The sequence below is a fragment of the Melozone crissalis genome, unplaced genomic scaffold, assembly GCF_028551555.1.
Source record: "Melozone crissalis strain CALT ecotype California unplaced genomic scaffold, PUWL_Pcris_2 ptg000018l_1, whole genome shotgun sequence".
Taxonomy (NCBI): Eukaryota; Metazoa; Chordata; class Aves; order Passeriformes; family Passerellidae; genus Melozone; species Melozone crissalis.
In genome coordinates, this window is record NW_026535796.1 from 7,905,711 (window position 1) to 8,371,350 (window position 465,640).

General features: G+C 40.4%; 7 protein-coding genes across 10 annotated transcripts; 2 read left to right on the plus strand and 5 right to left on the minus strand.

Annotated features, from left to right (window-relative positions):
• Window positions 1-33,454: 33,454 nt before the first annotated feature.
• RPS13 (ribosomal protein S13) lies at window positions 33,455-37,488 on the minus strand. Its single transcript, XM_054275930.1, has 6 exons — window positions 37,400-37,488; window positions 37,107-37,155; window positions 35,415-35,493; window positions 34,374-34,543; window positions 34,003-34,103; window positions 33,455-33,495 (listed from the first exon to the last, which is right to left on the minus strand). The coding sequence occupies exons 1-6, from the start codon at window positions 37,420-37,422 to the stop codon at window positions 33,462-33,464; spliced, it is 456 nt and encodes a 151-aa protein (XP_054131905.1). The 5' UTR covers window positions 37,423-37,488; the 3' UTR covers window positions 33,455-33,461.
• A 299-nt stretch (window positions 37,489-37,787) lies between these two features.
• Window positions 37,788-88,047, minus strand: PIK3C2A (phosphatidylinositol-4-phosphate 3-kinase catalytic subunit type 2 alpha). The gene is made up of 33 exons (XM_054275732.1): window positions 87,965-88,047; window positions 75,495-76,669; window positions 69,919-70,019; window positions 68,110-68,267; window positions 65,120-65,240; window positions 64,378-64,489; window positions 63,749-63,828; window positions 63,576-63,639; window positions 61,116-61,259; window positions 58,996-59,038; window positions 58,694-58,907; window positions 58,457-58,579; window positions 56,876-57,043; window positions 54,618-54,726; window positions 53,737-53,879; window positions 52,919-53,107; window positions 52,377-52,470; window positions 52,026-52,120; window positions 51,516-51,696; window positions 50,871-50,975; window positions 49,755-49,847; window positions 49,377-49,506; window positions 47,803-47,939; window positions 46,976-47,145; window positions 46,553-46,709; window positions 46,023-46,132; window positions 44,638-44,845; window positions 42,754-42,878; window positions 42,241-42,358; window positions 42,067-42,148; window positions 41,546-41,655; window positions 41,183-41,308; window positions 37,788-40,611 (listed from the first exon to the last, which is right to left on the minus strand). The coding sequence occupies exons 2-33, from the start codon at window positions 76,602-76,604 to the stop codon at window positions 40,429-40,431; spliced, it is 5,103 nt and encodes a 1,700-aa protein (XP_054131707.1). The 5' UTR covers window positions 76,605-76,669; window positions 87,965-88,047; the 3' UTR covers window positions 37,788-40,428.
• A 17,801-nt stretch (window positions 88,048-105,848) lies between these two features.
• Window positions 105,849-129,732, plus strand: NUCB2 (nucleobindin 2). Of its 3 annotated transcripts, XM_054276129.1 has the most exons (13): window positions 105,849-105,913; window positions 116,175-116,318; window positions 116,943-117,050; window positions 117,759-117,885; window positions 120,233-120,336; window positions 121,951-122,136; window positions 122,764-122,854; window positions 124,388-124,446; window positions 125,590-125,682; window positions 126,710-126,799; window positions 127,351-127,521; window positions 127,820-127,901; window positions 129,556-129,732. In XM_054276129.1, the coding sequence occupies exons 2-13, from the start codon at window positions 116,175-116,177 to the stop codon at window positions 129,666-129,668; spliced, it is 1,368 nt and encodes a 455-aa protein (XP_054132104.1). In that variant the 5' UTR covers window positions 105,849-105,913; the 3' UTR covers window positions 129,669-129,732. The 3 variants fall into 3 exon arrangements, with proteins under 3 accessions (XP_054132104.1, XP_054132105.1, XP_054132103.1); XM_054276130.1 differs by lacking the exon at window positions 129,556-129,732 and having other exon boundaries at window positions 127,820-127,909; XM_054276128.1 differs by lacking the exon at window positions 105,849-105,913 and having other exon boundaries at window positions 116,136-116,318.
• An 18,057-nt stretch (window positions 129,733-147,789) lies between these two features.
• On the minus strand, window positions 147,790-149,720 carry KCNJ11 (potassium inwardly rectifying channel subfamily J member 11). The gene has a single exon (XM_054275570.1). The coding sequence runs from the start codon at window positions 149,661-149,663 to the stop codon at window positions 148,461-148,463; it is 1,203 nt and encodes a 400-aa protein (XP_054131545.1). The 5' UTR covers window positions 149,664-149,720; the 3' UTR covers window positions 147,790-148,460.
• A 5,206-nt stretch (window positions 149,721-154,926) lies between these two features.
• ABCC8 (ATP binding cassette subfamily C member 8) lies at window positions 154,927-228,483 on the minus strand. Of its 2 annotated transcripts, XM_054276512.1 has the most exons (39): window positions 228,295-228,483; window positions 226,871-227,012; window positions 224,123-224,244; window positions 218,210-218,376; window positions 216,656-216,898; window positions 215,622-215,810; window positions 210,628-210,792; window positions 208,551-208,706; window positions 203,156-203,290; window positions 202,021-202,183; window positions 198,297-198,337; window positions 197,863-198,008; window positions 193,613-193,718; window positions 193,281-193,391; window positions 191,321-191,396; window positions 191,125-191,230; window positions 186,900-186,935; window positions 185,361-185,396; window positions 181,993-182,091; window positions 181,108-181,192; window positions 180,369-180,449; window positions 178,201-178,338; window positions 175,741-175,866; window positions 174,953-175,046; window positions 174,106-174,353; window positions 173,384-173,544; window positions 172,148-172,217; window positions 171,343-171,500; window positions 170,096-170,188; window positions 165,875-165,977; window positions 164,423-164,536; window positions 163,675-163,795; window positions 163,384-163,514; window positions 162,766-162,844; window positions 161,793-161,901; window positions 160,223-160,326; window positions 159,330-159,463; window positions 158,012-158,074; window positions 154,927-155,548 (listed from the first exon to the last, which is right to left on the minus strand). In XM_054276512.1, exons 1-39 carry the CDS (start codon window positions 228,440-228,442, stop codon window positions 155,411-155,413), a joined length of 4,737 nt encoding a protein of 1,578 aa, XP_054132487.1. In that variant the 5' UTR covers window positions 228,443-228,483; the 3' UTR covers window positions 154,927-155,410. The 2 variants fall into 2 exon arrangements, with proteins under 2 accessions (XP_054132487.1, XP_054132488.1); XM_054276513.1 differs by lacking the exons at window positions 154,927-155,548; window positions 158,012-158,074; window positions 159,330-159,463; ... (3 more) ...; window positions 163,384-163,514; window positions 164,423-164,536 and adding an exon at window positions 164,318-164,366 and having other exon boundaries at window positions 163,681-163,795; window positions 228,295-228,478.
• Window positions 228,484-244,800: 16,317 nt separating this feature from the next.
• On the minus strand, window positions 244,801-290,233 carry USH1C (USH1 protein network component harmonin). The gene is made up of 21 exons (XM_054275939.1): window positions 290,198-290,233; window positions 286,015-286,082; window positions 283,903-284,046; window positions 283,212-283,350; window positions 277,355-277,463; window positions 277,234-277,258; window positions 276,478-276,535; window positions 275,590-275,693; window positions 274,321-274,405; window positions 273,873-273,932; window positions 273,562-273,618; window positions 271,443-271,585; window positions 270,748-270,813; window positions 268,085-268,209; window positions 266,574-266,650; window positions 248,594-248,635; window positions 248,229-248,282; window positions 247,980-248,079; window positions 246,544-246,653; window positions 245,788-245,843; window positions 244,801-244,900 (listed from the first exon to the last, which is right to left on the minus strand). Exons 1-21 carry the CDS (start codon window positions 290,231-290,233, stop codon window positions 244,801-244,803), a joined length of 1,758 nt encoding a protein of 585 aa, XP_054131914.1.
• Window positions 290,234-293,155: 2,922 nt separating this feature from the next.
• On the plus strand, window positions 293,156-384,952 carry OTOG (otogelin). The gene is made up of 56 exons (XM_054275921.1): window positions 293,156-293,207; window positions 293,324-293,384; window positions 293,479-293,533; window positions 294,711-294,801; window positions 301,963-302,055; window positions 302,280-302,434; window positions 302,828-302,946; window positions 303,446-303,651; window positions 305,200-305,330; window positions 306,182-306,288; window positions 307,200-307,309; window positions 308,114-308,239; window positions 309,398-309,506; window positions 310,355-310,401; window positions 310,866-311,011; window positions 316,528-316,660; window positions 317,630-317,807; window positions 319,592-319,716; window positions 320,597-320,809; window positions 322,387-322,552; window positions 323,049-323,123; window positions 325,922-325,965; window positions 326,406-326,559; window positions 335,222-335,329; window positions 339,345-339,483; window positions 339,735-339,869; window positions 340,955-341,101; window positions 341,685-341,804; window positions 342,491-342,607; window positions 343,435-343,591; window positions 344,578-344,604; window positions 347,338-347,505; window positions 349,533-349,811; window positions 356,814-356,931; window positions 357,606-357,685; window positions 358,089-361,789; window positions 362,433-362,601; window positions 363,444-363,580; window positions 364,787-364,876; window positions 365,258-365,441; window positions 368,054-368,274; window positions 369,132-369,270; window positions 370,164-370,358; window positions 371,218-371,433; window positions 372,166-372,270; window positions 372,618-372,728; window positions 373,936-374,037; window positions 374,533-374,631; window positions 374,977-375,017; window positions 375,543-375,618; window positions 376,099-376,277; window positions 377,076-377,180; window positions 377,577-377,696; window positions 378,531-378,576; window positions 383,135-383,214; window positions 384,485-384,952. The coding sequence occupies exons 1-56, from the start codon at window positions 293,156-293,158 to the stop codon at window positions 384,683-384,685; spliced, it is 10,608 nt and encodes a 3,535-aa protein (XP_054131896.1). The 3' UTR covers window positions 384,686-384,952.
• The last annotated feature ends 80,688 nt before the right edge of the window (window positions 384,953-465,640 follow it).

Below are 465,640 nucleotides of genomic sequence, written 5' to 3' on the forward strand. Positions count from 1 at the left end.
CCTTTGCCTGATTGTATCTCCACCTAGCCCAAAACACAGTGAGATAAAAATAAAACTTTATTTTGCTTGGCTTCAGGAGGAAAAATAAATAAATAATCACACACAACAAAACTAGGAAAAGGTTGTCTCTTTCCCTGAAAGAAAAAAATACGGAGTTTTGGAGTTTGGAGTTCAAGTTGCAAATCCAAGACAGGCAGAATTGTCACTATCCCAGCAGTAAGGCCCCATGTTGACCCTGTGACCCATCTTGCTGTCACACAGAGCTGGAGATCCATTTCTGACAGTGCAGAACAGCACAGGTGGTTTAAAAACACAGGTACAAGGAAAAGAACCTTCTTGAGCAGGTTCTTGAGCAGAAGTCTTGAATCTGACTGGGCTGAGTCAAGGTAATAAAGAAAATGCTTTTTTTCTAACTGTCATATATTTTTATATGACATAACATATATACAGAGTTAATTAATACTGAAAAAACTTCATTATTTTATATAGATTAAAAGAAAGTAAACTATCTTCATTTACTGCAGCATTATCTTCCAAAAAGTTATTCTTTCTTATTCTTATTTCTTTCCATGAGGGAGTAGGGCTATTCCATATATCTTTTAAATACATACAAATGTGTTGCTCTTCTCAATAAAACCCATCTGAAATAGATTTCCTTTGAATCAGTGAAGTAAGCAGCCAAGCAAATCGAGACAATTATGTATTTCAATAAGGAATAGCCTGATAACTTGTCAAACTGGAATACTATTATACCTGATTCAATTTTACACATTGACATCTCTCCATTGTTATTGATTAATGGATAAAGCTCTCTAAGGTTGTTATACAACACTGTTATAAATAACTTATATTATCTAGATACATAATGGATGTGATCTCTACAAATGATGAATTATATCCCCCTTCTTAATTACAGCATCCTCTGAAATCTAATTTAAATAGTAGCTAAGCAGATTAAATTCAAAAGCAAGAACAACAGCAAGGCAGTTTGCAAAATGATAAATTTATGGGGCTTTTCTCTCAGTGTTGTAGAGTTTTGCCACAGAATGTTTTATTAAGTATCATCTTTCTCAATATCTTATTAGATCACTGTAATCTGGATTTACATATTGATTCAATCAGCTTCAATGTCAATCAAGACATGAAAATTTAATAAAAAACAACTCTAATTGCTCCTCGGGGACTTTGCAGTAATTACTCCCATATCATATCGGTGAGGCAGACGTCTTTAACATGTTCTGGTTTTCAAGCATAACAATTGCACGTTTCTTTTGGGCACTGCAGACTCCTCAAATCAGCATCTCACTCACTGAGATGTTGAAGGCTGCCTTAACAACATATCACATAGGGGCTACAGTTGATAAAATTGAAGCTGTATTCTGTCAACAATAATTATGTGGGTGTTCTGCTCATTTCCTGCCGTAGCTGTCCCATGGCAACAGCGTGAAAACAGCGCTCGTTTTTTAAACACATAAATGACTGCTTTGGTGACACATTTCTGGCTCAGGTTTGGCCAAGGCACGGTGAAAACAAGGGCTTTTTTGAGAAACTATCACAACTGCTCCTATTATATGCAAATCTGTAGGGAATGTGCTAATTCCCGAGTGGCAGCTCTGCTGTAGCAGCGGCAGAAGGGGCCCGAGGCATTTCCAGACTGACAGCAAGCCAGCATTTGCACTTCGGGCCATTCCCTCCTCCCTCGGTGAATTTCACAAGGAACACCTCAGCCAAGGGCATTATTCCACTTAACCCTGCCTTTGGGGTTAAGGCAAACCAGATAAAATCACGCTAAAATTCCACATTTTATCAGAATTACATCCGTCTGGAGTGCTGAAGGAACAGCTGGTGGTATTGATGATTTTGTCATATAAACTCTGGTACATGGTTATTTTGGTACATGGGAAATCAGCTTTGCAATTTTCAGTTTTAACTGTTTTGAGAATATTTACTTTTCTAAGATTATTTTACAGCTTGTGAACCAAGAATAGGTATTGCACAGACAGTTAATAAAGCAGTTACAACTTGAATTAAGATATTGCAGGTCTTACCCTTGTCTCTGTGAACATCTAAGCTCTGATGTAATAAGACCTGATGGCAGGATCAAGTGCACCTATGACTCCAGCCTTTCAAATATCAGCTTCACTGAGAAAAGTAGCAAAAATGATACCATTATGGTTATTTTTTTCCTATTATGAGCCCCCCGACTAAACTTGTTTCATTTAAGTTGATACTAATGCAATGGAAAAGTTGATACTAATGCAATGGAAAACATCTGGGGATTAACAAAGTGGACCAGATTCAGGCTGGATTTTTAGAAGGAACCATTTAATAACCCACCATATGTCCCTGGGAGCATAATTTCTTTTCATTTTAACACTCTAAATGGATTTTAAGAACAAAATGTAGCACTAACAAAATGTAAAATCCATAGATACATGTATTTAAGACAAATCTATGATACAATTCAAAGAATAGAACAGTTTTTACACTAGGGGAAAGAAACATGACTAAGGCAACACGTATTGTCAAGTTGTAAATTGGAGTATTAACAAAGCCCTGTGTGCCTGGAATGTCCAGAGTGAATCTTACACTAGCCACATATCAATTGTCTTTTGTATTGTCACATGGATGTAAAGGAAACCCCGAGTGTTTGCTATCAGCATCTGATTAACCACTGAATTCTAACCATAGTTTGGGAACAAAGAACAATTTTATTTGATGCCAACCATTGTCTGTGGCAGGCAAACAGCACAGTTTTCATTAGAAGAGGATGAATTTTAATTCTGATAAGATGTGGGGATGAAATGCTAACTTAAGCCAAATGAATATTCATATAGGAAAGTGAAAATAGGTGTCAAGGACTTGCTGCACTTAAGTCCTGGGTTACATGAAAACTGTACACCATTCAACAAAACAACAAGGTTTCTAATGATTACTTTCCCCATATAATTTATTCATCTATTCCAGAGCAGTGTTTCAGGGCTTAATGAGTATTTGTAAAGCTCTGACTGAAATGCACTCTCAAAATGCAAAACATTAGACCATTTACAAAGAATGAAGTAGTGTAGATTACTGGTTCAGAAAAGCCACTGCAGCTCATCAGCATGTGCATTTAAAGGGTGTTTTACTTCACCAGGCCCCTGTTCACAGTCCTGCGCAGTTGAAAGGCTAAGTGTGCTTCCTGCCCACTGAATCCACTCTCATGGCCAGGGACAAAGGAAAAGTTGAGGAATTTTCTCTCTTCTCCTGTTTCACCCCATGTCACCCATATTTTCCTGATTTGAGGCAATCTCACATCACATCTCAAAGAACTACTTGGAGAATAAACAAGATGAAGTAGCAACAGAATGATCTGGGTTGGAAGGGACCTTAATGATCTCATTGCAACCCTCCCACCGTGGGCAGGGACACCTCCCACTAGACCAGATAGCTGCAAGTCCCATCCAAACTGACCTTGAACACTTCCAGGGACGGGACATCCACAGCTTCCCTGTTCCAGTGCCTCACCACCCTCACTGGGAAGAGCTGAATTCACCTCTAGTTCCTTGCGTGGTCCTGTTTCTTCCTGGAAGATCAGCATTCTGAATCAGAAATTCAGGAATTTCTCAGAGCTTTCTTACAGTCTCTGGCACAGCAGATTCTATGAGCACACATAGCAAACAGTATGACCTCATGCTTCTATGTGCTGTCTGCTGGTTGATGTGATTCTCTTGCCCATTGTTGCAGTGCCATTCCACCTGTTACAGATGCTGTATCCTCTTTAAACTAGATAAATGTCTATTAAAAAAAATTCAAATGTTAATTTTCTTAAACTGTATTTTTTTCTTCTTTGTACACTGTGATAGTTGCTTTATCACTATTAGTTAAAACTCATGGAGCTCTAATGATGATAAAGAGTAGTCCCAGTAATTCTAAAGGAAATCCAAGACTTCATAAAACCAGATTTTAGTAGGAAAAGAGAAAGATCAGGCAAAATAAAGATCCTGGGATTAAGTAATCCTTCTTTCCACATTAACTAACTGCTGCCCAGACACTTTAATTCTACATCATGCTGTGCACAATAAATGAGAAGTCAGGAAAGGCAAAACCTTGGCTTTTAATATCTCACACCTTTCTGCCCATTAGCTCATCTCTCATCCACCTGTCAGTGGTGGTTATTTCTACTTTCTTACTTTCCTCATACATGGCCTCTACTGCATCTTAGGACACTGGAGAGGATATTTTATGTTTATATACATCAATGCCAATGTACAAAAGAAAAATCATGCTGTCAATGGTTCATGGCAGCCTCCTGGACAGAGAAGAACCCACATTATTGTTACATTCTTTTTATTAAACTAGCCAGCTTGGAAGTTTAATGTCAGTTTTCCTCATTAGCCAGGCATAGTGATTAGTTTGGCTGAAATATAATCTAATAAGTGGTCAGTGGGGAGACTGAACAAAAAAAAATTAAAATAAAAAAAATTGTCCAGAAGAAACATGACTGAAATCCCAGATTATACCAATTTCCTTAGCAGTACTGTATATGCAGATAGTATATTTATAGAAACCAGCATCTCTCAGAAATAGGCATTACGTTAATTAAAATGTGTTGTAGCCTAAGATTACATTTTATTAATTCCTGTTTGCAAGAAGGTCATGTCTAATGATTTCCTCTTGGAGTTACTGGTTTTAGCAATCAGACCATTAAAGATTTTGATTCTTGTTCTACTTGTGAAATTACTCAGATTCTTGCCAACACAAGTGCCAATTCCCTTACATTTTGGTGTTCTTTTTAAGTTTTTGCCCCAGTGAGATTTTCTTCTTCTTGAGGGAAAACAGCTGCACATACAACATCAGGAATTGTAATTAATTTTGCATCAGTCCAGAATAAAAGCCATGTGTTCAGATAACCAGGATACTCCAGCATTCCAAATACCCAGGATAATTTACTGTAACAGACCAATACTGTTCTCAATTGCATTATCACTGCATTCAATGCACAATTGCAATTGTGCTTTACAGCTGGCACAAATAGACAATTCCTTGTGAATAATTAACATTGATTTACACTGTAAATTAAAGCATTCATGACACTTTACAGAAGATCACGTATGCAAAGTTCTCCTGATGAACGAGATATGAATTAAACAATAATCACTTCCTTCACTTCAATGCCTTGGGGAGTGGGAACATCTTGACCACTGTCAAAAGGCTATGTTGAAATCACATCTTTTAAAGCATTTTGTAAGCATGCAGAAACTCTAGAAAGAACATCAGAGTGGTTAGATGGGCAGGCAGAGGCACAAAGAAATGTGATATATTTGTCTGTCCCAATAAAAGGCAGTTTGGTTTGTCCTGAACCTCTTCAGAATACACCAGTGTCTAACATCACTAGGATGACACAGAGCACATTCCACCCTTCTAAGTAATATTAATATAAGTCTCAAACCCTTCTAAGTAGTGTTAATTAATCACATTAACCTGAGTTTACAGAGGTCAGTTAACCTATTAAACACGAGTGGTCAGTGCTGTGGAAAATGGGGCAGGAATTTTGGAACTTCACACCTATTCTGCACGTCCTGAAGATTACTCAGTTCAATTCCTCTGAATTTTGGGCAATGTGAGCACCTATGATTGAATATGGCGATTGAAAGCATCTTGTGGATCTGACACGTGCTGTGGTTCTGTGTCCAGGGTTCATTCTTGTGGGTGCTTTTAAAGATGCAGCCTTCTCGTGTTCAAACACAAGCTCAGCTGTCCCTGGTGATCAGTGCAATATATTGGCACAAGAAGTGCAAATACCTGTAATCATGTCTCACCTGGGGTGCCTGATGATCAAAGAGCAGGTACAGTGTGAAAACTGAGGAAAGGCCTTTCAGACAGGTAAGGGTGACCAGGAGAAATGCAGCTCCTCCAAACACAATCAGGATCAGGACAGATCTCCAGCATTCTTTGGATTTTGCCAGTTTTACATGTCCTGAATTTGTTCTACAATGTAAAAATTCTCGTTTTGACATTTGCCTAAGCAAGAATGTAATTTCCAGTACCTGCTTTTGACTCCTGCAGGAAAGTCTCTCAGAGAGAGTAGGTGTCATCTGAAGAGGCAGCAGATCAGTGTCAGAAAACTTGTTCAACAACTTCCTGCATTCCTGTTCCCTTAATAAATGAGTTCTGAAAGGCTTCTTCAAGGAACAAGGAAAACTGTTGCATACCAACAGTCACAGGCAATGTTTTCTAGAAAATTTGAAGCTTGAGCATCTACTAAGGTTTTGTTCACATAGAGAAATCTCAGTGTAACTAAATTGATTTACCAACTTACTTGGTGAAGGGCTGTACTCCTGCTGTGAGAGCATGTCAGTTTATTCAGACAGTCTGAAACCCAGATGTGATGTTTTTACCAGCAGCAAGGGCACAGGACTGAGGAGGAGCTGTGCAATCTGCAGCTGAGGCAAGCTGAGGGCACAGCTCCAGCTTGTTACCAGTCCCACATGGCCAAAGTGCCCTTGCCAGCAGCACAGCAACAGTGAAAAGATTTGAGGAGCTAAACAGCATGTCCTCTTTATCTGCAAGCAAAAAAAAAAAAAAGTTGCTGCTCTTTCCCCAAGCCTCTAGTATGACATTTCTCTCTTCCCACCTGCTATCCCCTTCCTTCCTCCCCTAACCTGACCTAAGTAAACCCCAGCTCCAGACCTGACCCATACTTTGAAGCATCCTCCAGAAACAATGCAGTTGCAAAATATACAATTGCTATCTGCAGTCTCTATTCTACAAAGCTTTGATAACATAGTTTGCCAGATAAGAATGTGGAAAGAAATCCATCTCTTATGTGGCTACGTTGGCAAAATGACAGAATATTTTGTTGCCTTACTTGGTGGCTCTCAGGGAAGCAGGGAAATAAGCGCACTAGAAAAACTTCCCTGTGTGACATGCTGTATTTTCCATATGGCCCCTCTGCTATCCTGGTGCACCAGCACCAGGCAAACCAATAATACTTCCAAGTGTGAGATGTGCAGGTTTCATAACAGCATTCCAGTGGGAGTCATTGTAAGCAGTTTTAGGACAGAACTTGTCAGTTTTGGGAAAGAGACTGAATGCCGTTGCACCTGCGACAGCAGAAGGCTGGATGCAATGATCCAACAGGCCCTACATTTCAAAGTAAAAAAACCCAACCAACTGAAGTCCTGGGAAAAAAAAAGAGCCAAGCCTCAGAAAGAACAACAGCAGAACAAAAGTAGTTACACATTAGCCAGCACATGTGATCTTGTGTGGCTTCCGTATACCTGAGGAGAGCATGAGCCAGCAGGGCTGCGGCGGCCACTGACACGTCAGAGCTCCTTTGCTACACAGAATAAAAGTATATTACAAAGCAAGAAAGGAAAAAAGATTTTAAAAAGCATCCTTTCTCTATCCCCACTCTGTTTCCCAGACACCCAGCAATCTTTGAGACAGAGGGAGAAGGGAAAAAATGTTTTCAGGGGTGGCAATGCATCCACAATTCCTAGCAGCAAGCAAACTGAGCAGGCTACAGTGACCACAGAGACCTGAATTGCACCCAAGGTGCTACTGGCAGTGTGCCATGAAAACATGTGCTGGGAGATCAGTCCTATTTGGAAGAGTATAAAAGGACAGGAGAGACAAAAAGCAAGAAAAGAGATAGTAACTTGTCCAAAGGGTGAGTCAACATTCAGAGCAAAAGCAGCCTCCTGAGTGTGCCTAAGGCCAATGCCCTGTCCTTCCTGCCTGGGAACCTTTCTGTCTGGCTTCACTGCCTTTCACCTCCAGCTCTACAAACAAAAACTGTCCAGAGGCAGTCCACTTCAGCAGGTTTTGGTGGGTCTCAGTGCCCAGGGGTAGGTGCAGAACAACGCAGAGCCTCTGAGCCAAGGAGCAGCACATGGCTCATTCTGCACAGGGTGTAACATCAACCAGCCTTTCCAGGAAGGGTGGGCTCACATATCCCCAGCCAGGAGTTGCACAGCAAAGTATTTCACAGGCCTGCAGGTGGGAAAGGGAAGAGAAAAATGGATTCATTCTAAGAAGTAACAGTCTTCCACATCCTAAAAACATGCTTGCAGATTTGGGAAATTCTGTGAAGTGGGGAGGAGCTTCTTGCTTTGAAAGGAGCAATATCTGTGCTGTTTCTCCTGGAAAAGGAACCCACCTGCTTGACAACCTGCTTAACATTTCCACTGAATGAGATTTCAAATCTCAGCCTGAAAATAATTATATGCAACTTTTATAGCTGAATTAAGACCACCTACAATTGCTAGTATCTCTGAAGGGGGGTAACAGTATTCCTCTATGTGTAGGAGAGAAATTCAGCTGTAAAAGAATGGATACACTGTGGATTATTTGTGAAGTTTGTTTGTGCTTTACTAACATTGCTTTGCAAAACAGTCTGATTTACATTTGGTGGCATTTTTCAAGAATATTATTGGCATAAGTGTTTAGTATACCCCTGCAAAAAAAACACAACAGAAAATTAACATGCAAGGCAAAGAGCAAAAGACCAATTCAAATGCCCTTGGGATTTCCTTAGGAATCAAAAGCCACTTGGAGTAAACATTTGCCAGCTCAACAGTTTGAAATGTCCCATACACATCTCTCTAATAGCCTCTGTAATAATTGACAGAGCACAATACCTAGAAGAGATGCCAGCACATCACAAATATGAGGCTGTTGATAGGATTAAGCATTATCCTGTCTCACCAATGAATAAAGGAAATTATCCTGTCTCACCAATGGATAAAGAAAATAAGAAATGGGACTGTGTAGTGTTGAATAGCACTAAGATACACTTATGACAAGCTTTCCATGTTTTTTGTGCGCGACAGCTTCACAGAGAAGGTCATGCATGAATTCTGAAAAAAATGGCATTATTACTGAGGAATGCCAGGCAAAGCAGGAAATAATCTTTAATTAATTTGTGAGGAACTTTCATTTGGCAGACAGTCTGCCAAATAAAGACAGAACAGTAGTTTTCTTATTAAGCTGATAAAATCGACCAAAAGTGAAGAAATCCTGTAGTCAAAAGGCATTAGAACAATGTGTTTTTACTAGGAGATGTAATAGTAATCCACAGGGAATCCTGGCAATGCTCACCTGGTGTTTTCTCCTGAAATCAAAGGTATTTCTGACAGAAAAAAGAACAAATCTTCACATTTTCTGCTTTTCTAGATTTTGACTCAATATTTGATCTCAGGCAGAGTAAAATGCAAGCAGATTCAAACTTATTCATTAATTCTAACAATTCAAAGTGCTGCACTTTGTCTTTTCTTATCGCTATTATTGTCTCTGTAATTTCATTTCCAATTGCCACCTCCATCTCCCACCGGCTTGCCCAGGTATTAAGGGATATTTTTGTCATTTGCAAAATGCTGGGGAAACTCGTGATAATAGGCACTTCATAAACGTCAGGTGTTATTTTAGTGAAACTGGGACAAACTGCTCGTTTCAAACATAATTGGCTACAATGGCAAAAACTGGAGCATCTGTAGAAAACTGGGCCATGGTACATGTGAGGTGCTAATATTTATCCTAATTTGGCAGCTTTGTCTCAATTCATAGGAGCTCACCCCTATGCACTGAGGTGTGTGAGCAAAAGAGCCTTAAAAGAATTTTATCTTTATTTGAAAGTGCTTCCTGGGAACAGGAAGCAATTCAGCGAATCAATGTGTTTGTTTTTCACATCCACAAGCCAAAATTTAAATCTCACTTAAGCCTAAAGGGAAACAAGTTGGGCGATTTCAGCGTAATCCCTTCAGAAATGTATTCTCTTCACAGGAACACTGCTCAGCACAGTAGCAGCTCTGTGCAGGAGAAGCCTCACACTGAAAAATTAGAACTGCTACAGTTTAGGTTAGGAGGGAGAGTCTCTGTTGGCAGCCTTTATAACAATATCCTATATAAATTCATAAATAATCTTAGCATATTGACATCCTGGAAAGGAAATATGGAAACTTGCCTCGGAGCTGCCTGCATTAATCTTCATTCTATCCTGTACTGGCATCTTTCCCAGTTTCCTATGCCCAAAGTTCACAATGTCTGTTTTCAAAGGAACACACTGACCCTTATAGAGAAGAGCCCAGAAAGCCTGATTTGCTACTAGTTTTAATTTTTATATCCTCTTTTCCTAAAACAAGTAGGTTCTGAAGCACAGCTTCTAATGAGCCAACAGAAAACAGCCTTAATGTGAAAAAATTTGGCATGCAAATCTGATGACTAAGGAATGTGGTTTGATCACACCACCAGGCCTTACAGAGAGAGAATAAAGCAGCAGTATTCCATGGAGCTGCAGCTCATGGTCCAGTCTCACTAACATGGACCAACAATGGCAAACAGCTCTTGACCATGGGCTCTGAGCAGCTATGCAGGAGCTGGGCCCAGGGAAAATCTCAACAATGTTTTCAGTCTGCAAACCCCTTGCCATGGCCAGCAGTGATTTTGCCTTTGTGAAGCAAATTTTTAACTCCAAGCACCCCCCCTGAGTGAGGGAGGGAGAGGTGAGATCAGAGCCAAGCAGCTGATTGATAGCTGCAGTGCAGACACACTCGTAAAGAAGTTCCTGGAAAAATAAAGTACTGCATGCTGTGAGACAAGGAGGTTCAAGGATTTCTGTGCAGCAGAAGCACTTCACTCTTCCAGGAAACTGCCACAGCAAAACACTTCTAGTGGATATGCAGATTGACTGGCAAAACAGGGCTCATGTAGCCATCAGGAAAACACCCAGGCTGACAGGATAACAGCCATGGCACCTGTTTCACGTGTGGGTCTCTACCACAGCTTCAGGAGCATGGAGTTCACCCTCTTCTCAGCAGAACATGAACACACCATCAAATCTCATTGCAAACCTCTGATTTTTCTGCTTCCCTTAGTAGTCAAGAGTCCTGGCACCTGGGTTTGGGAGGAGACTGCCCTGGTGTTGCTGTCCTAAGGCTCAAAGCCCCCAGCTGCCCCTCTGCTAAGAGGAAACCCATGCAGTGCTGAGTGTCCTACCAGCACAAGCACTCCTTGCATCTCCTTGGAACCCCTGGCAAAAGGAACAGGGCTTGCTGAGGGGTCCTGGGGAGAAGATGTGCTTGTCATGCTCTCAAACTGAAGAGACTGTCACCAACTCAAGGGGACATGTGACACAAAGCCTGGTTTTGGGGTGTGTATATAAATCTATAGGGACACCTGACCTGGATAACCATGTCTATCACTATGCTTACCTCTGACTACCCCAAAATGTCTTTCCAATATCTTACTTTTTCCTTAATGGTGATGGTGGTAATTCATTCTGGGTTACAATGAATACATAGTTTCCATACTAATCAGCCCCAAGGTCAGCAAAGAATACTGCCTGCTGTTCTTGCTTATCTAAGCTAATTTATTGAAATTAAGTTAGTTTACCTGCTGACCTCTATGAAATGCATTCAGGGTATTCCTCAACAATCCACTACACTAGTCTCTGGTCTGGGAAAATCAGCAGCAGGAGATAAGACTAATACCTTCTAAAACCTTTCTAAGCAAAGCTCCCCTGTAGCAAGGTTGTTACCCTATAGCTCCTGTCATATACGGCACATACTGTGCTAATGGAGATGCAACACTAGCAGAGATTCTAGGTCAAGTTTCACACACTTCCAGCACAGCTACCATGGATTTAGGCTGGGAAATTTGAAAGAAAAGTTTGTCCCTCACTGATACAGTGAGGATGTGAGGACAGTGTTAGATGACTGCCTAAATTAAACACAATGCAATTTTTATGCACTGGAGATCAAGAATACCTTTGTTTCCAACATTTTGAAGTTTTCCCTCTGATGCACGCTCATAATTCCCACTGATATCTACAATACAGTCCAAGCCCTAATTCCCATTATCCTGGCACACTGCTCTCAGTGACAAATGACAGAAGACAACAATAAAAGGGACATTATTAAAGCAGGTAAAACTTCCCACAAGAGTAAATCTTCAAATATGTATGTTAGATGAATGGACATAGAAACCATTCACCTGAGGTTGCCTTTATTACTCAACTAAAAAGATATCCAGGAAAAAGATATCTAGGAAAAAGATATTTCCACTGCTTTGGCACAAGGCACAGCCTGCATTTGCTCCCTGAACACATTCATTTTTGTACAAACACCAGGGGCTGGTCTAGCCAAAGTTTCTCGCCCCGTGGCTGACACAATTTGCAATTTGGCTTTATCAGCTGTGCATAGGAAAGCAAAGACACCACACCCAGGCTGCTCCTTGCACCTCTCCTGCTCGTCCTCCCACCCTGCTGGAGCTGCTGCACAAAGGACAAGCAGCCAGGGCAGGCTCGGCACAGAGAGCTCCGTGCTGAAGGCATTTGCCAGCAAAGCCCAATGCCTGCTTCAAGCCTCTGGTGTTATGAATAAAAGGAGTCACAGCCCAGCACACATCCCAGCATTTTGGGCATTTTTTTGAGATGGAACATGCAACACAGTATTACCAACCTGCATCTTCAGACCTGGGTCAGTCCCTACAACTAACAGTAGCAGCTTAGAAATATTTTGATTTTTAAAAACTCTTTGTTTTCTGATCCTTGGTGTTTTCCAGCCTTAGGTTCACACTCCTGAGACCCTAATCACCCTCAGGAGAACTGTAAGCATTTCATTTTCAGACAAAATCTGGCAGCCTGGTCTAATCTCATGACTCAAGGCTGCTAAAAGAAAAAGGGGGTGGGGGCAAGGAGAAGAGTATTAAGTGCATAATAAAGCATGAAAGCTACCAATATCCGACTCAGAATTGAATTCTACAAAGATAGCAGCCAAAATTATTCTATTTCTAAGAACTAATCTAACACAGCAGAAAGCAAAGCTTAATAAAACCCCTTAGGTTTGCATTTTACTTGCAAACTTTCTGGCAGGGTGAAAGGCCAGGCAGAGGCCTTTACTTAAACTGTCACTTGACCTTTTTTTGGAACATCTTTGTTACTGAAGGACCGAAATTTTGCAGCAGTGAAATTTCAGTGCATGGGAATGGGAAGCAAGGGCAAAGGGAAGCACATACAGACAGAAGCTCATGGAAGGGCTGCCAAACACAAGCAGAGTAGCTCCAGGATTTATTTCACTCTGCTCTCATCACAGCCATGCAACAAACCAGAGGAAGGATATCTTGTGATTGAACACTGGCCTGGAACATCTGAGTTCAGTTCCCAAATATTTCATAAAGTTTCAGACTCAGTTGTCATCTTACAAATATACAAAGGAAAATAATGTTTCCTTTCCTGCACTCTTGTTCTGTCCTTTTTCTTCATATTGTGAATCTGCCTCTTAATTGACATGAGCCACTTAGAAAAAGGAAGCTCTGATTTCAGCAGGGGCCTGTAGCTGCTCTAACAGCAAATCATATTCTGAACCAAATCCCACCTCAAACCTTTGCAAAAAGTTCAGCTCTGGATCTGCCTTTAGGAGCAGGAACATTCTGCTGTAAACAGCCTCTGAGCCAATTGTGAGCAGATATCCCACAGTTTATACTCTAGCAAGCTTTAGCGCTGACTAAAATACTTAAAGAATCTAAAAATACAGTGTGACATAAATCACACTGCCTAAAATTCTACTTTCCCTCCCCTCAAATTTAATGCCTTTTATTCTGAAATGGAAAAATGGCAAAAGCAACAATGAAAGGGTGATTATTAATCTTTGATCCTGAGTCACTTTCTCTTACAGAGCCCTATTCTTCACCTCAGGAAGTGTGATACAGGAGCACTCCCACAGCCTGATTAAAGGTCCAGGTATGGGGTCACACAATGCACAAAGAGAGCTGGAGAGTTTCAGAGAGCAACGTGTATTTAATGTGTGACTAAAGGCAGGCGCAATAAAGAAGGCAATAATGAACATTCCTAATGATTGCCATAGCTGTGAAACTGCCACAGAACTGTTTGAGGTAATTGTGGTGAGAAATTGAGTTGTTTGCTAAGAAAGAAATGGTCAAATCTGTTTTCCAGAGTGCTAGCCTGGGTGATTACAAAGCAGAACTTGCCGGGAATGCCAACTTGCTGGAAAATGGCAGTGTGCCCTCCTCAACTGAAAGCAGCCAAAGGGACCTAGGTTTTACTGGCTCACCCGAAAGCTGGGGAATTAGAATTGAAAACAAGCCGGGTGAGGTAGCTAACAACTGGGATTTCAGGTTTGTCAGCAAAGAGATGCCTCTGAGAAGGGTCAGAGGTTACACCTGGAGATTTAGAAGATAATGACAGAGTTCAGACAGGCATCAAACCCATCTGGTCCCTCCAAAAGCAAATTGTCATGAAGTCCAATTCTGAAAAGAGCAACTTGGCTTAAGATGCAAAATTCATTACTTCTTAAGGATGCTCACTCCAGCTCTCCCTTCTTAAGCAAAGAATTAGAAAAGATAGTAAAAAAAAAAAAGAGAAGTCTGAATTTTTAAAAAGCCCTCAAACAATCCAGCTGTTCCAGGAGCCCCAGACAATCCCAGGTGACTGAAACAGCAACCCACCCGCAAGCTCTTACTCCTACTCCCCGTAAGGATTACTTTTATGGCAACAACTTCCCTACGAGGGAATTGCAGCTCTCTGAAAAGCACTGAAATTGCAGATGACAACAAAATTGTCTGTCTCAGAGAGCAGGCAGTGCAGGGAGAGCAGCAGACTCGCAGCCAGCCCACTTTGGGAATGGCATCCCAGCCCTGCCGGCCCGCATTGGGCAGGAGCCTCTCTTTTCACCAACACAAAGGAGGACGTGTGAGCATGAAATCCACTTTGAGCACTGCTCACAGAGTTGAGTCTAAAGACTGCTCTGGCCTGGCCACCATGAGGAGCTGCATTTTGGTGTTCACACTGTCAGAAAACACCTTTTTTCTCACCCCCTCCTCTACCATTCATTGGATTTTTATGTTCTAAGTCACTTTAGGAATCCAGTTTAAGAACTTGATTCTCAGTACCTAGAATTTATAGAGTTTCCAAAAGGGAGAGAGCTGTAAGGATTACAGGAAATCAGGAGATTTATTATTAATCTACCAGTCTCTCAAGATTTCTGCATCTTTGGCCAGACACAAAAAAGCAACTTTCTTTTGTCAAGTCATAATTTACACTCAAGCATAACGCTGCCAAATTTTTAAGGTGGTAACTGGCAAGAACTGGCAAAACAGAAACAAACAAACACAATATTTCATATGCATTTTACTAGATCTAACATCAATTCAGGCTGTTTCAAGAACTCTGCTCATTTGTCAGCTGATGAGCAACCTTATAACTAATCTAAATACAAAGGCTTAATCTACACATAAAAGCTCACCCACCTACTCTGTCAACAAAGTGGGGGTTTGTATCTCCCAAAGAAATTTTGATTAGACAAAACATAAAGAAAGAGTTTCCAACCATTTAGTAACAGAAACTATTAAATAGCATACACTTTTCATTCAAACCTGGATTTAGTGAAAGGTATTCTGGAAAGTCCTAAAGTATGAAAATACACTGGCTATCAGATATAATGTGGGCTGTTGTGCTGACAACTGTATATGAGCAGGAGAAAAAAAAAGGTTTTGTGACCTTGTTTCTGCATGTAGCTGTGGAAAAAAACCCAACAACAAAAACCAAACAAATCCCAAACAACCTCTATTTGTGAGGGCTCATGAAAAGCTATAGATTTATAAAGCTCTGCAGTCCTTTGTCTCATCTTGCTGCATATTAGGGATATATTTCACATTCAGATTTGACTTACAGCAGTAAGCAGCCAGTACAATTCATGCCCTGTGTGACTCACAGATTGTAGTCAAATACACTGTTTCACAAAAGGGGTGTCAAGGACACTCATCAGCATTCTGGAAAAAAACAAAACAGAACCATCTCTGATAATTCAGGCACTAAAATCCCCATGCATTTTGTACCATCATTACTTAGAGAACTGAAGACACTAATGGCTACCAAAGATGAAGCACAGATATTTCACTGTGGTGGCTCTGCATTATGTTATTCTTAACCTTTCCTATTTTTCAGTTTCTAAAAAAGCTGCTGCATCCATCTACTGTACTGGAAAATTCAGTGGCATGAATGGTTCTAAATTTAGGATGCAGGACACTGCAGCTGCGATAGCATTTCGGAAGTGGAAGGCATAGTGGGTACATGACATATTTAGATAAGAGAACTATTTTTAGTCAAAATGAAGCTCAGTTTTGGCTACTTTAGCAAGTGCACTAATTTGGCTAATCAGTTCAGATAGACTTTATCCCAGCTCCCATTCTCACCTACAAGGTACTGCATGCACACTGTGACCCCTTCTCTCTATTTGTCTTTTAAAAAATAATGGGTAAAGCAGGAGAAAAGTAATCATAAACTTGTCACATACATTTCTGCTACCCCTTCCTAAGCATCCAGTGGCAGACACTTGGAGAAAGGCCAGCGACCTGTCTAGACCACTACACTGATGTAGTACAGCCATGCTCTCCTCTCACCCAGCTGATGTTGTTGGTCTCCTCCAAATGGAACAAATTATCTGCTGATCCATTTCTGCTAAGTTCAGCATTTTATTGCACCAAAAGAGAGTGCAGTCCACTATCACTCTTCCACTTACTTCTGGCTTAAAATGTTGCTCCATGACTGGATCATTTTTCACCTCTTTTTAAAATCCCCTAGCAGCTTCTCCCCATTTACATCCTTCTCTCCTTTAAACACATCTTGTCTTCAGAGTAATCCATCCGGCTTTCTTAAGCCTGAGCCTGGCTTCTGTAGGATCTCGATTTGACACATACTTGCCATGTCATTTTTAGATAGCAAGCTCTCCATCACATGGAAACAGATCATTGACAGCCACAGAGTGAAGTGGCAGTTTTAAGATCAGAGTCCAGGCTTTCAAGTCAAGAGCTATCAGGCACATACTTTAAAAATTTAAGTATTGGCTTTTATTGACAGAAAAATATTTTTAATACATTTCAGTGAAAATCAGTAATTTGATCAAGACTGAAAGCAGTTATAATTTGTAATATTGAGACAGATTTTCATTACCAAGCTGCACACAAATTAAGGTTAATTATTTCCAGACTAATCCATACCAGCATCTCAACAAAAACCTTTAATTTTTTTTCTTTTTTTGAGGAGAAATTGGCAGTCTCATGTTTCAAGTACTGCTGCAGCTCTGGTCTCCAACCAGGAAAGTATAGGTGCAGCGAATCTAATAATTGTTTCATATCACTGGGATTTTGGCATCTGCAGCAGAGCAGTAGATTCCCCAAGAAGCACAGAGCTCAGCAGACTTGGCTATGCGTTTAAAAATGAATCTGGGTACTATGGAGCCTTATCCAGCATTCATTATCCACGCAGAATTCCCAGTCTGTGGCTCCACAGACCTTGGAGTCAGCTCTGGAAATCATAGAATGACCTGGGTTGGAAGGGACCTTAAAGATTATCCTGTTCCAGCCCCCTGCCATGGGCAGGGACACCTCCCACTATCCCAGGATGGTCAGAGCCCCATCCAACCTGGCCTTGGACACTGCCAGGGATGGGGCATCCACAGCTGCTCTGGGCAACCTGTGCCACTGCCTCACCACCCTCACAGTAAAGAATTTTTTCCTAACATATAATTTAAACCTGCTCTTTCAGTTTGAAGCCATTCTCTGCTGTCCTGTCACTGGACGCCCTTGTAAATAGTCCCTCTCCCTCTCTCCTGTAGGCCACCCTACCCAAATACACACACATGACCAGATTAATCTCTCAGAGAGACCAACTAAACAGCACTGTTTTCAATGGAGTCTCACTGGAGGGGGAAAAAAAGGAAAAAACATATTTAGATTATCAGCAGCATGATGAAATTTTCAACTCCTTGAAATTTTCCAGAGCCCACAGTCATATCAATGATGCCTTTAAGAAACTCAAATCTCAATACCAGAAATTAGGCCCCATTCATTATTTTTATCCCTTAATCCTGCTGAGCTCCCAGAAGATTTGTTGTGCTGCATTTGAATTTCTCTTGCAGCATTTCAGCGTGCAGTATTTTGACGGAAGAGTTCCACTACCCGAGGCACGCTCTGCCAGCTTATCACACCAACACTGCTCTCTTGTGGCAGACACTTCCAGGGAATGCTCCACACACAATTTAGCCAATACAATCCAGTGGGATAAGGCTATTTACAAAGCACCCACCGATAAAAATGGATGCCCACACTTTCGATAGATAAAACAGACAAAAAGCAACTGCAGATCATTAAGTTTGTCTTACTGGATATGAAGTATTCAGGTGTTCATCCTCATGTCTCTGTCATTGCCAGGATTGCACAGAGAGCTCTGCTTTTGCAATTCTCTTTTCTGAACTTTTCTACTGAGATACCTTTATCAGACTGAACCTAATAACAATTCTGTGCAGTTTTAAATGCCTTTCAGAAGTTCAAATCCACTCCTCAAAATGAAACACCACTGTTTCTCTCTATCAACTCTCACAGTTACCTGACAATTTGAATTCACCATTTACGAAAAAGTTACTGTTTCCAGGCATGTTCATCTTGGCAGGTTATGCAGACAAACTGCTAAATACATTCATTTTCTCGAATTGAAGAGTACGATGAAGGCACGAATTCAATGAGCAGGAGACCAAGTGACTACAAAGTTGCCTAGAAATGGGAAAGGGAAACCAAAACTGCTGTTCAATTTGATAAGTAAAGTGCCTAAATCATCCAGAGTTCTAATGGATTTTTTTCATTTTCATGGCTCTGAGAATATCACTGATGCCCTGGGGGAATCACTGATACTGCAGGAATATCACTGATACTGGAGGAATTCTCCCCTGGATAAGCATCAACCATCAGATTTGCTACTTTTCAATTATTTGCAGATTAAAAAATGAAAACAAAAGTTGGTTTTCTTCACAATGGTAGGAAAGACTAATTTGTGTGTAGCATGAACACTAACCATCAAAAAGGCAAATATCCCCTGGACAGGCAAGCAAAAGCACACAGAGCACACAAGTCTGACACTCATAGTGATACAGGTGCAATCACAAAACACTCTTTTGAAACAGACAGTGTTAGTGACACTTGGCCACAACAGGCTTGTGACATTACAAAGAATCCCTAATAAAGGGTCACACTGACATCAGCAGAATTTAGACAATCCACAATGTGGGAAAAAACACCTATGTACCCCAGTGTGATAACTCACTGGTTTGCTTTTTAATGCAATGCAGCACATTCAGGTACTAACCAGAGCTGAGTAGGGATCATTAATGGAAGCAGGTGGTGGATTTTTACCAAGTGACAGCTTGCCCGTCTTCTTCTTGCCCTTTTCCTTCCTGGATGCACCATTTGACCTGCAGAACTCAAAGCTGCTTTATATTTGTTAGCAGAAACCAGAGGCCTCTTTATGCAAATCTCTCAGTCAGGCCAAAAGCTCAATTCGGCCTCAGGCTCTGCTCTTGCAGCTCTCATGCCCTTTACCACTGGATTGTGCCCTCTCCATGGGAAGGATTTGGATATGCTACACCCTTTGCAAGCAAGTTAATTGAGCAGCTTCCCCAGGCAGTCCCCAGGAATCAAAGTTTTTGTCTACTCAGCTTTAGCAGAAAGGTCATGACAGTGATGCCAACACTTGTTCATCCTCCCATTGCTTCTGCTCTCTGGATAAACACTGGACAAACAGCCCTGCCAAGGCCAAGAACTGCAGCTGGAGTAGCCAGCCCTCCTGGCTCCTGAGGGGGAGATCCAGGGAAGCCCAACACACCTGCAACAAGCCCAGAGGAAAGACCAGCAGCCCCCTATTGCTCTGAAACTCCATGAGGATGACCCAAGCTGAAGGACAAGGGTTTCTGTGGTGGAAGCCCTGCCCTGTTCCAGCACACAGAGCTTTTTTTTTGCCACAGAAAGATGCAAATCCTTAAAAAGGGTCCCAGGCTAAGGCTGATTTTGCTTTGTCAGTGACAACCCACCGTGTGACAGAACACAGGCGTCCGGTGTTCCACTCAATTGTCATGTTTTGATTGCATCTGTCACACACTGGTAGATCTTCAGGTTGAGGGAGATGATGAGCTCTTAGTTTTCCTTTCTCCCAGCTTCTCACTGTGCGCCTCTGCAGGAATGAACTTGTCAACCCAGATGCAAAATGAATGAATGGCTTTTAATCACTTTGATAATGTTAACGTTATTGCTTTGACAGAATAGCAGCAGATACAGTTTGCTGATTCAGCCACTTGTATAAGGATCTAATGGGCTTTTCTGGCTAATGCCATGCTCTAAAAATATACACTGGACTAATAGATGAGCCTCTGCTATACTGAAAAACAGGCTCATTAAGACAATTCCTCTGAAAAGTGGCATTTTTATGACAAGATACTGAAGCATTTAATTACCCTCTATCCTGACAGAGCTGAAAGAAATTAATTAAAGAGAAAAAAATCCTTTGCAGCAATGTAGCAGATCTTGAGGTAGAAAAAGATGCCAACAGTCAGTAGTGTAATGGAAAATCTGAGAAGTGTGAGGCTGTTTCCCCAAAGGAAACAGTCTGTTGATAGGCCACAGATTGCCCTTCATTTACACCGAGCAGAAGGCCAGGTTCTGAGAGGGGAGTTGTCATTACAGCACAATTAATTTTCCCTGCTCTAGTCTGTGCCAGGGGAATATCGACTGCTGCTGAAGGACGGGGAGCCGGAGGTTTGGGAAGGCAGGAGAGACGTGGGTGATATGTGAGGTAAGGCACTTGTTTTCACTGTAGAGTTAGTCTGGATTATCCATCCCTAAGCTCATTCCCTGCTCTCCAAGGGTACGTAAGGAGAGCCAGCAGCTCTGCTCAGACTGCAGTGAGCACAGGTGGCTGGCCCAGTGCGCTCAGCAGTGCTGGCACACAGCACTGTTGTGCCGGGCAGCGGCACTGGGGGACACTGGCGTGGCCCTGGGGACAGCCCTGCAGCCAGCCGGCCTGGCATGGCCCTGGTGACAGCCCCACAGCCAGCGGCCCTGACATGGCCCTGGTGACAGCCCCACAGCCAGTCGCCCTGGCAAGGCCCTGGTGACAGCCCCGGTGACAGCCCTGTACCAGCCGGCCTGGCATGGCCCTGGTGACAGCACTGCAGCCAGCGGCCCTGGCACAGCCCTGGTGACAGCCCAGGCACAGCCCCACAGACAGCGGCCCTGGCACGGCCCTGGTGACAGCCCCGCAGGGCCCTGGTGACACCCCCACAGTCAGCTGCCTTGGCATGGTCCTGGCACAGCCCCGGCATGGTCCTGGCACAGCCCCACAGCCAGCTGCCCTGGCACAACCCTGGTGACAGCCCCACATGGCCCTGGTGACAGCCCCAGAACCAGCTGCCCTGGCATGGCCCCGGTGACAACCCCGCAGGGCCCTGGTGACAGTCCCACAGCCAGCAGCCCTGGCACAGCCCCGGTGACAGCCCCGCACGGCCCCGGTGACAGCCCCGCAGCACCCACACAGATGGCATTAGCTCAGCGTTGTGGCTGGCCCTGCCACCAGACACACAAACAATCCTTATGCAATCTCTGTCGCTTTTGAGGCAGAGGCTGCTCCTGCCTTTGCTCCGCTTCCTGGCAGAGCTGTTTGTGCAGCAATGTGAGAAAACAGATCAGAGAAAAGACTTTGAATTTCTTTTTTAAAATCAACCAAATAACCCCCCCCACCTGCTTTATGATTTGTTTTTTTTTTTTCCTTCTCAAACTGTATTGTCTCTCAGTCCAGCTCAGCACCCTGCTGACACCCAGAGAAGGACAGAGGGATAGGAAGAGGGCTTTGAGGAGGAGACTGCTAAATCCTGCTTAAGCAGGGCTGGGATCACATGAGAAATCCCCAGCCTGGGTTATCCCCACTGCAGCCTCAAGGCACATTTTCCTTACAAAGAGTTAACGCTTAATCAGGCTAAAGACTTCTGCATGTGAGCACAGGCTAAGGCAGTGGCCTGGCTGGACTTCCCAGCCGTGCAGGGGTGTAGGCAGGCCCACGGTGACCATGAGTGGAGCAGGTGGAACCCTCCCTCCTGCAAAGAACAGCTTCACTGGGCACTGAGGAATCATCAACTGCTCAGAGCAGCAGCCTTCAGAGCTTGCCTTTACAGCAAATTCCAGGCTTAACAGAACCATGGGCCGTGGCCTGTGTGCCACACACAGATGGGGCCTCCAGCCCCAGTCCTTTCTAGCAGCTCTCCTTCCATCTCTGTCACAGGCACACGTGGGTGACACAGCAGGGAGGAGAGTCTCACAGAATAGGTGGAACTTCAACTGCTCAGACAGCAACAACGAAACAAGGTTGATTATTTTAACCCTTTTCCTTTTGCTATTTCTCTGCTGGATCACTGTTCTGAGTCAGCAATGTGTGCCTGGTTGTGAACCCCTGAGACAAAGTCACTGACATGACCAGGAGAGCTCACATTCTCCAGAGCCAGAGGTTCACTCTACCCAAAGCACTGAAGTGTGCATTTTAGTCAAGTGTGTGTGCAAAAACTGGGGTTTTTCCTTTGTTGGCACAAAAGCACAGCCACACACACCTGTTCATTTCAATTCTTTAGAGAATTGTCACTGTTGTAAATACCATGGTCCTGGCAAGCAAACAGATATCCAAGCACAGATATCCCCTCTCTGAGCCCTAAGCAAAGGCTCCATTTGAGGCACAGCCTTAGAGGGCGGGTGTGGGTATCAGTGTCAGTGGGAGATGCACAGGGTAACAGGACACCCCCAGTGCTTCAGCCGAGGGCACACCTACCCTGCCATCCCAGCAGGCACACCTGACCCACATGCCCTGCTCCGGGGCACATGTCACCAGAGAGGGGCTCACAAACAGCCAGCGGGGCTGGGGATGTGCCTCTGTGGCTGGGGACACGCTTCTGTGGCTGGCACTGTGCCCTGGGGACACCTGAAGAACAGGTAATTGGCTGCAGGGTGAGTGTGCTGCTGGAAAGATCGGGCAGCAATGAACGAGATGGTCCATCCCCCCAGTGCCTCCTGGCCTTTGGCTGTCACTGGGAAGCTGGCACGGACCGGCCCTGCTCGCTGTCACCCTGTGCCAGCGGAGCGGAGCAGCCCCGCACCTGCTGCCCCTTCCTGCCTGGCTGGCAAAGGTGACCCTTCCTGGCAGGAGAGAAGAGGCAGCAGCTCCCCCTTTGCCAGAGCCACTCCTCGCTGGCACAGTCACACCTCTGTCCAAGATGTTCCACATTTTTATTGCTGCAGTTAACAAAAAGAAGCAGCTGTTCAAACAACATATAGAGGCAAGTGCTAATACTTTGAGGAAACATATCCAGCTACAAAATGTTCAGCACATCCCTTCCTTCCATCATAGAGGATAAGAGAAGGACTGAAAACAGCTGAGTGGACATAAAGAGCTCACAAATGCCTTATTAATAAGTGTGTTGGATCTAATGATCTGTGAAACTGAAATGAGATTATTTGGATTATCTCATTAAACAAGAATAATAGCAATAGTAACCGGGTAGTAATTAAGAGTGGGCCAATCCAAGGACAAACTAAGTAATAAGGCCCAAAAAGACTCTTAATTAACACTCTGCTTGTTTGTGCCTGTACTTCCACACCCAGAATTTATGAAGAAACAAAAAACAGTGGCTAACAAAACTGCCTGATTTTAACAACCAGAAAAGAAGCCACTGGCTACCCACACCTGCACGGAGCATTCAGTCTGAAAACTAAACAATGAGTAAATTGTGCTATTTGGGCAGAGCCAGCCCTGAGGAAACAAAAACATGTAGCCAAAATGTAAAACTGATTCCAAAGGCTCAGCAATTACCAACCAGCTCTGGGTAAATCTGCAGGGCAGGAACAGAAGAGAAACAATCCATAATCTCAGCCTTTCTCAGGCTTTAACCACCAGCCATCACAGCCTCCCAACAAAAGCATAGTTTCTCCTCAAAGCTTGAGAGCAATTCCTGAAGGCTCCAGTGCAAAATTTGAAGTGAAACAGCACATGAATTTTACCTTTAAGACATTGTTTATGTGTCTCAGAAGCTCTTTGGCTCAGGGCAAAGAACAGGACACCTCTGCAGGCTCTCAGGGACATGGGGCATGAGGGATTAAACATGACAGAATCAGCCTGAGTGGCATTAGGTCAAAAGGTCCCTGGTATTGAAGCCTGAAGTAATTACTGTTGTGCAAAACCCAGTGCTCCCCTTGCCTTCCCTAAGTACTCCTTACTTAACAGGAAAAGCAGGCACTATAAAATACAGTGCAGTAGTAAAAGGCTTGCCCAGGGGATTGGATAAACAATTCTAAAAGGTGAAGACAAACTGCTCTGAGGCCTTGACTCACAGCACTGTCCTCTCCTGGCGTAATGCTCCAGGGTTAGAGCCCAAACACACACCAGGGACTGCATTTACCAAAGGAACTGAAATTCAAGATGTCGGGACACAAAGCATTGATCTCCCTTTAAGACTTGGCTTCCACATACTGAATTATTAACATTAGCAAAGAAAGAAAAATAAAAGGGTAATTGAAGGAAGGTACCCTGAAGAAAGGTGTCTTTGTTACCAGAGTTATTACATCAAGAACAGGAACTGCACCCCTATATAACACACTCATCATTCTCCACAGAGAATGGTGCAATTTGAATCTTGCTTTTGTGGCAAATTTGAACAGTAAAAGAACTATAGGGGGGGTTTAATTAATTAAAAAAAGACAATGGCTTACAGACATTTGAAAGATAAAGAGAAAAAAAAAAATGCAAACCCAATGACTGCTCAATTACCCTCAAGGGTAAAGAGGCAGATTAACCTATGAAAAGCGCTCAGATTAACTCAAGACTGAGGGAAGAAACATGTGAACAATAATTAAAAGGGAAAAAACCACTCTTCTAAGAAGTTTGGGGTCCCTCTGCGAGGAACTACAACACTGCCACATATAAAACTAATTATCCTAATTTTCTGTTTGACTTGCCCCTCACTGGCTGCTTGGGCTGTATCCATGTATCCATGCTAGGCAATATCTCTGTGCCAAAGCTTCTTTCTCTTGGCTGTCCCCCTTTTCACCCAAACCTATGTGGGTCACAGAGCAGGGAGGGGAAGAGAGTCTCCCAGAAAAGGCATTGGTGGCAGCAGCCTCCTGCTACCAGGGCCACACCAACCCATCTCACACACAGTTTCCCAGATTTGCTGGGTTGGTGGCACCAAGCTGCTGAAGTGCCAAGCCTCCCCCAGCATGGTGTGAGCTGTGTGACCCACACACCCACTCACTGCTGTGCTGCCCTGAGCCAGCTGCCAGGCACAGCTGACCCTCTATATTTAACAGACACACGTGCTGCTGGCATCCTCTTCTGCCTCCCCTTCCTGCTCCACCTCCATCCTGGGGTCACATCTGCACCTGCAGCTCCAGACTGGATTGCAATTCCAGCAGCAGCAGGCTTCTACATCAACACTGCATGTACTGCACCCTACACTGCCACTGAGAGAACTTCTGGGTCCCCTTCTCTGGGTGGTGGCAAACAGTGATGCCAAAAGTGCCCGTGGCAGGAGAGGGAAAGAGACCAGATAACAGGAAACAGCCACACACCTGATGAACAGGGAATATATCCACAGTGCACAGATACAGAGTCATTGTTCTGCCTGAGATCCTCGTCCCTAAAGCAAGTTGAAGCCTAAATGAACACAAATGAGGCTTGGCACTTTTTCCTGCCATGGAAGTGGGGAATCTCTAGCAGATCACCAGGATACACCATTTTTGGAGTGGAAGTGATAGAAGAGACAGCATTCAGACAACCCCAGCTACATCTAAATGTCACTGATCAGAGAAAGTTACAAATAACACACATCAGGACTCCAGGCATTTGAACACACTCCCTGATGAGTTTTAGTGCTTTGATAAGTGCAGGAGTACACAGGGACTAGGGAGCAGAAAAAAACCTCACTGTTTGAAATAAATACCCAGCACAATCTCTTCCATGGTCTATTGCTGGTTTTTGTGGCCGTAAAAACACATAGCAATGCCGCTGCTGCAGACCTCCAGGACAACCACACCTTAACATTCACAGCAGCTGTATCTTCCCAGGAAAATACAGAGCAAGGGGCAATTTCCTACAATCTCAGCTCACAGGAGAGGAAATACAAAGACTAAAAATACACCCATGACCAGCTCTTTTACCCACATCATGTGCTTGTACCTACTCTGTAGCCTGATGCTAATACAGCTTTATTACACTTCTAACACAAATGTTTAAGGATTAAAAGTTAGGATGCTTATAGGAAGGCTTATTACTTAGAGTATTGTGCCTAATAAAAGTTCTGCTTTTTAGCACTGGCTGACACACATTCAACCTGTTCTAGGGGTGTTTTTAAGCAAAAATTCTTGCAAATTTGCAAGAGTCTGGGAGATAGAGATTTGTGCAATCCACAAAATGTCCCTTGTGGAAGTTCCCATGCAGCCTGCTGAACCAAATCCAGTGAAGTGTCTGTGGAACACCCCTCTAAATCAGCACATCTGTTTTCCTGTCGGTGCTGGCTCTTGCATGACCCACCTCTGCTGCTTTCCAAAACTGCTGCTCAGTTCCTTGTGCTTCCACAGTGAGCAAAGACATCAGAGTGGAGTTCAGTGCATGTGCTGTTATATCCAGCACTGCTGGGTAAACCTCAGGTTCCCCATCCCAAATGCCATTTCACTTGACCTTCACCACAGAGCAAGTGAGGGGGCAGAACCTGCTCCAGTTTAACCAGGCTGTCTGAGGCACAATGGAGAGAAAAACACAAGTTTGGAGAGCACAGTGGAAGGAATCATCCCAACCCAAACTGCAAGCTACATAAACAGTCCTGAACTGCTGCATGCCATGGGATTACCCATCAATGTGAGGAGCTGCAGCCAAAGCCTGTGTTTTGTTAGGCCATATCTATCACTGGTATCTGCAGTGTGACATTTCCGATTACAGCTGCTTTCACAGGAGCTTTGCAATTCTGTTGGGCAGACAAATCTAATTGCTGTTTAATACCAAACAATGCTGCAGCAGGACATGATTGCTTTGCTTAAATAACATTGTTCCATTAAACTGCTCCGATTTAACCCTATTAGTTGGATCTCTGAATCAGAAACAAGGCTGACAGGAATCATTCCATGAAACAGAATTTTTTACTTGGCTGATTTGCAGCTCTCAGAGTTTTATTAAAGAGCTGCAGAAGAGACTGATCTTTGTTAAGAAGAGGAGACAAAGTTTCCAGAGATCACTGAAGCATAGAATTTACCTGTGAGGAAAATCCTGTATATTTGAAAGCCTAATTGAGGTGAATATTGTGCAGGAATTTGCCACAGAACTTGTAAGCGAAGAAGTTTCAAATCTAAGAAGTGACAGTGTCTCAACTGTGCAACAGGGCCAAGCTCCCTAATTTTCCTGCTTTTTATGTCCTCCTTCCCTACATCCAAATTTGCCAGACATAGAAAGGCAAACTAACAGCAGGAGACCAGATCACGATCTGCTTTGAGCTGACAGAAGAATTGAGTTATGCGCCCAAGAGCACAACCAGGTAGACAAATCTCAGAGACAAAGCTAGCTCCATTTCCCTGGTGCTCCTTTAAGGAAGGAAGGTCCAGCCCACTCCCCACCCTGGGCAGGAAGAGGTTGGGGAATGGTTCCCTCCACTCTAAGCCTTGTACCTCCATCAGTGCCAAGAGGGATTATTGTAACTGCCCACTGCTGCCCACCAGGAGCCACACTCTGGGATCCTGTGCCAGGAGTCAGTGCCACGCTCTGTGTCCCAAAAGCCTCTGTGAGCTGCCTCCAAGCTCTGCTCTGCACCACTGCCCACACAGGCCATTTACATATAAACACCCAGCTCTGGTTAAAGTGCCACTATCACTGGTAGGACACCAGACTGGGACCCAGGACCTCGGAGCTGGTGCCAAGCTCTCCTGCTGCCCCAAGCAAACCCTTTCACTGCTTTGTGCCTTTGTCACCCTGCAAAGCTGGGAGATGTCTACTTTATTTTCACACAAACCTCTGAAATTTTGGGTCAGAACTACTACATAAGAGCTGGACATCAGTGAAATGGTGTTTCTGCAGCATCACATTTGCAACACTCACCTTTGGTGAATTCCAGAAAACTAAACACTCTCCAGAAACTGACTATTCCCTGGTCATTACCCAACACACAAAGAATTTGGGACCACTGAAACCGTCACCTCCTTGCACATTACCGGAATGTTGTTTGTTAGTAAGGGCTTTATTTTTTAATCATATATGGTTTTGAGATCCTAGCTTGATTGAGACTAGCTAAATACCATTTTAAAATATTATCCTTGTATTGCTTGCCAGATACAATATTGAAAATAACAGAATACAAAACTAAAAGAGAATCCAGACCTGAATCTACTGCTGAAGAAACTTATGTGGAACAACTACCTAAGTGATGTGTTAGGAGTAATCTGTAGCATGAGTTTGAGGTGTAAATGGAATACCCAATATAATAGATATTGCTCCATCAGCAGTTTCTGAGAATTTATCAATTTATAGTCCTAGTTTTGCCAAGGCCAGCACTGCTGTGCTGAGCAAGATGGGATGGACTTACAAAAAAAAAAAAAAAAAAAAGAAGAAAAAAAGGGAAGATGCTATATGTTTTTCTGTAACAACAAAGCAGCAGGAAAAAAGACCTTATGAGGAAACAATTTCTTTTATAGCCTGTATTTCACAACAGCTTTCAGTGTGCCCCCATGTCCACTAAAATATAATGTACTGAAAGAGATTTCCATCCCCTTCCTTGCAAATCTCAAATGCCTTCACCATCAGAACTGCTCCCCTTAGATTCAGATCCTTCCCAAGTTCATTTAACCTGATTAATTTTTAATGGCTGTCACTGGTTTCTTCACCCAGTCAGTCAACAGCTTCTACAGTTCAAAACACCAGTCACCCTCTTCCCGCTCGGAATAACACAGGACCCGGGATCTGCGGAAATTATTCATCTGCATCAGAAAGAACTTGAAGGAGCAGTAAAAGAGATTGATCCCTGACAGCTGCACTAAACTTGAAAGCCCCTTCCTGGCTCTGAAGAAGGAGAATTCTGACCTGAAAAGGGGTCTTGAGTGAGTAGCCTCAAAGGGAATAAAATATCAGTCTGTAAAACCAGCAGTCACTAGCAAACTCAGGTGATCTTTTAATGTAGGAACACCTCTAGCCTCAGGCACAGCCGACATAATTACCTGCCACCCAGTATTTCAGCTCAGGGCTAGGGGCTGAGCTTCACTTCCTTTGCCCCAAACACCGAGGGAGCCTCCAGAAAGGGGCTGCCAGTCCTTCTGTAGCACACTGTACAATATGTAGTTTAGCCTCACATCCCATTGTCATTATCCTTCCTTATCGATTCAGCTCCAGTTGTGGCTGCATCTGTGCTGGGTAACACCGCTAATAAATCCTGAGGCCAGAGGGAAGCACTCCCACTGATCAGCACCACTGTTCATTACAAAGGTTACACATCCCCAAATAGAGGTAAAATTTATCCTGAAAGTGGGCAGGAGAGGGGGGAGAGAAAAACAGAGAAGCCTTCTTTTAATATTCATATTTATCCAACTGGATAAATATAACATAAATAAATATATTTATATTTCTCCAACTGCAACTATGTCCAAAAATCCTTGGAAGCAAGAAAAGGACATTCACGGACACACCATCAGCAGCAAGCACTGTGGAGGCATTTTCTGCTGCCAAGATATGCGCTGGCCAAGGAGGGAGGTTACCAGGGCACAGCCACCCATTGTCATGTAAATGTGCCGAGTTATTGAAGGGACTTCCCAGCAACAGCCGCATTTTTTCACGAGTTTGATCCCGGCATTGAAAGGAGAACAAAACAACCGCATGAACGTGAAGCAGCATTAGCCTAAGCCAGAATCTCCAGCTACCCCAGAGCCCGGCGTGCACCGGACCTGCCTTTGGTGAATTCCAGAGGCTCTACTGCTCCTTATTTAAATGGGGACAGGGAAAGAAACCGGCCCGTGAGCCCCGAGAAACACGTGAGGTGCTTTTTAACTACACTGCGTTTCATGGTCTGTAAGTGACACTGAAAACAGTGGGAGAAAGGGGCACACACAGCATCAATCCCAAAAAACCACGGTGCACTTTTCATTCACTCTGCTCTTTGGTATTAACTTGCAAGCAATGATTTTTTGAGCTGAAAATTAAAATGCACAGCGGCAGAAAATGCAACTGGAAACAAATTGTTTTTAAGAAAAAACAAAGCAACACATACTTGCAGCTCTACCTTTATAAATCCACATAATTTCCTGCCTTTTTTGATTGTCACTGCTGTAGCTTGACTGCAAAAACCTTGACTTTTTTTGTCCTTTTCAGCTAAAGAAATGGTTTCCAGCAGTGGCAATGACTTAACAGCAGAGTAACTGGTGTTCAAGTCTCCTTACTTGAAATAAATTACTAAGGTTTTTTTTTTTTCAGAGGTACTTGTAAATAGAAACTGTCAATCAGAAAAATTCAGGGGTAAAAGATGGCTTGTTTGCCTCCACAAGAGAACCAGTCACACACCACCAAAGCCTTCAGAATAAAGAGATACCTAGCACTAAGAGAGTCCTCTGGCCATGACTGAATCAAAGCATTCCCTTAAATCCCTGTCAAGGTTAATCCTTTTCATACTTAACAGTCACCTTTGAAATGCTTTCCTAGAAATAGAGGTAGAAACTGCACATGGCATGTATTGATTCAACCAAAGACCTTTCTGGACTTACCATTCCAGGCTGGAGTGAAGAAAACATGAAGCTGTGTTCATCCATTTGAGCACTGCCCTAGCTGACCCAAATCAGGGTGGGCAAAACTCAGGTTACCTAAAGGAAAGGAAGAAAATTGCCTTGACTGATTTGCAAGAAAGGGGGCTGCTCCTCTGGAAGTGACAGAGGCTGAGAGCTCCTTTCTGATTTGTGCTCCAGCAAAAAGCAGGGAAAAGCTCACACTGGGATAGGAAAAAAAAATAATCATTGTTCAGATTTGTACCAGCTGGGAGAGCAAAAATTGCCACTGGAAAAAAAGCAATGCTGGAAATTTGTACATTGCTGCTGGGAATAAGGCAAACCAATAAATCAAGGCAAGGGAAGCCATAATGGCATGTGACAGTGACAGGAGAAAGCAAGAGAGCAGTGGGACCCAAAGCCTGAGAACACCCATAGTGCTCAGGGAGAGGGAAGACCGTTTGTGCTAGCCCTTAAAAAAATCCATTTTGAGCAACTATATGCATGTCTGGGTTTATCCCCACTACCACATCTCTCCAGACAAGAGAAGTTACTGTACCTGTACACAGAGTGGCAGACTCCACTAACTCTCCTGGGCAGCTGGATCACCAGTCCTGAGCTGCCTGGGCAGTCCTGGTGCTCAGAACATGGCAGAACAGTCAGCAGACTACCCGAGAGTTTCACAGTCCTGCAGCACAAATGATGAACTCACCTGATGCTTCCCTTCTCCTCCTGGAGCACATCCCTCCGACACATTGCTGATTTTCACAGGTTCCAGGGGGGATTTACCCCTGCCAGAGCTTGGCCCCACTGCTCCCACAGCAGCTGCTGAGCAGACAGCCCTGGGGCAAGTGAGCCCAGCTCCTGCTGTGGCTATGGCAATCCTAAGGGTAAGGGATGGACAATTCCTGAGCTGCAACACCACCAGAAAGTCAAGGCAGGGGATTCTGGCCCTCTGCTCTGCTCCAGTGAGACCCCAGCTGGAGCACTGCATCCAGCCCTGGGGTCCCCAAGGAAAAATGAATGTGGAACTATTGGAGCAGATCCAGAGGAGGCCATGAAGCTGGTGAAGAGGACTGGAGCAGCTCCCCTATGAAGACATGATGGGAGGGTTGGGGTTTTTTAGTCTGGAGAAGAGTCTGTGAGCAAACCTCACAGCAGCCTTCCTGTACCGAAGGGGACTCCAGGGAAGCTGGAAACAGATACTTTGTCAGGAGTTGGGTCCAAAGACACGGGGGGATTTTAGGTTAGGTATTAGGAACAAATTCTTTGCTGTGAGAGTGGTGAGGCATTGGAACAGCCTCCCCAGGGAGGTTCTGGCTGCCCCATCCCTGGAAGTGCTCAAGACCAGACTGGATGGGCCTCTGAGGTGTCCCTGCCCAAGGCAGGGGGTTAGAACTGGGTAATCTTTAATGGCAAATCAATACAGGCCATACTGATTTTATGATTAATCTCACTGAGGACAATTTACCTAAAACAGCCTGTATGATTTACAGGAAGTATAGAATCTTTAGCAACATAAGCAGTAGAACCCCGAATAGAACAGTACAGTTGCAACACCATTACCATTCCTCAACAAGAGATATGGTGCACGCCTCTTCCTCCATCCTCAGGAAAACACCTTGAGCTGCAGCAAGCTCGCAGAGCGGCCGGAGCAGCTGGCAGCTCGAAAATCCTGGCTGTTCCCGGCCCGGGAGCGGCCCCGCAGGCGGCGCTGCTCGGCCCGCGGAGCTGCAGCGCTGCCGGCTGCGGGCGCCCCCGCGCGGCCGCGGCCCGCACCTGCACACAGCGCTCGGCACGGAGCGAGGGCAGCGCGTCCCCGGCTGCTCGCATGGAGGGACTCGGACAGACAGAGACAGCACTTCGGGGCGCGGCTGGAATGCTGCACCTGCCTCCCGATCACAGGTCTGTATTTAGCTGCGCCATTTGCCAGGGGAGTCCCGTTTTTCTGTGAAATCCAGGTCCTGCTAGTTATGATCTAGGAAGTAGCTACTACACTGTACAAAAATGACATGGCTTGGATCAATTTACTCAAACTTCTCAAGGTGATGAAAGTCAAGTAATCCACCCACACTTAAAAGCAACTCAGAGTAACTCCATTTATAATTTTCTCCTAGAAAAGGACAGATTTTTTTCTGAATGTTTTCATGTTTTCCATGTTTCTTCAGCAGAAAAATAACTTCAGGTAGAGCTATCAGAAATCTGAAGACACAACACTGGCAACAATGACCATCCAATAGCTCCTGCTCTGAGGGTTTAGGGAAAACCATTTCAGTAAAGACACAACATCTGAGAGCAGCTAAAACTGCTGTCCACAATTACCCAAAGATTACTCTTAAAATTACTTAAAAATGACAGCAGGTTACTGCCAGGAACTGGCTGAAGTCTGCCTAAGCTCTCTGTACAAGCAACAGCTCCACATGACCTGTGATTAATTAATTAACCTCTCCTGTTTTGTTTTAACCCCTCACCTACATAAGCCCTTCTGCAATTTCTGTATTTCTACATCTTCCTGCTGTCACTGCTTTCTCCCCAGTTCTGCAGGACACCAGAGGCACAGCCCCAGATGAGTAAAACACATCTGCAGTGAATGAACAGGACACTTCACTAACTTGAGGCTCTCAGATAATAAAAATCCAAATCAGCTTAAGCACAGACACCAACATCTAGCTGGTGCAGCACTGCAATAAGCATGACCCAGAATTGATACTGCAGGACAGCAATATGGAAACCACAGCCACATGCCTGCTCCACCTGGAAAACGCCCTGTTCACGTGCAGCTTCCTAAAACAAGCAGAAGCTTTTAACACACCAAGCACTTAGAGACAACACAGTCAGGTAACGAAAATTTATTCTTTCAATTCAGTTATTCTTATCAGCTCTTATGCGACCAGGGCAGAAGCTGTCGATGATTCACTAAAAAGAGAGGAGAGAAAAAAGAGAAATATGAATTGCAGAGGCAGTTTTTCAAACTAGTTATCAAAAACAACACTTCAGTTAAAAGATTTAACTATCAGTTAACTACTACCAGCAGCTAAATCACTATTTAAATTTTTTTATGACCTAAGATTTCACTCTTCCTTTTACAATAAAAATCCTAGGGTGACAGCACAAACCCATATATTTCAAGACTGGGCTAGCTGCACTTGAGTCTCCTTGGAGGCTAATCCTAACATCTCTGGGAATTCTATGGTGGTTACCTCTCCTAGAGAAAAGGTACAGGTTACTCTTCTTTGTCATTTAACCCAGGTGTAAGTTTCATGGATTTTTCAGTTACTATTTATGAAAATATTTGTTCTCTGCTGCCTGGTATGTGATACCCACCTATCACAACGCACTCCTCACCCTCTGAGTAACAGCCCCAGCACAGTTTACAAGACCTTGCAGTCCTCAGTGCCAAGAGGAATGCAGGAGAACACTTACTACTTCCAGTTGGGTGGCAGCACTCTCTTGGTTTTGTAGTAGCGAGCCAGCCTGTGGATCCTGCTCTCGATCAGAATCAGGCGGAACTTGGCGTCTTTGTCCTGGGAAACAAAGTTACATTGCAACCCCAGCACCAGAACCACTTGGACTTCTCAGGACACAATTCAGATGAGTTTCAGTAGAGCAAATAATCCACAGCTACTGCTAAAAAACTTCCATTTTTCTTGCTCAAAATGCCTCCCCAGCCTCAGGAGTTTACTCAAAGGGGGGCTAACATCACACAAGGAGCCTTTGCTTTGTCAAGCTGCAGACAAACTCCTGTGTAATTTAACATCACAAACACTGAGTTATCCAACTGAAGGAGCACCCACCTTTCTGTTTCTCTCAAGATGCTTGCGAACAGCAACTGCTTTCTTGATCAGGTGATAAAGATCCTCTGGGAGGTCTGGGGCCAGGCCCTTGGACTTCAGGATTCTCAGAATCTTGTTGCCAGTAACAAAGCGAACCTGGGCAACACCGTGGGAATCCCTCAGGATCACACCTGAAACAAACACGTACATCTTACACTGAAAAGAAGAAACATACACCAACAATCTTGTGAAACTGACCTTACAGTTACAAACTATCCAAAACAAGATCTTCTCCAAGTTAAAAACCTTTCTAATGGCAACTGAAGAAATGGCAGACAATGAGTGAGCAAAATACAGCTTACAGAAGGTGAAACACTTTATCCGGGAACACTTGAAAGACAACTGACTGTCCCATCATGCTTAGGTAAGTGAGGTGCTCATCTTTGTCAATACTACTGGTAAATTTTCAAAAGGAGTCATTAAAGCAACTTATTAAATCATTCTATGGATCCCTCTAGAAGGAATTAATATTGCTTTCAGGGTTACAATAATAAAAACCATTCACTTACACAGCACCTACTTACACTGCATACACAGCTCATGGCCTGTGTCATGCAAACACTTCAGCTCTGGAAGGGTTCAAACCCCAGAACCAGTCCATGGTGCAGCTGCAGTCCTGGCTCAGTAAACCCCACAGGGCTCCTGGTACTGGAAAATTTCCTGCAGGAAACTGGGCACACCAAGCTTCCTATAACACCTATTGGTGGCCATTCCTAAGGACAGGCTATAACATGAAACAGATGCTTCAACTCTTCCACTTGGAAAAAAACCAGAAACAACCCACTGCTTCAGCAAATATGCTTCCCTGTAAGAACACACACAATGTCCCAGTGGCAGGGTATTATCCCAGGACTCTCACTGGTACCCACAGTGAAGGCAGGCACACCAGAAATGTTGTGTTCTCTTAGCACCTTATTTACTACAGGTTGAAGGAGCAATTACAATATCACAATCAGAAAAATGTGGGTCTGTCCCCATTCAGAAGTGGTTTATAATCCTTACCAATCTGGGAGGGAGTCAAGCCCTTTTTAGCCAACTTGTAGATCTGTTCCTTTACATCATCAGAAGTAAGTTTCAGCCACTAAAGAAAATTAGGAAAAAAAAAAAAGCCAAAGTGTTTAACAACTGCTTAATACAGAGGCAAGCTACAGGAAAACTTTTAATAAATGGTAGAAAGAGATCCTTTGTAATGCCAGAAAAAACAATCAAGAACTGAAATTGCACTTTTAATGATACAGAAGTTTTTAGCATATAATAAACCTATAGTGCTACTGAAATGTCATGAGGGAAGGCAGAGGTAAAGATGAGTCTCCACTTAAAAAACTCCATAAAGCCTCCAACCAACTGCTTTATCATCATTTCACTTTAACTGCCACACCAGAAGCACAAATCCAATGTTACAGACAAAAAAAAATCACTGTCCTTGGGAAGGAATTCTTCACCTAGGTCCTTTGACAAATACAAAATTGAGACCCATTTAGCCACCTCTCAGTAAAGTAACTACAGAGAGAAGTGAAAAATCAGACTTAAAGAACACTAATTAATTAAAGGAACCTACCAAGATAGGACTGTGCCTTTTCTATTAATTTTAAGTTAAACAGTACAGGTAAAGCCACTGCTTCCATGATTATTAATAAGGAAACAACATCAACAAGTCACGTTATCCTGACTTGCTATGAGCTACAGAAGTTCTTGGTTTATTTTGAACTTTTTATTACTATCACAGTATGAAATAGAAAAGCACAGCAAAAATAAACATGGAAGTGCTCTAAAGATCACCATTTAAGACAGAATTTAAATAAAACTAAGCAAAAAATCCCCACAGAATTTTAAAAACATCAATATAGTATTTGTTCATCCTAATTGTTATTGAACTGTTTAACCATCAGTAGGACTTCAAGCAGCTTCATATGACATTACTTTTAATTGTATCTATTTAATTACAGATTTTGTGTTTATGCTCCCATTTCACTGGTTTTTACTCCATGCTTTTCCACATGCATCACAAGTTGTTCTTTCTGCCAACAAAGAGATCCTCCAAGAAATGATCTTGCAAAGGGGACAGAGAAAGCCTTTTTAATTGGAAGTACCTTAAAAAAACTAAGAGCACACCAGAACTACCTCTTTTAGTCCCCTGACCACCAAACTGGTTTTAAGTATTTTTGAAGGCAATCGATTTATTCCACAACTGCAAACTCGAGTGCAAAGACAATTATTTAATCTCCAGGAATTACCAGCCTACAGACTCGAAGTATCTGAAAAAATACTTAAATAGAAAACGAAAAGAGACTTCTTTGTCAAACGAACCATCTGGCTAGGAAAAGACACTTGTTTCCTCATTATACTAAGGATCATCTCAGAACCACGGAATTTTCAGGGCTAAGGGACTTCTGGAGATCATCAAATGCCACCCCTCTCCAGCGCAGGGTCATCTACAGCAGATTACACAGGATTGCATCGAGGTTGGGTTTGAATGCCTCCACAGAGAGAGACCTCTCCGGGAAGCTTACTCCATCACATGCCAAGGAAGCATTTACACAGGCCACAATTTGAAAGTGATGACGGCAAACACTACAGATCTCGTTTGCTTTCCCTCCATAGGCCCTGCGAGCTGCGCTGTGGGTCCCGGAGCGCGCGGGGGGCGGTAAAGGCTCTGGAGAAGGTTCTGGGGATGGCTCTGGGTAAGGCACTCACCGTGGGCACGCTGCGCCGGTAGGGCAAGGCGGACTGGGACAGGCCCTTTCTGCGGAAGGAAGCACATCACACACTCAGCGCCCGAGCTCAGGGACTCGGCCCCGCGGCCCGAGCCCTCCCCGCGCCGCCGCCATGTCCGCACGGCTGCCCGCCTCCCTCGCCATCCCCGCACGCGCCGGGGCGCTCCCGCAGCACCCTTCCCGCCCCGGCCCGGTTCGCGGTGCTCCCCCGGCCCCCCAGAGCAGCGCCCGGGCGCTCCCCGGGCGCGGCCCCGGCCCGGCCCTGCGGCTCACCCCGGAGCGTGCATGCGACCCATGATGGCGGCAGAGCGGAGCGAGCAGAAGGAACGGCCCCGCCCGCGCGCTTCCGCAGGAAGCGTCTGTCCCGGCCCAGCCCCGCCCCCTGCCCGCGGCAGCCAATCAGCGGCGCCCGCAGCGCGCCCCCTCAGCCGTCCCGCCCAGACCCCTCTCGCCCCGCCCCGTACCCACACAGAGCCGGCCACGCGCTGGGTTTATTCCAGAATAGTGTTTAATGTACGTACAGGAGAGTTACGGAGTCACAGCGAACGCGCCCCACGCGGGGCCATATTGTACATCTTTATTATCGTTTAATGAAAGTATTTGGTTCTCAGAGATACACAGACGGAGGGCGCCCTGCTCTCGCTGCCCCCCGGCGCGGTGCCCCCTCAGGGAGCGCCCGGCGAGGGGGACACAGCGGACCCCGGGGCAGCCCCGGCCTTAAGGCGGGTGACGGGGGTTCTACACAACCCTACAGTTGTAAAAATAGAGAAAGAGCGTTTACCAAAGATCGCACATGCGTCCAAAGACAGGCAGCTGTCGTACAAAGGCAGTAAAAAACAGTTCAGTGCAAAGTTGGAGGTTAGTAGAGGAAGAGGTCCTAGCGCAAGCTGCTGCTCTCGGATACCAACACAAGGTCTGGAGGGACAATTACACTTCTGGCTGCAGGTCAAACGGTGCATAAAAGATGGTTTTTTTCTTTTCATTAAACAAGATATAAAAAGCTGTTAAAACTACATTTTCAAGCTACTTAGCATACTGTATATTCCATCCCAATCAAATATTTCCCTCTTTCACATCCATCTTGGTTTTTCTATGTAGCACGGTAAAATTCTTATTGCAACAATCAGGTTTTTTGTAATTGAGAATAGTGCAAAGAGGTGCAAACTTGGTGCTGGTCCTCTACACGTGAGGAGAGGCCAAGGCCAGATCCCATATACAACATAAAATCCATGACCATAAAAAGCTCCAGCCAGTGACGATTTTGAAAAGGAAGGGAAAGGCACAAAATGAGTTAAGCTATGAAGAAGATTAAATCAGAAGTCAGGACATGTGCTAACAGTAATACAGTACTATACTTTTTTTTGTTGTTTTCAGTCCAGACAACTGTTAAAACTGCAAATAACTTTTAAATGATTTTAGTTTAATTGTATTTTGTGCTGTAAGACACTGTGCTTTAATAGCAAACTGCAAAAAAGGCAGTCCATATTGCTTTCATTTTATTTCACAATGGAACGTTTCACAAAAACAGTAGTCTACTTTCCTGTGTTTAAGTGACTTGTGATTCTAATGATGGAATGGAGTAAGTCTCAAAAGCATCAAGTGAGCAGGAAATATATCTAGTTAGTTATATAGTTTATTATTTACAGGCTATATACTAAATGAAAAATATGCAGAGGATGCCTACTACAACTGGGATTTGTTAGCGCCCGTTAGTATTGGCCCAGTTTCTAACATTCAAGGTATCATTAGCTTTTGAACTGCAATAATTCCTATGAAATTGGACCGTGAATCATTTAGGCACCAGGAGATTCAAGTTCACTTCTCTCTTCTGTACTGAAGGGAGATTGGTCAGTAGCAGGGGAAGGAAAACTGGATTATAAAATAGGTTTTTAGTGTTGGGTAGATAGAAGGCTTTCCCTGTATGGTGTCCTCATTCATAGTTGCATATTTCACTTTAAAAGTTTGTTTCACAATTTTGTACTAAAGAAGTGTGCAACTTTAGAGCTTTCTTTACACAGAACATGAACATCCTAGATCCCAAATAAGGTGAACAAAAAAGGTGACACCTGTAGTGCAGAAAGGCCTAATTAAGTAACCAGTGGTATTAATGGGAGATAGTGACATTTGCACTCCACTGTCACAATATATTCAAATCTTGGAATTAAGTATTTTAGTTCTTACTGGGAGTGAGAAACTGTATTGCTGTGAACTGCTAAAGGAAAAAAAAACCCAGCCAAGTTGCTCTCTCAAAGCTGTTAATAGGAACTAATTTCTGGCCTGCAATTCAGCCAGCAGTGGTGCTTTTCAATTAGAGGCCACCCTTTCCCTGAAAGCACAGATGCAAATGCCACTTTGGATTAGTGTTTGAATCTGTTCCACACTTAATTACTGCAGTATTGAAAAGTTCTAGAAATTACAACAAAAATCCCCATGAGAAGCTGGGTACATTTCCTACAGTACCACATTCAGCCAGTCTTCATTCAATTTTTGGAGACTATGGGTAGAAGATGGGGTAGAAAAAAAAACTTCTTTAAGTTGAACAAATTGTGAAGATTAGTATAAGTGATGCTATTTGTAAATAACACATCCTGGGAAAAGGATTCCAGTAGAACCTGCAAGGTATCAAATATGAGAATGTTCCCCCTGTATAAGGAGCTCAAAGTTAATATGTATACACATTTAAATACCAGAAATGAGGTAAAAGAGAAGCATTTGAATTATAAGGCACCATTATTTACAACTTCCACTATTGGCACTCACTCCAATAAGTCTCAGAGAAGCATTAATCTGGAATTAAATGTTTTTAAGGAATTTTTCCAGCCCATCAACCTTCATTTCTACAGGTGTGTGTTCAGACACCAAAAGTTTACCTGTTGCTGTTTCTGTGATGTCTCATTAGTAGTGGGAATGTAATCCTAAAATATGCAACTTCTTTGATGTTCTCCAGCATTGTGTCGTGGATGACACAACAAATTAAAAGCAAAAATGCACTGCATCCTCAGGCCTAATGACTGAGTTATGGTTCAACCAACCAGCATGGTCAAACTGCTCATCTCGCCTTCACTGATGGATTAAAAACCCCTTCCTTCACCCACAACTCTCAAATGCTTCCAAACGATGCTCTGATAACATCACATGGGTACAAACCAGTTTCTTTGCAATCCTCCAAATTAGGCTATCTGAACATTGGTCCAATATATCTGTTGAAATGGAGAGTCTCTTGCTTTCAGATGTACAGGTTATCTTCAAGTAGGAAGATGCACAAAGCACAGGTGACCACAACTGCTCTGGTGTGACTGAGTTCACAGGTAGGGCACAGCAGTCAGTCGATACCAGCTCACAGTCTCCTTGCTCAAGTTGAAGTCCTTCAGTGGCAGTGTAATTCCACCCAGGAAGAAGTTCTCACGTAACGATTCTGCACTCAGCACACTTAACTGCAGCTCCCTCTGCTTCAGGGTCTCCATGCTGTATCCGCTGTACACCAGCTGGGAGGTGAGAAGGCAAGAATGTTCTGGTTAGCCAAAAGAAATTACCCAGACTGCCCTTTCTTCTGCCTGCCCAGGCACTGACAGATGTCTGAACTACACACTGTGCCCATTCAGCACATCCCCGTCTCACATAATGGGCTGAAGGACATCCCTGTCTTATTTTCTGCTCCCAATGTTAGGTGTTTAAAATGACTGAAGTACTATTTACACACCAAGACTTCTGAATTCATTTTTCTCCACATCATGAGTCGGTGAACCCAGGGCAAGGGGGAGTTTTAGTTTAAGATTCCTTACCTTGTCCACATCACTCCTCAGAGTCAGACTGAGGAATTTCTGCTTCCTTGTAACAGCACACTAACCCACTAAGATGCTTTATAACATCTTTATAAGATCTTCTGCTTTATATTTAATCAGGGCACAAAGTTTTTGGAAACAGTTCCTTTTCCATTTATACATATTCACATATTTTTTAGACTATTTTTAGTCTAAAGCAGTAATATTTTAATTACTGTTTAGAATAAGAGATTATAGTAAGCTACAGAAAGTTGTCACATGAATTTTAACTTGCCATTTCATTGAAGGTTGGGTTTCTCGTCTTCCGGGAGATTTTGGTTTTGCGTTTGGATGTTTTGTGCGTGTCTGGAAGTAAATAGGTTTTCACATAGGGATTTGGATCTGCACCATCTTCTGTAACCTACAGCCAAAGAAACAAGACAAGTTAGAAAACTAATTTGAGGCTAACTAACTGTGTATTTATTTTCAAGTGTGCAGACTTTACAATCAAGCTAATCAAAAGCAGCAGTTAATTAAGCAGGCAGTTGGAAAATTTAGAAGAAAAGAGAGAGTTTCACCATTCCTGCATCCATCTAAGTCAAGATGGTAATTGAGAAAATGGAAAGTTTTTGGCAGTGAGCGCAGTATCTCCACTTACCAGGTCTTTGATGTGCATCACCATGACAAATAGAGTGCTATTTCTGTAGGATATGGATAGCTTCACTTCTCCTCCCACTTTGCCTGAGGTAGGACTTGATGGACTTGTATCTGAAATAACAATTATTTCTTCTGTGATATATTCATCACTACTACACTGACTTATCACATATGGGAAAAAATACAAGTCTTAGACCAAGTTCAGTTCTTGATTTTATTTCTAGCTCTCTAACAGGTAAAAGGCTACAGGCTTTAAGGGTTTTTGCATTCTCTTGCAAGAACCAGCTTGGAGGTTTGGAGTGAAAATCTGAATAATTCAGGCAAGCCATAAACAAGCCCAAGAAATCACACACATTATTGCAATTTTTGGTATGCATGTCCTTGAAATTGTATGTAGGCACATCTGGAAAGATAGTGAGGCAGTTTTCAATGAGAGAAAACTCCAGTTAAGTAAAAAGCATTCCAAAGATTCACACTGTAAATGTGTCAAACTATATAATTCAATTTATAAACATCCCTTACCTGCAGGTCTGGCTATTCCATCTATTCCTTCCACTTTGTCATCACGAAGTAATGGATGGAAAAAAGTATAAACAAGATCACACTAAATTTGGAAGAAACGTTACATGTTAGTTTAAGCATTAAAAAGCACCAAAACTTGAAAATTTGCATTTGATTTAAATTACATATACTCACTTCTGCCACCTCTGGAGAACTGTTCATCAGACTCTGTATGTAGCTGTTGAGCTCCACTTTTCTTTTGGCTGCTACATCTTTGATATGTGTTCTTCCCAGAACCATCTTATTAGGAAAGCTACATGAGAAGAACAACACAGAGTTTTCAGTTACTTTATCAGAAGTAAGTACAGTGGGATTCCATTGTCATTTCCATCCTGAAGCGATGACATCTAGAGTTTTTTTGCCAATCCAGAGTGGAACCACAGCATGGGTTATGACACTCCAGAAAGGCAAGGAAATATTTATAGGTAATTATTATATGTGATATGACACACAGACCACAACACTGAGATGCTCCTCTGGATCTCTACCTTAAATCTGAGAGACAACTGCTTTCTCCCTTAATTGCCAACTTTGAGGTCTAGTTTGCCCCTCAGCAGTTTTGTCTCCATTTCAAGCTATTTCTTGCTCCACCCAGCTGGGAGCAGTTTTGTTGCTTTGGTAATAGTGATGAGTGAGTTAGGAACATACCCTGGTAACTTCCAAAGAGGAAAGAGAATGCCAAGTTTGTTGTGGAGCTCCTGGAACTCATCAAATGTTCGGAAGACAAATGTTGGCTCAACTTGCCCTTCTCTCAAAACTCTCACTACATAGATCTGCCCAAAACACAAAAATAAACGTATTTGATATAAAAATATTATAAAATTACTTAACAATATAATTTTCTTCACAATCAACTCTTTCTCCTATAGTAACCCTCCTCCTGAATACATATCCCATTATTATATCCCTTATTCCAACACTGGCATTTCATAGTAGAATTGTAAGTAGCCCATCATGCAAAGTAACATCATATGGTCTTCCCACAAGGTAGATCCACAGTTGACAGATGAAGGGTGATGATGAAGGTAGGTAAGGCTGAATTGTGCACGCTCTCCCTTTGAAGCCTCATTGGAAGTCCATACCAGGTATGCAAAATGTTAACACTGGTGCAGGATTACATTAAGACATGTATCTGTGGGGCCAGAACTACCACAGAACCTTTCAGGTGTATTTTTTTCAATTTAATTCCCTCCTGATTCTAAAGGATTCCACTTTTAAAGTGATAATTTGGCAGGAGGATGCAAGTGCACTGCATTATACAAAAATAATTTTTCCAAGTATTGTGAGTACAGTCACAGGATACATTCACATTATTCAAGGGAAATGAAGTTTGAGAGCTGCACAGAAAATTCAGTTCAGTGTCCTCATTTATGGGCAGAGGAGTTACACTTTTAACATATAATTTAAAATCTAGACAGAATCTAGACCATCCTAACAGTTTCCTGGAAGAGGTGAGGCTGTTTTGGCTTAGACCAGGATACTCAAATTCATTTATTATACAGTGATTCAGAACAAAGCTCTGCAGCATTAGTCAGATTTGTTCTGCTTTCCCTTGCTGGTGTCTTACCAGATTAAGACACTTACAGCAAACATAGCTTGGAAAGAGATGTACATTTACATCTATCAATATAGCTCATGTTATAAAAAAGTTCTGGACAATGTAACTTGAGCTGATTACTCCAGCCCAGCAAATAGCAGTAGAGAAATAAAACAACGAAAAAAATTTGAAGATAGTTGCACATCTGCATAGGAATACAAACATTAAGTCTCAAAGTGTAACCCAGGTCTATTAAAATCCTGAGGGCAAATTGCAATGGTTGGTGTATCTAGTAAGACTAAGAGTGTAAGTGCATTAGTAGAGGAAAGAACACTCTAACTCAGGATGAACAAATCAAACTTTAATGGAAGGTCAGACCAAAACCAGAGTGTCTGATTTTACAATTCCTACTCAGGAAGGAGCCATTTTACAGAAGGCAGCTACAAAAAGCCCATCAACATGACTCAACTTGCTGTATTTTAAAATAATCTCCACCAACACTACTTCTGCCCTTTCTACTTCCTTCTAGATGCTTTTCAAGAGTTTTTTTTCATTTTGCAAGATATTATGGGATGCTAGAAATGCCAGTCTGTACTCTAGCAGTGCTGCTGCTGGCCAGCAGCTCAGCACCCACACAGCTGCTTGCTCACTCCCTCCCCCTCACCAGTGGGACAGTGGGGAGAGCAAGAGCAAGAGTGAGAAGATCCGTGGGCTGAGATAAAGACACTTCTGAGGAGGGAATGTGATGCAAGACAATTGCCACAGCCCACAGGCAGATCCATGTTCAGCCAGTTCCCAAACAGCCACCTTGGAAAACAGCCTTCTCCCACCTCCTGGCTTTCTTCCTCTACAGCCACCTTTTATTGCTGACATTATACACCGTGGAATATCCCTCTGGCTGGTTTTGGTCAGCTGTCCCTGTCCCTTCCCTGTGTCTTGCTGGAAGAAAACACCCCATTATCCTCCCTGAGTGGAAACAGCTCCCAGGTACTTACATAGTGTTTGTCTGGGTTGTATCTCTTCTGATAGGTGAACACAGACACTTGTTTGATTCGGCCATCTTGTTTCAGAGAATAGGTTTTAGCAGAGAATGACAGGATGGGCTCATCATTAGAGGGCAGACCTGAGAAACGCAGCTGAGCCAAGTTGTGAATGAAGAAATTGAACTTTGTGGCAACACTCCCCAGACTGGATTCGATCAGCCTAGAAAAAGGAAACATCAAAACACACAAAAGTGGTTCTGTCAATGCATCAGACTCAAGCTGAAGAAAAACAAGCCCTATTTCTTACTGACAAAGAAAAGGTTTTTGAGTGATCATTGGGATATATAAATAGTATCATATCAACATTTAATAGAAGACTCAGTATCCAAATTTGGAATAGGTTTTTAGCGAAGAGGTGAAGGCTTTCCAGACACGCATCCAACTCTGGAGACCTGGCAAGACATGGACTTGTTGCAGCAGGTCCAGAGGAGGGCCACAGAAATTATCAGCAGGATGAGCACCTCTCCTGTGAGAACAGTCTGAGAGAATGGGATTGCTCAGACTGGAGAAGGCTCTGGGGAGATCTTATTGGGGCCTTTCATGGGGAGGCCATTCCTACTTAAAGGGAACTTACACAGAAGATGGGGACAAACTTTTTAGCAGCATCTGCTGCAAGAGGACAAGGGATAAAGTGTATGAGGACAGATTCAGATTAGATATAAGAAAGAAAATTTTTTTACAGTAAGAGTGGTGGAACACCAGAACAGGTTGCCCAGAGATGTTGTAGATGCCAGGACATATTTCTGAGGAAGTTCATCTAGTTGTGGATGTCCCTGCTCTGTGCAGGAGGATTGGTCTTAGATGGCCTTTAGAGGTCCCTTCCTGCCTAAACTTTTCTCTGATTCTAAGTTGCATGCACACCATTGCAGTTTCCCCTGTGTATCTGAAGTACAGTAACACTTTTACAACACATTGCAACATCTCAGTTACACTGTATGCACTCCTCCACTTACACTGGATCATCATCCCTCCCTCCCCATTGTGCAAAAGCACTTCTCCAAGAGAGAACTCCTTCACCATGCTTTCCATCATATACTCTGCTATTAAATAATTAAGGTGTATTCAAAATGTAACTGTTAAACGGCCAGACAGAATTATTTACTCTCAGCACTTTAAACCAATATTTATTTCACACCAGGTCACCCCTAAAATCTGCAAGGTACTTTAGCACAAGCATTACTCTTACACAAGATTGATCTTACTTTTATGATTGTACACTGTAACTGTTCAACTTGTGCAGACACGCTTGTGACCATCCCTAGTAGGTTTTTTCCTATCAGAAATCTTCCATTTAGAGATGATACTGGGAGATAATTTAGTTTTCCCTTTTCCAGTACCTTGTAAAGAAAATGGTGGCTTCTGCATCTGTTGTTTGGGGCTGGAGAGCATCCTGGACATACTTCAAGTCCTGCACCCCACTTAGTTCTGGTAGCCCAGAAGAAAGCATCTACAAGAAATTGAAATTTAGTTTTAAAGCAATAAACCAAATATGATTTTATATGGAAATGATTAAGACTTAGACCCTCAAATTCATCTGTAGCTGCACTAATTTGCTTAATAATAACATCAATAGACACCAATTACTTATAATCAGCAGTTATTCACTATTTAAGCGGAATTAAAAGCAGTTAAAAACTCTTTGCAGCGCAATTTGTAGTCGTATATTAGTTCTAAATTTTCAAGAAAGAGGTAGGCAGTAAAAAAGCTTAAAAGATTCCAAATGAAGCTTTCCCAAAAAGCAGATCAGATGTTTCGGGCTTTTTTAAAAAAGCCTGCATTATGAATTTCTGCAGCATAAAAAGCATAGTTTTTAATACAACCCAGCATGACAGATCAATCAATTCAATTGAATGTGAAAAATGATTACCAGTGAAAGTAGGTTAAGGAAGAGGCTGGCATGTTTCCTTATCAAGTTGTAAGCTTGGCAACAGAGATCCACGAACAGCTGAAAGCGAATTGTGGGTTTTTCCCCACCATTAATGACATAAGCCATATCTGATGTCAGCACAAAAGGAGCTCGATCCCTGTTCAAAAAGCACAGAATTCATGAGTTCATCTTAAGGTCTCTTTGTTGTCATGTGTTTCCTGCTGCCCTCCATCCCCACCCTGAGGTCATGATATTAAATATTCCATTAATGCCATTTCACGGGTTTGGGTTGGGTTCCTCTCCCAAGTGCTGGCCCAGGTTACACAGCACATTCACATGGTACTGGACCTACAGCAGATCTCCCAGAGAACACTTGGAAAAAAAATCACTTCATTCTCCACATTGCTCAGGCACAGAAAATACCTTTTAAAGCTCCCAAACATTTGTGCATGTCCCAAAAACTTCCCGAAGTCGATGTGGAACATATGCCCGGTGTTCCGCAGCATTATGTTATCGTTGTGGCGGTCACAGATTCCCAGGACATAAGTGGCTACACAGCATCCTGCACAAGAGTAGATGAAGTTCTCTGAAGCCTGGGAGGGAGAGAAAAGAAGTGAATTGAGATCAAATATCAGTAGAAAAACATAATTCATGTATTCAACAGTCAACCTCGATGAGTGCAAAATCCAAACCAGGCAATAAAAATTTCCTTTTTTTTTCCAAATACTGTTCTTCAAACAGTTAAGCTTTGCCAAAATCTCTTGATATCCCACTTTCCAGCAAAAATGGTTATTTTATTTTGAACATAAATGAAAGAGAAAAGAGGAGTTGAAGACAAAAGAGAAGTTAGTAAAGAAAAAGCTACAAGGACTTTTATTTCCAATGTATTGTAATGGCATTGTAGCCCAAAAAAAATATTTTAATTTTTGAATCTCGTGTGTACAAGAAGAGGCTACTGCTCCTAAACTACAATTAAAAGCAGCCACTATTCCTCCCTCTTAAATTTAAAGTACATATTTTCTATATCTAATAAAAATTTTGATGAGAATCCTAAGAATCCATCTGGCTTCTTTTTATATGGGGGTATTTTAATTTACTCTTTTTCAAGTATAGACAAAAATTAAGTTTCTTAAATATACAAACCAAATATTTCAATGCAAGACCTGGAATATGAATTTCATTCTTTTATCAGATTGTACTTAGCCCTTTTAAAAGATCTTCAAAAACAAAAACCAGTGCTGAAAAGTTACCTTTTCATACTCCTCCTCTGTAGGATTATACTTCCGCAGCCATTCAGCCAGAGGCTTGTCCTTAAAAGAACCTGTCACTCCATACTCCACTTGAATTTTCCTAAGTGTATCTGAAGCAGGAACAAGCTCCACCATGCCTTGATATAGAATAAAATAAAGTGCATTTAGCCATCTCCTTAAATGATGATGCATTTTTATTATTCATTCCTAACAGTGATGAATCTTACAGTTATAGACCAACCTCCTTGAAAACCTGGTCACGAGTAAAAATAATTCTGTTAGTCCCCCAAGCATTTCCACAGACTATGTTACAAAGTAAACCATGAAACATGTAGCAATCCAACTTAGATTACTTCACTACAACTAGCTACAGTTGCTAGAATGCACACTTAAGTTACACTTTGAATAATTAGTTTGTACCACATAACTTTTACTCTAAATTGGGCAAAATACTTTGATGCTGGCAATTCCCACACACTGATAGTGAATTAATCTAGTAACTTTATCTGCTGTCAAGTGTTGAAACAGACCAGACAGTGGGCTTCATATGTGGCCTGACTTTGGAGAAATAATTTACTAAAAATATTTGTACAGCTAAATCATAAAAGGAAAACATTTAGTTGATTAACAGAATTTTACTTCTATTTTGGCAAGAGCTACTAAAGGTACATCTGTAATTTACATCCATTTGACTCTCCCTCTTCAATCTCTCGAGTACTTTAAGAACACTAATATTAGCAACAAGAAAAAAAAAGCTACATAAATCAAGTCATCATTCAGAGTAGGAGGAAAAGCCATCTGTTTCTCTAAAAAGCAAGTCTTGCATAAATAGAAGCTTTTTGCTTAGTTTTGTCAACCGAAATTTCCATCTTTTCCATGTATTTAAGAGTTTTGGTCATGCTGTTCATCTGACTAAAGAAATATTTAATTTATTGTTTATCCTCTTAAATATCTTTGGTTTCTAGCTAGCTCTAGAGAATTAGCTAAAACTAGGAAAAAGCATATTCAAGGTGCAGGGCACAGTGTTTGTACTCAGAGTTCTGTGACCTACTTTCAAACCCCAGAGACAACTTCATCTTGCCAAGGAACTTTCACCAGAATATGACACAAATGCTGGGGGACACTGTGTGTGCATGTCAAGGGCTGGTTCAAATTTTTCTTCTTTTTGCACATTTCAGTACCAGAATGATATTCCCTGACTCAACTGAAGCAGATTCCAAATACTTCAACATTTTGGTTTGCATTGGAATACTTTCACCATAATTAAACTTTCAGAATGAGGATTGCTGCAGCAACATGATTTTCTTGTGTTGCAGTAAGAGCAACCTTGATTTTTATCACTGTATTTGTTTGTCCCACTGTTCATTGACAACAGAACACTCAAGAAAACAAAACTGGATGCCACTCAGCCATCAGGAAATTCAGAACAATTTAATTTATCATTCTCTCAAGTACTGATGTTCCTTGCAGTGGAACTGTTCCTTGGCACCTTCTGCCCAGAGGTTTTTCATCAGCAGTATGACAAGAAATTGAAGGGGGGAAGCAAAGATTAAAAACAACATCTAGTTTAGCACCTCGGTCTTTTCCAGTTGAGAGACACTTGAAGATAACCATCCTTAGATCCAGTCCCTCCTGCAGCCAGATCTTATCCATGATCTTAATCATTTGTAAAGCCAACATATCTTGTCTCAGATCTTCTCCAACCTTAAATGGAAAAATAAAAGTTAACCAATGACACAGTAAGCTTAAAAGAGGAACAGACTACAATTAAACTTTCATTTGTGGTAAATGTTTTTGTTTTATGGACTGTTCACATGTTGGTTTCTAGATACACAGGAGCAAACTCATGGAATAACTAAGCTTATTGGTCTATGCTATAATTAATTGATACCAATGAAATAGTGATTATCATTCAACTTCATTATTTTCTCCAGTACACATGCAAGGCCTACCTTAAACATCACATTAATTTCTTCTCCCAGTGGGTCAGCATTAATCAGTGCAACTTTGAGTGGTACTGCATTGGAGCTGAAGAAAGAACAGGCCTGCAAGTAGATTTAAGGTCAATGGTCAGAAAGGACTACTCCTGCTAGCCCAGAAAACAAGACACTGTGACAACAAGCAGGTTTGACACACAATGTGTCTATTCAGACTTTTAACATTTCCATTGTGGTGAATACGTGCTTCCCTTGAATAACAAGCCCTTTGGCTGTTATTTGTTGAATTCTTGTACAAAAGCCAACAGTGCTGCACAGTGATGTTTCAAACATTCTGAAGGGAAGAGTGAATAAAACATGAATAAATATTTTATCAGCAGCTTTTTCTTGAAACCTAGGAGATGTATTAAAAATGTGTATTTGTGTGTTTCACAGTATCTTCTCATTTATCTGCTTTCAAGTCCCTGCTCATGATTTAATAGTTACAGTAGAGAAGGAAAGTGAGATGAGCTGTCTCTCAAACACAGGATTAGTTCAAGCATTAACAAACCTTTAGGTTTTCAGTCATGCATGATGATATAATCAAGACTGTGGTTGAGCAGATATTGTCAAACCTTGCAGTGTTCTGGAAAAATAATTTACCTGCTTCTCCTACATTATTACTTGCTGGACCTTCACAATAAAATAAGCTACTGCCTCCCTCTCCAGCATATCTGGACACAATCAGTATCAGGCAGTTTCACATGTTTCACAGTATTTACTCAGTGCTTGAACTTTATATTCTTGGTCAATTTCCTCTTTTGATTACTAATGCACACAGGACTTTTTCATGCACTTTCAGAATTGCTGGTCTCAGGAGACAGGGTCTGAAGATGTAATAAGTTATCACAGATATCTGTCAATATTTTTTAACACAAGTGCCCTTGTTGGTTTTACACTATATTTGTACACATTTTATCTTTGCTCACCAAATTTTGCTGCCTTATTCAATCAGCCCATTAAACCCAGATTAAACCCCATCTCCACAGCATAAAGAGCTTTCAAGCACTTGAAGCGGTCTTTTTCATTTGTAAAAGCTTTATCTAAATGTAATTCTTACAAAAGAGTTTTGAAACCCTGAATGTGCAGTACCTTAATATTCAACTCTTTTGCCACAAGGCTGGGATTGAGAGGCAAACGACATTTGTTCTTCAAGAAAAACAACTGCACACGCTCCATGCCATTCTGCAAGGCAGCCTGCAGACAGAAAGAAAATTCAGCTGACATTTTCCTCACTGAATCATCTACTGAAAACTTCTGGACAAAGTTACCCTGAAGGCACTATTTTAACTCCCTAATGTCAAAGGAATGCCAGAAACTACAGCTCCTGGTTTAGCTATGACAAATACCTAAGCCTAGCAATGTAACACTCACCACACACGTTTGTGGGGCTTTTTTTCACTGAACCAGATGACAGCATCCCACTCCATCAAACTCTAAGCTCCATCATCAGCACAAAACCAGATATCCCATTCCTTTGCATGATGAGATCATTCTTCAGCAGTAAAAGGTTTAAATTCATTTCCACTTGATGATACACAGAAACCATCCTATACTTTCTTGCCCTATCACCTCACTACCAAATGTTTCAGGTGACAAACTTGACAAAGGCATCAACTTCATTAAACTTTGCAGAGCAACAGGTTCATAAAACTGTAATACATTTACATAACATTTTGAATTTAGACTAAAAAGACAAGTAAGTGGATTAGTTTCAAATTAAAAATATATACACACCTGCCGAGCAGATCCACTCATTTGCTTTACTCTTTCTGCCACCATTCCAAAGAGCTGCACTAGCCTGGTCTGCTTCTCCAGCTCTTCCCTCAGCCTTTTTCCACAGACTGAAAGAAAAGCTCCAAGAATTTGCTCATATCTTACACCAAACTTTGTATCATACAGTGTATCCTTAAGAAGCCTGAAATAAAGGATATAAGTTAAATTTTCCTATGGAAAATACAGCAAACAATGCAGCATTAAGACATTAAAATAGTTTAGTGAATCAGTACTATGTATGTCTGAAGTTACTGATATACTGGTAGAAAAAACCAGAAGTTTGTGCTTTGTAGAGGCACTATCCTTCATTAAAAAAAACAAACCAACAACCAGGATCTACATTCTGTATAATCCCCATTCACAACAATCATTGTTATGCTATTGAATGATGATGTTAAGGAGGATTTTTAATCTGAAATATTAATCTTGTGGCACACACATTACATGAGCAATGAACAAAGAACCCCTTACCAGTACAGGTAGTGTGCAACCCGAATGCTTCCCAGTGCCCGAGCCAGAAGAAATTTCACAAGAGCACTGTCAAGGTAGGTCTCATACTTCAATGCCTAAATACAATGGAAATTACATAAATCAGGTCTGCATTTAATTCTTTATGAAGATATATTTTGTGACTAATGCACAGACAGAGTTACCACAAATACTTTGGACAGTCACAAAGAGATTATTTGTTCAAATTGTTTCCCCTACTGTGCATTTCAGTTAGAGGCACTCAACTGCACTTCTGCTACTGGTCAGAAGCAATTCCTTTGGGTTTTCAAGAACCAGAAATATTCAAACCTCTGAGTAGGCAGCAAGTCTTACCTGCACAAACTGAGGGAGGAAATCTGTTAACTCATCATCACTCAATGTCTCTATCCAGTTCACAGCTGTATTTCGTACTTCCTGATCAGCAAACCTAGAAAGTCACCACAAATCCACATCAAATTTTCTCTGTTCATGCAGGATTTTTTCTTATTCTTTTTTTGACATCAGATAGATAGAAAAGCAACCATGTAAAGTCTTTAAAAGCTCAATAAGGGACCTACAAGGCCCTTCATCACCTAAGATGCAACCACATGTGCATGTTTAGGACAAGCACAATCAAAACCTCTCAAAACTCTGGCTGTATAAACTCCTGTCCTGTTGCATGTTAAACTTCAGAACCCTAACCACAGTTGCTGACTTGGTTAAGCCTACATCAGTAAAGCAAGCATAGGGTTCTTTAAAATTTTAAAAACATTTAACTTTTTCTGCAAGAAATTCAGCAGTATTTTCCCACAGAACACCATTCTAGGATCTTCTATCAAAGAAGAGTCATTTAATGCTGAACAAAACACAGGAGAGTTTATTTACAGTTTTCTTACTTTGAATCAAGTAGTTCCAGTGCAGCTAAGGGTGATAAAGGAGGCCACCTCTGAAGTAATGAATATATTTCCGGAAGACTTGCCCAGTCCCAGTGAGGGGCACTAACCAGTATTTTTGGTAGGCTATTAGGATGGCTATGACAATAATGTCTCTTCTCCCACAAAAATTCTTTATCTTCTTTTGACAGCCTGCAGACAAGAGCATTTCAGTTTATAATGCACATGACAAACCATCACCTGAATAACCCCAATGCCACTGATTGTTGTATTGAGCAGATAATTTAACACACAGAATGGAATTACATTGAAATTATTCTTTCCTCCACAAAAGTCAAAACAAGAAGCCAAAAAAAGCCTCAAACATTAAGAAAACATTTGTTGAATTTATAATTTGGGCAAGACTAAGTTAAGTTTTAGTATCATCTGAAATAAACCAAAAACATTAATTTTTTTTGGTGCAGATGAGTAGGAAAGGCTGCCAGAAAAGCTCCCATGGCACATGAACAGCCACTGCTGGAACACCCTGGAACTGAGAAACTGCCAAGTAGCAACAGGTGACTACAACAGGCAGGCAAAGGGGCAGCAGTCTTGTAGCAAGAAACTAACAGCAGCAGCCAAGGAAAATGGAAGGAAATTCATTAAGTCAGTTCCATGATTTCCCATGTTGAATTCAATCTCTTGTTTAAGTCTCTACAGGTCTTCAAAATATATTTAAAAAAAATTAACAGAAACTCAAGAATACATAACCATTCCATACCCTAGTTACAAATTGTCATGTGCAAAAAGAGCCCAGCTCTTTTTGAAGAAGATGGACGTACCCAATGGTGCTGTCCTTGGAGAGAATGGCAAGGAGACGTTCTCTCAATGGTTTTTCTAATGTTTCTACAGAATGATGCACAGTAGTCTTTGCAGCTTGAGGAATTTTATATTCAATATCAAAAGCGTGGGATGGAAAGTCAATCTGGAAAAAAAAAAGAAAAAAAGATCATGCAAGTCCTTAAGTAGAGAAAAGCTGAGATGTTTGGGTATCTGAACTCATTAGTTCTACAAGTGCAACAGTCCCCAGATACTGTTTGCTGACTATTTTTTTCCATCTCAATTCTTCTACATGACTACAGCTCCTAAATGTACAGCTGTGTTACTGCACAATGCAGTGGCTGGAGCACTCCTCAGAAGAGAAGTGAGAAATGCTTACAGCACAGATAATCAGAGCTGTTCAAACCCACACCAGTGGTTTCCACCCAGCCACCCACTCAGGCCATGTTTTGGGACTGCTGAGCCATGCCTAGTAAGGCACCTTCTCTTTGGAGGGAAAATTGAACTCTGAATTGAGAAAGAGAAGTGCTTGTGTTCTGTGAAGGAGCTGGAATTGCTACTGCTGGTGTCCACACCACTCCCATCTCAGCACCCATTTCTATGGACTGCTTTCAAAAGCATTCTCTCCCAGTACTGACAGCATGTCATGCCAAAGCACTTCTGAATTCTCTTACTTCCAGACAGCTATGCAATAACAGATTTGTAGAGACTTCCAGGAGCTTCCCATTCTTTGCCCTTACAGTTTAGTAATCTAAACTATTCTATATTGACTTAAATATTACTGAGCAGTACTTTCCCTTTCCCCAAAACATTCACCTAATATGACTTACAACAAATCACAACATTCAAACAAAGCACAGAATAAATCAGAATTATGTATAACCTGCAGTACTATTCTTTCCATATTTCCTTTCTTGCTGGTCATCCCTGACACATGATGAGGATGTGATGTGGTCCACAGTTGCAACAGCTTTGTCCCACTAGTTAACAATCTGAGAAAAGAACATGTACAGGTTTTTAGCATCACAGTCTCTTTACTTCACCAAAATATTATTGTCAAATTAATTTACTGATTTTCACTGGCTGTCATCTGTCCTTTAAGTGCTTTAAAGGGATGCACACACTTCTAGGTGGAAAAGGCAAAGGAAAAAGTTCAGTTGACACAGATAAATTAGGTGCTCCCTATTCTTTAAGTCAGAAAAGGAATACTTTTACTTCTGAGAAAAAAACTGAACACACACACACACTTTCCTTAGCTTCTAGAAAAAAGGCCCAGGCATATGAATCTTACAGGCATCACCATTTGCTGGACTTCTCATATTACCAGATTCTGCAAGGGCATATCAAATGACATTTACATTTGCCAGTGTATTCCTAACATTAATATCATTTCCAGCTGTAGTAGGGCACAACTGAAGACACTTCATAGATCAACTAAGTGTTGAATGTTAGCTACAGAAAACTTCCATCAGTCTTTCAAAATAAAAATGTTGCTTAAAAGACTGCTTGAAGGCCAAGCCTTAAGTACATTTTGAAAGATGTTTTAGGATTTATATGTATTTCAAATAAAGAACAGATATGTAAATATTGATTAACTAGGAGCTTGTCATGCCAATAAAGATTACCAAATCGTGCCACTAAAGCACAACTGAACAGCTTATTCTTTTTCATAATTCTCCAATTTAATACAGTTGCCACAGCCTTCTGTCTCATCCACAAGCAATGATGACTTCAGTCATTCCACATGCACTTCAGCAGAAGGAATTTTAACTTGGATTCTTCCAAAACTCATAAATGACCAGTTGTGTTCTCCCCATATTTCAGTTTGTTCCAAGTTGTAGCTCCTGCCTGCCATTGATGCTGTTTTCAACCGTAACTGGAATATGTGGCTACCAGTTTTAATTACCCTGGTCTGGATTTAATTTATGTGGACTGCAAGTGGGTTAGACCACTAAGCATCTCTACAGCTCCTACATACAGGCCACTCAGCAAGCTCTGGCACAACAACACACCATTGTAGTGCTCTGCATAAACAGAAAATACAGTTTTCTCCCCAAACTCCTATGAGAACACCATGAACACAAGATAAATTTGCAATTCAAATAAAAAACTGTGTTTTCAAATTCTGTGAAATGTGGTATTTAGATAGAAGACTAAAATGCAGCATCTAAACAGAAAGTTGAAATAGGAATCGTTTGTGAAAAGAAATCCAAGCTTTGGTGGAGACTGAAAGCAGCTGCAGGCCATCTTTGCAATGCAGGAAATCCTAAACTCTGTGACACCCTCAAGCTGTTGGAATCATCGCCAGACAAAAGAGAAAGCAGAGCAAGTACCCAGAACCAGAGGATGCAAAGCACACGAAACAGCCACAAGCAAGACAGCAGTAACTGTCCAGGAAAGACCTGGCTGCCTTCCTGCAGCCTTGCCTCACAATTTAAACTCCCAGTAAGCCCTAGAAGTCTGCAGCACACACAAATAGGAAACTAAGCATGAATGCAGAAGCTGTTTCACAGTGGTGTGATCACTTCTGCACGATGATATCTAATTTGGGCTCTGTGGTTCCAGCCTACTGGTTAATGTCTCACTGAGTGGCTGCCCCAGTGATAAGTGTTTTGGAATGAGCTTTGTAATCAAACTTGGAAGAACAAAGCAACTTGAACCAATCCAGAAACACTCAGCTTAGGAAAGTTACAGCAGGCTTTCCATTCTTAGTGAAAAGCATGTAACAGCATCCAGCAGCTGTATTGGAAGGAAAGCCCATTCAAACCAGAAACGTGCCACAAGTTTAACACACTGGCTAATTATCCCTTTATTTTAATTGTTTAAAATAAATCCAGCTCTGAATCAAAAGGAATAATTTTAGAATATTCTGGGGTATAATCATCCAAACAATATTCAACTTCCTCCAGCAGTGAAGATTTTTTCAGCCAGTGAAATGGAAATCCTACAACACAAGACCACGTTTTGTCCTCTATTTAATGAAATGTACTTTTTCTGTATCAGTATAGTTTACAATTCTTATCTTTATCATGGGCTACTATATTCAATATCAGAGAGGCAATTTCTGTAGTTATGGGTGTGGAGGAAGCCCTACACAGACGAAATCATATTGATAATCTTACCCATATTTTGGATACTCACCGCCTAAAATCAAACAGAGGGAGAGAAACCTGACCCAAATTCTCTGGGCCCTTTCTCTGCTTATTTGAGTCAGGGGAACTCCCACTACTTTGATTTAGGATTCCAAACAAAGTCAGACGTAAGACTGATTCCAAAGGCAACTGTGAAATCTGGATGGGGAAAATTATTCTATAAAATAAAAGTATTAAAAATAAGTCAATTAGAAAAAAGGCAGCAGTTAGTAAGTTACAGGCTTATCCATATAATCCATTTATGCCTCTTGCTTTCAAAAAGTGAATTAACATTGAAGAACAAGTGTTAAATATCCATGCAATCATATTTCACTATACTTCATCTCCCACACCAATGGTTTGTAAAACCTGCTAAATGATACTTCTGCACTACAGTCAGATTTGGAACAACCCTTTTAATCTCTGTCTATTAAATCACATTCCTTGCACACAATTGACTGTCCAGCAAAACCAGTTTTCCCACTCCACTCACCAGGAAGGGCACACAGAACTCCATGTTAGCCACCCCCTAATTTTTCAGACTGAAAGGGTCAGCTGCCAATAGTTTCTCATCCAAATGAAAGAATCAAAAACTACTAAAAGTTAAATTCTAAATAGTACAAAACATATAAAGCAAGCAGCTGAGGAGTAAACACTTCACTGAGCTGTTCAAGCTTCCACTTTCGTTTACACTGTTTTTACGGCCTAAAAATGTTCTTTTAGTTTGATTTCTCTGTAAAACATGACAATTATACTATAAAGCACCACACTGCTGTCAGCAGCTTTTGAGCAATCTAGCAGACCTTTCACTGTAATACACCAGTACTTATCAGCAAAACATCTGACAATTAATCCCATGTATCAAAAAAAGGTAGCAGGAGTACTCTCTGGAGGCAGGTGTTCTAGAAACTCCCAGTGCTGATCTGAAATAATTTGTTCAGCACAAACTTTCAGGGTATTCCTTAGGGTCTATCTCTGACCTTTAAAGATAGTCAGGAGAGCAGATATGGGCACCATGGAGCTCACATGATGCCTCAGCTATGACAGGCTGCCTGATAACTCAAGTGGCAGAGATTAAGCTGTGCACAGATAATGAAGAATATTCCTCTTTCAGTTAGCAGATACCACCTGCCATGATATCCCTATCTTTTCTCTGCATGCCCTTCCTTCTTCCTTTCTACCTTCTGTATTTGGAATAAAAACTGACTCAGCATTCATGTTAGTAAAAGTGAGACATTGCTTTTCCTCTCCATTTACATAAATTGAGCAGTACATACAAGCAAGTTTTATTCTTTAATCCCTCTTAGAGCAGCACAAGCCATTCCCATTGCAAGGAATGTTATGACCTTCCCATCTCCCTGTAATTTTATGCTACAAACACATTAGCACAGGGCACTTGTCCAGCATTTCCATTCCCCCTTTTACAATGACTACTGAAATACCATTTGGAAAAATATTTCTGTTTTGATCAGCAAATTGTTCCTTGGATGCTAAAAATGCAATTAGAACCAAGAGTTGCTTGAATGACAGCATTCAGCAGCTAGCTAAAACAAAACAGTTTATTGAGTTTTAACAGACTGAAGTCACTTACAGTTCATCCCATTTAATCAAGTAGAAAAAGTTCTTGTATGTGCCAACCTTCTTGGACTGAACAGGTTTGAAGAGATCTTTCCCATTATGAGTCAGAGAACAAATCAAGTAGTATTTTTCATAACTGGACAAGGAAAAATTTAAACATAAAAACATAAAAATTCCATTAAAAATTATATTTATATATAAATATATAAATAAATAAAAGGAGGAATTTTACAATAGGTAAGTCACTTACTTTGACACCCAACCAGAAGAAATTCCATGAGCAGCAAATATTGTGAACTGGAGATGTTCTGTGGCAGTCCAAGCTTCCTTGGTACTCCTACTCTCTTCTGGAGAAATTGTTGCTGAAGTGCTACAGGAATTTGTGTGGAGCTGCAGAAGGGCCTCAACTGCTCTTGTTAACTGGTCCAGACTCACTTTCAGAGGGTGTTCAGGCCGCAGAGAACCTAAATGATAATTTGTTTTGAATGCATTTCTTCCTAAATTAGCCACCTCAAAACAGTTTTTAAATAAAAATTGAAGAGCTTTACTCACCAGAGGGACTCTTGCTATTGTCATCACCACATTTTAAGGATACCTACACAATAAAATCAGAGGAAATTTCAATACTAAAAATCCATATTAGTTTTCCATGGCTATTAAGTATCTTATATAGAAATTATGAACCATCTAAATTAGGCTCATATTTAAGTTTATGTAACACATCTTTTCACTCAAAGTTCCTTAAGAGTTAACTAACAGCATCACAATTTCCATATGATGCAGCAACTATTCACCAAGTCCAAAAGCTTTTTTTGTCATGTCAACTGCTTTGACATTCTTTATATGAAGTCCAGAAAGACACAGTACATTGGAATATTGCCCAGGATAATCTAACTTCTCTAAGTAGACATAAAACTTGCTCAGGGCTGTTATGGATGAAAGCAGAAGTCATTAGCTTATTTACCAGTAATTTAAATCTGAACAGCTTTAAACAGCCCTTTTTTTTTGTTTTGTTTGTGGCATTTTATTCAGTAAATTTATAAATATAAATTTACTGAATTAAAAAATATTAAACAACTGAGAAAATGAACAGTAATTACTATTACTTTGTACTGTCTCTCTGCTTCTTGGTCTGCTAAAATGGAAGTCTCAACATGATGCAACATCACAGCAATGTCTAGTCTCAACAAAGACAATGTTGAAACCAAGAGGTGACAAACAAATCATGGGGATTCACTCCCTTCTAATCAGGAAGGGTTTCATGCCCAATTCAAGCCCTGATAAAACTAAAATTTTAAATGAAAACTAAGCTTGTGGTTTAAAATCAAACCCCAGTGAATTCCTAACTTTCTACAAAGTTTGCCACAAGTGCTGCAGAAGATGAAAGATCTCTTTACACTTCTATTGTACTCATTGAGCATCTTCAACTTAAAGTTTGAATATCAAAAATTTTCACATTCTTACAAAAATGCAGTCACTTTGTCCAACCACAAAAATTTACTTTGGAAAAAAATAAAATCAAACAATATCTTACAAAAGATTACAATGCAACAGTCTCCAATACTTATAGCATTTTTGTTTCTGAAAGCAGCCTACGTGCCTGCATACTGTGTACGGCAATGTCCACCATAAAATAATCGCAGGGTTTTCTTAATAAAATCTCACCTTTTTCAAATTCTACTGGAGCTATTTGTACACTGTCATCTAATTTTTGGGAGCTATTTGCACACTGTAATCTAATTATTTCTACACTATTATTTTTGGAAGCTATTTGTACATTGTAATCTAATTATTTCTACAGCTTTCTCCTACCAAAAAGCAAACACTGAAAAATATTTATATGCTGTATTTCACTATGTTGTCTTAATGTCTTCTGCACTTCCCTGTAAGAATTTTAGTTCTTATAGTGACAGATAAATATAGTGACAACTATATTTATCTGTCTTCTGCTCAGTATTACAAACACATCGCTGAACTGATGAAGCCAAAAGCAAATAGAGCATCACATGAGTTGCCACTCTGGTAAGGCAGCAGGACAACATAAATAGCATTATAAGGTTATTCAGCTTTTTTATTTGCACACTTCTCCACCTAATGACTGTTTTTGACAGCATGACTTGAGACTGTCCTGCTCAACTGAACCATTCATCAGAAGGCAGTTGCATCATGAAATTCTGGGCTGTTTGAGAGATTTTGGGCTTGTCCTTATGCTCAGGAATGCAGGAGCATGAACAGTTAAGAGTTTTAAGATGCTATTGCTAGTCACAAACACTGCTGGGAAAATACATGAAGTCAATTCCTCCTTTAAAGCCTAACTGCATTAATTTTAGACAGCATGAGCTCCTGTCAGTTCCCCTCAGTCAGATTTAGTGGCATCTGCTGTGACACAAGTTTCTAGTTACAGAACCAGAAAACAGTACTTTAATAACTGGTTTTAAAAGTCACTATTTAGAAAAGGAAAATATTCCCAAAGCAAGTGATTAACGCATTAACAGCAGAGAGAAGTCAAAATAAATGGAAGATGTCAAGTAAAATAGATAAATAAATAAATAAAACCCGACAAAAAATCCCAACAGAACCCTGACAGAACTGTTGCTGGTATTTCCAGCTACTGAAGACTGTGAAATAAAATTTATCAGTTAAAACATGCAATTTATAGAGTGAAAGTTTACCTCAGCATTTTTAATCCTTGGGAGATTAACAGCCCTCCTGAGCTTCTTCACTGATTCCGTTATTGCAGGAGTCTCTACACAATCCAATGTAGAACAGATTTTTCTGACAGTCTTAATTACATGATCTACTGCTTTATGCTGGTTCTATTAAGGAATGTATGAGAGAACAGATTGGTCTGATCACAATTGTGAAAGTTTGCTTTAATGTTTTTTAATGAATTGCCAAGAAAACATCACTATGAGATGCACATCTCCATTATAATAAATTGTGTTGTAATGACTGGAATGAAGAAAAAACTCAATATTGAGAACTTCCTTATGAATGCCAAAAACACAGCAGTACAGATCCTAGAATGGGGAGGATTACATTAGGAGGTTCCAGGAAACATTAGCAGGTTCCCAACCATTTTTCTATTAAACTGTTGAGAAACAATTATTTTCTAATGAGATATAAAGCTCAATTTCCCTCATGGCCTAAAAAGAAAGTGCAGTTCAAAAAAGAATATTCAATTAGTGTGAGGAAACAATGCTAAAGAAGCAGTGCTTCAATTTCAGTCCACAAGTTTCATTTACACTGACACTTCGACTACTTACACTACAGTACCCCCTACATGATGGAACTAATCTTTTTAATTTCACTTTAATTTATGTTTGTAGGCTACTTAAGACAAAGTTGAGCTGCTCCTAATATTCTCTTTCTTCTACTTTTCCAACAGAAGAAAAGCCATTTGAGTGAAATCTGAATTATCCTAGGTTTCCTGAGGTTTGTTTTTAATGTAAGGAAAATCTTCACCCAATTTTAAAGAACACATGTAGAAAATTAAAATATTTGCTTCAAAATAATAGTTTACTTTTTAAAGTTGGTTTCTTTCACAATAACTTCTGAGCGCTTACAGCTAAATAAGAGGAATAACTATTGCAATATTCTCTCACTAAGATGTAAATTGATTCCCAACCACCACTCTCCCAGATATATACTTATGGCCTTCCTACAAATGGATAGCAAAGAAGCCATTTGAATCAGAAAGTTTTTAAATTGAGAGCTACCTGGCAACAATTAACTGTTCTGGTAAGAAAATAACCACAGAAGTCAGAAGACACTGTAAATATTTAAGCCATTCCTCCAAAGCTAACAAATTGCAAGTAACAGCTTCTTTGTGACATGGAAAGAGAAATTTCCACTGCATTCTCCCTCACAGGCTCTCAAATCTCAATAAAAAGACAATTGATAATTTTCAGAATGTTCAACAATGTGAAATCAAAGCCCACGTGCAAATTATTTATGGATTACCCTTCTTCACCTGGATTAGCAATCTTCAACTACTGAATATGTAAAGGAATTCACTTCATGAAGTAAAAAATTCAAATGCAGAACTGCTGCTATTTGGACCTAATCATCACCACCTACAAACCACATCTCCCAACCTCAAAAAGCTCAATTTCCTACAAGCTCAACACAGGGTAGAACACAAATGTGAATCGAGATGTTTTGCATTCCTCATCTCAGCCTGTGAAATCACAGCTAAACAAAAAAGCTGAAGCAGCTGCAGGAGCAAAGCAACAAAAGCACCACCATGGCAGGGAGCAGTAACAGCTCACTCCTCTACAAAAAGGTTGTGTTCAAAACTACCCTTGAGAACGTGGTGAATCACCAGCAAGAGAATTAAATAATATTAAGGGAGTATGGAAATAGCAGACAGCAGCTCGTTCAGGCCTGCATTCCTGGAGAGGCAAACAAACACAGTGGAAATGAAAAGTATTGCAATTAAGTAATTCATTTCAAGACTGGTTAATAAACACAGTTATCTAATGTTTAAGCATTTAAGACTCCAAGTTACATTACTATCAGCAGTTAAAAGCAGCTTCTCCTTTGAGAAATGAGCAGGTTATATCCATAAGCTTTTGCAGATGAGATATTACTCTAAACTATTCAACATCCAACCTGCTTAAAGCTACCTGTCATACACCAAAACAAACAATTTTTCAGACAGGGTATTTTAAATTAATTGAATAACACAGAAAAAAACATTATTATGCTTTGTGCAAAACTTCAATGTTCCAAACATGCTTCAGTTCTAACTCCCATTGTACACAACTCTTCCTGCTCTCTATTATGCAGATTTTTATCTGTTAGTAAATACATCCTTCATGGCTGTCAACAGCCATAGTCAGAATTCTGACCTCTTCCCTATTCTCCTGAATTAACCTCTTCCAGCATGTTTGGGGCAGAGGTTATTTTGCACCCCAGGACTTGGAAGTTATACTTCTAGTTGTGATTATCAGGTAATAAATGGTTTGCAAGAAAAGTCAGGAAGCAAAGAAGAGCAGAAATCTAAATACCCATTATTATAATTTCACAGTTTGCTCAGATTCTCAGTTTCCCCAAGAAAAGCTGCAAGTCTTTTTGCCAGCTACCTCACCAGTGACTTTGGCCACTTTTCATTCAGCAATAAACCTTACCTCATTCTTAAGGGCTATGTTCACTTGCTTGTGATACACCTCAAGAAGCTCTTCAATGGAAGACCTGCAAGAAATAAAAGCTCTTGAACACAAGTACAAGAACAGAACACCACCTTGGTCAGGAATTCAGCAGCGATCAGCAACTGATTATTAAAATAACCACAAAACATTACCTTATGATAGGTTCTCTGAAAGGCTTTTCTACTTTGTGAAGGTGTTTGGTTAGATGTACAGGTGTCCTGTCATCATCTTCCTGCAATAAAACATGAGGTACTAAGTCCAGTTCTCACCTTTCTATAACGTTTTAGAGAATTAATTACTAACACCTGGGGTGTTGAAGGGGAAACATGTAAGGTGATCTCTTCAAAAGGGAAAACAAATAACGACTTAATAGCCTGTGAAATGTGTACACATGGGGACAGAGGGAAGAAACAGCCATGAAGTGCCCAACTATGCAGATACCAGATACTCCTTCCTTCCTTCCTTCCTTCCTCTTTGATGGTCTGATACATATTTAATTAAACTCAGAAACTGTTCCCAACTTTTATTTAGCTCTAAATTTGTTCCTTCTTTTCCAAGAAGGAATTCAAGTTTAGTCCCACTGCTATCATACCATTTCCAGGTATAAAATACGTGGCTCTAGTAAGAGGCATTACCCATATTTATGTAATTTGCCTTGTGAAAACTCAGTAATGTATTTCACCCTCTGGCAGGATAAGAGGAGAGCATTTCCCAGAGCAGGCAGGCATGCTGATGTGCCAATGCCACCAGAGATAGCAGCCTGCAGAGCAGGAGCACTCACGGTCCGTGCCAGGTCGCTGCACATGGCGCTGCGGGTCAGCAGCTGCAGGCTGATGTCCGTGTCCCACTTGCGGCAGCTCTGGATGTACTCGTGGCTTCCTATGCAGTGCTTGCTGAGAAACAAAAGCAGCCACAGTCACAACCAAAGCAGTGCTGGCCCAAAAATCACACCAAATACTCCAGGCAACCTGTTGCCATGAAGTAAGGAAATGGTGAATCAACCTCCATGCCATGCTTGGTCTGATTTTTACTTCTGCACATGTTTTTATACAGTATTGCAGATACCTGTACTTGTGCTAAAGCTCTTAACCACAGAGGTTAACACTGAAATATTCTAACCCAGAATGGGGCTTTTTAAACCATTTGGTTTTGGAGAAAAATTACAACAAAAAAACAAACCAAAAATTAAAGCAAGAAACAAACAAAACCCTGCAAACCACAACTCCACCGATTTATCGGAAAACAGTTCATCATTTTTTTTCAATTTCTGAGATTTGAAGAGTGGCTACAAAAGCTACAATACAGAAATGCTCTAGAAACATGCATCTGCATTAGAACAGCGTTGATGACAACCTACTTTGCTGTATCCCAGAGCAACTCCAAAAACTTCTGATCTTTGTGCAAAGAGTGACTCCCTGACATTTTTAAGGTTTCTTTCACACATTTAATCACTAGAGATACACTTTCCAGTAACTGTGTCAAAAAGCATGAAATTAAGTATTAATGAAAAAGAGTTTGCTTACTTCTGTAAAACTTCTTCTTGGCCACAGACTTTCAGGATATAGCTGCCAATGTCCACTTCATTCAAGTCATCATGCACCCAGCAAAGTGCCTGCATTATTATAAGCTCAACAGGGGAACTCACTGTTTAAAGAAATTACATCTAAAAGTTAAATACAAATCTATAGCGAGTGATCTTAACTACTGTTCACTCACAAATTGTAGCCATTTAATGAAATTGATTTTTATACTTGTAGAAAAGACTTTTACATTTCTATTATCTCCTAAATTTTATCAGTTGAGATCTTCACTTTTCTCTCACAAAGAAAGGTATCTCATAAAACTTGACTGCCATTATAAAAAGCCCAAAAAAATCTTTAAAAATTAGGATACAGTGTAGTCACTTACCCAGAAGTACACAGTCTGCAGGACTGAGGATAGACTTTTTCTTTCTTTTTAAAATTTTATTACAAATTTGCCCTATTTAGCAAGGACTTCAAATAGGTAAGTGATCCCAGAGGCACTTTCAGTTTAAAAAACACTATCTGAAGAGTTGGAGATTGAACTCCTCTGTTTGGCTTTTGAGGAACTGAATATCAGCTGCAGCTGAGGCAAATCCTACTGAAAGTCCTTTTCCCCTTTTTCCTTTCCACTTGTCCAAGGAAGTTTCTATTTAGTACAGAGCAGATCTCAGTAAGCATCACCAAGCCTTTGCAAAATGCAACACTTAGCTACCAGTACTTTTGCATCAGGCTCCAAATGCTTTTTGGAAAATAGTCTCTCTTCCATCCAGTGACAACAGAGCAAAATAATAATCCCAGTCAAACCCAAAATCCATTCCCCCACAGCCACCAGCTGTCACTGACTAAAAATACAGATAAGTTTGAATGAAACAAATGCTTAAATACAAAATGTTCTCTAGCCCTCTCTACCTAGTTTCTGATGATCTCCTTCAAATCATTTGCAAATAATATCAAAGTGCCTCAAAATTCTGTAAAAAACCTGTTGTATAAAAGCAATTTTATATTTCATCAGTACCTTCAGAGAGGGGTTTTTTCCCCACTCCAGGGACCTTACTGATTTTCTCATTTTTTTTTAAAAGATAGAAAAATTACTACTATGGTAGATACAGAGAGGTAATGCCACAATATTTTCTATAAGATAACACATGTGCTTCATCTCATTAACAAATGATTAATTATTGCAAGCACAGATGTATACAAGCACATATGAAGAATGACTGTGTGAAATTCAAGAACAAGCAATGATGGGAAGTATAAATTCAGAAACACTTGAAGTCATTAAGACTGTTCCAACTTATTACTGGATGAAATGGCTGTACTACCTTCAGCAGAGAATATATCTGGGAGTTGGTAAAGAAAAAAGACACAGAGATGGTTCATGCAGGGATAGTTTCTGTGCTGTACTCACAGGCTGCACTGCCAAAGGTCTGCCAGCTCTATGAAAACTACAAAGATGTTCCCACCTTTTCCCTGCCCTACATCTTATTCACAGACATTAATTTCTTGCTGACACACAATGTTTGCTCAGACAGAGCAAACTTCCATGCAAAGTCTAATAAATGAACGCAAAATGAATCCAAATAAGCTCTAAAGTTCATCCATTTCCCTCCTGAGCCCTTGCTACAAACAGCTGTCAGAGAGTGCTCTGACAGAGGCTGCAGCTCCTTCGAGCAAGACTGAAAGCCACACTAAAGTCAAGGAGCTCTAGCATCAGGACACCATTCCTGACCAAGAAGAAAAGGAATTGAAGGTAGAGAATAACTTTAAATACCCTCGTTACTAGTCACATAACCACCCTTCACCAGCTATAGAAGACAAGTAGTTTAACTGGGATTAGTTTCAGCAAAATGGGAGTAGAAAGTGCAAAGAAGAAAGTATGTTGGGTTAGAACACAAAACACATTCCAAGCTAGTCACAAAAAATACTAGAAATAAAGGGCTGAAGCCCTAATATTTTAGTTACCCTACCAAAGCCTTCTGTAGGAAAGGATTAAGCTTGTAATATTAGCAAAGTGTAGTCTTAAGGATTAAGTGCACAAACCCTTCCTAGGCTATATTTACAGTCCACCTCATTTCTTAACAAAAGATGATTAAGTCACCACAGAATAAATGTGAGGTCCAGCAAATTAATATAGAATGAAAACCCTGATGCACTGAGAGCTTGTTTCTCAATAGAGCAGCAAGTTCATGTAACAAAAAACTCCAGATCTTTTGAGAACAACCAGCTCTGAAGCATCTGCACTGTGAGAAGTTGAGATCCACATGATAACCCTCACAAGTGACAGAAGTATAAAGGCAAAAAAAGTTTATTAGCAGTTATTTTATCAGCCAGAACTGCCAGAAGTTGACAGCATGCAGTTACAAATAAAACCATTGTGCAGTCAAGACTGCACAGAGAATATGAATTTATGTAATACAACCAGGCAAACCTCAAAGGTCCACCCCAAACCAAAATTCCTGGTTACCCACAAAACTGGGACAGCCAGTTGTGGCACATGCAACAGTATTATTTTAGTGTTTGTGCTCATAAGCATGTACTGAAGGCAAGTAATATATAGTTTTAGTGTTTATTCCCATTCTCCAGCAGCAGTTTGCCTGAACTTTTAGATGGCCTACAAAAATTTGTTTTAAAATATGTTAGAGTGCTGAAATGAAAATTAAACATTAAAAATCTCAGTCCTGGTGTCATTATCCCCTCAATAACTATAAAGTAAAAAGTCTTGAAAAACTGTTTTATTCCATCCAGCTATGGACAGAGAAGGTTTGCTGGACTTTCCTTTTTTACAGTCAATATTTCAGTTTGTTAACTTCTGAATATTTTCTGATGGAGGCACTGACCCAGAACTAGGCCTTTCCTCAGTTACCTTTTCCACATTTCCCACAGACAACTCCTGCCCCTGAGACCCAGGGATTACAAAACCTGAATCCATTGTCCTGGGCTGAGTGTACAGGCTTTCACAAGCAAACTCAACTCAAGAAACGGGAACATACCATCACATGTGAACGTTACTGGTTGCTGGAATTCTTCAATTTCTATTGAAACCTTGATACTGGCACTTTCCCCACTTATATTTCTTTGCAGCATGATTGGACTCAGCACAAAACCTGGGTTTGTTTGCTGATCAGTATAAGGAAACTTGGTCCTCAATCTGGAAGAAGAGAAGGTTTATGAAACATTGCAATGGAGAAGTCCAAGACTAAAGCAAAATAACATGGTCATAACCACAAGGCAGAACAGTAAAGACTACCTTTGGCTCTCTACCTAAATTGCATGTGCAAAGCACCATTTAATTATTCTACTCTCAACAGGACATTGCCCACAATAATCATACAACTAGTAGTTAGACAGGAAAAAAATCTTAAGTGTATAATTAGGTAGGTTTTCCACATAGCTTAAAATATTTAATGGGTCAATTCTTACAGGACATATCCAACTTCTGCAGAAGTTAAGCTCCAAAACAGTTCTTAAAAAGGTAATTCACAGTATTTTATAAAAGCTAGTTTAAAAAAAAAACCCAACAAAAAAAACCAACAAGCCTCTTCACACATTTCAACTTTTAGAAGTCTAATCTCAACTTAGATACCATGCAGAAGGCAGCTATTCCAAGGTAGCTATTCCAAGCTATGGAAGTTGAGGAAGAGGCCCTAATTGAGATAAAGGCTTTTATTTAGGACACATGCAGTACAGAATGTTTACCTGCAAGTGAATAAACCATACTTGGAAAGCTGCTTTTAATCTTCTGCTATTTAACATGGATAAAAAAATTTAACTTTAAACTTCTGCCAATTTTAAAGTAATATTATAGGAATTAAGAACAGAACTACTCTGTAAGGATCATTTATTCCATCATCTTGATTCTGGACAATATCAGGATCCTCCAGCAAGAATTGGCCAGTTGAAAATCCATCAGTATTTTAAACACTGGGTCTTGAAAGAAAGGGTAACAATTAGATTTAACCAGAAAGCGTTGCAACAAGCCTATCCTATGTGAGCTTTGTCCTAATAATCATCAGTAAGTTTCCCATATATATGAATTTTCATTGTTTTTGTGGAGTTTCTTTTTCATTTCACAAACATTCCTGCTTAAAAAAAACCAGATAGCATCATTGATATTCAAAGATCTCTATTTCCTCCAATTACTTCTTGAATTTTGATCTCAAAAGTAAGAAAGGCAAGAGTAGTTTGTAGTAAGAAAAACACAGAAAAATTAATCTCATTAAATTGTGGCAGTAAGAAAAAAATCTCACACAATCTTTAAGAAACTTCACTTCATCTTTAGGGATCAAAGCAGAGACAAGTTTAAAGACTTTATGCTACTGAATTTCAGTTGTGGAAACAACAAAAAATAAAAGCATTTAAAGGTTTGAAATGGAGTGATAGGACATTGTGAGGTGTCTCAGCTAATAAGAAACAAAAAAACAACAACTTTAACTCTTTCATCAGAAATTGTAATAAAAAACCAACAAGACAAAGAAAAAGACTTTGAGGATACAAAGGATAAAAACAAGGAAAAGTGAAAGTTACAGGACCAAAACATGAAAGAGGACATATGATAATATAATAATCTTAGTACTGAAGATCTTAACAATTCTGTTGCATTCTTGGGAAAAAAAAATAAACAAACCAGGACAAACAAAACCAGGAAAAACTGAGATAAGAAAAGGAAAAGGATACATACTGAAATCTATCCCATCAAGAAAAAAAAAAATAGGACTGTTCCTGTCAAGCTAACTGCAAATGAATCATTTAGCTTTTTTTTTCCTCTTCTGCAAGTTAATTCATATTCAGCCATTTCTTACTTTGTAACTGCTTCAGAAAAAGCTGACAGTTCTTGATTCTGCCCTTCAATTGCTTGGAGAAGCACGTTTTCTGTCAGCCTGCCAGTGGTCCCATTGTCTTTCTGCAACTCAAAGATAACACAGGATTTAAATAGCTGCAAACATATTCCTAAAGCCAGCAAAGCCATATGCAGATGACAGATTTTCATGAGCCTGAGGTTTACTATTAGTTTTATGTCTATTTCTACATGGAGAAAACCATGTATCACTACTAACTTGGAAAGTATAGATTCACTGGAGCAGTGACTCCTTGACAGCAGGTCATTTATTTGCCAGCATCATTATCAGTTAATATTAAGTTGCAAGCAGTTCCTGAGCTCTCAGCAGTGACCTCTTGCATTTAGATTTGGCTAAATTCAGCTGAACCACAGATGGAAGAAAAACATATTTTTCCTCCAGTCCTGCAATTCAAATTCAGTGTAGTTCCAGAAAGAACCACTACATATCACTGGTGCCCATGATTATCTCTTCCTACAAAGCAGGAAAATACAAGTTGAACACTGGAAGGAAATAGTATTCAGAACATGAAACTTACAACAAACCCCATGGAACCAACTTACCACTGTTTTAATTCTTATGCCAAATGCTCCCATCACCTCCCAAAACTGTAAACCACAATCTTTAAAATATCCAATCCAAAAAAGCAACTGCTAAAAGAGAGCTGCAGTTTCAAACAGCAAAATCTAATAAACTTAAAAACCAAAACAACACAGAACTGCAGCAGGTTTTAAATCCATATCTGTTTTCTGATCCAATTCACAACACATCCATACAAAAGCTGGAGTGCAAAAAGCAGAGAAAAGTTGGAATAACCAGTGGAACTCAGCTGTCCATAGTATAACAGCCACCCATAGCCTGGAGGATTCCTGAAGCCAGATCCTCCCTGGAATCAGTTACATGACCAGTTACATCTTTCACCCAAAGATTTTATAATGCTTATAGAAACCTTTAATCCAACCACAAGGCCAGGAAAAAGCAGACTGCACTACAGGTTTTCTGAAAATCATCACAATTTATTCATATTTGAAGTAATGATTAACTACTTAACTGGTATGTGGGTTATTTATTATTAGCCCAAGTAGTCAGCTAACTTCATTAGAGTGTATCAGACAATACAGTTAAATTAGACTCTCAGAAAAGGGGTCAAATCTGAGAGAACCACATACTGTCAGGTCTGTAAGCACTTTTTTCCCTTCAAATTAACTTCTTTAAGCAGTACAGCATAAACTTGGAAGAGATACAACCTATAATTGCCACCTGAATTGCACTTAAACCTAATTATTTCAGCTAAAATATTGGTTGCATGAACACTGATCAGTCAAAAGGACAAATTCTGTGTAATTGGGGATTAGCCATACCACAGGAGACAATTAGAACAGGAAGCTGCAAAGCCACAAAACTGAAATGAGCTGCAGGAGCATGCATAATACCTTAAATTTAAACAGGTTACTCTATTGTAACATCTCAGACAAGTTCTATCACATAAAAATACTGGGCAACCTCACAAGGCCTGCTAACCTGTGCAATTGTATCTAGTAAACACACTCTAAGGACTTGCACACCATCACCACCAAAAATCACAAGGAAAGAGGCAGAGAACATATCCAGCGAAAGGCAAACACCTCTGATGAAGGTTCATCACCTGCTGGCTGGCACTCAACACCAAACTCAGCCTCTGCAAATCACGAAGCTGCCTCTACAAATGTTAAATTCTATTTAAAAACTCTTTAAGGAATACTACAAATAGGATGAAAGCATTAAACAAGGAGCCTACTAAAATAAAGTCACACCAGTGATGAAACACCACTTCATGCCACTGCGTGACACTTTTGAATTCCTTACAGAAAAATTTGCAGGTTATTCTACTGTTAAATTCAAAGTTTGGGGAACTAACAAGGCATGTCAACACATGCAAGCTTAGCCAGGGTAAATAATAAATTCTAATCTAATGAGCAAATTAAAAACCAGATTTGGTTATCCATGGTTCACCTCTGGGTCACACTTGGCTAAGGAGAGAAACCTCATGTTATTACAAATATGTAATGATGGAAAAGACCTCCTGGTGGAAAACTAAGAACATCAAACACCTTATTTTTAGCTGAACTTCAACATTAATTTTTCATCACTTTGGGAAAATAATTTCAGGACAACAAGCTCTGACAAACTAAGAATTCTATTTAAACCCACTGGACTCAGATGGGTTTTGAGCAACAAGTAGAATTTTAATTTCTTTAACTTCTACTTGGGTCAATCTAGGAGGTGCAAAAGCTATCATCAATCAAACAGGAAATAACTTGAAAGAAAGGACTTCAGGCCAAATGAGATAAATAGTTCAGGTCAGCACAGGCTGCAAAAATAGAAGTGATCTGTAAATACAATTAATCTGAACAACGACAAACAAACCCAAACCCCAATAAACTAACAAAAGTCAAGTTAAATAAAATTCCATGAGTATACAAAGTCACAATACTCAGCAGCTCTGTGGAAAGCAAGAGAAAACAACGCATAAAAGAGGACAAAATGATACTTTATGCCTCTGCTTTCAGAAATGAGTGACAAACACTGAAGAATTTAAGGGGGAATACTAAATGTACTTCAAATATGAATATATACATAAAATAGGCAATACAAAAATAGATACTTCATCAAAACAAAACAATCTATTGATTAAGGGGTTAAATAGACAGTCATAAGTTTTGACAGAATCAAAAAATATTTTTGATTGAATCAGAATACTAATATTTTTTTCTAAAGGGGCAATGAGACTGAGTTTTTCAGGAAGGGTTTGGGGGGAATGATCCTGACACAGTTAAGATGCAAAACTTAAAAGTATACTTTGAAGAATCTATAAACCCAGGGTAAATGGGGTAAAATACAAGAGAACTGTAAAAAATAGAGGCCACATAATTCAGCTTTCTATTATATTGAGTAGAAAATTATTTAAACTAGAAAATAAAGTAGAAGCACAGGATAGGCAAAAGAGATACTATCCAGGTTATATTTCAAGGATCTCTAATTGAGAGATTCATCTTTAAATCTATTTATTTTCTTCTTGACTAACTCAGCAGAAACAACCCTGCTAACTCTCAGTCCTGTATCAGCACCTACCTTCATAGCACAGGCTAGAACTGAGTGTCTGGAGGGGCACAAGTGGAAAGTAAATCTCAAACCTTCAATTGGGCATTCACTGCAGAATTCTGCTACAAATTAAGAACTTGTTTGAAAAAGATGGTGACTTAAAAATTAATTGCCTACAGAATTGATGTTGTGGTGCTATCATAAATAAATGTACCAAGCAGGATGGTCCTGCCTGTCATGAGGGTTTATTATTGATGTACAAGGCACGTGGTACCCTGTGCTCTCACACAGAGAGCTAAAATTCTCATAATTCATCTTCAAAAAAATAAAAAAGCAAAGAGAAGCTCTCACACACAGCCTGCAGTGAAAGCTGACAGAAAGTCACCATCTTTTGTAACATGTTGAGGTAAATATCAAAATGATTCTTTCATCTTAAGTACCTGCTGTTCCACCCTGAAAGAAGAACATTTGCTAAGAGCTAGTTACAAATGTGCTCTGCTGAAAATCAGATGACTGATGAGGAGGAGCTGGAGCAGCCTTTAAATCAAAAGTGGCAGGAAGAAAAGACCACATGTGAAGGCAGAGCCTGAACTTGATTTATGAACAAGGAGTCAGTACATGACATGCAAATAGCAGGAGACTGGACCTTATCAACAGGAAAGACCCTTTGAAATCCCACATTCTTGAAAAAGCCTGGAATGCATAAAGCCAGATTTCATTCAGCAACAGTCAAACATCACTTTTTACAGACACCACCTGAGAAGCACTGCTCCAGTGCAGCCCAGTTATTAGCCAGGAGTTAATTACAGCCAACCACCCAGCACTGACAGACTGACAAACACATCACCAGGTGACACAGCAAACTGAGAAACAAACTGCTGGGGAGCCCAAATTTACATGCCTCTCCAAATACTACTAAATAACAGAGCTAAAGTATCACAGCTCAACAGCAAATGGGAAAAAAAAAAATTAAGTCAGACCCAAGAGCCGTACACATGGCACAAAACCAGAGATAAATGGCTTTTTTGGGTTTCAGGGTGGTTTTTATTCCTTCTCCACTGGCCTTCTACTGAAGTTTTGCCAGAATACTGACACCTAACCCAGAAAAAACAGGAAACCCTTCAAATGAGGGGCCAAAAATTTCACTTCAATGGAAATTTAGACAGCCTTTTAGGCCACAGTCTAGTAAATATTCCTATTTCTGAGAAAAAACCTCCTCCAGTCTGGGGGTGGGGAGGGAAGATATAAGGAATTATTTGGAAAATATCCTTGAGTGATAACAGTTGGTTTTTTACAGCATGTCCCTAGCCTATTAAAAACACCTAGAAAAACAACACCTAAGATTTAAAACATCTGTAAACCAAAGTCTCCAAAGCAAACAAACAGTTTAATTCCCATTCTCTAACCAGTTCCTCCAAATACAATTTTTTGGCCATTATCACATTTGCCAGGGTGCTGGCTTTTCCACTGAAAACTTCTCCACTTCTCTTTTAGTCCTCCAAAAAAAACCCCAATACCCAGAAGTATTCATTTCCACTTTCTAGTGAGCTGACTAATATTTTAAAACACAATGTGGGTATTTTTTTGTGGTGGAATTATCACAGAAAAAAAAATATAGAAAAAGTTAAATAACCTACAGTTCTTTTACTGGACCTGGGAATATGTAGGATGCCCCAATGGTGTGTAATTAAGCAGGTGAGGCTGTGACAGTATTGATCACCTGCTGCACAGTTTGCTTTTGACACAAACTGCATGTGCTCCATGTTCAAAGAAAGGAGTGCCATAACTAAAGCCCCTGTTGAGAGTTTGGTTTTGAATGTTTCAATAAAATGATCCTAGAGAAGAATCTCTCAAACATCCTTTTGCCCTGCCTGATAAAAGTAACATCACACAAAGATGGTTTGCCTTCTTCTGCAGCAGCACAGAGTTTCTGACCCAACAGCCACTCCACCACCCAGCACAGTATAACCAAAAGTTCTGTCCAGCATTCCTACACAGAAGGAAAGTTTTCTACCCTGGTCTTGTAAAAGGCAAGATAAAACTTTCAGTGCTTAGCTCACCACCTTTTTATTTCACAGTATCACGTGAATTGCTCATAAAATTGAAATATTTATCAATATGATTTAGACACTTTGTGCTGAGTATTATTTCTATTTCTTACTGGAGTGTTGAGTTGAAAACCAGCAATTTCCCCAGTAAATATGGAAGGATTACACAAGGGCAAAGGTATTTTGGGAGATAATTCAGTAGTTATATTCAATTTTCTGAACAGCACTAATACATATGCCATAACATCACATTATTTGGTCACTGCACAAGCCAAGTAATATACATAAAATAAATAACAGACCTTAAAGTGTCTTTAAATACTGTCATTAATCTTTACTGCAATTATAGTTATAATATATAAGTTATAATATATAAGTTATACTGCAATTCCAAGATAGTGATTGACATACCTGTGATGTTTGGCCCTGTAACTTTGCAAGCTGAGTTGTTCTCATGTTTAAGGACTGACTCCTCGTGACTGTGGCTCCAGAAGATTTCCCATTCACCTTTCTTTCCAGGTGACAATTTAGTAACAGCTTTTCTTCCAACAGAACAGCATCCCACGGATCTTCAGCAGTCATACCTGAAGGCCTCTCTCCATCACCCTCTGCCTTGTTTAGAGTCTCCGCAGTGTCCACTTTTGGTTTACTCAGGGGATCCAAATCCAGCCAGTCGAATTTACTGACATCCCCACAGCTCTCTGAGGTGGGCAGGTTGGACACTGCAGACTTTATGGAAGTCATTTCTAGGTCCGTGCTCGACTTCCCGTTCCTCAGGAACTCTGAAGTGCTTGCAATCTTGTCAAATACTTTTGCCATTTCTGGTGTGAGCACTGGAGGGTAGAAAGGTAGGCTTCCATGTGGATGGAAAGGTGTGGTAGCTGCCAGGGGGTAGGAAATGTATTGTGACTGTCTAGGAAGACCAAGATAAATAGGCTCTCTAGGCGGGTAGGACGACATACTTGGATGGAATCCATTCTGAAATACACCAGTCTGTTTTGTGTAAGAAGCTGAGGTGTAAATAGGAGGTAAAGTGCATGTCACAGGTGCTGGTATTCCAGGTGTCCACTGTCTCCTCTGACCCGTGGGCCCAAGATAAAATTGTGAAGACACAGATGGGCTCAAAATAGGACTTGCTGGTAATGTAGGTACTTTACTAGATTCAAAATTGTCATCCAGCAGCAGTTTCTCTAGTTCAGCATGAGTAAGCTTCTCTATGTCAATGGTACTCAGTTTATCTTCCATGCTCTTGGCATCAGCCTCTGGAAACACCATGAGATCATGGTCCTGCTTGTTATGAGTCTGTGCTTTTTGTCTGGGGCTGCTCAAAGAATGAAAGGTTTGTTTATTACCAGCTACACCTCTCTCTTTCTGCATCTTGGCTAAGGCCTCAGCTTCCATCTGCAGTGCCTCCTCTTTGTCCACATCTTTTGCCCTTGGGGCTGACAGAGAAGGTGAGGAGCGCTGTTTGAATCCATTGCTGCTGGATATCTGGGCCATGCCGCACGAGCAGGTGTCCATGTAAAGCAGCAACACTTCCCTTGCACTGCCTGTCCACCCTTGGCTTCAGAGCGGATTCAGCAGACCTGGAAAGGAAAAGAAACATTAGAAACACATGCAACAAATCATACATAGACAACTACCGTCACACACCACCAGCTGAGTTGCACATCCTTCTGAAACCCAGGATGTAAAATTTTGAAGAGGCCAATTTTTGTTTATTTGAGGGAAGGGAGTGTCAAACTTAAAAAGAAGCCACACAAATAAATACATGGTCACTGAATTATGCAAGGCCCATTTATTTTTCTTACTCTGCCACTGGTGCTAGTAAGCACTTGGCTGCTTTTTGCCCCACTAGACCCAAGGCACACAAGAGGCACCCTCGGGTACGTAGCGGTTTTCAGACTGGAGCAATCACACAGGTGCAGCCTTGGGAGCAGAAGTCGTTCTAAAGACTACACAAATACAGCATTGATAAAGCACATTATCTAGAGGACTTCCACCTTACTTCACCAGATTACAAACCAGACCTTTCAAACTGCTGTACCATGATTGTAATGGTCATAATGACACTGAAGGACCTCTCTTCCTTTGGAAAATGTTGTACTTTACCCTCTTAAAAATAATGTTTATGGAATGATATTTCTTGGACACGCAAAAGAAGCTATTTAAGTACAGCTGCTCATTGACTAATCTCTTTAACAGCCCTTTACAGGAAGTGTCATTCACTACTAGTTAAGGAAAGAAACTCCAAAAGGTCACTTTTGCTTAAGGCCACCACCAAGAAAATGGTATTTTACATTTCTCCAATTCCAGTCCTGTGTTTAGGACTATGATACAACTTCCCATATTCACCACAATCTCTATGCAGACTCTTTATTAAAATAATCTTGCAAGAGATTACCACAAGAACTATATTATTTTCCAGCATTATTTCTACTTTATTCTGCAGCTTTTTGCACACAGCAGGGTCTGAGCTCAGGAGATAAGATGTCTTCCAGCAACAGCCAGTATGCACACTGAGCAGCAAGATAAAAATCAGGAATAATGAGTTTCTGCTAGGAAGGTTACATAATCAGCAATCCTCATTAAAACACAGTTTCACTGAACTAGATGAGCCTTGTAGATGGAAATCATTCTGGGTTTAAATCATGCAACAATCTACAAATTAAGAATTCTCTGCAGCAAATAAGGCAGATAACTCAAAATTCTCTATGTTCTCTTTCAATTCACACCCATTAGAAGGGTTTGGATTTTAGATAGGGTTATTTTTCCCCCTTCTTGAATCAAACCAGCGAGATGTGCTTCAAACAAAGTGACTGTATTTCTCTGGACTCCCCACACAGACAGCAAGACTCTTAGCAGATTTATAACAGATTCTTTAAATTCTTTAAGTCTGGCCAAGCTTTTGTTTTATCTACTTCATTTCAATGGCTTATAGTGTGAAGGACAGACATCTTTATAAGAGGCTCTATACATTTCAGCTCAGTCTGAAGACAAATCCAAGTGAAACCCTTCACACAGCAAAATTAAATCAGAAATGATGTTACAATTACCAAGACAAGATTTACACAATAGAGGATGTCTTCAGAAAGACTGAAACAGTGACAGACTAATAGAATTAGAAAACCCTGAAAACCATACAACTCAAGTCCTGGGACATAAAGTCTTAAGGAGGAGCTTTGGAAGTTACTGGTATGAATCAAGCCACAGGATAATAATGTAAATATTCAGCACAGACAAAGTCTACAGAAAAAAAATTGACACCAGAGCCTCTTCTGTATAGTATATGAAGCTGCAGTGTTTGACACCCATTAAAGCCATAAATATTGCCATTAGGAAGAAGTTTTGTCCTGTCTGCTGTCTATATCCAGAGCTCAGCACAAAACACAATCAGAAAATAAATTTTAAAACCCCAAAACTATTTTGCTGGCTTCCTTTATAGACAATGCAGGTCTCTGGTCCTATTAATGGCACAAATGTGGCCTTCAATTATTTACTACACTCCTGTTAGCAGGACAATCGTACTAAAGCTTCTCCTGAAGATGTACTGAGATGTACAGTAGATGGTCTAAGCCTACAGCCACAGATAATATCCTAATGAGACATCTCATATACTTGACACCACCTTCTCAGACTGTCTAGAAAGCTAAGCTGCTTTAATCTCTTCATTAACTTACAGCTGGTTTAAACTGCTATGTCAGATTTTTAGATGCAAGAACACCCTGACTTACAAAGTCCTCTCAAGAACTCCAAGAAGCAGCAGCCTGAGGAAGTGCAGTTTGCAGTTTTCAGAGTGTTGCTGTTGCCTAAGGATTCTAAAGAGCAGCTGGGCTTTCTCCTGAACTTTATTCAAAAAAAAAAAAAAATAGAATCATACTTTCTGAGACTATTCAGAACTGCTTGGGCTACCACTTACAAGATTATCAATCCATTCAGGTGCTGCTTGACAATTACAAGTGATTTTTTTCTTTAGCGGATGGAAAAAAATTCATACAATCTTCAAAGTATTTATATAAAAACAACAGCCAGCTCTTAAAAGAAAAAAAGCCTTATTTGTCTGCTGAATGGCCTTGATCTCCATACCAGCAAGCAGTCTCCTGTTCACAAGGAGAGTCACTGTTCCACCAAGTCACAACTGCAGATAAACTCACATTGCTCAGCTCTGAGAAACACGGTGCACAGCTACCACAGCACCCTCATCCACAGCATCAGGAGAATGATGAAGGTGCTGTGGTAGCTGCTGTGCAGTAACTGCTTGTTTATCCCACAATTTCACATTGCAGGCTGTATTTCGGTCAGTTTATGACAGCACACTTGCACTGACAAACCCAGTGACTTCCAGCACTCCAGATAGAAGGTTATTGTTAGTGGTTATCTGAAAAATTGAATTCCAGCCTTATTCTTTGCAAGACAGCCTCAACAGCATGCATACATACATATAATGGGATTGCTGTATTTAAGTCCTGTCCTTGGGAAACTCCTAAAGTCAGTGTATAAATTTCCATCAAATTTCATAAGCAGACTGTGGGTTTTTTTCAAACAGTTTGACATAAAAAAAACTGATACAAAAAAATCGTATGAAATTGCAATAGTTTCGGCAAAACTTCATCCTGCATACCAGTTCTAAGCAGTAAATTCATATAACATATCAGAAGAAAAGCTCCCTAGGCATAAGCATGACTAAAACACTGATAGACCTCCTTTTAAATGCTAACCATGCAGCATTAGTTAACTTTTTCATGTAAGTTTAGCTTCACTTTGAACCTCTCACTTTGCAGCCATTTAAGTTCAAAGGCAGAGTGTGAGCAGAATTTAAACTTCTCCAACATTTACAAAGAGAAGGGCAAATTCCATCAGGATCATCTATCAGCAGGGAACTCCTCAAACACTCAGAAAAATAAGTTTCAATTCAAATCCTGGAATCCTGAACCACTACTGAGTAAGCTATAGGAACTCACCAGAAGTTTGCAACAACTGGAGGTCACTGAAGACCCAGAAGTGATCTTTACAGAGCTAGGAGTGCTCTCATCTGAACTGCTGCACACTATTTTAAGTAACAGTAATAATCAGTTTTCAGCTGTCAATCTGTTCACCTTCAAGAGCCCTCTTCTTGCCAAGCACTCTAAGAACGTGAGAAACATTTCATTTATTTTTAAAGGAAAGCCAGAAGCCATTGAAGAGATTATAACAGAAATTCAGAAGTAATAAAACAATCCCATACACCACTTACTTGTCCCCTAATTTTGAAATTAAACAGACACATTCATATTTGGGTGAAGTCACGACATTTCCACTGCTCTAGCAGAACATCACCTGTTTCCTTTAAAAGTGGGTCTAAAACCTCAACCCTGAGCAAGGGTAATGTCTCTTGCAGTCAGGTTTCCCTAATTTGGAGCAGTATTTTCCTTCTCAACCAGCTGTGATCCCACAGGAGTCTGCAAAGCCCTTTGGCTCCAGTCTAGCAGGGTTTCTGCAAGAGCAACACTTCCTTGGTAACAATTTTATATAAATGTGTTTAGAGCCTAAAGTTAATCTGATCACTCAAGTACCTGTGCACTGCTATACAATTTTGAGTACTGCACATCACTCATTCTTTCAAATGAATACAATACTCTTAAAAAAAAAATAAAATAGCAAGAACGCATTAATACTCAAGAACCAAGAAACTGGAAGATGCCTGACCATCTCCTTCAGATCAAAGCCTCTACATGGAATGGAAATGAATTTTAGATTTTCACTTAGGCTTAAATTAAAAAAAAAATTAATATATGCACTAGTCTAGCAAATACATAAAATGGAAGCATGAAGAAATTTCTTTCCAATAAGGAATTCATAGTTTTCTGGTAAGAAGCTTCAGGGAACCAATACAGGACATTACATCTCTACCAGGACAAAGACTCCCAAAATCAAAATTAGTTTCCTATCTTAACGAGCAAGGGATGACTTCAGCAGACATAAATCGTTTTACCTTAAGCAGAGGTAATCTCACCATCTGCTCATGTACATGTCAGCATTCTTCTCTATTCCAGATGAGTTGCACAGCTTTCTTTTCAAAAGCACCCAAGGCTTGTAATACCCTATTTATAATTTGTTCTACGCAAGCACAGTATTATTTGCTAATTTCTTGACAAGAAGTACTTTATAGCTATCAGAAATCAGTGCACATGAATTCCCTGGAGTCCAAGCACTAAATACAGAAGCAATGATAACAAGTCAGGCCATTTCCTGCATTCCTTATAAAGCAAGGCTCTGGCATACAGTAGCTAGTGCTTCCTCAAAACAAGTGCAATTTTCAAAGTAACTTTGAGGTTATTTTGCCATTAGAGAAACCAAAAATAAAAATACTTGAAGCATGTGCCTCACATTGGATCATAGCTAACTTGGGAATTAACAAATCTTGCCTGCATACCAGAGACAGTAGCAGTTTTATGGGAAATCAGGGAAAACTTAGCAAAATATGACAGCAGTAAAATACTGTGGAAAATATTAATCATCTGCAAAGGAATTCATAGCCAGACATTTGCCACAGCAGGAAAACTCCTTAGCAAAAAAAAGAAACAAAAAAGTCACAGGAACTTTGATGTTCAGGAGCCCTCTCTGCCAGATGCATTCAGATTGCTACAAACTGAGAAAAAAAACTGAGCACATACTCGTGGCATGACTTCTTGAAGTAAAGCTGTTATTCTTTTAAAATAATGTTAGGTTTAAACTGAGAATTTTATCAAAAACAAACAGTTCTGAAAGGTCAGTGTGATAGAACTGTATAGCTTTGACACTATCTTCCCACTAAAAACTTAGTAGCTTCTCTAATCCAGTCATTTTATTGAAATTAGCAAGTGCCTCCTTACAAATGAGACAAACAAAGTTAACCAGAACATTGAATACATTTTGTTTCAGCTCATATCTACAGAACCTCCAAGGACAATCTCACTAGCTCAAATACAGCTGCAACTTTTAATTGGGCACAAACCCTGAACCAACACTCATTTCGTTTGTTTTGCTCAAATAATTCAGATCATAAATACCTAAGCAGGAACCACATCTCTTGACTCTGATTTTGAAATTTCATATACATCTAAAAAGTACAATTTCATCACAAAACCTTTGATCTCAAGGGCTAGGCAAGAATAGGATGTTTCCAGCACTAGAACAGGAAGTCTCAGCCTTTAAGGTCTTTCAACATCAGCAACAAATCCCTTGAAAAATCCAACCTCAGCTGTTTCACTGCTTATAAAAATGTATGAACTACTGAAATCAATTTTCACCCAAGACACGGTGCAGAGGATCATTAGTAGATGTGGCACACTTTGTAGCTGCTGTTAAATTTGAATCTTCAGGTTTTGATCAATGTTTCAAGAGAAACAAAGCATGGCTGCATGTGTCATGATGCTCCAGGCAGGTCTCAGGGAGGGCAGCTCCAGATCCCCACAGATCATGTGTTTCCCATGGCCACACTCTTCCCTGCACTGGTCTGCACCACTGGCCACTGCAAGCTCATCCCTCAGTAGATGTGGGTACAGGCAGATTTGGAACAGCAGGTTTGAAAGCTTACTCAGCACATTTCTGCTATTATACTCCTCCCCTCAAATTCGGAACCTAACCATCACTCCATTTAGGTCTGTTAAGAGGTCATAAAGATAATTGAATTCCATGAAAGTTTCATAAAAACAAAAACCCTGACCCTGCCAAGAACACTGGGTGTCACAGCTCAAAGAAAACTCTAGCATGAGCTCATATAACTGGACTCTGCAGATTTATCACCAGGGTAAACTTTACAAATGATTGAATCATGGCAAGAAGTCCTTAAAGCCAATCAGAGGAAGACACAAATCAACAGGAAGCTTGGCATGGGTTTCATCAGCTGTAGAACTACTCACCAAACTTTGCATCCCAGTATTTCTCCCTATCCTGTTCTCAGCTCTCTAACAGCATCCTCCTATCCTGTTCCTGCCCAGTATTTTCTGGATGCAGGTACCAAAAAAGAGCAAGAATGAAACTGATGGCATCCCAGCCTGTCTCATTCCGATGCACTTGGCCAAGATAGCTTTTTCCATGCCTTACAGCCAAGCTTATTACCCTCATTGTCTGACAAAGGCTAGGAATTCTAGTTCTGTTGCAACGTTTCTCCTTACAGAATAATGCTTTCAATTCCACTCCTCCTTTTTCAAAAGTCTGCTTTTAAAACCTTTCCACTGGTTCCCTTGCTCTACAGACACCTAAGTGGTGCTTTTCTCCATGTCAGGGTGACGTACACAATATCCCCACCAATCCCACTTTTCAAAGGCTACTTGAAAACACTCAGGCAATACAAACTTTCACACAGAATCAACATTAGCTGCTGGCTTTTTCCCATTCTTTAAGCGAGGTCATTGTCCCAAATATTTTGATTCCCCAGCTGAATAATTGGTGCAGTAATTCCTGACTTGCAAAGTAATTTTATTCTGGAATATCACTTTCATGGAACAATTAAGGCTGGAAGGGACCTTAGTTATTCATGCAGTGTGGGGTCTGACCCCAGTAGAGCATAACAAATTACCTGGAGCATGTAGATAAACTAGTACTTGCATTAATCCTGATCCCAGTGGTACTAAACAGAAGACAGACAATATTTTGAACTACATATTCAATTTTATCAAAACCACAGAAAGTGTCTACTGTAGGTAGAACAGAGAAAGAATAAAGAAACACCTGTGCTGTCTGCTTTAATTACCACAACAGAGATCCCCAAACACCTTCCACATAGTTCTATAATATTTTGCAACATAGGGAGAGGACCATGTTAAAATCCCAATTTTTCCTAAATTATGTGCCTGAAGTAAGCCCTGCAGACATCCTCCTATATCACAAAACATTGAAAACACAGCGAAATGCAGGAGGCTCATGATGCAAGGCACAGAGGCTGTTAGCACAGGGAGATGAAAACAACCCTCCCCCACAGAGATCCTATTTTACTCACTGTGCAGCAGTGCACAACACACACCTTCAACAAAACATCATCAAAAACATCCATGGGGAGGAAACACTGACACTTCAGCTGTGCCCACACTTAACTCTGTATCACTGTATTAGTATCACCCTACCAGCCTAACCTAATGCGATTCTGCTGCAGTAGCCAAATTATTTCCACCACTTGCTTCAGCAGCTGAGTTTCCCCTCAGGCAGGAAACTTGCACAGTTTCAGATATAACCAGCATATGCTTCTTAGTCACACACCTCATATTCACAGGAGATTGAGCAGAATTGCTGATTACTAATTGACAGAAGAAATGCACCATTCACATGTACCTCTGGGCTTTATCCATTAGAAAATACTAAATGCTTATCACATGTATTGATTCAACAATTACAGCGTTTGTTTGGGTTTGGTTTTTGTACAGTACACAGGTAGAGAACTGAACAGGGTGGCTACACTCAGACCAAAGGTTCATCTCATCCTTATCTTGTCACTAAAGGTGGCTTTGGAAATGCAAATAGGAAAGAGCTAAACCAACACAAACACTTCCTCAAAATACCCTTCTAGTCTCCACTAATTTGGCACTCAAGTACTTCCTGAATCCTGAGGTAACTTCTCTAAGATGAAGACTCTTGATGAACATTTTCATCAGGAATTTGTTCAGGTGGATGCTGAACTCAGGTAAACTTCCAGCTCTCACCTTCTAACACCACACTCTGCTCCTCTACTCTGACTACAACATAAGCAGAAGATCAGATCAGTTATTGATGACCTGTTCTTGATCAGTCCTTACAAACATCAACTACAACCTCAAGTATTTCCTCTGGGTCACCTCCAGATCTGAACCAGTGACATTCCCTTAGCACAAACAGCACAAGTTCCTCACACTCTACACACTGCAAGTTGTGCCTGGGTTTTTGTAAGTGATGCTTTGTTTGTAACTTCAAATTACAAGTTCCATGAAACATGCAGACATACCTTCTCCCTCCCACTTCCATTTCTTCCCTCTGAAGTGACCATCACTTGGACAGCTTAATCTAAGGAAACACTTTCAGGCTGCATTTCTACAAAGTTACAGATTGAAGTAAAGCTTCTCATAACTTGTTTTATGTAAGCATTGACGAAAGCATTTCATTCTAAAATTTTTATAGCTTAAGTGAGGTTTATCATTACTGGCACACTGAAAGATTTCCTCCTTCCTTTCCCTGTCCAGTCTGGAAACAGCTTCACCTTTCTTCTCACAAAGTTACATCACACCAACCTCCTCACCTACAAAGGAGCTGGATGATGCTGTATTAGATGACTAATTTTATTGATGATAAAGACTGAACCCTGGTTCTGGTAATTAATTACACATCCACATGTTTTACTTAAAATAGAACGATATGTTTACACAGTTACACATCCACAAAGCAAACAACTTACATTTGTGTAATACTCTCTCATTTTTACACTTGCTGTATTATCCTGAAAACAAATAAACACCAGCAAATAATTTCTGTACTGATTGCAGACACTAAAAGGCAATACTTCTAAAACAAAAAACCTTGAAGATCTTTACCTGAATGTCTTTAAGACTGATGTTATATTTTATCAATTTTAGTCATGTCAGTGTTGGACTTCAACTGTTCTACCCACCAATGTTACTTCACTGCCACTTTTGAAGCTCCCACAAGGCAGCCTTAAGATTGTTCAAGAGTTTAAAAGACAAACAACAAGCAATCCTGCTTTAATACAATGCAAATCTAGCATTCATTTTTCTAAATAACCCCATACCATCTGGTTTTGGTCCCACATCAAAGCCTAAGACAACAACAACAAAAACGCCTTCCAAAACATCACCTCAGCATTTTTATTCCTTAAACATCTTTCTAATCCAAGTGTCTCCAGCTAGGCAGCAAATACAACTGCAACACTGAGTAAGAAATACCACCAGCTTCAATTTCATTTGAGAAGCAAGAAACAAAGGAACACAGAATCAGTATATTTTTTTTTACTTGACATCTTGAAATGCATCATTTTCCATTTAAGGTGTTCAATTTTCTTTGTTAGCACACAGAGAGCAACTCAAATCAGATAAAAATCACTAAACCATCAATTTCCATACAATGATTATTTGTCCTCATGAACCTTTGAGCTCTCAGAGATGGCAGCAATAACCCACAGGAAAGAGGAACCTCAAGTACATAAATCAGGGTTACTAAAGCATTGTAATTAAGACAAATCTATTTTATTAAATCAATCAAAATATTAAATATTTCCAGAGATCTCCTTTGTGTTTTTCATAAACAAGCATGTCTAAGAGAGGTAAAATAATATTCAAATACAGCACACCATTTAAGAAGATGAGACTAAATAACCTATTGCTTGTCTGGTTTGTGATCCTCTCCCCAAAAGGTCATTTAACTTCCAGTGTTTGTCATTTCTGCCTGCCTTCTCTCCCTCTGCCTTTGTCATACACAGCTTTCTTTCACTGTCCCCTTATTCTTACCAGTTTTGCTCCAACTTGCTTTCAAAAAAGAACCAACACAACCCTAAAAACCAAACAGAACTTGGTGGGAATGACAATCCCTTTCTCCTTCTCCCACAAATGTGCCAAGTGAGGCCAATTTAAGCAACTTCTCTTCCTCCCAGATACATAAAGTTTTTTACAGGCTCACTCTCAGTGTTGGAAGAATGAAGCACACAACTGCCTTCAAAGCCAACAAAGCCATATAAAAAATACTTTTGTCTGATTTCATTTCCCCTGCCCCATTTCTGCTTCCCCTTTGGATTCTTCATAAATCATCCATCACTACTACTCCTGAACACAGCTTATATTCAAAGCAAGTATTGCACAACATCTTGTACAAACATCAGACATTTTTTCTTACATTTTCAGTTCCCTTTGGGAAGAGATCTGCATTAAACACACAATGTTATTGGTTAAAACCTCTGCATCTTTCCTCTAGCCCAAATCAGTTTAACTGTGCTATGCTCTAGTTTCAGGCTTGTACTAAGCAATACAATGAGTAGAAAGACCACCAGAATAATCTCCTTTTCTTCCAAATGCTTTTAACTGCAACTTGCTACCACATCCTTCCCCCAGCAACAGCATAGCTGAAGTGGGAGGTTACTTGTGCTAACAAAAGTACAGGAATACCTTTTTTATTGTGTTGATACAGAATAATAAACTAGACCGAGCCAAGAACAGCAAGGTGCTCACAAACTTCCGTGTATCACTAGAAATATCGGCAAAGCTCCCGGAGGAAACAGCAGAGCTGTTTAGGGATCAGCTTTGTAAACATCCAACTTTTCTGGAACCGCAGCCACGCACCAACCCGGGCCGAGCCAACCCCGTCCAAAGCCAACCAGGCGATGAACACAAAGGAGACCTAAACCTGCTGGGTGTCTGCAGCGACCGCCAAGGTGCCCCCTACGCGGGCACCTCCCGAGCTCCCCGCTCCGCGCCGGTGACAGCTGCCCGCCGCCAGGAGACTTCAGCCCCGGGTCCGCACAGCACCTCGGGCACCTGCGGAGCGCGGGCAGCGGCTGCGGACGGTCCGCGCCCCGAGCGGCGCCGCTCCAGCGCTCCAGACGCGCAGCTCCCGGCTGGAAGCGCTTCCCGCAGGCGGTGCCGCCGCCGCCCGGCTCGGGGAGCCCGCAGAGCCGCGGGACGGGACGGGACGGGACAGGACGGGCCGTGCGGACAGCGCTGCCCCGGGCCCGGGCCCGCCGCTCGCAGGTGCCGCCCGGCAGCGCGGGCAGCACCAGGGCCGCGCCGGCGGCAGCAGCAGCGCCCGGAGGCCGAGGGTCGCGGAGACCCCCGGGAGAGGCGGGCGAAGCGGGGCACGGCGGGGAGCGCAGCGAGCGGCCCCGGCACGGCGGGGCCGGGACGGCGCGGGGCCCGCAGCTCAGCCCGACCCCCGGGGCTCCCCGCGCCTACCTCGGCCATTTCCCCTCGTCCCTGCTGCTCCCGGCGGGAGCGCTCCAGGCTGCGGGCAGCTCCCCCCGCTCCGCCGCGCTGCGCTCACTTCCGCCCGGCCGCGCGGGGCGGGGCGGGGCGGAGCGGGCGCCGCGCCGGGCCCGGCCCCGGGGCCGCCTCACCTGAGCCCGCAGCGCCGCCGCGGCCCGGCCCGCGCAGCGAGCCCGTCCCGCCGGGGCGGCCGTGGGGGGGCCGCGGGGCCGGGTGGCGCTGGGGTGACTCTCCGTCATTTCCTCCCCTTATCGGCCGATCTTCCCAAGAATGCTCGGCATGACTGGGAACTTGCCCAACGCACCAGAAGCGTCCGTCGGGGGGCTGGAGCCGCGCCGCGGACACAATGGACTTCCTCGGCCGCCGGCAGCGGGGGAAGGGCCGGGGCCGAGCGGTGACGCTGGGGAAGCCGGGGAGCCCCCAGCACAGGGATGAACCTCCAGCGCTTGCCGGCGGACGACCCCGGTGCTTTGGAACCACACGGAATTTCGCTTAACTAACTTCAGAAACTACTTGGCCGGCAAGGGCAGATTCCTGTTGTCAACTCCAACCTTCCTGACATACCAAGACGTTTCAGAAAGAGCAAATATTTTGGTTTGACCTTCACAATAGCTTCAAAAGAAAGAAATGCTTTGGTTATGCCCTAAAGTATTGCATGTGGGATTTCATACAACGTTTACACAATGGGCCTTTCATAAGATCACATTAAAAGTTGTCATGGACATTTAAACATAGCAGTATTATTTTTAATGTAGATGTAAAAGAATTCCAGAGGGAATAACTTTATATTCCATCCACTCAAGGATTACTTAAAATAAGAGAAGTATTCAGTTTATGCCTATTGGTACTTTATTCTGCACTTTTAGCACACTGAAATTCAAAAAAATACAGAACACTTAATGAAGCATAGAAGACACATGAAAAGAAGACACATCAGTTTAGATGCTACAATATAAATGAACAATCAAAAATTAGTCAGCAATACATTGCTGGCAGTCACATTTTTACTGTGGATATATATAACCATCATTTTAGCATCTTGGTATTTTCTATTGGATAGATCTTGACTTTACACCATTAAGGTCAATGAAAGCCCTTGCAGGTGACTTCAACAGGAGCAAAACAGAACTTGAAAGACTGACACAAAATGCGTTCCTGGAGAATCATCACAGACATGACTGTAATTACATAGATTAAAAAAAATTACCAGAGTTCTTACTACTCTTGTGATCTCAGCCATCAGGAATTTTTCAGGCTGACAGTTATTAGGAGAGAAATCAATCCTTTCCAATGCCATTCCTATTTTGACAATCAATAAGCAAATTCTGCTTCAATTTTGTGGACAGAGTGGGGCATCAGTAGAAGAAATCTACTCAAAAAAAGAAAGTTCAAGGTTCCTTTCCAGATGGTCTATCCAAATCCACCTTCTTTTCAGACTGCATTTTACACTTTTTGTCCTGGCAGTCGTGTCTCCTGGCCACCTCCTCTGCTGGGCTGCTGTGGTGATCCTGGCCAGGAGAGCGCTGTACTTGGAGCAATTGTGATTACTCACATAAATGATGATTTACAGAGGCACAATGTCCTTCTGCTGGATCCTGCTGCAAACCAGTTCCATGCTGTTTGTGCTGCTTTCCCCTTCACACACAGGTCACATTAAACTGCTCCCAATTGCACCCGTGACTCACTGGCCACAGGGTTTAGTCCTGGGATAACCATTTGTCGGTGTTTCATCCATTGCTAAGTAAAGGAGCATTAACCTGCTTAGTCTGAACAAAAGGCAGTTGCCACACCCAACAGTTTCAACAGGATCGTGTTGGAATGAGATATCTTCAAGGTCCCTTCCAACCTAAGCCATTTCATGATTCCATGATCGTGGCTATTTGATTGATCAACAGGCACCATGTTATTACATAATATGTGACAGTAGGTCAAATATGAATCTTACTAGTTGGGATAGGAAAGATGACTTGGTTCATTCTGTGGATCAGTGAAGAATTTTAGACTATTATCAAGGCTGTCTATCAGTGTCAGTGTAAGAACTGTCTGTACCTTTACTTGAAAATTATTTTCTTCTTGTCAAAAAATTTTCTTGCTATTCTACATTTAAAAAAAATAATTTAAGCCCATCCTTTTTAGCACTATTTCATTTTTGAAAGGTATTCTGAAGGTACTTCATGTTGAATAGGCACTGATTTCATATTATCACACTGAATACAAGCTGAGTGTGCTATTCCTTCCTTTGCTTTCCCAGAGTCACAGAATTATTACAGTTGGAAAGTACTTCCAAGATCACTGAGCCCAACCTTTGACCAAACACTGTGCTGTCACCCAGACCGTGGCACTCAGTGCCATGGCCAGGCATGGCACTTGAACACCTCCAGGGATGGTGATTCCATCACTTCTCTGGGCACTCCCTTCCAGTGTCTGACAACACTTTCAGTGAAGAAATTATTCCTGATGCCCAGCCTGAACCTCCCCTGGCACAACTCCAGGCCATTTCCTCTTGTCCTGTTGCTGAGAGAAGAGACCCACCCTCACCTGGCTACAACCTCCCTTCAGCATGGTAGAAGCAATAAGGTGTTCCCTGAGCCTCCTTTTCTCCAGGTTAAACAGCCCCACTCCCTCAGCTGTTCCCCAGACCCTTCACCAACTTCCTCACCCTTCTCTGGACTAGCTGCAGCACCTCAATGTCCTTCCTGAACTGAGGGGCTTGGAACTGGACACAGCATTAAGGTGCCAACTCCTCTGTGTGAGCTCCAGGGGGACAGTCACTGTCCTAGTCCTGCTGGCCACACTATTTGTGATACAGGCCAGCACTTGGCACTGCAGAGCAACTCCAACACAAGCACTTTTGCCTCTGCTTTCATTGTTTCTCAGCTACATCCACATTACCCAACACCAATTATCAGGTGCACTCTGGAAGTGGTACCAGCCAGTTTTAGAAACAGCATTTGTATGTCAAATGCCACTCAGTCTCTCCACAGCTGGGCAGCCACAGGAGCTCTCCTTCAAGAAAGACAACTGGTTGGCCTTGGAAGCTCAGCTTCCAGGCAAAGTGACACTGTTCCCCAGAGAGCTGAGTCAAGCAGGGAACAATGGCATAGCCTGCAGACCTGCTTAGGAATGGATGATGACAAGTTAGCCCTTCCCACATGCAGAAGTGACGCCAGCTTTAAAGTATTCCTCATACAGGAAGTTCCTAACGTGCCCATGTGAAAGCACTGCACAAGGTGAGTGTCTCAGCAGCCTCACTGCCTTGTTCCTGTGTGCCCTCTCTGTGATACACACACCAAATGCCACAGCTGCCCTGATGGTTTTCAGGAGATAAAACTATGATAAAAACAATGATATTTTCACTTGGTAAAACTGTGTCTTGTAAAAAAACACTACAATTTATTAAAGAACATTTTAATGACAATTTAAATTGCTTACCACAGGTAGAATAAATGAGTAAATTTGGTTACATATTTGGACAGAGTAAGTGCTGTGCTTGCTATGCTGATAGTCAAACATCCCAAAAGAACTGACACACAGCATATGCAAAGACCAAATCAGCTTGTGTAACTAACAATATTGACACTGGTATTAACTGGAAATATGACAAACTGTCACTGGTAGATGCTTTTTTAAACAATATCTAGGCTACAGGGAAGCCTGAAATATACTGAGATCAAAAGGACGCCTACACATAACAAAGCTTAACAAATGTGTTGTGGTGACTGTAACACATGGGAAGTAAAAAACAAAACAAAACCAAAACACCCAAAACCCAAAAAAAAACAAACACTCTCATCAAAAAAACAAAACAAAACAACAAAGTAAAAACAATCACTTTAAAGCCAAATGTCCTTAATTTTCTTCTCAACATAAAATGCATTTATGTGCCCCCCAAATTTAACAGGTGAGTGCCTTGAGCTACTGGAAATGCTGCTTGCCTTTAACTGGAAGGAATAAACTTGATGTCTATTGTTAGAGTGTCCTTTCTGTAAATGATAAATTGTTAGTAGGAGCACAGGGATTATTTAAAGGACAAATGTGCTTCCTGTGACAGTAAGAAGACAGAGCATATCCTACCAAGGACAAAGACCTCTTCACAGAATCCATGCCATGTACCAGAACATGGTAAAAACTCCACACCCACTTTGTGCAGCGTGGAAATTCCCGGGATTTTCTTCACTGGGGCATGGACTGCAACACAAAGTTTGGATTTGAAAGTAGACCAGCTCAGACTGTGCAGGAAAAGAAAATCATGCAACTACATCTACAACTTCAGTCTGAGGCTGCTCTTAGCATAGCTGCTAGATTCAGTGATGTTTGAATTAAAGACAGAACAGCTTTTATCTTGTTATATTTATATTTATCCTGTTATATTTTCTTAAATAAATAATGTTAAATATGCTGAGAAACTAAGCCTAACCAGACTAAACACTAAAAATCTACCAATCCTCAGCTAGTCAAGACACTGGTAGCCTCAAGGTGACCTCTATATATTTAAAGGCAACAAGTTTTAAGAGCTAATTTTGGAACAACTGGTAATTTGTATCAAAATTGCAGCCAGGGATTTTTCAGTATCTATAAACCTTTTTTCTCTGAAGACCAGCAGAGGGAGACAGGTTCTGTTTTACTCAGCAAGAAAACTGAAGATTGTATTACTTGAAAAATGACACCTTCTAAAAATTCACTGTCATTTCCTATCTTAGGTTTGTAATGCCTTTTCTTGGTCATTTTGAACTCTATTATTAATACTCACTTTTTTTTTTTTTTAGTGCTTATCCAAGCTTAAAAGGCTATTGCTTGCATCTGAAGATGTTTAGCCAACACCATGTTCCCATTAATACTTCCCTATGGATTTCTCTCAGGGAGAAAAGGGATATCAGTGTTAGTAATGACTGAAAGAAAAATTAGGCTGTGGCTTTGTTTTTGTTGTTTCACTGTCATGCAACAGCTTGCATGTGTTTGCAGCATGTCTAAAGTCTGCACATAGCTCTCAAAATCTAAACAATAACTTCAGCTGGCTTTACATATGAGTCCCATATTTAAAGACTAAATATAAGAAGAAATTTCTGTTCTAAAGTAAAAACCACAAAAACAACTCCTGGTGGTTTCAAGTGCAAGTAAAATGTTCTCTTGGGTTAATTTCTTAGGACTCAGGTCTTGCTTCAGGAAATGGGAATTTGGGCATTACAAGCCAAAATATTACTACAGATCTTGGCACAGAAGCTTAGGGATGTCTCATATGGTTTAGGCAATATTCTCTACAAAATGACATAACAGGGCATACATTTGAAATTAATAAAATATTTTTCATATTTACCCATAGTTCTGCAGATATGTCCAGAAGATCTACTAGAACAGGGACCTAAGCAGAAATAATTTACATGTCACTAATTGTTTTACTGTAAATAGTTTGTTATAGTTTTGGGTGGGTTTTTTTTAATTTATTTTTATAAATTCTCTTTTGCAGATGGTTTATTTACTCAGAGAAGAAACTCTAAGAAATGCTTTTTGGATAGAATGTGTTCTAAGCAATATGCATGACTGCTATAATTTTAAATAAATCTTTTAAAAAATGAAATTTCTTAATATTCCTAAAATAGAGTGGAAGCAGAAGAGTTAGAAAATGCATCCAAGTGTGTCAGTGCTGCAGTGTACTCAGGAGGTACTGTGGGACAGGTTTTAGTCTGTAGTTTGCTGTGCTGAGGGCTATTACAGTAAGGAAGGTGCCAGAAAAACCTGTGTGAGAAACTGTGGGCAACAGGATGTGTGCCTGGAAATAGCAATCATTCCTGGGGCAAAGATAATTGAGGTAATTGGGAAGCCTGCTAGTATTTAAAATCCCAATCACAGCCTGTCATGCTTAATCAGACACCCAAAGGCAAAGGATGATAAAACTGCATATTGAGTACTCACCTGAATTATCCCATATCAAGAAGTTCAAACAAACCAACCAGCACTACCAGTAGGAGTCCCACACAGGAGAGAGATTCCACAGGCTAAGAAAGGGGTTATAAGGTCTTCTCCCAGCTGCCCATGTTCCTGTAGCTCCGTGAAAGATCAAAGCCCTTCCCAACAAAATCTGGTTTTTCCTTTCTGGTACAAAATAATTGCATGAACTCCTTGTAGCTACCTTATATTCCTCAGTAACAAAAACTTCACAGTTCTTTAAGCATTGCAAGCCCATGGAAATATCACAGTATTAAAAAGGTATTGAACCATTCCTTATGTCACGCTTTTACTTTTACTAGTCACATAGTGTATATGGTAAAATGAAAGTATCCTGTCAAGTACATTCACTGACCAAGTCTAAATATGTTGTGGCTCTGGCTCTTAATCCTTGTATTTTGGTATACAACTTATTGTAGTTTTCATAGGGGAAGTTAAGTACACAATGTGTTCCCTGGAGGACATTTGTAAAACCAGTTTTCAGGTTAAGGGTCAATGATCCAAATTCTGGAAGGAGCAAAATTATTTTTAAATGCCTTAAATCCTTGCCAATATTCTTTAGTTGCTAAATAGGCATCTTCTACTTAGGGATGACAGTTATGTAACAGTGGAGCACTGGCACATTATTCAAAGGGATTTATTGCTTTCCTCTGCTGCTTGCATTCATGAGTAGAAAGACACCCATGCTTGAGGGACTAAACTGGAGAGAGCTTTAATGAAAATGATCTGAGTTTGGTGGAAAACTTTTCAGATAGGATTGCTGTGGTCAGCCCCCATCAAAAGGAACCAAATAACATCAGCGGCCAACAACATTAATACGTGTCACAACTCACTGAACAACTTACCACAGAGTTTGTGTGCGTGGGAGGGAGAAAAAGCAGTGTGTGGTCATGGGTGCACAGCTCACTGAGAAACTTCAAGGGAGGGGGAACAGCTCATGGACGTACCACAGAGCTCTGGCCTTGTTACAAACCCCATCTTTGTGGATACACCATCCAACAGAACAATTCCACCCAGTGTAGCAGGAACCCCATCTGGATTGAGCTGGTACAGCCAAGTGTGGGTGTGCAGAGCACACTGGGAATGGCCCTTCTGATCTTCTAGGGTGCCAGAGAAATCACCTTGCAGATCATCTTGGGCTCCACAGTCATCCTCCTGCAGTGAAACACTGACACATCAGGCTGTGGAGAAATCCAGCCCTCTCCTAAGAACACAGGCAATACTGAAGCATTTGGAAATATTAATGTTAAGAAGATGACTTATTTTCCAAACATAAATGCAGTGTTAAGCCTTAAATAGTAATGGTCCTTTGCTTGAGATATGTACTGAAGAGTAGCTGAAGGACGTGTAAGAGGATATGGATCAGGAATGACACCACAGTATTGGCTAATTCTGCCTATGAGGCCATACCTTCAAACTAAAACCTTCAAGCTGAAAGAGAGTAGGTTTAGATAGGTATTAGGCAAAAATTCTTTACTGTGAGGATGGTGAGGCACTGGCACAGGCTGCCCAGAGAAGCTGTGGATATATTCAAGGAAACATTCAAGGCCAGGTGGGATAGAGCTCTGAACAGCCTGCTCTAATGAAAGGTGTCTCTCCCCATGGCAGGGGGTTGGAGTTAGATGATTTTTAAGGTCCATTCCAACCCAAACCATTCTATGATTCTATGGTACCTAGTTTGCCACAGTATTCAAGATTGTGTGTGTGTGTGTGGTGAAAGTATAGAGGGGTCTAACAACCCTTAGAAGCCTCTAAATCAAATCAGTTTTAGCTACCTTGTTTTAACTAAATCCCAGGCCTTTCAGAAAAAAACAAAAATTAAATTGTGTATATGTCACCTGTAAATATTACTTCTACTAGAATACTGCATAGTCTTTTGGGAGAGCAGAAACTCATTATCCAAATCAGGAATCACATCCCCAAGCACATCTTGTTTTTGTGTTTAAATCAATGGAAGTTGTGCTCCTTTTTCACTGAAAGAATAGCATAAAAAGAACAAAACTATCTTTGCCTTATTCCATAAAACCAGTGGATGGATCCACTTGCAGTGTTTTGGCATCCCCAAAGGTACCTGGCTTACACTTAACCCATGGAAACTACACACTAAAATACCACACTCGTGAAAAGTAACATCCTTCAGCTATTTATTCATTCTCTGTTAGCAAGGGCATCCTGTCCTCCTTAGTCTCACATCATTAAAAACAAGTCCAACTCCTGGTCATTAGGTTATGATATATAAAATGCTCCCCTCCCATGTAATATTAAAAACCTTTAAAAATCCACAAGGTTTAAGCCAGAATTTTTCTAAGACCTGGTAGTCTTTGTGAGATTTAAAACCTGAATAAAGATTAACTACATTCTCCTGAAGCAGCAGAGAATGCACTGATCATCCCTGACCTCTCTCTAAGGTAGAGAGATACTGTAACAACTTGTTCTAAGGGCAGACAGAAGTACACTTTTTTCAACTCTGAAAATATATGAAACATTCCCAGCCTTTTAGAGAATTCCCTGGATATTTTTGAGGATACACACAGCTTTCACTAAAGAGGGAAAAACTACAGATTGGAAACAGATGGGGCTCTTTTTTTTTTAATAAATTGATTGCTATCACAAATCCTACAATTTAAAACAATCTGGCTAAAAATCCTATTCTCAATTGTACCACTTCTACATCCTTATTTTCTCTCATATCACAGTTTCATAAGCTCTGCAACCACTGCACAGTTTTCTGAGGAAAAGGACAGATAGGCTGACAGCTGTGGAGACCTTACACTGAAAGCATTTAAAAAATCCTTCTTTAATCTGATTTTGGTGGAAATTAAGCTATACTCATGTTCTGTTTGCACTGAAATTAACAGGGTTGATCTCAAGGATGACTAGAACAGGGAAGGGAAGGGAAGGGAAGGGAAGGGAAGGGAAGGGAAGGGAAGGGAAGGGAAGGGAAGGGAAGGGTTGGGTTTTTGTGACAGTGTGTATCACAATACAATTTGTTGAGATTACATCCCTGAATAAAGGGGATTTTCAGCAAGCCCTGGAGTATTTTCAGCCACTGAAAATCAGGCCACATGGTGAATGTGGTTAAGACCAGAACTGGAGTATCCAGCTTACCACAGGCTTTACCATAACTATGAGATTGTTGCCAGAAAGTCCCTTTTAACACTAAGTTACTTTAGAGATACTAATAATGTTTTAATTTCGTCTCAGATATCAAAAATCAGAGAATTCACTAACCTTTTGGAGTTAGTGAATAACACTTTTCCACTGCTGCCCTTTCCTCCTTTTGTTAAAAAAGTGTATAGGTTAAGGAAACTCAAATAAGCCTGATAGATTATGTCACCTTATACAGTTTCAGTGACCCAGCCCAAGGTGTTTAGGGTGAAAACAGACTGAGACCCTGGAACTCATCAGAAACCACAAATTTAAAATTTAAGAACAAATATTGTGTTACACTCTCAGCTAAGTGCACACATGGAGATTAGAGAGGACTAACAGAGCATGACTGGCACCTTTGCAAACACAGGACTCTAAAGATAAATACACTGCCTACTAATGGCAAAAGGCAGACAGATGTGATGACAGAGGCAAAGCTTCTATTGAAAGCTTTTTTTTTTAACCCATGTTTAAACTGGATATCCCTCTGTGATCATTAGCACTGGAAATGAATGTTTCAGACTGTTGTAGTATGGGAGGATTTAAAAGAATCTGACACTGATATCTTCACTTGCCTTGAAAAGTCTGAAATCATTAAATAACTTGACTGGTATCTACTACTCTCCCATAGTGGTACACAAATCAGAATATTTTGGTACAAGCCATCAGTTCAGGCCCCAAATTTGAGTCCTATGAGGGACCCAGTGCCTGCAGTCATTAATGTGAAGGGGGTTTTGCCTTGACCTGATGATAAAACCTTAAGACTGTGAATATCTGAGATAAATTTGTGCAGTCATTTCAGAGGGTAAAGTTCCTTAAAAGCTTAGAAAATGGTATCAATTTTAAAATAACATGGGAATAACATGTTTCCATCTAAAACAATCCATTCAGCATGCAGACCACAGGATTTGTTGGGTAGGCTGGGGAAGAATGACTCTTCAGGAGGACTTGCAGGGTGTGTCTGTGTTCCTTTGGACAAGAAGTTTTGGGAAGAGGCTTACATGGACAGATGAAAAGGGACTGTTGTGAGACAAGCCTTCCAGTTCCCTTGTAATGAGACAACTGAGCCTGCCCTATTTCTAAAATGCAATGATACACCTGTGGCCTGTAGAGTCTGGTAACACTTTTACAACAAGGAACAATTGCAGAGCACTTTCAGATAGCCTGATAAAAGCTTTTACTTCATATATTACACTTTTATTGGAGGAGGATATAAAATATGGAAGGATGTGGGAACGAGGCCAGGAGATGACATCAGCAAAGAAAATAAGGTCCAGAAGAACTGTTAGGAACAGAAGAATAAAGAACAGAAGAACTGTTGTTGTCCTGATCTATTTTATAACTCAGTCTGTCCCTCATTTCCATCTCCACTATGTTCCATGACTGCAAACACTGCAGCAATTGCAGCAAATCCCATAAAGAAAGGCAGCATTAGCTACCTTAAATCCAACATCAACACCACAAAAGTAGGCAGCAAGTGGCTAACCAGTTCTAGGAAGTTCTTAGCTGCTGGTTCACAGGGCAGTTCTCTCACTGCTAAGTTGTATCAACAAGTTGAAATTTGACTGGCTTTTATTTCCAGTGTTGTTGCTGCTTCACAATCTGGAAGAACTTCTCTGCTTCACAATCTATGGAACCCTTGGCTGAGTATTTCCCTGTTTCACAGAATAAGTATGAACACTAACCAGTATAAAATATTTAATACTAAAACAGCCTTTTAGAAAGACTGTGTGAATAATTATAATGTGATGGTCATTTAGCTGCACAATTGATTTGATGCTGGGCTTCCAAAATCATTTCGAAAGTATTACTTTGCCTTTCATATCCTATTTCATTCCTGCTTCTGCAAAAACATATTCTTGAGAATAATTAGTCATAAGTTTATGTGACAATCTTGGTCTTTTTCCTCCACAAGGTTTTCTGTTCCCTTTGCTTCAAACTGTCCTTTTCCTGTTTCCCCTCCACCGACCCATGGCATGAATTGATCAGGTCAACCACAAAACTTTTCATCCAAATTAGATACTTTTAGTAAAATAACTAGTTAAGTACAAAAGCAAGTGTCTATATAGAGTCCACCTTTTGAAATAAAACTCAAGCTGTGCAACAAAATGTTTTCCTGATCTGAGATACTCCAGGATACATAATTTCTTTTGAAAGAGTTTGCATTATGATTTATTTCCATTCCTCTGCAGCACAGAGAAGCCTGTGTTTCCACTTTCTAGACACACAGCTGTGCAGAGACAAGAAAATTACAACATTGCTCTTTCAAATATTCTCACCCAGCCTTATTTTTTATGAATACTTTAGGACATAAGGAAAAATATTTGCAATGCCGCAACAAACATATATGAATTAACAAAGAATAAAGCTCAGTGGTTGATAAAGTACAAAGGGTGACAGAAGCAGAGTGAAACAACTTTTAATCTGCTTTTATGTTCAACTAGGGTTTATGTAGGTCAGTGCAAACCTTGCAAATTCCCCTCTGGCACATCATTTGTAGAAATCTCCCTTTAAAATTTCATCAAGGAAAGGAAAAGCTGGGATGATGTCCCTTTCTGTAACAAAGTTGCCGCTCGACACAGATTATTTACACATCTTGTTCTTAATACTTCTGAAGAGAAAGTGTTTCATGTCTGAGATAGACTAAATGTTTCCTGATGGCCAGGGTCCAAAACAACACAGGATGGAGCAGAGCTTACAACCATATCCTCCCATTCTTGTAACATTCAAATTTCCTCAGCAAGTTTTTCAGGAATAAGATAATGTTAGGGTCCAACAGGGACACCAACCATACTTTTTACTAAATACTGCTCTTTTTTTCAGTGTGAGAAACAAATCCATACCCAGTCTATAACTCATTGTTCCAGCGAGCACACAGATATATTTTGGGTGTTTTGTTTTCAATTTTTCAAAACTGTCAATATTGTCAGCTCTGGTCTGCAGATGTCCACAAACATGCATGTTTCATTTCAGATGAAACATGCACATAAGGGCTTCATGCTGGGGACAGTCTAGAAAGGCTGGGAAATGGCTTCCAGACCAAAATACTCTTACTAGCCTCTGACTCAAAGTTTCAGTCTTCAGCACTTCATTCCCCATGGAAGCACAGCAGGGGAAAATGACTCAGACAGGGAGGGGACTGGGGAGTGAGAGCCACTTCTCCTCAAACAGCTCTGAGGGGCAGAAAATGAAAGGCCATGAATCCTGGTCTGAATTCTCCATTTTCTTATTTTACAGAGGGTGCATATTTAAAAACCCAAAGGGGAAGGCAGACTTTTGGCTTGTACAATTCATGCCAATGTAAGGCAATGGCAGTTTTCATCCACAGTGCTTTAAGAGCAGAACTGTACCTTTCACAACACACATAGCAAAGGGAAAAGTGTGCCCTGAACTTTAATCTCTTAAAGATACATCAGATTCCACCTCATCTTTCCTCACAAAGCAGTTAATAAGCTTATACTTTAACTCTGATTTGCAATCAGCCCAAAATGGGGATAACCCTTCACAGAGCAGAAGAGAGTTGAGAAATTTCAACAGGCAATACCAAGGAAAGACAGGCACCATGTTCAGCATGTTCCACTGAATCTAACACAGGATTTCACTGCTTGTTTCTTGTTATGACAAATAGTGACCATTTCTCTTTTCTTCCAGCATACCACTCTTCATGGGAATAGACCCGCATGTCATGCTCACCATAGAGATGCACAATGGATTTATGCTGCAATGTAACAATTCCTTCCATAGCATTCTGTTATTTTCCTAGCAATTCCATTATTCCTAGCATTTGCTATTTTGATCTCCACTAAGCATTGCACTAATGATACCACAGAACCTTCTTACTCCACATCCACAATCTGAGCAAAAAGAGGAATAGATTAAAAAAGCCAAGGCTGCCTTTTCTTCAAGGCAAGTCAGTTTACATTACTCACATATCATTTACTGCTTCACCACCCAGCTACTGAATATCATGAGATACTCTGCAGAGATGGAGCAAAATGTTTTCTTTCTGTTTTGCTCCTCTAAGTAATTCCTTAATTCTAAGTCATCAGCAAACTTTCACACATCATTTTGTACCCTGTCACAGACACATTTTATGGAAAATCCTTTCCTTAGGATTTTTTCTCCTGAGAAGCTGAGGCCTCAGGAACAAAATGTAAGCAATGATTATCTGCTGCTGTGGAATGCAACAGGTGGATCTGTGATTGGTCCATGTTGGTTGTTTCTAATTAATGGCCAATCACAGTCAGCTGGCTCAGACTCTGAGAGCAACAAGCTTTTGTTAACCTTCCATTCTCCTTTCCTTTGCTTGCAAGCCTTCTGATGAAATCCTTTCTTCTATTCTTTTAGTATAGTTTTAATATAATATATTATCATAAAATAATAAATTAGCCTTCTGAAACATGGGTCAGATCCTCATCTCTTCCCTTTTCCTGGGACCCCTGTGAACACCACCACAGTGCCCCCTTTGGGAATTTTATTATAACACTGAAGCACAGAGGCCAGGTATAAATTCCTAGGAAATACCACTGCTGACTCCCCTGCCATTAGTCCAAGGTTTATAAAAAAATAATAGTAAATAAACTCACCCAAACCCCTAAACGTCACAAGAATAAGCCACTCATGCTGACTGCCCCTTTTTGCCCATCAATAACTGGGTGATAATCACATGCATATAGACATGACTAGAAAGAAGCTGGTATAATTATAAAAGACAGACATTTTTAAAAATTACTACCACAATCTGGTAAATATCTGGTGGATGCTTAGCCTCTGCCAAATATTCAGATGCTACTTATTTGCTTTGTGATGAGAGGGGCACTTAGAAACTGTAGATAAGTTGAAAAAAAAGAGTAATAAAATATTGACTTGCATGAGAAATCCAATAAAAACTGCATCAGGAATCAAGTGCTACATTCTCCTTTAATAAGACCCTTATATTACTTCTTGTTGCATGTGAGATTTGTGTGATACACACACACTGGGTGTCTGTTACCACAAGCCTTTTTGTTCAGCTTCTAAAAATGTTTCCATGACTGGAAATGAGAAGCCAAAAAATTGTTGTGATACATTTCCTGTGCAACCACAGCAGGAAGTGGATCTCTTACTTCTTGTTTTTCTTGCTGTTTGTTATCTCATTTTCAATGCACCCTCTCTTCAGTTAAAAGTACCAAAATTGATGAGAACAACTTGGATGTCTTACCTTCTTCTCACACAAGGTATCACTCCTCTTCTGCCTTCTTTTTGTGACTTTTCCATGTGGCTTCGAGTCTGAAATTATCCTTGTGTCCTGTGACAGCATTAATAATTTTCTACACCTTCAGAACAGTTCTCCCTCAACTTTACTCTTTATTTCCAAATATATTGAGGGTCCTACCTCAGTTCTAACTCTAACTCTCACTTCCCTCTTATTTTGGAGGGAACATCATGCCTGTTTCTCTGAACACATGTCCTTCTGTGTTTCTAAAGCAAATTTTTCAGGCATGATTTGCTCTGGTGAAGTCAGGTTTGGCCATCACCAATCACCTCCTTATTTTCCATGTGCCTCAGCATAAATTTAAGAATTCCCATTGTCAGAGGAGTCATTAACACAGCCCCAGAAAGCTGGGGATGCACCTACCCAGAGGTTTTCCACCCTTCAGTTAAAGGAGTTTCCAGCCTGACATGAAAAAACCATGTAAGTATTTGGAGAGAGAAAAATAGGTAGCACAAATAACTAGGCTATGGTACTTAGCAGCTTGTGATTGAGAGAGGGACAGAACAACCCTGAAACAGTCAAAGCTATGATGGAAATCTTCGCCAGTCCAAGCAGCAGGCTTGACAACAGCATGGAGCCTGTGAGAGGAAGACAGAAATTATCATCTTCCAGCTGTTGTCTATTTGTTTCTAAAGCTACAAAATCATAGAATAAAAAAAACCAAAACAACCTTACACATTCTTTCAAATCCAAATTGATCCTCCTCCAGCTAAAAACCAATATCCCTAGTCCTATGACTACTTACTTGCACTTGTAAAAAGTCCCTCTCCACCTTTCCTGTAGGCCCTTTAGGTACTGGAAGGTGCTCTAAGATCTTTGTGGAGCCTTCTCTTCTCCATGCTGAGCAATCCCAGCCATTTCAGAGGAGACAGCTAGCTGGGAAACAGCTGCAGCTCCAGGGAAACCAACTCACAGCTGCCCTGATCCTCACCACACCCCTCCTCTGCCTGGACATGAACAATGTGCACCACACCAACCCTTTGCACACCTGCACTGCAGTGGCCATGTGTGCTTGCTGAAAATGACATAAATTTGCTAATCAATTTTTAATTAATTGTTTTAATCAGCCATAATCAGTATATTAACTATGAGCAGCATGCTAGTATTAAATCACTTTTAGCCAGCACATGACCCTGATATGCTTCATTGAACAAGGCCTGGGAGAGAGTGAAGGATTGCTTAAATTGGATACAATCACAGAACCACAAAATGAGCTGAGTTGGAAGGGACCCACAAGGATCATGGAGTCCAACTGCTGGCCCTGCACAGCACCAAACCCAGGAGTCACACCATGTGCCTCAGAGCATTGTCCAAATGCTTCTTGAACTCTGCCAGGCTCAGTGCTGTGACCAGAAGAACAGAATTTATAGAACAAAATGTATAGACTACTATGCTCTGATTTCTGCAAAACAGATTTTTTTGCAGAAATCAGAGCATAAAGAAAATCTAACAAAGACTCAGCATATGTGTGTTGGAAAGTCCCTAATGGAGGAAAAAGATACTAAAAATATGGATTAATTAGGATGAGCAGTGAGAGATCAATACCCAGTACAGGACAGAATACTAATGCAGGATTTGTGCTGCTGAGCGCAAGGCCCATTGCACAGGAGTCTCATTCTCCTGTCCATGCCAAACCCACCAGGATACCGTGGGGGGCAGTGTCACAGGCCTCGCTAAAGTCACAGCAAACGGCTCTCACTGCGCTTCCCTTGTCACACGAGGACACTCCCCTCCTCCAGGCACGGCTCATGCCGGTCCCACCACAGCTTGTCCTCGCAGATGATGTCACCTCGTCCTTCTGTGCCTCCAAGCCACCTTCTGGCAGCGTCTGAGAAGGGCAGGCTCTCCCTGGAAACTTGTGGGAAGGCTCCAGTACAGGCACTGGTTCCTCCTGCAAAGCAGGAGGCCACAGAAGCAGCGGGAAGCTTTGTTCTTCATACGAGCAGAGAGTGAGGGCACACTTGGTGCGTTGTTGAGGGGACCCCACAGGATGAGGAGGCTCCTGAGGGAGGTGGAGGACAGGCCCTGTGCCCAAGGGACAGCCTTCCATGCAAACAGTGTGACAACAAGCCCCAGGAGAGGGGCCTCAGCCCCCACCAGCCTCCTCCTGCTCCCACACCTGGGCACAAATCAGAAAAGAACGCTGAGTCACCACAAAACTCTGTTTCTACAGTGAACTGCAGTGCAGGAAAACAGGTTTCTAGTCTGGAGCAGTACATCTGTGAGAGAAAGGGAAAGCTCCAGGTAGTGCCAGCCCTATTGCTTCAACAGCTTTGTGACCACAGATGTCACCACAGTCAGCTCACATCCCCATTTTATTCTCACCTGCAGAAGCTGTAGCTTCAACCACCACGTTGCCCTCATTACAATTAACCCTCAACCCCGTGGCAGTTTTGAGTTTCTTCCCTTGGCTGAGCAAATCCCTCAATAATTTACCTCTAATTTGTATAAAAAATTCCAATAGTTTGTTAAAAAAAAAAAAAAAAGCCAAACCTTACCTTATACATATTTATCTTGTAAATTAGAATAACAGAAATAAAATGCACAGTGACAAAAGTTTTGCAATGATTTGTACATGATAGTACATCTCTTTAAATAGGAGTACAGGCTTAGAGTCTTGAGATAGCATAAGAAGGTACAAGTAGAATTTATGCTTTTTCCAGAAATCACTATTTTATAGGAAGTGCAGTGCATTTGCTGTAACAGCTGGTACTCACCTATCCAATAAAAATAAATTGTGAGTATTTTCTGAGCCCTTTTAGTGCACACAGAAAATAATAGCCAAAAACCCGCCAGGTACCACACCTTGAAACCAGGTGGGAATGGAACTCCACAAATCAAACCCCAAGCTTACACCAAGCATTAACAAAGGTCGAATATGATGATTTCCTAAACTGTTAAACCTGCATGGCGAGCAAGACTTTTGTCTTTTAAGGGGAAGCAAAAACCAGGTCTGAACACAGCTAAAGCTCAAATGAGCGAAAAGAATTAAGAACAAGAAGGAGCAGTCGTGGGGAAAGATGCGTGGGAACACATTTTCAAATTCCCACACGACAGCTCACGACGGACACGGGGCAGTGCCTGGCGCTGCAAGAGCTTTGCAGAGGACGCTGCTGAGGACAGGGAGCGAGCTGCCACCGAAGCCCAGGGGCACGGAAGCCGGAGCAGCCCCCGCTGCCGCCCTCACGCTGGGTCCCGCCCTCACGCCGGTCCCGCCCTCACGCCGGGTCCCGCCCCCCGCCCCGCCGGTGACGCCAGCCGGCGCGCGCGGGCCCCGCCCTTCGCGGCCGCCACGTTCCCGCTCCGCTGCGCGCGCGTCACGGCGGGGGCGGGGCCCACGTCGCCCAATCGGGGCGCTCCGCGACGGCCGCCGCGGGTCGGCGCCGGCCAATGGGCGCGCTGTGGGGGGCGGGCGCTGTGCCCATGGCAACGGGCGCGGGGCCGCCGCTTGGCTGTCGCACCGAGCCCGGCCAGAGCCGCAGCCGCAGCGCGCCCGCCGGAGCGCCCGCCATCGGCGCGCACCTCGCCCTCGAGCAGCCGCGGCTCCTCTCCTGCCGCAGCGGGACCCCAAGGTAGCGCCGCCCGTCCCTGTGCCCCCGGCGGCGGCGCGGGCGGAGGCCTGGCGGCGGGGCGGCTGCTGTCAGGGTCGCGGCGGGACGCGGGGGTCGCGGCGCGCTCCCGCCGGCCAGGCCGGGGCGCGGGGGGATCGCGGGGCTCGGGGCTGCCGGGCGGGAGCGGGAGCGCGGCGCAGCTGAAGTTTTCCCGCCGGGAAGGGGGCTCCAGGTGCGGGTGTGTGTGCCCGTGTCCCCCCGCAGGCTGTGGGGCGGGAGGCGGCGGCGGGCTGCGGGGCGCCGGCAGGAATGAAAGCGGAGTTGGCAGCGGCGGCAGCTGCAGCAGCGGCAGAAATGTGGAGTGGCTCGTAATTGCACAACCGCAGGGAAAACTTGGGCAGGAGACTCGACGGGTTTCACTAGAAAGGGCACAGCTCTCGGGCATTGCTGTCTAGAGTCGAAGAACGGTTTGGGTTGGAAGGAGCTTGAAGATCATTTTGTGCCATGGGCAGGGACAACTTCCACTATCCCAGGCTGCTCAGAGCCGCATCCAACCTGGCCTTGGACGCTGCCAGGGCTGGGGCAGCCACAGCAACCTGTGCCACTGCCTCACCACCCTCCCAGGAAAGAAGTTTTTCCTAATATCTAAACTAAACCTACTCTCTTTCAGTTTGAAGCTATTCCCCCTTCTGCTGTTACTACATGCTCTTTTAAATAGTTGCTCTTCATCTTTCCTGAAGGCTGCTTTTAGGTAGTGAAAAGCTGCCATTAGGTCACCCTGAAGCCTTCTCTTTTCCAAGATGAACAATCCCCACTCTCTCCAAGCCTTTCCTTGGAGGAGAGGTGCTCCATCCTCGGACCAACTTGGTGGCCTCCTCTGGACTGACTCCAGCAGATCCCTGTCCTTCCTGTGCTGGGGTCCCAGAGCTGACCACATCTTACTATGCTGTTATCTGGTACCCCTGGAGGAGCTCTGCAAGGTACTCCTGTGCCAGGCTGGCTGCTGTACTCAGATACAATTCCAAAAGTGGAAAAGGTTGAGGTATGGCTGCAGGGAGGTAATGTTTTTTGCTGAAATGAACACGGCTAAGGCTTTCAAAAGAGATTGCATTTGGCAACATTATTTAGTAAGCCCGTAGGAGAAAAAAGCCTTTGTTGTTTGACTTACAAGTATTTGCTATGGAAAGATAACATCCAATAGTTACAACATGAAACCATCACAGTTTCAACAGTGAAATGCCTGTGCACTCATGGTATCAAGTTCAGTGTGGAGGTTTGTGGTTTTTTGACATTTTGTTTCCTCTCAGTGTCAAGGAAACTCCTGTAGCTGACTCAATATTGGTGCACCTCTACTCCGAATTCTGAAGTGACTGATTCTGTCAACCAAACAAAGCAGCACAGGGAAGATTCCTCCTGTAGAGACTGGATAGGAGCCACTCAAAGACTTTGAAACCAGGTTTTGTTGTAACCTTTATGGACCTCTGCTTAAAACTCACAGAAAGTTTGTGGGAGAAGCCCACGTTTCTGTGAGCACTTAAGATCCTGTTATGTTTCTCACTGTCATTTACTACACAATGGTCTTGCACAGTCACAGTGCTACTTCCACCATGGGCCACAGATTACTAACCTGGTTACATACAGTGCCTCCAAACTGTCATCAGCTATTTTCCCTTTACGTGCTTCTGTAATCTCCAGGATGGTGGCAGCATTTTATTTCAGAATAACAAAGACAATTCTATTTTAAAAAAATAACATAGGTTTAAACAAATTGTGTTAATGTAGAGCAGAGTGAATTTCATTCAAGACAAAGAAAAGGGGGAAATAAAATTATAAATTTATATTGCCTGTTGGGTCTGCTTAAAACTTACATTAACAATTGGTTGCAAAGGCATCTGATATTAAGTTTGTTATCATACTGCCTGAGATTCCATTATTTGGTGTCTGAAATTATATTCAGAAAACCCCACTGGGCAAATAAAACCAAGCAACAACAACAACAGTAATTATTTTTTAATAATACTAAGGCAAAGTTTTCATACCTTGCCTCTGCAGTTCTGGTAGTGCTGTTGATGTAAACTTTCTGTTCATATAAGCCAAATTGAAGATTTTCTGTCAAAAACTGTCGTACCCCCATTATACATACTCAACTGAAATTGCAGCCATGAAACTGGAGAGCAGTAATTCTCTCAGGTAATAAAAATGTAGAATATATTGACTTAACTGTCAGAGCTGTGGAAATATTGATGCAGGAGTTTCAGAGCTGTGCTGACTAAACAATTGCACTTTAGATAAGAAAGATAAAATAATTTATTGGTGAGTTTGAAGCTGTTATCAGGGCTTCCTATGACTTGAGCTCCTGTGTGGAGGTATTTGATCTGGTGAGGCTGTGTGCTGCCAGTATTGATTGCTCAGTAAGCAGAACAGATCCCTCTGAAATTGCTGACAATACGTAGCAGACACCAGACACGAGAGTGTGCTTTTATGTAGATAAAGGCATGACCAGGTGCTAATGCCAAACCAAGTGAATTCAGTCAAAAGTCATCTTCCTCTCAATAGTTTTTGCTCTTCTATATGTGTGTGATTTGAAGTTGGAAGAGCAAAAGAAACTGCATTTCATTAGAACCATTTTAATCATATTCAGTTGTAAATATTATTCTTCATCATAGGTATTCAAGAGAAGTGTAGACCCTTTTCATGACTGCATTTCTCCTGCTAGTCTTTATAAAAGTACAATGGGATGTTGATGTTGGTGTTTTTGTTTCTAAGCAAGTAGAAATCAATGGGAATTAGCAAATTGTGAGCATAAATCTCCTTAGGCAGCTGTCTTTAAGTGCCTATATATTTTTAAATCTGGCTCCACATCATTAGATGTAGATTTATTCTGGATAACTATTTTGTAATTTTTTTTCAAAGGGGGGAAAAGATACTTTGGACTCCTGGGGCATTCAAGGCTTACTTTCGTATCATCACTTGTGGTTGACTAGAGCAAAATGCATATTGTTGGAATAATTGAAATACTTTTAGATTTGAGTTAGAGTTAAAGCTCATTCATTGTTTGCATGTAATAGCACATTTGACGTTGCTTTCTACGTCAGCACCGACAATATTGCCATTTACATTTATGAAAAATGAATTTATGAGGCTCCAAGTGTACTGTTGTATTCTGTTCTGTGTGGGAACTGAAATTAGAGTGCAGGAAGCTATTGTTGTAGCAGTAATTTTTTTTTAATTTCCTTTTGAAGCTGATAAGATTTTTCTAAAGTACACATTGAATTCAGTACAAGTTTTTGCTTGACTATTGGCTTCATAAATCTTTTTGTGAGGCAACCTTGTTGGAAAGAATTAATAAAACCAAGCAAGTAGCTTTGAAAAACAAGGCTAATATTTCAACATTCTTCAGTTAGTAAAGTAGCTTTGTAGACAGAGGTGTTTACTTTTTTGAAGCAAGGACAGGGAAATTCCTTGGAGGCAGGTAATATTGTAAATATGTATATGTATTTGTCTGTGCACTCAGATTTTTAAATTATGAACCATTAGCTGTGCAACAAGAAGAAAAGTCTTCAGACTTCACTTAGGACAGAGCTAAGCACGTGTGTAGCTTCAGCTATACAATTTGCTTCTATGCCATCTTTCTTTCTGGACATAGTTGTGTTGTTTCATGATATTGTCCTATACTGTGTGTGGTTTGAACATAAAATTGCTCTTTCCCACTCGAGCATTCATAGTTTGTGTTACTATTGGATGACTCATTTAATAGAACAGCATTTTCAAAAAGGAGGTTCTTTCAGCAAATGTTGTACTAGGCACAGTCAAGGCATCCTGTGTTTTCTGGGAAGCTGAAAAAAGCAGCTGTTCCATCAGGCAGCTTGTAGTTGTAAAGAGAATTAAGCAGCTCCAGTGCAGTGAAAAGGTAACAAATAAAACTCAAAAGAATTTAAGTCAAGTAAACAGGATGGGAAGAAAAGATTCTGCTTCCTTTATGTACTTGAGTAATACTGTTTAATAAAGAACTATTTCCATGCAAGATTAAAATGGTTCCTGAAAAAATAAGGAAGGTCTCCTGGTGCAGAGAACTGAGTGGGATGTGCTCTAAAAAAAGATTAGGACAGCATGACCAATGTGAAACCTGTTGGTTATTGGCCAGGAAAAAAAAAAAAGCAACATCTGAATCATACAGTTAAGTGAACAGCATTGACAGAAGAGAAAAGGAAAATACTTGAAGGATAATGAAACTTTATAGATATATAATTATATAGCAATAATAGCTGGCTTATAATAGTTAATAGCTTGCAAATTAACTTCTAAAAGGATCAGTTTTCATTTGGGAAGGGAAAGGTGCAGGTGTTTTTGTGTTTGGAACACTCACTTGTATGGGGAAAACTATTGGCTTGTAGCCATTTCCCTTGGCATGTCATTTCCTGCTGGTGTCTTCTAGGGGCAAACCCAGTGTGGGGCACTGGTGGCCAAGAGCAGAGACCAACCCTCACCACTGCCAAGGTTATAGCTTAACAGAGTGAGTGCAAACAGGTTTTTCCACTTGCTTCTCAAAGTTGCTGCCACATGTCAGCTGTGCTTCTGCCAGATGAACTCACTGGACTAACAGTGTGAAGAAGATGCATTAACTCTTGGTTCATGGACTTTCATACCCTGCTTAAGGCATGAGAGCTTTGGGTGTCTGTGCAGCAAATGCTCCTGAAAAAGACTGGAAGAAACTAACACTGGTGTTTCCAAACAGAATATGGCAGAAGAGTAATGTGGTTCTGCCTAATTTCAAACATGTAATGTAGTTTTTTTAGGGTTCTGTAAGTGGATCAATTAATAGATTTGCAAATAAATTTTAAAGAAATGGAAAAAGCCCATTGGATGAAACATTTCCTGTTTAAACTGTGATACTTGGACAGGTATATTGCTGTTTCAGAGACATGAAAACAGATTGAAGATGCTAGGTGAGAGCAGACTGATGAGGGAATACTTTACACCTCATTCCAGTACTGAGGGTGGAATATTCTTAGAAAAATAAAAATCTGTAGATACATTTTATCTATTTCCTGGCGCTTTTTTTTTTGTTTGTTTGTTTTTAATTCAGCACTGCCTGTGAAGATTGTTCATTTCTCCAGTGTACAGCATAAAAATAGAAAGTCACATTATGGTCATGACTGTAGAGAACATTACTGTTATCCTGCACATCTGCACCGTGTCTCACACAGGTTTAATGACTTCCATATCAGATAGAGCAGGCATATGTGAAATCTGTCAATGGGTAGGTTTATTGTGAGTTATGTGAGTCCAGATTTATGTTTTCATTGCCCATCATTGTACACATGGGCTTGGCAAGTGCAAATGTGTGATGTGACATTTACAGTGTTGTGCTGTCTTGCATCATAACCATCCCATGAGACACTGCAGACCCTGCATCCTGATTTTACTATATAATTTTGCCTCACTCAGTTTTAGAAACTTTGACACTGGGTGTTACTTCCTTAAAAATACTTGTGCTTTGGTGTGAGTGTGATGGAGATACCAGTACCTGCATGATGCTGTTTTCTGGGCAATGGGTGCTACATTAATGAAAAGTAATTTTTGGGTTTGTATTTTAACACCTGGCAGCTGTATAAAATAGGTGTTTAGCAGCTTGTGTTACTGTTGCTAGAACAAACTTTAAAAGTGGAATTTTGAAGTTACCTCTCAAAGCCTGTAGCTCTTTATAATTCAAATGTTCAATCCTGTTTAACTGACATTGATAGGAATTTGTGATTAACAAATAATCAAGATTGCTGACAGGCAGCCTGCAGCTTTTCTTTTCCAGTTGTATTTTTCTGTTCATGCAAGTACATTGGTGGCTCTGTTTTCTGCTGACTGTCTCACTCTTGTAGCTCTCACTGCAAGCTACAAGAGCTTGTAGTAGCTTGTAGTTTTTGAAGTACTTGGAGAAGTTATTTTTCCTTTTCCCTGAAAGCTTAGGATATTGGCTTTGCTTATAAACTACAATATTTGTCAGTTCTAGAGCACTACTTTTATGATTAGTTCTCTTTATGTACTAGAAGTGGGAATGTTTGTTTATCCCTCTTGTAAAGATAAGATTGATTTCTGATACCAGCAGATTACAGTTGTGCTACCTATACATCTAAGGTGGGCTACTTGTCTGACTAAAATATCTTAATTTCCACATGACAATTATAACATTTAACTCTTTCCATCTGTTTTTGATAAAGTAGTCAGTGGGCAGATCCAGAGCAGTTTATATTTCTATTAAGGCTTATAGAAGTAGGAATAATAATAACAATAATAATAATAGTAGTAGTAGTTGTAATCCACATGTCAGGGCAGGGGGTGTATGCTGTGCATTAGGTACTGCTGATGGCAGTGAGCAAAGTGACACTGCTGCTCACCTGCAGCACCCTCTGTGATTGCTCACTTGGTGGCTGTGGTACAGAAGAAAGCCACATTCCTGACATGGATGCACTCCAAATGCCTGGGAAGGGATGGGCATCCAGGAATGGGTTTTCAAAAATCCAGAACTCTTAAAAGCAGCTGGTAGCAGGCTGAGAGTGGAATGAAGTCACTTGGAGGAACAGAAAGGGGAACCCCACTTTTCTTCTCATCCAGCCTTTTCTTACTCTTCCCTGCAGCTGCTGAATTTGAGAATTGTGCTGTTTCTGGCAGGTGATTAATGTTAGATTTTGCAGTGGGCCTGGTTTCTCTCTTTTAGTACACGTCAGAGTAGAAGGTGCCCAGTGACTCAGGTGACACTGGCACACTAAAGGCTGACTCATGTCTTAGTCACCTCCTTTCCTTAAGGAAATTTTGGTGAGTATAGTCTTGGACTAGAAGATACCTAAATACAGTAACTCTCTTTTCACTAGGTAATTGTTTTTTATTTTAATAAATGTATTTCCAGTTTACTTGTTACATCACAATTGGATTCCTCAAAATACTGTGGGAATTGCTGTGTTAGGCATAGTTGTCTGCAAAGTCAGCTGTGATGATGGAGATAGTGCTTACTTACCCATTTTGGAGATTCCTCTCCTTTTAATTCTTCCCAGTATTTGTGAAATTTTTTGGCTTGTTTTATCAAAAAAGCTACAATGAAAACATCCACTGCACAACCTGAAGCAAAACTGCCTGATGAAGTCTTATAAACAGCCTATTACATCAAATAGATATGAAGAACATACTGTGATATCATCCAGTCTTTCCCATTATGTATGACAACATGTAATTACAAAGCTTAAAAAAAACCAAACATGAGCACCAATTCCACAGAGTGTCAGCAGAGCCAGTGGGACTTGGTTTGATTGGGCCTTTTGACAGATGAACTCTGCTGATACTGGAGAGGTGCTTCAGGATGACACAGCTCCAGTTGCCCATCCCAAATCTGGAGGTGATTACTGCTGCCTCACATGGGCTTTGGCAGACCGGCATGATTACTGATATCTCTGTTGGTTCAGCTCAGCAGGGACATTTTATCTAGCAGTGCTCTTCAGGAGCAAGGAAAAGGTCTGAAAAACCCAAGTGTTCCCCTCTTCAACCTAAACTGCAATCCTTGTCTCCACAATTATTCATGTCACTAGGAGTTGTAGGTCAAATGCTTTAAGAGACTCTTTAAAATGGATCAAAGACCAGGTGTCATTGTGAAAGTGTTGGCTTTAGCACTTGCCTTAGGCAAAGGATGAGTCAGTGCCAGAGCTGTGGGAAGCACCTGAGCTTCTGGCTTTCTCTGCTTCCCTGCCATCACCTGATGGGCTTCAGCGTGCTCATTTCCTAGCCTCATAATCATTTTCTAAATCACTGTTTACACACTTAATTAGAGCAGTGTATAATAATACTAAATTATTTTTATTACTATGGCTTTGTATATATGAAAATATTTTGTTTGGGAAAAATACCCATCTATCACAGGGTCCAGATTTTTAGTATTATCAGAAGGCTACACTGTTTTAAAGAGAATACTTCAACATACATAACCTTGCAAAAGATGTTTTGCAAAATGATGAGAGTGTGTATATATATATACACACATATATATATGTGTGTATATATATATACAGCCCCATTCATACTCTGCAAGAACTTCAGCCAGGTGGGTTTTTGTTTTACCTGTAGTACCAAGAACTACTCTTAGTCTTGACATCTACATCAAGATTAGGAGACTTGAAGACCTAGTATTTGTTAGTTATTATCATCATCATATCTTGTGATGAAATCCTGTTGAAATTACAAACCTAGGCACAGCATTTATACAACAACATTCTGTAAATAAAAACACCCAACATACTGGAATTGTAGCATTTTTAAAAGCAGTTGTGAATAACCAACCCATTCACTTATCAGCTTTGTTAGTCCCTGCAAGCCAACAGTTTGTGCAGAGGTACAGAAACTAACTTACCAGTTCCAGCAAATCAGTCTGGGTCTGGTTTCTTTATGTGTTTGTTTGCTTGGTTTAAGGGTACAACTTCAGTAATGCTTGTCAGATTTGTGAGTCTGACAGTAATGCTGACATCCAATTTCAAATGCTCAATGTGGCAGCAACAATAGCTCCTGCTATCCCATCTGCTAATGATCAGATATTAATTATTTTTAAAAATGCAAGTAACAGGTATTTGCAGAGCATAATCCATTTAGGCTCCTTTTGCTGAAGAAATGATTTTAAAAAAACAGTTTTAAAGAATTTACAGAATTTTTTGTAATTCTTGAGCCTTTGACATATGAAACAATAGCTAGATAGGTGGATATCTCCAGCTACTTCCTCATCCCCAACAAAAGAAATAATATCTCTACACATCTTGAATGCATCTCTTTTTTTTCTTATTTTTTGCTGGTTGTTGTTTTTGTGTTTTGTTTTTCTTTTTTTTTTTTTTTGTATATGAGTGCTTTTATTTTCCTAGTATTGAATAAGGGGGAATAAAGAGTGTCAACAATGCTTAATATTAAGTGTGTGCCACTATCAACATGTATTGCCATAGTAAAGGGCAGGTTAACCCAAGCAAAAGCAATGCATCTCTGTCAAGTACAGATCATGCAGCCAGGAAAACTGGCCCTGACACCATAATTAGTTTGTCCCTGTCTCCCCTCCCCCTAAAAAGAGATTTGGTGGTGGTGGGCATAAATACTTTTGACAGAATTCCTTGCATGACTTGCTAAAGCACTTGTACAGAAATTCCTCTTGTAGCAGGTGTACTTCTGATTTATTTGACTGCATGTTTCTTCAATATTATGTCTTTTTCTTTGGCATATCTAAACTAATTTTAGACAGAGTTTGACTGGCAACTTTCACCTCCTAGGATGTGATTTATATTACCAATGTAACACTGGAGTTTTATCTATTGGATAAAGCTCAGACTTCCAGTAGACTATCCCTAGATAGTGGAGTGTCACAGTCTGAACTGGCCAGATTGTCTCAAGAGCCTGACTTGCTGTCAGATGCTGGATTACCATCATTACTTCTTTTAGCTGGATTCTCTGCACTCACTCTATCTAATTATTCCATCTTACCAGTTTCTGAATGAATTATTTTCAACCAAGTTTGATAGAGGGGAAGGAGACAAGGGTCAAGAACTCAAATTGCTCAGTGCTCATCAAATTATGTGTGAGTTAGCTCCACCTAAGACACTAAAGAAGGGTTGGGGAAAACCATCTTAATAAAGCTCTGGCCTCAGCAACAATTTCAGGTTGTGTGAATACCACTTTTCAGGAATCTCTGAAAAGTGAAATAAATCACCTGAAATACAGATATAACATGGATTGTAAAATATTCTTCCTGCAAATAAATTTTGGAGGGGATCTTGACTCCAAATTAGGCAAAGTATTGCAGTGTTGAAACATAAAATCCACTGGCATTACTACATTAACATCTGATTCAATGTCCCTAAATGATCTTTAGGAGTTTGCCAATAAATTCAGCAAAGGCATGGTCCAAATAGGAATGTCAGTATTAGTTATGTGAGACTTAAACATCCTAAATAGGTGCTGCCATCTGTTATTGATAATACCTCAGCAGGTTACAAACCCCTCACCATTTACAGCTTAGGTTTGCACACAAGTGGAAGCCAATCTCAGGAAATCTGTTTGCCTAAGAATGCCCTTCAAAAATTAAGGCTGTATTACTTCTTGGAGTTTTTGTGTTCCTTGAGAGCAGAACATTGTGAGGAAAGTGGGTTATTACAGATATTTGTGTAGGAATGTAAAAAGTTTTCCTCAGTAGAGCAGGTTAATTTTGATGTGTTAATTTTTTTGATTAATTAACATGATGTATGTTAATTTTTGTGACCTGGTCTCATTTCAGATGAAGATGTTATCTGTGCTGCCCCAGCAGTGTCTGCTGCTGCTGACATGTCTCCTAATGGCCTTGGAAGCTGTACCTATAGACATAGATAAGACAAAAGTCAAGGCAGAAGGCCATGTAGAAGGAGAGAAGGTAGAAAATCCAGTAAGTATAAAGAAACTGATCTAATTAAGTGTTTATCCTAATTGTTAGTAATCTGGATACAGCAAACTCCTTTAGAAGGAAACTGATATTCCCCAATAGTATTGTCAGTGTGTGTGCCATCTACTGTGGGATTGTTCTGTTTAAATTTGCTCTTTATTTTTTTTTTCAATGAGCTGCTAGAGGTGAGCTGGCACATGGAAGGAATTCCCGGCTTACAACAGGAAGCACATAACTGTTCCACAGAGATTTACTTCAAGGGATTGGGTGGTGCCTTAGGAAATTCCACTCACTGATCCCAGCTCAGTGTTTCAAATAGAAAGGCAACAAATGAATTGCACTGTTTTAAAAAAGCTGCACACTACATTAACATGACAGATGTTTCTGTATTACAAGGATTCCTAATCACTTTTCTCCTCTTCCTTGTCATTTGCTGAAACAAATGGATCATAAATTGCTATAGTGCAATGATGCAAATCTGAAAACACAAAGATATGTAAGACAGCATAGTGCCTGTGTTGCTAAGATTGGAGTGTCAGTTTAATAACTGTATTTAAACAAAACTAATTAACTAATTGTTTGTCAGTATGGTCTTTCCTGAATTCCCGTTTTTTTTTTCTTTTGAAGGATACAGGACTTTATTATGATGAATATCTCAGGCAAGTAATAGATGTCTTGGAAACTGATAAGCATTTCAGGGAGAAACTCCAGACTGCTGACATAGAAGAAATAAAGGTAGGTTTGAAAAAAGAGTTAAATTGAGGTTAATTAAATCCATAATCATGTATGTTGTATTCTTTCTTCCTGTGGCTGTTGTGCATTGCCTCTTCAGGAGCTGGAAATTTAGGAAGGGATGAGTAGGAAACAGTCTGAAGTGACAGACTTAAGCAGGAGATCCTGCCTTTTGTGTTTCCTTTAATCCCTCATGTTGCTGCTGGCAGCTTGTAGCATCTTTTCCTCCTGTGCTGTATCTAGGGTCAGCCTTGGAGATTCTTCTCCATTTCCAGGTTCTTGCAGAACACATCAGTGGCTGCTGCTGCTGCCTTGTACCTTCGCCCAAGCCCAACAGCCCTCCTGGAGAGGATCAGGCACTCTGTGGGCTTCTCACAGTTCTTTTGAAGTCAGCTGAGAATATTTGATCAAGAAATTTGCTACAAATGTTATTAGGCATTGCTCCCTCAAGGCTATGGTCTGGCTCTTTGGAGGAGCAAGATACTTAGAAATTCACTTTTCTGAAAGCTTTTAGGATTCCTCTCTGTTTCCATAACCACAGGCATATAAATTTTGAATCTGCTCTTTGAAAAAATGTTGAGATTCTTAAAGTGTGGGCTACAGTATTGCCAGAGACTGCCATTAGTCTGCTGTCTTGCAGTTTATGTCTAATGGGAATCCTAAAGGCTTCTTTCTTCCAGTGTTTATGCATGACTTTTTTGTTTTTGACAGAGTGGAAAGCTAAGCAGAGAGCTTGATTTAGTCAGCCACCATGTGAGAACACGGCTGGATGAACTAAAGAGACAAGAGGTAGCAAGATTAAGAATGTTAATTAAAGCTAAAATGGATTCTGTTCAAGGTAAGAGTACAGAATTTATTTAGGTGAGTTAACAGATGGAACTGTGTTAGAGAAATGTCAAAGTCCAGCAGCTGTGCATTGTTTGTTGTCACCAGTAATGACTAAACTGAGAGTGAGTGTCCTTTCTGAGCTGGCCTGGAGCCATTACAGACCTGTCTTTATAGGAAACTGGGGAGAAGAGAAAACCATCTCTGTTTTATAAATAACTGAACTTGTTTGTCAGTGGATTTTTCAGATACTTCTACCTCTTATTTTTAACCTCTTATTTTTGTAATGCATCAGTTCATAGATCATTCACAGAGAACCAGTAACATGGCAGGACTATGTTTAAGAGAAAAACTATGACACAATATTTCATATTCTTAGGGGGTAGAAAATTAATTTTTTGGTATTTTATTACTGTAAAGATGTTTGCAAGTTTTTGAGAGAGATCCCAAGGAATTGAATACATGACACACCATATAAAATACTCCTAGAATAAGGATCTGTCTTGCAGGCTAAGCTAATTTAGATGTGGCAAAAAAATGTTTATGGGTCTGTTGTTCCTATTGCAGACAAGCAGTCCAGTGACATCATGGTGACATTCACAGCTAGGTGACAGCAGCTAATGATACCTGGTTGTGTACATAGTTGTTTTAGGTATTGTGAAGCTTAATGGACTGATTACTTCTGCCCCTCTCTGCCTTCATAAATCAGTAGTAACTAAGAGAACATGCTTTAGAAAAAGAATCCCCCCCAACACCTCAGATCTTACAGTGTAAATGTGAGATCTTACATTTGGGAACAGATTATTCCTGTTCAGAATATTCAGATGAGTACTAAGATGTAAAAACACTTGGCAAAGTTTATAGTCAGCTTTGCCCATGAGTGCTTCACATCATACACAAGTATGGCCAGATTAACCATAAAATACAGCTGCATCTACACAGCTAGACAACATCTTGGAATAGGCACAAAGAGCATTAAAATAGCAACAGGCAGAGTGGTTTGATTTCCTTATCTTTGCTCTTGTAATATTTTCCCTACAACACTATTTAGTATCTTAGTCTTCTCTCTGATCTACAAAAAGAAAAAACAAGGCACACAAACCCCTCCTCTTTTCATTCCTCTCAGCTGGATCAGGTTAAAAAACTCCAGACAAGTAGACCTGAGATTATATTCAGCATAAATTCAGTCCTCATCCAGATGTGTTTTTAAACATTTTCACCAGGATCCTTGACTGATCAGTACAGGCCACAAGAATGTTAGGAGTTGAGTCTCAGATCATACAGTCATGTGGCAAGTAAATAGCATCAAATAGAATTAATCTTGTCCCCTAAATGTAAAAAATGGAGAAAAATGGGTTTGGGCGCTGGTGTTTTTTTAGTGTTTGTTGATTTTTCTGTAATCTATTACTACACTTCTGAAAATGTTTCAAACACAGACAAAGGCCCATATATTTAAACAGAAATTATGATCTCACCAGGGAGGAATGATGGCTGAAATCTGCCCTGGCCAGTGTTTGCTGTTTTGTGTTATTACAAACACAGCATTGATTGTAAAGTAGATCGTTTGTAAAAAAACAGTATATTCAAAAATGTGTTTTCCAATTTGCTTAGCAAAGAATATTTTATTTGTTTAAAAACAATCTAGTAACAGCTTGTCACAACTGTTGTACTTAACATATGAAAGCATAAGAGAGTAGCTTTAGTGTTCAGAGACCATGGTAACAGAGAAGCTGTGGTAGAAATGTGTGTAGTTTTAGTGCATTGTGTGGTGATATTGGTGGGTATCACTCCTGTCACAAGGAAGACAAAATGTTTCCACCTTTTAGACCCAAGACCTGACTCTCCACTGTCTTGCACTTCTCTTTTTTCTACAAATGAAGCTTAACTAACTGCTTATTTGATTTGATACAATTTTACACCATATTGTACATAAATCTTTGGCCAAATGTGTCATTTGCAAAACATCCAGGGCAGCAGAAGAGTTGGACTTTTCCCTATGCAGGAAAAATGTACAAGTTGTTAGCTTAGGTATAGCACAATGTCAATGATCTCATTTATATAAAAGAGAATAAAATAGGTTTTTTTGTTTGTAAAACTCAAATTGATCATACTTTCTCTTGCTGAAGCAGAAGCTGTAATTTGTGCATGTAAATTGATTGGGTGCAATGCAGCACTGACCCAGCAGAAGAAATGTAGTGCCATCAAACTTGATGGCACTACATCAAGTTTGTAAGAATGTAGTGCTATCAAATTGCCACCAAGTTTGTCAACCTGCTCCAGGAAAAGCAACTTCAAAAATGTTACTGTAGTTTCCTCCAACAATGAAAAAATTATTCAGTCCTCATACCTTATTCTTCCAGACACTGGTATAGACCATCAGGCTCTCCTTAAGCAGTTTGAGCACCTGAACCATCAGAATCCTGACACTTTTGAACCTAAAGACTTGGATATGCTGATCAAAGCAGTGAGTACCAGAATTGAACTGCTGTGGGGGTTGGGGGTTTAATTTTTATGCTTTTTACCTCTGGTAAAGGGAAGTCCTTTCCTATACACCACATTTTATAAATGACATGCAGTTTTCATTTTCAGGGAAAAGTCAGTTGTCTCCATGCACACTTGAAAACTGGTGCCAGTGTGCATGATGCAAGAGAGTCCATAGATTTTGGGATGTCACCTTAGCAGGACTTAACATTCATATGCCAGTACAAGCAACTTTGGGAATAAAACACACCTTTCTGAGAGCCTTTAAATTAAATACAGGTGAGATAGGGGTGCATTTTTCGCAAGTGTTTTTTTCTGATTTCTAAATTATACAGGACTCTCACAGAATGATGTAAATAATCATCCCTAGCCTAGCCATATGAATTTTGGGATCTCCTGTATACACATCAAGCTGCAAAACCACAGCAGAGTAGAATTTGAGAGAGCAATATTAGAAGTTGCTTATACTGGGCATGGCATTCAGTGTCTGGTCAGCAGATTCAGTATCAGTCACAGGTGTGTGAGGTTTATTCAAGGGATGCAGTTAAGCTAAACAGGACATGGCTTTTTTCAACTGCTCGAGAAAAATAGACTTTCCAGAGGGAAAAAATGTCTCAGATATACTTCAAAGAGCACTGCATGTGTGATATGAGAATTTGAATAGTTTTTAATACTTTCAAAATAAATGGAATGATAATTTCTGTGTAATTTCTTTTACCCATGGAAGATTTTATCTCCATTTTCTGTAGAATTATTTTTTATAGAGATATTACAATTTTTCTAAACATTTCTGAACATCACTTCTGGGAAAATTCTGGTTGGCTTGGAGAAGCATAACCTTAACAGGGCAGTTATTTTTATTACATATTTTATTGTTTTGTCTTCTCATTTCTCAGCAAAGATACTGACAGGGTGTAATGGATACTTAAGGAGATCTTAGCTTTGAAATTGTTTTTTTAAAACATACAGTGAATCTGAAAACTAAAATGTAAATAATGGAGAGACAGTATCAGGTGTAAACATGTTACTTTGAAAAGCACTACCAAAACATCCTTTCATACTTTGGCATGTATGAAAATGACACAACTTTAAACTCTATACAAGAACTTGTCAGAAATTCTCCTCTCATACCCCTTCTCTCCATTTAATTGTTTGGGTCTTTTTAATTTAATCTGTATTAAGCTGCTGCAAACTAAGTCCAATTATTAATGAAGGCACTTGTGTCATTAAACTGTAGGATAAACTACAAATGTTCTTATTCTGAAATGATGAAGAAATTAATGGTACTGTTAGTGTAGGACTTGATTAACTTGAGTTCATTTATTACTTCCTGATGAGAAAGGACACCTTGAAGCTTTCTTACAGCACCATGTAATTGCAAAAACTGTCCAACAGATGAACCATTAGAAATTAACTCCTGTGAAAATGACCAAGGGAGGAGAGATGTTTCTGCATCACTGTCATGTGAAAGAAAGCCCCAGCCAGTCTGCCCTGAATGGCAGCATGGCCAGCCTTGCCCACAGATCTGAACAATACAGTGGTTTTAATGTCAGATTATGTTACATAATCATCTGTCTGCATGTATCCCTATTTTTAGGCTACAAGTGACCTGGAAAACTATGATAAGACTCGCCATGAGGAGTTTAAGAAATACGAGATGATGAAAGAACACGAGAGGAGAGAGTATTTAAAAACACTGGATGAAGAAAAGAGGAAGAAGGAAGAATCCAAATTTGAGGAGATGAAGAAAAAGCATGGAGATCACCCTAAAGTTCACCATCCTGTAAGGCCTGTTCTTACTTGACTGAGTTTTGAGGTCTCCTTTCCAGAGAGAAAAAGCTCATACACAGAAGGGTGTAGTTTGTTTGTTCTCATCATTTGCCTCCTCTTACTGACATGGGCACAGTGCTGAGAGCATGGCAAACCCCAGTGTATAAACCCCCATTCTTTCTGTACAGATATGTTATTTGCTGCCAGAATTCCTACACAGACACTGAAATTCACAAGGTAGAAGCCAGAACATTATTCAAAACTGTAGGGCTGCCTGCATGGTATGTCTGGCCTGCAAGGAACTGCATCACAGTACATTTGCTCTAGGAAAGGCAAAATAATTCAGCTCCCTTCAGCTTTTGTTTCTGGATGGGGCTCTCTGGCCATAACTGATCATTACAGGTGCTCCTTTCCAGAGAATATGCAGTTCCTTTACACTCCCTCTTTCCCTGGGCCTTTCTGTGTAATGAAAGTATTAGACTTGACCAAAAGGGAAGGAAGGAAAATGCCACTGATTCCATTTGCCACGACTAATCAACAAATAAAGCAAGCCTTTCAGAGGAACCATAATGCAAAGGTAATGCAGGGAAATTACACTAAATTGTCTTTTGAATAGTTTTTCTTTGTAACCAATCTATAGGGAAGCAAAGATCAACTGAAAGAGGTGTGGGAAGAAGCAGATGGACTAGATCCTAATGAATTTGACCCCAAAACATTTTTCAAATTGCACGGTAAGAGGTTTAGTTTTAATTTCATGAACAAGTGAAGTGACTTTGTTACATTCTGCTGAGGACAAGTTTGTCTTATGTTAGGATGAAATCTTACACCTCAAGCAACTTGGAGGAATGAATAGTACAGAGGAGAAAATATTTGTTACTGTTTGTAAATTTCATGTAATGTTTTAAATGCAGATTAAAATCTAAAAACATTCAGAGATTTGTTGAACTGCTCCTAAAATCATAGAGGCAAAATCCAGTAGGGATTCCTTGGGGAAGTATGGGTAGTTAGAGGCCTGTCCATATCTATAACTTTGCTTGCACAGTAGGTACTGGGAATAAATCCTCTGAGATTTGTGTAGGGGCAAAACCTGCTATCTCATCATCTCTGGACCTAAGTACCAGATGCCCCTAATCTTTGGAGTGCTCATAGAAGGGCCAAGGCTCTTCAGAAATTGCAGTATTCCCTTGATAGAACAAAAACCCTCTAATCCTGCCCCTAGATTTCTGAGGAATGGACAGCTAGAAACAACAAGCAGTAGCAGAGATAAGGATGCATTTTAGTGAACACCTTGCTTTACAACTTTGATCTGATATTGTTAAATGCTTCATCATAAAGTGCCCCTAAGTAGATCCTGCCTGGCACTAGGCTGCAAAGGGTTGAAAAATACACAGAATTTGACTAATCTCAAAGATGATGATTCAGATAAAGTGTTCTAGTTTGAGCCTAAACTTTTATCTCAGTTTATAACTTAAAATAAGCATGTATTATTACAGAATGGTTTGGGTCCTTAATGATCATCTAGTTATAGTTCCTAAATCTTATCTCTTCTTTCTAGAAAGAGGTTTTGAAAGATAGCTTTTGAAATTTGTTGGTAGCTTGTTTGTGCAAAACCTACCAAACAGAAACAGCTGAAATCACCTGTTGCTTTAGAGCATAGTATATAGAAAACTTTCAAGGAATTACACAAAAATACTGGGTAATAATTTGAAGTGGATATTTTAATTTCAGAGATTGTGCTCTGAATATTACAATATTACACTATGTAGGATAAAAGATGGATCATTAATTATCAAGTATTTTCCTCTCTGCATTTGTCATGAAAAGTCGTCTTACACGTATCTCAAGTGCTGCATGTTTATATAGATTTTGATGTAATTCTTTAAGTTTTTAAGGATCATATTGTCAGTTAAAGTTTTTCTGCAGAATCTTGGTGCTTGCTCCTGAGTCTTATTACAAATTTAGTGGTTAAATGGGGACAACTTGTTCTCAGCGATATTTTTTGGCAGTTGCAGTCTGCGCAATCCTGTGGTGACCTATTTCAGTTTGTTAATCTAAGAAGTGGAGAGATTGCTGCAGACTTGTCCAACCAACCAAAAGTGACACTCCAGCCCAATGCCTGCTAAAAACCTCAACAGTAGAAACAACCTCTGTAACCAGTTTCTTGTTAAGTGTGTACACTGATCCTTACTTAACTCTTGGAGATCTATTATGTGTATGACTTTCTATACGTACTCAACTTGTATTTTTAAAACTTCTTTTTGTAGATGTCAATAATGATGGTTTCCTGGATGAGCAAGAATTAGAAGCCCTATTTACTAAAGAGGTAAAAAAATTATCTTCTATCAGTAAAGGGTTACAGGAATGTCTGTTTTTCCCAAGTATATTTGGGGGCTTTGGACTACAAAGTAGAGTATTTATACCAAGTTTCATGCATCCTTAATATTTCTACAAAAGTGTAAAAAGCAGGCAAAATAAAGTAGTTGAATAAGAGTCAGACATGAGAAATCTAGTGCACATGTATTTTTGTGCCCCAGGCTTGCTGGAGATTCTGTAACTAATCTGCAGGATAGGTATTACCTGTGCAAATTGCAGTGTAGAGAGCTGCCCTCCCTAGATGCACCTGATAAAGATTCTGAATTGGGCACCTGTGCTCAATCAGTGTTCATCAACAAGTCTGATGAGAAAAAGGGTCACACTTGTGTGCCTTGGCTCAGGGACAGCATTGTGGAAGTGGCTACAGAAGTTTAATCTATTTTATGTCTGGCTAGTTTGAAGCACATGTACATCTGATAAAGTAGACAGGCTCTTAGTTTCTTTAAGCCTTGGTTTGTTGTCTAAAAATTTAACTCTGGTGCAATAATTTGCCATAATCCCCTTCACTACAATGAAGATACAGTGCAGTCCTTTTTGACAGGGGTCTCCCTGTTTTATAGTTTTGTAATGTAAAAACTAATGGTCTGGGGCCATTACCAAATTACCTGTGGCTGGGCAAGTGAAGCTCAGTGCCTGAGAAAGCAAAGTACAAATACATAAGCATGAACTCTCCAGAAAGACATTGTGCAAGAAGAGAAGTGAACCATTAAATTTGGCACTGAATTTGTCTTGTAATACTCTGAATGCTTATGGGGTCAGCTGCATGCCCTGGCGAAAAAGCCACTCTCTCCCATTCCAGAAACCACATGGAACCTCTGCCTGCTTTGAATCAAATGTAGGATCAGACTTTGCACACTGAGGTCAACTTGACTGTGACATCCGCAGCACTGAATTGTAACAGACCACATGAATTAAATGAAAACTTCTTTCTTAGGAAAGAAAGGCTCACTTGTTGCTTAAATACTGTGCTGAAAGAGGAACATTGCACACACAGAGAACATCTCACACCACTTTCCCACTTTCCCAGATATGCTCTGCCATGTGAATGAGCAGCCTTTTCTTCAAACTAACATGTACTAATTTTAAATTTCAGTTAGAAAAAGTTTATGATCCCAAGAATGAAGAGGATGACATGGTTGAAATGGAAGAAGAAAGGCTGAGAATGAGAGAACATGTAATGAATGAGGTGGGGGCTGATTCCTTTCTGTGTTCACAAAATACATTTCTCCTGACATGAAGTGTTGTCCAAGTGCAGCAGAAAGGGATGGCCTGTCACACTGAGAGCTGCTTGTGCCGGGATTATGCCAAGTTACAGTTCTCAAACCCTGTCCCTGTGTTCTGATGTAATGCCTGCTGGCTAGTTTTCATTTAAGGAGTCCCAGAGTAGGAATTGTTCTATAGCCTTGGCTGTTTGCAGATACTGAGATTCAGCAGAAATTCCTTGTGAGTTCTGTGTCAAACAAGGAAGACTAAATTTGCTTTGGCACTTGGCAGATGGGTAAGATGTAGGTGTGAGAAGAGGGAGTAGAGCAAAGTCTTCTTTCATATAGCTCAGATTTGTCCCTTTAAAAGGGGGCTCAGAGCTCAAGCCATCACCTGTGACAATGAAAACCTTCACTGGGTCTGATGGGTTTTCAGCTCAGGAGATGGGTTTTCAGCACAGGAATGAAAAGGGGGTGCTTTGAACCACTGTGTTTTCCACCCATAATATTTCTGTATTCAACTGTATTCCTTAAACTTGAGGAACAGAGCAAGCCTGGTCATCTATTAGTCATAAAGGGAAGCATTTCCTCCCTTCCCCTTAAAGGATTTCAGCACAATTCAGTTGGGTGGGATTTTTGTTTTTCAAAACCTCCCACTCCAACGGTGGAGATAATTTTGTAACTGTGAGTCAGAGTAGTTACCAGAAAGCTACAAAACATCTTTCTGAAAAAAAAATCATGCATTCCACTATTAGCGTTTGGACTGTGAGCACAAGTGCTTCCAATAAAGCTAGTGATTTTTGAAGTAAAATGTCAGGATTTACTTTGTAGTTCTATTTTTGTTAAGATACATAAACTTATGCGAGGAGTTTTCAGAAAATGTTGTGGGCACTCCCTCAAAAATGGGACATACAAACAATTAAAAATGGTTATATTTGATTGATGAAATAAAAACATTAGCTTCTCCAAAAGCTGTCTTTTACCTTGAGCTTAATTTTTTGCTTCAAATAGGTTGACATCAACAAGGACCGGCTAGTGACTTTGGATGAGTTCCTGCGAGCTACAGAGAAAAAGGAATTTTTGGAGCCAGACAGCTGGGAGGTAATGAAAATGTGTTCCAAGTACAACATGCAGCACCATTACCAGCACTCGGAGCAGGAAACCAAGCGGCATGTCTGTGACCTTTGGTTTTTTTCAGCTCTGCTCTGGTATGTGTGTCGTTAAGCCCCTCGGCTGAAGGTAGCATTGAGCTGCCTAAATGTAATGCAGATGTGAATTCCACCCACGGAAAAGGTCTGGCGCCACCCCGGGGATTCGGGAAGAGCTTTTCACTCGTGCTTTTCAAATGGAAATGCACGTTTTGTTTATGAATCACTTCAAAGGGAAGATAAGAGCTCAGCTGGAAGAAAGAGAATATTTTTCTCCTACATCTAAATCCCTAGTAGAGCTTTGTTGAGAAAATAGCTGAGAAATGGCTGTTTTGCTATTTTCATTGAGAATACACAGTGTCGTGTCTCACTGTTTTGTTTTGAGGGTTTTTTTAGTGAATCGTGTAAGAACTTCAGTAAGAAAATAAAAAATTCTCCTGCTTTCCTGAGTATTCATACTAAGTATTTTCCTAAGTATTCACGCTTGTATGGATTTTCTTGCAGACACTAGATCAACAGCAGCTCTTCACCGAGGATGAGCTGAAGGAATTCGAAAATCACATTTCCCAGCAGGAAGATGAACTTAGAAAGAAGGCAGAAGAACTTCAGAAACAGAAGGAAGAGCTACAGAGGCAGCACGATCAGCTTCAGGCTCAGAAACAAGAGCTTCAGCAGGTACATGTGTGAGGACAGCATATATCTGTTTCCTCTTTTCTCTGTCCTTGTGTGGCTCTCCACAATTCCCAGTTCTGGAGACTTGATTTCTCATATGAGTCCCAGCTGAATTCTAAACCAATGGTACCACAGCAAAACACAGCCTGGTGTTCCAAATTAAAGCAACTCAGCACTACACCCACTAAGACCTTACATAACTGCAACATTTGGTTTAGGTGTGTTCATTTATGTCACATCATAAATGAGAGAAAGGTGGCAAATTCAAGTTTTTCAACTGCTGTATTTTATTTTTCACCAGGTTGTAAAACAGATGGAGCAAAAGAAACTACAGCAAGGAATTCCTCCTGCAGGACCAGGTGGAGAACTGAAAATCCAACCCCGTATGTGACTTTCTGTGTGGATACACAAACTTAAAAAATCAGATTTGCAATGTAAAAGTCATTACCTCCATATTTGCTATTAAAATTATTAACTTAATGCAGCTTTAATGACCTCTGGAGAGAGGCTCACTAACCTGTTTTTCAGAGGGAAGTAAGTACTAAGTACTCCTGAAATGTCACTTTTTTTAAGTCCATAGTAAGAAACCAGAGTCCTAACAGAAGGCATACAGGGGGCAGAGGAGGAGGATCGTGTTGTATTAGTCTGAAATACTGAGATTAGAGCATCCAGGGAGGAACAGGGACATACAAAAGACAGGTCCCATGATCTGTGGCTGCATTGCAGTCTGAGGCTGCAGAACAAATGAAAGCATTTGAAGTCCTCAGTGGCCAATTTGGCAGCAGCTGGATGTAGCATGACACAAGAAGTCAGCCTTGGGCAGTGTGAATGACCAATGGCTTCAGCACCCTCAGGAGAAGGCAGTGGCATAAAAAAATCACTGCATTTCATCACTGGTGGCAGAAAAAGTCAGGGATATATTAGCACTTCTTATCCATAGCACACTGCCCAGGTTTCCTTTGTGCTCTGCTGCCCCATGCACCCTAAATCAGCCTTTTCTTGAAGGCTGAAACGATGCTGGCTTTATTGGCTTCCATGTTCATGTGCTGACATGATCAGTGAAGCTGAAGAACTTCTGACATTGATCTCAAATAGAAGTTTCAGCTCTACCTAGGCAGCCTGTTGAGTATAAGGAGATCTTAACTGCTCCTGCAGGGCCAGCAGTGGGATTTCAAACCTCAGGAGCTGTGTTCAGTGACTACAGCTTACCTTGTTGGGTACCCTGAAATTCTGCCCACTCAGAAGGAAAGTGATGAGATTTCAGAACCTATTTAATTCTGCCTTTTATTTGCTTTGAAACTGCCTGGAGGTAACTTCATTTTATGATCCTTCAATCCAAGAGCCTTAATTCCCCTCACCTTCAGTGAAACCATTGTGTGTAATTGCAGATGGTACATCTTTCAATACTGTTCTTAACACATGTATTCTTTTATGTAAAATTATTCTGTAAAGTCATTTAATTAGGTGTCATGAGAATTCATTATATGAGCCAGAACTGGTCACTACTCATTCACTGAATCAAGGATGTTCAGGTAGACACTACTTTAAATCTCTAGGCCACTGGAGCTACTAAGAGTAATTTGAGGGGGAAAAAAATCCAGAAATGGAGCTGCATGTTCTGAAATCTTCATCAAATGATGAAAATTAGTATTACTCAAATGTAGGCAAAGGGAGAACATTTTAAGTACTGATGCAGTGAGGAGGAACATACAGGAGCAAGTTGTTAATTATTTCTTTTTCAAGCTTCCCATATTGGGATTAAAGGTCTCATAAAAACATGATTTATTTCAGAAAGAACAATGTGTTATGTGAGAATATTTCACAGAAAGCAGAAACAATTTGTAATCTAAGAGGTAACACTGACTAATAGTGCAGTCTGTTGGGTCTCAATCCCAAAAACTCTTGATTCCACTTATAAACCAGAAAATAGAAGTTTTTGTTTGAGTGTCCCTATGCTAGAAACTTTCATTTAGAGAATTTCCACATTTGGGGCCAGTGTACTGAGACGTTACAAAGGGTTGTGTTCTTGTTTTGCAGCTGCTGAGCACAAAGCTGCAGATGCAGCGCAGCACCCAGCAGGAGGAGATCAGCCTTTACCACCAGGACACGTGCAAGAAGCAGCTGTCAGAACTGATCCAGTTCACCCTTAACCACTCGTGCCTCAACTTTATAGCATCTTTATTATTTGGGGAGGGAGGGAGGGGTGGGGGGGGACAGGAAATCAGAGTCAAACATGAACTTTCTCCCTCAGACTGTAAAATCATCAGGAATGTTAGACATGAAGTATCAGATCTGCTTTTTAAGTTAATTTTCTCTCAAATGCATTGTTAAGAAAGACAAGGGGATCATGTAGAAGCTATAACAGAGAAGGAAAATAAGGAAAACATTAATACTAAAGGTTTTTTGGCCAGGGGACTGAGCTGTTGAACTCTCCCCTCACAAAGAAGGGGGAGATGTCTGCCATTCTCTGTTTAGGCATGAATCAGGATCTTCTCAGAGAGGAAACAGGGAACAGGCCTGGATGTTAAGTTAGGTCTAGCTTGATGTAGAAACTCTTTCCAGAAATGCTGAAAAGCGAAAGATGGGGAAACAAAGACCATAGATAAAGGCCTATTTCCAGCACTACCAAACTCTTCCTTCTTTGAGACCAAATAAAAATAAAATTTCTTAATCACAGAAAACTTGCACTTTGTAAAATTTAAACACAGCAAAGAATTCTGAGGAACAGTGAATATTTTTCATGTTTACAGAAACCTAAGAACTCCACTGAAAGCCTTCAAAAGGAATACTGTGCTTGTGTACTGATCTGAACCGTCCTCCTTGTTGAGATGAATTCTGTGTAGCAGTTGAAAGCTCAACTGGCCCTTGGGACAGCACTTTTGTCCCCATTTCTTTCATCAGATGCCAGCTGATCTCAAAATTTTGCATGTTATTAAGTAAGCTTTTTATGTTGATGGAAATATTGTGCAAAACAGAACAAGACTCACTGTCTTTTTCTGTGCAATTGTCCTACCTCCTACAATAAAACCAGATTTTTCAAAGTGCACCATGTGCTTCAGAGAGCTCTTCCCAGACATGAATCTGGGATTTGTTAAGGCTCTCACTGGTGACTCTTATGGGTCTTTCAGCAGTTGGTCTAAGGTTAAGAAGTGTCCCAAGCCAGGGGTGCTGCTTGATTGTATTATTTTGGTATTGAACCAGGATAGGTCCCTAGTATTGCAAACCAAGATTTTACAAGAGTAAGTTGATTTTCATGTCAGTTTTATTATAATGCTGAAAAGTTGTGCCAGTGTCCCTGCTTCTCATTCATTTCCAAGTGAAACTATCCTAAAGTGTAAACCCTGTGTGGATTTCCTTGTTTGCTTGGCTTTTTGTGGTTGTTTTTTTGTTTTGTTTTTTAAACAGGGATTGTTGTGATTGTATAATGCTGGCTTTGAGCAGATTCACACACCTCTGCCTGCATCCTTTACATTTCCTTCCTGTTCTGTGGCTAACTGCTGACAATGGCATTAAAAGAGATATTTTGGGGCTTGAGCAAAGAAACAGAAGTACATCTCTGTTAGAGAAAGATGTTCCTTTCAGAATAAGACTTGAATATTTTAAAGGCAAACTCAACAAACCAGAGGGCAATTGCTAACGTTTTGTATTGACATTTGGGAAATGTCTCACTTTGAAGAACTTTGGTTGATGGAAGCCAGGCACATTCCTTCCATGCTCAAGGCTTCTTTCATCAGACCTGGGCATATTCATGTTCTCCACACAATGCAGCAGAACTCAGTGCCAGAACAGATTATTTATCTATTTTATCCTGTTGTCATGTTGCATTTCCTTCATTTATACCACCCAATTTGACTTATTTCACCTTTTCTTTTTGTTCCTTATGCAAGTAGATGACATTTTTAGTTTGCAAAACCGATGTCTCACTGTTTGTCATTTCTATGCAATTCTAAAACAGTTTGAATTTGTCTTTGTCTGGAGACTGAAATATCTTTCAGCAGCCTCATCTGTCTGCAGAGAGGCCCAGACATGGTTCATGGAGCTGTAACTTTCTCTGGGCACAGCCCTGGCTTTGGGGTTGCAGCCTGAGCATGGGTAACAGGGTGAGGAGGGAAACAAAGGGAATTATTCAGATGTCATGGTAGAGGCAAGGGGAAACCTTTCTGTGTTTTCCCCATCTCACATGAAAGTTTGCAGAGGACAAGTGATCCAGCCACAGATGTTTGTAGAGATTTAGGACTGAAAGCTTTGGTGTGAAGGCATTTCTACCACACAAATAATTCCTTCAGGCTACTTCTGCCTCCTAAGATGCCATTAAATGTCACAAAGCTTTGTAATGTAATGCTCAAGCTTCAGTTTCAGTGCAGCCTCTTACATTTGATTGTAAAGTCCTGACTCTGCCGTTGGCAATTGTCCCCCTTATCCCATTTATTTGGAAACATCCAGAGCTTTATAAAGAATTGTTGTAACTTGGGAAGTGGCAAGTTTTAACCACAGAGAAATAAGGGACTGGAATATCATGGGCACAAGTGCTTATGCCTGTATTCTGCTTTTCATTTAGGAGGTGATTACAACAAAACTGTATCTGACTTTATACAGACACCAGTTCCACCGCAAAGATGCAGAGATTCAGTTTTGTACTTGGCTGGGGTTTTGGTAGGAGGATGAAGGGGTAAAATTTGGTTAATGTTGTACAAATTCATATCTCTGGTGCAATATATGTAAAAAAAAAAAAAAAGCCCCACTCTGTACTTTGTATAGATTAGTTTTTAACTGGATTAAACTGAAACTCAGCACAGTGACAGAGGTTTAGTGTTTTATTTTTAGTGGGTGGGCAAGAGCTGGGTTTGTATTCATAGAATTAGAATGGCCTGGGTTGGAAGGGACCTCAAAGATCATCTCATTGCAAGCCCTGCCATGGGCAGGGACACCTTGCACTATCCCAGGTTCCTCAGAGCTCCTTCCAGCCTGGCCTTGGACACTGCCAGGGATGGAGCATCCACAGCTTCTCCAGGTGCCAGTGCCTCACCACCCTCACAGTAAATAATTCTTCTTAATATCTAATATCTAACCTAATATCTAATCTAACCCTGCCCTCTTTAGTTTGAAGCCATTTCCCCCTGTCCTGTCACTACAGACCCTTGTAAATCTCTTTCCATCTTTCCCACAGGCTCCCTTCAGGCAGTGAAAGGCCACAACTGGGTCACCCTGAGGCCTCCTTAGGAGTCCTTCCTGTTTGCCCTCCATTTCTTGCCTTCTAGAATGACGTGAATTTAAAATAAGATGTAAGAGATGTTGTGTTCTTCCCTGGCACCAGCTGCCTCACTGCAGTAGCTATTCACTAATTAGGTACTCGAATGCTCAATTTTCTATATTCATAAAAACACAAACCAAACTAATTAAAATCCTACTGTGCCACAGCATTACGAACTCCTAACACCACCCCACAGTTCCCTGACTTGTTCACATTCAAAACAGAAATTCCAGAGAAGGTGAAGCACCCATGGGCTTAGTAACACACTCTTCTATAGGTTGTATTCTGCACCTAGATTTTGCATTCCTAGTCAGGTGTTGGCCACTTCAGGATGTGAGAATGGCTGGGACAAGGTGTCTCCTACATCCACAGGATGTGATAGCCTATCCAGCCACTTTAGAATTTTCCATCTTGTGAATTTATCTGGACGAGGGAAAATATGAAGCATGGTAGGGTTTTGTAAAGAAACAAAGCTTTGAACTAGGGCTTGTTCTTTGGTGATTTATGCACAAGTAGGCAGCAGATGCCAAGGGCTGTCCCTAAGGTTGGTCCCAGTTGTACCAAGGCTGTGAAATGGGAGCTCCATCTGAAAACAGCAACGCTGACTATTTAGTTACAGTTCTAGAAATGAATTATTTTTTACATAATGAGAAAGGAGGGAGTGAGTTGAGTCCTATTATTTATGCATCCACAGACAGCAAATATCAAAACCATCTACAGTTACCTAATGCTTTAAAAGTGCCACTTGCCAGAACTAGGTTATATTCAGTAGTAACAGTTTTTATAATTACACTATGAAAAACCTGCTAAATAACACCCTACCTACTTGCTTGTGTGGTAAGGTACAATATCAGTGAGGGAAAATAATTTTTCCGAGGTAATTCAGTTTCTAAACCTGGTGTAGCTGTCGGTGACAAAGGCGGGGATAGAGCAGCACAGCAGAACTGACCTTTCCATTCTTTGTCCCTTTTCCATCAATTCAAGCAGCTGTTAGCCTGAGTGACTGCACAGCAGTCCCCGTGCAAACAATTCCTATTTACTCAAACGTGTATTGCCCTAAACACATGACAGCTCACAGCTGCTCTCTCCCGAGAAACTGCCCTCAGAGCCATTCTGTGCCAAGGGAGGTGCCAGGGCATGCAATGCACAGCTTCCCCTCCAATATCTCATTTCACACCCTCCCTCACTCTCTTATCACTGCTGTTGATAATGCACCGAGAAGAAGGATTCCATTTCTGTGCGCCCTGTCAGCAGGGACATGGCAGGACAGGGGATGGAGGCACAGCCCTCCAGCTCCTCTGTGCCCATCCCAGGCTATCCCTGTGCACAAACGCAGCGCCCGCCGAGGAGGAGGAGAGGATGAGCTGCCCAGCCATGGAGCCCCCAGCAACCGGGATTGCCCGCAATTCCCATGCCCGGGAAGGCGAGCGCATCCCCGGAGCCCAGGCCAGCCCCGGAGGCAGCGCAGCCCCTGCCAGTGCAAACCCGGCCAGCGCAGCCCCTGGCAATGCAGCCCCTGGCAATGCAGCCCCTGGCAATGCAGCCCCTGCCAGTGCAAACCCTGGCAATGCAGCCCCTGCCAGCGCAAACCCTGGCAATGCAAACCCTGGCAATGCAGCCCCTGGCAATGCAGCCCCTGCCAGTGCAAACCCTGGCAATGCAGCCCCTGCCAGTGCAGCCCCTGGCAATGCAGCCCCTGCCAGTGCAAACCCTGGCAGGGCTTTCAGCAGCGCACAGAGTGACCGCCCCAACATTGCCACAAACCTTCCGGGATGATGTCTCAGAGAAATCTGCACCATTCCCTCACTAGAGGGAGTCTCAAGACAAGCGTTGCTGAGCCCTCTCCGCAGCCGATAAAGGAGCAGAGGGGCGGCACAGTAAAATGGGATGTTGGGAAGGCAATGATCCCTCAAAAGCCAAACAACAGCGGGTGCCGCGTTTCCAAAGGGCTTTTGTTTTTTCTTTCTACAGAAGGCATTGCTTGCACTATGCTGTTTCCTTCTGAAACAGACCCTGAAAGTGCAAACGAGCACCAAGCTGATGATGTTCTCCCTGGATAGACACCTCTGTACTTCATCTCCCACTGCAGTACACCACAACTGGGGAACAATGTGAGGATTAGCTGGTATTTAAAACCCCAAGATACTGACCATGAAAAACCACTGTTTACATTTACACCTTGAAAACACAGTCCTAGAGTAGGATCCTACATATTTGTCAAACAAAAAAGGCAACACCTGTACTTTTTCTGGAGGGAACAAGATTATCATAGTCACTCCAGAGGCTGCTCAAGAAACATCTTCTCTGGAGGCAGATGCAAGTTGTTATTTTTTCCCCCTCAGGAGCTCTAAAGGTAAAATTTGCATATATTGAAGCCAGCTTAGGGGTGCTGCTTCACTTGGTCTCTGAAGATCCCAGATCTTGGTGTGATCACCAATGAACAGCCAAGAAAACTCATAAAAATCACCGTGTTAAACATGAGAACTCAGATCAAAGAATAAGGAGTTGCCATCCAGGCAGACCTCAAATTTATGAGCAGTTTCCCTTCATCCCTAGTTCAATTTCCACGTTCAGTGTCATGTTGCTCACTGCATATAAAGCCACAACTCCATTTCATCTAGAATAGCTTTATAATTCTTAGCCTAAAAACCCTCTTTCTATGCATTTTTTTTAACAAGAGGAAAGTTAAGTGCTGTAGATATTAATTTGTGTTCATTGAATATTATAAACATGAAGGAACTTATGAATAGCAGATGTGATTTCTTAGTCTATCTATCTGTATTTTAACTTTCTACTTTGTTTTCAGATGAGAAAAATAGGCAGCCAGTTATCCATCCTGATGAGTATTTAGTTCAATCCACAGGTAATGATAGTTTCACCATAATAGTCCTTATTAATTTACCTATTAATTATTTACAGGCCCCAAGCTGCACTTCATTTGGCTCAGTCTTTGGATTAACAGCTGCTTGCCTTCCCCTTGGGCTGAGCTCTCCTGTACATCAAGCACTACCAACCACATCAGTGGCTGCCAGAGTCTCAATTTCAATTCTGTGTTGCAATTTCTACCCTGAAAACCGCTCCTGCAGATGATTTTATTCTGAGGCTAATGGGAAGGATGAACAACTGCAGCCAGCACTGGAATGCTCCTCACCATTACTGGGATTTCACCCCAGCTCCCAAAAGCAACACTCACACACCTCTGCTCCCGTTTGCTTAAAAGCAGAAAGTTTTCCTTTGGTCCCCTGGCAGCTGCAGTGTGGCTGGAGATTGCTAAACCATCTGTGCCTGACGTGGCACTGCAGACCTGGCCCTGGCAGCTCCTGCATGTTTCATCAGGGCTCAGCTTTCAGTCTAGAGACAGCTCTTCAACGTTTCAGAGCCTCAGGACAAAGCCAGGGTGGCACCAAGTGTGCACAGAGCATTTTTTTTAAATTTAAAAACAAAAAAAAGCCCCTCAAAAAACATATTTCAACACAGCAGTTATGAAACATGGAAAAAGCCGTGCTGGGACTAGAGGCAGTGCATTCACATCCTGCCATAACTGGCTGAATAGATGCAGTTTGACCCAAAACCAGCACATGCACATCCTCCTGCTCATGCCTGACGCACAGGAGTCATCAGCAGAACTTCAAAGTGAAACTCCCAACTCCTTGATGACATGGTTTCTTCATTATTGAACTGTGACAAACTCATGCATCTAAAGAACCCTTTCCCAAACAAATTCACAGAGAACCATCTTTGCCTGCAGCTGACCTCAGTCACATATCTGGCAACAGTGGTGGACTAAAGGCTACTTAAATAATTGCAGCTTTTCAACTAAGAGATTGTAACTGCACATTTTAAAGCAATAAGGCAATAAAATACCTTAATGCACTATCACAGTCCAGTATCTAAACCTTTATAAAGTGAAGAACCTACTCACATTTATGAGTTCAGGGGAAAAACAAAGCAAACTCCAGGTTATTTCAGGCAGGCACTTGCACTGTGTGAAGGCAGTTCCTTCCCACATGGCTCCCCAGGGCTCCCAGAAGCTGAGCAGGCTGTCCCACTCTTGGGGTAAGTGTGCATCCACACACAAGGGTATTTCCCTTTTTCCCTTACAGCTCCTCAAAAAGAAGCACTGTTCAAAGGAAGCACAGAAAAGAAGCATTTGGAAGGAGGTGTTTTGAATCATGAGCTTGTGGGCTTTCATCCCAAACCATTACTACCACAACTTTTTATCAGAAATATCCACAAGAAAGGGAGGTACACACTTTCCTCTGACATGCAAAGCAGGGAGAAGACAAAGCAATTCTGCTAAAGAACCAGGGGACCTGAAAGCTTTTCAGTTTCAGGCACACATAGAGGACAATGAGACTTTTGTGCACTGTTGGTCAGAGCCAAACCAGGAGAAGCAAACACACCTTGGGTATTTCTCCAGAGGAATTTAACACCTGCCCTGGGTGCAGTCACGAAGCCCATCCTGCCCAAATCCCCTTTGTGCCTGCGCTCTGGGCTGCCAGCATGGGCTCCTCTGCAGGCTGCGTGCTCAGGGGCTGGGAGAGGGGACACCCTCAATCAGCACCTTGCTGTGCTCTCTTCTCTTGATAAAACTTGCTATAAATCTGCTGATTTGGTTTTTTAGCCCCACCAGAGCTGGATGCAGTGCAATGCTCAATGGACAGGCCAGCTGCTGTAAAGGCTTCTCAGTTTGCACAGCCCATTCCTTCTTTTCTGAAGGAATTGAACTATTTGGGCAAAAATCATCTTTTTGCCTAAAGAGTTCATCTTTTCTGAGTAGCTCTCAGAAGGATCCTCTGCAGATCTTCAAGACAAAGGTCTTTTACTTGCTGTTGGGGACAAAACTGCATTGCAAAGCAACAAAATTCCATTTTCACAGCCCCACAGACAGCTCATTGCTGATGCTGCACGCCCAAAGGGTACTGCAAGGAAATCCTCTCAGTCTGCAAGGTGATTCCTTCACCCTGTGTCCTTTGGGCAGGAGGAATAATCTATTTATTTTCTTCAGTTTCTACTGAAGATGAGACTTTGGGCAGGGTGTTTGTGCTTTTGTCTTTGGGAGCATCTGGAGAGGACAGAGGGCCTGTAAAGCTGAGCTGGCTCTGCCAAACACTGCAAGAGTGCCCTGGGGGAGCTCAGTGCAGCTTTACAAACACTGGCACACCAGAAACAGAGAGTTTGGACAGGGCTGCACCTAAGGAGCAACACAAGCGCTGCTACTGATAAGACTCCACAGGGTTTGTCACAAACTCTCTTAATAAAGTATTTAGGAAAAACCCAATAGAATCCCACACAGACCTGGGTGTCCCACTGTGAGACACCTACAGAGCACTGCACTTGCAAGCCAATGCATAAAAAAGAGAAGAAAAACGTAGATGTAGATCTAAATCTGACCTGAGGATTAGATTAAGCTTAAAAAGCAGAGAATTGCAAAGCCTGACAATCTCAAAGTGTCCATGGCATCTGTATTCCTGTCTACCCTTCTGAAAATCAGAGAGCCTTATCCACTATGGTCTACTTATCTTTGAAGGCTTCAAGAAATCCCTCTTGGAGTTTGCTAAGTGTTTTCCTGAGGAAGCATATTTCAATAGGATAACATTGACCCTTTATGTTGTCTTAGAGAAAATAAATAGATTATTCCTCCTGCAGCAGGGAAGCCACTTGCACTTTGTAATTCCTAAGTTTTTAAATTGTGCTGGCATAGCTGTTTCAGGGACAGGAGAAGGACTGGCAAGGAGAAGTTGGGAACTTCATAAACTGGGGAAAATAAAATAGGTAATTACATGGTACATTTGTTACAGAGGCCTTGTAGCTGGATGAGTACTAAATTAATATAAATAAATTCATTTTCATAGCGAGAGGACTGAAGTTCAGTCATGTTTAAGCTGTAAAAAATGTATTCTCATATTTCTTGCTGAAATGGAATTCCTCTTGCTTCCCTTATAAATAACCAAATATATAAATACCAAGAGATAAATAATCAAGTTTCTTTGATCTCCTTTTCACATCTTTATCTGCTTATCTAGTAGAAAATACTCTGTAGTCTCTCTGTGTGCAGAGAATAAGGGGTTTCTGACCTAAAGAGATTAAAATTCAGTGGTTATAGGAGGAGGACATAATCAATAAATAATAATAAATATATTTATAATAATTATAATATTTTTATAAACAAATATAATGAATAAAAATAAAAATTTAATAATAAACAAGATCTACTGGGCCACTGAGGCAACTGCTTCTATCTTTATCCTGTGCTTCATATGACACTACAGTTTTCATATTTGTCAAAAAATAAAGTTCTTTTCAAAGTAATATACAAAGTCTGGAGAAATCTATTTAAAAAAAAAAAAATTTCTAAGGTTGCCAGGCACATAAAATAAATCTGTGTTGTACTCTCACTGGAAGGGCAGCACAGAGCAGTGCTGGATGCAATTTTAAGGGACAGTAATTTTGTTTCAGTTGTACAGAGTCATTGGGGCCAGAAAGGTAACTCATGAGTCACTGCAAGCACAGTTCAGCTTTATATCAAATTATTCCATGCAGTGCTCCACAAGATGGATTCACTTGGATGCTACTTTTGCTATTGAGAGTCTCAACAAAATCTCCAACAAACTGGTATAAACAAAGGCTGAATTTTACTTGGGCTTTTACTTTGCTTGAATTGCTTCATTTCAAGTGACTGAAGAATGGTGTATTCCCCACTATGAAAGGCTGAAAGTGGTTGGGGAATAAAAGCCACAAATTGAGTTCTGTTATCTTTAATCCAGCCATTCCACCACCAATTTGCTTTCCATGAGATCACATCTGACAGGAACAATTTCTCTTTCCTTCTCCCCTCTCAACCACAAGATGTAAATTCATGTTTACCCTGCTGTAAAATCCTAGAGGCTAGAAAGCAGCATAGATTTTGCGTTTCACACTTGAGAACCGCTGGCATAAAACCTTTGCTTGGGTTTTTTAGCCAAAAAACAAACTTTACTTCTTAACTAGTTTGCCCTCAAACTATAACTCTTCTCCTTTTTCTGTAGCAAAGTAGCAGAAAGTTTTAATTGGTGGATGACGGTGATGGGGCTGAAAACAGCCTGATCTAGTCAAGTGCTTAATTGCTATTATGTTGATAGGAGTCATACTTTGGTCTTACTCCTGCTGCCAAAAAAAAAACCACATGACAAACACCCTCTTAAGACAAGGACAAGCCTATCAACTCACTCTTGCATGCAAACTGTATTATTTTATAATTATTTGTTACCTTTCAGAAGTTAGTTTAAATTTGGGTATACTTTTGGTACTTTTGCAAACGCTCAAGCTTCTTCTACTGTGGCTGGATAAAGGAACAAGAGACCCCACAAAATTATTAAAGGTATTGGAGTGTTACCTAAAGGACATTATGTCTTTAAACAAGTATTTTTCTATGTCAGAAAATGTGGAAATTTGCAAAATATTCCACCCCCCTGCAGCAATGAATGAGCTGTAGCTACAAAGTAAATTCCAAAAACAAACTAACAAAACTTTGCACCTCTAACTCACTAAGGATCTAGAGAAACCTCCCAACAATCGCTGCTCAGTATTTTTTCATTTATTTAAACTGTTTCAGGAGAATGAATGAAATGTGAGCACCAGCACACCATTTCAGCCAGGCACTCTCTGAGCCACATCCAGGCTGTTTTGAGCCAGTGAAATGACATCTGTTGAATTTAGCACATTTGGAGCAGCTTCCCTGGGAGCCAATGGGAAAAGCAGTGAGCACTGGGTACTGAGTAATGAGAGCAAAATCACTAAAAATTTTTCTGGACTGGTGTAAGTTGGGAAATAGTTTAAAATGAGAGATTGAGGATTTCTCTATGGATATACTGACTCCCTTTACAACAGGTCAGTACAAGAACATTGCTATTCCAATTAATTTAATTCCTGCTGCTTTGCAGAAGAAGCCAACGGGGCTGCTAATAAACTGCACCTACTAAAAAGAAAATCTTATAAACACAAAGTCTTCATAGTTTTAGAACAGAACAAACCTGCAAAGGCCATTCTGATAGTATCACCCTGACCATGATCCTCACCTCAGCAGGCAAACATCTGGAACATCTGGTAAGTGAGAGGAGTCAGCAGCTGCTTGGCCCTACAGAACTCCAGGTTTGGGACCAGCAACATGCACGTGGAATGGGAAGAAAGAGGCAGACTCTGTGTTATCCATCACCACAAGCTGTCTCCAGGTTAATATTAATAGTTTTTAAACCAAGTTGGGTTTTTTTCCATATGCAAGTCAGCTGAAGGTAAGGGATCTCTGGCAGTCCTGAGAGGTGCAGAGATAAAGAGAAGGGGTTTGAGCACACAAGTTTCACACCTGGCTCAAGGCCAAGCCCAAACAATGGCAACAAGGTAGCAGAGAGTCTTATATCTAGAGCTGTTTCTTCAAGTAATTATTTAACATTACAGGACAGCAGTGAAATGTAGAAATTACAGTTTTAATAGTAAAACACAAACCACTCAGCCATAATGTGACACATTTATGGGGTGGTTTTTCTGCCAAAACATTTATTCACTTCCCTCTGAAAAAAGAAAATAAACAGTCCCGGTCCACCCAGCCAGGAAGCAGTTCCTACTTTGGAGATAAAAGTGCACTGCTGCACATCCAAAGGCTACTGTGACAAATACTCACTTCTGGTGTGTGCAAGGAAGAGAAAATGGGTGAGTTTAGTTATCTGGTTTAAGGGACTATTCCCATTTGACAACCAAGGTAGAAAACAAGGACTGGATAGGGATAGGTCTGGTTTAATCTCCTATATAACTTGCAAAAAGAAAATAGAGTGAAGAAAGTGGGTTCAGGTGTGAGTCTCTACTGAAGATAAGACTTTTGAGGAAACACAAATTTTAGAATTTAAATTGGCTCCACTTAGGAGAAAACAGATGTTTCAATGAGCACAGAGCTCCACAGAGGAGAAACACTTGTGATACCATTGAAGTACCTTGAGTGGTAGTATTGTAATTCAAGAGTTCTGACCATGTGTCACAGAGCTAGGGCATTTTAATTCTATTTTTCTCCTTAAACAAGACCACAACAGAAGTGACAGGCTTTTCAGGCTGCATACAATAATGAGCAAAGGCAGCAGGAAAAAGAGTCAAATTAATAACAACTTTGGTGTAATTTAAAAAAAGGAAACATGAAAGAACAACCTTTCAAACCAAATAATCAAATATCATTGTCAAAAGCATACATTTAGGAAAGCAGGTGGCTTCTAAATGAAGAATATCCAGGCAACATTCAATAGAAAAAAATCTGTGAGAAAGTAACAGCTACTTCCTCCAAATTCACTTCTAAAGACAGATGCTGACTTTGGAAAAATATTTGCTTACTGCTTATTATTTAGATAAGAATTTGCCATCATTTTCCACAAAGAAGCTGCTCTACCAAAATCCATACAACTTGTAGGAGCATCACTCTGATCATCTGCTCATCTCACTGCTTCTTTTCTCCACCTATCCCAGGAAAGAAACATCACCCTGCTAATTTTTATTCCTCAGGCTGTAAAGCCAAATTGGAACTAACAACTTAATTGAGCCCATCACTATAAGCACACACTCACCAAGAGACAGTGAGAACTTGTGATCAAAGAAGAGTTTAGGTTGGGAAAGACGCTCAGGATCAGCAAGTCCCAGTGTTAGCCCAGCCCTGGCAACTCCAACACTAAACCAGGTCAGCCAGCAACACACCCACACAGCTCTCAAACACTGCCCTGGGCAGCCTGTTCAAATGCCTGAGAGCCCTTTCAGGGAAGAAATTTTCCTTAATATCCGACCTAAACCACCCCTGGCATTACTTGAGCCCTTTGCTCTTGTCCTGTCCCTTGCCACTTGGGAAAGACCAACACTCACCTCACTAGAACAACATTTCATGCACATGGCAAGATCACGACATAAACATCCAACAAAGTTCAATGCCTTAGCAAAAGGTTATAAAATATGCACAAGGGCCATATTCCCTCAATCTTGAGAAAAGGAAATAAAGCAAGATTCTTACTCACAAGGCAGAAGAACAAGTTCCCAGGAGCTGCTGAAACTGAGAAACAACATCACTGCTGCAGCAAAGGCCCCATCAGAGGCTATTTGAGTCAGCTGCCCACCCCATTAACCTAATAGTGCCCAGCCCTAAGAGGGAAATCCTGGTGCTAATGAACACCCTGGCAATCCTTCTTGGATTTGAAGGCCCAGGCTTTAGAATGGGACCTAGAGTTGAAGTTCATTGATGCTCACTGTCAATTTCAGTGCTCCAGCTCCACTCAGGAATAACATTATGGTGAATATAACAACAACAATAATGGTGTTTACATCCTGTGCCTCCCCTCCCTTGGGCAGAGAGCAAAGACAAAGCTCCAAAGCAAGTATTGGCCACCTGAATGAGCAGCTGGAGGAGGAAAGGGTGGCAGCCCCACTCCCAGTGAGGGAAGGGAAGAGGGGACAAGGTTCTGTGCGGGGGCACTGCCACGAGGCACCCCTAGAGCCCCCAGTTGTGATGGGATTGCCATTTACTGCTGCTCAGCCCTGCAGGGAGGAGCTGGCCAGGAAACCTCCCCAAGTGGTGCCATCTGCATTTCAACTCCTGAGTAAGGCAGGCACAAATGTAACAGGGGCAAGCGGCAGAGAGGAGCTGCAGGCTCTGATTTTTGAAAATTCTGTTCAAACAGAACAGAGTTTCACAGAGTCATTGCCCTGTGATAACTCATCAAAGTCACACTATAAATTAAAACAGGAGCACAAGCCAGAAGAACATGCAGCGTGTTCTGCAGGCACCCTGCAGCGCTCAGAGCAGGACAGAGCAGCATCTGCAGCCTCTCAGGAATGTCTTCTGCTCTTTTAATAGTTCTCCTCGGTGGGGTGGGGAGGTTTGTATCACGTGTCTTTCTCCCCTTGCTGAATCAAAAATAGAGCCCTGAGTCACAGGCAGTGCCTGGCCACGCTGAGCACGTGTCCCCAGCTCCCCCAGGCCTCCTCCTCACCTCCACAGCTCTCCTGCTCCAGGAGGAGAAAATCCTCTCCCTGCCTCAGCACGTGCTCCCAGCAGCCTGGCAGATGATGCCTGTGGATCCAGAAATGCACTGAAATGGGTGGGAAGTTTCCTGCTGCCTTCCAGGATGTTGGATCAGGGCTGTTGGGTTGGAGATGTCCACTTGGAATGGGGCAGCTGGCCCTGGATTGATGGAGTTCCACATGGAACATGCCCTGCAAAGAGCACTTATCCTGCCCATTTTTAGTGGGAATGCCAGGATGACATTGAGCACAAAAGGTGTAACCAGGGAGCCTTAAATGCAGTGATTTTGAACCTCAATCACTTCTCCTTAACCCTATTCTGAAGAGCCAAAACACTTGCCCTTCCACTCAGACCTGCAAAATGAACAACAGGGAGCACAAAACCCATGGTGGTTCATCAATAACCTAAGAATGGATATTCCCATGCTTTGTACAAGTAATCACTGTGAAAGCTGCAAGCTGGGCAGTTTCACAGAAATTTTTGGGTTTCTAGTATCTACTTTAAGTTTGTATTTTACTCCCCAAAACATGTTTGTGCTTTGTCCCAAATAATAACAGTCTATGCTAGCATACCTACAGTAATTACCTTCAGGGGTGACTGAGGTACAAAGAGTGGGAAAGGAAGGAAAACACAGAGAAACAAATTCAGTTTTCCAAGAGCTGTTAATTACTCATTAGTTTGATATTATTAGCTATTAATACATAACTAACACAGGGGTCAGGCCCCCACAAGCCCTCCTAGCACTGCTCCCAGCAGGGCCCTGCTGTGGCTCCCACCTTGCTCAACAAGCAGCAATATTTACCCACTGGGTTGAGCAACGCTGGCCATGCCCAGCCCAGGCTCACGTTTCAGGGCAGCCTGAATTTTGACACTGACCCTGTTGCTAATGTGTGCTAGCATGCAGACCTTGGCCTTGTTAAAGACTCTCACTGCAGCCTCTCATATCTGCTTTTTAGGGCTTTGATCTCTCATCTGAGCATTGTCACACCTTTGCTGGCGCTTCAAAATAAAATTGTTTATTACTGCTTGCCATTGTCTCCACACTGTGTAACTTCTGCATTTTAGATGTATTTTTTCTGTATCCCCGACTCTCTTTTCCCTTCTAATGCCATCTCTTCAGTTCACTTCTGGCTTCTATCTATTTCACAGGGCCATGTCCCACCAAAGCACACTGCTGTAACACTGCACTTATCATGTGCCTTGAGGGACAAAGACAGAAATTCTGACCCTGTTATAACCTAATTTGGTATACATATGTTTGGATTTCATTAGGAAATGCAACATGTACTGAGATGCCCAGTGGCCCACCAGCAGTCACTGTAAGTATTTTAAAGCTGTGACATCCAGGTGTTCTGCAGCCTCCCTTTCTGAGTAACCAGCTCTGTGATCCTGCTTCCCATCCAAGCAGCTCCAAAACTCAAAAGCAGTGAATGAACAGTGTGAGCCTGTGAGCACAGACTGCCCGTGCTCTCCTGGAGCACACAACAGGCAATTCCATGCACTCCCTGGGCTCCCTGCCCGTGTCCATGTGCACAGCCCGGGCAGGGCAGGCCCTGAGCAGGGGATGCAGCCTCCAGCTGCCCCCACAGCCCCCAGCACACGTGGGAGCCACAGCTCTGCGGGATCCAAACCGTGACACCGCCTCCCAAAAGAGACGCGGGCTGGGAAAGCAAGTTGAGAAGCCCACTCACTTCTGAGTTCACCCATGGAAAGCACAGTGCTTGCTCACTGCTGGGAACGAGGACTTTTCTGTGTACAAATGATGGCACTGCTGCCTCCCTCAGAGCCTTCCCACGGAGAATGGGGGTGGGCAGCAGAAGGAGAGCTCTGAGCACCATTTCAGATACCTGTGCTCCCAAATACCTCGTAAGTGACAAATTGAAAGGATTCCCAAAAAGAATATCCTTAGTGCAAAATAAATACACGCATCCTTCCTTGCTCTGCCCCCAAAATGCTTCTGAATATTTGAAATGGTGAAAGAACAGAAGGATTTTATATCACAACAATCCTGAAATTCAAAATCACCAGCTCTTTTGCTTCAAATAATTCACTATGGTGATCTTAACAGCACAAATCCTTCCTTCCTCATAATATTATGATCCTTTTTGGTTTGCAAGACTTCAGAAGAATCAGGCAGATTTTTGAAAAAGAAATGACATGAAAGATGCTCCTGACAGCAGCCCAGTGAACAGAAGCTGTTTCTTCCCATCCTTCCCCTCCTATCTCACAGGGAACAAAGAGAATTTTCCACCTCTCACCTTCACAGACTTCCCCAGGGCAAAAAACAAGCTTGCATCAGTCCCTGAAAATAGTTGCAGGGTATTGCTGCTGAAACTGCTTCACATTTAGGTCAAATCTTGAGAAGATTTGCAGCCAGAGCTGAAGTGGTTTTAGGAGAGAACCTTGAGGTGCATCTCACACACTGAAATAAGGCACTAAGGAGACCCAGGGACAGGCCAAGGATTTCAAGTCACTGGAAAGCCAACTAATGTTTTGTGTATGACTCTTGTGAGAACAGAGCAGTGATTTTGTGGCAAGTGATAAAGAACAATGAACTTTCAAAGGTGCCTGGGAAATGCAGGGAGCTCTACTGTAGGTGCCCTCTGACAGGCAATGGGAGACAGGGGCAGGAAAAAGGGAAAGCCAGAAAATAATGTGACAAATCAACTTGGTCTTACAGAAGAAATTTAATCACGTAAGGCGTTTAATCATGCCCTATTTTAAAAAAGCAGGGGGAGGGGTATGATTATAATATAAAATGTGCCCTTCCAAATTCTCTTTGCTGACTACTTGCTAATGCTAATTTTACTGTCATTTTGTTGTGAAATTCATTTCACATTTTCAGAGCTGTTCACAGAATAATATAGGTGTACTGGGGATTTGGAAACTGAGCAGGCATTTATTCCTGTAACTAGCAGTCTGGTAATGCTTCATAAAACCAAAATACATAAACACCAAAAACATAACAAATGTTTTTTTCATTTTAACCCAATACTTGATTTTACCCAAACATTGATAGTTCTATTATAGATGTCTGAAAATATTCCACAGTCACTGTGGAAGTTTTCTTACCCTTTTGAATGAGTGTGTCATACAGTTACACTGACAAGCCATCAGAAATTTGCCATATTATTGCCAACAAAAACGATTTTGGTGTCTGTTGCGAACTACAGAGCACACAAGTCTTGACACTAGATCCTCCTTGAATAATGATGTTTAAAGTAGCTTGGTTCTCTCTGCACAGCCTGTAAAACCAGGTGTGGGATCAGCTCTGTGATGCCTCTATAGGTTTCATTTGGACATTGTATGTTTTTTACCTGGGGGCAGTTTGCTCTGTAGCTAATGCTGGTGCCATGTCCCAATAATAAATAAACTTGCTGCTGCTACCAGGAGCTCCAGAGAGGATTTGCAGGAGTGGGTGAAGGGGAATTGTTCCTGTTGTCACCGTGGGACCGAGAGAGTGAACATGGCTCCTTGTTTGCTGGCAAACGACAGATCCTGGAGCCAGCTAAAGCCAAGGCAGGCACCAGCTGCACAGGGAGCTCAGGATGAGACTGGAGCAGGAATTGCTTCCTCAGCAGCAGTAATGTTTTTGACACAGCATCCCAGGAGTGAACACGCTGTCCTATGCACCCTTCCTTCCCCTGAGCACAAAAAACCTTTGTTTCTTTTACAAAAAGGAAAGGAGTAAAAGGTTTTCCCTGCTGCATGCAGATATGTTTTCAGCATTCAGCACTGTTCTTTCATTCAAAATATGTAATTCTATTTTTATTCCCTGATTATCTAGCAGAATTCACCGTGACCCAAGGGAGAGGTTAATTCTTGTACTGAATATCCTATTGCCATGTGGCTTGGAGAGAGGGAATGTTGCTTCTCTTCATTTTGAAATTAAAATGCAGAATTTTCCTATTAATAATTTATTTCAACTGTATATTATCTGCTACTCCTTTTAAAGGCAAAGCATTGCTTACTTTCAGAAATGTACAGTACAAAAAAGTATTCCTGAATGTTTTATTTTGGAAGTGTAACGGCTTTTAAAATAAACAAAAGTAAATACTCAAATACATTTCATACTGCATGTGGTAGGAGTGGCTCCATACAACACAATATGGATGATGCAAATCCAGCAGTTAATTTCTTTGAGACATACAGTATAATATAGAGACACTTCCAGATCTGGTCTTCTGCCATTGCCTGACCCTTTTTTTATCATTTAAATCCAGCCTACTTTATTAATTATTAATATTTTATTTTGCTATATTGATTGTTCAAGTTAGGAAAAAAAACACCAGTTAAAAACTACTGACTTGCAAACACTGCAAGATCCTAAAAAACCTGCAATCTCTGAGGATAAATATACATTTATTTTTGAGAAAATGTGTCATTACCTGCAGTTGAATCAAGGCAAAATGATCGTGCAATTAAATAGTCTGAATTGAAATTTAAAGCTGCAGACCATGATTTTCCCTACTCCCAGTTCTGCTTGAAATCTCTCACACCTTTAAAAAAATATAATTAGCTTTAGATTTTCCCACAATAAATAACACCAGAACATACCTTGTGCTACCAACCTGAATTTTAAAAAAAAGTAAGAGGCCACCTCAGTGTTTTGAGTTCATGAGATCATTCAGACACAAAGCCCTAACAGAGTTTCCCAGTCAGAAGGCATCAGGAAGGCTCCTCGCTTATGGTAAACTTGGGCTTTAGCTTGACAGACCTTTTCCTGATGGTGCCTCTGGGGGACAGCGGCATGGTGTCCATGATGCTCTTGTCCTCCTCCAGCTGCCGGGCAGTGCACGACGGCGTGGGCACTTTCACCGTGTTGCCGAACTTGGAGTAGTCCACCGAGTACCGCCCGTCCTCCTCCGCCACGATGGGCACGAACCTTTGGCCCCAGAGGATCTCGTCCGCCAGGTAGGAGGTTCTGGCCTGCGTGGTGATGCCGGTGGTCTCCACCACCCCTTCCAGGATGACGATGATCTCCAGGTCCTCGTGGTGGTGCAGGTTCATGGGGGAGATGTCGTAGAGGGGGCTGTTCTTGTCTATCACGTGGTAGATGATGAGCGGGGACACCAGGAAGATGCTGTTGCCCCCCACGGGGTTCTCCATCTGGATGTCGATCTGGTTGAGGGGCACCACCTCGCCCTCCAGGCTGGCCGTCTTCTTCACCACCTGCATGCGGATGGTGGCGCTGATGATCATGCTCTTGCGGAGGTCGCCCACCCGGAGCATGAAGCAGAGCCGGCCCTCCCGCAGCGCGATCACCGCGTGCTTGCTGAAGATGAGGGTCTCGGCCCGCCGGTGCGCCTGCGACGTCTTCATGAAGATGCAGCCCAGCATGATGGCGTTGATCACCAGCCCCACGATGTTCTGCACGATCAGCACCAGGATGGCGGCCGGGCACTCCTCCGTCACCATGCGCCCCCCGAAGCCGATGGTCACCTGCACCTCGATGGAGAAGAGGAAGGCGGAGGTGAACGAGTGGATGCTGGTCACGCAGGGCACGAAGGCGGCCGCAGAGCCCGCCGTCCCCTCGGCGGGGTCCCGCTGCAGCCGGGTGCTGTGGTCCAGGTCCCCGTGCGCGAAGGCGATGAGCCACCAGACCATGCCGAAGAGCAGCCAGCTGCACAGGAAGGACATGGTGAAGATGAGCAGCGTGTGCGGCCACTTGAGGTCCACCAGGGTGGTGAAGACGTCCTGCAGGAAGCGCCCCTGCTCGCGGATGTTCTTGTGGGCCACATTGCAGGCGCCGTTCTTGCCCACGAAGCGCGCCCGCCTCTCCCGAGCGCGGTACCGGGCGTGATCGGGCACATCCTCGGCCAGCCGGGTCAGCACGTACTCCTCGGGGATGATGCCCTTCCTCGAGAGCATGGCTCCGCCGCCACCGCCGCCGCACCGCCCCGCCAGCCGGGGGGGCCCAGGGGCCCTGCGGGCTCTGCGCGCCCCTGTGCGCTCTGCGCGCTCCTGTGCTCCGCGGGCTCTGTGCGCTGCCGGCTCTGCGCGCCCCTGTGCTCTGCCGCGGGCTCTGCGCGCCCCTGCGCGCTGCCGGCTCTGCGCGCCCGGGCCGAGGGAGCGCCGCGGGCTCGGGGGCGCGGCCGCTCCCGGCGCCGAGCGGGAGCGCCGCCGCCGCCGCAGCCCCCGCCGCCGCAGCCGGGCCGGGAGCGCTCCCCGCCGGAGCTGGGGGCGTTTCTTTACCTTTTCACCCTCCTTTCCTTTTTTTTTTTTTTTAATTTCCCTCCGGGGGAAGGGTTTCGGGCCGCGGTTTGTATGTAAACATTTGATACAGGACGGGTTTGCTGCCTTCCATTAGCAGGGGCTCCTTTGTGGGATGCCGTGGCTTCATGTCTGGTGATTATTCCGTGAAATGGGGGCGGGGGGAAAAAAGGTACGGGCCAATTTTAAAGAAGGAATTTGAATAATAATGATAGTAATAAAAATGATAGTAATAATAATAGTAATAATAATAATAATAATAATAATAATAGTAATAACAATAGTAATATCTTAATAACAACATCCTAATAATATGTTTTAAGTAATAAAGTAATAATAATAAAATAATAAAATAAAATAAAATAAAATAAAAATAATAATAATAATAATAATAATAATAAAAATAAATACTGAAATTCACCTGTGTGTCTTTTGGTAAGCAGGAGGAAAGCATTCATCTGATAAATCGCCAGGAAATGGTAGGAAATTTGCTTGAATAAGCTGAATCCAAGGATATAATGGCTAAACAAAAACGTGGAACTAAAGGGGCTCAATCCCACTTAAAATTCTGCCAGAGTTATTTAGAATAAATAAGGATTTTTTTGTTTGTTTGTTTTGTGTATTTAGTGCAGAGAGGAGACTGTGAAAATGGTGTGAGCTGTGGCTTCTCAGGAAAATGTCTACAGTCCACACGGCAGCAAAAGTTGCAAAAAAAATTTGGCCAGAAAGGGTTAACCCCCTGTGACATGAACTTCCAGACAGGCATCAAAATCCTCGGAAGAGGCAACAAAGGGAGGCAGGAAGCTAGAACCTGTTTGGGACACTGGGATGTGTCTGTGGGTATAAATACATACATGGGCATGCCTATGAGGATGTGTCCTCCTGACAAGATGCATTATGTAAAAACATTCTGATGTGGCTTTGCTGCTGTATAAACAGCAATATTCTCATTGATGTGTTTATTTCCTCTGGTTTCAATATTTTGTTTCTATTTCAGTTTAGACATCAACACTGTGGAGTTTTTACAGCATCCCAGGATATTCTGGATAAGAGTTTTTTCTTTAGTTCCAATGGATTTGTGATTATTTATTTTTTAGTTTAGCACAACATGTGTCCCTGAACTTTTCCTTTAGTTTTGGCTCTAAGTGCTTTGGTACACACTGCAAACAGCTCTTGGCACTGATTCCCTGGCAAGGCAATTGTCCACTTGATGTCTGGGAATCAGCCAGTTGGGGTTGAGAGTAACTTCCACCACCTACAGCTGCTTAAAGCAGCCCACTGAGGGATTTCAGAATAGTGGTTTGAAGTAATCACCCTGAGCTCTCTGAGAATTTGTTATAGGTCTTGTAATTAATTGTTTACTATTACTTTGGACTATTTGTACTTTCTGTGTATGAATTGTGGCATGTCCTTGCTCACATTGATTCCTTTTGGAGGGATCAGTTTCCCAATCTGGTTCATCTTTCTTGCTGCTTTGATAAATAAAGCTAGAGTAGCAACAAGGTGCCCTGGCACGTGGCTGCCAGGCCACTGAGTTAGCCAAAGGTGGCTAAGCCCTTTCTCTAGCCCTTTCTCTTCTACATCCCTTCATCTAGTCATCTCCAAGGACATATCTTTTTGTGCCCTTGGTGTGCATGTCACCTGCACCTACACTTTTAGTTTGTTAACTACATGATTTATATGACAATTAATTTTTTTAAAGAGTTTGGTTGTGTTTTTTTTTCTTTTTAAAAGACCCCATTTATCTTTCTAAACATGAAAAAGCGAACCCATAACCCAAGAGGATGAAGTAGGTTGAAGTTTTACTTGTCAGATGTGTAGTTCTGCAGCTGGTGGCAGGTCCTATTCCAGAATTTTGCAGTGAGCATAAACAGGCTGTAGAACACCAGGCTACTCCTGGGCAGCATTTTACACCCTTGCAGACATGGACATAGGGATTCCAGAGGCAGTCCTGACTTTTGTGCCGTTTTTCCTGACTCTTTCCTAAGCGTGGTCTTTATTCTGTGGCTTTTCCTCCAGAGGGCGGTACCTCCATGAACGTGGGATGGATAGAAACCTGTGTCGGGGCGAGGGTTTTGGAGGAAGAGTGAATTGCTGCACGGCCTGTGCTAGGAACGACCCAGGGAGAGATGATTTATGAGCACACTCACCACGCTGCTTTCAGGAATCCTGAACTCTCTAGAGCAGTGCTTCCTTGCTTCCACTTCTGCAATGGGACTGTCATTGACCACTTCTTTTCCTTCATCTCTGAGCACTTAAGGGCTGAGATGGGACAGCAAAGCCAGTGGCTTCTACTGAAGAATTTCTAGAGCTGTCTTTATGGATCAAGTGGCAGATACTTAAAAGAAAAAAGTGACAGATCTTCTGAGTGAGCCAACATATTTGTGTTAAGAGCTGCTGAAAACAATTGGGCTCACAGGAATGAACAATCCCACTCTGTAGTACTGAATCATGAGGGGTAAGTTCTTCCACCCACAAAATAGGTTTTACACTTCAAAACTCCCCCCCTCCATTTATTCTAATTTTAATGGCTATCAAACAAGATCTTATGATAACTGTCAAATTAAAATTTAGTTGTTGCCATGTTATTACTCTGCCTTTAGAAGCTGAGTAAAGCTTCAGAGGCTACACAGTGTTAGTCTGAAATGAAGTTTCATGAATCACCTTGCAAAATGAGGAGGCAGGCAGAAGAAAAGAGATCAGAGTTGGTTCTGCAAAGCCACAAGGGGAGGCAGGAGCAGAGCTGGGAAGAGGACTGATGAGCAGAGCCCTGCTGTGTTTCCTGGCCACACTAAAACAAGGGAATAAACCCTGTAAAGTTTTCTGTATGGTGGAAGCATTTATACAAATCAACAAGAAAACCTCTGGTGCAGCTCCATGGGCAGCCTATCCCCTAACACCTTTGGGGCTGGGACAAGTCCTTTCCCTCAGGAAAACTGAAAGCCTGGCTTGGCTTGCAGCCACTGCAGTACAGCCCTTTGCTTAGTGATGCCTCACTGCCATACAAACACATTTGTGAGCCTGGTTAACAGAGACTCCTGGGCTGCCCATCTCATGGCAACGAGGTCTGCTGACTTGGGTGAAGTCAACGAGCCTCACACCACAGAAAAACGTTCTTGGGAACTGCTCCTGGTCACTGGTGAGACCCTTAATCCTTTGGAGTTAGGGGCAGGAATTCCCTGGCCCCACATGAACAAGACCAGCTGAAATGTGCTGAGGAAATGCCCTGTCCCAGTGGCAGCCAGGAGCCTCCCTGGTCACAGATATTGATTCAGCAGTGGGGTACCATTAAAAATTGGTAATTGTTGTATATGAATGAACTCACTCTACTCTCCTGCAATGCTACTTTGGGAATTACAAGCCCCATTTAAAATGGAAATGAGACACTTGCACTTTTGAGTTCTAAATTCTTAGTGCTGCAGGATAAAGTCCAGCCCCCTGTCCCTTCCTCCCTGCATTCCCTTCTGGGTGAGGCTGGGAGGAGCTTGTGGAGTAGGAGCAAGCCCAAATTGCAGTGTCAAATCCCAGACATTTCATTACAAGCACACCAAACCTCACTTCTCTGCATCTCTCCCCTTGCCATTAGAATCCCTGAGAGCTTCCACAGAGGGCTGCAGAGCCTCTGCAGTGTGAGTTTGGGGAGTCCTGCAGAGTGGTGCTTTCCTAAGCCTTTACAGGATGAGATGCTGCCTTAGAGCAGTAATGGGAAGCCAGGAGACAGCATGCCCAGCAGCTGTGGCAGAAACCTGCTCTGTGCCCTTCTGCTCCCTCTTCTCCTCTCTCAGCCCTAATGGAAGCCTGGCATTCCAGGGTGAAAACACACCCTGCAATAGTTCTGCAGCCATTCTTTCCTGGACACTGCCCAGCAAACAATTCCCTGGAGGAGGAGAAAGCTCCCAACTGCCTTTTTCTCTCCTGAAGGGTGGTAGGCAATGACAGAGCTGATGCCTTTCATCTGCATAGCCAAATCCTACCTTCTGACTTTTATCTGTTCATTCTGCACTCTCCTCTGGTGCCACTTGCCTGCCCTTCATGATTGCCCAAGTAACAGCAGGGATGTGCTGCAAATACTCTGCTCTGCAACTGGTAACACAAACAGCAACAACAGTTCTTCATTTTCCCTGGCTCTCTGTTTAAAATATCACAGATCCCATGAGAACACTGAGGTGTCTTGTTCTAGAAAATAAAGCTTTTAAAAAGAGGTTCCAAACTAATTGAGCAGGCTAAAGAGTGAAAAAAACCCAAAAAACCCAAAAGATAAAGAGCTCTCCTAAGCACTAGAAGTCCTTCAAATAGGGGAAGTACCAAAACAAAACATGGATGTAAATGTAAACTTGCTATGTAAAAAAATCAGGTAAAGGTAAACTTGTACAAAAATAATTGAAAAATTAATTGTAGCCTTCCATTATTGACATTCTAACCCTCTATTAATGAAAAAGTCCCAGAATGACTGTCACAGGGCAGGGATAAGTAGCTGTCTAGCTGAATTAGGATAATTTTAGTGGCTAAAAGTTGTCTTTAGTGTCCAGAATTTATTGGTAAGGGTCACAGTAAATCTAGAGACAGCACGACAGTGGGTGAAATATGTGAAACTAGGAGATGATGAGTCAAGCTCTCATGGCCCTGAGCTGCACTGAAAGGTTTAATGCTGTTTATTTACCAGACTTGGAGGGATAATTTCCAGATGAATTGGTACATCTGCACTGGTCTGGAAACTGTACAATAAACACTGATACTTTATCACAGCCTGCCTCCCCTCAGCTTCTTCACAGTTTGGGAGTCTGCCTCCATCCTGCTTGGAATCAGTGTAATAGTATTCAGTGGGCAGAAAGACGGAATCAGATTGTGCTTCATTTCTAGACAGGATTAAAGGAGAGTCTAAGGCACAACTCAGGCACTATCAATAAACCACAATATAAAAAATGTTTTATAGATGTTGTATTTAGATATTAAAGCTTTACAGAGTCATTTCATTGAAAGAAATACAACCTTTTGAGAGATACCTTTGGTATATCATTTTTCCTTCTGCATTTAGTCAGTCATGAACATTATCGACAGTAAGGCTATGACACATAAAAAATAACATGTTAATAAATGATGGGGGTTGAGAGTTACATAAAAACTCCATGCTGGTCATGTTTGTTTGATGTGTATCCTGTTGTGGTTCACCCATGTAGTTTTTTGCAAATATATTTCATGATTCTTTGGCAGCAAATAAAAAGAAAAGTAGCAGTATACCAAAAGTTAAAGTACAGATAATTCATTAATGCTTTGGATGGAAAAAATGGCTCATTTTATTAAAAAAGGAATAGCTCAATTTATTATGAAATAATATTTATTTACAGGTATTTTACATTTTTTATAAAATAATAAAATTGTATTCTAAAATGCTTTATTTATTTTTATTACTTATCTGCTTGTACAAAAGAAGCAAAGACACTGTCTTCTTGTTCTAGCAGAACCTCAGGCTTGTCATATTCCAAAATAACCCCTCTCTTCATTACAATAACCAAATCTGAATTGAGGATTGTGTGCACACGGTGCTGAAAAACAAATAAACAAAATGCCAGGTCAGTGTATCTCTCTATTAAACATATTCCAGGATAAGACAGACTCCCACAAATTCATTTTCCTATCAAGTTCAAGTTTGATTAAGGCAACTTATCCTACTTTTCATCCTAATTTCTGTGTAAACAGTGCAGATAAATATACAGACCAAGAGCCAGGTGGATACTCAAGTACCTAAAAACTACACAGGTACTTGAGTATGAGGAGTCCTATGAGTTTCCTTTACAATATCCCCAGCCCAGAGTCCTGCTCCCAAGTGCAGCCAAAAGAAGGCAGCCAGGCAGAGCAGGAACTGGGCAACTGAGTGTGGATGTGCCAGTGGGAAGTTGGGAATTCTCCCACTCTTGGATTGTATCTGGGTCTGGGGTGGCTCCTGAGTTTAGTGTGGTTTGTCTATGTAGAAAGCTGATCCAGTCAATTTTACAAGACTTGGGCCACATCTTCTGAGCTTGCACAACCATTTTGCACCCATATCCTTTGGAAAAGGCTTTTCCATACTTCCTCGCCACTGTATGAACAAGCACTCCCTGTTCTGTGTGCTCTGGGCCGTGTGGCTCAGAGTTTCACCTGACACCCCTTGCCTGTGACTTTGCAGACCTCTCCCTCCTGTCCTTACATTGTCCTTCTTCCTCACACAAGGGCCCCAGCCTGCTCAGCTGCTCCCTTCCAGGAGCAAATCCAACACCTCCAAAATCATCCTGTGCTTCTCAGCATTTTTCACTTGCAATGTGTTATTCTGGGCAAAAGGAGACTGGAACTGCACACAGTATTCAAGGTATGTGTGAACTATGGACTCTGACTTCAGCCTTCTTGTTCCTAATAATCTTTTTTATTTCTTTGTCCATACCACATTTTTCTATCCTAACTCAAGCATTACCTAAACAAATAGCATACATTGTTTCCATCTTCTTTTTAAATAAAATGCTTCAGTAATTTCCATAATCCCTGTCAGATTCCATCTCATTTACTGCTTCTTTTAGTTTTTTTCCCCCTACCATTTATTTTTGGGTTTAGTTTTTTATAAGCCTCTTCATACTGACAGAATTCCACTTTTTCATGTTAACTGTAACTGCATGAGATTTTTTTGGATCTGCTTCACTCCCTCAGGGATATTTAATCTCAGAATATTATGGTTTCTGTTACACAGCTGCTCTTCACCCATAAGGTTCCTAATCAAGTCTTGGGCATCCTCAGTATCAAAACAACTCTTGTATTTCCTTCTCAGGCTTTCCTAGCCAGATTTTCTATAAAAGAATCACTGATGGCATCTACAAATCTCATATATTCTGCAGTTTCTATGACATTTATCCATTCCACAGGCAGGGGCAGGGGACTGAAATATCACATTCCAGCTGAATTTGCTGCCCTTGCCTGATGTCTTTCAGTGTAACACAATCAGTGCTGCCACCCTGGTAATTGTGAGTAACATAGAAGATAACAGAGAGCCAGTACTGTAACTCCTACTGTTCCTATTCTTCCTAAACAGAAATTAGGAATACATGAATTTTTCTGGGAAAAAAACCCCACCAAAACCAAGACAAAACAAAACCACATCTGAAAATCAACAACACAAACAAACAAACCCCACCCAAAACAAACAAAACACACCCCCAAAACCACTACCCATCCCACAAACCCCGTGTTGTTTCCACTACAGAATGTTTTGAATACAAACCCACCTGCTGTAAACCTCATTTACAATTGGAAGTAAGCAAAAATATTCAAAGTAAGTTTATTCCAATATGTTGTTTGAACTGTGCAGTTTAAAACACATTAAGAGTGCCAAAGAATAATAAAGCTTTTTCAGCCTGTCCCCAAACAAACTGAAAAAGATACATAAATGCAGAACACAGTGCAAATGTGAATTTCATGCAGCGAAATCAGGAAATGTCATGGTTATGATTCCTTTGCTTTTTTATAATGACACACTGGATGGATACCATAAGATAAATCAGATCTTCTGTTATACATTTGCTAGGTGAAAATAAATGATGCTCAGAGATTCCTGAGCACAGACTTCTTATGTTGAATTTTCAAATGTTAAGAAGCATACTGACTTCATTTCACCTCCCTGAAATGTGTATTTACTTGTCCTTAGTTAAATGATTATTTTAGCTTGAGGAAATTTATATTTTGCAGCAAAGTATATGGCATTTTAAATTAGCTTAAAATGGGAAGCAGAAGATAGGGAGCATATTGAGATTATGTATCTTTGCAGGTAATTTGACTTAGCATCATGCAACACATCTAAGAAGCCACTCTTATGAATTTAAGTAAGAAATTTAAAAAAGGAAAAGAAAGCTTACATTTTAACACTATTTAAAGAAAGAAAAAGATGACTGGCCCAATTACCACATTTATTAACACTGACCAGAAGTGACTAATGGGGCATTTCAGATCCCTGTTAGCACTAGGATGGCAGCAGGGACTGTACTTACTGCAATTGTAACCACAGTGCGGTCAGCAAACGCAGTCATGACCACCTTCTGGAGAATGTTCTCCTAGGGAAGGAACAACATTTGGTGCTTTTCAAACAACAGAAGTTACATGATAGACAAGATGAAGAATAAGAAGGCTTCAGTAAGTAACCACTGACTATTCCATGCTGTTATTTATCATCCATTGCAGAAGTGAAAAATGAGCTACCTTTCTGAACTAAGCCAGAGCCTGGTCTCTCCTGCCATTGCCTCTGGGGCTCAGCAGACACCAGAGCTGTGCCCTGGCCCCAAACACTCGCTGTCCTGGCCTCGGTCTGACACTGAGGAGGCCCAAGGTGAATTTGGGTGCTGCCAGGCTGCCCATGCTGGCACCTCTGTGGTGTGTCCTTCACCCCAGTGCAAGCCCAGGAATGTTCCAGCACAATGGGGACATCTAACACCAAGGGGTGGCAGGGACAGGCAAGGGACTGTGCTGTACCTGGCATAGTTAACAGTGGAGATGATATTTAAGGTGGCCTTAGCATACATAGCTCTCACTCAACAAGTACTCATCCTTTGCTATTTAGGAGACTGTTGTTGCATTCCAAACTGCCTGGAAGTGTCACGAGCACAGATACCTCCATTTGTTATTAGGTGCTCTTCAGAGAAGTATTGCAAAGGAGGAAAACTCAAAATTCAAAATGTGTTTCAACTGCACTATGGTTCCCTTGCTGAAGCTCAAACACTAACATTTTACTGAACTAACAAACCCCTCCAATTATGTTCTTTACTTACAGTGGAAAGAAAATGGAAATATTTCCTGTAACAACATAAGAGATGAAAAAAAGTACTATTTTATTTGGCTTAAACCCAGTCACTGCACTATTACTGAGTGCCTAAGCATCTGCCTAGAAATTCCAGGCAATTAATGCAATAATCCAGGATGTCTTTTCTGTGTCTGTGTTTATTTTCTTGCCTCTACTTTCAAGCCTTATAACTTCCTGCCACCCATGCTGGGAAAACTTGTCACTTGCCAATTCACCCTTCACTGACCATCCCAGCTGACCTTCTCCAGCTTTGTTTACTTTAGAAACCCCACTGCCAATTAAAATAACATGCTTCATTTTCCTAATGCAATCAGCTCTGGAATAACTATTCAATCCCTAGTAAAATGGTTTGAAAGCTCTTTAGATTTGTTAGCAGTGACTCACAACTACCTGGGCTTTTAAGTATGTCTGCAACTAATTATGGTGTAAGCATATTACAGAATAGATAGAATTGCTTTCCATCTTTTAGTTCACATATCACGTAAAAGAAATCAGAAGCACTTTAAACTCACTGTTGCCATGTCAATAGATGCTGTGGCTTCATCCATGATGAAGATGCTAGTCTTCCTCACAAAAGCCCTTGCCAGGCAGAAGAGCTGCCTTTGGCCCTGGCTGAAATTTTCACCCCCTTCTGTGACTATAGCATCTGGAAGTGATACAGAAAATCACTAAGGTCAGATCAGAATAGAGCATATGCTTGGAAAACAGTCCCACTTTCAGTGTAAAGTAGTATTTCCTAGGCTTACAGCTGCTGGTGACACATTTTTGCCTGCTTATTCCCAGTGTTCAACACCACCAGTACTTTTGTCTCCCTATATTCTCTGTATCTGTTAGACATCAGAGCAGCTGAAGATGTTCAAGAGTGAGTTCCTCTGAAACATGTGCAGTCTAGGACACTGCACCCCCAATCAAACCAGCATCCATCATTTCTTTACCCTAGGGCTGTACAAGTTACCATTTTAAGGGGGTTAATTGGTGGTTTTTGTTTTATGGTAGGTGTTTGGTGGGGTTTTTTGGTTTGGTTTTTTTTTTCTGCATGGCCAAATGATTCACACCTTGAAGCTTTAGAAATTTTCCTCCTTGGACATGACTACTGGAAAATACAAAAGTGTTCCAGGTAACACCTGGTTTGTTGACAGCTTATTTGAATTCATAACATCCATAAACCTCAGTGCTTCAAAACAAAGACATACTGAAATAAAATAATTTAGCCATTCATTTGAAAAAAAGAGGATTCTGCCCACAGGTACAGTTGGTAAAGGAGTTATACAGATACAGGACATTTGCCTGCAGGCACTTTTTGTCACCTTCCACAAACTTCAAAAGCTACCCTTGTAATAAATAAGTGTGAAACAGGAACACTGTGAATGCTGGAAACAATATTCTCAGAAAGAAGTCTCATTACCTAGGCCCCCAGGGAGTGCCTTCACCACATGCTTGAGCTGAGCTATTTCCAGTGCTTCCCAGAGCATGCTGTCAGTGCACTTCTTCTCAGGGTCCAAGTTAAACCTGCAGCAGGGGGAATTCAAGAACATCAGTCAACAGAAACTGCTGCAATGGATTTCTTCTTTTAGTGTGCTTAGGAACAAACCTGCAGATAATCAGACTCATACACTGAAGGTCTGGGCCTGATTCTGATCTATCAGTGGTATAAATCCACTGAATTGCCCAGACTTGATCAATGTTTATGCCAATGTGATTAAGGTGAAAATTTGACTGTCAGTTAAGCAGAAAGGGAAAAGTTTGCTATTTTGTGGCTATCTTTATGGTTTTGGAATTTATTTTGTTCTGTATAAACAAAATAAATGTCATGTTTTACTATAAAAAGCTGTGACTATACTCAGTCTACATTAACATTCAATTTTAATAAAGGCCAAGATTTTACCCTCCCTCCTTTTAAATACAATGTCTCTTTGTTCTTCACTGCTGTAGAAATGCTAACAGAATAATCAAACTTCATACTGCATTATGAGATTGAAGCCTTCCCTGCAATTCAAAAAATCTTCGATTTATGGACAGATGAACATTATTTTAGCTTGCTGTGGCCCAGAAGTGACAGTAACAAATGTGAATCTCACATCACATTACATTAGCATGTAGAATGACAATAAAAGATTCAATGGTGCATGACACTATTTTTATGTTTTACTCCTGCTGTATGAGTTGTGAAGGCTCAATGCTGGCCTAAGTGCATTTTTTAATAGATTAATTAATAAAACAAAGGAATACAATTACATCATCTTCTGATGTGAATGAATCATGGTCTATTCAGGCACGTCCTGAAGCCTGTATCCTTTTCAGTGAACTCTAATCACTTAAGTAGAAACTAAAACTGCAGGAGCTGTAATTGTGCACTGAGGATTGTACTGTTTATTCCTAAGGTAAATGGCACAGACACAGGGAAGGGCATTTGTTGGAAACTGGAACTTTTGGCCATTGTTTCTACTACATCATCTTCTCAGAGAAGTAGGAGGAGAATGCAAAAAAAAAAAAAAAAACAACCCAGGCCAGGCTCCCAGTAATTCTCATGTTCTTCCTTTGCTTTCTCTCTGTCTACAGCAATTTTTTAGTCTGCATTTTTTTACATCTCATGTATTAAGGCAGACAGATTAAAACAGATGTAGGAGAGAGAAGGTTTCAAGAAATGCTGTGTGGTTATGGGTATTTGATCAGTGAGCTAAACTGATCACTGGACCCTGGAGGAAAAAATATTGGCTTTCCCTGCTTCCCAGGCATGGGATTCTTCTGCCAACAGTGTCCTGTCCAGGCTCAGGTAGGGGAAAGGTTGGTCTGGCAGGGGTGAATTAAAAGCACAGACAGAAGGCAATGATCCTCCCTATTCCAGCTGAGGAGACTGGAATTGAGAAGCTTTGGTATAAAAGTCATTATATGGTACAATTCTAACATATAATTAATATTGTATGACATAGAAGCAATTTCATGTTTTTTATTTATTGCTGGTGCTTAATACTCACCGGATTGTTCCACTGAATAAAATAGGATCCTGGAGGATGATTGACAGCCTGGATCTCAGTGTCTGTAAGGGCAGCTTGGCGATATCTATACCATCAATGATAATCCTCCCTATTCAAAAGAAAGGGCACAGTGTGTTCATTGTGCCTCACAGCTGCTGGCAAAGACATGGCTCACTTCCAGGCTGAAAGGCAGTACAGCAGGAACTGTATCACATAGCCCCTTCTCCACCAAAGAAACATGCTTTGGCTAAAAAGCCATCACAGCCTTCTTGACAGTAAGCTCATCTGGAAAGCAGACGGGGGGCCTGAAGTACCTTCTGAATGATTAGATACACTGCTTAACTGCTTGATCAGTATACAGCTATCAAACAACAGGGTCAGACATTACTTCAATCAAGGATTAATTACCAGGGGCAACAAGCCTTTCAGAAAACCAAATTACTGTTGAGCACTATGAAATCTTATCTCTGAGTACAACTGTGTCTCCGCATAGGGGCTCTGTGGGTGATGTGGCTGGGAAACGGCTGACATCTTTTTGAGATGTACCCTGTGAGGCATGTGGACATGGCCAAAAGAGCAGGAAATATGGCAGGAAATTCCAGGGCAGCAGGCCAAGCTGCAACCCCAAAGTGCTGAGTTTTTTGGGCCTGGTGGATCCCATCTGTGCCTTGAGCACAGATTACACTTGAACACCTTGCCCTTTTATGCTTTGGTCCTACTGCTGTGATTTAACTGCACAAAAGGCTGTCATCTGTCACTCTTGGACTTTTGCTTCTATCAAGCAGAATTTTTATTGATCTGGCTTACAAATGGCACAGCTGTTAGGTGACAGATGATATCAGCTTTAAACAAGGCCAGAAAGTGTGTCCTGCAGATTTGAATATCACACTTCAGAGATGCTGCTGTTATGGAAAAGACTACCAAAGAACCTTCAGGAGCTAAGCTTGAGTGACACACAAAAGTGTTATCTTACCCTCAAAGGTGTCAACCATTCTGAAAAATGCAAGAGAGAAGGAGGATTTTCCACTGCCTGTTCGGCCGCAGATCCCAATCTGTAACACAAAAGCAGATGAAGATCAGGCAATGGAAATACAGGAAATGGATAACATCTGTACTTGACCCAGCAGATGAGAGCGTGGAGGAGCTGTTCTGATTCACATGACCCTCTTCTCCTCCTGACAGATCAAACTGAACCAGCCATTATAGAATTGCTGTGTTCACTTTTTGTCTTTTAGGGTTCTGAGCATTTAAGGATAAATCAAGGCCAGTCCTATAACAGGTACAACAGGAGAATGGCAATGATGGGTACAAAGACAAGAGAGTCATGTGAGAAGGATGAAAAGTAGGTCTAGCACTGTAAGGGCTCACTGTCACTTCATTTGGCACTGTGTGCTGACAGGAGGCACTGGGATACTGAGAGGGAGGGTGTTTGCCTCAATACACCAAGCCAAGAATCCCCCAGACTCCTTAACAGTGCACTACATGCTTTGAGAGAAAAAAATTATCTGTAATTCAGTCACCAAAGCATTCTGTGGTATGTTTTAACTCTGATTTATGTGATGTGCTTCTGAGAACTACTGCAGCTCTTTACCTTTTGTCCTGGTGAGATGTGGGCATTGACATGTTTTAGCACTGGCTTCAGGTTGCTGTCATATCGGACACTGAGGTTCTGGATCTGGATCTCCCCTCTGTCTGGCCAGTTCTGGGGAATCTGTGATGAAGCTGTACCACGGGCACAGGGGGGAAAAAACCCAACATCAACCCTCTGATAATAAATTACTTGGTTCATTAGGTGATTTACTACATTTTTCATGGCAATACATTGCAAAGTCATTAAAATTTCAGCAAGCTCTTTCTGCATGCTGCACAAAACTGCACTTACAAAGGAGCCCTTCATAATTTTCAGCTTCTGTTTTGAGAAGGCCATTGATCCTTTTCACTGCCCCCAGCTGGATCTCCATGTCAGCCAGGTTACGAACCATCCAATTCAGATAGTTTGACACCTGATGTAAAGCAAATACACAACTGAATCCCAGATCTTTAGTAGTTTGCACCATTTGACCAGCATGCAGTTTATATTCCTACACAAGAACGCCTCAGTAAGTGGAAGTTGTGAATGCACTGGATGGTACAACACCAACGGGGAGGCAACAATGACTAAAGGGTACATTTCCTAACTGCAGTGCACAGAGACTTTGGTACTGTGGAGATCTGATCTACACCAACAGAAAAGAGGGTGGGGGAACAATAAAGACAGGTGAAAAGACATAATTTTGGTAACTCAAGTTTGGACAATCTAGAATGACATACCAGGGCATAATTACAGCTGATGCACTGAAAATGTATTATTCACAATGCAACACAGTATAAAAAATTATGATGCAACTTGTCCATGTTTCATTGACATATTTGAACTAACACCTCAATGAGATTTGATCTCAAAACTGAAGAAAGTATACACTCAAATATGTCAACCATCACATGTGAGCTGAAGTAAACACATGGTTTCCATGATGCTACAGTACCCACTAGAGATGTACAGACACCTTCAATCTTCCTGTTCATCTTTGTGCCCTGAGGAATTACAAAAAAATGTTTGGGAGAGACAGAAAGGATCCTGAGATTCTTACCATAAGGGCATAGGTTAGTCCCAAGCCTACAAGTCCTGAAGTGATTTTATTATACAGGCAACTGGTAATAGAAGTGACAGCTGCTATGAGCACCACACATGCTCCAATGTACTCCTGAAGGAATATGAATAAGCTCCATCATTATAAGTCTACAAAGATTAAAACGTTCTCATAACTTTGCACACCAAATAACAAAGCCATTGCACCATTTCCAAACACAGGCAGAAACCCCCATGGAACTCCATCCAGACCTAACCAGGAACCCATTTTACTGCTTTTAGCAGGGCTGTGCTGGGGAAATCAACCCAGATACCTTAAGCATGTAATGGAGGTGGCTGAAATCATGCAGCTGAATTTACCTGGGATAGGAGGGAAGTGCTCATGCATCCCATCTCTGTGGCTGATGATGAACTGCTGGGAGGCTCTGCTGTTGCTGCTTGTTTCCTACCATCCATAACGGTTCAAACAAGCCTCTCTTGCACAGCACACACCTATTACCTTAAGGGCCTCTTTCTGCTTTAATTTAAATCATTGGGGATTTGACTTCCCACAGACAATTCTTTGAGTAAAATTGTGTAACAGACTACAAAACAAACTCTGTGGGATAATAACTATCATTTGTCTGTGTTTGAACTGTTTAGTGATGTAGGCATTGAACAGAATTAGGGACTTAAGGTGGTCTATCCCTGAATATATAATAGGGTAATAATATTGTATTCAAGTCATACCCAATACCTGAACTAAATTAGAAAAAGGTACCAGTTAAGGAGAAGTCCAAAATGAAGCCACAGAGTGTGATATGAAAAGTGAATTAACATACATTTAGCACATTTAAAAGAAGCCCATGTTACCAGAACAGCATTAGTACACCTGCATTTAAAATTGTGATAGAACATTCCACAACATAAAATTCCTTGACCTGCTTCTGAGAATTATTTTTAATAAACCATTTCTCATGCCAGGCTACTTCACTGAGCAGAAAACAAGCCACTAAATATCTTTGGTGTTCTTCAGATGACCCCAAAACAGACTCAGACTTATCTACATCCTTCTGTTCATTAGAAGAGCTTCCAAGATATTGAAATGTTTCTAGGAAGCCAGGAGGCAGAGGCTGCTGACACTGACTGACATGGCTCCACAGTGACATGCTGGTTTGGTGGCACTGCTCAACTAGCTCTGATCACTCTTCACACACAGAGGAGCCAATATGACCCATGAAAACTATTCCTGTCTTGGAAAAACAGCTGCAGGCTGTGGGGAAAATTCATACCCCATTCAGTGTCCAGGATGGGTTGGGCATATGAACATTACAGCCAGAGAGACATAGAGGGCAAAGGTATAGAAACTGTTGGATGCCTCATCAGATTACTCGGAACAAAGTCAAAAATTCCTTGTGTATACAAAATAATAACAACAATAATAGCAATGTAATAATAATGATGTTGTACTTGCCATGCGAACTTCCAGCCAGCGATTGGCTGCCGTGAGGAAAAGGGAGGCAATGTTGTTGGAATCTGTGTATTCAAGAAGTTTTTGTCGGAATTTGGCTTCATACCTAAAAAAAGGAAACAAAATAAAGGAAGAAAGCAGGAAAGCAAGAGGAAAGAAGAAAAAAATGAGTCAGGCCTTGGGGTATCAGAAAAATAGAAAGTAAAATTTAATTTCTGAGGTATGTGCTTATGAACAGCTGGGCACAGGGTATTAATCAGCCTATCAATAGCTCAGAGTGACATCATTTGTAGTTTTGTATTAGACACAGGCAAAGTGTATTTGTGCAATATCTTGAGAAGTAATTTGTGGATATTATTGCATTGATTACAATACAATTGATAATTGTATTGAAGTTCTCTAGGACTTCCAGATCTCACTGGGCATTTCAGAGATGTATTTTATGACATGATAATTGAGAGAGAGAGATAAATCTAAAACTAAAATATTTAAAAGATGTATGAGAAAAATAATGCATGCTTTTACTTGTGAAAAGAAGCATTAATGCTGCAGAATTCGGCTTTCCTCAATCATATAAACTCATGTTTTAAAATTTTTATTACCATAGTGCCTAGAAATGGTAACAGTTAAAAAAGGATAAACTGAAAGAATTTCCCATTATAGTAGCACCCATATTAAACAAATGCATTTGCCCTTATCATTAATCAAATGGGGCACTTTGGAAAATGGAAGTCCAAGAACATGGCATAACAAAAGTATTAGCTTGGAAAGAACTGTTTCCCTTACCTCAAGGAATTAGTACACAAAACAGGATTAATCACAAAAAAGCCTGTTTATAGTTTGTGATAGTGAATTTGCACCCACTCAGAATAGCTGTGCCAATGAAATCTGCCATGAACTCAGCAGGTATGGGAGCTGATTCCCTGCTGGGTCTTGGCAAGTACTCAAGTCAGCCAGTCACCCCTTTGAGCTGGGCATATTTAATTGCATAGCTGTAAATTAAAGTGATGTCAATAATCAAGTGTACCAACAATTACAGCTAATAATGCACAAGCCTGGCACAAAAGTCTTTTCCAGGGTAGTGATATAAAGCTCAAAGGCCTGAAGATTTAGTTTCAGCACCCAAATCTTGCCTTTCCCTCCTTTTATTACATGATAAAGTTTAATACACTTGATTTCCCCCTTTGAAACTTTACCATACACTTGAGCTATTATGGCTGTGACAAGCACTGATTATTTATAAACTCAGCTCTCCTAACACTGATATAGAAGAATGCCTATGTATGAAGCACATGGCTTATAGAAGCTTTCAAACTTGTTCACTGCAGAGTACCTTAATCCTCCTTCTGAGCACAGGAATGACTTCACATAAAAAGTTTATGACTTGGAGGAAAATAAATAATTTAGCTGCCCACAACTTAGCCATGTGCTAAGACATAAGAGACATGTGTGCTGTGTGCAGTGGGGAATAATGGAATGGCTTGGATTGGAAGGGACCTTACAGATCCTCTCATTCCAACCCCCAGGGACATCTGTCACCAGCCCAGCTTGCTCAGGGTCCCATCCAACCTGGCCTTGCACACTTTGAGGGATGGGGCATCCACAGCTTCTCTGTGCAACCTGTGCCAGTGCCTCACCACCTTCACAATAAAGGATTTTTTCCTAACATCTAATCTAAACCTATTCTCTTTCAGCCTGAAGCCATTTTCCTTGTCCTGTCATTACATGCCCTTGTAAATAGTCTCTCTCATCTTTCTCACAGGTTCTCTTCAGGTACTGTAGGGCCACAATCAGGTCACCCTAAAGCCTTCTCTCTTCCAGGCTGAACAAACCCTGCTCTCAGCCTGTGCTCAAAGGAGAGGTGTTTTGTCTCTAATCATCTTGGTGGCCCCCTCTGGGCTGCCCCCAGCAGGTCCCTGTCCTTGCTGTGCTGGGCCCCAGAGCTGATGCAGCTGCAGGTGGGCTCTGAGCAGAGCAGAGGGGCAGGATCCCCTCCCTGCCCTGCTGCCCAGGGGCTCTGGGTGCAGCCCAGGATCCAGGCTGGCTGTGAGCACGTTGGTGTGTTTGCAGAGCAGAATGGCTGCTTCTAAATCAGGCATTAGTGTCACCATGGCAGGGCTAGGGAGCCCTTCCTCTCCTCAGGGCTCACTGCCCTCAGCCCTCACTGCACAGACGTGGCCACGCTGCTGCTGCAACCAATTCAGCCACATTTAACTCCCCTATCTCATCCCAGGAGGAACTGTGTGAGGCAGATAGAGAATGTGAGGCAGATAGCCTCAGAGAATGTGAGGTATGCATCATGAGTCAGTCATGCACATGCACGTGGAACAGGGATGCAAAGTTACCACAGTTGCTGGATTGATGCAAAAATATCAGAATTTCTCTTCAGAAAGTGTCTCCAGATTACCAGGTTTTAAAGAATACAGACAAGTCTTTGCAGAATCATTCACATTTACATTTTGTTGATTGTTTAACACAAATGCTATTTGAAGTATCAAAATAAACTATAAATCAGGCCAGGGCATCTGCTGAAGGTGTTTCTGTAGGCACAGCAATAGCTGTCTTTTTGAACTCCCCTAGATTTTTTTGTAAATTTCTTTCTATATGCATCCTGAATAAATCCTAACCAAGGGTAAGGACACTTCAGGAACAACTGGCACCTCCTAACAGAATGAATTCCTGAGTTAGTGTTATTTTTAGGGATGCTCACGCTAGCAAGTCTAAACTCCACTCCTGCTAATATGTTAGGCAGCTGAAAAGCTACACAGCCCTAAAAATAACTGGGTTAGCAGCTGAGGCAGGAGGCTGGCAGACAGATGGAACACAGAACTCACTGAACACACATGGCTGGCTGGGTCAGAGACACATCACTTACTGTAGGATTTAAGGAAAAGGAGGCACCAAACACAATTCTTTGACAGAGGAATTAATTCCAAAGTGACAGGAAGAATCAAGAGGGAATGCTCTGACAGACTGAAAATATTAGCTAGATGGCATTGAATATTGCTTTCTGTATCAATACCAGAAAATAGACAGCCATAATGCTTCAAAGATACTCTTGATCAAATAAAAGGATAAAGGAATGAGCAAAGCAGAATTAAAAGAAGAATTGATTTTCCTGCAAATTGAACATGGACATAACTACAAACCATAGAACTTTGTTGGCACTTAATGAATTACATATTCAATAACAGTAATTAATGGAAAACATTAAGCTGTTCTACCACTCTTGGGTAAGCTACCTTCAGTCCAAAAGAAACAAACTCTTAAATGGTTAACTCTTAAATGGGTTATTCTTTGATCTATTTATAACCTATTGAAAATAATTTAAGTTACCTTTGTGCATTACTTCTATTACAAAATTACAATTATATATGTTAGGAAGAATAAATAAACTTTACTGTTTCAAGGATAGAAGGGTAACAGTAATAATTAACTGACAAAATATGTAGACATCATCTAGATGAGAATCTAGTGGAAAAGTTGACCTTGTTTGAGTCAACTGGGAAAAGACAAGAATAGCCCTGGTTCAGGGAAAGCAGCTGGTAAGCTCAGCAGTGCTTTTTTATTGGTACCTCTGAGGTATCAGCATGACTGCCAGTTTTCTAACACACACACACAGAACCCAGGCACGTTATCAGGTATTCCTGGGCTGCCCTCCTGGGAGCTTATGTGGATGGAAAAACAAACCAAAACAGGCAAGGAAATACTTTGTCTCCAGCTTGTGCATTTCCAAAATCAGTGTAAACACCCACAATTTCAGCTAGTAACCTGAAAAACAATGCAGGGTGCTACTGGAGCCTCTGAAGCCAGCAGCATGCACAGCTCATCCACCCAGGACATGGACACAGATTAGTCTGTACCAAGTTGGTGCATATTAGTTCTGCCATGGAAACCGTCCAAGCTCATCATCTGCCACACCACAGGCTGTGGTAATTGCAGGCTAATTTAGCTTCTTAAATCACATTTGCCCTCAAGTTCTTTTTTTTCAGGCTGCATGCAAGTGTCTGGACAGCAACCACAGGGCAGACGACACACATGTGCTTGTGCTTTTTGCCATGACTCCTCTGCATACAAAATGCTTAAAATTCTTCAATGTTTGACATCCCCCCTTGCCCATGTTGTGAGGGCTCTGGATTTTCCAGGCAGAACAGCTTAAGACATAACATCATAACATTACCTCACTTTTGAATATCTATGTTTCTTAAAAAAAAAAATCTGTACCTGAAGGCTCGGATGGTGGTAAGACCTTCAACAGTCTCTGAAAAATGGGACAGTAATGGTAGCTGAGTGCTGTCATCCAGCTGCTGCAGGTCCCTGGAGAGGGTTAGGAAAAGAATTTAGCAAAATCAGGTTTGTTGTGCAGTTACTCTCTTGACTTAGGCCCAGGGAGTGAAAAGGAATATCATCACAATAGTCACATACATAAGGTTCAGACAGATTGCAAAGCAGTGCTGCAGGGGAATGAATTCCCCAGCAGGATTTTTCTTTTAACATTTAACTAGCTGGAGTTCTGAATGGGTCTTTTCCCTTCACTGCCTTCCCTCCTTTCTCCTACATTCCTTTTTCTCGTAGTCAACTTTTTATTGATTTAAACACCATTCTGTCTCTGTACTGAATATCAATTTAATGGAATGCTGCAAAGAGGAGCTCAAGTTAAGCAGAAGACAAAGTGCACCCCCAGATAACAGCACAACTACTGAGCCAACAGTATCTCATAAACTCAGTAAATGAGAGTCTGCACTCATTATTAAGTTGCATTTCTCAATGTCATATTTAGTCCTCATATCAGTAAAAGCACATGTAGGGTGAAATCTATTTAGTCTCAGTTTCTTCCAGCAGGAAGTAAATTGGTTGCAGACTCCCTCTCAATCTGTGCATATATGAGGGGATATGCATATTTTTGCATTGCTGTAAACATTTTACAATAGGGAAACTATCATCTTAGAAGGAGCAAGGTCTCAGACAAAATTAAAATTTTCATATTTTTAAAAACTAGAAGGCACCCAGAAGAGAAGAGTAGGCTAATGCACACTGGATCCTTAATGGCCAGCAGTACCACCATGGTGATGCTGCATTCTGTTAAGTCAAGGAAAGGCTGCATATTTCCACTTTCACCTGCACAGGCAGATTTCAGTTTCCCTGGCCACATTTTCTTGCATGCACCTAGCACACAGCCCTTAGGGGAGGACAGAATCCAGCTGGGGTTTTTTGTGTCCTGTGAACTCCAAACACCTTTGATCATGCAGAGTCTGCTTCATCACGCAAGCTCTGCTTGATGAGCTGCTGACAAAGGCACTTGTAAAATGACACATTTCCACTGCACTGGGTTTGTCCCACTTGCAGCCAGTGCCACAGCCTTGGCAGGACCAAATGTACACATGAAGCTGCCCTGCACTGCAATTCTGCAATTCCCTCCTGCCCTGCAGGGACTGTCCCCAGCGCTGGGATGGTGCTGGAGGTGCCCTTACCGGGAGGCGACTCGGAAGTACTTCTGGATGAAGTAGCACATGATGGCCAGGGGCACCAGGGCGATGAGGAACATGGGTGTGACGTAGGAGATCACAGCAAGGGCAGACACACACAGCAAGGTGGAGCGGCTCAAGCACTCCAGGGTAGCTGGGATGTGCTGTGCAGTGAAGAAAAAAGCACACAGAGTCGTCCATAACATGCCAAGCTTAAAACAATGCTTCTTTTTCCTTTCTCCTGCTTCCTCAAAAATTTTATTCCCTGTGTATTTTAAGCACACAGATCTGCTCTTGAATTTACCAATGGGTTTTGGGGATATCTGAAAGGATTTCTGTGAGGCTGCTTCACATCTGCATTGTGGAGCACAATCCTCATGTCAGAGGATTACAGATGGGATGCAGTAGATGATTTTAGCATGTGCATAAATCCTGGCAGTGCAGTCTGGGCTAAGTAATAGTAATTTGAATTTCAGTCATTTCTATTCTGGGCAATAGCATTTTCTTTTTTCTCATTTAATTTCCTCAAATGAATGTGCTTACTCACTTACAAAAAAAGTAGATACTCTTTAATTTAGGGATATCACCATTGATATTATTTTGCTTCCCTTTTATATACAGGACATCTTAACAAAATAAATGTTTTTTCAATATGCATGTAAGATGAGGGACTCATTCAGAACTAAGAAAATAATGATTCAAACTGATAGAGTCAAAATTATAGCTCATCCATAAGCTTCACCTAGATAAGTCTGTAAAAAATGAAACCCCACTTTTTCAACTTGAGAGCTCAAAAATACTTAAACAGTACCTGGTCAATGGTATTGCAGTCAGCTGAGAATCTGTTCAATATACTTCCCAGAGGAGTTGTTTCAAAAAACCTAAAATGGTGGAAGGAATGGCAAAGTTTACAATACTGGCATTAGAACTGATTCATGTTATTTTGTCTTATCTAAGATAGTTAGTTACTATATCACAGAAACAAGCAAATAAACTGACAGCTGTAGTAAAATTTCTCATTTTGCTCAGAACCTATGGCTTTCCAATTAAATGGAAATGTCTTGAATTTACAACCACAAGCAGGAACCTACAACCACTTAGAACCCTACAACTGCAAGCATGTCCTCAGCTCCCTCTACTGCCTAAGCCATGGACATCACATGATTACACTTGAAAAAATCCTTTCAGACTTAAATTTGAAGTCATTTCAATTCAGGAAAAATTCAAAAGAAGTTAAATTGCAAAGTCTTGCATATTTCTGGGAACAGAAATTTGTAACAAGAATAACTACTGTTGGAATAATATATTAAAAGACATTTGGATATGCAAAATGCATACTATATTATTGTTCTGTAACTATTAGCTGTTCCATAACTCATGTGGAACCTGAAGTCTATCCTGGAAAAAAAAATCTAAAAATAAGTCTGAGGTTTTTCATGTATATGATTTTTCCATGTTCTTTGGGTCAAATATAGTTAGCTTAAAAATAAGAACTTGTTTTTCCTAAAGCTGCAGGTTTGAATCAAGCTTCACTTTTCCTTTCATACAGAGGAAAAAAACCTTATGGAGGACAACCAAGGCTTCTGCTGGAACAAAGTACATCCCAGTATACTCTAATGATGCCTCTAATGACACTTGTCTGAGCTCATTACCTTTCCTAGACTTGCACAATCACTGCCTGACAGTAAATATTTCCAGTGATTAAGATGAGGAAGCATGCTATGAATTATCTGTACCACGTATTGATCAATAATTATGTTTTCTCCCTAATTAAAAACTGCCAAGAGAAATTAAACATGCAAGGAAGTAAATCTCTGAAGTCACAGTCAGACAGGAGAGGCATTTGACTTGTGTCTAGGAACTCAAGCAGCCTGGGTACCATTTTCAAAAACTACTCAGAAGCTTGACACCTGGTGATTTTTCACTGATATCTTAAAAAATTTGTGATGTACAATCATTTCTTATTAAAACTGCACTTAGGAGACTGTCTTGAAGTAAAGAAGACAAAATTACTACAATAAAATTTCTATTAAAATCAAAGACATACCTCATTGGAGCCAAAATAATTTTATTTAGTAACGAGGAGTGTAGCTTTTTGGTGACTTTCAAGCCAGTCCACTCCACTGCTATTGATGTGACAAGACATAATATGATGCCAAGGCAGCAAAGGATGCTGAAAACTTTTGAATATTGAGAATGGTCAAATTCCTAAGAAACAAAGAGCAACACAAATACTCACTGTAAATTACATTTAAAATATTTTTGTAAACACAGAAGCACAAAAGTGAAAAAAGATGAGAGTATAACCTTTTTGCTCCCTAAATTAAACTGTCCATGATTTTCACTCATCTTAAATCATATTTATCATCCTTTGGAGAGGGAAATGATTGCATGGAAATAAGTGATAAATCAGAAGTTTAAATTCAAGGAACACCATAAAAAGCCCAGGTTGCTGTGAGACTGCAACAGTGCAGGGAAAACAAAAAAGAACCCTGATATCAAAATTACTTTAGAAACCCAGCTTTAAAAATACAATATATCAATACACTATATATCAATATACAATAAATCTAGCAAAAGGAGAACACACCAAACTTAACTTCATGTTACTGTGCCGTGCATGCAAAGATGTGCTGAGCTTCAAAATACCCTGGAGTGGTTCTTTTATAGAAAAATAATACATTGCATACAAATCTTGAAGCAGAGGGTGACAGCAGGAGAACACCCCCAGTGAAATCATAAGAGGAAGGTGAAGAAGGCAGTGCCTACCATGCACTGGGAGCAGTTTTTTGTGTCAGGCTCTATCTTGAAAGAAATGGCACGCTCGGTCCAGAGTGCCAGGCAGTAATCAATGGCCACCATGACCGTGTGCTTCAGCAGCTGGGACAGGAGCAGCAGGGGCAGCAGGAGGATCCCTGCTGCACTCAGGTACTTGCCACAGGCCCTCCAGGGCATCTTGGCTCTCTGATGCAGCACTGAGGACAGGTTGTCTTCGTCATCACTCTCTGTTACTTCTTCTGCAAGGTGCAAGAAAAAAGGACAGCCAAGCTGACATACATCTCCAAGGGACTGGCAAGTGGTAGCTACAAACCAGGTATTCCCATCCAGGATAAAGGGTGGCTTTAAGGTCAAAGCACCTGCTCAGAACTGCATGTATTAACCTGCTAAACTAAAAAGCAATGCATACTAGAAAGATGCAAAAACCCTCAGCACTTGGTGATCAATTTCTTAAACCACATTTTTGATAGGTGAAAGCACTGGCTGGATAAAAATCAATTGCAATCTTTTTCCTTTGTAAAACCTTAAGCAAATATGTTTAGCTATTGACAGGTGAAGTTCATCCAGCATATTGTTTAATACTATTCTTCATTCATTATTAAATCAGATTTGCATATAAGAAAAAGCCTCAGAAGTCTGGAGGAAGAGATGACTTGTGAATGCTTGCAATCACTCTGGTCCAGAGGTCATAGCAATGGAAACAAGCACTCCTATAAATCACAACTCACATGAAAAACGTTTTGATCTCCTGCCAGTTTGAATGGTGTTAATTCATTCTAATATCATTTAACAGTGAAACAGTAATGTACTGGCAGTGGGCTCAAAGGGTGCCCTTTACCTTCATCCTCTTCATCATCTTTCAGCAATGCTTCCCGGGAATACATCGTCCTCCGATGTCTTTCCAAAACAGGGTTTTCCTCAATAGTGGTTTCCTGAAAAAGGCACAGCTCATGTGTTTTTAACCAGAGAATTAATAAAAAAAAAAATAAATCGATACTTGTGATAAAACTCAGTGAAAAATACAAGTGGGAATCTCACAACAGGCAGCTGTAAGTGATTGATTTTCTACCTCTGTATAAAACCAAAGGAGATAAATGAAATATCTAACATTCATTTCAGGTTGTCAATCCCAACCCTCCTGGAATCTTAACTTGGAAATTTATCCTGAATTAATAAGATCAAAGATTAATATCAGATTCTTCTTGTGTTATAAGTATGAAAGAAAAAAATGTCTTCATCATTTAGGGAACTTGATACAGGCAAATCTACAAAGCCTCCACCCAAGGCAATGAATAAATTCAGGCATATCTATAAAACCAGCTGTCAATATCAGCAAAGCTTTTCCTAAAATGGCCATATTTATATTCCTCAGGTGGCAATATTTTGATAGGGCTTCCTATCAAGAATGGATTAGAACAGTATCAAGGAAATATGACATGTCCAGATGAAGGAATTTATCTTAAGAGATAAATAATAACGGTAACACCAATACTCATTCATATTAAGTTAGACATCACACATAGTATGTCAATTCTTGTTAAACCTTTCAAACTAAGGTAAAAAAAAAAGCAGCACAACATTTTCTTGCACATATTGCACATATTGATTGCCCTGCCCATCAAAAACCTTCTCCAGCTCCTGGTCTTGTCGATTCATTAATGTCTTCCAGTGTTCAAAGAGCTCAGTCTCTGATTTCTGAATGTCCTTGAGTGTTCCTTCTCTCTGGATGTTACCATCTTTCATTGCAATTATCTGAAAAGTCAGAAACACAAGTGCTGAGATAAATAGCCAGGTATGTCTATTTATTTTAAAGCTATGTGTCTGTGCTTTGACAGGATTTTCTCTTTTCTTAAATAAATCATATTTCCACAAACAAATCTGACTTCTAAAAAGACAGTGGCATTATCTCTTGGCTCCATCCCCTTCATTCAAGATGCTGAAAACCCAGAAACTTCCTGCACTCCACGTTTTCAGAAAAGGCTGCTTTTAAGAAAGAGGAAAGGGATCCCTGTCAGCAGATCTCTTCCTAAATACAAGTCATTAGCAAGATAAGATTTTAGAGCTCTCTTACCTCCTAAAAGGAAAAAGCTTTTAGCAAGACACTGAGTGCAGGAGGTTTTGCCCTCATTCAGGCAATTAGATATGAGCAGGCTGGCTCCTTCTCTCATACCATGGACTGATAAAGAAGAGCTAGGCAATTTGAATCCCTAAAGCTTTAAAAGCATAAAATAGTGGACACAGTTTGGAAAAGAAAAATATCTGTGCAAGACAAAGACTGCAGGGAGCAGTTTCCAGTTTGTGTCAGTGTAACTATGTTACACACACAGTGGAACTACCACCAGTCTGGGTCTGACAGGGACAATTGGAAAATGAGGCATGCAGATTGCTAACCCCCATCATTACAAAACAGTTAATGCACTATTTATTTTTCTCTCTCCCTGGAAACTCAGAAATTTCCACAGGCAGGGAGTGGGGAAATAAACTATTTCATTTATTGCTAAGAATTTACTTTCAGTTATTGCTATGAATTTGCACCAGAGAGAAGGCAAAGATAAAGAAAACAAGGATCTTTTTGTGATCAATTTATTCAGGAAACCTGCAACTGGGCTGGATCTTGAATTCTTCTGAGGGTTTTGTTGAAAAGATTTAGGGGGACCATGACAAATTTCAAACTATACTTTTATTTAAAATTTCTTAACAAAATAAATATTCCCTCTTCACTCCATTGGGTAAGCATTGCTAAGGATTATTGAAACTACAATTAGGGAAAAAAAACCTGAATTATTTTGTAATAAATCTTCTTTATTATAAAGTTTATACAAATCCTTCCTGTGCTACTGTTTGAAACAGTGTATTTCATAAAAAAATCACACATCTGGAAGATAAGAAATATAAAGCAATTTTTATACATCTCTTAAAACACTAAGATCTAGAAATGGGTCTTATATTCACAATGAAAATTAAAACAATTACACTGATGAACAGCCATAGCCTTTAAAAAAATTGCAGATATATAACAATAAAAAAGAAGTTGAGATGGACCTTGTAGGGAGGGGAAGAAGGCAGAAAATTCCTGTATCCCAAGAGACACTACTTTGAAAACCAGGGCTGTGTTGAGAACAGTGGTGACTCTAACGGTAAACAAACAACTGAGGGACAAGGTCACAGCAGAGACCATAAATAACAATTGCTGCCCACCAAACCCTGATCAGAACAAGATGAATGTCTATCTGCAACTTTATACCAAGCCAGCATGAAGCTCGGGAAGCAGCTGCAATATGATTATTTCTTGAGACCAGGAAACTGCTGCTATAGCCTGTGCAGGATGTGAAAGAGAGAAGTCCTGCTAGGAGGTATAACTGCAGTCATCAATCACCATGGGCCAGGAGACCTGGGAGGGTGGAAAGCTGCAGGAACTAGTGCAAGGCCAATGGGAACCAATGAATTAATAAAGAAAGAATCCAAACCCCTAAAAACTTCTGTTTCATCTTTTTGACATTTCCAATTACAAACTGGTATAGAAAGCATACCTCCATTTTTTCTCCCCCTTTAAAGTAGAAGATATAAAAAAGAAAACTATCAGAACAATCAAATACTACACATTTCTTAAAATCTAACCCACACACAAAGGGAAAAGATGTTCTTAATATATTAGTACTAACCAGAGGGAAACACTGGGTTTTTTCCTTATATTTCCACACCTCTCAATATGGACCTTGCATAAACGAATCTTTTCGCAGAGGCAAAGGTGTTACTCAAATATTTCACTGTTTTGAGATAAAAAAAATAGCCAAAAGTTCCCAATATAACAAATGTTTTGGGATATTCAATATATTTTAAATGTTATCTGCTTTCATAAGAGTATTAAGAAGCAGCTCTATGAAAATCCAACCTATTTAGGTGATCCAAGATGGGAACCTCAAAATTATGGCACCCCTAACTGGCTGATTTTCAAAAGATCTTTATTACATACCTTCTCACTGAACTATTACTTGGTGAAGAGATGAAGTGAAAGCACTGTTTGCAGCAAGATATGTTCCTGCCATGCTTTTTCCTCCACAGAAAAATTGAGAAGAGGCTCCTTACCCAGTCAGCGTGGGGCAAGTACTGCAGCTTGTGGGTCACCAGCACAATCGTCCGCTTGTCTTCCCGCAGCATCTTCAGGATCCCCTCTTGCATGAGATGGTCACTCAGGTGGATATCCAGGGCAGAAAAAGGATCATCCTGTCATGAGGATAAGGGGTGTCAGCTTTTGGAGCCACAACTTGCAGGATCCAAGGAAACTGACAGTTTTAATACCAGTAAAGCCAGGTAGATCAACAGAGACACACAAAGAGGCCATCAGATCAAAATTGTGAGGAACAGTTTTCTTAATTTACAGAACACCAAAACTTGAACTGTGTTTTTGAGGAGAGCACTGAGTAACACCAGCTGTGTCAATTCTACAATTCTGTGGGGTTTTCTGGGACCTGCTCCTCTCTCCAGATGTGTTCATGGCCCACACAGCTGGAGAGCATGGCTTCTGTCAGGCTCCCAGTGTGGGTCTGTGGCAAATATTGCATTACTGCTCCATGGATAGGGAAAACGAGCATATTTCTGTTTCCCTTGAACATCACTGCCTCCAGTTGTTGGTTTGTTTTTTGTTTGGTTTTTTTCTTCATAAATCAATACTCTATTAACAAAGAATCACCAAAAAATATCACAAAAGAAGCAGTATTGATAATTTTGCTGACTCAGCTCAGATGTTTGATTTGAGATCTACATTATCTTATTAAATCAATCAATTATATGCAATTCATTTAGGCATAAATTAATGTCTACTATCTTTTGGGAAACTTGTCTACCTAATCCTATTTATATGGAATCACAAACCCTGTGATTTGATTTGATATTTCTGCTTGCAACAGATACTGGCTGTAGGATTTACTTAGTGTTACTATTTCATACTATAATATCACACTAAACCCAGGCTTCATTAGAAATCAAAAATATCTGAAATTAGAAGTAAGATAAATATGGCCACTTTGATTCACTTAGTTTATTAAACCAGAGCATCACAACATAAAGCACTTAGGAAGTGCTTTTGAAACACAGTAACTTCATGATCCAGAATTTTCTCTCAAAACTATGTATGCAGTGTGCTCACTAAGCAAGGATGTTGTAAGCTCTGCTGCTGCACCCTTCTGACCTGGCACAGACGTAAACATCAGCCACATGACATTTGTACTTGTGAGAGTGAAGTTTCACAGGTATTTCTTTACAAAACCAGCCTTAAAAGAACTGAGTGTTTGCCAATACTAACATATAGGATTCCTGGTTATTTTCTAAATATTAATACTGGAAACAAAGTTTGATTGTAGGTGTTTTGCCATTGCCAAACCATAAGAGAACCTGCTGCTATTAGAAGGTTATTGAGTGTCCTTCACAGACGGATAAAAAGGGCAAAACCAAGTTACAGACCAATAGTGGATCAGCTGATTTGCAGCACCTGACCAAACTGTTCTCTACTCTCCTGCACTCTGATCTTTGTCTGGAAATGCCCCTCACATGAAGCAAGCACAGATTGATCAGATTAATTACAGGGAAATGTCTAAATAGCTTCCCTTTCTTTTAGGGATGACATCTAATGTGCACAGCTTATCTAATCCTATATGATTTATGTCTCACTGTGATAAACAGCTGGATTCAAACCTTCTAGAAAACTGAGCACAAGAAGAAAGTCCTAAATTGAAAAGCCAGCAAGCTCACTACAAGTGAGTGCAGAGGATGCATTTGTTTTCCCACCTGTGAAGGTGTTAGAACTTGCTGTCACTCTCTTTCCATAGCTGAAGTTGGGACAGGATATACAACAGGCAATTCAGGGTGCAAAAGCAGCTTAGATTGTTGCAGAAAGGAAACACCCCAGACACGAGGCAACATTAATTTTAGGCCTGAGACAGCTTAGGAATTTCATGAATACAGTTGAAACTATTACATTTCCAAGACCCAAAAATAAAAGCAAGGGTCAAATTGAACTTTCAACATACTGAGAGGATAAGCATCAGCATTTTAATGTGCAATACCTACCTGTCTGTCTGCAGCATTTACAAAATGCTTCCTACCTGCAGGCCAGCTGACAAGAGATATAAAACACACAGTGCACATTTGGCTCAGCTCAGTGAAACACAATGTTCAGCATGCGACCCATGAAATACTCTAAATGAAAAAGCAGCTCCTTCTTCTGCATGGAGCATAAACAGAAGGGCACTGCTCACCAGAAACACAACATTTGTCTGCTGGTAAAGTGCTCGTGCCACGCTGATCCGCTGGCGCTGCCCTCCAGACAGATTAATACCCTGGAGATAAGCAGGAGAGAAACAATCAGACAGTTAAAGACAACATCAACTGAATATTCATATTCCCTATTCTAATTGAATTATCCATAGAAGACTTTTCTGGGCAGAGAAACATGAGAAATTTTTTCAATGTGTGGGCCTGTAATGTATCCTTGTGGTGTTTTAGGGGGCATTTTTGGGGTTCTTTTGTTTGTACCAGTGCCAGTATATGCTAGAGTAAATTGTTTACAAATCTCTGACTTCAGTTTCCAATCTCATCATTCCCTAATCTTCCCTGATATGATAAAGCTATTGATTAAACACCTGCCCTTCTGTAAATGAAAGGGCTCTAAAAATATATCTATGTATTGTTATTTATTTTTCTGTTACTTCTAAAGAAACCAAAAAATATCCTGTTAAGTCAGGATATCTGCAATAGCAGCTGCAGAATAGTCAAACATTCTGATAGCAGCACACTTAAATCATTGCACCTCACATAAATGACAGTGTTTCCATGTTCACTGAGCAATGAGCTTTCAGACTAATGACCCAAACATACACTTAACTAAAAGATTACCTTTGTTGCCAAATAACCTGTAAGATTTTAAGAACCAACAAAATAATAAACCCCCCTCTATATATTTAAACCAAAAATAGAAGCCTGTAGCTGTTTACTGACCCTCTCTCCAATCTGGGTTTGGTCTCCATGAGGCAGAATGTCAATATCAGGCTGGAGGGAACAAGCATCAATTACTGCCTTGTACCTGTGGAAACAAAAAAGGCAACAAAATCCACACAGATACTGCTGGAGAAGCACATTTCCTACCTGCAGAGGAACAAAAATTAACCAGCTGGAAAAAATCACACAGTGGAAAACATATTTGTTAGCCACTAATTGTTCTAATGGGATCTCTTTCAATCACAGGCAAGTAAGTAATATTTCAGCTTAGAAAAAGCTGAGCTGAAATCTTATGTTAGCTTCCCAAATAAAAATGTTAAATAGTTAAATCTATGAAAGACAAACATAAGTTCTTTCAAGGTACATTGCTATTTTTAGCAGGTGGTTTTCACACCTTTGTTTCTTGTTTCAATATCCAAGGACGACAGAAAAAAATGAGTCTAAGATGCAAATGCATAATCCACCACTTCTTTTAAGGGTGGGGAATGGAATACCAACAGCCGATTTCTAAGTATTTTACAATGTGTTGTGGGCATTTATACTGAATAAAAAGGCAGCCCACTAATTCTTTACACACAATATTCCCACTCCCAAACAGGTGATGTCCCTCCAGGAGAGGCAAACTAGTCAATCACGTGAGAGAACACTGCATGCTAAACAAACACAATCCTTGGAAATGGAAACATTTGCACACCTGAGCTCAAGTGAGACAAACCCAGTCCTTTGTGTCACTCAGGAGAAGTGTGCTCAAAGGGGGAGGCTGTCATGTTCAGGCAGGTGCAGTAGGTTTGTTCCTGCAGGGAGATGGGGCCCCATGTGTGACCCACATGACCCCAATATTGATGGAAAAGGGGACTAAAACACAACAGTGCTGGAACTTGTTACCTCTGTTTGTTAAAAGAGCTTTCAAACGTGATATTCTCTTCCACTGTGGCATTGAGCAGCCAAGGCTTCTGGGATGCATAAGCTACTGCACCTCTTTTCCTGGGAAAAAAATAAACACAAGAGTTCCCAGCTTACCAGTGCAACTGCTGCTTTTGGAAACCATTTTCTTGTAAATGAAGAAACTAGTAATTAGTCTTCAAAATGCTTTCCTTTCTTTCATTAGGACAATCAATAGCTTTTCCATCAAGGAAATACATGAGATGATAAATTTCCGACAGAATACTGGAATTGTTTACCCAACTGAATTTCACTTTGTTCCCTCTTCTACTGTGAGGTGGGATTTGGAGAGTCCAGCTCAATAAAGCTGCCTCTTGATCAGAGTGGATGGCAGGAGGAAAATTACCAAAGACTGAATCCCAGCTCTGTTTGGACAGATTAATCAAAAATTAAATGTGTAGCAGATCACTAGTTAGGCAGCACATTTCAGGAGGGACATTCTAGAAAGATAAAGTGTTTGAAAAAGATCCAAACAATCTGCACATGGACAAAGGCAATTACCTCTGCCATTTTCCCCCCCATTTTTAGAAGAGAACTAGAGTTGGAAAGTAAATGAGTAAGTCATTTCTGTGCCTATAAAGGCAAGAAAAATGAACACAGACAAAAAAATTTGCTAAATTTCCTCCCATGAAATGGCCCTCATAATGTATCATCAGAAGGGACAATTTACCAGGTACAGTCAACAGGCTCTTACTCACTATGCATATATTATTTAGCAGAAATCATTATTATTATTAAAAAAGGAAAGTTCTGCCTGCTAAAGAATTTGTGCTTTTGTTGTCTGTGGTGAATTAAGGATCCCAGTAAGACAGAGCTGGGAGAAAGGCAACATCTTTTATCAGAGCAACTGATACTTTTGGAAAACTCATTGGCATATCATCCTTTCTACAAAAAAGGTAGATAGAGGGGTCATATGCCTAAAAGCATATTTGTTTTCTTCCTAGCTCTATCAGTTAATCCAATAAAAAGATAGGACCTCTCACCCAAACGTGGCTTTTGTCTGCTAGACAGCCTAGATGGACCTGAAAGCAGTTCAAACCATGACTTGACAAAGTACATTTTATTTCTCTTTATAAGTTAAGGTCACTTGCCCTGCTCATTTTTTTTCATGCTTTTACCAAGCTTGTTTAGAAACCAAGATAGGATCCAATTTTTGTTGATGACCTGAAAGACCACACAATTCCACTATTCTGCTAACATGCTTCCAAGTTGAAATTTATGATGGTTCACTAGAATTTCATTATGCTTTATGCATTTTCTTTACTGGAAAAGGAAACAGAAATAGCTAAACAAAAAAAAAGAGACAGAAAATAGCCCCTAGGCAGCCCAGCCTGCAGCCCGAAAATCTAATTCAAAGAGCATTCAGGTCTGCCTCAAGAAAGCAGCACTTTTTCAGTTTGCATGACATTTTCATCCTAATAATTGAGAAAAAATTGCTCTGAGCATTCCAAGATGAAGATGTATTCCCTTTCCCTCCTTTTCATTGCTTGAAACTGTGACTTTGCAGCTCTTAATTCTCAATGTGATCAAAAAGTTACTGCTAATTTACTTTTTGAAAAACATCAGCAAAGTTGTGAGGAAAAAGCTTTTACAACTTTGGCAGAAAGTGTCCTTTGGTTGAGTGAAAATATGGGTCCTGCCAGTGTGATGCTCTCCATGCTGAGAACCAGCACAATGTCTGGGAAGATCACTCACATTTGGATTACATTCTGCTTTTAGGACATTAGTGAGAATTCATTACTGCAAGGAACTTTGCAACAGGCAGTGAGCTTGCCAAAACTGACTATGGACTGAGGAGTAGTAAATTCCTCTAAATTAATCCCAATTGCAAACTGACACTAGGATGGCATATCAGGACTGATTATATTCTGACATAAACAAAAAGTCTGCAAATGCTTGCAAGCTTCTTTTTCACATATATGAAATCTATTGCATGTCCGCAGTGCTGCGTACAGTAAAGAGAATCAAACAATTGTTACTGAAACTGTGAGAAACACATGGCTGAAAATCCAGAGAACAAAATATTCTGCAATGGAGTGTGCAAGACTTGCTCTGAAAGTCTGCCTTGAATATCCATAAGGTTTCACAGTTTTAGGACTGAATGCAAACCAATGGTTTAGGAGACACAGGCCTTCAAGGCATCATTCTGTGGGTGGAAGTGATTACTTCCTGTCCCCAGACTACATAAATATGTGTTTCAGCAATGCAGTGTGTTTGTTTCCCCTCTGATAACACAACAGACTAACCACAGCCTCTTAATTATCACAGAGGTGCAGACAGAAAAATTCAGCCTTGCAGTAAATGGGGAAAACCTTCACTGAGCTCCCTGGAGACTATGAACCATGTCTAATATAGGATCAAGCCTGTTTACTAATTATGAATCAGGTCAATTAATCAGAAACAACACTGTGAAAAGGAACAACATTCACTTCTATATAGTGTGGGTGGCTGAGCACTGGAACAGATTGTCCAGAGAGGGTGTGGAGTCTCCCTCAGTGGAGATACTCCAGAACCATCTGGACACATTCCTGTGCCATGTGCTCTGGGATGGCCCTGCTGGAGCAGGGAGGTTGGAGCAGATGACCCCTGAGGTCCCTTCAACATTACTCTTTCAGTCATTCTGTTGTGAAGATTATTTGCTTAAACTTATTAATCTATCTCTACTTTCACATTTCATTTTGTTAAGTGCAGGAGGTGCAGTAGATCTTCAAGATCAAACACAAATAGTTAAGGGACACATATATGAATCTCGGTGCCTTAATAAACCTACAAATCTGAGATGTTGGCAATTTTTAAAAGAAAATAGATGCACTTAAAATGCAATGGAGTTAGGATTATGATGATGGAGGAAATAATATTTTGCAAAGCCTTTCCTGTGTGTTTTGGGATTGCTAACTACAGTTTTGTTTTGATTATTTCGCACAATTCATTAACTTTTAGTACCAGTCAACTCAAATCCAAATGTTCTTCAGATATGAGAGAAATGTGTACTGTTCTACATTGTAACTGCACATGCAAAAACTATGCTGCTTGTATTTCAGCCTGATGGAAAGTATTGGAGCATTCTGGTATTGCCAGTCCTGAGCATTCAGGAAGAAATCTTTCTGCCGTTATTAAACTTCAAGGGCCACCTGTTTGTTTTTTGGTTTAGATCTTGCAGTAGCTGCATACAGAGACATCCTGTTTGTCTTTAAGGGGAATATTCAACTCATTAAGTGCAGAGACTGCTGAACAATGTTCACCAAGTCACAGAATGGCTGAGTTTGGAACAGAACCCCTGGGGCTTCCCATTAGTTTTTAAAAGGTTGTACCTGACTTCCATGTCAACAGGAGATTCTTTCTCTGGGCTGTAGAAAACAAACACACGAGTTTTTTTGAAAAAAAAATATATTTCAGACAGTGCAAATAACACCACAAATATAACTATGCTATAATTAAAAAAGAGCAAAATGACTGCATAACAGAAATAAAGCTCTTTTCATGCTAAAATTCTGTGCTATGTGATATTGACCTAAAAAGGGTAGAGTTAAAGCTTCGGTTTGGAGAAGTGCTAAACAACCTCATAGAAAGCCTCCAACACCTATGAGTAAATGCACAAGACCTCAAAAGACTTTGACCCAAAATTCTCTTCTGAGAACACCAAAAAAGTTCTACAGGATGTTAGTGCAACAAAACCACCAAAGGTATTCTTACAGCACTTAAATAACCAGGATTCCCAGAACATATGACAATGTAGGTAATTTTTTCATCCAGTCTAATATTCTTTCCTACTTTTTAATACTCTTGCTATACTGTTGTGCATGTTATCTCACTCTTCTCCATCCATTTCCATACCAGTTTCAAACATGAGACTGATTCTGATCATGATTCTCTTGTATCTTAATGGGTTCAAATGTTTTTTCTTCAACTTGGCCCAGAAACTTCAGTCTCTGAACACAGAAAGGACTGTGAGATTTCTAAGTGTCCTTGACCATGAGCCTTAGACACGAGGTACATAAAAATTCCTCTTATACTCCCAGATGGGAGCAGCAGTTTTGCAGGACTCAGTCTGACAACCAGGCAACAAGTCTGAGAAATAAAGTACATGGGAGAGAAGAGGCTGGCAAATCCAAAGAAAAGGCAGGGGGATAGCTGGAGAATCACAGAACCAAGAACATATTTTGGTCAGTAAAAGCCACAGGATTTAGCCTAAGTCAAGGTAAGGGAGGCCATATGACACTGCTGATTTCAACAACAAAGTTCTCACTGAGTCCAGCAGGAACAGGATCATCACTTTTACAAGGTTTACCATTCTGGAGGTTTATGCCCCAAAGTTAGAAAGCTTTGTTCTTAGTTGATTTGGTAAATATTCCCAAAATCCAAGCTGAGCTATGTTAATCAGGTAAAAATAATTTCTAAGACAACAGATGGACTAATCTCTTCCTCTCCACACTTCTCTGCATGTGCCTGAAGAATGGCAGGCGAGAAAACAAACTTATGACAGGATGTGAAAAAATGAAGAGAAGGATAATGGGGAAAATTTGCTTCAACAGATGAGACCTTTTAACACCTAATACCATTTTTCAAAGTGCAGCATAATCTGGTTCAGATCTTTAGAGAAAGATTTTCAAAGACATATCAGGATAGAATTTTCAAAATCTCCAAATGGGAATGCTTTCATTACAGAAATCCAACTCTTATTTGCATTACTTGCATAAGTGCTTTCAAAAATTGTATCCTGAGATAATGCAGTTAAAACTTTCACTGATTTTCAGAATTCTGACTCTATATCTTAAGATTTTAGAAACCTTTGGTTTTTTCTACTGCAATCAATTCAGAAGGAAAGCCAATAATGGCATATAATACCATACCTGAAATCTTCCCCCGTCTCACTGTCAGAAGTGCAGCTGCATCACAAATAGAAAGCAAAGATTGTTTACTTAAGTGAGCACAAGCAATCTGCCCCAGAAAGAAAAACTATTAAATTCCACTTAGTGCACAGGCTGCAAACATTACTTATCACAGGGCTCCAGTGCAGCATCTGTTCCTTCTACACAAACTGACTTGATTTCATCAGGCAAAAAGATTTGGCGACCCTTTTTTACCTTATAAACATTAATTTGACTCAAATAAAATCACCTCCACCCTGTCCTGGAGGTGCTAGCAGAACTGAGAAGTCCTGCTGTGACGAGAATGATGTTCCATTATAAAAAGTTCATTTTCTGGGAAAACCAAATGATAATTTGTGATACTGTTTTTGGTGGTTTTTTTTAACTGCATGTTTATAGCATATAATGGGTTACTGTGAACCCCAAACCCCACCTTCAGTTGCCCCATACTGTGTCCTGTGCCAGCCCTATCCTTGGGGTGATGTGCTTGTGTTAATGTAGGCAGGTCCAAAGGACAGACAGGTTTTGGCTTTGCTATTTTTGAACGTACACAAAGATGTTCCGAGTTGTTTTGACAGGATGACTGGGCATACTTATTACTGATGCTAAATTCAGTTCCATTCAAAAGAGTGAAAAATCTGTGTGTCAAATGATATAAACAAAATCAAGGAGGAACAAAGTCTTTGATGCTTTAAACAGGACAATCTCATTAACTTTGAGTCAACACAATTTGCTTATAAAGATACCAGAGAGAAAACTATACTTGCAGATTCAAAACTTGGTGTGAGACACTTCCATAAAATTTACACACAATAAGCAATGACCATATCTAAATCAAATTACTGTACAATTTGTGAGCACCAGCCAGCCACCAGTACCTTTACTCCGAAGGTCTGTGTACTGAACAAAGCTTTTCCACAGTACACTCATACTCCACTGGTCTTTAGTGAACATGTGAACTCAGTGGTCCAGTCTCCAAAAAGCCACAAGCCTGTTGCATGTCATTAACTAGAAACACATTCTTCACAGGAACTAGTGATAGGCTGAAGTAGAAAATTCCTTTTCCAGCCCTTCCCTGCAGGACACAATGACCCTGAACCAATTGTAATCAATTCCCTGATCTCTTTTCTGCTCTGTAGCAGGAAAACAATTATTCTCCATTTGGAGTTTTAGCTCAAATTCCTCATGCAACTTTTCCACACTTGTCCTATCCCAGCCTTTTCCCTTTTCCTGCATACTCTTGGCAATTAAGGATGCTGAAATGTCAAAGTAACATATGTTTGATAATGAGGTCTAGATCTAATTTGTCAAGGTACTTTAGATGTCTAATGATGCAAAGATGAGCCTACTGAGATTTTCATGCCTTCAGATTTTGATATCCCCCTTAGATAAAATTAAGTACTTGGATGTTTCTGAAAACTCCAGAAACCTGAATTGTAAAAAACCAATTACTTTGCAGGCATAAAAACAAGTTTAATTTTTTTCATTAGATTAAACCAGTCAACTCCACACTAAGATGAAAACCTACTGTTAACAACCTTAAATCTCTATCTTCCTTCACATTATAAGGACTCAAGATTCACATACAAGAATGTATGTCCTGTTTAAAACAAATTACATAATTATGTCTGAGCAACACATTTGTTTGAGCATCATTAGGTCAGTTTTCTGGTATTATTTACTCCAACAACTTGAATTGGGACTATTAAAAGAGAGATACTCCCAAGAAGAAATTAGCATGGCATATACTATAATTATTTACTCAATAACAGGTCAAATCATTACCATTTACCACCTGCACAGAAGGTAAATAATGAGTCCTCTATTTTTGTTAAATCCCTAACCATATTTTAAAATATTTATACTGAGATGCTTTCAGGCTGCTCTGGACAAGAGGCATTAATCTGAGCTGACTCTTCTGGACACACACTGTAACACAACAAAAATATCACAAATGAGCCACGGTTCGCTTCTGATTATCTCCCTCCTAGCCCAGGAATAAACTACATTACTTTTTAAGGGTTTGAAAGAATTTTTGTGAGAACCAAGAAAAATGGTATGCAGCTAGTCCTGTTTTATTTATAAAGCATGGAGGCAAAGAGTGGGGAAATAACTTGTTATCTATTAGATCAAGGGAAGGGCCAGGAACAGCATCCAGATTTCCTGAGCACTGAGTGACATGTCAGCAGGATACATCCTTCATCTTCATAGCTATGACCTTGGAGGAAGGGAAGGGGAAGGAAATTTGGATGAACTAATTCAGGTCTATTCTGTAACATGAACGACTGAAGCCAAGCATTCCCAAAGAAAGAGCTCTAACAAGGAACTTAAGTGATTTTGGTGACACTTTTCATTGCCTGAACTGGGGCTACCAGCCCTATGATGACTTGATAAAACTACTCTCCTTGAACCTGGGATAAGGTTGCATGTTCCCAGTCAGGCATTAGTATTTTCTTATCAAATTAAGGGAGCTTTCATCTGATAGCTTTACAACACAAGTGTGCAGCCCACACTGGCTGCATCCATCACTCTGAATAGACCAGTGCACATGGCAGCAGCTCTGAAAGATGAGACAACACCTAATCTGCCCCAGAGCAGCCAGCACTTACAGTGCTCAGATTGTTCAGCCACAAGTCCTTTTCTACATATCTGAGAGATAGCACAGCAAATGTGATAACAACCGAATTGCACCTTGTGATACTTTGGCACATATAGAAGACATGAAAACCAGTTCTGACCTTTCCACTGTTGTGAAGAACATACTTCTAAACAAGTGCTATTTAAAAACACAGTGGAGTTTCTGATCAGAAACATCATGTCATCTGTTTTAGTTTAGCATCAGACATTCAAATTACACTCCTTAATCATGTTATGCTCTCTGTAAAAAATTACAGCCTTGCTGAAATGAAATTAGTTCACCTAATAAGGCTGCAGGGATTCTGTATGGTTCCTCACCACAGTCTGATTTTCTGCTTATGGAAGTATATTCTCATTCTGGAACTTTGGCTGCTGTGCTTGTTTCCCTCACTAGCTGAAAGGGTCAGCTTCTTATGTTTCATTTTCCCCACCTATAAAGTAGACAACCTTCCTTCCACAGATTATTGCTATTAAAGCACGTGCAATTCTCAGAAGTGTGACTGGCTTATACATGAAGGTTGGATATAAATCATATCTCTTGACAAACACTCAAAGAATTTAGAGAGCCCTTCCACAAAATCGCTGCAGCATCCATTGCATAACAACAACCCTCTGTCCATCAGTGTGTGGATTTGATTTATAGGTAGGTTGGTTTTCCCTCATTCCCAATCAATTGAAAATAAAATTAATTGTTTCTTTAGGTACTTCTGCAATTTGTTGAACTTTATCTACAAATAATTATAGCCCAAAAAGCAAAGTGCAGACTGTAGGAGTATGAAGTCTGCTACTGTGAAATAAACAAGCCAAAACTGTTCACACACATTGACCAAACTGTGTATTAGAGATGGCAGGAATTTACTGGAAACCATATAGAGGAGCTGCAATATGATTTACCATCTGTCACCTTGCCTGAGGGTCACGAGAAGAAGTCCCAACAGAAGCTGCTGGAGTTCAGAACAATTTTTTTCCCTCCCTTCAAGGCTAATACCCAAGTCAGACATGAGTGGAATCTCTAAGTGGCTATCAGAGTCCAGGTGCTGTGTCCCCTTGGGGAAGGAGGGCAGGACATGGCTGACTCACTCCTGTCAGACCAGGCAGGATGCACTGGGGATGACTCTGAGGTCACTGCCACTTGAAAGACACTCTTCAAATTCTCAGGCATTGGCCTGGTGCTGGGATGGAACGCACATCTGAGCCAGGCACTGCTCCCAGTGAGCCAGAACCTCTTCAGAGCTCCATGCAACGACACCAGCTCAGGCCTGAAAGTGCAAACACCATTCTGTAGCTGCACAACACCTCAAGCTCATTAATTCTAATTCCAAATGAGTTACAGTTTCACTCAGGTTATGTTGCTGGAGTCCAGAATGCCCAAGAATGGTTGTCCTTTCCTATTAATGGAACAGGCAACTTGTTTTACCCTGGCTGGGGATTCTTTCTGATCTTGACTGTGTATCTAGAAAATCCTTGACTCCACGAGTTCCCAGGAGAGATTTTGGACTTTTTCTGCATTACCACTCTAGTCAATCTGAATTTTTAAATAAAATTAGAATTTTACATTAAATGCCCCTACCTGGTCCAGGATATGTTCCCAGAGATCTTCTGCATCTCACCAAGAATGGCCAGCAAGAGAGATGACTTACCACAGCCCACCTGTCCTACAATCATTGTTAGCTGCCCTGTGAAGGTAAAAGGTATACATAAGGTTATGATTTAGCAAATAACTATGGAAAAATATCTTATTTTGTTTATCTGATGTAATTCTGTACCTTGAGGGATTCGGATATCAATATTGGACAGCGTTGGAGGACCTTCTGGTGTCCAAGTGAAAAATCCATTTGTGATCTATAACAACATGGAGAAATAAGATAAACAGAAACCCAGATTTAGAGCTCACTTTTATCCCCCCTAACATCAGAGACACTTCTTTTTTCATTACACTGATCATGGGAACAGAGTTAGCCTTTGCCCACTGCAGGAAATTGATCTTCAAGTGACTTTGATGGGCAGAAACCTCTGAACTCAAACAAGCACTATTAGACTATTAGAAAATTATTAAGAATTCATAAGGACAAAAAAAGTTGCCATTTAGTGTTTCTCTTGTTCTGTTGTCTGTAAGGTGGGTGCATGTAATAGGTGAAATGATTATAATACAATTAAATTACATCCATGCCCAGTTTACTCTCTGCAGAGCCCTGAATGTCACTCGAGACACAGTGCAGCTTACACAGCAATTACACCACCTAAATTCCCAGCAGACCTGCAGAACCTTCCATGAAATTAGATGTTGCTGCCCATTACAGCATTTTTCTTTGTATTTCTGCCACGATTCTCAGATAATCTAGGTTTTAATAGATAGAGAAATAATTTCACTGAAAAAGACTGAAACCAGGAAACAAAGCCTGTTCAGACTTTAAATGGATTTCCATGGATACTATGAGAAACAAGGGATGTGAGACAATTTTAAAAGGCCTGCATTTATACAGGACCCTCTTCTCTTACTTCTTCAGAGTCACTAAAGCCTTCAAAGCCTTTCAGCTATGCAAGGTACAATAATTTTTCATCTAAGAAGAGTGGAAGGGGACACTTTGATCACATCCTTGAGAAAAGCTGATACACCTATCTTGAACAAAAGCAAGCACAGTGTTCCTCCCTCTGGATTACCAAAGGCAGCCGGAGGATCCTCTCTGAACTGATGTCCCTTCCTGGGCAATAAGCTGCAGGCAGGCAGTACCTGCACAAATTCCCTGACCCAGGGCTGCTGGTGACAATGATGTCAGCAGATGGAGCCAAAAATTATCCCTGGGCCTGGCTTTCTGTTCAAGCCTTACAGAGGTTACTACACTGGCCTCTCCTTCGTGACACTGTTGCCACTCCAGGCAGTCTTTTGACCCAACATTGCCCCCAAAACCCTCTTTCAAATATTCCTGTTATTTTCTTGGAAGTCTGTTAAGAAGGATCCTGCACCAATTCAGCATGTATAAATAAAACCCAGAAAGCATCACCATTTGTCCTACTTAGTCCCATGAAACTGAATTATTCATCCTCTTTTGCTGGAAATGCAAATGTATTAGCAGGCTCCCTAAATAAACAGCTTCATCACTATAACAACCATCAGGATTTTTATTACTTCTGGTCATTTCCACAACAAATCAAGAGCATCAGTCTTCAAAGTGGGCAATTGTAATTTTTTTCTTCAGACAAGTTAGGTCTTTGAGAGTTAGTTTTTAATTACATCTGGGGAAAGGCTACTAGGAATTCCAAAACAGGAAGGGAAGACCCATGATGACATTATTTTGGGAACATCTAGAACAAATTCTTTTCGATTTTCTTGATCCTATTATTCTATATAGACCCTGGAACTGGAAGAAAGAGTCTGGCATACATCAAAGGTTGGGTCAGCTGATCTTGTGAGGTTCCTTCCAACCTTGGCTGTTCTGATTTGAACATTTGGGACCTGAGAACAGCTAATGACTAAAACACTTGAAATAGCATATGACTGGGTGAAATCTAAAGGAATAATTGCAGCTGATCACAACCTAGAGATTAGTAGTTAATTCTTAAAAAGGAAGACAGATACAAGAAAGGTGGAGGTTAATCTCTGACAAGTGCACAAGTGTCTAACAGTTCACACCAAATGCTGTGTCTTGAACTTTAAGCTGCCATCAGAGTACAAAAGTGACTATTAGTGAGCTAATATAAGTGTTATTAGAGTGACCTTCATATCACCTTTACACAAAAATCATCTGCTTCTGTGATGTTAATGGGTCTTCTCATGTGAGAGCTGTAATTGTTCCAGTCCTCCCTGGCAGGCCTCTTGCGGTTCACAACCTTGAGTGGCTGTGCAAAATCAGAGAGACAGAAATAAGCACTAATTGGTGGCAGCATCAGCAAAACGTCCCAAACTCTAGCAACCATAGTGTGAAAGATACAATTCAGGGTATTAAAATAGAGGTTTTGCAATTGCAAGAAATAATCAGTAGGAAATGGAGGAGTGAAAAATTTATTCTGAGTACAAACGACTGCAGTCACTTCACCAGCAATGAGACAGCTTTACTCACCACTGCTTGGTACTTGCTGTGATTATCTGCACTTCTGAGCTCTGAAGATTTATCATGCTCTTCTCCAATTTCTTCACTTGACAGGAATTCACTCAATTTCTGCACACTGAAAGGGAAAAAACCCCACAATGACACCTCAAACTTGGAAGCAAAACTTTCGTTCAGTGCAATGTTTATTACAGAGCATCCCTTCTGGTACTTCAGCTGCTGTCTGCTGCACAGTTTGTTTGGTCTTGTTTGGTTACAGGTGTATGAAAACATGCAATGGAAAGTTACTCAAGGAAGCTGTCAAAACCTGTCCTGTTGCCTATTAACAGTGATATTTTAACAGTTTGTGCACATGTTCCTCAAGTCATGTCTCTTCTGACACCACCAGAGAGATCTCACACACAAGTTTTTTCAGGCATTTGGTGGGACACAGAAGGGCTACAGCAGTGGCTTGTTTTGAAACCACGCACCCAATTTTAGTCATATATGAATTTTATAGAATTTTAGTCATTTATGCTGATCAAGTTTGGCCCAGTCAGTCCTACTGAACAGTCTTATAAAAGCTGTACACCATGAGGCCAATTCAACCATCTGTGGTGAAATATGATGTGCATAAGATAACTACATAAAGGAATACACCACAACAGAAGAGTGTTCAACAGATGAGATATAAAAGGAATCCTGACAACCAGCAACAAAGAAGAAGGCATAAAATTTTCACTAGCTGCTTTAAGATTTAATTAGCTAAGAGATAATGTGCCTTTATTAAGACATTTAACAGATCAGGGCATTAATTTTATCTCCGTACCTGACTTTATAAAATGCATGTCTAATCTACTCACAGGAACACCAAATGAAATTTGTGAAAGAATTGGATTGAATCATGAACTCAACATCAAAGGAGCTCAATTAGCTGGAAATAAGTCTTCAAAATTATAAAGTGCCAGAAGGTCTAAAAATAAATTTATGAACAAGAGCTGAAAAAAATTGATTTCAATGTCTAGCCTGAGGCTCACTGGGGAGAAAGAGGATAAACAATGCCACTGGAGCATTGTGATATGTGGTAATCTGTTAGGATGTCAATCTTATAAAATAAGAATTCACCTGCCAAGATTTATTTTGCATTTCACTACCAGGGATTTCTTCTTTAGACAGAGACTTATTTTCTTCTAAGAACCTTATGAGATCCCCCACTGATGCCAAAACATTGCTGGATCCAGGCACTGCAGCACTGCCTGAGGCAGACTCCCTGCACAGCTACCACTTGCCCTGCAAGCAGAGATCAAATCCACCCTGGGACTCCCTAGCAGAGAACTGGTTCTAGAGTTTTTCTGTCAACTTTACTGATTGCTAGTGGCAGCTGGGGACTGAGATCAGTGGATCTCTTAGTGGATTCAGTGGAGGGAATTTAGCTAGAGGAGGTACTACAATCTAAACAACAAAAAGAGGGAGAATAATTATTTGGGATGCGACAAGAGGAATAATAATTAATTCGGGATCAATTTTTGGTCCTGTAATGGGAAGGTCTTTTATCTCAAAAGAAGTGATTAGAAGCTCCATTGCTAGAGATATTAATATCTATTTGCACAAAGTTCTGGAAAACTGGGCTAGGAATCTTACCCTTTTTGTTCAGTGAACCAAATATTTAAAAGAAAATTTCAAATTTCTTTCAATGGACCAAATGATGGTTTATATGTTGCCTATATGGATTTGATATGCAGCTGCAACTATATTATCTGGATGAAAATTACACTGGTATTTGAGAAATTTCTGTGAAGATAGAAGGAACACACACAGAAGTACACAGACATGTATCTGCTCCAGGGTCTAGAGGGGCAGGAAGAGAAGACAGCAAACATTCTCAGACCATGCATATCCAAACAAGAGTATGCCTCTATTAAGCCATCCAACAATTTGATTTTATTTTCTGCTTATGTATTCAGGTATCTGTACTCTCTGCAAACCCCTGCACAATGCTCTTCATAATTCTGGAATTACTCCTCCTGAGGCAATTATTGAAGAAACACAGTAGAGCTGTGAGAAAATATTGTGTTAGAGGCAACAGCTCTTACTTAGGACGCCAGACTATTCTGAACACTTAAAGAACAGAAAAAGGACATTCTCTGAAGAGCTCTTGCTGACAGCACAATTTGAGTATTCCAATATCTCCAGAGGGGAACTTATTTTTAAGCCACAGAAAGGACATATTGATTAAAACACGGTTATTTGCACAGCTGACTGGAAAGATGGTTTGATATCAAACCCAGTAAGAGACATAATACCACTCTTGCCACTTAACCTTTGCTGATTGAAAATGGTACACTGCACTCTTTGTCCCTGAAAACTCACATTGAAGAAATGCATCCATTGGCTCCTCAGTTTCAGTTTTCAGTGTCAGAAACATTCCACACATTAAAAAAACCCAAAGCACCAGTATACAAAGAGGTATCAGATTTGTCACCTTCCTAAAGACCTTAAACAGTTGCTCCTCTCAGAAGCAGACATCCAAGCCCATAACTTGGAACATTTTCAGGGGTCCTACATGGAACAGAAGCTTTAAATCTGTCAGTCTTACAGTGGTTCTGAGCAGGTCAACGCCCATCCATGGGGATGCTTTGCAATTGGGCAATGTGTAACAATTAAAGATACTGACAAGATTATTGATCAATATTATTGTCCTTGATACATTGGGCATCAATCACTGTAGTCAACAGTAAGAGAGCAGGGTTTGTGGAGTGTCTGGGAAGCAGAGCCAGTAACACTCTCTTATTGTCCTTTACATGCTGGTTTCACTGCTGGATCATCTTCTGCACCACTAAGTCCCTTTCTGTCACTCCAGGAGAAGCTGTCTTTGCACACATGCTAAAATCAGTTAGACTACCACAGCCTAAAACAGTGAAATACAAATTTGCCAAGTTAGGTCACCTTTGTCTGACCAGCTACTTACAAGCAGGAAAGTGTAACAGTAGGACACAGTTGCAGAAAGCAAACAATAGTTGTGTTCAATTAGTGCAAACTCAACTGTCTGCTTTTTAACATTTACTAAAGTATTTCAGCAACCACATCTTTTTATGGCTTGAAAATATCTGGCACATGCTTCCAAAATACTCCTCTGAAGGGTGAGGTGCTTCAGAGAGGGCAGCATCACCAGCACTAAGGAGCAATGCACTCTGGAACACTACCTGGGTGATACAGAGAGCCAGCAGGGATGATGCCAGCTTTGTTACAGAGCTTGATTCTTGCCTGCACCACAAGTGGCAGGGCAACAGCCTGCCGACAAGAAGATATCTCCAGAATATACTCCCAGCAAGCAACAATTAATACTTGGCTGATACTAATCACTCTCAAATTGTTCCTGTGGCATTAGCAGGCACAATTCATTTGCAAAAAAATCTTTAGACAAGCCAAAATAAATGCCTGCTGGCAATGGGCAGTGTCAGTGTGGGCTCCCAGGCACTTTGCTGGCTGTAATCTTTGCATGAAAATTTGCCATGGCTCTAGGGACTACCACAGTGGCTGCAAAACATTTCCTGCCAGCTGCTGATGCTCTCAGATTTCACACTTCTTAGGAGAGAGGACACAGCTGTGACTTTGCACTGTCAGGGAATTTTCAAACACTGAAGGCAATCTCAGCCTCGTGCTGCAGTCTCCCTTCCATCTCCAAAGCAACACAAAGGAAATTAAGCAAGAGGTGGTGGCCAATACCTGTCCCATAGCTTAAATAAGCTTGTCAGACAGCTTCATTGGAGGTCAAACTTGTCCTAATAAAGAAGGAAGTCCAAACTCCGTTTCCCCTATCAGTCAGGTAGAGTTACACTGCGTATGGAAAAGCATTAGGAGGTTTTTACACTAATCTGTTGATACTAAAATTCCCAGTGAAATAGCAATTCTACTGGTTGTTTTGGTTAGCTTCTGAATACTCAAACTAATGTTCATCAGAAAGTAAAAATTCATCAAGGTTGGATCAGACATTTAGTCATTAACTTAATGTGACTCTCAGAAGTGATTTTTAAGGTTTTTAATTTGCTTGTTTCAGTCTCACTCTGCACAACAGGCAAAAACAAGAAATACATTCTGAAACACATGTCCTTCTGTGATTACCTTTTACCCTTCTATGTGCTTGATGGAGGGGAAAAGGAGCTGGGAAGCAGTTTACAGATAAATAATCAATATGCTATTTCTAAACTTGAAATTGTAAAATGAGCAATGGACACATTCTCAGAAACTGGGTAGGTGGTAGATAATAATTTTACAGTTCTTACCTTACTAATGCTTTGACAGTGGATCTAACCACACTTGAGAGCAGGAACAATGGAGACACCAGGATATGAAACAGGGAGAGGGAGGCAAATGCCACTGATGGGGAGAAGTCAGCCTTTCTTGTCAGATGAGCATGGACAACAAATGTCTACAGAGACAAACATCACCATCAGTGCTTTGCCATAAAGAAAGAAACAGACTTCATATTTCACAAGCATTTCATTTATAGAATCTTAATTCATACTCTCTTGACAGTTTGGGGGAGTGCTGCATGCTCTGGGCTGCTTCTGGTCCCACAAGGCAAGTGAGCATTTTCCATTCTTTCCCAGAGGAACTGCAGCAGGTTCGCATCCTGTTCTCCTCCTCCCCCAATTCCACATCACTTATACTTGAAAATGCAGTTGTAATTAACACTATTTACAGAGTCCATACTTACTATGAGCACAGCTGCAATTGGTATTGCTGCATTCATAAAGACTGTGAAGGAAAACACATAGGAGCATTTAGGAACAATTTTCATTCAGACAGGCTAAATGCTAAAATGCTACTAGCACTACTTTACAATGGTGTTGTCTATGCTCTTACTCTCCATGTCTGTCCCCTGTCCCCTCCATCACAACCTGAGGATATTATTTAATCATCACATTTTCATTTTGACCTTCACTCAACTTTATTTCATATAGGTAAACTACACCGAGAAAGAATATAGACTCTAGAACTAAAATAGGACTCGGGCATCAGTACAGGTGTAACAGAAAAAGGCTGGGCAGTTCTTCTGTGTTTAAAATGTGCCTGTCCTTGTTCTTCTCTCAAATATAGCCATGTTCAATCAGTAAATGCTCTCCCCAGTTACTTCATCTGAAGTGAAGTGTAATTGTTTGACTCCTCTGGTTGACAGTTTGGTCACCCTTTTCTTGGCATGAACCCCTGAAGGACTCTATAGAGTGTCATATATTTCTCTTGCCTACGTTTAGATGAGCTTTAATGAATCCTCTAACATATTCCTAAATTCTGTACTCATGCTTATATAAAATAGTTGAGTTATTGCACATATCTTCTAATTCATTGTCAGAGAGGAGAATTTAAAAATATAAGTATATTAGAGTGTGTAATCACAAATTAAAAGCTTCAGCTTTGAAAGACTGTGTATTAAAGTCTAGAAATGCACAGTTTACACCTCACCCCTGGAAAAAAACCCCTACATATTTTTCTGACAAAAATATTCTGTGTTGGAATAAAAGTAGCCTCTCATGTCTCTTTATTGGTTCTACTTCCTGACCAGTTTTCACACTTTGTATCAATTCAAGGTAGGTACAGGCACAGAAATTGTAAAGAAGGGAAGCTTGCTGCCTGCAACTCTGTCCTTCTGAATGCCATTAAACCCTTGCCTTTGCACTGTGCCTCTGAGACTGCTGCAGTACACGGGTTTGCTTTTAGGGAGCAGTCTGGTGAGAGAATCTAGCAAAGCTGATCAGCTTCTCAGAGATGGATCCTGCTCTACTCCTGTCCACAGTACAAGATCATACCTGTCAAATAGGAAGCTGGATGCAATAAATATCCTGTAGGGTTGGCAAAGCTTACTGCAGAGTTAAAATATCTAAACTAATTGGTGGCTCCCAAGAAGCTGAACTGAATTTTGCTGTTATATGAGATCACCAGTACATACAAGGACTTCAAACTTCTTTCAACCAAACAAATATGAGCCATTGGAATTTGGGGGTTGCTTTCCTTTTTTTATAAATCTTTTTTTTCCAACTGTGCGAGTGTCCAGAATAATAAAATGTCTTCTAAAATAACTCTATTTTGCAGCTAAGGCTTTATGCTTAATTAGTTTTAGTCAAAAGGACTTTGTTACTGAAAAAAGGTAGACTAAGAACTGAGAAAAATGTTCAGTTGGTCGGGATATTTTAGTAACAGTAACCACTGTTATTTTCCTGTGAGAAAGCCTGGAGTTATTTCGCTTCTGAGAGATTAGGCAAAAAATCATAGAAGTAGGAAAATCACTCCTTTCTTTCTCTGTGTTTCCTGAATTTTAATGTACATTAAATCCTGTAAAGATGCCACCCAACTTTGATTCTGGTGGGGGCCTTTCATTAAAATACAGGAAGAGGTAATTCCTGTAGTGGCTCTTTTAGTACACATGAACAATTCCATAAACATATAGCCTGGATCCTGGCACAGGGGTGAGGCACACCAGATCCAATTTCCATGTGGTCTTGAAATGTAATTTTCTTGTAGTCTAGCCAACACTGCCCTGAAACTTGTAGGTATATTTTCTGTAATCCAATGCAAATCTATTCCTTATGAATAAAATAGCTCCAACCACATTCTTTATTTCTGTTAATAGCTATGTGTACTTAGAAAAGAATTCCAGAGTCTATTCAACACTGTTAAAAGAACTATTTATAAAAATCTCTTTTCTTCTGTCTTAGTATTCTAGCATCTTTCTGCCTTCCTCTACATCACAAATACAAAAAATTCTGGTCCTCTAATGCCTTTTAATTCTTTTTCCCTAAAGAAATTAAATAATATGTTCACTACAATATTAGCCAACGTGTTTTGGGCTGATTATGCCTCTCATTCTAATTATACTTAAGGTAAAAGAGCAAATTCTCCTGTATTTATATTCCCTTTTTAGTCTGCAAAAGTGCAAGTTGGCAAAGACAAGTGTAATTTCTGCTAAAGTCTGAAGGTGTAACTCCTAGGCTGAAATAACAGGAACCTTTATAAGCCAAAATGATAAGCACCATAAACATAAAGCTGCACTGCTTTACCCCAACTGAGAAGTTATCACTTGTGTCTTGCACATACCTAAATATCACACTTAATACAAAATAAGAATGCAATTGCAAACTTGGAATGTTTCAAGAAGCATCAGTAAATATAAATTTCTAGAAGCATCAGTAAATATAAATTTCTAATAATACAGATTCTTATGTCATTGCTTCACAGAATAATCAGTACCCCTGGGATGAAAACACCTTTTCCTACCTCTTGCAAATGACTCTGTGAGGATTTAAAATCCAATAAGCCTTCACAGCCCTACGGCTGAACCCTTGGCCCTGACTATAAATAGATTTTAATGCACATGAAGCACTGCAGACAAAGGGAACCCATCTATGTTGATCTGGGAGTAACACAGAGTTCCTGCTCTCACAGCATGCAGCTAAATTCTGTTGTATGTCAAAACAGAAGCTCCTCTCCAAGCCCACAATGCCTAGGATTGCCAGACAGAAATTCTGGTCTCAGAAGACAAGGAATATCTCAATTTAATGTCAGATAAATTCAGTGGGATCATGATCTTCCTCTTAGAGTACATTACCTATGTGATCATAAGGACTAGGCCTCCTTATTACCCCAGGAGATAGTTGTACAGGTACCTAGTAGCGCTCAAAAACTTTTTACTAAAATTTTCCATTTCATTAATATCTCACAGATTATATATTCTTCAGTGTGGCTTTACTAATTATTTCTAAACTATTACCAGAGCAATTATATAGGTATTGCATATAACAATATGCATCAAACACAGAGTTCAATCTGCTGTAGGTCTTTTTAGAAACACAATAAAGTCTTAAAACAGCTTGAAAAATAACAGGAGAGGAAAGAATCGGGATACAGAATGATGAAATTACCAGAATGCTCATACTTTTCTTTCCAGCATACAGAAATGGTTTTAACAATCACTTATTTTAACAAGAAATCCAAGTTTTGAGTAAGAACATGTAAATATTGTCTGTTGGAGCTTCAGTGCAAAGACAATGCCTGTGACATATTATTTGTATGCTCTGAATTGTGCAAAATGCAGAAAAAACCCTCAAAAATAAATAAATTTCAGCAGCAGTTTCCTCTTGAATGCTGTGTTCTAGAAGAGAATATTGCTGGCTAAATACAATCTGGGAAATATTTGTCCCTTGAAAGCTTTTGTCCAGAAAAAGTCAATTCTTTGAAGCACACATTTTTTCTTTCAGGCATATTTCCCACACAAGCAAAGTTCTACTGAATTAAATGCAGGGTCTGACTAGATGCAAAGTGAGAAGTACAGATCAGAGCCTAAAGCAACTGAAATAATCTCAACAGACAAATGGGAAACTCATTAGTAGCCAATAACTCAGTAGCACTTAGCTGAGCAGTGGATTACTGTGAAGGAACAGACTTACTGGATATGGAGGTGTAAAGGGCAAAAGACTTGAGGCTAGTCATTTCTTTCTGTCTGGTTTCCTCCACACTGCTGTGAAATATGTGCTCCCAAGCGTAGAGTTTCAGGAGCTTAATGCCCCGCAGCATCTCATTTGTCTTCTTCAGTCTCTCGTTGGAGTACTCCTGCAACATTTACACACACATTTACCTGAAAAGCACAATAAAAACACTGCTTCCCTAAGCATAAGGATGACACATAAATTATAAGCAGCCCCCTTGCACAGTGCAGACATTTCCATCACAAACAGCACTGCTCCCATCTGCAGGAATTTCTAGGTGACACTGACTATGACTGGATGCTGTAAGAATGAATGCTGTTCACATTTCTGGAAGGGTGCATACTGTTGAGGGGAAGGAATTCCTCTACACACAGGAAGATGCACAAATAACTCTCATCACTACCCATGATGTGTGGTGGAAGAGATTTCAGCAAGCTCTGGCTCCATTACAAGTTCCTGTGGCCTCCTTGGCAGTGCAACAGTTGCTGAAAGGGGGAATAAGTTCAGAGCAGCTGGGCATGGGAATGCCAATGAAGCAAGGTAACATTTTCAGCAGTGGTGCAGGTGATTCAAATTATAGACAAGCCAAATGAGGGATCAAGGAACAGCTTGTGACTTAGGAGACCTCTAAGCTCCCCAGTTGAGGCACACACTGTGGGAGTTAGGACAGCATGAGGTTTGTTTAAATAAATCTGTTTGATAGATTTCCACATCTGGGGTCCGAGTTTGGACATAGCATTCCTACCTTCTTTCCCCTTGGACAGCTTGCCCTGCACAACTCACAGCTCTGTGCACTGCCCACAGCTACTTCAGTCCATGACTACTGATCATCTGTATTTGTAAACTAGAAGGTTTTAAAGGTATTTTTGCTCTTAGGGAACCATACTTACTGAAAAATATAAACCCCAAAAAATATGTATTTACTGCTTACACTTACAATCTCACATTCTTGAACGTGGCGTTCTTGAACACTATGAAATGTCTGAGAAACAATTCTGGGTCAATGCCCATGGTTAGCTTTGTAATTCCAGGCACAGACCAATGCATAATTACCAGATATGATATTGAGATGACAAATTAGTTTGAAGACACTCACCAATGTGCTTCGCTGGGCCTGTGAGAGTTTTGTTGCTACAAAGTACTGAACAGGTGCAAGGACTATGATTACTGCTGCTCCAATTAAGGCACTGATTCCAAGAAGGTAGTAGAGCAGAAGAATTCCTACAATTATCTGTTGGGATAAAAGAAGGTGAGGGGAAGATCTTGGCTTCACTTGGGGTATGCACCACAAAGACCAATCTCAGGGCAAGGGACCTTGTTCAACCAACAGCAGCTGCAGTCAGAGCCACCCCAAATGTCACAAGCTCAGCACTGCTGGCACAGTCAATGTGATCAGTCAGGGCTTCTCCCAGGGACCCAGACACCCACCCAGTGCTCCTCTCCCTAGCTTGGGCATTCTCTGTATTTCTATTTCTGTATTTCTCCCCATTATGAACAGTAAAAGAAAGTTTTACAGGTTTATGTATCTTCTATAATTTAACTAGGATCTACAGCGCCAGAAAAACAAATACTTTTGAAAAAGGGTTAGAGAAACAGTGTGGAAAAAAAAGCTTTGTCTTTGGATAAGTAAGAATCTAGAAGAAAGCCACAGTCTGGATGAATAAGGTTTACTGTGAGCAGCTCAATAAACACAAACAATATATACAATTACCAAAGTTAATTATCACTATTGTAATGACTGACTCCTGAACAATCTGCAACATTGACAATCTAAGTATTTAAAAGTGTAAGCTGATAAATCAATCAGAAGACACAGAGATAGAAAGTTAATTTCATAATTTCCCTTAACTGAAAAAACCCATTAATCGAAATTTCCTTAATGTGTTATCTGCTACTCTTGATATGCTTGTACACACTCATAACCTTCACCATCTTCCATCATTCCAAAGCTTAATAGTCATATGCCTATTTCCACACATTTATAGGAACTGGCTGTTTACATTAAAAAAGGAGTTTGCAGTTTCCACATTTCCATCATTTTAAAGCACAGAGAGAAAAAAAAATTTCCTCTTAGGAACCCTCTAATGCCTCTCTACACCTGAACTAAACTAAAACATGACTCTCAAAAAGAGCCACAGTATTGAATAAGAAATCATGCACTGACATGAAAGTAAAATCCCACTGTATATGCACCAGAAATCTAGTAAGAGGCAAGGTTAAATTGCAAATTAAAAAACTCTTTCACTGATGAAAGTAAGTGAGCAATCTGCTTCCACCTGAAGTCAGGAAATTAATGAGTGTCTGAAAACAAACAAAACACACAAGGCCTCTGCCAGACACCCCTGTCAGAGCTCTCCTCCATAACACAAAATGGTCTTGGTCTTTACAGATCAAGATTTTTGCTCCCAACTGCTTCATCATGGCCAGATGCTGTGGGCATTGAAAACACAGGAAAGCACTGAACAGTGAGAAGCCACTGCACAACACTGACTCTCTGTTTGCCTGCTGTCCCTCACTACTGGTTGATTGTCAAGGACATTATGGGACCACCTGGTTCTAAAAAGAGAGCATCAGCTTCTCCCATAGACAAGGAGAAAGCTATCCCAGCTGGATCCTGAGGGAGTTGCTAGCTCACAGCTGCTTTTCCAACCCTCATCCTAGCTACTGAGAGGCTCGGTCTTTGCAAAAGTGCTAACGATACCATGTTTCAAATAGGTCAAAAATTATCCCATTTTCATCTTCTTTATAATGTGATAGTACAGACAAACTTTTGAAATACTGTGGGAACTCAGCACATCACTCCAGATGTCCACAGTTACTGAGAGAACCCTTGGGGGGGGGGTGCTCGGAGATCCTGGAATGTTGCCAAAAGTACCTGGCACCTTGACTTTGACCCTTTGAGCGATGTGCCACCTGTTTGAGGACATGAGAGTCACTTGGGAATGAATGGTGTAAGAAATTATGTATTTACAGAGTGAAATGTAGATTTGAGGGTTTTGGTACAGGGGGGTGATGGAGACAAGATGGAGGGATCAGGGCGTGTCTCGTCCTTCTTTCTTCTTCTTGTCATCCATTTTCCGTGGTGATGTTGGCACTTTGGGATTGGTCCACGGTGAAGGTGCACTTGCTAATATGGGTGAAAGGTATTGGGAAATAAAGGTAAATATGATGTACGTAGCTTTCAGTATAAAAAGAGACGACCGCCCAGTGGGAGGTCAGAGTGGCCTTGACTGCCTTGCTGGTCAGACCTCTGTTGGGCAGAAAGAAAATTTTATAGATAAGAAATAATAAACAATCTGAAGACTGAAAATCTGAAGAGTCCAGACTCGTCCTTTGAAGCGCAGGCTGTCCCAGAGCCATCCTACTCATGTCCAAGCAGAGACAAAGAGCCGATCGGACACAATACCTACAGTATGTATGGAAAAAAATAGTGAAGAATTTTATCTGATAAGAGCTGAAATCTTATTGAATATAATTCTATATCACATCACAAAGTATGGAATCAAGAATAAAGAGTACACAGATAACATCTGAGCTCTGGGGGACAGTATCTGGCAGATGGGAGGGCTCTCATCAATATTCCTGAGAAGGCAAAAATCATATTTTAAAAAAAATCTGTGTAATGAAACACTGCTTCTCTTTCATCAAAATCCCAAAGCTCTTCTCTGCCAGAGATAAATACCAGGAGTGAAAAGCTCGCCAATAGCTCTGGTTATTTTGTCTTGATTATTTATTGAAGGATGGCCAGTACTTGCAGCCAGAAACTGCTTTGTGGGCAGTTCTGAAAGAGACAAATGCCCTTTCATTACAAGTGTAAGCTGTCCCTACCAATGAGCCAGAGATATGAGAACACAGGATATTTTAATAATCACAATGAAATCAAACAAGGGTGTTTATCAAATGGAGGCATGGGGGGAAGGCCTTTCTAAGGCCTCATTTTGCTCCCAGGGTTTCAGCCAAACCTACTGGGGGCATCTTTCAACTGACTGGCATCCCTGGGCCTCTTCTCATGGATTCCAATAACATTCAAGCAGTATCTTAAGGCGATGATAAAGCTCCCATTGACTCCAGTCAGAGCAAAGATGGGGCTCAAATTATCTGGACTGTATAGAAAACCTATCTTGTCATGAATGGCTATTACAAAATCTACAGCAGATGCTGAAATGTTGATTGCTAGACTAAGAGCTACAAAACAATTAAAAACCAGTTTTAAATAATAACAGAGTTTGTGCAATGTAGTATTAGCCATCTTTCAAGCAGCCAGTAATTGTTTTGACTGCCTCATAAAACAAGGCACTGAGTGAAAGCTATGGAAAACCTCCTGAAGAAGCCTTTGTGGCCAATGTGACTCACTGATTTTGGCATGACCCACAAAACAGGAGCACGCTCCAGCACTGATCGTCCTCATCTGGCAAGGAGCATCACGGCAGAAATTCTAATGCAAATATAATTTTATTTTCTGCAGACTGTCAGGAAGTCTTTATGAGTCTGTGACTTCTGGCCCATTAAAGCAAAATGTTGTTACAGAATATGCAATGGAATTGGATTAATTCTCAGTTGCACTAAAGCACTCTCTATGCTGAGCTGCCAGAGAGGTCTTAGAAAATAAGCGTACATGAAATTGATAGCTTGTACATAGTTTGTCTATAATAATTGATACTCTAGACATTATCATTGAGGGGGTGGACCCTTCTTGACTCTCTACAGCTTTTCAGCAACATCATTTCAGCAGTCTACAATCACTGACTTCTTACTGTGCTTCCCATAAAAGGAAGGAAAATACCCTGACATGCAAATTATTACCAAAACCTGCCAATACATAACTATATCTAATATGATATTTCCTCTCAATTTGTTTTCATTATAAATATCCTCTCTTTTGCAATTAGACATCAATACTAGGCCATACTCCTTGATAATTTTTTCCTCCCACTTTAAAATAATCTGGTTCCCATTTTTCCTTCCCCACCCATAATTTCAGGGAAACCATGCCAAAAATAAGTCCAGCTGCTTTCTGAAAAAATTTATATGATAACTGCTATATCCATCACCCTCCCTTAATTCTAGAAAGCAAAATGTTTTAAACTGCCATATAAATTCCTCCAGAGTAGATCAGAAAAACTAGTCCATACCTCCTGTCGAGGAGTAGCTGTGTTGGAGGAGAAAAATGCATTCATACTGCATGAAGATAACCACACAGTGACATAAAGATGGCCACAATCACCTTAAATCTCAATATATTAACAGGCATGGTTTTATACATCTCACAAGTGCAGAAAGCACAGTTAAACGAAGCCATCAGTCAGTAAACTGCTGATTGTTCACACCTTAATATGCTCACTATCCTAATCTGAGGCTTTGCACAAGTCTCATGGAGCTAGCAAGAGTTTTATCAGAGATTAAGACAAATCACTTGTATAAGATGCTGATGGACACAAACTCCTAAGCAACATCCCTAAAACCACATTATAAACTGCCTGGAAATGCAATCTGCCAGGTCAGGTCTATATACAGCCTCATGAAAACCATTTAATTTTTGGGCAAGCAACCCAAAATGCAAAGCTGCTGGATAGATTACTTGCAGGTTTCTGATTTCCACACTAGCAAAATCAGCCACTGTGTGGTGCTGGAGCCAGACTGCCTTTGTGACATGAACACAATGAAGTTTTCATCATGTTCTTGAAACTAAATAATACGTCTAGAAAATACCAAATTCGCCAAAAAGAGAATTTAAACTCTACTGCCTCTCCTGTTTGTATTTACTGCTAGCACTGAACAACAAAAAGGACACCTACAAAAGTGTACCAAGTAGCTGGAAGAAAGTGGGAAGACTTGCAGGGCACTGAGTATCAGATGAACCTTCATGCTTTACTGTCAGTTTTCTAATGTAATTCTTAAATAGAAGTATAGGGTGATCTGAGCAGGAAAGGAGACTGAAGGGATCAGACAGCTGTTTAGATATAGGAGGCCAAAGACACCAAAGGATAAAGCAGCAAAACCATTTTGCATAACAAATATGTTCTAATAAAAAAAAATAGCCTTTGAAACAATGACAAACTGTGGAGTTTTTCATCCAAAAAGCAGCAGTAGTTTCAAGCCATGTCCCAAGGATCATCTCTATGTAATCATATTTATGCTACTTCTCTTGCTTCTGCTGGGATTCGGAAGACAAATGATTGCAATATCTTCCAGTTAACTTCCCTGATGTAATAAATGAATGCACTGCAACCTGATGCACCCTATAGATTCTTGTTACAAATGCAAAGCATTTTTGACAGCAGCCAAGATCCTAATACAATCATAAATATCTAAAGTCCAGTCACAGATATGGAATCTATTAAAGACAATATTTCTAGATGATATTAAGCTTGAAATTTTATTTCAAGTTATTCTTTAACTTCTTTAATATCCCCACTTTCATAAAACTCGCATGCAATGAACCACTACAGACTGAGGTGCATTAAGAACCAAAGCACATTTAATCACCTTACCTGTACTGGCATAGCCCAAAGGTTAGGGCAAAGGAAGAAGAACCACATCAGCTGATTTGTGTCTATGGCAACCAGGTTACAGATCTGGCCTGCTGTCATCTCCCCCATAGACATGTTAGAAGTTGAAAGCTGCATAATTTTATTGTATATTTTTGTCTGGAAGAGAGATCAAAATGTACTAGCATACAGAAATACAATGAGACTTCTAGCTCCATCTAAACCCCAGGCCCAGCATGTTGAGGGCAAATAATATTTCTAGTAACTTGAGTGAAGAGAATAAAGTCTGGCCTTTTATGCTATTTCATAAAATTTAAAGCTACTCATCTTCCCTGACACAAAGCACAGTGCTGTTACCTGCCTTGTGGTTGTCTAAGTACTCCCTTTTCACATCCCTGTGCATCAATAAGAGAATGAAACCTTTACTGCCCAAAAATGCCCAAGAACACATTAGCAACTTCATAAGCCAGCTAATGTGATTCTTGGGCATTTTTGGGGAGTAAAGGTTTCACTCTCTCATTGATTTACACCTCCAGCATCTCCACAGAGTGCCCTTCCTGTAACTAACACTAAGATATTATTAGATTCAATATATAATCCTTCATGTATTATAATCCTTGTTCTTTTTCTCTGGCAATTGACTCAGGTCCCATCCAGCCTCAGCACAATGTTCCTGGATGAGAACATTGCTACATTCTGCTTAGAGAACTCAGCTCCATTACACAGTTTAATTCACAGACAGTGAATGTCTCAGGTACAATTCTGTACTGAATTAAGCAGTTGCCTCAGTGCAGAATCAGGCACAGGTATAAAAATAACACAGTACAAAATAATGAAAGCACACTTTTATCGGCTAGTTTGGTAAAAATCAAATAGGGCACACTGAACAGTGGCAGATTTACACAGGACAGGAGAGGAAAAAAAAGTATAAAAATATTGGCAGGCAGACTGCCATTAACACTGATCTGCTGCTTAGAGTGCTGCCTAAAAATTTTCCAATTTGAATAATCCAACTGGCATTATCTAGACTTCTAATATGCAGAACAGCAAATACAAAGTTTTTCTTAAAAAAAAATATTTAACTCTCTTTTCCAATTTTTCCCCTATTGCACTTGCCTTGGTTCTTGTATTTTTCAGTCATTAGCAGCTCTTCCACTTGATACAAGTCAAATTTTTTTTTTTTTTTTTTGTACTTTCGGGTCAAATTTTTATTCCTGTAGAATTTTTCTACTTCACTCTAGTCAGGCAAAACCAATGGATGGAAACCAGAAGTCTGTCAGCTGACAAGTGCTTCCAAGTGTAAGATCAAAAGAGAATTAAACAATTAGGCTGCTATTGAAAGCATCCATCCATCATGGAGGCTCCCCACAGGATCCATGCAGCTCAGGGGATAAATAGTGTAACTTATAAGTTACACTAAGCCTGGATTTCATGCTATCACAGGGTAGGTTTCAGTCAGTGCCTTTGGCAATCCCACACTGTAATCTTACACCAAATTCTCTCATTTCCAGGCACAGAGCTTTGTATGCTACATCAAACTCTGATCTGTAGTTGTCAGCTATACAATGATTACAGACCCCATTTTTGCAATCTGACTTTTGTTCAGTGCTTACAGACTCCACTGTGACTGGCAGACTTTGTGGCATGACCACCCCTGGAATAAAACACTGCTCATGCATTGGGAATACAACCTATCCTTCTGTCCAAAATATATTTACAATACATTTTAAGGATGTTTTATTTGCATTGGATGTGACATTATCAAAAAATGCCTTTGAGATGGGAGGTGCAGTTCACACTTAAACTACTTCAAAAGTTACATTCAGTTTTACTGTCAGCAAATTTTTGCTTGAAGGTAAGAAGAAATACAGCATTGGATATTGAAAATAAACATTTATATAAAATCATCAAAATAAAATGCAAAGGAAACAACTTAGGGCTCACACAATTTCTAACAGCAATGGTACATCCAATACATTTCTGGAGAGAAGCATTTCAGAATTTAACAACTATATAATTTATATTTACAACTACATGTTCATGAGGGTGTGAAAAGGTTAATTAGTAATATATTGGGTACCTGTATTGCACCTCTCAAGTTGATTCCTGTTTCAATAGCAACATAGTATGATGCTTGCAGAAATGTCCTTTGCAATAGAAGGGCAAAAAATAAGAGTACGGCCAAAACATAAGCATTGGACAGGAACTCTTGTGATGAAATAAAGAAAACACCAAGAATTTTAATCTGCAAAAAGAAAGTTAGAAATCAGGTGCAATGGTAATTTGCACAATTAATAAACAGAGATAATCACAGTTTATTACTTTGAAAGTGCTCCCAGCCTTGTCTGAAACTTCACAATTTATCACCTCAAAGACACAGTCTCATAACATGCCAACTCAGTAAGCTTCACTTAAATGCAAAATGATGTTTATAGGATTTCTGATATCCTTCCAAAACTCTAGGACACTCCATATGGTCATTTATTAAAAAATGTGCACTGCCCATCATCAAAAAGGAACAGTCAACATCCTTTGGGAAAAATTACTCTCTTAATTTTAACACCTCAGGTTACTGAACACTAAAAATGACCTTCAGAACTTGTAAAAATCCCAGAACTCCTGGAACCATGCAAATTATTTTGGCCTGCAGCACCTTGTTCACTTTTATATATGGTCATTACCTTCTAGCAAGCTCATGAGATCACCAAAGTGCATTTTGATGCACGTCTACAGCTCAATGGGAAAACAGTGCATTGATTTCAGATTATATTTAACAAGCTGATATTGGTGGCACAACAAGTTGAGAGGCTGGCTCACCATGAGAAGCCTTCTGTAACTAAAATGTCTCCATCTTCCTCTTTCTCCTTTTGGCTCCTTCAAAACTTTGATTGCTGGATTGGGCTTCCATTAAAGGCAAAATTAGGAAGATGAATCCTTCTGTTCCCTTTCAGAAGGCTTCTTGCATTTAACACTCCTGCTGGATCCCTTGCTCAGCACATTTTTTCTTGCCTACATAGTCTCTTTGCTGTTGAGGTTTTCACAAGTGCTATAACACTTAATCAGCTACATTTCACAAACTCTCAGTGTCTGTACATTTTATTAGATCTGATCCGCACCTTGCAGTTAACTTCATAAAAACCCCATATGGCAAGTTCATACAGAGGCAAAATTCAGGTTTTTCAGCTGTTCTTTTGGCTGAGCCAGCTGGAAAAGGAACAAACTTCTCCCTACTTTTATTTATACCCTGGTTGCTCTAACCTGCACACTTCTGTTGCTTACTGTGCACTAGCTGGAGAGATAACTGGATTTCTCCCTGAGCCAATTCAAATCACTGAGATAAGATAATCAGCCCAGGAAAAAAATAATAGGCCATATGAACCAAAAAAGTGTCCAAGTAGTGCCAGAGATATAAAGCAAAGAAGAAAAGAGGAGTAGAGGTGATAAGGAATGTAAAAGGAGAAAGATTTTAAAATCTGTATTAACTGTAAAACTCTGAACAATTACAGTACATGTCAGCATTTATAGTTCAGATAAAGAGACATTTAACTGCTATTTTACCTATTTGTACCCTGAAGGGATTTTAAAGCCCTAATTTATTACATATCCCATAGCAATTCATAGGCTACAGCAGCATTTTATATTACACATAGTTTATAGTACATTAAAAATGAATTTCTCTTCCAGATTATTTACAGCCTTCCAAGTTCAGGTTTTTAGTGCTGTTCTCCATACACATCTGGCCACTACTGCTAATCTCTGCAGCTAATACCACTTTACTGTATGTAAAAGAATACTTTTTTTCCCACAACTATGTTTGACAACTATGTTTGTCTAGCAATGAGATTCTGGTGCAGCACTGATTCCCATCAAAACATTATATAATAGACAAGGAGGGAAAGTGAGATGAATATTCTCATCCCTCCTTCTAATACTCCCTTGAGAGAAAAAGAGGACAAACATACATCCATAAAGATCGCACACTTGCTGATAGCAAGATGTTTGCCAAGCCTCAGGTGCATTATCAGGCCATTATGGCTTACTGAGCATACCTGTGTTTAAGCTGCAATAGGTTCTACATACACTTGTCAGCCTGCAGGAAACACAGAAATAGCTGAACACTTCCTGAACCTTTCACATAAAAGGCAAATAAGCTTGTTTGAGAAGTTGACAGAAATAGATATTTTATTTTCAGAAACAGATTTGGGAATATTCAGTGTCTCACCTTCCTGATAACTTCAGGGTAACACCAATTCTTAAAACTTGGTCTAACCAGTAAAAGGCTGAGCAAAAAGCTGCAATTTAAATGCATAAAGACTCTAGACTCAAACAAATAATCTTAGTGTCAATACTGGGCTTTTAGCTACACTGGGCCCTATGACTTCTAGAGCTTTTTAAATAATGAGTTTGCTGCATCTCTGAATGTGTTATGTCAGCAGCCACTCCTAATACTGGGACTGCTAATCCTAATGTTGCAATGTGGAAGATGCTAGCAGCAAATGATAAAGGTTATCATTCTGTCAGTCTCTTCCCCAGTGTGAAATGATTAACACTGAGAGAAATCTGTGTCATAGGAATGTTCTGGGGTGGCCATAAATATTGATACTGGAGTTATAAATAAACATGAAGAGCATGACAGAATTTAAGACACTGTTGTGCTCTGACTAACTACAGCACTAACTTGAGCAGTTAATACTGCCTGTGACACCCATGTGATCTGAGTTACAGCTCCATGGTGGGTTATATCTGTCACAAAGGACACGAGGAACAGAACAATTATTCTATCTCTTTGCCTTCAATTTCACAAAGAGAATTTCTCTTTGAAAGATACAATTGACTCATGAAAATATCTCAATCTAAATATTTAAGATGCAGCTGGGTAGGAGATGGGTAAAATCACCCTCCATTGTACTCACAACTTCTATTGCTTATCTGATTCTGTCCCACTGTGGGGCAACTCTTTCCAGTGCCCTCAAACTCAGCACCACATCAAGCACAAACACTGTTTCCCCCCACTTCTCATCACATATGACATCATTTTAGAAAGTTTGTTTCTCACACCAGCGAGGCTCACAAGGGCAAACTATAAGGCAAGGTTTTCCTCTTTTGACTAATTACAAGCAGGGATATAGCATTCCTAGCAGTAGAGCTGGTGTTTTTCTTTCCAAAACAGACCAAGTGGGCTAGGTAGGTGAACATACGTGGGAGCCCCGCTGAACACCCCAGCCTGCTTCCAGATAGTTTGAATAAAAGCTCTTCATTAGAAAGATATTTCATCTCACCCAGCAAAAGCAACTTTCAAACTTAAATGTAGTTAGACCCTTACCAGAAAAAAACCAACAATGTCAAAACATAAGGAAAACATAAGTAGAGCTAAATACATCCTTAAGTGTCACTTGTGGACTACAACCATCAGTGACTATTGCTGCTAGGTGATCTCAAATTGATGTCAATGACAACAGTGAGGTACTGCTCAGCTAGTGAGTGAGGATTCTAGACTGATGAAGCTCTGCTTAGGGCCTATCAGGACTAGACCTGAACCTTTTATTTTTCACAGAGAAACAGTAGCTGACAATTTTAGAGGAAAATTAAATAGGTCAATCTGCAAATTACATCAAATCACAATTTCAGCTGAAACAGTATCTCAAACAAATTATTGAAAAGCAGAGCTCAAGAGCTTCCACAGTACTTTGCTGCAACATAGTACTATAGTTTTAATTTTCTCATTTCCTGCTTTAACTGGTTTCCATTGAACCTACTCACTATAATAAAGTTTCCAAATATTAGGATAAGGGTTGCAAAATGGACAAACAGTTAATTTTAGCCTGAGGCCTTTGTTAAATTTTCTGCACTGCAGTTGATGGACTTCAATATTTACAGTGGACCTAATCCAAAGTGTACTTAAGTGGATGGGTATATTTCCATTAGTGTCAACAGACTTTAGAAAAAGTCTTATATCAGACACTAAGTGAGCTGCAGAAATAAACTGATGTATCTCATAGAAATCCAGCCTGAGTGACCTCACCTTATAATGAAAAGATGCTTCCTGAGTTACATTTTTATTTTTAGTTAATCAAGAGATATGTCTGCTTCCTTTTGGAGAGCATTCATTTAAATAGCATCCTTTAAAAATATGTTTCAGTTGATCTTTCAAAACTAACCTCCCCAAAGGCACTAGAGGAAATGCTTGGTCACAGTTAAATTACTTTGCATTTTATGATGATGACAAAACTCTGCTTTAATCCTCTTAGACATCCCTCATTTTTAGAAATGAAAAGCCAAGCCTATTAAAAACACTTTTCCTTTCTGGAAAGCACTCAGTTACATACTTGATTCAATCTCTACTCAAGATTGCAGCTAAATTCCTTATGATACTAATGGGATTCTGGATATGCTTCCCTGTTCTCTTGAATGAGATTATTTTCCAGAATGCAAGGCTGACTAGATGCATGGCTCACATATTTTGCCCCAAAAGAATTACAGAATGGATCAGGTTGGAAGGGACCACTGGAGGTCATCTAGTCCAACCTCTCTGCTCAAGTAGAGTTATCCCTGAGCACATGGCACAGGATTGCATCCCAACTGCTCTTGAGTATCTCCAGGGAGGGAGATTGCACAGCCTCTCTGGGCCACCTCTTCCAGTGCTCAGTCACCAATACTGTAAAGAAGTTCTTGCCATGTTCAGGTGAAGCTTCCTGTGCATCATTTCCTGCCCATGGCCTCTTGTCCTATTGCTTGGCAGCACCAAGCAGAGCCTGCTCCATCCTCTTGAGACCCTCCCTTTGGATATTCATATAAATTGATGATGTCCCCTCCCAGTCACTTTGTCTCGAGGCTGAATACGTCCAGCTCCCTCAGCCTGTCCTTGCCAGAGATGCTCCAGTCCCTTAATCACCTTTGCTGCCCTGCACTGGATGCCCACCATCACAGTACAAGGGTGAGTATCAGCACATTCACACTGGCACTGCCAGCACTCACAAACACAGCACAGAGTCGCTTTCCTTCCTGAGGACAAAAAAAACAGAATCACAGCATCCCTTTTTGGACTCCTCTCTTTTGGTGACATTTTGACAGTACCTGTGGGCGGATGGTGTTATTTCCTTTTCCAACGTTGTAAACAATCCCCGAGATGCAGAGCGGCCCCGCGAATCCAAGCAAGTCAGCCAGAATACGGAACGTGCTGCTCAGGAGTAAGGGTCTTCCAAAAGCACAGCAGAGAGCACGCCAAATGGACCTGGATCCTTGGGGAGATGATGATCTTTTGTTCTGGTCAGAATTAAATTAAAATTAGGAAGAATTATGTTATACATTAACCTCATATCTGATAAATACTTGGTATTTTTATCACTGCTTTAATTCATTGACAACCATTTGTAATCTCTCAGGTATAAAGCAGAGGAACGACAACTATTGTTTCTTTTTGTAGAGTCAGAACAAAGCAATAATTTGCACTCCTCTCCACAAAAGGAACCATGATTTCTTTCCCACCTTTAATAGGGATCAAGTGTGTTGTTTGTGGCCTACTGAGGAAAAAAAAAAAAGAGGGACGGGAGTGACAGGTTTTTGTTCTCTGGTGAACACAGAGACTGGAAGTATAGATTTTCTATGCAGGATGCAAACAAGTTCTCTTAGAATACCATACACACTCAGCTCCCACTGAGGAGTGAAAATTCATTTGAGCCGAGGTAGCTTCAGCCTTGAACTCTCCTATGGACAAACTGTAACTGAAATAACATGGAAAAAAAATAGCCCTGCAAGGCCTAATTAATACAGACTGTGTAACTGAAAGTTCCCAGGTCTTATTAGGAGGGATAATGGTGTTCAGTGAACACAGTCCATGATTACTTTCCACATCAAAATAGAGGCTGCAACATTTTACACACATTTAACCAGTAATGTGTTTGATATTCACATTTGATTAGAGAAACATCACTGTTTGTATGAGGCACAACTGAGAATGTGGTCTCTTGGTGTATGGACTGCTATGCCAATGAATCCTTCATTTGCATCATATCTGTTTATGTCTCTTTGTGTCATGCTTATATGATAAAAATTAATGAAAAACACAAGCTCTGAGAAAGAAGACAGATATAATTCCATGCTTTGCATACCTTCTGTGCTTCAAAGGCCTCATTAAGGCGAATGTAATTGGTCAGAGCTCTCATAGCAATGGGAAGCTTGCCTATGGTTTTCAAGTCTATTGGTTTTTTATGGGCAGTCTTGATGAATGTGTTCATCCACCAGTATGTTCCTTTGGATAACAGATTCACGAAGGGCTGCAGGAATCGCACACCAAGATCCTGGAGATCCTCAGGAGGTTTAACTTCTTTAGGAGTTTTGAAGAAAACATATCTCTGAAATCCAGAAAAATGCCAGCAGAATGCGTAGAAAATATAAGTGCACAAAGAACAGATAAGGACATTGCAGATAACCAATGAATCCGTCTTGGTTTCTTAAAAGACATTCAAGTACAACCAATACAGCAATACAGTGTCCTCAGGTACTGAGGATAATCAGAGGCATCCAGACTAGAAATAAGTAATTCTTATCATTCACTATGACTCTGCTTATGGGGCAAAAATTTGCATACTTGCAGGGGAAAAACACCGCAAACACCTTACAGAAACAGAATCAACACAGTTTGGAGCCCTTCAAGATCATCCACTACAACCATCAAGCCAGAACCACCCTAATCATCCCTACACCATATCTCCAGACACCTCTGGAACATTTCCAGATGTGGTGACTCCACCACCTCCCTGGGCAACTTATTCCAGTGCCTGCCCCGTTTCAGCAAAAAAAGTTTTTCTAGTAACTAATCTGAACCTCCATGGTGCAACTTGAGACCCTTTCCTCTTGTCCTTTCACTTGAGATATGTCAGAAGAGACTGACCCTCTCAATTATTCATACAGGACAGTCCCAGCATTACTTTGCGTTCCAGGCAGCACAACATGGGACACAGGAGCGAAAGCACAGCCCTGAGGTTATCACTGGGATTCATCTCCCACACCACACTGCTTCACATTTGTTAGCTCAGAATATGGAGCTACTGGTGCTGCAGCAAAAAAAAATTACATGGGAATATTTCTTTCCCTCCTAAATTGAATTTATGTGCACAGTTGGTGAGTGCCAGCTGAAGGGAACTTTGGAATTTATGTATCCAGCAGTCTCCAATATCTCAGTTTAGATTATGACTGCAGACACTGCAGAGGAAAAAAAATATATAGCTGGGAGGAACCCTAGTAGCCCAAATAAATCACTTATTGTGATTGTCTCCTGGAAAATGAGAGATGCTATTTGTGTGTCTAAGATACTCCCTGATAGAGCAGACAATTCCTTTCTACCAGTCTTCTCTTGCATCAGAAATACTTGGCTCTCATGACTGAAATAGAATAATTTAAAAAATTACAGCAAACTCAAACAGATGAAATTGATCTTAAATTATCAACAACAGAGGCTGGTATTTTTTGAAACTACACATTCATCTGGCCTAGTAAAATACTATTAACCCTTAATAGTCAAATAGTCAAATTTCTAACTGGATTATTCATTCTCCTGAAACACATTTTACACCAACTACCTAGAAAGGGATTTAAAAAATACCAATAACCCAAAAAACAACGAATATAAACCACAGAGGGAGACTTCTAGCATAGTTACTTACCCTCACCCTGATGACATTGATTTCTACAGCTAGTAGCATTCCATAAAGAACAACCAAGAGTCCCGTGAGGCAAAATCGAAGCTGAGAAAATCCAACCCCATTATCACAGAACTTCACAAATTTGATGGTTTTAGTTATGAAAGCTAAAGTCCAGTAGAACAGCAATGCTGTAGAGAAAAAACCCAAACAAATTAACCAGCTCTATAGTTGCAAAAATATACAAAGGCATTACAAAATATAATTAAAGAATAATTCAACAAAATATATAAAACCAGAGAATGGCCTTTCTCATGTCAAACAGAACCCTAATTTAATTCCAAAAACATTACAATAGCAAGATAATGTTAGTACCTAATGCCTTTTCAGTTAGATTTAGTGATAGCTCATAAGTTTCACAAAGTGAAGTCTGCTGAAGGAAATTTCATCTGCTGTAAAACTATGTCCACATGATCAGCTCAAGGGAGGCTGTTGCTCTAAAAGTGAAGGTGCCTGTGAATGATGTTCTTCAGATTTGGTTAATGCTACAAGACTGCTATGAATGTGGCTTGAAGAAAAATTCCCTGTGAATCTCTGGGATGCGTGAGGAACAGATATTAAAATACTTTGTCCAAACTGCTGCTTCCCTATCATTCAACAAAAATTCCATATATGTAATTCACAATGTAGACAAAACAGTCACATCAAGGAAGGATATTCTGGCATTCATGGAATACAACTTTCACTTTTTAGTGTTCTATGAAACCTCTTGTCTCAAGGCCTCATTGTACCATTAGCTACAGCTAAATAATCCATGGAATAAGCTCTGGTGGCTTGGAAGCATTCTCCATACCATGCATCACACCATAAGCCAGCTCCTGTTCCCTGTTCCTAAGGAAATGCCTCCCAGGGTTATATTCTTTTAAATAAACCTTCATTGCTGCTGTATCTGCCATGGTGCAACAGATGGAATGAGCTCTAACTGCCAAGAAAAGCTTGGATGTGCTTTCCAAGTGTCTTGCTGGAACACCACAGAAAGACTTCAACCAAGGCATTAGCAACTCGAAGTCTAGCTTAAATATGGATAATCATCAGGAAGTTCCATAAATTTCAAAGAATTGGTGGTGTTCCAGCTATGCTGAGGCACCAGAAAGCTCTCTGGAGATGCGCTCTGGGGCTTCCCTTCCAAGCAAAGCTAAATTCAATGCGAAGAATCCATGTGAGGTTTGGGACTGCCAGTCCTGCTTCTACAGAATTAAGATAAAACCTCTTCTTTTAATGAGGACAGTGAATGGAACAATACAGGAACACTGTGCATTAGGACATTTGCCAAGGGAGCCTCTCTTCCTCTAAAATTAAGAGACCAGTTCACAAGAGGAAAATGCTGAGTGGTCAGGTAATTGCACACTGCACTTCAGTGGCCAATGTGGTTGCAGAGACAGTTTTAAAGATATACTAACCAAATTTCTCTGGTAAAACTTTAGCTTTTTTTATATGAGGCTTCCTACCATCTTCCCAACTTAGAGTGCTTCTCATCCTGTTTCAGACTGCTTCCTTCCTTTGAGGCACTATCCCTCCCTATTTTGCAGTACTTCTGACTATAAAGTCTCACTTCATCCAGGAATTACATTCCATGTTCTACTCTAAACCACCTTTATCTGTTAAGCCTTGTTTTGTTTCATTCTTCCAACAGCAGGCTGAGAACACATCCCTCTTGGAATAAAAGTGACTTAAACATTGCATACTGAAAATATCCACCAGTGGAGAGCTTCCAAAAAAATAACCAAGCCAACAGGCATTTATGTATGTCTTGGAATTATAAATAAGAACTAACAGAGCCATTCTCCTTTTTAGGGCTTAAATAATGGCCTATATGACCTTTTATTATTATTGTTATAATGTTAATTTATCTTTTATCTAAGAAGTATTATGAAGTGCCAAACACAACATTCTCAAGTCCCACTTCCTTAGAAGCATTTGAATTTACTTAGCTTCTCACTTTTGAAAACAAATGTATCTAATCTGATCTGGAGAATGCTCACAGGCCACTCAAGGCTCCTTGGAAAATGCAATTGTGGCTCTGCTCTTTATAGATGATGTTTTTATCATCTGGCTGGTGAGTACATTTTGGCTGAGAGTTTTTAGAAATTATCTCTGAGAACTTAAACTGGTCTGAACTGCAAAGTGATCAGACCAGAGAGGCATTTACTTAGGATTGCTTTAGACCTATTCTACATGCCTAAACGACCTTGCTTTTTTCTTGGGCCATGTAAGATACCTCAAACCACACCACCAGGGTAGAGATTCTCACCTGGGCCACACCTCTGAAAAATAAGGCAATTGCCAACTCAAACTCTTCTACACCTTTATTGAATTAAGCCAAATCAAAAAAGCCACACATTTAACTGGATGGGATTTATTAATTAACCTGTGCCTGTTTGGAGAGAATTTTTTTTGTACTAAGCAATAAGCAATATTTTTATGCAAGAAGTTCTAGTTTAGAGAATAAACCAATTCCAAGGGAAACAACTACAATGCAAAGGGACAAAAATTTTGAATGAGAAAAATAGATCCCTGTCTAGTAGTAGTAAGGTGTAGGCACACAGTTTGTGGTAATTGGGAGTGGGGCTGCAGCAGAGCCTCATCCCTAATGGGCTACAGCTGTGCAGGACAGGTGGCTAATACAGAAGGTAATGAGCCATGGAATGTCCAGGTGCACTGACCAACCACCAAAAGGAACAGAGGGCACACAGGTGCATTGCATGAACATGAGGGGATAAAATGTTGGGCTAAAGAACAAGATAGAGCAGATGCTTGCAGCCTTCTGAAGTGATGTGACTCTGTATGAAGCTTTCCGAAATTGTATGGTGACACTGTGTATTGTGGCCATCTCAACTGTGACATATGGTGAGACATATACTGTAACAGTAAAGCAGTCATATAATTAAGATGAGTTGAAAAAAAAGGACAATTTTCTAAAATGAAAAAATTCATGTGATCCCACACTACCACCCATTTCAGATAAACACCTCAAAGTCCTGTTGTTGTCTCGTAGTTTTCCCCCACTATTCATTTTTGAGTTTTATTGATCTTTAAAACAAAGAAACTAATTTTAAAAATAGTGGAATCAGATGCTTCCATTCAGTTGTGTATTTTAAACATTGAGAAAGCAGTGATTTTCCAATCCAGTATGAAAGCTATTCTAAAATGAGTCCTGCTTAATTGTAGAAATGTTATGCAACCATGTGGTGCAAACAGCATCAAAATTAACAATATTATGAGAGTGCCCTGGTAAACAGCACTACATGAGAACAGCTACATATGTTGAAATATAATTACAGACCAAAATCATACAGAAAAAGAACACTTTCAGACCAGATCGAGGTGTTCCAATAATTGGGTCACACAACTGCATTCATGAACTCAATCATTAGCTTCAGTGAATAAATATTCCAAACCCTGCAAACGTTTTTTGATAAGAAATACTATGAATTACTGCTTCAAAATAGCCAAGTGCCTGGGCTAAAGCTGAAAGGCAGGATCAGCAGAGTAACTTTGAGTCCTCCTTTTGCATGCCCAAGGAAACACACTAATCCCCACATCTGTCATGGTATCTGCCTCTTACTTGTTCATGAAGAGCTACAAATGGATTTGGTTTCTTTGAGGTACAGAGTGAAAAGCATCTTTAAGAAACAACACATCTCAGACTTTCATGGGATTTGAAAATTTCACCCTGTTCAGAATTAATAATCAGACCTTTAAGGCTCCACTGCACTGCACCAGTGAGAGTTCCCCTGCTGGGTTTAATAGTTTTTGGATAAGGCTCCGTTACTCTTTGTTTTAAGCAGCTACCAACTCTATGCAGCTGTGAGCATTCATCCTGCAGCTGAGGCAGATGATGCCCTGCAGTTTGCTGGAAATTCACTGATGCTCAGAAGCAGCAAGATGTCATATCAGCTTTTCTACTTTGCTCCCTGTGTGCAACATTAGATCTCTTCTACACAAGCCCATTTTCCCATACATCCAGCCAAAAGCTTATCACCAGCTTTAGCTTTCCCTCCTGGTCCTCATTTACCTCATAAAATGAGGCTCTAAAGCAAAGCTGCTTCATGGCCACACTGCACTCTAGTGGGTTGACAGGTGAGTAAAGGTATAATTTGACTATCCATACTGGGCTCATTTGCATCAAGTGCTCATTGTCTCGTCCCAGATGTCAATACTGAGTAGTTGCAATTAAGATTGAAAGATAACTAACAATCCTCCCAATCTGTGCAGTTAAGAACAAAGGATAGAGACTTCCAGAAATGTCTGTCTTAGGACAAATAAAAGAAAAAATAAAATAAAAATCAAAGACCATCAGCTCGTGAAGATTTTGGACTAAAATTCAAATCAGAAACACTAAGTGGGAAAGACTGTGATGGTCTGATTTTCTTTATGAGCTATTAGGACCAGATTTTCTGAGGGTGTCTATTCCTTGGAAATCCTTGCATAATTAAGATTCATCCATAATACTTAAGTAAGTGTTGGTATTTGTTGGCACAACTTTTTAGTATTCAAGTATTGTCCAGAGTTTATCCAGCATCAGCACTTTAAACACTGAAAAAAATTATCATAAAAAAAAAATCTCTACTGAGCAGCAATTATGCAAAAATGGGTAATCAACTACCAGCTGTAACTTTGCTACCCTTCTCAGAGACTTAACAGCAGGAATGTGGCTGTGACACTAAATTATTTAACATTGCATTATACATCTGAAATAACAACAAAAAGCCCAAACAACAAAACAACCTAAAAAGCAAAACCACAAAAATCACTGCTTGCTTTACAGGCAACTGTAACAGGCTAGCAATGCTTCCTGAGGCATAATGCCTTCCTGTGAGAAAGCATTAAAAATATTCTGTTGACTAATTTAAAAAGCAACTAAATGACCTCACCTGTTCTTAAAGGATAAAAAGATCCTACTTAAAAGAAAGGTACAGGAAGAAAAGCAGTCCCAAATGAGAAGACATAAAGGTTGCTAAGCCTGGATAGAAACCTAAGTCTTTGGAGAGGAATTTTTTTTCAGGAGTTACAGCCTAATTCTCCAGAACAGGATGCTCTCACTTACTCCAACATGTAGATCAAAATAATCTTCAATATTTAGAAGCTTTCTCAAATCTAGTTATTACTGACTTTTCTCAACCTGACAAAAACTAGAACAAAACTTTGATACACAGAGCTACAATGGCACAAGATAAACTTTAGCAGGATCTACTGAGACAGAAATCCAGCTCAAACAAAATTTGATGAGCCAGAACCAAAGAAATAACAGGTAACAGGATGTGACTAAACATGTAGCCATCCCCAGACTATAGTCTACTTAAACAGATGAGAACATGAACAACTGCATGACTACCAGCAGCAGTGGATTTTCTATAGCTACAGTTTATTCACAATCTGGCAAAATACAGAGTAAACTAGGTAGTTCTCATTCATAGCATCTTCCATTCAAAAGGCCTTAAAGCAGTTTTCAAAGGGAGTTTTAGGAGCATGAAGCAAGAGCAAGCAGGCAGAGTAATACATTCATGAGTGAAAGTCAGGGATGTCATTCCTTAGCTCCTTGCATATTTCAACAGACCACACACACCAAGATTTCTTCGCTCTTGCATCACGCTTCCACACAACAGGCTGACAAGGGGGTTTGGATTTAGAGTTAACAATTTCCTATGCTACTTTTCCCACAAAAGCAGTTTTTCCTATAGAAATCTTTGGCTCATTGAATCCCTGACAACATTACACAGACTATTATTAGAAGTTAAAATCATTAAAAGGAATGAAATGTTTGAGCATACATAGAGAGGTAGCTTTGGTTATAGAAGAGTGCAGTGACTTGTCACCAAGAAAGCAGACACACAGCACCACAGCCACATTTCCAGGTGCACAGATTTTGAGACATACCTATTAAGAGTTTGGGGAAGTTGGATGTTTCAATATTGTGGTAATAGACAACTGATGTGATGGCTGCCAGGAATGCCATTCCAGCCGGCATGTACAGGTGTAAGTGGCGGGATTCAGAAACCCTTCAAAACAAAAAAATATCTGTTAAAGTCAAACCTCGAAGCTATTTAAATGTTTCCCTTTTAATTCATGAACAGTACCTTGCTATGGTGTAGGATTTTCTAGAATGACTTATGGATGCAAACCCCACCGATTTTAATTGAATTTTTGCTCCTAAATCACACAGTTGAATTTCAAATTCCTCCCCTGTGCTGAAAATGAAAGGTGTGTACTCCTATTTCCTACTGAAATCAATTGGAACACTTGTTTAAATTAGGACAAGCAGCTCATCTACAAAATGAGAAAAGTTAATTTAAGCTAAACTAGTTTGGGAGCTGTCCATCAAAATATGCAGATAAGACCAACTGACAGCACAGTTCAAGATTTTCTACAGAAGCATTTTGTGCAAGTGTTTCATTTTTTTCAGTTTCAAAGAAGGAACAGCACCACAGCACAGGATTTACTTACAGTGAGGTCTGTCTTCAGTGACTGCAAGCCAACAAAAAAAAATCCTATAACAGAATCATACACTCTAATAACAATCATACATGTTTTGTCCTATAAAGCAAAACTCTGCTGATGCTTTGCTTCAGGTAGCAGCAAAAGGGGTCCTGCCAAATACAGCCCTTTGGGAATATTGGAATTGTTGGGCAATGTTGTTGGTTTGTGCAGCATTCAATAGAAATTTGTTTTCTCCTCCTCTTTCTTCCTACTCATTCTCTCTTCCTTCCCTCTCCCCTTTTCTTTCTTTCACAAAAAGAATCTAATGCCCTAAGCTATCAAGGGCTACAATTTCCTCTGTCTCCCAGCCAGTTTCACCAGAAGGAGACACCAAGATGACTTCAGGACACAAACACTTCGAGAAATTGACACCGTGTCCTCTGAATGGATTTCTTCTTGCTGCATCAAACACTACTTTTGTGGAGTTTGGAGAGACAAGAAGTGCTGTGCTGGGAGGGAGATGAAAGATATCACAGGACATCACATTTCTGAGAGCAGAACATTCCAAATGTCTAGCAGAACCATAGGAGCTCAGGACAACCATTTCCTGCATCTCTGCTCTAGAAAGGAGAGCCTTCCCTCAATGATGATTGTGGTGAACTCTGCAGAGATGGCTGGAGCCATGCTCACAGCCTGTCACGAACGCTAAATTCCTCTTGCTGACAATAGCAGGATGTCAATACATCAAAAAGAGAAAAGATCGTCTGAAATTCCTAGTAATGCCAGGAGGTTTTGTACACCAGGGCTGAATTCTCAGCAAGGATAAAAAAAACCAACAAGAACAGATTTCTTCAGACACCCTAAGCTTCAGTAGGTAACACTGCAGCACTGGGAGGCTTTTTAAAACCTATTTATTTCACAGTTGCTGGAATTCCCCTATATAACTGTACCTCCAATAGGCCACTTCTGTTGCTGAGATGCCAAAGCCTTCAGCACCCAGTTGCTGCCAAAAGAACTCACCAGCACGACCCATTTTGGTTCTTAGAAAGCTGATGAATATCAAAACTCTCTTCTATTCACTGGAGCCCTCACCAGCCTGCTGAGTGCTCGGGAAGCACGACTGTGGGTTGGCACTCCCCCAGCAGAGCTCTGAGCTTTGATTCTCATCAGGTGACACCTATTACTTAACAGCAGTGTTCTGAGTCAAGTTAAATAGCAAATAAACATAATGAGAGGCACTGCTAACGAGAAAAATAAAGGAGAAAACTCGAAGCAGGAGATTTTGCTCTGAGCATCCCACACTCTGATAACTCTGAATAAGCAAGAGAAAAATTCCTTTAAAAAAAACTGGCAGCGAGAAATATTCTATTTATATATGTTTAAGAGAAGTTAAAATAATAATGATGATATCATTTTCTACACCAGAAGTCTGCAGTGCATTTCACACTGGTTGGTGGATACTTGTTATATAGATGGCTAATCAGGGAGTTTTTTCCCTATTTAATTAGGAACCTCCATTTCATAATCCTTGGGTTCAAATTCATAATTGTTATGAAAAATCATGCCTCTCTTCATAGGAAGAGATCATATTCATTGTTATATAATTAGCTTTTTTCATAATAAATCACTCTCCTGTATCACTTTTTTTTCCCCACAGATTTCTGTTTAGTGACATGCTAAGCTGCATACAGGATGATGGTTCATGCTCACATAACATCAGCTGCTCTGCTCCAGGTAACATAGGAGATATAGTTCAAAGTCATCAGAAGAAACCCTGTGGGTTTGACTTAAGCCCAGCAGATTCATTCCTCTTATTTACATGAAAAGAACTCAGTTTGGGGGTGAATGGTGTGACCTACTGTGCACATGGGAGTTCCTCCTAAGTAACAACTGTGGGACATAAAACATATCATGAAAATGTCACCATCTGCTTGAATCATTAGGATTTATCTATGATTACTCTTTGGAAAGATAGTGTCATTAAGCTGAACTAAAAATGATTAAGGTCAGTTGTGCATGTGTACATCGCTTGGCAAGGTCTGTGGAATTTCTGATACAAGGTTTGTAGGTTAATCACTAAGAAAACAGATTATATGTTCATAACCACAAGGAATATGGTTTAGATGAAAACGTAGACAAGGAGGAAATATCTACTCTGAAACCTTTAAACTGCTCACTGCTACCAGGAGAAGGCAGACAAACACTTACCCATCAGACACTATGCCCTCTGCAATTTCACACACCAGCACAAACAAGAGGATAAAAGTCAGTATCCAACGTAAATTGTGGCCAGGAAAATGGAGCCATGTGCTATGATGTATATGTACTTTGGAACTCTGACTTCCCCATCCTAAAAGAGAAAGGGGAATTATAGAGAGCTTTCTTAACAAGAGTGACACACAAAGTTCCTGCTTACAAAAAACCCCAAACCATATATGTAACAACTCTGCATACCAACATTGACACAGCTGTGTTGCTAAACACACATGCATTTGATTATTATCAGAACTGTGCTCTCACTATCTCACTTTATATGGAATAAAATCAACAATTCAGACAGGACACAGCCTTAAATTCCTACACTTCTAGCAACTTAGTATCAAGTAATTACATGCACTAAACATTTTTCAAATCTATTCACAGCTTAAATGAACAACAAATTAACGTTCAGACAAATACAAACAAACACTCTAATAAATGCACTATTTCTTTTCCCTTTAATTCTTTTAAAAAGTTAAAAAAATAAAAAGGATAAGGCGTGAAGTTTTATCTTGCTAAAAATTAGCAATACGGAGAGATTCCAGATAAACGCAGGGTCCTAAGCAGTTGACCCCGTTTTCACGGTCGTGCTGGCTGCTATTTCCCCACCGGACCTTTTCCCATTCCCAGGAGCGAGTGCTGCTCCAACCCGTGCCGTGGCTCCCCGCGGACCGGTCCAGGCTTCGGACGAGGGCATGCGGAGCAGTGACAGCCCCGTGCGCTGAACCACCGGGCCACCTACCGGCCCCGCCGGGCTTGTGACATTAAATCGCGGCACCCGCCTCAGGTACCGCAGAAGCCAGCGGGGCAGGACCTGTAATGAGGGGGGGCTACCAGGCGGCTGTGACCCCGCAGTAATTGCTGGGGGGGATATTTCATAACGCAACACTTACTTCAGTTTTCCTGGGCTTTAATAGCACATTTATTTCTGCTCCTTGCCCTGCACCGGCAGAGCACATCCTGCGGTCTCTTCCAGCATCACCCGTCCCTGCCCTGCCTGCGCAAGGGGTTTCACCTGCGGGGAGCCCCGCGGGCTGCCCCGACAGACGGGGACGGGCCCCGCAGCCCGGGCGGACAGCGGGCGGTGCGGGGGCTGCCCGGGGAGAGGCGGCGCCGGCCGGAGCATCCCGCAGCTCGCAGCGCATCCCAAGCGCGGCGCAGCCTCCCCGCGCGGCACGGGGGCAGGGCCAGGCCGGGGACACGGCAAGGGGAGGCCAGGCGGGCACACGCGCGGGGGAGGGAAACCCACGGCGAGACAAAGCCGGGCGGGGGGACGCGGCAAAGCAGCACCGGGGGTAGAGAAGCAGAAGGAAAAGGAGGGCAAATAGAACAGGCACAGACAGACAGGGGAAGGGAGAGCCGCAGGCACCCACCGATGAAGAGGATGGGGAAGGTGATGAAGAGCAAGAAGACGTGCGGCACCACGTTGAGCGCATCCACGAAGCAGCCGTTGTTGAGCACGCCGTGGTCCACGTTGTAGGCGGTGGAGTTGCCCTCGTCGCCGCAGAACGCCAGGGCCATGGCGGGACCCTGCGCGCAGCCGGGCGCCGCCTCCGCCTCCGCGCACATCAGGCGGGGCCGGCGCGGCCGCGGCTCTGCCCGCACCTGCCGGGAGCGGCGGCGGCCCCGGCCGCGGCCCCGGCCCCGCGCTCCGCCCGCCCCGGCGCTGCCCCGCCCCGGCACCGCCCCCGAACGGCCCCGAGCGCGGCGCTGGGGAGCGCTCGGCGGGGACGGGGACGGGGACGGGGGCGGGACGGGCCGCCCCTGACGCCGCTGGGACCGCTGCGAGCGCAGCGTGACAGCCCTTGGTACCACGCAGCGTTAGACCCGTGTTCCAGGGCTCTCGGGATCGGTATTGAGCGCTTTATGCATCGTTAATGTGACTGAACATTAAATATCCAGCACTAAATTAGTGATGACAGGAATTACAGATTATGGAAAGTGTGTTCTTTCAACCTTGTCAGCTTTTGCTTTTTTCTCGACTATGATAAAGATATTATTAGATTAAGTCACGTATTCAGCCATAGCCTCCTCTCAAAGGAGACTTCAACATTATATCCTGAACAGCTGTTGTGTTTTTGCCTTACCTTTTTTTACCCCTAAAATGAGTTAAACCCTAACTGTTTTTTCCGCTCCACCAAGACTGCCTCAATCTCTGAGAATCAGATCATTAATTTGAGTGGGCTCCAAATCACTCCCTAAGCATTTTTATGTACACCAAAGTAATCTACAAATCAAAATTTCCAATTCCTTTTTTTCTAGAGCAGAAGTTAGGCTCACCTGAGCCAATGTCAAACAAAAACTCTGATCAAATACCTCTCTGCTAGGGGACAGCACTGGAAAGTAAAATGTGATGTGTATCAGAAATCTGGACCTGGCACACACTTCTCAGCACAGGCTGAATCAATGTCCAAGATTCAAATATCTCTGGTGTGTAGCCATGAAATAATCAACAACTCAACAAAGAGTCCATATATCCAGGCTTCACTCTTCAAATGCAAAGCTACAAGTTGGCTAAATTGAAAAGCTACAAGTTGGCCTCAAAGGAAATGAACCCATAAATGAAAAATTTCCTTCTTCCTTCAACATAACATTCAATTTCTAGGACAGACAGCTTCACTAATAGACCTGAAAATTACTTTTGTCATGCTACTTTTATTGATCTTGCTGTTGGACAGGAGCCAAGAAAAAGCAATTCTCTGCATGGAATGTTATTTCCTATGTATGGTCTTTTGGAGCTACAGCAGTGTGGTTAAGAATAAAAATTAAAAGACAAACCCCAAGCCAAATCCTGTGTATATGTATTCTCAAATGTGAAAGTTACACCCACGCTGGAAAGACTATAATTATTTTAAGTTTTGGATAGAATCCAGCATTCGTTTGAGCTTCTGGTCAAGCTCAGCTCTGCTACCCTCATCGTTATTTAATAAACAGTATGAGCAGTTTACATGCAGATAATTTAAAAGTCATTTATATTTTAGCATTTCCTGAGTCCCCAAGTGACACAAGATCTCTGTGTTACCATGAACAAAGAGCAACAATGAACTCTTGGCAGTTTACACTCTGGAGGCTGAAATCATGGTTAAGATTTGAGGAAGAAATAACCGTGACCAGAGAATTTAACACAGAAATTAAAGTTTGCCAAAATCTCTGAAGAAATCCAAGGAGCTCACATGCCCAATCTCTGCATGTTTTCTGAACCTACAAGGTGCCGATCACAACATTTAAAAAAATGTCTATCTCAAACAAAAAAAGCCCAGAAACCCCATGGTTTTGAATTTGAAATTTACCTTTCCAATCATTTTCAACACAGCCTGGATTGCATAGCTAATGTGGTGGTTTAAGATTAATGTTCTCAATTCATTGCTCTCCTACAACAGATCTGCTCCTGTCACAGAGCTCAAGTTGAGTCAGAAATGTGTTGGCACCCTGAACAGAGAGATGGTGGATTAAATGAGGAATTAATGACTTAATGAAATACAGAAAAAACCCCAGAGTGACAGAAATCAAACCAGTTGGTTAACTGAAATCGATAAGGTGAGCATTCATAAACAGGGACACACACAGACACCCAAACTCTTTACATAACTCACACTTCCAATAACAATGTTCCAGTTTTGTCCCTACTGTTACAACGAAATCAAGTGAGTAATCTGGACAAATACTGGTCTTGCTTACTAAAGCGTTAAATAACTTTTTCACTCACAAATGGTAAAACAGCCATTTTGTGCCTTCACAAAATAATGCTAAAACACAGTTTGATCCTTTTCTTAGGAAAGGCTTGGATGTGATTGTGGTGTCAAAGGAATGGACTTCCTTACCCAGACTATCTCTGCTGGTCCTGTGGGCTTTGGAGCAGGTCACAGAAGAATAGTTTCTCTCTCAAAACTGTCATTTCATGAAGCTTTGTGAAAGCAAAATTCCTTTTCAAACTACAGAAAAGGCAAAATATGAAACCAACAGGTAGACAGCCATGTTTATCTGCATATTGCAAATGCAACCTGATTTTCCACTTAAGTCCCTTTGCATTTTATTTCTCCAAGTCCAGACTATTTCCATTTGACAAGAAGTCAGTTTCCTATTTCATTATTTCAGTGCATGTTTTAGAAATGAGACATCAAGTTAGATGCTGGCAGCAACTAGCACATTCAGTAGGTGACTGGAAATATTTTGAAAGCATTTTGATTATGTAAAATTGATTTCCAGAGAGACAAGGACAATATTTTTAACTCAAGGAAAAAACACTTTTTATGCTTGCCTTGGAATTTGTCTTTGTCTTCAAGATGCAGACAGGTTTTGGTTTTGTAGTAAAGCACTGACACTTCAGAATTCAGTTGTTTTTAACAGATATTCATTTATGTGAGAGCTTTCATTGTTTCTTTCCTACCTTTGTAATTTGTATTGCTCCTCTTATTCAGCTGCTTCACACTGGCCTCTCTTTTTCATCAGTGAAGTGCTCTCTTTCTAAAAATTATGGTTTGCTTCTGTAGATCACTCTGCAGTTTTGTGCTTTTGTTTGCATCTAGAAATGCAGATAGAAAAACCCCCAAAGGTTTGAAAGTTCTGAACAGCCACAGACCATGTTCAAAGTTGTGGTAGTTAGGTATATAAATTTAGGCATCTTGCAGGAAAATTTCACTTTCCTGTGTACTTCAAAGTCATTAATGAGACAAATTATAAATAGGAAATCGTAGGGAAAAGTGCTCACAAAGCAAATTCTCATTGTGATTTAGAATTAGCTAAACAATATGCACTAAACTATGACTTTTGGTTCCTATTTAGTTCTGCTCTTGGAAGAGGAGAGGAAAAACAATATACATGTGTGGGAGGAAGCCACCAATCCCTTTCTGAAGCACGTTGGGTAAGGCTGAGGGTAAAAAATGGGAGAAAATCACCTCCAGAGAAAAGTGTTATTTTATTCTTGTGGAACAAAGAGAGCCATTCTATCATTTCATAGAAGACATCTTTTAACAACAACAAAAAAATCTTCGAAAAATAGTCTAAGGTGCTGCTATTAAAATTCACAGAATAAGCATACGCATAGAATCCTAGAATGTTGGGGAGGGAAGGACCTTAATGATCATCCAGTTCTAGCTCCCTTGCTATGAGCAGGGACACCTTTCACCAGACCAGGCTGTCCAAAGGTCCATCCACAGCTGATCTGGCCCTGAACACTGTCGGAGATGGGGCATCCACAGCCTCTCTGGGAAGCCTGTGCCAGTGCCTCACCATCCTCATAGTGAAGAATTTCTTCTTGACATCTAAACTAAACCTTCCCTCTTTCAGTTTAATAATAGTGCAGAGATTCACAGAAATAGCTGTTTTTCTCTAAATAAACCTTATTAATTTTTAATTACTGTCCCTCATTAAAAATGAAGAAAGAACTTATGAGTAAGCAGATCTATCTTTGAGTGGAAACAAAATACAAACTGTTTGGTGGGCAATCATCTTCAGGCAAACACTCAGACAAGTGTTTTAGATTGGAGCAGCTTATCTTTAAGTGTGTTCAGACATCTTGTGGCTTCAGCCACATCAATGACCTCTATCATTAAGTCATTTTATGAAGCACATTGTCCAACATCCAATATAACATTCAGCCAATCAATCTCACCTTGAACTAGCTCCTCAGTTTAACAGTAGCTTCCTGGTTCAATAGAGACAGAGCAGTGCTGACTTGGCACCTGAAACCTGGTGAAAAGTCTCACTTTTCTGTTCATTCCATCTCCTTTGCAGTGTTAAACAAACACTGAAGCCTTTGGGGCTACCTGGCACAACTCAGGGAGAATCACCTGAAGGGCTACAGGCTATTTCCCTTACCAGCCTCACCTAAAGATATTCTTGATGCTCCCCTGCCCTCCTCAATCACCAGGATTCTCCACAACAGTGACAACAACACTAAACCAACTTTCTATTCACTCCTGCCTATCCTTGTGCACAGATGAACTTTTACAATCTCTACATGATCTCACTGATCACCTCACACCTTAGTTTCATCTCCAGTACCTAAATGGTTAAGGTGTTGAGTACTCCCTGTGTAGTACTTGAAGTACAAGTGTTGTGTTTTCCTCAGGGGAATACGCTGTGTGCTGTGAACTAACCCGTGCCAATAAACAACTCGCATGCTGGCTCCAGCGTGGTATTCTTCACAAATATTATTTTAGTGACTGGTTCAGTTCAGTGCTGTTATGATGCTTGCCTTGCATGTAGGCTTTTGTATATAAAAGATTATTCTGCCTGTTTATACTAAAAAAATTGCACACACATAGCAATAACAAATAACCATAGCAAATATCCAGCATTCATTTCCAAAAGATAGCAGGGCTAAAAGTCACTGGTCTGTCTTGGAACCCTTTCGAAAACCACAAATTAGATTGAACACTAAGATCTGAATTGTTTTTTGAAGATTATTAGAAACAAACCAAAGATATCATCTCTCCTTCTCAGAATGTAAAACAGTTTTCTGCTTAGGCACAGAGAGCTTTAGTTGATTTGTTTATTGACCACCAGGGATTGTTCCAGGCTACCCTCAATTTCTCCAGTGAGTAAAATTGACACAACAATTAGAGAGAAACAAAGCTATCAGTTGAGACTTGGCTTTGGAATATGTTTATCTTGTGTCACTATTTGACCAAATTATGAAGAAAATTAACAAAAAGGTTGCTGTACTTTAATGAAGTTTTACACTAAAGAATTTCTTCTACTTATTTTTTAATAGGTTGCAATGTAGCATTTTTTCTAGCTCTTAAAATAATGACAAAAAATCATATTATGGACTCATAAGAAAACCCAAAATATGGGTATACACAAAAGGTTTGTTCCTGCATAGCAAATACTGCTAATTCCCTGTTGCAATTTATCACATACCTAATTAATTTTAAAAGGCCTATTTCAGGAGACATTTCTCTTGAGTTCAGCCCACGTGCAGACTACATTTGGGATTTTCAGGGGCTCAAGGGAGTTAAAACAATCAATATCCATAAAAAATATAAAGAAAATTAATTTAATAACTTAGTAATTGAACTTACAGCCAGTAGTATTTTTTTTCTTTTTCCTATTTTCATGATTATTTGAACCTGAAGCTCATTATCTCTTGGAGTAGTATAGTGCTGGTTTTTGTACAGCAAAGTGCTGAACCTGAATTTTTAGGTGTGAAGCTCTGCAGAAAATTAAATTGTCTATGATGCTTTTACCTGGCAACAGTAATTCCTGAATATTCTCACTTAGGGCAGATGTCCACAGCCTCAGTCCTCAAACCAGCCAGAGATGCTCTGCTCTGGGTAACTATTCTTCATACTGTCAGTATTTAGGAGGAATTGAGTAGCTTTTGTAAAAAGGCAAAAAGTAAGAAATAGCTGTACAACTCTCTCCAGTATTGAAATTTGGCATTATTTTTCACTCGCTTCACAGCAAAAGAAAAATATTTTTTAGCATAGTCTATGTATTTGCATAGGAAAGTTAAACATTTGTAATAAATTGTAATAAATGTTTAATGAATAAGACTGAGTATCAAACCTTCAAAAATCCCCTTAAGCTGGGCAAAATAACACAGAGTCAAGGGGGCTAAAACTATTTACGAGTTTGGATCACATTTAATTAGTGTTGTCAGCCAAAGAAAAGAGGGAAAATTCCAAACTCCTCCTCTAAGGGAGCAAATGCAAATAACACCAGGGCAGTCACGTTAGCACACAGGAAACAGGCTTTGCTGAGACAGGCCAGGCTTCCAGCCTCTGGACAGCAAATAGGTTGTCCTTAGGATCCAGGGTCGTGGAGTGTCTCAGCTGTTCATGCAAATGCCGCAGGTCCTTCACACGCTGACGCACAGAGGAGTCACCTCATGGACTGATCACTGATCATGCCCTGGTATTTTAAACATACTCTACTCTTACTACCTGAATTCCTTAAGTGGCTAAAGTAGTGGGTGAGTAGGAGTAGTGGATATTCAGATTAGCTTCAGCGTGTGCATGAACAAGTTGCCTTTTTAAAGAGCAAATGATAGAAACGAGAGTTTTGTGCCATCATATGGCACAAACTGGACAACCAGAGGATCAGACAGGGGTTCATGAAAAGCAGGTCTTGCTTGACCAACCTGATTTCCTTTTGTGACAAAATGACCTGAGTAGCAGATGAGGGAAAGGCTGTTGATGTTTTCTATCTGGGCTTTAGGAAAGACTTTGACACCATATCCTACAGCATTTTCCTGGAGAAACTGGCTTCCCATGGAGAGGGCAGGTGTACTCTTCACTGGGTAAAAAACTATCTGGATGGCCGAGTCCAGAGACTGGAGGTGAGTGGATTCCATCGCCTATCATCATCCGTGCCAGTGGTGTTTCTCAGGGCTTTGTGGGCCCAGTCCTGTTCAAAATCTTGATCAGTTTTGTGGATGAGGGCATGGAGGGCAGCCTCAGTCAGCTGCAGACACACCAGGCTGGCTGGCAGTGCTGATCTGCTGGAGGGCAGGAAGGCTCTGCAGAGGGATCTGGACAGGCCGGAGCGATGGCTGAGGCCCGGCTGTGTGAGGGTCAGCCAGGCCAAGGGCCGGGGCCCGGCCTTGGGCACAACAGCCCCAGACAGGGCCACGGGCTGGGGCACAGGGGCTGGGACCCTGCTGGGCAGAAACGACCTGGGGGTGCTGCTGACAGCAGCTGAACATGAGCCAGCAGTGCCCAGGGGCCAAGAAGGCCAAGGGCACCCTGGCCTGGATCAGCCATAGTGCGGCCAGCAGGACCAGGGCAGGGATTGTCCCCCTGTGCTGGTGAGGCCACTCCTTGAATCCTGTGTCCAGTTCTGGGCCCCTCACTGCAGGAAAGACATTGAGGGGCTGGAGTGAGTCCGGAGAAGGGAAATGGGGCTGGTGGAGGGTCTGGGGCACAGGTCCTGTGAGGAGAGGCTGAGGGAGCTGGGGATGTTCGGCCTGGAGAAAAGGAGGCTCAGGGGAGACCTCATCGCTCTCTGCAACTGCCTGGAAGGAGCCTGGAGCCAGGTGGGTGTTGATCTTCTCCCAGGAATAAATAATAGGATGAAAGAAAATGGCCAAAAGTTGTGCCATGGAAAGTTTAGATGGGATATTAGAAAACATTTCTTCACCAAAGGGGTTTTCAGGCCCTGGAACAGGCTGTCCAGGAAAGTGGTTGAGTCTGTATGTCTGGAGTTATTTAAAAGCCATCTAGATATGGCACTTAGGGACATGGTTCAGTGGTGGATGTGGCAGTGCTGGTTTAAGGGTTGAACTCGATGACCTGAGAGATCTTTCCCAAAGTAGTGATTCTGAGATTCTGCTTTTATTCCTATGGAGAATTATTTTCTCTCTGAAAACAAGAATATTTAGAGGTAGAATAATATTTAACTCTACATTACCCATACCGTGTCCTCCTACATATTATGAAAAATCATATAATTAAAGAAAAAAATCGACACTGTCATGGTAACAAAAAAAAAAAGTTGGGAAAGTTCCTTTTGTTCCTGATAATGGTTATAAAGAGAATAATTCCTGTTTCCTTCAGAAGTAGTTTTCCCCTCAGCACATGTTTTAATTTTTTCTGACTGGTGATACCACAGGGCTGAAGATAATGTTTTCTATCGTAAATCTCTTCTTAAAAGAGAAGCTGTATTCTTTTGCTGTAGATTTTCTGGAAAAAAAAATTTCTCAAAGCTAAATGTTTTCTTTTCCTAACAGCGTATGTTGCACTGTCTGAGTCTGTAGCATTAGATATGAAAACAATGCTGACTAGGGAGTGCAGCAGTCAATTTGTAGTGTGCAAAAACTGTAAACACAACTGTGATTGATAGAGCTGAAATCCTGCCGAGGATATAATGAGAATTGACCAGTAACATGAAAGAACACTATGTCAGGTTTTATAGTTTTTCATATAAATAGCCCATGAGGCCAGTTTGTAAAACATAGTAGATAGAAATGCCTTTCTTCACTGGAATTAGTTTGTGGAGAGTTTGCAGAGTCTCTTTGGGTAGAGACTCATCCTAACACAGCCTCAGATACTTCTCAGCCTAAGTCTGGGTCCCAGTAGGTATTGGGCAGCCACGTGCTGGCACACACACCCTTGGCTGCCCACCTGACACTACAAGGGGATGTGTCAGAACCATCTTTGTGGGGCGTAATTCCCACACTCTGATCTTCCCTCCCACGTGGAATTATTCCCATTTCTCTCTCTCATGGCTGTAGGTAGCCTTTCTCAGCATGCTTTCCCCAGGCTATATTTGTCTCCTGTGATAAGGCAGCAATACGAGCCAGTGGAAGCGTTCTGCACGTCTGCATTTTGGCAGCCCAAACGTGAAGGGCGATGTCAAGTGCTGAGGCTCAGCCATGGAGGTTTCTCACGTGCAACTCTCAGCCGTCTGTTTTTCATCTGCAGTGAAATAGCAACGCAGTAGAGACAAGAGGAACCACATCCAGCTGGAGAGCACTGACAAGGGATGATTCTCTCGTGTGTGCCAGGGACACATCCTCAGGACACGTTCCCAGCAACTGGGCAGAAAAAGTAAGATTGCTTCTTACATTTTCCCAGTCCTGGAACTGGCTATGTCTTCTTCAACAAACTGAACTTAAGTTCTGAATTGACTATTCTTTTCACCACATCAGAAAAAAATCACTTGCCATTTCCCCATTTGTTTGTAGTTTGGGCAATGAAGGCTCAAGAAATAAGGACTAAGATAAGGAAAGGATTATGCTACAAGTAGCTAAAAGCTCCTGTCTTTTCCACAGCTGGCTATAGAGATCACTGCCCTGTGGCTAAGAGACCTCATCATTACTAAAGAAAGAATACTTGAAATTTCATACTCAGATGCTATCTACTTAGGAAAATGGTGATGTTCCTTTTATAAAAGTCACTTACTTGTCCTAGTGAAAAAAAGGGGTAACTATTTTGTCCCTTTGTGTCATTTATAAATCTAGCCACTTTTCCCCATCTGTTTAAACAGGTACACATGGGATTAAAGACACCATTAGAAAAGGAAATAGCAGGTATCTTTATCCTTGAGAAGTTATACTATTCCTGGTGTACTTCAATGGCATAATAGAAAATAAAAACCCATCTCTGCATCTGTTTGTCTGGCTAGAGGCAAAGAAATGTGAATATTGTCACAGCTGACAACAAAGAAACACAGCTTTCCTGCAGCAGTACAATAAGGGACAAATTACTGCAACTTAATACACACAATTTACTTTCCCCTGTGAATCATCCAACCACAAAATATGCCCACCACCTCTGTTTCAATCAGCCCTATGAGTGTTAACAGAAATTTGTTGCAATCAAATTCTCCAAGAAGAAAAACAACATTATAAATTATGTTGCACCCACCTGCAAATTCTGAAATGACTGATGAGAAATTTATACGTTAGTTGGAGAAAAGACTTTTGTGTCCTCTCAGTCTGGATTCTTGCTGTTCATGTCACTCTTCTGCATTAAGATGGAGCTGCCTGATTTCCACTGAGGAAGAGTATGCAATTTCTTCTGTCCTAGCAGGTTAATAACATTCAGAGATCTGCTTCACCACAATTGTTTGTGAATAGTCAAAATGGGAACATGCATTTCTCTTTCTTTCCCTCTGTTCTTCCTTGAGGCTGGAATTGCTGGTAATTAAAAACTGTTAATGGGTGTCTCCACTCTGAAAATTCCACATTTTGTACTTGGGGGGAGAAAGAATAACAAAAATATTGATATTTGCAAACTTATAATCTACTTAGTTTCAAAGGATAACCCTGGAAAGTTATTTCACCCTGTCAGGGAAATCCTTATTACAAGATTTTTGTCAAAGCTTAATTTTCTCTGGAGTGTTTCTAAAAATGTTTTATAGATGGTGTTCTTTGCTCTCTGTTAAGTGGCTTTAATCCTCAAGAGCCTCAGGCTGTTGCCAACATGAACATGGGGTCCCAGTGCTAAAGCATGCAGAACTGCTTAGGGGAAAGGCAGAGAAAAGAGAACCAAATTTCAGAAAAAGTAGTTTGAAACTCTCTTGGTTTTACATGTATGTGTTTGGCTTTGCATGAAGAATAACCATTAGCAACTTTCCCTCTCACATCCTTACTGTTTAGAAAAGTCCTTGTCCTCAAAAAGGCTGTCTGATTTCTATCTTGCCCAGTTTATGTTGGGAGAGTCTCAGTCTCCTTCTCCCAAACTTTACTCTAAGCACCATATAAACAAACTCTGTTATAGCTACTGAAGACTAATGAGTTTTACTGATGTTTGGAAGAGAAATGGTGAGAAAAGATAAGATGAGGACAAGCCAAGAAAATGGGCAGTAGGAGCTGGTGGGAGGAATAACCTTTGAAGATTATTTGAGAAAATGAGGAGGAACTAAAATTCAGTATGAATACTAGAACTTGAGCATTAACAAGTTTCCATACTAAACACGTCCAGGACTAAGGCATCAATTGCCTTCAGATTTTGACTTCAGGCCTCCATCCAGCAAAATCCAGCCTGAGGAGGATTATTGAACTCTACCTATGTCAATGGGATTAGCTCATATCCTTCAATTTAAGCATATACTGAAGTGCTTTGCTTGTTCTAGTCTACGATTGCTAAGTGCCAAACATCCATCAAGCACAGTGCAGGTGTGCAAGGGATACCCATTGCTAATCATGCAGCAGATTTTGTGAATCATGACGTAGCTCTCTGCAGGAAGTCAGACTCCCTTTTTTCCACGTAAACATTCTGAGTTCAACAACAGCCGTTCAGGCTTACATATCCAAGAGCTGTCAGTCTGCAACTTACTTATTCAAAATTAATTCCTTAAGACTTCCTTCCAGTGGCTTTTACACTAATCATTGATATTATGGTATGCATCAATCATTACAGTTTGGAGAACTGTAAGCAGTGATCCTCTGAAACTTCACATTTCAAAAACTTCCCTTCTAGAGAACAGAAATTTTATAGATGGCTTTTCCTATGTCTGTCTCCGCTTCCTCTTTCATCCTAGATGATTTCAGCAGAGACCAAAAGTAGTCCAAGTTACCTTGCTGTAAATATAAGTAGACCCTGAATTTCACCAAAGTGTTGTGCTATTATCTGTGTCCTTTAATAATACATCAAATGTGAACCTAGTGATAGAGAAAGAAGAATTCCAGCAGAGGCCCACCTTTGGATGCCTTCCCTAGGAAGAAGGAAAGCAAGCATCCTAGTCAAAGTCCTTAAAAAAGTTTGCATGATCTGTGAATGGCCCACCTGGAACCACCTCAGTGCTCAAGCCTGCAGAAAAACAATTTTCAAATCTGTTCCAGAAATTTCCATCAGTCATAAAAGCAGAACCCTCATGAGATCAAGGCCAATGGCAAAAGATAAAATTGGCAGCAGAAAAACACTGAAGGTCAAACTCAGTATGAGGATCAAGCACTTATTAGCTTATCATTGCTTGACTACAAGAGATGCACTGATTTATAATCCTAAGGGTCACATAGTTACATTTAAGACACTGGCTTTCCTACACTAGACCTGGTCCTTAGATGGCTTAAAGGTGTCTGTTCATATCAACAGAGATCCCAGGGGGATTTTTTCTGTGGTGAAAGATGGCTAAGAATTCCACAGCAGCTCCCCAAAATCTGACCACACTTTATCAGGGTCAACGAACAGCTGAAGCAAACGCAAGGACATTCATCAACTATTGCATATCAAGCTCCTTACAACCTGATAGGCATCCTTTGACACAAAACCACGATGTTTCACTCTTCTTTTTATGGTGTGAGGAATTACAACAAATTATATATATTCAGAGGTTATGTCTCATATTTGTGAAGTGCTAAGATTATTTGTACATGTGTGCTCCTCAGATAAAGTTGATTTAAAAAAAACCTTACTGGTGTATATCCATGCATACACCCCTCCTTATGTTGTACATTTGTTTGTGAATAGAGAATTTTTTAAAAAAACCTAGCTTCTCTGAAATGTATACATGATTTCTAAAAGATGCCATGGCCAAATAATAAATAGTAACAAAACTATGAATTAGCAGAATGGCAGTGATAAATAGATCAAAGACCTCCCTGTGCTAATCTTCATATGAGTAATAAACCATGGTATTTCCTATCCTGTAATGCATGCCATGGTTCTGATCCATAGGGTCTCACATTTTTTGCCTGCACACAGGCACGCACAGGCTCACAGAGCAATGTGAGAGTCACAAGTCTCTAGTGTAATTCATGCTCCAGTTCAGCAGCTGTGAGGGGGTTGCTAAAGAAAATGTGGCCAAGAAATTCCTGAGAGAATAAGAATGGTTGTTAACAGTTCTGAGAAAGTCTTCCTCTGGGTTATTATCCCATAGAGAGAGATAGTGCGGTTTGGCGGTCTTAACCAAACAAACAGCTCTGAGAAACTACACACATCCCCTCTGAGATTACAGCAAATGAAAAACAAAAAAACATCTTCTCTTAAAAGTGGTTTGAAGCATTTGTGATACTGTCAGTGAAGTACTTGGACTTCTTCCTGCTTTGTGCAGCAGGTCACAGTTTCCATACTCCCAAAGGAAACAGCATTGGCTGAGCAAGAGAAAGTCCCATTTACTCTTACTGTTACCTTTTCAAAGCTGGTCTTTTTGAACAGGGATGAGGCACAAGCACATGTAATGACTGACAGCCACCAAAGAACAATGCAGCCCCAACTCAAAATGGGCACTCCTGTTTAAATTACTTACAGCTGGGACACTGCTCACACACATCAAAATAACTGAAAGAGAAGTTGCCTAAAAATATCTATTTTCTTGTAGCATTTTCCAACCCCTTGAGCTAGCTGGCAAATGAAAGATAGGATGCAGTTCTAGGGCACTGAAAGTCAGAAATACAGTAAAAAACTACCTGGCTAATGGCTTAAGACCATTTTAAGATTTCAGAAGTGACAGGCTCTTTTCTCCTGACACTAAATACTTATATTGCCTAAAGCAACACAGGTTAAACTCTCAAAGCAACACTTTCTTAACATACCTGGAATATTGAGCAGGAACTATTTCCTCAACTGCCTCATGCATTTTAAGCTGTATCCAAGAAAATCAAGTTAACAGGGTAGATGGGGAGAAGAGATGGGGAGAAGAAACATAGTTCTGTGATGAAGAAGCAAGGCTACAACTCAACTGCTGGTACTCCCACAGATTTCCCAGCTCAGTCTTCTGTGCTCCTTCTGTCTCTGAAAAAATAACACCAACAGAAATATTTCTAATATCTAACCTCTAAGTTTTGTTATGTTTCTTAGTGTGCTGAGACAGTGCTTTGCACAATCAAGCACTGAAGTTCTTTACTGGTGCATTACTGTGGCTCTCTCTTTGCTGGTACAAACATCCAAGCAGCCCTTGGGAGAGCATTGGATAGCACCTCTCATCTCCCTGATGCATTGTCATGCGGTCCAGATGGCTGCAGTATGTAGGCAACTGGGAACCAAAGCAGCAGGAGAAGTACATCCTGCTGCAATTTCCTTCTGGTGCTGATCTTGATGCATTCAGCATTTAGATTACTTTGTAGTTAGGAAGTCTATAGGCCTGGGTAGATGCATGCTAAGACCTAGCAAAAAAATACACTGTAGGAACTGTGGTGGCTTGCCAGCTGTCAAATGACCAGATTTGCCCCCAAAAAACTTTGTAAAAGATTACTGCAGCTCAGCCAAGGGAAAATTCCCTCCTGTGCAGAGTGAATTACAAGTTCCACAAGGGTGGCAATCTCTTCCAAGTGGGCCTGTAATTGAAGAAAAATTCACAAGTCTGTGTACTTTAGCAGATTAACTATTACTGTGATGTACAAACCCAGGGACAAATAGGAAAATAGACTTCTTCCATTTGGCAAATGCAATTTTATTTCTGGATTAGCTGTACGAGTTCAACATTTTAAATATTCTAACATTTATACCCTGCCACACACATTAATTGGCATACTGGAAGAATACTGTAAATCAAGTCAACATAAGTAAGCATCTGCATGTAAGTAGAGAGTTCTCATGAATTTAATTGTTATTTTCATATGATGGAGGAGGGCTCCAAACCTTGGAAAGGCAAGACTTCAGTGGGAAAATGATATGCCAATGAACTGAACTGTCTCTCAGTAGAACAGGTGAGAAAAATCTAAACACAACATGGAAAACAAAGCACAAACTGGCAGGTGCAAGAAAGGAAAACGACCATGACATATCTTACGAGGTGTCTATGTAATATATTTACTAAGTCTACAACTGTAACAATATTCGAAACCAAGCACTAGCAAAACATCAATTTAATGGTCTTGAGGAATTTACTCAAATCTAAGGCACAGAGTCACCAAGAGCAGAAAGTTACACTTGGTGGCTTCCTGCACAGTTTAGTCACATGTATAGGCTCACTGAGAACAAAGTACAAAACAGCAGACTCTGAATCACACCCAAATTTCCCACCCATGACTATATGAGGGAGGAATTTTTGCCAACAATACAAATTCTTGGGAGTATGGATGTGACTGCACATAATGATTTCATCTGAGCTGCTTGCTAGTTATTTATTCTGCTGGTGCAGAAGATCCTCCATACTGTATGAGCAACACAACCAAAATTATTTGATTATAATGCTTACATTCCTGGTATTCCCAGTTCTTTTACCAGCAGGGTTGTTATGGGGAAAAAATCCTCACAACTGAGACACAAAAAAGGATATTAAGAGAGCTACAAGAATATGAGAACAGAAGTTACCTGGGCACTTTCTCATTTTCCCATGAAAATCACTATCTAGGAAGTAAAAATATAATTATTTTCACACCCAAACTGGCCCATGAATGTGTATTCACAAGTGTTGCATGTGGGAACAGACATCTGTGTTCTATCTTCATTTGTCATTTTCGAATCTATTTCCAGGAAAACTGAAAGATGATTTGCAAAATTTGGCCCCTCAAAATAGCAAAAAGAGATTGAGCGCTCACAGTCTGAACTATGCTGGTCAGCAGTTCTTTTAAATCATCATGCAAAAAAAGTTCTGCTGTATGTCTATAGAATGATAATAAATTATTCAAGTTATCTGAAGAATCTGATGTCTCTAGTTTAATTTACAGGTCAGTCAATAAAGATACATTTCACATGGTTATTGATTTCCTATTAGTTTACTGAGCAGCAGGTTTCTGCTGAGAAGAGATTCCATTCCAAGATTTGTAGTCTTCCTTAAAAAAATGTCCTGTGGGGGGAAAAAAAAGATAATGAGAAACATGCTGTTAGCTCTCGTGCAGCTTTTAATCTTTCTAGTAAGCACAGTTTTTAAACTGGATCTTGAGTAGTTTTGATTTTCATTACAAGTAATAATTGAGAAGACCCACATGCAACAAGAAATCTTACCTTGGCAGTTCTAGAGATCTGTGACTGTACTTACAGTGATTACAGCCACAGAGAAACCATACAATCAGAGTAAACTGAATTTCAGAGACAAGGATAATTTCAAATTGTAAAGCTATGTGACAAAATAACAGAGACAAACTTCACTGAAACCAAACACTCTTGAATACTTGTTTACAGGCACACTGTGAATAATCCAAATGGAAACTTGTTCTTTGGACAAGCCTTCACAAGAAAATAATTTATAGTTGCTTATATACTGATGAACTCACAAAGCCACAGCAGTGGTCCACAGATAAGGAACAAAACCTTAGGTTAATCCTACTTGTTTAGAAAGGGCCTGTTTATTTAATAGTCTGGCAGGTGATAAACCAATTCTGCAGAGGATCTCTGAGGGACTTCACAAAGTAGAAACTAAATACTTATATTTTAATAGCACAGGCATGGCAAAAGCCCAAAGAACACTCCAGCTCCAGCATGCCAGGAACAAAAGCAAGGATGGCAAGCAATGCACAGGCAGGCACATGCTGAAAAAATAACACAGCCTCACAATGGCCAGTCATGTTAAGCCAGGTGTGCTATTCACCATGAGGGACACTGCAGTGGCTACAGCTGCAGGAGATACCCTTGTCTGTACACAGGTGCACTGCCTTCAAAAACCTTTCTGTGTGTGCTGGGACTGACTGCTGATGAGGGAATGGTAGGGCTAAATATACAAAATATAAAACCAAAAATAATAGTTATTTCCTTGCCCGTTAGTTTATGCACAGGTATTAAACAAAATTTCACATCAATCTACAGTTGGTGTTAGGCAGTAAAACTGATTTACAGCAACTAAAACTCCAGTACTCCACATAGAGCAAGAGCCCAGGTTAACAGTGACTACAAAACCTTGCTCTGCTATCTTACTTGGTAGTAAGGATATCTTCAAATTTCCTTCAATCAAACTAGAAAGCATGGTCTTGCTTTTGAAACTGTCCAAAGTAAAACAAGCTGTATAGTCCTGATACTTCCAACACACTTGTAGCTGTAGATTCTTCTGTTTCACACCTGTGCTGATTATCTTTAAAACAAGGATCCTGTGAGCATTGCAAGACACCCAAACCCCTTAATCTCTTCTGAAAATATTATATATGCTTGCTTAGACAAGAACAATAACTGCAATCTAATTAAAAAAAAAAAAACACAACAAAACCAAACTAAACAATAGAATTAAATGTCTGGTTGTGATGCAGAATGTTTACAGGGATGTGTTTCCCTAAATTATGATCTATGGGAATGTAGTAAATGACTCAGACTGAATTTAAGTGAACTTCTAAAGAAAAAACAAACCCCAAATCCCCAAACTTTAAGTTTAAAGTATGAGTGTGTAGTCACATACAACCAATTCTGAGAATTACAGTTTTGCAGTCTGGGAACCACTGCTGTAATGCATGACATCTACTTATAACTATCAAATTAGCAACCATGTAATGCAGGAGGTTATATAGTCCATAAGAAGAAGAAGATAATTGAAAAATGTGTGACAAAAAAAGCAAACTGGCTATTGTTACTCAGCTTTTAATCCCCAGAGATAAAAGCTTATGCACTTACATTTCATCATCATATTCTTTTGGAGGTGATGCTGCAATGACTAAGTCAATCCAATCCTGAAAAAGAAAAGCAGAGGTAAACATCTGCCACTAAATACTGCTTTTAGAGGTGGCCAGTGCACCACCATGGAATGTCAGAGAATCTACGAGGTAATCCATTCCTGGAAAACCACAGGGAGAAGAAGTAAGGTCTGTATTAAAAACTTCTATTGGAACACCATTTAAAGATTGAGCTGTTTGATTTGTATCTTGAAATTAAAGAAAAATCTACTGTTGCAACAACATTTTTAAAAAAAGTTATTTTAACAATCATCCTGTATTGGTCCTCTGAGCAATGAGAAGATTTCTTGCTGTGGAAACACTCACTGTAGCTGAAGGGTAATGCTGCTTGTACATCAAGAAAACAAAGACAAGCTATTATCAGAAAATTGCAATCAACTTGCAAGTAATTTTCAATATCAAAGAGTGATTTTACATGTAAAGGTACTAGAAACACAAGGAATGTTATGTGTTTAAATATCAACCTTGACATGTGGCTAAACACCATCAAATTCCGCAGTAAATTACACACATGGTTTTCAAAGATGCTACATACCAGCATCTTCTGCAGATTTTAGCTTACTTTGGGAGTACCTCACGTACCCACTACTTTTCATGTTTGTAACCTTGTTTGTATTGATGTGACAATGTCATGATAGAGAAGTAGCTCTGATATGAGCTCTGTGGGTAGAATGAAGTAGCATTCCAGGTTACTTACCCCACCCATGTTCCAAGCTTTTGCTAGAGTTGCCTGTGCTTCTGCCAGCTTGCTGTCAATTAATATCTTGCCATTTACAGCCAGTATTTCATCCCCTTTCACTATGCCTCCTGGGGAAAAGACAAATGTGTCAAATACACATAAGCAAAAAAAAATTCTAGGGGCCTTTTCTGTGCCATAATTGTGCAGTAGTGACTGTAATGAAAAGTGTTCTCACTGGATGCAAAGTCTGCACTAAAAACTGTAGGAAGTCTGGCACAGGCAAACACAACAGGAATTTTTAAGCATGCCAAAGCCAAACTAATCTTTTATTGATAATGACCAGTAAGAAACTAGTTCAATATGATTTTCTACAGTTTGCCTATTTGGGTAATCCAGCTATATAGCTAACAAACTATGACTGCCTGCAGAATGTTACTACTATGCCCCAACCCTGGGGAAATGTTCCAGGCCAGGTTGGATGAGCTTTTGAGCAACCTGGTCTAGGGTGAGGTGTCCCAGCCCATGGCAGGGGCTTGGAATTAGATCATCTGTAAGACCTCTTCCAACCCAAAAATTCCATGAGTCCATAAAAATGACAAAATTAATTAAATTCCTGAAGGAATAAAATGGCATTTATCAAGGGTTTGCATGATGGTCATTTCTTTGCCAGTCTATGTGTAGCGTTTGCTCCTTAGGACTGCTTTTGACTTGCCAATCTGAAATGAAGCAAAACCAGTTAACTAGAACTGGATTTGAAGAGGATGATAAGAGGACAGCCTTAGTTATGAGAGATCCGAAAAAGAGTGAAGGGCCAAAAAGTGCACTGAGGACATCAAATGACTGAAATGTTTTCACAGCAATGTTTTTACTTGAACTTAGGTGCAGGCTGGGACAAGGACAGCAAAGACAGTGTAAGGGAATACTGCCCTCTCTGTTGACCTGGTCATCACAAGAGCTCTCAAGAAAAGGATGGCAGATAGTTCCCACCAGGTGCAAAGCCCACATGAGGTGGTGAGCATGTTCTTGTGCCTTCAAGAGCTAAGCTTCAGAGGCTCAAGTTGGGTTTCAGTTGGGTTTTTAACAGCCAGCAACTTAACTAGCAAATTACTATTTATAGTAGCATAAAGAACAAAACTAAGCAGCACAGTGTAGCTATGGTCAGGTAATTGTTTTGCATGTGGAAGTGTTAAAAATGTCATTAGAATTTGTGAAATAATGGAGAACACATTCCTTGACTAAAGAACACACCAGAGAATCAGGTGTTGGTTTTTACAAATTTTACATAACTTAATTTTAGCAACACATGTGGGCTGCCCCTAAACTTGAGACAGAACTTGGGTCCTTGGGAAAACTAAGTGAGCCTTTCAGTACCAGGCAATGCAATCAGCCAACCATTCTCAGCCAGTCTAAGGGAACACTTTTCAGCAGCATTCAAATTCCCCATTGTTGCTCACCATGTTTGTCTGCAGCACCGTCCTCGTAGATGGCAGACACAACTATCTTTCCAATTGGAGAATCAATTCCTCCCTCGACTGCAAGGTCCAGTGATCCTTCCTATGAAAAAAAACAGTTCTAGTTCAGAAAAGTCTGTTTATTTTTGCCATTAACAGGAGCTTAATCTTTCCTTCTTCCTAGTAAATGATGCTGTACATCAAATCCTTACATGAACTCTTTAAATATCAATCAATCAACACAGTAATTACCTTTTTTATTCGTAATAGCCGTACATCTTTTCCTATAATCTGGTCTGGGGTAAACTGTGAAAAGATATAATGATTAATCATTTCCACTTTGGCAAGACAAAACAATTAAGCTGATCTATGTAATTTCTGGGGGTAAAGGGAACTTTCCCCCTTCTAAAATAGTGTTAGACGGAGATCAGAACACCACATCACCTTTTTCTGCAAGAATGCTTCTGTTCAACACGACCAGAAAAAACAAATACACAAGACCCAGAAAAGCAACAAGCAAGAATCTTACCTACTCCTAGCCTTCAAAATCAAGGATTTGGCTTTTTTCAAGAGTATTTCATATTAAACAATGAGGCATGCTTAAATTCTCTCCTTACCATTGAATATGGATCAAAATCTTCCACATACTTCTGGAAGCCCTGAGAATAAAATGATATTTAATTGCAAAACTAGCAACTCACACACTTAACACAGAAATTCCATTTTATTTATTAGTGAGAGAACATGTAATTCTGTAAGCTATGAAAGAAGACAGAAACGGAAGAAAAGTCCAGAGAGACAGCAAAGAGTCCATCCTGACAGTCAGAAGACATTTCAAAACCTCATGACAGATCAATAATTTGAGTTGGTCACATAATGAAGCATTTCTGAGGAAGAGTTACCACTTATGAGCTCCATAGTTCCTCTCTACACCTGACAGAACAAACAAATCTTGAAAGCACCATGAGCAGGTATGCTCTGCCACACTGTTTGGAGCAACATTTCCTGGGATTATCAACATGTTGAATGGTAACAGGTGAAAATGACAGGCTCCAATTCACAGTAGTCAGCAACACTACTCCACTCTGTCTGGGTTTTAGGATTCTTTTTCAGCCCCCTTCTCTCCCTCTTGATGTTGAGTTTCAGGGAGTTGGCTTCATACCACAGGCAAGTGCAGGACAACAATTTGTTAGACAATTTGCAGGACAACAATATGATTTTTGTTTTCATATAGTTCTGTGGAGAACTTAAAAGTTTTGTCAGGAAATGTCTGAAATGCAGAAGATAATACTGTAGTATTTTTAAACTTTGAGGGGACTCACAAAATGTAGTGCTTAACCCTTGTCAGACCAAGACTGCAGGGAAAAGCAGGAGTTACCTGTTCTGCAAGGATGGGAGTTCTTGCACCAGCAATCAGGAGTCAGTGGTGTTTGAGTGCAGTTTCTTGAGAAGGACTAGTAGCTACTGGGTGAGTCTGTATGGCCTGTGCTGGGGATTTATGAAAGCTTTCACTTAACCCTGCATGCTAAAGCAAGGACTTCAGAACTTAAGAAAATCTTTACTGAGGCACCCAGCTCCCACTCTCGTGGGAGCTGCAGTGAGCTGGGGACAGGGGAACACAGAACCACACAACCATTTGCAGACATGGCAGGCAAGCCAATACCTTACACAGACCAGTGGTTCAGTGCATGATAAAGGTTAATAAATTCATTATTGTCTCTTTTCAATTAGATCCATTTGACAGCAAAGACTATTCCACTGCCAGACTCACCTAAGCCTCTTTCCACTTGTAAACCAAACACAAAGCTTAAGATTCCTTTGGTGTATTTAAGGGCTGGCTGTTAAATGGCAAAGTTGCAGCAGAAAATACTAGTGCTTCCTCTGCTATACTCTTGATCACCTCCTCTGGCTTCCTAATTTTGATGTCACTATGAACCTTCTGGGCTCTGACCTCACCCATAACAGCACTGCCTTACATTAAGTTTGTTACACTGCATTACATTTGTTAACCAGATAAATGGGAATTTCATCACAGACATCAGCAAGGACGGAATTTCATCCTGGGGGGAAAAACTTCAATCAATCATTCATTAATTTATGAAGTGTAATAATATTATGAACCATTTAACTAAAACTGTAAGAGAAGTATTTTACAATGAAAGCTACCCAAACAATTAATACTTGGAATAAATGAATTAGTACTGCCTTTTGGAATCATGGCTAAAGTAGATAGCTATGGATTTGGAGCAAGTAATTTAGAGAAGACAACTCCAATCTTAGCCAAGTCACTAAGTCATTATGTAATCTAAAAGAAGTCAGTGAACTCTTTGTCCCAGGTTGCCCTCATGAAAAACAGATGTTGCCCTTGAAGGAAGTTTCCCTGGGAAAATAATCTTTAAACAGGAAAAAACACAAAAAACTCCACAAAAACAAACACACAAAATAAAATTTAAAAAATCACTAAAAAACAATCTGCAAGAAAAAGTCACAGAAACACAGAATATCCTGAGTGGGAAGGAGCCCACAAGGATCACCAAGTCCAACTCCTGGCCTACACAGAGTGACACCATGCACCAGAGGGCACAGTCCAAACACTTCTTGAGCTGTCAGTCTCGTGCCTCTGCGAGCCTCTTCCAGTGCCCAACCACCCTGTGGGTGAAAAACCATTTCCTAATACTCAACCTAAACTGCTCTCCCCTTGGGTTCATGTCACTATGTATCAGAGAAATGATCTGGATCCAATAATGTACAAATATTGCTAAGACAGAAAAAAGACATTGCACTGAACTGTAATAAATCTTCCCTGAAATGGACACCACAAATTCAGAGATCAGAGAGTGCACTCCATATGCAAGCAAGGATGAATGAACCAAGGAAAACCAAGTGGAAAGCACAGTCCTAAGCCTATTCTCACACCACTCAGGATGTTTCAGGTGAAAGAGTTAGGAGCATTTAAATCCCCTTTTGACTTACAAAAACATTCAGAGGACTGAGCATAAGTTGAAAATGGAACAGTAAAATATTTGATTGCACTGAAACAACTCTGTCTGGACTTTGAGGTGAAAGATGAAGCTGATATTTAAAGAAAAAGCAACCTCCAAAACACAACCACTTATACTAATGGTACTGCTTCACTGGTTTCTAACAACAATAGTCAAGAGCAATTGAGACCAGAAATAACAACAGCAAACCACAAACAAACAAACAAACCCCAAGCAACAACAACACATAATTGAAAGAGAAACTCAAGACGAGAAATAACAAACTTGTCAAAAAAACACCTCTTTTGAGAATACAATTGTTATATATTCAGAACATACTGGCATTTACTGGCAAATAAATAATCTCAAAGCTGGATCTTTCTTGGTCAGTTATCCCTTCTAGATATAGATTGAAACTGATTAAAAAAAAGAAAAAATAATTATTAATCTTCATGTTTTTCCACTCAAAATCTCACACTGTGAGCTCAATACTGTGTCCCAACTTTTCAGATAATGTCAATGCATATAACTTAGCATGCACTACCAGAGGGGGTTTGTACAGAAACTGGCACATTTTACAGTAGTAGAGAAGTTCAGCCTGAAGTTTACCTCTTCAAGAAGCCATCTATTGAACCACCAGGTAACCAAAGATGAAGAGATGAAAACTTCATGACAGAGGAAAGCAACAAAAGCAAAAACACAGCAGGAAAATGCTACACTATACAGGAAGGCTGAATGAACAAGGCTTTCCACCACCAGTTCCTCTAACCTCCTCCCAGTAATTATGTTATGATGATAGCTCTATTTGCTAATCTGATAAATTATTTTATCACTGAAAGCATTGCAGCTGGACACTAAAAGAAACAAGGAAATCTTAGGAATATCAGTATCAGATCAGTTATCAGTATTCAACTATCTTAAAGGTTGCACTTAACCATAACGGGAGTTACAGATGGTCCAGCCTTAAGGATTTATTCTCCTTCTTCTGCCTAGCCTAGCTGGAGCCACAGGCACACACTTAAAGCTTAAAAAGACCAGCAGTACTCATGCACTAGGCCTGTCTTGCATCTTCTGTTTTAGAAACTGAGAAACAGAATTAGAAAGGAAAGTTTTAAATCTATGTTCAGTCAAACAAGAAGTACCACACAAAACACGGAAAACGTTATTTTACTTGTTTTTTCTTAGATCTAAATGATGAATTGTAAACCACCATCCTTTTAAACATCTCTTGTGGCTGCAAAAGAAAGAAAATTGCCAAACCAGGTGTTAACTTTTTGCTGTAAATAAGTATCACCTACTCATAAATTATCTTACTGCTTATTTTGCTCTCCTAGGGACTGAATCACACTTGGGACTTGGTAGTGCTTGTTCCCTGTATAATTTCAAATTGAGAGAACACACAAAGTGAAACAGTACTGGATGCAAAGTGGAAAGAATTCTAGAAAAACTACATAAATAATGCACATTTCCATACCACAAGATTTCTTAAAAATATCTTCCATGACTGCTTTTACAACTCATTTCTACAAAACAGTGCTTGGGTCTCTCATCAATGATATATGAGAAAAGAAAACTGAAAAAAACCCCAACCCTAAATATGGACAAAATGGTAGACAATTTCAAAAATATTGAGAAGTCACAGTAAAAATATGCTTATGCATTTAAGGTTTGCTTTCTTAGGATAAGGTTTGCTTACCAAGGACTTCCTATATTGAGGAGGTGAATTTTATAATTAAATGGATCTTATTTTCTTCTGTTTGGCTTCAAGGTCTGAAATTCCATATTCATTTTGTTTTTCTGTCACTTCCACTATTCTAACAAAATTGTATGCAGTAGTTTGGAGTCACTTAAAATACAGAATATCCTCTTAGTCTACAAAAATTTTCAAAAATGGAATGGGCTAAGTCCCAATAAAACACTACTGACAGTTCCCCAGCCTCCACTCAAAACCTTGCAGCAAATCAGGTGACATATCTGAGTTTTCTGAAACAAGAAAAACTTTCTACAGACCAGACTCTGGCACCTACCTTTACAAACTTGATTTGCTTTGAAAACAATTACTAGGTAACAGTTTTACTAATGCTCCTCTCAGTGTCCTACACTCCTACCATTACCTGGAAAAAATATACTCCAGAGTTAATAAAATGTAATTTATGCTTAATTAATACAAACTGTAAGTTTTTATCTTGAAGGACTTATGGGCAAGTTTGGAAAGATTTTCCACAAACCTCTTTAAAACATCTCTTAAAAAAAATTACTTTCAACACAGATTGTTTGGGTATGGCTATAACCAATACTAACTGAAATTTCCAATCCTCCCCAACTTGCCACATGGTACCTAAGCACCTGTCTTGACTTCAGTCCTGCAGAACCAGGCTTCAAATCCTGCAAACTAGAGGAAAGCTTAAATTTTATTTTTTTCCTTTCAGAAATTCTTCCTCCAGCTGCAAACAAATAAGGGAAGAAAATACTTCGTAGCAGCAAGTGCAACAGAGCCTTGTAACTCACACAACAGCATGGTTTTGATAGATGGGAGAGCAGAGACTTATATTCCTGGTGGTTTTGCATCTATGACAATCTCGCCATTAAATCATAACAATCCCCTCCTGTTCTCTGAGCCAAAATTTAATTAGCTTTGCTGTGGGTGTATTCCAGCTCACTCTAGTACAGCTCACCCTGATTTTCACTCAGAGCAGCCCTCAGTGTTCAAGGCCACACTTAAGGCTTAAACATCTCCCATCATTTCCCTATTTGTAAGTGAAAACAATTTCACATCCATCAACTGTTAAAAGACCCTGTAATTCTGACCTGAATTTAATTAATAAGATTACTTAAGTCACAACAGAGACTATCTGGCCCAACTACCCTCCAGGTAACAGGAGAATTTTACCCATTCTTGCATCCCTATTTTATTCTTAAATACAGGCTTTTTCTTCTTTACTAGTTAATAGCTTGAATGTAGGCCAACTGGATTTGTTTCTTGAATCAAATAAATCCATCAACCTCATTTTCTTGAGCTTGTGACTCAGGAAAGTGAAATTCAGGTAAAAACCAGGCAGAAAAAGTGGTGTGCATTATGTCAAATTAAGACAAAAGCTGGAGTTCCACCAGGTGTGCAAAATCTAGGAAGATGAGAAACCAGAGAGCAAATGGTGTGGTGTTGTTGTTATCTTATTGCAGGGGTTCCATACTGTTGTCTCCTTATCACAAAAATTTCATACCTTCATGGTGTTTCTTGTGGATAGCTCCTCAGAGCACTGACTCTTTCTCCTTCACCAAGCAGCCACCCGACCCCAGTTCCCCTCTCACCCACCCCACTCTTTCATAGCATCTTCTTCTCATTGCTTACAGCTGTGGCCTGTTAAAGTCAGGCCTGTTCCTAATCTTTGCTAATTGGCCCAGCTGCAACTCCTTAGGGGTAAGATTACTCCCTACACTATCTTTATTTTCTTATATTCTATCCCCCTACATGTTGTCTTTGGTGATACTCTCCTCCACTAAGAGAAGTGGAACTGGTCCTGTATGTGAACACTGAACTTCAACACACAGGCACAAACCCACACATAGCAACCAATCAAACCTCACTCCCCTTTTGCATGAAATCTAATTATGATTCTTACACACTTCTGGAGACAGGCAGGCACTGTCTTGTTTGGTTTGTCATACAGTGGCCTTCTCTTTTATTAATAGGAGTAATCTTCCTCTTCAGTATCCATGCTTGTTTTATTTCACATGCCACTTATGACTTCCTTGCAGTGAGGATAAATAAATACCCTTTACTGCAGAAACCCATCAATGGAAGTAAGAGGTATAAGGTCCACTAAACCAATTTATAGACTGATATTTCTCTCAAAGTCCAACCAGAATATTGCTCCCACAGAAATTTTGATCTTCCAACTAACATAAGGCAGTTTGGGAAGGAAGATGATTGAATCTGAAAGATTTTAGCAGACTTGTGATTTGGAAAATGTGCATGCATGCATAACAAATCATAAGACATTTCCCATGGAGGTGGATCTTGTTGCTAGTTTCTTAAACTAATTGTATATAGTCAGTAAAAAAAAGGGCCTTTTAAAATTTGTACCAAGGCTGTTGGATCACACATAAAGATATTATCCATTTTGCAAACTAGTTCACATATATACACTTTTTCAAAAGCTAGATGATATGAACTGCAGATTATGACTTTGTTCATTCCTCTCCTAAGGGATTTCATATTGCTTAGAGATGTTAAATTACTGAACACAATCAAAATGAGAGCTCCAATTGAAGGAAATATCTCCACTGGAGGGAGCTAAAAATAAATTCAGATCATGCGCCTGCCTTCTCTTAAGCAACTTATTAAAACCGCTTCCAATTACCATTCAATTCATTTATAATGTAGAAGCTTCAAGATGACTCTGGCTGTGTGAGAAGTGGTTACTAAGTATCACTTAAATTTCTTCAAACTGTAACAGGGGAAAATAAGGAAACAAGACTATCTAAATTATTAAAGCAAAAAATGACAAAGAAATCCATCATGTTTTAATGAAACACAGCTAGGAATATTGTGCACATAACTTACTGCCAGAAATAGCTTTTAATTAAATAAATATAACACAAATTTGATGGGTTTTCTGTCACTTACTGTCTTACAAATACATATATACATGTATCCACAAACATGCATGCAACAAACACAGAACTCTGACACAAATAGCTTAAGTCATAATGACCCTCAAGAATAAACACTACCAACTAGTTCACCAGCTCTTTTAGGTGAATTTCGAGGACTGTCAGCTGGGAGTTATCACCAGTCTGAGCAATATTTCTCCTTGTTTTGCTCAGTAAGCCTTGGCTCACTTTGCTCATAAACTACAATTCCCAAGGATGCTACATGGTTGGTCCTAAAATGTTTAGCCCTCTGACTTTCCCCTTCACTTGCATTTGAAACAGAAATGGAAAAGAAATAAGAAAAAGAAGCTGATTGCAACTGAATTTTGCAGCAACTCTGCACGACTACTATATTAGAGTCTAATATAATCACATACCTTTTCCCCCTGGAAATTAAAATTTAATTTAAATTATACATTTATATATTTATATATACATATATAATTTATCATAAGGCATATATCTTCAAGTATGTTCATGGCTGTTTACAAAGGAAAAAGGCAATTGACTTAATTTTTTAAAAATTTCATTTCTGATGAATTCAGAATTTATAAAAATAAAACCCAACATCTGAATAAATAAGAAATAAGATGTACAGATTCTAGGGCTTTACACTGCTCTGTACAAAAATTGTCACTAAAAGTAGCTTTTCCACCTTGGAAAAAAAATGGAAATATAGCGTTTCGTACTTACCATTAGCGACTGCTTAAAAATATACAGGAATTTTAGTTAGCAGGAAATGAGACAAAGATTGATTCTTTGAGGACATCTCAAGGAACAATATCAAAACCAAACCCTCATAGTACTGGAGCACTCAGAAAAAGGATATTAAAAGGCTTACCAGGGCCTCTGATTTGATTGTTGGCCTGACCACGAAGTTTGGGTCAGGATGCAGCATAACTGGTTTAGAGACTATTGGTACCCCTGGATGACGCTGGGTAGGTGGACTTGGAGCAAGTTGCTAGGGAGTTAATTTAAGAAAATTACTGTTTACAACCTAATTTACGCAAATCCATCATTTCACCAAGACTCCTCAATTCAAATGGTTTATCATAATGAATTTAAGGACACTAATCCAAAACAGAGCTGACAGAATTATTTTACCTAAGGCTCATAAAGTCAACAAACCAAAACACAATTTCTCTTATATCCAAGTAGTAGCTTTTCACCTAAATTCTGGCTTCACCAGAAAGATTTTTCCATAATCTCAGCACTGCTTTTGGCATTTTTCCCATAATGGCAACACACTGAATGAGAAGTTAGAGGGGAAAAAACCCCAAACTGCTAAAGTTGAGTGTAAGAACACAGTGAACCCAAAAAAAGATTTTAACTAATCCATGGCTAAATAAATCTTTTAAGATGAAATTCAGCAGGGCTGCAGCAAACAGCTTTCCATAAGGAATTTCAAGCTAAATTGTCTTGATTTAACAGCAAGAGTTTGTTAGGTCAATTCCCTGCCCTTGACTCCACAAAGCAGAGATACCCAGAAACCTCATCGTTCAGCATGGCCTAGTCCAATCCTACACTTCTCACTCAGCCAAAACTCCCACTGACAGCAAGCACAGTTTTATTCAAGAAAAGAGTTCAAAACAGTCCCATGGGTTCCGTTTCTGACTTAGCCCCAGCAACTCTTGGGACACTTTTCTCAATGTTTCTCATAGGAAATGTGATGTATTCCAGAGATCATTCTTAGGGTACAAGCTGTAACCTCTGAAATTATTTATCTGCTTCCAGCAAATGGGTTAAGCCACTTTTTGGATTTGGTTTTTTGTTCGTTATTTTTTGTGCGTGTGTGCATGTTTTTCCCCTGTGGGCTTGTTTCCCCCATCCTTTCCTTTCTTAAACAACTTTTAAAAAATTTTGAATCAGATATTTTAAAGTCCCTGTGGCTATCACTCAACTAATGTTGTTCTTCACTGCAAAATACATTAAACATTCTGAACTTAGAAGAATCAGAATCAACAGATTCACAGATACCAACTTGTTAAGCTGCACTGGAACTGGATGATTTCTCCTGGAGTTGCATAATTTAGCAACAGATTTTTCTAGAGGGCAGAATGGATGTCTGATCATTCTGATCAGGCAAAGTCAGTGCAAAGAGATAACAAATGGTGGTTCTGAGATGAAACTTACATCTTAGCACCCATTATATTTAAAAGGTAGTTTGAACTCAGCAATTTTTGCCTTGATGGAAGAGCAAAGCACATGTGCTGTGACATACAGACATTCACAACATGCAAATATTGACTTCATTTTGCTAAACTGTTGAAATACAAAGTCCTTGGAGCATTAGAAGTCACTCCAATCACTTGTACTTTCAGCACAGCAACATACCCACACAGATCATTCCCTGTGCTAAATTTTAAATAAATGATCCCTGCAGAGTGAAACCTTTGGCAGTTCCTTGTCATCAGCACTACATGGGAAGTTCATGAAACCACAGCCATGATAAACAGCTCGTGACATACCAGCGGCTTGCTTGACACAGGGGACGCTTTGCCAACGTGGGAGGTGTTTCTTACAACCTAAACAGCAACACACTTAGTACTGGGTTCATATAAAGTGTAAAGCTAATAATAATTTTTTTCAGAAACAGATAATTTATACTAGATATTTTAACAGCTAGTTCTCAAGAACGTCTCTGACAGGATTTTATTCCTTTTGTCAGGTTTTGTTCAAGCTGAATTGGAAATCACATTATCTGAATTAAAACCAAAAATGGAGCAATGTAGAGAAGATGTACCAGCTTGAGTAATATTAGAGAAATGAATTTATGGGACAACTACAGTTGTCTTATTTTTTGGCTTTAGCAGGCATAAATACAAGATCTTTAATCTACAGCCACACAAATGTACTGCTTTTGCTTATCTGTGGGGTTAAAAACTGACTTTGTAAAAGGTAGCAAGAATAAATTGTCAAGCTTTGGATTCTTCGTCCATTTCTGAAACAACATCAGATATATTGAATTATCTATTTATAAACAAAGCAGCTTTGGCTCAATTAATTTTACTAAGAGCCTAGTTATTTCCTCATATACAGTAATTATATTCAGTGAAAACTGACATCAATTTCAAAGACTAGGTTATTTGTTGTTACCCAACATATTTTTCTTAATTATTAATTTATTTTCTCTAACACAGCTAGCAGTGACAAACCGCCAGAAACAGATATTAGATTACATTGATTTGGGGTCAGATAAGTATGGCAGTTCCTATATTACTCCTTCTGTCCGAATAGTCTCTGTTCTCTTTAAAAGAGTGTATTTCTTGTCTCAACACAAGTATTTTTTACACTTGTGTCGTTTCTCGTCATTTTTATTTTGCAAATAACTTGGGAAATCTGCTATCCATAAGAACATATTATATTTCCATTTCAGTAGATCTAGCACATTCTTGGCACTTGAAATGTATGAACCAAATAGATCAAACGCTATCAGAGGTCCACAGAAGTTTGCAAGAGATTCATGGGTCAAATCAGGGCAATTATTCACAGAAAGAATCTACCAGTTTCTACCAAAAAGGGATAAATGTGCATATCCTTCCCCACCCAAGGAGAATCATGCAAACACAAAGACTATTTAGTAAACATGCAAAACCCCCAAAACCCCACAGTGCAGTCAGTCAACCCATGCAGAAAACTGTATAGGAAAGAAGTGACCATATGGGATCCTCTTCTGCTGCTTGAAACAAGTAAGCAGCTTTTGCCAAAAGAACAACTACATGATTCTCACTACAGTGCTTAGCAAAGGGAATTATGATGAATCAGCTGCCATTTCTTTCCTAAAGTGAGATTTGGCACACAATTTATTTTATTTGATCCTCTTTTGAACTCAGATTGCAATAGGAGAAAGTCAATGTTTTCTCAAAGTGTAGAAAGTCAAACCAGGTTACCAGCTCTTGCTTTTTTGTTTCACACAGTTTTGACCTTTTAAAAGTTTGGCCTTCTGACTTTAGGCCAATTTTCTTTGTCCACTCTTCTCACCTAACAAAGCAATTTGATGACACATTTAAAGAACTTCTACAAGTAATTTCCACTACAGGGATACTTTTCTCAAATTTAACAATTAATTAAATCTGCTGCCTGCAATAGCTTTTTAAAGTTTTTAATCACTGAAGTCTAAACAATCTTTTTTTTTTAAACTGATACATTCTGCTCAGTACATCTGCAGGGTTACAAGGTATGCAAGCAGGAGAGCAAACTCCTCCTGATTTACATATAAAAAATATTAAAATGAAACTACCTCTAGACTGCATTCACTAGTGATAAAAATGAAGAAACCACCCCATTCTCTCCTTTGACATTGCAAGGGGCAGAAGGGTATGTCGAGTGGACAAAGAGGGTGATGGATCAGGGCAGGGAGGCACTCAGGGGAACGATAAAGGCGCATGCATCCAAACAGATCCCGAGGTCACCTGGGAAGCTGGTGTTACCAACAGGGCTGGGCCTCGTGGGGCATTTGAGGCAGGAGGTGGATGAGCTGGCGGTGCTGGGGTTACAGTGGGCGGTGGCGGCGGAGGTGGTGGCGGCGCACGCTGTTTGGGTTTGTCAACTTCGTCTAAGTTGATGTCATCGAGGTCTGTGGTGTGCAGCTGCAGGCCCCCGGCAAAGCGCCGCATCGAGGTGGCTGGGGGAGAGGGACGGCCGCTCGCCAGCTACAGGTGACAGAACAGAAACCTGCCTCAAAACTTCTGAGGAATGGGCAGCCCTAGGACACCGCTCAGGCCAACTGCTCCTCCACAGGAGAGCTTTGCTTCTCCCACACAGAATATACACCAACGTTTTCTCTGAAAGCCTTTCCAAAAGCACTCCTTGGGATTCCAGTTTAAAAAGAAAAAATACCAGGAGTGGTGTGACAGCAACTGTTGGGGTAAGGGGGGTTGACAAAAGAAACCCCACAAAACCCCAACAGCATAGTTTTCAGAAGGCAAAATTACAGGACAAAGCAAGATAACACAACTTTTGCCTCTCTGGTTCTTATGAGGAGAAAGCAGGAATTGCTCCTCACAAAGGTGATTATTTGAAGGAAAATAATCAAAGACAGGCCTTGAGATTCTATGTTGTTAAAAAAAGGGAAAGGGGTTAAAGTTGTGTAAACATAACCACACATTAGTACAAGAAAGGAAACTAAGCTTAAGCAGCTATCAAAACAAAAATTTAGTGTGCTATTAAATTCAGAACCTCGAGGGGCTTGATATCTTATAATTTATGTTAATCCACAAGGGGCTTGTGATTTTATAATTTACGTTAATACACACCAGATCTATTGGGGTACTAAAGAACTTCAGAATGCAACGAGCAACTCATCCAAAAAAATAAGGAAGTGTGCGAGGAAGGCATCCACATATGCTGTTACAGTTGCTAACATTTGTTTTATCAGTGATCCAACTGGAGTATTTGAGAAAATTCACTCATCGTGCTATTTTGTAGACTCAGCTGAGGAAACTTTACATAGATAAGCTGTCTGACAGACACATTCATCTTGCTCTAATACGGCAACATGTCCCTCAGTGGGTGACACTTTTCACATTCTTATCTAACATGCTCACCTCCTTGTGCTGAAAAATTGCTACTTCTTTGGCAGAGGAGATCTTGAATGCTCTTGCTCCCAAGAAACAGTTTCAACCTGTAGCACCTGAATATCTTTCAGCTGCATTTATCTCTAAGGAGCACTCCAGTTTTGTGTTTTACATATTTAACTGCTTGGGTAGGAAAACATACTAGAGCAATTCTATATAATATAATGGATTATTTTTGTAGAAACATCATAGTATGGAAATTATATAATGGATGGAGCAAACACAACACAGAGTGCTGGTCTTAAATCCAGGTTGAGCTCTGAAAATACAACAGTGTTTGTAATCTGTAATGTTTCTTCTTACTTTACAAAGGAGGACAAAGTTCTAGCAGAACACAGGCTGCCAAGTTTGGATAGTGAGAGAAAACCTCTGCATAATCATTCCACTAAAGACCTGCACTGTAAAACCACATGGATCTGAGCCTAGGGCCATGAGGAACAAAAGATCAGCTGCTTTTTTCAGAGCTGCTCCACGGTGACCTGAAGGAACATCATGCGAGAGCGTTCCCCAAGGCCCCTTTTGTGGTTGCAGTTTCTCGGGGATCCCATGAGAGCTCAGTAGATTGCAGTGTTCCTCTTGGAAGTGGCTTTCCTTGGAAGATAGCCAGAGCAACAGGACAGTGGGAAAGCCTCACCCCATTCTAGAACCATCAGGCTCTACAGAACAATCTCTTTCTGCAGCTCCCCTGATTAAAGGGGACTATTTAAAGTACAAGCCCAAACCCTATTCCTTGTGAGTTTTCTATCTTTCTGTAATTTTCTTATCCTTTTCCTTTATTTCACACAATACAAGGAAGCTTCCAAGAGCTCACTATCAATGATGTTTTTATATTCACATAATACTAATGAACATAGATGGATCTAGCTTGTTGGACCTAGCTTCTGTTAGATGGGCAGCATGTCCCACCTAGCCCAAATATTTAATGAGACAAAACTGCCAATTTAGTGGTGATAAGAGAGTTAAAGAGGACAAAATACAATCAGTTCATTAAAATGATGTTTAAAATTTCATAAAATATAGGAAAAGAAATGTTACAAATTCTAAGTATCAATTACAGACTTCCCCCCCCGCCCCCCCTTAGAAAGGGCTGAGGGGGAAAGACAAAGACAGATTTTTTCCACTGGTAAAACCTGCTGCTTTTAGGAGACAACTTTCAGTTATTTAGAGACCATGCAATATATGGAAAAACTAGAATTTTACCTCAGGAGACTCATTCTCCACAGAGGAGATCTGTTCTAACCGTGTTTGACAAAGTCTTTCCACCCAGTGCTGAACCTTTTCTGATTCTTCCAGGTCTTCTCGCTCTGTCTCAGATACCTTGACCATAACATTGGTGCATTAGAAAAGGTTACAGGTATAGTCATAAGACAACTATGTTTCAAAAGTATGAAATTTCACCTAAAAGAGTTTAAAAAAAATAATAATACTTTTAAGAAGGATTTCCTATCTTGCTGTTTTTCAGTAAATTCATCACTACACATGGACACAACTGCAGAAGTACCCTCATTTGGACAAAAGCTGACTAGAAATAAGCAAATGCAGCAACAGAACTTTGCAGTAAGACAGTTTTTAAAATTTCATTATCTTTGAAATAAGTAAACAAGTGTCCTGCTAAAATAATTCCATTAAAAATCCATTTAATTTTCTTTCAATATAGCTTTGCACTTGATAGGTGACAACATACCTCTTGCACAAGACGATTTATTTTCAATTGTTTTTCTCTTTCCAGCATTCCTTCCTTCTCTTTGGCAAGTTTTTGCTCAAACTCCATTTCCTTTTTGTTCTTCTTCTGTTCACAAAAGCTATCACTTTTTGACTTCTTTCGTTCTTTCCCTTTCTGGGAAGGTTTTGTAAGAAAAACTTTTACATCAGCTAAAACCACCAGAAACTTCAATCTTGGTACATGAGTGTCTGCCTTGAAAACTTAATTACAGTCTACCCAAGTATGGGGATGGTTCTTTAAAAGAAAATCCAAAGTTCCTTTACCCAGCAATTTTCAAGAAATTCAAAATTTTTGGAGGGCTTGTGCCCCTGAACATAAGATGGATGAGATCAGAGAATTCAACTTTTTTGTTCCTCTGCAAAGTTACAACTTTAGGGCACACAGGCCCACTACAAAACTGAATATTCAAAGAGTTTTGGTTGCGTCTTAAATTGCCATCTCTCTGTTTTGGCATTTATATATAAATATATGAATGCTTGCTTTCAGGTGACAGATGCTCATGTATAGGTAGATGTGCATAGTCAACACACACAACAGCTTCATGCACATGCCCTAAAATCAGCATTGCATCCCCTAATAAAACTGAAATAAGGAATTGTAAAGGAAAGGTTTACATCAGTGCAGAAACTGAGTTGCTTCCAAGAAGGAACACTGCTTCACAAAGACCATGTAGCTCCTACAAGCACTGGATAAAATCTACTCAGATGAGTTAAATAATACAGCACAAAGTGACTAAAATTTTAGATGTAGGACACAAAGAAAGGGAAAAGCTACATAGTCTTTTGGAAGTCTCTGTTCCTGTTATCTTCAAAACACACCGCTCCTTATTTCTTCTTTTGTTATGTCACATTTTGGCTGCCCGTTCACATTTGTACAGGTAGGACTCAGTTCATTTTGGAAATGCCATGTTCTCATTCTGTTTATGAAAACTAAAACAGAGGAACAGGTGGCCACTTGTAGACAATTACTGCCACAGCCAGAAAGGCTGCGCTTCAGGTTTGATTTTGCTCTTCTCATCATCATCAGCTATTGACTCTTAGTGCTTTGAATTCCTAAAATCACCACAAACTGCTTCACATTAAATAGCATTATTTGCCTTCCTTTCACCTTTTGCATGTTAATATTGATAACAAAGCCTTAGAGAACAGACATTTTCCCAGGCAGCTACAGAAGCCAAATCGCCCAGTAAAGCAGCTAACTGCAACTTCATACTGCTGAATTAAGTGGGATGTGGTGTATTGCTTCATGGTTACATGGTGGTCGTGGTGTTGTAGGGAGGGGAGCAAGGGGGAAAAGGAACCCCAAAAACATTGGAAATAAAAGTTTAACTAAAAATATCTAGCCTTTCACACTAATATTTTAACGTAAACCTAATTCTGTGGTCTGTTTTGTTCGGGGCTAATTAGTTTTTATCTTAACAACAATTGCCAATATCATCCTCTTAAAAATTCAAACATACATTTAGCACTGACTGCTAGATGTAACATCAGGCAGGTCAACTTACTCAGTATCAACATTTGAAGAACTACTGAATTCAAAGGCCCACTAAGCAGTACACAAGCCAAAGTCTTCTAGAACATGAACATATATCTGAGTGTCTTAGCTGCACTCACAGCATTCAGATGCAACAGGATGATTCATCCTTTCCTACAATTTTCCCCATGGATTCAGTTTACTTCCTATTATAGACATTTTTAGTACAGAGTAAAATATTGTTTTTAAAACAAACAAAAAAATCATTAGCAATAGGGAGTAGGATAGAAATTCACCACTGCCAAAAGCAAATGACTGAAAATGAAATGTTTTCAAGCTTCCAGTGCACACAGTGTGGTGTGTTCATAATTCAACAGGAATTATGTTAAGATCATTAGTATATAAAGAGGTAGTTAGGAATTCTCCTAAACTATAGATTTCAGCAGCAACCCCAAATATTACCCTCTTTGTGTGAGGAGTTTCCATAGCATGTGTTTATAATTCTCAGATAAAAATCCCAACTGCCCTGGTTTTCACACAGGTTACAGATCCATGATGATTTACAGTCACTAGCAGTACAAAAAGCTATTGGAATGCACCATCTTCTCCTGATCTCTTTTAAGGGGAACAGGTATACCCTGGGCACACAGAAGGTCAAATTAGAAGTCCTAAACAGTGACACAAATGCTTTATCCGTCAGAAACAATCCTGACCTCCTCTGAAACCTTGAGTTCTTGCCAGATACACACACAAAATCTTCATGGCAATTTTACCACACTTAATTGGCAAAAAACCACCACTAAAGCACACAGCACAACAGCAATCCCCCTAAAATAGGGCTGATATACATTTCAAGAAATAAAGTAAAAGGAAGCAACAGCAAGTACGAAATATTACTTGAAACTCTCATAAATTGAAATTGCAATACTTCAGCAGTATTCCATACAGAAGTACTCTATCAACTTAAAGATTGTTAACTGGTTTTTTTTGTTCATATCTGCATGCCTAAAAGCCTTTTGCCTTCAGCACTCCTCCCAAAGAGAGATTTGCACAGGTATAAATGGATAATTTTTGTCTCTATTGTTTTTATATACACATGATTGAGGACTTTTGGAGAATATGAAGACATGCATTGCCCACCTATAATAAACATCTGCAGAGTATTGTTATACAATTCCCTCTGCACATGGCAGAAGCCAGAGCCTGAAGGACTCAAAAGGACAAAGTCCTAGACACATGCATCCCAAAGGCATCTTAATTCGTGCACACATTAAAAGAAGGAGCATTTGACTACAAAGAATGCTTACAAATAGCAGAGAAGAAGAAAAAAGGAATTCCAATCCAAACACACATGGCAAACAAATTCACATTTCAAACATTGTACCTTACGGATTGTGGGAAATTTCCCTTCATACCGATAAAACCATCCAAAAGCTACAAAAGGTAAAGGAAAAGTTGGTTTTTGATGAAAAGCCAAGGACAGGCTCATAATCAGACCAATCAATGCTCATATGTGTAAATGATTAAAATTTATTTGAAGGTGCAACACCAGAGGTTTGATATTACATGACAAATTCTTAGCTAAATTCTTGATAAATGGTTCTAGAACATTTAGTCATAGGCTTCCCTTATTTTAGTGATACACATTTTATGCCAAACAAAGAAAATGCAACAAGTATTCTTCATACAGAACCACACAGGCCATGTGCATTGCTAGGATTTTTATGGTCACACTCCTACTTTGCAGTAGTTTCAGCAAGCCTTATCAAAGTTAACCAGGTATTCAAACTCATTCAAGCTTGTGGCAGAACACGGCTTTTGAGGAGAGACATGAAAAGCTCCATTTACCAGGACAAAATATTTCAAGCCAAGTGCATAAGTATTTTAAAATATATTGCTAAGTAAAAACGTACAAAAGAATATGTTACCATAACTTTGTATAGGAAATACTGCTAACACAGAGCACTCAATATAGTCCACGTTCCTGTAGGGTTGTTAGATTTCATATCAAGGTTATCTTTAGATGCAATGACAGCAGCAGTGTCAAAATATTTCATTATTTACTAAAGGACCACACAAATTGCCTTAGGAAAACCAAATGGTCAGCTGAAAGTCAAGACAGACTGTCAGGAGGAGGTGAGACACAGGAAGAATCTGAATCAGTATAGGAAGTCAGGGCTGAGTGGCAAACCTGTTTGTCCTGCTTCATGTTCACTTCATCCATGTCATCTGTTTCAAGTTGGTCATGTGCAACTCCCTTTATATCTTCTAGAGAAACAAAGGAGGAAAGGGGTGAGGGGACAGAAGTGACAGTAACTGGGGGTTCCCATGAAATGAAAAAGAGATCAGTAATGTGTGACTAGAAGTTTCTTTGAAACAAAAATTGGAGTAAGTGACCGGATGTTTTTCTACAGAATTGTTAAAAAAAAAAAAAGGCTCTACTTAAAATAATCTCCAACCTCCTCCAGTCCTGAAGAGCTGATAGGATCTGCATGTGGACAACTGGTCTACTATGTGTTGAAGGGAACCCTGAAGAGTTTGGTGGCTTTTCCTGTAACAGAACCATCAGCACACTTCCCCAAAGTCACACACAAAATAATATAATAAAATAATATCAGATAAGGAATTGGCCCAGGTCTCCTATAAATTATGCAACAAGAACTTTCCACATTTTTCTTTCTACAATACAATTTTAGTACACTCTCCACATACAATTTGCAGCTTCCAATTTAGCTTCTTAACTGCCAGCTAAGCTCCAACTCTCTTAATTCCCTTTGGACAAGTAAATCAGAAAGCCAGCATCATCTTGGGCTGCATCAAGAGCAGCAGGGCAAGGGAGGGAGGTTGCCCCTCTACTCTGCTTCCATGAGACCCCTCCTGGAGTGTTGCATCCTGTTCTGGAGCTCCCAATATAAGATGGAATGCCTGGACCTGTCAGAATGGGTCCAGCAGACGGCCATGAAGATGATCAGAGGGCTGGAGCCCCTCTGCTATGAGGAAAGGCTGAGGGAGCTAGGGCTGTTCAGCCTGGAGAAGAGAAGGCAGTTGGGAGACCTCAGGTGAGGCTTTTGGCTCCTAAAAGGGGCCACCAGAAAACTGAAAAGGAACTTTTCAAAAGGGCATGTAGTGACAGGACAAGGGAGAACGGCTTTAAACTAAAAGAGGACAGATTTAGATTAGATGCTAGGAAGAAATGCTTTACTGTGAGGCACTGGAACAGTAAAGAACTCCATGGGTAGGTGGTGCATGTCCCAGCCCTGGCAGTGTTCAAGGCCAGGTTGGATGGTGCTTTAAGCAACCTGGTCTAGTGGAAGGTGTCCCCATCCATGGCAGGGGGTTGGAATAAAGTCATCATTACTATCCCATGCCAAACTGTGAAAAGGCTGACAGAAACAACATGCAAAACAATGCACCAAATGCCCAAGGTTGATGCTTCAGACCATTTCTTAGTAAGCCTTATTATTTTTATTTTTCCTGCTGCTGATTGTTAAAAATCATGACTATGTGAACGGATGTATATTTTGCAAGATAGATACCTGTTAAATAAGAATTATTTAATTGATTTATCATATGCTTCCAGTCTTCTGAAAATAACCAATTCATAGCAACCTTAACGTGGAGACAAACTAGCGGTATATTCAACAGAGCTCAGTGATGTGTCTTGGACAAATACCAGGAGGAAATTTGACATCAATTACTTACTTTTGTGTTTGGAATGAGGGGGAGAGTGCACTTCTGCAGTTATAGTTTTTAGAGATTTGGGTGGTTCTTTAGGACCCCAGTCTTCTTCCCACTCCTTTTTAAATTTCTCTTCCTCTGCTGTTATCCTAGAGGAAAGAAATGCAGTTAAACATTCTGAGTACAAAATGAACAACATCAGTATAAATTCATTACCATTATAATTTTTCAGCATATTTCTTTTTTCTCTTGAATATAAAGCAGAATAAGCTACTTCTTCCTCATAACTGAATTAATCAATCAATTTGTTTAATTTCCTAAACTACTAAGAGCATTTGTGAAGTACAATGCAAGAAGAGAGTCTTATTTAATATTTAGACTTCTAAGGCCTGTTATATAACACCTGCAAAGATAATAAACCATGAGTGACACACTACAGTACTGACTCTCACCTTAAATGAAGTAAAAAAAAATCTCTCATTTAGGAATTTTTTCATTTTTAGGACTGGAATTACTTACTAGAAAAACTGAAACACTGAACGACAGAATATCTACCATACATGTAAATCAGACGTCACAATGGCAAATTTTACCTAAAAAAATACGTGACCCCAACATATGACTCCTCTCTATCTTTAAAACTACTTTGACGATTGCTTCCTAAACACATAGTTCTAGGTTGCCATAAAAAGTGACTCTTGCCCAAAGAAATGAATACTGTTGGAACAGAAACCATATCAATTTCTGTATTTTAGGAAAAAACAGGAAAAAATCAAAAAAGAGAGGAGAGGGGAATAGAAAGGTACAGATAGAGAATGGGGGTGGCTGCAGGGAGTATCACAATTCAGGACAAGAGCATGCAAAAGAAGTAAATTACCTAGCATTGCACTTTGATCAGAGAAAAAAGATGTTTCAAGCAAAAATTCAGCAAGTACCAACTATGTCACAGCAGAAGTGCTGAATAACCTGACAACATGTAGCTTCATATATGTTGCCTAAAATGATCCAAGATCTATTCTTGATTATAGCTTGCCTTGAACTGAATGGGATGCCAAAATTTACCAGGTCTTAGATACATATTAATCTATATTTGGATTATTTTTTGCATCTCTAAATTAGCTAAAGTAAATTGAAAAAATATTCACATGCTGTCAAAACACTCCTAAATATGTAGCTGAGCTCACTATTTAAATTTAGAGGCATTGTCAGGGAACAATGGACAGAATGATTTTTCATTTAATTTTAGTTTTTAAAAGTTGGTGTTACAATGTAACTTGCAGTACATGGAGTTAGGGACCTCTGCCATTTAGGCACATATGAAATTTTTTCAAATGCAAGATACCAAAAAAGGGCACAGTGACTTTATACAAGGAACTCCTGCAGAAAGGATTCTTAAAAGAAGGTAAGGCATGATACTCAGAAACAATTAATACAGAAAAACATTGTATTTTAGCCTGCCACAACTGCTCATTAAATCTCAGATTAAGATTTCATCTAGGTTCCTGTGCTACCATTCTTCCTCTTCCTCACCCAGGAGTTTGACACCAACTTAACAGTTTGGATTGTGATATGGAAAAGCTAAAAAATGCCTGAGCAACACTTAAAAATTATACAAGGAAGTATAAAGCTGTGCTAGACTTTACACTGAGCAGCCCTCAGGGCATGAAAGCCCTCCCTGAGTGAGTAAAGACGCTCTTAGTGCAGAACAACACAGCAGACATCCAACATCCATTATAACAGACAGGCAATCTAGATTTGGAGAACAGAAACATTCTTCACCTGTTTATATAGCAGCTTTTGGCTATTGCAGGAATTTCTATATAGGCCACAAATAAAGAACAGGATGTTATCAACACCCTGGGATCAGAAAAGGGAAATGCATAGGAATTCATCCATGTGCTGCTGTAGAGCCCCCAGCGGGACTGCCAGAAAATTTTTTCTCTTGTGACAGCTGGGGAACATATTTCTTTATGCACCTTATAAATCCAGAATTCCCTGCTCTTTTTCTATCAGAAAATTTTGACTAATACAGATACATGAAAAGAGACTTAAATGAATTAATTAAAACCCCTTATTATGTCAAATGGGCAAAGCCAAAGACTTGAGGGTCAATCTTAGCCCTAAGAAGGCTGAATCAAAACAGATGTTATTCTGCAATTTGCATTTTCATGCAATTTCCCAGCATCATTTAGAAGAGAAGTTAAATACTCTATTGATAACAACTGGTTAATTTCAAACTTCCAAATGTAAAAATGTTTCAGTTAAAAACACAGTACTGATCTGTTTCTTAGCAGAACAGCGTTTTTTGCTCTTAGAATTAAATGCAGTGTTTCAGTGACAACAAAGTAAACAAGTTCCGGGGCACAGAATTTCCTTAATCTTAAGTTTCTCTATATATTAATAATACTTTTAAATTAAGTTCTCAACTTCAACTTGACACCGAATTTATTATTGCCTCATGTTTATTTATAATCGTCATGTTTACAGGTACTGATTTTCAGATCTATTTCCTATTCTTTAACTGTGGCGTACTTACAGATATGTACTGGATCCTACATTTAGCTAAATACAAATCCTACATAACTTTATTTGAAAGCAACATGCAGAATGTTTTCAGCCAGATCTAATCTAATACACAAGGAACTCTTTTCCAGGTAGCACATTGCCTGTGTAAGGTTTTTACTCACTGCTCTATTTCTCTGCGATATCTCTCCTCTTCCTCTGCAGCCTTCTGGGAAATCTCCAGCTTTCTTCTATAATAAATAAGTGGAATTAGGACAACATGATAAAAATAGTATTTTCTGAGTAAGAACCTGAACAAAGTGTGTCAGCATATAGCGAAAAGTTAAATACAGTAAATACATTCGTATTGGGGGAAAATGCCCTGTTTTAAAAGTCATCTTTGACACCAAAGGTTCAGTACGGTTTCCTAGGAACCCTGAGGACATTCCTGACCACATGGATAATAAGGACATACAGTCTTAATTCTCTGAGTCACTATCTTCTTCAGAGAAAAGACTATAGTATGTTTTTGTATGAGTTTAAAACTTCTAACTATCTTGCTAAAAATAAAGCATGAGTGAATAGCATCAGGAAAATAATGAATACCACACATTGGGGTATGAGAGTCAGGGAGCAGCAGGACTCTTCTACTCAAGATGGCTTTAAATACTATCATCTTTGAAAGCCCAGAATATCAAGAGCATCACAGGACAAACATTTTATGAACAGAGACTCTGCAAAAACAAAACAAAGTTAATCTAAGTTGAGAATCTTCTCACTTTGGTGAGAAATATCACAGAAATAATTATGTGCTCCTGTCTTCCATGCCCTCCCCAAATCCAAGCTATATTTTTCAGGCTGTCCTACAATGCGTTCTCACAATCTCTCTTTCTCTTGCTGCTCTTTGATGATTTTGTTGGTCTCCAGCGCAAGCCGCTTCTGATGCATTAACTCCTGGCGCTCCAGCTCACGGAGACGCGCTTCTCTTTGCCGTTCTTCTTCAGTCATGAACAGCTCCTTGCCCTGCAATCAAAACCACCACTCCCATCACTTGTGAAAATACCTCATTATTGCAGTTCTTCTAGGAGATGATTCAAACCCAATTACATAGTAGCACATCTGTGGATTCTGACAGTCTGGTCTGATAAACTTTCCCAGGCATTGTTCTAGAGGAGCTTGACAAAGTTTATCTGACTTTCTCTCTGACCAGACTGTCAGCATCCACAGCACATCTGCCATTTCCTCACATTGCTCTTCCTGAGGAACACACCCTGGAAGATCCTCAAAGACCTGACTGCTTACTCCAAGGAGCTATTCCAGTTTCAGCCTCTCAGTTATTATGTACAAAACACTTCAGACAAGGTTTGCAATACTGAAGCCAGCAACATCACCATAGGGGTCATGCCAAATTTATGCTCAGTGTCACTCAGGAAAAAAAAAATTCACATTATACTTCCTTGAAACTTCACTGGGCAATGAAATGCCAGAAAACAGAACACTGAATTATTCCCAATGTGAAGAGAACTACACAGTTACTGTGTTTTAATGCTCTTAATGCCTGGCTGCTGCAGAAACATGTCATCATTCTGGACCCCAAATATAGGGAATGTACATCCCCAAAACATGCTGCAGTTTATGTATTTCAGTTGGTTTTATGTACTTTAGTTAGTTCAGTTTATGTGTTTCAGTTGGTTCCCTTTTCATTTGCTTTACAATTAAGACACTAGCACTATTTTCTGTTCAAGAAAGCTATTTCTATACTGCTATAGGTAGAACGCTTTGGTAACATTAATCTAATTTTCATTTCTGAAAGAAAAACCCCATGTTAATTAGGAATGTAGGATTTTTCCTGTCTCTAAAGTGCAAAGTACACATCTTGAACAAAACCAGGCACTGAGGAATGTCTTTGCACCATAGTAAGGAAACTGTTTCCTTATGCTATCTGTTCTCCAGTCAAAGATGTCTGTTGAGAAGATGATGCAAGGGGAAGGAGTGAGGAACAGAGGAGTTCCATAGCAACAATCTGCCATTTTAAGGATACCACCCCAGTGATGGATGCTGAGGTGGATCTCATATTTTTAAAGTTGTTAACGTAACTGGGAGTTGAAACTAAGTCCTTAGGATGTTGAATTCCTGGAGCCTCATCAACTAACTCAGAATATTTCTTTAAATAATCTCTACAGCACCTTTGGACAACTTCATGTTTTGTTACTCTAAGAGTAAATCAAATAAACTATTAATTCCTTAATGTAGCTACACAGTATACATTAGCCCTTAGGAAGTAGCTGAAGTGACTTATTAAATCTTTTTTTTTCCCCTATTTAACTCAGTTGCAGGGCAATTAGAAAACTTGGTCTTTGATTAGTCTATGGAACTTGATTATCCTCTTGTATACAACTACACACTTTCTATAAGGATTGAAGTGGTAAAAACATTAAAACATTTATTGAAAGTCACACTGAAGTCAGAGGGAAGATTTAATTAAATTTCAGCTGGCTTTACATTAGACCTCAAAGGCTTAGGGTTCTGTTGCACAGAATAGTGGAAATGAAAGATTGAGCAATTTTCAGTGTGTCAATACACTAATGAGATCAGATAAACAGTTACAAAAGGAACTCATTTGGATTAAGACTGAGGCATCAGCTATTCAGGATTAAAAATCATTTGTCTCCAATCCAATTCACCTTTCATGTTTCAGCAGAAGCAGATATCTATTAGAACAGAAGCTCTCAAACATGAGAGACCATTAAAATAACGTAAATTTCCATTCCTTGAGAAGGAAATGATTTTGCATTGGCCCACAATCATGTTTGATTTGACAATACTTGGTGTGGTATGAAAGAATAACATGCCACTCAAAACTGTGCAGGTTTGACAGAGGTATAGATCTTATACAGAAACACAGCTTTTGTTTTTATCCATTTATTTTTACCATTTACTCACATAGCTTTACTCATTTCTGCTCACAAATGTTCTGCTTTTACAAATATGCTACTTACAGCGCCTGCTACCACAGAGATAGTCAAAGTACGGCTGCTCTTGAGCACTCTGACAGCCTGAAAATTAAAACAAAACAAAAAGCAGTGTGAAGGAAGGGATAAAAGGCCAGTATAATACTAGTTACCAAGGCTGGAATTTCCAGAACTAACTAGAGCCACATAGGTATGCAACTATCCATAGTCCATGTTCAATACATAACCCCTTGAGCTAATAGCCCAGAATCAGAACATACATTTTGTAGGACAGGAAAACCGGACACATGTTTAATAAGCTGACAACTACAAATCCAGGGAATTAAGAAGACTTTTACCTCTTTGTGATCCACATTAGAAAAGTCCACTCCATTCACCTCAACAATCTGATCACCAACCTAAAGGAATTAATGCAAATTTTAGTACAGATGCTAAGTTAGTACATACATTCAATGAAAACAGAAAGAAATGTGCTCTCTAACACCCTTCCCACAACAATCATGGGTACTGGCAGAGTGCAAGGGGAACAGACTGGAAACTGGTCAGGCTTGCATACTCCTGCACGGGGATCTGCTATTGCCCCTGCTTGGGATCAAATCCTGAGCTTGAAGGAATATTGGTCTGACTCAGGTCACTCCTGTTCTTACATTTTAGAAAAGTTTTGTTTGAAATGTAATCACCAGATATTTCTTTCCTATGGGGAAGAAAACCCCCATGAATCCTTGGAGTTGTCAATACAAAACAAGAATTCCTTTTGGCACCTACCTTGCAAGGTGCTAAACTTACCTCTAAGCCCACCTCTGCTGAAAGAGAATCTGGCTTAACATTGCTGATAAAAATGCCTGGTTTTTGTGTTGGACCACTGGAAATACTGGAAATGTAGAAAATCCCAAACATTAACTGGATAATATTTATAGAATAATATTTATGAGGAATACAGTGTAATACAGTGAGTAGTTTTAGCTATTTCTTCATAGGTTTTTTTTGCTTGAATAATATTTATGGTATTAGCCAATTCTGAAACAAATATCAAAACTTACCAGTACACACACAGTGGTTTATCATCCTATTTTCCTACTCTCCACCCCACAAAACTGGTTTAAAAGAAAAACAATCATCTGTATTTTGCCTTACATGCTGAAACTTACATGTATGCTGACTTACACTGTCTAAAGGACTGGGGCACTAATCATACCTGAAAGTGAACAAGCAACACAATGAAGAATTACTTGCTGAACTGCATGACCCTGTATGTATAAAACACTGTTATTTTCTTAGGATTATTTATTAGGAACAAGAAGGATGTTTCATCCAGGGGCCAACATCTAGATCAGGAACTTTAAGCCGCAATCTAAGCTGGGCCTAGACACAGAAACTATTTTGTAGATTATACATTCAACAAGTGATATTGAGCCACCTCTCCAGGTTTGTAAATTATTTTTTAAAAACCTTTACATCCTCCAAATTACAGGAGAAAAGAGGCCTGATAATTACAACTATCTATTCCTAAATATATAAGAAATCCTACAATATCCCTTTCTACTCCAAAATCTCCAGAAGAATTGCAAGGAGTCCAAGAATCCCAGAATCATATTTCTAAAATATCCCGTAAACTCAAGATTGATTTTAGGATGTAGCTGGATGTAGCTTTGTGATCATGTTTTAGCTCTGAAAAGGGTCAGAGACTGCAGAGAGTAAACCTGACAGTGGACAGTGCTGGAATTTGCTATGTCACTGAGCAGCACTTTTAAGTATTTAAAAATGTAAAAGCATTTACAAGATCCAATTCCATGACAAGTTATACTAAGGCACTTTCAGTCCATTCTTATTTTTAAATTTTAAAGTTCTTTTCTTCATGACAGTACTTTTAACACAGCTACTTACACTTTGGCTAAAAACATGCAATATGTGCCACAGATACCCTACTGTTAGTTTGCCTTCCTGATCCAGCATGGATCTTCATTTGTCTGACAACATAGCCAAGAAGGATGGAAATACTGTTTTTTAAAGGAGACACTCAAGGCAGTTGACATTAAATAAAAAACATGTACCCACCTGCATCCCATGCCTTTTGTACCAATCAAGCTAATGAAGACTTTCTTCTCTTTACTGTCTCTCCCTCCAGAAGAAGCAAGTCCAGCCACACTGCCCTTTCCTTCCTGTACAGGGATTAAACAATGCTGCAGATGTTAATTCTGTCTTGAATTCATATCAAGACTACTATAAAATTTCATGTAGCCAGGATGAATCCCAGCCAGCATCAAGATAAGATTCAAGGTTTCATTAAAGGCTCCAAGGTCCTATCCTACTGGAAATGAAAGTGAGGTAGAGTCATTTCAGTGGAGCTGCATGGCTGAGGTGAAAGACTGAACTTACCTGTTTGCAGAAGATTACTTAAATAGCCAAATTTTGTCTTCAGAAAAGGGTGGAGGAAAATTAGAGCAAAGTGATACGGAAAAATAATAATTTAGATTGTTTCCTGACAAAAGGGTTGGAGAAATACATGATAAGGCTCACTATTTAAGTATGTCTTTCTTCCTGAAAGCAAAATAACAGTAATTGTGGTGTTTCTTTTCACTTCTGCAACCCTTAGAAGTCGCTTGCATTCAAAGTTGTAATTCCTGCACTAATATGCCTAAAATAGGCCAAATAATCTGATAAAGATTTAGGCAGTAGAACTACAGCCTGGGAAGCTAATAAGCTCAAGCAAAATGAAGAAGCAATTAATGAGTAAAAGCAATTTCATTTGTGTCCTGTCCTTTCCCTACCTAATAGCTCTGGAATAATTTCATACCACAAAAGATGTTCCTCACAGAATCCTTTCAACAAGATATTGCATTATAGTAATGCATCAATAGCTTCTCTGATAAGGTCAGAGGAGAAAGTGTTTCAGAACCATTACAGACTCCCCAGAAGACATTTAACAAAATATTGATCTCTTACCCCACACTCTGACACAAACTGATCCACATATTGCCATTTAAGGGGTTCATCTGGTGAACTGAAAGAAAAAAATAATTTTAAAGAATGGGACAAAATAAATGTCAGTGTATTCCACAAGCTTACTTTGGAATGAAGCTTTCTGTTTGGCATTCACAACTTTCTTTGGATACCATTCATATTTGGTTTATTTTCCAGCAATTTAAACAGAACATTAAACAAGAGTACAATTATTTGGGCTAGTAAAGGTTGAATATAAAATAGATAAAGCCCTCTCAGGTAAAAGAATTTTAGGAACCTCAGAGGAAAACTGTAAAATGAACCATAACCACTCAAACATCTTACAAAAATGTCTATGCAAAGTGACACCTCCTGTCATTAACACTTCTCAAACATTCCACCTAAAGAGTCAGCTTTTCAATGAAAATTTCAAGACCAAAACAATTTTAAATTTCTCTAAACTCTGAAGCCATCATCAAATAGTACATACACAAAGAAGCAGTGGAGCTCTCTGCTAAGCTAGGTGCATTGATAATTAAATTTCCATGAGATATCTGTGACAAATGAGGAAATAGAAATTGGTTCATTTAAGTAGGCAACTGGTATAATATCAGATTCATCAAGCAAGACATCTGCCTGTTCATTAAAAAGGATGTGACATTTTAATCAGCATTCACACAGTTTCATAATTAAACACAGATTCTTGGGATAGAAGAGGCTGTGCAAAAATGAATCTGTTTTCAAAAGCAAAGCCATTACCTTTTGACAGGTATCATGCCAACATCTGAAAAAGAAAAATGCTTTGTTAGGTTTCTGCAGACCACAAACAATCCATTAATAGCAATAATTGGTGATAGAGGTCATTTTTTGTGTTACTTACGCCTAACTTTTATGGACACAACTTTCTTTGTACGAATGAGGTTGATGACTTCTTCATGTGTGCATGACGAAATGGAATATCCGTTTATGCGCACTATCTCATCCCCAACCTCACAAACAGAAAGGAAAAGAAAAAGTAAGCTAGAGTTGATAATTTTAGAAGTTTTTAAGATTGAATGTAATCTGGCAGTCATTTTGATAAAAAGGTTAGATCATGTCGATTCATGAATACTTTTTGAATCTCAGGTAATGTCAGATCAGACTTACCTGTATTTGTTTTGAATTAATACCAAACGAAAAAATTAATGGCCAAATAAAAATTTTATAAATACTGTCTACTATACATCCAGTTTGTATTCCACAGATTACCTTAAAAGCAAGCCTGTGTTTTAATTCAAATAATTTTATAGTTACTTTCTTTTATACTTTAGAAGTTAAAGTTTGCTTTTACCATATATTTTCTGAGATATCTTCCTTAATATATTTGATCAATAGGAAACTAAACTTAGTCTTATTATCTTGCCTGATTCTGGATTGAGAAAACACATTATTTTAAGGGATTTTACCTTTTTTTCATTTGTTTGGGGACCCCGCTAACATTTATTGCCAATCCAACGGCAGCACCCCAAGGACATTCCCTGGAAGTGTTCAATTCAATAGTGTAGAACAGATAAGGTGCTTTCAGCCACTTCTATAAAATTTCAAATCTACTTATCAAAGTACAATCAAAAAGTTTCTCTTCCTCTAATATAAATCCAAATTTGATATGCCATGATGACGAGAGAGAATTTTCCAAGTTTTTATGACCTCTGCCCAATGATCCTTTTACCCAGCCAGGCTGAGAAGGAATCAGTGAAGAAGACATTGCCTACTTCATTTTAGGTAGTGCCTTATTATCTGCCCAAGATTACAATGAAAAATTCCAGGTCCTGGCTGGAGCACCATAAACAAAAACTTTTACTTGATGTGAACCATGTGATGTAGCTGTATGAAAATTAGTGCATGATTTCTTCCATTATCAATGCAGATCAATCCACTGCACAGTAAAATATACAAATGATTACCATGAAATTACCTTAAACCATCCACCATATCATCTTATACCTCTGATCTCCACATGGACAAAGCCAAATACTTTGGGTCCTTTCCAGAAGCACTTCCCTTCAACTATTGTGAATATTTTTTATGGCAAATGTATTTGATGAGACTTTTCTCATCAACACCAACAGCATGGGATTTTATTCTCAGTCAATGAAACTTTGGGTGCCTCCTCACAAATGCATCTGGTTTCATGGCAGCATTATCCCCAGTTAATGATTGCCTAAAATGTTCCATTTAAAGACTCAAGTGTCAAGCTTCCAAAGTTCACTTTAGGCTTAAGCTTTCCATGTTGGTATCTGCATTAGGCTGACTTCAGTTTTCAGCAAAGCTAAAGAAACAATATTTTTGATATTTTTATTCAAGAAAATTTAGGTAGAATGCATCATCAAGCTCTTTTAAAAAAACCCCTACAATTACTTTATAAGAGGCTCTGTGCTTTCCTTTTATATGAGAGGATTGAGTGGAATTGGAAGTAGAAATTCCTCAACACAGCCTATGTTCTAGAGACTTTAACACATAAAAAGACACGACATTGTGTGACAGGATATTAGGGTTGCTATCACCTTCTGCCTTTTATCGTATTGTAACGATTCCTTGAATCTTCCTACTGGGATCTGACAAATAAAAAAAAAACCCAAAAAAACCCACAAACAGAAAACCCCATGAATCTATCTTCCTTATTTCTTCCACAAGCTTTTCTAATTCTTCTGGGAAGTGCCTCATGCTCTGCAACACTACACAAAACATTAACATGTCCACTATACCAGCATTGCTCATGGTCCCACTTTCCACTGAAGCTGAGGATTTTTGTCTGACACAACACAGCATCAGAAGGCTACGAAAGCAAAGAAAACTGTCCTGCAGAAAGGAACACACTCACAGAGGCAAAGCAGGACTGTGGTCCCTAGCTCCTGACCAGTGGGACATCCACTCCCTCTGCTGGGCATCCAAAAAAATCTCATCCACGGCAATGGCCTGCACTCCTAAGAGCTTGACAGTCAGATTTTAAAAATGATCTTCAGTAACAGCAGAAATAGGTCAGTAATGAAGGCCTTTGAACATACAATCTGTGGTACAATACAGAATCAGACAAGAGCAGCACATGAGGTCTGCAGTTTATAGTTACATCCCTGACAGGTCCTGCTGTCACTCGCTTAACCAACTAACAGTTCCAAACATTCCAAACCTCATCCATCCACCCTGTTCATCCTCTGTTGATTTTACATATGTGGCAGAGGGGGAGGGTGGGCTTTTTGTTTGGTTTTCTTTTAGTTCAAGATCCCCCCTTTACTCACATCTTCCACATCATGCAGACTCTAACAGAGCATGGAGCCTGGGTTTGCACAAACCCAAGTCTTTAAAAGGGTAACCTCTCATCCTGTTATTGGCTGCCATGCCTTAACACACAGAAACCCCCAGTTTCAGGGCTGCAAATGACAGTGCCATCCTGGGGTTTCTGCACCAGCAGAACTCGTATTGTTCTGAGGATATCAGCATTCACTGAGTCAAATCTGTTCTCATCTCCGCAAGAAGCACTTGCAAAATTATAAATGCACACAAGAGCATATTTTATTTTCCCCCCAGTATGGGAATAAGCTTTTCCCATACAGGTATTTTTAATACTCTCCTCTACTAGACTGTCATCTTATTTCTCAAACTCAACACCCTTCACTCAACGTAAAGACATTTGTATTGCTGACAGACAACGACTGAGGTTGCTTTACAAATAACCCTATTTATCTAGGCTGAACTACAGAAGACCTATAGACATACAGCAAACTGCTTCTCTTTAGGATACTTGAACAGCTTTTCCTGAACAATGGTATCTAATATTGGAGTAATTAATAGCTGTTTTCATGTATTTTGTTACTTTCGTACAGGTATCACTGTATACCAAGCTAATGAATCAGAGCTGTAGAGATAAAAGTCTGTGGGACTGAGCAGAGTAGAACAGTAACAATTATTTTGGTATTATATCAGTTTCCCCTTTCCCTATCCAACCAAGAGATGACAGACTTTAGAAAAAAGATGCAAACCTAACTTTTTCTCAAGTAAAATGCCTATTATTTCTAACTTTTAACATGAGAAATATAATATTTAGTGCTTCTAGGAAATGGAAGGGCTTCATATAATAACATCAACTGTTTCAAATTTCCCATTTTGTATACTGCTACCACTTTCATCATTCACACCAATCTCTTTGTATTCAGCAGAATCCTCACATACAAGTATCAAAAAGCAGTGGGGGGTGGGGGAGAGATGAAGTCCATTTCTTAATGGAAGGACAAAACACTTGTGCCTTTTAGAGAAACTGTAGTCAAAAAAGGGTCAAACCTACAAGTATCACAGAGAACTTTCATTATTATTTGGTCATTTTAATGTAACTTGGAAAGTACCTCAAGAAAAAACATGCAATTTGAACTGGAAATTTTAAAAGCTGCAGGATGTAAAACTGATGGTATAATAGAAAATCATTATACCTTTCTCAGACTGCATTTTTGGGATTGAAAATGTGTAGAGATTTTGTTAAATCAGGTGGGTGAAATTTCAGAAGCAGTTGGCTTTACTGTGAGACAGCAATTTAGAACAATGGGCTGCCTGTCAGGTCTTGTTATTCAGTGAGGTTCAGAAAGTGCCTAGTGCCACCTATTATCCAGGCACTTGAGGCTGAGCTTTAACACCACGTATCAAAAAACAGAAGCCAGGCATTTACAGGAGCTGCAAAGCAGCATCTGCCCTTATGAATTCATATAATCCCTCACAAATTCAGAGTCAGTGTGAAGCATTCTTCCCCGCTATTGTCCCTACTTTGTCAGCTAAACCCTAACAATGTCCTGATTTGCAAGAGAGTTCACAAACTCCAGCTCAAAGATCCTTTACAAGCCCCCTGACTGACACCAACATGTCCAACAACGACCCTGGTCACTGAAAGCCAAGGGGCCTTTTTGTGTACAGAGAAAGCAGGACAACTGACATCCTAATAAGAGCACAACAGCTGAACATCACTCCTTCTGTAGTGACGGTGTCAAAATGTTAGTGTGAAAGGAGCAGAGAAGCAGAGCTGCAACACAGCCTTAACGCCAATGTATTAGAATGTATTTAAGGCAGTGGCTAGTAAGTCCTTTATTCATCAGCATCATTAGTGCCTTCCAATATTTTCCAGAAGATGCTTACAAAAGCCAAATAAGGGACTGGTCTTGATCTTTTTCTCAAGTTTCTAGCAGTTGAGGAAGGAAGCAGAGGGAATCTCTCCTATTGAGCTCCCCACAGCCCAGGAACAACTCCCTTGTCTACACTTCCCATTCTTGCTGTGTCATGCAGAAGATGAGATACATCAACTTTTGTAGTGCAAACTGAGAGGGTCCATCAATGTCCTTTTCTGCAGTTGCCCATTGGCAAATCCCATGCTTAAATTTTTTTTTTAGGCTGAGGACACATAGAGCACAAGGTTTGTGCTGAGCTACAACACCCTCTCAGTTCTAACTACACACAGAACTCGTGGTTTTGTTCCAAGGAGTTTGTAAAGCATCCCCCTGAATGCACCTGTCACACATGCCAGTCATGCACCTGTGCAGAGCAGGCTGACAGAAGATGGAGCCAATTCAAAGGTGATTGTGGATGGGATATATAGGTATGAATGCACAAACAGAAGGGCATGCACATACATGAAACAAAGAGGAACAGTTTAAATTTTAGAAAGCTTTCAGCATGAGCGACACAATCAGGGAAACCTAACTTCCTCTGCCTTGTTGATAGATATTTTTATTTTTTTCATCTAAGATCTGTGAGGTAATACTGAAGCATATCTACAAAAACATGCTAGCTTAATTAAACTTAATTAAAATTAATGAATCATACTAGTCCAATATATTTTGGACTAATGTTAAACACAATCCTCAGCCATCAATACTTACAGTAGATATTCAGACTTGATAAATTAAAAGTAGCCAGGCATATTACATATATTATATTATATTAGCCTTTCCAGTCAGAAATTTAGACCTTTAGTATACCTTATCAGATTCAAAGTCTGATAGAAAGATGCAAACATTTGCCCCAGCAATTTCTCACTTCTCTCTTCACTAAGCAATGCCACTTTGAAAAAAAAAACCCAAACACCCAAACCATTATTAATGCAAATTGCATGAGTATTGCAGTGTTTCTACACATAATTCTTTTTGCCAACCTTGTTGGCAACTTCATGTATCCAAAATTCAATCTCAGAAAGTGCAATTCTATGCAGTAAAGAGGATACTGGGAATAGTAAAAACTAACTTATTTATTTTATTGCATAATCCAAAACCCCCACAATCTATACATAAAGTTCAAGTAAATATTTCATTACACAAATGATATCTATGCAAGATGGAATTAACACTTAGCATTTATATGTTCTGTTCTACATTTAATCAAAACTTAGGAATTTAAAGCATTCTTCTACAGTCTAGAAATCCTTCTTTCCATCTGCTTACATATAACTGTTGCTACTCATGAAGTAAAAGCATTCCAGGAAAACTTTAAGCCTTCAAAAATTAGCATATCCCAAACAAGAAAAAAAGAAGGTTTACATATAATTAAGAACAGCAAAATAAACATTTTTAATGACTTGATTCACCGCTGGTATAATGGTATTTACCATGGCATTACTTTACATGTAGGAATTCGATTTGAAGTGACAAAGAGCATCTTGGCAAAATCAACTTCTGAATGTTAAAGAACAACCATTAGTGCCTAACATGAATATAGAATTTTCTTACCTGAAGTCCAGCATTGTCTGCCTGCCCTCCTTTAACCAACTGGGAGATGAAGAGGCCACAGCTGAATTCCACTCCACCTCTTACACTTAATCCAAGCCCTTCAGGATCCAATCGATCCAATCTCACCTCTTTCAGCTTTCTGCAAAAATGGAACACACTTGAGTGTTCAGCTGCATAACACCTCATCTCAATAATGTTTCATATGCAAGTTAGACATTATTTTTCACTTATATAATTTAGGCATAAAAAGCAAGTTCACTGAAGTTTGGATGGATGTGTTGGCTAAAACCATCAAGTTTATTCAAATGAAAAGATATTTGCAATCACTGAAACTGCTTTCAGAGGGTTAGAGCAATGAGATTTTTTTATTATGAAATTCAAGAAAAATGAGAAAATATTGGTTTCGACTCCTTTACCTTGCTGTTACTAGATTAAACCACTTGGCAAACAATTTAGGTACAGTACGGGTAGTTAGCAGGTAATTTAGGTACAGTACAGGTAGCTTGGCAAACAATTTAGTTACAGTACATGTAGCTGTACTTCTAGCAAATATAGCTAAAGTAAAATAACTATGCCCAAATCTACACAGATGGACAATATTTTACTCTGAATTTACCTCAGTAAACTCAGTATTTCTTGTTTTTTATTTAAGTTAGCTGCATTGTTTTGTTGCTGTTCTGCATTGTCTCACCGTGATCGTTTGGGTGTAAGCTGATCATATTCCACCTGGTGCTTTAATGGGATGAGTGGGCGGATAGCATCGAACAGAGGCAGCCTGCTTGGTTCATTAATCACCAATTTTAGGTCCCCCACAAGCACTGGGAGATTCATAGACCTGCAAAAACACAGTGACAAAACAAACACAGGTAAACAACACACCAACAACAAGTTTCATTTTATAAGTTGTTGTGCTCATGGCTTCAATATGTGCACGTCCTTTCAAGCTACCAAAAGAGATTTATGCAGATACTCGTTTGATGAAAGCACACTAACCCCTGAGAAAGGAAACCTTCTGTAAATAAAGAACACTTGATTCAAAACATGTGAAGTCTTCTATACATTCACTTAGTATTTTAAGGTCATGCACATCATGTTCATAGATGGCATCTCCAACTTCATTCTCAGGGTACCTACAAGATTTATGGAACCATTTGAAAATAACTTGACAGATTAGACCCACCTGCCTAATGGATTTTTGTTTCTTCATTAGTTAGGGATCCTTGTAAGTAAATATAGGCTACAAGCTCTTTCCTTTCTTGAACTTAGAGTACTGACAAATTGTTTCAATCCAGGACAAAAAAAAAAAAAATCCCAATATTCAGTAGCTAGAGGAAAGACTTTAAGTTCCAGATTTTGTTCAAAATCAAATTTGAAGGGTGATTAACTAATCCACAAAACCTACAGAAGTTAAACTGTTGTCAACATCTCTCTCATGAGAGCTAAGCAAAGTGGTCTCCCTGAAATTGTCAGCACTGAGATGGTTATAATCTACAAAATATACTTTGTTGTACAGCTGCAGGACTGGAGGAACAGCTAAGGTTCAACAGAGCTATTCCTATAAAATATTCAGTTAAACTTTTTCTGTATTATTTACTGTTCCCTTTCTTTAAATTTACGTTTCCTGGGATGCAATATTTCTGAGGTATGGGCACTGAAAATACAAATCAGGAATACCTATGCAGAATTAGAGGTCAAATACTTCTGGAAGTACTATTCACAGTGAAGCAGAAATAAAATGCTAACTCCAATAGCAAATACACATATTTTTGCTTTGGGATATTTCATAATGTATTCCCAGGAAGTGATACATCATCATTATACATTCACAGAGATATTGAAAATTTTGCCCGAGACATTGCAGTTGTGGAAATTGAAGAAAAGTTGCCGTATGCATTGTTAATTTTGTAACTGTTAGAAGATTTTAAATAATTCAGACCTGCTGAACCAACTGGCTTTCCAAACAACAATCCTTATGAATGGAAAAGCAATTAGACAGACCAGAGTGAAACTGAATGAGATATGCAGCTGAATACCCCCATAACTACAAACATCAGATGGAAACATATACATTTCACTCAGCTGAGAAGCTTTTAATTACAATATGAATGGAAACAATGTCTGTTAGACCCACTTGCTTATGATCAGTGGAAAATATAGTCTCATCTTCTCTGAAAAACAATGGATCATGGGCTGATGTAATTTGCAACGAAACAAGTCTGAGGCAACTGTGGTTTAAATCAGTTCAGGAGAAGGGTTGGTAATAGGCCTATCACCTTTCCAATTTTTTACCATTGTGTTGTAATAAGCCAGAGTCATTAAACATGCCAAACAAACTCTGAGAGTATATTTTCCCAGCTTTGTGAAGGACAGCTGCAAAATTTTGATCACAAGAGTTATCAAAAAATCTTTGATGTCAGCAAAAAATTTGTATCAAACAAAAAAGCACTATTTGGAAATATTAATGATTATCATTAATGCTCTCTTCCCGTTTCCTAAGAACAGCTTTATCACGCAGGAGCTTCCCCCCACACATCCCCAGATATGAATCTACCAAACTCTTATAAAAAACTGCCAAGTCATAAAACCAAAGTAGCTTTATAAGTGATTACAGACATGCTGCTTCTTTGCCTGCAGGTTATGCTGCGAAACCACAAGATTTCATTAAACAGGATAAAAACCTCTTATTTCAACTACTTTTCTAGTAACACATAGAAGGACTATTTAAATAATCATGAATATGAATTCTTCACATTTAAAAATATTAGTAAAATTTCACACCAAGATATATAAAGCTAGATCTTACTGGTGGTACATCCGCAGCACATCATAAAGGTAATCCTTCTCCGCTTCATTGTCAATTAATAGATTGACCTGAAAACCCAAGGACACTATCGTTAATCTCTGACTTAATAGCCCAAATGCTGAACATGAGAGACTTCCACAGATTCTTAAGCCACAGAGCAAAAGTTTCATTAAGGAAAAAGAATTTTTTAAAGATAAACATGTTTTTGCAACAGAACATTACCTCACAGTGTCATGCTTACAATGAGAATTTCTAAAATTAGTATGACAACAATTAGACAAGGTGGTGAATCCTGATATACTCTGTATGCTAGATTTCCCCTCAGCAGTAGTATTACTACAGTAATATCATATTTTTCTTACCTGATAATCACTGAACTGCTGAATAAATGTCTTCAGAAACCTTTTTGGCCACTCATTAATGTAGCACATGCTGTCACAGAGAAAACCACCGTGCTGAGATACAACCTCTGTGCTGTCGTCCAAACCACCGATTTCAGGAGCTCACTTATAGCATTATGCAAACTGCTACACCTCTGTTCATCTCTGCTCCAGCTCTTAACTGATAGAACTTACTAGTTATTCTTTCCTCCCCCACTAATAGTACCTTTACTTAAACCAGTGTCATATTACTATGCCCGCTCTTGGATAATTACAGTAAATTAAAGCAAAAGAAAACCAAACCCGAATTCTTACATAAGGAGTTCAATTTATATTCTGTGATAGTGAGACCTCCACTAATCCTACTTGTAGTGAGAGGTCACATCACATCAGTTTTACATCTGGACAAGCCTGATGTTTAGGAAAGCAATTTACATCTGACCTAAAGGGTAATATTACTGTGACGTGAAGACTGAGAAGCAATTTGCATACTTAAAGAAAGGCCCTTTCTTTCCAGGTTTGCAATAGTTTGTATTATGTTCTAAACTAAATACATGCTTCATATTCCTTTTGTCCCACTTGGCTCTCTAAAGCCAGCAAGTCCTCGCATACCAGTGGTTTTCTATTACGTGTACCTCCCGGCTCTCTAAGGCCAGCAAGACTTCGTATTCAGGTGGTTTTCTGTTACTTGTCTCCTCTGGAAAAAGACACTTTCAAAACACCTAAAGGCCAGAAAGCTACATGCAGGTCAAGATTGCTTTACAGTTATACCAGTGAATGCCATTTATTCACAATGAATTTCAAAACACATAGGATAAAGTCTGTCTTAAAAGGAAATAAAATGTTTGCCATCAAAACTTCAGCAATACTGTGCACAGACTCGAGGTGAGGCTAATTGTAAAAGTAAAACTCAAGGTAAAACTAATTCCAGCACCCATTTTTCACTTCCCTAACAGGTAAAACACAGAGCTCAATCCCAAATGCCAGCTAAGATACTGTATGAGCAGTGCCTCACAAAGAACATTAAATGTTTAAGTGCATCAATCCTACACAGCAAAGGGCAAAACCATCATCATCTCTTTTTCCTGTGAGAGAAAGCAAAGATTAACAACATTCAATTTTTCTCCTAATATGCTTGCTGGTGGATGCATCCTCATTTCCTCTCAGAAAATGGAGGACTATATCTAAATTCTGCTATTTCTTCTAACAAAATATTCAGTCTGTTTGACTCCCGCACTTCTCATCCTACACCAGCAACTTCCTTCTCATCTGAGCAAACCCAACACCCAGGTGATTTCTAATATATTCAGAATGCTATAGCTGGGTTCATCATCCTGGGCCACTCCTACTAATGGGTCATTCTCCTCCTGCTGCCTTCCCTTTCATCAATTATCACTGCATCATAGCCACCTGCATCTCATGCAGAATAAAGAATTTTCCTAATTCTTTAACTCCTTGGGGTTAAATCTTACTGAAAACATATGCTTTACCTGGACTTATCATCAGCTTCTAAAAACTGACTCTAATTTAATAAATTCTAAAATATCATCCCTCCACTATATAAAAAAATAAATTAGCAGTGACATGGTTTAACTCGGATCACAGAAGTATTTTAGGATCTATTTCTCAAGAAAATTACTGTAGAGCCATGGGATAGGAGATTTCACACCTTTTAAACCAAGGATATTTTAGAAAAACCCTCTGGGCACAGCCCTGGACAATTGGCTCTTGAGGGCCCTGAGCATGGGGTTGGGGCAGACAACCTCCAGGTGTCTCTTCCACCCTCAGTGATTATTTAAAGAGTCTTCATATTAGTTGTATCATTGATAATCCTAGAACACAGAGTTGATTATGCTCCATTTCTCACTATGTACACTGCACTGTTTTTCATAAAAATTTGTTATCGCCTTATTGTAGGAGTTTCCTACTGTTGTCTCCTTAGGGCAAAAGTTCCATACCTTCTGGGTGTTTCTCATGGGTAGTTTCCCAGAGCACTGACTCTTTCTCCTTCACAAAGCAGCCACCCAACCCCAGTTCCCCTCTCACCCACCCCACTCTTTTAGAGCATCTTCTTCAGTCAGGCCTGTTCCTAATCCTTGCTAATTGGCCCAGCTGCAACTCCTTAGGGGTAAGATTACTTTCTACACTATCTTTATTTTCTTATATTCTATTCCCCTACAGAAATGAATAAAAAGTCATCACACAATCTGCACCTACATACATAAAAAAATGAAGTCTGTCAAGAAGTCTGCCCAAGTTTATTCAGTGGAATAGAAGCTGTGGGGAGGAAAAAGCACTTTTTTGGTGTGGAAAAAGTTCAGATGACAATAATGCAATATGTTAGCACTAGCCCAATCTGCCAGATTTCAAAGAAGAGTATGAAGTCCTGTTTAAGCTAGCCAGATTTTGGAAAACTATTGAAGGAAAGGGAAAAACTGGTTTGGATATATAGCATATTTTACATTGCTGCTTGGTTGACAGGGAAACTGATTATATTTGCTAAGAAAAAAAAAACTAAGAAAAAAAATGTTAAGTAAGATAACTGCCATTAACTGAGGAAATTTAGATCTTGTAGTGAGCATCTTCACTGGTATGTCACAGAAAAAGTAAGCATCCAAGACTGGGTGCTGCAGAGGTCACTAGAAGCAGGATGATGCAAAATAAAAAAAAAGAAAATACTTATTTCAATGTCTTCTAGCTCTGATAAAGCTGTCACTGATACCTGCATCCCAGCTGCTTGCAGCAACACTGACAATACATCTCACGTTGTCAGGGGTGGGGCTTGAATGATTTATGAATTATAGCAGCAATGAAAGGGAGAAGGTTTAAAGTTCAAGGCAGCAACCACCCACCTAGAAACAAGAGTCTTTACAGAAAGGTTGCACAACCCACTGCTGAGTTATACAGTAATAGGGGGCAAGGCAGAAACAATGTGCTCGATGGCTACAGTCATCATGATGGAATATCCAGGTCCTCAATGTTCTTGGACTCCAATTTGACATATAGAAGGTTTTTTTGCACTTCCTCTAATTCATCCTAACAATCCTTTGGTTAATGTGTTTATTACCAGGTGGCAGACACTTCTATAAAACATTACATTACTTTGTGGAAATTGCGTGTCCTAGCTGATAAAACAAAACAAAACAAAACCCAGAAAAAACCAAACCAACCACAAATTTCTACACAAAACAAAACGATCCCCACAAAGCACTACAGAAAACCTTAATCTGAGAGTCCTAAACGGCTTGGCAAAAACATCTTCTACACATGTAAACTATTTTCTCCCCCTTTCCTTAATTAGAGCTTTCTGAGCGTTCTTCGCTCATACAATTTTGCGCTCTGCCGAGCACCTATTTAACCGGATAAATGACAAAACGCCAAAATGCCAGGCAGCCCGAGCGGCTCCGTGTATCAAGCGCGTTCGCACGTGAGCGTACAACCCGCCGGGGAATGTTAAGGTGGAACCGGAGCGGGCCGAGCCCCGCCGGGTGCGCGCAGGGCTGAGCGGGCACCGCCAGCGCCCGGACCCGGCACCGGCTCCAACGGGGCGCTAAACACAAAACAAACTGCTCCAAGCCCTGGAAAAGCTGGTACACTGGGGAACGCTACTCTTCCCTCTCTCTCTTTGTAAGGTCTTTAACCCATCCCGTCCCCGGAGGCTGCCACTCGCGCCGGTGGCAGGGCAGTGCAAAGTCCCGGAGCTTCTCCCTCCCTCCCCGCGGCTCACCGGGGCACAGCCGTGCCCGGCCGGGGGGGCCGTGCCGCCCGCAGCCTCCGAGCCCCGGCCGGCCCCGCCGCCTCACCTTGTGCCGGAACTCGCGGGCGACGCGGCGCTCCATGGCGCGGCTGCGGCTGCGGGCGCGGTGCGGGCGCTGCGCGGGTGCGGGCGCTGCGCGGGTGCGGGCGCTGCGCGGGGCGGCTGCGCGGGCGAGGCCGCGCCCCGGGGCGGTGAGAGGCGCGCCCGCCGCCGCCTCCGGCATCCCCGGGATCGCAGGGCACCGCTGCCCGCTCTGGGCTTGCACCCGGAACGGCCGAGAAAGTAAAACTAAAATAAACATGCATCCATACACGGCCCCTGCCCGCGGTGTGCTACCCGGGCTTCTCCCTGGCCTGATTTGTACCACTAGCTCTTCTCCTCAAACGGCACTCAGCTCCCATACCAATTTCTCGCCTGTATTTGTAGGTCTGCATGCATGTCAGTAACAATAATAGTTAAGGAAAGCACGAATATGTGAACTTTAAAGGATATTAACACCCGGGTTAAAAACAAAACAACCAAACAAAAAACGATCTAGGCCCAAACAAGCAGAAAAAAAATTGCTTCAATAAATTGTTGGACGGCAAATGATCTAAACTTCTTTGTTTTTAGGTAAGCAGAGTGAAGCTAATGGATCATTGTCTAGATCAGACTTCCCCCAGCCTTTCCCACAATGTTGTTGCTTACACATAGAGCCTCTGAAGTGGCTGCTGTGAGTAACTGCAGAAGAATCAAGCTCGGTGCACCTGAATAGGAACCTATTTCGGACTACTGTCTTCCATACTATTTTGTCTTGAGCTGGTTCTTCTCCCACTTTCCCTGCTGTGGTTCAAGATCATGCATTTCCTCAATCAGGAGGCAGTGAGTGGAGAACCCCTGCTCACCCAAGTCTCTTGGTCTCCATGCAAAATCACCTTTAACCACATAACTCCAGAGAGAGCAGGGTTTACCTAAGGACAGGTAACTTATCTCTCCTCCTTCCAACCGAGTGAAAACGTGTATGAATACATATAAAAGTATGATTAGAAAAAAAAAATCCATACTGCCATAAACCCCCCTGTGTTCTATTTTATTATTTCTGTGAGATAACTTTTGTAAGCTTTATTGGCTCATTAGAAATTGCTCTTAGCCATTTCAGATGGTTTTGCTGTGTTGGAACACATAGTCTAGAACAATCATTGATATCCATCAATCATTTCTAGAAGGCTTTACAGGAATAGATCTTATCCAAGCTCAAAGCTATGTGCATTTGAAAGAAATTAACTGTTTTGTTATAATACAGATAAACTTCCCAGGAGTCAGAAACTCCTCCATGTAGTAAAGAATTGTGAAATTGACTTCACTTGATGTGAAAACTGCTCCAAATCATCATGTAAAGGACACAGTGCAGGAAGGATGAGAAACTTGGTGGGCTGTTATTCTGCTGTTACATGAATTCTTGTGCTCTACTGTGTGTAAATACAAAGCAAACAAATCCACAAAGCTAACTCATGCTCCAAAACTGGAAGTTGGATAATCAATAAATTTATGAGGTGGTTCGGAAGTTTTCATTGCTTCAAATGCACCATGTACTAAAAGATGATACAATTATGACTGTTTAGTATTTTTAGATAATGAAATCTTTCCTAGGAAGAAACCAAATTGCATCTAAATTGGTTCTAAATTAGCTTCAATTCTTGTTTGCTACTTGTGGCACAAAGAGAAAATGAACAAAGTGAGCAGCTCATTTAGTAGGCAAAGAAATACATTAAAGTGTGTGTTGTGTAACCTGATCCCTGTTGCTTTTATCTGCTTTCTCTACTTCCATTAATGTAGCTTGGATCAGTGAAAGTGCACTGAACCCAAGCACTTGCTGCACTCAGAGCAGATATAGGCTGAGGCTTGCACATAGTTCTAAAAATTTGTTTGGGGTTATTTGGAAAAGGCTGTGTCAAAGTTAGGGGATATCTTTTATTCCTCACATTTTGTTTCTCTCAAGCACATTCTCCCTCCAACACTTACAGGAGGGAACAGAATTCTCAGTGAAAACATCACTAGTTTTCCGTCATTTCATTAGAAATGAAACACAATCCACAGGGACAAATTACAAAGGCAGAAAAGAGATCTTTTTAATGACTTACTGTTAACAGACTTCCCAAAGCAGTCAGAAAAGGCCCCTTTTTATCTGAGACAGTTTCTCACCTGGTATGGACAGCTTCTAAAGCTTCTGTCATAAGATATGCAGACCTGAAGAATGATGGGGAGAGAGACAGCAGCAGATGGGAAAGGGAAAATAACAGCAAAGGTAACAGTGCTAGGAGGAGAGAAGAGGGGAAAAACATAATAGAAGGAAGCAAATTTAATTATAAAAGGTGAAAAAAAGAAAGGAGAACCAAGAGGAATAAACCTGGAAAAGGTTCCAAAGAGAGCTCCAAAGTGTGAATTTATAGTAAGGAAAAAAGTTATGGAAAAAGAAGCTATGGAAACCATCTCTACACGTTAGCTGCATGCTGCATTCAGTGTACTTCTCACTTATGCCCTCGTTATTCAAGCCCTGACACCTCTTTCACTGGGGCCGCTGCTCCGTGCTGAGCACGGACAAGATTTGCCGCTCCGGGCAGGCGCTCAGCGCTCGGTCCGTGCCCATCCATCCGCAGGAGCTGAGCGCTCGGCCCGTGCCCATCCATCCGCAGGAGCTGCGGGAGCAGCCCCGGCTCCGCCGGCCCCGGAGCGGGCGCTTAGAGCGGCGCTCCCGGCTGCTGCTGCCGGGACAGCGGCACACGGAGCTCCCAAAAGCCCAGAGAGCGGACAAATGGAAGCGAATGCGTGGAGGCGGCGAGGTGAGCGCCACGCACGGCCAGGGCGGGAGCGGCGATGGCGGGGCCGGGGGCGGTGTCCGGGGCGGGTGCCGGGGCAGGGCCGGGCCGGGGGCGGATAAACCCCCCGGCCGCCCCGCCCGCCCGGGCGGGATGAGTTCGGGGCGTCGGTAGCGGCTGGAGCTCCGCGGGAAGCCGCTGCCGCCCGCATGGAGACCCGGCTCCTCCTCGGAGCGCTGCTGGGCGCCTGGCTGTCCTCAGGTGAGCGTCCCGCCGGCCGGGGCATTGCATGGCATGGGATGGGATAGCATGGCATGGTTATGGGAGGGCGGCCAGGGCAGTCCGGCCATCGCTAACCTGCCGCCCTTGCCTTCCAGCCCTGTCTCTGTGGGCTGCCCGGGCGCAGCTCCCGGCCGATGGGAACCTGCCGCTCCCCAGGTAAGAGCCGGCCGGGGCACGGCGCGGGCTCTCCGGGCTGGGTGGGCGCTGCGCTGCCCGGACCGAGCCAAACCTGCTCTTTTCTCCCCCTCAGCCGAGGCAGCGCCGCGGGAGCCCGGAGCGGGGGCGGCCTGGCCGCGGCGGTGCAGGTGAGGATGCGGGCGGGCACCGCGGGGCCGGGCACCACGGGACCGGGTACCATGGCACCTCACAGGGGACACCGGGCCGCTGGGATGGGCAGCTTCCCACCAGGCAGGCCTCGGAAAGAGAGCATCCACCACACTGCATCCAGGGCTCGTGGGGCTGATAAGCTCAGGTGGTGCCGGGCTCTCAGCGCCGCTGCCCGGGGAGACCCCTCTGAAGGGGGCTGGCGGTGAGGGACAGAGGGTTGCGTGTCCAGGTTGTCATCAGAGTAATGTCCTCCTCAATAATATACCTGTACATTGCTGTGATACCATTTGTATCTTGGGTGGCTGTTTCACCCTTGGTAATTCTTCAGGATTTGCTCTCGAATGTGTATGTTATACTGGCCACGAGTACTCTCAATCCTGAATGAAAGTTTAGTGTTAGAACAGTGAGAAAAGATGGTGTGATTGTGTCTAAAGCTTCAGCTTGTTCAAGAAGTTATGTGCTGTACAGTGTCCTTGCTGGAGGAAAAGCTGGGGTCTGAGGTCAACAATTGCTTTGTGGGAGCCTTTCTGCCTCTCGGTAGAGGTAAACGAGCTGGCAGTATCGGGGTCGCTGCAGCTCAGCACTCAGGGTTTTGGATGTGGTTTGTCTTGGCAACTCGGTTGTGTCACTCATGGCACGTTGCTGAAATGTAATTAGGGTGTGTGGTTCCCGCTCCCTTGTTCGAGGGTGGGAAAAGGCAGGATTGCTTTGTAGTCCTTGTCCCTGGCTCCTCAGAGGGAGTCACCTTTCTCTCTGCTTTCTCCCTGCTCTTTCTGGGAAAAGCTCAGCAAGAAAAAATGTCACAAAACTGCAAACAAGTAACCAAATCAACCACCAATAATAGTGAATACTCCTGGATTTAGGTTCTCCCACCAAGAATTCAGGACATAGAAATAAAATTTTTGCTTCTTTCTGGGCTAGCCTACTGAGCAGAAATCTTTGGTAAGGGGTACGGTTTAGGAGGAAGGAAGAAGAAAAAAGATTGGAGTTTTGAGTGGAGTATACATTTTTACTTTACGATGGTGCTTTTTGAGAACTTTATAGAAAGCCAATACAAAGCAATGATCTTATTAAAAATGGTGAATTTACTGACTGACTGAAGCGACTTTTAGGTGCTTTGTTTATAGCTGCTGATTTCTTTGTTCTTTCTGAAAGGAGTCTGGAATGGCAGTTTATAACACTTCACCTACAGCAATGTCCTTGTCCTGGGACAGGAGAATTCACAGTATGAAATGTGGATCACCCAGTAAGTTATTTATGTTTGTACATAAAGTGACTTTTCTTTTCCCTTATTTTCTGCATTGTTTAATCATTCTTAGGAAGAAAATAATTCCTAAAATAGCTAATACAGGCCTTGATGATAATTAGGCTTTACCTTGTTTGGTTTCAAGGGTACACAGGAGCATGGAAATTTGTCATGGAGTTTCATCTAGCTTTAAGTTTACACCTGGTTCTGATTTGATAATTTGGGAGACTATTCCTAACCACAGGTTTTGTAATACAGACTTTTCAGAAAGGAATTTTTATAGTAGTATATCTAAAAATGTGGATTGATATTTAGACACCAGTAACTTGCCTGTCCTGTAACTTTTTGTGCTTGAAGAGTGTTTGTTTCTGCTGAGGTAACCTGCAGATGCTGTTTGTGTGTACTATCTATGGGTTAGCAGGATGAGGCCCTTTTGGCTACTGCTTACAGTGGTGGGCATTTGCTTGAGGAATGTGTGCTTTTGGGTTTTTGAGTAATTTTATTTTCTGATGTAGACAGGCTTAAAATACCTTTGCTGAAGGGTAAAGATTTTCTATGTTAATTTTGAGAAAGGTCTGTGTCATGCTGGTCTTGTACAAAGGTGAAGAATGAGGCAAAATAACTCAGTAATTTTTAGTTAGTTTTGCAAATCTTCTAGTTTTTCTGCAGTCAGCCTGATTGCATGGGATGTGATTGCAAGGATCACTACATTATAGTGAATAGTCTCAATTTGCATCCTATAGCTTTACAGCCCAAAAGGCAATGTGGAATGAACTCATAATTTGTGACTAGGGTTGTATCATCTCCAAAACCTTTTCGTGTCTTCAGTATGCAGTATTTTCAGAAGCTTTTGGGAAGTGTGTAGCTGAACATGGAGAAATGATGCAAGAGTTTAGGGAAGCATAATATTGCACAAATAAAAATTACTACCTATGGATATCTCTCCAGTACATGAAAAAAAAAATTGTAGCAATTGTATGATAAAATTGCTTTAGAGACCTAGCACTCTATATTGATAAAACTTCCTCTGTTTTTGAGGCTTGTACCATCTTATTGACCAAGAAGCTGTTTTGCTTTTTAAATACTAAATAAAGCAGCTGACAGAGAAGATATGCAGATCATGCTGAGAAATGAGTTGTCATAAGAATTGTTTGTTTTCCTTCGTTTAGTCTTTGCCTAGTGAAAATTTCTTTAATTAAAATTAGTAGATTTCATTTTTTTCTTCAGATCTGGAAAAAAGCTTCTAATGTTTTACTGTTCAAGTGTACAATAAAAGCTATGCACATAAACCCTTTGCAAGACTTCTATTAAAGAGCTTTTGTCAAGTGTTTATGTGCAAGTTTATTGCTTCTTAAACAGCCGTAATATTTAAGAAATGGAAGAACAAATGTGGAGCTAGGGAGAGTAAAACATTTACAGTTGTCTCATGCTAACTCATCACATTGGTAAGCTTCTAGAGGAGGATGCAGTTATGATGGCAAGAATTAGGTTCTGTTGTCCTCTGTAGATGTAACGGTATAACGTTTTTTGTTTCGTTCTAATTCAGTGTGGGTTTTCCATTTCTGATGTATTTGTTTTGGAAAGGCAATGTTGTTGAACACACACCTTAAAAGTTATCAATAATTGCCTATTCTTGAAGGCAAATAAAATCAGCATTATTAAACTCTTTTTAAAACAGTGGAATGCATAGGCTTGGAAGTTTGCTTTTTAAATCACAGTAAAGTGTGTGGCAGTTGGAGTCTGTTGGCTGTGTGTGAAAGAGCTATTACAAAACAAAAGAATAACCTGATGTGTTTTGTACAGTGCTCCTAATACTTAGAAAATTAGTTTTCCTTTTGGTCTCTCCAATTTAAAGAGAGGCAAGCTGTGATAACTCTGCCCATGGACTGGGATTTACAAACATTTGGGGATATATGGAATAATAAATCTTCTTTGTTTACAAACCTGAACAAATAGAAACCCAAATCAATAACAAAAAACCCGAAACCAAAACAGCGAGGTTGTCTGTCAGCTGTGTTCTCTACTTTAGCAATGTCTCTAAGAAAATTATTCTTTTAAATACTTGTAGAACTGCAATTATAATGAAATTATATTGCAGTCATTTCTTCCTGCAATACCAGTTTTTCTTGCATTCTGTGACTCTATAAAAAGATAAACCAATGTGTTTTATGTGGAATAACTTTTGCCAAGAGATCTCTTTGCTTTTGTGTTGTATTAGTCAATTGAAAACATTTTGGAAAGTGATGTTGTGTCTTATCTGTCAATGGAACAAAAAATTTGCATTAGCACAAGCAAATGCCAAGAGAAAAGTTTTATGTTAATTTCTTGTAGCCAGGGAACATAGGATTTGAAATGCTTATCAGAATAATTGAAGTTAACGTCTAGTTTATGTAGCTGTTCAACTTTTGACTTCCTTCCACACAAATCTTATTCATGCAAAATTTAAAAAATAACAAACAAATTTTTTTTCAAACCCTAGAACAGGAAACTCCTGAGCTAAAGCGTATTAAGAACCTGGAACAGGCAAACCAAATTATTTCTGGTATTATTCAGGCTACTGCTGAGAAATTCTAACATTCTAAGCACTACAAATTTTCTTGTGGTGAAATGCTGTAGCAAGCATGAGTCATGGAAGTCACAGAAGATGTTTATCCCTTACAATGTATGTGTGAGAACTGATTTCAGGGGGTGTGCCAGAACAGAAAATATGCAGCTAACTGGGAGGCTCGTAAAATTGAAGGGTTAAAATCTCATTCACCTCAGAATCGCAGAGAGGAAAATCTTACATCCTGTAAAACTGCATCCTGCTGAAGCCTGTGTGCCAGGGAAAACCTGTGCCACTGCAGGCAGGTGCTCTCAAAGATTTTCAAGTTGAAGGGTAAAAAAGATTGCAGGAAATATTTGTTGTATTAGTTCTCCCATAGCTAAAGGAGCACCTGAAAACTTGCACCTAGAGAAATGTGCAGTGGAAATTGTGTAGAGTTACAAAATACAGAATTTCAAGCAAGTTGACTGCAAAAATTCAAATATTATGTTCTAAGTACATATTCTACTCTTTTATGTGTGGCTCTAGATCTAATTTAGGTTTCTTCCAAATTCTTATCCTGATCTACTTTTCTTTTTCACTTTTCCATTCAAGAATAAAACTTGTTAATTTTAAAGTAATTTGTTATTTTAGTTCTGTGATTACTTTCAGACTCCTCAACTGAACTACTCTTCAAATCTTTCATAGCTACTTTAAAAATGTGTAAGTTTCAAAGAATTCTGCAAAATTGAATTCCTGTCTATTTCTGTAAATGGCCTCAAATTTTTAAAGCTGCTTGGGTCCAAGTTGATATCTAGGCAGAATCATAAGAACTGAAGGCATGGGCTGGATCTTGCATCTATCTTGCTTCAGCAAAACTTTATTACTTCAGATTTCTACATTAATCTTTCATATTCATTTTCTGTCCAAGCAAATCTAGTAATGAATACCCTGGAAGGAAACCTGTCTACCATTTTGCATTGAGCATTTTTTTTTCTTGCTGTGTTATAAATAGTAGAAAAAATAGTAGCACTAAGAAGTACTTAATGTTTTACAGAAAATACTCATAGGATGGTACAAATCAGGCACAAATCTTCAAGAATTCGTAGTGTACTGGTGACAATGGTGTATTACTTTGAGGTCAGACCTGAGCTCAAGCATTTGTGTTCATGTGATAGTTAAAGCAAAAATCAAATATTTCAAAATTGATGTTTTCTTGAATGAAAGTGAGAAAATTTTATTTTAGATGTCTCTTTGATTCAGTATCTTATCTTTTGTGTGGAATACATAGAGAAGATTTCTTTGCAGTTACATCCTTGTGCTCCAAGAGGAGAGCATTTCTTTAGTGGCTATCTCACTTCATTCTGAAGGGCTCCACACTATATAAATTTCTTATTTTATTCCTAATGAGCATGTTGGATCAGAAGACCAAATCATGGATGAACAAGTCAGGATATGGAGTTCAACTGGAACTGAAATAAATTCAAGAGATTTTAAGTATTCATTGGAGAAGAAGTAATGTAAGAAAGCAGATAAAGTTAAGTGTGCACCATATCAGAGATCCAAAGCCACAAAATACATTGCATCAATAATAATATTTCAAAATAAATGTGTGTTTTGGTGAAGATGCAAGATACCTTTGAGCAGCTGTCATGCTGCTGCTAAGGAATGTCTCTGTGAGGAGCTTGGACGCTGCCCTGCAGAACCCCTTGCAGTGGTGTGGGCTGGATTAAAGTCACACTATTTCAAAGGCTCTGATAAGTAATGGGCTGAAGGTTCTGCTACTGCTCATAGAAGGGTTTAAAAGAGGGGTGAACTGAAAAGGAGCCCATGTGCTCAAGGGACTAAAATAACCCTGTCCATGGGGCTGCAGCCTAGTCAGGAATTACAGGGGGTTGGAGTCTTTAAGCTGAGAGCAGCTGGGAAGAGTTCAGACCTGTGTTACAAGATGACCCCAAGCCTTCATCTTATTTGATAAAGAAAGAATTTGATGCTGGTTGCTTCATCACAGCAATGATGGAATTATCAGGGTGATCTTCAGGTTCTAGTGGCATTATTACCCATTATTACTTATGTGAGTGAAATCATGCCACTTAGGCCTACTGTTTTCTGCTAGAAAATTCTCACCAGTTTTCAGTTTCAGATTCCATTCCAGGGCACTCAACTGGCATGATGTCAAAGGGGAAAGAGGAGCTGAGGGGTTTTTAATAGGTGTTGCTTTCAGGTTAATGGAGGACAAAATATTCTTCTGTAAGTTTTCCTAATTTTAACTTTCAGTTAGTCTGGGTGTCTTTTCCCTTTCTGCAAGTATGAAAATGTTTCTCACATTTCTAGGGGAGAGATAAACTTCTGATATGGTCGTATGGGTTGGCTTATTTGGAGAGCTCATATTCCTTTAATGACAAAGATTAGAATGAACCCCTTGTTACAGGGTATTTATTCTGAATACTTTGGGAAGTATTTCTGTGTTAATGTATCACAGAATGGGATGATTAAAGGGGGGCACATTTACAGCAGTAGGAGCACTAAATATGATCTGAAGCAATGCTGCTTTCCTCATTACCTGCTTAATGATAACTCATGTTTGCACACACAGATGTTCTATGCAGTTTAAGCAAAGACACTTAATAGTGATTTTAAAAGGGATGTAAACAAATATAGTACCTGAGATCATTGTATTTTCTTAGAATCACATGCACACAGACAAAAGAGATCGTCATGTAGAAGAAAATGCTTGTGATTGAGTCATTTGATTTTTTTATTTATTCAGGTTTGACTAACACCCTTTCTCTCAAAAAGAGAGCCAGGGATCCTTCACAGTGACAGCAAGGGTCCCCAGGTCAGCTGACTGTTTGCACAATCTGAACAAACATGTCTTGGAGCAGGTCACCTGAGCCATGCTTAGAGAGGAATCATTCAACCTGAAACATCAAAAGGGGGCTAACTTCCTCTACGGCTCAGAGGAACATGACTTGCAGCCTAATTGCACATTATTGTAACCAGACAGGCAACAGGGCACAATCCTAGAGAAGCAAAGAACAGAGACCAGAGCTCTGGTTACACAGGTCTCACGACAATCAAGATGAAAGAGATCAATGTCTGCCTCTCTTGACAAGAGGAACAGGCTTTTGCATTATTGACAAGATTGGTCACTGTGAGCATGTAAATGAGATGGCTCAGGCAGGGTGAGCTGGGACCTTTCTGCACGGTGCTTGCGTTATTTTATTGACCTGGCACTGCCAGGCAAGGAAAGGAGCAGGATAGTTGGGCTAGCAGGCAAAAAAGCGCTGCCTTTTACTTTGTCTACCTGCCTGGTTCTTTTGAGCATGGCCTTTTTTTTCCCCTCCTTTTTTTACTTTTTTTTATTTGGGGGGTGGGAGACTGCTTGTTGAAAGCAAGGGAGTCAAAATTAATTGTTTGGACATTTTGAAAGTCTTCAGATAATTACTTAGTGTTTATAATGTGATTGCAAATGGAAATGGTAATGGCTTGAAGTTGAAAAGGAGTAAATTTAGATAATATATTATCTAAAGATATTAATAAGAAATTATTTACTATAAGGATGGTGAGACACAAGAATAGGTTGCTCAGAGGTGTGGATGCCCCACCCTTGGAAGTGTTCAAGGCCAGGTGAGATGGGGCTTTCAGAGACCTGGTCCAATGGGGTTGGAACGAGATGATCTTTAGGATCTCTTCCAATCCAAACCATTCTAGGATTATTTTTCAAGAATTATGTATTTGTAAAGATAAAGAAAAGAAAGCCAAGTCTTCAGTTTGTATTTTTGGGAAACAATTTCTTCTGAGCAACTTACCCGCTTTCTGCAACAAAAGTAATCTCAGTTTGTATTCTAAAAAAACTTTTATGATTGTATAATAGCAAATTATTAAAATCCTTTCCTATACAAACTTTATAGGAGCAAATAGCAGCAAAATAAGTAAATGGATCACAATTTTTTAGAAGATTTAATAATGAAGTTTAAATTTAATAACAGGTAACTTTGTTTCTGCTTGTGCACGTTTTTCTTTAGACTGTGAAAACTTTTGTCATATTTTGATAGGGATCTTCACAGGGAAAATTGAAATTTAAAAAAAAACCCAAAACAAAGCAACACCTCCCTCCCCAAGCCCAATGCCAAAGATGTCATTGCAAATCGGGGATTTGTGGAAAGTGCTTGTGGTTGGTTACATGGAAGCTGTGAGATGGAAGGAGGGCAGCAGGTGCAGATACACAGCTGGGATCAGAACATATGTATTTGTAAGGTAGCTTGCTCTCCTCCTGGCAGAGCTTACCCACAGTGTGTGGATGTGGGCTCTGGACTTCTTTGTGGTGCAGTACTTGTTCAGTCCTTCTAGTCATTGCTCAGGGGACTGAAAACATGTCAGACTGACAGATGTCACAGACATTTTAATTTGGCTTCTCTAAAGGTGCAATAGATTCATTAAGCTGGCTGTGTTACTTGGGTTGAAGCCTTCACACTGTTTCATTTTTGTGGGCCTGGTTAGGTTCTCCAGGACACTTTATTGCTAAGCTAGCGACTCCTGTCATTCTCAGAGCTATATTCCTTGAGAGAACTGGGTCTTAAGAAAAAAAACCTATCAGACGTTAATTTTTACATGCTTTTTTTGCTTCCATTCAGATTCACTTGCATGCTTTCATGGAGGTGAATGTGTGTACAGGGAGCTGTGCAACTGCAGTCGGTTCAACGCGACGGGGCCGCGATGCCAGACAGGTGTGTAAGGAGAGAAATCTGACTGGGTTTCTGGGCTTGCACTCGTGCTCCCACAGCTACAATTACTGCTCTTTGCCTAAAGCTTCCCTTCATGCTGCAGCATTTTCTCCCTCCTTTCTTTTATGTCATCATATTTCACAGCATATTTTGTGCACTGCCCCATCTCAGCTCCTGCTCGTATCAAAAAACCAACGCTGTGTCTCAAGTGACTCTCCTTTTGTTAGTGTATAACACAGGTGCTGAAAGAGATCACATCTGCAGGACATGGGGCCAGTACAATTTTGAAACTTTTGATGGACTCTATTATTACTTTTCTGGGAAATCCACGTATGCCCTTGTGAGACACGCTGAATTAGATGAGCAGAGCTTTTCCATACAGGTATGGAATGGCACTTCTACCTTCTTTTGAACTGTTGTTGAACATGCTAATAATGTATTAATTCTAGCAGATTAAAAATAACTTAATGATAATAGGGGGGGTTGTAAAATGTAGTCTAGATATGATTTTAACATGGTGTGGGTTATGTGTTATGGTAGCATAGAATGTGAACAGCTGGAATAAGACTGGTGTGTGTCCTTCCAAAGCCTGATTTGCTCACTCAAAGCTGTGAAAATCCACTCCATGACCATGGCTATGGAAACACTGCTCAGTTTTTTCCACAAGAGGGGGACCAAACTTCTTGTTCCCATGCTGAGCGCAGATTTGGGGGTACTTGTTCTGTTACATGTTTATTTCAAAGGATTTAATGAAAACATTTATTTTATTTGGCAGGTGAATAATGATCCTGAATGCCATTCTTCTCCTTATTCCTGCAAAAGGTCCATTAGTTTATTCTTTTCTGGAGATGAACAGATAAAGATGAGCAGTGAAGTCACCTATAAAGGATTTGGGTAATTGCAGTCATATTTCTAGTGCTGTAGTTGCACTGGATTTAATGTCATGGTACCATTTTGATGACAGAGATGCAAAGTTATTCCTTAGTAGGCTGAAAAAGCATCCAGACCACAGCTGGAATAATTACTCTCCATTTTCTGAGTAGTGTCTGAGAAAGGTGATAGCTAAATTAGTGGTACATGGAATTAAGTATAATCATTGGCATTCCTGATTTTTGCTGTTATTTGCAAATTCATGTGGTTTAGTGGACTTATTCAATATTTACATCAGGAATTTTCAGTTGTATGAGGAAGGCATCAGCAAATAATTTCTTTTTAATGGTTATGTTTCCTAAGGTAATATTATTCTGGTTCTGTGTGTAAATAGTTATTTTTATCTACATTTCATTTAGAATAAATATAAATATATGAAGAAAATATTTTTATATTTATTTTTATTTATTTTATTTATTTTTAATGGTTACATTTCCTAATGCAATATTATTTTTGGTTGCAGAGTAAAATTACCTTATGTTATTGGAAACTTGCACATCCAGAAACTAGCTGGATACTTCCTGGTCAGGCACCAGTATGCCTTTACCCTGGCTTGGGATGGTACATCTGCAGTGTACATCAAAATGGCACCAGAGTACCTGGGCAAAACCCACGGGCTGTGTGGAAACAATAATGCTATTCTGCAGGATGATATGGAAACTAGTTATGGTGAGTATTTAATATACTTCTTGAGTAATGTGTTGTTTCTTTGGTTTTTTTCCTGGTGAAATAAATGTTACTTTCTTAGTTTTCAGTTGTAATGCTGATTGAATTTAAGATGGGTGAGTTTTAGAATGGAAAATATGCTTTGGAATACTTCTGCTAAGTGATATTTAGCGAAGAGGAACAATTGAAATGTAGGTGGGGATCTAGGGAGGAAGTTGTTAAAGCTGTCATGCTCAATTACCTACAATGGTGTTTGTACTTCACTTTACTGGGACCTGAAAGGTAAAATCTGTGTTTAGATGTTCACTGCCCTTTTAGAAATTTTGAGGCCTGTGGAAGCCTGAGGTATTGCAATTGGAAAAAATTTGGTAATTAGTAAATCAAATTAATGGAAACTGTCAAATCCTATTTGATCTGACTTTTCATATGGGCTAAACCTTTCAGAAATAATCAGTGATCTTTTAATGTCAATTTCAGACATTGTCAAAAGGCTTTCCTTTCAGTAAAGAGTGAGTAAATACATGTATATAATGAGTAAGGAAAAAAACCAGGAGGAAAAGCCCAGGTCCCTTGTAAAGTATCCTAAGTGAGGCCATAAAAACTTCTGGATATCATTGCTTTGGGCTGTTTAACTGTTGGCTCCTCCTCTTTAACCTGAGGATATTTCTGCAGAGCGCTCCTCCAAAGCTCAGAGTGGAAGTGGTCTCCTCTGTTGTTTGTGCTTTCCCCTCAGTTTCAGAAAGCACCAGCCCTGCCCTGTGAACAGTCATTACCCCCACTAATACTTTGCTCACTAAGTCAAGGTGTTTATGCTAATACCAAGATCAAGGGGTCATTTCCCCAGAGACTTTTCTCTCTCCATTCACCTTTATCAATGTCTCCATCCCTTAAATCTGCATCTGTAGCACAAGTGAGTGACTTCACTGTGCATGAACTTATCCACTTGGCTTGGGGAGCAGTAGTATTAACGTGACAAGATATGCATTTGTGGGTAGTCAAAGCAGTAATCAATGTCACCACCTGCCCAAGGTGAATAATAATAATGATGGAGCTGTTGGTTTAACTCTAGCATGGACATTTCTACTTAAATAAGAGTTGCCCCTGTATTTGAGTAATTCAGACAATCGTTTTGTACCGTTGCAATGACCCAGGAATGCCTCGTCTTTCTTGGGTTTTGGACTCCCTGTCGGGCATTCTATTATAAAGTAGCAGCATCAACCTATGTCTGATTTATTAATTTTTTTAAGCTTTTCTTTCCTTTATTCCCTTGATGGACTAAGGTAGGTATGGTCCTTCTCCCTTAAATCCCTTCCTTGCCAAGTTGCTTAAACTGCTTTCTGCTGTCCAAGAGCCCACTTCTCTAGTTCCTTTTGGAAGTATTTTTTGCCTCTTGAAAGGATCAGATTGATTTCAGCTGATTCACTTAGCAGAGGGAAGGGTTGGGTGTTCTGTTCTTGGTGTGCTTTGATTATTGAAATGTTTCCCTGGGAAATCCTATAGAAACACTGTTGTTCTTTGAAGTCACTGTGTGACTGTGTGTGTCTTGTCCAGGAAAGCTGACAAATGATGTGACAGAATTTGTAGAGAGCTGGCAGGAAAATCCTCCACAAGGAACACCTGAGTGGGACAAATCTCTTCTCGGCGAGCCCCCGTGCCTGGCACAAAGCCACGAATCTCTGCAGGTTTGGGTCAACACAAAAGGATTATTGACATTGCTGGTGATTCTAATTGGAGCAAGAATTTGACTTAATTTGAATTTTCAATGAATTATTTGACAATGATTATTTAAAGCTTTGAAGGAAATTGGAAATATTTGCATCTTTTTTTTGGGAGTGATGAATTAAAATGCTTGCTGCAGCAGGACTTCCCTTGCCCTCTCATCGCCCACTGACCCCCCTTTCTGCTGTATTTAATTCTTGATCTGTTCAAATATTATACTGTCTGCTTAGCAGCCAACAGAACTGTTTGATTATGAAGCTGAATGAGTCACAAGTTGTAAAATACAGGATTCTTCTAGAACTTATCCATAGGAAGGACAGAAAGAAGCAGGGAAGCAAAACCAGAGTCAGAGCATTATTTACACTGTCCTTATTTGCCAGTGTTTAAAAAGAGAATTATTGTTGCTTTTTTCCATGACTTTGAAGTAGTTTTTCCTTTTAATTAGTATTTTCAGGATATAACCCTTAAATTTAAGTGCTTTGAAACTGAAGCGGGTGCCAGCTATGGTTTATTTCTCTTGCCTGTTACTGTGTAATTCAATTAAAATGAAGGCTTTTTTCAGGTTGTCTTGGCTTAGTTGCATAATTATCTGTGCCCTTTTTGGGCACTGCTATGACTTTGGATGAAAGCTTCAATGTTATGGAAACTCTGACATGGAGAGCAATGTATTGCTAAACTCTGCTTCTGTTTGGTGTGAGGAAAGTGATTCCTAGACACAAAGATGTCTATTCTGATTTTCCACAGCATTCTATTTTATTCTGCTTATGTTTATTTTTGCAGGCTTTCTTTATAACAGCCGTCTCTTTCATTTCAGAGGGCATATGCTCTGTGTAATATCCTGTTACATCCCCCATTTAAACAATGTCATGAGTATGTGAGTCCTCTTTCTTTTATGGCAAGCTGCACAAATGATCTCTGCATGTAAGTGAATGTTTTTGGCTAATTCCAAAGCTATTATAAAAAACCCCAATGGTCCTTTTATCATAAGAATGAATTATAAATGTCAAATGAGCTGATTTGTGGCTTTCTCTGCCACAAATGCCATGTAAGTTTTTATCTAACATTGTTCTGTTGTCTTGGTTTTCTCACTTGTTCTGGTTTTACTGCTGTGCAATGCTGTGGAGTTGTTCCTATTTTCTTTGGTATAACAAGGACCAAATTCAGGCCCAGATATTTTCCAGTTGTGTTAGTCTATCTGTCTTGAATATGTCATCTGTTTTGATTCTGAGTGTGCAACATCCTTAGGTGCTTTCTGCCATTCTAAAGCCTATAGTGAAATGTCATAGTCGATGGGTCAGTTTGGTTTCTGCAAGCTGTATGGTAATCCATTGAAAAGAGGAATTTGATAACCATTTCAACTTGTGCTAACACTTGTAAAACTGCTATACTCCTGTTCTGAGCAGTTTTGACTAGTTAAAAAAAAAAAAGGCAGGTCAGAAGATTTAATTTCCATTTCTTGTACCCTGCTGGCTCACTGGTAGAAATTTTACACTTCCTTCTTGTGAGTTTTCTGCAAGATACTACTTCTGTAAAAATTAAGAACTTTACTGAAGTCTCCTTATACTGCTGTATTTCTGCCTTTTGTGGATTTATTCAAGAAAATAGTGTCAGGTCTCTAAAGCATTGATACTTATACTGATGACCTCTCTTCAAGGGTGGCAGAAAGTTTTTATCCTTTCCAGACTTTTAACCTAGGCCAACACAATAGCTTAGAATACTGTTAAAGTAGATTCAAACAGCATGGCTGAACGCAGTGCAGGAGCATTCATGAGGCTATGAGTGTGTGTTTGAATGGAGGCACAAGATAACATGTCACCTTTTATTTGTGTAAGGTCAGCAGCTGATGATGCCACCTGGTGTCGGGCGCTCACTGAGTACGCCAGGGCGTGTGCCCAGGCAGGAAAGCCCCTTCATGGATGGCGTGTGCACTTCCAGCAGTGTGGTAATGCCCGTGCTCCTCTACTTGGAAATGCTGCTTGCTCCTTGTGCTTTGAAAAGGCTGCCCTTCATAGTTTCAGTTCTTTGCCTTTCTCCAATTTTGGACTTGTATTATTGGCAATGAAGTGATTAAGTGAGTCAGACTTGCTTCAAGGCTACATTAATGCAATGGATTTTCTCTTTAAAGTGTGCAGTTTTTTAAAGCACTAAGTTTATTACAATGTGATTCTTTAAGGTGGCTAAACATTTTTATTTTCACAGAGCTACTCTTTTAAATATTGCCAAAGTCTTCATGGCTTTATGATATGTAAAATGTGTGTCACAAGTGTTACAAATAAATTTCAAGTTATGTTTGCATAAGACTTCACGTTGCAAGATTTTACTTACATTACAAGTCGTGTAATGTAAGTTTGAAAGAGCTTGTCTAATTTGGTTGCCTGCCTGGACCACAGGATCAAAAGGATCAAAATTGCTTTGTTGTCTATGACGCAAGGGTGGTTCCAAAAAATCTGTGTTAATGGGTGTCCTGACTGCTTCTGATGATGGTCTAAGAATCCAAACAGCTCTGTTTTGAGAAAGCATGATTTAAGATTATTCCTTCTTAATGCACCTTTAATAGAGAAAATATCAATATGTACCAATTCTGTGTGTTAGGAAAGCCATTGTTTTAGACAGTGTTTATCTAGAGAACAGATACTCAACTGACATGCCAGAAAATAGATCACTGAAAGGAGCATGTGCAATCCATTGGTGCCCTGTGACAGTAGCTGTACACCTTTTCATTTCTCTGCCTGTTTTTGCATTTCAGTCATTACCTGTGCTGAACCCCTGACCTACAGTGAATGCATCAACTGCTGCCCTGTTTCATGCCACCAGCAATCCCAGTGCATCGGCAGTGAGCTCCACTGCATTGATGGCTGCTACTGCCCAGATGGTGAGTTCTGCTTCTCAGGGACACACCTGGTTCCACACAACATTCAGATTGTTCCTCCCCAGGTTAACATCCCTCTCTGACCTCCCCAGATTAAATGCAGGAGCTCCTTATAAACTGAGTGCCAGCAGTGTGGGTAACTGACCTTGTTTTCCTTACTGACAGCAGTACTTTTCCTCCCTATAAAAAGTAGGAATAGGTTTCAGCTCAGATCCACATTCTACCTGTAGAGTTACACAATTTCAGTGAAAAATGGGGTTTGCTCTGTTGTTACAGAGCAGGCATCCTTCTGATTGTGGTGCTTGCTGATTGTTTCTTGTTGGTCGGGGAGGATTATTTTGGTAGCTTGAGTTTTTTTGTTTTATTTTTTTTTCTGGTTAGGGTGCTTAGAAAAGCTCAAAACCATGACATAAATAAAACTCATTCCTCTGGACAGAAACAGGTGTTGATATTGAGGTTCTTTGGTTGTTGTATCATTCTGCCAAGTGAAGTATTTAGCAGTGCGGTCTGTAGTGAAACTTTTCCCTCATCACCAAAGTCAAAGTCGATATCCAGTTTTTCCCTAGTTACTGGCTTCTGTTGAGTACAGAATTCTATCTCAAAGAGGACAGAGAAAGTTATGGATGGATCTTCAAGTCCTGCCTCTTATGTCTACCTATTTTGTTTATAAGCTTAGTAATATTTTCATAAATTCTTTTATGGTTTGGTAAAGCCTTTTTTTTCTGGTCGTCTGGTAAGAAAATAATAATAATAGTCATAATGATGAGAAAAAGGCAAAAAAAAAAATCAGTAAAATGAGGATCATAGAGGCAAAGATTTGTAAATGTGTTAGAAAATAAGCCAAAGGTACTCACAGCAGGGCCTGTATGTTTGTGTTTATTTTGTTTGTGTGTTACTCCCTCTCACCCAGTAATTAAATACTTGGTTTTTTCACTATATTTACTCTATCTCAAGAAATTTAGTGACTTGATCCCTGTAATATAACTTATTTAATCTAATTCAAATGCACTTCTTTTTGTGAAAATTACTAACAAATAATCTAAAGATTTATTATCATACAGAAATTACTATTGATGTTTTTTTTGAATATAACTGCTACTGCTCTGTCAGCCACTGTCACGGATATTTCACTTTTTTTTCTTGTTATTTCATTTCTTCTAGGCTTAATTTATGAAAATGGATCATGTGTCAAGCCTATGGACTGTCCTTGTGACTACCATGGAAGTTTCTTTGAAATGGGTTCTGTGGTGTATGAAGAATGTAATAACTGGTAATTTTTCTTAATACATTGTGAACCAAATCCTTGAATGATCACAAGAAACAACTTCTTCAAGGCCTGTTTCAGTTAGAAATTGGATAAACTTGATAAATGCTCCCTGTTTCTGCATAAAAAAATTGCAATTCCCTGTATGTTTTGCAATTAAGGCAAAGATATACTATTAAGCTATTAATGTGGAAGAAGAGAACATGACAAATATTGCAGAGAATATTGTAATATTTAGTCATGTTTTTCACTTTGGACTCTTACTTAAAAATACAAAGAATCTAGAATTCAAAATCTTAACAGGAAAACTGTACTGAATTTTTCTCCTCGTTGTATTCTCTCACTTGGACATAAAGAGCCTAATGTAATTGTGACATTAAGCTGCTGTTTTGGGATTTAAAAGTCAGTTTTATGAATAGGAAAGAAAAATTTGTAGGAAGACAAAGTGACTTTTATTGGATCACCTTAACTGAAGAAAATGGATGAACTTGCAGATTGTAACTTTTTCTTCCTCCCCAATGATTCTTATGCTTAAAAGTCATAAGATTCAAATTACTTGTTTTTTCTTCTCAATATTTTTAATATATTATTGATCCTTAACTTTTCTAATGGTTATTAAGGAGTTAAAAAGAAAGGATAGTGGCACTGGGTGCATGGATGATATTTCACATGATCGTGTCCTCATGACAAGCTTCCAGCCATGAAGACAGTGCTAATTAACTCTGTTGTACCCTTTTGTAAGACGAAAGACACTTGCTGCTCATTCCATAGAAAAGGGATGCAGGAAGAACAACTGAGGGACAGCTATGTATAATTCACAGAATAAAAGTAAGAAAAATTTCTTTTGATTTCAGCACTTGCGTTGGAGGAAAGTGGATCTGTACAAATTTTACATGTCCAGGTATGTGAAAGTCTCGAATACTCCTTGATCAGTCAATTCTTACTTCAGTAAATACTACTTTTAGATGTTAATATAATGTTTGATTATGTAATTTGCATTTTTATTTCAATCTATGCACTCAGTAGATTAAATATTAAAGTGGCCTGGCTTATCAGTTAAATGTGTTAATGTTTCTGAAAATCAGTTTAAAGAGCCACAAATCCAATACCCATAATACACAGATGACAGATGATATTGCCTCCTTTTAGGGGAGGAGCTGTTCAGGTATCCTGGCTGGGCATCAGGTAGGAACTCCATAACAAAAGCAAGGACAAGTTTTGGTTCCTAATACCTGGTTGTAATATAAATACAATTTTATAAGTTACAGAATTTGTCAGAGTGTATGAACTCCACAGCAGCAGTAACTGTGAGGAATATGCTGTCTATACTATTGATTTAGGTGCATTGTTTGTGATGTTTTTCAGCGGAATGCTCAGTCTCAGGAGACACTCACTTCATGACCTTTGATGGGCGCAGATACACTTTCCAAGCCCCCTGCCAGTACATCCTGGCCAAGAGCCGCACGTCTGGGATGTTCACTGTGTCCTTGCAGAATGCTCCTTGTGGACAGGTAGGACTTGCAGCCTTCTTGTCACCTTTATGTCCTGAAGGGTCTGTTAAGTGGGGGGAAACAAAACTTTTAAGAAGAAAAGCAAGCTACAAGCCTGTGCACGTGCATAGCTGATACTAAATGTGCTATTAAAGGTAATTCAAAGGGTGATCCTATTTTATATTTGAAAGTTTCTGAAGCTGTGCACAGGTGTCTCCAAGTATTTTGCCTGCCTTATGTCCAAGACCCATTCTTTCCTTTATTTTGTATGTGCATTTCTGAGCATGTATTATACAACTATGTGTGAGGTGTGGAGCACTGGTGGGGTTTTTGACTTGAGAGTTTTGTTTTTTTCAGTCTTGATAGGGCTTAGGATTTTCAGGGAGTTATGTCAAAGTAGAAGAGGTCTTAAAAATGTGTGTGTGACATGGGAAGTGCAGGTGACAGAGCTCTGCTGTTTTCTGGAATCAGGCTTTTCTCACACTCTGAGTCCTACATGTGCATATAAGGGCAGGATTTTGCCCACATTTATAATAAAGTTGTGATTACCAAGCTGCTGGACTTGCAGTAGGAGAGAGTTTGCATCTTGGCCTGATTTATGTTCTGTCTCCAATGGCCTTCTGTAATAATTTTTATTTAGAAGCAACTGTGTAGGCATTTGAAGTGTATATTGCCTTAAATATGACTTTGTTGTAATTCTAGACCATCTGTATATGTTAGGCCCACATTATTACACAATTCACATGAAATTAGATTTAGTGCCATTGCTTTGTACTTCTGTGGAGGTAACTACATTAGTTTTCTTTTGTGTTCTAAGTAAAAGTATGATTCTATAAGTCCTTTTTGCATTAATGATTGCAGTCATTCTTCTCTGCGGTTTCCATTGTTCATGCAGTTGAGATTTCCTTGGGGAGATGAAATGGTTATATAAGTTGTCATGCTACACTGTCTAAAGGCCTATTTCAGTAGTCATTTTCTATTTCTGCATTTTAACCTACTTCTCTGGAGGACAGAAAAGACTTAAGTAGAAAGTTAGAGTAAAGTTGCAATGACAAGTTTATTATAATAGAAGTTACTTATTTTCAATCCAAGTAAGAGATAGGAGACAGAGTGCAGGGAGTCCCCTGAACTCAGTGGTACAATTTGGGAAGTAAGAAAAATAGCTTAGCTGGAATAGAGACCAAATATATTTTGAAATTTGATGATGCTGAAATAAGTGTCTCTTCTGTGGTTCCTAGGAGAACCCTATCAGGATACCAGGTGAGATGTGACAGGGCCTAGAAGTTGCTACTATTGAAAAAGTCAATTCCTGAGTAGCAAATGAAATTGCTGTGTAACATTTTAACAGTCTTTAGCTCTTTGAGATAGAAGTGTTACAGTGAAGGCTGTGAGATTAAATGTGGGCAAGGACATGGACATTTAAAAAAACTTCTAGGCTTTACCCTCTGGGTGCATTATTCTTGTGATCTGCTAGTATTTCCAATTTATACGAAGACTGAGGCTTCAACATGTATTTGGTTGATAGAATTCCCCACTTCAAATGCATATTTTAGTTAGCTTGGTTTTATTTCAGCAAGTTGGGCTGACTTCATTCTGTGCTAACCTTGGAATCCTGAGGAGCTGATTAAGTTAGTATCATCTCAATTAAAAAAAAAAATAGAATAGCTGTGAAACAAAGCATAAGTCTTAGAATTTTGCGGAGTCCAAGAGGCTTCAGAAATGTGGTTGTGTGTAGTGCAGCTGTACTGTATCATGGAGGAAAAGCCAAGGAAATCCCCAGAGAAACTGTCTAGGCAACTTGTTTATCCAAGGAGAGTTGAGGCCAAAGTGACTTCTTGCAGAAGGTCACAGCAGTTTTTTATTGGAAAGGTTTTCATTGGAAAGCCCATCAATTGAGCAAATACCTCCTGTGGTAATGGGCAGAGTATGTATGTGTGTCTCATTGCCTTGTGTTAGGAACACTTCTCTCTCTGTACAAAACAGACAGAACTGTGCTTTCTGTTTTAGTTGTTGTGGTTAATTTTTGTTGGGAAAGGCGATAACCAAGCTAGTGGGCTTTCTGCCTCACTTCTGAGACTGTGCAGTGCCTTGCAGTGACTCTTGCCTTCTTCTTCAGCCTGGCTTAGTGACTTGGCTTAATGTGTCTCTGTGCCCAGGTGGTTTGCAGGTGAAAAAAACCCAGGTTCTCTGGGCTTTTACTGCATGTTCAGCTTCATACTTCACCTAGCCTTTAACAAAGGTAATCTGATCAGTCCTAACAGGTGTAGATTTTATAGAGGTCTGAGTAAAGCATTCTGGATGTTAACAATCAGGTGGGTAATCAGAGGATTTTGGGATATGTCCCAGGGCTGTGTGCTGCTGATTTAATTATCAGTGTACAGGTGGTAAGAGGGTAGTGGGAACCGTTTTTGTAGTAGAGTGCAAGAATGTGGGGCTTCAGAGCAGCTATTCAAGGGTCTGATTATCAACCAGCTGGTACCACTTGGCAGAGGAGCTGCTTTTCAGTTCCCCAGGCACCCTCCATTATCTTTTTTACCCATTTATTAAAATTAATGAATTGAAATGGGAAGCTAAAAGATTTGTAATGTGGAATCTCATATTTCTTGATGGTTCGAGATTTTATGTGCTTCTTTAAAAAAGCCTTATCGCTCCCATCTCATTCGAGCAGACGAGAAAATGTGGAAAGAAAATACCTGGGGAGATTTTAGCTTTCTGAATCACAAAGAATCCAGTCATCCTGAGTCTTGGAGTTGGTGACATAAACAGTCATCAGGCAACAAGTTATTTCAAAATGATGTGAAATTTTGTTTAAGCACTTTCTGGAAGGAGAATCAGTCAAGTGATCAGCACAGCTTAACCTTATCTGAGTTTCAGGTGACAGCCTCACTGGCTTTGTACTTTGTATGATGAGAAGGTCTTCTGAATATAGATTTTTTTTTTTTCAAGTATCTAGTGAGAGAAATGGCCATTCCTGTGAAAACCCCTGCCAAAAGCTGGCTGGGCAGTGCTGTGAAAGAAACAGTCTGTTGGACAATTGTCAGGCAGAATTTCTCCTTCAGTTTAAGCCTGAAGGAATAATAAAGTTTTTGTCAATACTGTGCAGTAATGTATACATATACCATGGAGGGTTGTTTTCTTGGTTCTCCTCTGCTCCTCATGCCACCTGACATTCTTTAATTTTTAGCTTCTTAAAAGACCAACAATATTGTCACTCTGTAGTCATTGTTGCTGAATTAAATGCACAGAAACCTAATTTCTTGGTGAAGAGGCGAGACCGCAAGATAAGCTACAAGCACATGGTTTCATGAGGCAGATGTCTGTCTTCACTGTCACTCCAGGAGAGCTGGTTGAGCTGATGAAATATCTCCAGCTATTTTCATAATTTACCATTTTTAAATTGCATTTTATAATTTCATTTGCTGGTGAAAGATCACTGTTGCATTATTATCTAGAGACAGGGAAACTCTGCATGTATTTTTCTGTCTTTACACACCATTGTGTGTACTTGTGTCTGTGGTATTTGAAGAGCTGTCAGGTGATCTGCTCTGCTGCTAGTCCAGCATGTGTCAGAGCCACATGGTACTGTCCTGAGATCCTTGCAGCTCTAGGAATGGTTTTCAGCCAGCTGGGCAACATTTGCCCTGGATTACACAAGTCCCAGTGAAAGTCAGAGAGTTGAATAGAAGTGTAAATCTTTGACCTGAGCATTCTGATCTCTTTACACCATGAATGGTGCTATTCACTGCATAGTTTTGATGTTTGTGCAACTGTCCAAAAGTTATCTTGACTAGATCTTTTTCACTGCCTCTTTCAGCACTGAAAATGCTTAAAACTTGGCTGTTTCATTGTTAGTCATTCCTTCACTGGAGGCAGTGGGGATGAATAATGCAGCCTCCAACACCTCTCTCTGGTGGTTATTCCTTGGCTGCAGCACAGTTCCAGGTCCAATCAGTGTGGAATGCTAGGGAGACCTAGACTGCTGTTTGACTAAATGATTTCAGACACATCTGTAAATGTTCTGGTCTATAAGGCTGTTTTGAATTTGTGCTCAAAATGGTGTTGGTAAGAGAGATGTTTTTGTTACAACATTGAGACGTTGAAGACGCATAGTCGAGATGAGAGGAAAATAAACAAATAGTGTGACAAGAGTGGACCCAATTTCTGTCATTGTTCTGGAATAGCTGTTAAATGGTTACGAGGCCTTGCAGTTAAGGAGGCTGACTAGAAGAAACAAGAGCTGAGTGCTTCCCCCTTTTGTCTGCAGATGGCAGGGAATGGACAATCTCTGAACTTTACCCAGCCACATCAAGCCAGTGGAAATAAGTTGGTGTCTCAAGCTATGGTGAAGAGATTTGAGTGTAGTTGGAGTGTCAGAAACCCAATTTCCTTCTAGAGCAATGAGAGAGTAAAATATTGACTGGGATTCTTATGTCTTTTTAGCATGTAGCAAGGTCAATGCTGACATGGGGAAGTTTGAGTCATCTCTTGATCCACCACTGCGCCTGATTCTCTTTGCTAGAGCATTTTTCTTTTAAATTAGTGATCAAATTCATCCTGTTAAGAAAAATCTGCGAATCTGCTGTAAATAATGTACATGATTTAACAATCATTCTTTCCATACTGACATTGGAAGCCAAAGTACTTGTAGTTACTCTGGAAAGTGGATGTCCTATTCTGAAAATTTTGATTGTGACTGATTTCTGTTAATCACCTCTCTGATTCGTTTCCATGTTACTTGAGAGGTGTAGAATTTAATTTAATTAGTTCCTTTTGGTACTTTTGAAAAGTAAGTTTCACTGAAGAAGTAAAAAAAGTAAATAGGTCTAGGATTTTTTTTTCTTAAGAATGTTTCATCCAGACTGCAATGTAGTATTCCTACTTGTGTGTTCTTCTATGTGACATTTTGACTTGGAGAAGTTAAACACAAATAAGAATAAGCAATGGTAGCAGCAATAAGCAAGCTGGGTCAGTTGGATGTTGTGATATTATATGCTGGCATGATGCTGCCTCTTATATCAATATTCATCTACAGAGCTTATGAACATGTTTTATTCTACAACTCCCCTCTGAGATAATCAACTTAAGTGCTGTTTTAAATAAGGATTCACAAGCTGTTTGTCTCCCATTAATGTTTGTCTTAAAAAGAATTTTATACCTTAAAATATGCTTGAAAAGAACCTGGATATATCAGAACACATTGAAGTACAAACCTGGTGTTTGCTGCGCTGCTCTGTAGATGCTGCAGCATTGTTAGTGAGCACCAACTCAGCCTCAGTGGGCCTTTAATCAGGTGTCTCATGAATTGTGTGTGTCTGTGTGAGCTGTGTGAGAATTGTTCAAATTCCTCTTGCCAAATCTCACTTCTGTGCTGTATTTGCATAGCATGCTAATGTCATTATTAAACCCATATACTGATTTTTCTTAGCTGTAAGGCTGCATGTTTCTTAAGTGCGCTCTGCTAAGAAGCAGGGTGTATCTTAAAATTTTCAATCCCCACTAACTATAACTTTTCTTGTTTGCTCTGCTCTCACTTGCAGAACCAGGATGGGTCATGTATCCAGTCTGTCAGCCTCATTCTTAAGCAGGACCCCAAGAGGCAAGTGACCCTGACTCATTCAGGAGATGTTTTGATCTATGACCAGTACAAAATTAACCTGCCTTATGCAGATGGTAAGGAGTAATACATAACCATATAACTCTTATCAAACACTAGAGCAGTATTTCAATGACATTTTTGCATGTTGTGGTACTGTCAGTATTGCTAACATACTGAAATTACAAGGCATATTTTAGTGTCAATATTGTTATTTCTTGTGAAATGCTTCCCAAATTAACTTTTGATGTACTTTTTACAGTAATGGTAGGAGTTGTGCACTAGCTGCATTAGGCTAGTTGTCTCTAACATTAAGATTTTGTTTATTTTAGCGAGTCCAAATGCCATCCCACACATTTGCAAGGTTTTTTAGTTCTTGCCTGAGGGGAAATTCTTTCCTCTGGTTCTTCAATTGAATAATTTCTTCCATTTTTGTAAGCAACTCATGTAAATTTAAGCAGAAAGGACCCTACTGCCCCTTAGGGATGAGCTACAGATTTTCAGACAAAAAATTTATTTTGTTTCTTTTGGCTTTGAGTTTTTACATCTTTCTGTTCTGAAAATGACTGGTATTCTGCATAGTATATATGACTGTGAGATTTATTGTTATCTTTAATGAGAGTTTTATATGCAAATCATTAGTACAATTGGTGTCTGCAAGGCCTTGGCTCTTAGGGAGTTTCACAAAAAAAGGTTTTAAACTAGGAATCATGTTCCTTGTTTTAGGATTTGTTTGTCTACACACATGTTCTGCATTGTTGCTATCTTCACATTGATTTAATTTAGTTTACCTTTGTGGATATATCACTTAACACTCAATGCATTTTAAACCAGTGTGGTGAGTAGTCTCACAAGTTTCTTGCTTTGTTCCTAATGTTTGAATCAGTATAACCTTTCATGAGAAATCCATGTTCAGATAAAAATAGGACCTTAATAGGAAAAAACTTAGATAAAAGTGATCTAAACCAGTGAAATGACAAGAAACAAAATGTAAATTTCAAGCAGGTTTTCTTTGCCTTTCAGCAGTCTCTGTTTTTTCTCCCCAGAGTTATTTGAAATACGGAAGTTGTCCTCTGTATTCCTGCAAGTCAAGACCCAGATTGGGTTACTGATCCTCTACGACAGAGAAGGACTGAGGCTGTACCTTCAGGTGGATAAACGGTGGAAGGACGACACCGTGGGCCTTTGTGGGACCTTCAATGGAAACACAGAGGATGATTTTCTGTATGCAGAGCTGCAAGATTTCACTATCTGTAGTTATCTGAGCTGCCAGTATATGAATATCTGTAGTTAGAGTGGTGGATCAAGTGTGTACTGAAGCTGAAAGGATGGATACCAAGAATAATTTGTTTTGAAGTTTTTCATTAGTGAGATAGATAGTAGGGTTCAATTTGCTAACAGAAAATCTGTAGCTTCAGCTGCAGGATATCAAGCCTGGTTTTGCTAGAAATATTTTAATTTCAAGCTCTGGTGAAATATATCTGATGCACAAGAGCTATTTTACCAGAAAAAAATGTTGTCCAAAATACAGAGTGGCCTATATACAGAACTTTCTGCCTCTTTGCAAGGCTCTATCTCTTTGCAGCTCCTGTGTTCTCCTGTGAGCCCTAATCTGCTGTCTCTGACAGAGCCCCCATTGTTCGGTGCCTGCAGACCAGCAAGAGGAGCTGGCTGCTGCCTGAGCTTCCCTTCCTTGTGCTGCAGGGAGCAGTGCTCAGGGCTGCCCAAGCACCACAGCCAAAGCTGCTGTTTGCCCAGCTTCTCTGCAGCTTATGTCTCACAGACACTAAAGAACAAATTGGCTTCCAGGGGATTAGAGAAGCCTAGTGGAGCTGGGAGAACAACACAAAGTTAGGACACAACAACAAGATATAAAATTCTTCTATTATTTCCTTTTTTTTTGCACTTGGAACAGCTGGAAATTTTCTAACTCAAAACTAATTGAAAAATGGGGAAGCTTTCTGTTATAGTTTCCATTTAAAAAGACAAATACACAAAAATACCAGTGGAATTTTGAACAGTTTCTATGTTAAAGATTAAAAAGCCCGATCAGACTATTATTTACAATGAGACTAGGAAATACATAGCATCTAAATGAAAAGATTATTATTAATGTAAAGCTACTTAAAATATTTCTGTTTGACAGATAGCTTTGTAGAGTGTTTTTGATGACAGTCTTTGGATTGCTCTCATGGAAATGAGAATCTGTGCAGTAGTTGATATTTGTAAATTCTGCCCTTAAACCTGGAGTCTTACAAGTTGTGCTCAGACATGACACAGACTGTGGTATTGAAGCATATTGATACGAACACAACCAGCCTGAGCTACAGCAGATCTGGGAGATTGGCCATAGACAGTGGTGTCTGTTGCATCACCTTCACTCCCAGTTGCTTTAGCAGTGGCAACACTTAACTGTGTGCCTTGTGCAATATTTTCCCTCAAATATAATGTTCTGTATTTAAATGCACAGTTTGGATCATTCTTTCTGTACAACATTACTGTACCTTGGTTATTTTGATCAAAGTCTTTGTTGTTCAGCTTCTGTTTCCTAGGCCTCACAGGTATCTGTTCAATTGCATTTGCAGTTATATTTTTGGAGGTTTGGGTTTCTTTTCTTTTGTCTTTCCTACAAGGAATAAAGGGCTTGGGAAGTCAGCAACAGACAGGAAACTAAAGGTAGAGGAGAGATTAAAAATGGATCAGATATCACTAAGGAGCCAAAAAGACAAATAAGAGAGTTCAAACTGTCAGGACAGTGATGCTCCCTGCTTTCTTATAAAAATGGAACTTGGTCTGTTTTGGTCATTTCTTCCTTAAAAAGTCTCTAGAGGATATTTTTTTTTTCTGAGCCTCTACCTGCTAAAGAAGGAGTCCTGAAACTTAGTTTTATAGATGAGTGAATGAGAGTATGAAATGGTGAAAGAGGGGTTTGAATCAGAGGGTGTAAGAACTGAGATCATCCTGCAAATTCACTGTACTTTTTCTGACTGACTTCTGTTTTGTGAAAGATCTCCTGTTGGAGTAACAGAAAGCACTCCAGAGCTGTTTGGAAACTCTTGGAAGACTTCATCAGGGTGTGTTCTTGTGCATGACAGCTCACAGGTGGATCCGTGTGATGTTCATCTGCAGGCAGGTGGGCAGCCAGGGCAGATTCTCACTGACAAATGCATTTCTGCTTAGTACACCTGTGCCCATTTTCCTGGCTGGATCAGGTACAGTAATAACCAGACCTACCCATGAAAGAAATGAGCACCTAGAGGTAGTATAGAGGCAGCTGAGTTCAATCACTTAAAAAGTCACATTGTGTAGTTTGAGGATTTTGTAATACTTGCAGAGGTGTTTGAGATACCTCATTTTTATTTCTGGTTTGCAGTTACACTGTTTTATGTTAGACATGCACTAAAATATGCTAGGATGTCTTGTATTGGTGATGCTGCTAGTTAGGATGGAGACTCAAAATTATTGCAGTATTCATTTTTGAGAATACTGAAAAAAGTAAATACTTGATTTAGTTGTCTACTATGGAAGAGAATGAGGAGAAAGGTGCTTACACATTGCCAGCCTATAGAATTAGAAAGGGACTATCCAGCTGGGATAACCTGCAGGTGACTGATGCTATGAGGACCACAGATGGTCACTAAGTCATCAGTTATAACTATTTCACAATTTCTACCACTTCTTGTGTTGACACTAAACACTTGTAAAGACACAGAGGTAGAATATTAAGGTTTGCCCTGTGATTTCAGCAGTGCTAGGGAATTGTCATGTCTCCTGCTACAGCATCACTTGTCTCTTGAGTACACCATGTGCAGTGCTAAAAAGCTGCATTGTTGGTAACAGATTGGGACAGGAATGTTAGTCCTTCTGTACAGCTGTGTAGGTAACAAAGACAAAAAGATTTATGTGGCAATAGTAAATAACCATGATTGGTTGCATTGTGTAGAAGACACTTTTTGTTCCAAGTCTCTTTAAACCCCCTCACTGAAACAGTTTTTAATCTGTTATTTGTGTAGCCTCTTATGCAGCGGAAGCTTGTAGCATCCTTACGAAAGATCTTTTTGCTCCATGCTACCCCTATTTGAGTCCTGTTCCCTATTTTGAGCAGTGCAGAAGAGACACTTGCAAATGTGGACAGACTTGTTTTTGCTCTGCTCTGGCCCATTATGCTCATCACTGCCGAAGGTTTGGAATTGTAATAGATTTCAGAGGAGCTGTCCCAGATTGTGGTGAGTTTCCTGTCACTTCTAGACTTAAATAATTACTGCCTGAGGACTTTAGAGACAATCAGCAAATAAAATTAAATCAATCCAGTCTTTTAAATGAGAAAAGGATTAACTTTAACATGAGCTTTTACACACAGGGCAAGTTTCTTTTTTTTAAAAGAAGTTTCTGTCAAGATAGAATTTGTACCAGTGTTTTTAGAAGATTCTTCCTTTTCTGTAGTTCTTTGACTTATGAAATATTACAAATATTTTTAAACTAGTTAGAAGGCTTCAAATGTGTACAGAATTCAAAATATGTCAGTCCTTATTATATGGCATCGCATATCACATACCATGTAGATATTATTCCTGAACTGCATAAATAGATTACTTTTCCTTGTAGATGCTAGGTTTATCTAATTCTTTAAATAAACAAGATGAAGAATTAAGTGTTAAGAATTAAGTATTAAGCAGTTTTAGTTGGATTATTGTCTACTTCTGCTGTCTGACATTCTCGGCTTATTCTCTTACTGTCAGTGTCACTGAAATAGACCAAGTGCAGAAACAAGTGCTGAAACTTGGTGCTATTTAGTTTAAAATGAATGGAACGTTATAGACTATATGTATCTTTATAGATAAAGGTGACATCTGTTAACTACTCCATAAATCCTCACAAGCAAAGGAAAATATTAAATTCTGTAGTTTATATTAGATTTTAGCGATGGAGAAGATATTGATAGGGCATGTTGGGCCCTCACATGCATCTAAAAAAAAGTGTAGAATTGGAAACCCTATCAAACCATCTGAAATTGATACCCCTGATGTAGGTTTGGCTCTATTAACAAGTCTGAGAATCTTTTCTAAGGAGCATTCAAGAGCTTAGCATTTAGCAGTTGTCATCACATCACGTAATTATCTGTGTTTTAATGCACGATCAAGAGAATTAATTTAGTCCAGCTTAACCATCTTAAACTGGAATATCTGTATGTATATCTGACAAGACTGCCTTGTTTGCAATTATTAGGTCATGAATCGCTGTGCCCAATTATGATTGAGTCACTCAAGCCATTTCATTTTACTTTACTTTTCTGGAAACAAGTATAGTTTTCTCACAGTATATTTAAAAAGTCATGCTTGTAGCACCTAAAATATGTTCATCTGTTTTTATTTCAAGAGCTTCAGTGTTTTTTTAGTAGAGCTTTATGAGAGACATATATATATATAAAAGAAAATTTAATATTGTATTGTGCAACATCTGCAAAGTTCACATTTAATTTAAACCTTTTAAGATTTTCTTTTAAGGTGCTGTACATTTCCAAAAGCCCATGCACAAATGCCAACTGCTTTCAGAGTTAGAGGCAAAAAGGCTTCAGCTGTTCGGTTTCCACGGTGTAAATCTGGATTACCTGCACAGACTCATTGCTCTTGTTATTACTGTGGATTTACATCTGTGTAGTTTACACAGCGTAGTGCCAAGATAGCAATTTTAGTGGAATTTAATGTGATTGGGAACAAAAGAATGGAGATGTTTATCAGAAAACTGTTGGGAGGTCCTTGAGTCTCTTGCAGCGTAATTTGAGAGATTTGTTTCGTTTGGACAGCTCTTTCATGTGAAGACACAAAGGAGTACAGTACTTGTGTATCTACCTGTGGCAGGACCTGCCAAGCACTGTCTGTGCCAGAGACATGCAGCAGTGACTGCGTTGAAGGCTGTGCTTGTCCCTCTGGAATGTATTTGGATACCAGGACCGAGCGATGCGTGCAGCGGTGGGTCAAGTTGCAGTTCTGATGGCCTCACTCACTGTGTGGCTTCAGACCACCACATTTGCAAGTCAGAGTGGAAAACTAATTAACTTGTACCCTTGTAGATGATAGGCATCTGTAAACTTGACAGGGTCTCTTAGACCCTCTTAGAATTATATAGAACTGGATGTCTGTGTGATCAGAAATAGCTTTTCTATAACATGGACACTCATCCAACATCATCAACGCTAGTTGTTACTTTGTCTGGTTTTTGGCACATAAGAGATATAAAACATAAGCTTCCATTTTCCTACTAATTTAGTTTGAAATGGGCTTGAGTTATACAGCAGTATTGAGATCAATTGCTTGCATTTGAAAAAAAAAACCCTGAAGAAGCAGAAAAGTCCCTGCTAACCAAAAAAACCACACAGCAATTGAAATTTGAACAGCAATTTAATGGGAATTTTATCTTGTTTTTTCAGTTTGGGTTAATCAGTTACATGTTTTTCCTCTATTCCAGAAATGAATGCCCATGTTTTTTTCAAGGAATTGACTATCCCCCAGGAGAAAATGTCATGACATCTTTAGGCAAATGGTGAGATACAGAATTGTGTTTTCACATAACTAAATTGTCATATTTTTAAGAGCTCTTTCAAATAATTTTAGCTAGTTTGTTGGTTTTTCTTTTTGTTGTTTTATTTACTTTAAATGAAACCTACAGAATAAATCTGCATCAGTTTTCTGTGTTTAACAAAAGTCCTTTAGAACTTAAGCTTTCCAGGCTGCTGTGCTTTGTAATGCAATATATTGAAGCGCAAAACAGAAAGAAAAGCCACAATAATTCTTATATCATACTAATGTGGAGAGCTCCAGAAAAGCACAGTTTCCTGACTGTCCATAGATCTTATTGCTATTCTCCTTCCCTTTACCAGATTCTAAATCCTTTTATGAAGCATTATTCAGAATCTGTCTTCCACTAGTATAGAATCATTGTAAAAGAGCAGTGTGGCCTTTATCAACTAACAACACAAAAAATGGTTAGCTGTAGCTGATGGTAAATAAACATCTCTGTTATTGTTCCTTACATTTGGCATTTGTTCTTGTCCTCTTGCTCTTCCATTTGCATCATTGCTGTCCTGACATTAAAGAAGAAAGTTTGTTAGATGATCCTGGCTCCTGCCACCTGCATCCTTTTCAGCAGTTATTTCTGTCTGGAGAAGGTTAAGTAATGTGGATGACAAGCTCTGTAGATAAAAAGCTTTCAGAAATAACATCTGAGCTCTGACTGCCTGTATCAGTTGTTACAGTGCTTAATTAAAAGCTGAGCAGACTAAAGTGTCTGTGATAGATCAGTGTAGTACTACAGTTTGTTACAGTGGCCACATTAGAGATTGGGGTTGTCAGACTCCTGTTGCAATGGGGGCACTTAGTGAGCACACGCAAACTCCTTCTCACTCTTATCAGTGGTCCATAAATACTGACTGTTATAAATTGATGAAGACATCACCAAGTTAGCTTATTTTTTTACCTTAGGGCAGATTCCCTCGAGTGTGCCAGGCAGCCCATTGTGCATGAGGCCCTGCAAAGGCTGGGTGCACTGTTGCCTGCCCTCCCAGGGTGTTTTTGTTTACAAAATGTGCCAAACAGCCCTGGCAGCCAAGAGAAGAGGCTTCTCCTTGTAAGTCTTTAATCCTCCTTCTCAAAGGTCTAGTTCAGCTAATTTTGCTGATCCATCTGGTGGATATATGGTTGAATGTAAATCGTGTGATCGTCCATGAATGTAGTTTTTAAAAAATTGCTGTAGACAAAAATCCTCTTCATGTTAATTTCAGTGCAATTGCTTGGGATCTGGCAGCTTGTCTGTTAATAAAATTAATCTACTGGTTTATAACTACTAGGATTTTATCTGGAATTAGAGATCTGTGTCTCCCATCTAGTTGCAATTTTTACTTGAGGTGTTTTTTTGATAAGGCTATATGCAGATCTGTTGAGAGGAAAGGCTTTCAAATGCAGAAGTATATGTAGGGGGATAGAATATAAGAAAATAAAGCTAGTGTAGAAAGTAATCTTACCCCTAAGGAGTTGCAGCTGGGCCAATTAGCAAAGATTAGGAACAGGCCTGACTTTAACAGGCCACAGCTGTAAGCAATGAGAAGATGATGCTATAAAAGAGTGGGGTGGGTGAGAGGGGAACTGGGGTCAGTGGCTGCTTTGTGAAGGAGCAAGAGTCAGTACTCTGAGGAGCTGCCCACGAGAAACACCAAGAAGGTATGGAACTTTTGTGATAAGGAGACAACAGTATGGAACCCCTGCAATAAGATGACAACAAGTACAGAGTGTCAGGTCCTGTGAATTGCCTTATGCTAAGTAATGCATTAGGGATCCTGTAGGAATAAATGTGTGGATGAACTGGAAAAAATGCTCTGTGATGAAGTGTTCTTTTTAGTCGTTTTCTCTTGGAAACAATTAGGATCTTTATTTTATTCTCCCCATCCTTTATTCCTCTCAATTGCTTCCTGTTTTGAACTTCCTGCTTTCAAACTGGAATTTCTTCTCTATGGAATAGCTTTTCTGCTCTGTTGCTTTCAACAAGTTCTTTGAAATATTTCCATTGATGTTATATCAGCCTTTGAGTTGCCTCCCTCTCAGTTGCCTTTGGTATTCCTTTTCCTCTTCCTTCAGTGATACTGTGCAGTCCATGAGAGCTTTTCCTGCAGGGCTTTGGGGTCCATACACAATTCCAGATGGGTTCACAGGGAGGCTGTAGCCCATACAGAATTTGATTCTGAATCTGCTGACCAGCCAGGGGAGTCCTGGGGATCCTAATTCTTTTAGCCATTGCAAAAGAATGGGAAAATAGTGTTGGATTTCATGGCCTCAGGTTCTTTAGTGATGACCAGCACCTGAAACTCAACCAGCACTGCTACAGTTTTCCCTGATAATGAGCTGCAATAGGAGCTGCTACCATTTTAGGAAAGTACAGGACTATTTTGGCCCAAATTAGAAAGGAGCAGACAGTGTTAGTTTTCTTAGTGCTTCCCTGCACACAGTATCCTGTTAGGTTGAGGTTTATGCAGCTTTTTATGAACTTTATGAACTTTTTCATGCAGGGGAAATGTGTTCTGGGGGGCAGTAAGGGGGCATGTTCATATGCATAGTTTTTGTCAGCCCATGCATCTTAACTCCTAAAAACATTATGCATAAAGCAAAAGTTTGGAGTTTAACTAATGTTCTTCATGAGTTAAGGCAATGCTTTATCAATGGTTATAATGTTCAGTGCAAACATTTATAAAATTATTTTCTATTGGCTTATTCTGCATTACTAAATAGAATATAGTAATGTATTTTAGCTGTTCCTGGCTCTCAGTACATCTTTGTGTATTTCTATTGCAGCCATTGCAGGGATGGAGTAATGAACTGTGATAACAACATAATAGGTGAGTGGAGGGAGAGGGAAAAGATGCTTCAAGCCCAGTGAATAAACTTCCTCCGGTCTCAAAGATACATAATGCAATATGTACAAATGAATTTCTGAGAGGGGATCATATTTGTGTGTTTAAAAGTAATGCTCCTGCTTTGTGCCAGCCTCACTGTTCAAAATACTGTTAAATCTGAAAAACTTTTCCCCCCCCCCAGTACTTTAAAATACTATTTTTTTGCTTGCTAATGCATATAAGCTTAGCTGCATGATAAATAGCAGACCTTCAGTAGGGGGAAAAAAAAAAGGTTAAATTTGCCCCAAATAATGAGGAGAGGCAACTGAATGCTACTAGTATTGCTGAATGATATATTCTCTGTTACAAATCCTTATTGCACACATTTACTGAACACAGAATTTCAGGTGTGAAGGCTAAAGCATTTGTCCATTTTCCCCCAGCCCAGAGCTGCCCAGTTGGACAGATTTATATTAACTGCAGTAATCCACAAGTGGATCCTGAGCTCAGCAGAGAGAGGACTTGTGAGAATCAGCTGCTGAACCTCACTTTCTCAGCACACCTTCCCTGTGTGTCAGGCTGTGTCTGCCCGCCAGGGTGAGTACAGAGAGAATTGTCTTTTGCTGCACAAACACAATTGAGTAATTAATTCTACTTGGACAATTTGAGATCTCAAAGGCTGAGCATCAAACTTGTGAAGGCTTACCCCACAGTACTGGCTGTTAAAGTTATAATAAATGCTAAACCAAGAGACAAGTGGAGTTAAATGCTTCATAGTAATGTGATCAAAAAACAAGAATAGATGAAAGGCATGGAAATTATTTTATTCAATCTGTTCTGTTACAATAGAATTATGTTTATCTAGATGTTTTTGCAAATATCTAACATCTTATTTCAATATTTGGCTGAGGGAGATAAGTTTATTCATTCATAGGCATAATTTTTAGTATTTTTTTTCCCTCAGAAGCATCTCTTAAGTCTTGGGGATTTATGCTGATAATGTACAGATGAGCTGTTGTGGAATCAAGCCCTGTATTGAGAGAATTTGGATCATAAAAATAAAAATGTGTTAAAGTTATGCTGGTCTTGATGGAATTTAATTTCTTAAGCACGTAGCCTTAGAAGTTTTTGGTGTTATAACTCTTAAATAATTTGAACTGTTGAAATAGCTCAGCTGAAGTCTGTGCACTCATCCTGAGTGATGTGTAGATATTTCCATCTCATGATAAAATATTGCTGCTCAGGATTTTGGGATTTTACTTTAATATTCAGAAGCATGTTGTGTGAGATGGTTGATATGAAATGGAACCTGTAATTAATGGAATTCACAGTATGGTACCATATTGAAAAGTGCTCAGGTAGACTGTGAAATTAACTGGAGGCAGATATTTTCAGAATTGCAGAAATTCACCCTCTTGGACCAGGCTGGCGTACTTCATGGCTACCTTCAGCAGCACTATATGGCTGGCAGCTCAGATCATATAAAATTTTATTCTCTGCTATTTTGCTGTGCATAACCTCTGAGCTTGTCATCTCGGCTGCTTCCTGGTGGAATTTAAGTCTAGAATGTAAATAATTACTTTTTTTTAGCATTGGAAGACTCAGTGTCGAGCGTTGGTGACCCCAAAACTCTGATAATACAGTTTTATGGTTGTAAGAGGCAAAGTGTTGTGATTTCGTAGGGAGAAAAATACAAAACTAAGATGATTTGTCTTTATTGTAACTTTAGCAGATTGTATTCTTTTCTACAGTATATTGCCTGTAAAGATACTAGAACAAAATTATTTGCTTTTGTTTTGTTGGTTGTTTTGTTTGTTTGGGTTGGGTTGTTTTTGAGAATGTGCAAAGAGACTTTTTTGTGTTTCAGGACTTTACCCTTGGTGCTGCTTAAGGCAGAACTTTGAAACAGTGATGTAAGCCTAAGGCTTGAATTAGGAATGTCAGTCTGTACTGATGAAGTAGAAATTTAAGTCACTTTACAAACTTGTCAAAACTGGTATCTTTTAAATATTCAGCTCTAGTGGTCCTGTATTGCTTATGTGTTTGTTTTTATTTGAGGTTGCTTTAGGAAAAATTAGGATGATCCTAAAGGTGTGTGGTTTTCTGGTGTGCTTTTGGAAAAGTGAGAGACTCATGCTATGTATTAACTATGCAGATTTTTGTTTATTTAGATAATGAATCCTACTTGTTTAGCAATTTTAGCAAGAGATGCATTTGATGGAAGCTGGATATGAAGAGCCCTGATATTTTAAGTCAGTCACTGAATTCACACTACAATGATTCATGCTGCAGATTCAGCAACTTAGAGCCAGTACAGCACAGTAATGCAAAGTTTTTAATTAAATTTTTGAAAGAGAAAAAGGTGTAAAATACTGTCACCTTTTACAGTACCTCATCCTGTGTTCATGTCTTCTCAAGCAGTGCAGGATTCAAAAGCACTGTGAATTTATGCAACTTGGAAATCCCTTTTCTGGGCTATCAGTTCTTAGTGGTGAAATAGAAAACTGAGGTAACATTGTCCACTTTAAAAGGGTAAAACAGCCATGGAATTTCTTTGATCTTAACATTAGTCCTTTACCTGAAATAACAAGTTTCATTCCTTTATTCATGCTTTTGTTCCTGTTTGAGATCTTGTATCAGTTTATCTTGATTCATTACATGTAAGCTAAGCTGATTTAAGTAGCAATGAAATCAGTTTAGTGTGTTTGATTAGTTGATTTAGGTAAAATAATTTTAAAAGTGTGTGAAGTAAAGTGAATGTGTCATCACTAAGAAACCTGTTTGTAGGAATGGTGATAGCTGCAATTTCTTGAGACAGAAGGCCCTTCCTCATCTCTTTAGTGGGGTGGTTATTCTGCAGTGATACCCTGAAAGGTACTTAACAAAAGGAACTTCTTTTCACAGAACAGGTGTTAAGATTTTGAGGGGGCAATATTTTTGTTTTGCAGTCCATTTTTCTAGCATCTGAAAGCTGAAATATTCTTTCAAATACTTCACTACTTCTAGAATTCCTTCTTTTTTTGTGCTTACAGTGCGGCTGTGCATTCTTCTTTTTCCTCTACAGCCAGTAAATCAGATGCAAGTAACCATGCTTAAGTAAATATTTAAATTCACAGGAGATCATTCTACAGCTTACAGTTTTTAGGGTACAAAAATTGATTATGAACTTTACATCTACTTTAGAAGCTGTTGAAATCAGACATTAATTCTCCTGGAACTCACTTCCTAATATTGATTCACCCTACTTTGCCTGACATATTAAGTAATCTTTAAGACTTTATTTGTGTTTTTTATTCCTTGTTTTCATCTGTCACCATTTAAAGGGAAATGTTCTATATTTATATATTGCATTTCAAAAAAATAAGTAATACACTTTCAGTGCATATTTTTTCACGTACAATATTTGAATTACATTTTCTGCTTCAGAATTTCTATGGATCAAACTATTTTTCCTCCTTGACTATACCAAATGTGCATGATTTGACGTGGAGACAGGATCCTTAATCAGACTGCAGAAGAAACAAGGAGAAAAGACAGTAAAGGAAAAAGAGGGGAATGGGGAGTGGTACATTCCTACATTTGTGGGTGCTGTGTGACATGTTTGCTCCAAATGGGCGTATGCTGGTTTGTGCCTGTCCTCTTCCACTGGTTTTCCCTGGTCTCCAGTCAGACCAGCAATGATCTCCAAAACAGTTTCTGTTCCTTGTGGCTTACAGCCTGCTCTTAGTGTTGCTGTCAAGACAAGCAGTCACTTTCCTGAAGGAATTGGTTGTGTTTTCCCACTTCCCTCTTTGACAGGATTTTACCCTTTGACTGCAGCAAGAGTTGGATTTAACTGATCTGTACTTTGTGGCATGTACAGCATAAGACTAGTGCTATATTTGCAATAGAAATAGTTTTGTGAGGGTATTACATTGGTTGAAGTTAATTAGTTTAGAGGTACTTTCCAACATAAGTGGTTTTATGATTCTAACAAGAGCCCTGTCAGATTTTTGAATTCAGTTGCTTTCATGTGGACTGACTCAGATTGTTTAATGACATACATCAGTATTTATTTTAGATCATGTTATCCATTCCTATTTCCATTAGCTGATATATTTAGCAATTTCCCTATTTCATAATAATTCCATCTTGCTGGAAAAAGCAAGGCCCACCAGCCTCTAAATATGAATAATAAATACAAATTCTGAGTTATGTTAACAGCTTAAAATACATATAATCCCAAATGCAATTAGTCATGTTTTGTGCTTCTGTTACATCTGCCTATTATATCTTCATCATTTTTCCTTTTTGTTTTTGTTCCCTCTATAAAGCTATGTTAAAACAACCACTATACAATAAACCTACATCAAGCAGTCTCTGCTAACTTTGCACTATTTCAAAACTTCATTTTCAAAATTATATTGACTTTTATTTGAACTCTAAATCATAGCCAAACTTCTCTTCCTAATCATGCTTATAAAACTGACTATAATTTTCTCCTTGTTTCAGTGACTTCTTTTTTTCCCCTCTCAATGTTATTACAGCAAGGGAATAAAAAGTTAATTCTCAGCTGGCTGCTAGCAGTGGTTATCTGTACATTCAGGTCACTTAATTTCTCACTGTTCAGCAACATCCAATACCCAACTCCATATTTTATGGAGTTTCAACAGACTGATCTTAAAATGAAAGCAACACCACTTTAGAATAACTAAGAACATAATGAGCTCCTTAATTCCAAGTATGTGTATTTATTTTTATGGTCTGTGGGTGTTTGAACCTCAAGAACACAATGCAACTGTATTGAAGTTTTCTTTTTTCCTTTCACTGTGTTTAATTGCTTACATCTGTGTGAGCCACCTTTTTAAGCAAAATGCCTGACAATTTTTTTCTTATGTATGTTTAAGAAAAACAAAAACAGTCCTTTCTCCCACCCCCACACTCTGGATACAACTTATTATTTATGACACAGAAGAATATATTTTGTGCTAAAAACTTGACTTTACTGGAATTGAGGAAATTTAACATAATTAGAATTTTTATGGCTTGCTCTTTTTTCATCACTTATTGCTCCCATAAAATAGATGAATGAAGAATTAGTAAATCCAAAGCTGTAATATCCTGTAATAGTAATTAAGTTTTGTAACTAAGGAATATCATACCAGATTTTTCTTCTGAAACTTTCTCGATTATCATTGTCTTTGTGGTATGTAACAATTTCATAAGAAGCTGAAATAAATTTTTGGAAGGTTTTATTATAAAAAAAGAAAACTCCTAAGTTCCTAATTTTCATGAAGAAAACAATTGATGTTGTCGACTTATATGTGCCTATGGAGAAACAGCTCTGTTAATGAGGAAATAAGATGGGAAGGATACAGATGAGTTTCAAATATTTTTAGGAAACTACCCTTTATTATTGTAATTACATTGACCATGTTATGTCTTAAAATAAGTCTCTTTAGATGAAATAAAAATCCTGTGGTTTTAGTGAGTGTTTATTGAGTGTTTAGTGAGTGTAATTTTTTGGAAGACCCACTTCTCTGTTTAAACTTGGAATGTGCTGTTATTATCAGTGTGAAAATAAAACCTGTTTTATTTTATTGTCCAAACCTTTCTCTTCTGAATGGCCCTGCTGCTGTTATCAGGCTAAGTATTTTTAATCTTTTTGTTTAGGCAGGGCTTTGGAGAGGTCTGTCAAGATTTAATGTTTTCTACTTCTGATGGCAGTAGTGTCAGCATGGTAAAGGTGCAGGGGCTCATTTCCAAAGAACACCTCTATTGCAGTGCCCTTGCAAGACCACCCAGTTATTGACCATCCTTTTCTGCTTTGCAGACTTGCAGATTTCCTTAATATATTTTTGAATTCCTTATTTTGTCTTGCAATTCTTACAAACCTTGATTTCCTGCTTTGTAGTTTATACCAGCTTCAAATAAATATCTAAATTTTTTCCCTGTATTTGTGTTAATTGACAGTAAAACTTCACCAGTATCATTCAGGTTCTGGAGCATGTTTTCATATGACCTTCTGCCTTCTGGCTTGTTTTTAAGAGAAATTTTGAACTGTGTCACTTAGTTCAAAGAAAGATTTCCATTATGTTCACAGTTAATTTCTAAAATTCTGGTGCTGGTGGTAGAGCTGACTGCAGGAAGGTTTCTAATCCAGGGTGAAGCTTCAAAAGAAACTGTCTCAGTTAAAGCACCCAAAATAATGTGTTAACACAGAAAGATGGAAGGGTACAGTGAGAAAAATGAAAACCTTCCAAGCATTCTACAAAATTACTTAATATTTTGATATAATAAACCAGGGGAAAGAGGAAGAGATTTTAAGAAGTTCCCCAAACAAAAAAGAAAACAGCCAGAATATATTAACTCTCCTTGTCTATACGGTGAGTGAACCCTAAGGAAGGCATTATCCACTACAGTAATGTTACTAATGTTGGATTTTCTCTCAAAATTTACCTTGTTTTCTGGTTAAACAAGTCAAATGCCCCCTGCTGATTATTTTGTTCATTTTTTGCTTCCATTAAAGCCTTAATTACAGACATTTGTAGGATGATCTGTGAAACCTTCAGAGAGTAAATTTAATGTTGCAGCAAAAGTACTTGTGGGTGCATAAATCAGTTGATGGTAGGCTTTTGCAGAAGAGAGGGGAAGGAGCTTGTGCAAGACAGAGACTGTTGAAGACTGCTCTGTTGGAACCTGGGAGAGTGATTTTTTTTTTTTAAATATTTTTATTGTTTTGGTCCAGATTTGTTATTTTTGCAGAAGTAAAGTGTTTGAGTCAAGGTGACATTACTTCTAATGGTGCCTTTACCAAGATTATTTATATATTTCTGTGTGTGTGAATGCAGAAAGCTCAAGATAATAATGAGATAATAAAGAAAGTGAATGTTCAGCAGGGTGAAGTGGGATAGTCATCCTTGTGTCTTTGCAGTTCATTGTAGGCTGGACCGTAAGTATAAGCTTCAAGAAAAATGTCTGATACTTCAAAGAGGAGCTGTGCAAGGCCTCTCTGTAGGGTATTTGTGGTGAATTCTTAGATCATTGAAATCTATCCATTTGCCTGGCTTTACAAGAGAGAAAGCTGTTATCACTTTTTTTTTTAATCCAGTGTAATAACATGAGGAAAAACCTGCATTTAGTGTTACCTTGTCAGTGTGATCTCTTTGTGTCTGAATGTGCCCTGTTCAGCTCTGAGCAGCTTTAAACCAGTGGGAATTTCAGTCTCACAGTTGATTGTCTCCAAGTGACACAATGCTTGAAATAAGTATGGATTACAAAGAACACTTCACCTATCCTGCAGGAAAATTACAGTTTTTTAGTTTAATGGGGAGGAGGGTTTATGGTGTTCTGCATGTTCCCACTCATAAGCCTCACAGAGATGTAAATTTCTGTCTGATACATAACACACTGAAGAAGAGTCTAAGTCAAATAAAAATTACTAATTTGTACAATGTAATTTGTAAAATACAAATTACCAGCTCATTAACATGAGCTAATAGAATTTCCTGTGATAAGTTCAGTGATGAAATGTTTCCTTTTGGATAGCAGGGAAGCAAAACATTGTTACCCTGTTTGTCATGCATGTGCCTCACACTTATCACATCTTATCCATAGTGCTGTATATTGCCCAAATGACAGTGCTAAACACCAGGAGCAATAAATCTGTTAGGAACACAGAAAAACCTGTACAAAATTTTCATTACTACAGAGAGGTACTGGGAATTCCAAACAAACTTACCTTGAAGAAAAAATATACTATCTGTCCAAAAGTACCATTTGAAGAGACTGTTTATTCGTCAATACGAGTACATTTCAGACATTGGAAACAAGGATAATCCTAGACTGCATGGTGCCTGTAAGGAATCCTTTCACTGTGGAACTGGCATGGTAGCTGCTCTGGATTCTTGTGTTGTAGGGAATGGGGCAGATGAAAACAACTTTGGAGCTGCAGCAGTTGGAGTGAAGGGCACTGCTGCAGCTTGTCAGGAGTTCAAGTTTCACAGCTTTCATTTGAGGGATGGATTTGTCATCACAGCTGTTCTATTTGTTATTGGACCCTCAGGTCCCATAGTGCTACTGCTTTGCTCATCCAATACCATGGCAATATTTGTGATAAAGTGAATTGGTTTTTGGGAGAAATGCAACTTTCCTGGGCCCAGTGAAAAGATAGATTGTTTAATAAAATAAATCAGTGTTTCTGGTGTATTTCATGACCTTTATTTGTAGAATCTGCTTGAGAGTTCTCTTTATCTCTGTCTTTTTTCCTAATTTCAGATTTTCTGAATATTATCAAAAAGCCATGAACATTTAACTTTAAAGTTAGGACTGGTTGCTTTAGTTAGTCTTTCTGGGCAAGAATTCCTCTGTTCTTTTTCTATAACAGCAATCTCTTTTTCACTTTTTTTTTCTTTAATAGTTTTCCATTTTTATCTGCTTGTCTAGGAGTTCTGTATAAACACAAATTCACAGCATTAGTCAAACTGTCAACAGCTATGCATATGGTTAGCTGTGGTATGATGAAAATCTCCTTTGAAGACTGTGAGGAAACTTCTGCCACTATAATTAAGTATATTTGTAGTTGCTTGCATGTAGGTGCCTGTAATATTTCTGCTTGTATAAGGGTGCAGAAATAACTATTAATACAATACTTTCATTTAGTCAGGATAGCACTTTGGATATTAAATTATTCATGGAGCAAGAGGTGTAACTGCAGCTATGGAAAAACTGCAGTAAAATAAAACTCTTTCAATCAATGAAAGGAAAGAATAGGACAAGAAGAAATCCTCTTAAAAAAACCTTAGACCAAATATACCCTGATTTTGGAGAGTAAGAGTGCACACCACTGGAACAAAGAGCTGTGATGGCTCTGACATCTCATGGATTATCTCTTGGCTTGAGTCAAATACGCTTTAATTGGCTGAGTTACAAGAAATTTGGTGGAATTTAGAGAATTTCTAGAAATTTGTAGTTTCCCTGACCTTAAAATTTGTGTATTCATGAGTCAATCTTAGAGGGTTAGTGATTAAAAGGTTAGTGCCCAAAGTGCTGGCATCTAATAAAGATAAACTATTCAGATACATATGAAAGGAAGATACCAAATTGCTCACATGCAGTTATTAACAAAATGGTGCCTTTTCAGTTTCAAAAGACTTTAAATATTATTTGTGTCTCAATAACAAAACAGGTAGTAACTTTAAAGTTTAGGAAAATATTTTTGTCTCTGGATACCAGCTATACTGCTGCTGGATTAATGTTTTTTCTTCTTTTTTTTTTATAGTCTTGTGAAACATGGGGATATGTGCTTGGATGCAGATGAATGTCCATGCTCATGGAAAGGAAAGGAATATTTTCCCGGTGACAAAGTAATTTCTGCCTGCCATACATGGTAAGTGGGGATCTATTTGAGTTCATTTTAGTTGTGTATGTGTAGGTTCATTATTTTTCCTTTATGTGTTTTAATTGTAAATTTTGCGGTAGATTATCTAAATCATCTACTTTGACTTCATATTTACATTTTTGCAAAGAGCTGTTAAATCTGGTTCAGGTTTTGTTGTTTCAAAGCACTTTACATAACAAAGTAAAGGTGATTTGGGATCTTATTAGTTTTTAAAAATCTTGATTTAGTTTTTCTTTTTTTTAATATTTTCAAGGTCATGCCTAGTATTCCTAAAGTAGGGGTAAAATCCCTTCAATATTACACCTGAGTGACATTTTGGAAAGCTTTTTACTTATTCATTTTCACATTTAGCGCTGAATCTGAGCAGTCTAGAGACCAGAACGTAGCCCTGTGTCCTTAAATCTGCATCCACTACTATGTTGAGGGGAGTACTGAGCAACATCATGTACTGAGCAAAGAAACTGACAGATGGGTCACTGATTTTGTGTGTGTGGATAACTGATGAATCAATCAGGGTTCAGAGGGAGAATTCCAGTAGGAAAGGGTTGATAGGATCATTTAAACACATGCAGACACCGATTCCTTTTTCCTTTTGCTATCCAGTGTTGTAAGTGCAGCACACACCCTGCCAGGTTTCCTCGAGCACTCTCAGTGGGATGTGCTTTACTGCCATTTTAATAAGCTTTAAATGAGTGTGACAATACACCCCACCTACCTGATGCTGAAACAAGCTCATTTAATGGCAGTCTCTGCCTGTTTTGCTCTCTGGCCAAGGCTGAATGTTGCAGGCTGGCACTAAGCAGTGCTGTTTGTCTTACCAGATCCTCAGAAATACCAGCTGTACTGCCAAGCACATGATGCTGTGGTAGAGGTGTAGCCTCCAGGTTCCCAGCAGAGCAGCTCCCTGTTTTTGTGCCCTCCTTGCAGCTTACCAGGAGCATTTTACTGGTGTCCCCTGCTGCTCCTGGCCCTACAGCTCAGGGTAGCCCGGCCCAGGGAAGGCTCATCCCATCAGCACCAGGCTCTGCCCTGTCTGGATGTTGTGCCCCCTGCAGCCTTGTGCTGACTGCCTTCCTCTGCCTCTCGTCAGGTCCTCAGTAGCTGCTCTAGAAGAGATTTGTAGCCCTTTGGTGGACTGGTGAAGCGACTTACAAGGCATCTCCACTGGGCAGGCAGGTAAAGCGACCCGGGTTGTTCACCCCTTGTTTCCAAAGGCCTCTCCATTTGGGCCTGGTGTGGGATTGCTTGCATCAGGGAGAATTAATTTATCCCATCTAACCTGTACGAGACTTCACCAAAGGCAGCAGCAATGCAGGCAGAAAGACACTGGATATTTAGCCTTCTCTTTTTTTTTTTCTTCTTTCCCTGAGGCCAGGCTCATTAATTCATGCAAATTGTTAATGTTGTCATGGGTTTTGTAGTCTTCCATGTCCAGAAGCACAAACAGGTTAAGTGACAATGGCTTTTAGGCAACTAGTTGTTCACAAATAGAGGGGAGCCTGCAAGAAGCTGTGCATGATACCAAGCATATAAAATCTGTGTCTGTTGAGTGGGTATGTAGGAGTTGTGTCTATCTGATGCGTTAAGGGAAAGGTGCAAAGCACGAGAGTGCTTCTGTGCAAACAAACATACTTAGGCACTCATAGAAGTCATCATGTAGTGGGGTTGGTGCATTGAATTAGTGTGTTTTTATAATAAATATCTTACTCATACTTGGTGTGGTGTTAGCAACATAAATATTGATTTATCTGTTGAGCAGTAACATGAAAAAGTAACTTCATAAGTTGGCAAACTACCTGTGAACTGACAAGAACTTTCAACCCAACCTCTGGGGTCTGAGTGACCTGTGGCTCTAGCTTTCCCAAGTTTTGTTTTCAGTGCAAGTACCTGAAATATTTAGCGGTGTTCTAATGTTGAGGCCATCAGGGCAACTTTTTGATGAGGTGCCGTGCCAGGTAAGATGGGCTTGTGCTAGTAGATGTGCTGGACATGCTGAGTCCATTGAGCAACTCCAGTCACTCTCTGTGGGCTGCTGAATTGGGCCTCCTGTATTCTTTAACAAATACTTCTTGGAAATACTCTGTATAAAAAACTTTTTGAAGTTTAGAGGATTCTGATAGCTCAGCTTTTCCAGCTAGGGCTCTCTAGATTCTGATAAGTAAATGTTAGTTCACTTAGCATGAAACATGCCTAGTGTAGAGGACTTTAAAGACGTGTAACTCTTAATCCCTTCCTTCTGACTATCAATGTGTTCCTGAAAAGAATAAAAGGATCTCCCTAGGCTTTACATGCTAAGCAATGTTTCTGCACATTGGAGACCCTTAAGGCATCAGCATATGGAGATTTGAGTAGACCGTGAGTGAAACTAAAACCTAATGTCTCAGGAGAATGTGAGAAGCAGTACTTGGTTTTCTAGTCCAAACCTAATTTCTGCTGTTTGCCTCCCTCTCCATTGGCTTGATGAGGTTCCTTCCTTTGGTACTGAGGTGACTGCAGTTAGCAAGTCCTGCTGCTATTTCCTTGTGCTTTGGTACAGCAAACACTTCTTACATGTGTTTTTAACTTACTTTAGCCATCTGCTTAGTGTATCGATGCATGTAGTGAAGCAAAATGCAAGCAGTGGAGCAAATCAGTGATGGGAAAGCAGAGTCTTGGAAAACCTGGACAATGGCTCCATGTAGGTGCAAGTTAATTGCCAAGGGAACTGGAGGAAATCTGATGCTACCAGTAGCTGGAGTTGCTAGATTTTCTAAATATTTGCTGCCTTTCTGAAAAAAAGTGGTGTACTGCCACTGTGATAGAAACATGAAGGAGAAGTTATACTGACAAAAATTTATACTGAGAGAAAACTTTGTATTTCCAGCTGCTTCAATATATGAGGGTCAAATGTTAGAGATCCAGTATTTCTGTAAGTCATGTTAAGACTTTAGTTGTCAAATATTCAGCATTTATTTAATGAGGAAATTAAAAATAGGGGTTTTTTAAATTAAACTTAGGCACATACCAAAATCATATTATATACTGTGTTTAGTTTAGCGTACATTTATAAAGATACCTATACTAAAGCTATGCCAAGGCACCAGCTTTATCAAGGAAAATTTAAGTGTCTGGGTCATTTGGGAACACAGAAATGATATTTTAATGATTATTTATAGATGCAGGAAATTAAATTCTATCCATTATTTATGAAATTTATATCATCTCTGAAAATGTATTTAGATTGCAAGTGGGTGATTCAGAAAGAGGCATAATATCCAATGCTTCGAAGCTTCCTATTATGCAAAAAGAATCCACTTCTTCTCTTATGCTGCAAAGGGAATTCAGCAAGGTCTGAACAGTCATTCTGTAGATGTGTGGTGAAAAACCTTTGATGTTTAAGGTAGCCCGAGACATAACTTGAACTGTTCTAGAAGCTCCTAAATTCTTAGGCTGGTGTTTGGGGGTGATGACATCTGGAAAAAGAGTAAGTCCAACAGCGTGGTTCTTTTAAGGAATCTAAGCACCAAAATAGTGCTACTGAAATGTTTCCTTGGTAATTCTGTGAAATTCTCCTTCAAGCAGAGAATGCATGGAGACTCTAGTAACAGGGCACACTACTTTTTGTTTCTAAGATTCTGCTTGTACGAATAAATGTGTGGTGGCAAGCTGAAAAAGAAGGCTCCTGGTGGCATGCTATTGGTGTGCACTACAGAATAAATTGTATCACGGTGCACTGGGTTTTTTGTTTTGTTGTTTTTCTTGGTTGTATTTTGGGGATTTTTGAGACTTTTTGTGGTGCCTATCTATTCTGGAGCCTTTAAATTCTCATGGAAGAAAAAACTTAGACGTTTTTTCCCCAGAGAATTAATTGACACATCCTGCTTCTAGCCAGCATTTCAGAATGCTTCTGTCCCCGCTTCTCACACTTGCACAGCTTTAGTTTCTTTGCTTCTCAGTGCAATAGCTGTTATCATTTGTCTGGGCTTGCAGCTGATATTCCCGTAATTGGTGGTGCATTTTTCAGCGTTTGCCAGCACGGATCCTTCCAGTGCACCTTCCAGCCTTGCCCGTCCATGTGCACGGCGTACGGGGACCGGCACTACCGCACCTTCGACGGGCTCACCTTTGACTTTGTGGGAACTTGTAAGGTTTACCTGGTCAAGGTGAGACTTCTGTGTAAAACCTCCCTAAAATTTGGTTTAAAACCTCTTGTTAAAATCTACTGTTGTGCTTACTTCCTCTCTGTGCATTTTATTGAGTCCTACATCCTGGTTTTTTTCATTTTTGGCATTATTTAGACTTTGAATCATACATAACATAAACATGCTCTGAGGTTTCTGCTAATTGAACTATGTAACAATATGTATATTAATATATTTAAAAACTGACTTTTTTTTTTTTTTTTTCCCTTCAGGGGACTTCTTCAACCAGTCTTTCTATCGTTATAGAGAATGTTGACTGCTTTAGTACTGGAATCATTTGCAGAAAAAACATTTTCATTAATGTTGGAAAATCTCTTGTAGTATTTGACGATGAAACTGGGAATCCAGTAAGTTTCATTTCTTACTGCTGATCAAAAAGCAGCATATGCACTTCTCTGGGTGTTTCTTCCTTTCATAACCAAAAACTTACTGTGCCACTTCAGTAGCAGAGGTGTAAATATCTTTACAGTGAATGCTGATCACATTCCTGGATTGTTCAGTGGAAACCTTAAACAAAATCTTGTCTGTATTTGACAAAAATGTTAGAGGAGATATTTGTAGCTTTTTTGTTTAGATTTAATTCCTGTTTAACATCTTAGGAGAAATACAAGTGTTTTGAACTTTTGAAGTGGGAGTTTTGCTCTTAATTGTACTAGAACTAAGAGCTTAATCGGGTCTGCAATGTATAGGAGCAATATTTCTATGCAGTTAAAAAATCCCAACAGATTGCAGCCCCTGTAGAGTGTATCCTCCACAGCCTGGATTTTATTTGTGTTTTGGCCAAACTGCAAACTCTATTCTGTCAGTGTTTAGTATTTTAGTATATTAGCAGTTATAGTACAAGTAGTACTATTTACTATTTATAGACTGACTATAGAAAGGAAGTTTGAGATATTGTGCAGTTAAACCGGACATCTTAGTCCATGCTACAGATAAGTTGCAGTCTGATTGTTAGTGGATTGAGAGAAAAATGCTGTAAACAAGGTGGTGATCCAGGGACGTATTTGGATGATTCCTTATTTCCAGAAGCTGCTTCATGCATCTTTTTTACCTATCCGTATTCAAAAAAAAGCATGTGACTGTGACAGAATTACTTATAACTAAGTGAAAATCATCATTAGGAGCCTTAAGACTACTCGTTTACCTCCCAGATTAATCATTAACATTCTAATCTTCAGTCCGTTATCCATCCTATACATTTGATATGAAATCAACTTTTAAACTTGGAAAATCATAAAAATAGAATACAGTTCTCATTCTAGATCCAGGCCCCTTTTGCTTAAGCATTTTCCCCCTCTGTGGCCTTCTGTCTGTTTTTGGATGTGTCAGAGAACCATGTGGTAATTTCATTTAGGTATTTAGTTTCCTGTCAAGTGAACGTTTTATGAAGATATTATTTCCATTGTAAGCTCCCTTGTTTTATTTTGAACAGAGCTTATCTAGTTACATGGATGGCCTACAAAAAATGCAGTTATGGAAAGCTGGATTTTTCACTGTTGTTCACTTTCCTGATGAATATATCACCATTCTTTGGGATCAGAGGACAACAGTTCACGTGCAGATGGGGCATCAGTGGCAGGTCGGTTGAAGTCCACACTCTTATTGCCATTTCTTTGAGGTGTTTATGTAAATCTTGTAAGGCCTAATAAATCCAAGAACAGACTGTTGAAAATAAATTAAAGAAGCATTCAGCTACCTTATCAATGAAAATAATCATTGTCATTTATCTTTGTTTTAGTTACTCTTTTCTGTGTAACTTCTGTAACAGGAGAGACAAATATCTTAAAGGCAAAGTTCTCTTTCACTACTCATTCCTTCCTGAATGAAGCAGATGTTATTTTACTGAGGCTTAAAAATACACATAACTGGCTAACAGCTCCCTTTGCTGAACAAAAAGGTCATCTCCTTTTTTAAAGGCTTGGGGATACATAACTGAAAGGGCATAATAACGACATTGCCAAAACAAAATATCCTCCATAGCTTTGTTACTGAATTCTTTTGACTGAAATTTAGCTGAAAAAGGATCAAAATATGAAAAATTTATAATTAAACAGCTGAAGATGCAAGTTTTGAAAATGATTATGGCTGACAGCATTTCATCTTGTGAAAATATGTTTTTATAAATATGTATATATGTGTACGTATATATAATTTTTCCTCAGGGAGAATTGACTGGATTGTGTGGAAATTTTGATTTGAAGACAGTAAATGAACTGAGGACTCCAGATAATTTTGAACTAACAAATGCACAAGAGTTTGGAAACAGTTGGACAGCTGTAGAGGTACATGGAAAAAGAGAATGTGCTTACTAATATATTTTGCTAGTACTTTTTTTTGCTGTTATACAATAAAATTCATCTTGAATGAAATCAGAAGTTCATTGCTGAAAGGACCAGTCAGACAGCAATACAAATGACAATATCAGTGGTTCTTAAAGATGCCATGAGCTGTTAAAGAAAAGAAACAGAATTATTTTTTTTGCTGCAGAGTGTTTACAGAGTAAAGAAAAATGCTGTAACAATATTTTGAATATTTTTAATTACATTCGAACAATAAAATAGTGGGATTTCTGTATAATGGAAGAATATTGAGTTTGCTCTAGTGTGTGTTGAAAGTTTAGCTGATTTTTCATAGCTGGAAAACATTTTACTGTGCAGCCACAGAAATGGAAAGAAAAAAATTCTATGTGCCTCTCTGGTACCTCGATTAGACCCATAAGTATGTGTGTGGTTTTGTGCTGCTTTCAGTGGAATGTTTCTTCAAATAGTGTCATTTTCCATCTCTTCTTCATTAGCATTAGCTTTTAACTCTATATCTTAGTCCTGCTTTAGTTTCATAAATGATGCATTTGTTTCACATTTTGCATCTTCCTTAAAAATTAAAAAGCACAAAAAATATAATTTGCAAGTTCAAAATACAAAGTGGTTATGAAAACAAATTCTCACCTTCATTTTGCTTCCCGGTTTAGTGTGTTGACAGCTCTGACATTCGAAATCCATGCAGTTTGAACCCCCTTAGAGAGCCATTTGCCAAGAAGGAATGTGGGATACTGCTAAGTGAAGCATTTGAAGCTTGCCACCCAGTGGTGAGTTGTAATCCTGTACATAAACAAGTGACATCAAACATAGCGCCAGAGAGAAATGTTGCTCTTCAATGTGAAACTCTGTTATTAATGAAGACAAAAATACACCTAATTTGGGATATTTTCTTTTTGATCACAAGTATTACTTGTGTAAGGATAGCCACTTGCTTTTCATGACATGTGTTACATGGCACACCCGTTTTTCATGAATATATAAACAAATGTATTGGATGGGCAGTGTCAGATGGGAAAAACTCATTTCTAGAAAACTTACTCAAATGTAGATCCATGTAGAATGTGTAAAATCTCAAGAAGAAAATTAGCATTGACAGTTTTCTTTGCAGTTTTGTCTCTTAAGACTTGAAGATACTGTAAGGAAAAATGACAAATTCTTGTGTGAAGAGAATATGCAATACTCACATGTTAAGAGGAGCTTTCCATTTACTTTGATTTCTTATGTTTTATCTGTGTCTGACTTCCTTAAAGTTTCTGAGTTTTATTCCTTTGTGGGCAGTTTAGTCTTTTTATTTCATAAGGTTTTTCACAATTTATTTGGGCTTAAATATTACAAAACACAAGCCCACATCAGTATCTTAACGTGCCTGTTCTTAATGAGTCATTGATTTAATTGTGTTGCGAAGGGCTGGACAAGATTTTATAGTGTGTCCCTATGAACATTTTTTCTCATGTTCCAGGAAGCACTGAGAGTGAAATCTTTTGCTCTTCCAAGTTGGATATATTGCCTTTGGGAAGAGCCACAGCTTTGTGTCGAGGTGTTGGCTGGCAGCTCCTGTGGGAGTGTTTTTGATAAGCGATGTTTTCGTTTCCAGATTGATGTCACCTGGTTTTACTCCAACTGCCTGACAGACACTTGTGGCTGTAACCAGGGTGGTGACTGTGAGTGTTTCTGTACGAGTGTCTCAGCTTATGCCCACCAGTGCTGCCAGCACGGAGTTGCTGTGGACTGGAGATCCCCCAGAGTGTGCCGTAAGTTTGTTTGACCAGCACTGCCCCTGCCCTGCATTCGTGGCAGCCAGACCCAAAAAATCAGTCACACCAGCTGAACTTGGGGCCATAGATTGAATCTAAGCCTCACTGGTGCCTCTCACTCCAATTTCATTCTGGTCTAGCTGGATTATGTGCTTTTTCTGTGTTTGTGAGTGATACTTTTCTGCTTTTAATCCCTTTGTCCTATGATGTCAAAGGAGAAAACATGGGAAATCTATATTAGGGTACAGCATGCATCCCTCAAACCAAAGGTGCAAAGTTCACAGCTCAAGTGATTTCCATCTTCAGGAGAATTTCACTTCTTAATAAGATCTAGTAAACATACGTGCCTTATTAGAGCCCACAGAGCAAGTGTGAAATATAAAGGTCTTCTGAAGAAAAACAAGTTAGTTTTTAAGCTGGGCAGAGTCATTACCTTAGGATTCCTCTCCAACAATTCTTAGAACTTACCAAAAATATCCGAGGCCCTTTTCTCTAACACGTAGTGGAAATGCCTAACAGGAGGCTGTCATTTCCCCAAGGATGGGATAAAAGAAGGGGACATAAAAATGGAAGGAAACAAGCATTTTTCTAACTTTGCAGTTGTACAGAGAGTGTGCTGCTTGCTCAGGGTCACACAGCAAAATGGCCTCAGAGTGGGGGGGTTACTCTTAACTTTGGGTGGAAAAGGTGTGTTTTAATGTGAAGCTCAGTCGTAGCCACTAGAGGTCGCAAAAAGACAGCTGTAAGTGTGTAAGCCTAGTGTTTCCTGCTGGGAAGCAATGCTTTCTGTACATCTGTGTAGTTTAAATTAGTATTTCATCTGAAGTACAGCAAATATTTGGCAATAACTTTTAAATAAATGTTTGTGTGTGATCTAATTTGGCTGAGCATTTGGCTCACATCATAATTTTCAAGGGAAATAGAAAACCTGTTTATCTATAGAATGCCTGTAACTGCATTTTTTTTCTTTTTCTTTTTTTTAGCTTATGATTGTGAATATTTCAACAAAGGTAAGTTCTGAAGGAAGTGACAAAATCTCAACGGCCTCTTGAGTTTTTTTAATTTAAGTCTTAGAATCTTTGTATAAAAACAACTGTATTGCTGAAAACATTTGTGAATGTTATGTTGTTAACTAGCCAGTTAGTTGTTTAACTGTTGTTTAACTTCTGTTTTGCTGCTTTAATTTGGTTTTTCAAAGGTTTTTAATTTCATAATTCCTGGACCTCTCCCAAGAACATGTCTGACTGATTTTCTTTGCAGTGATGGATGATGACTAAACAATTAAATCATGAAGTAATTAATGGAATATAAAGTGAAAAGTGCTAGTGGCACTACTTGCTGAGGTGCAGTGCAGTTCAAAGCTGAGCAGAGCCCAGTGGGTTGTTAAATCACTCACAGCCTCCTGTGCAGCCTCCAGAGGGAGGTAGCTGTTCAGCTATGGCAACTTTTTGTCCCCGGAGGGGAACAACTCTCCTTTTAGGTCTGTCTGACCCAGCCTGGAGTTCCTGACTAACCAGCATTGCTGCTGCATCGGGGTGGCTGTCAGAGGGGTGCAAACCTTGGGGAAGGTGCTGGACCATACCTTGAACCTGCCCAGGGTGCTGTGTGCTGTGTTAGCTCTGGAATCCATATTCAGGCTATTTCCAAATCACCCTGCCTGTGTCTGCACGGTCAGATGTGGCACACAAGGCAGCCTGGTGTGAGGAAGGGTCAGGGCTCCTGCTATTTATGCTATAACTCTTTATCAAGCTCATGTAGAAGCCTGTCTGTGCGCATGACATGGAGTATTTTGGTCTTCTGATCAATATTGCAGCAGCTCACTCCTGGAAAGGTCTCAGAAAGGGACCAAGTTAAATTAGAACAGACTTATGCACTGTGCCATGCCCAAAAAATATGGCCAAGAAATGTGCCTTTTCTCATACATTGACTCCTGAAAAGATTTTGAATGGAGTCAAATCACTAATGCATGGGAATTTTATCTAAATCTCCATTTAAAGACTTTCAATTAATTTGAATAAAGGATAGTTGAATGTAAGAGGTGATGGAAGGTTTTGAGCTTTCTTTTTGGTTTGTTTTTTCATAAAAGAAATACAGTCTGATAATAGACAATGTTAGTGCAGGTAGACTGCAAGTGCAGGGCCTGTAACATCTGTGGTGATAGTGAAGCTAAATGATCACACATAATTTTAAGGTGTGTTATTACCTTTGTTACTGAATTCTCACTGACAGAAGTTAGTGGAAATAGTGGAGATTTGTGCACGTGACTAGCCTTGAAATAAACATGGTTATTGTATACTTCTTTCTTTGTATTTTTGTACTCTTTGCTAATCCAGCTCATCAGTATTCAACATAAAATGTTTCAGAGCTGTCAGTGGGCAAAAAAAAAAAAATCATCTCCATGCTGAATGTTTTCTTGTCTATGTAACTTAGAGTAGGATGACCCAGAATTACTTTTTTTTTGGAGACAGGAAGGTTAAGAAGTTGTCTTAGACCAGAAAGAGGTATTCACTTTGTGATGAATCCAGAGTGAAATAGTTCCAGTCCTACTAGAAGCAGAAGCCTTTTGTCTTTGGTCAAGGGGAATTATCAGCTGGTGGCTGTGGTCTTTCAACTTTGGGATGGGCCTGAGATTGGATACTTAAAGATATAAGGATATTTCCAGAGCACTTTTAAGTAGCAATTTAAACATGATTTTTCAGCTCCCTGCACTGAAGGTAAAAAGATATCTTTGTACATGTTTAGGTGGGAATGGACCTGTATCCTAACTGGCTACCTTTTCATGCCATTAGAATTTAATGGTATGAAAAGGTAGCCAGTTAGGATACAGGTCTCTACTTGTAATGCAACATCCTTAGGATTTCAAAACTCTTAATAAATTTTAAGGTTTTGGAGAACCAGAGTATGATGGCAAGCAGCAAATTGCAGTCCAAAATTTTAACCTGTTGGAACAGATTTTAAGAGTCAATGCTATTAACTTCCCAGCTGATTGCTGCAGTTATCTCAGATGTATGCTTGCCATTTTACCATATGGGTAAAATGATAATGAGGTGAACTGCTCAGGTGAGGCATAAAATGCCTAATTTTAACAGGGAACTTAACAAGAATAGTTTAAAACATTTAAAAATAAACTCTAAACTATTTTTCTGTAATAAAGTTTGATCTAAATGAGAAGGTGTGGCACTTTAAGGTTTAAAAATGAATTTGCATATTTTTGGCTTTTTTACCTTGTATGATCATTCTTTGCTTATGATGCTGATTCCTTCCTGTCATACTTCACAAATAAGACTTCACTGTTCAGGGAATTTTTTGATGCTTGTTGACAACAAAATTTTATTCTCTGCAATATGCCTCATGCTTTGGACATTAATAAAATAGGTTTAAAAAGTAGTAAGAAGTGTATAATCAGTTCAACCATACAAATAAATAGCTTAGAAGGATCCTAAATCAATTAACCTAGGGGCCAGCTAACTCCAATAAAATGATTATGAAACCAAAGCATATAAGAGGAACAAAAAGGAGAAGCTGGTCATGAATCTTGAAAATTGAAAGTAGGTATTCTTGATAGTTTTCAGAACATGTGTTTGCTAAAAAAGGTTTGTTTTGGTTTTCTTTCAAGTTGAGTGCATGGCACCTAGATCTGTTTGCAGAGTGGTGAGATGTGTTTTTCTTCACTCTGCCCTAATGCTTAGAGCTCAAGCTTTTGTGACACTTGACATGAAAAATAATTGTTTTTTCCTCCACAGCTCTGGGAAAAGGCCCATACAAACTGGTCAGCTATTTGGATGGAAGATCTGTAATAGCAGCAAAATTGGTGGACGGTGTTGTTTTCCCTGTGAAGGAAGATGATGATGTTCCTGGGCATGTAGTGAGCTTCATGCTGACTTCAGGACTTTACAAACCCAAAGCACATGGTAAACTCATAATAACCTAGCTTCTTAAATAAGACAGAGCGGACTCTGCCCTTGTCTTTAAGAATAAACCTGGGTTAAAAATTTCTTGCTTTATCTGTCAGTTGAATGTGCACTTAACATCTGCCAAAATTTTCTTTGGTGGTTATTAAATTGTTGCTTTGTAAGCAGTTGAGAAGCAGCTGCCTCCCCACACCCCAGCCTTCAGAAGCGCCAAACTGGTATTGCAGCCCAGTAATCTGTGTGCTGCTCCCTTTACTTCTCCTCTGGTGGAAGTGGGAAAGAATGGGAGAGAAATGTTGCAAGGGAAGTGCTCCCCACCTCCCTTGCTCTGCCACCATCACTTATTGCCTGCCCACACACACAGAGATGCCCTTTGGCACTGACTGAGCTCTGTATGGGTGAGTGCTGTAAACTTGTGTCCTTTGTGTCCCAACTTAAGTTACCCTGAAGGAATCTTCTTTCTTCATCAGATGAAAGATGCATTGCACACCTTCAGACAACGTGCAGAAAGCCTACAAGAGCGTATCCAGCGTCTGTGACCGAAGCATTAATTAAATGCTGAAGTTGTCTGCATACACAGCTTTAATACCCACAGAGCACTTGGATATCAATGGTTTTACTGACCAGAGTCCCCTGATGAGCTCTTTGGGTACCCTGAAGGTGGCTTTGTGTCACTTAAAAAATAAGTCCTTGATTACTACAACTGCTGTCTGTAGAACTGACACAAGAGCTCATGTAACAGAATAGCTGGGGATAGATTTCTTTTATTAGTCATAGTTTTGAGGCACTTGTACATTGTGTTCAATTTATGTTTGGAAAGGGAAGGTCAGTCCTACAGTTCTGTTCCCCTATAAAAACCTCTTGCTTGGAATTTAACCTGGCGAATAGAGTTTGTGCCTTATGGTCCAGTTTGAGCAAATGTAATTTCATCATTTGGTCATGAGGAATTTGCACAATCAATATGATGTTCATTATAGGACATTGATGCCTCTTTGATACCTCAGCAAAATGCCTGTCTTACCAGTTTCAGGCATTACTGGACAATGGAGAGTTTGGGTATTAATGCACTGATTGGCTGTACAGCAGGTGTTAAAAATCACACTGACTGTCCTTTGTTACTTATCAAAGAGCTGCTGGCTACAGACAATTCATAAAAAGGCATTCACTAGTGCTGCTAGGTTTTTCAGATTATCTGAAGCTTTTATGCTCAGAAAACAAGGTGGTCTTCCAGAAGTGTTACACCAGAATGTGATAATATATCCTTTTAATAGAGATCATTTGTTTTCTAAGCTTTTTTTTTAAAGAAATGCTAGCCAGTCTTGGAGGGTTAGTTGATTTTACAGTAGATTAATGGCTGTTTTCAAGAGACTAGCAGAGTTTACAGCAAAATAGAATGAAGTAATTCTGTGAGCAACAGATGCCTGTGACAGGCTCAAGATCTGATGCCCTGCAATTGGCTGTGCAGAGGCTGCTTGAAATCAGAAGTACTGCAGGGTAAGGTATCATGACGGAACATTTGCCAGAAAAAAGACTTTGCTGTACTGTTCTTAAAGGGAGAGCTAGAGAGCTGAATGCAAAATACAGTTTTTTAATTTATTTTTAATGAAAGGCTGAGCTTTTAAGCTATCAATTCCTGATGGCAAATGTTACTTTTAAACCTCCTTAGATGGAGTTAAAGTTTTTATTAAACAAATGGCTTAGTAAAGACTGTAAATTAAGTTCTGCTTGACTGCAGGGCTATATTCCTTTATCCTGGTGAGGGCAAATGTCTCAATCTCTTTGTATTCCTGCTGGAATCTGTAGCGTATTTAGAAAACTCAGTAATCATCACAATCTAGCACTCTGCAATCCATACATAGTGCATTTTCTTACAAGATTCAGGCTGTTTTCACTGCTAAGGCCAAAGCCAATTTTCATTCCTCATGCTACTAGAGTCAGTAGTAGTACATCAGAATGAACTTATTTATTATGCATTTATCAGCAAATAAATAAGTTCTGTGTGCTCTCTTCTGTTTTGTTTTTTTCAGATTCCAGCTTGATTTCATTTGAAACAGCTGAAAGGCCAAATTATTTTCTTCAGCTGGCCTCCAATAATACTCTTGTTGTTTCTAAATGGAAAAAATCAGAAGATTTTCACAACAGATCTACGTTTGTCATTCACAAGAACACGTGGCTGTCGGGATACAGTTCCTTTGAGTCATTTGCAAAGCCAGGATTCTTCATTCACGTTTCAGCCTCTTCAGTTGGGCTTTTGAAGTACCATCATTCAGAGGAGTTCAGACTGTCAACCCTTTTTAAACTTGTAGGTGGGTAATTACACTTCAATGTTATGAACAGCAGTTTTCTCCCTGTGCAAATCCAGGCTAAATGGTGTTGTTATTTTCAGAGGTGATGAGATTGCTTACCTTTCCCCCTACATTACTGGGAGCTGTGGGAACTCTGGGACATCCAGGCTCAAAATATTTTTTCCTGAGCATTGTAGTGAAGATGAGATTCTATTTTCTTGTGAAAAATTAGCTTAACACACTTTTAAAATAGCTTAACACAACTTTTTTTTTAAAGTTTGCCAAATGGATTTGGAAATAGATATCCTAGTGTATATTTTCTGGGCAATATTTGCTGTGGAGATGGTAAGAAAACCCTGTGGCCTCATCAGGAGCAATGCCTTCCAGTGCGAAGGACATGGCCTGTAGGCTACACCTTCCAAACCTCATTTTCATCTGAAAAATACCTTGGCTTTTATCCACTGCTCACTCAGAGATGCTGTGTCTGTTGGGGTGTTAACCACTAGTGCTTCAGTCATCATCTAGTTGGGGGTATTCACCCCTTCTTGGGGATACAGATGTTGGTTTCCCTAATGTTGCTTGAACAGCAACAGCTTTTGAATACAAAACAGACTGCTGTGGGGGTGTTTCTACCTACTTGTGAGATTCCCATTCCCATAATAGTTACATTCCACTGAGACATTAGGATCAGAAATGAAGAAGATATACACTCTGAGGGTCATTTCTTAGGAGCTGGCCACAGATGTTGCCCCTACAAGAGCTGATGATAAAACCACACAAAAAGAGTCATGTAATTCAAGCAATTTCAAGTTCTGTTTGTTGGGTTTGTTTTTTGTTTGTGTTTTTATATCAGCAAGGAAAAGAAATAATAAGAATTACCATTTTTACATTCTTAAACCAGTGGAACCATGCACTGAAATGAAGGTGGCTTTGGAGGTCAGGAAAAAGATGCAAGTTATATCAGTGTATAAAATAAAACAAAACAAATTATTCATGTAACTATTCTTTGCTTTAGCTTTTACTTGCCTTAACACATTAGATACATCAAACATTCATTTATGAAATTCAGTGACAACTATTACTTGCTGAAACCAAGTGTAGTATATATAATTGCCAAATCACTGCAAGTGATTATGTTATAAAAATTTTATTGTACTGTAGTTTTAAATGCATTAACTATTTTTTATTTATTTAGCAGAAGTATTTTAATGTGTTCCTGGCAATACCATGTTTTAAAGCCAATTGTTCATTCTCTGAAACTGAAGTGTATTTAACAAGCAAAGAAAGAAAATGAAATACTGTATCAAATAAAGCATGGCCTGGCCATGTTTTACGGTGACCATGTTGAATTGTGGCACAGACAAACCTGAAGCAACCTCTGGTTTCTGTGACAGAAGAGGCCAACTGCATGCCTCGTGGAGCTTGGTGTTATCAAAACACTGAATTAAAGTGTTAATGGTGTCATTGTGAATCTGCCCATGTTTTGCAGTACATTATGCTGACAGCCTAATGCAGCTGTTGACTGGCACACTCCAACTTCAGAAAAATGACAGATTTTGTCATTGCCAAATGCCTGTTGCCTCTTGACAAATGCTTGTAATCACAGAGCTGTTGAGGGTTTTGAGCGGCAGAATTAGAGGGCTAATGCTATTACCAGGATGTTTGTACAGCATTTCAAGGAAGGCACTTTTTTGGGACATAACAAAAATATCTCCTTGGTCTTTTATCTTTGGGGGAGGAATGAACAAGGGTAAAGCATGTTCCAATTCTCAGTGGTCGTCCATTAACACAGAATGGTATGTCTTTTCAAGTGTGAAGTCTTTACCCTCCAGTCATTATACCGAAAAATCCTATTTATGCCGATGGAAAACTAAAACAATTTACCTCAGCAAGTGGGATCAGATCAAATGATCAAGAGGTATTTCATTAATCACCACATCCGAGGGCTTGGGTTTCAGAGTTTTATAAGCAGAGGAGCATAGGGCTCCAATCTTTCTCCAGCGTGCTCTCACAAGGGCCAGCCTGCTGATGTAGGGTAATTACATGGTCTAAAAATACAGCAGCATTTGTTTAAGTTAATGGAAAAGTTACACCAGCTCCAGAGTGCGCAGGCAAAAGCATATTGGGTTTCCTGCTGACTATTGTAAATGCTTTGCATATTAGATCAGAAACTCTTGAACCGGGAGCAGCTATTCCTGCGGAATCAGAGGATAAATATCAGGAGCAGAATAATAGGCCCAGTAAATCCCCTTGGCCAGAAAGCTCCTCATGAGACTTCTTCGTGCTCGGTGACGCACATGCAAAAGGAAGAATTTGAAGTGACCTGATCACCACAGCGGTAGACACACGTCTGTTTAAAGTCAGCTGACGAGTCACTTTTTCCAGTTTCATCGCAATAAATATTGTCATGTTAGGGCACACCAAGGTTGGGAAGTGTTTGCCATGTGAAGTCACTTCAGCTTTAAAATTGGGGTTTTTTAATTATACTTTGCTTTTTCTGCTGTCCTGTTCCCACAAACAGGTGAGGAAGTTGAGTAGAAAACTGAATTTTGATATGTAGGGTATACTTATTCACAAGTAAATACATTTTTGCATTCTATTCAGGAATTATTTTGCTGGCAGATTGGTATGCATTCAGTCAAAAGAAAGAATACCCTTACTCTTACCAGATGGACAAACACAAAGCCATCAGTTCCCATTTGAGATTGCTGGGAAATCATTTTATGTAGGAAATTTACGATCTTTTTATGGGTGTAGCTGCTATTTTCTTACCCTTTTTAAAAATAATGTGCTCAAACTAGTTACCTTTTATCATTCATATAATTGTCACCTATTTAGGATCGCTATGAATTATTTTTGTTATGAAAATGTGACTTGCCCCATATAAATTCTGCAGCAAAGTATTAAATAATGCTAGTTATGTGCTGTAATAGCTAACTTGCTGTAAATACAAGGCCTGTTTTAGAGAGAATTTTCAGCTAAAATTAAAGTATCGAGATGCACTAAGTATAGGCCCACTGCACAGAGGCATTTTTCAGTGTTTAAGTTTGTTAGAGAGCACTTTTAATCTTTGTATTTTAATTAACTCAGTGTCATTCAGAAACATGGTGTAAAACTGAAAATTAATTTAACTTTAATGAAAAAGTTTTTTAAAAACCATCTTTTTACCTTTAGTCAGTTTTACACGGTACTACTACTATTAACATCAATTTACTCTAATCCACTTCCATCACTAGAATTAATTTTCTGGAGTGTCCTGATTCACTCATAATGAGTTGCTGTTGAGTTTAATTTGAGCTCGTGTGCTTTGTTGGCCCAGAAGTTCATGACGTGGGGCTGGAAAATGCTGAGCAACTACTGCTGTACCTGCAAATCCCACGTGTGCCACTGAGCACATCTGCCTCATAGCTCCTGCAATCAGAATGAGCTTGCTGTACAATAACATCTTTCCTTTTTATGCTGCAAACACAAACATTTGACCTGCCATTTTTGGCTGAATAAATAGGAGGAGATGAAAGAGGTTCGTTAACACTGAAATAGCAAACTGAACCGTACTTGGACAAGAGTTAGGTAATTGCACTCTGCTTCCAGTGATGTTTTGGCTGGGCACAAAGTTTGGTTTTTCCAGTGATATTTGCTTACATTTCTCATTGCAGAAACTTAGAAGTCATGAGCAGGGTTTGTTACTCGTTTGTGTGTGTTAAGTGGGTAGATAGGATTTCATGTTTCTAAACTTGTAATTGAAGAGACAGGCAATCTAAGTTACCAAGCAGAGTTTTGCCTCCATTATAAATAGAACTAATTCTAAAGCAATTTTTGTGCCTACTAGATTTTAATAAAATTTGTATTAAAGTAACAAAAAAAAAAAAAAAAGGCATCAGGTAAGGATGAAAATCCAAATACATTATTTTTAAAATTATTTTTTAGGTGTTTATTTTAAATACAGCATTTTATTAACACTGGACCATTTCAAATTTTAGGGTTGATTTTTAAGTAAATAGCCATTTTTTGAGCATAACTTGGAATTATTCATATTATGGAGATTCTAACAATGGCAAATTTTGTCCCTGTGACATGCAAGTCAGCATAGAAAATTAAGGTGCTTGTGAACAGTAAGAATTGTCAACTCACAAAAAGAAGCAGCCAAGTTACTATGAAATGCGGTTGTGGCTCAGCAGAACCTCATGGTCTGTCAGTGACAAAATATCAAAAATCTTCATTAAATGGTAGCAACTGCTGTTGTCATCCCAGTTTTATTTTTGAAAGCCCTGAAGAAGAAAATCATAAATTACAGGGAAGAAAATGCTTCTCTGATGTTCAAGAAGATGCGAAAGCAATGGAGTTGGGAAATACCTTTTAATGTATTGTCTTTGGCCATGTTCATGCCTGTGCTCCCACAAGGGGTTCCTGCCTTTTGATGTGCCAGCTCCTGTTGGGTAAGAGAGCTGTGGGCTCAGCTGGCACATCACCCAGCTGGGGCCACTGTCACCCAGAACATCAGTCACCACTTTGGGAAGGATTTGCTGTGTCACCCTGTCAACAGGAGGCAAATGCTGCTAGGCTTGACAAGGAGACACATGGCTGTCTCCAGATGCCATGACAAATCCTTTTGAGGAGCACATGCCTGGTACGAGAAGCTCGATTCATTGTGTGTAAACTGCAAATCATTGTTCTGCGGTGAGGGAACTCCGCTGGTGCTCAGGCTGCAGTAAGCTCGTGTTACTGGTTGCTGGAAGGGGAATTTAAGTATTAAAAAAATGGGAAGCATGTGGTGGAGGTGGCTGAACAGACCAAGTGACCTCAGCCATTCCTCATGTGGCTTCCTCTCAAGGCCCTTCACCATCCTCATTGCTCCTTTGGGCACTCCCTAACAGCTGAATGTCCCTTTTTGTATTGTGGTGGCCAAAACTGCACACAGGGCTTGAGGTGAGGCTGCACCAGTGCAGAGCAGGTGTTTTTGTCTTGTGTTTTGTTTTGTTTTGTTTTACAGTGGCCTGATCCTTGGGATGCTGAGGCATTCCAGAAGTTAGGGTGACATTAGTGAAAACTCTAAATATGATGAATTATTCAATTGATGTTTTCTTAATACTATAAAGAATTTTTCCGCAATTCATAAAAAAGCACAGATATCCTCATACCTTATGGGTTTACAGAGACATCCTGAAAACTTTTTGAGAAAAAGGAAAACAATTCATACAAATACTCAACTCTTGCTGTGGTGATTTGGTGCGCTCTTTAATGTAGTATGTATACTAAAAATACTAGTATAACTTGGCCTTGCATACTCAATTCTCTAAAATCTCTTGATTGGAAAATTAAATTTCCTTTGGTTCTAAAGATCTTTGAAAGCAATTTTTAATTACCAAGTTTACAAATTCTTTGTTGCCCACAGTTCTTTTTGTAGAAGTAGACACAAAATTTGTGAACAAGCATAACTTCATTCTTGACTGAAGGCAGCATTTATGAAACACTCAGCAAATGCTATGCATTTATGTGGAGATTCACCCTAAATCCTACCAAGGCATGCAACACCACCAAACTCTGTGAGCTTAGTCTGTAGGAAATCTTGAGGAAAATGTGGCTATCATTTCATAAAAGTCAAGGTTCATTTGGAGAATCGGCGATGGTATGTTAATCCCAGCATTTGGAAGTGTTAATTCATGGCCACCATTCTGCTAAATTGAGAAACTGTCAGTCTTCATCCGGTTGCAGTCTGTCTTCTTGTACTTTTATTGTGTTTGAAACTTACTGTGTGGTTAATGGTGAGTTCTGTGGCCAGAGTTAAAAGTTATGGATTTGTCTCTTTACTTAATCCAGGGTAGACTAATGAATGAGATTTCCTAGATTCAACTTGGATTTATGTACTGTTATCACTACTTTTGGTGATTGCCTGTGCCAATGTGTCTCTGATATGTTTTGTCTTTCTGCCATATATTTTCTTTTTGTCCTTAAACCTTGTATTTCTGGTATGTATTTTCTTTTGCCCTTAAACCTTACCACTCAACGAGTCCATGCATACAAGACCTCATACATCGGTCAATAAAATGTATGGCAAAAATTCCCTTCCCCCATTAGATTTATATAACTTATATTGGTGTCAGTGGAAGGGGTCACAGAAGAATTCAGTCATGTGTACTTAACTTCTTATGAGAACATAAGAAATGCATATTTAACTGTCATAAGAATTGTATTTTTAAAAGGAGTGACAAATTCCATTCCTGGATAAAATGAGATGTAGAAGGGGTAACACTAGATGGCAACATACACACCCTTTTGTCTGAGTTTGATTTCTGTCTTTAAGAGAATTATTTTTATTTTAAGTGAAGCCATTAACGTTTAATAATGATAGTGATAATTAATAATAAGTGCAGATTCCCTAAATTGCAGGAATAAAAATTTCTCAGTATCTTCATGGAAAATTTGACTGTCTTCAAGAAGCTGTAAAAGAGCTACTCCTTGTATCTCAGTCAAGCAAAGATCAGGAAAACTTAAAAAACACTTCAAAATAACCCCACAAAAATGGAAGTTCTTTCTAAGTAATTAACTGCCTTTTTTTTTTTATTTCTGGTGCTTAATGTAAACATTGTTTTAGAGCAGTTACTCTTTGTAGGCTCTGAACAACATTTCTCTGAGCTCAGTTTAGAAGGGATTCTTATAAGATGATGGTTGTCTTCTGCAGGCATGAATGCACAGGAAATGTCACTGCCCTGCCCTGGCTGCTGCTAGAAGAGCTGGGGTGGGCTCTCATAGTGCAGGGACTGAAATCCAGATATAGCATGTACATCTTGCAGGTGTTGGAAGAGCCACTGGGCTAACCCAGCTTTGTGCAGGGAGCTGTTCTGCGTGGAGGTGTGGGAGGGCTGGTGTGCATTTGAATTTGTGTTTCTGCTGTGTGACTTGAAAGTCCTTCAATAAACACTGTGTCTGTAGATGCTACAGTGAATGTAAGGCATGCCTCTTACTGATGTGTATCTGTGAGTGCTGAAAGGAATGTAAGAGTAACAGATCTTTGTTGTTTTTCAGATGTCAAATTTAAGCTTCTGTCCCGTTCCACGTGTGAATGGCGTTATGATGCCTGCACAAGCCCTTGCTTCAAGACATGCAGGGACCCTTTGGGAAAAAACTGTCAGACTGTACCAAAGTAAGTGTCTGTGTTTTTATGGATAAGTGTGTAGTTTAGGCAAGACACTTAAGCAGGATAATAGGAATACAAGGCCCAAATGTACACTTACCCAAGAATGCAGTCCTGATATGTTAAGGAGGTAAACGAAAGAGGAAAGGAATGGAACAAAACCTGCTGCTGTAGCCACATAAACATGACATTTCAGCCTTTAGTGTACTGTCAGGTTCTGAAATGACTGCTATATTTGTAACTTTCATTTTGGGAGTATTACAGAGCATTAATGAAGAGAGGTTATCACAACTTTGTTTCAAACAGTTGTGCCCTTGCTTTTCCATTATGTCATTGCAGCAGCTATATCTGGCCTTGCTTTTTCCTGTGATGTGAAATTTGTGCTAAATCTGGTAAAACTGACGCGCAGACTTTGACATATAAAAATACTGGGTATTTCTTATAGCAGTAGTTTTCACTCTTGAACCTGTGACTGTTCATTTCAAAAGCTGAGTGTCATAGAGTTCATGTTTTCCCTTAGATCTGGGTGGGAGTGGAAGCCATGGCAGTGACATTTTGAAGGAGTACACTCAGGTGTACCAGACTGTCTGCTTATACTTTATATATAGATTCTTTTTCTGCAATTGAATTCTTGATCCAGAAGATACTATTTGACTGGTTAATACTAATTGTTTTTCTTTTAGAGTGGAAGGATGCATCCCTGCCTGTCCTCTCAACATGTTGCTGGATGAAATCACTCAAAAATGCGTGTATTTTGAGGACTGTATGTCTGAAAACTTATATATATATAGCATATATTAGACTTAGCTTAATAATTATTTAGTTCTTTAGTCATAATTTTAAATATCGCTGCCTTTGTGTAACTGTGACCTTAGTTATGTGAACCTTCAGCTCACTAAGCATACATTTTAGCTAAAATAATTTAGTTCCTCAAAAATATGGGACAAATTTTAAACTAAGAAAGTTGTTCTTTCTTCATAAAATATTTCAGTGACATTAGATGTCAAGCAAATGATTTAAAGAATTTATTTTTAAATTCGTCTATGAGTTTTAGAAGTTTAAAGGCTATTGAAAAGATCAGTGATACCATTTAACCTAGAACTCTGCTGGCTCCATCACTATAATTATTCACCAATTTCAGGCTGTTCTCTTGTGTCTGTTTTCAGGCATTGAACCTGCAGATGACAGCCCACCTTTGCTTCTCAGCACTCAAACCTCAGCAGTTCCACATTTAACACCAAGTGCAAGTTTGGCAGCGATCAGTGAAGAGGTAACTTCATTTCCCGTGCCTGAAGCAAAGGACAGGGAAACAACACTTGCTACAAAATTGCAACTCACAGCAACCACAGAGAAACTGGAAATTTTGACTATTACATCCAACAAAACGCTTCCAGCTGTAACTTTATTGCCAACTATTTCTTTACAGTCGACAGAAACAACATCTGGGAGAAGCACTACAGGAACAACAGGGACAACAAAATCTAGTGTAAGCTTGTCTGCTTCTGTTGACATTTCTCCTTTGTTTCCCTCTGCCGTCACTTCAGAAACTTCCACAAGGATACAGCTGATCAGTAGTGGCTCCACTAAAGTGCTCAGGGCTACAGAACCTCAGACAGCAACTGCTGCACCTGCAGTCACCACGAGAACAGAAACGGAGAGCAAACCAGTTGCTACCTCTGTTTTTACTGGGGCACCACTTAGAACAACAGAAATGCCAGTCACAATGAAAATAATGGAGTTATCAGAAATGGCCACAAGAACACTTCCCACGAAAGGAGCACAAGTAAAACCAGAAGGACTTACAACATCTACACCCAGTTCATTTGAATCAATAACAGAAAAAACTACTGCATATGTAGCACAGCTTTCTACATCACCTGTGGAAGTGCCTTCATATACACCATCAGTAAACTTAACAGGAGCTTCAGAAGGGACAAAAATAAGCATAGAACAGTCTCTTACCACAGCAGCTAATGTTACAGTGACATCATTTTCTCCTATGCTCACTACTTCATCTTTGTTAAAGCCAGTGTCTTCAGCAACAACAGGAGCAGCAGCTGTTTCAACCAGACACAGTGACAAGACTACATTTTCACCAACATCCACGCCGCCTGTTTCAGTAGGAAAGACAACGACAGGACCTCCTCTTGGAATGGTTCAACACCTGACTGGTCCTCCAGAGATTCTTGTCACTACAGCTCTAGGTCCAAAGATGACAACTCTACAAACCCGAGAGAGATCATCAGAAACAACTTTGTTATCATTTCCAACTCATAAAAAGGAAATCCCAAAAATAACATCTCATGTGGAGCATATGTCAAGTTCCTATTTCCCTCCCTATTCACCACATCCTAGTTCTAGTACTGAGAAATCCTTCATTCTTTCTACAAAGAGACCTGCAGCATCTGCTCCTATTCCTGCTTCTCCAGCTTCAGGTGAATTGAAAAAAACATTTAAAACTGTTTCAACTACAGGATATCCCTTACACAAGGTTCTAAACACAACTGAGTTCCTGACTACATTATACACTAAATATCCTATCATGGCTGAGACTAGCAGTGTGACACCTTTGTCTGTTAAGGTGACATCCAAAATAACATCCCCTCTTGAAATAGCAACAAAGTCAACTTTGTTTTCTGGAAAAATATCTACTGAATACGAGTCTGCTCTGGTTTCAAGTACAGTGAAGACAAGCAGTCCAGCATATTCAGGTAGTGTTACAACATCAGCAATGAAAACCAAGGAAACCACCACAGCTCCTTTTGTAGCTACAGAAAGGGAGTCACCTCAAAGAACATCCATCACTGGATCTCCACTTGCTCTCCTTAGTGGGACTGAAACCACATTGTTGACAACACTTCGTGATAAATCACAAGTAGAAAGTATTTCTACCATGTCTACTGGAAAGCCATCTGCTTTGTCTTTTCCACCATCAGGTTCTCTAATTTCTTTAAACATTTCTCTTCCTTCACTACCCTCAGATGGAAAAGAAGCATTGCTGACAACTCTGAGTCCCAAGAGTACATCCCATGAAATAACCTCTTTATATCCTAGAACAACTATACGAAAATCTGCGTTAACAGAGAAGACCTCTCCAGTCCCAACATTCTCTATTTTATCTTCTATATTAGAATCAAGGTCAATAACAACAGTACCAGATGAAAAATCACTAGTGAATATCACTGATGCCACATTCTCCACAACCTCTGAATTTAGTAGTCAGGTCATAACAACTAAAAAAATAATGACAGGCAAAGAAGAGTCCTCTCTGTCCCCTTCTGTTGCACTTCCAGTGACAAAGCCTTCTCACACTTTCTCCACCTCTCAGTATCTAGAAGATAAATTAGTTTCTTCACCTTTAACACAACTGCTACCAGAAGTAACAACCACGCCAAAATATTCAGTAGAAACTAAAATGGTTTCTACAGCATTAAAACCTGCAGTCCAAAGTGTGACAGAAGCAGTGAAAATTCCAGCAGCTGCAGCTCAGCCATCCCTGCCTCCACCTTCAGCAGGCCCCTTCTCCTTGCAGGCATCTTCAGGAGCTGTGGTACAGACCAGAAGGACCACTGTTATACCACCTTATGCTACTCAGAAGACTACAGAACTTGGCCATCAGACCTCTGAACCTTCATTGACAAGCCAAGTTCACCAGTATCCTGCAGAATCTCTAACAGAATCCCCTGTCTTCAGCACAACTGAAGCTACAGTGGAACTGACTTCCTTGAAGACCTCACTGCCTGAAGGCTCTCATTCAAGCGTGTTACCTACCTCCATAGGTCCTACCAAAGTTATTTTACCAACTGAAAAATATTTGCATTTAACTGACGCGGTTACACTTGTATCAAGAACTTCTGTTTTGCAGCCTACAGTCGCAGCTGGAGCAGCAGCTGACTTGATTTTTGACACCAAATTTCCCCCTTTCTCACCAGAAGTGCTTGGCACTTCCTCTTCTTCAACAAAAATTAAAAAAGAACTAATTCCTTCATTTTCCACGCAAAAGACAGCTACAGATCTAAAATTCACACATGAAGCCTCGTTTACTAAATCACTTGATTCAAGACAAACACTTGAAGCATCACCTTCATCGGATTCTCAATCAACCTCTTCAATGATTTTGCCACCAGGAACAAGAGAAGTTCCTATTGCTTTGGGCTCCACATCAAGGGAACGTGGTACAGAGGGAACTGTGGTGTTGCCTAAGCAGGTCACACCTTCAGCCACCACCTCCAGCTCCATGACCCTGCCAAGGACAGCCTTGTTCCCTGAGGCCCATTCCTCAGTGGCAGCTTCAGCCTCTCCAGGGATGAGCAGCGCTGGGCAAAGCCCCAGTACTGCAGCAGCAGCCTCAGACACAGCAGCAGCAGTCACAGAGCCCATCTCCAGCTCTCCTTCTGTTACTTCAGAAGCAAAAGGAGCCACGGCCCTTGACACAGTGAAGTCTGAAGAGTCAGAATTAATGACAGGATTCCAGTCTGTCCTTACTCAGGGTGCTACTGTTACACCTCAGACATTTTACCCTCTGTATTTCACAAACACAACTTCAGTTCTGTCCACTGCACGTTCACCTGCTGAATCAAAAGTGTTTTCTTCTATAGCTCCATCATCAGTCAGTACTCCTCAAACTTCACAATTTGAAGTAACATCTGAGATGCAAACACCATCTGTGAGCTCACTGCTAATGATACCTGATCATCCAAATGACACAGCAGCTCCATCAGTTTCCTCATTTACTTCATCCACCAAAACACTTCATGGCTTGACTGCAACATTTTCTGATGGACTGACAATAGCTGGAGCCATGGCAGGAGCTGCAGCATCACCTTTTATGTTGCCTCGAGAAACAGCAACTCTTCAAACTTGTACAGTGAGTAGATATAAATAATTCCCTGCCTGCTTTGGAACGTGTCTTAGTTACTTCTACACAGAGATTAAAATATAAAATAGTGAGCCATGCCTTGATCTTTAGGATTTAAAATATCTGTATCAAACAAGGGAGCCTGATTGTTATCCCTTATATCTGAAACCTTGGATAACTTCATTATGCAAAATATTTTTTTCTAAATGTTTTACTACACTGGGTTTCAGGCCTCAGTTTTCTGAGTGTGATTATTACAAGAATGGGGTTTTTGACAAAAAAGAAGTTTCATAATGTCCAGTGTCAGTGTTTTATGTCGTTGCCCTTTTTAAAGCACATCTTTCCAGACACCCCCATTACCATTCCTGCTTGTTTCCTTCCCCATTTTAGCTTCTCAACTTTACAATGAAAAAAGTTAAAAATTCAGAAGTGCTGTTCTCATCTTTACTATAGATCAGCAATGTTAATCTATCCTCAGAATGGTCAGGTTTTCAAAGGTGCTCTTTACTTGTAGCTTCCATCAGCGGCATGGGGATCAATAAGTATTCTGTGCCTGAAGAATGTGAATCCCTTTTTCAACAAAAACTATACAATATTGTGATACTATTTTGGTATGAATGGTAACCTCTGTCTTTTATTGAATCTGCCTTAGCCAATCACAGAGAGTGAGTGCATAAAACACATTTGTTTGGATGGACAGCTGATCCAGGTTAATAAGTCACAGAACTGCCCATACAATGCTACTCAACCCAGCTGTGGAGTTTTGGGATTTGCTACTCAAACAAATGGTGACAAATGCTGCCCAAAGTGGGAATGTGCATGTAAGTTTTAATTCTGCAGTAATTTTGAAGTGCATTCAGGTAATAATTCAATGCATGTGTAAGAAGGGTAAGAGCTGACACTTATATACCATAGCATAGAAGTAAAAGATGCACATTTTTTGGGTTACTCATTGATGAAGGAAATTTATAAGTGTAGTTTTATATTTGGGGAAATAAAATAAAAATGCTCTTTTAACATACTCAGCATTATGTATCTGCTGTGGATATGTTTAGGTCTGACTTAGACACATCTTGTCATCTCTCTAATCAGGGAATACCTAATCAATACAGGTTTTTTTACAGGTTTTTTTGGTTCATTTTTTAACTACTTCAGCATGAAAAGATTTCCTAGACTGTTAACTACTCCTGTTAGTGGTCTGGGGACTCTGTTAGCAATTGAACTTCTGCTTAGGCTTTAGAGTTTGAAATAACTTGGAATAGGATTCCAAGCCCACTGAAGCACAAAAGCTTTAGCAATAAGACTCAGGAAAAATGAAACTGAGGAATAAGGCTACAGGGGATCTATGCATCTGGCATGATGTCCTGTCACTCATGATTTTTTTTTTTTTTAGTTTGGGGGTTCTAAAAATTTCAAACGTTTGTTGGCAAGAACTGTAAGGAAATAGCTGATTGCAGAGGTCTGCAGGTTGCCCCTCTGAAAATATGCAGAATTTGATTCTGCTGTCCATTTACAAAGATGCACCCATATCAAATATGTGCTGCATATATGAACCTCTTAGTAAGCTAGTTTATCTTATGAAATTTGTTTATCTTCATATGTCGTAAGATTTACTGGAATGATAAAGTAAGTTAGAAAATACATTTCCTTTTTTTTTCCTTAGGTCGTTGCACCATTTTCTCTGATCTGAGCATTGTAACCTATGATGGGAATCATTTGGCTTTATTCAAAGAAGCATCCTACATTGTTAGTCAAACTCCAGATGAAACTATAACCATCCATGTCCTTGACTGTAGAATGGTAACTAACATTTATCAGCTAACAAAAGGTGTTTGGTACTGCTAATAAGATGTATCTGAAAGGCAAGAGCATAATAATACCTTATATTGTGGTTATTATTCACTTCTGTGCAATATCTATTAATTGTGCTTGCATTTCACAATACTCATGAATTGTATAACACTCTAACTCCTGGCTGTAATTGCATAGTTCCTTGTGAAACAGCTGGAAGATGAGAGGTAGGGCCATGTTGTCCTGTGGTATGTGTAATATGGACAAGGTGATGGGAGATCAAGTGGATTTACATCATTAGTCACTTCTGTGAGTGCTGTCTTATTACCAATACCACCACAGTTGTACCAGTGTACCACCAGTCTCTTTCAATGCAGGATTTTTATCTATATTCATTGGAAAAAGTGAGCTGGCAACACCCATCTTCAGAGCCATAAAAGACTGTAGGAATGCCAGACTGAATGGGATCACCCTGTGCATTCCAAGTTTCTGGCACAGGAGTGAGAGAGAGCCTAATGGGGATCCTATCTGATGGGGTAGTGTGGGTTGGCTTTTGTCATGAGAAGTTCATTTCCTGTGAGCCTTTTCAAAACTCCCCTTAATTCCAGTCTCTCCTGTGGAGGCGAGGTCATTTGATGTCTACATAAATGTCCATTGCAAAGTTTGGTTCCAGGTTTCACCTAATGGAAGTTAATTTCAGAAGCTCAATATGAATGATATGAAGACTATGTGTGTGTGATGTTCAGATTTGTTTTCCTCTTGTATTCAATACCTTCTGTTTTATTCACCCTTATGTAGCTCAGGAAGTGTGCATTTGTTCCTGATCCATTACTTCTGTGCTGTACATATCATACAGATTCACCATTCCCAGTCTCATCCTCGCAGACCTTCAGATATGTAGTTTGTGGGATTTTTTGTCCAAACAGCTAGTCCACCATAAGATTTTTTCCCTGAAAACCTGTATTTCAGTTTTAATTTCAAGACTTTATAATATAGCACAGTTGCTGGAAACAATGAGGTCATAGTATTTTGTTTGTTTATCCAGAGAAACTCTGTAGTCATGACCTATAACTGCAATCACCAGTGGTTTTCCTCTCTTAATAGTATAATCTCCCAAAATCCTCAATGTCCTCGTATCTAAAACCAGTAAGCAACCAATGTATTCAGATTTTGCACATCATGGTTATGGGTGATGTATTTTTGTTTTCTCCACAGAGTAATTCAAACTCACCTTCTTTGTGCCTGGCAATGTTGAACCTCACTTATGAATCAAATCAAATTATTATCAATCGTTTAAGCAGAAAAGTAAGTATTTTGAGGGGTTTTATTTTCCTTTAGGTAACACCTCATTTCTGCAGTCAGCTGCCTCCTCATGTGGATACCGATGAGTAGAGCAGAACACCATAGGTTTTATGATTAAAAGTGCCAGTTTTGTAGTGAAGTAAATTTCTATTGGTAAATTCAAAGAGCCAAACTGTGATCCAAGGGTAGTTAATAAGACTCAGAGTAAGGCACATAAATTGTGTGCCTTAAAGTTAATACAGGTACCTTTGGTACCTTTATTAACTTTATGGAGGAAAGTCTGGGTGCTTCTGAAATGGCTTAGGACTTAGATTCCTAAGCTGTCAAAAATATGGCCTTAGTTCTTCTTCCAAACCATTAATCTCTCTTCTGTGTGTTGTTTAGATAACAGTAAACTCAAGATCTGCTTGGCCTACTGTTAGAAAATATGGATACAAAGTTGAAGATTCAGGCTTCAAGTATGCAGTTGAGACCCCAAGAAAAATCAGAATTCAGTGGTTTCACAACACAGGTGTGATGATTATTGAGTTGAATAATACCAGAGAACCAAGAACTTTGGGACTATGTGGTAAGTACAGAATAGTGCAAGAAATAAAGAATTTCAGGTGCTTTGCCAGGGAGACACATTTTCCTAATTATATAAATTATTTATTGCAGGATCTGTCCCAAAAACGTATTGCAGATCACTGTAAATTTTAAGATCTTATTAGAATTAATCTATTACTAATTTTGTTTATTGCTGAAATTTTGTTTGTGTTTATTCCTCTCATCACTCTTTGCCCACAGTGTTGCTTCTGTTTGAACCACAGGCATGATTGCAGTAGCCAAACCCAAATAAGCAAGACAGATCAAAGTCCATGATTTCAAATATGGTCATCTACAGATTTAGGGTTTGATAGCCATCGGATAGGAAGTGGTACATGCTATTTTCAGTTTCTAAAGGTCAGAACTCCCAGGAAATGTAAACTTCAGAGAACTAATGTTAGTTTACCTGTTGAAGAAAATACTTTAGAGGGAATTTTTTAATAATGTTGCATTGTGTTACGTCTGTTATGTGCACTGCACTGTTAGGTCTGCACTGTTAGGTCTTTGTTCCCTTGCTTTAATGTTTTCTAAAAAGTACAGCCTTGAATAAGCTGGTGGTGTTACAGCTTTTGCAAGTATGTATTTGCTGATACAAGTCCCCACTTTGGTAGCTGCATCTGTAAATTTATCTGTAAATTTACACTGTAAATTGAAGCTGGAAATCAGGATTAAGGAGATCATATAATTACAGTGGATATCTTTCCAGTTTCAGAAAGGGCAAATGCCTGTAGCTCAGTATCAAATACCAGGAATAGCTCAGTCCAGTTTCCAGTCCTGCTGACAGAAATGTGTCTCTCACAAAGAGAGTTTGAATTTATACCATTTTGAAATTTGATTGTTATCTCTTATTTGCCCTAACTTCTGTTTTCAGTACTGTTCTCACTCTGTTTGGCTAATTGGTATTGTAACTAGATAAAACAGAAAAAAGACAACAAAGACAGTGGATCTTTATAATAAGCCTGATTCAAGTTACCGAGAGAATCTCTTTTGCCTTTACCTGTTTGTTTACTGTGTAGGGAGGATAGGGAACATCATGTTCCTGGTTTGCGAGGCATTTTGACTGGATGACAACACATTCTGTGGATGGTGTTGCAAGTACAACTTCAGGGAATGTGCTGTGTATTTCTGGTGTTCACCTCTGACTGGAATGTTCTCTGCATGTCTGCCTGCACAGTGCTGCCTGGTGCCACTTACAGAGCCTGCCTCAAATGAGCTCGTTGTACTGCATCTTTCCAGAGTGAATTAGTCCAGCCTGAACTCCTTTCTGTGCTTTCTGTGTTAGTGCAAATACTAGCAGCATGCTTTCTCAGCAGCATTCTTTCATCTTTTAGCTGAACTGCTCTATTGGTAGGTCTTGATTTCTCAGCTTCATGGGAATGCTAAAACTGAGAAGGCCATTAGAGGTTTGTAGCACAAGTATCCTATGGAAGGATCCAGAAAAAACAGTGTCTTTTACAGTGCAAGGATTGGGCAAATGTGGCAGCTGCTCAAGAGCTGGGGTGGGAGATGAGGGATGTGGGAGGGGAACATGGACATTTCTATAGCAAAACCGGTGATAAAGCTTTAAAGCATGTCAGTTCTAGTTGCAACCGGATCCTGCCAAGAAAAATGTGGAGTTTTAGTTTTGCTGTTTTAAACCTCCTTGTCAATGGGTAAGAGAAGTGAGAAAAGATGTCCCTGACTTGACAGCAATCCTTTGAAGTCTTTCAGAACCATCATGTACTTTCTGTCTGTGTTGCAAATACAGACTCAAAAGGTTCAATCAGACACAGTTTGGAAAGCTGTTTTACTCCCTGAAAGCCTGTTGCTGTGTCACTGATTGTCCTCAGGAATTGCTAAAAATGGTAAAACAGACCAGTTCTTTAGAAATGGGTGGAATCCACAAATACTGTTTTGAACAGATAAAGAATTAGGATCATTCTTGTGCAGCCAACAGAAGAAAACACTCTAGAAGCCTGATACAAAAATCTCAGAAACTGATTAAGATGGAATGGGGTCTGATCCATCATTCTGCTTTTCTCTATCTGCTGGTTTTTAAAGGATATTCTGAGGAGAGTGCTGCAATACTTGAATGTTCTTTGCTGACCACAGTCACCGTCCATGTTAAGTTGCTCCTTTTGCTCCAAAGTGTTTCAAAATTCCTTACTATTTTAGTTAAAACAGAAAGAAAAATATGATGCCTTCTGATATCACATAAGCATCCTGATATTTTATGGTTGTTCCCTTTTCTGAAAACATTTACAGTTTTAACTTTTTGCTATACATGGAGGTGCTTTGCAACCTTTTTAAAATGCATTTTTGTTTAGTGTTTGTGTAGCTTAGGAGCAAAGTTCCAGTTTCTTAGTTGGGCTCTCTGAGCAGCTCTTTGGTATGCAGTAGATTTCCATTCAGAGATGCATCTTTACTTTTGCTTTCCTTCATTTTTCTGAATTTTGTGTATTTTGATCACAATGAGGACTTTTTAAATCTGCTGTAGGTTGTGATACTGTCATGTAGTATAAGATTTTGAAAAGATGTTTACTTTCTTGAATATACCACCTCAAACATATTTCACGTGTGTTAACCTGCTTTTTTTTTCCTTCTGGTAATTCATAGGGTTTTGTGATAGAAGCTTGGAAAATGACTTGATGCTTCCCAACAGGACAGTTTTAAGCCAAAGCAGTTCACCCTCGACTTTTATAGACAGCTGGCAAGTGCCAGACACGTTAAAGTATGTTGGAGAAGACAGGCATCAGGAAACTAATTGCTCAGTCATGGACTGCTCAGAGTGCTTAAGAATGGTGTTGAACCGGACCTTCAGCAGCTGTCACCCTTATGTATGTTAACTATTTCAAAGCTTACATTTTGAGAGAGCTGCAGTTCAGATATAATTTTTGTATACTTGGTAATTTCACTAATGTGAGGCTACATGTAACCATGTCTGTTGAATGAGATGTATATTTTTGTGTGTGCTTACAGTTGCAAGGTGAAAGTAATTGAAGAGTATGGCAGCTTGGTAGGAGAGTTGCAATAAACAATTTTCAGAATTTCACCTCTGTTAGTTTTGACATACCACGTAATTCATAAACCTGTACAGATAATTCAACTGTATCAATAAGATGTAGAAAAACATAAAAGAAAATAGTTTTAGGATTTAATTAATCCTTAAGTCTTCAGTAATTTAACAAGTCCAGAATTGCAATAGGTAATCTGAGAACCTGCATTCTCAAAGGCTCTAGAGAGAGTTCCAGCTTGGAGATGTGAGAGGGCAGAACCAACCCTTGAAATCAAGCCTAAAGCAAATAACAAACTCCTGGTGTGCAAATAAATTATTTGTGTGGACATATGAGTACGTTTACCATTTGACCTTTTATATACAGCTAATTTTGATGAAGAGGAGACCAAAAATAGGTAAATATGTAAACGTAAGAAGGAACCAAGTAATAGTGCCTTCTACTAGAAGAACTGTATTACTTCTTACCTTGGCACTTAGATGAAACTAAGGAGTGTAATCATGTCAGTGTTCAGGAAGTTTTACTTTTAAATACTAGTGGATTATCTTTGTACACTAATGAAGGCTTACCATGAGCCAAGAACTCTTGCCTTCTTTGTAGTGGATATTTTTAAAGGTCAGGCTTTCCTACCTAGCATAGCCTCTATGAAGGTGCCATCTCTGTTTTTTTCCCTTTGTTAGATTCCACCTGAGCAATTCTGTGATATATGGGCTCAAGACACTGAGTACATTCAAAATCCATGTGTTTCACTAGCTGCCTATGTGGCAATGTGCAACAAATTCAATATTTGCATAGAGTGGAGGAGCTCTGATTACTGCCGTGAGTATTCTGCATGTGTGCCCACCTCTGGTTTTAGACAAAATTTGCCTAATTTAAGAGTTGTTATAAGTTGAAGATACCAATACTTCTTGAAGCTTCATGTACTTGGATGCTGCTCTAGAAAGCTGTGCCTTTGGAGATGGGATTAGGGAAATGAAACACCTTTGAGATTAGATGGAGTGTAAGGGGTAAAACCTGAGATCTTAGTGCATTCTGGCAGCAGAATTCTCCCACAGCAACACTAAAATGTAAGGCAAAATGGGATCTGTAGCTGCATCACAGCATCTCCTTATGCTGTCCATGATCACCTAGGAAAAGCCCCCTTCAGTGACAACATAAGGAGGTCTGTGGTTTTGAGCCAATTTTTAAAAAAATTTTTCAGTTTGTATGGATTTTATTAGCAATAACTGTTAAAAGGAGCTCTTACAAAATATAGCTGTAAATATGTATTCTATCCATCTTGAAGGGACACATCACACTTATTTTTGTACCAGAGTGATGCCTTTTCTTTGGCAAGTTATTTAGATTACTCCTTCAGAGCACTCTATGATTGATCTGTGTAGTATTTGAAAAGGTTTTTGAAGTTTGAATTATTTTGTGTCAACACTGTTGCATGGTTTGTAACTCTGCTGCCAAAATGCAAACTGAAGCTTGATGAAAATGTTGTTACAAGAAGAGAAGTGCTTGCAGATTCCTTATGTTTTAATTTGTTCAGATTCCTTATGTTTTAATTTGTTATGTAGATAAGTGGTCTGTGTTGGTGCTTCAGGTAGATCCAACTCAATTGGCGAGCACAGGAAGTTGACAAGAGGACAATAATGTATTCTCTTAGTGTTGCCTCGTGGGATTACAACTTGAACAATGTCTGATTTATTTATTTATTTCCTTCCCAGCCTTCCCCTGCTCTGAAAACTTCTCCTACCAGCCATGCATAGCTGCCTGTGAGGTTCCAGAGAGCTGTCAGAATAAGGATGTGGCTCCTCTGGGCTCAGACTCCTGCTCAGTGCTGACAGAAGGCTGTGTCTGTGCTGCAGGGACCCTCCTTCACCGGACTCATACTGCTGTCTGTATTCCTGAAGAAAAATGTGGTATATTTGGATGTGATTTTCTTCTTTATTATCTCTGCAAGTTAGTGGTCAGACACTTCATTATTCACAAGTTGAGTTCTGGTGGTTTGATGTTGTGTGAGTTCTGAATATGTCACTCACTTGAGGATTCTAGATATTAACTGTGTAGGTGAGGAAGCAGGGGTTGTCCTTGTGATGCACAATTTTGCACACTTTCTCTCAGCTGGAGGATGCTCTTCAAAGTCTTTGCTTAAGTTTATGTATTCAATCATTGTAAGCATGCTAGTCTTGGCCTCCTTTTCAGCCAAGCCCTTTGCCAAGAGTCCAACCTTTTGATACCCATTCAAATGACATGCAGCAGCAGTTAATTACACATTTTCAATAATAACATGTGTATCCTGCCAGCATTCATGTTTATTTTCACTGCAGTTCTGCCTCACCACACCAAATAATGGACCAATTCTTCTCCCTAACAATATGAACCTTAAAGAATCAGTTTATGATAAATCAAACTGCTAAACTACTGTAAATTAATAATAGTTTTGACATTTGGGAAATACAAAAGTAACTTCTTTTCAGATCATTGCTTTAAAAATGAAGGATTTGATTTGGATTTTAAGTGACTGGCCTTGCAGTGGAGACACTAAACAAATGGGAGGTCTGGACCTTCTGAAAGGTGTTGAGTGTCTTGCTTTCCTGTATAAACTCAGTCACAGACTGTCTCCTCATTCAGTTTTTTGTGGGGTGATGGACATAATCAAACCTTTAAAACTCTGGAATCTTTATGCTTCATAGATCCAATCCACAATGGAAAAATGGTGCTCAAAATTGGAATTTAAAAGGAATTTAAAAAACTCTGTTTTCTGTTGTCCTGGTCTAGCTTGTACAGACAGCTCAGGAGCCCCTCATGCTGTGGGTGAGATCTGGAGAACTTCTTTCTCCAGTGGATGCTGTATGCAAAAATGTGTTGACAGTGAGACCATAATCCCCGTGGAGCACAACTGCTCAGAGATCCACAGTTTGGAGTGTCAGCGATTTGCAGAAGTGGCCTTGCTTGTTCCTGATGATCAGACATGCTGTCCTCAGAAGATCTGTAGTGAGTGTTCCTTCATGGTTGTGAATACTGCACATACTGAAATAGGCAGATGTCCCTTCTCTGAGGTTTGCTCTCCTGTTACACATGCTACTTTCAAAGAAAATGGAAATTGCTTTGGTTTGAATTTACAGATTATGTAGAAAACTGTAGAAGCTGTTTGGCTCAATATCCAGTAGGTTTTGAGGTAGAGGATAGGAAGACTGAAATAGCACTGTGTTTATTGAACATGAATTGTTTCCATCAAATTTAGAGATTACTGGTCTATTTTTAATATCCAAATACAAACAAATGATCTGGATAATTCTGAGGAAAAACAAATCAGTGATTGTTTATCTGATTTATAAAGTGAGCAGTAAAAATTTATAGAAATTTTTTTTTTCACTTCATTCTTGCTTAACTTAGAAAGTTTCAAAAAGAAACTGAAAGCAATTTTCATGTTTTGACCATGTGGTATGGTATTGCAGTGAGTTTTCCAGAGGAGGTTTCATTTCTTAATTCTCACAAGGACTCAGCTCTATTTTAAAGTTGCCTCCATGGAGAGTGCTCAAATGATGAGCCCTTTTGAATCCTGTCTCATGGGAGTTTTTTGTTGCTCCACTGTGTTTTTCATATGCCTATAATTTGGAGTTTTGGGGTATGTAACTGCAAATACTGCTTGCCACTGCTCCACCCAACCTCTAAATGCATAGTTTAGAAGGTGCTTGTTCTCTTTTTTTTCCCTTTATGTGACAGTTTGTAATCAGAGTCTCTGTGAACTCCTAATCCCTGAGTGCAGCAGCTTGGAGAAGTTGGTCCCCTACTACAGTGAAGAATCCTGTTGTCCCAGCTACGTTTGTGGTAGGTTTCGTTTGAAAGGTAAAGAAGGGCACTCTGTAAGAGACATTCAGTAAACTAAATTGATGGACTCAGAAGGATAAGGGTAGTGTAGGTACCATTGTTAGTATGGCCATTTACAAAATTCACTTTTGTCTATAGCTCAGGGTTGGTCTGTGCCTCAGTTTGAGCAGATGTGATGCAATCTTGTGTTAAATGATCAGGCAAGATCTTGGGATACCAGGTGAAAGCTTTTCTAAAGCAGCTTGTAGTACCTCTGTACTCCACACTGCTTTTCCTTGGGATGTAGCATAACACAAGAGGAATGCTGAGCTTCATCTGAGGGAATATATCTGTTGCCCTTTTTGCAGAATGTGATCCAGAAAAATGTGAGCCATTGGAGCAGATGCCAAGCTGTCAGCATGATCAAACACTAATTGCTGCTCGGGTGGAGAATACCTGCTGCATTTCCTATATATGTGGTACAGTAGCCTGAGTGGTTGCATGAGATTGAGTGTGGTTTTGCATATGCAGTTATGTCTATTATTACCTTGGCAATTAAGACTCCTTGTATTTTAGGTGTCCCAACATAGTAAGGCTTGAAAGTGATTTAAAAATTGACATTAATTTTCTAAAATATGCCAACAACCTAAAATTAATTAAATTAATTTTCTAAAAGTACTAACAACCATCAAGAGTCACAGAAAAGCTTTGTGCAACTGGATAGTATTCCTTGGTCAAGTAAAGGACTTGTGGTGGATGAAAGAATTCAGGGCTTTTGAGATTGTCCATATGCAGTGTGAACGAGACACACAAATATTTTATCTGAAAGAAAACTGAAGTTATATAGGCTTTTATTCCCTGTATCCTGCTGTCTCAGCTATGGCCCATCTTAATTGATGACAAATATCTCATATTAGAGTATTATGCATATTTATTATTATTTATTTATTATTATTTATTCTTTTGGGGTTTAGCCTTTCATGACTTAATTCAATAATAAAATTGCACTTTTGCCATTAGTATATGAGCTCCAATCTTATCATGCAGTTGCTTTCTGTTTGATAATAATCTGATAATGAGGTGCTGTTGAGTTAATTTTATTTTCAAACAGATATCTGGGAAGGGAAGCACCTTCCACATGCAAAAATTTGAGTGCTAATTGGAAATGTGAATTACCATTCTGTTATTTATAGTAATCAGATTGTTTGATTGTATATTAACAGCGGCCAGCATTTGGCTCCTCTCACTGTCTGCAGAGTCCCCTTTTGACTCTTTTTTTATAAAATGAGTCTTTGCAGTGTACATATTGAAAAGTTCCTGTTGTGGTTGTCGTGTATTCAAGTGGGAGGATAACACCGGGATCACGGGAGATGCATTCTATTGAGGATTGAAGATTCCTGAAAAAAACAACAGCAGGAGAGAAGATTTAGAAAAATTTTTCATAACAGGGGAAGGAAGGAAAATCATGTTTCTTCACAAAAAATGTATTGATTCTTTACAGCAGGGAACAAAGGAAAAAGGGGCAAGCTGCACTGAAAATTAGCCTTTTGTATTGGGTCTATATTCAGTGAATGCAGAGTACCTCTGCTCTCTTTAACATGAGTTTGGGACAAACCTACAGCAAATTTTCTAGGCAGTAGTAAAATTTCTTCCAATGTTTTAATTTTAAATAATTGTTTTCTCCAGCATGCGGGGCTTGCTCGGATCAAATTCCCAAATGTCAGGAAGGAGAAGTTCTCATTGTGGATGGCAACACTACTGGCAGGTGTTGCCCTACATACCAATGCAGTAAGTTTGACCTTATTTTAGTATTTTAAATAACAGAGAACATGGGAAATTTTGTGGTGTGGATGTTCAGTGTCAAAGTGGTGGATTAGAGATACAAGCATAAGCAAGCTATCATCTGTAGTCCTGAACTAATAATCTTTACTTTTAAAACTTCATGTGTGTAAAGCATTTTCTGATATCTGTATCATGAAATATCCAGATTTTAATAATTTTAAATTTCCAGAATTTGAGGCCTGAAACTAAAAGTGAGTAGTTTCAGGCCTTGAATCCACTACAAGTGAGTAGTTTCAGACCTCAAATTCTGGATATTTAAAATTATTTAAATACTTGTCTAGAGTATTTTGTATTCCATACTGTTATCAATTGAAATCTAACAGTCAAATATGTTATCTGGATGTGTTTATTGTAAGTAATTTACTATATCTTGATTAATATTTCCACTCATCTACAAGTGACAACATTGTGTTTATTGTTCTTCCTTTCCTTTGATTTCAGTCTGTGAAATCCATCGTTGTCCTGAGTTCAGGTGCATGCTGGGCATGTCCCTGGTGGAGGTGTGGAGCCCGGAGAAGTGCTGCCCCTTCCGGACATGCGGTAAAATCACTGATTTTCACCAAAGCTGCCTTACACAATGAGAGGTGACAGCAGCTCTGGCCCCTTGGTTTCAGCCAGCTACTCTATTGAGAGCTGCTCACAAACAAATGATACAGAAAAGTCACTTCATGCTGCAGAACTTCCTAATCTGCCTGTTTTGCTTTTCTTGCATCCTGTAGAATTTATTTCCAAAGTGGGTTATTTATCACCTTGAAAGTGTTGTAAGAGTTACTGTGTTGGGTTTGCTGACTCTTATATCTGGAATTTTTATTCTCTCTATTGCTCTGTTGTGAGCAAATGGCATATAAATTGCTAACCTACTGTTTCTGATATATTTTGTTTCAGAATGTGCATGCGAAACAATCCCCAAACCTCAGTGCAAACTGGTATGAAATTTCTCTTGTCACTATTCTTCTAATAATTTCTTAATAAATCTCTTTATCAGTGTCTGAATAATAGTTTTATCCATGAAATATGAAATGGCACAGCATCACCTCTTTTTAAAAAAAATCTTTAGAGCAAGATATATACAGTTTTAAGAAGCCACCTAAGTCTAAACACTTTGCAGTACTCTACAGCCCTGATATTTCCAGAGCTTTTTATTATCATATTCTGCCCCAGTATATTAGTAGAGTAGGACTGCTTTCATGCACACAGAATAGATAAGTCAGGATAAAATGTTGGGTTAAAGTGTTGAACTGAATGCTTTCAAGCATCACAGTTGATATTATTTGTCATGGTGAAAATGTTAACATACATTATGCACTCAGGCTGCTGATTAAGCAGAGCCTTCAAGAGATACTGCTACCCAAATTCTGCATGAAAGTTGCTTAAAATAAAAAGGTCATACAAATAAGAAAACCTGCTATTATTTCATGTATAATTTTTTGTTTCTGTTTTTATGCCCGTAGGGGCAGAAACTTCAGATAGATGAACTGTTTCAGAACAGTACAGAAAATGTCTGTAACTGTGTGAAGTACAAATGTGGTAAGTCAGAAAATAATTTAATTCAAAGAAATAGCCTTTCAAGTGCTAAGGGAAATTAGGAATTAAAAATCAGGCTTTCACTTTAAACGTGGCACTGAAGAGGACAGGATTAATTTACTTAATTCACAAATAGTGTTAATTTTCCTCTGTGTCCTCTGTAATTAGTGGGGATAAATAGACATTTGTCAGGTACGTTTCTTATCCTGAAGTAGTCTTGCAAAATAAAACAGTTGAAGAAGCCTGCACTGTCACTTGGGTGCAGCAAATAAAATATTATATATTTAGTTTTCATGCATGGCTATATTTGAAAAGATTTGGTGACTGCAGCAAAACATTAGTTTACTATTAATGATTTGTTTGAAAATGTCTAAAAAAGGTAGAGTAGCTTTTTCCATTCCTGTTTCACCATTTGGAATGTTTTCAGTGGAGTTTTGATGCCCAGCTGAATGTCCTGAGAATGCTGTTTGTGTTTTCTTGCAGTGAGAGACAAAGTTTGCCTGAGTGATGAGAGAGGAGTGCTGCTTCCTGGGCAGAGGATCGTGGAGCACAGTGCAGATGGCATTTGCCATATTTCCTATTGTACCAATGTGGTTGATCCTTCCACTAAATACTACAAAATAAACACATCTTCCATAGACTGTGCTGTCAAGTGCAAAGCTGTAAGGAATTCAGAAATTTAAATCTGTGTCTTGTGTCCATTGGCCTGAATTACTTTGCGATTTATTGGTTTGTTGAGCAGATGAGAGTCATAGAGCAAGTTGGAAAGAGTAATTAGGATATCTCCTTCTAATGATATGCTACAACAATTCTGATGGAAGTTTGAAGAGTCTCCCTCCCTCCAGTGTTTTCTCTGCTGCATGAATCTTACACAAATTCAAGCAGATAGTGAATGCATCCTTGGATTAATGGCATGCTGCCTCCTTGCATCCCTGCAGAGCTTCAGCTGCATTATGTGCAAACTGGTACAAGTTCCTGGCAGACGTTAGCTGAGTAAGAATCAGAAAGAGAATAACTATGAATAGAAGAAGAATTCTAAATGCAGTGAAAACAGCTTTATAAAATAAGTAAATGTTACATTGTCTTTTTACAAGATATAATACATTACCATGGGAATATTATGCAGATTTTTTTCCTGATTTTATATTTACTTAATGGCTAATGTGTAAAAAGTGAAGATTTCAGTGGTTCTTGAAGTAAGCTGTCACATTTGAAAATGGTAGAAAGACCAGTTAATTCTCTCAGATTTGGAACTTCTCCCCTTTTACTTCAATTAATATTAAATGTATTTTATAAAAGCCTCATGGGTGTGCAGTGCCAATGTAAGCCATGTGGTTTTGAAAGTTATTTTAAAAATATCCCTAGAATCAGACACCTGAAAAAAATCTGCCTGTTACAGTAGTAAAACATTGAGCTGCAAGGTGATTTTATACAAGGAGTAATCCATTTGATTTTGGCAGAACCAAGTCTATCAGCCTCCAAAAGATTTGACAACTTGCTGTGGTAGCTGCAAGAATTTGTCTTGTCTCCACACTTTCAGCAATGGCACAGTTACCAGTTTTAGGGTGAGTTTGCATATTTTATTCCTTCAAAATATTTAGAAGTCAGCAGAAATCACAAAATATTGTACATAAAAAATATGCAGAAAAGAGCTTTATTTGGCCAAATACTAGGAATAGTTTTGCATGTAAACAATATAATTTCTTGGAAAGTCAACCATATTACTGTCAACAAAAATTAAAGGATTCTGATATAAATGAGAGAATTACCATCAACTTGACTATTTTAGAACTTGCTTAACATTATGTATTTTTAATTGGACTTTCAAGTGCAGTACTTAAACAGAATATATATCTAAATTATATTTTACTGTATTCTGTTGATTCAAGCAAGATCTCATTCAATGCAATTTTTAAATTAATACTTAAAATACTGGTTTTCTGTTTTAAAATGTTTGACAGCCCGGTGTTGTTTGGATTTCAAGCTGCATCAGATATGAATGCACCAACACAGCAGTAGGACCAGTTCTGGTGTCCTCTCCAGTTGGGTGCCCACCCTTTAATGAAACTGAATGTGTCAAGGTCAGTGTCCAAATCACTGTTTGCATTCTAGCTGTGATTTATGTTTGCATGAAAAGATTTTGCTCTGACAAAAGATGCTTTTTTCCTCAAGAAGGGAGAAATTATTAATTTTTGTAGTGCCTGTATATTTTGCTAGATGTTTAAAGTTGAAAGGGATGGCCACACATCAGACTACTGTGCCACCAGGCTGCTAAGTTACAGAGCTGGACACAGCTCTTCTGATTCTTAGAATATTTATTTTAATTGGGGTTTGTAATATCAAACTAGTCTTCATACAACTGTCTGAACTTGGATGTTTTTGTGGGCTGAACCTCCTCTTTCTAACATTTTTGATGTATAGCAATGTGACTCAGCATAATGATCAAAAACATTGCAAAAAGGCAAGATTGTCTGAAAATCAGGAGCATCTACAGCAGCACGTAAAGTTTTATGAACTAGTTTTGGAGCAAGAGCAAAAATTTTATTTGAATATGCAAACAAGATTATTCTAAGTGCCAGGGAATGGAGGCAAGGAGAATTCTCTTACTGCTCTCTATAGTTTTACATTTACATGTGGATAGAAAAATGCTCTCCTTGGTGGATGATGTTACACAAGCAGGGAGCAGTCCTACAGGAACTGAGTGGCTTCAGTTCTTCCTCACAAATACCAGTGGGTTGGTTCCTCAGAGCTGTCTCAGCTGTGTAGCCAAACCTTCATCCATTCACCAGAGTGTTGCATTTGCCTGCACCATGATGCAGACCTCTATCTGAGAGATATTTCTAATAGTGCAGATACATGGGAATGAATGCTTGAAAAAAATCAAGTTTTTCCTCTTTATTTTCTCTCTTGGTCAGGTTGGAGGCTATGTTGTGCCATTCCTAGAAGGATGCTGCAAAACATGTAAGTGATTATTGACAACTGCGGCCTCACAAGGCTCTGATCCCTTACCTTATGAATAAAGTGAATAATTTCCCATATAAAAGCTTGATTCACATCTCAAAGCCTGTGCTTTTCCCAGGTTTACTCATGTAACTAACACATGTGGAGTGGAGTTAAATCAAAAGGAAACACTTTAATATGGAAACATTTACTCCACTGATAGTGATTGTAGCTGGTCAAGTCACTGAAATTGCTACCTCAACAATTTTGTAGCTCTTGTGTAAAACTCAAAATTTTAGGTACTGCATTAGGTAAAATAAAAAGTGCTGTATTTTAAAAGGCACCTTAAAACAGTGCTTCATCTACATTAATATCTTCATATTTTGTGAAAATGGAGATTGATCTATGTGGTTTGTAAGTTAATTTTGTAACTAATGAATATAGTAATTAATAGACAGTTTAAAAAACCTTCAGGCAGTATCTTTTATAATATTCTACAATTCAAAAATTCTGCCCTTCTTGATTATTTGTGAGAACTAATAAAGATTCTCTGAGGGGAAAAAAAAAAGAATGGAAATTCTCTACAGAATAAGTTTGAAAGATATTATGTCTGAATGGAAATCAAGAAAATAGACAACAATTTTCTTTCTTAACACATTGTTACATAGCTGAAACATTTTGGTTGATCTCATGAAGGCCTTAGGCTGAAGTTTGATACTATTGACTTTTTTAATACTGGGCAGTAGAATTATATTTAAAAATGCAAAAACACTGACTTAATTTGCATAAATGGCTGGAATAGTGACCTATTCCAGACAGGGAAGAGAACTGGAGAAAGTGCATTATTTCCTGCTGGGTGGGATGGAGCTTGCACACCTGTGACTACCTGACATGGTACCATGTGCACGGTTCCTGCCGTGGGTTATGTGCTGCCAGCTGGGAGGTACCTTTTGGTGTTACTGCCTTGGATTACATTTTGTGGGAAAAAGTTTATGGAAACTGTACAAGATTTATCTAGGATTTTTTTTCTCTGCTCCCACCATAGAGGCATGATAATATCGAAGTTTTTCCCTCTGGTAGACCTGTGTTTCAAGCACTTGTCCTACCTAGGTCTTTGGCAAATTCTCCATAGGCACTCTGAGATCAGTTTTTGATTATCAGACATTGCCCTTTAATGCCCTAGCAGCCAAATAAACTAGCTTCTGACCAAATTAGTATGACAGTTAAACATGCATTAAACTGCTTTTCAACAGGGCAGAAGATCTTGCTGCTATGCTTAGAGAAAGATTATAACCACGCTCCTTAATTGTTAAAGACAAAAGTAAATTAGCCTGGGACATGCCTCACAAGGTTAAATTAAACCCTTGAGGAACCCAGTGATTTCTGAGGTGCATTTACAAGTACATTCCTAGAGTTTTGATTTCACACCTGTTTGTGCACAACACAGAACCTCTGTGAATCATGTAGCTCATTCTGAGTCCAAGCAAACTGCCATGAGAGCTGTCAGCCAGTTGTAATTGTAAGAGGTGTTTCATGAGAAGGATTATCTATGTTTTGCTTTCTTTTGAGGTACTTTGCCATTAGAAACAATTGTGATTTTTATTTTCTATTTTAATTGGTCTTGAAAGCAAAGAGCCAGGAGCTCCATCTAAACCTAGAGAGGAAATTATTTCTGTTGTAGCCCCAAAGGACATACAGGACTCAGGCTACCAGATTGGCTTGGTTATACCAAGGTAGACCAGATCCTTCCTGGTTTGCACATGAGGTTAACAATGCAGCAATGCCTGGATGTGGTACTCAGCTGCTGGTACATCCCTGCCTGAGCAGGGAAGCAGGGCCAGGTGACCTCCAGAGGTCTCTTCCAGCCTCAGCCATTCTGTGATCCTGAAATACACAAACATCTTAAAATTGAATTCTGTTTTCCAAAATCTAGTAACTCCCAAATGTTTTCATACTATCAGAAACCCTCTGTAACACGTGCTCTGTTCAATGTGTAATATTCTCACCAGGTTCTTCAGTGTCAGTGCTCCTCCCATTCCCTGTTAGCCCAGTCACTCCTACAGCCTATGCTGGCTGTCACACAGGTACCTTTTCCTGAAATAAGTAGGACCAACCCAAACAGCATCATTGTTGATTTCCAACAATGTACTCCCTGATAGGAGCGCCAGACCTCTCATCACCCAATTATTGCCAAAGCTGCAGTGTAGCACAGCTGCTCGTGGTTGCTCAGAGTGGCTCCATTTTGGTTTTTTTGGTTGTTTCTCACTTTGCACTGTGTGGGCGGTGCATTGTTGTCAGCCAACAATGTACTGTTGGTAGTGAGCACTTGCATAGTCTTTAGCTTGCTGCATGTGTAAAATTGCTGTGTTTAAAAGGGTAAACTAATTCCATCGTGTTTACAGTGCACTAGAACATAGAGACTAATTGCTTTGCTTGTTAAAGCTTCTTATGTCAGCCACATTTTTGCAGATGATGTGTCATATGGTTTTGCTTCCAGCGCCGTGTACAGTAGAAGCAAGTAATTGTTTTCCCATCCATAGTTAGGACAATGTACTGAAAACAGCAAGCCTGTGCTTAGTCCATGAAAATTGGAGATTATCTTTGTTCTTTTTCATAAAGCATGTTAATTCTTTGAATTGTAACATGCTAGTTTTGGCATTTATTTTGTGAAAACAACCTCTAAATTTCTGGAAGAGAGATTATGTTGACTGTAATTTTGTACACCACTGAGGGATACGTCCTACATCTAACTACACTTCTGACTCCAGGACTACTGAATCAAAATCTGTATTTCTCTTTCATATTGCTGTCACAATAAATGACCACAGTGTTATGAGTCAACACAAAAACCAAGCAAGGATTTTCAACCATACAGATGGTGCAAAAGGATCTCATTCTATTATGACAAATTTAAAATGCTCCCGTGTTTTGTAAGGTTCTTCATGTAAATGTATATTTGTTGTAAAGCTCATTAAAAAGGCAATGGATATTAGAATGCATGCATGGAAATACATTATATATTTATTTTGTATGAGATACAATGTACTTTCACCATAGCCTGGATGAAGTCATAGTCACAGCTGCACTGAATTCTCCACCCTACACACCATGTATAATGTAAAAGAAGAAAGAACCATGAAAAGAACTGTGAAAAACACAAAATAACGGTGAGTTGGGGTTTTTTTAAAAGCAATTTATTTTTTCCTTCATTTCTCAATTTACTTTTTCCCTAAGCAAACATAATTCAGTGACAGTCAAGCAGTAGCTAGACATTTGTCTGTAGGTTTTTTATTTGTTTCCAAGAAGATTTATTGTTCTCCTTTCTGTCGTGTTGTAGAAAACTCTGCTATGTCTAGAGAGAATATCAGGCTTATATAATTTAAAAAAAAAAGATTGGAAAGCCCCCAAACAAAAAACACTCAATAAAAACCCCCAAATAGACAACATTTAAAATCTGTTTCTCTAAGAAGCAGTATTACTCATTTGACAGGGATTAGGGCATGGAACTGGACATTGTGCATCAAGATGTAATTAAATTGTGTCACAGCTCAATATTGGGTACTGTTCAAAGCAGTGAATCCTTTATTGCCCTTGCTTTTCTGGAGCTAGCGGTATTTCCCTTTTGTCAACATCTTTGGATTTCTTGGCTCAAAGAAAATGCAGCTCTTTAAGGGGGCTGCATCACGGTGTGTAAAACCTGGTGTGAAACAGTGGAAACTCCTCTAAAGGAATGGGCTGTTTGTTCTCTTACAGATCTGCAGCCTGATGGGGTTTATCAGCACAGAGAGGATCATCCTCAGAAGATACTTCTCTTCCTGTTCTCTTGCAACAGAACTTTACACCAAACATCTCTGTTTGGCTTTCAATGTTTGGCATTCCCTTGTTAAATTGAACTCCTCATTTAATTTCATGATTTCTTGTGATCTCTTTTATTTGATGCATGTGCCTTGTGCAAAAACAAAAAAACCCTGGAAATAATGTTAATGAAAATAAAAATAAAAGTTTCATTTTTTCACTGGTGTTCTTTGATTTAATGAAAACATACAGAAATGTAAACCTCCCCAAAGCCCTGTTCTTCATCAGGTTCTGTTGTAGGTTCTGTTTTGTATTTATTTTAAATTTTGTTTCCACTACTGGATTGCAAATGCTGCTATTAAAGTTTGCTGTGTTTATTTCACAGAAAATACACTTTAATTTATTAACAAATGTATCTTTTAATAATGATACCATTTGTTATCATTAACATGTTAGAATAATTACCAAGTCTTCTCACAGAGAGTTTAATCAATTTTATAAAAATTTTTGAAAACAGTAGACTTACTCATAAAAGGCTTCTGAGTGAAGAATAAACCTTTTATAGTTGCTATTAAAGATAAAAAGAGATACTTTAATGAATGAAATAATCTTAAAAGTGATTCAATGTGCAGCTAATATTACTTCACCAAAGTTGTGTATGCAGTGATGTACTGGGTATTTTCTTCTTTGTGTCTCTTGAATCCATTAAATGCTCAGGAGTGTTCTTGTCTCTGAGATGTTAGAAATTTGAGCTGATATTTTTAAATCTATGCCCATTTTGCAGGTAAGGAAGATGGTAAATTCTGTAAGAAGGTGACTGTTAGGATGACCATCCGCAAGAACGACTGCAGGAGTAACACACCAGTAAGTAGAAAGCCATTGTGACTTCTTTCTATAGAAGAGAAAAACTTTGGGCAGTTAAAAAGAAGGAAGAAAGGGAACTCAGGTTCCACAAGACCACTGTCTCCATCTCTGTTGCAGAGGCAGAGGTTTCTGTGTTTCACAGAGCTGTTGTAATGCTTCCCTACATTCTCAGCAATCATCTTCTCAATAACTAAAAAAGGCTGCTTCTTTTTTTGTGTGTGCATTTAGGTACATGCCAATTTAGTCTTATTTCACCCCACACTGAAGTTACTCTATGCAAATTAACTAATCAAACTGAACTTTGCCCTGATACTCTACAGCTAAAACAACTGCAGATGTGTGTAATTTTTCATCTGCCCAGGGACGGTGTTTAAATGCCAGCTTCATGAAGAAAGGAATCCTGGCTCCTGAAAGCTTTTTTTAGGCAGCAGCGTGAGCACACTGTGAAATGTGAAGGAAGAATGAGGCACTATCTGTGTGTCTATCAAAGGATTTAGTGTTGGAGGACACCGACCATGTCCTGCTGAGCAGTGAGACTGACTGAGAGCAGCAGCAAGGGTGCAGACAAACGTCTCGTGTGAGATGTGCAAGAGCGCCTGGAAAAGCTGTAATAAAAGAGAGTAGGGAAACAGCTGTAGCCTCTAAAATGACTCCAAGAGTACATTTAGTAGAGTAAGCTGTTGAGCAGCCAGGAAATTTATTCTCAGTGTTTCATTGAACAGAAACACAAATCCTGACTATTAAATTTGAAAAAAAATTATCAGATTCTTAAGCCTATTTGTCTTACAGTCTACATTACACATTTGGTGTCGTTAGTAGTAATTCCCCTCGGCTTTCCAAAGGATTGGTTCTTTTATTCCTCCTTGCTGATACCCAGTATAGCAACATTGCATCAGTGTATCACTGAAATGAATACTGCAGGGAGCTGTGGAAAGAACATTTGGTGCTGTGTTCAAGCCAAGGTTGTTATGAATACTTTAAATTCAAACCTGAAATTGCTTGTTTGTTAAAATAGTGCAAATCTGTTACTGAAATTGACAGAAAACTCATCATTAACATCAGTAAAATTGACATTGAGACCCATCTGGGCAGTGCACGTCAGAGGTGATTTCCAGACGTAATGGGATTTCATAAGGGGGTAGAGGAAATACATCCACATTTCTCACTGCTTTGCTGTTGGATTTGGGTGCCTGTTGTCCTCAGAGTTCCTTGAGAACCCCCAACTCTCCTGCCTGCTCCCATTTGTTAATTACTGCCTGTGTGTTGCCAGGTGAACATCGTTTCGTGTGATGGGAAGTGCCCCTCTGCCAGCATTTACAACTACAACATCAACACCTACGCCCGGTTCTGCAAGTGCTGCAGGGAGCTGGGGCTGCAGAGGAGGACTGTGCAGCTGTACTGCACCAGCAACTCCACCTGGGTCAGCTACTCCATCCAAGAGCCCACTGACTGCTCTTGCCAGTGGTCTTAAAAGTAGAGAAAGAAAGCAGCAAGCCCTGCTGCTCACAGCGTAATTTTATGGTAGTCTATCTATTAAAAACACAATAGCCAATCCCCTTAATGTCACCAGTTTACTGCTAAAGACCACAAATACATTTGGACTCTCCTAAATTTCTGAAAAGTGCCTTTGCATCATTTGTATTATGATTTGTCTTCATTTTCATTCACAGGGATTGTTTTAAGGGTTCTTGTGATATGTGCCAAGATAAAAGGTGATTTACATTAGTGACATCTAAAGAGGAAGAGCACCATCTGTTTTGTTCTCCAAGGCTGATCCGCTCTTTGTCAAGCCCCCATTCCAGTTTTACATCATTGCCTGACTTACCTGGCAGCAGGTCACTGTTTTGAAAGCATTGTAGTTGTTTGGTGTCTATTAAGAAAAGTTCTTTGGACAACGTGAGAAGAATTTTCAGTTTAAATCATATTCCTGTTGCTAAGTAGAGCATGTATAAGAAATTCAATGTAGGATTTATTTTTTTTTAGTCAGGGAAACGTTATTCATGCTGATAACTGTATGTAACATTCCCCGTGAATCATTTCAGTTTTTCTAATGTATTTTATATTGTAGTGCAAAGCATTATGGCAAGCATGTGTTCATAGAACAGATCTGCTGTCTTTAGGCTATCTAGATTAGCCATTAGTCACTTTATCTTTCTGCTAAACAGTATGACATAAACTGAAAATACACAGATTTAAAAAGTGAAAACCATTTTATATTCCTTTTTATAGGTATAACTTAAATGAAAACTTTCATCTTATGAAATGAAACCATACTTAAATTGTCTCTTTAGAATGAACATTGTTTAACACTAATTTTAAAGATGTGAAAGTTCATTAGGAAAAAGAAAATGAGGATTATATCTATCTGCCTCAAAGAAAAAATTGAAAATCTTTGTCACCTGTATAGTAGATGCAACTTCTTATGGTAAGTGCTTGAAATTCAAAATGTACAATTGTAAGGTTTGAAATTTCAAAAGCAATTTTTTTATGAACTTGAAAAATTAAATTTTTTGTAATGAACTGATTTTTTTCTTCTCTAAGCTGATGTTAGTATTCTCTTCTTCTTTAACAAATGCCACTGAGATTAAGCAAAAATTCAGTAGCTTTTGTTTTGTAGATTAAAATCGTAGATAGCATGCAGTAATACACTTGAGATCTTTAAGAGTAAATAGATCTCAGCACCCCTCTTTGGAAGCTGCTTGTCTGCAGTAAATCCAAAGAAAAATGCATTGTTAAAATCAATCATGTGAACATTTTTGATAATAATTTTCTATACTGTACATTTCATTCTTACAATATCTAATAAACAACAGGAAGTCTTATTTTGTTACAATTAATTTTGCTATCATTGCTAGAGCAGCTTACTGCCATGTGATGAAACACACTCTACTTACTAATTTTCTTATTCAGTGATGTGCGTGGGTAATTGTAGGGTTTACTGACATCACAAGTAGTATATCAAGGAGGAAGACTTGCTCATGGATTTTAAAAAATCTATATATTTTCCTGATTTCATCACAGTTCACTTTCAGCCTCAGAAATGCAAAATTCATCTATGTAATTTTGTTCAAAACAAAAATTGGAGAACACTTGTTCATCAAACTGTAACAACACAACTCTGACACTGTCAGATTGTTCTGGAAAAACAGAAGGAAAAGAACAGGAATTTCTGCACATATCCTTTCCATATTTTTTCTGAATTTACCTTCAGTTTGACTGCAATGTGTGTGGACTGTGTTTTGAGTAATTGTTGTGTAGTGATGGTCATCCTTCAGTACCTAGGGCCAAATGTGTCTTTAAGCTCTACCTGCTGTTTGTGCAGTCCCTGATCTCTTTGCAGATGATGTTCCTTTTTCAAAGCTGTCTTCTAAATTACAAAAAGGGACAGAATTTGGGAGAAGTCCAAATTTGGAAATCCAGAGGGAACAAACACTGTTTATAAGGCATTGAGCAGAGTTAAATCCTTGACAACACGTGCTTAAAATTTATGCTTTGGCATTTTCAAAGGAGAAGTTCAACCTTCCTTGGTTTACCAGCTGGCAGATGCCATCCTAGAGAGCTGGAATTAAGAGACACTTCTTTTGCTCTCAGCTGAGATGATAGTTGTGTGAAGTTCCAAATTTCACCACCATGAGGGACAGAACTAGAGCAGGAATTAGGCCAACCAACACTTTTCCCTCTGCTGCAGTGTGGTCCCTCCTCTTGCCACTTGAGCAGAGAGCTGATTGTTTTATCAGCTCAAGGCAGTAACTCTGAGAAGCATTTGAGATCCAAGCTTTCTGCTGTTGGTTGAAGAGAAAAATTAATGCAGGCAGAGAGCAGAAAGCTGACAGTAGTGTGTCTGGTAACCAGAATCAAACACTGCTGCTGCTACTTCAGCAGTAAAATTATAAACATTGTGCTAAGTCCCTACTTCTGCTTTTGCAAACTTTAGGCTTATGCTGGGAAAAACAAGGGGAAAGACTTGAACTGCCTCTGACATGGCAGGGGAAGTCACTTTAATCCTGCCTCTGTGTTAAATTCCTTCACACATCCTCAGCCTATCTGGAGGTGTTCAAAGCCACCCAGGCCCTTACCTTGTATTTACCTTACAGTGCAATTGCACAAAGCAGCTCAGCTGAAAGAGATGTGCTCTATCTGTACTTCCACATCTTTGGAAGCCAAAGGGACTTTGATGGGAGTTTCATCTGGCCCTTCCATGCTGGAGGTACTTGGGCTGTAACTATGACTGAGTCCTAAACCAATTATATTTTCTTTTTATTGAATCCTTTGCTTGAAACTTACCTGCTTCTTAACATTTCTTTGAAAGTCTCAGAACTTTATTCCTCCCCAATAATCCTGGTCTTCTCACATGTGTTTGCATGTGTGGAGTTTCTTCACAAAACTGATTCCCAATGTTGGGAGGGAATCATCACAGGCTTGTGTTCATTAAATCTAGGAATTAAAACCTTCCTAATGCTAGGGGGTTTCCATCTTTGAATAAAAACTTTCGTATTTGAGTATGGAAACATTGTTTTGTTGTTACAGTGATGATTGCCCATTTTCATCTCATTTAAAAAACTTTTTTTTTTTTTTTGTATTACCTCGAGCAAGCTTACTCAGCCTTGATTCACGGGAAAAGATGAGATTTGGCAGCTGGACTCCTGAATATTATGGATGTTGGCCCTTGAGAAAGACCTTTAAGAAGAAATATAATGATATCAATTGTGTTTCTAAATGCTCACTCTCTGGGGTTATTAGGACATGATCTGGACTCAGGATAATGGCCTCTTGAGTAATGCTTCCTCTAATTAGTGATAGGGCTGCCTGGTGGTTTGGTAAATTAATCTGAGATATTGGCATCTGCTGGGCTGCAGTTTAATGTGAACTATTAGTCACAAGTTAAATAACTTACACCCCCTCAGATAGCTCTCAAGTATGCAGCCCATGAAGTCAGACCAAAATAATTCAAAAAATTTTGCCCTCACTCTTATCTCTGCCCACACCACCATCTCTCTCCCCTCTACAAGTGGCTAGCTATGAATAATTAAAACGAGGTAACAGCTGCTATACAGATGGTGATTTTTTGGAAAAATCCCCTCTTAGTGTGATGAAGACATCTAACCTCTTCAGAAATAGCGCCTGACAGACTGCCATCCCGTCAGATCTGCTTTCTGCATGGACTTCTGACCAAGGCTTTGATCATGTCACCTCACATCAGCTGTTTATAACACAGTATCTGAATTAGCTCAGGTGCCCAGGCTCCATCCATCACCAAAGAGAGCTGCATCCAGAGAGTGACTCAACCCATCCTAAAATAAGTGTCCAAGATTGATATGGTGATTTATCCTCCAGATGTGCCATCTTTCCTTTTCACTGTGGAGAGAACCCAGATGGCAAAATATGGTTAGGTAATTTGCTTTTGGACTATTAAAATTAGCTGGAATTAAATTTATCTTTAATGGTTAAAGACACCTCAACAGGCTCAAAAATCAGCTACTCTGATAGTGATTATGGCATATCTTCTCTGACAACCAATATTAATGGTAATATTTGGTTTGCATGAAGCTGAGTTGAGTGTCCTTTGTCCTGTTTGGTGTTTCCTGCATGTTTCCAAGAACACTTTGTATAACAGCTATAAAACTATCCCTGTATCTCTAGAGCTGAAGAAGGACATCATCATCAGCCAAATCTTCAAGATGGAAAAGCACAGCTGAATTTCCAAAGATGTCGTGTGTTTATTTCCATGGCAGTGTCTTCCATTAGCTGGAAAAGATCCATAAGGTGAGTGAATTTAAATTTTTTTGTTGTTGTTTTGTAGATTTTTCATTGCATAGATATTGGCTTGAGATCTGCAGGTGATTTCTGATCTTGGTTTCTAAGCTTTTGGCTTCCAAGATATTAAAGGTAATGGGATTCCCAGAATTTAATGAAATCTATCTAGGAAATATAAATAAATGCTTATTGTATCTACTTGAGACAACTTTGAATGCAAAAAAAAACAACAACTCAAAAACAACAACAAAAAACCCCACCATGTTTGATTAAAATCCCTAAAATGTTAAAAATGGTTTTATGGCAACTTCTTCTTTTCAAGTATTTAGTTGAAATACCAATATCTTAGGCCCTGACTCTCATCCTTTTAATTTCTGCTCTGGAAAAGGAGCAGAAAGGAGATGAGGGATCATGTTTTTACTGAAAACATTTAGGAGGTTTTTTTTCTTCAGATTGGACTGGCAAGCCCAAATATCATGAAGTTGTTACACAGGGGAAAGTGGGAGTCAGTACCTGAGGGAGCCTCTTGGGTTTTTCAGCATTAGAGGTGGGAAAAACGTCCCTTCCTTGACAATGAAGGAAAACTGACTTGTTCTGTGGTTACTGATGGCACTGGGCTTGAGTGCAGCTCTTGTGCAGGATTACTGGAGGTAACATAAGTTTCTCTCTTATCTTATTCATGTGTCATAAGGCTAAAGGAGAAGTGTGGGGCCTCCAGGTAGCTCTAATAATGAGAGTCTTGTAATTACCAGTAATTGACATGAAATGGAAGTTAATATAACCTAGTGCGCTGTAAATGCTGTATTTAAGCTGATCTCTGGAAGGAAATTTACAGCATTTGCACATTTTTTTTGTTGGCTCCAAGTCTGGAGCACAAGGGGAAGGGAAGGTATCATTTTTAGGCTTTAGATTTGGTCATATTGTAACACTTCCAAATCTTCTGTCAACACTGGCGTGATGTTGCATTCATTAAAAAATGCACGACCTTTTAAAATATCCATCTGTTATATAAATAAAAATAATGCAGCCCTATATTTTTAAGGTATGCTAATCCTGCACGGCCATGGTCTAATTATCAAATGATTTCATGCTACCCTGGTGGCAGGCAACATCCAGACCACTGAACACTTGCTATGGATCTCTCATTAAATCCCTCTTGCACAGTTTCATTCATAAATTTACCATGGCTTTTAAAGCAAAATAGTTTGATGCTTATACAGCAATATCAAGTAAGAGCAGTGTGTTTCCAGAATGCAGCAACATTTTTCAGATGCTCCACTTCATGCATGACTGAGTAATGGGTGGCAAACTCTGTTATTGCTGCCTTTTACCTGGAGTGGAAGCCTTGCTGCTGGTGGGGAGAGCGTGGTGGTGGTGCCCAAAGATGAGATGCCCTGGGTGTCACCTTTGTGGAGCTTGGGCATTCTGCTCTCTGCACCAAGCTTCATTGTGGTAATAGCTGCCCCAGGCTGGATATCAACATTCCTGACCCACACCCTGCTCCTTTCTGGCTACCTTGGAGCTAGCACAGAGGTGCTGGGTTGCTCGTGGCTCTTGCCTGCTCTGATGTTCTTGCAGCACTATCCTGTGCCTATTCCCAAGTGAAATACAGTGCCTCAGAGTTTTGGAAACATGTCAGGTCAACTTTGGAGAGCCAAAATGCAAGGAAAATTGTGGGTTTGTAGATTGTGTTGTTAATTTGACTTCGGAAAGGTTTGGAAATTACTTGGTGGAAGTGGGTAATGGAAGTGTTTGCTTATTTCCATATGGCAATTTTTGACTTTTGAATTCAGTGCAAATGGCTTATTCCCGAGTGACCAGATGATTAACTCCTTTAACAGTGAAATTATTAGAAACAGAATTAAAGTATTTGTGCAGATTTACCTTAGACTGCAATTTACCCTAAACGATTTCATGCCATCTGTGGCAACTTAGTGCCATCTGCTCTTTTACTAGACAGCTTTTGCAACTTAACAAGAAATCTTCCTTCTGTCTTGTGGCTTGGAGTACTCTGGTAGTGTCACTTTCCCCAGGCTTGCACCACCCCTCATTATGTGTTTTTTAAAGCAGTATGAACCCCATAGCTCTGTTTCCCTTGATGTCTCTAAGCACTTCTGGGCTGGAAATAAAGAGAATTGTTTCTGCCTTTGTGTGAGGGCTGGTAGAGGGCCAGGTAGCTGGTCATGAGTCGTGGGGGTGACAGTGAAGAGCCTGTGACCCACCAAGGATAAATCAAAGCACCCTCAGCAAATTTGGAGATGACATCAAGCTGAGTGGGGTGGTTGGCACATGTGAAGGACAGGAGACCACCCAGGGGGACCTGGGAAAGCTCGAGAAGCTGGTCCATGGGAACCTCATGGGGTTTGACAAGACCAAGTGCTGGGGCTGCACCTGGGTCAGGAGAGCCCCTGGTACCAGCACAGGCTGGGGATGAGCAGATCCAGAGCAGCCCTGCCCAGGAGGATTTGGGGTGCTGTGGGTGAGAGCTGGACATGGCCCAGCCATGGCTCTCCCAGCCCAGAGAGCCAAACGTGTCCTGGGCTGCACCCAGAGCCCCTGGGCAGCAGGGCAGGGAGGGGATCCTGCCCCTCTGCTCTGCTCAGAGCCCACCTGCAGCTGCATCAGCTCTGGGGCCCAGCACAGCAAGGACAGGGACCTGCTGGGGGCAGCCCAGAGGAGGCCACCAAGATGATCAGAGGGATGGGGCACCTCTTTTACAAGGAAAAGCAGAGAGAATTTGGTTTTTTCAGCCTGGAAAAGAGACAGACCTGAGGTGACCTAATTGTAATTGTTCAGTACCTGAAGGGACCCTACAAAACAGATGGAGAGGGACAAGAGAATGTAGTGACAGGACAAGGGGTAAGGGCTTCAAGCTGAAAGAGAGTAGGTTTAGATTAGATATTAGGACAAAAATTCTTTACTGTGGAGGTGGTGAGGCAGTGGCACAGGTTGCCCAGAGAAGTTGCGGATGCTCCATCCCGGGAAGTGTTCAAGGCCAGGTGGGATAGAGCTCTGAGCAGCCTGGGATAGTGGAAGGTGTCCCATGGCAGGGAAGCTGGAATGAGATGATCCTTTCCAACCCAAACCATTCTGTGATTCTACGATTCACTGATGCACCAGTGTTCAGGTAGCTGGAGGGTGTCTGGGAAGGGGAGCATGGGGACAGATGCCTTGTGACTGTGAGTTTGGATTAATTTCCTATCCTTGCTGCATTTTCTTCTCTTGCCTAATGAAAGGTTTATAACTTCCAGTGCTTTCATATTCTAGTTCAAATCTCCTTGTATAACTCTAAATATTTTATCAGCCTTTTATGTTTGCCTCAAACTGCTTCAAATAACAATGAGAAAGTACCACAGGAGTGATTTCCATCAATATGCTACGACCATCTCCGTCTTCCAGCTGAAGTTTAATTAATTATTTTTCCTCTTCTCAGGCATAGCTTATTCTGATTTAAGTATTTGTAATAAGCTGGAAATTTCAGTGACTTGTGTGCTTACTCACCAAAGTATGTGACTTGCTCAGTGCTTACAGAGCTTGTTTTTGTTACCAGGTCATTTGAAGTTCAAAGCAGTTGAAGATCTTTGCAGCAGTCTTTGAGATACTGCTGTTCTCTGTACAAGAAAAGCCTTAGAGCAATTGAGAAATGTTTTTTGAATGTGGAATCTTTGGTAGCACACACTGCAAACTTAAGGAGGACAATGTATGTTACAGAAAATTTCTGTCCAAATTATTTTGTTGTCTAAACTGCAAACTGTCAAAATAAGAATTTTTACAAGGTGAGCTCCTGGGTAAATTATATGGGGGGTGGGCTTCTGTCACCAGCTTTAGCAAAGAGTAATGCATAGAGGGCTAATGGATGTGCAGCTGATATTTGTGTTGCTTTCCCTCCCATAAATTAAACACCTATGGCTGAGTTAGCCTGGTACTTCCAATGAACAGGTAACTGAAAAGGATCCTGAAAACAGAGAAACTGAAAAATAAATCTCAATTTGATGTCCTGGTTGTACTTGAAGTGTATCTACACTGTATGTATTCCGTGTGCATATATATTATATACATATATATATATATAATGTATATATATGCATCCAATGGTGTATGTGATACTGGTGGCCAACAGACAGCACTCAGTGTTCACAAATGTTTTCTCTTTATACCTGTTCAATATTCCATTTAAGCACCATTACAATTTATAGATGTTTGTGCAAGTAGGTAAAATCAGATATTGATGTCTAATATGTGTAGTACTAGGTTATTTATTCAAAGCCCTGGTTACTAATTGGATTTTCAGTCCACCGACCTTGTCACAGCTCTGCTGAGTTCAAGATGTTAAGAATATTTTCCAAATGGCCAAATCTCATATTTAAAATTCTAATGTATTTTACATAACATAAGAAGTTTTTAGTACCAGAAAAATTCCATTTTCCGCAGTCCAGTTTCAGGTTCCTAACCTGATTTTCTGGGCTTAATCCTCTTCCTGTTGAAATCAATAAGTACATTGTAATATAATGATTCACGTTCAAGGTTCAACCATAGAAAATTAAGGCTACATGCTGTTTTTACTGCCATTGTAGAAAGATGATATCTTAAAATGTGTAAAAGTACAATAAACACTTTAACTCTTTCAGCCCTTTTTTTTTTTTTCTCTTCAGACAGTCTAAACACTTGAAAATGGATCTTTGTTTTAGACCTAGTGATGGCAAGGAGAAAGAAGCTGAGAGATGCTGTTTTGATAGGAATTTCTTTTGTGGTTTCAGATGCTTTGCAGTGGGACAGTCCCTTCTTTCCTTAAGTAATGCGTGTTAAGCAAGACTGAAAGTGGAGCACGCTTTATTGTTTTAACAGAAAACAATATCATTAACACTATGGAATTGTTGAGCTCTCATTTATTTAACACTTTGAGAGATGTGCAGGAGCAGCCCCAGCCAGTCTGTCCTGCTGGAGTGTACTGGATGTGCTGGGGAGGTTTGGATGCCCTGCTGCCATGGAGCAGCCCGGTGGCATCTCGTGTGCTCTGCACAGAGCTGCCCTGGTTCAGAGGGTCCTGCCGGGTGCTGGTGAGTCCAAAGGTGAATATATCAAAATGGGCTCTGAGATGTGCTTCAGGCTCTCCTCAAATGGCTCTTCTGGAAGTTGTAAGTGGCACTTTTTCTGCCTTGCTGCATGAGAAAACCACAGGGACATCAGAAAGGTGAATTCTGCCCTTGGCTGTTCGGGTTGGAGTATGGGGGCCCTGCTCCCTGTGGATGTGCATGTGAGGAGCCTCTCCCAGTCTTTTCCACCAGAGCTGTCTGTGAGGGTCTTTCACATCCTGATGCTCCTTCCTGGAAATAAAAGTCACTATACATTGTATAGCTTCTGCTTCTTAAATATGAAACTGCCTGTCAATTGAACAAATGCACCTACAGCATGGACTTCAGGCTCTTTGTCATCCCAGCTGAACAAATGTTTTCTTCTTTCCTCCAAAGTCTCTAGGAGAGGAAAAAAAAATGAATCTCCATCTCCTTCCTCTTCCTCACCACAGAAGACTTTCTTCCCCAGGAAGTTTCCAGTCTCATTCAGTCACAGGGATTTCCCCCCAGCTGCTGAAGTTTCATGTCCCTTTCTGCCTTGGGTGGAGGACATGACATGTTCCTTGGTGAAATACAGCCTTCCCCCTTCCTGCAGGAGCTTGAGGACAATCTGTCCCTCTCCCTGCTTTTGGGACCTTGTATGGAAATACAGTATCTGGAAATGAGAGTCTGTGCCAGCTGTTTGGGGGGCCCTTTCTTGTACAGAGGGAAGGGGAAACTGAGACTGACAGAATGAGAGATGTGGGCTTTTTATAGCAGGGAGGCTCGTGGGAAACTGTGGACTGATCAATTAATATTTCCAGCACAAGTGGAAATATGTATTTTCACAAGTGCAGTATCCAGAAAAGCTTAGTCTGAGAATATATGGTTAAAGTACACAAAGATTGTACAAAGACTGATTCCAATTCAAATGTATCCATTACAGTCTAAGATACTACTTCTTTTCTGAATCATCTGATCCACCATGAAAGGACTGCCAGATTGCAGATAGTTCCTCCCCATCCCTAGATGATGGTGTGTATTGAATCAGTAAGGATAAATATTTTTTTTTGGAAAAACACTGGCTGATGTTAGACCAGTTAGTCTCTGTTAGACCAGTGCAACTTACTTGAGGGGAAAAAGGCTTTAAAAGGTAAAAGGCAGAATAGATACAGCTTGGTCTCCTTGCAGATGTTCTGCTCTGGTGGTAAAAGAATGGAGTTGGGAGTTTTGGCAAGGGTGGTGGGTACATCTGCTCCAGGTCAGGAGGTATTCCCTGTTCCACACTTCCCAGTGAAAAGGAAATGTTCCAAAGCAATGCAAACAGGGCTAGTACCTCCCAGTGTCTTGGACTTCCCTACATGCTGTAGTGGAAAGCCATGATGAGAAAAACTGAAGAATTTTCTCCAGCTCAAGTGGTACAAAAGAATACTAATGCAAATGTGGTTTGTTTTGGTGCTGGTTGTTTTTTTTGTTGTAGTTGTTTGTTTGTTTGTTTTGTTTTGGTTTTGCTTGGGATTTTTTTAAGAGACCAAGAAATGGTCTGGTCTGCTGCTTTCCAGATTGATTTTTGGGATATCTTAGAGAGAAATTTGTATGCAGCTTACAGACTCTAGAGACACCCTCAGACACTGAGAGGCAGGACTCTGTGGTGACATAAAAACAGACTCTAACATCAGAGGCACAGTTGACATTTTTTTTTCAAATATGCTTTCAAGTTCATAAATTACTACTATACCAGAGGGCAAAGATTTGTGCTTTCTTCTTTTGCAGATAGTGATTCTGCCTTGTTTGGTATCATGGAAGGAAGATTGTGTCAATGAGCTGGTGTTGGTACTTTGCTTTCTGGACCAAAGCAAATTGACTTATTTTTAGACTGGTTTTGATGTGGCTGTGGGCTGCCAGTACACTTCAGGAATTTGTGTTGCATAGTTTTCCCAGCAATATCTAACCCTTGACTCCTAGGGGTGTAATATAATATACATCCTAGATAAAAAACATCACAGTGATAATGCAACCTGCAATCAGAGTGAAAGTTATGGAACAAATGGAAACACTTCCTAGAACACTGCCAGAATTTGTACTTGCAAAAGCTTTGATGAATTAATGTGTATTGATATCCTTACTTTTATTAGGTAAGACCTTGAAACTGTGAGATGTATGCAAATAGTTTGAAGTTATGGCTGATGAGTATTATGAATGGAAGAGTGGCCTAAAAATGAAATACAGGATTATCTGGGTGTAGGAAGTGTTTGGCTCTACACAGGACAGTCAACGTGTTGCCAGATCACATTGTGGCACTGAACGTGGAGGGTCACAAGTGCTTTTATCAGGACAGCTTATGATTAAAACTGCTGAAAACCACTTTAGACAGCTTCTTCCATTGCTAAGAAGCTGAGTAGGATTGTTTTGGGGTTTGTTTTATAGTTTTTTTTTTTTTTTGTCTCTTTGCTTGTTTGTTTCTTTAAAAAGAAGATGGCATTAATTTTTGCCTTGACAGCTGGAATCTAATTTCTGACTTTGAGGCGGATATACCTAGAGTGCTTTCTGCATTTAAAAAATATTTTCCTAAATCTATCCTGTGTTTAGCTGTCTGTTGGTATCTATAGATGAGATTTTAGCTGTCTTTAAAAAATTATGAGACTGATTAATAGGCACACTAAGAGAGATGCCTATGAAGAGATATTGATGTATATTCAATTTAGTATTTTTTATTTGCACAGTATCTCTTACGGTTCAGATTTTCAATTGGCATGTGTTTCCAGACCTTTTTATTGGCATCCAGTTACAAATGAAGAGCTGGAGAATGCATGAAATTTCCCCTCAAATCCTGTTTGAAGTTAGACTGAAGGTACATATTTTAATTTCACAAAAGCATTTTTGATTTTAAAACAGGGAGCTCTCTGTGGTGAGGTCCCATTAAGGTCCCTTTCTATTATTTCAATTCTTGGTTTAGCTTTATTACTTGTATATGAATGTTTTGTATAATGAATGTGTTTGTGCATGTTAGGTATGACAATTTCTCATTTATTGTGGTGCTTTAAATAGAGAGGAGAACTTAGAGGGGAGTGGGCCAGGACCTCAGCTCTTGAGAATGGGTAGGGCTGTTCGTTGTAGCAGAGAATTTGCTGCAGTGTCAAAGGGCAGGAACTGGGTTTAGAGCAGGAGTGAAAAGGTGATGCATGGATCTCAGCCAGAGGCAGGCAACACAGTTTTAATGAGGTACGTGTACAAAGCCTCTTTGCATTGAAAATGTCTGCATGAAAGGAAAACATAAAAGGAGTGTTGGAGAATTTTGCTCAGAAATGGCTTATAGAATTTTGTTCAGACATGCCATAATCATATACAGCTGATGGAAAAGTAAAAGGCAGCTGTGAGGAGCAAATTCTCAAAGCCTGTTCCTGTAAACAACAAAATTCTCAGGCACGTTTATATAAACAGCAGAAGTTCTCAGGTTGTTTTTTAATAACAAGTAAATATCTTGTCCTTGGATAAGTTATGGGAAAGCAAAAGTGACAAACATGGAGGCCTTGAGAACCGTTCATAACAAGATGGGAAAAAACAAGTCTTGGTCTCAATAACAAACCACAGGTATTGAAAACAAAAGGAGGGGTTGATGTTTAATCTGTAACCAATGATGAGCTCGGGTTTTGCAATATGTATGAACTTAATTAACACTGTTATAAAATGTGCATGGTGGTGAATAAATCGGAGTTCCATGCTGATCAAAGGATGGGTCGTCTCCCTTCGCTTCTACAAAGGAGAAAAACAGAAGACTAAAGAAATTGATTTCAAATAGCTGGTAAGTAGGTCTTGAAGGTCCATAGAGCTATGCCTTCATCATAACTTAGGTTTGTGAAAAATTGGTTGGACCTGTATCCCCAGCTTTGTCTTGGCCTTTCCCTTGGCTGGTTCCTCACCTGGTGCTGAACACTCAGCAGTCAGCTGGGGACACTGCTTGCTGCCTGCACTGACATTTATTTCTGTAGCTGCATGTTGCTGGAGGGATGCTTACAAATTTAGAGGTGGGAATGTTTCTTTGGATTGTCTTTGGCTTTAGTGATGCTCCTCTATCTCCTGTAAATGCCAAGATAAGTGTGCTGACAGCCAAGACATGCTTGGCATAATTACTGTAGAGTTAGCTCAGTAAGGGCTCTGGGAGACTTCTGGGAGCTTACTGCAGCAGGATCCAAGCAGGGAACATGGCAAAGAGGGGCTGGATCCACCAGTCCTGCATGCAGTCATCCCCATCAGGTGCATGTCCCCTAAGGACAGGTAGCTAGTGGGAGATGTAATTAATGGAAAAAAATAATTAGTCAAGAAAACCAGCCTGTGAGTGCAAATGGATGGACCTTCCAAGAAATGATTGCCAGGAAGAAGTCACTACTGATATCCAAACTGTTTCCATTACTGAGTTTATAAACACTTTTGGTAAATAAGAGGTTAATAACTGTGTTTATAGTAAGAAAAGACCCCTGCCCTAGGATACACACACTTCACTGTACCCAGATAATCCCTGGAGCAAGGAGGTTTAAGGTAATTTGTGGTGCAGCTGTCTTTTCCTGGAACATGAGCAAATTCTCCTGCACATGGTCAGCTGCAAGAACAAATGTCTATAGCAAATGAAAAAACAAGATGTTCAACCGCAGCCTTGTGCACTTCCAGGAGGGGCACGTGAGCTGGGCTGCTCCTCCTGCCCGAATCAAACCCCTCAGCACGAAAGGGTTTAGCCTGCGGCTTATGGCCAAGTGGCAGCAACGTGCCAGCGGTGAGGCAGGAATGCTGGGGATGGAAACCCAACTGATTGACACACTGTGGCCATAAAGTCACAATAAATCTATTGTTTTGCCAGAAGGAAGCAGGATTAGAAGATGTATAATTGTTACAATCCCTGCTCTGTACAGCATCAAGTGACGGTTGCTCTCCCCGTGCTGGTGTGGCTCATACTTGTCCTAATCCCAATGAAGTCTGTACTTGGGTGAAATCTTCTTACACTCCATGTGGTTCAAGCCATAGCTATTCCTGTGTTTTAGCCAAGAAGTGCCTCTATGGCACTGCAGAATTCTGGAAGTTGTAAGTACTTCCAGAATTTCCTCAGTACTTGGAAATACTCCTCAGTATTTCCAAGGAGATGCTTTCTCTGTTGTGTTGCTGCAGACATCCCCACACTGCAAGTGGCAAGTTTAAAAATTACAGTCTGGGAACTCATTCCCAGTAGAACTGTTAACAAAAATGTAGCTAATCAAGAGAAGAAGAATCCACTTCTCTGGAACAGCTATCTTTTATCTAAAAAGAAGTGAAAGTAAAAACAGATAAGAATGTCACTAATAGCTGGAGGCCAAACTTCCTCCTGATCAAACTGAGCTGAAGGAAAAAGTTGCATTTTTCAGAAGCTTGAGTGGCCTGAAGGAGGCTGAGGGGTAAATGGTATGTGCAGCCACACCTTCAATTCCTTACTAACCGGCAGACAAAACAATGGAGATACCCAAGTTTGCTGCATTTTTTGACACCTCTTAAGTGATGCAAAACTTTTGCATTTATGTGTATGTTACCCTAAATATAAGGGTTTAGGTTGCTGCCTTTTCACTTGCCTTGCTGGATGAACTGTGAGTCTGATTGACTCTCTTTGCACAGGATGCAAATCTTCATCAGCCCAAATCCCATTTCTTTCTCCCAAGCAGACACAGTGGAGAGAAACCCTCAAAGAATTTCCTACTAAGTCTCTAAAATAGCTTCAGAGGGTTTTTTTGAGATGAATGAAAATGGTGAAATATTGGAGTAGATACATGATGGACATAGCAGAAGCTGATGCCTCTCACAGCGATGTGCACTGTCTGTGTTGCCATACAGGGTTTGACCTGATGGTGACTTCTTGCTGCTGCATTTACTGATGTTGTTTTGATGATGTCTTTATATTGTAACACAATGGCTTTTGTAATTAAACTGTTTATTGTGGCCTGTTTTCATTCTGAATGGTGGTGATATTAAGAGGATGGAACAGGTCTCTACATGCACTACTGTATGGGATGGGAGAAGATCTTCCTGATACCTGCCAGAGAGCAACAATGGAAAGTCCATACTGGTTCATGTCTGGGTTTTTCTTACTCTTGATGCTCAAGAACAGCAAGTGTTCTTTGTTTGTAGGGAGATACAGGCTGCAAGAGAGGATGTGAAGTGGTTCCCCTGTTAGTGTCCATAACAGAGGGGAAGAGAAATTCTAATTCCTTTCTGTTTTACACTTTAATCGGAGCTGAGATACCTGTGGAAAGGGCATTTGCTACCAAAGGACTGCACCCCCACTGGAGTACTGCCTGATGTGGGGTTGGGAATGTGCTACGGGAACACAGCCTGCAGCAGCTCAGAGACTCTCTGACAATGGTGATTCAATCATTCTTTTTTTTTTTTTTTTGCTAAAAAAGGTGGAGGAGTTTGATAAACCACAGGCTTTAGACTAAAATAGTGACATATTTTATATACAGTGAAACTACTTCATATCTACTTCTTCTTTTTTATGAAACAGGATAATTTTTAACTAGATTACCAAATCCATATGGTTGGTGTGTGTTTATGGCTGCCCTGAGCTGTACATAGGAGGCCCTTTTGTTGAATGTGGCCAGTACTTGCCTTTTACATAAGCAAGCTAGGGCTGTCACAGATTTTGTGAAGAGTGAAAATACTGGGGTTTTGCATAGGATTTTAAGAGTTTGGAAAGTCACGCTTTCAGTTTAGAGTGAAAGAAAATTAAGCTTTCTCTTGAGGAAACCTTTAAGTTATTAAACCATTTTGTTCTTGAAAAAATCCATGAAAATGGTTATCCTTGAGTTTCCCTTTTTCTATTCATACTGTGTGGATCAGCAACGCTGAAAGTTCCAATATACTTTCAAAGTAAAATTAGGTATTCCTCCTTCTTAGGAAGTTAAAACAAGATATTTTGATGTGAATTAAGTTTCAGCATCTTAACCCAAATCTATATTGTCAGACTCAGTTTTTTCCCAAAAGTCTTGACTTTAAAATATCCCTGAGTTCAGATGGGAGATAGACAAGATGAGCTTATTTTGAATAAATTTTAACAACAGTTGCTTTTTTTCCTGGAGTGAGAAGCTGACACCATGAGCAGTGCAGGACAAGTACCTCATGGAGTGATGTCTGTGTTGTTCTGGGTTTTATGGTGTGGGAATACAAGTCTTGAAGATAAAGCTGCAATATCTCAGTCATTTGATTTAGGATAGAGCTTGCTTTTGCATTTATTGGTTGTGCTTCGTGTATCTTACTTTTGAAGTTTATTTTTCTCTTTTTTTTTTTTTCAATTTGGCACTCGTAGCTTGGAATAAGAAACTTCTCTTAATATATTCTCTTATATTTATTTTGAAGGCTGAATTTGATTGAAACACAGAGCAGCTCCTTTGTTTAAGCTGGGTTGTGCTGGATGAATACCAGCGTAAATCTGGACCTGAGCTTTTGGAGAAGTCACTTGAGTTTTCTTCTTTACCTCGCATTAAAAGGGAGCCACGGTCCCTGCTCCACTAAGAAACTCCATCACGACAGTGGCAATTGAGATCCTTGACTAGAAGGTGGAAGGGAAGAATCCAGCTTCAAATCAATTATTCTGGTAGGCACGAAGCCCTGAAATGAATGAAACAGCCAAAACAAAAGCAGAGAAGGGGAACTGGAGAGAGCCACAATGCACCCCTGGGTCTGAGCGAGCATCTCAAGGCGCTGAGGTGATGCCGGGAAGGGTTAACTCGGCAGCAGCTGGCCACCGGCGCTGGGTCCTTATCTCACTCTTATCCTCGCTATTAACTGGCCACGATTACAGCCCGTATCGCTTACTGCCATCTGTTTTTTCGCGCGGCGCTGTCGGGAGCGCGGCCAGCGCGGGATTAGGGGCGCAGGGGCGGCCGCGGCAGCGCGGGGATCAGCGCTAAGGTAAACTGCGAGGGCTCCCAGCGCTGCTGTGCAGCAGGAAATGCATTTCTGCCTGCAGCGGGAACGCAGGGCTGCTGCACGGAGGGACGGAGTGAGGAGCGAAGGTGGGCAGTGCTGGGGTGGGGTACGGGTGCCTTCTGCTCCCTCTGTGCCTTTTTGGGGGTGCGGCCAGTCCCCCAGCGCATGCAAACAGCAACAAAAACATGGATATTGGGAATGCTGAATAGGAGGGGAAACCACCTCCGGCTGCTGATTAAAGTATCCCTTCAATGACATAGAAATCAGCATCTATTGCCACAGAAATCACCATCTTTTCCTATAGAAATCACCATCTTTTGCCATGGAAATCACCACCTTTTGCCATAAAAATCAGCGTCTTTTGCCATAGAAATCACCATCTTTGCCATAGAAAGCAGCATCTTTGCTATACAAATCACCATCTTTTGCCATAGAAATCAGGGGGTTTTTTGCCATAGAAATCAGCATTTTTTACCATAAAAATCACCACCTTTTGCCATAAAAATCACCATCTTTGCCATAAAAATCAGCATCTTTTGCCATAGAAATCACCATCTTTGCCATAGAAAGCAGCATCTTTGCTATAGAAATCACCACCTTTTGCCATAGAAATCATCATCTTTTGCCATAGAAATCACCATCTTTTGCCATAGAAATCAGCATCTTTTGCCATAGAAATCAGCATTTTTTACCATAAAAATCAGCATCTTTTGCCATAGAAATCATCACCTTTTGCCACAGAAATCACCACCTCTTGCCATAGAAATCACCATCTTTGCCATAGAAATCAGCATCTGGGCTCACACTGAAATCGGGGACTGCTTCAGTGTGACCAGGGAAGGCAGCACATTTCAGTCCTCATTACCAGTACTTTTAGATGAAATAGGACTCTATCTTTCTAAACTTCCCCAATGTTAGACTGTCCTGCAGTAATGCGAGAAAGGAAACATTTTCAGCGTGATACCAGGGATTCAAGAATCATTACAGCTCAACAGCTGTACTTTGATTCCAAATTTTACTAAGACCAGATTAGTTGAATTATTCCAAAGTACAATATGCTGCCAAAATAAGGCTCTCTGGTATTTGTTATTTTTGGTAAATTAAATTAAGGGTAATAACAGAATTTAATGTTGGAAAATTATTACTTAACTAATATTTAATATACTTTCTTAATTTTTAATTAATACACAGTAGTCAATATTATAAGGATTAACATCAATAGAAAAGCAAATCTAATTATTTAGAGCACACAAGTTAGAGAAATAACTAGAGGTGCTCTGTATTTGGAAAGCTATTCTTTACCCTTTTCTATTCCTGAAAAACCTGAGTAACAAATGGTGGACAGGGGAAATCCCATCGTTATGCCTTTTGACTTTTTCATTATACCAGGTCAGCTGATGCTTTTTGGATCAGGGACTGATGCAGCTCTGATGTCCTTAATGTGGTCTGTGCTCTAGGTTTGGAGGTAGGAGGATGTAAGTTTTGGTTGTGGGGTTTATTTTCCTCTGTAAATGCCTACAGTTTTACTTAGTATCTTATTCTCAAATAAGATGTACATTAGAAGCAAATTTAAGTTGATGTTGCAAGTCAGTTGTATTAATCTGACATCTAACTACTTTCTTGTTCTGTGTTTAAGTAATGATAGGTCATTATTGCAATACTGACTATTAGCAAATATTCAGACTTATCTGCCTGCAATATTTTAAGCTGAAGGATGTAGCAGGTTCCTAGGCATTCACATCAACTTCCTTTCTTGCTTCTGTCTTAGTCCAGGTAATTGCTGAAATGATGTGTTTATTTTTATGCTCTGGAAGTACATTATTATTATTATTATTCCTATGCCCAAATGTAAAGTAGTTCAGAATTTATATAGAAATGTTCAGGTAGGTCAAGAGTAACTTTTTACATCTTTGTGCATGAATAAAAGCTGATGTTGAACTCTCAGGTCCCTTGAGACCCAAGGTTAATCTGCCAAGAGTAGTCATAATGTAATGGTAATATTTTCCACCTGTTGAAATCAGTTTATTAATGTTAAAACTTTGTACCTTCTTTTCTTGACTATTTATGTAGAAATACTAGTGTGCCCTTCACTTAGTAAAAAGCACACAGAGGAATATTGGCACTATATCCCTTTAGCTCCTGGAATATGCGTCTGTCAGAATTTCTTCCAGCATGATTAAAAGATGTGAAGTGTTGAGCACAGAAAGTTATGCTCTCTACACAAGAGCATGTCTCAGGCTCCTATTGTACCCAAGGCTGAAATTTAAACTCTTAAACACTTTTTTATATTCACCTATTTGATCATTTCTTTCTGTGCCTCCAGCTATGCGAGGGCTGCATTCCAGAGCTTTGTTGTACAGTGGAAACATCAAACTCATGGATGCAAGAAAGAACGTGACTGTGTGATGGTTCATGGTCTGACAGTAATAAAATTAAAAGTTGTCCCCTTCTTTAGCGTTTTACTGGAACTTTCACTTGAAAGTGGCAGAAATTTTAAAAAACTACTCTGTGGAGAGAGCCTTTACTTAGCTGACAGTGCTGATGGGCATTGAATAAATGCAGCTGGAGGTCCAGGGAGCCACACTGAGCCCTTGGTGCTCTCTGGGTATGGGGAGAATTAATTAATGCCCACCCTGCCAAAACTAATAACACCCACACTGCTTCCAGGGTGGCAGCATCTCACAGCCTGGGGCTCATGGTAGAGTTCAGGGTTGGAAATGATTTGTGAGTGACTGGAGAGTTCAGGGATGGAAATGATTTGTGAGTGATTGGAGAGTTTGGGGCTGGAAATGATTTGTGAGTGACTGGAGAGTTCAGGGGTGGAAATGATTTGTGAGTGACTGGAGAGTTCAGGGGTGGAAATGATTTGTGAGTGACTGGAGAGTTCCCTGTTCTCAGCACTCTCCTTCATGGGATGTAATTTGGGGTTGTGAAAATGGGGCTGAGGCTCCTGCAGTGACTTTGCCCAGAGTGAGTGATGGCAGCATCCAGGGGAAATCAACAGCAGCATCATGTGGTCTCATTCTTTTATTATTTGTCTGTTCTCCTCAATCTCCCTGTGAGATTGGTCCTGCAGCAAGAGAGGAGTAGGTTTCCTTGCAGTGGACTCAAGCCATGGGAGGTGCTGTGGTTCTGAAGGCCTAGCTCACTTTTGTACTGCTGTAGCTCACACAGGTGGTGAGGGGGGAAAAAGGGGAGCTGAAATAATGTTCTTGAATTGCATTTCCTGGGAGGGTGCACAGGGCAGCACTGGTTTCAGGGAGAACTTTGGCCCTTCCCCACCTCAGTATCAGCCTGGTGAGGGATCTGCAGCAGACCTTGAGGTGGGCTTGCTGCAGCTCCGGCCTGTGGGGCAGGGAGGAGAAGACACCCATGTTGAGCAAGGCATTGAACATTGGCCAGCCTGCCCTCCTCAGCTGTAAGGCTGGAGCAGCCCTTCCCCAGGCCATGGACCAGGAAACACGAGCTCTCCTTGCCCTGGGGAAGGTGTCTGGTTGCTTTCCAGAGGATGACATGGACTGATGTTGCACTCTGCCAGATGGATGGGGCCGAGCTGACACCCCCTCACCCCTGCTAATGCTTAATGCCTCTTGACTAAGGGGAGCCACTTCGGAACTGCAGGCGATGTATGGCTGTAGGCTGAAACCAATGGATTTGTTTCAAATTTATCCTGTGGGCATGGAGGCACTCCAGATTGTGTTTTCTGGTAGTAGGCAAAAGAAACCTCATTTATTTTCTCATTCTATTTTTCAAAACACTTTTGCATTATCCTTTAGCTACTTAAAGCAACCCTTGGGTTAAAAAAAATGTTCCATTTCTTTATAAATATTACTACGTTGTTAAGGACATCAGAGAGCAACAGGTCTAAAATCTCAGTAGGGGAAAAATTAATGTACACTTGTGAAAATTAATGGTAATAACATAGTGAAGTGGGATAGCTTCACCTTAAGTTTGTCTTTTAAAGGGCTTCTCAAATTTTCATAAATTATGCTCAAACAACAGACATAGCAGTTTGAATTCAATATGAAAACTGAAAGTGGGTTTCAAACTGAATCTCACTCAGATTTCTTTTTAATCTTCTCCCATAACTGACTTTCCACTTGAGGAAGGAAGTGGACGCTTCTTCATCTGTTTTCATTTTGGTTTGGTTTGGGTTTTTTTTTTTTTTAATACTAACTAAAATGATGGACCTGTAAAACTGATCTCAACTCAAGACCTGGAAATTATAAGGCTTTAAGAAAATACTACGTTTAGGTCACTTTTTTGTTTAGAAGTTTGTTTCTCTGTGTTTTTTGGTGTGTTTTGGTTTGGAGTTGGTTTTTCCTGGCATAGTGAGCAATTGTTGAGGTAAAATGTTAATTTTATTGCATTAGAAGGCAATTTCTTCAGCAAGGAGTTCAGAGCCAAAAGAAAGGGCTCTGAGGAGTTCAGGGCCTGTAGAGGGGGAGTGACTGGAGGCAGTGTGGAGCCTGCCCTGGATGCCCTGTTTACATGAGGCTGGTGGGGTAGGTGAGTGTAAGGATGGAGCTGATGCACGTGTCATTCAAGCGTGTTTTTCATCCCATTTATAACTTTTTAGATAGCTAAGTTGCTGTATTAGAAAGAAAAGTAAATCCTTGCTGACATAAAAATAACTCTTAACAGTGAAGCTGAAAGAGAAACTGTTATCCTTTATTCAGTGAGTGTTGACAACCTCAAGACTTTGAAATGCAAGTTCATCATTGCCCACAGCAGAGAGGAGAGTGCAGATTAGACTAATCAAACCTGTACTGTTGAAAAATGAACAATTGAAGGCTTTTAATCCAAAAGGGTTCAGGTAAAATCAAAGCTTAACTCAAAATAAATAAATATTTATATAAAATAAAAAGGCTATTGGAACCATTGCCTTTCAATAGGGCAAAAGGCTTCACTTGCGCATCCCTAGTAAATATTCCTAATCAAATACAAGTTGGCTATAATTTCTCTTCTAATGCCAGCATGACCTTGCATTTTTTTGTGGTAGGAAAGCCTGACATTTGGTGACTTCTCCCTTTTTCTCACACTTATATTCTGCCTTGTGCCATGTGGCTGCAGCGTGAGCAACCTGTGAGTTTCTGTGACTTTCCTGGTTATGCAGACTGTGTTCTACACTGCCTGTGAAGACAACCTGCCTTTAACAACACTGGATTTTCTGTGCGGCTTATGGGAAATTACAATGTTTGTTGTAATTTTGGCGTTTTTTGCATGAACTGACACTTTGCTCTTGGCTTGATGTGCTGGGATGAACTGATAAAGTTAAGGTGAAGGACAAGGAGTAATGGTTTTAAACTGAAATAGAGGAGACTCAGACTGGATTTAAGGAAGACATTTTTTACAGTGATGAAACATGGGAACAGGTTTCCCAGAGAGGTAGTAGATGCCTCACCCCTGGAAACATTCAAGGTCAGGTGGGATGGGGCTCTGAGCAACCTGATCTAGTTGAGAATGTCCCTGCTTATTGCAGTGGGATTGGGCTAGATGACCTTTAATAGTCCCTTCCACCCAAAATGACTCCATGGGATAGCAGGTCCAGCACATGGACAAGTAGAATTCCTTTCACATGCTTCATGAAATCTTCAAACACTTCTATTTCTAGGTGTTAATGAGAGAACAAACAATGGTATGAATCCAGAAACAGTTCCTTGCAGCTGCCATATTTGTTAGATCCTTGAAAATCCCCTTGGTACTTGGATATGACATGGTCCATGCAGTGCTACTTCAGGCAGGGCTATGGACCAAGGCATTTCTGAAGGTCTGAGCAAAAAAGAGAACCTGGCATGAAGAGCTGATGACTGAGAGGGTGAATTCTTTGCAGCAAGGCTGCACAGTGAACCCTGGTGTGTAAGAATGGGGCTGGAAACAATTCATGGCAACCTTCACCCCGTGAAGGAAAGATGGGAAACAAGAATGAGAAGTTGCTGGGTTTTCTTTAATTAAAAGTTCAGGTGGTAAAACTCTTAATACATTAGCCCTTCTGAAGAGATCTCAGACAAAGATCATTGTATCAGATTAAGCAATCCAAGGAGCAGTTAACAGACAACATGGTGAAAATGTTCGTGTTTTGTTAAGGTTTTTAACTAAAATGATGTCCTATGTCATACAGCTTCTTGGCATGGAGGCAGGGACGATAAAACACAGACTCAAAAATCATCAAAGGTCCTGGTTTTACTGAGCCTGTACTCCATGTGCAGTTGGAAAAAATCCTTGGAGGACCAGAGGAGAAGGTCCATAAACCACATCTGGCTGTAGGGTGCTCTTCTGGCCCATGGCAATGCAGCTTCACCCAAGGAGTGATGCAGTGTGCCATTGAAGTGAGTTTTATGCAACTGCATGTGCTGTCAATGCTACCAAGAGCTCTACAGTTTCTGGATGCTTTCTGTGCTTCAGAGCAGTACAGCAGTGCCCTGAGGGGCCAAAAAGCCCTCACTGAACATTTCTTCCCAGATGGAGAGAAGGATCTTACTGTAGCTCTTGGCAAAAACATTGTCAAGTTAACATTGCAAAGGGTTAAAATGTTATCAATTTCGATTTTAGGTAATTTCTCAGTTAAACAAGCCAGTAAGGTAATTATAGGCTATGCAGGATACCTTTAAAACCTTGATCTTCTTCCCAGTGCCAAAGAACTGGGACCAACAGAGACAGTTTCTAAAGTGGGGTTTTCAACATTTCCTAGGTTTGTAGATCTGGACCTGGTTTATAGTGCTTATAGTGACAAGCCCCTAGAGGCTTTCTTATTATGGAGTTGGCATAGTGAATTATTTCTACCTATGTTAATTATTTCTACCTATGATCCAGTTACAAGGATATTATGAAAGAAAACACAAGTAGAAAGCCAGGGTGTAGCCTGCAGGAAATGGTTAAGGAAACCCTAACTCTAAAAGGAGATTGTGCTTCCTTGTGCATTCTTGAAAAGCAGAAACTGTCATAAATAAAAAATAAAAATAAAAAGCCCCAGGAAAAGCACAATCTAAAAGTATGACTGTAAGATTTAGTGGCCAGCAGTTACTCTTTTAAGAGATGTGTGGAGTTGAAGCATTTGCTTGCCCAGACAAGTTAAAGTGCTGGGGATCTGCTTGTGTTAGATGGTTTGCCTCTAATACCATTATTTATAGTGTGGCACAAGCAAAGTGACCTATTCCAACAGACACCAAATAGGTGGATAATATTTTTACACTCTGATGTTTCAGTAGCAAGTAACCAAAGAGGACTTGCATTAGTCATGGTCATTAAAAAAAAATAAAATAATGATCCTTCAACTCTTTCCTCTATTTCATCACTTACATAAGCAACACATTTTTGTGATTAGAGCTATAGTTTTTCCCCTTCTAAAGATGTCACATAACTTTCAAAGACCCCAGTGTTCAGCTTAACAGCTGCTCTTGCTTTTTTAAACCAGGGCTTCTTCATTCATAAGTAATGTAAGGGGAGTGTGTCTGTACAAGTATTCCCCTGACCTCTTACTGCATGGATAGGTGCCACCAGCACTTAGATATTGTTTTATCCTTTTTGAAGAACAGGTTTATGTTGTTCCTCCATGAAGCACTGGATGGTTCAAAGTCCCAGAAATAGCCCACACAGCACCTGGACAGCAGAAGGAGCAGTTCCTGTTGTGCTCCATTTGTCCTTGGGGCTGTGCACTCTGCCTTCCTGCTGGCAGCATTTGTGCATTTCCCTGTGACACCTGGATGTGGTGAGGGGGGTAAATGCTGGACATTGGAGGAATGAGCTGCCTGCAGGTTCAGGCTTTGAGCTCTCACAAGAGAGAAAGGGGAGGAAATGGCAAACAAGACAAAAAGGTTTTAAAAACACGGGGTGGTGTGACACTGCCTTAACCTGGCTTTAATTTATGTCAGTCATGATACATGTTGCTGTTTTCATGAGTGGGATAGCAAAAGCCCTCAACTCAGGGCACTAATATTTAGAAAAAAAATCCTTTTCCATTTGTTATAGCTTTTATTTTTGCCTTTCTTAATTATCTCCAAGAGGAATGCAAGTTTTAAACTTAGATATTTTAGATTTGAGCAGGACAGGCAGTGTTCTAAGTGTGTGACAACTTTTTTCACATCTTCCTTTTAGTATACAAGTGTTTTAGCAACCTGGAGTTACAAAAATGCTTTTGTCCTCTGCCACTGCCTTTGTGAGCATGTCTTGGTGTGTTAGACATCACTTAAGCTTTTCAGAAGAAGGATATGCACCCAGGAAGTGATGTTCCCCACTTCTGAAGTGGCTGTATAATTTTCAGGCCTGCTCTTTCACTAGTTCACAACTCAGGTTCTAAATGGGAGTGAAACGCTGTACTGAGAGATGGGAGTAGCTTTCCCTCTTATTCTGAATTGTACCTGAACATATTTGCCAAATTTCTGCCATGGCAATGGCATTGCTTCTCAAAAATGTATCAAAATTTGCCTAGTCCACTTTTTGGGTTTTTGTTTGTTTCTGGAGTTTTAGTTGGTTTTGGTTTTTTGTGTGTTGTTTGTTTGGTTTTGTTTTGGGGTTTTTGGGGGGTTTGTTTGGTTTTTTGCTTGTTTGTGTTTGTTCATTTGTATTATTATTTTTAAGATTGGGAATGATGCCATGCAAAGATAAAATCCAGCAAAATGACTTTTGCAGCTTATGGCTGCAGCTACATCTAAAGGACAATGCTCAGCTGGTGTCTTGCTGCACTTTCTCATTTTTCAGTGGATTTCTGACAACTTACCCCAGTGAAGGGCCTGTCCTTTCCTCCACAGCTATTGAGTTCCATTGACAAAGCATTCTGCATGCAACAGAAAGGTGCAGCAAATTATCATTAGTGACATCAGTTGAATACCAGCTCTGAAAAAAAGGCTTCAGTTATATATTTATGACTTATTTACAGTGAAAAAGAAATGCATTTAATCAGGTGTTTTAGTACACCCATTAAGAAAATTAATCAGCTGGTGTAAAGACTGTTTATGCTGTTATGCAAGGGTTGAGTGTACGAATAACTCATGATACACAGTGCTAAAATTAAATCAGGAGAAATGATTCAAGAATCTGGAGAAAAGGACTAAAAAAATTAAAAACCAAATCAAAACCCAACAGACTCATGCAATCTGATTTTGTGCCTGCCTTGGGCCTGAGAAGGTCTCTTGCTAAAGCTTAGGTCATAAGCAGAGTGCAGAGGAGCTTAGGGAAGAGGTGCCTCTCTGGGTTTGCACCAGGGAAAAGGGATCCTTGGGGGTGTCAGGGCCTTGGTCACCTCCTTTTTGGCTGACTGCCTTCAGGCAGACAGGGGACACCCCACTCTCCAGGCACTGTGGGAATGCTATTGATGAGGGGGTTCAAAGTCTCTTGTTTTGGGGCACTTGAGTGGGGATTTTTCACCATTGAGCAAATCACTTTTTCCTTCTTGGTCCTGGTGTGCCTAAGCCAGACATCCCTTGATTGCATTGTCTGTGGCTTTCTTGGGGAAGGGAAAATTTTAGTGGGGAACTCAGCAGACAAAAGCTATCAGCATTCCACAGTTCAGGGCTTTTTCACTGTTTATGTGGGGTGATGAATGTAACACGAAGAGCAATTCAGATCTTCCTCTTCCATTGCTTGTGTTTTTAGCTGAGTTTGACTTCTCTAGATGGAATCCCATGTGTTTCAGCATTTGGCTAAAGCCAAACCAGTGAGACTCCTTGGCCCTAGTTTTTGTGTTGGAAGGGAAGGGCTGTGTGTTTGCAGGGCATTTTTTCCTCAGTGTCTTCTCTGCCATGGATAAACCCTCTGGCAGCGCTGCCAATTGCACGTTGCTGTTGAGTGGGCTGTTTTTGTGTGCACAACAACAAGTCTGAGGATGCAGGCCTGGAAACTCATGTCTTCAACTCAGCCTTCAAGCAACAGATAAAATTCTGTGGGACTTTTGCAATATAAAGTTGTATTTTGTTTCATTTTTGTGATAGCACGTTGTAAGGTAACACAATTTTTGCTGGCATACAACCTGAGAGCGATTTCCAGAGTTCAGTTTCTAAGCCTCTGGGAGGGTTTTGCAATATCTTTTTTTTTTTTTTTAGGGTGGGAGGGGGGGGTTAGGCATTTCAGCTATGATAGGACTGAATTTCATGCTCCTCTAGTATCAGACACCACTACCTAAAATAGTTCCACCCTGCTGTGAGCTGGTTTCCCTTGTGCCGCAGTGGACAGCAGCTCGCAGGGAGAAGGGCTGTGCAGGGGCACACCCGAGCTGCTCAGGAAAAACCCACTCTCACAGCCATCTGCAATGAAAGTCAGGGATTGCAGGTGAAATTCAGGGATTTCTCACCAGAAAGGTCAGTTGATAACATTTAATAGCACCTCTGGCAGGGTCTATGACAGAGAAAGCCTCATGCTTTCGGCTAATCTTCTCCAGTCTCAAGCTGCACCAAGGGAGACACAGGCTAGAATTAAGGAGGAAGTTTTTTACAGAAAGAGTGGTCAAATACTGGAATCATCTACCCAGGGAGGTGGTGGAGTCACCATCCCTCGATGTGTTTAAAAAAAGACTGGATGTGGCACTTGGTGCCATGATCTAGTTGAGGTATTAGAATATGGGTTGGACTCGATGATCTTAAAGGTCTCTTCCAACCTAGAAATTCTGTGATTCTGTGATTCTGACGAGGTATTTCTAGCCAGAGCAGTCTCTGATAAGATTTTGAGTTTTCTTTCAGGTTTTTCCTTAAATACTTCACAGTCATCATAGAATGGCTTGTGTTGGAAGGGACTTTAAAGGTCACCTTGTTCCAGCCCCTTGCCATGGGCAGGGACACCTTTCACTAGGTCAGGTTGCTCAGTGCCCCGTCCAACTTGGCCATTCTTTTGTCACATGAGAGGTGTTTCATGGGAGTTGTTTCATCTCTTGGTGGCCTCCACTGGACATGCCCCAGCAGGTCCCTGTCCTTCCTCTGCTGGGGATCCCAGAGCTGGATACAGCACTGGGGATGTCAAGAACAGAGGGACAGAAGGGGGAGAGGTAGAATCTCCCCCCTTGCCCTGCTGGCCATGCTGCTCTGGACACAGTCCAGAACATGTTCGATTTTTTGGGTTGTGAACACACATTGCCAGAGGTTCAAACACACGTGCTGACAAAACTGGGTGCAGCAGGATGTCTCCAGAGCAGGTAGTCAGGTGGAAATAGCTGCCACCCTTTCCTCAGCAGAGCCTGGGTAATTTCTGCAGAGGGAGGCTTTGCTTTACTGCTGTAGGTGTTGCTTTAGGGGAAGGTGTCCTGCACATGCTAAGCAGGGGTGGCTGTACCTGCTGTTCTTGCAGGAGAGAGCTGCTCCATTCCTCTGGACAGGCTGTCATCTGACAAATGTGGATCATTCAGCACTGGGTCCCAGCTGACCATGGTGAAGAGAGCAAGCTGGAGATGTGTGGCTTTCCATGAGCAGGGATGGAAGCACAGCCTCCTCCAGCTGTGCTAACCTGGCTGGATGAACTGAGTTAGAAATGAGGCATGAATGGGGATGTGGGCACAGCCTGGTAGCTGTGACATGCATGTGCAATTCGTAAAATGCATTGACTTTGGAGACATTGAGAGAATGCCACTCTGGCTTTTAGTGTGACTCAAAATTTTACTTCTGTCTTTTCCCCTTCCAGTATTCTGTGTGTTGTCAGATACAGATGTGAGAAACCAGGCTGTGGTCTGTGGGGAAGTTGGGGAGCAGAAGAGGGAAACTAAAAGTGAAGTTAGAGACATTTCAGAGCTGAGCAGTACCCAAAATATTGTATTTAAACCCTGAGCAAATAACTGATGAGAAAAAAAAAGGTATTGGTTTTATTCATCTTAAAGGAGACTAAAATATCTGAGTATTTTTAATGCAGATTTAAAAAAATAATTGCTGAGACTGTGGAACTGCCACAAAATGAACTCCTTACGCCACTGACAATGGCACAGCATTTCCAGTATATTCTGTGGAAGTTGGATAAAGGCAGAGGTTTTGCACCTGGTGGAAGTTACCCAGGCCCAGAGCAGTGTGTGGCCAGCAGCTACAGAGGATTCATCTGTTTCTACCGATTTCAGGATGACCACTCACCCAGTGTTGCACATGAGCATCATCCCTCTCTGGGCAGGCAGGCCCTCCTCTTCAGTGGGTATTCCTCCTCTGAAACAGACCCAGCCACAGCTTATTGTCAGATGAGGACTGGAAAGGGTGATGAGTGCTGCCCTAATGATGCATTCCAGGTGTACAAGCTGGAGCTGGGATAGCACCCAGGCTCCTGAGTGTGCAGGGAGCTCCTGGCAGTGGCAGCCAGTGCTGGGGAGCACCTTGGGATCCCAGAGGTACCCAAGGAGTGCACATGGAAAGATATGGCCATTAAAAGGAAAAGGAATGTAGTTATAAACCTACACTGCGAAAGAAATTATTGTAGAAATGTTGTATCTGATTTAATTCTATGTACTTGGATGAAAATGTATTGAAAAAATTGTAAATCTCAATAGTAGAGAATCAAGCTGCAAATATGAATGAACATCCTTATTACTGTAGACAGCTACATCTAATAAATTAAAGTTCCAGGTATGAATTTGCTATAAATTATTGTTGTACAAATGCACAAAAGGGTTTAATTTGTTCTTAAATGGAACTTACCTAGTTTTCAATCTAATAGACATGACTTTTGCTTCTCTAGTCTCTCTCAAAGATCAAGGCACCATTTCCTTGTGGTAGAGGGGTTGCTAAGAAGAGTATTATTGCAGAGGCCTTACAATGCCAGAGTGGTGGCTGCAAATGAAGGACAACTCATTCCTTCCTCTCCCCCATCAAAACCCGGCCAAGACAATGTTCTATGCATAGGTAACTTAAGAGGCATAAACAAATTGCCTGTGACAGTGCTGATGCCTTAACTGCTGTGAAATGGAGGGGAAGAATAACTTATTTAAATCCAAATTTGCCTTTGGGGTTGGCTTCAAGTCCCTGCTGCATGGTGGAGCGTCAGGGCTTTCACATGGGCTTTCCATATGGCACAAGCTGTATTGTTGGTTCCTGCTTTTGCTCAATGAACCTGCCTCTTGCCTCTGGGAGCCTTGCATGGGTCTTTGGTTTAGCACAAGGGCTATGAATGGCTCTTAAAGCAGTTAGGTTTGGGGTATTTAGCTAAACTCCAGTAGAATTGAAATGAGCATTCCAGTGTCAGAGTTGGTCTCTGAAACACTCTGAAGTGTGCCTGGCACTGAGAACACCAGCTGGGACACTCCTAACTCTTCACACTGCCCTTTTGACATATCACTTTTTCTGTATCAGTCTTTGAGGATGGAAAAACAAAGCCCTGTTGTGAAGGTGACTGCACAGCCACAGAGAGCAGCGGTTTCAGCATGCTCCTGGCTGGCTCAACCAAGGGAGAAAACCTTCAAGTAATGTCTGCTGCTGTGGTTGGTGACATTATCAAGTTTCCCAGTGCAAATACCTTTGAGAGGAGCAAGCCTTCAGTTTTTCTTCTTAGGATCATTTAATGAGTCATTATTTACTTTTGTCACATAGCAATACAGGACTTGATTTCTGGGAAAAAAACTGTAGCTCTGCCAAGGTTGTTGCTGAACAGAAGCAGCATATTTACCATAACAAAGTTTAAGCTCATCACATGGGGAAGTTTCCAGATATAACTTTCATTGTGGTTTCATATTTTCCACTACATTCCTGAGGGACAGCAGCTCCTTTCAGATAAGGTCTGCTCAGTAATGAGCGCAAAAGCTGTTTTTACTTGGAAAGGAGAAATCTACCAACGACACAGGAAAAATAGCGTAAAAAGTCAGGGTGTGAAGGTGGGAGCAGCTCAGTTTGGGTTATGACAGCAGGAATTTTAGGATGTATGTGAGGGGAGCCTGTGCATTGTGCCCTCCTGCCACAGGCTGGGACAGGGTGTACCCCCAGTGTGGCCTTGGCTCCAGTTTCACCACAACCCTTCCAGCCAAGTAGTCTCAAAGGTCTGTGCTGCTGTTGTCCTGATGGGGTCTGGAGAGCCCTGAGGGTAAAGAATCACTTTTGCTTCCTTTAATCTTCACTGATCTGTTTCCCCCACAGGGTGGGATTTGTTTTGGGGTTTTTTCTTTTTTTTTTAAATGCTAAATGACAAAGCACAGGGACTGAGCGAGTTTTATAGGGTGTTCTCCAGCTTAACAGGAGTAGGGTGGATCACACCGTGCCCAGTCAAGCCCTAGAGTGATGGGGATCAAATGTTGCTGATGTCTTAGTCACACCATGGAGGAGGAGAGCCTTCAATCGTCCTGAGCAAGAGGAATTCTAATGCTCACAAGGTGTCCCTGCAAGCCTGCAGTGCCAGAGCTGTAGGAGAAGTAGGCAAAGGAAGAAGTGATTTCTGGTTTTCTCCAGGTTAGCCTGGCCAGTTTCCTGCAGTGGTTTAGGGGGAAGAAGGGAGCAGCCTCAGCCACCAGGACAGTACGTGAGGTTTGCTGCTGAGCCCTCCTTGCCATGCTTTCCTCAGGAGCTGCACATGTACAGACCCGGGGCTCTGCACAGCTCAGTGCCAGCTCCATCTGCTATAAATACAGACAGCCCCAGCAAAGCTGCTGGGATTTATGCCAGGCAGGGACTTGGCCCAGGGGCCAGCCTAAAACACGGATACAAGGAAGCCTCTTTGACTTTTATTTAAAAATACTCCAATTTCAGCAGCTCTGCATTCATGTTAGGGTTGCTTCTTTATCTTCCCCTCCTTCCTCTCCTGCTGGTCTTGTACATTTTTGTTTGACCTTTACAATTGTATTACATGGGATCAAAGCAAAGGTTTTGGGATTTGGTTGGGTTGAGTTTGGTTGGGTTTGGCTTGGCTTGGCTTGGCTTGGTTTGGTTTGGCTTGGCTTGGCTTGGTTTGTTTTGGTGGGTTTTCTTGATGTTTGTTTGTTCAGGATTTGTTGTTGGGTTTTTTGGGTTTTTTTGGGTTTTTTTGTTTCTTTTTTCTGTCCCTGACTTTCTTTATCTTTTGAGTGTCTACTCCAGTGGAAATATAAGAAGATTTGACTTGACCACTGAGGTGAGAACTGACAGCAGTCTGTTCTTAGGATGTCTTTGTCTTAATCAAATTACTAATCAATACCTTGCAGCACAAGCCTATGAGCAACTTGCAGCAGCTTTCTTTAAAACAGATCTCTCTGAGCAGTCTGCAATCTTGTCCATGTGCCTCCCCAGTTCTTGGAGTGCTTTGTTGCAAGCTGGGGGTCACTCATGGCATCAGCTCCATCACCTTTGGCCACCAGGGCAGCAAAAAACCTTACATTAAAAATACAGAGCAGGAATCACTTTTCACAAAGGGAAACTGCTGAAATTTGCAAACAGAAAAGGGAGGAAGCAACCTTGACTCATATTATGTCTAAAAGGATACTTCTCAGCCAAAGACTACAGTTCCCAAGTGTCATCATGAAATCTTGACAATTTGCCCAAACCCCATTTTCATTCAGGAAGTTTGTGATTAATAGAATTAAGCTCTAATCATGCAAAGCATAGGAAGGTATGTGAGAATACCCACCTTTTATGGCATGGCATTTGTTGGCACTCTCAGCTTCATTGTAGCAGACGAGATTAAAGGATCAGTATGCAAGCCAGATACTGAACTGCTGCTGCTGAAGTTGTATTTTGCCACTATATTGATTACAGAGGATTTTTAAAGTCTTCAGAAGAATGTCTTGTATCCTTATTTCTATGTTAGCTTGTATATCTTTAATGAAGTGAAGGGTTTATTTTGTACGGTAAATGTGAGGTGTCCTTTTTGCCAAATTAGTTTGGTCCAATCCTTCGACTGTCTCCGTAGTTTTGGGCCTTTCCCCCCCTTTTTTTCCTACCAAGTTTTCTGTGGAAGAGAAGCAGATTTTTGACAGTGATGACACAAGGAGGGAGAGCCCTGCTGAGGTCTGGTTTTATACTGAGATGAGCAAGCTTCATTCCCCTTTGGAGGATGCTGGCCATACCTGATACTGTCTGCCAGCCAGCCAGTTTCTTTTCTGGAAGATGTTCCAGAACAAAGCCCTGAGGTCTGTTCTCCAAATCCCTGCTTAATCACAGAATAGGCTGAGTTGGAAGGGACCCATCAGGATTGAGTCCAAGCCCTGGCCCTGCACAGGACACATCAAGAATTGCACCATGTGCCTGAGGGAATTGTCCAAACACTTTTTAATTCCCCGTGTGTCAGAATATATTGTAATGGCTTCACTTAAAAAACAGAGAATTGCAGCGTTTTTTAAAAATTACCAATATGAATGTAAGGAATCGAATGTTAAGCTCCTATTTTGTGTGTGTGTGATGTTACACTTGGTAGGATGCTTTTCTGCAAGCCTCTCAGTTTGGGTTGGTTCTTTCAGAGCACCAAGCTGATGGGAAATACTCCTGGTGGATTGAGGTAGAGGAAGGTGGGCTGGAGCAGGAAATCCAGGGAAACTGCTCCATCAAGTGTTGAAAGGTAAAAACTGGCACTGCAGGATGCTCAAAATGCAGGTCAGCCTTGGGCCAGGAGCAAGGTGATCTGCACATATCCAATACAGATCAAATGTGCAAAATCCCTACTGAGCTTCATAGGGCCTGATTCCACTCTGAGCTGCACAACTTATTATGGGATGGGCTTCATTTTAATTTGGTGTTTACCCCCTTAAAAATACCCACTGCAATAGCCAGTTAATCAGATGTTTTTTCTTCCCCAACAGTTTTAATAAAAGCAAATGTTTTGCATAGATGCACATCAAATGCATGCTTCAAAAGTAAAGCTTTACTTGCTTTCCTTTGAAATGGAGCAAAAATTGTTGAAAGATTGGTAGGGAGAGAAAATGAAGCATTTGTTTTATCTTGAATTTTTTAGACTGTATTTAATTATTCTCTTGTATATTGAAAGATATGAAGCCTGGTCTGCACGTACAAATGTCACTGAAATAATCTTTAGACTTAGATATTCAAGCTTTCTTGCTTTCATAGTGAAGATCTGAGCTCTTCTGACCTGAACCTATATTTTACCTATTAATTTAGGATATCTGCACTGCTCAATGCTTAGACAAATTTTACCATTTACATGGTAAGTCTGCCATCTACCAATAGACCTTGATTTTGATGCAATCTTTTCCCCAAAAGGAGTCCACACTTAAACAGCCCCTCGAATCAAGTGAGGTAAATATTACTTAGAGTTTCTGGCTTCTAGGGCTTTCTGTGGAGAAACTACACTGAAATTTTATTGAAACTTAAGAAGGGCGTAAAAAATGTATTAAAATCTTAGTTGAAAAATCTAGCTAGGAAATGAATGGGATTAATGTAGTATAACCTGATTTTCAAGCAAATGCAGTGCCATGAAGAATTGAACTTTTTGTAAAAAGAGGTAAGAGCTTTCAAATGTCAGTTCTTAAAAATTTCATTGATATTTACTTTTAAATGCTTTCATTGATGTTTAGATTTAAAAACTTTCTGATAGAGATGTTTATTGTTGGGGTTTTTGGGGGTTTTTTTTTTGATTGGATTTTTTTGGTTTTGGGGGTTTTTTTGTTTGTTTGGGGTTTTTTGTTTAGTTTGAGTGACAGAAAATTCTTTCTTCTACTATATTTGCTTAAACCATTGAGTTTTAGGCTGTTTCTGCCTCTTCCCCAGGGGCTCTCCCAGGATTTGTTTTTTCTCATCCTGACTGGTACTTCAGGAACCCCAGAGCTTTGTGGAATCATGGACTCATTTAGATTGGAAAAGACCTTAAAGAACATAGAGCCCAACCATAACTGTTCTGATGTATTTCCTCCACCCCCATTTGCTGGGGGTGGAGGAAATGAGGAATGAGGAATGAGGCTGGGGGATTGTACAAAAACTAAAAATTTCCTTTAAAGCCTCAGAAACAGGTGCCTGATAACACAAGCAGGTACAACTCAGGGTGTGCTCCCTCCTCACTCCTGCACTCTGTTAGCCAATATATATCAATAATATGTTCTATAAAAAATAGAATGTTTATTAAAATATTGTCAAATCCCACCTTTTCTGTAAATGCAAGTTAAAACCATGGTATGAGAGCCACCCAAAACGAGCAGCACTGTGAGTTTCTGTACCTGTTTAAAAAAATGTACATGTTTGCCAGCACCTAAAGGCTTCCCTGAATTTCGAGTTGATGAGAGAATGATTCATTTATAGAGAAATAAATAGCAACCAACCCTAACTGTTTCAGAAAAGGCTTGGAGGGTGAGTTACCAGCTTGGTACCTTTTGCCTTCAGTGGGGTGCAAATAACGTACATTGCATGGCTTGAGGTGCCTCCCTGAATTGTTTGGGTTTGTGTTTAACTTGCCAACATGGCTGCAAACCAGCCTGAAGGGGAGAGTGGTAATTGCTGGGGGACCTGGCAGCAGAGAGTGGAGGAAAGGATGGTGAGTCAGTGCAGGGTGATACTGTTTTCATCTAAAATCCCAAAAACCCCCTCCACTACCATGCACAGTAACAGGTGTAACCACAAGCTTTCCTAGCTCCCTCCCCCAGCCCAAGCTAATTTAGGTTTCTAAGCCTATGGAATGAGTACAACATGGTGGAGCCAAAATTTATGAAAAAATATCCATGTTAATATAGGCTGTAAAATAAATGCAAGCAAAAGCTGAAGTAAAGCAGCTTTTATTCACATGAAAAAATAAACCTGTTAGCTCTGATAATCAATTAAAATATTATAGAATCAAGCAATCACAGATGTAGAAGCTTATCCTCCTTAAAGTCATTATAAATCACATCCTTTCCTAAATCTCTCTATTCCCTTTTATTGCTTGCATTCTAATCCCTGTCCGGGTATCATTTTCATTGCTAAACACTGTTTGCCAGTCCGTTTATTAAGGTTTGTCTTGATAGTGCCAAAACAAATGCTCCTTTTCAGAGATAAAAGGAAGGCTAATATTAAAACAATAATTTCACCTCTTTGCTGGCAGGGCCTACTTATTGAAGAAATTGGCACATGGAATCTCTGAGGTGACAGGGAATTAGAGTGTCAATAGGAGCCTGCTTTGAAGTTGACCCACACTGTTCCTGGTGGTGCTGGGTATGCCCTGTCTCTTGCAATAGGATGTGGGGAAAGAGCTGTTTGGGGTGGGAAGCAGCTAACAATGAGTGTGTTCTGCACTGGTTTTGGTGAAGAAGCTTTATGAAAAAAAGGATGCAACAATAGGAGACGCAAAAAATACAAGCAGAAAAATTACAGACTTGAGACTGTATAGTGACAGGACGAGGGGTAATGACTTCAACTGAAAGAGAGGAGGTTTAGATTAGATATTAGAGACAAATTCCTTACTGGGAGTGGTGAGACACTGGAAGAGGCTGCCCAGAGAAGCTGTGGGTGCCCCATCCCTGGAAGTGCCCAAGGTCAGGCTGGATGGGGCTCTGAGCAGCCTGCTCCAGTGGAAGGTGTCACTTCCCACAACAGGGCTTTGGAGCTACATCACCTTTAAGGTCCTTTCCAAACCAGGCCATGACTGTGAAGAACAGCAGGGAGGCATTAAAGGGCAGCTGAAGGGAATGTGTAACCCTTGGGTTTGTGCAGGAGGGCTTTGGTGACATGAGGCTTACAGCAGTGATGCCAGTAAAGCACTCTGAGCAGTGAGAGGGCAGTAGGGCTGTGCGAGCATTACTTTCCACAGTGAGGAGTGCTCTAGAATATTCCTGTGGAAGCAAACACTTGGGTTACACCCAAAACTGCCACCCAGTTCAATTGAAACCTGGGGGAAGCATGAGCCTTGAGAAGTGCTCTAGAATGTTCCTATGGAAGCAAACACTTGGGTTACACCCAAAACTGCCACCCAGTTCAATTGAAACCTGGGGGAAGCACAAGCCTAACAGCTTAACAACCCTCCTGACTTATGTGCAAAAACTGCTGTGAACAAGAAGCAGAGCTCCTAAAAACATGACTTAAACCCAAGCCTGAGAACAGGTAAGATGGAAATGAAATGTGCTCTGTTTTTCTGTGGTTTAGCTGGTGGCAGGCAAACCCAGAGCCAAGGAAAGCTGAAAAGCCACACTAAGGGCTCACACCAGGGAGACAGAAGCTGCTGGTAAGGGCGAAGGCTTCTAAACCCTGACTACTCAATACCATTTCAGCTTGAAATGCTCAGGTTTCATGAGAGCTTGATGAAATAAAATCTAAAGAACACATCATCCAAATATATACTTTATGTATACAAACATGGATAAAAGGGAACTTGAGGAAATGGCATGATGTGGTCAGGGGAGGTTCAGGTTGGATATTAGGGAAAGATTCTTCACCCCAAGGATGTTTGGGCACTGGAAGAGCTCCCCAGGGCAGTGCTGACAGCACCAGCCTGGCAGAGTTCCAGAAGCATTTGGACAATGCTCTGGGACTTGTGATGGGATTCTCAGGGTGTCCTGACCAGGGCCAACAGTTGGACTCGATGATTCTTGTGGGTCCCTTCCAGCTCAGCAGATTCTGTTTCTATAAATCCGATTGCAACAAGAACAAGATGAGCAATGTTCCCTTTTTGCCAATGGATAAGCCTATTTAAAATAAAAAATAGAAATGGCTCCAGTTCATGGTAAACAGCTGATAGATCTCTATGGCTAGACATGGATGGGCATCAGAAAAAGTGGCAGTTTTATCTCTAGTTGACCAAAATATTAGGAATAACAGTGCTTGAATAAAGAAATAGGTCAAGATGAGGTAGCGTGGGGGAGACATTTAAAGGAAAAGAGAAATATCACTCAGATAAGAGTAGGCAGGTGTCTTCCTATGGAATTGCATTTTGCTTCACATTAAATGGGAAACTGTATGTGCTGTGATGTTTCCAACTTCCTTTAAAGATGAAATGATTGATGGTTCAAGGATTTGCCCCTGGAATGGTAAAGGGGGCCTCAGTGGTGTTTTGCCAATAGGTACAAACTGGTATTGCATTTCCATTACAGGCTGGTATTCTGGACATGGAGAGGTGGATCTTCATAGCTCCAAAGAGATTTACAGTAGATCAGAGAAAGAAAGTGTTAAAAGTGGAATGAAAATGTTGAGCTTAGTGTTTGTATTAATGTAAATGTACTGATTTTCATGTCATTCAAATTTTTCTCTTAAGGATAAAATGTCTGTTGGGGTTTATGACTGGGGAATTACCAACTTTGCTGAGGGGAAAAACATCTTTAATTTAGAAGTATCTTTTTTTTCTTGTGACAGAAACTGAAATACAAGAGTTATCATCAGGTTTGTAAGCCTGGGTTTGCAGTATGGAATTTGGAGAAGAATGCAGGATCCTGCCAGTCAGGAGGAATTTCTTCTTGGGTTGTCTGGCATTGGAATGGGGTCTCCAGGTAGGTGGTGGAATCACCATCCCTGGAGGTGTTCAGTGCCCCTGGATGTGGCATTAGTGCCATGGTCTAGCTGACAAGGTGGTGATGAGTCAAAGGTTGGACTTGATGATCTCAGGGGTCTTTTCCAACCTAAATGGTTCTAGGACGCTGTGATCCCTGGGACGCTCATCCCAGTGTCCCTAGGCTTTCTTCTGCTTTGTAAAAGTCATCCAGAACTGATGGGACATTCTAAACCCAGTGTAGAGGTAGAGGGATGAGATTTCAGGTCTTTTTGAGTCATCATCACATTGGTTACATAAAAAAAAAAATCTAATTTTTAAAGAAATGTGACTGGATGTAAGAAATTTTTTTTCAAATTACTCATCAGATAATTGGTGTGGAGTTACATTTTGTGACTGCTGATGATTCGTAAGGCAAGACCAGAGTTTCCCTGAGATACTGGATGGGTGTTTCTGGCAGTCCTCTTAATGAAACCCTGTTTTTATTAAATCCCTGGTCTCTAAATGTAACAAATTCCCATGTCAAAGTTGATGGGACTCCAACACCTCCTAACTACAGCCTTGCCTCAAGACAGTAAGTGAGCTATAAATTCTCAGCTTCTTCAGGACTAGGATGAATTGGCTGAGAAATTTCATTTGAAAAGATATTTTAAGTTGCTTCATTTTTAGTCACAATTTTTCCTGCCTACTTGAAGACTCAAGCATCTTGGTCTTGGTCCCATTCATTTAATGGAGCCATTGGAGATTCAGTGATACTGAGAGCTGCCCCCAAGCTGCTTCAAGGGAGTAATTTCAAACTCACAATGCAATGAATCTTTCCTAGAACATATATAGACCACTATAAAGAGGTAAGTGAGCTACCAGTTCTTGTCTTGAAAATATTAACTATGAACTTGCTTCATTGAATTTCTGGACAAAATATAAATTAAATTTTTAACATTCTCTTGGCCTGAGAAGTGTTTTCTACTTTTAAATGCATCACTCTGCTGTAGAAAGAAGGGTATCTGAGTTGATAACTCAGTTTGAGATGTTCATGGCAAGGAAGAGTTGGTCTAGTGATGAGCACCACGTGCTCAGCACTGAAAATCTGCTCTGACCTTTTCCTGGCATGCACGCTCTGGACAGAAAGATATTTTGACATTTTTAATGTGATATGAAAGGATATGGATATCCTCTTGTGAAATACAATGAACTTATGTGTTTTATGTCACTCTGCTTTGAGACAGCTGGAGCTGGAAATGGGCTGTAACTATAAACACCATTAGTCCTTTTTTTTTCCATGTGTGAGGAGCACAGCCAGCCTTACTCCTGTGCTTTTGGACCCACATGGATGACAATGACAATTTACCTGCTCCACCTGCACTCTGCAGGAGCGTTGAAAGGTATGCTCAGGTAAACTGAGGCACAGGTGGCTGGGCTTTTGTTGTGTTATGGTTTCTTGGCTGTGCAAAGGAAATGAGTGTTAATTACTGCTTATGCCCTAAGATTTTTATGAAAGAGATCCTTCAGGTGGTGGGAGGGATGATGGCCAGTGAGGTGAGGGGTCCAAGGTGGCCATGTGCAGTGTGGTGGAGCAGCTTCCTGGGCTTCCATCACCCCAGCAGTGCAGGCTGCTGCCTTAACCTGCCCCCCATCTGCCAAGCCAGCGCTGGAGAGCACCAAGGTGGGCAGCAGGAGGGTGCTGCAGGCTGGGAGAGCTGCTGGGAGAGCTGGAGAGCACCAGGGTGGGCAGCAGGAGGGTGCAGAGCCCTTCCAGCAGGCTTGGGGAGCTGCTGGCAGAACCAGTGGCTGCTGGAGGGTGCTCAGCACAAGTGCACCGTATCCAGACGAACCCCCCAGCACGGCAGATATTTAAAGCACCCCCCAAACTCCCCAAAAGAAAGGGAGGGATCACCCAAAGGCAGCCTCTAAAAGCCTTTTGCAGTCATTAGTGCTGTCCCCTGTGCTGCAAGCTGCCTGCAATGAGCATGTCCACATCTCTGCAATGTGCTCACATTTCAAAGGCAGTGCTCCTAACCAGCTGCATCTCAAGAAATCAAGCAACTTTTTTAATTTTTGTTCTTTCTTTCTTTTTTTTTTTTTTTTTTTTTTTTGAAGATACCATGCCAAGTCTTTTGAAATGAAAGCTGGGGCAAGCCTAGTGGAGATTAATGTAGGAAAAATGCTGCTGGCTTGATAAGCCCCAGATGTCTGTGAGATTTGTGGAGGTTGCTGACAGCTCGTGATGGTTTGCAGCTTGCAGGGTCCCCCTGCTCCAGGAGCTGAATCCGTGGCTGGAGGTGCAGGGCAGGGTTTGGCCCAGCTTGGGTGAAGGGCTTGAGAGGACCTGCAAGAAAAACTGGTCTGGACCCACTCTGTCAGTGCAGAGTTTTCTTAAGTGCTGCACCTATTTATGAAAAAAAAAAAAATTAAATAATGTCAGCATTGGCAACTGTTTCCATAATACTGTAATGGGGAGATATAACGTGGTGAAAATCTGTGACAGCATAATATGGTGACGGAAACTCAAGTTCTTGCACCAGCCTTGGAAAATTGAAAAGGTGACTTATGGTGGTGGAATCATTCCTAGTGGGTGGACAGGAGCTGGGCTTCTGTTAACTCTGCATACTTGATAAAAACTATGAAACTTTATTCAGGTAAGATTTTCACTGAGTCCTGTTAGGTGGTACCAGTAACCAATGAATTGACAGAAAAATTTTTGTTGCTCTTTTTAAACTCAGGATTGTGCTGTCATCAAACACTGTCACAGAAGGAGTGCAGAGGGTGACAGAAGGTCCCTCTGTTTGTTTTGATTGCTGGGTGCTTTGTTTTTTGACAATTACAGCTTGCATATATAAAAATACAACAAAATTCATAATTTCTTGACACTGAGCACACATATAGACTGCATCATTAATGAGATGCTGCCAGTTAGACTAATTGGGGAACAAAACTCTGCTGTTTTCATGACATCAAAGCCAAATACTTCACTGACTTGTGGGCACACATGAAATTATCCCTCACGTGGTGCCAAGTGACTCCTCATGTAGAAATCCCCTGGAGTCTCATCCTCTGCCCTGATTCTGGATGCTCAGGTTTATTTTAGACAGATATTAAATTAAATCTGATGTGAGTTTTAATTTTGAAGTAATGCTTTTTTATCATCTTGATATACCTTTATGAGCCCTGATGTTCATATGCAACTTGTTGGTACCAATACTTCCCACATCTGGATAACAGGAGTTGGTACAATCCTTGTCCTAAAGGTCTTGGGAAAATGCAGACAATTTCTTTGCCAAAATGTTATGAAAATAATTTGAATCAAAATAGCCTTTGGGTTTGTTTTTTTTTTTTCTGGTGGTTTTGTTTTGTTATTTTGTTTGGTTTTGTTTTGTTTTTTCCTCAGAACAACAAGATTTTCTGTAAAATTTTGATAAATGCTAGGCAAGGAAGTAAATCCCTAAATAGCAATTCAAATTCAGAATTATCTATAATAGGAATTTATGCATGTGTTTGTAAACAAATTAGCAAAGATCCAGGCCTCTCTTGTCATTATTGTAATACTGTATTTTTTTTCCTGCTGACAGCCTCTGTTGCTCACCTAGGCTGGTGCCTTTTGCCTTCTGTCTAATCAACACCTCTTGGTAGAATTTGGAGACATCTGGTATTTAGCATATATATTTTTGTTGGAAAAACTTGTACATTGGTAGCTTACATAAGCTGATTGAGGCAGCTAGGAAATAATTTCCAAAAATGATAGGAAAACTTTTATTCCATGTACCCTCAAAAGTGGCAATAATTTTAGGGGAATTTGAAATGAAAATCACAGAACAGTTTGAGTTGGAAGGGAAATTAGAAATCATCTCATGGTGAGGAACACTCTGCACTGGACCAGGCTGCTCAAAGCCCTGTCCAGGCTGGCCTTGAGCACTTCCAGGAATGGGGCATCCACAGCTTCTGGGGCAACTCCTTCCAGTGTCTCACCACCCTCTCAGCAAACAGCTTCTTCCTAAAGCCAGCCTAAATCTTCCCTCTTCCAGTTTAACACCATTCCCCCTTGTCTTGTCACTGTTTCCCCATGTGAAAGCTGCTCTCCTTCTTCCACAGGCTCCCTTGAGGCACTGGAATGCCCAGTGGGCTCTCCCTGGAGCCTTCTCTCCTCCAGGCTGAGCAAATCTCAGCCCAGTTTCGCACCAGCAGTGCTCCAACCCTCTGATCATCTCAGTGCTCTCCTCTAGACCCACCTAACAGGCCCAGCTCCTTCTCCAGGTGGGGCTGAATGAGGGCAGCATCCCTTGAGAGGTTGGGAAGCCAGTGAAGACTGAGGCAAAGAACTCATTGAGCATATAATTATATATTCATAAATATATGTAACTTTATATAAATTTATACACATGTGTCTATTTTATATACTTATATAATGTATATAATAGTTTATATAACAATGTATCTACTAAAATTATTTATATAATTACATACTAATATAATATAAATATACTAACATATAATTATACTCATATATAATTATGCCATTTATATAATAGTTTATATTTTATTATAATTATAAAATTTATAATTTATATAAAACAATTTAAATATATTTATATACATAATATTTATATATACATTTTATATATTTATATACAATAATTTATAAATTATGTAAATTATATAAATTTGTATAGATATATAAATAAATATATATAACAAATTTTCTTGAGCCTCTGGATCTTTACAGTATTCTGTGCTCACAGTTTGGGGAGGGTAGGGAAGATATAAAGTGCTATACATCATGCTCATCTGATATTTTTACTTATGAGCACAAAAAAGCCTGGTATGGCAATAACAAATCCCTGCTGTCACCTAGTGCCACCATGATGTTAACAGAGGAAACTCTGATATCTGCATTTGCAAAGGGTGAACAGAGACAGTGCTCAAGTGACCCCCAGGAAATTATTGTCAGCTCTTCTGTTTGTGGCTTTTCAGTGCAAAGACATCTCCTGCTCCTGTTCACTTTGAGGCACTTGTGAAAGTGCTCTTGGTAAAGCTGACACACCAGGTTACCACTTTAACTCCTGTATCCTTGGGTGGCATTTAGAGCAGTATTCAGAACATTATTTTCCTTACCCAGGGGACTAAACTATTACTTTATCAGCTGTAGATTGGTATGTGCCTCTGCAGGGAAATCCATCACTGTAATAATGTAAATTCCGCTCTAGGAATTCTGCAATGCACAGCAGGGTGAAAACGTCCCCCCATTTGGAATGGGAATGTGCCTCCCTACCTCCAGGCAAGGTTTCTTTGAGGTGGCTCATCTCTGGTGCCAATCCGGCCTGCAGTGGGGATCATTTCAGCGTTGTTCAAGGCTTTATTGTGGGACTCTGTGGGATAAGATAGAGGCACGCTTCAATGAGGATCTGAAAACCAACATTTCCCACAGACTGCTGTGCTGTAGCTGAGCTGTGGCTTCTCAGTAGTTCTTAGTGCCTTGAATCTTATTTTCATGCTCTTAATGCTTATGCTATTTAAATCCATTATTTTTGGGGTGGAATGGGTCTGTAATCTGAAAATGTCTTAACCGAGGAGCTATCTGAATAAAATTGCTTGTGAAGAAAGACTCCTTTGTGGAAATAAGCATATGAAATTCACCATATAAAGGTGGCCATGCTACATACAATTCCTGCAGGACTGGGTGGGGGAATGTGTATATTTAGGGTTTGTTTTGGTCATTAGAAGAATAAGGAAAAAGTGTAATTTATGCCTGGATAATTAGTGGTGTTTTACCACTGAAATGGACACCACTTGGAGGAATAGTCACAGGTGCCTTTCACACCTGCACAGGGTATGAAATTCCAAACAATTAAAACAATTAATGTTTTCTCCTGAAAAAAGCCCATTGTGCTTTAGCAAAAAGTGTGTTGTAGTGCTTGCAGCAAATGGGGTAAAACAGAATGTGTGGTAAATGGAAAATGTGCTGTCAAAGACCTTGACACATTTTTTCATTCCCAAAAGTAGATATGGATAACTCTGTGAGCTAGTGTCACTTGCCAAGATGAATTTATTGCAGTTATTCCATGTGAAAGGCTTTTGCTTTGCAAAAATTGTGGCAGGGCACTGTTTGGGGTTTTTTGTTCAGCTAGAAACAAAAGTCTGGTGCCATTTGGTCTTTTGGTCAAGAATTGAAAACAAGTAGTAGGGGTTAAAAGTCATCTTAAATGTGAACAACTTGACTGTATCTCTACTTATCCTCTGTGTGAAAGGAACTCTAAAAAGTGGGGGTTAACACACAATATTTTATATTAAATATTAGTTCATTGTGTCCTGGCTTCCCTTGTAGGTGTTCACTCTCTATTTCTTCAAAGGGCAGGAAGACTGCAGTGTATCAATCACTTCATTTTTGCACTTTGTGCATTCTGTGCATGTCATCAGACTTGAAGTCATCACATGGAAAAAAATTTATATTTACCCTGAGAAAGGAAATACCTAAAAAGTAGACCTGCAGCTGACAGCTCCAAAATGTCATTCCTGAGTGCTTGTGGCAGTATATTAAAATTATTTCTTTGGAAGAGAAATTTAACAGAATTTGTTTAACAGAAATAGGGGCTAAAAGTGCATTTGAATTCCATTAGTGTTTTTGTGGTCATCTTTGTAGAGAAATGGTGAAAAAGAATTTAAGAAAACGAAAGCTGAAATCCTCTGCACCCCTGGTGCAAAGCAGGAAGAGCCCCAGCACTCCATGGGTGCTTGGTGCCATCCCTCTCCCAGGTCCCTATTTTTGGAAGGCTCTGTAGAAGGTCAGGGGGAAACATAACTCCCGGCTCCTAAGGCAAAAGCAGCCTGGATTATCATCCATGTGAAACCAAAGACGGGCTGCTAGCAGAGAGCAAATAGTTACTCCTGTTAGTATTTCCTAGATGAATGCAAGCAGCTTAAATTTCAGTTGTTCTAAATTAGCTGCTGAATTAAAAAAAAATATTTAGCTCTATTTTGTTTCCCCTTGGTCAATCGTTCATTATTTCCATCTAATGCTTGAAACCTAATCACTGTTGCTGAGAAAATATTTCAGGAAACTATCTCGACAGAGAATTTTAATGTAAATATTAAGAGAGAAACTTTTTTCCAGTTTGATAAGAATAAATCACATATTATACATTCATAATCATATACTTAATTCATTTTTAATGTGCAGTTGCTGCATTTTTATTAGGAAGCCATAAAGTCTGATACTGATATTTCATGTTTTAGTAATAGCAATTGAAGGAAGAAATTGCTGGAAGCTCCAGCTCTCCAACAAGCATGTTTGCATGAGCACAACAGCACCAGGGAAGGGTTTTGGTTGTCATGGCCAAGACTGTGGCTGCCAGCACATCCCTGGTTTGGAACTGTGGCTTTGTCCCTCTTGTGCCAATCAGTGGCTGAGACTTTATTGAGGAAATCTCAGTACACGCTTTCTCCAAGAAAAGCTGGGCTTGTCTTGTCTCTTAAAAAATCTTTTAAATGCTAACTAAAATAATAATATCTTAAAGTATATTTAGAAGCTGCATTTGAAATTCCAGTCCCTCAGAAGGGGAGAAAGCACCAATTTCACCATTTGATGAATGCCATAATCTGATTTATGACTTCTTTTGACACTCGGTCATGTGGCAGGGCAAAGGAGCAGCTGGTAATGCAACCAGTAAAAGTTAAAGAGGAGGAAATGCTATATTACAGAAGCAGAGGGATATTATTAGCTCCTGCACTCTGCTAGAGATGACACTTGGGATGAGAGAAGCTCTTTGTGGGGCCAGACAAATTTTCCTGTGGCTTTCAGGACTGGTGTTTCCCAGTGGGAGCTGGTCTGGACCAGACTGTGCCACACAGAAATGAGAGTGCACAGATGCAGAGAGGTGCTGGACATAACTGAGTCCAACACTGGCACTGTATTCTTGCTAATTACCGGAATTGAGTGTGCTGGGTAAGAGACAAAAAAGTCAGGAGCTGAGGCATCGTGGGGAATTAAAACTGAAACTTTTTCTGAGTATTGCTTTATCAAACTGGGAAGGACCAAGGTGACCCCTCGCTTTGCAGATGGCAAAGGGCAGACACTGACAATAGCACCTGGATTGCCATGTCAATACCCCATGGAAAATCATGGTTCCTGTCCTTTAGAGCTCTCTGTCTGAGAGGGGCCAGCCCCTCTCTTATCCTTACCAAGATCACCCTGACAGCCTCGAGTCTTGCTCAGACATCTCTCCATGAGAAACTTCTCCAGACATTGATTGCTCTGACACTGCAACCTCCTGCTCCTGTTTTGCCACCCATGTCCTAAGATAAGCCATCAACCCCCTGAGCGGGCTGGCAAAGCATGAGATGCTATAATGTGTATGAATTTAAATGTTTATAGGGAGTGAAAAGGCAAGAAAAATCGGCAATAGTAATATTTGGCTTTAAAAAAACTCAAACATAATGAAAACCCCACAGCCTCCCATCCCAATGTTCCTAAAACAGAAATAATCTCTTCAGGTAGAGAACTACAAAAGGAGCATTGAGAAGGGCATAGAAGGAAGAATTCTAACACTGAAAAATGTTCATGTGATAGCAAATGAGGCCAGTTCTGCATCAAGATGGGGTTTTTGTGACTCTTCCCTGCATGCATTCCAGATGAAATTCCCCTTTCCTAAATACTGAGTGGAAGCATACTGACCTAAGGATACTGTTGACACTTGTGTAGTGGCTTTTCCTTTTTTATCAGCTAGAAGTATCTGTGAACTGGAAAGGTTATAATAAATAATTAATGTAGCATCTTTTGCCTTTCATCTCTGTGCCTGCCAACCTGGATATATTGAATTTCTTGAGCTTTGCTTCCATCTTAGTTTTGATAATCTCATATCCCTGTTGCCATTATTTATATTGCCTTGATACATCTTGAAAAATGAGGCCAAGTTCTCATTTAAAGCTGTATCTGGATCATCCTCGATCTATGTCCTATGTCTATCATATAACTTTTATTTTCCTTTGCTTCCTTGCTCTTCTCCTCTTATTTGTACACAACAGTCTTGTTGCTCTTTGTTCTGAATTACAACTCTTCTATTTGTAAAATAGCACTTGTTCAAGTTGTGTTTAAATTATGTTTAAAAATAGAATTTTTTAGTAGACAGTGGAGTATTTTTCATATACCCTAAACTCTCCTAAATCCATTTTTACTTTTTAAAATCAAATGTGTATTTCTGCCATCTTAAAAAAAAATGAGCTTTTATTTATATTTTTTTAAAAAGAGAAAAAGAAAAGAAAACAAGAAGAGGAAAAGCGACAGCTTCCAAACTGCAGATTGAAAATTAGCTTGTCCTTAGCAAGTGAGATGGTTTTGGCAGCAATCACACTAAACAGGGATTTTCCAGTCTTGGCTGCTAACATGAGATTCCTTGTTTAGGATCACATTGCTTGTAGATTACAGAATTGGCCACAGAACAGACACACTCCTCAAATGACAGATTTGTCCAACCTGTGCTGTGTTACAGGAAACGGGGCCATGTTGTGTAAACCAGAGCTAATATTTTCCATCTGTAACCAAGTACAAGACTGATGAAGGACATAAAGAATATTCTGAAATGGAGAGCAACTGGAAGAACAAATACCCAGTCTTTAAAAAACTGCATTTCTGTTTATTCCTTTCTCGTGTGATCTTGCAGCCTGAAACGGCAGCGTGTGAACACCCATCCCAAGGGCAGGGCTACAAGCTACAGCCCAGGAGCTGAGCTGCAGGGAGGTGACAGGGCCAGCCCATCAGTGCTCCCAGGCTTTGCCTCATGGGCCCCTCATGCCCTTGGTCCCTGTAAGATGTGCTGCAGTGTCCCTAAGTGCATCAGTGGCAGATGACCTCATGTCTTTGGATAGATGCTGGGTTGTGGGCCATTCAGTGTTCCTGCTCCTTTTGAACAAAAAGGTAATGGTGCCAATTTGAGATGCTTTTATGATTTGTCCTTGGTAGAGGACAGCTTTCTTGGCAGATGCTCATGCATTTCCAAAATTGATTTAAAAGGAAGGGGAAACTGTATTGGGGACAGGGAGCTCTGCTCAACTCATCACATGTGGACCAAGAGTGTGTGGACAGGAATTCCCATCTTGGGGCTTAATTTAGAAGGTGGGGCCAGAGGTGTCAGATGGAGATGCTCACCAGGCTGGGGCTGCCAGGGTGCTGAGGTGGTGTACCCAGCAAACTGGGCTTGTGCAGAACAGATGGCCACAAAAGTTTCGTGGCTGTTTGGAGGAGGATTTCTGAAAGGCAGAATTTGGCTCAAAGTGTTTCTCTGAGGTTGTGGTGCCTGCAGCAGTCATTGGGCTGTGTTTTAACCACAGGGTGAAAAGTGCTGCCTGTGTAAAGCAAATACTCCTCTGCCCACTTGTGTTCAATAGCAATGACTGTGCAAAGCCCGTGAGTGGCTAATTCTGGTGTGGGTTGGTTTGGGGTTTTTAGCATAAAGACTGTCAGTCCTGTAAACCACACTCACTTCCACCCTCATTTCCATCTGCTCAAGGTAGCACACGACTCATCTAGCACTGTGGTGGCATTTCTTTATATTTATTGTACATAGAAAGACAGCTTATTTAACTTCTCAGTCTTTATGAAACATAAAATATACTTTACTTAAAAGTTTACTATCAAACAGAATGGTTTTCTTATGCTGAGTAACAAACACTTTTAGGAGAAAACAGATTATAGTGATATTACAGCCCCAACCTACAGTGTGTTATATAAGAGAAATATTGGTACCCTCTCAAATGGAAACAGTATTTAGGTCTGTTACTCCAAAGACTCTTTTATCATACTTTTGGTAGTAAATGTTTATTAAAATAGTGATGGAAAACATTGGAGAGTGCAATTAGAAGGTTTTAAGATGAATGCTGTTCCAAAGTGGGAATCTGTGCTGGTCTTACTGTAAATTAAGACTTTGAGCAATGCTCTGGGACATTTTTCATGTTTGTAACTATAATTTGAGTGTTGGAATACTAATAACTCAAATTAGCTTTAAAGAGAAAGTCTGTGGTGTCCAGTTGTAAGTTTGAACACTGGTATAGTTTTAATATAATAACTTATTTTATGAAGGAATAATCATTGATGTTTGTTATTGCTTTTGTTAAGCCTAGAGTGCAAGTTTTGCTAAGTCTGATTTGAGAAACAGAGAAGCCTCATTATTAACAGCTCACATTAATTAGAGAGAGATGGGACAGCAGAGATGAGCATCATTTCCTATATCTTCAGCCAAGAGGAACTGAAAGAGCAGCACTTTGGTGGCTGCTGTTTGGAATTGAAGCACTTGCTTCAGTTAGAAAACAGAGACACAGTAAAACAAATCCTCCCAAAGCAAGAGCTAGTGTTGGAATTGCTAAATGCTGCCTTTAAAAACACTTCTTTAAAAAAGGGTCATGGGCAATTGGCTATCCCTATTCACTAGGTAAGGACCCAGAGTGGTGTTCTTCTCTGGCTGCTCCAGATGAAGGCTGGTCCTGTCTGCTGCCTTTTGCCAGTCTTGGTCAGTCAGCTTCAGGGCAGACACTTGCTGTCCCTTGCACAGGCTGCTCCCCTTGTCTGATGTTCATTTTAGGATTAGTACCAAACCTGGGAAATAGAGGTGTTTCAGAAAAATAGAGGTAGCAGAGCCAGTGTAATGGTGCACCTTTAAATACCTGCAGCTACAAGATAAAGACCAGCTTTAGCAGACAAATTTCTGCTCATCATTTGCCAGAAAGACCCATGCTGACTGGGACTAGGTTCTGCTGATTGTGGCTTTGTTTATGTGTGGAATTGGGATTAGCTTTAAGGCTGCCAACCAAAGGGTTCAAACATATTTTATTATGGAGACATTCCCTGCATCTGAGAGCTGACACCAGCAGGAACCTGCTCCTCTTTGGGGCAGGGTTAAATTTCAGTTTTCTTAAACTGAACAGTTCTGTAAGGTTTAAAGCAGTGGCTAGTGCTGAGATTAATGCCTTGGGTTTTAGCTTTATATTTTTCAGATCTGTACTGCTCTAGTGTGTAGTTCTGAGCTTCACATTAGGGGATGGTGAGCTCTCTTCACAGAGTACGTAGACAAAGCAATTCCTTCTCTAGCTGGGACAAAGGACAAAAGATCCAAATTTCAGGCCCCAGAGCATAAACAACATGAACTGAAGAGAGAAAAACAAGGATGAGACTTCAAAATCTAAAGTTATAATTGGACAATTAACTTCAATATGCAAATGGACCAGAACTTATAAAAGTGAGAGACCCCATGATCGGTCGTCCATTTTGTGACCATTTTGGTTCATCTTGGGTGCAGCCCTGGCTGGGCTCTTGTGCTGCCCAAGGTGGATCCATTGAGGTCTCCTAATAAATCCCTACTTTATTCTTTAACTCCATCTGTTCTAGGTCAGCCTTCTCAAGGCATCAAGATGGAGGCTCCAGCTCAGGAAAGCTGAGGCTGCTGCTTTGGTTCTTGGATCCCTGCACTTCAGACAAAGTTGGATGAGGAAAAGGAGAATGCTTTATCCCATCCAGGGCTGGTCAGGGATGAAGCCATCTTGCTGAACAGAGCCAGCCTTTCAGCTCCCACTGCCAGGACCCCAGCTGGACCCTGTTACTGGTTTGCTAGCTTTGATTCCAGGAGTCACCAGTCTGGATCTAGTGACAGCTAAGGATGAAGGGTAGCCCTGGGACTACAGAATTCCTTCTGTGTTTGGGGTTGTGTTGCCTAGGGACTCATCCTGGGGCAGTGCTTACAGGTGGGATTAATACCAGATTAAAAAGAATGGGATAGGACCAGAGTGAAAAATATATAACTTATATATATATATATATAAACTGAAAAATTAAAAGCCTCATTTGTTCAGTTCTTCACATTTTTGGTAAATTGACTTTTCTGCATGTGTCCAATACATTTAGAAGCTCCTTTTGTGGGTGATGAGTAAATCTCTGTGCATAGTTCTGACCCTTAACATTTCTTTTCAATCGTAAATTATTAGTTTTAGAAAGGAGTTTGACAGAAGCTGTGGAATTATTGGCTGTATGTTTTAAAAAGCAAGCCAGATGAGGAACAAAAATAATTTGGGTTCAAATTCTTTTGAGTCCATGCTGTGCATTAGCTCTGCTGCTATTCATGGGATCCACTAAAAATCCACATTATGGCCTTTTGGATTTGTTCCGTTCTTCTTTTATCTTGAAAAAATTTGGAACTTCAGCATAATTAAACCTGGGGAAGTAAGAATTTGGTCATGCTGAAAATTTGCTAAGCAGACATGCAAGAAGCTGGTGCATGAACTGTTAATTGCTGCCACATGAGGACACAAACAGGAGGATTATATGGAGTGCAGTGGGACTGTGGTGTTACTGTTTAGGGAAAGCTGTTGCTTTGCAAAACATTTCTCTGGATTAGGGAATAACCTGGGATGCCCTAGAGACATACCTGGGCACCAAGTCAGAGTCATGCACAAGCACATGGCAAAGGACTGACTTGCACTGGGCCCTGGCCATTTGCATTTCCATTGGCACAGCAAGGAGGGTTGGTCAGCAGGCAGGCAGAGCAAGGGGCTGCCACCTCCCTGTGGCACTGCCAGGGCTCCCGAGGCAGGGAAAGTCTTTGGGAGGGCAGTAAGGACAGCCAAAGCCAGATGGGATGGCAAGCTGCTGGGAAAACATTAGGGAAGGATGGGGGCAAAGCTGCAGTATTTGTAAATATTATTATCTGCATGGAGTTCAACGTGCCTCGGTGTTGTGAAAAGCTTTGGCAGTGCTTTGCAGCGAGTTACGTCTGCAGTGAAATGTGAGCAGATGAAAAGTGGAAGCAATCATGCTAAACACTCCTGAGGCTTTACCCTTCCAAATGTTTATGTTTATGTGGCTCCTGTTTTGATCACCTGCTTGCTGCTGAGTGTTTTCCCTTTCCTCCTTGGATTTTAAGGGAGCAGCAGACTAATAAAGGGCAGGATTTCTCTTCCTCCTCTGTTCTCATATCCTGCTTGGAAGACAAGTGAAATGTCCTGCAAGCAGATCCCTAAGCTTTTGGGAGATCTAATGAGGATCTCTGTGTTGTGTGTCCAGTACACACAACAGCCACATCATGGTGGCCTGTGCTTAGGTCCTTGGTGAGCCTGGGCTTTCCCAGTCCATCCCTCATCCTCCCACACATTTTCTGTGCAGTGAGACAGCCTGGGGCTCTGGGTTAAAACAGAAGATTTTAATGGGATGCCATTCCCCTCCCTGGTACACATCATCCACACTTTCCTCACCACAGGGGACGCTCCTGGAGGCTGATATTTCATGTCACCACCTTGCCATGCCCGTCTGTGACAAGGGGAGAATTTTAGTGCTGGCCTCATTGGGTTGCAAAGCTTTGCGTACACCGCAAGGAGCAGCCCCGGTAAGTGGAAGATTAATTTCTGTACCACCTGGCAGCAAGCTGTGGATTAGGCTTCTGTCCCTCGTGTGGGTTTCATATTGGAGGAATGGGGCACTGGAGCACCCAGACAATCAGCCTTTTGTTTAAACAATGAGCTTCTCGGTCTCGTTAGCCAGCGCTCTTAAATTTTCATTTTATTCTGGAATGCAGGCTTGTGTGATGTGGAGAATTGCTTCAGCACAGGGAGACTGAAAACCTGTTCAATTAAAGGAAATGCTCAGATCCAGCTGTTGGAGTCCTATGAATGCCAGCACTCCTCACAGAGTAAGAGCAGCGCACTCTGCCCTTGGAACAGATACGACGATCTGTGCCTTAATTCTCCTGGAAAAAAGAGCCTTTGTTGGGAGAGGACGACTGGGGAAAGCAGGAGGAATGCAAAGCGTGTGCAGAAAATGCCAGTGAGACCAAGATTTCTGCAGATAACAGAGAGGGCTCTATAGCATGAGCCTGGTAACGAGGCACCATCAGAGGCACGTACGGTACAAGCTCCTGTTACAGCCATAGAATCATCTTGTAAGCTTTGTAAATGATTTCCTCTCATGAAAACACATATGTTGTGGGGTAACTTACCCTGTGCTTTCACTTCCAAGGAGCAGGCCAACAAGCACAGCCCTGGTGTGTGACTATACACTGCACTATTTGCTGCCTTAGTTCTGGTGACAAGTTCCTGCACCCATTTGTAGGTGACAGAGGTGTTGGGGCAGTGTTGGATGGTCACCTAGACATGCCAGATGGTTTTGTACAGGTCTTCTTATAAAGGCCTTTTATATATTTTATGTATATCTACACATATCAATAGACTAGATATATACATATTATTATTTATCTAAATATCTAATATTATATATATTTATACATTTATATAAAGGGCTGTAGTTGTTTCAGTAGGTGCTGAAAACTCTTCAGCTACAAATGCACAGCAGCTAACTCAATGCTCATGTCTCAACCAAGAACTGAGTTCCCAAGACTGAGGCAGGGGAGGAAAGACATTGGAATGGAATAAACCACAGGAAGAAATGATGGGTTTCACCTGAGTGGCAGAAGCCATTCCCCTACAGGCACCTGGAATCCTCACCCCAGAGCAGGGGCTGGTGAGCTCTTGTTTGACTTCAGGAACCATCATGTCTCTGGAAATGCAGTTTTTCCCCCCCCTGCTGTCATTCACCCCTCAATCTCACTTTGTTGACTGTTTAAAAATTGTGACATGGGGGGTTAAAAAAGATACTAGGCACAGTTTCAGTTGCTGAGGTGGAAATGGGTTTCTGACTGGCCCTCAATGGCAGGCAGGCTGCTGCTGGCCCCTAGGCTGCACTCGTGCCATTTGTCACACAGGCTAAAACAGAAAAGGTTGCATTTTCATTAACTAGCTGGGCCTGTGAGGTGCACAGGATTGCACTCTGTGCTGAACTGAATAATAAAGTCTTGATTGTTAATTGGCTGCCCCAAATGTCTTTTTTAAGTCAAGTATATGTCCATCTTCCCCCTTCTATAGATATATATAAAAATATGTTCAAATATGTCAATATATATGTACTTATGTGTGGCTGGGTGTGTGTATATATAAATACACACACAGATCTATAGATACATCATTTATGTACATGTTAAAAAATATTTAAATGCCTGACTGTACTGCCAGGTTGACAAAGGGCTCTGGTGCTTTAAATCAGTGCAGAAGATGAAGCAGCTGTTGGGTCAAATCTTTGCAGCTTTTCTATTGTGTGATTCTTGTTTCAGGCAGCAGCTGAGCCCACAGGCTCTGTGCAGGAAATTTTGCTGAAGAAATCCCCTCTGCACGTGGCCAGCAGCCTGAATCAGCCTTTTCTGGTGGAGGGTGAAACAGTGGAAGACCTCTGAAGGGAATTGCTACCATGGGGTTTGTCTGGCTGTGAGGTATGTACAGCACCCCTTGCCCCTGCTTCATCTATTTGTTGTTCAAGTGTATTTTATAGACACATTGCTAGCAACAGATTGAAGGCACTGCTTTGTAAAAAAATAAAAAATAATTCTAACTGTCTGCATGATATGATGTTTTCTTTCAGGTAAGTTAAAATGCAAGACCAGAGACAGTTGTGGTCCAGCTGATGAGGTGGTATATAAATCAAGAGTTGGGACACTAAGGTGAGTGGGCTGAAAACAAACACCTTATGCCTCCCTGCACTGTTCATCTGTGTTTGGGGCAACTGAAAACAGGGTAAACAGTAAAAAACAGCTCCAGAGCCCAAGCTTTACTGAGTTTTTGGCTCACTGGCTAGTGTAGAGGCTTGCAAGACCTCTCCTACAGCAGGCTGGGAGACTGACCCTCCCTTAGAGTTATAAACCCAGGTTGTTGCAAAGAGAAATGTCTCTAACTATTAATTACCTTGCTTTGGATTTAGGTTTTTTGCAGATGTGCTTCCCTGAGGAGGAAGAGCAGACAGCTTGGCTCCAGGAGCTGCAGTTCAGTCCCAGCCCAGCTGGACATGTTCCTGCACCCTCACCATCCCTCCTGCTGCTTGGGGGTGCCTGCATGAGAGCAATCTGCCATGCCTGCACCTTCACCTGTGGGGCTGTGGCTCCTGCAGTCACAGAAAGCTGCTCCTGCATGCAGGGAGATGTTAGGCCACCCTTGAGAGAGCCAGGGCTGTGCTGTGAGGGGGAGTGGGGCACAGAAAACCTTTCCAGCCTTGAGGAACAAGCAGGACTGCAGGCAGGATCCTGCTGCACGGCAGCCAGACTGGCTGGCACCCCAGCGGGGCACTTCATCCCAGACAGCTGCAGCTGGCCTGACAGCAGCCCTGCTGGGCAGGCTTGGAGCAGGCTGCAGGGCAGCTGTGGGGGAGTGCAGTGGCACCCAGGGGTGCTGCTTTGTGCACTGCACCAGCCACACGTGCTGCACATGTGAGACACAAACCCCTCGTGCATGGCCCAAGTGCACACCTCGCTGGAGACACAAACGCACAGCCCTGCACTCCTGAAACACACAGCACCCTGCTGCACAGCACTCCACACTGCTCACATGGCAGGCAAAGCAGGGCTGTGCTGCAGACAGGGGGTACAGCCACACCTGCCAGCCTGCGAGGAGGCAGGGTCTGGGTGCTGCTCCTGCTTTGCCTGCTCAGGTTTCCCAGCCTCTTCCTTTCCTGCACTGACAGTCAGCAAAAGCAGAGCTCAGCACACCTCCCCTGGGGAGTACAGCAGGGAAAGCAGCATTCACCATCTCCATTCCTCCCTTTGCCCATCACCTTTATCCAAACACCAACAACATCGATAATATTTGTCTTAGATCATCTCAGCCTTCCCAAAGCACTTGTCCTGTTGTCCCTCAGTAATATCAGGATGCATTCAAGTCTTGCTTGAGGCAATGCTGTGCCTGGTGCTGCACACTAAGCATGCACAGTGCTAAAGACACAGCTGGGTAGCTCAGGAGCAGGAGGCTGTTACAAGCTGGAGACTGACACTCATTTCCCCAAATATTTGATAACATTTAATTTCAATGTCCTACCTGAGTCACTTGTTTGAAGCCAAGTAACCAAAACCAACAACAACAAAAAAAGATTTTGTACCTTAGCATTTATGGTACAGAAGAAACCATCCCTCTGCAGTGTGAGCTTCAAGCTGGTTGACTTAATTCACAGCTGTCTGCTCAAAGCTCCATTTTATTTGTACATGCACCCTTTCCCAAGTAAAACACTCCATCTCAGGAAGGTGGCTAACAAGCCACCCTCTGTCCCCTCTCAGGAGAAGCAGATGCCCACTCCAGCACTCTCAGCAAGCATTACCTGCACAGCAGCAAGTCAGAGGTAGCCCCCAGACACCTCTCTCTGTGCCTGTGCTGTGGCACAGCAGATGCTCAGCTAGGGAAGGGCCAGCCTGCTCCCCTGTGTAACCCAACTCCCCCTGCCACAGCCTGAGTGCTTCAGCTGTGGGTGAGCCTTAGCAGGAATGCTGCAGGACAGTGCTCCTGCCTGCTGGGCATAGCTTTGGTTGTCACACATCTTCCTTCTCTCTGCTGCATGCCCAGCAGGCACAGACCTGCCTGGCTCACATAACTGCTGTTAGTAAACCAAGCCTGGAGCAAGAGCTGTAATTTGATTGATCCTGGACACAGTGACTCACCAGGTTAGCTGCGGTGGAAGCCCACACCTTAAAAAACCCAAAAAACCGAAAAAGGAAAAGAAAAAATGCACAATAAGCTGTTTCATGTTCTAGCTCAGAGTGCAGGCCTGTGCTGGGGCTGAGGAGAGCAGGACCTAATGTTTTTGGAGTTTTTTAATTGTTTGTTTATATATTGAGTCAGACACAGGTGAGGGCACTCTCCTCCCCTCTGGAGTCCCTCCCTATGTGAATGTCACTTGCTCTCTTCACCAAGAGCCACCCACCAAAATCACTCCCAGCCTGAGGCCACCAGCAGCACATGTCCTTGGAGTTCACTGGGGAAAAAACAACAACTTTACCTCCAGAGTTTATGAAACTTGGAAGAACTGACCAGCTCAGAATTTGCACAAAAGGAGTGCACATCTTCAGTAAAACCAAAGTGTGCAAACTACCTCCATCAATACCCTTCTGAGGTACCAATTTCATGAGTATTAACAACACAGTGGCACTAGGTGGTTTCTCCCAGGCCTTGTCAAAGGAAAAAGACACTGGGGATCCTTTGTTATTTCTGAATAAAGGTTTTAAATTACACATCCAGCTCCTATTTTAGAAGGGATTTTGGCACCAATGAGAAAGAATGCTGTTGGTGGTAGGGGTGAGGGGGACCTGCATGCCTTGCTGGTGAAAGGTCACACAATGTGTGACAGGTAACACAACGTGTGCTGGTGACTCCTCCCATCCTGAGAATCAGGCAAATCCACTGCAGCCTGCTGGCCATTGTAGGAAGCCTCACAAGTGTGGACACAAACCTAAATCAGCTATAATCACATCAAACCTAAATCAGGTACAATCACATCAAACAGTAAGGTCTCCCCCCAAAAAATTAAAATTTCAGGTTATTATAGGTACAATCTAGCAGAGCATAACGCCAGCTCAGAGTGCCATGAAGTCAAAACATCTGCTGAACTGTCATCACAACCTGAGTTTCTATAAAGTACTGAAGTTTGTATTTCTAACCTTGAGTTTAATGCATCTTAAAGGCAAAATTCCACGTTACACCAATATATTCTGACATGTATGAGCTAAGGTATACAATACTTAATATTTAAACAGACTTAGTCACAAGAGCAGAGTTCCAGAAATGGAACAAAAGCGTCCTCCTAGGTTATCTAGGCTATCCCACCATTATTCTGTAGTGAAAAATACATCCACAACTGTGCCCATAGATTTATGTGCCTCCATACCTGATCCATGCTTGCCAGCTACATAATGCACTCTGTTGAAGCCCCTTGTGAAGTTTATAAATAAAGCAATGCTGGACGATCTTACTTCCAGGGACATCTTTTGTATTGTCTAAACTTACTCCTTTTCTTTGGTATTTGTATTTCATTTTTCCTTCTCCTTTGCTTGAGGCCAAGCAGATAATTTCCTTCAGTTCCCCCCCACCTTGAGTGTCACATGTTCTAGACCCAGTTGTGGATTTAATCCCAGTGATCCAGAGGAAGGAGCAGCCTCCCAGCTCTTATTTTAATGGCCAGAGGAGTCAAGCAGAAAATCCCCCACATGGAGTCAGTCACTTTTATGCTGTGACCCAGGAGACATCATTCATGCTGCAACTTGGATGATATTTCTGGAGTGAGCCAAGAATTAATTACTGGAGGCTGGCCCCATGGAAAGCACTGCTGTTTGTCACTGGCTGCCCCCCGGGGCACTGGGGGCTACATGCAAATGTTGTGGACACAGCCACCTTAGACTGATGGAGTCCAAACTGACAACTACCTAAAGAGCTAAACTGGCCCTTGTGCATCCTGCAGGAGAGTGATGGGCATCATCTCAGTGCATGCAGCAGTCAAATAGACCTTTGCACACTTTGAGGGGTAAAGGTTGTGAGGTTTTAGGAAACTAGAAGTTTTTCCTGCTTCTTAACAAGTTTCTGTGATCCTTTAACCAGCTGCTTGTCTGTCACAATACAGTCTGGCTGTATTGATCTAATCACCTCAATTAGCACAGGTTTACTCTCATTTCCATGTGGCACACAACCATTCATCCCCAACCTCAAAAGCAGTGGAGGCAAAAAGGAACTGACCCCTTGTAAATCATCCTGAAATGATGAGGCTGTGTGGAAATTATGGCACACATAACCTGCCATTTAATGCACACCTTCATTTTCCAGGGGTTTACAGCAGTTTTGTCAGTCACATTGCAGCAGTACCATTTGCTTGGGCCCACTGTTTGAGACTACCTCTAGTGCAGCCCTCCACACAGGATGGTTACAGCTAATAAAGGTACTTTTTCTAACCTAGCAATAGCTTTGGACCAGCTGCCTTCACTAAAAGAAAGGCCAGAAAGACAACTTTCCTTCTTTGTCCCCAGCATGCAGCTACGTAATGTGTTCTGGAAACTTTGAATATTTGAAACAAGAGATAGTCATTTGTCTTTATGGGCTGCATCAAATGGTGGATTTAAAACAGTTGGGAGCATACAGAGCAAGGGTAGGAACGAGGAAACTTGGTTTGCTACCTTGGTAACAAAATCTACAGCGCAGCAGGAGAACAGAGCATGATAATTAGGGAATTACAGCTGTTAGTCACACAAAATATGCTGCAGTTGCAGGTCAGGGACCTGAGGTTGTAGCACAGGAAGGAAAACTGTAATTTAGAGTCTTCAAGGAACTCACTGCATGCATCAGACTTCTTGCTACTTATAGCATCTCTACACCTGTTTTCCAGGGTGGAAATCCCACAGACAAGAGCAGAGATCAGCAACAAGCCACCAAGGAAATGGAGTTTCCCTACAATAGTCAGGACAAGAACTATTTTTAATGAGAAATGGATATTCCATTGACTCTTGTTCATTCTCTCTCCTTCTAAGCAATCAGGACAATCAGAAGTGTGAGATGAGGGAGATGACAAACTTGATCCATGGACTTATTCTGGGAGCTAGCATCTCCCTTAAGAAGCACCAGTTGTTACAAGGGATGAAACTGGGCTTGGCTTGGAGACCTCTGTGTATTAACCCAGAGCCTTGTATTAGTTTCCTGCAAGGAAACTAAAAAGCTCCTGAAGGGAACTGAAGAATACAAAAGGAAATATAATTTTCACTCTGAATGCAGCACCACTTGATTTTCCTAGCCTTCACCCTGAAAATGACAAACTCTAATCAGGTGCTCAAGAACAAGTTCAACAGATACCCACAATGACATCATTAAAGCCACTCTGCCACAAGCTTTTAGAAGGAGAAGACCAACTGGCATAGTTTAAAGTAAATCTATTTCTTGTGCTTTACTATAACCTTTGATCCAGCTAAATCCCCCATAAGAAACTCTTCATTGCCACTCCATTCAAGAAGAGAATTTTTATTTATTTCACCCAATCCCCTCCACCCTTTGTTCCAAACTGGTCTTGTCTGAACTTTTGAGATAATCTTTCTTTCCAAAGCTTTTAGTGTGTGTAAAAGCATCTTTCTTATTTCTCTGTCCTTAAATTAAGTTGCTTCAGAAACAAAGAGCTGACTCTTACAGGTGGGAACTGGAGCATAAGGGAACTGTTCCTCTTCTGAGGAACAGAAGACACATCCACCACTCCCTGAGGCTGACCAAGAGCTGACAGCTTCTTTTCTTCAGACCTGCACCTGTGCTGCCCAACCACACAGCTCAGATCAGAGGCCAATACCAGGAGAGCTGAGGCCATGAGGCTCAAGGCTCTCAAGAAGGCACAACAGCTCATTCAAGTGATAATAGACAAGACTTTCTTTCAGCATTTTCTTGCTGTTCCAGCTAGCAGCTTTACATCACATCTAAGCCAAACTCATTCTTTCCATGGAAGAGCAGCTATTAATAACTTCCTACCACCTAGTCCAGCCTGCTGACCAGTGTCCAGGTCTCCCCAGTTCTCCATGAAGCCTGGCAGCATGCCATGCAGATCAACTAATTCAAACTATTTTGGACAGGAAGATATTTCAGTGTCCTAGACCCTCAAGCTGTCCTAAGCTAGCCTCTGATTCAGAGGAGTGTTACATGATTCACCCACTGCTCTCCCTTGGGCAAGGGAGGTGTCACAGCCAGAGCTCAGAGGTGAGCACAGCCCCTGGGTCTGGGGCAAAACCCTTCCCTTGGTACTCTAGCAGCTCTCTGGATGTCAGATTTTCTGACCTTGTAAGCCTTGAGGAACAGTGGGAAGCACCTCGGGTCAAATAAAGGGATAAACCACTCCTATTCTTGGTGATCTTCTCACCCTAGAGCCTTCTCCTCAGTCAGAGTTAGGTGTCGGTCAGATGGTTTATGTATTTGGAGGCTGGGGCAGTCGTGCCAAATGCTGGTGGAGCCTTCCTTCATGCCCTGTCTCTGGGCAGCAGCAGACTGGCAAAGGCAAGTTGATTTCCAGTCCTTACTCAGAAGACAGCCTGTATTCTCCACCTTACTGAGACACAGCACCTCAAAGGAGAGGCATTGCTGCCATTTGGGACAGGATTTCTTTTCATTCAGGAGGAATATTAGCTGAGATGCATCTCAGTCCTGTAGCCTTTTCACCAGACCCACTTAACCATAATAATGTGACATTTGCCTTTGAAGCCTTCTAGAGGAAGACTTCAATTGGCATTTTAGAGCCCCATGCACTGACTTGCCCTAGGTGTTCCTCCACCCATTTGCTGGTACTTGTGCAGTCATTCCTCTAGGGGAGACAAGGATTCACCAAGTCTTGGTGCAATGCACGCAATTCATCCCAGTAAAAGTTTCAAGTCCAGTCCTGATAGTGCCAAGTGCTTGATGCCGTTTTTAGAAAGCAGAATAACTAAGTATTTAAGGGCAGATCCTTCCCCAAATAGACAAGAAGAGCCAATCAGCAGCTGTTTCTCTGGAAAGATTTTGCCAGCACTACAAATGCTCCATATAGAAGCAGAAAGGCACCACTTCTGAGCATAAATGCATGTTAGATGACATTGCCACTAAATATACCAGGTGACTGTTAGCACAATTGGTTTGCTTCCAGTCTGGTTCCCCTCTTTGGTGTGGGCATCAAGGGCATCTTAAATGAAAAAGCCCCAAGATGAATTTAGTTTAGTGACTGAGAGTGAAGGGGGGCAGGGAAGAAGGAAGGAGAACCAATATGAAGTGTGGAAACTAATACAAAAAGCTTCTGGGATATTAATAGTGTGCTGAACTAATAAGATGCAGTCAAAGCTATGAAGTTTCTGCAACACCACAGCAGCTGCTACTGTGAAGTAAGGGACTAGAGTGGATCTGTGTATTTACAGCAGTTATCTGAAAGCCTGGGCATGTAATTCCACTCAGAATCCCCACCAACACAAATACATTAAAAGCAGACTGAAAAAGCTCCTGTAAACCCACTAAGCACAATAGCTAAAGTTTCCACAAGGAATAATTCATAGCATTACAGTTATGCTCACAGAGATGGGCTAAGACCCTCTCTGGACTGAGCAGACAGCAGGAGCTCTTGCTGAGAACACGATACACTGTGGCAGCTCAAATACCTTCCAACCCTCTTGAGTGCTAAAAACCCCTCTGGGACAGGAATCTGTAACATAAAAAAGTCCCATAGAAGTTCGGCTAGACAGGGACTGCTAAAAAACCTTAGATCCACATTGCTGTTTTGGGTTTTGCTTGATTGCTTGAGGGTTTTTTTGTGGGCTTGGGGTCGGGTTGTTGGGTTGTTGGTTTTGTTTGGGTTTGGGTCTTTGGGAGTTTTTTTACATGCAGCTACAGACAAGGTTGGTTTGTCTATGAAGAGATTAGACCAGGCATCCACCTCCTTCAAGTGTTTGAGAACAGGCCTGGTCAAAGATAAATCCTAGAAGTCAGGATTTGGAGCTAGAGCATAGATCCCAGCACCCACCACACCAAGTGGGAGTCCCCTACATGAGCCGGGAGATGGCAGCAATTTACAGCTCACTGACAGCCCTGTGGTGCCTTCTGTACACACCTCCACAGCCTCTCTGAAGGCTGAAGAAGGCTACAAGATTGAGAATCCCACAATGCACAAGAAAGGCAGTGTCTGGTTAATCCTACACAAGAGCTGAGGGAACAACCCAACACCCTGTCCATACAGCACCTGCCATGCCAGGGGCACACCAGGAAAAACTGCAACCACAGCAGCAGCACAAATGCTGCTCTTGTCCAGAAACACCACAGCTCTGGGTATGGAGCAGAATCCACTATGGAATGAGTGAGTAAGCAGTAACATGAATTTCCTATGGATTTGAGAGTAGATTAATGTGGTCCCTACACAACAAGATATTGAGGTCACAAACAGCATCACCACCATCCCCTTGGACTCCTCAAGGTAAGCAGTAACCCAAGAGTATCTAAAGCCCTTGCCTGGTTGACTATTCCAGCGAGAGCTCTCTGAAGGCTGAACAGCAAGCTAATGTTAGATAGCAAGATATTAAGAAAGGAGTAAATGCCATTTTATTAAGGAAACTCTAGAGAAGAGTGACAGTTTTGAAGACTCATTTTAAGCTTTCATCACTGGCAGGAAAGAGAAGTCAGGTTATTTAACTGCTGTTATGACAATTATCAAATGGAAGAGAGCAGTGACTTGAAGAGAACATTGCAGCTCAACAGCAAAATTCCACTCTGCTTTTCATTAGGTGTGTCCAATTACTTCCAGTAAAAATTAGCTAGACCGTTGAAAGCAGGTTTGCAGAAAATGAGTTTAATGCTCTTATGAAGTGGAAAAAAAAAAGAAAAGAGGGAAAGATTTGTTTCCCATGAAATTGTCATAAAAGTCTAAAGCTATGTTGGAGATCTCTTGGACACTGCAGAACCTTTCAGAATTCCTATCTGCTTCACTGGAAAAATCCAGGATTCCAAGGCAGCACTTGATGTTAACTTTGTGCAACATTTCTAGGAATGAAAAGCAAGAACTTACTAAAGCTCCTAAAGCTGACTTCAAAGTGCACTTTCAGGCTGCTGAGTAACTGCAGATGCAGGCAGATGGCTCATAACTATTCTACCAAATTACTCACACAAATTGTTGCTAATAGAGTCATGCAATCAGTATTACAAGCCCTCTCCCCAGTCCCACTGGGCTCAGTGACCATTCATGTTGCAAACTAACATGTCAGCACCTTCAATTAGGCCAGGGGACTAAGTAAGGAACAGAAAATAGGATTGATACCATGCAACTCTACCACTGGTAGTGTGGGTTGCAGTTGTCTCTGAAAGCTTAGGCAATCCTGCTGAGTCAAACAAAATTCTCCAAGGAAAACTCATGGGTTTCACAAAAGCAGAGGTACACACATATTCCTATTTGGAATAGGGGACTTCAGAACAAGAACATCCCAAAACCTTGTTGAAAAAATGCTTCAAACATTTCCCATATGGTAAAACTGCTCTAAGCGTTGTTGTCTGTGCTCCCAATTCAACCATTAGCTGCCTGAGCACCATGAGACCTAACACTATTCCCTGGAAGCAGAAGAACTGGGACCTGTTCTTTCATTATCAGAAAGGGACAGGGAGGGACCTGCATGGAGGGCAAACAAGAGCCCAAAGCACTCCTATCTCCAGTTCCCTTATTGCATGCATTGTCTCCTTTCTGAGGGGAATTAACTCTGGGGAAGCCTTGGTCATTTGGAACAGGGCTGTGACCCCACACTTTGCCTTTGAGGGATGGGTGGAACCAGACTGGCCTCCCAGAAGGGCAGGGTGAGCCGTGCACACATGACTGAGATAGGGAGAGACACTAATGAAGTGTTCAGGGTTTTCTCAGACTATCCTGTCATTTGGCATAAGAATCACAGAGGAAACAGCTCCTCCTTACCTGAACTGGGCATTGAAAATACTCAAGCTCTGACATTCAATGAGCACACACTTGCTCAAGCTTGCTGGTCATGAATTTAAACCCTGTATATGATAAACTTCAGTTGTGGAGTCATGAATTAAAGTAAGTGTTGAAAGCACAAGTAAAGTAAAAGATAAAAACGTTCACAAGGAAATGGGCAGAATGACCAGACAGGAGAAACTGAGGCAAACAGGTCAGAGAAGTGACATCAGCAGAATTACTTGCAATACTGAGACTTCACATACAAACACTAAAATCAGAAATTTACCCATGCTACAGGAAGATCAGACATCACATTTCTATTTAGTTCCATTTAATCTCACAAATGTCAATTGGAATTGGACTAGATGATCATTATAGGTCCCCCCCAACTTAAATACTCTAATTCTCTTCCACTATGGTGATCTCCAGACAAGGGAATCTGGGCACTGTCATAAGACTGCACAACATCACAGGATGATTTTCCCCATGTACAACTCTCTTGTTTTTTGAAATTTTTGATGTCCCACCAACCAGAAGACTTCCAAGCTGTTATATCAGCCCCATTCTAATAGAAGGTTATTTTATTGCTTTAAGTTCTACACAGTCCAGAAGTTGCATGAGAAGAATTGTTAACGGAAAAGAAAAAAACAGATTTTATTTTTATTCTTAGGAATAACAGATTTAGGATTCTTAGGAATAACAGAGCATTAAAATTAAAGTTCACACAACAAACGTTGGCTAAGAGGCAAAGGTGACAGTAAGGTGAAGTTTACTATTACACTCATTTCTGTCCTTATCTCTTGATTCCTGTAGCCTCTTTCATTTGATTGTTGAACAAAGAATCAGAGGAAACAATGAACTTGCAGCCCCTAAAGAAAATTTCTAGTGAGAGCAATCTGTTATTTTGGTGCTCGTTTGGTGTTTTTGCTAACTGCTCCCATGATGTGGTGAAATCCTAAACGATACCAACCAAGCTCCACCAGATTTTTTGAAGCCTTAACTCGAGAGACCTTGCAACACCCCCGTGTGGTTAAAAAAAGGATCTTGGCTCATGCCACCCACCAGTGAAACAGACACCCTTAGGCTGGGATGAAGCAGCTGTATGACACCACGCAGCAACACTTCACAGCATTTTAGGGTAGAAAGCAATTAACCTTTGGCTGAATCCCCTTAGCTCCAAGCTACAAAAGGAGTGTTTGTTCTGTTTTCTTCTCTACCCCCCACCTCCCCCAAGGCTGCACGGCTCTGGTGTTCTCATTAGCTCACTGCCCAGGCTGCTCTCTGGACCCTGACATGGAGAACAACAGTTGTCATCAAATTAATAGGCTGTTTATCCAGATATTATTTTGTTTTTTCTTGTTCTCTGCTCCAGAGTAGGGGCAGCTGATTCCAGTAAAATTAGGGTGAGCTTGTAGTGCGTTGTTTCTGTTGGGACAGTAAATACACTGGAGCTGAGATCTACTTGAGGCCTCAGATGTACTTTGAAGCAAATTAAAGGAATTTGGGCAAGGTCCTCTTTACAGGTATGAAGAGAGTAACTATTTCAGCTGAGGGAAGATATCTTTTAGTTCTCTACTGTTTCTTTCTAGTTTTGATTGAATTTTAATCCTACTTTGGGTATTTACACAGAACCTTTGTCCTCAAGTCCTGCCCTACGACAGAGCTTCCCAGGATCCAAGTCTGACAGTGACATACATTGTGGAAGCCTGGTAATCCTCTTAAATGTCCCTTAGATTTTTAACTCCTGAATTAGCATCCTATATAGCACAGGCAAAAAATCAATGAATTATAAAATCTGAAGGCAGTTAGGCAAAGGAATATAATCTGTCACCCTGAACACGTATTTTCAACTTCATTTGCTCCTTATCAGCTTCCCTCCATTAGTCTTCCACACCCTTTTATAACAAAGCATGTTCCTAAACAGACACAGTTTGCAACAGCAGCACTTCAAGCAGTTAGAGACCACCTGACACCTCTATTTCAGCGCATGCTTCTAAGATCAAGCTTTAGCAGAGATGCTCTGCTCTGAGCCATCAGGAATGGGAAGCTGTGGCTGAGGCTCTGGAGCACTGGGCAAGCACAGCCAGACCAGCAACAGCCTGGGAGCTGCAAGGGGAGGGCACAAAGCCAGCCTGACACAGGGGCAACATAGTTGGAGTTCTGCTAGGCACCCTCAGGAATGGTCTTTCCAAGAAGCGAGCTCCAGGCATGGCCAAGACCTGCCTGGTCATAGGACCTGCAAGTGCACATCCCCTCTAAGTGGGCAGGAGGAGCCAGCCCAATGCAGATCCTCAGCCCCAGGCCAAAATCTGCTTTCCTACCTTTTGTTTCTTTCACCTGCATGACATGAAACCAGCCCTTCCCAAACAAATGTTCTCAGCTGAGGTGATGTGAGAGTAGATCTGACTATAACTTGACACCTTCCCACTCCTATCCTGGGTCCGGTGTCATATTAAACATGAGTGTTACATTCATCTTTTCCAGAGCCTGAGGTCAACATTTTGCCTTTGGTATCTACAGAAAAGGCTGCTGTAAATGCTCCTTCTGCAGGCAAACAAGAGGTCAGAAAACAAAATGAGTTGAAGCAATGCTTTTCCTAAGGCCAGCCTCACCAGAGCGATGCAGGCAGGCAAGGGGAGCCTGCATTAGCAGATACCCTGCTGGTGGGCTAAAGGGGAAAGAATCCATAAAACCTCCAGGCATTCCAGCAGCCTGGGTACCCAGGATCACTTTCACAGTTTAGGAAACAGTTTCATCTCAACCCCCACAAACTGACCTTGGCAGAACACTGAAAGTTTGCACATAACAGCCATGTTTGTGCCATGAGTAATCCAGTCCTCTAAGCTAATGCTCCATTTTGCTGGTGGAACAAAATATCTTGTTATCATGTGAACTACATCACACTAAAATGATATTTATGAGAATCCCCTAAGTCCACTTAACGAGATCCTTCTACCCATGGATTTTCAACATTTTATGTATCTTCATGTCTTTCCCACATAATTCTTGTTTTAGACATGATCACATTTTTCCAATACACCAGAAGCAAAGCACACATGCTCAGGCTAAAACAACAACCTATGCTGGACATTAAATGGGGGAGTCTCTTCTTCAGAAATAACCCAACATGAATCTTTTGATTACCCACAGCTCAGTGAAAGAAGAGATATATACATATTTCAACAACACATATGGTCTTAAAATAATACAGTCATTTTGCTTTTCCATTTGTTGAGTTTATTGCACATATTCAGAGCTAATTACTTCCATTAGCAGTCCAGGTTAGAGACCCACTAACACCTGAACATGAACATGACAGGACACTATTGCCTGCTGCTGGCCAGCAAGGGAAGGAACAGCACACTGGAATATCCAGGAGTGGGAAGTGTTTCTTCCACGCTTGCTCTCTTAACCAGTCAGCTGGTTCTCATTAAAACATGAGAGTACTGCATTTAAGGGTTTCTAGCTAAATTGCATTTCTGTTTTTCACTAATTTTGTGTTCCAGTGTAACTACAGTAGTTAAGGTGGTAGTCACAGCAACTTTTCATAAGAATGAGGCTAAACTTACACAAACTTTAGCAAGTAGAGAGAAAATTCAGGTGTCTCATCCTATAAATGTTCAAAGATGGCGCATCAATGCTCTGCACTTCCAACTCTTGAAGAAAAAGCAACTTCAGAAAGTAATGCAAATTACATGAAAACTAGGTCAGGTACTTTACCTGTATTAGTCACCTTGTGAGCAGTTCAGAAGCCCTCTGAGATACAGCAGGTTCTGGAAATAAGAATTCTTGAACTTCGCCAAAGAAGCTGTAAGTTGAGGGGTGGGAGCAGAGAGAAATATTTCAAAGCTAATGAGGAGTTTGGGCCCAGTGGAAGAGAGATGCCTGCTTTTCTAATGAGTCAAGGTGCCCATTTCTAGTGCAACTAGACCCGGTAACATGAACTGTCCCAATTCACTTACATTTAAAAGTCTGAAGAGAGAGCCTCTAGAGCCAGTGAGAAGCTGGCCTTGTCACAGCTAGATGCTGAAGGAAGCAAAAGCATGAAGGACAGATTTGAATTGCAGCATGTCTTTGAAGTTCTTGGGCCATTTGGCATTAGAGGGATCTGCAGGCAAAAGGAGAAATAATGCTTTAAGAAATGTGTGACAGCCAAGTTCATATAGCTCCTGGCTTTGCAATTTCTCACAGAATTAAGCACATTCACATGCATTAAAGGTGGGTGTATAAACAGACCATACCTTTGTCTGTATTAATACCACGTTGATTTGTACTGATAACATTTGTGGGCAACCCTTTTCTCCTGCCTCTTTCATGCAGACACTCCAATATCATGAACTTTATTAAGCGGCTCATGAGGAGATGTTTCCAACAGTACCTGAGGCTTTCCTTTCCAAAACATCATGAATTCAGAAGTGCAGGACCACCCTGCACAGGCTGAGTGCTCTCCTTCTCAAGGAACTTGGGATCCATGGGCACAAAGACAGAAGCTGATGTGATGATGAGAAAGTAAAAAGGGCACTGACATTTTCCCAACATCAGGAACACTGCAGGTAAGGACAGGGTCAGCAGTCCCCAGGCAGTGACCCAAAGCCATGGCTCAGTTTCTGTGCGCCCAGTGCAGACAGCGGGGCAGGCTGTGCCCAGAGGGCTGAGCAGCTGCACACACCACTCTGAGCTTCTGCAGCTTTTCAGCTGACATCATGCAACTGCAGCTCTTCAGAATGGAAACAGGACGACTCCCCATGGTTACTCATGTCCAAATCACTGAAAGGAAAAGAAAATACATGCTCTATTCTAGTTGTCCCTGTGCAAAGAGTGAGCATGGGTGTGGATACAGCACTGAAAACCTGGGGCTGAAGAACAGCCCATCCACAGGCAGGGCTGTAGTGGGAATTTACTCCTCTGAAGCAGAAAGGAAAGGCACAGCTCAGAAGTATCCCAAAACAGTGCAGCAGGCACCCTGTGCTACCTCTGCTCCCTCCACACACACAGCACACAGGCTTCCCCAGCTCTTCCCCTCCCAGACACAAACCAGCTTTTTGCTGTGTCAAAGAGAAAGAAGGAAGCAAACTAAGAAGAAATGCACTCCGCCCAGTGTAATCTGGCAATGCTGAGTGAGAGAAGGAGTATGAAGCATCCAGTGAAATCCCACTGTGCAATCACTGACTGACAAGCCCCTGGAAGCTCTATAAAGTGTCCTTTCATTCTTGCCTGCCCTCAGATGGGCAGGTGCAGGCAGTAAGGCAGGAGTGTAGAAAGAAACTCTTAGCCCTCCAGACAGCACAGTCTCCAAAGCTGATATTATGGTCAAACAGCACAAGGCATAAGCCAGCCCTTCCCTGTCTGTCATCGTTCCTGCCTTATTGTCCTGGGCTTTGCTTTGTTCCCTGGGAGCAGGCATGCTCCAGTTCTCAGGCACATGCCAGCAAAGGCGCTGGCGTGCTGCCCACCCTAAGTACCGCGTAGGCAGGATGGCGCCTCCGATATTTAAAACAATATTTAATGTTTTACATCACTGCAGGCCTCCAGATCATTTCCTAAATCCATGAAGCAACAGTGGATAAGCATGTGGTGTGTTAATGCTGCACAAGGAAATAATGCATGAGGGGGAGAGATTAGGAGGGAGCACTTGAAATTGCAGTTGGCATTAGCTATAGGGTAACACATAGCATGGGGTGAACTGTTCATCCCAGGCTCCACAGTGCATTTAACAATGCACTCCAAGAAAGAAACATACATAAGAAAAGACTGACCTAAAAGCACTTTCACTTTTCTAGTTCTACCCACCCAAACCTTTGAGGAAAAGCTTCTTCAGGAACTGCTTAGGAATTGTTTTCAGAACAGAGGACACAGGTCTAAACTGAAAACCTCAAATACAAGCCTGCTTCTCATGTGCAAGAAAAAAATCAACATAATGGGCAGGGAATGACACCCTCTGGTTGATGACGTGCTACAGACTTCAGGATTATCCTCACAAAGCATCAGTGGATCATTCTTTCTGCTACTATTGTTAGAAGTCACCTTAAGGACCTGAGCAAACACTGTAGCTTTGAAGTGATTAGGATAGTGGTATAAAATGTAAGAGTTCAAAAATGGTATTATAAAGAAAATATGTTACAGTTTTTAATCAGGAAGAAGTTGGCTCAAACCAAATGGAGATATCTTGACTCTCTGCCCAGCTCAATTTTCTTGTTCAGTGATCAGCTTTGCTATGAAAATAATTTTGCAGGATTAGGGGTAAGTCCTTTTCCATTGCCTTATATTTGTCACTCATGAGGCAACAGCAAGGATCATAGCTTCATTTCCAAAACAGAAGCCTGACAATATAAGAAGAATTTGTCCAAGATGAATGGTGAGGTTCACTGACCTCAAAGTCAGATGATACAAGGCTCAAACAAATACTGCAGTTCAAAAAGCCAACATTTGCACACCAACTGCTTAGTAGGCATTGAGAACGAGACTATCCCACAAATATGGGGAGCTGACAAAAACAGGGGTTAGCCTCTTTGGTACATAAGCAACCACCTCCAAAATCCAAATGCCTTGGTTCCATTCAGACCTTAAAACAAGTTGTTCTTGCCATGGTGACAATCCCCTTTCCACAGAGTCCCTTCAAGAAGACACTGAGGATATAGCAATGGCTCTCAGGTTGCAGTCACTGACCAGAAGTGACTGAGAACACCGTGAACATGAGATCCAGCAGGGAGAAACATCCAGTCCTTCCCTGGAGAGCAGCACAGCAGCTTATCTCTGTACCAAAAATCTTGGCTTCAAAGAAAGCCTAAGTGAAAGAAAGCTTAAGATCATTTCATTACTTATCTGCACTTATCCTAAACTCAAGTAATGTTGGGCCAGGTTTGTCTCAGAGAGTCTTCCCAGCTTGTATGGGGGAGTCCATTCTACCCAATCCCATTATTCCTTTTCAGTGTAAGAAAACAAGTCACACATGCATGGGAATTCATGTACTGGTCACTATGGTCATTCTTATCAGGTTTTCCACTTCATATGCTTCATTCGGTGGTCAGACTATTTTTAGATGCAGAAACTTAAATTCAGACCCTCTTTCTGCCCTACCAGGCTCACAGGAGATCATCAACAGCTTTGTGACATGAATGCTAACCCTGCTAGACATATGTAGAGGTAGGGATGCCCACACTCCCTCCCTCTTGGAGCTCCACATGACTTCTGAATTTTACCTTGTTAATTAAAAAGCCAAAAAGCCCCAGACAAACAAACAAAAACAAACAAACAAGCAAGACCCCAGATTTCTTGCTGTTACTTAAGAAAAAACCCCAAGAAATTAAAAATACCTGGAATTGAAGCAGCATATTGGCCTTGTAACACCATGCTTTCTTCAATTCATGCTTTCTTCATTCTCTAAAGATTTCTCTGGTCCCAAATGATTTTTCCTTGACTGTACAACCATCAAGCTGAAGAAAAATAACCAATTATTTGCACACCTCTGGTTTTCAGCAGAAGTCTGCTCAAGGAAATCATCCCCATGTACTTTCCACCACTTTTCCTCTTGGAAGAGGACTGAGTACTGCAGTCACTTTCTCTGCTTAGTTACAGCAAAACATATTTCTGAGATACCTGTGTCCTCCTAAGTGTCATTACCTCATATGCAGTGCAACTGATTTTCTTTCTGCGCTAAACTTTCTATTTTACTGAATGGCATTTTCCTGTTATTTCTCTTTGGGACTCCCAACATTTGCTGGCTAAAAAATGCATCTAAAAGCTGTGCTCCAGAGACATACACCTCCCCTGTGACTCCAAGATTATTTCCTCTAAAATTTGATAGGGAGATGTGGACTACTTTGTAGTGTGATCCATTTCAACTGTTCTAGAAGGTAGGTAATCCTATACTGTCTCAGTTTTATAAAATCCGGGCAATTTGAATTAATAGCATAAAAGTATAGCACTTGCCATAAACACGGAACAGTTGCTTTATTGCACTTGTCAAATGCATTCCTCTCTTTGGTCACAGTTATGGTCAAAGAATTTAACAAAAAATTAACAAGCCCTTCACAATAAAAAGGACCTCAAAAAAAGTCAAAGCTGGAGAAAGCATCACATACCCTACATATTTGAACTCTTATGGTTTTTCCAGCCTTAGTTCACTCATAGTTCCACAAGTTTCTTGTAAGCACCATCCCTTGTTCAATACAAATTCAAGTGGAAAGGACAGCAGAGAGGTGTCAACTCTGGGAAAAGTGAGCGGATGCTGCACACAGGATAAAGATCTGCCCTATTTCTGAAACAGGAACAGAAGCAGACAGCACTGCCCAGGTCATTAACCTAGATGGCTCATCCTGTGCACAGCCATCTGCCCACAGCTTATCCCATATCCCAGGTATCCAGGGGGAGCCACAAGCTGCTGTGCCCACACACAGCATGGCCAGAGCAGACAAATCCTGCAGCACTGCTGGCCCCACACCCTCACCCTACTGCCAAGCCTCACCACCAGGGAAACACTTTAAAAACGCCTAAAGACTTCTATTTTATAGCAGCAGGCAAAGAACAGCAGTTAACAGAAAGAAATCTCTAGCACAATATTTAGAAAACAAACCATTTTATTGTTAAAGGGCTACAAGTGAGCTGAGAAATTCATGTCTGCTACAGCAGAACAGCTTGACACACCCACTATAAAACAAACAATTTACCATTTTGATGTGGCATGGTGGCAGTAGAAAGCATAATTTTATCTGCTTTTTCTGCAGTGCCCTCTGACCCTGTGCATCATAATTTGAGCAGCAGCTGTGTGCTTAGAGCCCCAGCACCCTGCTCCTTCCTGTCTGCAGGCATGGCAGTGTCACCCCCGTGTCACTGCCGGTGATTAGCACAGCCACTGAGGAGGCTGCCACGGGGCAGACCTGGTGCCCCCTGCCCGAGACAGGTGCACAGCCCTGTCACATCCCACACATGTGTGCTTTGGCCTTGTTACCACTGCTGTCATCAAAGCAGACTACCGTTGGCAAGTGCAACATCACACGAGAGACTCCCAGCAGTTGGAATTCAACATCTTAGTGCTGCCCCTTAAAGGTGATTTTCTTTCACAAGTGTAGGAACAGTTTAAAGATCAAAAACATAGCAAAAGGTGCTGAAGGAGTCTTTGTTTTTTCCTCAAGCAGAAAAAATAAAATATCCTCATAAGTAAACCAATTTGAGGTCAGCAATAGGGTTTCTTTTCAAGTCTGTCACAGGTCACAGGCCTAGTAAAGAACTATTCTTTGCATGCAAAGTATAAAAGTCATAATACAGCAACATTGCATGAAGGTTTTGTTGAAAATGAAAAGTTTAAGAACAAAAGTGTCCAATATTCACCAGTCATGGGTGTATTTCAGTAATCCTGCAGGCCCAGGGGTCCACATGAAGTCCTGAACACTGCAGTTACTTGAGAAAGGGAATCTCCATCACATTAGCATTTTGGCCCAAATCCAAGAAAGCACTTAAGCATGTGCTTAACTTTAAGCACATGAGTGCTCCCACCCACATAAAAGGACCACTTATTCACTGAAAATTAAGCATCTGCAGAAATACTTTTCTGTATCAGCTTCTTTGCTGAGTATCTTACAGGATTATACCCTATCAAGTGACTGCCTGGAAAAAGAAAAAAACCACCACCACCTAAACAGAAGTCGAGTTGAGGCAGGATTGCCAGGGGCTGCCTAAGCACATGTGGCACTCGGCTTTGGAGCCCCATGTCCTCCCCAGCTCTCACGACAGCTGCACAGCAGCGCGGAGCCTCTCTGGAGGCCAGCACATGTTCAGAGCTGCTGCCTCAGCCTTTGCCTTCTGGTTCTAAAAAAAGTCATGTAAAAGCTGTTGCCCCTGACCAAAAGCTTGCCTGCTTCTCTGAAGGCTGGGATGTAAAAGCACAGACCTGCCACAAGGCACTACAGTGCCTACATAAGGTGAGAGCTGCTGCCAGTTAGCACCAATGAGGGGTTAGAATGAAAAGAGCAATCTACTACAGGCTGGTGGCTTTGTATCAATCCCTAAAGACCTTAAATTATATATAGGAGGAGGTGGTGAGAGGGAAAGGGCAGCTCAGGAATTAATGTATATGGGTAGAGGGTAAGGCAGTAAAAACCAATTCTAAGCAGGCAGTGGAAAACCCCACATGCATTTTTGGAAGGTCATCACCATCACAAATGCTAACTATGGCTCAGGCTCCCACAGCAGAGTAATACTAATCAATCATCCTCATCAGTTAGAAATTACTCACAGGGATAGATTAGATATTAGATATTCCATAAGAAAAGTCCATGCCAGAACACCCTGAAGCCCTTCCAGGATGTGAGCACTTACATCTCCCTCCTGCTTGCTGGACCTCCCTCTTTGGGAGACCAACATGGGTGCTGAAGGCCCTTTCAGTCGGAGCAACTGGGGAACTGCAGGCTCAGTTTTGTATTTCACAAAAACCTCTCGTCTTAACACAACAAGGTTATCATAACTATTAAAGAGTGTGGAATTGAACCCAACCTGAAGTCAGAGCATAAGAAGCACTCATCTCAATTTAAGGAAAAGCAAATGTTCCCGATTCTGCACCAAGCTGCGCAACAGGCTGCCCCTGAGCAGAGAATTTGAGTCATTTGTACAATGTGGCCACCCACCAGGCAGGTTTCCTACCTGCTGCTGCACACCACGGCACACCCTGGCTCAGGATCCAGCACAGGCACCTGTCAGCCCTGTGATTTGTGACCCATCTGACAGGGGTGGCCACAGACACTCTTTACAGCCTCCTGTCACTTCTGGCTGTGTGTGTTCCAGCTGCTGGCGTGGAGAGCCCTCTCCTTACCAAGTCACATCAAAGGCTGTACCAACACAAACACAGGAGGTGTACAAGTCACTCAGCTGTGTGCTATAACAAAGGTGTGCCTGGGATGCTCCTCAACATTTCTCTTAACATGCCAAAAATTGGCATCAGCTTTTGTGAGGACTGAGATCTGGGAGACAGGAACTACCAGACACAATGTTGGTGAGTGACTTTAAACAAGGCTTAGGAAGTGGTTTTCAATGCACACACAAGTCTGTTCTTACTCAGCTTTCTATAGCAAACCAAATGCAACTGAGGTTTTTTTGCTACCTAGTCTGATACACAGACTATGGGGTATCTGATGCATGAGGTGTGGGATGAAGAGCAGGCTGAAGGGAATACAGCAAAAGCCAAAGTATTGTGCATCACTATTTTCCTGTGGCTCCTAGCTTCCAAGATCCCCAGGGAATATGACAATCATTTCCACATCTGACTATTTAATTTTGAAAGAAATATAAGGTAGACTTAACTATTTTCTTTCCATATGTGTCTGGTAGATATATTTATCATCGAGAGATTCTTCTCCTCCTCTTCCCCCCACTTAACAGCTCTTGACTTTGTGTGGCCCCTCCATACCAGCATATTGTTTGTGCTTTTTGCAAGACCCTACTTTAAAGTATGACATGTTTATGTAAGAGGCATTGATGGCTAACACAGACTTCAGCTCAGTAGGGCATTTGGGATGGTGTCAGCGAGGAATGCTCTCCCCTGATTTATGAGCATGTTATAGTTATTCAGGTGGAGTGGCAGGACCTGGCAGTGAGCACCAGCATATAGATCAAATGTGTTTTAAGTTCATAGATCAGGCTGAGGTGCTGCCAATTGCCACAGGGTTGTGGCAGGGGAAAATAAGCCCTCAGTTTTTAAAAAGAAAGCAGTCTGCAGACAAGGAGCTGCCCTCAACCTGAAGCCTTACTAACCAATATCTTAGACTGTTCTTATGAACCCTGTTCTGCAATTTCATGATGGCATATATGCAGATTCAGAGACAGATGCTTATGATACCCTACAACACTTACTACACCATTCTTTTTGCAAGACAAGTCTGATTCACTTGGCTGTTTCCAGATACTTAAGCACTTGAACAAAGTTCTTCAACTTTCTCCCTTTTAATCTCCTTTATTTATAATAGGTACAGGTTGAAGAGATATTCTTTTGAGGCACATGACTGAAGTGCTCATATTTATAAGCCTATTCAACTCTACACTGTGCCTCCTAAGAAAAACTAACTTTGGAGCATCACAGGGTTCCCCAGTAGCCAAACCCCATCCTCAGTGTTTGCCAGAATCCTTTCTACTCAAGGTGTTTCTTTAACATCTTCAGCTCTCAATGAAATCAGTTCCCCTCATTTCCTTCACAGGTTGAATAACTTTACTGTTTGCTCACATCTGCAGTTTGCACCTTTAATTAAGACATTCAATTTCATGTTTCCCTTATGTTTTTACACCTTCCTCTGGTATTATCAATTTGGCAACTCAACTCTGTAAACCTGTTCATACAGAAAAGCCTATGATGAATTAATGTATCTCCCAAAAAGTAATAAGAGGGCAGGTCCTTCCATTTCATAAGGAGGAGGGGAAAAAAAGGCAGAAAAACAAGTGCTCTTGAGCATTTTTCAAATACTAAAGAAATTTGGCAGGCTGAGAGAGTTGGGGCTGTTCAGCCTGGAGAAGAGAAGGTTCTGAGGACACTTTATAGCATCTTCCAGTACTTAAAGGGGGCTTACAAGACCTGGGAAGGGACTTTTGATCAGGGCATGAGAAGAATGGTATCAAAATGAAAGAAAATAGGTTTAGATTAGATATTAAGAAATTCTTTACTGTGAGAATGATGAGACACTGGTACAGATTGCCCAGAGAAGCGTGGATGGCCCATCCATGAAACTGTTTCAGGTTGGAGATGGGGCTCTGAGCCACCCTGGTCTAGTGGAAGTTGTCCCCCTCTGCTTATGGCAGAGGGGATAGAATGAGATGAGTTTTAGAATCACAGAATGGCCTCCAACCCAGGCCATTCTGTGATTCTAAAACTCTTCCTGTTGTTTGAGTGAAACCAGGTAGGATACTACCTCTTTCTAGGAGAAAGGTATTTACTTTACCCATAAGAGTCCATAAAATAATTATGTGAACCTTTTGCTGCTGCTCTCACAATGCCAGTGAAGGTAACTCGGCACACGTGATTTCAGGTTAGGGAGTTACTTTTATCACCAGTGAGCATACAAGTGATATTACACATCACAAGGAAATCTTTCATTGTTTCTGTTGTCTTGACCAATTCAAGAGTCCTATTCTCTTTCCATTAAGGTAGAAAACACACACACATTAGGATCAATAAACACACTCAGAATTCAGCTCAAATCCCCCAAAACACAGCCAGAAAGAGCTCACTGTAATAGCTCTGTACATAGCAGTCATACATACCAGTAACCAGCCCATGGCACATTCAACCATTCCACACAGGCTTCCAGACAAGCACTTCATGTTTACACAACTACAGGATGATTAATTTCCAGACAGGCACCACTCTGGCAACTATAGGGAAATGGCAACATAGTCAAAACCTTAAAGAGGTGAAGTACTTTGAACAGACTCATAATGCAACACCCAGAAGAAGGCCCAAATTTTGGTGCATTGGAACATACCTGACTGTTTTTCTGCAAGATCTTCATCTGCTAGAGATCAGGTTTTGGAAATTGTTTTTAACTTCCTTTTCACCAGCTACAAATCCAAAACAATAAATCAAGCTTCCAGAGTCAGTTACATTGTAGGCATGATAAAAAGGCACCAGTTACCTTATTTCCTTATATGCAAAGAAACCCAAACTCACCAAAAAAACCCCACCCAAGCTGCCATTTTATCCTTCAGAAATGACCTTGTATTGATTGTTTATTACTTCAAGATAACAGCACCTTTTAGAGGCTCATTTCTACTCTGTTAATTATTAATTATAGACTCTGTTAACTGTAAATTATAGACAAATTCTCCTCTTTTCTCATTCCCAGAAGAAAAATTTCAAGAGGCAAAGCCTAGAAATACATTAGATTGCAAAGGCTATCCTGCACTGATTGGCATGAGTAGAATCTTATTCACGCTTCATTCTGGTTTGTTTGATTTGCTCCAGTTTGAAATGCAAATGAAAAGTCAAGCTTGAGCCCCAGCCATTCAAAATTCTTCTAAATATTATCTACCAACAAAGTGAAATAACAATCAAAGATTAGAAGTTAATGAGTAAGAGTATATTTTCTTGAAAAAAATACAGAATTCCAATGTTACTTTCAATTTGAAGCTTTTCAAAATAGCCAGTGTGTTTGGTTACACATTTTTTTTTCCTTGCAAATTTTTTGAAGTTATTATAGAAGTCTGAGCTACTGGAAAGAGTAACATGAACCATTTTAAGTGGCTAAAGAAAATTTTAAAAGAAAAAATAATAAAGAAAGTCCTTAAAACCAGACAAACAATTTACCTGCAGTAATGATGATGCAATGCCATGCAGAGGAGAAAAACTGCTCCCCTTGACTTGCTGCTCCTGCTGCTCACACTTTGCACTGAGGGAAACTGACTGCAAACTATTTATATGGGCAACTGTATTTGTAAAAGTCAGAGAAAATAAAGTCTGTACAAATCATTGTGTTTGAATATTAGGCTGCATAACTGGAGAATACATGTACAATATTGCATGAGTGTTTCCACTTATTTCTTATAATTAATTGGTGTGCAAAATTAATGGGGTTTAAAACTAAATTGTGTGCCCAAACCTGAGGTTCATGGGATCAAACTCACATTTTCCCTTTTAGAAGACATAAGCAGTGATATGCAAGTTTTTAATTAATAGCATGAAAGAGAGTACAACAGTCTGTGTGGCACATCAGATAGCAGTCATCATCAAAATGTCTTTGGGCCATCAGGCATTTCTTGGCTTAAACATTCCCAGTGAATTATTCAGCTTACCCTGCACCAGCATTTAAAGAGATCTAGAAGCTGAACAATTTGGAGAGACCTGGTGAGCCAGTTACTCCCTCAGGACTCACAACTCATCTCCAGGTGTTTTGCTCCCATTCACCAGGGGGTGATTGTGTAGTACACAGCCAGGCCATGTAAGACTGGCTGGCAATCCCATTTTGGGTCCAGGCTGTGGGAAAGAAAATCAAAGTTTCCTTTTTTGATCTACTGAAATGCTTTTAGCTCATTTCAGGTTTGTCATAACAACAATACACTTATGGAATAATCTAATGCAGGCTTAAACCTCTGTTCAGTACAGACTGCTAAAAATGCCTGTCTCAATTTGATATGCTACACTGACATACTGCACTTTTCTGTATCTGTTTCATTCCCTTATGGTGGATGAAATTCAAAGGTATTACACAAAGTAATAGCCAGCCCTAAGTGAGGCAGCTAAACCCACAAATCTAGAAGTACAATGAATACGATGTAGTCAAAGCTAATTAATTGTTCCATATCCATCATCATTCTGCCATTACAAAGTTCCTTTCCCTTCCTCTCAAGGGCTTTTCTCCTTCACTCTACAGCATTTCTGTCTCCTTTCCCCTGCTATACAAAACTCTGAGTTCTCTTACATGAACCTAGGCTTCTTCCCCAAGCTTACTGGCATCATTTCCATGCATGTTTATCTGAATCTGTTGCTGTTGTCTTCCAAAGGATGTGTATCTTGAGTTTAGTCCTGGAGACCTGAATTGAACAGAAGTCCTCAGTACCTCCTGGATGTGGCTCCATGGCTCCATAGGTGTCTGCTGCTCCTGCTCCACTCTCCAAATCCTGTTCTGAGCAAGACACTGCAAGCGCCTTCTCCTGTCCTCCTGTTTCAGTGGAGGGAGCAGATTTGAGCCTTCCTCAGGGCCCTCTCCTTCCTGAGCAGAGGCCCAAGCACACCCGCAGAGGCACCACACCAGTGGCAGCTGGCACTGTCTGTCTCCCAGCAGCAGGGCATTAATAACCATTAACAAAATGCTGTACAGTTCCAACATGATGTCAGTGGTATTAACCTCTGTCATTCCTGCACCAGCACTCGTGAATGACTGGTTTTCCATTTTTGTTTTAAAACTTACCTCTGAAAAACTCCATAGCAGTAAAACCAACAGTGACTATTTGGAATAGCTGTTATTTTCCAGTTTTGAAAATGAACTCAGTTATCAATACTGACTATGTTGAACAACAGCTGAATTTCTCATTCATATTTTTTTACCAAGCTTAAAAAAAACAAAAAACAAAAAACAAAAAACAAAAAAAAACAAAGAAAAGCCTTCATGCCCTGCAGACTTGTGAGCATTTTTGAGAGCTACTAAGGATCTGCCACCTATTAGAGAAAATAGGTGGGAGAGATTTGGGAGTTTTCTGGATCTGGAATGGA

What these genes read in the sequence shown, in the direction of transcription:
- RPS13 (XM_054275930.1), bottom strand. Translation starts at nt 37,422, where the DNA reads ATGGGTCGCATGCACGCTCCGGG. An exon ending in CTTGACTCCCTCCCAGATTG is followed by an intron (nt 34,544 to 35,414) that starts GTAAGGATTATA and finishes TGTTTGTTTCAG; the next exon opens with GTGTGATCCTGAGGGATTCC. An exon ending in CTGCCACCCAACTGGAAGTA is followed by an intron (nt 33,496 to 34,002) that starts GTAAGTGTTCTC and finishes CTCTCTTTTTAG; the next exon opens with TGAATCATCGACAGCTTCTG.
- PIK3C2A (XM_054275732.1), bottom strand. Translation starts at nt 76,604, where the DNA reads ATGGACACCTGCTCGTGCGGCATGGCCCAGATATCCAGCAGCAATGGA. An exon ending in AAATTAATGTGATGTTTAAG is followed by an intron (nt 49,507 to 49,754) that starts GTAGGCCTTGCA and finishes TTTCCATTTAAG; the next exon opens with GTTGGAGAAGATCTGAGACA. An exon ending in TCCTTAACCTACTTTCACTG is followed by an intron (nt 46,133 to 46,552) that starts GTAATCATTTTT and finishes AATTTCTTGTAG; the next exon opens with ATGCTTTCTTCTGGGCTACC.
- NUCB2 (XM_054276128.1), top strand. Translation starts at nt 116,136, where the DNA reads ATGATGTATGTTAATTTTTGTGACCTGGTCTCATTTCAGATGAAGATG. An exon ending in TGGAGCCAGACAGCTGGGAG is followed by an intron (nt 126,800 to 127,350) that starts GTAATGAAAATG and finishes ATTTTCTTGCAG; the next exon opens with ACACTAGATCAACAGCAGCT. An exon ending in AGAAACAAGAGCTTCAGCAG is followed by an intron (nt 127,522 to 127,819) that starts GTACATGTGTGA and finishes ATTTTTCACCAG; the next exon opens with GTTGTAAAACAGATGGAGCA.
- KCNJ11 (XM_054275570.1), bottom strand. Translation starts at nt 149,663, where the DNA reads ATGCTCTCGAGGAAGGGCATCATCCCCGAGGAGTACGTGCTGACCCGG.
- ABCC8 (XM_054276512.1), bottom strand. Translation starts at nt 228,442, where the DNA reads ATGGCCCTGGCGTTCTGCGGCGACGAGGGCAACTCCACCGCCTACAAC. An exon ending in GACTAACCTATGCCCTTATG is followed by an intron (nt 163,796 to 164,422) that starts GTAAGAATCTCA and finishes GCTTTACATCAG; the next exon opens with GTGTCAAACTATCTGAATTG. An exon ending in CATCTATTGACATGGCAACA is followed by an intron (nt 158,075 to 159,329) that starts GTGAGTTTAAAG and finishes TTCCTTCCCTAG; the next exon opens with GAGAACATTCTCCAGAAGGT.
- USH1C (XM_054275939.1), bottom strand. Translation starts at nt 290,233, where the DNA reads ATGGAGCGCCGCGTCGCCCGCGAGTTCCGGCACAAG. An exon ending in CTTACACCCAAACGATCACG is followed by an intron (nt 283,351 to 283,902) that starts GTGAGACAATGC and finishes CCATTTTTGCAG; the next exon opens with AAAGCTGAAAGAGGTGAGAT. An exon ending in TGTGTCCATAAAAGTTAGGC is followed by an intron (nt 277,259 to 277,354) that starts GTAAGTAACACA and finishes TTTCTTTTTCAG; the next exon opens with ATGTTGGCATGATACCTGTC.
- OTOG (XM_054275921.1), top strand. Translation starts at nt 293,156, where the DNA reads ATGGAGACCCGGCTCCTCCTCGGAGCGCTGCTGGGCGCCTGGCTGTCC. An exon ending in TGGCTGCTACTGCCCAGATG is followed by an intron (nt 308,240 to 309,397) that starts GTGAGTTCTGCT and finishes CATTTCTTCTAG; the next exon opens with GCTTAATTTATGAAAATGGA. An exon ending in GAGGAGCTCTGATTACTGCC is followed by an intron (nt 369,271 to 370,163) that starts GTGAGTATTCTG and finishes TTTCCTTCCCAG; the next exon opens with CCTTCCCCTGCTCTGAAAAC.